The 573,611-nt window shown below is 50.5% G+C and overlaps 2 protein-coding genes, 3 long non-coding RNA genes and 1 pseudogene across 6 annotated transcripts; 3 read left to right on the top strand and 3 right to left on the bottom strand.

The window, feature by feature from the left end:
- Positions 1-152,498: 152,498 nt before the first annotated feature.
- Positions 152,499-398,275, bottom strand: LOC139998590 (kinesin-like protein KIF27; annotated as a pseudogene).
- A 26,655-nt stretch (positions 398,276-424,930) lies between these two features.
- On the top strand, positions 424,931-443,034 carry LOC113840437 (ubiquitin carboxyl-terminal hydrolase 42). The gene is made up of 13 exons (XM_072032337.1): positions 424,931-426,458; positions 428,043-428,280; positions 429,026-429,226; positions 429,829-429,939; positions 430,099-430,201; positions 430,406-430,466; positions 438,651-438,733; positions 439,651-439,762; positions 440,140-440,280; positions 440,475-440,575; positions 441,039-441,180; positions 441,861-442,142; positions 442,942-443,034. The coding sequence occupies exons 1-13, from the start codon at positions 426,291-426,293 to the stop codon at positions 443,032-443,034; spliced, it is 1,836 nt and encodes a 611-aa protein (XP_071888438.1). The 5' UTR covers positions 424,931-426,290.
- Positions 443,035-460,791: 17,757 nt separating this feature from the next.
- On the top strand, positions 460,792-462,708 carry LOC140001139 (uncharacterized). Its single transcript, XR_011806280.1, has 3 exons — positions 460,792-461,184; positions 461,978-462,079; positions 462,635-462,708. It is a non-coding gene; the product is annotated as an uncharacterized lncRNA (long non-coding RNA).
- Positions 462,709-464,726: 2,018 nt separating this feature from the next.
- LOC140001157 (cysteine protease ATG4A-like) lies at positions 464,727-481,084 on the top strand. Its single transcript, XM_072032346.1, has 5 exons — positions 464,727-464,842; positions 464,952-465,030; positions 465,914-466,059; positions 467,108-467,164; positions 480,717-481,084. Exons 2-5 carry the CDS (start codon positions 464,964-464,966, stop codon positions 480,789-480,791), a joined length of 345 nt encoding a protein of 114 aa, XP_071888447.1. The 5' UTR covers positions 464,727-464,842; positions 464,952-464,963; the 3' UTR covers positions 480,792-481,084.
- LOC140001158 (uncharacterized) lies at positions 476,574-479,482 on the bottom strand. Its single transcript, XR_011806286.1, has 2 exons — positions 479,306-479,482; positions 476,574-477,792 (listed from the first exon to the last, which is right to left on the bottom strand). It is a non-coding gene; the product is annotated as an uncharacterized lncRNA (long non-coding RNA).
- A 9,019-nt stretch (positions 481,085-490,103) lies between the features above and the next one.
- On the bottom strand, positions 490,104-500,098 carry LOC140001163 (uncharacterized). Of its 2 annotated transcripts, XR_011806292.1 has the most exons (4): positions 500,084-500,098; positions 492,214-493,873; positions 491,577-491,688; positions 490,378-490,622 (listed from the first exon to the last, which is right to left on the bottom strand). It is a non-coding gene; the product is annotated as an uncharacterized lncRNA (long non-coding RNA). The 2 variants fall into 2 exon arrangements; XR_011806291.1 differs by lacking the exon at positions 500,084-500,098 and having other exon boundaries at positions 490,104-490,622; positions 492,214-493,803.
- Positions 500,099-573,611: the final 73,513 nt, after the last annotated feature.

The following is a 573,611-nucleotide window of genomic DNA, read 5'->3' as shown; positions in this document are numbered from 1 at the left end:
CTGGAGGGTCCAGTTGCATGTGGGGCTGCGTAAAGGCTCCCCTGGGAACTTCAGATGTACCCAAAGCCTTCCTTTGGGGGCACTTTTGGATGGGCGAAAAGGGCTCGTAACGCATTTCCTGGGGCCTGATTTTTCAGTCGTCTACGATTTCGGCTATGGAAAGGTTTAGGTTTGCTCAGGAACAGCGATCCCGGAGGGTCCAGTTGCATGTGGGGCTGTGTAAAGTCTCCCCTGGGGAGTTCACTTTGGGGGCACTTTTGGATGGTCCAAACGGGCTCGCAACGCATTTCCTGGGGCCTAATTTGTCACTCGTCTTAGATGACGGCTAGGGCTACGTTTAGGTTTGCTCAGGAACAGCGAACCCGAGGGTCCAGTTGCATGTGGGGCTGCGTAAAGTCTCCCCTGGGGAGTTCACTTGTACCCAAAGCCTTCATTTGGGGGCACTTTTGGATGGGCAAAAAGGGCTTGGAACGCATTACCTGGGGCCTGATTTTTCAGTCGTCTTCGATGCCGGCTAGGGCTATGATTAGTGTTGCTCGGAAAAATCGAACCCAAAGGGTCCAGTTGCACGTGGGGCTGCGTAAAGGCTCCCCTGGGGAGTTCTCTTGTACCCAAACCCTTCCTTTGGGGGCACTTTTGGATGGTCAAAAGTGTCTCGCAAGGCATTTCCTGGGGTCTGATTTTTCAGTCGTCTCCAATGACGGCTATGGAAACGTTTAGGTTTGCTCAGGAACAGCGATCCCGGAGGGTCCAGTTGCATGTGGGGCTGCGTAAAGGCTCCCCTGGGGAGTTCATTTGTACCCAAAGCCTTCCTTTGGGGGCACTTTTGGATGGTCCAAAGGGGCTCGCAACGCATTTCCTGGGGCCTAATTTTTCACTCGTCTCCGATGACGGCTAGGGCTATGTTTAGGTTTGCTCAGGAACAGCGATTTCGGAGTTTCCAGTTGCATGTGGGGCTGCGTAAAGGCTCCCCTGGGGAGTTCACTTGTACCCAAAGCCTTCCTTTGGGGGCACTTTTGGATGGTCCAAAGGGGCTCGCAATGCATTTCCTGGGGCCTGATTTTTCACTCGTCTCCGATGACGGCTAGGGCTATGTTTAGTTTTTCTCGGAAACAGCGAACCCGGAGGGTCCAGTTGCATGTGGGGCTGCGTAAAGGCTCCCCTGGGGAGTTCACTTGTACCCAAAGCCTTCCTTTGGGGGCACTTTTGGATGGGCGAAAAGGGCTCGTAACGCATTTCCTGGGGCCTGATTATTCAGTCGTCTTCGAAGCCGGCTAGGGCTATTTTTAGGGATACTCGGAATCAGCAAACCCGGAGGGTCCAGTTCCATGTGGGGCTGCGTAAAGGCTCCCCTGGGGAGTTCTCGTGAACCCAAAGACTTCCTTTGGTGACACTTTTGGATGGGCGAAAGGGGCTTGCAACGCGTTTTCTGGGGCCCGGTGTTTCAGTCGTCTCACATGCCTGCTAGGGATATATTTAGGGTTGCTCGGAAAAATCGAACCCAAATGGTCCAGTTGCACGTGGGGCTGCGTAAAGGCTCCCCTGGGGAGTTCTCTTGTACCCAAAGCCTTCCTTTGGGGGCACTTTTGGATGGTCCAAAGGGGCTTGGAACGCATTTCCTGGGCCCTGATTTTTCAGTCATCTTCGATGCCGGCTAGGGTTATGTTTAGGGATGCTCGGAAACAGCGACCCCGGAGGGTCCAGTTGCATGTGGGGCTGTGTAAAGGCTCCCCTGGGGAGTTCACGTGAACCCAAAGACTTCCTTTGGTGACACTTTTGGATGGGCGAAAGGGGCTTGCAACGCGTTTTCTGGGGCCCGGTTTTTCAGTCTTCTCCCATGCCGGCTAAGGATATATTTAGGGTTGCTCGGAAAAATCGAACCTGGAGGGTCCAGTTGCATGTGGGGATACGTAAAGGCTCCCCTGGGAACTTCAGATGTACCCAAAGCCTTCCTTTGGGGGCACTTTTGGATGGGCGAAAAGGGCTCGTAACGCATTTCCTGGGGCCTGATTTTTCAGTCGTCTACAATGACGTCTATGGAAACGTTTAGGTTTGCTCAGGAACAGCGAACCCGGAGGGTCCAGTTGCATGTGGGGCTGCGTAAAGGCTCCCCTGGGGAGTTCACTTTGGGGGCACTTTTGGATGGTCCAAAGGGGCTCGCAACGCATTTCCTGGGGCCTGATTTGTCACTCGTCTCCGATGACGGCTAGGGCTACGTTTAGGTTTGCTCAGGAACAGCGAACCCGGAGGGTCCAGTTGCATGTGGGGCTGCGTAAAGGCTCCCCTGGGGAGTTCACTTGTACCCAAAGCCTTCATTTGGGGGCTCTTTTGGATGGGCAAAAAGGGCTTGGAACGCATTACCTGGGGCCTGATTTTTCAGTCGTCTTCGATGCCGGCTAGGGCTATGATTAGGGATACTCGGAAACAGCAAACCCGGAGGGTCCAGTTGCATGTGGGGCTGCGTAAAGGCTCCCCTGGGGAGTTCACTTGTACCCAAAGCCTTCCTTTTGTGACACATTTGGATGGGCGAAAGGGGATTGCAACGCGTTTTCTGGGGCCCGGTTTTTCAGTCTTCTCACATGACGGCTAGGGATATATTTAGGGTTGCTCGGAAAAATCGAACCCAAAGGGTCCAGTTGCACGTGGGGCTGCGTAAAGGCTCCCCTGGGGAGTTCTCTTGTACCCAAACCCTTCCTTTGGGGGCACTTTTGGATGGTCAAAAGTGTCTCGCCAGGCATTTCCTGGGGTCTGATTTTTCAGTCGTCTCCGATGACGGCTATGGAAACGTTTAGGTTTGCTCAGGAACAGCGATCCCGGAGGGTCCAGTTGCATGTGGGGCTGCGTAAAGTCTCCCCTGGGGAGTTCATTTGTACCCAAAGCCTTCCTTTGGGGGCACTTTTGGATGGTCCAAAGGGGCTCGCAACGCATTTCCTGGGGCCTAATTTTTCACTCGTCTCCGATGACGGCTAGGGCTACGTTTAGGTTTGCTCAGGAACAGCGATTTCGGAGTTTCCAGTTGCATGTGGGGCTGCGTAAAGGCTCCCCTGGGGAGTTCACTTGTAATCAAAGCCTTCCTTTGGGGGCACTTTTGGATGGGCAAAAGTGTCTCGCAATGCATTTCCTGGGGCCTGATTTTTCACTCGTCTCCGATGACGGCTATGGAAACGTTTAGGTTTTCTGAGGAACAGCGATCCCGGAGGGTCCAGTTGCATGTGGGGCTGCGTAAAGGCTCCCCTGGGGAGTTCAGATGTACCCAAAGCCTTCCTTTGGGGGCACTTTTGGATGGTCCAAAGGGGCTCGCAACGCATTTCCTGGGGCCTGATTTTTCACTCGTCTCCGATGACGGCTAGGGTTACGTTTATGTTTGCTCAGGAACAGCGAACCCGGAGGGTCCAATTGCATGTGGGGCTGCGTAAAGGCTCCCCTGGGGAGTTCTCTTGTACCCAAAGCCTTCCTTTGGGGCACTTTTGGATGGTCCAAAGGGGCTCGCAACGCATTTCCTGGGGCCTGATTTTTCAGTCGTCTTCGATGCCGGCTAGGGCTATGTTTAGGGATACTCGGAAACAGCGAACCCGGAGGGTCCAGTTGCATGTGGGACTGCGTAAAGGCTCCCCTGGGGAGTTCACTTGTACCGAAAGCCCTCATTTGGGGGCATTTTTGGATGGGCGAAAAGGGCTCGCAACGCATTTCCTGGGGCCTGATTTTTCAGTCATATTCGATGCCGGCTAGGGTTATGTTTAGGAATGCTCGGAAAATCGAACCCGGAGGGTCCAGTTGCATGTGGGGCTGCGTAAAGGCTCCCCTGGGGAGTTCACTTGTACCCAAAGCCTTCCTTTTGTGACACATTTGGATGGGCGAAAGGGGATTGCAACGCTTTTTCTGGGGCCCGGTTTTTCAGTCTTCTCACATGCCGGCTAGGGATATATTTAGGGTTGCTTGGAAAATCGAACCCGGAGGGTCCAGTTGCATGTGGGGCTGCGTAAAGGCTCCCCTGGGAACTTCAGATGTACCCAAAGCCTTCCTTTGGGGGTACTTTTGGATGGGCGAAAAGGGCTTGGAACGCATTTCCTGGGGCCTGATTTTTCACTCGTCTCCGATGACGGCTAGGGCTACGTATAGGTTTGCTCAGGAACAGCGAACCCGGAGGGTCCAGTTGCATGTGGGGCTGCGTAAAGGCTCCCCTGGGGAGTTCACGTGAACCCAAAGACTTCCTTTGGGGGCACTTTTGGATGGGCAAAAAGGGCTTGGAACGCATTTCCTGGGGCCTGATTTTTCAGTCGTCTTCGATGCCGGCTAGGGCTATGTTTAGGGATACTCGGAAACAGCGAACCCGGAGGGTCCAATCGCATGTGGGGCTGCGTAAAGGCTCCCCTGGGGAGTTCACTTGTACCCAAAGCCTTCCTTTGGGGGCACTTTTGGATGGTCCAAATGGTCTCGCAAGGCATTTCCTGGGGCCTGAGTTTTCAGTCGTCTCCGATGACGGCTATGGAAATGTTTAGGTTTGCTCAGGAACAGCGAAAAAGGAGGGTCCAGTTGCATGTGGGGCTGCGTAAATGCTCCCCTGGGGAGTTCTCTTGTACCCAAAGCCTTCCTTTGGGGGCACTTTTGGATGGTCCAAAGGGGCTCGCAACGCATTTCCTGGGGCCTGATTTTTCAGTCGTCTTCGATGCCGGCTAGGGCTATGTTTAGGGATACTCGGAAACAGCGAACCCGGAGGGTCCAGTTGCATGTGGGGCTGCGTAAAGGCTCCCCTGGGGAGTTCACTTGTACCGAAAGCCCTCATTTGGGGGCATTTTTGGATGGGCGAAAAGGGCTCGCAACGCATTTCCTGGGGCCTGATTTTTCAGTCATATTCGATGCCGGCTAGGGTTATGTTTAGGAATGCTCGGAAAATCGAACCCGGAGGGTCCAGTTGCATGTGGGGCTGCGTAAAGGCTCCCCTGGGGAGTTCACTTGTACCCAAAGCCTTCCTTTTGTGACACATTTGGATGGGCGAAAGGGGATTGCAACGCTTTTTCTTGGGCCCGGTTTTTCAGTCTTCTCACATGCCGGCTAGGGATATATTTAGGGTTGCTTGGAAAATCGAACCCGGAGGGTCCAGTTGCATGTGGGGCTGCGTAAAGGCTCCCCTGGGAACTTCAGATGTACCCAAAGCCTTCCTTTGGGGGTACTTTTGGATGGGCGAAAAGGGCTTAGAACGCATTTCCTGGGGCCTGATTTTTCACTCGTCTCCGATGACGGCTAGGACTACGTATAGGTTTGCTCAGGAACAGCGAAAACGGAGGGTCCAGTTGCATGTGGGGCTGCGTAAAGGCACCCCTGGGGAGTTCACGTGAACCCAAAGACTTCCTTTGGGGGCACTTTTGGATGGGCAAAAAGGGCTTGGAACGCATTTCCTGGGGCCTGATTTTTCAGTCGTCTTCGATGCCGGCTAGGGCTATGTTTAGGGATACTCGGAAACAGCGAACCCGGAGGGTCCAATCGCATGTGGGGCTGCGTAAAGGCTCCCCTGGGGAGTTCACTTGTACCCAAAGCCTTCCTTTGGGGGCACTTTTGGATGGTCCAAATGGTCTCGCAAGGCATTTCCTGGGGCCTGAGTTTTCAGTCGTCTCCGATGACGGCTATGGAAATGTTTAGGTTTGCTCAGGAACAGCGAAAACGGAGGGTCCAGTTGCATGTGGGGCTGCGTAAAGGCTCCCCTGGGGAGTTCTCTTGTACCCAAAGCCTTCCTTTGGGGGCACTTTTGGATGGTCCAAAGGGGCTTGGAACGCATTTCCTGGGCCCTGATTTTTCAGTCATCTTCGATGCCGGCTAGGGTTATGTTTAGGGATGCTCGGAAACAGCGACCCCGGAGGGTCCAGTTGCATGTGGGGCTGTGTAAAGGCTCCCCTGGGGAGTTCACGTGAACCCAAAGACTTCCTTTGGTGACACTTTTGGATGGGCGAAAGGGGCTTGCAACGCGTTTTCTGGGGCCCGGTTTTTCAGTCTTCTCCCATGCCGGCTAAGGATATATTTAGGGTTGCTCGGAAAAATCGAACCTGGAGGGTCCAGTTGCATGTGGGGATACGTAAAGGCTCCCCTGGGAACTTCAGATGTACCCAAAGCCTTCCTTTGGGGACACTTTTGGATGGGCGAAAAGGGCTCGTAACGCATTTCCTGGGGCCTGATTTTTCAGTCGTCTACAATGACGTCTATGGAAACGTTTAGGTTTGCTCAGGAACAGCGAACCCGGAGGGTCCAGTTGCATGTGGGGCTGCGTAAAGGCTCCCCTGGGGAGTTCACTTTGGGGGCACTTTTGGATGGTCCAAAGGGGCTCGCAACGCATTTCCTGGGGCCTGATTTGTCACTCGTCTCCGATGACGGCTAGGGCTACGTTTAGGTTTGCTCAGGAACAGCGAACCCGGAGGGTCCAGTTGCATGTGGGGCTGCGTAAAGGCTCCCCTGGGGAGTTCACTTGTACCCAAAGCCTTCATTTGGGGGCACTTTTGGATGGGCAAAAAGGGCTTGGAACGCATTACCTGGGGCCTGATTTTTCAGTCGTCTTCGATGCCGGCTAGGGCTATGATTAGGGATAATCGGAAACAGCAAACCCGGAGGGTCCAGTTGCATGTGGGGCTGCGTAAAGGCTCCCCTGGGGAGTTCACTTGTACCCAAAGCCTTCCTTTTGTGACACATTTGGATGGGCGAAAGGGGATTGCAACGCGTTTTCTGGGGCCCGGTTTTTCAGTCTTCTCACATGCCGGCTAGGGATATATTTAGGGTTGCTCGGAAAAATCGAACCCAAAGGGTCCAGTTGCACGTGGGGCTGCGTAAAGGCTCCCCTGGGGAGTTCTCTTGTACCCAAACCCTTCCTTTGGGGGCACTTTTGGATGGTCAAAAGTGTCTCGCCAGGCATTTCCTGGGGTCTGATTTTTCAGTCGTCTCCGATGACGGCTATGGAAACGTTTAGGATTGCTCAGGAACAGCGATCCCGGAGGGTCCAGTTGCATGTGGGGCTGCGTAAAGGCTCCCCTGGGGAGTTCATTTGTACCCAAAGCCTTCCTTTGGGGGCACTTTTGGATGGTCCAAAGGGGGTCGCAACACATTTCCTGGGGCCTAATTTTTCACTCGTCTCCGATGACGGCTAGGGCTATGTTTAGGTTTGCTCAGGAACAGCGATTTCGGAGTTTCCAGTTGCATGTGGGGCTGCGTAAAGGCTCCCCTGGGGAGTTCACTTGTAATCAAAGCCTTCCTTTGGGGGCACTTTTGGATGGGCAAAAGTGTCTCGCAATGCATTTCCTGGGGCCTGATTTTTCACTCGTCTCCGATGACGGCTATGGAAACGTTTAGGTTTGCTGAGGAACAGCGATCCCGGAGGGTCCAGTTGCATGTGGGGCTGCGTAAAGTCTCCCCTGGGGAGTTCAGATGTACCCAAAGCCTTCCTTTGGGGGCACTTTTGGATGGTCCAAAGGGGCTCGCAACGCATTTCCTGGGGCCTGATTTTTCACTCGTCTCCGATGACGGCTAGGGCTACGTTTATGTTTGCTCAGGAACAGCGAACCCGGAGGGTCCAATTGCATGTGGGGCTGCGTAAAGGCTCCCCTGGGGAGTTCTCTTGTACCCAAAGCCTTCCTTTGGGGGCACTTTTGGATGGTCCAAAGGGGCTCGCAACGCATTTCCTGGGGCCTGATTTTTCAGTCGTCTTCGATGCCGGCTAGGGCTATGTTTAGGGATACTCGGAAACAGCGAACCCGGAGGGTCCAGTTGCATGTGGGACTGCGTAAAGGCTCCCCTGGGGAGTTCACTTGTACCGAAAGCCCTCATTTGGGGGCATTTTTGGATGGGCGAAAAGGGCTCGCAACGCATTTCCTGGGGCCTGATTTTTCAGTCATATTCGTTGCCGGCTAGTGTTATGTTTAGGAATGCTCGGAAAATCGAACCCGGAGGGTCCAGTTGCATGTGGGGCTGCGTAAAGGCTCCCCTGGGGAGTTCACTTGTACCCAAAGCCTTCCTTTTGTGACACATTTGGATGGGCGAAAGGGGATTGCAACGCTTTTTCTGGGGCCCGGTTTTTCAGTCTTCTCACATGCCGGCTAGGGATATATTTAGGGTTGCTTGGAAAATCGAACCCGGAGGGTCCAGTTGCATGTGGGGCTGCGTAAAGGCTCCCCTGGGAACTTCAGATGTACCCAAAGCCTTCCTTTGGGGGTACTTTTGGATGGGCGAAAAGGGCTTGGAACGCATTTCCTGGGGCCTGATTTTTCACTCGTCTCCGATGACGGCTAGGGCTACGTATAGGTTTGCTCAGGAACAGCGAAAACGGAGGGTCCAGTTGCATGTGGGGCTGCGTAAAGGCTCCCCTGGGGAGTTCACGTGAACCCAAAGACTTCCTTTGGGGGCACTTTTGGATGGGCAAAAAGGGCTTGGAACGCATTTCCTGGGGCCTGATTTTTCAGTCGTCTTCGATGCCGGCTAGGGCTATGTTTAGGGATACTCGGAAACAGCGAACCCGGAGGGTCCAATCGCATGTGGGGCTGCGTAAAGGCTCCCCTGGGGAGTTCACTTGTACCCAAAGCCTTCCTTTGGGGGCACTTTTGGATGGTCCAAATGGTCTCGCAAGGCATTTCCTGGGGCCTGAGTTTTCAGTCGTCTCCGATGACGGCTATGGAAATGTTTAGGTTTGCTCAGGAACAGCGATCCCGGAGGGTCCAGTTGCATGTGGGGCTGCGTAAAGGCTCCCCTGGGGAGTTCTCTTGTACCCAAAGCCTTCCTTTGGGGGCACTTTTGGATGGTCCAAAGGGGCTTGGAACGCATTTCCTGGGCCCTGATTTTTCAGTCATCTTCGATGCCGGCTAGGGTTATGTTTAGGGATACTCGGAAACAGCGACCCCGGAGGGTCCAGTTGCATGTGGGGCTGTGTAAAGGCTCCCCTGGGGAGTTCACGTGAACCCAAAGACTTCCTTTGGTGACACTTTTGGATGGGCGAAAGGGGCTTGCAACGCGTTTTCTGGGGCCCGGTTTTTCAGTCTTCTCCCATGCCGGCTAAGGATATATTTAGGGTTGCTCGGAAAAATCGAACCTGGAGGGTCCAGTTGCATGTGGGGATACGTAAAGGCTCCCCTGGGAACTTCAGATGTACCCAAAGCCTTCCTTTGGGGGCACTTTTGGATGGGCGAAAAGGGCTCGTAACGCATTTCCTGGGGCCTGATTTTTCAGTCGTCTACAATGACGTCTATGGAAACGTTTAGCTTTGCTCAGGAACAGCGAACCCGGAGGGTCCAGTTGCATGTGGGGCTGCGTAAAGTCTCCCCTGGGGAGTTCACTTTGGGGGCACTTTTGGATGGTCCAAAGGGGCTCGCAACGCATTTCCTGGGGCCTGATTTGTCACTCGTCTCCGATGACGGCTAGGGCTACGTTTAGGTTTGCTCAGGAACAGCGAACCCGGAGGGTCCAGTTGCATGTGGGGCTGCGTAAAGGCTCCCCTGGGGAGTTCACTTGTACCCAAAGCCTTCATTTGGGGGCACTTTTGGATGGGCAAAAAGGGCTTGGAACGCATTACCTGGGGCCTGATTTTTCAGTCGTCTTTGATGCCGGCTAGGGCTATGATTAGGGATACTCGGAAACAGCAAACCCGGAGGGTCCAGTTGCATGTGGGGCTGCGTAAAGGCTCCCCTTGGGAATTCACTTGTACCCAAAGCCTTCCTTTTGTGACACATTTGGATGGGCGAAAGGGGATTGCAACGCGTTTTCTGGGGCCCGGTTTTTCAGTCTTCTCCCATGCCGTCTAGGGATATATTTAGGGTTGCTCGGAAAAATCGAACCCAAAGGGTCCAGTTGCACGTGGGGCTGCGTAAAGGCTCCCCTGGGGAGTTCTCTTGTACCCAAACCCTTCCTTTGGGGGCACTTTTGGATGGTCAAAAGTGTCTCGCCAGGCATTTCCTGGGGTCTGATTTTTCAGTCGTCTCCGATGACGGCTATGGAAACGTTTAGGTTTGCTCAGGAACAGCGATCCCGGAGGGTCCAGTTGCATGTGGGGCTGCGTAAAGGCTCCCCTGGGGAGTTCATTTGTACCCAAAGCCTTCCTTTGGGGGCACTTTTGGATGGTCCAAAGGGGGTCGCAACGCATTTCCTGGGGCCTAATTTTTCAGTCGTCTCCGATGACGGCTAGGGCTATGTTTAGGTTTGCTCAGGAACAGCGATTTCGGAGTTTCCAGTTGCATGTGGGGCTGCGTAAAGGCTCCCCTGGGGAGTTCACTTGTAATCAAAGCCTTCCTTTGGGGGCACTTTTGGATGGGCAAAAGTGTCTCGCAATGCATTTCCTGGGGCCTGATTTTTCACTCGTCTCCGATGACGGCTATGGAAACGTTTAGGTTTGCTGAGGAACAGCGATCCCGGAGGGTCCAGTTGCATGTGGGGCTGCGTAAAGTCTCCCCTGGGGAGTTCAGATGTACCCAAAGCCTTCCTTTGGGGGCACTTTTGGATGGTCCAAAGGGGCTCGCAACGCATTTCCTGGGGCCTGATTTTTCACTCGTCTCCGATGACGGCTAGGGCTACGTTTATGTTTGCTCAGGAACAGCGAACCCGGAGGGTCCAATTGCATGTGGGGCTGCGTAAAGGCTCCCCTGGGGAGTTCACTTGTACCCAAAGCCTTCCTTTGGGGGCACTTTTGGATGGTCCAAATGGTCTCGCAAGGCATTTCCTGGGGCCTGAGTTTTCAGTCGTCTCCGATGACGGCTATGGAAATGTTTAGGTTTGCTCAGGAACAGCGAAAACGGAGGGTCCAGTTGCATGTGGGGCTGCGTAAAGGCTCCCCTGGGGAGTTCACTTGTACCCAAAGCCTTCCTTTGGGGGCACTTTTGGATGGTCCAAAGGGGCTTGGAACGCATTTCCTGGGCCCTGATTTTTCAGTCATCTTCGATGCCGGCTAGGGCTATGTTTAGGGATACTCGGAAACAGCGAACCCGGAGGGTCCAGTTGCATGTGGGACTGCGTAAAGGCTCCCCTGGGGAGTTCACTTGTACCGAAAGCCCTCATTTGGGGGCATTTTTGGATGGGCGAAAAGGGCTCGCAACGCATTTCCTGGGGCCTGATTTTTCAGTCATATTCGATGCCGGCTAGGGTTATGTTTAGGAATGCTCGGAAAATCGAACCCGGAGGGTCCAGTTGCATGTGGGGCTGCGTAAAGGCTCCCCTGGGGAGTTCACTTGTACCCAAAGCCTTCCTTTTGTGACACATTTGGATGGGCGAAAGGGGATTGCAACGCTTTTTCTGGGGCCCGGTTTTTCAGTCTTCTCACATGCCGGCTAGGGATATATTTAGGGTTGCTTGGAAAATCGAACCCGGAGGGTCCAGTTGCATGTGGGGCTGCGTAAAGGCTCCCCTGGGAACTTCAGATGTACCCAAAGCCTTCCTTTGGGGGTACTTTTGGATGGGCGAAAAGGGCTTAGAACGCATTTCCTGGGGCCTGATTTTTCACTCGTCTCCGATGACGGCTAGGGCTACGTATAGGTTTGCTCAGGAACAGCGAAAACGGAGGGTCCAGTTGCATGTGGGGCTGCGTAAAGGCTCCCCTGGGGAGTTCACGTGAACCCAAAGACTTCCTTTGGGGGCACTTTTGGATGGGCAAAAAGGTCTTGGAACGCATTTCCTGGGGCCTGATTTTTCAGTCGTCTTCGATGCCGGCTAGGGCTATGTTTAGGGATACTCGGAAACAGCGAACCCGGAGGGTCCAATCGCATGTGGGGCTGCGTAAAGGCTCCCCTGGGGAGTTCACTTGTACCCAAAGCCTTCCTTTGGGGGCACTTTTGGATGGTCCAAATGGTCTCGCAAGGCATTTCCTGCGTCCTGAGTTCTCAGTCGTCTCCGATGACGGCTATGGAAATGTTTAGGTTTGCTCAGGAACAGCGAAAACGGAGGGTCCAGTTGCATGTGGGGCTGCGTAAAGGCTCCCCTGGGGAGTTCTCTTGTACCCAAAGCCTTCCTTTGGGGGCACTTTTGGATGGTCCAAAGGGGCTTGGAACGCATTTCCTGGGCCCTGATTTTTCAGTCATCTTCGATGCCGGCTAGGGTTATGTTTAGGGATGCTCGGAAACAGCGACCCCGGAGGGTCCAGTTGCATGTGGGGCTGTGTAAAGGCTCCCCTGGGGAGTTCACGTGAACCCAAAGACTTCCTTTGGTGACACTTTTGGATGGGCGAAAGGGGCTTGCAACGCGTTTTCTGGGGCCCGGTTTTTCAGTCTTCTCCCATGCCGGCTAAGGATATATTTAGGGTTGCTCGGAAAAATCGAACCTGGAGGGTCCAGTTGCATGTGGGGATACGTAAAGGCTCCCCTGGGAACTTCAGATGTACCCAAAGCCTTCCTTTGGGGGCACTTTTGGATGGGCGAAAAGGGCTCGTAACGCATTTCCTGGGGCCTGATTTTTCAGTCGTCTACAATGACGTCTATGGAAACGTTTAGGTTTGCTCAGGAACAGCGAACCCGGAGGGTCCAGTTGCATGTGGGGCTGCGTAAAGTCTCCCCTGGGGAGTTCACTTTGGGGGCACTTTTGGATGGTCCAAAGGGGCTCGCAACGCATTTCCTGGGGCCTGATTTGTCACTCGTCTCCGATGACGGCTAGGGCTACGTTTAGGTTTGCTCAGGAACAGCGAACCCGGAGGGTCCAGTTGCATGTGGGGCTGCGTAAAGGCTCCCCTGGGGAGTTCACTTGTACCCAAAGCCTTCATTTGGGGGCACTTTTGGATGGGCAAAAAGGGCTTGGAACGCATTACCTGGGGCCTGATTTTTCAGTCGTCTTCGATGCCGGCTAGGGCTATGATTAGGGATACTCGGAAACAGCAAACCCGGAGGGTCCAGTTGCATGTGGGGCTGCGTAAAGGCTCCCCTGGGGAGTTCACTTGTACCCAAAGCCTTCCTTTTGTGACACATTTGGATGGGCGAAAGGGGATTGCAACGCGTTTTCTGGGGCCCGGTTTTTCAGTCTTCTCACATGCCGGCTAGGGATATATTTAGGGTTGCTCGGAAAAATCGAACCCAAAGGGTCCAGTTGCACGTGGGGCTGCGTAAAGGCTCCCCTGGGGAGTTCTCTTGTACCCAAACCCTTCCTTTGGGGGCACTTTTGGATGGTCAAAAGTGTCTCGCCAGGCATTTCCTGGGGTCTGATTTTTCAGTCGTCTCCGATGACGGCTATGGAAACGTTTAGGTTTGCTCAGGAACAGCGATCCCGGAGGGTCCAGTTGCATGTGGGGCTGCGTAAAGGCTCCCCTGGGGAGTTCATTTGTACCCAAAGCCTTCCTTTGGGGGCACTTTTGGATGGTCCAAAGGGGGTCGCAACGCATTTCCTGGGGCCTAATTTTTCACTCGTCTCCGATGACGGCTAGGGCTATGTTTAGGTTTGCTCAGGAACAGCGATTTCGGAGTTTCCAGTTGCATGTGGGGCTGCGTAAAGGCTCCCCTGGGGAGTTCACTTGTAATCAAAGCCTTCCTTTGGGGGCACTTTTGGATGGGCAAAAGTGTCTCGCAATGCATTTCCTGGGGCCTGATTTTTCACTCGTCTCCGATGACGGCTATGGAAACGTTTAGGTTTGCTGAGGAACAGCGATCCCGGAGGGTCCAGTTGCATGTGGGGCTGCGTAAAGTCTCCCCTGGGGAGTTCAGATGTACCCAAAGCCTTCCTTTGGGGGCACTTTTGGATGGTCCAAAGGGGCTCGCAACGCATTTCCTGGGGCCTGATTTTTCACTCGTCTCCGATGACGGCTAGGGCTACGTTTATGTTTGCTCAGGAACAGCGAACCCGGAGGGTCCAATTGCATGTGGGGCTGCGTAAAGGCTCCCCTGGGGAGTTCTCTTGTACCCAAAGCCTTCCTTTGGGGGCACTTTTGGATGGTCCAAAGGGGCTCGCAACGCATTTCCTGGGGCCTGATTTTTCAGTCGTCTTCGATGCCGGCTAGGGGTATATTTAGGAATGCTCGGAAAATCGAACCCGGAGGGTCCAGTTGCATGTGGGACTGCGTAAAGGCTCCCCTGGGGAGTTCACTTGTACCGAAAGCCCTCATTTGGGGGCATTTTTGGATGGGCGAAAAGGGCTCGCAACGCATTTCCTGGGGCCTGATTTTTCAGTCATATTCGATGCCGGCTAGGGTTATGTTTAGGAATGCTCGGAAAATCGAACCCGGAGGGTCCAGTTGCATGTGGGGCTGCGTAAAGGCTCCCCTGGGGAGTTCACTTGTACCCAAAGCCTTCCTTTTGTGACACATTTGGATGGGCGAAAGGGGATTGCAACGCTTTTTCTGGGGCCCGGTTTTTCAGTCTTCTCACATGCCGGCTAGGGATATATTTAGGGTTGCTTGGAAAATCGAACCCGGAGGGTCCAGTTGCATGTGGGGCTGCGTAAAGGCTCCCCTGGGAACTTCAGATGTACCCAAAGCCTTCCTTTGGGGGTACTTTTGGATGGGCGAAAAGGGCTTGGAACGCATTTCCTGGGGCCTGATTTTTCACTCGTCTCCGATGACGGCTAGGGCTACGTATAGGTTTGCTCAGGAACAGCGAAAACGGAGGGTCCAGTTGCATGTGGGGCTGCGTAAAGGCTCCCCTGGGGAGTTCACGTGAACCCAAAGACTTCCTTTGGGGGCACTTTTGGATGGGCAAAAAGGGCTTGGAACGCATTTCCTGGGGCCTGATTTTTCAGTCGTCTTCGATGCCGGCTAGGGCTATGTTTAGGGATACTCGGAAACAGCGAACCCGGAGGGTCCAATCGCATGTGGGGCTGCGTAAAGGCTCCCCTGGGGAGTTCACTTGTACCCAAAGCCTTCCTTTGGGGGCACTTTTGGATGGTCCAAATGGTCTCGCAAGGCATTTCCTGGGGCCTGAGTTTTCAGTCGTCTCCGATGACGGCTATGGAAATGTTTAGGTTTGCTCAGGAACAGCGAAAACGGAGGGTCCAGTTGCATGTGGGGCTGCGTAAAGGCTCCCCTGGGGAGTTCACTTGTACCCAAAGCCTTCCTTTGGGGGCACTTTTGGATGGTCCAAAGGGGCTTGGAACGCATTTCCTGGGCCCTGATTTTTCAGTCATCTTCGATGCCGGCTAGGGTTATGTTTAGGGATGCTCGGAAACAGCGAACCCGGAGGGTCCAGTTGCATGTGGGACTGCGTAAAGGCTCCCCTGGGGAGTTCACGTGAAACCAAAGACTTCCTTTGGTGACACTTTTGGATGGGCGAAAGGGGCTTGCAACGCGTTTTCTGGGGCCCGGTTTTTCAGTCTTCTCCCATGCCGGCTAAGGATATATTTAGGGTTGCTCGGAAAAATCGAACCCGGAGGGTCCAGTTGCATGTGGGGCTGCGTAAAGGCTCCCCTGGGGAGTTCTCTTGTACCCAATGCCTTCCTTTGGGGGCACTTTTGGATGGGCGAAAAGGGCTCGTAACGCATTTCCTGGGGCCTGATTTTTCAGTCGTCTACGATGACGGCTATGGAAAAGTTTAGGTTTGCTCAGGAACAGCGATCCCGGAGGGTCCAGTTGCATGTGGGGCTGCGTAAAGGCTCCCCTGGGGAGTTCATTTGTACCCAAAGCCTTCCTTTGGGGGCACTTTTGGATGGTCCAAAGGGGCTCGCAACGCATTTCCTGGGGCCTAATTTTTCACTCGTCTCCGATGACGGCTAGGGCTACGTTTATGTTTGCTCAGGAACAGCGAACCCGGAGGGTCCAATTGCATGTGGGGCTGCATAAAGGCTCCCCTGGGGAGTTCTCTTGTACCCAAAGCCTTCCTTTGGGGGCACTTTTGGATGGTCCAAAGGGGCTCGCAACGCATTTCCTGGGGCCTGATTTTACAGTCGTCTTCGATGCCGGCTAGGGCTATGTTTAGGGATACTCGGAAACAGCGAACCCGGAGGGTCCAGTTGCATGTGGGACTGCGTAAAGGCTCCCCTGGGGAGTTCACTTGTACCGAAAGCCCTCATTTGGGGGCATTTTTGGATGGGCGAAAAGGGCTCGCAACGCATTTCCTGGGGCCTGATTTTTCAGTCATATTCGATGCCGGCTAGGGTTATGTTTAGGAATGCTCGGAAAATCGAACCCGGAGGGTCCAGTTGCATGTGGGGCTGCGTAAAGGCTCCCCTGGGGAGTTCACTTGTACCCAAAGCCTTCCTTTTGTGACACATTTGGATGGGCGAAAGGGGATTGCAACGCTTTTTCTGGGGCCCGGTTTTTCAGTCTTCTCACATGCCGGCTAGGGATATATTTAGGGTTGCTTGGAAAATCGAACCCGGAGGGTCCAGTTGCATGTGGGGCTGCGTAAAGGCTCCCCTGGGAACTTCAGATGTACCCAAAGCCTTCCTTTGGGGGTACTTTTGGATGGGCGAAAAGGGCTTGGAACGCATTTCCTGGGGCCTGATTTTTCACTCGTCTTCGATGCCGGCTAGGGCTATGTTTAGGGATACTCGGAAACAGCGAACCCGGAGGGTCCAATCGCATGTGGGGCTGCGTAAAGGCTCCCCTGGGGAGTTCACTTGTACCCAAAGCCTTCCTTTGGGGGCACTTTTGGATGGTCCAAATGGTCTCGCAAGGCATTTCCTGGGGCCTGAGTTTTCAGTCGTCTCCGATGACGGCTATGGAAATGTTTAGGTTTGCTCAGGAACAGCGAAAACGGAGGGTCCAGTTGCATGTGGGGCTGCGTAAAGGCTCCCCTGGGGAGTTCACTTGTACCCAAAGCCTTCCTTTGGGGGCACTTTTGGATGGTCCAAAGGGGCTTGGAACGCATTTCCTGGGCCCTGATTTTTCAGTCATCTTCGATGCCGGCTAGGGTTATGTTTAGGGATGCTCGGAAACAGCGAACCCGGAGGGTCCAGTTGCATGTGGGACTGCGTAAAGGCTCCCCTGGGGAGTTCACGTGAAACCAAAGACTTCCTTTGGTGACACTTTTGGATGGGCGAAAGGGGCTTGCAACGCGTTTTCTGGGGCCCGGTTTTTCAGTCTTCTCCCATGCCGGCTAAGGATATATTTAGGGTTGCTCGGAAAAATAGAACCCGGAGGGTCCAGTTGCATGTGGGGCTGCGTAAAGGCTCCCCTGGGGAGTTCTCTTGTACCCAATGCCTTCCTTTGGGGGCACTTTTGGATGGGCGAAAAGGGCTCGTAACGCATTTCCTGGGGCCTGATTTTTCAGTCGTCTACGATGACGGCTATGGAAAAGTTTAGGTTTGCTCAGGAACAGCGATCCCGGAGGGTCCAGTTGCATGTGGGGCTGCGTAAAGTCTCCCCTGGGGAGTTCACTTTGGGGGCACTTTTGGATGGTCCAAACGGGCTCGCAACGCATTTCCTGGGGCCTGATTTGTCACTCGTCTCCGATGACGGCTAGGGCTACGTTTAGGTTTGCTCAGGAACAGCGAACCTGGAGTGTCCAGTTGCATGTGGGGCTGCGTAAAGGCTCCCCTGGGGAGGTCACTTGTACCCAAAGCCTTCCTTTGGGGGCACTTTTGGATGGGTGAAAAGGGCTCGCAACGCATTTCCTGGGGCCTGATTTTTCAGTCGTCTTCGATGCCGGCTAGGGCTATGATTAGGGATACTCGGAAACAGCAAACCCGGAGGGTCCAGTTGCATGTGGGGCTGCGTAAAGGCTCCCCTGGGGAGTTCACTTGTAATCAAAGCCTTCCTTTGGGGGCACTTTTGGATGGGCAAAAGTGTCTCGCAATGCATTTCCTGGGGCCTGATTTTTCACTCGTCTCCGATGACGGCTATGGAAACGTTTAGGTTTGCTCAGGAACAGCGATCCCGGAGGGTCCAGTTGCATGTGGGGCTGCGTAAAGGCTCCCCTGGGGAGTTCAGATGTACCCAAAGCCTTCCTTTGGGGGCACTTTTGGATGGTCCAAAGGGGCTCGCAACGCATTTCCTGGGGCCTGATTTTTCACTCGTCTCCGATGACGGCTAGGGCTACGTTTATGTTTGCTCAGGAACAGCGAACCCGGAGGGTCCAATTGCATGTGGGGCTGCGTAAAGGCTCCCCTGGGGAGTTCTCTTGTACCCAAAGCCTTCCTTTGGGGGCACTTTTGGATGGTCCAAAGGGGCTCGCAACGCATTTCCTGGGGCCTGATTTTTCAGTCGTCTTCGATGCCGGCTAGGGCTATGTTTAGGGATACTCGGAAACAGCGAACCCGGAGGGTCCAGTTGCATGTGGGACTGCGTAAAGGCTCCCCTGGGGAGTTCACTTGTACCGAAAGCCCTCATTTGGGGGCATTTTTGGATGGGCGAAAAGGGCTCGCAACGCATTTCCTGGGGCCTGATTTTTCAGTCATATTCGATGCCGGCTAGGGTTATGTTTAGGAATGCTCGGAAAATCGAACCCGGAGGGTCCAGTTGCATGTGGGGCTGCGTAAAGGCTCCCCTGGGGAGTTCACTTGTACCCAAAGCCTTCCTTTTGTGACACATTTGGATGGGCGAAAGGGGATTGCAACGCTTTTTCTGGGGCCCGGTTTTTCAGTCTTCTCACTTGCCGGCTAGGGATATATTTAGGGTTGCTTGGAAAATCGAACCCGGAGGGTCCAGTTGCATGTGGGGCTGCGTAAAGGCTCCCCTGGGAACTTCAGATGTACCCAAAGCCTTCCTTTGGGGGTACTTTTGGATGGGCGAAAAGGGCTTGGAACGCATTTCCTGGGGCCTGATTTTTCACTCGTCTTCGATGCCGGCTAGGGCTATGTTTAGGGATACTCGGAAACAGCGAACCCGGAGGGTCCAATCGCATGTGGGGCTGCGTAAAGGCTCCCCTGGGGAGTTCACTTGTACCCAAAGCCTTCCTTTGGGGGCACTTTTGGATGGTCCAAAGGGGCTTGGAACGCATTTCCTGGGCCCTGATTTTTCAGTCATCTTCGATGCCGGCTAGGGTTATGTTTAGGGATGCTCGGAAACAGCGAACCCGGAGGGTCCAGTTGCATGTGGGACTGCGTAAAGGCTCCCCTGGGGAGTTCACGTGAAACCAAAGACTTCCTTTGGTGACACTTTTGGATGGGCGAAAGGGGCTTGCAACGCGTTTTCTGGGGCCCGGTTTTTCAGTCTTCTCCCATGCCGGCTAAGGATATATTTAGGGTTGCTCGGAAAAATAGAACCCGGAGGGTCCAGTTGCATGTGGGGCTGCGTAAAGGCTCCCCTGGGGAGTTCTCTTGTACCCAATGCCTTCCTTTGGGGGCACTTTTGGATGGGCGAAAAGGGCTCGTAACGCATTTCCTGGGGCCTGATTTTTCAGTCGTCTACGATGACGGCTATGGAAAAGTTTAGGTTTGCTCAGGAACAGCGATCCCGGAGGGTCCAGTTGCATGTGGGGCTGCGTAAAGTCTCCCCTGGGGAGTTCACTTTGGGGGCACTTTTGGATGGTCCAAACGGGCTCGCAACGCATTTCCTGGGGCCTGATTTGTCACTCGTCTCCGATGACGGCTAGGGCTACGTTTAGGTTTGCTCAGGAACAGCGAACCCGGAGGGTCCAGTTGCATGTGGGGCTGCGTAAAGGCTCCCCTGGGGAGGTCACTTGTACCCAAAGCCTTCCTTTGGGGGCACTTTTGGATGGGTGAAAAGGGCTCGCAACGCATTTCCTGGGGCCTGATTTTTCAGTCGTCTTCGATGCCGGCTAGGGCTATGATTAGGGATACTCGGAAACAGCAAACCCGGAGGGTCCAGTTGCATGTGGGCCTGCGTAAAGGCTCCCCTGGGGAGTTCACTTGTACCGAAAGCCCTCATTTGGGGGCATTTTTGGATGGGCGAAAAGGGCTCGCAACGCATTTCCTGGGGCCTGATTTTTCAGTCATATTCGATGCCGGCTAGGGTTATGTTTAGGAATGCTCGGAAAATCGAACCCGGAGGGTCCAGTTGCATGTGGGGCTGCGTAAAGGCTCCCCTGGGGAGTTCACTTGTACCCAAAGCCTTCCTTTTGTGACACATTTGGATGGGCGAAAGGGGATTGCAACGCTTTTTCTGGGGCCCGGTTTTTCAGTCTTCTCACATGCCGGCTAGGGATATATTTAGGGTTGCTTGGAAAATCGAACCCGGAGGGTCCAGTTGCATGTGGGGCTGCGTAAAGGCTCCCCTGGGAACTTCAGATGTACCCAAAGCCTTCCTTTGGGGGTACTTTTGGATGGGCGAAAAGGGCTTGGAACGCATTTCCTGGGGCCTGATTTTTCACTCGTCTCCGATGACGGCTAGGGCTACGTATAGGTTTGCTCAGGAACAGCGAAAACGGAGGGTCCAGTTGCATGTGGGGCTGCGTAAAGGCTCCCCTGGGGAGGTCACGTGAACCCAAAGACTTCCTTTGGGGGCACTTTTGGATGGGCATAAAGGGCTTGGAACGCATTTCCTGGGCCCTGATTTTTCAGTCATCTTCGATGCCGGCTAGGGTTATGTTTAGGGATGCTCGGAAACAGCGAACCCGGAGGGTCCAGTTGCATGTGGGACTGCATAAAGGCTCCCCTGGGGAGTTCACGTGAAACCAAAGACTTCCTTTGGTGACACTTTTGGATGGGCGAAAGGGGCTTGCAACGCGTTTTCTGGGGCCCGGTTTTTCAGTCTTCTCCCATGCCGGCTAAGGATATATTTAGGGTTGCTCGGAAAAATAGAACCCGGAGGGTCCAGTTGCATGTGGGGCTGCGTAAAGGCTCCCCTGGGAACTTCAGATGTACCCAAAGCCTTCCTTTGGGGGCACTTTTGGATGGGCGAAAAGGGCTCGTAACGCATTTCCTGGGGCCTGATTTTTCAGTCGTCTACAATGACGTCTATGGAAAAGTTTAGGTTTGCTCAGGAACAGCGATCCCGGAGGGTCCAGTTGCATGTGGGGCTGCGTAAAGTCTCCCCTGGGGAGTTCACTTTGGGGGCACTTTTGGATGGTCCAAACGGGCTCGCAACGCATTTCCTGGGGCCTGATTTGTCACTCGTCTCCGATGACGGCTAGGGCTACGTTTAGGTTTGCTCAGGAACAGCGAACCTGGAGTGTCCAGTTGCATGTGGGGCTGCGTAAAGGCTCCCCTGGGGAGGTCACTTGTACCCAAAGCCTTCCTTTGGGGGCACTTTTGGATGGGTGAAAAGGGCTCGCAACGCATTTCCTGGGGCCTGATTTTTCAGTCGTCTTCGATGCCGGCTAGGGCTATGATTAGGGATACTCGGAAACAGCAAACCCGGAGGGTCCAGTTGCATGTGGGGCTGCGTAAAGGCTCCCCTGGGGAGTTCACGTGAACCCAAAGACTTCCTTTGGGGGCACTTTTGGATGGGCAAAAAGGGCTTGGAACGCATTTCCTGGGGCCTGATTTTTCAGTCGTCTTCGATGCCGGCTAGGGCTATGTTTAGGGATACTCGGAAACAGCGAACCCGGAGGGTCCAATCGCATGTGGGGCTGCGTAAAGGCTCCCCTGGGGAGTTCACTTGTACCCAAAGCCTTCCTTTGGGGGCACTTTTGGATGGTCCAAATGGTCTCGCAAGGCATTTCCTGGGGCCTGAGTTTTCAGTCGTCTCCGATGACGGCTATGGAAATGTTTAGGTTTGCTCAGGAACAGCGATCCCGGAGGGTCCAGTTGCATGTGGGGCTGCGTAAAGGCTCCCCTGGGGAGTTCTCTTGTACCCAAAGCCTTCCTTTGGGGGCACTTTTGGATGGTCCAAAGGGGCTCGCAACGCATTTCCTGGGGCCTAATTTTTCACTCGTCTCCGATGATGGCTAGGGCTATGTTTAGGTTTGCTCAGGAACAGCGAACCCGGAGGGTCCAGTTGCATGTGGGGCTGCGTAAAGGCTCCCCTGGGGAGTTCACTTGTAATCAAAGCTTTCCTTTGGGGGCACTTTTGGATGGTCCAAATGGGCTCTCAGCGTATTTCCTGGGGCCTGATTTTTCACTCGTCTCCGATGCCGGCTAGGGCTACGTATAGGTTTGCTCAGGAACAGCGATCCCGGAGGGTCCAGTTGCATGTGGGGCTGCGTAAAGGCTCCCCTGGGGAGTTCTCTTGTACCCAAAGCCTTCCTTTGGGGGCACTTTTGGATGGTCCAAAGGGGCTCGCAACGCATTTCCTGGGGCCTGATTTGTCACTCGTCTTCGATGACGGCTAGGGCTATGTTTAGGGATACTCGGAAACAGCGAACCCAGAGGGTCCAGTTGCATGTGGGGCTGCGTAAAGGCTCCCCTGGGGAGGTCATTTGTACCCAAAGCCTTCCTTTGGGGGCACTTTTGGATGGTCCAAAGGGGCTCGCAAGGCATTTCCTGGGGCCTGATTATTCACTCGTCTCCGATGACTGCTATGGAAATGTATAGGTTTGCTCAGGAACAGCGAAAACGGAGGGTCCAGTTGCATGTGGGGCTGCGTAAAGGCTCCCCTGGGGAGGTCACTTGTACCCAAAGCCTTCCTTTGGGGGCACTTTTGGATGGTCCAAAAGGGCTCGCAACGCATTTCGTGGGGCCTGATTTTTCAGTCGTCTTCGATGCCGGCTAGGGTTATGTTTAGGAATGCTTGGAAAATCGAACCCGGAGGGTCCAGTTGCATGTGGGGCTGCGTAAAGGCTCCCCTGGGGAGTTCACTTGTTCCCAAAGCCTTCCTTTTGTGACACATTTGGATGGGCGAAAGGGGATTGCAACGCTTTTTCTGGGGCCCGGTTTTTCAGTCTTCTCCCATGCCGGCTAGGGATATATTTAGGGTTGCTTGGAAAAATCGAACCCGGAGGGTCCAGTTGCATGTGGGGCTGCGTAAAGGCTCCCCTGGGAACTTCAGATGTACCCAAAGCCTTCCTTTGGGGGTACTTTTGGATGGGCGAAAAGGGCTTGGAACGCATTTCCTGGGGCCTGATTTTTCACTCGTCTCCGATGACGGCTAGGGCTATGTTTAGGGATACTCGGAAACAGCTAACACGGAGGGTCCAGTTGCATGTGGGGCTGCGTAAAGGCTCCCCTGGGGAGTTCACTTGTACCCAAAGCCCTCCTTTGGGGGCATTTTTGGATGGGCGAAAAGGGCTCGCAACGCATTTCCTGGGGCCTGATTTTTCAGTCGTATTCGATGCCGGCTAGGGTTATGTTTAGGAATGCTCGGAAAATCGAACCTGGAGGTTCCAGTTGCATGTGGGGATGCGTAAAGGCTCCCCTGGGAACTTCAGATGTACCCAAAGCCTTCCTTTGGGGGTACTTTTGGATGGGCGAAAAGGGCTTGGAACGCATTTCCTGGGGCCTGATTTTTCACTCGTCTCCGATGACGGCTAGGGCTACGTATAGGTTTGCTCAGGAACAGCGCACCCGGAGGGTCCAGTTGCATGTGGGGCTGCGTAAAGGCTCCTGTGGGGAGTTCACGTGAACCCAAAGACTTCCTTTGGGGGCACTTTTGGATGGGCAAAAAGGGCTTGGAACGCATTTCCTGGGGCCTGAGTTTTCAGTCGTCTTCGATGACGGCTAGTGCTAGGTTTAGGGATACTCGGAAACAGCGAACCCGGAGGGTCCAATCGCATGTGGGGCTGCGTAAAGGCTCCCCTGGGGAGTTCACTTGTACCCAAAGCCTTCCTTTGGGGGCACTTTTGGATGGTCCAAATGGTCTCGCAAGGCATTTCCTGGGGCCTGTTTTGTCACTCGTCTCCGATGACGGCTAGGGCTACGTTTAGGTTTGCTCAGGAACAGCGAACCCGGAGGGTCCAATTGCATGTGGGGCTGCGTAAAGGCTCCCCTGGGGAGTTCACTTGTACCCAAAGCCTTCCTTTGGGGGCACTTTTGAATGGTCCAAAGGGGCTCGCAACGCATTTCCTGGGGCCTGATTTTTCAGTCGTCTTCGATGCCGGCTAGGGCTATGTTTAGGGATACTCGGAAACAGCGAACCCGGAGGGTCCAGTTGCATGTGGGACTGCGTAAAGGCTCCCCTGGGGAGTTCACTTGTACTGAAAGCCCTCATTTGGGGGCATTTTTGGATGGGCGAAAAGGGCTCGCAACGCATTTCCTGGGGCCTGATTTTTCAGTCATATTCGATGCCGGCTAGGGTTATGTTTAGGAATGCTTGGAAAATCGAACCCGGAGGGTCCAGTTGCATGTGGGGCTGCGTAAAGGCTCCCCTGGGGAGTTCACTTGTTCCCAAAGCCTTCCTTTTGTGACACATTTGGATGGGCGAAAGGGGATTGCAACGCTTTTTCTGGGGCCCGGTTTTTCAGTCTTCTCCCATGCCGGCTAGGGATATATTTAGGGTTGCTTGGAAAAATCGAACCCGGAGGGACCAGTTGCATGTGGGGCTGCGTAAAGGCTCCCCTGGGAACTTCAGATGTACCCAAAGCCCTCCTTTGGGGGTACTTTTGGATGGGCAAAAAGGGCTTGGAACGCATTTCCTGGGGCCTGATTTTTCAGTCGTCTTCGATGCCGGCTAGGGCTATGTTTAGGGATACTCGGAAACAGCGAACCCGGAGGGTCCAATCGCATGTGGGGCTGCGTAAAGGCTCCCCTGGGGAGTTCACTTGTACCCAAAGCCTTCCTTTGGGGGCACTTTTGGATGGTCCAAATGGTCTCGCAAGGCATTTCCTGCGTCCTGAGTTCTCAGTCGTCTCCGATGACGGCTATGGAAATGTTTAGGTTTGCTCAGGAACAGCGATTCCGGAGGGTCCAGTTGCATGTGGGGCTGCGTAAAGGCTCCCCTGGGGAGTTCACTTGTACCCAAAGCCTTCCTTTGGGGGCTCTTTTGGATGGGCAAAAAGGGGCTTGGAACGCATTTCCTGGGCCCTGATTTTTCAGTCATCTTCGATGCCGGCTAGGGTTATGTTTAGGGATGCTCGGAAACAGCGAACCCGGAGGGTCCAGTTGCATGTGGGGCTGCGTAAAGGCTCCCCTGGGGAGTTCACGTGAACCCAAAGACTTCCTTTGGTGACACTTTTGGATGGGCGAAAGGGGCTTGCAACGCGTTTTCTGGGGCCCGGTTTTTCAGTCTTCTCCCATGCCGGCTAAGGATATATTTAGGGTTGCTCGGAGAAATCGAACCCGGAGGGTCCAGTTGCATGTGGGGCTGCGTAAAGGCTCCCCTGGGAACTTCAGATGTACCCAAAGCCTTCCTTTGGGGGCACTTTTGGATGGGCAAAAAGGGCTCGTAACGAATTTCCTGGGGCCTGATTTTTCAGTCGTCTACGATGACGGCTATGGAAACGTTAAGGTTTGCTCAGGAACAGCGATCCCGGAGGGTCCAGTTGCATGTGGGGCTGCGTAAAGGCTCCCCTGGGGAGTTCATTTGTACCCAAAGCCTTCCTTTGGGGGCACTTTTGGATGGTCCAAAGGGGCTCGCAACGCATTTCCTGGGGCCTAATTTTTCACTCGTCTCCGATGACGGCTAGGGCTATGTTTAGGTTTGCTCAGGAACAGCGAACCCGGAGGGTCCAGTTGCATGTGGGGCTGCGTAAAGGCTCCCCTGGGGAGTTCACTTGTACCCAAAGCTTTCCTTTGGGGGCACTTTTGGATGGTCCAAATGGGCTCGCAGCGCATTTCCTGGGGCCTGATTTTTCACTCGTCTCCGATGACGGCTAGGGATACGTTTAGGTTTGCTCAGGAACAGCGAACCCGGAGGGTCCAGTTGCATGTGGGGCTGCGTAAAGGCTCCCCTGGGGAGTTCTCTTGTACCCAAAGCCTTCCTTTGGGGGCACTTTTGGATGGTCCAAAGGGGCTCGCAACGCATTTCCTGGGGCCTGATTTGTCACTCGTCTTCAATGACGGCTAGGGCTATGTTTAAGGATACTCGGAAACAGCGAACCCGGAGGGTCCAGTTGCATGTGGGGCTGCGTAAAGGCTCCCCTGGGGAGTTCACTTGTACCCAAAGCCTTCCTTTGGGGGCACTTTTGGATGGTCCAAAGGGGCTCGCAAAGCATTTCCTGGGGCCTGATTTTTCACTCGTCTCCGATGACTGCTATGGAAATGTATAGGTTTGCTCAGGAACAGCGAACCCGGAGGGTCCAGTTGCATGTGGGGCTGCGTAAAGGCTCCCCTGGGGAGTTCACTTGTACCCAAAGCCTTCCTTTGGGGGCACTTTTGGATGGTCCAAAAGGGCTTGGAACGCATTTCCTGCGGCATGATTTTTCAGTCGTCTTCGATGCCGGCTAGGGCTATGTTTAGGGATACTTGGAAACAGCTAACCCGGAGGGTCCAGTTGCATGTGGGGCTGCGTAAAGGCTCCCCTGGGGAGTTCACTTGTACCGAAAGCCCTCCTTTGGGGGCATTTTTGGATGGGCGAAAAGGGCTCGCAACGCATTTCCTGGGGCCAAATTTTTCAGTCGTCTTCGATGCCGGCTAGGGTTATGTTTAGGAATGCTCGGAAAATCGAACCTGGAGGGTCCATTTGCATGTGGGGCTGCGTAAAGGCTCCCCTGGGGAGTTCAGTTGTACCCAAAGCCTTCCTTTTGTGACACATTTGGATGGGCGAAAGGGGATTGCAACGCGTTTTCTGGGGCCCGGTTTTTCAGTCTTCTCCCATGCCGGCTAGGGATATATTTAGGGTTGCTCGGAAAAATCGAACCCGGAGGGTCCAGTTGCATGTGGGGCTGCGTACAGGCTCCCCTGGGAACTTCAGATGTACCCAAAGCCTTCCTTTGGGGGTACTTTTGGATGGGCGAAAAGGGCTTGGAACGCATTTCCTGGGGCCTGATTTTTCACTCGTCTCCGATGACGGCTAGGGCTACGTATAGGTTTGCTCAGGAACAGCGAACCCGGAGGGTCCAGTTGCATGTGGGGCTGCGTAAAGGCTCCCCTGGGGAGTTCACGTGAACCCAAAGACTTCCTTTGGGGGCACTTTTGGATGGGCAAAAAGGGCTTGGAACGCATTTCCTGGGGCCTGATTTTTCAGTCGTCTTCGATGCCGGCTAGGGCTATGTTTAGGGATACTCGGAAACAGCGAACCCGGAGGGTCCAATCGCATGTGGGGCTGCGTAAAGGCTCCCCTGGGGAGTTCACTTGTACCCAAAGCCTTCCTTTGGGGGCACTTTTGGATGGTCCAAATGGTCTCGCAAGGCATTTCCTGCGTCCTGAGTTCTCAGTCGTCTCCGATGACGGCTATGGAAATGTTGAGGTTTGCTCAGGAACAGCGAAAACGGAGGGTCCAGTTGCATGTGGGGCTGCGTAAAGGCTCCCCTGGGGAGTTCACTTGTACCCAAAGCCTTCCTTTGGGGGCTCTTTTGGATGGGCAAAAAGGGGCTTGGAACGCATTTCCTGTGCCCTGATTTTTCAGTCATCTTCGATGCCGGTTAGGGTTATGTTTAGGGATGCTCGGAAACAGCGATCCCGGAGGGTCCAGTTGCATGTGGGGCTGCGTAAAGGCTCCCCTGGGGAGTTCACGTGAACCCAAAGACTTCCTTTGGTGACACTTTTGGATGGGCGAAAGGGGCTTGCAACGCGTTTTCTGGGGCCCGGTTTTTCAGTCTTCTCCCATGCCGGCTAAGGATATATTTAGGGTTGCTCGGAGAAATCGAACCCGGAGGGTCCAGTTGCATGTGGGGCTGCGTAAAGGCTCCCCTGGGAACTTCAGATGTACCCAAAGCCTTCCTTTGGGGGCACTTTTGGATGGGCAAAAAGGGCTCGTAACGCATTTCCTGGGGCCTGATTTTTCAGTCGTCTACGATGACGGCTATGGAAACGTTAAGGTTTGCTCAGGAACAGCGATCCCGGAGGGTCCAGTTGCATGTGGGGCTGCGTAAAGGCTCCCCTGGGGAGTTCATTTGTACCCAAAGCCTTCCTTTGGGGGCACTTTTGGATGGTCCAAAGGGGCTCGCAACGCATTTCCTGGGGCCTAATTTTTCACTCGTCTCCGATGACGGCTAGGGCTATGTTTAGGTTTGCTCAGGAACAGCGAACCCGGAGGGTCCAGTTGCATGTGGGGCTGCGTAAAGGCTCCCCTGGGGAGTTCACTTGTACCCAAAGCATTCCTTTGGGGGCACTTTTGGATGGTCCAAATGGGCTCGCAGCGCATTTCATGGGGCCTGATTTTTCACTCGTCTCCGATGACGGCTAGGGATACGTTTAGGTTTGCTCAGGAACAGCGAACCCGGAGGGTCCAGTTGCATGTGGGGCTGCGTAAAGGCTCCCCTGGGGAGTTCTCTTGTACCCAAAGCCTTCCTTTGGGGGCACTTTTGGATGGTCCAAAGGGGCTCGCAACGCATTTCCTGGGGCCTGATTTGTCACTCGTCTTCGATGACGGCTAGGGCTATGTTTAGGGATACTCGGAAACAGCGAACCCGGAGGGTCCAGTTGCATGTGGGGCTGCGTAAAGGCTCCCCTGGGGAGTTCACTTGTACCCAAAGCCTTCCTTTGGGGGCACTTTTGGATGGTCCAAAGGGGCTCGCAAAGCATTTCCTGGGGCCTGATTTTTCACTCGTCTCCGATGACTGCTATGGAAATGTATAGGTTTGCTCAGGAACAGCGAACCCGGAGGGTCCAGTTGCATGTGGGGCTGCGTAAAGGCTCCCCTGGGGAGTTCACTTGTACCCAAAGCCTTCCTTTGGGGGCACTTTTGGATGGTCCAAAAGGGCTTGGAACGCATTTCCTGCGGCATGATTTTTCAGTCGTCTTCGATGCCGGCTAGGGCTATGTTTAGGGATACTCGGAAACAGCTAACCCGGAGGGTCCAGTTGCATGTGGGGCTGCGTAAAGGCTCCCCTGGGGAGTTCACTTGTACCGAAAGCCCTCCTTTGGGGGCATTTTTGGATGGGCGAAAAGGGCTCGCAACGCATTTCCTGGGGCCAAATTTTTCAGTCGTCTTCGATGCCGGCTAGGGTTATGTTTAGGAATGCTCGGAAAATCGAACCTGGAGGGTCCATTTGCATGTGGGGCTGCGTAAAGGCTCCCCTGGGGAGTTCAGTTGTAATCAAAGCCTTCCTTTTGTGACACATTTGGATGGGCGAAAGGGGATTGCAACGCGTTTTCTGGGGCCCGGTTTTTCAGTCTTCTCCCATGCCGGCTAGGGATATATTTAGGGTTGCTCGGAAAAATCGAACCCGGAGGGTCCAGTTGCATGTGGGGCTGCGTAAAGGCTCCCCTGGGAACTTCAGATGTACCCAAAGCCTTCCTTTGGGGGTACTTTTGGATGGGCGAAAAGGGCTTGGAACGCATTTCCTGGGGCCTGATTTTTCACTCGTCTCCGATGACGGCTAGGGCTACGTATAGGTTTGCTCAGGAACAGTGCACCCGGAGGGTCCAGTTGCATGTGGGGCTGTGTAAAGGCTCCCCTGGGGAGTTCACGTGAACCCAAAGACTTCCTTTGGTGACACTTTTGGATGGGCGAAAGGGGCTTGCAACGCGTTTTCTGGGGCCCGGTTTTTCAGTCTTCTCCCATGCCGGCTAAGGATATATTTAGGGTTGCTCGGAAAAATCGAACCCGGAGGGTCCAGTTGCATGTGGGGCTGCGTAAAGGCTCCCCTGGGGAGTTCACTTTGGGAGCACTTTTGGATGGTCCAAACGGGCTCGCAACGCATTTCCTGGGGCCTGATTTGTCACTCGTCTCCGATGACGGCTAGGGCTACGTTTAGGTTTGCTCAGGAACAGCGAACCCGGAGGGTCCAGTTGCATGTGGGGCTGCGTAAAGGCTCCCCTGGGGAGTTCACTTCTACCCAAGCCTTCCTTTTGTGACACATTTGGATGGGCGAAAGGGGATTGCAACGCGTTTTCTGGGGCCCGGTTTTTCAGTCTTCTCACATGCCGGCTAGGGATATATTTAGGGTTGCTCGGAAAAATCGAACCCGGAGGGTCCAGTTGCATGTGGGGCTGCGTAAAGGCTCCCCTGGGGAGTTCTCTTGTACCCAAAGCCTTCCTTTGGGGGCACTTTTGGATGGTCAAAAGTGTCTCGCAAGGCATTTCCTGGGGTCTGATTTTTCAGTCGTCTCCGATGACGGCTATGGAAACGTTTAGGTTTGCTCAGGAACAGCGATCCCGGAGGGTCCAGTTGCATGTGGGGCTGCGTAAAGGCTCCCCTGGGGAGTTCACTTGTACCCAAAGCTTTCCTTTGGGGGCACTTTTGGATGGTCCAAAGGGGCTCGCAACGCATTTCCTGGGGCCTGATTTTTCACTCGTCTCCGATGACGGCTAGGGATACGTTTAGGTTTGCTCAGGAACAGCGAACCCGGAGGGTCCAGTTGCATGTGGGGCTGCGTAAAGGCTCCCCTGGGGAGTTCTCTTGTACCCAAAGCCTTCCTTTGGGGGCACTTTTGGATGGTCCAAAGGGGCTCGCAAGGCATTTCTTGGGATCCAGATTTTTCACTCGTCTCTGATGACGGCTCGTGCTGTGTTTACGTTTGCTCAGGAACAGCGAACCCGGAGGGTCCAGTTGCATGTGGGGCTGCGTAAAGGCTCCCCTGGGGAGTTCACTTGTACCCAAAGCCTTCCTTTGGGGGCACTTTTAGATGGTCCAAAGGGGCTCGCAATGCATTTCCTGGGGCCTGATTTTTCACTCGTCTCCGATGACGGCTAGGGCTACGTTTAGGTTTGCTCAGGAACAGCGAACCCGGAGGGTCCAGTTGCATGTGGGGCTGCGTAAAGGCTCCCCTGGGGAGTTCACGTGAAACCAAAGACTTCCTTTGGTGACACTTTTGGATGGGCGAAAGGGGCTTGAAACGCGTTTTCTGGGGCCCGGTTTTTCAATCTTCTCCCATGCCGGCTAAGGATATATTTAGGGTTCCTCGGAAAAATCGAACCCGGAGGGTCCAGTTGCATGTGGGGCTGCGTAAAGGCTCCCCTGGGAACTTCAGATGTACGCAAAGCCTTCCTTTGGGGGCACTTTTGGATGGGCGAAAAGGGCTCGCAACGCATTTCCTGGGGCCTGATTTTTCACTCGTCTCCGATGACGGCTAGGGCTACGTTTAGGTTTGCTCAGGAACAGCGATCCCGGAGGGTCCAGTTGCATGTGGGGCTGCGTAAAGGCTCCCCTGGGCAGTTCACTTGTACCCAAAGCCTTCCTCTGGGCGCACTTTTGGATGGTCCAAAGGGGCTCGCAACGCATGTCCTGGGGCCTGATTTTTCACTCGTCTCCGATGACGGCTATGGAAAAGTATAAATTTGCTCAGGAACAGCAAAAACAGAGGGTCCAGTTGCATGTGGGGCTGCGTAAAGGCTCCCCTGGGGAGTTCACTTGTACCCAAAGCCTTCCTCTGGGGGCACTTGGATGGTCCAAAGGGGCTCGCAACGCATTTACTGGGGCCTGATTTTTCACTAATCTCCGATGACGGCTAGGGTTACATTTCGGTTTGCTCAGGAACAGCGAACCCGGAGGGTCCAGTTGCATGTGGGGCTGCGTAAAGGCTCCCCTGGGGAGTTCACTTGTACCCAAAGCCTTCCTTTGGGGGCACTTTTGGATGGGTGAAAAGGGCTCGCAACGCATTTCCTGGGGCCCGGTTTTTCAGTCTTCTCCCATGCCGGCTAGGGATATATTTAGGCTTGCTCGGAAAAATCGAAACCGGAGGGTCCAGTTGCATGTGGGGCTGCGTAAAGGCTCCCCTGGGGAGTTCACTTGTACCCAAAGCCTTCCTTTGGGGGCACTTTTGGATGGTCCAAAGGGGCTCGCAATGCATTTCCTGGGGCCTGATTTTTCACTCGTCTCCGATGACGGCTAGGGCTACGTTTAGGTTTGCTCAGGAACAGCGAACCCGGAGGGTCCAGTTGCATGTGGGGCTGCGTAAAGGCTCCCCTGGGGAGTTCACGTGAAACCAAAGACTTCCTTTGGTGACACTTTTGGATGGGCGAAAGGGGCTTGAAACGCGTTTTCTGGGGCCCGGTTTTTCAATCTTCTCCCATGCCGGCTAAGGATATATTTAGGGTTCCTCGGAAAAATCGAACCCGGAGGGTCCAGTTGCATGTGGGGCTGCGTAAAGGCTCCCCTGGGAACTTTAGATGTACGCAAAGCCTTCCTTTGGGGGCACTTTTGGATGGGCGAAAAGGGCTCGCAACGCATTTCCTGGGGCCTGATTTTTCACTCGTCTCCGATGACGGCTAGGGCTACGTTTAGGTTTGCTCAGGAAGAGCGAACCCGGAGGGTCCAGTTGCATGTGGGGCTGCGTAAAGGCTCCCCTGGGGAGTTCACTTGTACCCAAAGCCTTCCTCTGGGGTCACTTTTGGATGGTCCAAAGGGGCTCGCAACGCATGTCCTGGGGCCTGATTTTTCACTCGTCTCCGATGTCGGCTATGGAAAAGTATAAATTTGCTCAGGAACAGCAAAAACAGAGGGTCCAGTTGCATGTGGGGCTGCGTAAAGGCTACCCTGGGGAGTTCACTTGTACCCAAAGCCTTCCTTTGGGGGCACTTTTGGATGGGTGAAAAGGGCTCGCAACGCATTTCCTGGGGCCCGGTGTTTCAGTCTTCTCCCATGCCGGCTAGGGATATATATAGGCTTGCTCGGAAAAATCGAAACCGGAGGGTCCAGTTGCACGTGGGGCTGCGTAAAGGCTCCCCTGGGGAGTTCACTTGTACCCAAAGCCTTCCTTTGGGGGCACTTTTGGATGGTCCAAAGGGGCTCGCAATGCATTTCCTGGGGCCTGATTTTTCACTCGTCTCCGATGACGGCTAGGGCTACGTTTAGGTTTGCTCAGAAACAGCGAACCCGGAGGGTCCAGTTGCATGTGGGGCTGCGTAAAGGCTCCCCTGGGGAGTTCACTTGTACCCAAAGCCTTCCTCTGGGGGCACTTGGATGGTCCAAAGGGGCTCGCAACGCATTTACTGGGGCCTGATTTTTCACTAATCTCCGATGACGGCTAGAGGTACATTTCGGTTTGCTAAGGAACAGCGATCCCGGAGGGTCCAGTTGCATGTGGGGCTGCGTAAAGGCTCCCCTGGGGAGTTCACTTGTACCCAAAGCCTTCCTCTGGGGGCACTTTTGGATGGTCCAAAGGGGCTCGCAACGCATGTCCTGGGGCCTGATTTTTCACTCGTCTCCGATGACGGCTATGGAAACGTATAAATTTGCTCAGGAACAGCAAAAACAGAGGGTCCAGTTGCATGTGGGGCTGCGTAAAGGCTCCCCTGGGGAGTTCACTTGTACCCAAAGCCTTCCTTTGGGGGCACTTTTGGATGGGTGAAAAGGGCTCGCAACGCATTTCCTGGGGCCCGGTTTTTCAGTCTTCTCCCATGCCGGCTAGGGATATATTTAGGCTTGCTCGGAAAAATCGAAACCGGAGGGTCCAGTTGCATGTGGGGCTGCGTAAAGGCTCCCCTGGGGAGTTCACTTGTACCCAAAGCCTTCCTTTGGGGGCACTTTTGGATGGTCCAAAGGGGCTCGCAATGCATTTCCTGGGGCCTGATTTTTCACTCGTCTCCGATGACGGCTAGGGCTACGTTTAGGTTTGCTCAGGAACAGCGAACCCGGAGGGTCCAGTTGCATGTGGGGCTGCGTAAAGGCTCCCCTGGGGAGTTCACGTGAACCCAAAGACTTCCTTTGGTGACACTTTTGGATGGGCGAAAGGGGCTTGAAACGCGTTTTCTGGGGCCCGGTTTTTCAATCTTCTCCCATGCCGGCTAAGGATATATTTAGGGTTCCTCGGAAAAATCGAACCCGGAGGGTCCAGTTGCATGTGGGGCTGCGTAAAGGCTCCCCTGGGAGTTCACTTGTACCCAAAGCCTTCCTTTGGGGGCACTTTTGGATGGGCGAAAAGGGCTCGCAATGCATTTCCTGGGGCCTGATTTTTCACTCGTCTCCGATGACGGCTAGGGCTACGTTTAGGTTTGCTCAGGAACAGCGATCCCGGAGGGTCCAGTTGCATGTGGGGCTGCGTAAAGGCTCCCCTGGGGAGTTCACTTGTACCCAAAGCCTTCCTCTGGGGGCACTTTTGGATGGTCCAAAGGGGCTCGCAACGCATGTCCTGGGGCCTGATTTTTCACTCGTCTCCGATGACGGCTATGGAAACGTATAAATTTGCTCAGGAACAGCAAAAACAGAGGGTCCAGTTGCATGTGGGGCTGCGTAAAGGCTACCCTGGGGAGTTCACTTGTACCCAAAGCCTTCCTTTGGGGGCACTTTTGGATGGGTGAAAAGGGCTCGCAACGCATTTCCTGGGGCCCGGTTTTTCAGTCTTCTCCCATGCCGGCTAGGGATATATTTAGGCTTGCTCGGAAAAATCGAAACCGGAGGGTCCAATTGCACGTGGGGCTGCGTAAAGGCTCCCCTGGGGAGTTCACTTGTACCCAAAGCCTTCCTTTGGGGGCACTTTTGGATGGTCCAAAGGGGCTCGCAATGCATTTCCTGGGGCCTGATTTTTCACTCGTCTCCGATGACGGCTAGGGCTACGTTTAGGTTTGCTCAGGAACAGCGAACCCGGAGGGTCCAGTTGCATGTGGGGCTGCGTAAAGGCTCCCCTGGGGAGTTCACTTGTACCCAAAGCCTTCCTCTGGGGGCACTTGGATGGTCCAAAGGGGCTCGCAACGCATTTACTGGGGCCTGATTTTTCACTAATCTCCGATGACGGCTAGGGTTACATTTCGGTTTGCTAAGGAACAGCGATCCCGGAGGGTCCAGTTGCATGTGGGGCTGCGTAAAGGCTCCCCTGGGGAGTTCACTTGTACCCAAAGCCTTCCTTTGGGGGCACTTTTGGATGGGTGAAAAGGGCTCGCAACGCATTTCCTGGGGCCCGGTTTTTCAGTCTTCTCCCATGCCGGCTAGGGATATATTTAGGCTTGCTCGGAAAAATCGAAACCGCAGGGTCCAGTTGCATGTGGGGCTGCGTAAAGGCTCCCCTGGGGAGTTCACTTGTACCCAAAGCCTTCCTTTGGGGGCACTTTTGGATGGTCCAAAGGGGCTGGCAATGCATTTCCTGGGGCCTGATTTTTCACTTGTCTCCGATGACGGCTAGGGCTACGTTTAGGTTTGCTCAGGAACAGCGAACCCGGAGGGTCCAGTTGCATGTGGGGCTGCGTAAAGGCTCCCCTGGGGAGTTCACTTGTACCCAAAGACTTCCTTTGGTGACACTTTTGGATGGGCGAAAGGGGCTTGAAACGCGTTTTCTGGGGCCCGGTTTTTCAATCTTCTCCCATGCCGGCTAAGGATATATTTAGGGTTCCTCGGAAAAATCGAACCCGGAGGGTCCAGTTGCATGTGGGGCTGCGTAAAGGCTCCCCTGGGAGTTCACTTGTACCCAAAGCCTTCCTTTGGGGGCACTTTTGGATGGGCGAAAAGGGCTTGGAACGCATTTCCTGGGGCCTGATTTTTCACTCGTTTCCGATGACGGCTAGGGCTACGTTTAGGTTTGCTCAGGAACAGCGATCCCGGAGGGTCCAGTTGCATGTGGGGCTGCGTAAAGGCTCCCCTGGGGAGTTCACTTGTACCCAAAGCCTTCCTCTGGGGGCACTTTTGGATGGTCCAAAGGGGCTCGCAACGCATGTCCTGGGGCCTGATTTTTCACTCGTCTCCGATGACGGCTATGGAAACGTATAAATTTGCTCAGGAACAGCAAAAACAGAGGGTCCAGTTGCATGTGGGGCTACGTAAAGGCTACCCTGGGGAGTTCACTTGTACCCAAAGCCTTCCTTTGGGGGCACTTTTGGATGGGTGAAAAGGGCTCGCAACGCATTTCCTGGGGCCCGGTTTTTCAGTCTTCTCCCATGCCGGCTAGGGATATATTTAGGCTTGCTCGGAAAAATCGAAACCGGAGGGTCCAGTTGCACGTGGGGCTGCGTAAAGGCTCCCCTGGGGAGTTCACTTGTACCCAAAGCCTTCCTTTGGGGGTACTTTTGGATGGTCCAAAGGGGCTCGCAATGCATTTCCTGGGGCCTGATTTTTCACTCGTCTCCGATGACGGCTAGGGCTACGTTTAGGTTTGCTCAGGAACAGTGAACCCGGAGGGTCCAGTTGCATGTGGGGCTGCGTAAAGGCTCCCCTGGGGAGTTCACTTGTACCCAAAGCCTTCCTCTGGGGGCACTTGGATGGTCCAAAGGGGCTCGCAACACATTTACTGGGGCCTGATTTTTCACTAATCTCCGATGACGGCTAGGGTTACATTTCGGTTTGCGCAGGAACAGCGAACCCGGAGGGTCCAGTTGCATGTGGGGCTGCGTAAAGGCTCCCCTGGGGAGTTCACTTGTACCGAAAGCCCTCCTTTGGGGGCATTTTTAGATGGGCAAAAAGGGCTCGAAACGCATTTCCTGGGGCCTGATTTTTCATTCGTATTCGATGCCGGCTAGGGCTATGTTTAGGAATGCTCGGAAAATCGAACACGGAGGGTCCAGTTGCATGTGGGGCTGTGTAAAGGCTCCCCTGGGGAGTTCACTTGTACCCAAAGCCTTCCTTTGGGGGCACATTTGGATGGGCGAAAAGGGCTTGGAACGCATTTCCTGGGGCCTGATTTTTCACTCGTATTCGATGCCGGCTAGGGATATGTTTAGGAATGCTCGGAAAATCGAACCCGGAGGGTCCAGTTGCATGTGGGGCTGCGTAAAGTCTCCCCTGGGGAGTTCACTTGTACCCAAAGCCTTCCTTTGGGGGCACTTTTGGATGGTCCAAAGGGGCTTGGAACGCATTACCTGGGCCCTGATTTTTCAGTCATCTTCAATGCCGCCTAGGGTTATGTTTAGGGATGCTCGGAAACAGCGAACCCGGAGGGTCCAGTTGCATGTGGGGCTGCGTAAAGGCTCCCCTGGGGAGTTCACTTGTACCCAAAGCCTTCCTCTGGGGGCACTTTTGGATTGTCCAAAGGGGCTCGCAACGCATTTCCTGGGTCCTGATTTTTCACTAATCTCCGATGACGGCTAGGGCTACATTTCGGTTTGCTCAGGAACAGCGAACCCGGAGGGTCCAGTTGCATGTGGGGCTGCGTAAAGGCTCCCCTGAAGAGTTCACTTATACCGAAAGCCCTCCTTTGGGGGCATTTTTAGATGGTCCAAAGAGGCTCGCAACGCATTTCCTGGGGCCTGATTTTTCATTTGTATTCGATGCCGGCTAGGGCTATGTTTAGGAATGCTCGGAAAATCGAACACGGAGGGTCCAGTTGCATGTGGGGCTGCGTAAAGTCTCCCCTGGGGAGTTCACTTGTACCCAAAGCCTTCCTTTGGGGGCACTTTTGGATGGGCGAAAAGGGTTTGGAACGCATTTCCTGAGGCCTGATTTTTCACTCGTCTCCGATGACGGCTAGGGCTACTTTTAGGTTTGCTCAGGAACAGCGAACCCGGAGGGTCCAGTTGCACGTGGGGCTGCGTAAAGTGTCCCCCGGGGAGTTCACTTGTACCCAAAGCCTTCCTTTCGTGACACTTTTGGATGGGCGAAACGGGCTTGGAACGCATTTCCTGGGGCCTGATTTTTCAGTCGTCTTCGATGCCGGTTAGGGCTATGTTTAGGGATGCTCGGAAAAATCGAACCCGGAGGGTCCAGTTGCATGTGGGGCTGCGTAAAGGCTCCCCCGGGGAGTTCAGTTGTACCCAAAGCCTTCCTTTGGTGACACTTTTGTATGGGCGAAAGGGGCTTGCAACGCGTTTTCTGGGGCCCGGTTTTTCAGTCTTCTCCCATGTCGGCTAGGGATATATTTAGGGTTGCTCGGAAAAATCGAACACGGAGGGTCCAGTTGCATGTTGGGCTGCGTAAAGGGTCCCCCGGGGAGTTCACTTGTACCCAAAGCCTTCCTTTGGGGGCACTTTTGGATGGGCAAAACGGGCTTGCAACGCATTTCCTGGGGCCTGATTTTTCACTCGTCTCCGATGACAGCTAGGGCTATGTTTAGGTTTGCTCAGGAACACCGATCCCGGAGGATACAGTTGCATGTGGGGCTGCGTAAAGGCTCCCCTGGGGAGTTCTCTTGTACCGAAAGCCTTCCTTTGGGGGCACTTTTGGATGGGCAAAAAGGGTTAGGAACGCATTTCCTGGGGCCTGATTTTTCAGTCGTCTTCGATGCCGGCTAGGGATATGTTTAGGGATACTCGGAATCAGCGAACCCGGAGGGTCCAGTTGCATGTGGGGCTGCGTAAAGGCTCCCCTGGGGAGTTCACTTGTACCCAAAGCCTTCCTTTGGGGGCACTTTTGGAGGGGGAAAAGGGCTCGCAACGCATTTCCTGCGGCCTGATTTTTCAGTCGTCTTCGATGCTGGCTAGGGCTATGTTTAGGGATGCTCGGAAAAATCGAACCCGGAGGGTCCAGTTGCATGTGGGGCTGCGTAAAGGATCCCCCGGGGAGTTCACTTGTACCCAAATCCTTCCTTTGAGTGCACTTTAGGATGGTCCAAAGGTACTCGCAAGGCATTTCCTGGGGACTGATTTTTCACTCGTCTCCAATGACTTCTAGGGCTACGTTTAGATTTGCTCAGGAACAGCGAACCCAGATGGTCCAGTTGCATGTGGGGCTGCGTAAAGGCTCCCCTGGGGAGTTCACTTGTACCCAAAGCCTTCCTTTGGGGCACTTTTGGAGGGGGAAAATGGCTTGGAACGCATTTCCTGGGGCCTGATTTTTCACTCCTCTCCGATGACGGCTAGGGCTATGTTTAGGGATACTCGGAAACAGCGAACCCGGAGGGTCCAGTTGCATGTGGGGCTGCATAAAGGCTCCCCTGGGAACTTCAGATGTACCCAAAGCCTTCCTTTGGGGGCACTTTTGGATGGGCGAAAAGGGTCTCGCAAGGCATTTCCTGGGGCCTGAGTTTTCTGTTGTATTCGATGCCGGCTAGGTCTATGTTTAGGGATACTCGGAAACAGCGAACCCGGAGGGTCCAGTTGCATGTGGGGCTGCGTAAAGGCTCCCCTGGGGAGTTCTCTTGTACCCAAAGCCTTCCTTTGGGGGAACTTTTGCATGGTCCAAAGAGGCTCGCAACTCATTTCCAGGGGCTAGATTTTTCAGTCGTCTCCGATGACGGCTAGGGCTACGTTTAGGTTTGCTCAGGAACAGCGATCCCGGAGGGTCCAGTTGCATGTGGGGCTGCGTAAAGGCTCCCCTGAAGAGTTCACTTGTACCCAAAGCCTTCCTTTGGGGGCACTTTTGGATGGTCCAAAGGGGCTCGCAAGGCATTTCCTGGGGCCTGATTTTTCACTCGTCTCCGATGACGGCTAGGGCTACGTTTAGGTTTGCTCAGGAACAGCGATCTCGGAGGGTCCAGTTGCATGTGGGGCTGCGTAAAGGCTCCCCTGGGGAGTTCACTTGTACCCAAAGCCTTCCTTTGGGGGCACTTTTGGATGGGTGAAAAGGTCTTGGAACGCATTTCCTGGGGCCTGATTTTTCAGTCGTCTTCGATGCCGGCTAGGGATATGTTTAGGGATACTCAGGAACAGCGATTCCGGAGGGTCCAGTTGCATGTGGGGCTGCGTAAAGGCTCCCCTGGGGAGTTCACGTGAACCCAAAGATTTCCTTTGGTGACACTATAGGATGGGCAAAAGGGGCTTGCAACGCTTTTTCTGGGGTCCGGTTTTTCAGTCTTCTCCCATGCCGGCTAAAGATATATTTAGTGTTGCTCGGAAAAATCGAACCCGGAGGGTCCAGTTGCATGTGGGGCTGCGTAAAGGCTCCCCTGGGGAGTTCACTTGTACCCAAAGCCTTCCTTTGGGGGCACTTTTGGATGGGCGAAAAGGGCTTGGAACGCATTTCCTGGGGCCTGATTTTTCACTCGTCTCCGAAGACGGCTAGGGCTATTTTTAGGGATACTCAGGAACAGCGAACCCGGAGGGTCCAGTTGCATGTGGGGCTGCGTAAAGGCTCCCCTGGGGAGTTCTCTTGTACCCAAAGCCTTACTTTAGGGGCACTTTTGGATGGGCTAAAAGGGCTTGGAACGCATTTCCTGGGGCCTGATTTTTCAGTCGTCTTCGATGCCAGCTAGGGTTGTGTTTAGGGATACTCAGGAACAGCGAACCCGGAGGGTCCATTTGCATGTGGGGCTGCGTAAAGGCTCCCCTGGGGAGTTCAGTTGTACCCAAAGCCTTCCGTTGGTGACACTATTGGATGGGCGAAAGCGGCTTGGAACGCGTTTTCTGGGGCCCGGTTTTTCAGTCTTCTCCCATGCTGGCTAAAGATATATTTAGGGTTGCTCGGAAAAATCGAACCCGGAGGGTCCAGTTGCATGTGGGGCTGCGTAAAGGCTCCCCTGGGGAGTTCACTTGTACCCAAAGCCTTCCTTTGGGGGCACTTTTGGATTGGTGAATAGGGCTCGCAACGCATTTCCTGCGGCCTGATTTTTCAGTCGTCTTCGATGCTGGCTAGGGCTATGTTTAGGGATGCTCGGAAAAATCGAACCCGGAGGGTCCAGTTGCATGTGGGGCTGCGTAAAGGATCCCCCGGGGAGTTCACTTGTACCCAAATCCTTCCTTTGAGTGCACTTTAGGATGGTCCAAAGGTACTCGCAAGGCATTTCCTGGGGACTGATTTTTCACTCGTCTCCAATGACTTCTAGGGCTACGTTTAGATTTGCTCAGGAACAGCGAACCCAGATGGTCCAGTTGCATGTGGGGCTGCGTAAAGGCTCCCCTGGGGAGTTCACTTGTACCCAAAGCCTTCCTTTGGGGCACTTTTGGAGGGGGAAAATGGCTTGGAACGCATTTCCTGGGGCCTGATTTTTCACTCCTCTCCGATGACGGCTAGGGCTATGTTTAGGGATACTCGGAAACAGCGAACCCGGAGGGTCCAGTTGCATGTGGGGCTGCATAAAGGCTCCCCTGGGAACTTCAGATGTACCCAAAGCCTTCCTTTGGGGGCACTTTTGGATGGGCGAAAAGGGTCTCGCAAGGCATTTCCTGGGGCCTGAGTTTTCTGTTGTATTCGATGCCGGCTAGGTCTATGTTTAGGGATACTCGGAAACAGCGAACCCGGAGGGTCCAGTTGCATGTGGGGCTGCGTAAAGGCTCCCCTGGGGAGTTCTCTTGTACCCAAAGCCTTCCTTTGGGGGCACTTTTGGATGGTCCAAAGGGGCTCGCAACTCATTTCCTGGGGCTAGATTTTTCAGTCATCTCCGATGACGGCTAGGGCTACGTTTAGGTTTGCTCAGGAACAGCGATCCCGGAGGGTCCAGTTGCATGTGGGGCTGCGTAAAGGCTCCCCTGAAGAGTTCACTTGTACCCAAAGCCTTCCTTTGGGGGCACTTTTGGATGGTCCAAAGGGGCTCGCAAGGCATTTCCTGGGGCCTGATTTTTCACTCGTCTCCGATGACGGCTAGGGCTACGTTTAGGTTTGCTCAGGAACAGCGATCCCGGAGGGTCCAGTTGCATGTGGGGCTGCGTAAAGGCTCCCCTGGGGAGTTCACTTGTACCCAAAGCCTTCCTTTGGGGGCACTTTTGGATGGGTGAAAAGGTCTTGGAACGCATTTCCTGGGGCCTGATTTTTCAGTCGTCTTCGATGCCGGCTAGGGATATGTTTAGGGATACTCAGGAACAGCGATTCCGGAGGGTCCAGTTGCATGTGGGGCTGCGTAAAGGCTCCCCTGGGGAGTTCTCTTGTACCCAAAGCCTTCCTTTGGGGGCACTTTTGGATGGTCCAAAGGGGCTCGCAACGCATTTCCTGGGGCCTGATTTGTCACTCGTCTTCGATGACGGCTAGGGCTATGTTTAGGGATACTCGGAAACAGCGAACCCGGAGGGTCCAGTTGCATGTGGGGCTGCGTAAAGGCTCCCCTGGGGAGTTCTCTTGTACTCAAAGCCTTCCTTTGGTGGCACTTTTGGATGGTCCAAAGGTGCTCGCAAGGCATTTCTTGGGATACAGGTTTTTCACTCGTCTCTGATGACGGCTCGTGCTGTGTTTACGTTTGCTCAGGAACAGCGAACCCGGAGGGTCCAGTCGCATGTGGGGCTGCGTAAAGGCTCCCCTGGGGAGTTCACTTGTACCCAAAGCCTTCCTTTGGTGCCACTTTTGGATGGTCCAAAGGGGCTCGCAACGCATGTCCTGGGGCCTGATTTTTCACTCGTCTCCGATGACGGCTATGGAAACGTATAGGTTTGCTCAGGAACAGCGAAAACGGAGGGTCCAGTTGCATGTGGGGCTGCGTAAAGGCTCCCCTGGGGAGTTCACGTGAACCCAAAGACTTCCTTTGGTGACACTTTTGGATGGGCGAAAGGGGCTTGAAACGCGTTTTCTGTGGCCCGGTTTTTCAATCTTCTCCCATGCCGGCTAAGGATATATTTAGGGTTCCTCGGAAAAATCGAACCCGGAGGGTCCAGTTGCATGTGGTGCTGCGTAAAGGCTCCCCTGGGGAGTTCACTTGTACCCAAAGCCTTCCTCTGGGGGCACTTTTGGATGGTCCAAAGGGGCTCGCAACGCATGTCCTGGGGCCTGATTTTTCACTCGTCTCCGATGACGGCTATGGAAACGTAAAAATTTGCTCAGGAACAGCAAAAACAGAGGGTCCAGTTGCATGTGGGGCTGCGTAAAGGCTCCCCTGGGGAGTTCACTTGTACCCAAAGCCTTCCTTTGGGGGCACTTTTGGATGGGTGAAAAGGGCTCACAACGCATTTCCTGGGGCCCGGTTTTTCAGTCTTCTCCCATGCCGGCTAGGGATATATTTAGGTTTGCTCGGAAAAATCGAAACCGGAGGGTCCAGTTGCATGTTGGGATGCGTAAAGCCTCCCCTGGGGAGTTGTCTTGTACCCAAAGCCTTCCTATGGGGGCACTTTTGGATGGTCCAAAGGGGCTCGCAACGCATTTCCTGGGGCCTGATTTTTCACTCGTCTCCGATGACAGCTAGGGTTACATTTCGGTTTGCTCAGGAACAGCGAACCCGGAGGGTCCAGTTGCATGTGGGGCTGCGTAAAGGCTCCCCTGGGGAGTTCACTTGTACCGAAAGCCCTCCTTTGGGGGCATTTTTAGATGGGCGAAAAGGGCTCGCAACGCATTTCCTGGGGCCTGATTTTTCATTCGTATTCGATGCCGGCTAGGGCTATGTTTAGGAATGCTCGGAAAATCGAACACGGAGGGTCCAGTTGCATGTGGGGCTGCGTAAAGTCTCCCCTGGGCAGTTCACTTCTACCCAAAGCCTTCCTTTGGGGGCACTTTTGGATGGGCGAAAAGGGCTTGGAACGCATTTCCTGGGGCCTGATTTTTCACTCGTATTCGATGCCGGCTAGGGATATGTTTAGGAATGCTCGGAAAATCGAACCCGGAGGGTCCAGTTGCATGTGGGGCTGCGTAAAGGCTCCCCTGGGGAGTTCACTTGTACCCAAAGCCTTCCTTTGGGGGCACTTTTGGATGGTCCAAAGGGGCTTGGAACGCATTTCCTGGGCCCTGATTTTTCAGTCATCTTCAATGCCGCCTAGGGTTATGTTTAGGGATGCTCGGAAACAGCGAACCCGGAGGGTCCAGTTGCATGTGGGGCTGCGTAAAGGCTCCCCTGGGGAGTTCACTTGTACCGAAAGCCCTCCTTTGGGGGCATTTTTAGATGGGCGAAAAGGGCTCGCAACGCATTTCCTGGGGCCTGATTTTTCATTTGTATTCGATGCCGGCTAGGGCTATGTTTAGGAATGCTCGGAAAATCGAACACGGAGGGTCCAGTTGCATGTGGGGCTGCGTAAAGTCTCCCCTGGGCAGTTCACTTGTACCCAAAGCCTTCCTTTGGGGGCACTTTTGGATGGGCGAAAAGGGCTTAGAACGCATTTCCTGAGGCCTGATTTTTCCCTCGTCTCCGATGACGGCTAGGGCTACGTTTAGGTTTGCTCAGGAACAGCGAACCCGGAGGGTCCAGTTGCACGTGGGGCTGCGTAAAGGGTCCCCCGGGGAGTTCACTTTTACCCAAAGCCTTCCTTTCGTGACACATTTGGATGGGCGAAACGGGCTTGGAACGCATTTCCTGGGGCCTGATTTTTCAGTCGTCTTCGATGCCGGCTAGGGCTATGTTTAGGGATGCTCGGAAAAATCGAACCCGGAGGGTCCAGTTGCATGTGGGGCTGCGTAAAGGCTCCCCCGGGGAGTTCAGTTGTACCCAAAGCCTTCCTTTGGTGACACTTTTGTATGGGTGAAAGGGGCTTGCAACGCGTTTTCTGGGGCCCGGTTTTTCACTCGTCTTCGATGCCGGCTAGGGATATGTTTAGGGTTGCTCTAAAAATCGAACCCGGAGGGTCCAGTTGCATGTTGGGATGCGTAAAGCCTCCCCTGGGGAGTTTTCTTGTACCCAAAGCCTTCCTTTGGGGGCACTTTTGGATGGTCCAAAGGGGCTCGCAACGCATTTCCTGGGGCCTGATTTTTCACTCGTCTCCGATGACAGCTAGGGTTATGTTTAGGTTTGCTCAGGAACACCAATCCCGGAGGATACAGTTGCATGTGGGGCTGCGTAAAGGCTCCCCTGGGGAGTTCTCTTGTATGCAAAGCCTTCCTTTGGGTGCACTTTTGGATGGGCAAAAAGGGTTAGGAACGCATTTCCTGGGGCCTGATTTTTCAGTCGTCTTCGATGCCGGCTAGGGATATATTTAGGGATACTCGGAATCAGCGAACCCGGAGGGTCCAGTTGCATGTGGGGCTGCGTAAAGGCTCCCCTGGGGAGTTCACTTGTACCCAAAGCCTTCCTTTGGGGGCACTTTTGGATTGGTGAAAAGGGCTCGCAACGCATTTCCTGGGGCCTGATTTTTCAGTCGTCTTCGATGCTGGCTAGGGCTATGTTTAGGGATGCTCGGAAAAATCGAACCCGGAGGGTCCAGTTGCATGTGGGGCTGCGTAAAGGATCCCCCGGGGAGTTCACTTGTACCCAAATCCTTCCTTTGAGTGCACTTTAGGATGGTCCAAAGGTACTCGCAAGGCATTTCCTGGGGACTGATTTTTCACTCGTCTCCAATGACTTCTAGGGCTACGTTTAGATTTGCTCAGGAACAGCGAACCCAGATGGTCCAGTTGCATGTGGGGCTGCGTAAAGGCTCCCCTGGGGAGTTCACTTGTACCCAAAGCCTTCCTTTGGGGCACTTTTGGAGGGGGAAAATGGCTTGGAACGCATTTCCTGGGGCCTGATTTTTCACTCCTCTCCGATGACGGTTTAGGGATACTCGGAAACAGCGAACCCGGAGGGTCCAGTTGCATGTGGGGCTGCATAAAGGCTCCCCTGGGAACTTCAGATGTACCCAAAGCCTTCCTTTGGGGGCACTTTTGGATGGGCGTAAAGGGTCTCGCAAGGCATTTCCTGGGGCCTGAGTTTTCTGTTGTATTCGATGCCGGCTAGGTCTATGTTTAGGGATACTCGGAAACAGCGAACCCGGAGGGTCCAGTTGCATGTGGGGCTGCGTAAAGGCTCCCCTGGGGAGTTCTCTTGTACCCAAAGCCTTCCTTTGGGGGAACTTTTGCATGGTCCAAAGAGGCTCGCAACTCATTTCCTGGGGCTAGATTTTTCAGTCGTCTCCGATGACGGCTAGGGCTACTTTTAGGTTTGCTCAGGAACAGCGATCCCGGAGGGTCCAGTTGCATGTGGGGCTGCGTAAAGGCTCCCCTGAAGAGTTCACTTGTACCCAAAGCCTTCCTTTGGGGGCACTTTTGGATGGTCCAAAGGGGCTCGCAAGGCATTTCCTGGGGCCTGATTTTTCACTCATCTCTGATGACGGCTAGGGCTACGTTTAGGTTTGCTCAGGAACATCGATCTCGGAGGGTCCAGTTGCATGTGGGGCTGCGTAAAGGCTCCCCTGGGGAGTTCACTTGTACCCAAAGACTTCCTTTGCGGGGCACTTTTGGATGGGTGAAAAGGTCTTGGAACGCATTTCCTGGGGCCTGATTTTTCAGTCGTCTTCGGTGCCGGCTAGGGATATGTTTAGGGATACTCAGGAACAGCGATTCCGGAGGGTCCAGTTGCATGTGGGGCTGCGTAAAGGCTCCCCTGGGGAGTTCACGTGAACCCAAAGATTTCCTTTGGTGACACTATTGGATGGGCAAAAGGGGCTTGCAACGCTTTTTCTGGGGTCCGGTTTTTCAGTCTTCTCCCATGCCGGCTAAAGATATATTTAGTGTTGCTCGGAAAAATCGAACCCGGAGGGTCCAGTTGCATGTGGGGCTGCGTAAAGGCTCCCCTGGGGAGTTCACTTGTACCCAAAGCCTTCCTTTGGGGGCACTTTTGGATGGGCGAAAAGGGCTTGGAACGCATTTCCTGGGGCCTGATTTTTCAGTCGTCTCCGAAGACGGCTAGGGCTATTTTTAGGGATACTCAGGAACAGCGAACCCGGAGGGTCCAGTTGCATGTGGGGCTGCGTAAAGGCTCCCCTGGGGAGTTCTCTTGTACCCAAAGCCTTCCTTTGGGGGCATTTTTGGATGGGCAAAAAGGTCTTGGAACGCATTTCGTGGGGCCTGATTTTTCAGTCGTCTTCGATGCCAGCTAGGGTTGTGTTTAGGGATACTCAGGAACAGCGAACCCGGAGGGTCCATTTGCATGTGGGACTGCGTAAAGGCTCCCCTGGGGAGTTCAGTTGTACCCAAAGCCTTCCGTTGGTGACACTATTGGATGGGCGAAAGCGGCTTGCAACGCGTTTTCTGGGGCCCGGTTTTTCAGTCTTCTCCAATGCTGGCTAAAGATATATTTAGGGTTGCTCGGAAAAATCGAACCCGGAGGGTCCAGTTGCATGTGGGGCTGCGTAAAGGCTCCCCTGGGGAGTTCTCTTGTACCCAAAGCCTTCCTTTGGGGGCACTTTTGGATGGTCAAAAGTGTCTCGCAAGGCATTTCCTGGGGTCTGATTTTTCAGTCGTCTCCGATGACGGCTATGGAAACGTTTAGGTTTGCTCAGGAACAGCGATCCCGGAGGGTCCAGTTGCATGTGGGGCTGCGTAAAGGCTCCCCTGGGGAGTTCACTTGTACCCAAAGCTTTCCTTTGGGGGCACTTTTGGATGGTCCAAAGGGGCTCGCAACGCATTTCCTGGGGCCTGATTTTTCACTCGTCTCCGATGACGGCTAGGGATACGTTTAGGTTTGCTCAGGAACAGCGAACCCGGAGGGTCCAGTTGCATGTGGGGCTGCGTAAAGGCTCCCCTGGGGAGTTCTCTTGTACCCAAAGCCTTCCTTTGGGGGCACTTTTGGATGGTCCAAAGGGGCTCGCAAGGCATTTCTTGGGATCCAGATTTTTCACTCGTCTCTGATGACGGCTCGTGCTGTGTTTACGTTTGCTCAGGAACAGCGAACCCGGAGGGTCCAGTTGCATGTGGGGCTGCGTAAAGGCTCCCCTGGGGAGTTCACTTGTACCCAAAGCCTTCCTTTGGGGGCACTTTTAGATGGTCCAAAGGGGCTCGCAATGCATTTCCTGGGGCCTGATTTTTCACTCATCTCCGATGACGGCTAGGGCTACGTTTAGGTTTGCTCAGGAACAGCGAACCCGGAGGGTCCAGTTGCATGTGGGGCTGCGTAAAGGCTCCCCTGGGGAGTTCACGTGAAACCAAAGACTTCCTTTGGTGACACTTTTGGATGGGCGAAAGGGGCTTGAAACGCGTTTTCTGGGGCCCGGTTTTTCAATCTTCTCCCATGCCGGCTAAGGATATATTTAGGGTTCCTCGGAAAAATCGAACCCGGAGGGTCCAGTTGCATGTGGGGCTGCGTAAAGGCTCCCCTGGGAACTTCAGATGTACGCAAAGCCTTCCTTTGGGGGCACTTTTGGATGGGCGAAAAGGGCTCGCAACGCATTTCCTGGGGCCTGATTTTTCACTCGTCTCCGATGACGGCTAGGGCTACGTTTAGGTTTGCTCAGGAACAGCGATCCCGGAGGGTCCAGTTGCATGTGGGGCTGCGTAAAGGCTCCCCTGGGCAGTTCACTTGTACCCAAAGCCTTCCTCTGGGCGCACTTTTGGATGGTCCAAAGGGGCTCGCAACGCATGTCCTGGGGCCTGATTTTTCACTCGTCTCCGATGACGGCTATGGAAAAGTATAAATTTGCTCAGGAACAGCAAAAACAGAGGGTCCAGTTGCATGTGGGGCTGCGTAAAGGCTCCCCTGGGGAGTTCACTTGTACCCAAAGCCTTCCTCTGGGGGCACTTGGATGGTCCAAAGGGGCTCGCAACGCATTTACTGGGGCCTGATTTTTCACTAATCTCCGATGACGGCTAGGGTTACATTTCGGTTTGCTCAGGAACAGCGAACCCGGAGGGTCCAGTTGCATGTGGGGCTGCGTAAAGGCTCCCCTGGGGAGTTCACTTGTACCCAAAGCCTTCCTTTGGGGGCACTTTTGGATGGGTGAAAAGGGCTCGCAACGCATTTCCTGGGGCCCGGTTTTTCAGTCTTCTCCCATGCCGGCTAGGGATATATTTAGGCTTGCTCGGAAAAATCGAAACCGGAGGGTCCAGTTGCATGTGGGGCTGCGTAAAGGCTCCCCTGGGGAGTTCACTTGTACCCAAAGCCTTCCTTTGGGGGCACTTTTGGATGGTCCAAAGGGGCTCGCAATGCATTTCCTGGGGCCTGATTTTTCACTCGTCTCCGATGACGGCTAGGGCTACGTTTAGGTTTGCTCAGGAACAGCGAACCCGGAGGGTCCAGTTGCATGTGGGGCTGCGTAAAGGCTCCCCTGGGGAGTTCACGTGAAACCAAAGACTTCCTTTGGTGACACTTTTGGATGGGCGAAAGGGGCTTGAAACGCGTTTTCTGGGGCCCGGTTTTTCAATCTTCTCCCATGCCGGCTAAGGATATATTTAGGGTTCCTCGGAAAAATCGAACCCGGAGGGTCCAGTTGCATGTGGGGCTGCGTAAAGGCTCCCCTGGGAACTTCAGATGTACGCAAAGCCTTCCTTTGGGGGCACTTTTGGATGGGCGAAAAGGGCTCGCAACGCATTTCCTGGGGCCTGATTTTTCACTCGTCTCCGATGACGGCTAGGGCTACGTTTAGGTTTGCTCAGGAAGAGCGAACCCGGAGGGTCCAGTTGCATGTGGGGCTGCGTAAAGGCTCCCCTGGGGAGTTCACTTGTACCCAAAGCCTTCCTCTGGGGTCACTTTTGGATGGTCCAAAGGGGCTCGCAACGCATGTCCTGGGGCCTGATTTTTCACTCGTCTCCGATGTCGGCTATGGAAAAGTATATATTTGCTCAGGAACAGCAAAAACAGAGGGTCCAGTTGCATGTGGGGCTGCGTAAAGGCTACCCTGGGGAGTTCACTTGTACCCAAAGCCTTCCTTTGGGGGCACTTTTGGATGGGTGAAAAGGGCTCGCAACGCATTTCCTGGGGCCCGGTGTTTCAGTCTTCTCCCATGCCGGCTAGGGATATATATAGGCTTGCTCGGAAAAATCGAAACCGGAGGGTCCAGTTGCACGTGGGGCTGCGTAAAGGCTCCCCTGGGGAGTTCACTTGTACCCAAAGCCTTCCTTTGGGGGCACTTTTGGATGGTCCAAAGGGGCTCGCAATGCATTTCCTGGGGCCTGATTTTTCACTCGTCTCCGATGACGGCTAGGGCTACGTTTAGGTTTGCTCAGAAACAGCGAACCCGGAGGGTCCAGTTGCATGTGGGGCTGCGTAAAGGCTCCCCTGGGGAGTTCACTTGTACCCAAAGCCTTCCTCTGGGGGCACTTGGATGGTCCAAAGGGGCTCGCAACGCATTTACTGGGGCCTGATTTTTCACTAATCTCCGATGACGGCTAGAGGTACATTTCGGTTTGCTAAGGAACAGCGATCCCGGAGGGTCCAGTTGCATGTGGGGCTGCGTAAAGGCTCCCCTGGGGAGTTCACTTGTACCCAAAGCCTTCCTCTGGGGGCACTTTTGGATGGTCCAAAGGGGCTCGCAACGCATGTCCTGGGGCCTGATTTTTCACTCGTCTCCGATGACGGCTATGGAAACGTATAAATTTGCTCAGGAACAGCAAAAACAGAGGGTCCAGTTGCATGTGGGGCTGCGTAAAGGCTACCCTGGGGAGTTCACTTGTACCCAAAGCCTTCCTTTGGGGGCACTTTTGGATGGGTGAAAAGGGCTCGCAGCGCATTTCCTGGGGCCCGGTTTTTCAGTCTTCTCCCATGCCGGCTAGGGATATATTTAGGCTTGCTCGGAAAAATCGAAACCGGAGGGTCCAGTTGCATGTGGGGCTGCGTAAAGGCTCCCCTGGGGAGTTCACTTGTACCCAAAGCCTTCCTTTGGGGGCACTTTTGGATGGTCCAAAGGGGCTCGCAATGCATTTCCTGGGGCCTGATTTTTCACTCGTCTCCGATGACGGCTAGGGCTACGTTTAGGTTTGCTCAGGAACAGCGAACCCGGAGGGTCCAGTTGCATGTGGGGCTGCGTAAAGGCTCCCCTGGGGAGTTCACGTGAACCCAAAGACTTCCTTTGGTGACACTTTTGGATGGGCGAAAGGGGCTTGAAACGCGTTTTCTGGGGCCCGGTTTTTCAATGTTCTCCCATGCCGGCTAAGGATATATTTAGGGTTCCTCGGAAAAATCGAACCCGGAGGGTCCAGTTGCATGTGGGGCTGCGTAAAGGCTCCCCTGGGAGTTCACTTGTACCCAAAGCCTTCCTTTGGGGGCACTTTTGGATGGGCGAAAAGGGCTCGCAATGCATTTCCTGGGGCCTGATTTTTCACTCGTCTCCGATGACGGCTAGGGCTACGTTTAGGTTTGCTCAGGAACAGCGATCCCGGAGGGTCCAGTTGCATGTGGGGCTGCGTAAAGGCTCCCCTGGGGAGTTCACTTGTACCCAAAGCCTTCCTCTGGGGGCACTTTTGGATGGTCCAAAGGGGCTCGCAACGCATGTCCTGGGGCCTGATTTTTCACTCGTCTCCGATGACGGCTATGGAAACGTATAAATTTGCTCAGGAACAGCAAAAACAGAGGGTCCAGTTGCATGTGGGGCTGCGTAAAGGCTACCCTGGGGAGTTCACTTGTACCCAAAGCCTTCCTTTGGGGGCACTTTTGGATGGGTGAAAAGGGCTCGCAACGCATTTCCTGGGGCCCGGTTTTTCAGTCTTCTCCCATGCCGGCTAGGGATATATTTAGGCTTGCTCGGAAAAATCGAAACCGGAGGGTCCAATTGCATGTGGGGCTGCGTAAAGGCTCCCCTGGGGAGTTCACTTGTACCCAAAGCCTTCCTTTGGGGGCACTTTTGGATGGTCCAAAGGGGCTCGCAATGCATTTCCTGGGGCCTGATTTTTCACTCGTCTCCGATGACGGCTAGGGCTACGTTTAGGTTTGCTCAGGAACAGCGAACCCGGAGGGTCCAGTTGCATGTGGGGCTGCGTAAAGGCTCCCCTGGGGAGTTCACTTGTACCCAAAGCCTTCCTCTGGGGGCACTTGGATGGTCCAAAGGGGCTCGCAACGCATTTACTGGGGCCTGATTTTTCACTAATCTCCGATGACGGCTAGGGTTACATTTCGGTTTGCTAAGGAACAGCGATCCCGGAGGGTCCAGTTGCATGTGGGGCTGCGTAAAGGCTCCCCTGGGGAGTTCACTTGTACCCAAAGCCTTCCTTTGGGGGCACTTTTGGATGGGTGAAAAGGGCTCGCAACGCATTTCCTGGGGCCCGGTTTTTCAGTCTTCTCCCATGCCGGCTAGGGATATATTTAGGCTTGCTCGGAAAAATCGAAACCGCAGGGTCCAGTTGCATGTGGGGCTGCGTAAAGGCTCCCCTGGGGAGTTCACTTGTACCCAAAGCCTTCCTTTGGGGGCACTTTTGGATGGTCCAAAGGGGCTCGCAATGCATTTCCTGGGGCCTGATTTTTCACTCGTCTCCGATGACGGCTAGGGCTACGTTTAGGTTTGCTCAGGAACAGCGAACCCGGAGGGTCCAGTTGCATGTGGGGCTGCGTAAAGGCTCCCCTGGGGAGTTCACTTGTACCCAAAGACTTCCTTTGGTGACACTTTTGGATGGGCGAAAGGGGCTTGAAACGCGTTTTCTGGGGCCCGGTTTTTCAATCTTCTCCCATGCCGGCTAAGGATATATTTAGGGTTCCTCGGAAAAATCGAACCCGGAGGGTCCAGTTGCATGTGGGGCTGCGTAAAGGCTCCCCTGGGAGTTCACTTGTACCCAAAGCCTTCCTTTGGGGGCACTTTTGGATGGGCGAAAAGGGCTTGGAACGCATTTCCTGGGGCCTGATTTTTCACTCGTTTCCGATGACGGCTAGGGCTACGTTTAGGTTTGCTCAGGAACAGCGATCCCGGAGGGTCCAGTTGCATGTGGGGCTGCGTAAAGGCTCCCCTGGGGAGTTCACTTGTACCCAAAGCCTTCCTCTGGGGGCACTTTTGGATGGTCCAAAGGGGCTCGCAACGCATGTCCTGGGGCCTGATTTTTCACTCGTCTCCGATGACGGCTATGGAAACGTATAAATTTGCTCAGGAACAGCAAAAACAGAGGGTCCAGTTGCATGTGGGGCTGCGTAAAGGCTACCCTGGGGAGTTCACTTGTACCCAAAGCCTTCCTTTGGGGGCACTTTTGGATGGGTGAAAAGGGCTCGCAACGCATTTCCTGGGGCCCGGTTTTTCAGTCTTCTCCCATGCCGGCTAGGGATATATTTAGGCTTGCTCGGAAAAATCGAAACCGGAGGGTCCAGTTGCACGTGGGGCTGCGTAAAGGCTCCCCTGGGGAGTTCACTTGTACCCAAAGCCTTCCTTTGGGGGTACTTTTGGATGGTCCAAAGGGGCTCGCAATGCATTTCCTGGGGCCTGATTTTTCACTCGTCTCCGATGACGGCTAGGGCTACGTTTAGGTTTGCTCAGGAACAGTGAACCCGGAGGGTCCAGTTGCATGTGGGGCTGCGTAAAGGCTCCCCTGGGGAGTTCACTTGTACCGAAAGCCCTCCTTTGGGGGCATTTTTAGATGGGCAAAAAGGGCTCGAAACGCATTTCCTGGGGCCTGATTTTTCATTCGTATTCGATGCCGGCTAGGGCTATGTTTAGGAATGCTCGGAAAATCGAACACGGAGGGTCCAGTTGCATGTGGGGCTGCGTAAAGGCTCCCCTGGGGAGTTCACTTGTACCCAAAGCCTTCCTTTGGGGGCACATTTGGATGGGCGAAAAGGGCTTGGAACGCATTTCCTGGGGCCTGATTTTTCACTCGTATTCGATGCCGGCTAGGGATATGTTTAGGAATGCTCGGAAAATCGAACCCGGAGGGTCCAGTTGCATGTGGGGCTGCGTAAAGTCTCCCCTGGGGAGTTCACTTGTACCCAAAGCCTTCCTTTGGGGGCACTTTTGGATGGTCCAAAGGGGCTTGGAACGCATTACCTGGGCCCTGATTTTTCAGTCATCTTCAATGCCGCCTAGGGTTATGTTTAGGGATGCTCGGAAACAGCGAACCCGGAGGGTCCAGTTGCATGTGGGGCTGCGTAAAGGCTCCCCTGGGGAGTTCACTTGTACCCAAAGCCTTCCTCTGGGGGCACTTTTGGATTGTCCAAAGGGGCTCGCAACGCATTTCCTGGGTCCTGATTTTTCACTAATCTCCGATGACGGCTAGGGCTACATTTCGGTTTGCTCAGGAACAGCGAACCCGGAGGGTCCAGTTGCATGTGGGGCTGCGTAAAGGCTCCCCTGAAGAGTTCACTTATACCGAAAGCCCTCCTTTGGGGGCATTTTTAGATGGTCCAAAGAGGCTCGCAACGCATTTCCTGGGGCCTGATTTTTCATTTGTATTCGATGCCGGCTAGGGCTATGTTTAGGAATGCTCGGAAAATCGAACACGGAGGGTCCAGTTGCATGTGGGGCTGCGTAAAGTCTCCCCTGGGGAGTTCACTTGTACCCAAAGCCTTCCTTTGGGGGCACTTTTGGATGGGCGAAAAGGGTTTGGAACGCATTTCCTGAGGCCTGATTTTTCACTCGTCTCCGATGACGGCTAGGGCTACTTTTAGGTTTGCTCAGGAACAGCGAACCCGGAGGGTCCAGTTGCACGTGGGGCTGCGTAAAGTGTCCCCCGGGGAGTTCACTTGTACCAAAAGCCTTCCTTTCGTGACACTTTTGGATGGGCGAAACGGGCTTGGAACGCATTTCCTGGGGCCTGATTTTTCAGTCGTCTTCGATGCCGGTTAGGGCTATGTTTAGGGATGCTCGGAAAAATCGAACCCGGAGGGTCCAGTTGCATGTGGGGCTGCGTAAAGGCTCCCCCGGGGAGTTCAGTTGTACCCAAAGCCTTCCTTTGGTGACACTTTTGTATGGGCGAAAGGGGCTTGCAACGCGTTTTCTGGGGCCCGGTTTTTCAGTCTTCTCCCATGTCGGCTAGGGATATATTTAGGGTTGCTCGGAAAAATCGAACACGGAGGGTCCAGTTGCATGTTGGGCTGCGTAAAGGGTCCCCCGGGGAGTTCACTTGTACCCAAAGCCTTCCTTTGGGGGCACTTTTGGATGGGCAAAACGGGCTTGCAACGCATTTCCTGGGGCCTGATTTTTCACTCGTCTCCGATGACAGCTAGGGCTATGTTTAGGTTTGCTCAGGAACACCGATCCCGGAGGATACAGTTGCATGTGGGGCTGCGTAAAGGCTCCCCTGGGGAGTTCTCTTGTACCGAAAGCCTTCCTTTGGGGGCACTTTTGGATGGGCAAAAAGGGTTAGGAACGCATTTCCTGGGGCCTGATTTTTCAGTCGTCTTCGATGCCGGCTAGGGATATGTTTAGGGATACTCGGAATCAGCGAACCCGGAGGGTCCAGTTGCATGTGGGGCTGCGTAAAGGCTCCCCTGGGGAGTTCACTTGTACCCAAAGCCTTCCTTTGGGGGCACTTTTGGATTGGTGAAAAGGGCTCGCAACGCATTTCCTGCGGCCTGATTTTTCAGTCGTCTTCGATGCTGGCTAGGGCTATGTTTAGGGATGCTCGGAAAAATCGAACCCGGAGGGTCCAGTTGCATGTGGGGCTGCGTAAAGGATCCCCCGGGGAGTTCACTTGTACCCAAATCCTTCCTTTGAGTGCACTTTAGGATGGTCCAAAGGTACTCGCAAGGCATTTCCTGGGGACTGATTTTTCACTCGTCTCCAATGACTTCTAGGGCTACGTTTAGATTTGCTCAGGAACAGCGAACCCAGATGGTCCAGTTGCATGTGGGGCTGCGTAAAGGCTCCCCTGGGGAGTTCACTTGTACCCAAAGCCTTCCTTTGGGGCACTTTTGGAGGGGGAAAATGGCTTGGAACGCATTTCCTGGGGCCTGATTTTTCACTCCTCTCCGATGACGGCTAGGGCTATGTTTAGGGATACTCGGAAACAGCGAACCCGGAGGGTCCAGTTGCATGTGGGGCTGCATAAAGGCTCCCCTGGGAACTTCAGATGTACCCAAAGCCTTCCTTTGGGGGCACTTTTGGATGGGCGAAAAGGGTCTCGCAAGGCATTTCCTGGGGCCTGAGTTTTCTGTTGTATTCGATGCCGGCTAGGTCTATGTTTAGGGATACTCGGAAACAGCGAACCCGGAGGGTCCAGTTGCATGTGGGGCTGCGTAAAGGCTCCCCTGGGGAGTTCTCTTGTACCCAAAGCCTTCCTTTGGGGGAACTTTTGCATGGTCCAAAGAGGCTCGCAACTCATTTCCAGGGGCTAGATTTTTCAGTCGTCTCCGATGACGGCTAGGGCTACGTTTAGGTTTGCTCAGGAACAGCGATCCCGGAGGGTCCAGTTGCATGTGGGGCTGCGTAAAGGCTCCCCTGAAGAGTTCACTTGTACCCAAAGCCTTCCTTTGGGGGCACTTTTGGATGGTCCAAAGGGGCTCGCAAGGCATTTCCTGGGGCCTGATTTTTCACTCATCTCCGATGACGGCTAGGGCTACGTTTAGGTTTGCTCAGGAACAGCGATCTCGGAGGGTCCAGTTGCATGTGGGGCTGCGTAAAGGCTCCCCTGGGGAGTTCACTTGTACCCAAAGCCTTCCTTTGGGGGCACTTTTGGATGGGTGAAAAGGTCTTGGAACGCATTTCCTGGGGCCTGATTTTTCAGTCGTCTTCGATGCCGGCTAGGGATATGTTTAGGGATACTCAGGAACAGCGATTCCGGAGGGTCCAGTTGCATGTGGGGCTGCGTAAAGGCTCCCCTGGGGAGTTCACGTGAACCCAAAGATTTCCTTTGGTGACACTATAGGATGGGCAAAAGGGGCTTGCAACGCTTTTTCTGGGGTCCGGTTTTTCAGTCTTCTCCCATGCCGGCTAAAGATATATTTAGTGTTGCTCGGAAAAATCGAACCCGGAGGGTCCAGTTGCATGTGGGGCTGCGTAAAGGCTCCCCTGGGGAGTTCACTTGTACCCAAAGCCTTCCTTTGGGGGCACTTTTGGATGGGCGAAAAGGGCTTGGAACGCATTTCCTGGGGCCTGATTTTTCACTCGTCTCCGAAGACGGCTAGGGCTATTTTTAGGGATACTCAGGAACAGCGAACCCGGAGGGTCCAGTTGCATGTGGGGCTGCGTAAAGGCTCCCCTGGGGAGTTCTCTTGTACCCAAAGCCTTACTTTAGGGGCACTTTTGGATGGGCTAAAAGGGCTTGGAACGCATTTCCTGGGGCCTGATTTTTCAGTCGTCTTCGATGCCAGCTAGGGTTGTGTTTAGGGATACTCAGGAACAGCGAACCCGGAGGGTCCATTTGCATGTGGGGCTGCGTAAAGGCTCCCCTGGGGAGTTCAGTTGTACCCAAAGCCTTCCGTTGGTGACACTATTGGATGGGCGAAAGCGGCTTGGAACGCGTTTTCTGGGGCCCGGTTTTTCAGTCTTCTCCCATGCTGGCTAAAGATATATTTAGGGTTGCTCGGAAAAATCGAACCCGGAGGGTCCAGTTGCATGTGGGGCTGCGTAAAGGCTCCCCTGGGGAGTTCACTTGTACCCAAAGCCTTCCTTTGGGGGCACTTTTGGATTGGTGAATAGGGCTCGCAACGCATTTCCTGCGGCCTGATTTTTCAGTCGTCTTCGATGCTGGCTAGGGCTATGTTTAGGGATGCTCGGAAAAATCGAACCCGGAGGGTCCAGTTGCATGTGGGGCTGCGTAAAGGATCCCCCGGGGAGTTCACTTGTACCCAAATCCTTCCTTTGAGTGCACTTTAGGATGGTCCAAAGGTACTCGCAAGGCATTTCCTGGGGACTGATTTTTCACTCGTCTCCAATGACTTCTAGGGCTACGTTTAGATTTGCTCAGGAACAGCGAACCCAGATGGTCCAGTTGCATGTGGGGCTGCGTAAAGGCTCCCCTGGGGAGTTCACTTGTACCCAAAGCCTTCCTTTGGGGCACTTTTGGAGGGGGAAAATGGCTTGGAACGCATTTCCTGGGGCCTGATTTTTCACTCCTCTCCGATGACGGCTAGGGCTATGTTTAGGGATACTCGGAAACAGCGAACCCGGAGGGTCCAGTTGCATGTGGGGCTGCATAAAGGCTCCCCTGGGAACTTCAGATGTACCCAAAGCCTTCCTTTGGGGGCACTTTTGGATGGGCGAAAAGGGTCTCGCAAGGCATTTCCTGGGGCCTGAGTTTTCTGTTGTATTCGATGCCGGCTAGGTCTATGTTTAGGGATACTCGGAAACAGCGAACCCGGAGGGTCCAGTTGCATGTGGGGCTGCGTAAAGGCTCCCCTGGGGAGTTCTCTTGTACCCAAAGCCTTCCTTTGGGGGCACTTTTGGATGGTCCAAAGGGGCTCGCAACTCATTTCCTGGGGCTAGATTTTTCAGTCATCTCCGATGACGGCTAGGGCTACGTTTAGGTTTGCTCAGGAACAGCGATCCCGGAGGGTCCAGTTGCATGTGGGGCTGCGTAAAGGCTCCCCTGAAGAGTTCACTTGTACCCAAAGCCTTCCTTTGGGGGCACTATTGGATGGTCCAAAGGGGCTCGCAAGGCATTTCCTGGGGCCTGATTTTTCACTCGTCTCCGATGACGGCTAGGGCTACGTTTAGGTTTGCTCAGGAACAGCGATCCCGGAGGGTCCAGTTGCATGTGGGGCTGCGTAAAGGCTCCCCTGGGGAGTTCACTTGTACCCAAAGCCTTCCTTTGGGGGCACTTTTGGATGGGTGAAAAGGTCTTGGAACGCATTTCCTGGGGCCTGATTTTTCAGTCGTCTTCGATGCCGGCTAGGGATATGTTTAGGGATACTCAGGAACAGCGATTCCGGAGGGTCCAGTTGCATGTGGGGCTGCGTAAAGGCTCCCCTGGGGAGTTCTCTTGTACCCAAAGCCTTCCTTTGGGGGCACCTTTGGATGGTCCAAAGGGGCTCGCAACGCATTTCCTGGGGCCTGATTTGTCTCTCGTCTTCGATGACGGCTAGGGCTATGTTTAGGGATACTCGGAAACAGCGAACCCGGAGGGTCCAGTTGCATGTGGGGCTGCGTAAAGGCTCCCCTGGGGAGTTCTCTTGTACTCAAAGCCTTCCTTTGGTGGCACTTTTGGATGGTCCAAAGGTGCTCGCAAGGCATTTCTTGGGATACAGGTTTTTCACTCGTCTCTGATGACGGCTCGTGCTGTGTTTACGTTTGCTCAGGAACAGCGAACCCGGAGGGTCCAGTCGCATGTGGGGCTGCGTAAAGGCTCCCCTGGGGAGTTCACTTGTACCCAAAGCCTTCCTTTGGTGCCACTTTTGGATGGTCCAAAGGGGCTCGCAACGCATGTCCTGGGGCCTGATTTTTCACTCGTCTCCGATGACGGCTATGGAAACTTATAGGTTTGCTCAGGAACAGCGAAAACGGAGGGTCCAGTTGCATGTGGGGCTGCGTAAAGGCTCCCCTGGGGAGTTCACGTGAACCCAAAGACTTCCTTTGGTGACACTTTTGGATGGGCGAAAGGGGCTTGAAACGCGTTTTCTGTGGCCCGGTTTTTCAATCTTCTCCCATGCCGGCTAAGGATATATTTAGGGTTCCTCGGAAAAATCGAACCCGGAGGGTCCAGTTGCATGTGGTGCTGCGTAAAGGCTCCCCTGGGGAGTTCACTTGTACCGAAAGCCCTCCTTTGGGGGCATTTTTAGATGGGCGAAAAGGGCTCGCAACGCATTTCCTGGGGCCTGATTTTTCATTTGTATTCGATGCCGGCTAGGGCTATGTTTAGGAATGCTCGGAAAATCGAACCCGGAGGGTCCAGTTGCATGTGGGGCTGCGTAAAGGCTCCCCTGGGGAGTTCACTTGTACCCAAAGCCTTCCTTTGGGGGCACTTTTGGATGGTCCAAAGGGGCTTGGAACGCATTTCCTGGGCCCTGATTTTTCAGTCATCTTCAATGCCGCCTAGGGTTATGTTTAGGGATGCTCGGAAACAGCGAACCCGGAGGGTCCAGTTGCATGTGGGGCTGCGTAAAGGCTCCCCTGGGGAGTTCACTTGTACCGAAAGCCCTCCTTTGGGGGCATTTTTAGATGGGCGAAAAGGGCTCGCAACGCATTTCCTGGGGCCTGATTTTTCATTTGTATTCGATGCCGGCTAGGGCTATGTTTAGGAATGCTCGGAAAATCGAACACGGAGGGTCCAGTTGCATGTGGGGCTGCGTAAGGTCTCCCCTGGGCAGTTCACTTGTACCCAAAGCCTTCCTTTGGGGGCACTTTTGGATGGGCGAAAAGGGCTTAGAACGCATTTCCTGAGGCCTGATTTTTCCCTCGTCTCCGATGACGGCTAGGGCTACGTTTAGGTTTGCTCAGGAACAGCGAACCCGGAGGGTCCAGTTGCACGTGGGGCTGCGTAAAGGGTCCCCCGGGGAGTTCACTTTTACCCAAAGCCTTCCTTTGGTGACACATTTGGATGGGCGAAACGGGCTTGGAACGCATTTCCTGGGGCCTGATTTTTCAGTCGTCTTCGATGCCGGCTAGGGCTATGTTTAGGGATGCTCGGAAAAATCGAACCCGGAGGGTCCAGTTGCATGTGGGGCTGCGTAAAGGCTCCCCCGGGGAGTTCAGTTGTACCCAAAGCCTTCCTTTGGTGACACTTTTGTATGGGTGAAAGGGGCTTGCAACGCGTTTTCTGGGGCCCGGTTTTTCACTCGTCTTCGATGCCGGCTAGGGCTATGTTTAGGGTTGCTCTAAAAATCGAACCCGGAGGGTCCAGTTGCATGTTGGGATGCGTAAAGCCTCCCCTGGGGAGTTTTCTTGTACCCAAAGCCTTCCTTTGGGGGCACTTTTGGATGGTCCAAAGGGGCTCGCAACGCATTTCCTGGGGCCTGATTTTTCACTCGTCTCCGATGACAGCTAGGGTTATGTTTAGGTTTGCTCAGGAACACCAATCCCGGAGGATACAGTTGCATGTGGGGCTGCGTAAAGGCTCCCCTGGGGAGTTCTCTTGTATGCAAAGCCTTCCTTTGGGTGCACTTTTGGATGGGCAAAAAGGGTTAGGAACGCATTTCCTGGGGCCTGATTTTTCAGTCGTCTTCGATGCCGGCTAGGGATATATTTAGGGATACTCGGAATCAGCGAACCCGGAGGGTCCAGTTGCATGTGGGGCTGCGTAAAGGCTCCCCTGGGGAGTTCACTTGTACCCAAAGCCTTCCTTTGGGGGCACTTTTGGATTGGTGAAAAGGGCTCGCAACGCATTTCCTGTGGCCTGATTTTTCAGTCGTCTTCGATGCTGGCTAGGGCTATGTTTAGGGATGCTCGGAAAAATCGAACCCGGAGGGTCCAGTTGCATGTGGGGCTGCGTAAAGGATCCCCCGGGGAGTTCACTTGTACCCAAATCCTTCCTTTGAGTGCACTTTAGGATGGTCCAAAGGTACTCGCAAGGCATTTCCTGGGGACTGATTTTTCACTCGTCTCCAATGACTTCTAGGGCTACGTTTAGATTTGCTCAGGAACAGCGAACCCAGATGGTCCAGTTGCATGTGGGGCTGCGTAAAGGCTCCCCTGGGGAGTTCACTTGTACCCAAAGCCTTCCTTTGGGGCACTTTTGGAGGGGGAAAATGGCTTGGAACGCATTTCCTGGGGCCTGATTTTTCACTCCTCTCCGATGACGGTTTAGGGATACTCGGAAACAGCGAACCCGGAGGGTCCAGTTGCATGTGGGGCTGCATAAAGGCTCCCCTGGGAACTTCAGATGTACCCAAAGCCTTCCTTTGGGGGCACTTTTGGATGGGCGTAAAGGGTCTCGCAAGGCATTTCCTGGGGCCTGAGTTTTCTGTTGTATTCGATGCCGGCTAGGTCTATGTTTAGGGATACTCGGAAACAGCGAACCCGGAGGGTCCAGTTGCATGTGGGGCTGCGTAAAGGCTCCCCTGGGGAGTTCTCTTGTACCCAAAGCCTTCCTTTGGGGGAACTTTTGCATGGTCCAAAGAGGCTCGCAACTCATTTCCTGGGGCTAGATTTTTCAGTCGTCTCCGATGACGGCTAGGGCTACGTTTAGGTTTGCTCAGGAACAGCGATCCCGGAGGGTCCAGTTGCATGTGGGGCTGCGTAAAGGCTCCCCTGAAGAGTTCACTTGTACCCAAAGCCTTCCTTTGGGGGCACTTTTGGATGGTCCAAAGGGGCTCGCAAGGCATTTCCTGGGGCCTGATTTTTCACTCATCTCTGATGACGGCTAGGGCTACGTTTAGGTTTGCTCAGGAACATCGATCTCGGAGGGTCCAGTTGCATGTGGGGCTGCGTAAAGGCTCCCCTGGGGAGTTCACTTGTACCCAAAGACTTCCTTTGCGGGGCACTTTTGGATGGGTGAAAAGGTCTTGGAACGCATTTCCTGGGGCCTGATTTTTCAGTCGTCTTCGGTGCCGGCTAGGGATATGTTTAGGGATACTCAGGAACAGCGATTCCGGAGGGTCCAGTTGCATGTGGGGCTGCGTAAAGGCTCCCCTGGGGAGTTCACGTGAACCCAAAGATTTCCTTTGGTGACACTATTGGATGGGCAAAAGGGGCTTGCAACGCTTTTTCTGGGGTCCGGTTTTTCAGTCTTCTCCCATGCCGGCTAAAGATATATTTAGTGTTGCTCGGAAAAATCGAACCCGGAGGGTCCAGTTGCATGTGGGGCTGCGTAAAGGCTCCCCTGGGGAGTTCACTTGTACCCAAAGCCTTCCTTTGGGGGCACTTTTGGATGGGCGAAAAGGGCTTGGAACGCATTTCCTGGGGCCTGATTTTTCAGTCGTCTCCGAAGACGGCTAGGGCTATTTTTAGGGATACTCAGGAACAGCGAACCCGGAGGGTCCAGTTGCATGTGGGGCTGCGTAAAGGCTCCCCTGGGGAGTTCTCTTGTACCCAAAGCCTTCCTTTGGGGGCATTTTTGGATGGGCAAAAAGGTCTTGGAACGCATTTCCTGGGGCCTGATTTTTCACTAATCTCCGATGACGGCTAGGGCTACATTTAGGTTTGCTCAGTAACAGCGAACCCGGAGGGTCCAGTTGCATGTGGGACTGCGTAAAGGCTCCCCTGGGGAGTTCAGTTGTACCCAAAGCCTTCCGTTGGTGACACTATTGGATGGGCGAAAGCGGCTTGCAACGCGTTTTCTGGGGCCCGGTTTTTCAGTCTTCTCCCATGCTGGCTAAAGATATATTTAGGGTTGCTCGGAAAAATCGAACCCGGAGGGTCCAGTTGCATGTGGGGCTGCGTAAAGGCTCCCCTGGGGAGTTCACTTGTACCCAAAGCCTTCCTTTGGGGGCACTTTTGGATTGGTGAAAAGGGCTCGCAACGCATTTCCTGCGGCCTGATTTTTCAGTCGTCTTCGATGCTGGCTAGGGCTATGTTTAGGGATGCTCGGAAAAATCGAACCCGGAGGGTCCAGTTGCATGTGGGGCTGCGTAAAGGATCCCCCGGGGAGTTCACTTGTACCCAAATCCTTCCTTTGAGTGCACTTTAGGATGGTCCAAAGGTACTCGCAAGGCATTTCCTGGGGACTGATTTTTCACTCGTCTCCAATGACTTCTAGGGCTACGTTTAGATTTGCTCAGGAACAGCGAACCCAGATGGTCCAGTTGCATGTGGGGCTGCGTAAAGGCTCCCCTGGGGAGTTCACTTGTACCCAAAGCCTTCCTTTGGGGCACTTTTGGAGGGGGAAAATGGCTTGGAACGCATTTCCTGGGGCCTGATTTTTCACTCCTCTCCGATGACGGCTAGGGCTATGTTTAGGGATACTCGGAAACAGCGAACCCGGAGGGTCCAGTTGCATGTGGGGCTGCATAAAGGCTCCCCTGGGAACTTCAGATGTACCCAAAGCCTTCCTTTGGGGGCACTTTTGGATGGGCGAAAAGGGTCTCGCAAGGCATTTCCTGGGGCCTGAGTTTTCTGTTGTATTCGATGCCGGCTAGGTCTATGTTTAGGGATACTCGGAAACAGCGAACCCGGAGGGTCCAGTTGCATGTGGGGCTGCGTAAAGGCTCCCCTGGGGAGTTCTCTTGTACCCAAAGCCTTCCTTTGGGGGCACTTTTGGATGGTCCAAAGGGGCTCGCAACTCATTTCCTGGGGCTAGATTTTTCAGTCGTCTCCGATGACGGCTAGAGCTACGTTTAGGTTTGCTCAGGAACAGCGATCCCGGAGGGTCCAGTTGCATGTGGGGCTGCGTAAAGGCTCCCCTGAAGAGTTCACTTGTACCCAAAGCCTTCCTTTGGGGGCACTTTTGGATGGTCCAAAGGGGCTCGCAAGGCATTTCCTGGGGCCTGATTTTTCACTCGTCTCCGATGACGGCTAGGGCTACGTTTAGGTTTGCTCAGGAACAGCGATTCCGGAGGGTCCAGTTGCATGTGGGGCTGCGTAAAGGCTCCCCTGGGGAGTTCACGTGAACCCAAAGACTTCCTTTGGTGACACTATTGGATGGGCAAAAGGGGCTTGCAACGCTTTTTCTGGGGTCCGGTTTTTCAGTCTTCTCCCATGCCGGCTAAAGATATATTTAGTGTTGCTCGGAAAAATCGAACCCGGAGGGTCCAGTTGCATGTGGGGCTGCGTAAAGGCTCCCCTGGGGAGTTCACTTGTACCCAAAGCCTTCATTTGGGGGCACTTTTGGATGGGCGAAAAGGGCTTGGAACGCATTTCCTGGGGCCTGATTTTTCACTCGTCTCCGAAGACGGCTAGGGCTATTTTTAGGGATACTCAGGAACAGCGAACCCGGAGGGTCCATTTGCATGTGGGGCTGCGTAAAGGCTCCCCTGGGGAGTTCACTTGTACCCAAAGCCTTCCTTTGGGGGCACTTTTGGATGGTCCTAAGGGGCACGCAAAGCATTTCCTGGGGCCTGATTTTTCATTCGTCTGCGATGACAGCTAGGGCTACGTTTAGGTTTGCTCAGGAACAGCGATCTTGGAGGGTCCAGTTGCATGTGGGGCTGCGTAAAGGCTCCCCTGGGGAGTTCAGTTGTACCCAAAGCCTTCCGTTGGTGCCACTATTGGATGGGCGAAAGGGGCTTGCAACGCGTTTTCTGGGGCCTGATTTTTCAGTCTTCTCCCATGCCGGCTAGGTATATATTTAGGGTGGCTATGAAAAATCGAACCCGGAGGGTCCAGTTGCATGTGGGGCTGCGTAAAGGCTCCCCTGGGAACATCAGATGTACCCAAAGCCTTCCTTTGGGGGCACTTTTGGATGGTCCAAAGGGGCTCGCAAGGCATTTCCTGGGGCCTGATTTTTCACTCATCTCCGATGACGGCTAGGGCTACGTTTAGATTTGCTCAGGAACAGCGAACCCGGAGGGTCCAGTTGCATGTGGGGCTGAGTAAAGGCTGCCCTGGGGAGTTCACTTGTACCCAAAGCCTTCCTTTGGGGGCACTTTTGTATGGTCCAAAGGGGCTCGCAATGCATTTCCTGGGGCCTGATTTTTCACTCGTCTCCGATGACGGCTAGGGCTACGTATAGGTTTGCTCAGGAAGAGCGATCTCAGAGGGTCCAGTTGCATGTGGGGCTGCATAAAGGCTCCTCTGGGGAGTTCTCTTGTACCCAAAGCCTTCCTTTGGGGGCACTTTTGGATGGTCCAAAGGGGCTCGCAACGCATTTCCTTGGGCCTGATTTGTCAGTCGTCTTCGATATCAGCTAGGGCTATGTTTAGGGATACTCAGAAACAGCGAACCCGGAGGGTCCAGTTGCTTGTGGGGCTGCGTAAAGGCTCCCCTGGGGAGTTCACTTGTACCCAAAGCCTTCCTTTTGGGGGCACTTTTGGATGGTCCAAAGGGGCTCTCAACGCATTTCCTGGGGCCTGATTTTTCACTCGTCTCCGATGACAGCTAGGGCTACGTTTAGGTTTGCTCAGGAACAGCGATCTCGGAGGGTCCAGTTGCATGTGGGGCTGCGTAAAGGCTCCCCTGGGGAGTTCATTTGTACCCAAAGCCTTCCTTTGGGGGCACTTTTGGATGGGCAAAAAGGGCTTGGAACGCATTACCTGGGGCCTGATTTTTCAGTCGTCTTCGATGCCGGCTAGGGCTATGATTAGGGATACTCGGAAACAGCGATCTCAGAGGGTCCAGTTGCATGTGGGGCTGCGTAAAGGCTTCCCTGGGGAGTTCTCTTGTACCCAACGCCTTCCTTTGGTGGCACTTTTGGATGGTCCAAAGGGGCCCGCAATGCATTTCCTTGGGCTAGGGATACGTTTAGGTTTGCTCAGGAACAGCGAACCCGGAGGGTCCAGTTGCATGTGGGGCTGCTTAAAGGCTCCCCTGGGGAGTTCACTTGTACCCAAAGCCTTCCTTTGGGGGCATTTTTAATGGGTGAAAAGGGCTCGCAACGCATTTCCTGGTACCTGATTTTTCAGTCGTCTTCGATGCCGGCTAGGGCTATGTTTAGGGATGCTCGGAAAATCGAACCCGGAGGGTCCAGTTGCATGTGGGGCTGCGTAAAGGCTCCCCTGGGGAGTTCACTTGTACCCAAAGCCTTCCTTTGGGGGCACTTTTGGATGGGCAAAAGTGTCTCGCAATGCATTTCCTGGGGCCTGATTTTTCACTCATCTCCGACGACGGCTAGGGTTACGTTTAGGTTTGCTCAGGAACAGCGAACCCGGAGGGTCCAGTCGCATGTGGGGCTGCGTAAAGGCTCCCCTGGGGAGTTCACTTGTATCCAAAGCCTTCCTTTGGGGGCACTTTTGGATGGGCGAAAGCGGCTTGCAACGCGTTTTCTGGGGCCCGGTTTTTCAGTCTTTTCCCATGCTGGCTAGGGATATTTTAAGGGTTGCTCGGAAAAATCGAACCCGGAGGGTCCAGTTGCACGTGGGTCTGCGTAAAGGCTCCCCTGGGGAGTTCACTTGTACCCAAAACCTTCCTTTGGGGGCACTTTTGGATGGTCCAAAGGGGCTCGCAACGGATTTCCTGGGGCCTGATTTTTCACTCGTCTCCGAAGACGGCTAGGGCTATTTTTAGGGATACTCAGGAACAGCGAACCCGGAGGGTCCAGTTGCATGTGGGGCTGCGTAAAGGCTCCCCTGTGGAGTTCTCTTGTACCCAAAGCCTTCCTTTGGGGGCATTTTTGGATGGGCAAAAAGGGCTTGGAACGCATTTCCTGGGGCCTGATTTTTCAGTCGTCTTCGATGCCAGCTAGGGTTGTGTTTAGGGATACTCAGGAACAGCGAACCCGGAGGGTCCATTTGCATGTGGGACTGCGTAAAGGCTCCCCTGGGGAGTTCAGTTGTACCCAAAGCCTTCCGTTGGTGACACTATTGGATGGGCGAAAGCGGCTTGCAACGCGTTTTCTGGGGCCCGGTTTTTCAGTCTTCTCTCATGCTGGCTAAAGATATATTTAGGGTTGCTCGGAAAAATCGAACCCGGAGGGTCCAGTTGCATGTGGGGCTGCGTAAAGGCTCCCCTGGGGAGTTCACTTGTACCCAAAGCCTTCCTTTGGGGGCACTTTTGGATTGGTGAAAAGGGCTCGCAACGCATTTCCTGCGGCCTGATTTTTCAGTCGTCTTCGATGCTGGCTAGGGCTATGTTTAGGGATGCTCGGAAAAATCGAACCCGGAGGGTCCAGTTGCATGTGGGGCTGCGTATAGGATCCCCCGGGGAGTTCACTTGTACCCAAATCCTTCCTTTGAGTGCACTTTAGGATGGTCCAAAGGTACTCGCAAGGCATTTCCTGGGGACTGATTTTTCACTCGTCTCCAATGACTTCTAGGGCTACGTTTAGATTTGCTCAGGAACAGCGAACCCAGATGGTCCAGTTGCATGTGGGGCTGCGTAAAGGCTCCCCTGGGGAGTTCACTTGTACCCAAAGCCTTCCTTTGGGGCACTTTTGGAGGGGGAAAATGGCTTGGAACGCATTTCCTGGGGCCTAATTTTCTGTTGTATTCGATGCCGGCTAGGTCTATGTTTAGGGATACTCGGAAACAGCGAACCCGGAGGGTCCAGTTGCATGTGGGGCTGCGTAAAGGCTCCCCTGGGGAGTTCTCTTGTACCCAAAGCCTTCCTTTGGGGGCACTTTTGGATGGTCCAAAGGGGCTCGCAACTCATTTCCTGGGGCTAGATTTTTCAGTCGTCTCCGATGACGGCTAGAGCTACGTTTAGGTTTGCTCAGGAACAGCGATCCCGGAGGGTCCAGTTGCATGTGGGGCTGCGTAAAGGCTCCCCTGGGGAGTTCACGTGAACCCAAAGACTTCCTTTGGTGACACTATTGGATGGGCAAAAGGGGCTTGCAACGCTTTTTCTGGGGTCCGGTTTTTCAGTCTTCTCCCATGCCGGCTAAAGATATATTTAGTGTTGCTCGGAAAAATCGAACCCGGAGGGTCCAGTTGCATGTGGGGCTGCGTAAAGGCTCCCCTGGGGAGTTCACTTGTACCCAAAGCCTTCCTTTGGGGGCACTTTTGGATGGGCGAAAAGGGCTTGGAACGCATTTCCTGGGGCCTGATTTTTCAGTCGTCTCCGAAGACGGCTAGGGCTATTTTTAGGGATACTCAGGAACAGCGAACCCGGAGGGTCCATTTGCATGTGGGGCTGCGTAAAGGCTCCCCTGGGGAGTTCTCTTGTACCCAAAGCCTTCCTTTAGGGGCACTTTTGGATGGGCCAAAAGGTCTTGGAACGCATTTCCTGGGGCCTGATTTTTCAGTCGTCTTCGATGCCAGCTAGGGTTGTGTTTAGGGATACTCAGGAACAGCGAACCCGGAGGGTCCATTTGCATGTGGGGCTGCGTAAAGGCTCCCCTGGGGAGTTCAGTTGTACCCAAAGCCTTCCGTTGGTGACACTATTGGATGGGCGAAAGCGGCTTGGAACGCGTTTTCTGGGGCCCGGTTTTTCAGTCTTCTCCCATGCTGGCTAAAGATATATTTAGGGTTGCTCGGAAAAATCGAACCCGGAGGGTCCAGTTGCATGTGGGGCTGCGTAAAGGCTCCCCTGGGGAGTTCACTTGTACCCAAAGCCTTCCTTTGGGGGCACTTTTGGATGGTCCTAAGGGGCACGCAAAGCATTTCCTGGGGCCTGATTTTTCATTCGTCTGCGATGACAGCTAGGGCTACGTTTAGGTTTGCTCAGGAACAGCGATCTTGGAGGGTCCAGTTGCATGTGGGGCTGCGTAAAGGCTCCCCTGGGGAGTTCAGTTGTACCCAAAGCCTTCCGTTGGTGCCACTATTGGATGGGCGAAAGGGGCTTGCAACGCGTTTTCTGGGGCCTGATTTTTCAGTCTTCTCCCATGCCGGCTAGGTAAATATTTAGGGTGGCTATGAAAAATCGAACCCGGAGGGTCCAGTTGCATGTGGGGCTGCGTAAAGGCTCCCCTGGGAACATCAGATGTACCCAAAGCCTTCCTTTGGGGGCACTTTTGGATGGTCCAAAGGGGCTCGCAAGGCATTTCCTGGGGCCTGATTTTTCACTCGTCTCCGATGACGGCTAGGGCTACGTTTAGATTTGCTCAGGAACAGCGAACCCGGAGGGTCCAGTTGCATGTGGGGCTGAGTAAAGGCTGCCCTGGGGAGTTCACTTGTACCCAAAGCCTTCCTTTGGGGGCACTTTTGTATGGTCCAAAGGGGCTCGCAATGCATTTCCTGGGGCCTGATTTTTCACTCGTCTCCGATGACGGCTAGGGCTACGTTTAGGTTTGCTCAGGAAGAGCGATCTCAGAGGGTCCAGTTGCATGTGGGGCTGCATAAAGGCTCCTCTGGGGAGTTCTCTTGTACCCAAAGCCTTCCTTTGGGGGCACTTTTGGATGGTCCAAAGGGGCTCGCAACGCATTTCCTTGGGCCTGATTTGTCAGTCGTCTTCGATATCAGCTAGGGCTATGTTTAGGGATACTCGGAAACAGCGATCTCAGAGGGTCCAGTTGCATGTGGGGCTGCGTAAAGGCTCCCCTAGGGAGTTCCCTTGTACCCAAAGCCTTCCTTTGTGACACTTTTGGATGTGCGAAAGGGGCTTGCAACGTGTTTTCTGGGGCCCGGTTTTTCAGTCTTCTCCCATGCCGTCTAGGGATATATTTAGGGTTGCTCGGAAAAATCGAACCCGAAGGGTCCAGTTGCATGTGGGGCTGCGTAAAGGCTTCCCTGGGGAGTTCTCTTGTACCCAACGCCTTCCTTTGGTGGCACTTTTGGATGGTCCAAAGGGGCCCGCAATGCATTTCCTCGGGCTAGGGATACGTTTAGATTTGCTCAGGAACAGCGAACCCGGAGGGTCCAGTTGCATGTGGGGCTGCTTAAAGGCTCCCCTGGGGAGTTCACTTGTACCCAAAGCCTTCCTTTGGGGGCATTTTTAATGGGTGAAAAGGGCTCGCAACGCATTTCCTGGTACCTGATTTTTCAGTCGTCTTCGATGCCGGCTAGGGCTATGTTTAGGGATGCTCGGAAAATCGAACCCGGAGGGTCCAGTTGCATGTGGGGCTGCGTAAAGGCTCCCCTGGGGAGTTCACTTGTACCCAAAGCCTTCCTTTGGGGGCACTTTTGGATGGGCAAAATTGTCTCGCAATGCATTTCCTGGGGCCTGATTTTTCACTCATCTCCGACGACGGCTAGGGTTACGTTTAGGTTTGCTCAGGAACAGCGAACCCGGAGGGTCCAGTCGCATGTGGGGCTGCGTAAAGGCTCCCCTGGGGAGTTCACTTGTATCCAAAGCCTTCCTCTGGGGGCACTTTTGGATGGGCGAAAGCGGCTTGCAACGCGTTTTCTGGGGCCCGGTTTTTCAGTCTTTTCCCATGCTGGCTAGGGATATTTTAAGGGTTGCTCGGAAAAATCGAACCCGGAGGGTCCAGTTGCACGTGGGTCTGCGTAAAGGCTCCCCTGGGGAGTTCACTTGTACCCAAAGCCTTCCTTTGGGGGCACTTTTGGATGGTCCAAAGGGGCTCGCAACGGATTTCCTGGGGCCTGATTTTTCACTCGTCTCCGATGACAGCTAGGGCTACGTTTAGGTTTGCTCAGGAACAGCGAACCCGGAGGGTCCAGTTGCATGTGGGGCTGCGTAAAGACTCCCCTGGGAACTTCAGATATACCCAAAGCCTTCCTTTGGGGGTACTTTTGGGTGGTCCAAAGGGGCTCGCAACGCATTTCCTGGGGCCTGATTTTTCACTAATCTCCGATGACGGCTAGGGCTACATTTAGGTTTTCTCAGGAACTGCGAACCCGGAGGGTCCAGTTGCATGTGGGGCTGCGTAAAGGCTCCCCTGGGGAGTTCACTTGTACCCAAAGCCTTCCTTTGGGGGCACTTTTGGATGGGCGAAAGGGCTTGGAATGCATTTCCTGGGGCCTGATTTTTCAGTCGTCTTCGATGACGGCTAGGGCTATGTTTAGGGATTCTCGGAAAAGGCGAACCCGGAGGGTCCAGTTGCATGTGGGGCTGCGTAAAGGCTCCCCTGGGGAGCTCACTTGTACCCAAAGCCTTCCTTTGGGGGCACTTTTGGATGGTCCAAAGGGGCTTGCAAGGCATTTCCTGGGGCTTCATTTTTCAGTCGTCTACGATGACGGCTATGGAAACGTTTAGGTTTGCTCAGGAACAGCGATCCCGGAGGGTCCAGTTGCATGTGGGGCTGCGTAAAGTCTCCCCTGGGGAGTTCACTTTGGGGGCACTTTTGTATGGTCCAAACGGGCTCGCAACGCATTTCCTGGTGCCTGATTTGTCACTCGTCTCCTATGACGGCTAGGGCTACGTTTAGGTTTGCTCAGGAACAGCGAACCCGGAGGGTCCAGTTGCATGTGGGGCTGCGTAAAGGCTCCCCTGGGGAGTTCACTTGTACCCAAAGCCTTCCTCTGGGGGCACTTGGATGGTCCAAAGGGGCTCGCAACGCATTTCCTGGGGCCTGATTTTTCACTAATCTCCGATGACGGCTAGGGATACATTTCGGTTTGCTCAGGAACAGCGAACCCGGAGGGTCCAGTTGCATGTGGGGCTGCGTAAAGGCTCCCCTGGGGAGTTCACTTGTACCGAAAGCCCTCCTTTGGGGGCATTTTTAGATGGGCGAAAAGGGCTCGCAACGCATTTCCTGGGGCCTGATTTTTCAGTCGTCTTCGATGCCGGCTAGGGTTATGTTTAGGAATGCTCGGAAAATCGAACACGGAGGGTCCAGTTGCATGTGGGGCTGCGTAAAGTCTCCCCTGGGGAGTTCACTTGTACCCAAAGCCTTCCTTTGGGGGCACTTTTGGATGGTCCAAAGGGGCTTGGAACGCATTTCCTGGGGCCTGATTTTTCATTTGTATTCGATGCCGGCTAGGGCTATGTTTAGGAATGCTCGGAAAATCGAACACGGAGGGTCCAGTTGCATGTGGGGCTGCGTAAAGTCTCCCCTGGGGAGTTCACTTGTACCCAAAGCCTTCCTTTGGGGGCACTTTTGGATGGTCCAAATGGGCTCGCAACACATGTCCTGGGGCCTGATTTTTCACTCGTCTCCGATGACGGCTATGGAAACGTATAGGTTTGCTCAGGAACAGCGAAAACAGAGGGTCCATTTGCATGTGGGGCTGCGTAAAGGCTACCCTGGGGAGTTCACTTGTACCCAAAGCCTTCCTTTGGGGGCACTTTTGGATGGGTGAAAAGGGCTCGCAACGCATTTCCTGGGGCCCGGTTTTTCAGTCTTCTCCCATGCCGGCTAGGGATATATTTAGGCTTGCTCGGAAAAATCGAAACAGGAGGGTCCAGTTGCACGTGGGGCTGCGTAAAGGCTCCCCTGGGGAGTTCACTTGTACCCAAAGCCTTCCTTTGGGGGCACTTTTGGATGGTCCAAAGGGGCTCGCAATGCATTTCCTGGGGCCTGAATTTTCACTCGTCTCCGATGAAGGCTAGGGCTACGTTTAGGTTTGCTCAGGAACAGCGAACCCGGAGGGTCCAGTTGCATGTGGGGCTGCGTAAAGGCTCCCCTGGGGAGTTCACTTGTACCCAAAGCCTTCCTCTGGGGGCACTTGGATGGTCCAAAAGGGCTCGCAACGCATTTCCTGGGGCCTGATTTTTCACTAATCTCCGATGACGGCTAGGGTTACATTTCGGTTTGCTCAGGAAGAGCGAACCCGGAGGGTCCAGTTGCATGTGGGGCTGCGTAAAGGCTCCCCTGGGGAGTTCACTTGTACCGAAAGCCCTCCTTTGGGGGCATTATTAGATGGGCGAAAAGGGCTCGCAACCCATTTCCTGGGGCCTGATTTTTCATTCGTATTCGATGCCGGCTAGGGCTATGTTTAGGAATGCTCGGAAAATCGAACACGGAGGGTCCAGTTGCATGTGGGGCTGCGTAAAGTCTCCCCTGGGGAGTTCACTTGTACCCAAAGCCTTCCTTTGGGGGCACTTTTGGATGGGCGAAAAGGGCTTGGAACGCATTTCCTGGGGCCTGATTTTTCACTCGTATTCGATGCCGGCTAGGGATATGTTTAGGAATGCTCGGAAAATCGAACCCGGAGGGTCCAGTTGCATGTGGGGCTGCGTAAAGGCTCCCCTGGAGAGTTCACTTGTACCCAAAGCCTTCCTTTGGGGGCACTTTTGGATGGTCCAAAGGGGCTTGGAACGCATTTCCTGGGCCCTGATTTTTCAGTCATCTTCAATGCCGCCTAGGGTTATGTTTAGGGATGCTCGGAAACAGCGAACCCGGAGGGTCCAGTTGCATGTGGGGCTGCGTAAAGTCTCCCCTGGGCAGTTCACTTGTACCCAAAGCCTTCCTTTGGGGGCACTTTTGGATGGGCGAAAAGGGCTTGGAACGCATTTCCTGAGGCCTGATTTTTCACTCGTCTCCGATGACGGCTAGGGCTACGTTTAGGTTTGCTCAGGAACAGCGAACCCGGAGGGTCCAGTTGCACGTGGGGCTGCGTAAAGGGTCCCGCGGGGAGTTCACTTGTACCCAAAGCCTTCCTTTCGTGACACTTTTGGATGGGCGAAACGGGCTTGGAACGCATTTCCTGGGGCCTGATTTTTCAGTCGTCTTCGATGCCGGCTAGGGTTATGTTTAGGGATGCTCGGAAAAATCGAACCCGGAGGGTCCAGTTGCATGTGGGGCTGCATAAAGGCTCCCCCGGGGAGTTCAGTTGTACCCAAAGCCTTCCTTTGGTGACACTTTTGTATGGGCGAAAGGGGCTTGCAACGCGTTTTCTGGGGCCCGGTTTTTCAGTCTTCTCCCATGCCGGCTAGGGATATATTTAGGGTTGCTAGGAAAAATCGAACCCGGAGGGTCCAGTTGCATGTTGGGCTGCGTAAAGGGTCCCCCGGGGAGTTCACTTGTACCCAAAGCCTTCCTTTGGGGGCACTTTTGGATGGGCGAAACGGGCTCGCAACGCATTTCCTGCGTCCTGATTTTTCAGTCGTCTTCGATGCTGGCTAGGGCTATGTTTAGGGATGCTCGGAAAAATCGAACCCTGAGGGTCCAGTTGCATGTGGGGCTGCGTAAAGGATCCCCCGGGGAGTTCACTTGTACCCAAATCCTTCCTTTGAGTGCACTTTAGGATGGTCCAAAGGTACTCGCAAGGCATTTCCTGGGGACTGATTTTTCACTCGTCTCCCATGACTTCTAGTGCTACGTTTAGATTTGCTCAGGAACAGCGAACCCAGATGGTCCAGTTGCATGTGGGGCTGCGTAAAGGCTCCCCTGGGGAGTTCACTTGTACCCAAAGCCTTCCTTTGGGGGCACTTTTGGATGGGCGAAAAGGGCTTGGAACGCATTTCCTGGGGCCTGATTTTTCACTCCTCTCTGATGACGGCCAGGGCTATGTTTAGGGATACTCGGAAACAGCGAAACCGGAGGGTCCAGTTGCATGTGGGGCTGCATAAAGGCTCCCCTGGGAACTTCAGATGTACCCAAAGCCTTCCTTTGGGGGCACTTTTGGATGGGTGAAAAGGGTCTCGCAAGGCATTTCCTGGGGCCTGATTTTTCACTAATCTCCGATGACGGCTAGGGCTACATTTAGGTTTTCTCAGGAACTGCGAACCCGGAGGGTCCAGTTGCATGTGGGGCTGCGTAAAGGCTCCCCTGGGGAGTTCACTTGTACCCAAAGCCTTCCTTTGGGGGCACTTTTGGATGGGCGAAAGGGCTTGGAATGCATTTCCTGGGGCCTGATTTTTCAGTCGTCTTCGATGACGGCTAGGGCTATGTTTAGGGATTCTCGGAAAAGGCGAACCCGGAGGGTCCAGTTGCATGTGGGGCTGCGTAAAGGCTCCCCTGGGGAGCTCACTTGTACCCAAAGCCTTCCTTTGGGGGCACTTTTGGATGGTCCAAAGGGGCTCGCAAGGCATTTCCTGGGGCTTCATTTTTCAGTCGTCTACGATGACGGCTATGGAAACGTTTAGGTTTGCTCAGGAACAGCGATCCCGGAGGGTCCAGTTGCATGTGGGGCTGCGTAAAGTCTCCCCTGGGGAGTTCACTTTGGGGGCACTTTTGTATGGTCCAAACGGGCTCGCAACGCATTTCCTGGTGCCTGATTTGTCACTCGTCTCCTATGACGGCTAGGGCTACGTTTAGGTTTGCTCAGGAACAGCGAACCCGGAGGGTCCAGTTGCATGTGGGGCTGCGTAAAGGCTCCCCTGGGGAGTTCACTTGTACCCAAAGCCTTCCTTTTGTGACACATTTGGATGGGCGAAAGGGGATTGCAACGCGTTTTCTGGGGCCCGGTTTTTCAGTCTTCTCACATGCCGGCTAGGGATATATTTAGGGTTGCCCGGAAAAATCGAACCCGGAGGGTCCAGTTGCATGTGGGGCTGCGTAAAGGCTCCCCTGGGGAGTTCACTTGTACCCAAAGCCTTCCTTTGGGGGCACTTTTGGATAGTCCAAAGGGGCTCGCAATGCATTTCCTGGGGCCTGATTTTTCACTCGTCTCCGATGACGGCTAGGGCTACGTTTAGGTTTGCTCAGGAACAGCGAACCCGGAGGGTCCAGTTGCATGTGGGGCTGAGTAAAGGCTCCCCTGGGGAGTTCACTTGTACCCAAAGCCTTCCTCTGGGGGCACTTGGATGGTCCAAAGGGGCTCGCAACGCATTTCCTGGGGCCTGATTTTTCACTAATCTCCGATGACGGCTAGGGATACATTTCGGTTTGCTCAGGAACAGCGAACCCGGAGGGTCCAGTTGCATGTGGGGCTGCGTAAAGGCTCCCCTGGGGAGTTCACTTGTACCGAAAGCCCTCCTTTGGGGGCATTTTTAGATGGGCGAAAAGGGCTTGGAATGCATTTCCTGGGGCCTGATTTTTCAGTCGTCTTCGATGCCGGCTAGGGTTATGTTTAGGAATGCTCGGAAAATCGAACACGGAGGGTCCAGTTGCATGTGGGGCTGCGTAAAGTCTCCCCTGGGGAGTTCACTTGTACCCAAAGCCTTCCTTTGGGGGCACTTTTGGATGGTCCAAAGGGGCTTGGAACGCATTTCCTGGGGCCTGATTTTTCATTTGTATTCGATGCCGGCTAGGGCTATGTTTAGGAATGCTCGGAAAATCGAACACGGAGGGTCCAGTTGCATGTGGGGCTGCGTAAAGTCTCCCCTGGGGAGTTCACTTGTACCCAAAGCCTTCCTTTGGGGGCACTTTTGGATGGTCCAAATGGGCTCGCAACACATGTCCTGGGGCCTGATTTTTCACTCGTCTCCGATGACGGCTATGGAAACGTATAGGTTTGCTCAGGAACAGCGAAAACAGAGGGTCCATTTGCATGTGGGGCTGCGTAAAGGCTACCCTGGGGAGTTCACTTGTACCCAAAGCCTTCCTTTGGGGGCACTTTTGGATGGGTGAAAAGGGCTCGCAACGCATTTCCTGGGGCCCGGTTTTTCAGTCTTCTCCCATGCCGGCTAGGGATATATTTAGGCTTGCTCGGAAAAATCGAAACAGGAGGGTCCAGTTGCACGTGGGGCTGCGTAAAGGCTCCCCTGGGGAGTTCACTTGTACCCAAAGCCTTCCTTTGGGGGCACTTTTGGATGGTCCAAAGGGGCTCGCAATGCATTTCCTGGGGCCTGAATTTTCACTCGTCTCCGATGAAGGCTAGGGCTACGTTTAGGTTTGCTCAGGAACAGCGAACCCGGAGGGTCCAGTTGCATGTGGGGCTGCGTAAAGGCTCCCCTGGGGAGTTCACTTGTACCCAAAGCCTTCCTCTGGGGGCACTTGGATGGTCCAAAAGGGCTCGCAACGCATTTCCTGGGGCCTGATTTTTCACTAATCTCCGATGACGGCTAGGGTTACATTTCGGTTTGCTCAGGAAGAGCGAACCCGGAGGGTCCAGTTGCATGTGGGGCTGCGTAAAGGCTCCCCTTGGGAGTTCACTTGTACCGAAAGCCCTCCTTTGGGGGCATTATTAGATGGGCGAAAAGGGCTCGCAACCCATTTCCTGGGGCCTGATTTTTCATTCGTATTCGATGCCGGCTAGGGCTATGTTTAGGAATGCTCGGAAAATCGAACACGGAGGGTCCAGTTGCATGTGGGGCTGCGTAAAGTCTCCCCTGGGGAGTTCACTTGTACCCAAAGCCTTCCTTTGGGGGCACTTTTGGATGGGCGAAAAGGGCTTGGAACGCATTTCCTGGGGCCTGATTTTTCACTCGTATTCGATGCCGGCTAGGGATATGTTTAGGAATGCTCGGAAAATCGAACCCGGAGGGTCCAGTTGCATGTGGGGCTGCGTAAAGGCTCCCCTGGAGAGTTCACTTGTACCCAAAGCCTTCCTTTGGGGGCACTTTTGGATGGTCCAAAGGGGCTTGGAACGCATTTCCTGGGCCCTGATTTTTCAGTCATCTTCAATGCCGCCTAGGGTTATGTTTAGGGATGCTCGGAAACAGCGAACCCGGAGGGTCCAGTTGCATGTGGGGCTGCGTAAAGGCTCCCCTGGGGAGTTCACGTGAACCCAAAGACTTCCTTTGGTGACACTTTTGGATGGGCGAAAGGGGCTTGAATCGCGTTTTCTGGGGCCCGGTTTTTCAGTCTTCTCCCATGCCGGCTAAGGATATATTTAGGGTTCCTCGGAAAAATCGAACCCGGAGGGTCCAGTTGCATGTGGGGCTGTGTAAAGGCTCCCCTGGGAACTTCAGATGTACCCAAAGCCTTCCTTTGGGGGCACTTTTGGATGGGCGAAAAGGGCTCGCAACGCATTTCCTGGGGCCTGATTTTTCACTCGTCTCCGATGACGGCTAGGGCTACGTTTAGGTTTGCTCAGGAACAGCGATCCCGGAGGGTCCAGTTGCATGTGGGGCTGCGTAAAGGCTCCCCTGGGGAGTTCACTTGTACCCAAAGCCTTCCTTTGGGGGCACTTTTGGATGGTCCAAAGGGGCTCGCAACGCATTTCCTGGGGCCTGATTTTTCACTAATCTCCGATGACGGCTAGGGCTACATTACGGTTTGCTCAGGAACAGCGAACCCGGAGGGTCCAGTTGCATGTGGGGCTGCGTAAAGGCTCCCCTGGGGAGTTCACTTGTACCGAAAGCCCTCCTTTGGGGGCATTTTTAGATGGGCGAAAAGGGCTCGCAACGCATTTCCTGGGGCCTGATTTTTCATTTGTATTCGATGCCGGCTAGGGCTATGTTTAGGAATGCTCGGAAAATCGAACACGGAGGGTCCAGTTGCATGTGGGGCTGCGTAAAGTCTCCCCTGGGCAGTTCACTTGTACCCAAAGCCTTCCTTTGGGGGCACTTTTGGATGGGCGAAAAGGGCTTGGAACGCATTTCCTGAGGCCTGATTTTTCACTCGTCTCCGATGACGGCTAGGGCTACGTTTAGGTTTGCTCAGGAACAGCGAACCCGGAGGGTCCAGTTGCACGTGGGGCTGCGTAAAGGGTCCCCCGGGGAGTTCACTTGTACCCAAAGCCTTCCTTTCGTGACACTTTTGGATGGGCGAAACGGGCTTGGAACGCATTTCCTGGGGCCTGATTTTTCAGTCGTCTTCGATGCCGGCTAGGGTTATGTTTAGGGATGCTCGGAAAAATCGAACCCGGAGGGTCCAGTTGCATGTGGGGCTGCATAAAGGCTCCCCCGGGGAGTTCAGTTGTACCCAAAGCCTTCCTTTGGTGACACTTTTGTATGGGCGAAAGGGGCTTGCAACGCGTTTTCTGGGGCCCGGTTTTTCAGTCTTCTCCCATGCCGGCTAGGGATATATTTAGGGTTGCTAGGAAAAATCGAACCCGGAGGGTCCAGTTGCATGTTGGGCTGCGTAAAGGCTCCCCCGGGGAGTTCACTTGTACCCAAAGCCTTCCTTTGGGGGCACTTTTGGATGGGCGAAACGGGCTTGCAACGCATTTCCTGGGGCCTGATTTTTCAGTCGTCTTCGATGCCGGCTAGGGCTATGTTTAGGTTTGCTCTAAAAATCGAACCCGGAGGGTCCAGTTGCATGTTGGGATGCGTAAAGCCTCCCCTGGGGAGTTCTCTTGTACCCAAAGCCTTCCTTTGGGGGCACTTTTGGATGGTCCAAAGGGGCTCGCAACGCATTTCCTGGGGCCTGATTTTTCACTCGTCTCCGATGACAGCTAGGGATACGTTTAGGTTTGCTCAGGAACACCGATCCCAGAGGATACAGTTGCATGTGGGGCTGCGTAAAGGCTCCCCTGGGGAGTTCACTTGTACCCAAAGCCTTCCTTTGGGGGCACTTTTGGATGGGCAAAAAGGGTTAGGAACGCATTTCCTGGGGCCTGATTTTTCAGTCGTCTTCGATGCCGGCTAGGGATATGTTTAGGGATACTCGGAATCAGCGAACCCGGAGGGTCCAGTTGCATGTGGGGCTGCGTAAAGGCTCCCCTGGGGAGTTCACTTGTACCCAAAGCCTTCCTTTGGGGGCACTTTTGGATTGGTGAAAAGGGCTCGCAACGCATTTCCTGCGTCCTGATTTTTCAGTCGTCTTCGATGCTGGCTAGGGCTATGTTTAGGGATGCTCGGAAAAATCGAACCCTGAGGGTCCAGTTGCATGTGGGGCTGCGTAAAGGATCCCCCGGGGAGTTCACTTGTACCCAAATCCTTCCTTTGAGTGCACTTTAGGATGGTCCAAAGGTACTCGCAAGGCATTTCCTGGGGACTGATTTTTCACTCGTCTCCCATGACTTCTAGTGCTACGTTTAGATTTGCTCAGGAACAGCGAACCCAGATGGTCCAGTTGCATGTGGGGCTGCGTAAAGGCTCCCCTGGGGAGTTCACTTGTACCCAAAGCCTTCCTTTGGGGGCACTTTTGGATGGGCGAAAAGGGCTTGGAACGCATTTCCTGGGGCCTGATTTTTCACTCCTCTCTGATGACGGCCAGGGCTATGTTTAGGGATACTCGGAAACAGCGAAACCGGAGGGTCCAGTTGCATGTGGGGCTGCATAAAGGCTCCCCTGGGAACTTCAGATGTACCCAAAGCCTTCCTTTGGGGGCACTTTTGGATGGGTGAAAAGGGTCTCGCAAGGCATTTCCTGGGGCCTGAGTTTTCTGTTGTATTCGATGCCGGCTAGGTCTATGTTTAGGGATACTCGGAAACAGCAAACCCGGAGGGTCCAGTTGCATGTGGGGCTGCGTAAAGGCTCCCCTGGGGAGTTCTCTTGTACCCAAAGCCTTCCTTTGGGGGAACTTTTGCATGGTCCAAAGGGGCTCGCAAGGCATTTCCTGGGGCCTGATTTTTCACTCGTCTCCGATCACGGCTAGGGCTACGTTTAGGTTTGCTCAGGAACAGCGATCTCGGAGGGTCCAGTTGCATGTGGGGCTGCGTAAAGGCTCCCCTGGGGAGTTCTCTTGTACCCAAAGCCTTCCTTTAGGGGCACTTTTGGATGGGCAAAAAGGGCTTGGAACGCATTTCGTGGGGCCTGATTTTTCAGTCGTCTTCGATGCCAGCTAGGGTTGTGTTTAGGGATACTCAGGAACAGCGAACCCGGAGGGTCCATTTGCATGTGGGGCTGCGTAAAGGCTCCCCTGGGGAGTTCAGTTGTACCCAAAGCCTTCCGTTGGTGACACTATTGGATGGGCGAAAGCGGCTTGCAACGCGTTTTCTGGGGCCCGGTTTTTCAGTCTTCTCCCATGCTGGCTAAAGATATATTTAGGGTTGCTCGGAAAAATCGAACCCGGAGGGTCCAGTTGCATGTGGGTCTGCGTAAAGGCTCCCCTGGGGAGTTCACTTGTACCCAAAGCCTTCCTTTGGGGGCACTTTTCGATGGGTGAAAAGGGCTCGCAACGCATTTCCTGCGGCCTGATTTTTCATTCGTCTTCGATGCTGGCTAGGGATATGTTTAGGGATGCTCGGAAAAATCGAACCCGGAGGGTCCAGTTGCATGTGGGGCTGCGTAAAGGATCCCCCGGGGAGTTCACTTGTACCCAAATCCTTCCTTTGCGGACACTTTAGGATGGTCCAAAGGTACTCGCAAGGCATTTCCTGGGGACTGATTTTTCACTCGTCTCCAATGACTTCTAGGGCTACGTTTAGATTTGCTCAGGAACAGCGAACCCAGATGGTCCAGTTGCATGTGGGGCTGCGTAAAGGCTCCCCTGGGGAGTTCACTTGTACCCAAAGCCTTCCTTTGGGGCACTTTTGGAGGGGGAAAATGGCTTGGAACGCATTTCCTGGGGCCTGATTTTTCACTCCTCTCCGATGACGGCTAGGGCTATGTTTAGGGATACTCGGAAACAGCGAACCCGGAGGGTCCAGTTGCATGTGGGGCTGCATAAAGGCTCCCCTGGGAACTTCAGATGTACCCAAAGCCTTCCTTTGGGGGCACTTTTGGATGGGTGAAAAGGGTCTCGCAAGGCATTTCCTGGGGCCTGAGTTTTCTGTTGTATTCGATGCCGGCTAGGTCTATGTTTAGGGATACTCGGAAACAGCGAACCCGGAGGGTCCAGTTGCATGTGGGGCTGCGTAAAGGCTCCCCTGGGGAGTTCTCTTGTACCCAAAGCCTTCCTTTGGGGGAACTTTTGCATGGTCCAAAGAGGCTCGCAACTCATTTCCTGGGGCTAGATTTTTCAGTCGTCTCCGATGACGGCTAGGGCTACGTTTAGGTTTGCTCAGGAACAGCGATCCCGGAGGGTCCAGTTGCATGTGGGGCTGCGTAAAGGCTCCCCTGAAGAGTTCACTTGTACCCAAAGCCTTCCTTTGGGGGCACTTTTGGATGGTCCAAAGGGGCTCGCAACGCATTTCCTGGGGCCTGATTTTTCACTCGTCTCCGATGACGGCTAGGGCTACGTTTAGGTTTGCTCAGGAACAGCGATCTCGGAGTGTCCAGTTGCATGTGGGGCTGCGTAAAGGCTCCCCTGGGGAGTTCACTTGTACCCAAAGCTTTCCTTTGGGGGCACTTTTGGATGGTCCAAAGGGGCTCGCAATGCATTTCCTGGGGCCTGAATTTTCACTCGTCTCCGATGAAGGCTAGGGCTACGTTTAGGTTTGCTCAGGAACAGCGAACCCGGAGGGTCCAGTTGCATGTGGGGCTGCGTAAAGGCTCCCCTGGGGAGTTCACTTGTACCCAAAGCCTTCCTCTGGGGGCACTTGGATGGTCCAAAGGGGCTCGCAACGCATTTCCTGGGGCCTGATTTTTCACTAATCTCCGATGACGGCTAGGGTTACATTTCGGTTTGCTCAGGAACAGCGAACCCGGAGGGTCCAGTTGCATGTGGGGCTGCGTAAAGGCACCCCTGGGGAGTTCACTTGTACCGAAAGCCCTCCTTTGGGGGCATTTTTAGATGGGCGAAAAGGGCTCGCAACGCATTTCCTGGGGCCTGATTTTTCATTCGTATTCGATGCCGGCTAGGGCTATGTTTAGGAATGCTCGGAAAATCGAACACGGAGGGTCCAGTTGCATGTGGGGCTGCGTAAAGTCTCCCCTGGGGAGTTCACTTGTACCCAAAGCCTTCCTTTGGGGGCACTTTTGGATGGGCGAAAAGGGCTTGGAACGCATTTCCTGGGGCCTGATTTTTCACTCGTATTCGATGCCGGCTAGGGATATGTTTAGGAATGCTCGGAAAATCGAACCCGGAGGGTCCAGTTGCATGTGGGGCTGCGTAAAGGCTCCCCTGGAGAGTTCACTTGTACCCAAAGCCTTCCTTTGGGGGCACTTTTGGATGGTCCAAAGGGGCTTGGAACGCATTTCCTGGGCCCTGATTTTTCAGTCATCTTCAATGCCGCCTAGGGTTATGTTTAGGGATGCTCGGAAACAGCGAACCCGGAGGGTCCAGTTGCATGTGGGGCTGCGTAAAGGCTCCCCTGGGGAGTTCACGTGAACCCAAAGACTTCCTTTGGTGACACTTTTGGATGGGCGAAAGGGGCTTGAATCGCGTTTTCTGGGGCCCGGTTTTTCAGTCTTCTCCCATGCCGGCTAAGGATATATTTAGGGTTCCTCGGAAAAATCGAACCCGGAGGGTCCAGTTGCATGTGGGGCTGTGTAAAGGCTCCCCTGGGAACTTCAGATGTACCCAAAGCCTTCCTTTGGGGGCACTTTTGGATGGGCGAAAAGGGCTCGCAACGCATTTCCTGGGGCCTGATTTTTCACTCGTCTCCGATGACGGCTAGGGCTACGTTTAGGTTTGCTCAGGAACAGCGATCCCGGAGGGTCCAGTTGCATGTGGGGCTGCGTAAAGGCTCCCCTGGGGAGTTCACTTGTACCCAAAGCCTTCCTCTGGGGGCACTTTTGGATGGTCCAAAGGGGCTCGCAACGCATTTCCTGGGGCCTGATTTTTCACTAATCTCCGATGACGGCTAGGGCTACATTACGGTTTGCTCAGGAACAGCGAACCCGGAGGGTCCAGTTGCATGTGGGGCTGCGTAAAGGCTCCCCTGGGGAGTTCACTTGTACCGAAAGCCCTCCTTTGGGGGCATTTTTAGATGGGCGAAAAGGGCTCGCAACGCATTTCCTGGGGCCTGATTTTTCATTTGTATTCGATGCCGGCTAGGGCTATGTTTAGGAATGCTCGGAAAATCGAACACGGAGGGTCCAGTTGCATGTGGGGCTGTGTAAAGGCTCCCCTGGGCAGTTCACTTGTACCCAAAGCCTTCCTTTGGGGGCACTTTTGGATGGGCGAAAAGGGCTTGGAACGCATTTCCTGAGGCCTGATTTTTCACTCGTCTCCGATGACGGCTAGGGCTACGTTTAGGTTTGCTCAGGAACAGCGAACCCGGAGGGTCCAGTTGCACGTGGGGCTGCGTAAAGGGTCCCCCGGGGAGTTCACTTGTACCCAAAGCCTTCCTTTCGTGACAGTTTTGGATGGGCGAAACGGGCTTGGAACGCATTTCCTGGGGCCTGATTTTTCAGTCGTCTTCGATGCCGGCTAGGGCTATGTTTAGGGATGCTCGGAAAAATCGAACCCGGAGGGTCCAGTTGCATGTGGGGCTGCATAAAGGCTCCCCCGGGGAGTTCAGTTGTACCCAAAGCCTTCCTTTGGGGGCACTTTTGGATGGGCGAAACGGGCTTGCAACGCATTTCCTGGGGCCTGATTTTTCAGTCGTCTTCGATGCCGGCTAGGGCTATGTTTAGGTTTGCTCTAAAAATCGAACCCGGAGGGTCCAGTTGCATGTTGGGATGCGTAAAGCCTCCCCTGGGGAGTTCTCTTGTACCCAAAGCCTTCCTTTGGGGGCACTTTTGGATGGTCCAAAGGGGCTCGCAACGCATTTCCTGGGGCCTGATTTTTCACTCGTCTCCGATGACAGCTAGGGATACGTTTAGGTTTGCTCAGGAACACCGATCCCAGAGGATACAGTTGCATGTGGGGCTGCGTAAAGGCTCCCCTGGGGAGTTCACTTGTACCCAAAGCCTTCCTTTGGGGCACTTTTGGAGGGGGAAAATGGCTTGGAACGCATTTCCTGGGGCCTGATTTTTCACTCCTCTCCGATGACGGCTAGGGCTATGTTTAGGGATACTCGGAAACAGCGAACCCGGAGGGTCCAGTTGCATGTGGGGCTGCATAAAGGCTCCCCTGGGAACTTCAGATGTACCCAAAGCCTTCCTTTGGGGGCACTTTTGGATGGGTGAAAAGGGTCTCGCAAGGCATTTCCTGGGGCCTGAGTTTTCTGTTGTATTCGATGCCGGCTAGGTCTATGTTTAGGGATACTCGGAAACAGCGAACCCGGAGGGTCCAGTTGCATGTGGGGCTGCGTAAAGGCTCCCCTGGGGAGTTCTCTTGTACCCAAAGCCTTCCTTTGGGGGAACTTTTGCATGGTCCAAAGAGGCTCGCAACTCATTTCCTGGGGCTAGATTTTTCAGTCGTCTCCGATGACGGCTAGGGCTACGTTTAGGTTTGCTCAGGAACAGCGATCCCGGAGGGTCCAGTTGCATGTGGGGCTGCGTAAATGCTCCCCTGAAGAGTTCACTTGTACCCAAAGCCTTCCTTTGGGGGCACTTTTGGATGGTCCAAAGGGGCTCGCAACGCATTTCCTGGGGCCTGATTTTTCACTCGTCTCCGATGACGGCTAGGGCTACGTTTAGGTTTGCTCAGGAACAGCGATCTCGGAGTGTCCAGTTGCATGTGGGGCTGCGTAAAGGCTCCCCTGGGGAGTTCACTTGTACCCAAAGCTTTCCTTTGGGGGCACTTTTGGATGGTCCAAAGGGGCTCGCAATGCATTTCCTGGGGCCTGAATTTTCACTCGTCTCCGATGAAGGCTAGGGCTACGTTTAGGTTTGCTCAGGAACAGCGAACCCGGAGGGTCCAGTTGCATGTGGGGCTGCGTAAAGGCTCCCCTGGGGAGTTCACTTGTACCCAAAGCCTTCCTCTGGGGGCACTTGGATGGTCCAAAGGGGCTCGCAACGCATTTCCTGGGGCCTGATTTTTCACTAATCTCCGATGACGGCTAGGGTTACATTTCGGTTTGCTCAGGAACAGCGAACCCGGAGGGTCCAGTTGCATGTGGGGCTGCGTAAAGGCACCCCTGGGGAGTTCACTTGTACCGAAAGCCCTCCTTTGGGGGCATTTTTAGATGGGCGAAAAGGGCTCGCAACGCATTTCCTGGGGCCTGATTTTTCATTCGTATTCGATGCCGGCTAGGGCTATGTTTAGGAATGCTCGGAAAATCGAACACGGAGGGTCCAGTTGCATGTGGGGCTGCGTAAAGTCTCCCCTGGGGAGTTCACTTGTACCCAAAGCCTTCCTTTGGGGGCACTTTTGGATGGGCGAAAAGGGCTTGGAACGCATTTCCTGGGGCCTGATTTTTCACTCGTATTCGATGCCGGCTAGGGATATGTTTAGGAATGCTCGGAAAATCGAACCCGGAGGGTCCAGTTGCATGTGGGGCTGCGTAAAGGCTCCCCTGGAGAGTTCACTTGTACCCAAAGCCTTCCTTTGGGGGCACTTTTGGATGGTCCAAAGGGGCTTGGAACGCATTTCCTGGGCCCTGATTTTTCAGTCATCTTCAATGCCGCCTAGGGTTATGTTTAGGGATGCTCGGAAACAGCGACCCCGGAGGGTCCAGTTGCATGTGGGGCTGCGTAAAGGCTCCCCTGGGGAGTTCACGTGAACCCAAAGACTTCCTTTGGTGACACTTTTGGATGGGCGAAAGGGGCTTGAATCGCGTTTTCTGGGGCCCGGTTTTTCAGTCTTCTCCCATGCCGGCTAAGGATATATTTAGGGTTCCTCGGAAAAATCGAACCCGGAGGGTCCAGTTGCATGTGGGGCTGTGTAAAGGCTCCCCTGGGAACTTCAGATGTACCCAAAGCCTTCCTTTGGGGGCACTTTTGGATGGGCGAAAAGGGCTCGCAACGCATTTCCTGGGGCCTGATTTTTCACTCGTCTCCGATGACGGCTAGGGCTACGTTTAGGTTTGCTCAGGAACAGCGATCCCGGAGGGTCCAGTTGCATGTGGGGCTGCGTAAAGGCTCCCCTGGGGAGTTCACTTGTACCCAAAGCCTTCCTCTGGGGGCACTTTTGGATGGTCCAAAGGGGCTCGCAACGCATTTCCTGGGGCCTGATTTTTCACTAATCTCCGATGACGGCTAGGGCTACATTACGGTTTGCTCAGGAACAGCGAACCCGGAGGGTCCAGTTGCATGTGGGGCTGCGTAAAGGCTCCCCTGGGGAGTTCACTTGTACCGAAAGCCCTCCTTTGGGGGCATTTTTAGATGGGCGAAAAGGGCTCGCAACGCATTTCCTGGGGCCTGATTTTTCATTTGTATTCGATGCCGGCTAGGGCTATGTTTAGGAATGCTCGGAAAATCGAACACGGAGGGTCCAGTTGCATGTGGGGCTGTGTAAAGGCTCCCCTGGGCAGTTCACTTGTACCCAAAGCCTTCCTTTGGGGGCACTTTTGGATGGGCGAAAAGGGCTTGGAACGCATTTCCTGAGGCCTGATTTTTCACTCGTCTCCGATGACGGCTAGGGCTACGTTTAGGTTTGCTCAGGAACAGCGAACCCGGAGGGTCCAGTTGCACGTGGGGCTGCGTAAAGGGTCCCCCGGGGAGTTCACTTGTACCCAAAGCCTTCCTTTCGTGACAGTTTTGGATGGGCGAAACGGGCTTGGAACGCATTTCCTGGGGCCTGATTTTTCAGTCGTCTTCGATGCCGGCTAGGGCTATGTTTAGGGATGCTCGGAAAAATCGAACCCGGAGGGTCCAGTTGCATGTGGGGCTGCATAAAGGCTCCCCCGGGGAGTTCAGTTGTACCCAAAGCCTTCCTTTGGTGACACTTTTGTATGGGCGAAAGGGGCTTGCAACGCGTTTTCTGGGGCCCGGTTTTTCAGTCTTCTCCCATGCCGGCTAGGGATATATTTAGGGTTGCTAGGAAAAATCGAACCCGGAGGGTCCAGTTGCATGTTGGGCTGCGTAAAGGGTCCCCCGGGGAGTTCACTTGTACCCAAAGCCTTCCTTTGGGGGCACTTTTGGATGGGCGAAACGGGCTTGCAACGCATTTCCTGGGGCCTGATTTTTCAGTCGTCTTCGATGCCGGCTAGGGCTATGTTTAGGTTTGCTCTAAAAATCGAACCCGGAGGGTCCAGTTGCATGTTGGGATGCGTAAAGCCTCCCCTGGGGAGTTCTCTTGTACCCAAAGCCTTCCTTTGGGGGCACTTTTGGATGGTCCAAAGGGGCTCGCAACGCATTTCCTGGGCCCTGATTTTTCACTCGTCTCCGATGACAGCTAGGGATACGTTTAGGTTTGCTCAGGAACACCGATCCCAGAGGATACAGTTGCATGTGGGGCTGCGTAAAGGCTCCCCTGGGGAGTTCACTTGTACCCAAAGCCTTCCTTTGGGGGCACTTTTGGATGGGCAAAAAGGGTTAGGAACGCATTTCCTGGGGCCTGATTTTTCAGTCGTCTTCGATGCCGGCTAGGGATATGTTTAGGGATACTCGGAATCAGCGAACCCGGAGGGTCCAGTTGCATGTGGGGCTGCGTAAAGGCTCCCCTGGGGAGTTCACTTGTACCCAAAGCCTTCCTTTGGGGGCACTTTTGGATTGGTGAAAAGGGCTCGCAACGCATTTCCTGCGTCCTGATTTTTCAGTCGTCTTCGATGCTGGCTAGGGCTATGTTTAGGGATGCTCGGAAAAATCGAACCCTGAGGGTCCAGTTGCATGTGGGGCTGCGTAAAGGATCCCCCGGGGAGTTCACTTGTACCCAAATCCTTCCTTTGAGTGCACTTTAGGATGGTCCAAAGGTACTCGCAAGGCATTTCCTGGGGACTGATTTTTCACTCGTCTCCCATGACTTCTAGTGCTACGTTTAGATTTGCTCAGGAACAGCGAACCCAGATGGTCCAGTTGCATGTGGGGCTGCGTAAAGGCTCCCCTGGGGAGTTCACTTGTACCCAAAGCCTTCCTTTGGGGGCACTTTTGGATGGGCGAAAATGGCTTGGAACGCATTTCCTGGGGCCTGATTTTTCACTCCTCTCTGATGACGGCTAGGGCTATGTTTAGGGATACTCGGAAACAGCGAAACCGGAGGGTCCAGTTGCATGTGGGGCTGCATAAAGGCTCCCCTGGGAACTTCAGATGAACCCAAAGCCTTCCTTTGGGGGCACTTTTGGATGGGTGAAAAGGGTCTCGCAAGGCATTTCCTGGGGCCTGAGTTTTCTGTTGTATTCGATGCCGGCTAGGTCTATGTTTAGGGATACTCGGAAACAGCAAACCCGGAGGGTCCAGTTGCATGTGGGGCTGCGTAAACGCTCCCCTGGGGAGTTCTCTTGTACCCAAAGCCTTCCTTTGGGGGAACTTTTGCATGGTCCAAAGGGGCTCGCAAGGCATTTCCTGGGGCCTGATTTTTCACTCGTCTCCGATCACGGCTAGGGCTACGTTTAGGTTTGCTCAGGAACAGCGATCTCGGAGGGTCCAGTTGCATGTGGGGCTGCGTAAAGGCTCCCCTGGGGAGTTCACTTGTACCCAAAGCCTTCCTTTGGGGGCACTTTTGGATGGGTGAAAAGGTCTTGGAACGCATTTCGTGGGGCCTGATTTTTCAGTCGTCTTCGATGCCGGCTAGGGATATGTTTAGGGATACTCAGGAACAGCGATTCCGGAGGGTCCAGTTGCATGTGGGGCTGCGTAAAGGCTCCCCTGGGGAGTTCACTTGTACCCAAAGCCTTCTTTGGGGGCACTTTTGGATGGGCGAAAAGGGCTTGGAACGCATTTCCTGGGGCCTGATTTTTCACTGGTCTCCGAAGACGGCTAGGGCTATTTTTAGGGATACTCAGGAACAGCGAACCCGGAGGGTCCAGTTGCATGTGGGGCTGCGTAAAGGCTCCCCTGGGGAGTTCTCTTGTACCCAAAGCCTTCCTTTAGGGGCACTTTTTGATGGGCAAAAAGGGCTTGGAACGCATTTCGTGGGGCCTGATTTTTCAGTCGTCTTCGATGCCAGCTAGGGTTGTGTTTAGGGATACTCAGGAACAGCGAACCCGGAGGGTCCATTTGCATGTGGGGCTGCGTAAAGGCTCCCCTGGGGAGTTCAGTTGTACCCAAAGCCTTCCGTTGGTGACACTATTGGATGGGCGAAAGCGGCTTGCAACGCGTTTTCTGGGGCCCGGTTTTTCAGTCTTCTCCCATGCTGGCTAAAGATATATTTAGGGTTGCTCGGAAAAATCGAACCCGGAGGGTCCAGTTGCATGTGGGGCTGCGTAAAGGCTCCCCTGGGGAGTTCACTTGTACCCAAAGCCTTCCTTTGGGGGCACTTTTCGATGGGTGAAAAGGGCTCGCAACGCATTTCCTGCGGCCTGATTTTTCATTCGTCTTCGATGCTGGCTAGGGATATGTTTAGGGATGCTCGGAAAAATCGAACCCGGAGGGTCCAGTTGCATGTGGGGCTGCGTAAAGGATCCCCCGGGGAGTTCACTTGTACCCAAATCCTTCCTTTGAGTGCACTTTAGGATGGTCCAAAGGTACTCGCAAGGCGTTTCCTGGGGACTGATTTTTCACTCGTCTCCAATGACTTCTAGGGCTACGTTTAGATTTGCTCAGGAACAGCGAACCCAGATGGTCCAGTTGCATGTGGGGCTGCGTAAAGGGTCCCCCGGGGAGTTCACTTGTACCCAAAGCCTTCCTTTGGGGCACTTTTGGAGGGGGAAAATGGCTTGGAACGCATTTCCTGGGGCCTGATTTTTCACTCCTCTCCGATGACGGCTAGGGCTATGTTTAGGGATACTCGGAAACAGCGAACCCGGAGGGTCCAGTTGCATGTGGGGCTGCATAAAGGCTCCCCTGGGAACTTCAGATGTACCCAAAGCCTTCCTTTGGGGGCACTTTTGGATGGGTGAAAAGGGTCTCGCAAGGCATTTCCTGGGGACTGAGTTTTCTGTTGTATTCGATGCCGGCTAGGTCTATGTTTAGGGATACTCGGAAACAGCGAACCCGGAGGGTCCAGTTGCATGTGGGGCTGCGTAAAGGCTCCCCTGGGGAGTTCTCTTGTACCCAAAGCCTTCCTTTGGGGGAACTTTTGCATGGTCCAAAGAGGCTCGCAACTCATTTCCTGGGGCTAGATTTTTCAGTCGTCTCCGATGACGGCTAGGGCTACGTTTAGGTTTGCTCAGGAACAGCGATCCCGGAGGGTCCAGTTGCATGTGGGGCTGCGTAAAGGCTCCCCTGAAGAGTTCACTTGTACCCAAAGCCTTCCTTTGGGGGCACTTTTGGATGGTCCAAAGGGGCTCGCAAGGCATTTCCTGGGGCCTGATTTTTCACTCGTCTCCGATGACGGCTAGGGCTACGTTTAGGTTTGCTCAGGAACAGCGATCTCGGAGTGTCCAGTTGCATGTGGGGCTGCGTAAAGGCTCCCCTGGGGAGTTCACTTGTACCCAAAGCCTTCCTTTGGGGGCACTTTTGGATGGGTGAAAAGGTCTTGGAACGCATTTCGTGGGGCCTGATTTTTCAGTCGTCTTCGATGCCGGCTAGGGATATGTTTAGGGATACTCAGGAACAGCGATTCCGGAGGGTCCAGTTGCATGTGGGGCTGCGTAAAGGCTCCCCTGGGGAGTTCACGTGAACCCAAAGACTTCCTTTGGTTACACTATTGGATGGGCGAAAGGGGCTTGCAACGCTTTTTCTGGGGTCCGGTTTTTCAGTCTTCTCCCATGCCGGCTAAAGATATATTTAGTGTTGCTCGGAAAAATCGAACCCGGAGGGTCCAGTTGCATGTGGGGCTGCGTAAAGGCTCCCCTGGGGAGTTCTCTTGTACCCAAAGCCTTCCTTTGGGGGCACTTTTGGATGGGCGAAAAGGGCTTGGAACGCATTTCCTGGGGCCTGATTTTTCACTCGTCTCCGAAGACGGCTAGGGCTATTTTTAGGGATACTCAGGAACAGCGAACCCGGAGGGTCCAGTTGCATGTGGGGCTGCGTAAAGGCTCCCCTGGGGAGTTCTCTTGTACCCAAAGCCTTCCTTTAGGGGCACTTTTGGATGGGCAAAAAGGGCTTGGAACGCATTTCCTGGGGCCTGATTTTTCAGTCGTCTTCGATGCCAGCTAGGGTTGTGTTTAGGGATACTCAGGAACAGCGAACCCGGAGGGTCCATTTGCATGTGGGGCTGCGTAAAGGCTCCCCTGGGGAGTTCAGTTGTACCCAAAGCCTTCCGTTGGTGACACTATTGGATGGGCGAAAGCGGTTTGCAACGCATTTTCTGGGGCCCGGTTTTTCAGTCTTCTCCCATGCTGGCTAGGGATATATTTAGGGTTGCTCGGAAAAATCGAACCCGGAGGGTCCAGTTGCATGTGGGGCTGCGTAAAGGCTCCCCTGGGGAGTTCACTTGTACCCTAAGCCTTCCTTTTGGGGGCACTTTTGGATGGTCCAAAGAGGCTCGCAAAGCATTTCCTTGGGCCTGATTTGTCAGTCGTCTTCGATATCAGCTAGGGCTATGTTTAGGGATACTCAGAAACAGCGAACCGGGAGGGTCCAGTTGCTTGTGGGGCTGCGTAAAGGCTCCCCTGGGGAGTTCACTTGTACCCAAAGCCTTCCTCTGGGGGCACTTTTGGATTGTCCAAAGGGGCTCGCAACGCATTTCCTGGGTCCTGATTTTTCACTAATCTCCGATGACGGCTAGGGCTACATTTAGGTTTGCTCAGGAACAGCGATCTCGGAGGGTCCAGTTGCATGTGGGGCTGCGTAAAGGCTCGCCTGGGGAGTTCACTTGTACCCAAAGCCTTCCTTTGGGGGCACTTTTGGATGGGCAAAAAGGGCTTGGAACGCATTACCTGGGGCCTGATTTTTCAGTCGTCTTCGATGCCGGCTAGGGCTATGATTAGGGATACTCGGAAAGAGCGAACCCGGAGGGTCCAGTTGCATGTGGGGCTGCGTAAAGGCTCCCCTAGGGAGTTCCCTTGTACCCAAAGACTTCCTTTGGTGACACTATTGGATGGGCGAAAGGGGCTTGCAACGTGTTTTCTGGGGCCCGGTTTTTCAGTCTTCTCCCATGCCGGCTAGGGATATATTTAGGGTTGCTCGGAAAAATCGAACCCGAAGGGTCCAGTTGCATGTGGGGCTGCGTAAAGGCTTCCCTGGGGAGTTCTCTTGTACCCAACGCCTTCCTTTGGTGGCACTTTTGGATGGTCCAAAGGGGCCCGCAAGGCATTTCCTCGGGCTAGGGATACGTTTAGATTTGCTCAGGAACAGCGAACCCGGAGGGTCCAGTTGCATGTGGGGCTGCTTAAAGGCTCCCCTGGGGAGTTCACTTGTACCCAAAGCCTTCCTTTGGGGGCATTTTTGGATGGGTGAAAAGGGCTCGCAACGCATTTCCTGGTACCTGATTTTTCAGTCGTCTTCGATGCCCGCTAGGGCTAAGTTTAGGGATGCTCGGAAAATCGAACCCGGAGGGTCCAGTTGCATGTGGGGCTGCGTAAAGGCTCCCCTGGGAACTTCAGATGTACCCAAAGCTTTCCTTTGGGGGCACTGTAGGATGGTCCAAAGGGGCTGGCAACGCATTTCCTGGGGCCTGATTTTTCACTCATCTCCGACGACGGCTAGGGTTACGTTTAGGTTTGCTCAGGAACAGCGAACCCGGAGGGTCCAGTCGCATGTGGGGCTGCGTAAAGGCTCCCCTGGGGAGTTCACTTGTATCCAAAGCCTTCCTTTGGGGGCACTTTTGGATGGGCGAAAGCGGCTTGCAACGCGTTTTCTGGGGCCCGGTTTTTCAGTCTTTTCCCATGCTGGCTAGGGATATTTTAAGGGTTGCTCGGAAAAATCGAACCCGGAGGGTCCATTTGCATGTGGGGCTGCGTAAAGGCTCCCCTGGGGAGTTCACTTGTACCCAAAGCCTTCCTTTGGGGGCACTATTGGATTGGCGAAAAGGGCTCGCAACGCATTTCCTGCGGCCTGATTTTTCAGTCTTCTCCCATGCCGGCTAGGGATATATTAAGGGTTGCTCGGAAAAATCGAACCCAGAGTGTCCAGTTGCATGTGGGGCTGCGTAAAGGCTCCCCTGGGGAGTTCTCTTGTACCCAAAGCCTTCCTCTGGGGTCACTTTTGGATGGGCAAAAAGGGCTTGAAACGCATTTCCTGGGGCCAGATTTTTCAGTCGTCGTCGATGTCGGCTAGGGATATGTTTAGGGATACTCGGGATCAGCGAACCCAGAGGGTCCAGTTGCATGTGGGGCTGCGTAAAGGCTCCCCTGGGGAGTTCACTTGTACCCAAAGCCTTCCTTTGGGGGCACTTTTGGATGGGCAAAAAGGGCTCGCAAGGCATTTCCTGGGGCCTGATTTTTCACTCGTCTCCGATGACAGCTAGGGCTAAGTTTAGGTTTGCTCAGGAACAGCGAACCCGGAGGGTCCAGTTGCATGTGGGGCTGCGTAAAGGCTCCCCTGGGGAGTTCAGTTGTACCCAAAGCCTTCCGTTGGTGACACTATTGGATGGGCGAAAGCGGTTTGCAACGCATTTTCTGGGGCCCGGTTTTTCAGTCTTCTCCCATGCTGGCTAAAGATATATTTAGGGTTGCTCGGAAAAATCGAACCCGGAGGGTCCAGTTGCATGTGGGGCTGCGTAAAGGCTCCCCTGGGGAGTTCACTTGTACCCAAAGCCTTCCTTTGGGGGCACATTTGGATGGTCCAAAGGGGCTCGCAACGCATTTCCTTGGGCCTGATTTGTCAGTCGTCTTCGATATCAGCTAGGGCTATGTTTAGGGATACTCAGAAACAGCGAACCCGGAGGGTCCAGTTGCTTGTGGGGCTGCGTAAAGGCTCCCCTGGGGAGTTCACTTGTACCCAAAGCCTTCCTTTTGGGGGCACTTTTGGATGGTCCAAAGGGGCTCTCAACGCATTTCCTGGGGCCTGATTTTTCACTCGTCTCCGATGACAGCTAGGGCTACGTTTAGGTTTGCTCAGGAACAGCGATCTCGGAGGGTGCAGTTGCATGTGGGGCTGCGTAAAGGCTCCCCTGGGGAGTTCACTTGTACCCAAAGCCTTCCTTTGGGGGCACTTTTGGATGGGCAAAAAGGGCTTGGAACGCATTACCTGGGGCCTGATTTTTCAGTCGTCTTCGATGCCGGCTAGGGCTATGATTAGGGATACTCGGAAAGAGCGAACCCGGAGGGTCCAGTTGCATGTGGGGCTGCGTAAAGGCTCCCCTAGGGAGTTCCCTTGTACCCAAAGCCTTCCTTTTGTGACACTTTTGGATGTGCGAAAGGGGCTTGCAACATGTTTTCTGGGGCCCGGTTTTTCAGTCTTCTCCCATGCCGGCTAGGGATATATATAGGGTTGCTCGGAAAAATCGAACCCGAAGGGTCCAGTTGCATGTGGGGCTGCGTAAAGGCTTCCCTGGGGAGTTCTCTTGTACCCAACGCCTTCCTTTGGTGGCACTTTTGGATGGTCCAAAGGGGCCCGCAAGGCATTTCCTCGGGCTAGGGATACGTTTAGATTTGCTCAGGAACAGCAAACCCGGAGGGTCCAGTTGCATGTGGGGCTGCGTAAAGGCTCCCCTGGGGAGTTCACTTGTACCCAAAGCCTTCCTTTGGGGGCATTTTTGGATGGGTGAAAAGGGCTCGCAACGCATTTCCTGGTACCTGATTTTTCAGTCGTCTTCGATGCCGGCTAGGGCTAAGTTTAGGGATGCTCGGAAAATCGAACCCGGAGGGTCCAGTTGCATGTGGGGCTGCGTAAAGGCTCCCCTGGGAACTTCAGATGTACCCAAAGCTTTCCTTTGGGGGCACTGTAGGATGGTCCAAAGGGGCTGGCAACGCATTTCCTGGGGCCTGATTTTTCACTCATCTCCGACGACGGCTAGGGTTACGTTTAGTTTTGCTCAGGAACAGCGAACCCGGAGGGTCCAGTCGCATGTGGGGCTGCGTAAAGGCTCCCCTGGGGAGTTCACTTGTATCCAAAGCCTTCCTTTGGGGGCACTTTTGGATGGGCGAAAGCGGCTTGCAACGCGTTTTCTGGGGCCCGGTTTTTCAGTCTTTTCCCATGCTGGCTAGGGATATTTTAAGGGTTGCTCGGAAAAATCGAACCCGGAGGGTCCATTTGCATGTGGGGCTGCGTAAAGGCTCCCCTGGGGAGTTCACTTGTACCCAAAGCCTTCCTTTGGGGGCACTTTTGGATTGGCGAAAAGGGCTCGCAACGCATTTCCTGCGGCCTGATTTTTCAGTCGTCTTCGATGCTGGCTAGGGCTATGTTTAGGGATGCTCGGAAAAATCGAACCCGGAGGGTCCAGTTGCATGTGGGGCTGCGTAAAGGATCCCCTGGGGTGTTCACTTGTACCCAAAGCCTTCCTTTGGTGACACTTTTGGATGTGCGAAAGGGGCTTGCAACGCGTTTTCTGGGGCCAGGTTTTTCAGTCTTCTCCCATGCCGGCTAGGGATATATTAAGGGTTGCTCAGAAAAATCGAACCCAGAGTGTCCAGTTGCATGTGGGGCTGTGTAAAGGCTCCCCTGGGGAGTTCACTTGTACCCAAAGCCTTCCTTTGGGGGCACTTTTGGATGGGCAAAAAGGGCTTGAAACGCATTTCCTGGGGCCAGATTTTTCAGTCGTCTTCGATGCCAGCTAGGGATATGTTTAGGGATACTCGGGATCAGCGAACCCGGAGGGTCCAGTTGCATGTGGGGCTGCGTAAAGGCTCCCCTGGGGAGTTCACTTGTACCCAAAACCTTCCTGTGGGGGCACTTTCGGATGGTCCAAAGGGGCTCGCAAGGCATTTCCTGGGGCCTGATTTTTCACTCGTCTCCGATGACAGCTAGGGCTACGTTTAGGTTTGCTCAGGAACAGCGATCTCGGAGGGTCCAGTTGCATGTGGGGCTGCGTAAAGGCTCCCCTGGGGAGTTCACTTGTACCCAAAGCCTTCCTTTGGGGGCACTTTTGGATGGGCAAAAAGGGCTTGGAACGCATTACCTGGGGCCTGATTTTTCAGTCGTCTTCGATGCCGGCTAGGGCTATGATTAGGGATACTCGGAAACAGCGATCTCAGAGGGTCCAGTTGCATGTGGGGCTGCGTAAAGGCTCCCCTAGGGAGTTCCCTTGTACTCACAGCCTTCCTTTGTGACACTTTTGGATGTGCGAAAGGGGCTTGCAACGTGTTTTCTGGGGCCCGGTTTTTCAGTCTTCTCCCATGCCGTCTAGGGATATATTTAGGGTTGCTCGGAAAAATCGAACCCGAAGGGTCCAGTTGCATGTGGGGCTGCGTAAAGGCTTCCCTGGGGAGTTCTCTTGTACCCAACGCCTTCCTTTGGTGGCACTTTTGGATGGTCCAAAGGGGCCCGCAATGCATTTCCTCGGGCTAGGGATACGTTTAGGTTTGCTCAGGAACAGCGAACCCGGAGGGTCCAGTTGCATGTGGGGCTGCTTAAAGGCTCCCCTGGGGAGTTCACTTGTACCCAAAGCCTTCCTTTGGGGGCATTTTTAATGGGTGAAAAGGGCTCGCAACGCATTTCCTGGTACCTGATTTTTCAGTCGTCTTCGATGCCGGCTAGGGCTATGTTTAGGGATGCTCGGAAAATCGAACCCGGAGGGTCCAGTTGCATGTGGGGCTGCGTAAAGGCTCCCCTGGGGAGTTCACTTGTACCCAAAGCCTTCCTTTGGGGGCACTTTTGGATGGGCAAAAGTGTCTCGCAATGCATTTCCTGGGGCCTGATTTTTCACTCATCTCCGACGACGGCTAGGGTTACGTTTAGGTTTGCTCAGGAATAGCGAACCCGGAGGGTCCAGTCGCATGTGGGGCTGCGTAAAGGCTCCCCTGTGGAGTTCACTTGTATCCAAAGCCTTCCTTTGGGGGCACTTTTGGATGGGCGAAAGCGGCTTGCAACGCGTTTTCTGGGGCCCGGTTTTTCAGTCTTTTCCCATGCTGGCTAGGGATATTTTAAGGGTTGCTCGGAAAAATCGAACCCGGAGGGTCCAGTTGCACGTGGGTCTGCGTAAAGGCTCCCCTGGGGAGTTCACTTGTACCCAAAACCTTCCTTTGGGGGCACTTTTGGATGGTCCAAAGGGGCTCGCAACGGATTTCCTGGGGCCTGATTTTTCACTCGTCTCCGAAGACGGCTAGGGCTATTTTTAGGGATACTCAGGAACAGCGAACCCGGAGGGTCCAGTTGCATGTGGGGCTGCGTAAAGGCTCCCCTGGGGAGTTCTCTTGTACCCAAAGCCTTCCTTTGGGGGCATTTTTGGATGGGCAAAAAGGGCTTGGAACGCATTTCCTGGGGCCTGATTTTTCAGTCGTCTTCGATGCCAGCTAGGGTTGTGTTTAGGGATACTCAGGAACAGCGAACCCGGAGGGTCCATTTGCATGTGGGACTGCGTAAAGGCTCCCCTGGGGAGTTCAGTTGTACCCAAAGCCTTCCGTTGGTGACACTATTGGATGGGCGAAAGCGGCTTGCAACGCGTTTTCTGGGGCCCGGTTTTTCAGTATTCTCCCATGCTGGCTAAAGATATATTTAGGGTTGCTCGGAAAAATCGAACCCGGAGGGTCCAGTTGCATGTGGGGCTGCGTAAAGGCTCCCCTGGGGAGTTCACTTGTACCCAAAGCCTTCCTTTGGGGGCACTTTTGGATTGGTGAAAAGGGCTCGCAACGCATTTCCTGCGGCCTGATTTTTCAGTCGTCTTCGATGCTGGCTAGGGCTATGTTTAGGGATGCTCGGAAAAATCGAACCCGGAGGGTCCAGTTGCATGTGGGGCTGCGTATAGGATCCCCCGGGGAGTTCACTTGTACCCAAATCCTTCCTTTGAGTGCACTTTAGGATGGTCCAAAGGTACTCGCAAGGCATTTCCTGGGGACTGATTTTTCACTCGTCTCCAATGACTTCTAGGGCTACGTTTAGATTTGCTCAGGAACAGCGAACCCAGATGGTCCAGTTGCATGTGGGGCTGCGTAAAGGCTCCCCTGGGGAGTTCACTTGTACCCAAAGCCTTCCTTTGGGGCACTTTTGGAGGGGGAAAATGGCTTGGAACGCATTTCCTGGGGCCTGATTTTTCACTCCTCTCCGATGACGGCTAGGGCTATGTTTAGGGATACTCGGAAACAGCGAACCCGGAGGGTCCAGTTGCATGTGGGGCTGCGTAAAGGCTCCCCTGGGAACTTCAGATGTACCCAAAGCCTTCCTTTGGGGGCACTTTTGGATGGGCGAAAAGGGTCTCGCAAGGCATTTCCTGGGGCCTGAGTTTTCTGTTGTATTCGATGCCGGCTAGGTCTATGTTTAGGGATATTCGGAAACAGCGAACCCGGAGGGTCCAGTTGCATGTGGGGCTGCGTAAAGGCTCCCCTGGGGAGTTCTCTTGTACCCAAAGCCTTCCTTTGGGGGCACTTTTGGATGGTCCAAAGGGGCTCGCAACTCATTTCCTGGGGCTAGATTTTTCAGTCGTCTCCGATGACGGCTAGAGCTACGTTTAGGTTTGCTCAGGAACAGCGATCCCGGAGGGTCCAGTTGCATGTGGGGCTGCGTAAAGGCTCCCCTGAAGAGTTCACTTGTACCCAAAGCCTTCCTTTGGGGGCACTTTTGGATGGTCCAAAGGGGCTCGCAAGGCATTTCCTGGGGCCTGATTTTTCACTCGTCTCCGATGACGGCTAGGGCTACGTTTAGGTTTGCTCAGGAACAGCGATTCCGGAGGGTCCAGTTGCATGTGGGGCTGCGTAAAGGCTCCCCTGGGGAGTTCACGTGAACCCAAAGACTTCCTTTGGTTACACTATTGGATGGGCGAAAGGGGCTTGCAACGCTTTTTCTGGGGTCCGGTTTTTCAGTCTTCTCCCATGCCGGCTAAAGATATATTTAGTGTTGCTCGGAAAAATCGAACCCGGAGGGTCCAGTTGCATGTGGGGCTGCGTAAAGGCTCCCCTGGGGAGTTCACTTGTACCCAAAGCCTTCCTTTGGGGGCACTTTTGGATGGGCGAAAAGGGCTTGGAACGCATTTCCTGGGGCCTGATTTTTCACTCGTCTCCGAAGACGGCTAGGGCTATTTTTAGGGATACTCAGGAACAGCGAACCCGGAGGGTCCAGTTGCATGTGGGGCTGCGTAAAGGCTCCCCTGGGGAGTTCTCTTGTACCCAAAGCCTTCCTTTAGGGGCACTTTTGGATGGGCAAAAAGGTCTTGGAACGCATTTCCTGGGGCCTGATTTTTCAGTCGTCTTCGATGCCAGCTAGGGTTGTGTTTAGGGATACTCAGGAACAGCGAACCCGGAGGGTCCATTTGCATGTGGGGCTGCGTAAAGGCTCCCCTGGGGAGTTCAGTTGTACCCAAAGCCTTCCTTTGGTGACACTATTGGATGGGCGAAAGCGGCTTGCAACGCGTTTTCTGGGGCCCGGTTTTTCAGTCTTCTCCCATGCTGGCTAAAGATATATTTAGGGTTGCTCGGAAAAATCGAACCCGGAGGGTCCAGTTGCATGTGGGGCTGCGTAAAGGCTCCCCTGGGGAGTTCACTTGTACCCAAAGCCTTCCTTTGGGGGCACTTTTGGATGGTCCTAAGGGGCACGCAAAGCATTTCCTGGGGCCTGATTTTTCATTCGTCTGCGATGACAGCTAGGGCTACGTTTAGGTTTGCTCAGGAACAGCGATCTTGGAGGGTCCAGTTGCATGTGGGGCTGCGTAAAGGCTCCCCTGGGGAGTTCAGTTGTACCCAAAGCCTTCCGTTGGTGCCACTATTAGATGGGCGAAAGGGGCTTGCAACGCGTTTTCTGGGGCCTGATTTTTCAGTCTTCTCCCATGCCGGCTAGGTAAATATTTAGGGTGGCTATGAAAAATCGAACCCGGAGGGTCCAGTTGCATGTGGGGCTGCGTAAAGGCTCCCCTGGGAACATCAGATGTACCCAAAGCCTTCCTTTGGGGGCACTTTTGGATGGTCCAAAGGGGCTCGCAAGGCATTTCCTGGGGCCTGATTTTTCACTCGTCTCCGATGACGGCTAGGGCTACGTTTATATTTGCTCAGGAACAGCGAACCCGGAGGGTCCAGTTGCATGTGGGGCTGAGTAAAGGCTCCCCTGGGGAGTTCACTTGTACCCAAAGCCTTCCTTTGGGGGCACTTTTGTATGGTCCAAAGGGGCTCGCAATGCATTTCCTGGGGCCTGATTTTTCACTCGTCTCCGATGACGGCTAGGGCTACGTTTAGGTTTGCTCAGGAAGAGCGATCTCAGAGGGTCCAGTTGCATGTGGGGCTGCATAAAGGCTCCTCTGGGGAGTTCTCTTGTACCCAAAGCCTTCCTTTGGGGGCACTTTTGGATGGTCCAAAGGGGCTCGCAACGCATTTCCTTGGGCCTGATTTGTCAGTCGTCTTCGATATCAGCTAGGGCTATGTTTAGGGATACTCAGAAACAGCGAACCTGGAGGGTCCAGTTGCTTGTGGGGCTGCGTAAAGGCTCCCCTGGGGAGTTCACTTGTACCCAAAGCCTTCCTTTTGGGGGCACTTTTGGATGGTCCAAAGGGGCTCTCAACGCATTTCCTGGGGCCTGATTTTTCACTCGTCTCCGATGACAGCTAGGGCTACGTTTAGGTTTGCTCAGGAACAGCGAACCCGGAGGGTCCAGTTGCATGTGGGGCTGCGTAAAGGCTCCCCCGGGGAGTTCACTTGTACCCAAAGCCTTCCTTTGGGGGCACTTTTGGATGGGCAAAAGTGTCTCGCAATGCATTTCCTGGGGCCTGATTTTTCACTCATCTCCGACGACGGCTAGGGTTACGTTTAGGTTTGCTCAGGAACAGCGAACCCGGAGGGTCCAGTCGCATGTGGGGCTGCGTAAAGGCTCCCCTGGGGAGTTCACTTGTATCCAAAGCCTTCCTTTGGGGGCACTTTTGGATGGGCGAAAGCGGCTTGCAACGCGTTTTCTGGGGCCCGGTTTTTCAGTCTTTTCCCATGCTGGCTAGGGATATTTTAAGGGTTGCTCGGAAAAATCGAACCCGGAGGGTCCAGTTGCACGTGGGTCTGCGTAAAGGCTCCCCTGGGGAGTTCACTTGTACCCAAAACCTTCCTTTGGGGGCACTTTTGGATGGTCCAAAGGGGCTCGCAACGGATTTCCTGGGGCCTGATTTTTCACTCGTCTCCGATGACAGCTAGGGCTATGTTTAGGGATACTCAGGAACAGCGAACCCGGAGGGTCCAGTTGCATGTGGGGCTGCGTAAAGACTCCCCTGGGAACTTCAGATATACCCAAAGCCTTCCTTTGGGGGTACTTTTGGGTGGTCCAAAGGGGCTCGCAACGCATTTCCTGGGGCCTGATTTTTCACTCGTCTCCGATGACGGCTAGGGCTACATTTAGGTTTGCTCAGGAACTGCGAACCCGGAGGGTCCAGTTGCATGTGGGGCTGCGTAAAGGCTCCCCTGGGGAGTTCACTTGTACCCAAAGCCTTCCTTTGGGGGCACTTTTGGATGGGCGAAAGGGCTTGGAATGCATTTCCTGAGGCCTGATTTTTCAGTCGTCTTCGATGACGGCTAGGGCTATGTTTAGGGATTCTCGGAAAAGGCGAACCTGGAGGGTCCAGTTGCATGTGGGGCTGCGTAAAGGTTCCCCTGGGGAGCTCACTTGTACCCAAAGCCTTCCTTTGGGGGCACTTTTGGATGGTCCAAAGGGGCTCGCAAGGCATTTCCTGGGGCTTCATTTTTCAGTCGTCTACGATGACGGCTATGGAAACGTTTAGGTTTGCTCAGGAACAGCGATCCCGGAGGGTCCAGTTGCATGTGGGGCTGCGTAAAGTCTCCCCTGGGGAGTTCACTTTGGGGGCACTTTTGTATGGTCCAAACGGGCTCGCAACGCATTTCCTGGTGCCTGATTTGTCACTCGTCTCCTATGACGGCTAGGGCTACGTTTAGGTTTGCTCAGGAACAGCGAACCCGGAGGGTCCAGTTGCATGTGGGGCTGCGTAAAGGCTCCCCTGGGGAGTTCACTTGTACCCAAAGCCTTCCTTTGGTGACACATTTGGATGGGCGAAAGGGGATTGCAACGCGTTTTCTGGGGCCCGGTTTTTCAGTCTTCTCACATGCCGGCTAGGGATATATTTAGGGTTGCCCGGAAAAATCGAACCCGGAGGGTCCAGTTGCATGTGGGGCTGCGTAAAGGCTCCCCTGGGGAGTTCACTTGTACCCAAAGCCTTCCTTTGGGGGCACTTTTGGATAGTCCAAAGGGGCTCGCAATGCATTTCCTGGGGCCTGATTTTTCACTCGTCTCCGATGACGGCTAGGGCTACGTTTAGGTTTGCTCAGGAACAGCGAACCCGGAGGGTCCAGTTGCATGTGGGGCTGAGTAAAGGCTCCCCTGGGGAGTTCACTTGTACCCAAAGCCTTCCTCTGGGGGCACTTGGATGGTCCAAAGGGGCTCGCAACGCATTTCCTGGGGCCTGATTTTTCACTAATCTCCGATGACGGCTAGGGATACATTTCGGTTTGCTCAGGAACAGCGAACCCGGAGGGTCCAGTTGCATGTGGGGCTGCGTAAAGGTTCCCCTGGGGAGTTCACTTGTACCGAAAGCCCTCCTTTGGGGGCATTTTTAGATGGGCGAAAAGGGCTCGCAACGCATTTCCTGGGGCCTGATTTTTCAGTCGTCTTCGATGCCGGCTAGGGTTATGTTTAGGAATGCTCGGAAAATCGAACACGGAGGGTCCAGTTGCATGTGGGGCTGCGTAAAGTCTCCCCTGGGGAGTTCACTTGTACCCAAAGCCTTCCTTTGGGGGCACTTTTGGATGGTCCAAAGGGGCTTGGAACGCATTTCCTGGGCCCTGATTTTTCAGTCATCTTCAATGCCGCCTAGGGTTATGTTTAGGGATGCTCGGAAACAGCGAACCCGGAGGGTCCAGTTGCATGTGGGGCTGCGTAAAGTCTCCCCTGGGGAGTTCACTTGTACCCAAAGCCTTCCTTTGGGGGCACTTTTGGATGGTCCAAATGGGCTCGCAACACATGTCCTGGGGCCTGATTTTTCACTCGTCTCCGATGACGGCTATGGAAACGTATAGGTTTGCTCAGGAACAGCGAAAACAGAGGGTCCATTTGCATGTGGGGCTGCGTAAAGGCTACCCTGGGGAGTTCACTTGTACCCAAAGCCTTCCTTTGGGGGCACTTTTGGATGGGTGAAAAGGGCTCGCAACGCATTTCCTGGGGCCCGGTTTTTCAGTCTTCTCCCATGCCGGCTAGGGATATATTTAGGCTTGCTCGGAAAAATCGAAACCGGAGGGTCCAGTTGCACGTGGGGCTGCGTAAAGGCTCCCCTGGGGAGTTCACTTGTACCCAAAGCCTTCCTTTGGGGGCACTTTTGGATGGTCCAAAGGGGCTCGCAATGCATTTCCTGGGGCCTGAATTTTCACTCGTCTCCGATGAAGGCTAGGGCTACGTTTAGGTTTGCTCAGGAACAGCGATCTTGGAGGGTCCAGTTGCATGTGGGGCTGCGTAAAGGCTCCCCTGGGGAGTTCACTTGTACCCAAAGCCTTCCTCTGGGGGCACTTGGATGGTCCAAAGGGGCTCGCAACGCATTTCCTGGGGCCTGATTTTTCACTAATCTCCGATGACGGCTAGGGTTACATTTCGGTTTGCTCAGGAACAGCGAACTCGGAGGGTCCAGTTGCATGTGGGGCTGCGTAAAGGCTCCCCTGGGGAGTTCACTTGTACCGAAAGCCCTCCTTTGGGGGCATTTTTAGATGGGCGAAAAGGGCTCGCAACGCATTTCCTGGGGCCTGATTTTTCATTCGTATTCGATGCCGGCTAGGGCTATGTTTAGGAATGCTCGGAAAATCGAACACGGAGGGTCCAGTTGCATGTGGGGCTGCGTAAAGTCTCCCCTGGGGAGTTCACTTGTACCCAAAGCCTTCCTTTGGGGGCACTTTTGGATGGGCGAAAAGGGCTTGGAACGCATTTCCTGGGGCCTGATTTTTCACTCGTATTCGATGCCGGCTAGGGATATGTTTAGGAATGCTCGGAAAATCGAACCCGGAGGGTCCAGTTGCATGTGGGGCTGCGTAAAGGCTCCCCTGGAGAGTTCACTTGTACCCAAAGCCTTCCTTTGGGGGCACTTTTGGATGGTCCAAAGGGGCTTGGAACGCATTACCTGGGGCCTGATTTTTCAGTCATCTTCAATGCCGCCTAGGGTTATGTATAGGGATGCTCGGAAACAGCGAACCCGGAGGGTCCAGTTGCATGTGGGGCTGCGTAAAGGCTCCCCTGGGGAGTTCACGTGAACCCAAAGACTTCCTTTGGTGACACTTTTGGATGGGCGAAAGGGGCTTGAATCGCGTTTTCTGGGGCCCGGTTTTTCAGTCTTCTCCCATGCCGGCTAAGGATATATTTAGGGTTCCTCGGAAAAATCGAACCCGGAGGGTCCAGTTGCATGTGGGGCTGCGTAAAGGCTCCCCTGGGAACTTCAGATGTACCCAAAGCCTTCCTTTGGGGGCACTTTTGGATGGGCGAAAAGGGCTCGCAACGCATTTGCTGGGGCCTGATTTTTCACTCGTCTCCGATGACGGCTAGGGCTACGTTTAGGTTTGCTCAGGAACAGCGATCCCGGAGGGTCCAGTTGCATGTGGGGCTGCGTAAAGGCTCCCCTGGGGAGTTCACTTGTACCCAAAGCCTTCCTCTGGGGGCACTTTTGGATGGTCCAAAGGGGCTCGCAACGCATTTCCTGGGGCCTGATTTTTCACTAATCTCCGATGACGGCTAGGGCTACATTTCGGTTTGCTCAGGAACAGCGAACCCGGAGGGTCCAGTTGCATGTGGGGCTGCGTAAAGGCTCCCCTGGGGAGTTCACTTGTACCGAAAGCCCTCCTTTGGGGGCATTTTTAGATGGGCGAAAAGGGCTCGCAACGCATTTCCTGGGGCCTGATTTTTCAGTCGTCTTCGATGCCGGCTAGGGCTATGTTTAGGAATGCTCGGAAAATCGAACACGGAGGGTCCAGTTGCATGTGGGGCTGCGTAAAGTCTCCCCTGGGGAGTTCACTTGTACCCAAAGCCTTCCTTTGGGGGCACTTTTGGATGGGCGAAAAGGGCTTGGAACGCATTTCCTGGGGCCTGATTTTTCACTCGTATTCGATGCCGGCTAGGGATATGTTTAGGAATGCTCGGAAAATCGAACCCGGAGGGTCCAGTTGCATGTGGGGCTGCGTAAAGGCTCCCCTGGAGAGTTCACTTGTACCCAAAGCCTTCCTTTGGGGGCACTTTTGGATGGTCCAAAGGGGCTTGGAACGCATTACCTGGGGCCTGATTTTTCAGTCATCTTCAATGCCGCCTAGGGTTATGTTTAGGGATGCTCGGAAACAGCGAACCCGGAGGGTCCAGTTGCATGTGGGGCTGCGTAAAGGCTCCCCTGGGGAGTTCACGTGAACCCAAAGACTTCCTTTGGTGACACTTTTGGATGGGCGAAAGGGGCTTGAATCGCGTTTTCTGGGGCCCGGTTTTTCAGTCTTCTCCCATGCCGGCTAAGGATATATTTAGGGTTCCTCGGAAAAATCGAACCCGGAGGGTCCAGTTGCATGTGGGGCTGCGTAAAGGCTCCCTTGGGAACTTCAGATGTACCCAAAGCCTTCCTTTGGGGGCACTTTTGGATGGGCGAAAAGGGCTCGCAACGCATTTGCTGGGGCCTGATTTTTCACTCGTCTCCGATGACGGCTAGGGCTACGTTTAGGTTTGCTCAGGAACAGCGATCCCGGAGGGTCCAGTTGCATGTGGGGCTGCGTAAAGGCTCCCCTGGGGAGTTCACTTGTACCCAAAGCCTTCCTCTGGGGGCACTTTTGGATGGTCCAAAGGGGCTCGCAACGCATTTCCTGGGGCCTGATTTTTCACTAATCTCCGATGACGGCTAGGGCTACATTTCGGTTTGCTCAGGAACAGCGAACCCGGAGGGTCCAGTTGCATGTGGGGCTGCGTAAAGGCTCCCCTGGGGAGTTCACTTGTACCGAAAGCCCTCCTTTGGGGGCATTTTTAGATGGGCGAAAAGGGCTCGCAACGCATTTCCTGGGGCCTGATTTTTCATTTGTATTCGATGCCGGCTAGGGCTATGTTTAGGAATGCTCGGAAAATCGAACACGGAGGGTCCAGTTGCATGTGGGGCTGCGTAAAGTCTCCCCTGGGCAGTTCACTTGTACCCAAAGCCTTCCTTTGGGGGCACTTTTGGATGGGCGAAAAGGGCTTGGAACGCATTTCCTGAGGCCTGATTTTTCACTCGTCTCCGATGACGGCTAGGGCTACGTTTAGGTTTGCTCAGGAACAGCGAACCCGGAGGGTCCAGTTGCACGTGGGGCTGCGTAAAGGGTCCCCCGGGGAGTTCACTTGTACCCAAAGCCTTCCTTTCGTGACACTTTTGGATGGGCGAAACGGGCTTGGAACGCATTTCCTGGGGCCTGATTTTTCAGTCGTCTTCGATGCCGGCTAGGGCTATGTTTAGGGATGCTCGGAAAAATCGAACCCGGAGGGTCCAGTTGCATATGGGGCTGCATAAAGGCTCCCCCGGGGAGTTCAGTTGTACCCAAAGCCTTCCTTTGGTAACACTTTTGGATGTGCGAAAGGGGCTTGCAACGCGTTTTCTGGGGCCCGGTTTTTCAGTCTTCTCCCATGCCGGCTAGGGATATATTTAGGGTTGCTAGGAAAAATCGAACCCGGAGGGTCCAGTTGCATGTTGGGCTGCGTAAAGGGTCCCCCGGGGAGTTCACTTGTACCCAAAGCCTTCCTTTGGGGGCACTTTTGGATGGGCGAAACGGGCTTGCAACGCATTTCCTGGGGCCTGATTTTTCAGTCGTCTTCGATGCCGGCTAGGGCTATGTTTAGGTTTGCTCTAAAAATTGAACCCGGAGGGTCCAGTTGCATGTTGGGATGCGTAAAGCCTCCCCTGGAGAGTTCTCTTGTACCCAAAGCCTTCCTTTGGGGGCACTTTTGGATGGTCCAAAGGGGCTCGCAACGCATTTCCTGGGGCCTGATTTTTCACTCGTCTCCGATGACAGCTAGGGCTACGTTTAGGTTTGCTCAGGAACACCGATCCCAGAGGATACAGTTGCATGTGGGGCTGCGTAAAGGCTCCCCTGGGGAGTTCACTTGTACCCAAAGCCTTCCTTTGGGGGCACTTTTGGATGGGCAAAAAGGGTTAGGAACGCATTTCCTGGGGCCTGATTTTTCAGTCGTCTTCGATGCCGGCTAGGGATATGTTTAGGGATACTCGGAATCAGCGAACCCGGAGGGTCCAGTTGCATGTGGGGCTGCGTAAAGGCTCCCCTGGGGAGTTCACTTGTACCCAAAGCCTTCCTTTGGGGGCACTTTTGGATTGGTGAAAAGGGCTCGCAACGCATTTCCTGCGTCCTGATTTTTCAGTCGTCTTCGATGCTGGCTAGGGCTATGTTTAGGGATGCTCGGAAAAATCGAACCCTGAGGGTCCAGTTGCATGTGGGGCTGCGTAAAGGATCCCCCGGGGAGTTCACTTGTACCCAAATCCTTCCTTTGAGTGCACTTTAGGATGGTCCAAAGGTACTCGCAAGGCATTTCCTGGGGACTGATTTTTCACTCGTCTCCCATGACTTCTAGTGCTACGTTTAGATTTGCTCAGGAACAGCGAACCCAGATGGTCCAGTTGCATGTGGGGCTGCGTAAAGGCTCCCCTGGGGAGTTCACTTGTACCCAAAGCCTTCCTTTGGGGGCACTTTTGGATGGGCGAAAAGGGCTTGGAACGCATTTCCTGGGGCCTGATTTTTCACTCCTCTCTGATGACGGCTAGGGCTATGTTTAGGGATACTCGGAAACAGCGAACCCGGAGGGTCCAGTTGCATGTGGGGCTGCATAAAGGCTCCCCTGGGAACTTCAGATGTACCCAAAGCCTTCCTTTGGGGGCACTTTTGGATGGGTGAAAAGGGTCTCGCAAGGCATTTCCTGGGGCCTGAGTTTTCTGTTGTATTCGATGCCGGCTAGGTCTATGTTTAGGGATACTCGGAAACAGCAAACCCGGAGGGTCCAGTTGCATGTGGGGCTGCGTAAAGGCTCCCCTGGGGAGTTCTCTTGTACCCAAAGCCTTCCTTTGGGGGAACTTTTGCATGGTCCAAAGGGGCTCGCAAGGCATTTCCTGGGGCCTGATTTTTCACTCGTCTCCTATGACGGCTAGGGCTACGTTTAGGTTTGAACAGGAACAGCGATCAAAGAGGGTCCAGTTGCATGTGGGGCTGCGTAAAGGCTCCCCTGGGGAGTTCACTTGTACCCAAAGCCTTCCTTTGGGGGCACTTTTGGATGGGTGAAAAGGTCTTGGAACGCATTTCGTGGGGCCTGATTTTTCAGTCGTCTTCGATGCCGGCTAGGGATATGTTTAGGGATACTCAGGAACAGCGATTCCGGAGGGTCCAGTTGCATGTGGGGCTGCGTAAAGGCTCCCCTGGGGAGTTCACGTGAACCCAAAGACTTCCTTTGGTGACACTATTGGATGGGCAAAAGGGGCTTGCAACGCTTTTTCTGGGGTACGGTTTTTCAGTCTTCTCCCATGCCGGCTAAAGATATATTTAGTGTTGCTCGAAAAATCGAACCCGGAGGGTCCAGTTGCATGTGGGGCTGCGTAAAGGCTCCCCTGGGGAGTTCACTTGTACCCAAAGCCTTCTTTGGGGGCACTTTTGGATGGGCGAAAAGGGCTTGGAACGCATTTCCTGGGGCCTGATTTTTCACTGGTCTCCGAAGACGGCTAGGGCTATTTTTAGGGATACTCAGGAACAGCGAACCCGGAGGGTCCAGTTGCATGTGGGGCTGCGTAAAGGCTCCCCTGGGGAGTTCTCTTTTACCCAAAGCCTTCCTTTAGGGGCACTTTTGGATGGGCAAAAAGGGCTTGGAACGCATTTCCTGGGGCCTGATTTTTCAGTCGTCTTCGATGCCAGCTAGGGTTGTGTTTAGGGATACTCAGGAACAGCGAACCCGGAGGGTCCATTTGCATGTGGGGCTGCGTAAAGGCTCCCCTGGGGAGTTCAGTTGTACCCAAAGCCTTCCGTTGGTGACACTATTGGATGGGCGAAAGCGGCTTGCAACGCGTTTTCTGGGGCCCGGTTTTTCAGTCTTCTCCCATGCTGGCTAAAGATATATTTAGGGTTGCTCGGAAAAATCGAACCCGGAGGGTCCAGTTGCATGTGGGGCTGCGTAAAGGCTCCCCTGGGGAGTTCACTTGTACCCAAAGCCTTCCTTTGGGGGCACTTTTCGATGGGTGAAAAGGGCTCGCAACGCATTTCCTGCGGCCTGATTTTTCATTCGTCTTCGATGCTGGCTAGGGATATGTTTAGGGATGCTCGGAAAAATCGAACCCGGAGGGTCCAGTTGCATGTGGGGCTGCGTAAAGGATCCCCCGGGGAGTTCACTTGTACCCAAATCCTTCCTTTGAGTGCACTTTAGGATGGTCCAAAGGTACTCGCAAGGCATTTCCTGGGGACTGATTTTTCACTCGTCTCCAATGACTTCTAGGGCTACGTTTAGATTTGCTCAGGAACAGCGAACCCAGATGGTCCAGTTGCATGTGGGGCTGCGTAAAGGCTCCCCTGGGGAGTTCACTTGTACCCAAAGCCTTCCTTTGGGGCACTTTTGGAGGGGGAAAATGGCTTGGAACGCATTTCCTGGGGCCTGATTTTTCACTCCTCTCCGATGACGGCTAGGGCTATGTTTAGGGATACTCGGAAACAGCGAACCCGGAGGGTCCAGTTGCATGTGGGGCTGCGTAAAGGCTCCCCTGGGGAGTTCTCTTGTACCCAAAGCCTTCCTTTGGGGGAACTTTTGCATGGTCCAAAGAGGCTCGCAACTCATTTCCTGGGGCTAGATTTTTCAGTCGTCTCCGATGACGGCTAGGGCTACGTTTAGGTTTGCTCAGGAACAGCGATCCCGGAGGGTCCAGTTGCATGTGGGGCTGCGTAAAGGCTCCCCTGAAGAGTTCACTTGTACCCAAAGCCTTCCTTTGGGGGCACCTTTGGATGGTCCAAAGGGGCTCGCAAGGCATTTCCTGGGGGCTGATTTTTCACTCGTCTCCGATGACGGCTAGGGCTACGTTTAGGTTTGCTCAGGAACAGCGATCTCGGAGTGTCCAGTTGCATGTGGGGCTGCGTAAAGGCTCCCCTGGGGAGTTCACTTGTACCCAAAGCCTTCCTTTTGGGGCACTTTTGGATGGGTGAAAAGGTCTTGGAACGCATTTCGTGGGGCCTGATTTTTCAGTCGTCTTCGATGCCGGCTAGGGATATGTTTAGGGATACTCAGGAACAGCGATTCCGGAGGGTCCAGTTGCATGTGGGGCTGCGTAAAGGCTCCCCTGGGGAGTTCACGTGAACCCAAAGACTTCCTTTGGTTACACTATTGGATGGGCGAAAGGGGCTTGCAACGCTTTTTCTGGGGTCCGGTTTTTCAGTCTTCTCCCATGCCGGCTAAAGATATATTTAGTGTTGCTCGGAAAAATCGAACCCGGAGGGTCCAGTTGCATGTGGGGCTGCGTAAAGGCTCCCCTGGGGAGTTCACTTGTACCCAAAGCCTTCCTTTGGGGGCACTTTTGGATGGGCGAAAAGGGCTTGGAACGCGTTTCCTGCGGCCTGATTTTTCACTCGTCTCCGAAGACGGCTAGGGCTATTTTTAGGGATACTCAGGAACAGCGAACCCGGAGGGTCCAGTTGCATGTGGGGCTGCGTAAAGGCTCCCCTGGGGAGTTCTCTTGTACCCAAAGCCTTCCTTTAGGGGCACTTTTGGATGGGCAAAAAGGGCTTGGAACGCATTTCCTGGGGCCTGATTTTTCAGTCGTCTTCGATGCCAGCTAGGGTTGTGTTTAGGGATACTCAGGAACAGCGAACCCGGAGGGTCCATTTGCATGTGGGGCTGCGTAAAGGCTCCCCTGGGGAGTTCAGTTGTACCCAAAGCCTTCCGTTGGTGACACTATTGGATGGGCGAAAGCGGTTTGCAACGCATTTTCTGGGGCCCGGTTTTTCAGTCTTCTCCCATGCTGGCTAGGGATATATTTAGGGTTGCTCGGAGAAATCGAACCCGGAGGGTCCAGTTGCATGTGGGGCTGCGTAAAGGCTCCCCTGGGGAGTTCACTTGTACCCAAAGCCTTCCTTTGGGGGCACATTTGGATGGTCCTAAGGGGCACGAAAAGCATTTCCTGGGGCCTGATTTTTCATTCGTCTGCGATGACAGCTGGGGCTACGTTTAGTTTTGCTCAGGAACAGCGATCTCGGAGGGTCCAGTTGCATGTGGGGCTGCGTAAAGGCTCCCCTGGGGAGTTCACTTGTACCCAAAGCCTTCCTTTTGGGGGCACTTTTGGATGGTCCAAAGGGGCTCGCAAAGCATTTCCTTGGGCCTGATTTGTCAGTCGTCTTCGATATCAGCTAGGGCTATGTTTAGGGATACTCAGAAACAGCGAACCGGGAGGGTCCAGTTGCTTGTGGGGCTGCGTAAAGGCTCCCCTGGGGAGTTCACTTGTACCCAAAGCCTTCCTTTTGGGGGCACTTTTGGATGGTCCAAAGGGGCTCTCAACGCATTTCCTGGGGCCTGATTTGTCACTCGTCTCCGATGACAGCTAGGGCTACGTTTAGGTTTGCTCAGGAACAGCGATCTCGGAGGGTCCAGTTGCATGTGGGGCTGCGTAAAGGCTCCCCTGGGGAGTTCACTTGTACCCAAAGCCTTCCTTTGGGGGCACTTTTGGATGGGCAAAAAGGGCTTGGAACGCATTACCTGGGGCCTGATTTTTCAGTCGTCTTCGATGCCGGCTAGGGCTATGATTAGGGATACTCGGAAACAGCGAACCCGGAGGGTCCAGTTGCATGTGGGGCTGCGTAAAGGCTCCCCTAGGGAGTTCCCTTGTACCCAAAGCCTTCCTTTGGTGACACTATTGGATGGGCGAAAGGGGCTTGCAACGTGTTTTCTGGGGCCCGGTTTTTCAGTCTTCTCCCATGCCGGCTAGGGATATATTTAGGGTTGCTCGGAAAAATCGAACCCGAAGGGTCCAGTTGCATGTGGGGCTGCGTAAAGGCTTCCCTGGGGAGTTCTCTTGTACCCAACGCCTTCCTTTGGTGGCACTTTTGGATGGTCCAAAGGGGCCCGCAAGGCATTTCCTCGGGCTAGGGATACGTTTAGATTTGCTCAGGAACAGCGAACCCGGAGGGTCCAGTTGCATGTGGGGCTGCTTAAAGGCTCCCCTGGGGAGTTCACTTGTACCCAAAGCCTTCCTTTGGGGGCATTTTTGGATGGGTGAAAAGGGCTCGCAACGCATTTCCTGGTACCTGATTTTTCAGTCGTCTTCGATGCCCGCTAGGGCTAAGTTTAGGGATGCTCGGAAAATCGAACCCGGAGGGTCCAGTTGCATGTGGGGCTGCGTAAAGGCTCCCCTGGGAACTTCAGATGTACCCAAAGCTTTCCTTTGGGGGCACTGTAGGATGGTCCAAAGGGGCTGGCAACGCATTTCCTGGGGCCTGATTTTTCACTCATCTCCGACGACGGCTAGGGTTACGTTTAGGTTTGCTCAGGAACAGCGAACCCGGAGGGTCCAGTCGCATGTGGTGCTGCGTAAAGGCTCCCCTGGGGAGTTCACTTGTATCCAAAGCCTTCCTTTGGGGGCACTTTTGGATGGGCGAAAGCGGCTTGCAACGCGTTTTCTGGGGCCCGGTTTTTCAGTCTTTTCCCATGCTGGCTAGGGATATTTGAAGGGTTGCTCGGAAAAATCGAACCCGGAGGGTCCATTTGCATGTGGGGCTGCGTAAAGGCTCCCCTGGGGAGTTCACTTGTACCCAAAGCCTTCCTTTGGGGGCACTTTTGGATTGGCGAAAAGGGCTCGCAACGCATTTCCTGCGGCCTGATTTTTCAGTCGTCTTCGATGCTGGCTAGGGCTATGTTTAGGGATGCTCGGAAAAATCGAACCCGGAGGGTCCAGTTGCATGTGGGGCTGCGTAAAGGATCCCCTGGGGAGTTCACTTGTACCCAAAGCCTTCCTTTGGTGACACTTTTGGATGTGCGAAAGGGGCTTGCAACGCGTTTTCTGGGGCCAGGTTTTTCAGTCTTCTCCCATGCCGGCTAGGGATATATTAAGGGTTGCTCGGAAAAATCGAACCCAGAGTGTCCAGTTGCATGTGGGGCTGCGTAAAGGCTCCCCCGGGGAGTTCTCTTGTACCCAAAGCCTTCCTCTGGGGTCACTTTTGGATGGGCAAAAAGGGCTTGAAACGCATTTCATGGGGCCAGATTTTTCAGTCGTCGTCGATGTCGGCTAGGGATATGTTTAGGGATACTCGGGATCAGCGAACCCGGAGGGTCCAGTTGCATGTGGGGCTGCGTAAAGGCTCCCCTGGGGAGTTCACTTGTACCCAAAGCCTTCCTTTGGGGGCACTTTTGGATGGGCAAAAAGGGCTCGCAAGGCATTTCCTGGGGCCTGATTTTTCACTCGTCTCCGATGACAGCTAGGGCTAAGTTTAGGTTTGCTGAGGAACAGCGAACCCGGAGGGTCCAGTTGCATGTGGGGCTGCGTAAAGGCTCCCCTGGGGAGTTCAGTTGTACCCAAAGCCTTCCGTTGGTGACACTATTGGATGGGCGAAAGCGGTTTGCAACGCATTTTCTGGGGCCCGGTTTTTCAGTCTTCTCCCATGCTGGCTAAAGATATATTTAGGGTTGCTCGGAAAAATCGAACCCGGAGGGTCCAGTTGCATGTGGGGCTGCGTAAAGGCTCCCCTGGGGAGTTCACTTGTACCCAAAGCCTTCCTTTGGGGGCACATTTGGATGGTCCTAAGGGGCACGAAAAGCATTTCCTGGGGACTGATTTTTCATTCGTCTGCGATGACAGCTAGGGCTACGTTTGGTTTGCTCAGGAACAGCGATCTCGGAGGGTCCAGTTGCATGTGGGGCTGCGTAAAGGCTCCCCTGGGGAGTTCACTTGTACCCAAAGCCTTCCTTTTGGGGGCACTTTTGGATGGTCCAAAGGGGCTCGCAACGCATTTCCTTGGGCCTGATTTGTCAGTCGTCTTCGATATCAGCTAGGGCTATGTTTAGGGATACTCAGAAACAGCGAACCCGGAGGGTCCAGTTGCTTGTGGGGCTGCGTAAAGGCTCCCCTGGGGAGTTCACTTGTACCCAAAGCCTTCCTTTTGGGGGCACTTTTGGATGGTCCAAAGGGGCTCTCAACGCATTTCCTGGGGCCTGATTTTTCACTCGTCTCCGATGACAGCTAGGGCTACGTTTAGGTTTGCTCAGGAATAGCGATCTCGGAGGGTGCAGTTGCATGTGGGGCTGCGTAAAGGCTCCCCTGGGGAGTTCACTTGTACCCAAAGCCTTCCTTTGGGGGCACTTTTGGATGGGCAAAAAGGGCTTGGAACGCATTACCTGGGGCCTGATTTTTCAGTCGTCTTCGATGCCGGCTAGGGCTATGATTAGGGATACTCGGAAAGAGCGAACCCGGAGGGTCCAGTTGCATGTGGGGCTGCGTAAAGGCTCCCCTAGGGAGTTCCCTTGTACCCAAAGCCTTCCTTTTGTGACACTTTTGGATGTGCGAAAGGGGCTTGCAACGTGTTTTCTGGGGCCCGGTTTTTCAGTCTTCTCCCATGCCGGCTAGGGATATATATAGGGTTGCTCGGAAAAATCGAACCCGAAGGGTCCAGTTGCATGTGGGGCTGCGTAAAGGCTTCCCTGGGGAGTTCTCTTGTACCCAACGCCTTCCTTTGGTGGCACTTTTGGATGGTCCAAAGGGGCCCACAACGCATTTCCTCGGGCTAGGGATACGTTTAGATTTGCTCAGGAACAGCAAACCCGGAGGGTCCAGTTGCATGTGGGGCTGCTTAAAGGCTCCCCTGGGGAGTTCACTTGTACCCAAAGCCTTCCTTTGGGGGCATTTTTGGATGGGTGAAAAGGGCTCGCAACGCATTTCCTGGTACCTGATTTTTCAGTTGTCTTCGAAGCCGGCTAGGGCTAAGTTTAGGGATGCTCGGAAAATCGAACCCGGAGGGTCCAGTTGCATGTGGGGCTGCGTAAAGGCTCCCCTGGGAACTTCAGATGTACCCAAAGCTTTCCTTTGGGGGCACTGTAGGATGGTCCAAAGGGGCTGGCAACGCATTTCCTGGGGCCTGATTTTTCACTCATCTCCGACGACGGCTAGGGTTACGTTTAGGTTTGCTCAGGAACAGCGAACCCGGAGGGTCCAGTCGCATGTGGGGCTGCGTAAAGGCTCCCCTGGGGAGTTCACTTGTATCCAAAGCCTTCCTTTGGGGGCACTTTTGGATGGGCGAAAGCGGCTTGCAACGCGTTTTCTGGGGCCCGGTTTTTCAGTCTTTTCCCATGCTGGCTAAAGATATATTTAGGGTTGCTCGGAAAAATCGAACCCGGAGGGTCCAGTTGCATGTGGGGCTGCGTAAAGGCTCCCCTGGGGAGTTCACTTGTACCCAAAGCCTTCCTTTGGGGGCACTTTTGGATTGGCGAAAAGGGCTCGCAACGCATTTCCTGCGGCCTGATTTTTCAGTCGTCTTCGATGCTGGCTAGGGCTATGTTAAGGGATGCTCGGAAAAATCGAACCCGGAGGGTCCAGTTGCATGTGGGGCTGCGTAAAGGATCCCCTGGGGAGTTCACTTGTACCCAAAGCCTTCCTTTGGTGACACTTTTGGATGTGCGAAAGGGGCTTGCAACGCGTTTTCTGGGGCCAGGTTTTTCAGTCTTCTCCCATGCCGGCTAGGGATATATTAAGGGTTGCTCAGAAAAATCGAACCCAGAGTGTCCAGTTGCATGTGGGGCTGCGTAAAGGCTCCCCTGGGGAGTTCACTTGTACCCAAAGCCTTCCTTTGGGGGCACTTTTGGATGGGCAAAAAGGGCTTGAAACGCATTTCCTGGGGCCAGATTTTTCAGTCGTCTTCGATGCCGGCTAGGGATATGTTTAGGGATACTCGGGATCAGCGAACCCGGAGGGTCCAGTTGCATGTGGGGCTGCGTAAAGGCTCCCCTGGGGAGTTCACTTGTACCCAAAACCTTCCTGTGGGGGCACTTTCGGATGGTCCAAAGGGGCTCGCAAGGCATTTCCTGGGGCCTGATTTTTCACTCGTCTCCGATGACAGCTAGGGCTACGTTTAGGTTTGCTCAGGAACAGCGAACCCGGAGGGTCCAGTTGCATGTGGGGCTGCGTAAAGACTCCCCTGGGAACTTCAGATAAACCCAAAGCCTTCCTTTGGGGGTACTTTTGGATGGTCCAAAGGGGCTCGCAAGGCATTTCCTGGGGCCTGATTTTTCAGACATCTTCGATGACGGCTAGGGCTATGATTAGGGATACTCGGAAACAGCGAACCCGGAGGGTCCAGTTGCATGTGGGGCTGCGTAAAGTCTCCCCTGGGGAGTTCACTTGTACCCAAAGCCTTCCTTTGGGGGCACTTTTGGATGGTCCAAAGGGGCCCGCAACGCATTTCCTGGGGCCTGATTTTTCACTAATCTCCGATGACGGCCACGGATACATTTAGGTTTGCTCAGGAACTGCGAACCCGGAGGGTCCAGTTGCATGTGGGGCTGCGTAATGGCTCCCCTGGGGAGTTCACTTGTACCCAAAGCCTTCCGTTGGGGGCACTTTTGGATGGGCGAAAGGGCTTGGAAAGCACTTCCTGGGGCCTGATTTTTCAGTCGTCTTCGATGCCGGCTAGGGCTATGTTTAGGGATTCTCGGAAAAGGCGAACCCGGAGGGTCCAGTTGCATGTGGGGCGGTGTAAAGGCTCCCCTGGGGAGTTCACTTGTACCCAAAGCCTTCCTTTGGGGGCACTTTTGGATGGTCCAAAGGGGCACGCAACGCATTTCCTGGGGCCTGATTTTTCACTCGTCTCCGATGACGGCTAGGGCTACGTTTAGGTTTGCTCAGGAACAGCGAACCTGGAGGGTCCATTTGCATGTGGGGCTGCGTAAAGGCTCCCCTGGGGAGTTCACTTGTACCCAAACCTTCCTTTGGGGACACTTTTGGATGGTCCAAAGGGGCTCGCAAGACATTTCCTGGGGCCTGATTTTTCACTCGTCTCCGATGACGGCTAGGGCTACGTTTAGGTTTGCTCAGGAACAGCGAATCCGGAGTGTCCAGTTGCATGTGGGGCTGCGTAAAGGCTCCCCTGGGAACTTCAGATATACGTAAAGCCTTCCTTTGGGGGCACTTTTGGATGGTCCAAAGGGGCACGCAACGCATTTCCTGAGGCCTGATTTTTCACTCATCTCCGATGACGGCTAGGGTTACATTGAGGTTTGCTCAGGAACAGCGAACCCGGATGGTCCAGTTGCATGTGGGGCTGTGTAAAGGCTCCCCTGGGGAGTTCACTTGTACCCAAAGCCTTCCTTTGGGGGCACTTTTGGATGGGCGAAAATGGCTTGGAACACATTTCTTGGGGCCTGATTTTTCAGTCGTCTTCGAAGACAGCTAGGGCTACGTTTAGGTTTGCTCAGGAACAGCGATCCAGGATGGTCCAGTTGCATGAGGGGCTGCGTAAAGGCTCCCCTGGGGAGTTCACTTGTACCCAAAGCCTTCCTTTGGGGGCACTTTTGGATGGGCGAAACGGGCTTGCAACGCATTTCCTGGGGCCTGATTTTTCAGTCGTCTCCGATGACGGCTAGGGATACGTTTAGGGATACTCGGAAACAGCGAACCCGGAGGGTCCAGTTGCATGTGGGGCTGCGTAAAGGCTCCCCTGGGGAGTTCACTTGTACCCAAAGCCTTCCTTTGGGGGCACTTTAGGATGGGCGAAAAGGGCTTGGAACGCATTTCCTGGGGCCTGAGTTTTCACTCGTCTCCGATGACAGCTAGGGCTTCGTTTAGGTTTGCTCAGGAACAGTGAACCCGGAGGGTCCAGTTGCATGTGGGGCTGCGTAAAGGCTCCCCTGGGGAGTTCGCTTGTACCCAAAGCCTTCCTTTGGGTGCACTTTTGGATGGTCCAAAGGGGCTCGCAACGAATTTCCTGGGGCCTGATTTTTCACTCGTCTCCTATGACGGCTAGGGCTATGTTTAGGGATACTCGGAAACAGCGAACCCGGAGGGTCCAGTTGCATGTGGGGCTGCGTAAAGGCTCCCCTGGGGAGTTCACTTGTACCCAAAGCCTTCCTTTGGGGGCACTTTTGGATGGGTGAAAAGGTCTTGGAACGCATTTCCTGGGGCCTGATTTTTCAGTCGTCTTCGATGCCGGCTAGGGATATGTTTAGGGATACTCAGGAACAGCGATTCCTGAGGGTCCAGTTGCATGTGGGGCTGCGTAAAGGCTCCCCTGGGGAGTTCACGTGAACCCAAAGTCTTCCTTTGGTGACACTATTGGATGGGCGAAAGGGGCTTGCAACGCTTTTTCTGGGGTCCGGTTTTTCAGTCTTCTCCTATGCCGGCTAAAGATATATTTAGTGTTGCTCGGAAAAATCGAACCCTGAGGGTCCAGTTGCATGTGGGGCTGCGTAAAGGCTCCCCTGGGGAGTTCACTTGTACCCAAAGCCTTCCTTTGGGGGCACTTTTGGATGGGCGAAAAGGGCTTGGAACGCATTTCCTGGGGCCTGATTTTTCACTCGTCTCCGAAGACGGCTAGGGCTATTTTTAGGGATACTCAGGAACAGCGAACCCGGAGGGTCCAGTTGCATGTGGGGCTGCGTAAAGGCTCCCCTGGGGAGTTCTCTTGTACCCAAAGCCTTCCTTTAGGGGCACTTTTGGATGGGCAAAAAGGGCTTGGAACGCATTTCCTGGGGCCTGATTTTTCAGTCGTCTTCGATGCCAGCTAGGGTTGTGTTTAGGGATACTCAGGAACAGCGAACCCGGAGGGTCCATTTGCATGTGGGGCTGCGTAAAGGCTCCCCTGGGGAGTTCAGTTGTACCCAAAGCCTTCCGTTGGTGACACTATTGGATGGGCGAAAGCGGCTTGCAACGCGTTTTCTGGGGCCCGGTTTTTCAGTCTTCTCCCATGCTGGCTAAAGATATATTTAGGGTTGCTCGGAAAAATCGAACCCGGAGGGTCCAGTTGCATGTGGGGCTGCGTAAAGGCTCCCCTGGGGAGTTCACTTGTACCCAAAGCCTTCCTTTGGGGGCACTTTTCGATGGGTGAAAAGGGCTCGCAACGCATTTCCTGCGGCCTGATTTTTCAGTCGTCTTCGATGCTGGCTAGGGCTATGTTTAGGGATGCTCGGAAAAATCGAACCCGGAGGGTCCAGTTGCATGTGGGTCTGCGTAAAGGATCCCCCGGGGAGTTCACTTGTACCCAAATCCTTCCTTTGAGTGCACTTTAGGATGGTCCAAAGGTACTCGCAAGGCATTTCCTTGGGACTGATTTTTCACTCGTCTCCAATGACTTCTAGGGCTATGTTTAGATTTGCTCAGGAACAGCGAACCCAGATGGTCCAGTTGCATGTGGGGCTGCGTAAAGGCTCCCCTGGGAAGTTCACTTGTACCCAAAGCCTTCCTTTGGGGCACTTTTGGAGGGGGAAAATGGCTTGGAACGCATTTCCTGGGGCCTGATTTTTCACTCCTCTCCGATGACGGCTAGGGCTATGTTTAGGGATACTCGGAAACAGCGAACCCGGAGGGTCCAGTTGCATGTGGGGCTGCATAAAGGCTCCCCTGGGAACTTCAGATGTACCCAAAGCCTTCCTTTGGGGGCACTTTTGGATGGGTGAAAAGGGTCTCGCAAGGCATTTCCTGGGGCCTGAGTTTTCTGTTGTATTCGATGCCGGCTAGGTCTTGCATTTGCCGAGGCGATCGGCTCCGGGGCAGACGCGTTCTGCGGCGGAGCGGGGGATTGGGCCAGGCAGGGCTAACTTCCCGGCATCGAGCCGACTTCAGGGAGCCGCCAGGAGCCGGCAGCCCTCGTAAGGGACGCTGACGAGGCGAAGGCGGAGCCAGCAGCGACAGCGGCGGGCTATTTAAACCGGGCGCCACCGCCATTTCACTGCCATTTGCCGAGGCGATCGGCTCCGGGGCAGACGCGTTCTGCGGCGGAGCGGGGGATCGGGCCAGGCAGGGCTAACTTTCCGGCATCGAGCCGACTTCAGGGAGCCGCCAGGAGCCGGCAGCCCTCGTGAGGGACGCTGACGAGGCGAAGGCGGAGCCAGCAGCGTCCCCTCCCCGGCTGTTCAAAAGCAGCCCCTAGGGAGCGCGAGCGACCAGGAGCGCGGCGAACAGGACGGGCAAACAGGGAGTGGCGCGGCAGTTAGCGCGGCAGTTCGCGCAGGCAGGGCGAGCAGGAAGGGCGGAGAGCAACACCCTCCCACACGAGCACCTGTTAACGACAGTCGTTAGCAAGGTGATAATGGTCTCCACCAGGCACGGAGCGCTCTGCAGGAGGTCGGTACACACCCAGACCGACTGCCTGTTAAGGAATGCAGCGGTTCAGGTCAACGGATGCAGGGAGTGTCAGAGCCTGCTGCTGCCATCAACGGGAGGCAGGGACGCTGCGTGTGTGAGGTGTGAGCAGGTGGATGACCTGGTCCGCATGGTGGCGGAGCTCAAGGAGGAGGTGGAGAGGCTGAGGGCCATTAGGGAGTGTGAGCGGGAGATTGACTTCTGGAGCAACTCCCTGCAGGGCATCAAGGAGAGGTACCGGGGTGAGACACCCCAAACGGGGGTGGACCCCTTGCCCTGTCGCCGTCGGGCTGAGGGAGGGGATCTGGGAGCTGAGGAGGAGTGGAGACAGGTCCCTGTGCGACGTGGCAGGCGATGCCCTCCCCCTCCGGCCCCACCTTCCCAGGTGCCCTTACAAAACAGGTTTGAGGCCCTGGAGATTGAGAGACCGGTAGCTGAGGAAGAGATAGAAAGTGTTCCCAGGAGGATGCCTAGGGCGAGGAGGTCGACTCCACGCATCAGAACTGCCTCCACCAAGAAAGAAAGAAGGGTGATTGTCGTGGGAGACTCTGTCCTTAGGGGGACAGAGGGCCCTATTTGTCGGCCTGACCCTACCCGTAGGGAAGTCTGCTGCCTCCCTGGGGCCAGGGTCAGGGACGTGGCCAGGAAGCTCCCCAACCTGGTGCGCCCCTCTGATTATTATCCGCTCCTGATAATCCAGGCGGGCACTGATGACATTGACAACAGAAGCCTGAAGGCTATCAAAAGAGACTTTAGGGGACTGGGACAGTTAGTGGACGGAGCAGGAGTGCAAGTAGTTTTTTCGTCCGTCCCTACGTTGACAGGAAGGGGTACGGAGAGGACAACGAAAGCCCACCTGTTAAACACGTGGCTCCGGGGCTGGTGCCTACGCAGAAATCTTGGGTTTTTCGACCATGGGGCAGTTTACTCAGCACCTGGTCTGGTGGCCGTAGACGGGTCCCTATCCTTTAGGGGAAAAAGGATCCTGGGCCAGGAGCTGGCGGGGCTCATTGATAGGGCTTTAAACTAGGTAAGAAGGGGGATGGGGCTGGAGCGAGGACTGTTGGGGCTGTACCAGGGGGAGCAGTGGCAAGGCCGGAGGATAAGGTAAAGGCCCAGCTGAAGTGCATCTACACCAATGCACGCAGCATGGGTAACAAACAGGAGGAGCTGGAAGCCATCGTGCAGCGGGCAGGCTACGACTTGGTTGCCATCACGGAAACGTGGTGGGACCAGTCTCATGACTGGAGTGCTGCGATGCCTGGCTATAGGCTCTTCAGAAGGGACAGGCAGCATGGAAGGGGTGGCGGTGTGGCTCTCTATATTAGAGAGTCTTTCGATGTTGTAGAACTCGAGGCTAGGAATGACAAGATCGAGTCCCTTTGGGTTAGGATCGGCAGGGACAACAAGGCTAGTGTCCTGGTCGGGGTCTGCTATAGACCGCCGAACCAGGATGAGGAGACGGATGAGGAGTTCTACAGGCAGCTGACAGAAGTTGCGAAATCGTCAGCGCTTGTACTCGTGGGGGACTTCAACTTCCCTGACATATCCTGGAAGCACAACACAGCCCAGAGGAAGCAGTCTAGGAGGTTTCTGGAGAAAGTGGAAGATAGCTTCCTGACGCAGCTGATTAGTGAACCTACCAGGGGTGGTGCCCTGCTAGACCTTCTCTTCACAAACAGAGAAGGACTGGTGGAGGATGTGATTGTCGGGAACAGTCTTGGGCAGAGTGACCACGAAATGGTGGAGTTCTCTATTCTTGGCGGGGCCAGGAAGGGAACCAGTAAAACCACTGTATTGGACTTTCGGAGGGCTGACTTTGGGCTGCTCAGGACACTGGTTGGTGGAGTCCCATGGGAGGCGGTTCTGAAGGGCAGAGGGGTTCAGGAAGGCTGGGTGCTATTCAAGAGGCAAATCCTAATGGCACAGGAGCGGTCTATCCCCATGTGCCCAAAGATGAGCCACCGGGGAAGACGACCAGCCTGGCTCAACAGAGAATTGTGGCTTGAGCTTAGGAGGAAAAAGAGGGTTTATAATCTTTGGAAAATTGGGCAGGCCACTAGGGAGGACTATAAGGATGTAGCGAGGCTGTGCAGGGACAAAATTAGGAAGGCCAAAGCTCATCTGGAGCTCAAGCTGGCTACTGCCGTTAAAGATAACAAAAAACGCTTTTATAAATACATCAACACAAAAAGGAGGACTAAGGAGAATCTCCATCCTTTACTGGATGCGGGGGGAAACTTAGTTACAAGAGATGAGGAAAAGGCGGAGGTGCTCAATGCCTTCTTTGCCTCAGTCTTTAGTGGTAAAACCGGTTGCTCTCTGGATACCCAGTACCCAGAACTGGTGGAAGGGGACGGGGAGCAGGATGTGGCCCTCACCATCCACGAAGAACTGGTTGGTGACCTGCTACGGCACTTGGATGTGCACAAGTCGATGGGGCCGGATGGGATCCACCCAAGAGTACTGAGAGAACTGGCAGAGGAGCTGGCCAAGCCCCTATCCATCATTTATCAGCAGTCCTGGCTATCGGGGGAGGTCCCAGCTGACTGGCGGCTAGCAAATGTGACGCCCATCTACAAGAAGGGCCGGAGGGCAGACCCGGGGAACTACAGGCCGGTCAGTTTGACCTCAGTACCAGGGAAGCTCATGGAGCAGATCCTCTTGGGAGTCATCATGCGGCACTTGAAGGGCAAGCAGGCGATCAGGCCCAGTCAGCATGGGTTTATGGAAGGCAGATCCTGCTTGACGAACCTGATCTCCTTCTACGACAAAGTGACGCGCTGGGTGGACGAGGGAAAGGCTGTGGATGTGGTCTACCTTGACTTCAGCAAGGCTTTTGACACCGTTTCCCACAGCATTCTCCTCAAGAAACTGGCTGCTCTTGGCTTGGACTGGCGCACGCTTCGTTGGGTTAGAAACTGGCTGGATAGCCGGGCCCAGAGAGTTGTGGTAAATGGAGCCAAGTCCAGTTGGAGGCCAGTCACTAGTGGCGTCCCCCAGGGCTCGGTGCTGGGGCCGGTCCTCTTTAACATCTTCATCAATGATCTGGATGAGGGCATTGAGTGCACCCTCAGTAAGTTTGCAGATGACACCAAGCTAGGTGCGTGTGTCGATCTGCTTGAGGGTAGGAAGGCTCTGCAGGAGGATCTGGATAGGCTGCACCGATGGGCTGAGGTCAACTGTATGAAGTTTAACAAGGCCAAGTGCCGGGTCCTGCACCTGGGGCGCAATAACCCCAAGAAGAGCTACAGGCTGGGAGAGGAATGGTTGGAGAGCTGCCAGGCAGAGAAGGACCTGGGAGTGATGGTGGACAGTCGGCTGAATATGAGCCAGCAGTGTGCTCAGGTGGCCAAGAAGGCCAACGGCATCCTGGCTTGTATCAGAAACACTGTGACCAGCAGGGCTAGGGAGGTGATCGTCCCCCTGTACTCGGCTCTGGTGAGGCCGCACCTCGAGTACTGTGTTCAGTTCTGGGCCCCTCGCTACAAGAAGGACATCGAGGTGCTTGAGCGGGTCCAGAGAAGGGCGACGAAGCTGGTGAGGGGCCTGGAGAGCAAGTCCTATGAGGAGCGGCTGAAGGAGCTGGGCTTGTTCAGCCTAGAGAAAAGGAGGCTCAGGGGTGACCTTATCACTCTGTATAAGTATATTAAAGGAGGCTCTAGCGAGATGGGGGTTGGCCTGTTCTCCCATGTGCCTGGTGACAGGACGAGGGGGAATGGGCTAAAGTTGCGCCAGGGGAGTTTTAGGTTAGATGTTAGGAAGAATTTCTTTACTGAAAGGGTTGTTAGACATTGGAACAGGCTGCCCAGGGAAGTGGTGGAGTCACCATCCCTGGAAGTCTTCAAAAGACGTTTAGATGTAGAACTTAGGGATATGGTTTAGTGGGGACTGTTAGTGTTAGGTCAGAGGTTGGACTCGATGATCTTGAGGTCTCTTCCAACCTAGAGATTCTGTGATTCTGTAATGTTTAGGGATACTCGGAAACAGCAAACCCGGAGGGTCCAGTTGCATGTGGGGCTGCGTAAAGGCTCCCCTGGGGAGTTCTCTTGTACCCAAAGCCTTCCTTTGGGGGAACTTTTGCATGGTCCAAAGAGGCTCGCAACGCATTTCCTGGGGCTAGATTTTTCAGTCGTCTCCGATGACGGCTAGGGCTACGTTTAGGTTTGCTCAGGAACAGCGATCCCGGAGGGTCCAGTTGCATGTGGGGCTGCGTAAAGGCTCCCCTGGGGAGTTCTCTTGTACCCAAAGCCTTCCTTTGGGGGAACTTTTGCATGGTCCAAAGGGGCTCGCAAGGCATTTCCTGGGGCCTGATTTTTCACTCGTCTCCGATGACGGCTAGGGCTACGTTAAGGTTTGCTCAGGAACAGCGATCTCGGAGGGTCCAGTTGCATGTGGGGCTGCGTAAAGGCTCCCCTGGGGAGTTCACTTGTACCCAAAGCCTTCCTTTGGGGGCACTTTTGGATGGGTGAAAAGGTCTTGGAACGCATTTCCTGGCGCTTGATTTTTCAGTCGTCTTCGATGCCGGCTAGGGATATGTTTAGGGATACTCAGGAACAGCGATTCCGGAGGGTCCAGTTGCATGTGGGGCTGCGTAAAGGCTCCCCTGGGGAGTTCCCTTGTACCCAAAGACTTCCTTTGGTGACACTATTGGATGGGCGAAAGGGGCTTGCAACGCTTTTTCTGGGGTCCGGTTTTTCAGTCTTCTCCCATGCCGGCTAAAGATATATTTAGTGTTGCTCGGAAAAATCGAACCCGGAGGGTCCAGTTGCATGTGGGGCTGCGTAAAGGCTCCCCTGGGGAGTTCACTTGTACCCAAAGCCTTCCTTTGGGGGCACTTTTCGATGGGCGAAAAGGGCTTGGAACACATTTCCTGGGGCCTGATTTTTCACTCGTCTCAGAAGACGGCTAGGGCTATTTTTAGGGATACTCAGGAACAGCGAACCCGGAGGGTCCAGTTGCATGTGGGGCTGCGTAAAGGCTCCCCTGGGGAGTTCACTTGTACCCAAAGCCTTCCTTTAGGGGCACTTTTGGATGGGCAAAAAGGGCTTGGAACGCATTTCCTGGGGCCTGATTTTTCAGTCGTCTTCGATGCCAGCTAGGGTTGTGTTTAGGGATACTCAGGAACAGCGAACCCGGAGGGTCCATTTGCATGTGGGGCTGCGTAAAGGCTCCCCTGGGGAGTTCAGTTGTACCCAAAGCCTTCCGTTGGTGACACTATTGGATGGGCGAAAGCGGTTTGCAACGCATTTTCTGGGGCCCGGTTTTTCAGTCTTCTCCCATGCTGGCGAGGGATATATTTAGGGTTGCTCGGAAAAATCGAACCCGGAGGGTCCAGTTGCTTGTGGGGCTGCGTAAAGGCTCCCCTGGGGAGTTCACTTGTACCCAAAGCCTTCCTTTGGGGGCACATTTGGATGGTCCTAAGCGGCACGAAAAGCATTTCCTGGGGCCTGATTTTTCATTCGTCTGCGATGACAGCTAGGGCTACGTTTAGGTTTGCTCAGGAACAGCGATCTCGGAGGGTCCAGTTGCATGTGGGGCTGCGTAAAGGCTCCCCTGGGGAGTTCACTTGTACCCAAAGCCTTCCTTTTGGGGGCACTTTTGGATGCTCCAAAGGGGCTCGCAACGCATTTCCTTGGGCCTGATTTGTCAGTCGTCTTCGATATCAGCTAGGGCTATGTTTAGGGATACTCAGAAACAGCGAACCCGGAGGGTCCAGTTGCTTGTGGGGCTGCGTAAAGGCTCCCCTGGGGAGTTCACTTGTACCCAAAGCCTTCCTTTTGGGGGCACTTTTGGATGGTCCAAAGGGGCTCTCAACGCATTTCCTGGGGCCTGATTTGTCACTCGTCTCCGATGACAGCTAGGGCTACGTTTAGGTTTGCTCAGGAACAGCGATCTCGGAGGGTCCAGTTGCATGTGGGGCTGCGTAAAGGCTCCCCTGGGGAGTTCACTTGTACCCAAAGCCTTCCTTTGGGGGCACTTTTGGATGGGCAAAAAGGGCTTGGAACGCATTACCTGGGGCCTGATTTTTCAGTCGTCTTCGATGCCTGCTAGGGCTATGATTAGGGATACTCGGAAACATCGAACCCGGAGGGTCCAGTTGCATGTGGGGCTGCGTAAAGGCTCCCCTAGGGAGTTCCCTTGTACCCAAAGCCTTCCTTTTGTGACACTTTTGGATGTGCGAAAGGGGCTTGCAACGTGTTTTCTGGGGCCCGGTTTTTCAGTCTTCTCCCATGCCGGCTAGGCATATATTTAGGGTTGCTCGGAAAAATCGAACCCGAAGGGTCCAGTTGCATGTGGGGCTGCGTAAAGGCTTCCCTGGGGAGTTCTCTTTTACCCAACGCCTTCCTTTGGTGGCACTTTTGGATGGTCCAAAGGGGCCCGCAAGGCATTTCCTCGGGCTAGGTATACGTTTAGATTTGCTCAGGAACAGCGAACCCGGAGGGTCCAGTTGCATGTGGGGCTGCGTAAAGGCTCCCCTGGGGAGTTCACTTGTACCCAAAGCCTTCCTTTGGGGGCATTTTTGGATGGGTGAAAAGGGCTCGCAACGCATTTCCTGGGGCCTGATTTTTCAGTCGTCTTCGATGCCGGCTAGGGCTAAGTTTAGGGATGCTCGGAAAATCGAACCCGGAGGGTCCAGTTGCATGTGGGGCTGCGTAAAGGCTCCCCTGGGAACTTCAGATGTACCCAAAGCTTTCCTTTGGGGGCACTGTAGGATGGTCCAAAGGGGCTGGCAACGCATTTCCTGGGGCCTGATTTTTCACTCATCTCCGACGACGGCTAGGGTTACGTTTAGGTTTGCTCAGGAACAGCGAACCCGGAGGGTCCAGTCGCATGTGGGGCTGCGTAAAGGCTCCCCTGGGGAGTTCACTTGTATCCAAAGCCTTCCTTTGGGGGCACTTTTGGATGGGCGAAAGCGGCTTGCAACGCGTTTTCTGGGGCCCGGTTTTTCAGTCTTTTCCCATGCTGGCTAGGGATATTTTAAGGGTTGCTCGGAAAAATCGAACCAGGAGGGTCCAGTTGCATGTGGGGCTGCGTAAAGGATCCGCTGGGGAGTTCACTTGTACCCAAAGCCTTCCTTTGGTGACACTTTTGGATGTGCGAAAGGGGCTTGCAACGCGTTTTCTGGGGCCAGGTTTTTCAGTCTTCTCCCATGCCGGCTAGGGTTATATTAAGGGTTGCTCGAAAAAATCGAACCCAGAGTGTCCAGTTGCATGTGGGGCTGAGTAAAGGCTGCCCTGGGGAGTTCTCTTGTACCCAAAGCCTTCCTTTGGGGGCACTTTTGGATGGGCAAAAAGGGCTTGAAACGCATTTCCTGGGGCCAGATTTTTCAGTCGTCTTCGATGCCGGCTAGGGATATGTTTAGGGATACTCGGGATAAGCGAACCCGGAGGGTCCAGTTGCATGTGGGGCTGCGTAAAGGCTCCCCTGGGGAGTTCACTTGTACCCAAAACCTTCCTTTGGGGGCACTTTCGGATGGTCCATAGGGGCTCGCAACGCATTTCGTGGGGCCTGATTTTTCACTCGTCTCCGATGACGGCTAGGGCTACATTTAGGTTTGCTCAGGAACTGCGAACCCGGAGGGTCCAGTTGCATGTGGGGCTGCGTAAAGGCTCCCCTGGGGAGTTCACTTGTACCCAAAGCCTTCCTTTGGGGGCACTTTTGGATGGGCGAAAGGGCTTGGAAAGCATTTCCTGGGGCCTGATTTTTCAGTCGTCTTCGATGCCGGCTAGGGCTATGTTTAGGGATTCTCGGAAAAGACGAACCCGGAGGATCCAGTTGCATGTGGGGCTGTTTAAAGGCTCCCCTGGGGAGTTCACTTGTTCCCAAAGCCTTCCTTTGGGGGCACTTTTGGATGGTCCAAAGGGGCACGCAACGCATTTCCTGGGGCCTGATTTTTCACTCGTCTCCGATGACGGCTAGGTCTATGTTTAATTTTGCTCAGGAACAGCGAACCTGGAGGGTCCAGTTGCATGTGGGGCTGCGTAAAGGCTCCCCTGGGGAGTTCACTTGTACCCAAACCTTCCTTTGGGGACACTTTTGGATGGTCCAAAGGGGCTCGCAAGACATATCCTGGGGCCTGATTTTTCACTCGTCTCCGATGACGGCTAGGGCTACGTTTAGGTTTACTCAGGAACAGCGAATCAGGAGTGTCCAGTTGCATGTGGGGCTGCGTAAAGGCTCCCCTGGGAACTTCAGATATACGTAAAGCCTTCCTTTGGGGGCACTTTTGGATGGTCCAAAGGGGCACGCAACGCATTTCCTGGGGCCTGATTTTTCACTCGTCTCCGATGACGGCTAGGGTTACATTGAGGTTTGCACAGGAACTGCGCACCCGGATGGTCCAGTTGCATGTGGGGCTGTGTAAAGGCTCCCCTGGGGAGTTCACTTGTACCCAAAGCCTTCCTTTGGGGGCACTTTTGGATGGGCGAAAATGGCTTGGAACACATTTCTTGGGGCCTGATTTTTCAGTCGTCTTCGAAGACAGCTAGGGCTACGTTTAGGTTTGCTCAGGAACAGCGATCCCGGAGGGTCCAGTTGCATGAGGGGCTGCGTAAAGGCTCCCCTGGGGAGTTTTCTTGTAGCCAAAGCCTTCCTTTGGGGGCACTTTTGGATGGGCGAAACGGGCTTGCAACGCATTTCCTGGGGCCTGATTTTTCACTCGTCTCCGATGACGGCTAGGGATACGTTTAGGGATACTCGGAAACAGCGAACCCGGAGGGTCCAGTTGCATGTGGGGCTGCGTAAAGGCTCCCCTGGGGAGTTCACTTGTACCCAAAGCTTTCCTTTGGGGGCACTTTTGGATGTTCCAAAGGGGCTCGCAACGCATTTCCTGGGGCCTGATTTTTCAGTCGTCTCCGATGACGGCTAGGGATACGTTTAGGTTTGCTCAGGAACAGCGAACCCGGAGGGTCCAGTTGCATGTGGGGCTGCATAAAGGCTCCCCTGGGAACTTCAGATGTACCCAAAGCCTTCCTTTGGGGGCACTTTTGGATGGGCGAAAAGGGCTTGGAACGCATTTCCTGGGGCCTGAGTTTTCACTCGTCTCTGATGACAGCTAGGGCTTCGTTTAGGTTTGCTCAGGAACAGTGAACCCGGAGGGTCCAGTTGCATGTGGGGCTGCGTAAAGGCTCCCCTGGGGAGTTCACTTGTACCCAAAGCCTTCCTTTGGGGGCACTTTTCGATGGGTGAAAAGGGCTCGCAACGCATTTCCTGCGGCCTGATTTTTCAGTCGTCTTCGATGCTGGCTAGGTCTATGTTTAGGGATGCTTGGAAAAATCGAACCCGGAGGGTCCAGTTGCATGTGGGGCTGCGTAAAGGATCCCCCGGGGAGTTCACTTGTACCCAAATCCTTCCTTTGAGTGCACTTTAGGATGGTCCAAAGGTACTCGTAAGGCATTTCCTGGGGACTGATTTTTCACTCGTCTCCAATGACTTCTAGGGCTACGTTTAGATTTGCTCAGGAACAGCGAACCCAGATGGTCCAGTTGCATGTGGGGCTGCGTAAAGGCTCCCCTGGGGAGTTCACTTGTACCCAAAGCCTTCCTTTGGGGCACTTTTGGAGGGGGAAAATGGCTTGGAACGCATTTCCTGGGGCCTGATTTTTCACTCCTCTCCGATTACTGCTAGGGCTATGTTTAGGGATACTCGGAAACAGCGAACCCGGAGGGTCCAGTTGCATGTGGGGCTGCGTAAAGGCTCCCCTGGGGAGTTCTCTTGTACCCAAAGCCTTCCTTTGGGGGAACTTTTGCATGGTCCAAAGAGGCTCGCAACTCATTTCCTGGGGCTAGATTTTTCAGTCGTCTCCGATGACGGCTAGGGCTACGTTTAGGTTTGCTCAGGAACAGCGATCCCGGAGGGTCCAGTTGCATGTGGGGCTGCGTAAAGGCTCCCCTGAAGAGTTCACTTGTACCCAAAGCCTTCCTTTGGGGGCACTTTTGGATGGTCCAAAGGGGCTCGCAAGGCATTTCCTGGGGCCTGATTTTTCACTCGTCTCCGATGACGGCTAGGGCTACGTTAAGGTTTGCTCAGGAACAGCGATCTCGGAGGGTCCAGTTGCATGTGGGGCTGCGTAAAGGCTCCCCTGGGGAGTTCACTTGTACCCAAAGCCTTCCTTTGGGGGCACCTTTGGATGGGTGAAAAGGTCTTGGAACTTATTTCCTGGGGCCTGATTTTTCAGTCGTCTTCGATGCCGGCTAGGCATATGTTTAGGGATACTCAGGAACAGCGATTCCGGAGGGTCCAGTTGCATGTGGGGCTGCGTAAAGGCTCCCCTGGGGAGTTCACGTGAACCCAAAGACTTCCTTTGGTGACACTATTGGATGGGCGAAAGGGGCTTGCAACGCTTTTTCTGGGGTCCGGTTTTTCAGTCTTCTCCCATGCCGGCTAAAGATATATTTAGTGTTGCTCGGAAAAATCGAACCCGGAGGGTCCAGTTGCATGTGGGGCTGCGTAAAGGCTCCCCTGGGGAGTTCACTTGTACCCAAAGCATTCCTTTGGGTGCACTTTTGGATGGGCGAAAAGGGCTTGGAACGCATTTCCTGGGGCCTGATTTTTCACTCGTCTCCGAAGACGGCTAGGGCTATTTTTAGGGATACTCAGGAACAGCGAACCCGGAGGGTCCAGTTGCATGTGGGGCTGCGTAAAGGCTCCCCTGGGGAGTTCTCTTGTACCCAAAGCCTTCCTTTAGGGGCACTTTTGGATGGGCAAAAAGGGCTTGGAACGCATTTCCTGGGGCCTGATTTTTCAGTCGTCTTCGATGCCAGCTAGGGTTGTGTTTAGGGATACTCAGGAACAGCGAACCCGGAGGGTCCATTTGCATGTGGGGCTGCGTAAAGGCTCCCCTGGGGAGTTCAGTTGTACCCAAAGCCTTCCGTTGGTGACACTATTGGATGGGCGAAAGCGGTTTGCAACGCATTTTCTGGCGCCCGGTTTTTCAGTCTTCTCCCATGCTGGCTAGGGATATATTTAGGGTTGCTCGGAAAAATCGAACCCGGAGGGTCCAGTTGCATGTGGGGCTGCGTAAAGGCTCCCCTGGGGAGTTCACTTGTACCCAAAGCCTTCCTTTGGGGGCACATTTGGATGGTCCTAAGGGGCACGAAATGCATTTCCTGGGGCCTGATTTTTCTTTCGTCTGCGATGACAGCTAGGGCTACGTTTAGGTTTGCTCAGGAACAGCGATCTCGGAGGGTCCAGTTGCATGTGGGGCTGCGTAAAGGCTCCCCTGGGGAGTTCACTTGTACCCAAAGCCTTCCTTTTGGGGGCACTTTTGGATGCTCCAAAGGGGCTCGCAACGCATTTCCTGGGGCCTGATTTGTCAGTCGTCTTCGATATCAGCTAGGGCTATGTTTAGGGATACTCAGAAACAGCGAACCCGGAGGGTCCAGTTGCTTGTGGGGCTGCGTAAAGGCTCCCCTGGGGAGTTCACTTGTACCCAAAGCCTTCCTTTTGGGGGCACTTTTGGATGGTCCAAAGGGGCTCTCAACGCATTTCCTGGGGCCTGATTTTTCACTCGTCTCCGATGACAGCTAGGGCTACTTTTAGGTTTGCTCAGGAACAGCGATCTCGGAGGGTCCAGTTGCATGTGGGGCTGCGTAAAGGCTTCCCTGGGGAGTTCACTTGTACCCAAAGCCTTCCTTTGGGGGCACTTTTGGATGGGCAAAAAGGGCTTGGAACGCATTACCTGGGGCCTGATTTTTCAGTCGTCTTCGATGCCGGCTAGGGCTATGATTAGGGATACTCGGAAGCAGCGAACCCGGAGGGTCCAGTTGCATGTGGGGCTGCGTAAAGGCTCCCCTAGGGAGTTCCCTTGTACCCAAAGCCTTCCATTTGTGACACTTTTGGATGTGCGAAAGGGGCTTGCAACGTGTTTTCTGGGGCCCGGTTTTTCAGTCTTCTCCCATGCCGGCTAGGGATATATTTAGGGTTGCTCGGAAAAATCGAACCCGAAGGGTCCAGTTGCATGTGGGGCTGCGTAAAGGCTTCCCTGGGGAGTTCTCTTGTACCCAACGCCTTCCTTTGGTGGCACTTTTGGATGGTCCAAAGGGGCCCGCAAGGCATTTCCTCGGGCTAGGGATACGTTTAGATTTGCTCAGGAACAGCGAACCCGGAGGGTCCAGTTGCATGTGGGGCTGCTTAAAGGCTCCCCTGGGGAGTTCACTTGTACCCAAAGCCTTCCTTTGGGGGCACTGTAGGATGGTCCAAAGGGGCTGGCAACGCATTTCCTGGGGCCTGATTTTTCACTCATCTCCGACGACGGCTAGGGTTACGTTTAGGTTTGCTCAGGAACAGCGAACCCAGAGGGTCCAGTCGCATGTGGGGCTGCGTAAAGGCTCCCCTGGGGAGTTCACTTGTATCCAAAGCCTTCCTTTGGGGGCACTTTTGGTTGGGCGAATGCGGCTTGCAACGCGTTTTCTGGGGCCCGGTTTTTCAGTCTTTTCCCATGCTGGCTAGGGATATTTTAAGGGTTGCTCGGAAAAATCGAACCCGGAGGGTCCAGTTGCATGTGGGGCTGCGTAAAGGCTCCCCTGGGGAGTTCACTTGTACCCAAAGCCTTCCTTTGGGGGCACTTTTGGATTGGCGAAAAGGGCTCGCAACGCATTTCCTGCGGCCTGATTTTTCAGTCAAATTCGATGCTGGCTAGGGCTATGTTTAGGGATGCTCGGAAAAATCGAACCCGGAGGGTCCAGTTGCATGTGGGGCTGCGTAAAGGATCCCCTGGGGAGTTCACTTGTACCCAAAGCCTTCCTTTGGTGACACTTTTGGATGTGCGAAAGGGGCTTGCAACGCGTTTTCTGGGGCCAGGTTTTTCAGTCTTCTCCCATGCCGGCTAGGGATATATTAAGGTTTGCTCAGAAAAATCGAACACAGAGTGTCCAGTTGCATGTGGGGCTGCGTAAAGGCTCCCCTGGGGAGTTCTCTTGTACCCAAAGCCTTCCTTTGGGGGCACTTTTGGATGGGCAAAAAGGGCTTGAAACGCATTTCCTGGGGCCAGATTTTTCAGTCGTCTTCGATGCCGGCTAGGGATATGTTTAGGGATACTCGGGATCAGCGAACCCGGAGGGTCCAGTTGCATGTGGGGCTGCGTAAAGGCTCCCCTGGGGAGTTCACTTGTACCCAAAACCTTCCTTTGGGGGCACTTTCGGATGGTCCAAAGGGGCTCGCAAGGCATTTCCTGGGGCCTGATTTTTCACTCGTCTCCGATGACAGCTAGGGCTACGTTTAGGTTTGCTCAGGAACAGCGAACCCGGAGGGTCCAGTTGCATGTGGGGCTGCGTAAAGACTCCCCTGGGAACTTCAGATATACCCAAAGCCTTCCTTTGGGGGTACTTTTGGATGGTCCAAAGGGGCTCACAAGGCATTTCCTGGGGCCTGATTTTTCAGACGTCTTCGATGACGGCTAGGGCTATGATTAGGGATACTCGGAAACAGCGAACCCGGTGGGTCCAGTTGCATGTGGGGCTGCGTAAAGGCTCCCCTGGGGAGTTCACTTGTACCCAAAGCCTTCCTTTGGGGGCACTTTTGGATGGTCCAAAGGGGCACGCAACGCATTTCCTGGGGCCTGATTTTTCACTCGTCTCCGATGACGGCTAGGGCTACGTTTAGGTTTGCTCAGGAACAGCGAACCTGGAGGGTCCAGTTGCATGTGGGGCTGCGTAAAGGCTCCCCTGGGGAGTTCACTTGTACCCAAACCTTCCTTTGGGGACACTTTTGGATGGTCCAAAGGGGCTCGCAAGACATTTCCTGGGGCCTGATTTTTCACTCGTCTCCGATGACGGCTAGGGCTACGTTTAGGTTTGCTCAGGAACAGCGAATCCGGAGTGTCCAGTTGCATGTGGGGCTGCGTAAAGGCTCCCCTGGGAACTTCAGATATACGTAAAGCCTTCCTTTGGGGGCACTTTTGGATGGTCCAAAGGGGCACGCAACGCATTTCCTGGGGCCTGATTTTTCACTCGTCTCCGATGACGGCGAGGTTTACATTGAGGTTTGCTCAGGAACAGCGAACCCGGATGGTCCAGTTGCATGTGGGGCTGTGTAAAGGCTCCCCTGGGGAGTTCACTTGTACCCAAAGCCTTCCTTTGGGGGCACTTTTGGATGGGCGAAAATGGCTTGGAACACATTTCTTGGGGCCTGATTTTTCAGTCGTCTTCGAAGACAGCTAGGGCTACGTTTAGGTTTGCTCAGGAACAGCGATCCCGGATGGTCCAGTTGCATGAGGGGCTGCGTAAAGGCTCCCCTGGGGAGTTTTCTTGTAGCCAAAGCCTTCCTTTGGGGGCACTTTTGGATGGGCGAAACAGGCTTGCAACGCATTTCCTGGGGCCTGATTTTTCACTCGTCTCCGATGACGGCTAGGGATACGTTTACGGATACTCGGAAACAGCGAACCCGGAGGGTCCAGTTGCATGTGGGGCTGCGTAAAGGCTCCCCTGGGGAGTTCACTTGTACCCAAAGCCTTCCTTTGGGGCACTTTTGGAGGGGGAAAATGGCTTGGAACGCATTTCCTAGGGCCTGATTTTTCACTCCTCTCCGATGACGTCTAGGGATATGTTTAGGGATACTCGGAAACAGCGAACCCGGAGGGTCCAGTTGCATGTGGGGCTGCATAAAGGCTCCCCTCGGAACTTCAGATATACCCAAAGCCTTCCTTTGGGGGCACTTTTGGATGTTCCAAAGGGGCTCGCAACGCATTTCCTGGGGCCTGATTTTTCAGTCGTCTCCAATGACGGCTAGGGATACGTTTAGGTTTGCTCAGGAACAGCGATCCCGGAGGGTCCAGTTGCATGTGGGGCTGCGTAAAGGCTCCCCTGGGGAGTTCACTTGTACCCAAAGCCTTCCTTTGGGGGCACTTTTGGATGGTCCAAAGGGGCTCGCAAGGCATTTCCTGGGGCCTGATTTTTCACTCGTCTCCGATGACGGCTAGGGCTATGATTAGGGATACTCGGAAACAGCGAACCCGGAGGGTCCAGTTGCATGTGGGGCTGCATAAAGGCTCCCCTGGGGAGTTCACTTGTACCCAAAGCCTTCCTTTGGGGGCACTTTTGGATGGTCCAAAGGGGCTCGCAACGCATTTCCTGGGGCCTGATTTTTCACTCGTCTCCGATGACGGCTAGGGCTACGTTTAGGTTTGCTCAGGAACAGCGAACCTGGAGGGTCCAGTTGCATGTGGGGCTGCGTAAAGGCTCCCCTGGGGAGTTCACTTGTACCCAAACCTTCCTTTGGGGACACTTTTGGATGGTCCAAAGGGGCTCGCAAGACATTTCCTGGGGCCTGATTTTTCACTCGTCTCCGATGACGGCTAGGGCTACGTTTAGGTTTGCTCAGGAACAGCGAATCCGGAGTGTCCAGTTGCATGTGGGGCTGCGTAAAGGCTCCCCTGGGAACTTCAGATATACGTAAAGCCTTCCTTTGGGGGCACTTTTGGATGGTCCAAAGGGGCACGCAACGCATTTCCTGGGGCCTGATTTTTCACTCGTCTCCGATGACGGCGAGGTTTACATTGAGGTTTGCTCAGGAACAGCGAACCCGGATGGTCCAGTTGCATGTGGGGCTGTGTAAAGGCTCCCCTGGGGAGTTCACTTGTACCCAAAGCCTTCCTTTGGGGGCACTTTTGGATGGGCGAAAATGGCTTGGAACACATTTCTTGGGGCCTGATTTTTCAGTCGTCTTCGAAGACAGCTAGGGCTACGTTTAGGTTTGCTCAGGAACAGCGATCCCGGATGGTCCAGTTGCATGAGGGGCTGCGTAAAGGCTCCCCTGGGGAGTTTTCTTGTAGCCAAAGCCTTCCTTTGGGGGCACTTTTGGATGGGCGAAACAGGCTTGCAACGCATTTCCTGGGGCCTGATTTTTCACTCGTCTCCGATGACGGCTAGGGATACGTTTACGGATACTCGGAAACAGCGAACCCGGAGGGTCCAGTTGCATGTGGGGCTGCGTAAAGGCTCCCCTGGGGAGTTCACTTGTACCCAAAGCCTTCCTTTGGGGCACTTTTGGAGGGGGAAAATGGCTTGGAACGCATTTCCTAGGGCCTGATTTTTCACTCCTCTCCGATGACGTCTAGGGATATGTTTAGGGATACTCGGAAACAGCGAACCCGGAGGGTCCAGTTGCATGTGGGGCTGCATAAAGGCTCCCCTCGGAACTTCAGATATACCCAAAGCCTTCCTTTGGGGGCACTTTTGGATGTTCCAAAGGGGCTCGCAACGCATTTCCTGGGGCCTGATTTTTCAGTCGTCTCCAATGACGGCTAGGGATACGTTTAGGTTTGCTCAGGAACAGCGATCCCGGAGGGTCCAGTTGCATGTGGGGCTGCGTAAAGGCTCCCCTGGGGAGTTCACTTGTACCCAAAGCCTTCCTTTGGGGGCACTTTTGGATGGTCCAAAGGGGCTCGCAAGGCATTTCCTGGGGCCTGATTTTTCACTCGTCTCCGATGACGGCTAGGGCTACGTTTAGGGTTGCTCAGGAACAGCGATCTCGGGGGGTCCAGTTGCATGTGGGGCTGCGTAAAGGCTCCCCTGAAGAGTTCACTTGTACCCAAAGCCTTCCTTTGGGGGCACTTTTGGATGGTCCAAAGGGGCTCGCAAGGCATTTCCTGGGGCCTGATTTTTCACTCGTCTCCGATGACGGCTAGTGCTACGTTTAGGTTTGCTCAGGAACAGAGATCTCGGAGGGTCCAGTTGCATGTGGGGCTGCGTAAAGGCTCCCCTGGGGAGTTCACTTGTACCCAAAGCCTTCCTTTGGGGGCACTTTTGGATGGGTGAAAAGGTCTTGGAACGCATTTCCTGGGGCCTGATTTTTCATTCGTCTGCGATGACAGCTAGGGCTACGTTTAGGTTTGCTCAGGAACAGCGATCTCGGAGGGTCCAGTTGCATGTGGGGCTGCGTAAAGGCTCCCCTCGGAACTTCAGATATACCCAAAGCCTTCCTTTGGGGGCACTTTTGGATGTTCCAAAGGGGCTTGCAACGCGTTTTCTGGGGCCTGATTTTTCAGTCTTCTCCTATGCCGGCTAGGTATATATTTAGGGTGGCTATGAAAAATCGAACCCGGAGGGTCCAGTTGCATGTGGGGCTGCGTAAAGGCTCCCCTGGGAACATCAGATGTACCCAAATCCTTCCTTTGAGTGCACTTTAGGATGGTCCAAAGGTACTCGTAAGGCATTTCCTGGGGACTGATTTTTCACTCGTCTCCAATGACTTCTAGGGCTACGTTTAGATTTGCTCAGGAACAGCGAACCCAGATGGTCCAGTTGCATGTGGGGCTGCGTAAAGGCTCCCCTGGGGAGTTCACTTGTACCCAAAGCCTTCCTTTGGGGCACTTTTGGAGGGGGAAAATGGCTTGGAACGCATTTCCTGGGGCCTGATTTTTCACTCGTCTCCGATTACTGCTAGGGCTATGTTTAGGGATACTCGGAAACAGCGAACCCGGAGGGTCCAGTTGCATGTGGGGCTGCGTAAAGGCTCCCCTGGGGAGTTCTCTTGTACCCAAAGCCTTCCTTTGGGGGAACTTTTGCATGGTCCAAAGAGGCTCGCAACTCATTTCCTGGGGCTAGATTTTTCAGTCGTCTCCGATGACGGCTAGGGCTACGTTTAGGTTTGCTCAGGAACAGCGATCCCGGAGGGTCCAGTTGCATGTGGGGCTGCGTAAAGGCTCCCCTGAAGAGTTCACTTGTACCCAAAGCCTTCCTTTGGGGGCACTTTTGGATGGTCCAAAGGGGCTCGCAAGGCATTTCCTGGGGCCTGATTTTTCACTCGTCTCCGATGACGGCTAGGGCTACGTTAAGGTTTGCTCAGGAACAGCGATCTCGGAGGGTCCAGTTGCATGTGGGGCTGCGTAAAGGCTCCCCTGGGGAGTTCACTTGTACCCAAAGCCTTCCTTTGGGGGCACCTTTGGATGGGTGAAAAGGTCTTGGAACGCATTTCCTGGGGCCTGATTTTTCAGTCGTCTTCGATGCCGGCTAGGGATATGTTTAGGGATACTCAGGAACAGCGATTCCGGAGGGTCCAGTTGCATGTGGGGCTGCGTAAAGGCTCCCCTGGGGAGTTCACGTGAACCCAAAGACTTCCTTTGGTGACACTATTGGATGGGCGAAAGGGGCTTGCAACGCTTTTTCTGGGGTCCGGTTTTTCAGTCTTCTCCCATGCCGGCTAAAGATATATTTAGTGTTGCTCGGAAAAATCGAACCCGGAGGGTCCAGTTGCATGTGGGGCTGCGTAAAGGCTCCCCTGGGGAGTTCACTTGTACCCAAAGCATTCCTTTGGGTGCACTTTTGGATGGGCGAAAAGGGCTTGGAACGCATTTCCTGGGGCCTGATTTTTCACTCGTCTCCGAAGACGGCTAGGGCTATTTTTAGGGATACTCAGGAACAGCGAACCCGGAGGGTCCAGTTGCATGTGGGGCTGCGTAAAGGCTCCCCTGGGGAGTTCTCTTGTACCCAAAGCCTTCCTTTAGGGGCACTTTTGGATGGGCAAAAAGGGCTTGGAACGCATTTCCTGGGGCCTGATTTTTCAGTCGTCTTCGATGCCAGCTAGGGTTGTGTTTAGGGATACTCAGGAACAGCGAACCCGGAGGGTCCATTTGCATGTGGGGCTGCGTAAAGGCTCCCCTGGGGAGTTCAGTTGTACCCAAAGCCTTCCGTTGGTGACACTATTGGATGGGCGAAAGCGGTTTGCAACGCATTTTCTGGCGCCCGGTTTTTCAGTCTTCTCCCATGCTAGCTAGGGATATATTTAGGGTTGCTCGGAAAAATCGAACCCGGAGGGTCCAGTTGCATGTGGGGCTGCGTAAAGGCTCCCCTGGGGAGTTCACTTGTACCCAAAGCCTTCCTTTGGGGGCACATTTGGATGGTCCTAAGGGGCACGAAATGCATTTCCTGGGGCCTGATTTTTCATTCGTCTGCGATGACAGCTAGGGCTACGTTTAGGTTTGCTCAGGAACAGCGATCTCGGAGGGTCCAGTTGCATGTGGGGCTGCGTAAAGGCTCCCCTGGGGAGTTCACTTGTACCCAAAGCCTTCCTTTTGGGGGCACTTTTGGATGCTCCAAAGGGGCTCGCAACGCATTTCCTGGGGCCTGATTTGTCAGTCGTCTTCGATATCAGCTAGGGCTATGTTTAGGGATACTCAGAAACAGCGAACCCGGAGGGTCCAGTTGCATGTGGGGCTGCGTAAAGGCTCCCCTGGGGAGTTCACTTGTACCCAAAGCCTTCCTTTTGGGGGCACTTTTGGATGGTCCAAAGGGGCTCTCAACGCATTTCCTGGGGCCTGATTTTTCACTCGTCTCCAATGACAGCTAGGGCTACTTTTAGGTTTGCTCAGGAACAGCGATCTCGGAGGGTCCAGTTGCATGTGGGGCTGCGTAAAGGCTCCCCTGGGGAGTTCACTTGTACCCAAAGCCTTCCTTTGGGGGCACTTTTGGATGGGCAAAAAGGGCTTGGAACGCATTACCTGGGGCCTGATTTTTCAGTCGTCTTCGATGCCGGCTAGGGCTATGATTAGGGATACTCGGAAGCAGCGTACCCGGAGGGTCCAGTTGCATGTGGGGCTGCGTAAAGGCTCCCCTAGGGAGTTCCCTTGTACCCAAAGCCTTCCATTTGTGACACTTTTGGATGTGCGAAAGGGGCTTGCAACGTGTTTTCTGGGGCCCGGTTTTTCAGTCTTCTCCCATGCCGGCTAGGGATATATTTAGGGTTGCTCGGAAAAATCGAACCCGAAGGGTCCAGTTGCATGTGGGGCTGCGTAAAGGCTTCCCTGGGGAGTTCTCTTGTACCCAACGCCTTCCTTTGGTGGCACTTTTGGATGGTCCAAAGGGGCCCGCAAGGCATTTCCTCGGGCTAGGGATACGTTTAGATTTGCTCAGGAACAGCGAACCCGGAGGGTCCAGTTGCATGTGGGGCTGCTTAAAGGCTCCCCTGGGGAGTTCACTTGTACCCAAAGCCTTCCTTTGGGGGCACTGTAGGATGGTCCAAAGGGGCTGGCAACGCATTTCCTGGGGCCTGATTTTTCACTCATCTCCGACGACGGCTAGGGTTACGTTTAGGTTTGCTCAGGAACAGCGAACCCAGAGGGTCCAGTCGCATGTGGGGCTGCGTAAAGGCTCCCCTGGGGAGTTCACTTGTATCCAAAGCCTTCCTTTGGGGGCACTTTTGGTTGGGCGAATGCGGCTTGCAACGCGTTTTCTGGGGCCCGGTTTTTCAGTCTTTTCCCATGCTGGCTAGGGATATTTTAAGGGTTGCTCGGAAAAATCGAACCCGGAGGGTCCAGTTGCATGTGGGGCTGCGTAAAGGCTCCCCTGGGGAGTTCACTTGTACCCAAAGCCTTCCTTTGGGGGCACTTTTGGATGGGTGAAAAGGTCTTGGAACGCATTTCCTGGGGCCTGATTTTTCATTCGTCTGCGATGACAGCTAGGGCTACGTTTAGGTTTGCTCAGGAACAGCGATCTCGGAGGGTCCAGTTGCATGTGGGGCTGCGTAAAGGCTCCCCTCGGAACTTCAGATATACCCAAAGCCTTCCTTTGGGGGCACTTTTGGATGTTCCAAAGGGGCTTGCAACGCGTTTTCTGGGGCCTGATTTTTCAGTCTTCTCCTATGCCGGCTAGGTATATATTTAGGGTGGCTATGAAAAATCGAACCCGGAGGGTCCAGTTGCATGTGGGGCTGCGTAAAGGCTCCCCTGGGAACATCAGATGTACCCAAATCCTTCCTTTGAGTGCACTTTAGGATGGTCCAAAGGTACTCGTAAGGCATTTCCTGGGGACTGATTTTTCACTCGTCTCCAATGACTTCTAGGGCTACGTTTAGATTTGCTCAGGAACAGCGAACCCAGATGGTCCAGTTGCATGTGGGGCTGCGTAAAGGCTCCCCTGGGGAGTTCACTTGTACCCAAAGCCTTCCTTTGGGGCACTTTTGGAGGGGGAAAATGGCTTGGAACGCATTTCCTGGGGCCTGATTTTTCACTCGTCTCCGATTACTGCTAGGGCTATGTTTAGGGATACTCGGAAACAGCGAACCCGGAGGGTCCAGTTGCATGTGGGGCTGCGTAAAGGCTCCCCTGGGGAGTTCTCTTGTACCCAAAGCCTTCCTTTGGGGGAACTTTTGCATGGTCCAAAGAGGCTCGCAACTCATTTCCTGGGGCTAGATTTTTCAGTCGTCTCCGATGACGGCTAGGGCTACGTTTAGGTTTGCTCAGGAACAGCGATCCCGGAGGGTCCAGTTGCATGTGGGGCTGCGTAAAGGCTCCCCTGAAGAGTTCACTTGTACCCAAAGCCTTCCTTTGGGGGCACTTTTGGATGGTCCAAAGGGGCTCGCAAGGCATTTCCTGGGGCCTGATTTTTCACTCGTCTCCGATGACGGCTAGGGCTACGTTAAGGTTTGCTCAGGAACAGCGATCTCGGAGGGTCCAGTTGCATGTGGGGCTGCGTAAAGGCTCCCCTGGGGAGTTCACTTGTACCCAAAGCCTTCCTTTGGGGGCACCTTTGGATGGGTGAAAAGGTCTTGGAACGCATTTCCTGGGGCCTGATTTTTCAGTCGTCTTCGATGCCGGCTAGGGATATGTTTAGGGATACTCAGGAACAGCGATTCCGGAGGGTCCAGTTGCATGTGGGGCTGCGTAAAGGCTCCCCTGGGGAGTTCACGTGAACCCAAAGACTTCCTTTGGTGACACTATTGGATGGGCGAAAGGGGCTTGCAACGCTTTTTCTGGGGTCCGGTTTTTCAGTCTTCTCCCATGCCGGCTAAAGATATATTTAGTGTTGCTCGGAAAAATCGAACCCGGAGGGTCCAGTTGCATGTGGGGCTGCGTAAAGGCTCCCCTGGGGAGTTCACTTGTACCCAAAGCATTCCTTTGGGTGCACTTTTGGATGGGCGAAAAGGGCTTGGAACGCATTTCCTGGGGCCTGATTTTTCACTCGTCTCCGAAGACGGCTAGGGCTATTTTTAGGGATACTCAGGAACAGCGAACCCGGAGGGTCCAGTTGCATGTGGGGCTGCGTAAAGGCTCCCCTGGGGAGTTCTCTTGTACCCAAAGCCTTCCTTTAGGGGCACTTTTGGATGGGCAAAAAGGGCTTGGAACGCATTTCCTGGGGCCTGATTTTTCAGTCGTCTTCGATGCCAGCTAGGGTTGTGTTTAGGGATACTCAGGAACAGCGAACCCGGAGGGTCCATTTGCATGTGGGGCTGCGTAAAGGCTCCCCTGGGGAGTTCAGTTGTACCCAAAGCCTTCCGTTGGTGACACTATTGGATGGGCGAAAGCGGTTTGCAACGCATTTTCTGGCGCCCGGTTTTTCAGTCTTCTCCCATGCTGGCTAGGGATATATTTAGGGTTGCTCGGAAAAATCGAACCCGGAGGGTCCAGTTGCATGTGGGGCTGCGTAAAGGCTCCCCTGGGGAGTTCACTTGTACCCAAAGCCTTCCTTTGGGGGCACATTTGGATGGTCCTAAGGGGCACGAAATGCATTTCCTGGGGCCTGATTTTTCATTCGTCTGCGATGACAGCTAGGGCTACGTTTAGGTTTGCTCAGGAACAGCGATCTCGGAGGGTCCAGTTGCATGTGGGGCTGCGTAAAGGCTCCCCTGGGGAGTTCACTTGTACCCAAAGCCTTCCTTTTGGGGGCACTTTTGGATGCTCCAAAGGGGCTCGCAACGCATTTCCTGGGGCCTGATTTGTCAGTCGTCTTCGATATCAGCTAGGGCTATGTTTAGGGATACTCAGAAACAGCGAACCCGGAGGGTCCAGTTGCATGTGGGGCTGCGTAAAGGCTCCCCTGGGGAGTTCACTTGTACCCAAAGCCTTCCTTTTGGGGGCACTTTTGGATGGTCCAAAGGGGCTCTCAACGCATTTCCTGGGGCCTGATTTTTCACTCGTCTCCGATGACAGCTAGGGCTACTTTTAGGTTTGCTCAGGAACAGCGATCTCGGAGGGTCCAGTTGCATGTGGGGCTGCGTAAAGGCTCCCCTGGGGAGTTCACTTGTACCCAAAGCCTTCCTTTGGGGGCACTTTTGGATGGGCAAAAAGGGCTTGGAACGCATTACCTGGGGCCTGATTTTTCAGTCGTCTTCGATGCCGGCTAGGGCTATGATTAGGGATACTCGGAAGCAGCGTACCCGGAGGGTCCAGTTGCATGTGGGGCTGCGTAAAGGCTCCCCTAGGGAGTTCCCTTGTACCCAAAGCCTTCCATTTGTGACACTTTTGGATGTGCGAAAGGGGCTTGCAACGTGTTTTCTGGGGCCCGGTTTTTCAGTCTTCTCCCATGCCGGCTAGGGATATATTTAGGGTTGCTCGGAAAAATCGAACCCGAAGGGTCCAGTTGCATGTGGGGCTGCGTAAAGGCTTCCCTGGGGAGTTCTCTTGTACCCAACGCCTTCCTTTGGTGGCACTTTTGGATGGTCCAAAGGGGCCCGCAAGGCATTTCCTCGGGCTAGGGATACGTTTAGATTTGCTCAGGAACAGCGAACCCGGAGGGTCCAGTTGCATGTGGGGCTGCTTAAAGGCTCCCCTGGGGAGTTCACTTGTACCCAAAGCCTTCCTTTGGGGGCACTGTAGGATGGTCCAAAGGGGCTGGCAACGCATTTCCTGGGGCCTGATTTTTCACTCATCTCCGACGATGGCTAGGGTTTCGTTTAGGTTTGCTCAGGAACAGCGAACCCAGAGGGTCCAGTCGCATGTGGGGCTGCGTAAAGGCTCCCCTGGGGAGTTCACTTGTATCCAAAGCCTTCCTTTGGGGGCACTTTTGGTTGGGCGAATGCGGCTTGCAACGCGTTTTCTGGGGCCCGGTTTTTCAGTCTTTTCCCATGCTGGCTAGGGATATTTTAAGGGTTGCTCGGAAAAATCGAACCCGGAGGGTCCAGTTGCATGTGGGGCTGCGTAAAGGCTCCCCTGGGGAGTTCACTTGTACCCAAAGCCTTCCTTTGGGGGCACTTTTGGATTGGCGAAAAGGGCTCGCAACGCATTTCCTGCGGCCTGATTTTTCAGTCAAATTCGATGCTGGCTAGGGCTATGTTTAGGGATGCTCGGAAAAATCGAACCCGGAGGGTCCAGTTGCATGTGGGGCTGCGTAAAGGATCCCCTGGGGAGTTCACTTGTACCCAAAGCCTTCCTTTGGTGACACTTTTGGATGTGCGAAAGGGGCTTGCAACGCGTTTTCTGGGGCCAGGTTTTTCAGTCTTCTCCCATGCCGGCTAGGGATATATTAAGGGTTGCTCAGAAAAATCGAACACAGAGTGTCCAGTTGCATGTGGGGCTGCGTAAAGGCTCCCCTGGGGAGTTCTCTTGTACCCAAAGCCTTCCTTTGGGGGCACTTTTGGATGGGCAAAAAGGGCTTGAAACGCATTTCCTGGGGCCAGATTTTTCACTCGTCTCCGATGCCGGCTAGGGATATGTTTAGGGATACTCGGGATCAGCGAACCCGGAGGGTCCAGTTGCATGTGGGGCTGCGTAAAGGCTCCCCTGGGGAGTTCACTTGTACCCAAAACCTTCCTTTGGGGGCACTTTCGGATGGTCCAAAGGGGCTCGCAAGGCATTTCCTGGGGCCTGATTTTTCACTCGTCTCCGATGACAGCTAGGGCTACGTTTAGGTTTGCTCAGGAACAGCGAACCCGGAGGGTCCAGTTGCATGTGGGGCTGCGTAAAGACTCCCCTGGGAACTTCAGATATACCCAAAGCCTTCCTTTGGGGGTACTTTTGGATGGTCCAAAGGGGCTCACAAGGCATTTCCTGGGGCCTGATTTTTCAGACGTCTTCGATGACGGCTAGGGCTATGATTAGGGATACTCGGAAACAGCGAACCCGGAGGGTCCAGTTGCATGTGGGGCTGCGTAAAGGCTCCCCTGGGGAGTTCACTTGTACCCGAAGCCTTCCTTTGGGGGCACTTTTGGATGGTCCAAAGGGGCACGCAACGCATTTCCTGGGGCCTGATTTTTCACTCGTCTCCGATGACGGCTAGGGCTACGTTTAGGTTTGCTCAGGAACAGCGAACCTGGAGGGTCCAGTTGCATGTGGGGCTGCGTAAAGGCTCCCCTGGGGAGTTCACTTGTACCCAAACCTTCCTTTGGGGACACTTTTGGATGGTCCAAAGGGGCTCGCAAGACATTTCCTGGGGCCTGATTTTTCACTCGTCTCCGATGACGGCTAGGGCTACGTTTAGGTTTGCTCAGGAACAGCGAATCCGGAGTGTCCAGTTGCATGTGGGGCTGCGTAAAGGCTCCCCTGGGAACTTCAGATATACGTAAAGCCTTCCTTTGGGGGCACTTTTGGATGGTCCAAAGGGGCACGCAACGCATTTCCTGGGGCCTGATTTTTCACTCGTCTCCGATGACGGCGAGGTTTACATTGAGGTTTGCTCAGGAACAGCGAACCCGGATGGTCCAGTTGCATGTGGGGCTGTGTAAAGGCTCCCCTGGGGAGTTCACTTGTACCCAAAGCCTTCCTTTGGGGGCACTTTTGGATGGGCGAAAATGGCTTGGAACACATTTCTTGGGGCCTGATTTTTCAGTCGTCTTCGAAGACAGCTAGGGCTACGTTTAGGTTTGCTCAGGAACAGCGATCCCGGATGGTCCAGTTGCATGAGGGGCTGCGTAAAGGCTCCCCTGGGGAGTTTTCTTGTAGCCAAAGCCTTCCTTTGGGGGCACTTTTGGATGGGCGAAACAGGCTTGCAACGCATTTCCTGGGGCCTGATTTTTCACTCGTCTCCGATGACGGCTAGGGATACGTTTACGGATACTCGGAAACAGCGAACCCGGAGGGTCCAGTTGCATGTGGGGCTGCGTAAAGGCTCCCCTGGGGAGTTCACTTGTACCCAAAGCCTTCCTTTGGGGCACTTTTGGAGGGGGAAAATGGCTTGGAACGCATTTCCTAGGGCCTGATTTTTCACTCCTCTCCGATGACGTCTAGGGATATGTTTAGGGATACTCGGAAACAGCGAACCCGGAGGGTCCAGTTGCATGTGGGGCTGCATAAAGGCTCCCCTCGGAACTTCAGATATACCCAAAGCCTTCCTTTGGGGGCACTTTTGGATGTTCCAAAGGGGCTCGCAACGCATTTCCTGGGGCCTGATTTTTCAGTCGTCTCCAATGACGGCTAGGGATACGTTTAGGTTTGCTCAGGAACAGCGATCCCGGAGGGTCCAGTTGCATGTGGGGCTGCGTAAAGGCTCCCCTGGGGAGTTCACTTGTACCCAAAGCCTTCCTTTGGGGGCACTTTTGGATGGTCCAAAGGGGCTCGCAAGGCATTTCCTGGGGCCTGATTTTTCACTCGTCTCCGATGACGGCTAGGGCTACGTTTAGGGTTGCTCAGGAACAGCGATCTCGGGGGGTCCAGTTGCATGTGGGGCTGCGTAAAGGCTCCCCTGAAGAGTTCACTTGTACCCAAAGCCTTCCTTTGGGGGCACTTTTGGATGGTCCAAAGGGGCTCGCAAGGCATTTCCTGGGGCCTGATTTTTCACTCGTCTCCGATGACGGCTAGTGCTACGTTTAGGTTTGCTCAGGAACAGAGATCTCGGAGGGTCCAGTTGCATGTGGGGCTGCGTAAAGGCTCCCCTGGGGAGTTCACTTGTACCCAAAGCCTTCCTTTGGGGGCACTTTTGGATGGGTGAAAAGGTCTTGGAACGCATTTCCTGGGGCCTGATTTTTCATTCGTCTGCGATGACAGCTAGGGCTACGTTTAGGTTTGCTCAGGAACAGCGATCTCGGAGGGTCCAGTTGCATGTGGGGCTGCGTAAAGGCTCCCCTCGGAACTTCAGATATACCCAAAGCCTTCCTTTGGGGGCACTTTTGGATGTTCCAAAGGGGCTTGCAACGCGTTTTCTGGGGCCTGATTTTTCAGTCTTCTCCTATGCCGGCTAGGTATATATTTAGGGTGGCTATGAAAAATCGAACCCGGAGGGTCCAGTTGCATGTGGGGCTGCGTAAAGGCTCCCCTGGGAACATCAGATGTACCCAAAGCCTTCCTTTGGGGACACTTTTGGATGGTCCAAAGGGGCTCACAACGCATTTCCTGGGGCCTGATTTTTCACTCGTCTCCGATGACGGCTAGGGCTACGTTTAGGTTTGCTCAGGAACAGCGAACCCGGAGGGTCCAGTTGCATGTGGGGCTGCATAAAGGCTCCCCTGGGGAGTTCTCTTGTACCCAAAGCCTTCCTTTGGGGGCACTTTTGGATGGTCCAAAGGGGCTCGCAACGCATTTCCTTGGGCCTGATTTGTCAGTCGTCTTCGATGTCAGCTAGGGCTATGTTTAGGGATACTCAGAAACAGCGAACCCGGAGGGTCCAGTTGCTTGTGGGGCTGCGTAAAGGCTCCCCTGGGGAGTTCACTTGTACCCAAAGCCTTCCTTTTGTGACACTTTTGGATGTGCGAAAGGGGCTTGCAACGTGTTTTCTGGGGCCCGGTTTTTCAGTCTTCTCCCATGCCGGCAAGGGATATATTTAGGGTTGCTCGGAAAAATCGAACCCGAAGGGTCCAGTTGCATGTGGGGCTGCGTAAAGGCTTCCCTGGGGAGGTCTCATGTACCCAACGCCTTCCTTTGGTGGCACTTTTGGATGGTCCAAAGGGGCCCGCAAGGCATCTCCTCGGGCTAGGGATACGTTTAGGTTTGCTCAGGAACAGCGAACCCGGAGGGTCCAGTTGCATGTGGGGCTGCTTAAAGGCTCCCCTGGGGAGTTCACTTGTACCCAAAGCCTTCCTTTGGGGGCATTTTTGGATGGGTGAAAAGGGCTCGCAATGCATTTCCTGGGGCCTGATTTTTCAGTCGTCTTCGATGCCGGCTAGGGCTATGTTTAGGGATGCTCGGAAAATCGAACCCGGAGGGTCCAGTTGCATGTGGGGCTGCGTAAAGGCTCCCCTGGGAACTTCAGATGTACCCAAAGCTTTCCTTTGGGGGCACTTTAGGATGGTCCAAAGGGGCTGGCAACGCATTTCCTGGGGCCTGATTTTTCACTCATCTCCGAAGACGGCTAGGGTTACGTTTAGGTTTGCTCAGGAACAGGGAACCCGGAGGGTCCAGTCGCATGTGGGGCTGCGTAAAGGCTCCCCTGGGGAGTTCACTTGTATCCAAAGCCTTCCTTTGGGGGCACTTTTGGATGGGCAAAAAGGGCTTGGAACGCATTTCCTGGGGCCTGATTTTTCACACGTCTCCGATGACGGCTTGGGTTATGTTTAGGTTTGCTCAGGAACAGCGAACCCGGAGGGTCCAGTTGCATGTGGGGCTGCATAAAGGCTCCCCTGGGGAGTTCAGTTGTACCCAAAGCCTTCCGTTGGTGACACTATTGGATGGGCGAAAGGGGCTTGCAACGCGTTTTCTGGGGCCTGATTTTTCCGTCTTCTCCCATGCCAGCTAGGTATATATTTAGGGTGGCTATGAAAAATCGAACCCGGAGGGTCCAGTTGCATGTGGGGCTGCGTAAAGGCTCCCCTGGGGAGTTCACTTGTACCCAAAGCCTTCCTTTGGGGGCACTTTTGGATGGTCCAAAGGGGCTCGCAATGCATTTCCTGGGGCCTGATTTTTCACTCGTCTCCGATGACAGCTAGGGCTACGTTTAGGTTTGCTCAGGAAGAGCGATCTCGGAGGGTCCAGTTGTATGTGGGGCTGCATAAAGGCTCCCCAGGGGAGTTCTCTTGTACCCAAAGCCTTCCTTTGGGGGCACTTTTGGATGGTCCTAAGGGGCTCGCAACGCATTTCCTTGGGCCTGATTTTTCAATCGTCTTCGATGTTAGCTAGGGCTATGTTTAGGGATACTCAGAAACAGCGAACCCGGAGGGTCCAGTTGCTTGTGGGGCTGCGTAAAGGCTCCCCTGGGGAGTTCACTTGTACCCAAAGCCTTCCTTTGGGGGCACTTTTGGATGGTCCAAAGGGTCGCGCAAGTGTCGTGGTTTAACCCGGCCGGCAGCTAAACACCACGCAGCCGTTCGCTCACCCTCCCCCCTCCCTCTCTGGGACGGGGGAGAGAAATGGAAAGTGAAGCCCGTGAGTTGAGATAAAGACAGTTTAATAAGACAGGGAAAATAATAATAACAAAAATAATAATAACAATAATAATAATAATGATACAATAATGATAATATGAAAGTAATAATAGTATGTACAAACAAGTGATGCACAATGCAATTGCTCACCACCCGCTGACCGATGCCCAGCCTAACCCCGAGCAGTCCGGCCCCCTCCGCCCGGCTAGCCACCCCTATATATTGTTTAGCATGACGTCAGATGGTATGGAATACCCCTTTGGCTAGTTTGGGTCACCTGTCCTGGGTCTGTCCCCTCCCAGCTCTTACTGCACCCCCAGCCTGCCCGTTGGCAGGACAGAGCAAAAGGCTGAGATGTCCTTGGCTTAGTATAAGCACTGCTCTGCAACAATTAAAGCATTGGGGTGTTATCAGCACTCTTCTCATCCTAAGCCAAAACACAGCATTCCACCAGCTACTAGGAAGAAAATTAATTCTGTTCTAACTGAAACCAGGACATCTATCCACCCCTTATTCCATACCATTTATGTCATGCTCAGGTTACACTCTTTTCCATACATTCTAATTAGTCACCTATAGTAATCATGGTAGTGATAACATACAGTATAATATACTAATTAACACGGTACAATTCAGTTCATGGGCTATTCTCACCCAGTATTAAATCTCCTTGAGGTACACACCGGACCTCTCCGTTCTTTTGCATCACCCACCAAGTGTATCCAGGTCCCTGAGCGAAAACAATTCCACGAATAGGTTTGCCTTTTCCTGAGGCAGGAGTAGCCCAGACTGTTTTACCCAGCATATTTTTTACATGCACTACAGGAACTTTATCCCCATCTACAGTACGTAACAGGTTTGATTGGGCAGGTCCAGCTCGGTTGGTAGATCCCCTAGTATTGACTAACCAGGTGGCCTTTGCCAAATGCGTATCCCAGTTTTTGAACGTCCCAGCGCCCATTGCTTTCAAGGTAGTCTTTAACAGGCCATTGTATCGTTCAACTTTCCCGGAGGCTGGTGCATGATAGGGGATGTGATACACCCATTCAATACCATGTTCTTTGGCCCAAGTGTCTATAAGGTTGTTTCGGAAGTGAGTCCCATTGTCTGACTCTATTCTTTCTGGGGTGCCATGTCGCCATAGGACTTGCTTTTCAAGGCCCAGGATGGTATTCCGGGCGGTGGCATGAGGCACCGGGTATGTTTCCAGCCATCCGGTGGTTGCTTCCACCATTGTAAGTACGTGGCGCTTGCCATTACGAGTTTGAGGGAGTGTGATGTAATCAATCTGCCAGGCCTCTCCATATTTATATTTCAGCCACCGTCCTCCATACCAAAGAGGCTTTGACCGTTTGGCTTGCTTGATTGCAGCACATGTTTCACAGTCATGAATAACCTGTGCTATAGCGTCCATGGTCAAGTCCACCCCTCGATCACGAGCCCATCTGTATGTTGCATCTCTACCTTGATGGCCTGAGGTGTCATGGGCCCATCGGGCTATAAATAATTCACCTTTATGCTGCCAATCCAGGTCCACCTGAGCTACTTCAATCTTAGCAGCCTGATCTACCTGCTGGTTGTTTTGATGTTCTTCAGTAGCCCGATTCTTGGGCACATGAGCATCTACGTGGCGTACTTTCACAGCCAGGTTCTCTACCCGAGCAGCAATATCTTGCCACAATGCAGCAGCCCAGATGGGTTTGCCCCTACGCTGCCAGTTGTTTTGCTTCCATTGCTGTAACCATCCCCACAGGGCATTTGCTACCATCCATGAATCGGTGTAGAGATAGAGAACTGGCCATTTTTCTCGTTCAGCAATGTCTAAAGCCAGCTGAATGGCTTTCACTTCTGCAAACTGACTTGATTCACCTTCTCCCTCAGCAGCTTCTGCAACTCGTCGCGTAGGACTCCATACAGCAGCCTTCCATCTTCGATGCTTCCCCACAATACGACAGGACCCATCAGTGAACAGGGCATATTTCTTTTCATTCTCTGGTAACTGGTTGTACAGCGGGGCTTCTTCAGCACGACCCACCTCCTCCTCTGATGATATCCCAAAGTATTTGCCTTCTGGCCAGTCCATGATCACTTCCAATATTCCTGGGCGACTGGGGTTTCCTATTCGAGCCCGCTGAGTAATCAGTGCAACCCACTTGCTCCATGTAGCATCAGTTGCATGATGCGTAGAGGGGACCCTTCCCTTGAACATCCAGCCTAGTACTGGCAATCGGGGTGCTAGGAGGAGCTGCGCTTCAGTACCGACCACCTCCAAAGCAGATCGAACTCCTTCATATGCTGCCAATATCTCCTTTTCAGTTGGAGTATAGCGGGCCTCAGATCCTCTGTATCCCCGACTCCAAAACCCCAGAGGCCGACCTCGAGTTTCCCCAGGTTCTTTCTGCCAGAGGCTCCAGGTGGGGCCATTCTCCCCGGCTGCAGTGTAGAGCACATTCTTTACATCTGGTCCTGTTCGAACTGGCCCAAGGGCTACTGCATGGACTATTTCCTGCTTGATTTGTTCAAAGGCTTGTCGTTGTTCAGGGCCCCATTCAAACTCATTCTTCTTACGGGTTACTTGGTAGAGCGGGTTTACAATTAGACTGTAATTTGGGATGTGCATTCTCCAAAACCCCACAACACCTAGGAAAGTCTGTGTTTCTTTTTTGTTAGTTGGTGGAGACATAGCTGTTATTTTGTTGATCACATCCATTGGGATTTGACGACGTCCATCTTGCCATTTTATTCCTAAAAACTGGATCTCTCGTGCAGGTCCTTTGACTTTATTTTGTTTTATGGCAAAACCGGCTTTCAGAAGGATTTGGACTATTTTCTTCCCTTTCTCGAAAACTTCCTCTGCTGTGTCACCCCACACAATAATGTCATCGATGTACTGCAGGTGTTCAGGAGCTTCCCCCTGCTCTAGCGCAGATTGGATCAGTCCATGGCAAATGGTAGGGCTGTGTTTCCACCCCTGGGGCAGCCGATTCCAAGTATATTGGACTCCCCTCCAAGTGAAGGCAAATTGTGGCCTGCACTCTGCTGCTAGAGGGATGGAGAAAAATGCATTAGCGATATCAATTGTGGCGTACCACTTGGCTGCCTTTGACTCAAGTTCATACTGAAGTTCCAGCATGTCCGGCACTGCAGCACTCAGTGGTGGCGTGACTTCGTTCAGGCCACGATAGTCCACTGTTAGTCTCCACTCGCCATTAGACTTTCGCACTGGCCATATGGGACTATTGAAAGGTGAATGGGTCTTGCTGATCACTCCTTGGCTCTCCAATTGACGAATTAGCTTATGGATGGGAATCAGGGAGTCTCGGTTAGTGCGATATTGCCGCCGGTGCACAGTTGTGGTAGCGATTGGCACTTGCTGTTCTTCGACCCTCAGCAACCCCACAACAGAGGGGTCCTCTGAGAGACCAGGCAAGGTAGATAATTGTTTAATGCCCTCTGTCTCTAAGGCAGCTATACCAAAAGCCCACCGGAACCCTTTTGGGTCCTTGCAATATCCTCTTCTAAGATAGTCTATGCCAAGGATACATGGAGCATCCGGACCAGTCACAATGCGGTGCTTTTCCCACTCATTCCCAGTCAGACTCACTTCAGCCTCCAATACAGTCAACTGCTGAGATCCCCCTGTCACTCCACAAATATAGATGGGCTCTGGTCCTTTATAGCTCGATGGCATTATAGTACATTGTGCACCAGTGTCTACTAAAGCCTTATACTTCTGTGCGTGTGACGTGCCAGGCCATCGAATCCACACAGTCCAATAAACTCGATTGTCCCTTTCCTCCCCCTGGCTGGAGGCAGGGCCCCCCTAATCCTGGTCAGAATCTTCTTCGTTTCTGTGTTTGAAGGACTGTCTGCTGGAAGTTGGAGCAGCAAACTTTTCAGAGAATCCCTTTTTCCTGATTGTTTTCTTTTGCAACTCACGTACCCGTGCCTCTAGGGTCGCAGTAGATTTTCCATCCCATTTTCTCATGTCCTCTCCATGGTCTCGTAAGTAAAACCACAGGGTGGCACGGGGTGAGTACCCACCATATTGTCTTCCTTGTGTGGGTGAACGCCTACCCCTGACAGCTGAGACACTGCTTTGTACAGGTACAGAGGAGAATAATCTCTCTTCAAGTTGGTGAACCTTTTCAGAAAGTTTCTCCCAAGTGTTCTCTTTTGGTCGTTGGACACTGGTTGGTTCAGGTTGGGGGGAAGATAGATTCTCTTTAAGTTGGTGGACCTCTTCAGAAAGTTTCTCCACAGCTGAGACGCAGGCCTGTAAGGAAGAGGAAAGACTTTCTTCGTACTGCCGGAGTTGTTTAGCCGCTTCATCCACTGTGGGTTCCTCATCCTCTTTCCAGGCCATTATTGCCAATGAGCTGGCATATGATGATGGTGCACTCCGTACAAACTTCCGCCACATGGGCCGTGTACACTTGACTTCATCTGGATCTTTAGATGTTTGTCTGAGGTCTGGATCCTCATAAATCACTTCCCGTACGGCTAATTCCCTCAGGTACTGGATTCCCTTCTCCATAGTGGTCCACTTGCCTGGTAGACATAAAAGTTCTTCCTTGAAGGGATACCTTTCCCTCACAGCTGAGAGGAGACGCCTCCAGAGGCTGGTGGATTGTGCTCCATCTGCAATTGCTTTGTCAATGCCGGCGTCTCGAGCAAGGGATCCCAGCCGCTTGGCTTCCCTGCCGTCTAATTCCACACAATTGGCTCCAGAGTCCCAGCACCGGAGCAGCCAGGTGACAAGCTGCTCACCTATACAGCGACCAAAATCTTTTCGCACATCTCGTAGCTCACGTTCGTTTAGGCTTCGGGTAGTTACTGTTGCTTTTTCGGCATCCTCATCTTCCTCCTCCTGAATCCTTGATGGCCCAGCGTCGTCGTCATCTTCGTCATCTCTATACCTAGTTTTGGCAGAAGCCTTACCTGGATTGGCAGAAGACTCTCTGCGTTCTAAACGACCTGAATCTCTATACCATTTTTTCACCTTCTCTACAGGGGCAGCTTGCACTGCTACTGCTCGTTTCTCTGACTTTGTTACAGGGTCTGCCACAGGGGTTGGAATACCCTCTGCAGGGGCAGCTTGCACTGCCACAGCTCGTTTCTCTGACTTTGTTACAGGGTCTGCCACAGGGGTTGGAATACCCTCTGCAGGATCAACTTGCACTGCTACAGCTCGTTTCTCTGACCGTGTTACAGGGTCTGCCACAGGGGTTGGAATACCCTCCGCAGGGTCAACTTGCACTGCTACAGCTCGTTTCTCTGACACAGCCACAGGAGTTGGAGCGGCTGCAGGAGCTGGAGCAGTTGCAGGAACCGGAGCTGGAGCGGCTGCAGGAGCTGGAGCTGGAGCAGTTGCAGGAACTGGGACTGGAGCGGCTGCAGGAGCTGGGACTGGAGCGGCTGCAGGAGCTGGAGCTGGAACGGCTGCAGGAGCTGGGACTGGAGCGGCTGCAGGAACTGGGACTGGAGCGGCTGCAGGAGCTGGGACTGGAACGGCTGCAGGAACTGGGACTGGAGCGGCTGCAGGAGCTGGAACTGGAGCGGCTGCAGGAGCTGGATCTGGAGCGGCTGCAGGAACCGGATCTGGAGCGGCTGCCGAGTCCACCGTAGGGGTCACAGTGGCCGTTGGATCTGTCACAGGGCTTGGAGTGGCCGCAGGGTCTGTCACTAAGTTGATAGCAGTATCAATGGCAGCTCGATAGGCATGAGCCAGGCCCCAGCACGTTATAATGATTTGTGTTACTTTGGAACTGCCAGAATCATGACACCTTTTTTTCAAGCATTCTGCCAGTTTTTGAGGATTTTGCCATTGTTCAGGGGTGAATTTCCAACACACTGGGGGTGCCAACTGCTCTAGATGCCTGCCCATATCCACCCATACTCCCTGCCACCCACAACTATCCTGCCTCCGGGCAGATATCCGGATAAGCTTCCCAAGTAGTTGTTTAACTTTAAGCAGAACCTGAAGTGCATTCATGAGGCAGAACAACAAGACTATGGTACTCTGAGTATTCCAAAAATATTCAATATCTTGGAGAGCTATTGTGACAAGCTCAGGGGGTAAGAGGGTGGTGAAGGAGGAAGGCAGAGTGATCCAGGAGGATACAGGGGTGGTGAAGGAGAAAGGGAGAGTAATCAAGTAAGAAAAATTATCTTCCCCTTTCCCCTCCACAGATTGACTCTCTAGTGGAGAAAAACAATAGGTATAATTGCTAATAGTTCCCAAGATACTGTTTCCAAAGTACAGAGTCCACGATGTTACTGAGTATAAATACCAAGTTAGAGTCATGACCAGATATCTTATCGTCTCATAAGCCATTGCTATAACACTCAGTACCATAATGATCTGAAACCAGGGCCCGGAGAGGATAAACAACACGACAGAGAGCAAATACGGAAAATAATGTACTATAATACTCAATTTGGAAAACAGGCGCAGCAGAGTTGAGATTAAAGCAATCAGCATCATGACAGGTGACTATTAAGCAGGTCTAATTCTTACACCAATTTTAGTTTAACACACTCTGATCAGATCTGCCGTTATCTCAACCTTTCGTGCCCCACGTTGGGCGCCAAAAAGACTGTCGTGGTTTAACCCGGCCGGCAGCTAAACACCACGCAGCCGTTCGCTCACCCTCCCCCCTCCCTCTCTGGGACGGGGGAGAGAAATGGAAAGTGAAGCCCGTGAGTTGAGATAAAGACAGTTTAATAAGACAGGGAAAATAATAATAACAAAAATAATAATAACAATAATAATAATAATGATACAATAGTGATAATATGAAAGTAATAATAGTATGTACAAACAAGTGATGCACAATGCAATTGCTCACCACCCGCTGACCGATGCCCAGCCTAACCCCGAGCAGTCCGGCCCCCTCCCCCCGGCTAGCCACCCCTATATATTGTTTAGCATGACATCAGATGGTATGGAATACCCCTTTGGCTAGTTTGGGTCACCTGTCCTGGGCCTGTCCCCTCCCAGCTCTTACTGCACCCCCAGCATGCTCGTTGGCAGGACAGAGCAAAAGGCTGAGATGTCCTTGGCTTAGTATAAGCACTGCTCTGCAACAATTAAAGCATTGGGGTGTTATCAGCACTCTTCTCATCCTAAGCCAAAACACAGCATTCCACCAGCTACTAGGAAGAAAATTAATTCTGTTCTAACTGAAACCAGGAGAGCAAGGCATTTCCTGGGGCCCGATTTTTCAGTCGTCTTCGATGCCGGCTAGGGCTATGTTTAGGGATGCTCGGAAACAGCGAACCCGGAGGGTCCAGTTGCATGTGGGGCTGCTTAAAGGCTCCCCTGGGGAGTTCACTTGTACCCAAAGCCTTCCTTTGGGGGCACTTTTGGATGGTCCTAAGGGGCACGCAAAGCATTTCCTGGGGCCTGATTTTTCATTCGTCTGCGATGACAGCTAGGGCTACGTTTAGGTTTGCTCAGGAACAGCGATCTCGGAGGGTCCAGTTGCATGTGGGGCTGCGTAAAGGCTCCCCTGGGGAGTTCTCTTGTACCCAAAGCCTTCCTTTGGGGGCACTTTTGGATGGTCCAAAGGGGCTCGCAACGCATTTCCTGGGGCCTGATTTTTCACTCGTCTCCGATGACGGCTAGGGATACGTTAAGGTTTGCTCAGGAGCAGCGAACCCGGAGGGTCCAGTTGCATGTGGGGCTGCTTAAAGGCTCCCCTGGGGAGTTCACTTGTACCCAAAGCCTTCCTTTGGGGGCATTTTTGGATCGGTGAAAAGGGCTCGCAACGCATTTCCTGGTACCTGATTTTTCAGTCGTCTTCGATGCCGGCTAGGGCTATGTTTAGGGATGCTCGGAAAATCGAACCCGGAGGGTCCAGTTGCATGTGGGGCTGCGTAAAGGCTCCCCTGGGAACTTCAGATGTACCCAAAGCTTTCCTTTGGGGGCACTTTAGGATGGTCCAAAGGGGCACGCAACGCATTTCCTGGGGCCTGATTTTTCACTCATCTCCGAAGACGGCTAGGGTTACGTTTAGGTTTGCTCAGGAACAGCGAACCCGGAGGATCCAGTCGCATGTGGGGCTCCATAAAGGCTCCCCTGGGGAGTTCACTTGTATCCAAAGCCTTCCTTTGGGGGCACTTTTGGATGGGCAAAAAGGGCTTGGAATGCATTTCCTGGGGCCTGATTTTTCACACGTCTCCGATGACGGCTAGGGTTACGTTTAGGTTTGCTCAGGAACAGCGAACCCGGAGGGTCCAGTTGCATGTGGGGCTGCGTAAAGGCTCCCCTGGGGAGTTCACTTGTACCCAAAGCCTTCCGTTGGTGACACTATTGGATGGGCGAAAGGGGCTTGCAACGCGTTTTCTGGAGCCTGATTTTTCAGTCTTCTCCCATGCCGGCTAGTTATATATTTAGGGTGGCTATGAAAAATTGAACCCGGAGGGTCCAGTTGCATGTGCGCCTGCGTAAAGGATCCCCTGGGGAGTTCACTTGTACCCAAAGCCTTCCTTTGGGGGCACTTTTGGATGGTCCAAAGGGGCTCGCAATGCATTTCCTGGGGCCTGATTTTTCACTCGTCTCCGATGACAGCTAGGGCTACGTTAAGGTTTGCTCAGGAAGAGCGATCTCGGAGGGTCCAGTTGCATGTGGGGCTGCATAAAGGCTCCCCAGGGGAGTTCTCTTGTACCCAAAGCCTTCCTTTGGGGGCACTTTTGGATGGTCCTAAGGGGCTCGCAACGCATTTCCTTGGGCCTGATTTTTCAATCGTCTTCGATGTCAGCTAGGGCTATGTTTAGGGATACTCAGAAAGAGTGAACCCGGAGGGTCCAGTTGCATGTGGGGCTGCATAAAGGCTCCCCTGGGGAGTTCACTTGTACCCAAAGCCTTCCTTTGGGGGCACTTTTGAATGGTCCAAATGGGCTATCAACGCATTTCATGGGGCCTGATTTTTCACTCGTCTTCAATGACAGCTAGGGCTATGTTTAGGGATACTAGGAAACAGCGAACCCGGAGGGTCCAGTTGCATGTGGGGCTGCGTAAAGGCTCCCCTGGGGAGTTCTCTTGTACCCAAAGCCTTCCTTTGGGGGCACTTTTGGATGGTCCAAAGGGTCGCGCAAGGCATTTCCTGGGGCCCGATTTTTCAGTCGTCTTCGATGCCGGCTAGGGATATGTTTAGGGATGCTCGGAAAAATCGAACCCGGAGGGTCCAGTTGCATGTGGGGCTGCGTAAAGGCTCCCCCGGGGAGTTCACTTGTACCCAAAGCCTTCCTTTATTGACACTTTTGGATGGGCGAAAGGGGCTTGCAACGCGTTTTCTGGGGCCCGGTATCTCAGTCTTCTCCCATGCTGGCTAGGGATATATTAAGGGTTGCTAGGAAAAATCGAACCCAGAGGGTCCAGTTGCATGTGGGGCTGCGTAAAGGCTCCCCTGGGGAGTTCACTTGTACCCAAAGCCTTCCTTTGGGGGCACTTTTGGATGGGCAAAAAGGGCTTGGAACGCATTTCCTGGGGCCTGATTTTTCACTCGTCTCCGATGACGGCTAGGGCTACGTTTAGGTTTGCTCAGGAACAGCGAACCAGGAGGGTCCAGTTGCATGTGGGGCTGCGTAAAGGCTCCCCTGGGGAGTTCTCTTGTACCCAAAGCCTTCCTTTGGGGGCACTTTTGAATGGGCAAAAAGTGCTTGGAACGCATTTCCTGGGGCCTGATTTTTCAGTCGTCTCCGATGACAGCTAGTGCTACGTTTAGGTTTGCTCAGGAACAGCGATCTCGGAGGGTCTAGTTGCATGTGGGGCTGCGTAAAGGCTCCCCTGGGGAGTTCACTTGTACCCAAAGGCTTCCTTTCATGACACTTTTGGATGGTCCAACGGGTCGCGCAAGGCATTTCCTGGTACCTGATTTTTCACTCGTCTTCGATGCCAGCTAGGGCTATGTTTAGGGATGCTTGGAAAAATCGAACCCGGAGGGTCCAGTTGCATGTGGGGCTGCGTAAAGGCTCCCCCGGGGAGTTCACTTGTACCCAAAGCCTTCCTTTGGGGGCACTTTTGAATGGTCCTAAGGTGCTCGCAAGGCATTTCCTGGGGCCTGATTTTTCAGTCGTCTTCGATGACAGCTAGGTCTATGTTTAGGGATACTCGGAAACAGCGAACCCGGAGGGTCCAGTTGCATGTGGGGCTGCGTAAAGGCTCCCCTGGGGAGTTCACTTGTACCCAAAGCCTTCCTTTGGTGACACTTTTAGATGGCCGTAGGGGCTTGCAACTCGTTTTCTGGGGCCTGATTTTTCAGTCTTCTCCCATGCCGGCTAGGAATATGTTTAGGTTGTCTATGAAAAATCGAACCCGGAGGGTCCAGTTGCATGTGGGGCTGCGTAAAGACTCCCCTGGGGAGTTCACTTGTACCCAACGCCTTCCTTTGGTGACACTTTTGGATGGTCCAAAGGGGCTCGCAACGCATTTCCTGGGGCCTGATTTTTCACTAGTCTCCGATGACGGCTACGGCTACTTTTAGGTTTGCTCAGGAACAGCGAACCCGGAGGGTCCAGTTTCATGTGGGGCTGCTTAAAGGCTCCCCTGGGGAGTTCACTTGTACCCAAAGCCTTCCTTTGGGGGCATTTTTGGATCGGTGAAAAGGGCTCGCAACGCATTTCCTGGTACCTGATTTTTCACTCGTCTTCGATGCCGGCTAGGGCTATGTTTAGGGATGCTCGGAAAATCGAACCCGGAGGGTCCAGTTGCATGTGGGGCTGCGTAAAGGCTCCCCTGGGAACTTCAGATGTACCCAAAGCCTTCCTTTGGGGGCACTTTTGGATGGGCAAAAAGGGCTTGGAACGCATTTCCTGGGGCCTGATTTTTCACTCATCTCCGAAGACGGCTAGGGTTACGTTTAGGTTTGCTCAGGAACAGCGAACCCGGAGGGTCCAGTCGCATGTGGGGCTGCATAAAGGCTCCCCTGGGGAGTTCACTTGTATCCAAAGCCTTCCTTTGGGGGCACTTTTGGATGGGCAAAAAGGGCTTGGAACGCATTTCCTGGGGCCTGATTTTTCACACGTCTCCGATGACGGCTAGGGTTACGTTTAGGTTTGCTCAGGAACAGCGATCCCGGAGGGTCCAGTTGCATGTGGGGCTGCGTAAAGGCTCCCCTGGGGAGTTCACTTGTACCCAAAGCCTTCCGTTGGTGACACTATTGGATGTGCGAAAGGGGCTTGCAACGCGTTTTCTGGGGCCTGATTTTTCAGTCTTCTCCCATGCCGGCTAGTTATATATTTAGGATGGCTATGAAAAATCGAACCCGGAGGGTCCAGTTGCATGTGGGGCTGCGTAAAGGCTCCCCTGGGGAGTTCTCTTGTACCCAAAGCCTTCCTTTGGGGGCACTTTTGGATGGTCCAAAGGGGCCCGCAAGGCATTTCCTGGGGCCCGATTTTTCAGTCGTCTTCGATTCCGGCTAGGGATATGTTTAGGGATGCTCGGAAAAATCGAACCCGGAGGGTCCAGTTGCATGTGGGGCTGCGTAAAGGCTCCCCCGGGGAGTTCACTTGTACCCAAAGCCTTCCTTTGGTGACACTTTTGGATGGGCGAAAGGGGCTTGCAACGCGTTTTCTGGGGCCCGGTATCTCAGTCTTCTCCCATGCTGGCTAGGGATATATTAAGGGTTGCTAGGAAAAATCGAACCCAGAGGGTCCAGTTGCATGTGGGGCTGCGTAAAGGCTCCCCTGGGGAGTTCACTTGTACCCAAAGCCTTCCTTTGGGGGCACTTTTGGATGGGCAAAAAGGGCTTGGAACGCATTTCCTGGGGCCTGATTTTTCACTCGTCTCTGATGACGGCTAGGGCTACGTTTAGGTTTGCTCAGGAACAGCGAACCCGGAGGGTCCAGTTGCATGTGGGGCTGCGTAAAGGCTCCCCTGGGGAGTTGTCTTGTACCCAAAGCCTTCCTTTGGGGGCACTTTTGAATGGGCAAAAAGTGCTTGGAACGCATTTCCTGGGGCCTGATTTTTCAGTCGTCTCCGATGACAGCTAGGGCTACGTTTAGGTTTGCTCAGGAACAGCGATCTCGGAGGGTCTAGTTGCATGTGGGGCTGCGTAAAGGCTCCCCTGGGGAGTTCACTTGTACCCAAAGGCTTCCTTTCGTGACACTTTTGGATGGTCCAACGGGTCGCGCAAGGCATTTCCTGGGGCCCGATTTTTCAGTCGTCTTCGATGCCGGCTAGGGCTATGTTTAGGGATGCTTGGAAAAATCGAACCCGGAGGGTCCAGTTGCATGTGGGGCTGCGTAAAGGCTCCCCCGGGGAGTTCACTTGTACCCAAAGCCTTCCTTTGGTGACACTTTTGGATGGGCGAAAGGGGCTTGCAACGCGTTTTCTGGGGCCCGGTATTTCAGTCTTCACCCATGCTGGCTAGGGATATATTAAGGGTTGCTAGGAAAAATCGAACCCAGAGGGTCCATGTGGGGCTGCGTAAAGGCTCCCCTGGGGAGTTCACTTGTACCCAAAGCCTTCCTTTGGGGGCACTTTTGAATGGTCCTAAGGTGCTCGCAAGGCATTTCCTGGGGCCTGATTTTTCAGTCGTCTTCGATGACAGCTAGGTCTATGTTTAGGGATACTCGGAAACAGCGAACCCGGAGGGTCCAGTTGCATGTGGGGCTGCGTAAAGGCTCCCCTGGGGAGTTCACTTGTACCCAAAGCCTTCCTTTGGTGACACTTTTAGATGGCCGTAGGGGCTTGCAACTCGTTTTCTGGGGCCTGATTTTTCAGTCTTCTCCCATGCCGGCTAGGAATATGTTTAGGTTGTCTATGAAAAATCGAACCCGGAGGGTCCAGTTGCATGTGGGGCTGCGTAAAGGCTCCCCTGGGGAGTTCACTTGTACCCAACGCCTTCCTTTGGTGACACTTTTGGATGGTCCAAAGGGGCTCGCAACGCATTTCCTGGGGCCTGATTTTTCACTCGTCTCCGATGACGGCTAGGGCTACTTTTAGGTTTGCTCAGGAACAGCGAACCCGGAGGGTCCAGTTGCATGTGGGGCTGCGTAAAGGCTCCCCTGGGGAGTTCACTTGTACCCAAAGCCTTCCTTTGGGGGCACTTTTGGATGGTTCAAAGGGGCTCGCAAGGCATTTCCTGGGGCCTGATTTTTCACTCGTCTCCGATGACAGGTAGGGTTACGTTTAGTTTTGCTCAGGAACAGCGAACCCGGAGGGTCCAGTCGCATGTGGGGCTGCATAAAGGCTCCCCTGGGGAGTTCACTTGTATCCAAAGCCTTCCTTTGGGGGCACTTTTGGATGGGCAAAAAGGGCTTGGAACGCATTTCCTGGGGCCTGATTTTTCACACGTCTCCGATGACGGCTAGGGTTACGTTTAGGTTTGCTCAGGAACAGCGATCCCGGAGGGTCCAGTTGCATGTGGGGCTGCGTAAAGGCTCCCCTGGGGAGTTCACTTGTACCCAAAGCCTTCCGTTGGTGACACTATTGGATGGGCGAAAGGGGCTTGCAACGCGTTTTCTGGGGCCTGATTTTTCAGTCTTCTCCCATGCCGGCTAGTTATATATTTAGGATGGCTATGAGAAATCGAACCCGGAGGGTCCAGTTGCATGTGGGGCTGCGTAAAGGCTCCCCTGGGGAGTTCTCTTGTACCCAAAGCCTTCCTTTGGGGGCACTTTTGGATGGTCCAAAGGGGCCCGCAAGGCATTTCCTGGGGCCTGATTTTTCACTCGTCTCCGATGACGGCTAGGGCTATGTTTAGATTTGCTCAGGAACAGCGAACCCGGAGGGTCCAGTTGCATGTGGGGCTGCGTAAAGGCTCCCCTGGGGAGTTCTCTTGTACCCAAAGCCTTCCTTTGGGGGCACTTTTGAATGGGCAAAAAGTGCTTGGAACGCATTTCCTGGGGCCTGATTTTTCAGTCGTCTCCGATGACAGCTAGGGCTACGTTTAGGTTTGCTCAGGAACAGCGATCTCGGAGGGTCTAGTTGCATGTGGGGCTGCGTAAAGGCTCCCCTGGGGAGTTCACTTGTACCCAAAGGCTTCCTTTCGTGACACTTTTGGATGGTCCAACGGGTCGCGCAAGGCATTTCCTGGGGCCCGATTTTTCAGTCGTCTTCGATGCCGGCTAGGGCTATGTTTAGGGATGCTTGGAAAAATCGAACCCGGAGGGTCCAGTTGCATGTGGGGCTGCGTAAAGGCTCCCCCGGGGAGTTCACTTGTACCCAAAGCCTTCCTTTGGTGACACTTTTGGATGGGCGAAAGGGGCTTGCAACGCGTTTTCTGGGGCCCGGTATTTCAGTCTTCACCCATGCTGGCTAGGGATATATTAAGGGTTGCTAGGAAAAATCGAACCCAGAGGGTCCATGTGGGGCTGCGTAAAGGCTCCCCTGGGGAGTTCACTTGTACCCAAAGCCTTCCTTTGGGGGCACTTTTGGATGGTCCTAAGGTGCTCGCAAGGCATTTCCTGGGGCCTGATTTTTCAGTCGTCTTCGATGACAGCTAGGTCCATGTTTAGGGATACTCGGAAACAGCGAACCCGGAGGGTCCAGTTGCATGTGGGGCTGCGTAAAGGCTCCCCTGGGGAGTTCACTTGTACCCAAAGCCTTCCTTTGGTGACACTTTTAGATGGCCGTAGGGGCTTGCAACTCGTTTTCTGGGGCCTGATTTTTCAGTCTTCTCCCATGCCGTCTAGGAATATGTTTAGGTTGTCTATGAAAAATCGAACCCGGAGGGTCCAGTTGCATGTGGGGCTGCGTAAAGGCTCCCCTGGGGAGTTCACTTGTACCCAACGCCTTCCTTTGGTGACACTTTTGGATGGTCCAAAGGGGCTCGCAACGCATTTCCTGGGGCCTGATTTTTCACTCGTCTCCGATGACGGCTAGGGCTACTTTTAGGTTTGCTCAGGAACAGCGAACCCGGAGGGTCCAGTTGCATGTGGGGCTGCGTAAAGGCTCCCCTGGGTAGTTCTCTTGTACCCAAAGCCTTCCTTTGGGGGCACTTTTGGATGGTCCAAAGGGTCGCGCAAGGCATTTCCTGGGGCCCGATTTTTCAGTCGTCTTCGATGCCGGCTAGGGCTATGTTTAGGGATGCTCGGAAAAATCGAACCCGGAGGGTCCAGTTGCATGTGGGGCTGCGTAAAGGCTCCCCTGGGGAGTTCTCTTGTACCCAAAGCCTTCCTTTGGTGACACCATTGGATGGGCGAAAAGGGCTCGTAACGCATTTCCTGTGGCCTCATTTTTCACTCGTCTCCGATGACGGCTAGGGCTACGTTTAGGTTTGCTCAGGAACAGCGAACACGGAGGGTCCAGTTGCATGTGGGGCTGCGTAAAGGCTCCCCTGGGGAGTTCACTTGTACCCAAAGCCTTCCTTTGGGGGCACTTTTGGATGGTCCAAAGGGGCTCGCAACGCATTTCGTGGGGCCTGATTTTACAGTCGTCTTCGATGCCGGCTAGGGCTATGTTTAGGGATACTCGGAAACAGCGAACCCGGAGGGTCCAGTTGCATGTGGGGCTGCGTAAAGGCTCCCCTGGGGAGTTCTCTTTTACCCAAAGCCTTCCTTTGCGGGCACTTTTGGATGGTCCAAAGGGGCTTGGAACGCATTTTCTGGGGCCTGATTTTTCAGTCGTCTTCGATGCCGGCTAGGGCTATGTTTAGGGATGCTCGGAAAATTGAACCCGGAGGGTCCAGTTGCATGTGGGCCTGCGTAAAGGCTCCCCTGGGGAGTTCTCTTGTACCCAAAGCCTTCCTTTGGGGGCACTTTTGGATGGTCCAAAGGGGCTCGCAAGGCATTTCCTGGGGCCTGATTTTTAACTCGTCTCCGATGACGGCTAGGGCTACGTTTAGGTTTGCTCAGGAACAGCGAACCCGGAGGGTCCAGTTGCATGTGGGGCTGCGTAAAGGCTCCCCTGGGGAGTTCTCTTGTACCCAGAGCCTTCCTTTGGGGGCACTTTTGGATGGTCCAAAGGGTCGCGCAAGGCATTTCCTGGGGCCCGATTTTTCAGTCGTCTTCGATGCCGGCTAGGGCTATGTTTAGGGATGCTCGGAAAAATCGAACCCGGAGGGTCCAGTTGCATGTGGGGCTGCGTAAAGGCTCCCCTGGGGAGTTCTCTTGTACCCAAAGCCTTCCTTTGGGGGCACTTTTGGATGGTCCAAAGGGGCTTGGAACGCATTTCCTGGGGCCTGATTTTTCATTCGTCTTCGATGCCGGCTAGGGATATGTTTAGGGATACTCGGAAACAGCGAACCCGGAGGGTCCAGTTGCATGTGGGGCTGCGTAAAGTCTCCCCTGGGGAGTTCACTTGTACCCAAAGCATTCCTTTGGTGACACCATTGGATGGGCGAAAGGGGCTCGTAACGCATTTCCTGGGGCTTGATTTTTCACTCGTCTCCGATGACGGCTAGGGCTACTTTTAGGTTTGCTCAGGAACAGCGAACCAGGAGGGTCCAGTTGCATGTGGGGCTGCGTAAAGGCTCCCCTGGGGAGTTCACTTGTACCCAAAGCCTTCCTTTGGGGGCACTTTTGGATGGTCCAAAGGGGCTCGCAACGCATTTCCTGGGGCCTGATTTTTCACTCGTCTCCGATGACGGCTAGGGCTACTTTTAGGTTTGCTCAGGAACAGCGAACCAGGAGGGTCCAGTTGCATGTGGGGCTGCGTAAAGGCTCCCCTGGGGAGTTCACTTGTACCCAAAGCCTTCCTTTGGTGACACTTTTAGATGGCCGTAGGGGCTTGCAACTCGTTTTCTGGGGCCTGATTTTTCAGTCTTCTCCCATGCCGGCTAGGAATATGTTTAGGTTGTCTATGAAAAATCGAACCCGGAGGGTCCAGTTGCATGTGGGGCTGCGTAAAGGCTCCCCTGGGGAGTTCACTTGTACCCAACGCCTTCCTTTGGTGACACTTTTGGATGGTCCAAAGGGGCTCGCAACGCATTTCCTGCGTCCTGATTTTTCACTCGTCTCCGATGACGGCTAGGGCTACTTTTAGGTTTGCTCAGGAACAGCGAACCCGGAGGGTCCAGTTGCATGTGGGGCTGCGTAAAGGCTCCCCTGGGGAGTTCACTTGTACCCAAAGCCTTCCTTTGGGGGCACTTTTGGATGGTTCAAAGGGGCTCGCAAGGCATTTCCTGGGGCCTGATTTTTCACTCGTCTCCGATGACGGCTAGGGCTACGTTTAGGTTTGCTCAGGAACAGCGAACCCGGAGGGTCCAGTTGCATGTGGGGCTGCGTAAAGGCTCCCCTGGGGAGTTCACTTGTACCCAAAGCCTTCCTTTGGGGGCACTTTTGGATGGTCCTAAGGGGCTCGCAACGCATTTCGTGGGGCCTGATTTTTCAGTCGTCTTCGATGCCGGCTAGGGCTATGTTTAGGGATACTCGGAAACAGCGAACCCGGAGGGTCCAGTTGCATGTGGGGCTGCGTAAAGGCTCCCCTGGGGAGTTCTCTTGTACCCAAAGCCTTCCTTTGGGGGCACTTTTGGATGGTCCAAAGGGTCGCGCAAGGCATTTCCTGGGGCCCGATTTTTCAGTCGTCTTCGATGCCGGCTAGGGCTAAGTTTAGGGATGCTCGGAAAAATCGAACCCGGAGGGTCCAGTTGCATGTGGGGCTGCGTAAAGGCTCCCCTGGGGAGTTCTCTTGTACCCAAAGCCTTCCTTTGGGGGCACTTTTGGATGGTCCAAAGGGGCTTGGAACGCATTTCCTGGGGCCTGATTTTTCATTCGTCTTCGATGCTGGCTAGGGATATGTTTAGGGATACTCGGAAACAGCGAACCAGGAGGGTCCAGTTGCATGTGGGGCTGCGTAAAGTCTCCCCTGGGGAGTTCACTTGTACCCAAAGCATTCCTTTGGTGACACCATTGGATGGGCGAAAGGGGCTCGTAACGCGTTTCCTGGGGCTTGATTTTTCACTCGTCTCCGATGACGGCTAGGGCTACGTTTAGGTTTTGCTCAGGAACAGCGAACCCGGAGGGTCCAGTTGCATGTGGGGCTGCGTAAAGGCTCCCCTGGGGAGTTCACTTGTACCCAAACCCTTCCTTTGGGGGCACTTTTGGATGGTCCAAAGGGGCTCGCAACGCATTTCCTGGGGTCTGATTTTTCACTCGTCTCCGATGACGGCTAGGGCTACTTTTAGTTTTGCTCAGGAACAGCGAACCCGGAGGGTCCAGTTGCATGTGGGGCTGCGTAAAGGCTCCCCTGGGGAGTTCACTTGTACCCAAAGCCTTCCTTTGGGGGCACTTTTGGATGGTTCAAAGGGGCTCGCAACGCATTTCCTGGGGCCTGATTTTTCACTCGTCTCCGATGACAGGTAGGGTTACGTTTAGGTTTGCTCAGGAACAGCGAACCCGGAGGGTCCAGTTGCATGTGGGGCTGCGTAAAGGCTCCCCTGGGGAGTTCACTTGTACCCAAAGCCTTCCTTTGGGGGCATTTTTGGATCGGTGAAAAGGGCTCGCAACGCATTTCCTGGTACCTGATTTTTCACTCGTCTTCGATGCCGGCTAGGGCTATGTTTAGGGATGCTCGGAAAATCGAACCCGGAGGGTCCAGTTGCATGTGGGGCTGCGTAAAGGCTCCCCTGGGAACTTCAGATGTACCCAAAGCCTTCCTTTGGGGGCACTTTTGGATGGGCAAAAAGGGCTTGGAACGCATTTCCTGGGGCCTGATTTTTCACTCATCTCCGAAGACGGCTAGGGTTACGTTTAGGTTTGCTCAGGAACAGCGAACCCGGAGGGTCCAGTCGCATGTGGGGCTGCGTAAAGGCTCCCCTGGGGAGTTCACTTGTACCCAAAGCCTTCCTTTGGTGACACTTTTAGATGGCCGTAGGGGCTTGCAACTCGTTTTCTGGGGCCTGATTTTTCAGTCTTCTCCCATGCCGGCTAGGAATATGTTTAGGTTGTCTATGAAAAATCGAACCCGGAGGGTCCAGTTGCATGTGGGGCTGCGTAAAGGCTCCCCTGGGGAGTTCACTTGTACCCAACGCCTTCCTTTGGTGACACTTTTGGATGGTCCAAAGGGGCTCGCAACGCATTTCCTGGGGCCTGATTTTTCACTCGTCTCCGATGACGGCTAGGGCTACTTTTAGGTTTGCTCAGGAACAGCGAACCCGGAGGGTCCAGTTGCATGTGGGGCTGCGTAAAGGCTCCCCTGGGGAGTTCACTTGTACCCAAAGCCTTCCTTTGGGGGCACTTTTGGATGGTTCAAAGGGGCTCGCAAGGCATTTCCTGGGGCCTGATTTTTCACACGTCTCCGATGACGGCTAGGGTTACGTTTAGGTTTGCTCAGGAACAGCGATCCCGGAGGGTCCAGTTGCATGTGGGGCTGCGTAAAGGCTCCCCTGGGGAGTTCACTTGTATCCAAAGCCTTCCTTTGGGGGCACTTTTGGATGGGCAAAAAGGGCTTGGAACGCATTTCCTGGGGCCTGATTTTTCACACGTCTCCGATGACGGCTAGGGTTACGTTTAGGTTTGCTCAGGAACAGCGATCCCGGAGGGTCCAGTTGCATGTGGGGCTGCGTAAAGGCTCCCCTGGGGAGTTCACTTGTACCCAAAGCCTTCCGTTGGTGACACTATTGGATGGGCGAAAGGGGCTTGCAACGCGTTTTCTGGGGCCTGATTTTTCAGTCTTCTCCCATGCCGGCTAGTTATATATTTAGGATGGCTATGAGAAATCGAACCCGGAGGGTCCAGTTGCATGTGGGGCTGCGTAAAGGCTCCCCTGGGGAGTTCTCTTGTACCCAAAGCCTTCCTTTGGGGGCACTTTTGGATGGTCCAAAGGGGCCCGCAAGGCATTTCCTGGGGCCTGATTTTTCACTCGTCTCCGATGACGGCTAGGGCTATGTTTAGATTTGCTCAGGAACAGCGAACCCGGAGGGTCCAGTTGCATGTGGGGCTGCGTAAAGGCTCCCCTGGGTAGTTCTCTTGTACCCAAAGCCTTCCTTTGGGGGCACTTTTGGATGGTCCAAAGGGTCGCGCAAGGCATTTCCTGGGGCCCGATTTTTCAGTCGTCTTCGATGTTGGCTAGGGATATGTTTAGGGATGCTCGGAAAAATCGAACCCGGAGGGTCCAGTTGCATGTGGGGCTGCGTAAAGTCTCCCCCGGGGAGTTCACTTTTACCCAAAGCTTTCCTTTGGTGACACTTTTGGATGGGCGAAAGGGGCTTGCAACGCGTTTTCTGGGGCCCGGTATCTCAGTCTTCTCCCATGCTGGCTAGGGATATATTAAGGGTTGCTAGGAAAAATCGAACCCAGAGGGTCCAGTTGCATGTGGGGCTGCGTAAAGGCTCCCCTGGGGAGTTCACTTGTACCCAAAGCCTTCCTTTGGGGGCACTTTTGGATGGGCAAAAAGGGCTTGGAACGCATTTCCTGGGGCCTGATTTTTCACTCGTCTCTGATGACGGCTAGGGCTACGTTTAGGTTTGCTCAGGAACAGCGAACCCGGAGGGTCCAGTTGCATGTGGGGCTGCGTAAAGGCTCCCCTGGGGAGTTCTCTTGTACCCAAAGCCTTCCTTTGGGGGCACTTTTGAATGGGCAAAAAGTGCTTGGAACGCATTTCCTGGGGCCTGATTTTTCAGTCGTCTCCGATGACAGCTAGGGCTACGTTTAGGTTTGCTCAGGAACAGCGATCTCGGAGGGTCTAGTTGCATGTGGGGCTGCGTAAAGGCTCCCCTGGGGAGTTCACTTGTACCCAAAGGCTTCCTTTCGTGACACTTTTGGATGGTCCAACGGGTCGCGCAAGGCATTTCCTGGGGCCCGATTTTTCAGTCGTCTTCGATGCCGGCTAGGGCTATGTTTAGGGATGCTTGGAAAAATCGAACCCGGAGGGTCCAGTTGCATGTGGGGCTGCGTAAAGGCTCCCCCGGGGAGTTCACTTGTACCCAAAGCCTTCCTTTGGTGACACTTTTGGATGGGCGAAAGGGGCTTGCAACGCGTTTTCTGGGGCCCGGTATTTCAGTCTTCACCCATGCTGGCTAGGGATATATTAAGGGTTGCTAGGAAAAATCGAACCCAGAGGGTCCATGTGGGGCTGCGTAAAGGCTCCCCTGGGGAGTTCACTTGTACCCAAAGCCTTCCTTTGGGGGCACTTTTGGATGGTCCTAAGGTGCTCGCAAGGCATTTCCTGGGGCCTGATTTTTCAGTCGTCTTCGATGACAGCTAGGTCCATGTTTAGGGATACTCGGAAACAGCGAACCCGGAGGGTCCAGTTGCATGTGGGGCTGCGTAAAGGCTCCCCTGGGGAGTTCACTTGTACCCAAAGCCTTCCTTTGGTGACACTTTTAGATGGCCGTAGGGGCTTGCAACTCGTTTTCTGGGGCCTGATTTTTCAGTCTTCTCCCATGCCGGCTAGGAATATGTTTAGGTTGTCTATGAAAAATCGAACCCGGAGGGTCCAGTTGCATGTGGGGCTGCGTAAAGGCTCCCCTGGGGAGTTCACTTGTACCCAACGCCTTCCTTTGGTGACACTTTTGGATGGTCCAAAGGGGCTCGCAACGCATTTCCTGGGGCCTGATTTTTCACTCGTCTCCGATGACGGCTAGGGCTACTTTTAGGTTTGCTCAGGAACAGCGAACCCGGAGGGTCCAGTTGCATGTGGGGCTGCGTAAAGGCTCCCCTGGGTAGTTCTCTTGTACCCAAAGCCTTCCTTTGGGGGCACTTTTGGATGGTCCAAAGGGTCGCGCAAGGCATTTCCTGGGGCCCGATTTTTCAGTCGTCTTCGATGCCGGCTAGGGCTATGTTTAGGGATGCTCGGAAAAATCGAACCCGGAGGGTCCAGTTGCATGTGGGGCTGCGTAAAGGCTCCCCTGGGGAGTTCTCTTGTACCCAAAGCCTTCCTTTGGTGACACCATTGGATGGGCGAAAAGGGCTCGTAACGCATTTCCTGTGGCCTCATTTTTCACTCGTCTCCGATGACGGCTAGGGCTACGTTTAGGTTTGCTCAGGAACAGCGAACACGGAGGGTCCAGTTGCATGTGGGGCTGCGTAAAGGCTCCCCTGGGGAGTTCACTTGTACCCAAAGCCTTCCTTTGGGGGCACTTTTGGATGGTCCAAAGGGGCTCGCAACGCATTTCGTGGGGCCTGATTTTACAGTCGTCTTCGATGCCGGCTAGGGCTATGTTTAGGGATACTCGGAAACAGCGAACCCGGAGGGTCCAGTTGCATGTGGGGCTGCGTAAAGGCTCCCCTGGGGAGTTCTCTTTTACCCAAAGCCTTCCTTTGCGGGCACTTTTGGATGGTCCAAAGGGGCTTGGAACGCATTTCCTGGGGCCTGATTTTTCAGTCGTCTCCGATGACGGCTAGGGCTATGTTTAGGGATGCTCGGAAAATTGAACCCGGAGGGTCCAGTTGCATGTGGGCCTGCGTAAAGGCTCCCCTGGGGAGTTCTCTTGTACCCAAAGCCTTCCTTTGGGGGCACTTTTGGATGGTCCAAAGGGGCTTGGAACGCATTTCCTGGGGCCTGATTTTTCATTCGTCTTCGATGCCGGCTAGGGATATGTTTAGGGATACTCGGAAACAGCGAACCCGGAGGGTCCAGTTGCATGTGGGGCTGCGTAAAGTCTCCCCTGGGGAGTTCACTTGTACCCAAAGCATTCCTTTGGTGACACCATTGGATGGGCGAAAGGGGCTCGTAACGCATTTCCTGGGGCTTGATTTTTCACTCCTCTCCGATGACGGCTAGGTCTACTTTTAGGTTTGCTCAGGAACAGCGAACCAGGAGGGTCCAGTTGCATGTGGGGCTGCGTAAAGGCTCCCCTGGGGAGTTCACTTGTACCCAAAGCCTTCCTTTGGGGGCACTTTTGGATGGTCCAAAGGGGCTCGCAACGCATTTCCTGGGGCCTGATTTTTCACTCGTCTCCGATGACGGCTAGGGCTACTTTTAGGTTTGCTCAGGAACAGCGAACCAGGAGGGTCCAGTTGCATGTGGGGCTGCGTAAAGGCTCCCCTGGGGAGTTCACTTGTACCCAAAGCCTTCCTTTGGTGACACTTTTAGATGGCCGTAGGGGCTTGCAACTCGTTTTCTGGGGCCTGATTTTTCAGTCTTCTCCCATGCCGGCTAGGAATATGTTTAGGTTGTCTATGAAAAATCGAACCCGGAGGGTCCAGTTGCATGTGGGGCTGCGTAAAGGCTCCCCTGGGGAGTTCACTTGTACCCAACGCCTTCCTTTGGTGACACTTTTGGATGGTCCAAAGGGGCTCGCAACACATTTCGTGGGGCCTGATTTTTCAGTCGTCTTCGATGCCGGCTAGGGCTATGTTTAGGGATACTCGGAAACAGCGAACCCGGAGGGTCCAGTTGCATGTGGGGCTGCGTAAAGGCTCCCCTGGGGAGTTCTCTTGTACCCAAAGCCTTCCTTTGGGGGCACTTTTGGATGGTCCAAAGGGTCGCGCAAGGCATTTCCTGGGGCCCGATTTTTCAGTCGTCTTCGATGCCGGCTAGGGCTATGTTTAGGGATGCTCGGAAAAATCGAACCCGGAGGGTCCAGTTGCATGTGGGGCTGCGTAAAGGCTCCCCTGGGGAGTTCTCTTGTACCCAAAGCCTTCCTTTGGGGGCACTTTTGGATGGTCCAAAGGGGCTTGGAACGCATTTCCTGGGGCCTGATTTTTCATTCGTCTTCGATGCTGGCTAGGGATATGTTTAGGGATACTCGGAAACAGCGAACCAGGAGGGTCCAGTTGCATGTGGGGCTGCGTAAAGTCTCCCCTGGGGAGTTCACTTGTACCCAAAGCATTCCTTTGGTGACACCATTGGATGGGCGAAAGGGGCTCGTAACGCGTTTCCTGGGGCTTGATTTTTCACTCGTCTCCGATGACGGCTAGGGCTACGTTTAGGTTTGCTCAGGAACAGCGAACCCGGAGGGTCCAGTTGCATGTGGGGCTGCGTAAAGGCTCCCCTGGGGAGTTCACTTGTACCCAAACCCTTCCTTTGGGGGCACTTTTGGATGGTCCAAAGGGGCTCGCAACGCATTTCCTGGGGTCTGATTTTTCACTCGTCTCCGATGACGGCTAGGGCTACTTTTAGGTTTGCTCAGGAACAGCGAACCCGGAGGGTCCAGTTGCATGTGGGGCTGCGTAAAGGCTCCCCTGGGGAGTTCACTTGTACCCAAAGCCTTCCTTTGGGGGCACTTTTGGATGGTTCAAAGGGGCTCGCAACGCATTTCCTGGGGCCTGATTTTTCACTCGTCTCCGATGACAGGTAGGGTTACGTTTAGGTTTGCTCAGGAACAGCGATCTCGGAGGGTCCAGTTGCATGTGGGGCTGCGTAAAGGCTCCCCTGGGGAGTTCTCTTGTACCCAAAGCCTTCCTTTGCGGGCACTTTTGGATGGTCCAAGGGGTCGCGCAAGGCATTTCCTGGGGCCCGATTTTTCAGTCGTCTTCGAATCCGGCTAGGGCTATGTTTAGGGATGCTCGGAAAAATCGAACCCGGAGGGTCCAGTTGCATGTGGGGCTGCGTAAAGGCTCCCCTGGGGAGTTCTCTTGTACCCAAAGCCTTCCTTTGGGGGCACTTTTTTGATGGTCCAAAGGGGCTTGGAACGCATTTCCTGGGGCCTGATTTTTCACTCGTCTTCGATGCCGGATAGGGATATGTTTAGGGATACTCGGAAACAGCGAACCCGGAGGGTCCAGTTGCATGTGGGGCTGCGTAAAGTCTCCCCTGGGGAGTTCACTTGTACCCAAAGCATTCCTTTGGTGACACCATTGGATGGGCGATAGGGGCTCGTAACGCATTTCCTGGGGCCTGATTTTTCAGTCGTCTCCGATGACGGCTAGGGCTACGTTTAGGTTTGCTCAGGAACAGCGAACCCGGAGGGTCCAGTTGCATGTGGGGCTGCGTAAAGTCTCCCCTGGGGAGTTCACTTGTACCCAAAGCATTCCTTTGGTGACACCATTGGATGGGCGAAAGGGGCTCGTAACGCATTTCCTGGGGCTTGATTTTTCACTCCTCTCCGATGACGGCTAGGTCTACTTTTAGGTTTGCTCAGGAACAGCGAACCAGGAGGGTCCAGTTGCATGTGGGGCTGCGTAAAGGCTCCCCTGGGGAGTTCACTTGTACCCAAAGCCTTCCTTTGGGGGCACTTTTGGATGGTCCAAAGGGGCTCGCAACGCATTTCCTGGGGCCTGATTTTTCACTCGTCTCCGATGACGGCTAGGGCTACTTTTAGGTTTGCTCAGGAACAGCGAACCAGGAGGGTCCAGTTGCATGTGGGGCTGCGTAAAGGCTCCCCTGGGGAGTTCACTTGTACCCAAAGCCTTCCTTTGGTGACACTTTTAGATGGCCGTAGGGGCTTGCAACTCGTTTTCTGGGGCCTGATTTTTCAGTCTTCTCCCATGCCGGCTAGGAATATGTTTAGGTTGTCTATGAAAAATCGAACCCGGAGGGTCCAGTTGCATGTGGGGCTGCGTAAAGGCTCCCCTGGGGAGTTCACTTGTACCCAACGCCTTCCTTTGGTGACACTTTTGGATGGTCCAAAGGGGCTCGCAACGCATTTCGTGGGGCCTGATTTTTCAGTCGTCTTCGATGCCGGCTAGGGCTATGTTTAGGGATACTCGGAAACAGCGAACCCGGAGGGTCCAGTTGCATGTGGGGCTGCGTAAAGGCTCCCCTGGGGAGTTCTCTTGTACCCAAAGCCTTCCTTTGGGGGCACTTTTGGATGGTCCAAAGGGTCGCGCAAGGCATTTCCTGGGGCCCGATTTTTCAGTCGTCTTCGATGCCGGCTAGGGCTATGTTTAGGGATGCTCGGAAAAATCGAACCCGGAGGGTCCAGTTGCATGTGGGGCTGCGTAAAGGCTCCCCTGGGGAGTTCTCTTGTACCCAAAGCCTTCCTTTGGGGGCACTTTTGGATGGTCCAAAGGGGCTTGGAACGCATTTCCTGGGGCCTGATTTTTCATTCGTCTTCGATGCTGGCTAGGGATATGTTTAGGGATACTCGGAAACAGCGAACCAGGAGGGTCCAGTTGCATGTGGGGCTGCGTAAAGTCTCCCCTGGGGAGTTCACTTGTACCCAAAGCATTCCTTTGGTGACACCATTGGATGGATGAAAGGGGCTCGTAACGCGTTTCCTGGGGCTTGATTTTTCACTCGTCTCCGATGACGGCTAGGGCTACGTTTAGGTTTGCTCAGGAACAGCGAACCCGGAGGGTCCAGTTGCATGTGGGGCTGCGTAAAGGCTCCCCTGGGGAGTTCACTTGTACCCAAACCCTTCCTTTGGGGGCACTTTTGGATGGTCCAAAGGGGCTCGCAACGCATTTCCTGGGGTCTGATTTTTCACTCGTCTCCGATGACGGCTAGGGCTACTTTTAGGTTTGCTCAGGAACAGCGAACCCGGAGGGTCCAGTTGCATGTGGGGCTGCGTAAAGGCTCCCCTGGGGAGTTCACTTGTACCCAAAGCCTTCCTTTGGGGGCACTTTTGGATGGTTCAAAGGGGCTCGCAACGCATTTCCTGGGGCCTGATTTTTCACTCGTCTCCGATGACAGGTAGGGTTACGTTTAGGTTTGCTCAGGAACAGCGATCTCGGAGGGTCCAGTTGCATGTGGGGCTGCGTAAAGGCTCCCCTGGGGAGTTCTCTTGTACCCAAAGCCTTCCTTTGCGGGCACTTTTGGATGGTCCAAGGGGTCGCGCAAGGCATTTCCTGGGGCCCGATTTTTCAGTCGTCTTCGAATCCGGCTAGGGCTATGTTTAGGGATGCTCGGAAAAATCGAACCCGGAGGGTCCAGTTGCATGTGGGGCTGCGTAAAGGCTCCCCTGGGGAGTTCTCTTGTACCCAAAGCCTTCCTTTGGGGGCACTTTTTTGATGGTCCAAAGGGGCTTGGAACGCATTTCCTGGGGCCTGATTTTTCACTCGTCTTCGATGCCGGATAGGGATATGTTTAGGGATACTCGGAAACAGCGAACCCGGAGGGTCCAGTTGCATGTGGGGCTGCGTAAAGTCTCCCCTGGGGAGTTCACTTGTACCCAAAGCATTCCTTTGGTGACACCATTGGATGGGCGATAGGGGCTCGTAACGCATTTCCTGGGGCCTGATTTTTCAGTCGTCTCCGATGACGGCTAGGGCTACGTTTAGGTTTGCTCAGGAACAGCGAACCCGGAGGGTCCAGTTGCATGTGGGGCTGCGTAAAGGCTCCCCTGGGGAGTTCACTTGTACCCAAAGCCTTCCTTTGGGGGCACTTTTGGATGGTCCAAATGGGCTCGCAACGCATTTCCTGGGGCCTGATTTTTCACTCGTCTCCGATGACGGCTAGGGCTACTTTTAGGTTTGCTCAGGAACAGCGAACCCGGAGGGTCCAGTTGCATGTGGGGCTGCGTAAAGGCTCCCCTGGGGAGTTCTCTTGTACCCAAAGCCTTCCTTTGGGGGCACTTTTGGATGGTCCAAAGGGGCTTGGAACGCATTTCCTGGGGCCTGATTTTTCATTCGTCTTCGATGCCGGCTAGGGCTATGTTTAGGGATGCTCGGAAACAGCGAACCCGGAGGGTCCAGTTGCATGTGGGGCTGCGTAAAGGCTCCCCTGGGGAGTTCACTTGTACCCAAAGCCTTCCTTTGGGGGCACTTTTCGATGGTGCAAAGGGGCTCGCAACGCATTTCCTGGGGCCTGAGTTTTCACTCGTCTCCGATGACAGCTTGGGCTATGTTTAGGTTTGCTCAGGAAGAGCGATCTCGGAGAGTCCAGTCGCATGTGGGGCTGCGTAAAGGCTCCCCTGGGGAGTTCTCTTGTACCCAAAGCCTTCCTTTGGGGGCACTTTTGGATGGTCCAAAGGGTCGCGCAAGGCATTTCCTGGGGCCTGATTTTTCAGTCGTCTTCGATGCCGGCTAGGGCTATGTTTAGGGATGCTCGGAAAATTGAACCCGGAGGCTCCAGTTGCATGTGGGCCTGCGTAAAGGCTCCCCCGGGGAGTTCACTTGTACCCAATGCCTTCCTTTGGTGACTCTTTTGGATGGTCCAAAGGGTCTCGCAAGGTATTTCCTGCGGCCTGATTTTTCACTCGTCTCCGATGACGGCTAGGGCTACGTTTAGGTTTGCTCAGGAACAGCGAACCCGGAGGGTCCAGTTGCATGTGGGGCTGCGTAAAGGCTCCCCTGGGGAGTTCTCTTGTACCCAAAGCCTTCCTTTGGGGGCACTTTTGGATGGTCCAAAGGGGCTCGCAACGCATTTCCTGGGGCCTGATTTTTCAGTCATCTTCGATGCCGGCTAGGGATATTTTTAGGGATGCTCAGAAACAGTGAACCCGGAGGGTCCAGTTGCATATGGGGCTGCGTAAAGGCTCCCCTGGGGAGTTCTCTTGTACCCAAAGCCTTCCTTTTGGGCACTTTTGGATGGTCCAAAGGGGCTCGCAACGCATTTCCTGGGGCCTGAATTTTCACTCGTCCCCGATGACGGCTAGGGCTATGTTTAGTTTTGCTCAGGAACAGCGAACCCGGAGGGTCCAGTTGCATGTGGGGCTGCGTAAAGGCTCCCCTGGGGAGTTCTCTTGTACCCAAAGCCTTCCTTTGGGGGCACTTTTGGATGGTCCAAAGGGGCTCGCAATGCATTTCCTGGGGCCTGTTTTTCACTCGTCTCCGATGACGGCTAGGGCTACGTTTAGGTTTGCTCAGGAACAGCGAACCCGGAGGGTCCAGTTGCATGTGGGGCTGCGTAAAGGCTCCCCTGGGGAGTTCACTTGTACCCAAAGCCTTCCTTTGGGGGCACTTTTGGATGGGCGAAAAGGGCTTGGAACGCATTTCCTGGGGCCTGATTATTCAATCGTCTTCGATGCTGGCTAGGGCTATGTTTAGGGATACTCGGAAACAGCAAACCCGGAGGGTCCATTTGCATGTGGGGCTGCGTAAAGTCTCCCCTGGGGAGTTCACTTGTACCCAAAGCCTTCCTTTGGGGGCACTTTTGGATGGTCCAAAGGGGCTCGCAACGAATTTCCTGGGGCCTGATTTTTCACTCGTCTCTGATGACGGCTAGGGCTACGTATAGGTTTGCTCAGGAACAGCGATCCCGGAGGTTCCAGTTGCATGTGAGGCTGCGTAAAGGCTCCCCTGGGGAGTTCACTTGTACCCAAAGCCTTCCTTTGGGGGCACTTTTGGATGGTCCAAAGGGGCTCGCAAGGCATTTCCTGGGGCCTGAGTTTTCACTCGTCTCCGATGACGGCTAGGGCTATGTTTAGGGATACTCGGAAACAGCGAACCCGGAGGGTCCCGTTGCATGTGGGGCTGCGTAAAGGCTCCCCTGGGGAGTTCACTTGTACCCAAAGCCTTCCTTTGGTGACACTTTTGTATGGGCGATAGGGGCTTGCAACGCGTTTTCTGCGGCCCGGTTTTTCATTCTTCTCCCATGCCGGCTAGGTATATATTTAGGGTTGCTCAGAAAAATCGAAACCGGAGGGTCCAGTTTCATGTGGCGCTGCGTAAAGGCTCCCCTGGGAACTTCAAATGTACCCTAAGCCATCCTTTTGGGGCACTTTTGTATGGGCGAAAGGGTCTCGCAAGGCATTTCCTGGGGCCTGATTTTTCACTCGTCTCCGATGACGGCTAGGGCTACGTTTAGGTTTGCTCAGGAACAGCGAACCCGGAGGGTCCAGTTGCATGTGGGGCTACGTAAAGGCTCCCCTGGGGAGTTCACTTGTACCCAAAGCCTTCCTTTGGGGGCACTTTTGGATGGTCCAAAGGGGCTCGCAACGCATTTCCTGGGGCCTGAGTTTTCACTCGTCTCCAATGACGGCTAGGGCTATGTTTAGTTTTGATCAGGAACAGCGATCCCAGAGGGTCCAGTTGCATGTGGGGCTGCGTAAAGGCTCCCCTGGGGAGTTCTCTTGTACCCAAAGCCTTCCTTTGGGGGCACTTTTGGATTGTCCAAAGGGGCTCGCAACGCATTTCCTGGGGCCTGATTTTTCAGTCGTCTTCGATGCCGGCTAGGGCTATGTTTAGGTTTGCTCAGGAACAGCGAACACGAAAGGTCCAGTTGCATGTGGGGCTGCGTAAAGGCTCCCCTGGGGAGTTCTCTTGTACCCAAAGCCTTCCTTTGGGGGCACTTTTGGATGGTCCAAAGGGGCTCGCAACGCATTTCCTGGGGCCTGAGTTTTCACTCGTATCCGATGACGGCTAGGGCTACGTTTAGGTTTGCTCAGGAACAGCGAACCCGGAGGGTCCAGTTGCATGTGGGGCTGCGTAAAGGCTCCCCTGGGGAGTTCACTTGTACCCAAAGCCTTCCTTTGGGGGCACTTTTGGATGGGTGAAAGGGGCTTGGAACGCATTTCCTGGGGCCTGATTATTCAGTCATCTTCGAAGACGGCTAGGTCTATGTTTAGGGATACTCGGAATCAGCAAACCCGGAGGGTCCAGTTGCATGTGGGGCTGCGTAAAGGCTCCCCTGGGGAGTTCACTTGTACCCAAAGCCTTCATTTGGTGACACTATTGGATGCGCGATAGGGGCTTGCAACGCGTTTTCTGGGACCAGGTTTTTCAGTCTTCTCCCATGCCGGCTAGGTATATAGCTAAGGTTGCTCAGAAAAATCGAACCCGGAGGGTCCAGTTTCATGTGGGGCTGCGTAAAGGCTCCCCTGGGAACTTCAGATGTACCCAAAGCCTTCCTTTGGGGGCACTTTTGGATGGTCCAAAGGGGCTCGCAAGGCATTTCCTGGGGCCTGATTTTTCACTCGTATCCGATGACGGCTAGGCCTACGTTTAGGTTTGCTCAGGAACAGCGAACCCGGAGGGTCCAGTCGCATGTGGGGCTGCATAAAGGCTCCCCTGGGGAGTTCACTTGTACCCAAAGACTTCCTTAGGGGGCACTTTTGGATGGGCGAAAAGGGCTTGGAACGCATTTCCTGGGGCCCGATTTTTCAGTCGTCTCCAATGACGGCTAGGGTTATGTTTAGGGATACTTGGAAACAGCGAACCCGGAGGGTCCAGTTGCATGTGGGGCTGCGTTAAGGCTCCCCTGGGAACTTCAAATGTACCCAAAGCCTTCCTTTGGGGGCACTTTTGGATGGTCCAAATGGGCTCGCAACGCATTTCCTGGGGCCTGATTTTTCACTCCTCTCCGATGACAGCTAGGGTTATGTTTAGGTTTGCTCAGGAACAGCGATCCCGGAGGGTCCAGTTGCATGTGGGGCTGCGTAAAGGCTCCCCTGGGGAGTTCTCTTGTACCCAAAGCCTTCCTTTGGGGGCACTTTTGGATGGGCGAAAGGGGCTCGCAACGCATTTCCTGGGGCCTGAGTTTTCACTCGTATCCGATGACGGCTAGGGCTACGTTTAGTTTTGCTCATGAACAGCGATCCCGGAGGGTCCAGTTGCATGTGGGGCTGTGTAAAGGCTCCCCTGGGGAGTTCACTTGTATCCAAAGCCTTCCTTTGGGGGCACTTTTGGATGGTCCAAAGGGTCTCGCAACGCATTTCCTGGGGCCTGAGTTTTCACTCGTATCCGATGACGGCTAGGGCTACGTTTAGTTTTGCTCATGAACAGTGATCCCGGAGGGTCCAGTTGTATGTGGGGCTGCGTAAAGGCTCCCCTGGGGAGTTCTCTTGTACCCAAAGCGTTCCTTTGGGGGCACTTTTGGATGGGCGAAAAGGTCTTGGAACGCATTTCCTGGGGCCTGAGTTTTCAGTCGTCTTCGATGCCGGCTAGGGCTATGTTTAGGAATACTCGGAAACAGCGAACCCGGAGGGTCCTGTTGCATGTGGGGCTGCGTAAAGGCTCCCCTGGGGAGTTCACTTGTACCCAAAGCCTTCCTTTGGTGACACTTTTGGTTGGGCAAAAGGGGCTTGCAACGCGTTTTCTGGGGCCCGGATTTTCAGTCTTCTCCCATGCCGGCTAGGGATATGTTTAGGGATGCTCGGAAAAATCGAACCCAGAGTGTCCAGTTGGATGTGGGGCTGCGTAAATGCTCCCCTGGGGAGTTCACTTGTACCCAAAGCCTTCCTTTGGTGACACTTTTGAATGGGTGAAAGGGGCTTGCAACGCGTTTTCTGGGGCCCGGTTTTTCAGTCTTCTCCCATGCCGGCTAGGGATATATTTAGGGTTACTCGGAAAAATCGAACCCAGAGGGTCCAGTTGCATGTGGGACTGCGTAAAGGCTCCCCTGGGGAGTTCACTTGTACCCAAAGCCTTCCTTTGGGGGCACTTTTGGATGGGCGATAGGGGCTGGCAACGCGTTCTCTGGGGCCCGGTTTTTCAGTCTTCTCCCATGCCGGCTAGGGATATATTTAGGGTTACTCGGAAAAATCGAACACAGAGGGTCCAGTTGCATGTGGGGCTGCGTAAAGGCTCCCCTGGGGAGTTCACTTGTACCCAAAGCCTTCCTTTGGGGGCACTTTTGGATGGGCAAAAAGGGCTTGGAATGCATTTCCTGGGGCCTGATTTTTCACACGTCTCCGATGACGGCTAGGGTTACGTTTAGGTTTGCTCAGGAACAGCGAACCCGGAGGGTCCAGTTGCATGTGGGGCTGCGTAAAGGATCCCCTGGGGAGTTCACTTGTACCCAACGCCTTCCTTTGGTGACACTTTTGGATGGTCCAAAGGGGCTCGCAACGCATTTCCTGGGGCCTGATTTTTCACTCGTCTCCGATGACGGCTAGGGCTACTTTTAGGTTTGCTCAGGAACAGCGAACCCGGAGGGTCCAGTTGCATGTGGGGCTGCTTAAAGGCTCCCCTGGGGAGTTCACTTGTACCCAAAGCCTTCCTTTGGGGGCATTTTTGGATCGGTGAAAAGGGCTCGCAACGCATTTCCTGGTACCTGATTTTTCACTCGTCTTCGATGCCGGCTAGGGCTATGTTTAGGGATGCTCGGAAAATCGAACCCGGAGGGTCCAGTTGCATGTGGGGCTGCGTAAAGGCTCCCCTGGGAACTTCAGATGTACCCAAAGCCTTCCTTTGGGGGCACTTTTGGATGGGCAAAAAGGGCTTGGAACGCATTTCCTGGGGCCTGATTTTTCACTCATCTCCGAAGACGGCTAGGGCTACGTTTAGGTTTGCTCAGGAACAGCGAACCCGGAGGGTCCAGTCGCATGTGGGGCTGCATAAAGGCTCCCCTGGGGAGTTCACTTGTATCCAAAGCCTTCCTTTGGGGGCACTTTTGGATGGGTAAAAAGGGCTTGGAACGCATTTCCTGGGGCCCGATTTTTCACACGTCTCCGATGACGGCTAGGGTTACGTTTAGGTTTGCTCAGGAACAGCGATCTCGGAGGGTCCAGTTGCATGTGGGGCTGCGTAAAGGCTCCCCTGGGGAGTTCACTTGTACCCAAAGCCTTCCGTTGGTGACACTATTGGATGGGCAAAGGGGATTGCAACGCGTTTTCTGGGGCCTGATTTTTCAGTCTTCTCCCATGCCGGCTAGTTATATATTTAGGATGGCTATGAAAAATCGAACCCGGAGGGTCCAGTTGCATGTGGGGCTGCGTAAAGGCTCCCCTGGGGAGTTCTCTTGTACCCAAAGCCTTCCTTTGGGGGCACTTTTGGATGGTCCAAAGGGGCCCGCAAGGCATTTCCTGGGGCCTGATTTTTCACTCGTCTCCGATGACGGCTAGGGCTATGTTTAGATTTGCTCAGGAACAGCGAACCCGGAGGGTCCAGTTGCATGTGGGGCTGCGTAAAGGCTCCCCTGGGTAGTTCTCTTGTACCCAAAGCCTTCCTTTGGGGGCACTTTTGGATGGTCCAAAGGGTCGCGCAAGGCATTTCCTGGGGCCCGATTTTTCAGTCGTCTTCGATGCCGGCTAGGGATATGTTTAGGGATGCTCGGAAAAATCGAACCCGGAGGGTCCAGTTGCATGTGCGGCTGCGTAAAGGCTCCCCCGGGGAGTTCACTTGTACCCAAAGCCTTCCTTTGGTGACACTTTTGGATGGGCGAAAGGGGCTTGCAACGCGTTTTCTGGGGCCCGGTATCTCAGTCTTCTCCCATGCTGGCTAGGGATATATTAAGGGTTGCTAGGAAATATCGAACCCAGAGGGTCCAGTTGCATGTGGGGCTGCGTAAAGGCTCCCCTGGGGAGTTCACTTGTACCCAAAGCCTTCCTTTGGGGGCACTTTTGGATGGGCAAAAAGGGCTTGGAACGCATTTCCTGGGGCCTGATTTTTAACTCGTCTCTGATGACGGCTAGGGCTACGTTTAGGTTTGCTCAGGAACAGCGAACCCGGAGGGTCCAGTTGCATGTGGGGCTGCGTAAAGGCTCCCCTGGGGAGTTCTCTTGTACCCAAAGCCTTCCTTTGGGGGCACTTTTGAATGGGCAAAAAGTGCTTGGAACGCATTTCCTGGGGCCTGATTTTTCAGTCGTCTTTGATGACAGCTAGGGCTACGTTTAGGTTTGCTCAGGAACAGCGATCTCGGAGGGTCTAGTTGCATGTGGGGCTGCGTAAAGGCTCCCCTGGGGAGTTCACTTGTACCCAAAGGCTTCCTTTCGTGACACTTTTGGATGGTCCAACGGGTCGCGCAAGGCATTTCCTGGGGCCCGATTTTTCAGTCGTCTTCGATGCCGGCTAGGGCTATGTTTAGGGATGCTTGGAAAAATCGAACCCGGAGGGTCCAGTTGCATGTGGGGCTGCGTAAAGGCTCCCCCGGGGAGTTCACTTGTACCCAAAGCCTTCCTTTGGTGACACTTTTGGATGGGCGAAAGGGGCTTGCAACGCGTTTTCTGGGGACGGTATTTCAGTCTTCACCCATGCTGGCTAGGGATATATTAAGGGTTGCTAGGAAAAATCGAACCCGGAGGGTCCAGTTGCATGTGGGGCTGCGTAAAGGCTCCCCCGGGGAGTTCACTTGTACCCAAAGCCTTCCTTTGGTGACACTTTTGGATGGGCGAAAGGGGCTTGCAACGCGTTTTCTGGGGCCCGGTATCTCAGTCTTCTCCCATGCTGGCTAGGGATATATTAAGGGTTGCTAGGAAAAATCGAACCCAGAGGGTCCAGTTGCATGTGGGGCTGCGTAAAGGCTCCCCTGGGGAGTTCACTTGTACCCAAAGCCTTCCTTTGGGGGCACTTTTGGATGGGCAAAAAGGGCTTGGAACGCATTTCCTGGGGCCTGATTTTTCACTCGTCTCTGATGACGGCTAGGGCTACGTTTAGGTTTGCTCAGGAACAGCGAACCCGGAGGGTCCAGTTGCATGTGGGGCTGCGTAAAGGCTCCCCTGGGGAGTTCTCTTGTACCCAAAGCCTTCCTTTGGGGGCACTTTTGAATGGGCAAAAAGTGCTTGGAACGCATTTCCTGGGGCCTGATTTTTCAGTCGTCTCCGATGACAGCTAGGGCTACGTTTAGGTTTGCTCAGGAACAGCGATCTCGGAGGGTCTAGTTGCATGTGGGGCTGCGTAAAGGCTCCCCTGGGGAGTTCTCTTGTACCCAAAGGCTTCCTTTCGTGACACTTTTGGATGGTCCAACGGGTCGCGCAAGGCATTTCCTTGGGCCCGATTTTTCAGTCGTCTTCGATGCCGGCTAGGGCTATGTTTAGGGATGCTTGGAAAAATCGAACCCGGAGGGTCCAGTTGCATGTGGGGCTGCGTAAAGGCTCCCCCGGGGAGTTCACTTGTACCCAAAGCCTTCCTTTGGTGACACTTTTGGATGGGCGAAAGGGGCTTGCAACGCGTTTTCTGGGGCCCGGTATTTCAGTCTTCACCCATGCTGGCTAGGGATATATTAAGGGTTGCTAGGAAAAATCGAACCCAGAGGGTCCATGTGGGGCTGCGTAAAGGCTCCCCTGGGGAGTTCACTTGTACCCAAAGCCTTCCTTTGGGGGCACTTTTGGATGGTCCTAAGGTGCTCGCAAGGCATTTCCTGGGGCCTGATTTTTCAGTCGTCTTCGATGACAGCTAGGTCTATGTTTAGGGATACTCGGAAACAGCGAACCCGGAGGGTCCAGTTGCATGTGGGGCTGCGTAAAGGCTCCCCTGGGGAGTTCACTTGTACCCAAAGCCTTCCTTTGGTGACACTTTTAGATGGCCGTAGGGGCTTGCAACTCGTTTTCTGGGGCCTGATTTTTCAGTCTTCTCCCATGCCGGCTAGGAATATGTTTAGGTTGTCTATGAAAAATCGAACCCGGAGGGTCCAGTTGCATGTGGGGCTGCGTAAAGGCTCCCCTGGGGAGTTCACTTGTACCCAACGCCTTCCTTTGGTGACACTTTTGGATGGTCCAAAGGGGCTCGCAACGCATTTCCTGGGGCCTGATTTTTCACTCGTCTCCGATGACGGCTAGGGCTACTTTTAGGTTTGCTCAGGAACAGCGAACCCGGAGGGTCCAGTTGCATGTGGGGCTGCGTAAAGGCTCCCCTGGGGAGTTCACTTGTACCCAAAGCCTTCCTTTGGGGGCACTTTTGGATGGTTCAAAGGGGCTCGCAAGGCATTTCCTGGGGCCTGATTTTTCACTCGTCTCCGATGACAGGTAGGGTTACGTTTAGGTTTGCTCAGGAACAGCGATCTCGGAGGGTCCAGTTGCATGTGGGGCTGCGTAAAGGCTCCCCTGGGGAGTTCTCTTGTACCCAAAGCCTTCCTTTGGTGACACCATTGGATGGGCGAAAATGGCTCGTAACGCATTTCCTGTGGCCTCATTTTTCACTCGTCTCCGATGACGGCTAGGGCTACGTTTAGGTTTGCTCAGGAACAGCGAACCCGGAGGGTCCAGTTGCATGTGGGGCTGCGTAAAGGCTCCCCTGGGGAGTTCTCTTGTACCCAAAGCCTTCCTTTGGGGGCACTTTTGGATGGTCCAAAGGGGCTCGCAACGCATTTCGTGGGGCCTGATTTTACAGTCGTCTTCGATGCCGGCTAGGGCTATGTTTAGGGATACTCGGAAACAGCGAACCGGGAGGGTCCAGTTGCATGTGGGGCTGCGTAAAGGCTCCCCTGGGGAGTTCTCTTTTACCCAAAGCCTTCCTTTGCGGGCACTTTTGGATGGTCCAAAGGGGCTTGGAACGCATTTCCTGGGGCCTGATTTTTCAGTCGTCTTCGATGCCGGCTAGGGCTATGATTAGGGATGCTCGGAAAATTGAACCCGGAGGGTCCAGTTGCATGTGGGCCTGCGTAAAGGATCCCCTGGGGAGTTCACTTGTACCCAAAGCCTTCCTTTGGGGGCACTTTTGGATGGTCCAAAGGGGCTCGCAAGGCATTTCCTGGGGCCTGATTTTTAACTCGTCTCCTATGACGGCTAGGGCTACGTTTAGGTTTGCTCAGGAACAGCGAACCCGGAGGGTCCAGTTGCATGTGGGGCTGCGTAAAGGCTCCCATGGGGAGTTCTCTTGTACCCAAAGCCTTCCTTTGGGGGCACTTTTGGATGGTCCAAAGGGTCGCGCAAGGCATTTCCTGGGGCCCGATTTTTCAGTCGTCTTCGATGCCGGCTAGGGATATGTTTAGGGATACTCGGAAACAGCGAACCCGGAGGGTCCAGTTGCATGTGGGGCTGCGTAAAGTCTCCCCTGGGGAGTTCACTTGTACCCAAAGCATTCCTTTGGTGACACCATTGGATGGGCGAAAGGGGCTCGTAACGCATTTCCTGGGGCTTGATTTTTCACTCGTCTCCGATGACGGCTAGGGCTACGTTTAGGTTTGCTCAGGAACAGCGAACCCGGAGGGTCCAGTTGCATGTGGGGCTGCGTAAAGGCTCCCCTGGGGAGTTCACTTGTACCCAAAGCCTTCCTTTGGGGGCACTTTTGGATGGTCCAAAGGGGCTCGCAACGCATTTCCTGGGGCCTGATTTTTCACTCGTCTCCGATGACGGCTAGGGCTACTTTTAGGTTTGCTCAGGAACAGCGTACCAGGAGGGTCCAGTTGCATGTGGGGCTGCGTAAAGGCTCCCCTGGGGAGTTCACTTGTACCCAAAGCCTTCCTTTGGTGACACTTTTAGATGGCCGTAGGGGCTCGTAACGCATTTCCTGGGGCCTGATTTTTCATTCGTCTTCGATGCTGGCTAGGGATATGTTTAGGGATACTCGGAAACAGCGAACCCGGAGGGTCCAGTTGCATGTGGGGCTGCGTAAAGTCTCCCCTGGGGAGTTCACTTGTACCCAAAGCCTTCCTTTGGGGGCACTTTTGGATGGTTCAAAAGGGCTCACAACGCATTTCCTGGGGCCTGATTTTTCACTCGTCTCCGATGACAGGTAGGGTTACGTTTAGGTTTGCTCAGGAACAGCGATCTCGGAGGGTCCAGTTGCATGTGGGGCTGCGTAAAGGCTCCCCTGGGGAGTTCTCTTGTACCCAAAGCCTTCCTTTGGGGGCACTTTTGGATGGTCCAAAGGGTCGCGCAAGGCATTTCCTGGGGCCTGATTTTTCAGTCGTCTTCGATGCCGGCGAGGGCTATGTTTAGGGATGCTCGGAAAAATCGAACCCGGAGGGTCCAGTTGCATGTGGGGCTGCGTAAAGGCTCCCCTGGGGAGTTCTCTTGTACCCAAAGCCTTCCGTTGGGGGCACTTTTGGATGGGCGAAAAGGGCTTGGAACGCATTTCCTGGGGCCTGATTATTCAATCGTCTTCGATGCTGGCTAGGGCTATGTTTAGGGATACTCGGAAACAGCAAACCCGGAGGGTCCATTTGCATGTGGGGCTGCGTAAAGTCTCCCCTGGGGAGTTCACTTGTACCCAAAGCCTTCCTTTGGGGGCACTTTTGGATGGTCCAAAGGGGCTCGCAACGAATTTCCTGGGGCCTGATTTTTCACTCGTCTCTGATGACGGCTAGGGCTACGTTTAGGTTTGCTCAGGAACAGCGATCCCGGAGGTTCCAGTTGCATGTGAGGCTGCGTAAAGGCTCCCCTGGGGAGTTCACTTGTACCCAAAGCCTTCCTTTGGGGGCACTTTTGGATGGTCCAAAGGGGCTCACAAGGCATTTCCTGGGGCCTGAGTTTTCACTCGTCTCCGATGACGGCTAGGGCTATGTTTAGGGATACTCGGAAACAGCGAACCCGGAGGGTCCCGTTGCATGTGGGGCTGCGTAAAGGCTCCCCTGGGGAGTTCACTTGTACCCAAAGCCTTCCTTTGGTGACACTTTTGTATGGGCGATAGGGGCTTGCAACGCGTTTTCTGGGGCCCGGTTTTTCATTCTTCTCCCATGCCGGCTAGGTATATATTTAGGGTTGCTCAGAAAAATCGAAACCGGAGGGTCCAGTTTCATGTGGCGCTGCGTAAAGGCTCCCCTGGGAACTTCAAATGTACCCTAAGCCATCCTTTTGGGGCACTTTTGTATGGGCGAAAGGGTCTCGCAAGGCATTTCCTGGGGCCTGATTTTTCACTCGTCTCCGATGACGGCTAGGGCTACGTTTAGGTTTGCTCAGGAACAGCGAACCCGGAGGGTCCAGTTGCATGTGGGGCTACGTAAAGGCTCCCCTGGGGAGTTCACTTGTACCCAAAGCCTTCCTTTGGGGGCACTTTTGGATGGTCCAAAGGGGCTCGGAAGGCATTTCCTGGGGCCTGATTTTTCACTCGTCTCCGATGACGGCTAGGGCTATGTTTAGGTTTGCTCAGGAACAGCGATCCCAGAGGGTCCAGTTGCATGTGGGGCTGCGTAAAGGCTCCCCTGGGGAGTTCTCTTGTACCCAAAGCCTTCCTTTGGGGGCACTTTTGGATTGTCCAAAGGGGCTCGCAACGCATTTCCTGGGGCCTGATTTTTCAGTCGTCTTCGATGCCGGCTAGGGCTATGTTTAGGTTTGCTCAGGAACAGCGAACACGAAAGGTCCAGTTGCATGTGGGGCTGCGTAAAGGCTCCCCTGGGGAGTTCTCTTGTACCCAAAGCCTTCCTTTGGGGGCACTTTTGGATGGTCCAAAGGGGCTCGCAACGCATTTCCTGGGGCCTGATTTTTCACTCGTATCCGATGACGGCTAGGGCTACGTTTAGGTTTGCTCAGGAACAGCGAACACGGAGGGTCCAGTTGCATGTGGGGCTGCGTAAAGGCTCCCCTGGGGAGTTCACTTGTACCCAAAGCCTTCCTTTGGGGGCACTTTTGGATGGGTGAAAGGGGCTTGGAACGCATTTCCTGGGGCCTGATTATTCAGTCATCTTCGAAGACGGCTAGGGCTATGTTTAGGGATACTCGGAATCAGCAAACCCGGAGGGTCCAGTTGCATGTGGGGCTGCGTAAAGGCTCCCCTGGGGAGTTCACTTGTACCCAAAGCCTTCATTTGGTGACACTATTGGATGCGCGATAGGGGCTTGCAACGCGTTTTCTGGGACCAGGTTTTTCAGTCTTCTCCCATGCCGGCTAGGTATATAGTTAAGGTTGCTCAGAAAAATCGAACCCAGAGGGTCCAGTTGCATGTGGGGCTGCGTAAAGGCTCCCCTGGGAACTTCAGATGTACCCAAAGCCTTTCTTTGGGGGCACTTTTGGATGGTCCAAAGGGGCTCGCAAGGCATTTCCTGGGGCCTGATTTTTCACTCGTATCCGATGACGGCTAGGCCTACGTTTAGGTTTGCTCAGGAACAGCGAACCCGGAGGGTCCAGTCGCATGTGGGGCTGCATAAAGGCTCCCCTGGGGAGTTCACTTGTACCCAAAGACTTCCTTAGGGGGCACTTTTGGATGGGCGAAAAGGGCTTGGAACGCATTTCCTGGGGCCCGATTTTTCAGTCGTCTCCAATGACGGCTAGGGTTATGTTTAGGGATACTTGGAAACAGCGAACCCGGAGGGTCCAGTTGCATGTGGGGCTGCGTTAAGGCTCCCCTGGGAACTTCAAATGTACCCAAAGCCTTCCTTTGGGGGCACTTTTGGATGGTCCAAAGGGGCTCGCAACGCATTTCCTGGGGCCTGATTTTTCACTCGTCTCCGATGACAGCTAGGGTTATGTTTAGGTTTGCTCAGGAACAGCGATCCCGGAGGGTCCAGTTGCATGTGGGGCTGCGTAAAGGCTCCCCTGGGGAGTTCTCTTGTACCCAAAGCCTTCCTTTGGGGGCACTTTTGGATGGGCGAAAGGGGCTCGCAACGCATTTCCTGGGGCCTGAGTTTTCACTCGTATCCGATGACGGCTAGGGCTACGTTTAGTTTTGCTCATGAACAGCGATCCCGGAGGGTCCAGTTGTATGTGGGGCTGCGTAAAGGCTCCCCTGGGGAGTTCTCTTGTACCCAAAGCGTTCCTTTGGGGGCACTTTTGGATGGGCGAAAAGGTCTTGGAACGCATTTCCTGGGGCCTGAGTTTTCAGTCGTCTTCGATGCCGGCTAGGGCTATGTTTAGGAATACTCGGAAACAGCGAACCTGGAGGGTCCAGTTGCATGTGGGGCTGCGTAAAGGCTCCCCTGGGGAGTTCACTTGTACCCAAAGCCTTCCTTTGGTGACACTTTTGTTTGGGCAAATGGGGCTTGCAACGCGTTTTCTGGGGCCCGGTTTTTCAGTCTTCTCCCATGCCGGCTAGGGATATGTTTAGGGATGCTCGGAAAAATCGAACCCAGAGTGTCCAGTTGGATGTGGGGCTGCGTAAAGGCTCCCCTGGGGAGTTCACTTGTACCCAAAGCCTTCCTTTGGTGACACTTTTGAATGGGTAAAAGGGGCTTGCAACGCGTTTTCTGGGGCCCGGTTTTTCAGTCTTCTCCCATGCCGGCTAGGGATATATTTAGGGTTACTCGGAAAAATCGAACCCGGAGGGTCCAGTTGCATGTGGGGCTGCGTAAAGGCTCCCCTGGGGAGTTCACTTGTACCCAAAGCCTTCCTTTGGGGGCACTTTTGGATGGGCGATAGGGGCTGGCAACGCGTTCTCTGGGGCCCGGTTTTTCAGTCTTCTCCCATGCCGGCTAGGGATATATTTAGGGTTACTCGGAAAAATCGAACCCAGAGGGTCCAGTTGCATGTGGGGCTGCGTAAAGGCTCCCCTGGGGAGTTCACTTGTACCCAAAGCCTTCCTTTGGGGGCACTTTTGGATGGGCGAAAAGGGCTCGCAACGCATTTCCTGGGGCCTGATTTTTCAGTCGTCTCCGATGACGGCTAGGGCTACGTTTAGGTTTGCTCAGGAGCAGCGAACCCGGAGGGTCCAGTTGCATGTGGGGCTGCTTAAAGGCTCCCCTGGGGAGTTCACTTGTACCCAAAGCCTTCCTTTGGGGGCATTTTTGGATCTGTGAAAAGGGCTCGCAACGCATTTCCTGGTACCTGATTTTTCACTCGTCTTCGATGCCGGCTAGGGCTATGTTTAGGGATGCTCGGAAAATCGAACCCGGAGGGTCCAGTTGCATGTGGGGCTGCGTAAATGCTCCCCTGGGAACTTCAGATGTACCCAAAGCTTTCCTTTGGGGGCACTTTAGGATGGTCCAAAGGGGCACGCAACGCATTTCCTGGGGCCTGATTTTTCACTCATCTCCGAAGACGGCTAGGGTTACGTTTAGGTTTGCTCAGGAACAGCGAACCCGGAGGATCCAGTCGCATGTGGGGCTGCGTAAAGGCTCCCCTGGGGAGTTCACTTGTATCCAAAGCCTTCCTTTGGGGGCACTTTTGGATGGGTAAAAAGGGCTTGGAATGCATTTCCTGGGGCCTGATTTTTCACACGTCTCCGATGACGGCTAGGGTTACGTTTAGGTTTGCTCAGGAACAGCGAACCCGGAGGGTCCAGTTGCATGTGGGGCTGCGTAAAGGCTCCCCTGGGGAGTTCACTTGTACCCAAAGCCTTCCGTTGGTGACACTATTGGATGGGCGAAAGGGGCTTGCAACGCGTTTTCTGGAGCCTGATTTTTCAGTTTTCTCCCATGCCGGCTAGTTATATATTTAGGGTGGCTATGAAAAATTGAACCCGGAGGGTCCAGTTGCATGTGGGCCTGCGTAAAGGATCCCCTGGGGAGTTCACTTGTACCCAACGCCTTCCTTTGGTGACACTTTTGGATGGTCCAAAGGGGCTCGCAACGCATTTCCTGGGGCCTGATTTTTCACTCGTCTCCGATGACGGCTAGGGCTACTTTTATGTTTGCTCAGGAACAGCGAACCCGGAGGGTCCAGTTGCATGTGGGGCTGCTTAAAGGCTCCCCTGGGGAGTTCACTTGTACCCAAAGCCTTCCTTTGGGGGCATTTTTGGATCGGTGAAAAGGGCTCGCAACGCATTTCCTGGTACCTGATTTTTCACTCGTCTTCGATGCCGGCTAGGGGTATGTTTACGGATGCTCGTAAACAGCGAACCCGGAGGGTCCAGTCGCATGTGGGGCTGCATAAAGGCTCCCCTGGGGAGTTCACTTGTATCCAAAGCCTTCCTTTGGGGGCACTTTTGGATGGGCAAAAAGGGCTTGGAACGCATTTCCTGGGGCCTGATTTTTCAGTCGTCTCCGATGACAGCTAGGGCTACGTTTAGGTTTGCTCAGGAATAGCGATCTCGGAGGGTCTAGTTGCATGTGGGGCTGCGTAAAGGCTCCCCTGGGGAGTTCACTTGTACCCAAAGGCTTCCTTTCGTGACACTTTTGGATGGTCCAACGGGTCGCGCAAGGCATTTCCTGGGGCCCGATTTTTCAGTCGTCTTCGATGCCGGCTAGGGCTATGTTTAGGGATGCTTGGAAAAATCGAACCCGGAGGGTCCAGTTGCATGTGGGGCTGCGTAAAGGCTCCCCCGGGGAGTTCACTTGTACCCAAAGCCTTCCTTTGGTGACACTTTTGGATGGGCGAAAGGGGCTTGCAACGCGTTTTCTGGGGCCCGGTATTTCAGTCTTCACCCATGCTGGCTAGGGATATATTAAGGGTTGCTAGGAAAAATCGAACCCAGAGGGTCCATGTGGGGCTGCGTAAAGGCTCCCCTGGGGAGTTCACTTGTACCCAAAGCCTTCCTTTGGGGGCACTTTTGGATGGTCCTAAGGTGCTCGCAAGGCATTTCCTGGGGCCTGATTTTTCAGTCGTCTTCGATGACAGCTAGGTCTATGTTTAGGGATACTCGGAAACAGCGAACCCGGAGGGTCCAGTTGCATGTGGGGCTGCGTAAAGGCTCCCCTGGGGAGTTCAATTGTACCCAAAGCCTTCCTTTGGTGACACTTTTAGATGGCCGTAGGGGCTTGCAACTCGTTTTCTGGGGCCTGATTTTTCAGTCTTCTCCCAAGCCGGCTAGGAATATGTTTAGGTTGTCTATGAAAAATCGAACCCGGAGGGTCCAGTTGCATGTGGGGCTGCGTAAAGGCTCCCCCGGGGAGTTCACTTGTACCCAAAGCCTTCCTTTGGTGACACTTTTGGATGGTCCAAAGGGGCTCGCAACGCATTTCCTGGGGCCTGATTTTTCACTCGTCTCCGATGACGGCTAGGGCTACTTTTAGGTTTGCTCAGGAACAGCGAACCCGGAGGGTCCAGTTGCATGTGGGGCTGCGTAAAGGCTCCCCTGGGGAGTTCACTTGTACCCAAAGCCTTCCTTTGGGGGCACTTTTGGATGGTTCAAAGGGGCTCGCAACGCATTTCCTGGGGCCTGATTTTTCACTCGTCTCCGATGACAGGTAGGGTTACGTTTAGGTTTGCTCAGGAACAGCGATCTCGGAGGGTCCAGTTGCATGTGGGGCTGCGTAAAGGCTCCCCTGGGGAGTTCTCTTGTACCCAAAGCCTTCCTTTGGGGGCACTTTTGGATGGGCAAAAAGGGCTTGGAACGCATTTCCTGGGGCCTGATTTTTCAGTCGTCTCCGATGACAGCTAGGGCTACGTTTAGGTTTGCTCAGGAATAGCGATCTCGGAGGGTCTAGTTGCATGTGGGGCTGCGTAAAGGCTCCCCTGGGGAGTTCACTTGTACCCAAAGGCTTCCTTTCGTGACACTTTTGGATGGTCCAACGGGTCGCGCAAGGCATTTCCTGGGGCCCGATTTTTCAGTCGTCTTCGATGCCGGCTAGGGCTATGTTTAGGGATGCTTGGAAAAATCGAACCCGGAGGGTCCAGTTGCATGTGGGGCTGCGTAAAGGCTCCCCCGGGGAGTTCACTTGTACCCAAAGCCTTCCTTTGGTGACACTTTTGGATGGGCGAAAGGGGCTTGCAACGCGTTTTCTGGGGCCCGGTATTTCAGTCTTCACCCATGCTGGCTAGGGATATATTAAGGGTTGCTAGGAAAAATCGAACCCAGAGGGTCCATGTGGGGCTGCGTAAAGGCTCCCCTGGGGAGTTCACTTGTACCCAAAGCCTTCCTTTGGGGGCACTTTTGGATGGTCCTAAGGTGCTCGCAAGGCATTTCCTGGGGCCTGATTTTTCAGTCGTCTTCGATGACAGCTAGGTCTATGTTTAGGGATACTCGGAAACAGCGAACCCGGAGGGTCCAGTTGCATGTGGGGCTGCGTAAAGGCTCCCCTGGGGAGTTCAATTGTACCCAAAGCCTTCCTTTGGTGACACTTTTAGATGGCCGTAGGGGCTTGCAACTCGTTTTCTGGGGCCTGATTTTTCAGTCTTCTCCCAAGCCGGCTAGGAATATGTTTAGGTTGTCTATGAAAAATCGAACCCGGAGGGTCCAGTTGCATGTGGGGCTGCGTAAAGGCTCCCCCGGGGAGTTCACTTGTACCCAAAGCCTTCCTTTGGTGACACTTTTGGATGGTCCAAAGGGGCTCGCAACGCATTTCCTGGGGCCTGATTTTTCACTCGTCTCCGATGACGGCTAGGGCTACTTTTAGGTTTGCTCAGGAACAGCGAACCCGGAGGGTCCAGTTGCATGTGGGGCTGCGTAAAGGCTCCCCTGGGGAGTTCACTTGTACCCAAAGCCTTCCTTTGGGGGCACTTTTGGATGGTTCAAAGGGGCTCGCAACGCATTTCCTGGGGCCTGATTTTTCACTCGTCTCCGATGACAGGTAGGGTTACGTTTAGGTTTGCTCAGGAACAGCGATCTCGGAGGGTCCAGTTGCATGTGGGGCTGCGTAAAGGCTCCCCTGGGGAGTTCTCTTGTACCCAAAGCCTTCCTTTGGGGGCACTTTTGGATGGTCCAAAGGGTCGCGCAAGGCATTTCCTGGGGCCCGATTTTTCAGTCGTCTTCGATGCCGGCTAGGGCTATGTTTAGGGATGCTCGGAAAAATCGAACCCGGAGGGTCCAGTTGCATGTGGGGCTGCGTAAAGGCTCCCCTGGGGAGTTCTCTTGTACCCAAAGCCTTCCTTTGGTGACACCATTGGATGGGCGAAAAGGGCTCGTAACACATTTCCTGTGGCCTCATTTTTCACTCGTCTCCGATGACGGCTAGGGCTACGTTTAGGTTTGCTCAGGAACAGCGAACCCGGAGGGTCCAGTTGCATGTGGGGCTGCGTAAAGGCTCCCCTGGGGAGTTCACTTGTACCCAAAGCCTTCCTTTGGGGGCACTTTTGGATGGTCCAAAGGGGCTCGCAACGCATTTCGTGGGGCCTGATTTTACAGTCGTCTTCGATGCCGGCTAGGGCTATGTTTAGGGATACTCGGAAACAGCGAACCCGGAGGGTCCAGTTGCATGTGGGGCTGCGTAAAGGCTCCCCTGGGGAGTTCTCTTTTACCCAAAGCCTTCCGTTGGGGGCACTTTTGGATGGTCCAAAGGGGCTTGGAACGCATTTCCTGGGGCCTGATTTTTCATTCGTCTTCGATGCCGGCTAGGGATATGTTTAGGGATACTCGGAAACAGCGAACCCGGAGGGTCCAGTTGCATGTGGGGCTGCGTAAAGTCTCCCCTGGGGAGTTCACTTGTACCCAAAGCATTCCTTTGGTGACACCATTGGATGGGCGAAAGGGGCTCGTAACGCATTTCCTGGGGCTTGATTTTTCACTCGTCTCCGATGACGGCTAGGGCTAATTTTAGTTTTGCTCAGGAACAGCGAACCCGGAGGGTCCAGTTGCATGTGGGGCTGCGTAAAGGCTCCCCTGGGGAGTTCACTTGTACCCAAAGCCTTCCTTTGGTGACACTTTTAGATGGCCGTAGGGGCTTGCAACTCGTTTTCTGGGGCCTGATTTTTCAGTCTTCTCCCATGCCGGCTAGGAATATGTTTAGGTTGTCTATGAAAAATCGAACCCGGAGGGTCCAGTTGCATGTGGGGCTGCGTAAAGGCTCCCCTGGGGAGTTCACTTGTACCCAAAGCCTTCCTTTGGTGACACTTTTAGATGGCCGTAGGGGCTTGCAACTCGTTTTCTGGGGCCTGATTTTTCAGTCTTCTCCCATGCCGGCTAGGAATATGTTTAGGTTGTCTATGAAAAATCGAACCCGGAGGGTCCAGTTGCATGTGGGGCTGCGTAAAGGCTCCCCTGGGGAGTTCACTTGTACCCAACGCCTTCCTTTGGTGACACTTTTGGATGGTCCAAAGGGGCTCGCAACGCATTTCCTGGGGCCTGATTTTTCACTCGTCTCCGATGACGGCTAGGGCTACTTTTAGGTTTGCTCAGGAACAGCGAACCCGGAGGGTCCAGTTGCATGTGGGGCTGCGTAAAGGCTCCCCTGGGGAGTTCACTTGTACCCAAAGCCTTCCTTTGGGGGCACTTTTGGATGGTCCTAAGGGGCTCGCAACGCATTTCGTGGGGCCTGATTTTTCAGTCGTCTTCGATGCCGGCTAGGGCTATGTTTAGGGATACTCGGAAACAGCGAACCCGGAGGGTCCAGTTGCATGTGGGGCTGCGTAAAGGCTCCCCTGGGGAGTTCTCTTGTACCCAAAGCCTTCCTTTGGGGGCACTTTTGGATGGTCCAAAGGGTCGCGCAAGGCATTTCCTGGGGCCCGATTTTTCAGTCGTCTTCGATGCCGGCTAGGGCTATGTTTAGGGATGCTCGGAAAAATCGAACCCGGAGGGTCCAGTTGCATGTGGGGCTGCGTAAAGGCTCCCCTGGGGAGTTCTCTTGTACCCAAGCCTTCCTTTGGGGGCACTTTTGGATGGTCCAAAGGGGCTTGGAACGCATTTCCTGGGGCCTGATTTTTCATTCGTCTTCGATGCTGGCTAGGGATATGTTTAGGGATACTCGGAAACAGCGAACCCGGAGGGTCCAGTTGCATGTGGGGCTGCGTAAAGTCTCCCCTGGGGAGTTCACTTGTACCCAAAGCATTCCTTTGGTGACACCATTGGATGGGCGAAAGGGGCTCGTAACGCGTTTCCTGGGGCTTGATTTTTCACTCGTCTCCGATGACGGCTAGGGCTACGTTTAGGTTTGCTCAGGAACAGCGAACCAGGAGGGTCCAGTTGCATGTGGGGCTGCGTAAAGGCTCCCCTGGGGAGTTCACTTGTACCCAAAGCCTTCCTTTGGTGACACTTTTAGATGGCCGTAGGGGCTTGCAACTCGTTTTCTGGGGCCTGATTTTTCAGTCTTCTCCCATGCCGGCTAGGAATATGTTTAGGTTGTCTATGAAAAATCGAACCCGGAGGGTCCAGTTGCATGTGGGGCTGCGTAAAGGCTCCCCTGGGGAGTTCACTTGTACCCAACGCCTTCCTTTGGTGACACTTTTGGATGGTCCAAAGGGGCTCGCAACGCATTTCCTGGGGCCTGATTTTTCACTCGTCTCCGATGACGGCTAGGGCTACTTTTAGGTTTGCTCAGGAACAGCGAACCCGGAGGGTCCAGTTGCATGTGGGGCTGCGTAAAGGCTCCCCTGGGGAGTTCACTTGTACCCAAAGCCTTCCTTTGGGGGCACTTTTGGATGGTTCAAAGGGGCTCGCAAGGCATTTCCTGGGGCCTGATTTTTCACTCGTCTCCGATGACAGGTAGGGTTACGTTTAGGTTTGCTCAGGAACAGCGATCTCGGAGGGTCTAGTTGCATGTGGGGCTGCGTAAAGGCTCCCCTGGGGAGTTCTCTTGTACCCAAAGCCTTCCTTTGGGGGCACTTTTGGATGGTCCAAAGGGTCGCGCAAGGCATTTCCTGGGGCCCGATTTTTCAGTCGTCTTCGATGCCGGCTAGGGCTATGTTTAGGGATGCTCGGAAAAATCGAACCCGGAGGGTCCAGTTGCATGTGGGGCTGCGTAAAGGCTCCCCTGGGGAGTTCTCTTGTACCCAAAGCCTTCCTTTGGTGACACCATTGGATGGGCGAAAAGGGCTCGTAACGCATTTCCTGGGGCCTCATTTTTCACTCGTCTCCGATGACGGCTAGGGCTACGTTTAGGTTTGCTCAGGAACAGCGAACCCGGAGGGTCCAGTTGCATGTGGGGCTGCGTAAAGGCTCCCCTGGGGAGTTCACTTGTACCCAAAGCCTTCCTTTGGGGGCACTTTTGGATGGTCCTAAGGGGCTCGCAACGCATTTCGTGGGGCCTGATTTTTCAGTCGTCTTCGATGCCGGCTAGGGCTATGTTTAGGGATACTCGGAAACAGCGAACCCGGAGGGTCCAGTTGCATGTGGGGCTGCGTAAAGGCTCCCCTGGGGAGTTCTCTTGTACCCAAAGCCTTCCTTTGGGGGCACTTTTGGATGGTCCAAAGGGTCGCGCAAGGCATTTCCTGGGACCCGATTTTTCAGTCGTCTTCGATGCCGGCTAGGGCTATGTTTAGGGATGCTCGGAAAAATCGAACCCGGAGGGTCCAGTTGCATGTGGGGCTGCGTAAAGGCTCCCCTGGGGAGTTCTCTTGTACCCAAGCCTTCCTTTGGGGGCACTTTTGGATGGTCCAAAGGGGCTTGGAACGCATTTCCTGGGGCCTGATTTTTCATTCGTCTTCGATGCTGGCTAGGGATATGTTTAGGGATACTCGGAAACAGCGAACCCGGAGGGTCCAGTTGCATGTGGGGCTGCGTAAAGTCTCCCCTGGGGAGTTCACTTGTACCCAAAGCATTCCTTTGGTGACACCATTGGATGGGCGAAAGGGGCTCGTAACGCGTTTCCTGGGGCTTGATTTTTCACTCGTCTCCGATGACGGCTAGGGCTACGTTTAGGTTTGCTCAGGAACAGCGAACCCGGAGGGTCCAGTTGCATGTGGGGCTGCGTAAAGGCTCCCCTGGGGAGTTCACTTGTACCCAAACCCTTCCTTTGGGGGCACTTTTGGATGGTCCAAAGGGGCTCGCAACGCATTTCCTGGGGCCTGATTTTTCACTCGTCTCCGATGACGGCTAGGGCTACTTTTAGGTTTGCTCAGGAACAGCGAACCCGGAGGGTCCAGTTGCATGTGGGGCTGCGTAAAGGCTCCCCTGGGGAGTTCACTTGTACCCAAAGCCTTCCTTTGGGGGCACTTTTGGATGGTTCAAAGGGGCTCGCAACGCATTTCCTGGGGCCTGATTTTTCACTCGTCTCCGATGACAGGTAGGGTTACGTTTAGGTTTGCTCAGGAACAGCGATCTCGGAGGGTCCAGTTGCATGTGGGGCTGCGTAAAGGCTCCCCTGGGGAGTTCTCTTGTACCCAAAGCCTTCCTTTGGGGGCACTTTTGGATGGTCCAAAGGGTCGCGCAAGGCATTTCCTGGGGCCCGATTTTTCAGTCGTCTTCGATGCCGGCTAGGGCTATGTTTAGGGATGCTCGGAAAAATCGAACCCGGAGGGTCCAGTTGCATGTGGGGCTGCGTAAAGGCTCCCCTGGGGAGTTCTCTTGTACCCAAAGCCTTCCGTTGGGGGCACTTTTGGATGGGCGAAAAGGGCTTGGAACGCATTTTCTGGGGCCTGATTTTTCATTCGTCTTCGATGCCGGCTAGGGCTATGTTTAGGGATACTCGGAAACAGCGAACCCGGAGGGTCCAGTTGCATGTGGGGCTGCGTAAAGGCTCCCCTGGGGAGTTCACTTGTACCCAAAGCATTCCTTTGGTGACACCATTGGATGGGCGAAAGGGGCTCGTAACGCATTTCCTGGGGCCTGATTTTTCAGTCGTCTCCGATGACGGCTAGGGCTACGTTTAGGTTTGCTCAGGAACAGCGAACCCGGAGGGTCCAGTTGCATGTGGGGCTGCGTAAAGGCTCCCCTGGGGAGTTCACTTGTACCCAAAGCCTTCCTTTGGGGGCACTTTTGGATGGTCCAAAGGGGCTCGCAACGCATTTCCTGGGGCCTGATTTTTCACTCGTCTCCGATGACGGCTAGGGCTACTTTTAGGTTTGCTCAGGAACAGCGAACCCGGAGGGTCCAGTTGCATGTGGGGCTGCGTAAAGGCTCCCCTGGGGAGTTCTCTTGTACCCAAAGCCTTCCTTTGGGGGCACTTTTGGATGGTCCAAAGGGGCTTGGAACGCATTTCCTGGGGCCTGATTTTTCATTCGTCTTCGATGCCGGCTAGGGCTATGTTTAGGGATACTCGGAAACAGCGAACCCGGAGGGTCCAGTTGCATGTGGGGCTGCGTAAAGGCTCCCCTGGGGAGTTCACTTGTACCCAAAGCATTCCTTTGGTGACACCATTGGATGGGCGAAAGGGGCTCGTAACGCATTTCCTGGGGCCTGATTTTTCACTCGTCCCCGATGACGGCTAGGGCTACGTTTAGGTTTGCTCAGGAACAGCGAACCCGGAGGGTCCAGTTGCATGTGGGGCTGCGTAAAGGCTCCCCTGGGGAGTTCACTTGTACCCAAAGCCTTCCTTTGGGGGCACTTTTGGATGGTCCAAAGGGGCTCTGTTGCGAAGCACGGACGAAAGCACGACAGACACCAGCAGAGTCAGATCATGCTTCACCAATTTATTGCCCGAATAGCCCAACTTTTATAGTGAATTTTATAGGGGTGGACAGTGTTTCACACAAGATTATTGGTCAAAAGCACCAGACAAACTGTTAAGAAAATAACACCACCTTTTGATTAGAAGTTAGGAAAACAACTCCCTTTGTTCTTAACGGTCGCGTAGACCTAGTCCTTGAGGCCAGCTGCTGATAACAATATTTTCTGAGTTCCTTAATTGGGTGATGTGGGAGTCATTGCTGTGGGAGCTTCTCACAGTTACTCTGGCAGCTTGGTTTGCTCAGCTACAGCAGGCCCTGAGATTTCTAAGGCCTACCCCTGGTTGCTTAAAGCAAGCTTAGATCGAACAATTATGCCAATTCCCAACAATTCCCCCGTTTTCTTTTAGTACAAGCAGTACTTGGTTTTACATCAGATGTCAAATACATAACATAACACAACTATACAACTTAACCCTAATAACACCACAATTACTGTAAACACTTAATGGTAACACAATTTAATAGTAAGCAACACAACTTAATAGTAACACACTTAAACCTAATCACTTGATGGTGATCAAAGGCTGTTCTTGACAGTCCTTGAGGTGTCACAGCCCACGTCATTGTCAGATTATCAGGAACCTCTTCTTGGTCGTCTTCAGCGTGTGCAGATTCTAAAACTGCTTCAGTCCACTTTACAGTGATCCACTGGATACCTGTTCCCGGCACCACTTCAAAATCCCTATAACATTTTGCAAATAACCCTTTAACCACATTTATCACAATACTACGTGTAATGATGATTGACACCACAATGAACAGAATCCTTAATGCCCCTTTGACTAATCCCAGTAACCATCTATGCATTGTTTCAAACAAATCAGTGAACCATTGATTGAAAGGATTGATATCATATTGAATCTTTCTAATGAATCCATTTTTCTATGATTTTTGCCGGCACCAATTTCCCATGCTTTTAGCCTGCACTGTTGTTATATCTCGGGATCCTACACTATGGCAACAATAACCTGGACTATGGTTATATTCCAGAATCCTGCACTAGGGCAACAATAACCTGTACTATGGTTAAAATGTGCTCTCTCTCACACAGTACGCAGTACAATCACACATACAGAGCACAATCGTACACCCAGAGGCCTCTGGCACATCTCACTCTCAATCATACAACATCCTCAATCATACCACAAGAATATAATTTAGAATGATAAACAAACAAACAAGTATTGTCTCTCATTGTGTTCCTCGTGAAGTGACTTGCAACACTTTGTTTTAAAACCTTACCCTTACTCAAATACTTTCAACAAAAAATACCTGGACATTTAAGAATAACACATACAATTATTAATACTCCAGTTAGTATCCCTCCAGCAGCTGAAAACCTATTGTTTGTCTGCAGCTAAAGGAGATCTTTGTCTGCTCCTGCGGTGAGCAGCTGAGAGTGGAGTCCCCTCTGAACAAAACGCTCAGGGTGCACCTAGGGGCGTCCACACCGCAGCCGATCCCTGCAGCCAAGCAGTTGTTATGTGCGGCCACAGATGCCACTCCAAGCACTAAAATTGCCAATGCCGCTCTAGCTGCAACCCCACACAATTCAACATTATCATTGCAATCCGGTGCAAGCAATGCCCATTTATGTCTGGTGATTTCATGCAACTGCAACAAGCTAGAAACAAATACAATGAGTTTATCTAAGTAACATGGACTTCTGATAGCATTTGCAGCGATACCTTGCCAGGCCCCATCCCCACAAATCAGAAGCACATCAGGAGGCAAGGCCAAAGCTGTACAATTGTTCCAAACACTGTAGTTGTTACCCCTTGACTCCGTGCCATAAACCCCTAAACCCTGCTTAGCAGTGTCTTTGTAATCACAGGTGTTATTTGTATTTTTGTACTGGTATGGCCTTTTCCAGGTTCCTGTAGCAGGAATCATCTGATATCCACGGCTACGTTCACATTTGTAGCCACCTTTCAGGTTGATACATATTTGACTACAGATACCAGGGTTTTGACATTCATCAAAATCTCCACAGTTTCTCTTGTCTACAAACTCAAACCCAGATGGACAGTCACATTCATTTATGTTGCATTCCTTCAGGGGCTCATCACTCCAGTCTTTGCAGTCTCTCTGCTGGTTACACACTTTATTGATATCTATGCATTCTCCACTTATGCACTTGAATTTGCCAGGTCCAGAGCACTGAATAACATTGTTACATTCATCAGTGCCATCCAGACAGTCTCTCACACCACTGCACTGCCTACTTCCATGGACACAGTTCCCATCTTCACATCTGAACTGGTCTGGCCTGCAAGTCTGAGAAGGGCAGTTAATTTCATCACTTCCATCCTTGCAATCAGGATCTCTGTCACAGTCTTTTTCATCTGAGCCGCACTGCACCTCACTCACATAACACTTCACCAGAGGTGCAGGCTGGCTGCCACACTGCTCCAAAGATTCATCCGAGTGGTCGGAGCAGTCATCTTGACCATTGCAGACAAAGCTTTTGGAAATACATTGCCCACTACTGCATGTAAATTCTGCTGCACTACAAGTCACAATGCCACAATTCTCTTCATCTTCTGCACTGTCACAGTCCTTTTCACCATCACATTTCCAGGACACTGGTGCCCGCTGCCCCGCACCTGTGTCACTTATAGTACTGCTATTACCCGTGCCGTCAGTGTCAGTGGCATCCTCCTGGTACTGTTTCTGTCTTTGCCGCCCCTTACTCTCCCCCTTTTCTTTTTGCCACTGACCATTCACCACAAATGGATGAGACACATGATTACTAGTTAGGCAAGAGCGTGTAACATCTGCTATACGGCTGCAGGCTATCTGCTGGTTTTGGTAATACTCTAGCTGCCTCTCTGCCAGGTCCATGCGCTGCAGCAGGTTCTCAATGAAGTGCTGGAGCCTGGCTTTTCCCCTCAATTCTTTTTCTGCCTCCTCCTCGAACTCGCTGAGGCGCTGCTTCAAGGCTGCGATCATCTCCACCGCCACGTCCACCTGCCTGCTGAGCACCCGCTCCCTCCGCTGCACCTCCTGCTGCTTCTGCGAGAGCTGCACGAAGGCCACCCGCATCTCCTGCAGCTCCGCCGTCTTCTGGGCCAGCTCCCCGGTCAGCCTGTCGAGCTGCTTCTCCATCGTCTTGTCCACGGCCTCCACCATCCTGCTGAACTTCGCCCTGACACGCGCGCCGCGGCCGAACCGACCGCGCTCCCCACAGCGCGGGCAGCAGAACGGCAGCACCGGGCCGCCCACGGGCAGCGGCTCCGGCCACGGGAAGCCGCCCTGCTCCGCGTCGTCCTGCTGCATCCTCCGCCTCGGCGGGGCGGGCTTGGGAAACTTCGGGCACAGGGACCGGGACCGGCCCTGTGGCCGCCCGCGGCCGCGCTGCCCCGGCCGGTGCCGGCGCCGGGGCCGGGGCCGGGAGCGGAGCGGCCGCGGGAGGCGTTTGCGACTCTTGCCGCTGTTCCGGCCGTTTCCTGGCACGTTGTGTCGACATGCCGCTTCCTTGTGATTGTTCGACTGACAATTTGAGCACCATACTGCCCCAGCTTTGCAGTATCGTCTCACGTGTCCAAAAGCACCACAACGATAACATTGGCAGCGGTGTGGTAACTGGTTACTAGGGGGTGGTACTGGACCACCGGCGGTTTGCAAAGGAGCAAGAGCTGCAAGGACCTGACTCTGTGTAAACTGAACATGCTCTTTCACAGCCTGTGCCTGTTCTTTCATGCTGTCACTTAATTGCTTTACTGCTTCTACTAACATAGCCTGTGGGCCTGCTGGTACCTGAGCCATTCTTTCCAACCCTTCCTCAATTGTCCATGTCCCGGGCAAGGAAGCCAATATATTGAGAGTAGAAGGGTTGCTATTCTGAATCGCGCACTGTTTTAATATCATGCCCTTGAGGTAATCGGGCACCCCTGCCGCCTGTATTGCATTTGCAACGCGATCAATAAAAAGCCCAAATGGTTCCTCTCTACCCTGTTTGATTCCCATGTAGGAAGGTATTCCCCCTGGCCCCTTTATCTGATCCAATGCTCTTCTGGCCGTTCTCATTGATTCCTTGGCTTTATCAGGTCCCAGCAATGCCTGTGCTTCTGTCCTAAAATACGGTCCTATCCCCATCAACTCTTCCAGCGTGACCCCATGTAAAGGGTCCCCCGGTGCTCTTATCACTGCAACTGCTTCTTGACAAGCAACGTGCCAATGGGCATTAAATAAAAGCTGCTGGTGTTGGGTCAAAATTAACTTCATTATGTTGCGTATGTCTCCTGGAAGCAAAATATTCGTTCCCCAAATGTAGTCCAGCATGTGTCTCGTAGGTTCACCTTTCAGACCTGAGTCATTTACTGTGGACCGCAGCTGAGTTAACAATTTCCAGTCCAAATTCACTAGATTAACCGTAACATTACCCTGGGCGTCCGGTGGTGAGTATATTACCGGGAAGGCCTCTGGAATCAATTGTGCAGCTATCTCGTGTTCACCCTCACGTAGGGCCTCATTTGCTATTTGGTTCCACATCCTCTGCCTCTGTTGAACACCGTCTGTAAACGGGCTTGTGTTTTTTCTGTCTGGTTTTTGCTCTCTTATTTCCTCATCCATCTGAGGGTTAACACTACCAGCTCTTCCTGGCAATCCCAGTCGCTCTGTAGTGGCAGCAGCGACTCTCTGCTCGGCCTGATGTATAGCTAAGGCGTTAGTGACTGCTTTCCAAGGCTTCGATAATTTTTTAGCAGTCTTATTGTCATTAATAACTTCATCAAACAATTTGTCCCCAAATTTGCGCCACTCTGCTTGTTCAAAAACTGTATCCGGATTGATAAAACAACCCTTTGTTACTCCATATGCTAATAATCCTGGTAAATCTTTTTTGCAGTCTATACCCTGCGTGCTGCGGTTTTCTAAAAAGCATTTGAGCAAATCATATGCCTCCATGCCTTTATTTATGCTGTTGCAGCCTTTGTGAGACACATGACTGACAGGGACCCTCTATAGGTGCTCTCGGGTGCGGGGATTCCGCGTTTACGTCCCGTTACGTCCCAGTCACCTGTCAGACTGCGGGTGTGGGGATTATCGTCCCTTTCACCTCCACCGCGATTACTTCAATGTCCCGCGATTACTTCAATTTCCTGCGCGGTTCCGTACCCCGCGTCTCTCACCGTGAGTCCCCGCGTCCCCGCGTCCCACCGTGTCCCGCGTCTCTCACCGGGAGTACCGCGTTTTCCGCGTCTCTCACCGGGAGTAGTGCGTCTCACCGTGAGTCCTGTGTACAGCGTTTGCGGCTCGGTGTCTGGTCAGCTGCAGCGCCGGTCCGATGTCCGCTCCGAAGTTCCGGCGGCGCTCCGATGTCCCGCGCCGCTCCGATGTCTCAGTCTCGGCGCTGTGACCCCGGCGCTGGTCCCCGGCCGCACTGGTCCCGGCGCCGCGCCGATGTCCCAGCGCCGCTGGTCCCGACGCCACTGGTCTCCTGGTCTACCTGCGTTCGGATGTGCCGGCGCCGCTGGTGTCCCGCTGCACTGGTGTCCCGCTGCGCTGCGGTGTTTGCCCCGGCGCCGCTGCGATGTCCGTGCTCGGCTGCGATGTCCTGCTCCGGTGCGATGTCTGTCCCGCTGCGATGTCCTGTTCAGGCCTTGTTCAGGTCTCAGCCCGTTCGGGCGCCATTTGTTGCGAAGCACGGACGAAAGCACGACAGACACCAGCAGAGTCAGATCATGCTTCACCAATTTATTGCCCGAATAGCCCAACTTTTATAGTGAATTTTACAGGGGTGGACAGTGTTTCACACAAGATTATTGGTCAAAAGCACCAGACAAACCGTTAAGAAAATAACAACACCTTTTGATTAGAAGTTAGGAAAACAACTCCCTTTGTGCTTAACAGTCGCGTAGACCTAGTCCTTGAGGCCAGCTGCTGATAACAATATTTTCTGAGTTCCTTAATTGGGTGATGTGGGAGTCATTGCTGTGGGAGCTTCTCACAGTTACTCTGGCAGCTTGGTTTGCTCAGCTACAGCAGGCCCTGAGATTTCTAAGGCCTACCCCTGGTTGCTTAAAGCAAGCTTAGATCGAACAATTATGCCAATTCCCAACAGGGCTCGCAACGCATTTCCTGGGGCCTGATTTTTCACTCGTCTCCGATGACAGCGAGGGCTAAGTTTAGGTTTGCTCAGGAACAGCGATCTCGGAGGGTCCAGTTGCATGTGGGGTTGCGTAAAGGCTCCCCTGGGGAGTTCACTTGTACCCAAAGCCTTCCTTTGGGGGCACTTTTGGATGGTCCAAAGGGGCTCGCAACGCAATTCGTGGGGCCTGATTTTTCAGTCGTCTTCGATGTCGGCTAGGGCTATGTTAAGGGATACTCCGAAACAGCGAACCCGGAGGGTCCAGTTACTTGTGGTGCTGCGTAAAGGTTCCCCTGGGGAGTTCACTTGTACCCAAAGCCTTCCTTTGGTGACAATTTTAGATGGCCGTAGGGGCTTGCAACTCGTTTTCTGGGGCCTGATTTTTCAGTCTTCTCCCATGCCGGCTAGGTATATATTTAGGGTGGCTATGAAAAATCGAACCCGTAGGGTCCAGTTGCATGTGGGGCTGCGTAAAGTCTCCCCTGGGGTGTTCACTTGTACCCAAAGCCTTCCTTTGGGGGCACTTTTGGATGGTCCAAAGGGGCTCGCAACGCATTTCCTGGGGCCTGATTTTTCACTCGACTCCGATGACGGCTAGGGCTACGTTTAGATTTGCTCAGGAACAGCGAACCCGGAGGGTCCAGTTGCAAGTGGGGCTGCGTAAAGGCTCCCCTGGGGAGTTCACTTGTACCCAAAGCCTTCCTTTGGGGGCACATTTGGATGGGCAAAAAGGGCTTGGAACGTATTTCCTGGGGCCTGAATTTTCAGTCGTCTTCGTTTCTGGCTAGGGCTATGTTTAGGGATGCTCGGAAACAGCGAACCCGGAGGGTCCAGTTGCATGTGGGGCTGCGTAAAGGCTCCCCTGGGGAGTTCACTTGTACCCAAAGCCTTCCTTTGGGGGCACTTTTCGATGGTGCAAAGGGGCTCGCAACGCATTTCCTGGGGCCTGAGTTTTCACTCGTCTCCGATGACAGCTTGGGCTATGTTTAGGTTTGCTCAGGAAGAGCGATCTCGGAGAGTCCAGTCGCATGTGGGGCTGCGTAAAGGCTCCCCTGGGGAGTTCTCTTGTACCCAAAGCCTTCCTTTGGGGGCACTTTTGGATGGTCCAAAGGGTCGCGCAAGGCATTTCCTTGGGCCTGATTTTTCAGTCGTCTTCGATGCCGGCTAGGGCTATGTTTAGGGATGCTCGGAAAATTGAACCCGGAGGGTCCAGTTGCATGTGGGCCTGCGTAAAGGATCCCCCGGGGAGTTCACTTGTACCCAATGCCTTCCTTTGGTGACTCTTTTGGATGGTCCAAAGGGTCTCGCAAGGTATTTCCTGCGGCCTGATTTTTCACTCGTCTCCGATGACGGCTAGGGCTACGTTTAGGTTTGCTCAGGAACAGCGAACCCGGAGGGTCCAGTTGCATGTGAGGCTGCGTAAAGGCTCCCCTGGGGAGTTCTCTTGTACCCAAAGCCTTCCTTTGGGGGCACTTTTGGATGGTCCAAAGGGGCTCGCAACGCATTTCCTGGGGCCTGATTTTTCAGTCATCTTCGATGCCGGCTAGGGATATTTTTAGGGATGCTCGGAAACAGTGAACCCGGAGGGTCCAGTTGCATATGGGGCTGCGTAAAGGCTCCCCTGGGGAGTTCTCTTGTACCCAAAGCCTTCCTTTGGGGGCACTTTTGGATGGTCCAAAGGGGCTCGCAACGCATTTCCTGGGGCCTGAATTTTCACTCGTCCCCGATGACGGCTAGGGCTATGTTTAGTTTTGCTCAGGAACAGCGAACCCGGAGGGTCCAGTTGCAAGTGGGGCTGCGTAAAGGCTCCCCTGGGGAGTTCTGTTGTACCCAAAGCCTTCCTTTGGGGGCACTTTTGGATGGTCCAAAGGGGCTCGCAATGCATTTCCTGGGGCCTGTTTTTCACTCGTCTTCGATGACGGCTAGGGCTACGTTTAGGTTTGCTCAGGAACAGCGAACCCGGAGGGTCCAGTTGCACGTGGGGCTGCGTAAAGGCTCCCCTGGGGAGTTCTCTTGTACCCAAAGCCTTCCTTTGGGGGCACTTTTGGATGGGCGAAAAGGGCTTGGAACGCATTTCCTGGGGCCTGATTATTCAATCGTCTTCGATGCTGGCTAGGGCTATGTTTAGGGATACTCGGAAACAGCAAACCCGGAGGGTCCATTTGCATGTGGGGCTGCGTAAAGTCTCCCCTGGGGAGTTCACTTGTACCCAAAGCCTTCCTTTGGGGGCACTTTTGGATGGTCCAAAGGGGCTCGCAACGAATTTCCTGGGGCCTGATTTTTCACTCGTCTCTGATGACGGCTAGGGCTACGTTTAGGTTTGCTCAGGAACAGCGATCCCGGAGGTTCCAGTTGCATGTGAGGCTGCGTAAAGGCTCCCCTGGGGAGTTCACTTGTACCCAAAGCCCTCCTTTGGGGGCACTTTTGGATGGTCCAAAGGGGCTCGCAAGGCATTTCCTGGGGCCTGAGTTTTCACTCGTCTCCGATGACGGCTAGGGCTATGTTTAGGGATACTCGGAAACAGCGAACCCGGAGGGTCCCGTTGCATGTGGGGCTGCGTAAAGGCTCCCCTGGGGAGTTCACTTGTACCCAAAGCCTTCCTTTGGTGACACTTTTGTATGGGCGATAGGGGCTTGCAACGCGTTTTCTGGGGCCCGGTTTTTCAGTCTTGTCCCATGCCGGCTAGATATATATTTAGGGTTGCTCAGAAAAATCGAAACCGGAGGGTCCAGTTTCATGTGGCGCTGCGTAAAGGCTCCCCTGGGAACTTCAAATGTACCCTAAGCCATCCTTTTGGGGCACTTTTGTATGGGCGAAAGGGTCTCGCAAGGCATTTCCTGGGGCCTGATTTTTCACTCGTCTCCGATGACGGCTAGGGCTACGTTTAGGTTTGCTCAGGAACAGCGAACCCGGAGGGTCCAGTTGCATGTGGGGCTACGTAAAGGCTCCCCTGGGGAGTTCACTTGTACCCAAAGCCTTCCTTTGGGGGCACTTTTGGATGGTCCAAAGGGGCTCGCAACGCATTTCCTGGGGCCTGAGTTTTCACTCGTCTCCGATGACGGCTAGGGCTATGTATAGGTTTGCTCAGGAACAGCGATCCCAGAGGGTCCAGTTGCATGTGGGGCTGCGTAAAGGCTCCCCTGGGGAGTTCTCTTGTACCCAAAGCCTTCCTTTGGGGGCACTTTTGGATTGTCCAAAGGGGCTCGCAACGCATTTCCTGGGGCCTGATTTTTCAGTCGTCTTCGATGCCGGCTAGGGCTATGTTTAGGTTTGCTCAGGAACAGCGAACACGAAAGGTCCAGTTGCATGTGGGGCTGCGTAAAGGCTCCCCTGGGGAGTTCTCTTGTACCCAAAGCCTTCCTTTGGGGGCACTTTTGGATGGTCCAAAGGGGCTCGCAACGCATTTCCTGGGGCCTGATTTTTCACTCGTATCCGATGACGGCTAGGGCTACGTTTAGGTTTGCTCAGGAACAGCGAACACGGAGGGTCCAGTTGCATGTGGGGCTGCGTAAAGGCTCCCCTGGGGAGTTCACTTGTACCCAAAGCCTTCCTTTGGGGGCACTTTTGGATGGTCCAAAGGGGCTTGGAACGCATTTCCTGGGGCCTGATTATTCAGTCATCTTCGAAGACGGCTAGGGCTATGTTTAGGGATACTCGGAATCAGCAAACCCGGAGGGTCCAGTTGCATGTGGGGCTGCATAAAGGCTCCCCTGGGGAGTTCACTTGTACCCAAAGCCTTCATTTGGTGACACTATTGGATGCGCGATAGGGGCTTGCAACGCGTTTTCTGGGACCAGGTTTTTCAGTCTTCTCCCATGCCGGCTAGGTATATAGTTAAGGTTGCTCAGAAAAATCGAACCCGGAGGGTCCAGTTTCATGTGGGGCTGCGTAAAGGCTCCCCTGGGAACTTCAGATGTACCCAAAGCCTTCCTTTGGGGGCACTTTTGGATGGTCCAAAGGGGCTCGCAAGGCATTTCCTGGGGCCTGATTTTTCACTCGTATCCGATGACGGCTAGGCCTACGTTTAGGTTTGCTCAGGAACAGCGAACCCGGAGGGTCCAGTCGCATGTGGGGCTGCATAAAGGCTCCCCTGGGGAGTTCACTTGTACCCAAAGACTTCCTTAGGGGGCACTTTTGGATGGGCGAAAAGGGCTTGGAACGCATTTCCTGGGGCCCGATTTTTCAGTCGTCTCCAATGACGGCTAGGGTTATGTTTAGGGATACTTGGAAACAGCGAACCCGGAGGGTCCAGTTGCATGTGGGGCTGCGTTAAGGCTCGCCTGGGAACTTCAAATGTACCCAAAGCCTTCCTTTGGGGGCACTTTTGGATGGTCCAAAGGGGCTCGCAACGCATTTCCTGGGGCCTGATTTTTCACTCGTCTCCGATGACAGCTAGGGTTATGTTTAGGTTTGCTTAGGAACAGCGATCCCGGAGGGTCCAGTTGCATGTGGGGCTGCGTAAAGGCTCCCCTGGGGAGTTCTCTTGTACCCAAAGCCTTCCTTTGGGGGCACTTTTGGATGGGCGAAAGGGGCTCGCAACGCATTTCCTGGGGCCTGAGTTTTCACTCGTATCCGATGACGGCTAGGGCTACGTTTAGTTTTGCTCATGAACAGCGATCCCGGAGGGTCCAGTTGTATGTGGGGCTGCGTAAAGGCTCCCCTGGGGAGTTCTCTTGTACCCAAAGCGTTCCTTTGGGGGCACTTTTGGATGGGCGAAAAGGTCTTGGAACGCATTTCCTGGGGCCTGAGTTTTCAGTCGTCTTCGATGCCGGCTAGGGTTATGTTTAGGAATACTCGGAAACAGCGAACCTGGAGGGTCCAGTTGTATGTGGGGCTGCGTAAAGGCTCCCCTGGGGAGTTCTCTTGTACCCAAAGCGTTCCTTTGGGGGCACTTTTGGATGGGCGAAAAGGTCTTGGAACGCATTTCCTGGGGCCTGAGTTTTCAGTCGTCTTCGATGCCGGCTAGGGTTATGTTTAGGAATACTCGGAAACAGCGAACCTGGAGGGTCCAGTTGCATGTGGGGCTGCGTAAAGGCTCCCCTGGGGAGTTCACTTGTACCCAAAGCCTTCATTTGGTGACACTATTGGATGCGCGATAGGGGCTTGCAACGCGTTTTCTGGGGCCCGGTTTTTCAGTCTTTTCCCATGCCGGCTAGGGATATGTTTAGGGATGCTCGGAAAAATCGAACCCAGAGTGTCCAGTTGGATGTGGGGCTGCGTAAAGGCTCCCCTAGGGAGTTCACTTGTACCCAAAGCCTTCCTTTGGTGACACTTTTGAATGGGTGAAAGGGGCTTGCAACGCGTTTTCTGGGGCCCGGTTTTTCAGTCTTCTCCCATGCCGGCTAGGGATATATTTAGGGTTACTCGGAAAAATCGAACCCAGAGGGTCCAGTTGCATGTGGGGCTGCGTAAAGGCTCCCCTGGGGAGTTCACTTGTACCCAAAGCCTTCCTTTGGGGGCACTTTTGGATGGGCGATAGGGGCTGGCAACGCGTTCTCTGGGGCCCGGTTTTTCAGTCTTCTCCCATGCCGGCTAGGGATATATTTAGGGTTACTCGGAAAAATCGAACCCAGAGGGTCCAGTTGCATGTGGGGCTGCGTAAAGGCTCCCCTGGGGAGTTCACTTGTACCCAAAGCCTTCCTTTGGGGGCACTTTTGGATGGGCGAAAAGGGCTCGCAACGCATTTCCTGGGGCCTGATTTTTCAGTCGTCTCCGATGACGGCTAGGGCTACGTTTAGGTTTGCTCAGGAACAGCGAACCCGGAGGGTCCAGTTGCATGTGGGGCTGCGTAAAGGCTCCCCTGGGGAGTTCACTTGTACCCAAAGCCTTCCTTTGGGGGCACTTTTGGATGGTCCAAAGGGGCTCGCAACGCATTTCCTGGGGCCTGAGTTTTCACTCGTCTCCGATGACGGCTAGGGCTACGTTTAGGTTTGCTCAGGAACAGCGATCCCGGAGGGTCCAGTTGCATGTGGGGCTGCGTAAAGGCTCCCCTGGGGAGTTCACTTGTACCCAAAGCCTTCCTTTGGGGGCACTTTTGGATGGGTGAAAGGGGCTTGCAACGCGTTTTCTGGGGCCCGGTTTTTCAGTATTATGCCATGCCGGCTAGGGATATATTTAGGGTTACTCGGAAAAATCGAACCCAGAGGGTCGAGTTGCATGTGGGGCTGCGTAAAGGCTCCCCTGGGGAGTTCTCTTGTACCCAAAGCCTTCCTTTGGGGGCACTTTTGGATGGTCCAAAGGGGCTCGCAACGCATTTCCTGGGGCCTGATTTTTCACTCGTCTCCGATGACGGCTAGGGCTACGTTTAGGTTTGCTCAGGAACAGTGATCCCGGAGGGTCCAGTTGCATGTGGGGCTGCGTAAAGGCTCCCCTGGGGAGTTCACTTGTACCCAAAGCCTTCCTTTGGGGGCACTTTTGGATGGGCGAAAAAAGCTTGGAACGCATTTCCTGGGGCCTGATTTTTCAGTCGTGTTCGATGCCGGCTAGGGCTACGTTTAGGTTTGCTCAGGAACAGCGATCCCGGAGGGTCCAGTTGCATGTGGGGCTGCGTAAAGGCTCCCCTGGGGAGTTTTCTTTTACCCAAAGCCTTCCTTTGAAGGCAATTTTGGATGTGCGAAAGGGGCTCAAAATGCGTTTTCTGGGGCCGGAGTTTTCAGTCGTCTCCAATGCCGGCTAGGGTTATATATAGTGTTGCTCGGAAAGAGTGAACCCGGAAGGTCCATTTGCATGTGGGGCTGCAGAAAGGCTCCCCTGGGGAGTTCACTTGTACCCAAAGCCTTCCTTTGGGGGCTCTTTTGGATGGTCCAAGGGGAATCGCAATGCGTTTTCTGAGGCCCGCCTTTTCAGTCTTCTCCCATTGCGCCGAGGGATATATTTAGGCTTGCGGTGAAAGAGTGAACCCCGAGGGTCCAGTTGCATGTGGGGCTGCATAAAGGCTCCCCTGGGGAGTTCACTTGTACCCAAAGCCTTCCTTTGGGGGCACTTCTGGATGGGCGAATAGGGCTTGAAACGCTTTTTCTGGGGCCTGAGTTTTCAGTCTTCTGCCATGCTGGCTAGGGATATATTTAGGGTTGCTCGTAAACAGCGAACACGGAGGGTCCAGTTGCATGTGGGGCTGCGTAAAGGCTCCCCTGGGGAGTTCACTTGTACGCAAGGCCTTCCTTTGGGGGCACTTCTGGATGGGCGAATAGGGCTTGTTACACATTTTCTGGGGCCCGAGTTTTCAGTCTTCTCCCATTGCGCCGAGGGATATATTTAGGCTTGCGGTGAAAGAGTGAACCCCGAGGGTCCAGTTGCATATGGGGCTGCATAAAGGCTCCCCTGGGGAGTTCACTTATACTGAATGCCTTCCTCTGCGGGCACGTTTGGATGGGCGAAAGGGTCTCGGATTGCGTTTTCTGGGGCCAGAGTTTTCAGTCGTCTCCAATGCCGGCTAGGGTTATGTATAGTGTTGCTCGGAAAGAGCGAACCGGGAAGGTCCAGTTGCATGTGGGGCTGCATAAAGGCTCCCCTGGGGAGTTCACTTGTACCCAAAGCCTTCCTTTAGGGGTACTTCTGGATAGGCGAATGGAGCTTGTAACGCGTTTTCTGGGGTCCGATTTTTCAGTCATCTGCCTTGCGGGCCAGGGTTATATTTAGGGTTGCTGTGAAAGAGCGAATAAGGAGGGTCCAGTTGCATGTGGGGCTGCGTAAAGGCTCCCCTGGGGAGTTCACTTGTACCCAAAGCCTTCCTTTGGGGGCACTTTTGGATGGTCCAAGGGGAATCGCTATGCGTTTTCTGAGGCCCGCTTTTTCAGTCTTCTCCCATTGCACCGAGGGCTATATTTAGGCTAGCGGTGAAAGAGTGAACCCGGAGTGTCCAGTTGCATGTGGTGCTGCATAAAGGCTCCCCTGGGGAGTTCACTTGTACCCAAAGCCTTCCTTTGGGGGCACTTTTGGATGGGCGAATGGGACTTGTAACGCGTTTTCTGAGGCCCGATTTTTCAGTCTTCTCCCATTGCGCCGAGGGCTATATTTAGGCTTGCGGAGAAAGAGTGAACCCGGAGGGTCCAGTTGCATGTGGGGCTGCATAAAGGCACCCCTGGGGAGTTCAGTTGTACCCAAAGCCTTCCTTTGGTGGCACTTTTGGATGGGCGAATGGGTTCGGAATTCGTTTTTTGGGGCCCGCTTTTTCAGTCTTCTCCCATTGCGACAAGGGCTATATTTAGGCTTGCGGTGAAAGAGTGAACCCCGAGGGTCCAGTTGCCTTTCGGGCTGTATAAATGTTCCTCTGGGGAGTTCTGTTGTACCCAAAGCCTTCCTCTGGGGGCACTTTTTGATGGGCGAATAGGGCTTGTAACCCTTTTTCTGAGGCCCGAGTTTTCAGTCTTCTGCCATGCAGGCTAGGAATATATTAGGGTTGCTCGTAAACAGCGAACACGGAGGGTCCAGTTGCATGTGGGGCTGCGTAAAGGCTCCCCTGGGGAGTTCACTTGTACCCAAAGCCTTCCGTTGGGGGCACTTTTGGATGGTCCAAGGGAAATCACTTTTGGTTTTCTGAGGCCCGCTTTTTCAGTCTTCTCCCATTGCGCCGAGTGTTATATTTAGGCATGCGGGGAAAGAGTGAACCCGGAGGGTCCAGTTGCATGTGGGGCTGCCTAAAGGCTCCCCTGGGGAGTTCACTTGTACCCAAAGCCTTCCTTTGGGGGCACTTTTGGATGGGCAAATGGGGCTTGTAACGCGTTTTCTGGGACCCGAATTTTCAGTCGTCTTCAATGCCGGCTAGGGTTATATTTAGTGTTGCTCGGAAAGAGCGAACCCGGAAGGTCCAGTTGCATGTGGGGCTGCCTAAAGGCTCCCCTGGGGAGTTCACTTGTACCCAAAGCCTTCCTTTGGGGGCACTTTTAGATTGTCCAGGGGGAATCGCAATGCGTTTTCTGAGGCCCGCTTTTTCAGTCATCACCCATTGCGTCGATGCTCTATTTAGGCTTGCGGTGAAAGTGTGAACGCGGAAGGTCCAGTTGCATGTGGTGCTGCATAAAGGCTCCCCTGGGGAGTTCACTTGTACCCAAAGCCTTCCTTTGGGGGCACTTTTGGATGGGCGAATGGGGCTTGTAATGCATTTTCTGGGGCCCGAGTTTTCAGTCTTCTCCCATTGCGCCGAGGGTAATATTTAGTCTTGCGGTGAAAAAGCGAATAAGGAGGGTCCAGTTGCATGTGGGGCTGCGTAAAAGCTCCCCTGGGGAGTTCACTTGTACCCAAAGCCTTCCTCTGGGGGCACTTTTTGATGGGCGAATAGGGCTTGAAACGCTTTTTCTGTGGCCCGAGTTTTCAGTCTTCTGCCATGCGGGCCAGGGTTATATTTAGGGTTGCTCGTAAACAGCGAACACGGAGGGTCCAGTTGCATGTGGGGCTGCGTAAAGGCTCCCCTGGGGAGTTCACTTGTACCCAAAGCCTTCCTCTGGGGGCACTTTTGGATGCGCGAAAGGGGCTCGGAAAGCGTATTCTGGGACCCGAGTTTTGAGTCGTCTCCCATGCCGGCTAGGGTTATATTTATTGTTGCTCGGAAAGAGCGAACCCGGAGGGTCCAGTTGCATGTGGGGCTGCATAAAGGCTCCCCTGGGGAGTTCACTTGTACCCAAAGCCTTCCTTTGGGGGCACATTTGGATGGGCGAAATGGGCTCGGAATGCCTTTTCTGGGGCCCGAGTTTTCAGTCGTCTCCAATGCCGGCTAGGGTAATATTTAGTGTTGCTAGGAAAGAGCGAGCCCGGAAGGTCCAGTTGCATGTGGGGCTGCAGAAAGGCTCCCCTGGGGAGTTCACTTGTACCCAAAGCCTTCCTTTGGGGACACTTTTGGATGGGCGAATGGGGCTTGTAACGCGTTTTCTGGGACCCGAATTTTCAGTCGTCTTCAATGCCGGCTAGGGTTATATTTAGTGTTGCTCGGAAAGAGCGAACCCGGAAGGTCCAGTTGCATGTGGGGCTGCATAAAGGCTCCCCTGGGGAGTTCACTTGTACCCAAAGCCTTCCTCTGGGGGCACTTTTGGATGCGCGAAAGGGGCTTGGAATGCGTATTCTTGGACCCGAGTTTTGAGTCTTCTCCCAAGCTGGATAGGGATATATTTATTGTTGCTCGGAAAGAGCGAAACCGGAGGGTCCAGTTGCATGTGGGGCTGCATAAAGGCTCCCCTGGGGAGTTCACTTGTACCCAAAGCCTTCCTTTGGGGGCAATTTGGGATGGTCCAAGGGGAATCGCAATGCTTTTTCTGAGGCCCGCTTTTTCAGTCTTCTCCCATTGCGACAAGGGCTATATTTAGGCTTGCGGTGAAAGAGTGAACCCCGAGGGTCCAGTTGCCTTTCGGGCTGTATAAATGTTCCTCTGGGGAGTTCTGTTGTACCCAAAGCCTTCCTCTGGGGGCACTTTTTGATGGGCGAATAGGGCTTGTAACGCTTTTTCTGAGGCCCGAGTTTTCAGTCTTCTGCCATGCACGCTAGGAATATATTTAGGGTTGCTCGTAAACAGCGAACACGGAGGGTCCAGTTGCATGTGGGGCTGCGTAAAGGCTCCCCTGGGGAGTTCACTTGTACCCAAAGCCTTCCTTTGGGGGCACTTTTGGATGGGCAAAAAGGGTTTGGAACGCATTTCCTGGGGCCTGATTATTCAGTCATCTTCGAAGACGGCTAAGGCTATGTTTAGGGATACTCGGAATCAGCAAACCCGGAGGGTCCAGTTGCATGTGGGGCTGCGTAAAGGCTCCCCTGGGGAGTTCACTTGTACCCAAAGCCTTCATTTGGTGACACTATTGGATGGGCGATAGGGGCTTGCAACGCGTTTTCTGGGACCCGGTTTTTCAGTCTTCTCCCATGCCGGCTAGGTATATAGTTAGGGTTGCTCAGAAAATTCATAGAATCATAGAATCATAGAATATCCTGAGTTGGAAGGGACCCTTAAGGATCATCAAGTCCAACTCTTGACACCGCACAGGTCTACCCAAGTTCAGACCATGTGACTAAGTGCACAGTCCAATCTCTTCTTAAATTCAGTCAGGCTCGGTGCAGTGACCACTTCCCTGGGGAGCCTGTTCCAGTGTGCAACCACTCTCTCTGTGAAGAACCCTTTCCTGATGTCCAGCCTAAACTTCCCCTGCCTCAGCTTAACTCCATTCCCGCGGGTCCTGTCGCTGGTGTTAATGGAGAAAAGGTCTCCTGCCTCTCGACACCCCCTTACGAGGAAGTTGTAGACTGCGATGAGGTCTCCCCTCAGCCTCCTCTTCTCCAGGCTGAACAGGCCCAGTGCCCTCAGCCGTTCCTCGTACGTCTTCCCCTCCAGGCCTTTCACCATCTTCGTAGCCCTCCTCTGGACACTCTCCAACAGTTTCATGTCCTTTTTATACTGTGGTGCCCAGAACTGCACACAGTACTCGAGGTGAGGCCGCACCAGCGCAGAGTAGAGCGGGACAATCACCTCCCTCGACCTACTAGCGATGCCGTGCTTGATGCACCCCAGGACACGGTTGGCCCTCCTGGCTGCCAGGGCACACTGCCGGCTCATATTCAACTTGTTGTCTACCACGACCCCCAGATCCCTCTCTTCTAGGCTGCTCTCCAGCGTCTCATCGCCCAGTCTGTACGTGCAGCCAGGGTTTCCCCGTCCCAGGTGCAGGACCCGGCACTTGCTCTTATTGAACTTCATGCGGTTGGCGATCGCCCAGCTCTCCAACCTATCCAGATCCCTCTGCAAGGCCTTTCCACCCTCATTCGAGTCCACAACTCCTCCAAGTTTGGTGTCATCAGCAAACTTGCTCAAAATGCCTTCTATTCCTACATCCAGATCGTTTATAAAAATATTGAAAAGTACCGGCCCTAAAATGGAGCCTTGAGGGACCCCACTGGTGACCGCCCGCCAGCCTGACGCAGCCCCATTCACCATAACCCTTTGGGCCCTGCCCGTTAGCCAATTGCTCACCCATCGTATGATGTTTTTATTTAGCTGTATGCTGGACATTTTGTCCAGTAGGATCCTATGGGAAACCGTGTCAAAAGCCTTGCTGAAGTCCAAAAAAATCACATCAGCTGGTTTCCCTTGGTCCACCATACGGGTGATCTTATCATAAAAGGAAATCAGGTTAGTTAGGCAGGACCTACCCTTCACAAACCCATGCTGGCTGGGACCAATGACTGCTTTGTCCCCCAGGTGCGCCTCAATACGTTCGAGAACCATCTTCTCCATGATTTTACCAGGCACTGACGTGAGACTGACAGGCCTGTAATTGCTAGGGTCTTCTTTCTGACCCTTCTTGAAAATCGGCACAACATTTGCCAGCTTCCAGTCTACCGGGACCTCTCCAGACTCCCAGGATCGTTGAAAAATAATTGAGAGAGGTTCCGCGATGACGTCCGCCAGCTCCTTCAGCACCCGGGGATGAATCCCATCCGGACCCATGGACTTGTAGGGATCCAGGTGGAGTAGCAGATCCCGCACACGTTCAGGGTCGGTCGGGAGTTTGTCATCCCCACCGTCCCGGTCCTCCAGCTCGGGGCACCCTGGGTCCCGAAGCCCATCATCGGCATTGAAGACAGAGGCAAAGAAGGCGTTAAGCGTCTCTGCTTTGCCTATGTCATCGTCTGTGAGAAGACCTTCCCTGTCAAGGAGCGGCCCTATGTATTCTTTAGTTCTCCTTTTTCCATTCACATATCTAAAAAAACCCTTTTTATTTTCTCTCACAGACACAGCCAGCTTCAACTCAAGGTGTGCTTTAGCCACACGAATTTTCTTCCTACAGACACGAGCAGCATCCCTGTATTCTTTCCATGTCACCTGGCCCTCCTTCCAGTAGCGAAACACTCTCTGTTTCCGCCTAATCTCCATAAGAATGTTCCTGGTCAGCCACGACGGCCTCCTGCCCCGCCTGCCTGACTTGCGATATTTAGGAATCGCCTGATCTTGTGCTTCTAGGAGGCATCGCTTAAAGAGTGACCAGCACTGGTGGACATCAAGGCCTTCAAGAGCAGCTTCCCAGGGGACCTTGCTGACTAGTTCCCCGAGCAGCTTGAAGTCCGCCTTCCCCATATCTAGGGATGAGGTTTTGGTGGCACTTTTCCTTCTGTCACCGTAAATTTTGAACTCAACCACTTCATGGTCGCTATGACCGAGGCGGCCACCAATCACCACATCTCCCACCAGACCCTCTCTGTTTTCTAGCAACAGGTCTAGGAGGGCACCTTTCCTAGTTGGCTCCGTTAGCACCTGCACCAAAAAGTTATCATCTAGGTGCTTCATGAACCTCCTGGACTTGCTCGTGTCAGCCGTGTGGCACTCCCAGTTAACGTCTGGCAAGTTGAAGTCCCCCATAAGGACAAGGGGAGTTAATCTCGAGGCCTCTCTTAGTTCTGTAAAGAATAAGTTATCGATTCGAACCCGGAGGGTCCAGTTTCATGTGGGGCTGCGTAAAGGCTCCCCTGGGAACTTCAGATGTACCCAAAGCCTTCCTTTGGGGGCACTTTTGGATGGGCGAAAAGGGCTCGCAACGCATTTCCTGGGGCCTGATTTTTCACTCGTCTCCGATGACGGCTAGGCCTACGTTTAGGTTTGCTCAGGAACAGCGAACCCGGAGGGTCCAGTCGCATGTGGGGCTGCATAAAGGCTCCCCTGGGGAGTTCACTTGTACCCAAAGACTTCCTTAGGGGGCACTTTTGGATGGGCGAAAAGGGCTGGAACGCATTTCCTGGGGCCCGATTTTTCAGTCGTCTCCGATGACGGCTAGGGTTATGTTTAGGGATACTTGGAAACAGCGAACCCGGAGGGTCCAGTTGCATGTGGGGCTGCGTTAAGGCTCCCCTGGGAACTTCAGATGTAACCAAAGCCTTCCTTTGGTGACACTTTTGGATGGGCGAAAGGGGCTTGCAAGCGTTTTCTGGGGCCCGGTTTTTCAGTATTATCCCATGCCGGCTAGGGATATATATAGGGTTACTCGGAAAAATCGAACCCAGAGGGTCCAGTTGCATGTGGGGCTGCGTAAAGGCTCCCCTGGGGAGTTCTCTTGTACCCAAAGCCTTCCTTTGCGGACACTTTTGGATGGTCCAAAGGGAATCGCAACGCATTTCCTGGGGCCTGATTTTTCACTCGTCTCCGATGACGGCTAGGGCTACGTTTAGGTTTGCTCAGGAACAGCGAACCCGGAGGGTCCAGTTGCATGTGAGGCTGCATAAAGGCTTCCCTGGGGAGTTCACTTGTACCCAAAGCCTTCCTTTGGGGGCACTTTTGGATGGTCCAAAGGGGCTCACAACGCATTTCCTGGGGCCTGATTTTTCACTCGTCTCCGATGACGGCTAGGGCTACGTTTAGGTTTGCTCAGGAACAGTGATCCCGGAGGGTCCAGTTGCATGTGGGGCTGCGTAAAGGCTCCCCTGGGAACTTCAAATGTACCCAAAGCCTTCCTTTGGGGGCACTTTTGGATGGTCCAAAGGGGCTCGCAACGCATTTCCTGGGGCCTGATTTTTCACTCGTCTCCGATGACAGCTAGGGTTATGTTTAGGTTTGCTCAGGAACAGCGATCCCGGATGGTCCAGTTGCATGTGGGGCTGCGTAAAGGCTCCCCTGGGGAGTTCTCTTGTACCCAAAGCCTTCCTTTGGGGGCACTTTTGGATGGGCGAAAGGGGCTCGCAATGCATTTCCTGGGGCCTGAGTTTTCACTCGTATCCGATGACGGCTAGGGATACGTTTAGGTTTGCTCAGGAACAGCGATCCCGGAGGGTCCAGTTGCATGTGGGGCTGCGTAAAGGCTCCCCTGGGGAGTTCACTTGTACCCAAAGCCTTCCTTTGGGGGCACTTTTGGATGGTCCAAAGGGGCTCGCAAAGCATTTCCTGGGGCCTGATTTTTCAGTCGTCTCCGATGACGGCTAGGGCTACGTTTAGGTTTGCTCAGGAACAGCGATCTTGGAGGGTCCAGTTGCATGTGGGGCTGCGTAAAGGCTCCCCTGGGGAGTTCACTTGTACCCAAAGCCTTCCTTTGGGGGCACTTTTGGATGGGCGAAAGGGGCTTGGAACGCGTTTTCTGGGGCCCGGTTTTTCAGTCTTCTCCCATGCCGGCTAGGGATATATTTAGGGTTACTCGGAAAAATCGAACCCAGAGGGTCCAGTTGCATGTGGGGCTGCGTAAAGGCTCCCCTGGGGAGTTCACTTGTACCCAAAGCGTTCCTTTGGGGGCACTTTTGGATGGTCCAAAGGGGCTCGCAACGCATTTCCTGGGGCCTGATTTTTCACTCGTCTCCGATGACGGCTAGTGCTACGTTTAGGTTTGCTCAGGAACAGCGAACCCGGAGGGTCCAGTTGTATGTGGGGCTGCGTAAAGGCTCCCCTGGGGGTTCACTTGTACCCAAAGCCTTCCTTTGGGGGCACTTTTGGATGGGCAAAAAGGGTTTGGAACGCATTTCCTGGGGCCTGATTATTCAGTCATCTTCGAAGACGGCTAAGGCTATGTTTAGGGATACTCGGAATCAGCAAACCCGGAGGGTCCAGTTGCATGTGGGGCTGCGTAAAGGCTCCCCTGGGGAGTTCACTTGTACCCAAAGCCTTCATTTGGTGACACTATTGGATGGGCGATAGGGGCTTGCAACGCGTTTTCTGGGACCCGGTTTTTCAGTCTTCTCCCATGCCGGCTAGGTATATAGTTAGGGTTGCTCAGAAAATTCGAACCCGGAGGGTCCAGTTTCATGTGGGGCTGCGTAAAGGCTCCCCTGGGAACTTCAGATGTACCCAAAGCCTTCCTTTGGGGGCACTTTTGGATGGTTCAAAGGGAATCGCAACGCATTTCCTGGGGCCTGATTTTTCACTCGTCTCCGATGACGGCTAGGGCTACGTTTAGGTTTGCTCAGGAACAGCGAACCCGGAGGGTCCAGTTGCATGTGAGGCTGCATAAAGGCTTCCCTGGGGAGTTCACTTGTACCCAAAGCCTTCCTTTGGGGGCACTTTTGGATGGTCCAAAGGGGCTCACAACGCATTTCCTGGGGCCTGATTTTTCACTCGTCTCCGATGACGGCTAGGGCTACGTTTAGGTTTGCTCAGGAACAGTGATCCCGGAGGGTCCAGTTGCATGTGGGGCTGCGTAAAGGCTCCCCTGGGAACTTCAAATGTACCCAAAGCCTTCCTTTGGGTGCACTTTTGGATGGTCCAAAGGGGCTCGCAACGCATTTCCTGGGGCCTGATTTTTCACTCGTCTCCGATGACAGCTAGGGTTATGTTTAGGTTTGCTCAGGAACAGCGATCCCGGATGGTCCAGTTGCATGTGGGGCTGCGTAAAGGCTCCCCTGGGGAGTTCTCTTGTACCCAAAGCCTTCCTTTGGGGGCACTTTTGGATGGGCGAAAGGGGCTCGCAATGCATTTCCTGGGGCCTGAGTTTTCACTCGTATCCGATGACGGCTAGGGATACGTTTAGGTTTGCTCAGGAACAGCGATCCCGGAGGGTCCAGTTGCATGTGGGGCTGCGTAAAGGCTCCCCTGGGGAGTTCACTTGTACCCAAAGCCTTCCTTTGGGGGCACTTTTGGATGGTCCAAAGGGGCTCGCAAAGCATTTCCTGGGGCCTGATTTTTCAGTCGTCTCCGATGACGGCTAGGGCTACGTTTAGGTTTGCTCAGGAACAGCGCACCCGGAGGGTCCAGTTGCATGTGGGGCTGCGTAAAGGCTCCCCTGGGGAGTTCACTTGTACCCAAAGCCTTCCTTTGGGGGCACTTTTGGATGGGCGAAAGGGGCTTGGAACGCGTTTTCTGGGGCCCGGTTTTTCAGTCTTCTCCCATGCCGGCTAGGGATATATTTAGGGTTACTCGGAAAAATCGAACCCAGAGGGTCCAGTTGCATGTGGGGCTGCGTAAAGGCTCCCCTGGGGAGTTCACTTGTACCCAAAGCGTTCCTTTGGGGGCACTTTTGTATGGTCCAAAGGGGCTCGCAACGCATTTCCTGGGGCCTGATTTTTCACTCGTCTCCGATGACGGCTAGTGCTACGTTTAGGTTTGCTCAGGAACAGCGAACCCGGAGGGTCCAGTTGTATGTGGGGCTGCGTAAAGGCTCCCCTGGGGGTTCACTTGTACCCAAAGCCTTCCTTTGGGGGCACTTTTGGATGGGCAAAAAGGGTTTGGAACGCATTTCCTGGGGCCTGATTATTCAGTCATCTTCGAAGACGGCTAAGGCTATGTTTAGGGATACTCGGAATCAGCAAACCCGGAGGGTCCAGTTGCATGTGGGGCTGCGTAAAGGCTCCCCTGGGGAGTTCACTTGTACCCAAAGCCTTCATTTGGTGACACTATTGGATGGGCGATAGGGGCTTGCAACGCGTTTTCTGGGACCCGGTTTTTCAGTCTTCTCCCATGCCGGCTAGGTATATAGTTAGGGTTGCTCAGAAAATTCGAACCCGGAGGGTCCAGTTTCATGTGGGGCTGCGTAAAGGCTCCCCTGGGGAGTTCACTTGTACCCAAAGCCTTCCTTTGGGGGCACTTTTGGATGGTCCAAAGGGGCTCGCAAGGCATTTCCTGGGGCCTGATTTTTCACTCGTCTCCGATGACGGCTAGGCCTACGTTTAGGTTTGCTCAGGAACAGCGAACCCGGAGGGTCCAGTCGCATGTGGGGCTGCATAAAGGCTCCCCTGGGGAGTTCACTTGTACCCAAAGACTTCCTTAGGGGGCACTTTTGGATGGGCGAAAAGGGCTGGAACGCATTTCCTGGGGCCCGATTTTTCAGTCGTCTCCGATGACGGCTAGGGTTATGTTTAGGGATACTTGGAAACAGCGAACCCGGAGGGTCCAGTTGCATGTGGGGCTGCGTTAAGGCTCCCCTGGGAACTTCAGATGTAACCAAAGCCTTCCTTTGGTGACACTTTTGGATGGGCGAAAGGGGCTTGCAAGCGTTTTCTGGGGCCCGGTTTTTCAGTATTATCCCATGCCGGCTAGGGATATATATAGGGTTACTCGGAAAAATCGAACCCAGAGGGTCCAGTTGCATGTGGGGCTGCGTAAAGGCTCCCCTGGGGAGTTCTCTTGTACCCAAAGCCTTCCTTTGCGGACACTTTTGGATGGTCCAAAGGGAATCGCAACGCATTTCCTGGGGCCTGATTTTTCACTTGTCTCCGATGACGGCTAGGGCTACGTTTAGGTTTGCTCAGGAACAGCGAACCCGGAGGGTCCAGTTGCATGTGAGGCTGCATAAAGGCTTCCCTGGGGAGTTCACTTGTACCCAAAGCCTTCCTTTGGGGGCACTTTTGGATGGTCCAAAGGGGCTCACAACGCATTTCCTGGGGCCTGATTTTTCACTCGTCTCCGATGACGGCTAGGGCTACGTTTAGGTTTGCTCAGGAACAGCGATCCCGGAGGGTCCAGTTGCATGTGGGGCTGCGTAAAGGCTCCCCTGGGGAGTTCACTTGTACCCAAAGCCTTCCTTTGGGGGCACTTTTGGATGGTCCAAAGGGGCTCGCAAAGCATTTCCTGGGGCCTGATTTTTCAGTCGTCTCCGATGACGGCTAGGGCTACGTTTAGGTTTGCTCAGGAACAGCGCACCCGGAGGGTCCAGTTGCATGTGGGGCTGCGTAAAGGCTCCCCTGGGGAGTTCACTTGTACCCAAAGCCTTCCTTTGGGGGCACTTTTGGATGGGCGAAAGGGGCTTGGAACGCGTTTTCTGGGGCCCGGTTTTTCAGTCTTCTCCCATGCCGGCTAGGGATATATTTAGGGTTACTCGGAAAAATCGAACCCAGAGGGTCCAGTTGCATGTGGGGCTGCGTAAAGGCTCCCCTGGGGAGTTCACTTGTACCCAAAGCGTTCCTTTGGGGGCACTTTTGTATGGTCCAAAGGGGCTCGCAACGCATTTCCTGGGGCCTGATTTTTCACTCGTCTCCGATGACGGCTAGTGCTACGTTTAGGTTTGCTCAGGAACAGCGAACCCGGAGGGTCCAGTTGTATGTGGGGCTGCGTAAAGGCTCCCCTGGGGGTTCACTTGTACCCAAAGCCTTCCTTTGGGGGCACTTTTGGATGGGCAAAAAGGGTTTGGAACGCATTTCCTGGGGCCTGATTATTCAGTCATCTTCGAAGACGGCTAAGGCTATGTTTAGGGATACTCGGAATCAGCAAACCCGGAGGGTCCAGTTGCATGTGGGGCTGCGTAAAGGCTCCCCTGGGGAGTTCACTTGTACCCAAAGCCTTCATTTGGTGACACTATTGGATGGGCGATAGGGGCTTGCAACGCGTTTTCTGGGACCCGGTTTTTCAGTCTTCTCCCATGCCGGCTAGGTATATAGTTAGGGTTGCTCAGAAAATTCGAACCCGGAGGGTCCAGTTTCATGTGGGGCTGCGTAAAGGCTCCCCTGGGGAGTTCACTTGTACCCAAAGCCTTCCTTTGGGGGCACTTTTGGATGGTCCAAAGGGGCTCGCAAGGCATTTCCTGGGGCCTGATTTTTCACTCGTCTCCGATGACGGCTAGGCCTACGTTTAGGTTTGCTCAGGAACAGCGAACCCGGAGGGTCCAGTCGCATGTGGGGCTGCATAAAGGCTCCCCTGGGGAGTTCACTTGTACCCAAAGACTTCCTTAGGGGGCACTTTTGGATGGGCGAAAAGGGCTGGAACGCATTTCCTGGGGCCCGATTTTTCAGTCGTCTCCGATGACGGCTAGGGTTATGTTTAGGGATACTTGGAAACAGCGAACCCGGAGGGTCCAGTTGCATGTGGGGCTGCGTTAAGGCTCCCCTGGGAACTTCAGATGTAACCAAAGCCTTCCTTTGGTGACACTTTTGGATGGGCGAAAGGGGCTTGCAAGCGTTTTCTGGGGCCCGGTTTTTCAGTATTATCCCATGCCGGCTAGGGATATATATAGGGTTACTCGGAAAAATCGAACCCAGAGGGTCCAGTTGCATGTGGGGCTGCGTAAAGGCTCCCCTGGGGAGTTCTCTTGTACCCAAAGCCTTCCTTTGCGGACACTTTTGGATGGTCCAAAGGGAATCGCAACGCATTTCCTGGGGCCTGATTTTTCACTTGTCTCCGATGACGGCTAGGGCTACGTTTAGGTTTGCTCAGGAACAGCGAACCCGGAGGGTCCAGTTGCATGTGAGGCTGCATAAAGGCTTCCCTGGGGAGTTCACTTGTACCCAAAGCCTTCCTTTGGGGGCACTTTTGGATGGTCCAAAGGGGCTCACAACGCATTTCCTGGGGCCTGATTTTTCACTCGTCTCCGATGACGGCTAGGGCTACGTTTAGGTTTGCTCAGGAACAGTGATCCCGGAGGGTCCAGTTGCATGTGGGGCTGCGTAAAGGCTCCCCTGGGAACTTCAAATGTACCCAAAGCCTTCCTTTGGGGGCACTTTTGGATGGTCCAAAGGGGCTCGCAACGCATTTCCTGGGGCCTGATTTTTCACTCGTCTCCAATGACAGCTAGGGTTATGTTTAGGTTTGCTCAGGAACAGCGATCCCGGATGGTCCAGTTGCATGTGGGGCTGCGTAAAGGCTCCCCTGGGGAGTTCTCTTGTACCCAAAGCCTTCCTTTGGGGGCACTTTTGGATGGGCGAAAGGGGCTCGCAATGCATTTCCTGGGGCCTGAGTTTTCACTCGTATCCGATGACGGCTAGGGATACGTTTAGGTTTGCTCAGGAACAGCGATCCCGGAGGGTCCAGTTGCATGTGGGGCTGCGTAAAGGCTCCCCTGGGGAGTTCACTTGTACCCAAAGCCTTCCTTTGGGGGCACTTTTGGATGGTCCAAAGGGGCTCGCAAAGCATTTCCTGGGGCCTGATTTTTCAGTCGTCTCCGATGACGGCTAGGGCTACGTTTAGGTTTGCTCAGGAACAGCGCACCCGGAGGGTCCAGTTGCATGTGGGGCTGCGTAAAGGCTCCCCTGGGGAGTTCACTTGTACCCAAAGCCTTCCTTTGGGGGCACTTTTGGATGGGCGAAAGGGGCTTGGAACGCGTTTTCTGGGGCCCGGTTTTTCAGTCTTCTCCCATGCCGGCTAGGGATATATTTAGGGTTACTCGGAAAAATCGAACCCAGAGGGTCCAGTTGCATGTGGGGCTGCGTAAAGGCTCCCCTGGGGAGTTCACTTGTACCCAAAGCGTTCCTTTGGGGGCACTTTTGGATGGTCCAAAGGGGCTCGCAACACATTTCCTGGGGCCTGATTTTTCACTCGTCTCCGATGACGGCTAATGCTACGTTTAGGTTTGCTCAGGAACAGCGAACCCGGAGGGTCCAGTTGTATGTGGGGCTGCGTAAAGGCTCCCCTGGGGGTTCACTTGTACCCAAAGCCTTCCTTTGGGGGCACTTTTGGATGGGCAAAAAGGGTTTGGAACGCATTTCCTGGGGCCTGATTATTCAGTCATCTTCGAAGACGGCTAAGGCTATGTTTAGGGATACTCGGAATCAGCAAACCCGGAGGGTCCAGTTGCATGTGGGGCTGCGTTAAGGCTCCCCTGGGAACTTCAGATGTAACCAAAGCCTTCCTTTGGTGACACTTTTGGATGGGCGAAAGGGGCTTGCAAAGCGTTTTCTGGGGCCCGGTTTTTCAGTATTATCCCATGCCGGCTAGGGATATATATAGGGTTACTCGGAAAAATCGAACCCAGAGGGTCCAGTTGCATGTGGGGCTGCGTAAAGGCTCCCCTGGGGAGTTCTCTTGTACCCAAAGCCTTCCTTTGCGGAAACTTTTGGATGGTCCAAAGGGAATCGCAACGCATTTCCTGGGGCCTGATTTTTCACTCGTCTCCGATGACGGCTAGGGCTACGTTTAGGTTTGCTCAGGAACAGCGAACCCGGAGGGTCCAGTTGCATGTGGGGCTGCGTAAAGGCTCCCCTGGGAACTTCAAATGTACCCAAAGCCTTCCTTTGGGGGCACTTTTGGATGGTCCAAAGGGGCTCGCAACGCATTTCCTGGGGCCTGATTTTTCACTCGTCTCCGATGACAGCTAGGGTTATGTTTAGGTTTGCTCAGGAACAGCGATCCCGGAGGGTCCAGTTGCATGTGGGGCTGCGTAAAGGCTCCCCTGGGGAGTTCTCTTGTACCCAAAGCCTTCCTTTGGGGGCACTTTTGGATGGGCGAAAGGGGCTCGCAATGCATTTCCTGGGGCCTGAGTTTTCACTCGTATCCGATGACGGCTAGGGATACGTTTAGGTTTCCTCAGGAACAGCGATCCCGGAGGGTCCAGTTGCATGTGGGGCTGCGTAAAGGCTCCCCTGGGGAGTTCACTTGTACCCAAAGCCTTCCTTTGGGGGCACTTTTGGATGGTCAAAAGGGTCTCTCAAGGCATTTCCTGGGGCCTGATTTATCAGTCGTCTCCGATGACGGCTAGGTCTACGTTTAGGTTTGCTCAGGAACAGCGCACCCGGAGGGTCCAGTTGCATGTGGGGCTGCGTAAAGGCTCCCCTGGGGAGTTCACTTGTACCCAAAGCCTTCCTTTGGGGGCACTTTTGGATGGGCGAAAGGGGCTTGAACGCGTTTTCTAGGGCCCGGTTTTTCAGTCTTCTCCCATGCCGGCTAGGGATATATTTAGGGTTACTCGGAAAAATCGAACCCAGAGGGTCCAGTTGCATGTGGGGCTGCGTAAAGGCTCCCCTGGGGAGTTCACTTGTACCCAAAGCCTTCCTTTGGGGGCACTTTTGGATGGTCCAAAGGGGCTCGCAACGCATTTCCTGGGGCCTGATTTTTCAGTCGTCTCCGATGACGGCTAGGGCTACGTTTAGGTTTGCTCAGGAACAGCGATCCCGGAGGGTCCAGTTGCATGTGGGGCTGCGTAAAGGCTCCCCTGGGGAGTTCTCTTGTACCCAAAGCGTTCCTTTGGGGGCACTTTTGGATGGTCCAAAGGGTCTCGCAACGCATTTCCTGGGGCCTGATTTTTCACTCGTCTCCGATGACAGCTAGGGCTACGTTTAAGTTTGCTCAGGAACAGCGATCCCGGAGGGTCCAGTTACATGTGGGGCTGCGTAAAGGCTCCCCTGGGGAGTTCTCTTGTACCCAAAGCCTTCCTTTGAGGGCACCTCTGGATGGGAGAATAGGGCTCAAAATGCGTTTTCTGGGGCCGGAGTTTTCAGTCGTCTCCAATGCCGGCTAGGGTTATATATAGTGTTGCTAGGAAAGAGCGAACCCGGAAGGTCCAGTTTCATGTGGGGCTGCAGAAAGGCTCCCCTGGGGAGTTCACTTGTACCCAAAGCCTTCCTTTGGGGGCTCTTTTGGATGGTCCAAGGGGAATTGCAATGCGTTTTCTGAGGCCCGCCTTTTCAGTCTTCTCCCATTGCGCCGAGGGCTATATTTAGGCTTGCGGTGAAAGAGTGAACCCGGAGGGTCCAGTTGCATGTGGGGCTGCAGAAAGGCTCCCCTGGGGAGTTCAGATGTACCCAAAGTCTTCCTTTGGGGGCACTTTTGGATGGGCGAATAGGGCTTGTAACGCGTTTTTTGAGGCCCGCTTTTTCAGTCTTCTCCCTTTGCGGCTAGGGTTATATTTAGGGTTACTGTGAAAGAGTGAACCCCGAGGGTCCAGTTGCATGTGGGGCTGCATAAAGGCTTCCCTGGGGAGTTCACTTGTACCCAAAGCCTTCCTTTGGGGGCACTTCTGGATGGGCGAATAGGGCTTGAAACGCTTTTTCTGGGGCCCGAGTTTTCAGTCTTCTGCCATGCTGACTAGGGATATATTTAGGGTTGCTCGTAAACAGCGAACACGGAGGGTCCAGTTGCATGTGGGGCTGCGTAAAGGCTCCCCTGGGGAGTTCACTTGTACCCAAAGCCTTCCTTTGGGGGCACTTCTGGATGGGCGAATGGGGCTTGTTACACATTTTCTGGGGCCCGAGTTTTCAGTCTTCTCCCATTGCGCCGAGGGATATATTTAGGCTTGCGGTGAAAGAGTGAACCCCGAGGGTCCAGTTGCATATGGGGCTGCATAAAGGCTCCCCTGGGGAGTTCACTTATACTGAATGCCTTCCTCTGCGGGCACTTTTGGATGGGCGAAAGGGTCTCGGATTGCGTTTTCTGGGGCCAGAGTTTTCATTCGTCTCCAATGCCGGCTAGGGTTATATTTAGGGTTGCTGTGAAAGAGCGAATAAGGAGGGTCCAGTTGCATGTGGGGCTGCGTAAAGGCTCCCCTGGGGAGTTCACTTGTACCCAAAGCCTTCCTTTGGGGGCACTTTTGGATGGTCCAAGGGGAATCGCTATGCGTTTTCTGAGGCCCGCTTTTTCAGTCTTCTCCCATTGCACCGAGGGCTATATTTAGGCTAGCGGTGAAAGAGTGAACCCGGAGTGTCCAGTTGCATGTGGTGCTGCATAAAGGCTCCCCTGGGGAGTTCACTTGTACCCAAAGCCTTCCTTTGGGGGCACTTTTGGATGGGCGAATGGGACTTGTAACGCGTTTTCTGAGGCCCGATTTCTCAGTCTTCTCCCATTGCGCCGAGGGCTATATTTAGGCTTGCGGTGAAAGAGTGAACCCCGAGGGTCCAATTGCCTTTCGGGCTGTATAAATGTTCCTCTGGGGAGTTCTGTTGTACCCAAAGCCTTCCTCTGGGGGCACTTTTTGATGGGCGAAAAGGGCTTGTAACCCTTTTTCTGAGGCCCGAGTTTTCAGTCTTCTGCCATGCAGGCTAGGAATATATTTAGGGTTGCTCGTAAACAGCGAACACGGAGGGTCCAGTTGCATGTGGGGCTGCGTAAAGGCTCCCCTGGGGAGTTCACTTGTACCCAAAGCCTTCCGTTGGGGGCACTTTTGGATGGTCCAAGGGAAATCACTTCTGGTTTTCTGAGGCCCGCTTTTTCAGTCTTCTCCCATTGCGCCGAGTGCTATATTTAGGCATGCGGTGAAAGAGTGAACCCGGAGGGTCCAGTTGCATGTGGGGCTGCCTAAAGGCGCCCCTGGGGAGTTCAGTTGTACCCAAAGCCTTCCTTTGGGGGCACTTTTGGATGGGCAAATGGGGCTTGTAACGCGTTTTCTGGGACCCGAATTTTCAGTCGTCTTCAATGCCGGCTAGGGTTATATTTAGTGTTGCTCGGAAAGAGCGAACCCGGAGGGTCCAGTTGCATGTGGGGCTGCCTAAAGGCTCCCCTGGGGAGTTCACTTGTACCCAAAGCACTCCTTTGGGGGCACTTTTGGATGGGCGAATGGGGCTTGTAATGCATTTTCTGGGGCCCGAGTTTTCAGTCTTCTCCCATTGCGCCGAGGGTAATATTTAGTCTTGCGGTGAAAAAGCGAATAAGGAGGGTCCAGTTGCATGTGGGGCTGCCTAAAGGCTCCCCTGGGGAGTTCACTTGTACCCAAAGCCTTCCTCTGGGGGCACTTTTTGATGGGCGAATAGGGCTTGAAACGCTTTTTCTGTGGCCCGAGTTTTCAGTCTTCTGCCATGCGGGCCAGGGTTATATTTAGGGTTGCTCGTAAACAGCGAACACGGAGGGTCCAGTTGCATGTGGGGCTGCGTAAAGGCTCCCCTGGGGAGTTCACTTGTACCCAAAGCCTTCCTCTGGGGGCACATTTGGATGGGCGAAATGGGCTCGGAATGCCTTTTCTGGGGCCCGAGTTTTCAGTCGTCTCTAATGCCGGCTAGGGTAATATTTAGTGTTGCTAGGAAAGAGCGAGCCCGGAAGGTCCAGTTGCATGTGGGGCTGCAGAAAGGCTCCCCTGGGGAGTTCACTTGTACCCAAAGCCTTCCTTTGGGGGCACTTTTGAATGGGCGAATTGGGCTTGTAACGCCTTTTCTGAGGCCCGATTTTTCAGCATTCTCCCTTTGCGGCTAGGGCTGTATTTAGTCTTGCGGTGAAAGAGTGAACGCGGAGGGTTCAGTTGCATGTGGGGCTGCGTAAAAGCTCCCCTGGGGAGTTCATTTGTACCCAAAGCCTTCCTTTGGGGGCACTTTTGGATGGGCGAATAGGCCTTGGAATGCGTTTTCTGGGGCCCGAATTTTCAGTCTTCTGCCATGCTGGCCAGGGATATATTTAGGGTTGCTCGGAAACACCGAATACGGAGGGTCCAGTTGCATGCGGGGCTGCGTAAAGTCTCCCCTGGGGAATTCACTTGTACCCAAAGCCTTCCTCTGGGGGCACTTTTTGATGGGCGAATAGGGCTTGAAACGATTTTTCTGAGGCCCGAGTTTTCAGTCTTCTTCCATGCAGGCCAGGGTTATATTTAGGGTTGCTCGTAAACAGCGAACACGGAGGGTCCAGTTGCATGTGGGGCTGCGTAAAGGCGCCCCTGGGGAGTTCACTTGTACCCAAAGCCTTCCTTTGGGGGCACTTTTAGATGGTCCAGGGGGAATCGCAATGCGTTTTCTGGGGCCCGCTTTTTCAGACTTCTCCCATTGCGCCGAGGGCTCTATTTAGTCTTGCGGTGAAAGAGTGAACCCGGAGGGTCCAGTTGCATGTGGGGCTGCCTAAAGGCGCCCCTGGGGAGTTCAGTTGTACCCAAAGCCTTCCTTTGGGGACACTTTTGGATGGGCGAATGGGGCTTGTAACGCCTTTTCTGGGACCCGAATTTTTAGTCGTCTTCAATGCCGGCTAGGGTTATATTTAGTGTTGCTCGGAAAGAGCGAACCCGGAAGGTCCAGTTGCATGTGGGGCTGCATAAAGGCTCCCCTGGGGAGTTCACTTGTACCCAAAGCCTTCCTTTGGGGGCACTTTTGGATGGTCCAAGGGGAATCGCAATGCTTTTTCTGAGGCCCGCATTTTCAGTCTTCTCCCATTGCGCCGAGGGCTATATTTAGGGTAGCTGTGAAAGAGTGAACCAGGAGGGTCCAGTTGCATGTGGGGCTGCGTAAAGGCTCCCCTGGGAAGCTCAGTTGTACCCAAAGCCGTCCTTTAGGGGTACTTCTGGATGGGCGAATGGAGCTTGTATTGCGTTTTCTGGGGCCCTATATTTCAGTCGTCTGCCATGCGGGCCCGGGATATATTTAGGGTTCCTGTGAAAGAGCGAATAAGGAGGGTCCAGTTGCATGTGGGGCTGCGTAAACTCTCCCCTGGGGAGTTCACTTGTACCCAAAGCCTTCCTTTGGGGGCACTTTTGGATGGTCCAAGGGGAATCGCAATGCGTTTTCTGAGGCCCGCGTTTTCAGTCTTCACCCATTGCGCCGAGGGATATATTTAGGCTTGTGGTGAAAGAGTGAACTCGGAGGGTCCAGTTGCATGTGGGGCTGTATAAAGGCTACCCTGGGGAGTTCACTTTTACCCAAAGCCTTCCTCTGGGGGCAATTTTGGATGGGAGAAAGGGGCTTGTAATGCCTTTTCTGGGGCCCGACTTTTCAGTCGTCTCCAATGCCGGCTACGGTTATATTTATGGTTGCTCGGAAAGAGCGAACCCGGAAGGTCCAGTTGCATGTGGGGCTGCATAAAGGCTCCCCTGGAGAGTTCAGTTGTACCCAAAGCCTTCCTTTGGGGGCACTTTTGGATGGGCGAATGGGGCTTGTAACGCATTATCTGGGGCCCGATTTTTCAGTTGTCAGCCATGCGGGCCAGTGTTATATTTAGGGTTGCTGTGAAACAGCGAATACGGAGGGTCCAGTTGCATGTGGGGCTTTATAAAGGCTCCCCTCGGGAGTTGACTTGTACTCAAAGCCTTCCTTTGGGGGCACTTTTGGATATGCGAAAGGGGCTCGGAATGCGTATTCTCGGGCCCGAGTTTTCAGTCTTCTGCTATGCTGGCTAGGGTTATACTCAGGGTTGCTCGGAAAGAGTGAACCCGGAGTGTCCAGTTGCATGTGGGGCTGCATAAAGGCTCCCCTGGGGAGTTCACTTGTATCCAAAGCCTTCCTTTGGGGGCACTTTTGGATGGGCGAATGGGGCTTGTAACGTGTTTTCTGAGGCCCGATTTTTCAGTCTTCTCCCATTGCGCCGAGGGATATATTTAGGTTTGCGGTGAAAGAGTGAACCCGGAGTGTACAGTTGCATGTGGTGCTGCGTAAAGGCTCCCCTGGGGAGTTCACTTGTACTCAAAGCCTTCCTTTGGGGGCACTTCTGAATGGGCGAATAGGGCTTGAAACGCTTTTTCTGTGACCCGAGTTTTCAATCTTCTGCCATGCTGGGTAGGGTTATATCTAGGGTTGGTCGTAAACTGCGAACACGGAGGGTCCAGTTGCATGTGGGGCTGCATAAAGGCTCCCCTGGGGAGTTCACTTGTACCCAAAGCCTTCCTTTGGGGGCACTTCTGGATGGGAGAATGGGGCTTGTAACGCGTTTTCGGGGGCCGGATTTTTCAGTCGTCTTCCATGCGGGCCAGGGTTATATTTAGGGTTGCGGTGAAAGAGCGAATACGGAGGGTCCAGTTGCATGTGGGGCTGCATAAAGGCTCCCCTGGGGAGTTCAGTTGTACCCAAAGCCTTCCTTTAGGGGCACTTCTGGATGGGCGAATTGAGCTTGAAACTCTTTTTCTATGGCCCGAGTTTTCAGTCTTCTGCCATGCTGGAAAGGGTTATATTTAGGGTTGCTCGTAAACAGCGAACACGGAGGGTCCAGCTTCATGTGGGGCTGCGTAAAAGCTCCCCTGGGGAGTTCACTTGTACCCAAAGCCTTCCTCTGGGGGCACTTTTGGATGGGCGAAAGGGGTTCGGAAAGCGCTTTCTGGGACCCGAGTTTTGAGTCGTCTCCCATGCAGGCTAGGGCTATGTTTAGTGTTGCTCGAAAAGAGCGAATAAGGAGGGTCCAGTTGCCTGTCGGGCTGCCTAAAGGCTCCGCTGGGGAGTTCAGTTGTACCCAAAGCCTTCCTTTGGGGGCACTTTTGGATGGGCGAATGGGGCTTGTAACGCATTATCTGGGGCCCGATTTTTCATTCGTCTTCCATGCGGGCCAGGGTTATATTTAGGGTTGCTGTGAAAGAGCGAATACGGAGGGTCCAGTTGCATGTGGGGCTTTATAAAGGCTCCCCTCGGGAGTTGACTTGTACTAAAAGCCTTCCTTTGGGGGCACTTTTGGATGCGCGAATGGGGCTCGGAACGCATTTTCGGGGGCCCGAGTTTTCAGTCGTCTCCAATGCCGGCTAGGGTTATATTTAGTGTTGCTCGGAAAGAGCAAACCCGGAAGGTCCCTTTGCACGTGGGACTGCCTAACGGCTCCCCTAGGGAGTTCAGTTGTACCAAAGGCCTTCCTTTGGGGGCACTTCTGGATGGGCGAATGGGGCTGGTAACGCGTTTTCGGGGGCCCGATTTTTCCGTCGTCTTCCATGCGGGCCAGGGTTCTATTTAGGGTTGCTCGGAAAGAGCGAACCCCGAAGGTCCAGTTGCATGTGGGGCTGCGTAAAGGCTCCCCTGGGGAGTTCAGTTGTACCCAAAGCCTTCCTTTGGTGGCATTTTGGATGGGCGAATTGGGCTTGTAATGCGTTTTCTGAGGCCCGAGTTTTCAGTCGTCTCCAATGCCGGATAAGGTTTATTTTTAGTGTTGCTCGGAAAGAGCGAACCCGGAACGTCCCGTTGCACGTGGGGCTGCATAAAGGCTACCCTGGGGAGTTCACTTGTACCCAAAGCCTTCCTTTGGGGGCACTTCTGGATGGGCGAATGGGGCTTGTAACGCGTTTTCTGGGGCCCGATTTTTCAGTCGTCTTCCAAGCGGGCCTGTGTTATATTTAGGGTTGCTGTGAAAGAGCGAATAAGGAGGGTCCAGTTGCATGTGGGGCTGCATAATGGCTCCCCTGGGGAGTTCACTTTTACCTAAAGCCTTCCTTTGGAGGCACTTCTGGATGGGTGAATCGGGCTTGAAACTCTTTTCTGTGGCCCGAGTTTTCAGTCTTCTTCCATGCTGGCTAGGGTTATATTTAGGGTTGCTCGTAAACAGCGAACACGGAGGGTCCAGTTGCATGTGGGGCTGCGTAACGGTTCCCCTGGGGAGTTCACTTGTACCCAAAGCCTTCCTTTGGGGGCACTTCTGGATGGGCGAATGTGGCTTGTAACGCGTTTTCGGGGGCCCGATTTTTCAGTCATCTCCCATTGCGCCGAGGGATGTATTTCGTCTTGCGGTGAAAGAGTGAATGCGGAGGATCCAGTTGCATGTGGGGCTGCCTAAAGGCTCCCCTGGGGAGATCAGTTATACCCAAAGCCTTCCTTTGGGGGCACTTTTGTATGGTCCAAGCGGAATCGCCATGCGTTTTCTGAGGCCCGCTTTTTCACTCTTCTCCCATTGCGCCGAGGCCTATATTTAGTCTTGCGGTGAAAGAGTGAACGCGGAGGGTCCAGTTGCATGTGGGGCTGCGTAAAGGCTCCCCTGGGGAGTTCAGTTGTACCCAAAGCCTTCTTTGAGGGCACTTATGGATGTGCGAAAGGGGCATGGAATACGTTTTTTCGGGCCCGAATTTTCAGTCGTCTCCCATGCCGGCTAGGAATATATTTAGTGTTGCTCTGAAAGAGCGAACCCGGAGGGTCCAGTTCCATGTGGGGCTGCATAAAGGCTCCCCTGGGGAGTTCACTTGTACCCAAAGCCTTCCTTTGGGGTCACTTTTGGATGGGAGAATGGGGCTTGTAACGTGTTTTCTGAGGCCCGATTTTTCAGTCTTCTCCCATGGCGCCATGGGGTATATTTAGGCTTGCGGTGAAAGAGTGAACCCGGTGAGTCCAGTTGCATGTGGTGCTGCGTAAAGGCTCGCCTGGGGAGTTCACTTGTACCCAAAGCCTTCCTTTGGGGGCACTTCTGAATGGGCAAATAGGGCTTGAAACGCTTTTTCTGTGACCCGAGTTTTCAGTCTTCTGCCATGCTGGCTAGGGTTATATCTAGGGTTGGTCGTAAACTGCGAACACGGAGGGTCCAGTTGCATGTGGGGCTGCATAAAGGCTCCCCTGGGCAGTTCAGTTGTACCCAAAGCCTTCCTTTAGGGGCACTTCTGGATGGGAGAATGGGGCTTGTAAAGCGTTTTCGGGGACCCGATTTTTCATTCGTCTCCGATACCGGCTAGGGCTATATTTAGGCTTCCTGTGAAAGAGCGAATAAGGAGGGTCAAGTTGCATGTGGGGCTGCATAAAGGCTCCCCTGGGGAGTTCACTTGTACCCAAAGCCTTCCTTTGGGGGCACTTTTGGATTGGCGAATGGGGCTTGTAACGCGTTTTCTGGGGCCCGAGTTTTCAGTCGTCTCCCATTGCGCCAAGGGATATATTTAGGCTTGCTGAGAAAGAGTGAACGTGGAGGGTCCAGTTGCATGTGGGGCTGCATAAAGGCTCCCCTGGGGAGTTCAGTTATACTCAAAGCCTTCCTTTGGGGGCACTTTTGGATGGGCGAATGGGGCTCGGGATGCGTTTTCTGGGGCCCGTGTTTTCAGTCGTCTCCAATGCCGGCTAGGGTTATATTTAGTGCTGCTCGGAAAGAGCGAACCCGAAGGGTCCAGTTGCATGTGGGGCTGCATAAAGGCTCCCCTCGGGAGTTCAGAGGTACCCAAAGCCTTCCTTTAGGGGCACTTTTGGATGCTCCAAGGGGAATCGCAATGCGTTTTCTGAGGCCAGCTTTTTCAGTCTTATCCCAGTGCGCCGAGGGCTATATTTAGGCTTGCGGTGAAAGAGTGAACCCGGAGGGTCCAGTTGCATGTGGGGCTGCATAAAGGCTCCTCTGGGGAGTTCATTTGTATCCAAAGCCTTCCTCTGGGGGCACTTTTGGATGGGCGAATGGGCCTTGTAACGCGTTTTCGGGGGACCGATTTTTCAGTCATGTCCTATGCCGGCTAGGGTTATATTTAGGCTTGCTGTGAAAGAGCGAATAAGGAGGGTCCAGATGCAGGTGGGGCTGCATAAAGGCTCGCATGGGTAGTTCAATTGTACTCAAAGCCTTCCTTTGGGGGCACTTTTGGATGGGAGAATAGGGCTCGGAATGCGTTTTCTGGGGCCCGAGTTTTCAGTCTTCTGCCATGCAGGCCAGGGTTATATTTAGGGTTGCTCGGAAACACCGAATACGTAGGGTCCAGTTGCGTGTGGGGCTGCGTAAAGGCTCCCCTGGGGAGTTCACTTGTACCCAAAGCCTTCCTTTCGGGGCACTTTTGGATGGGCGAAAGTGGCTCGGAAAGTGTTTTCTTGGGCCCGAGTTTTGAGTCGTCTCCCATGCCAGCTAGGGCTATGTTTAGTGTTGCTAGGAAAGAGCGAACCCGGAGGGTCCAGTTGCATGTGGGGCTGCATAAAGGCTCCCCTGGGGAGTTCACTTGTACCCAAAGCCTTCCTTTGGGGGCACTTTTGGATGGGCGAATGGGTTTTGTAACGCGTTTTCTGAGTTCCGAGTTTTCAGTATTCTCCCTTTACGGATAGGGCTATATTTAGTCTTGCGGTGAAATAGCAAATAAGGAGGGTCCAGTTGCATGTGGGGCTGCCTAAAGGCTCCGCTGGGGAGTTCAGTTGTACTCAAAGCCTTCCTCTGGGGACACTTTTTGATGGGTGAAAGGGGCTCGGAATGCGCTTTTTGGGGCCCGAGTTTTCAGTCTTCTGCCATGTGGGCCAGGGTTATATTTAGGGTTGCTCGTAAACAGCGAACACGGAGAGTCCAGTTGCATGTGGGGCTGCCTAAAGGCTCCCCTGGGGAGTTCATTGTACCCAAAGCCTTCCTTTGGGGGCACTTTTGGATGGTCCAAGGGGAATCGCAATGCGTTTTCTGAGGCCCGAGTTTTCAGTCTTATCCCATTGCGCCGAGGGTTATATTTAGGCTTGCGGTGAAAGAGCGAATGCGGAGGGTTCAGTTGCATTGTGGGGCTGCATAAAGGCTCCCCTGGGGAGTTCACTTGTACCCAAAGCCTTCCTCTGGGGGCACTTTTGGATGGGCGAATGGGGCTTGTAACGCGTTTTCGGGGGACCGATTTTTCAGTCATGTCCTATGCCGGCTAGGGTTATATTTAGGCTTGCTGTGAAAGAGCGAATAAGGAGGGTCCAGATGCAGGTGGGGCTGCATAAAGGCTCGCCTGGGTAGTTCACTTGTACTCAAAGCCTTCCTTTGGGGGCACTTTTGGATGGGCGAATAGGGCTCGGAATGCGTTTTCTGGGGCCCAAGTTTTCAGTCTTCTGCCATGCAGGCCAGGGTTATATTTAGGGTTGCTCGGAAACACCGAATACGTAGGGTCCAGTTGCGTGTGGGGCTGCGTAAAGGCTCCCCTGGGGAGTTCACTTGTACCCAAAGCCTTCCTTTAGGGGCACTTTTGGATGGGCGAAAGTGGCTCGGAAAGTGTTTTCTTGGGCCCGAGTTTTGAGTCGTCTCCCATGCCAGCTAGGGCTATGTTTAGTGTTGCTAGGAAAGAGCGAACCCGGAGGGTCCAGTTGCATGTGGGGCTGCATAAAGGCTCCCCTGGGGAGTTCACTTGAACCCAAAGCCTTCCTTTGGGGGCACTTTTGGATGGGCAAATGGGTTTTGTAACGCGTTTTCTGAGGCCCGAGTTTTCAGTATTCTCCCTTTACGGATAGGGCTATATTTAGTCTAGCGGTGAAATAGCAAATAAGGAGGGTCCAGTTGCATGTGGGGCTGCCTAAAGGCTCCGCTGGGGAGTTCAGTTGTACTCAAAGCCTTCCTCTGGGGACACTTTTTGATGGGTGAAAGGGGCTCGGAATGCGCTTTTTGGGGCCCGAGTTTTCAGTCTTCTGCCATGTGGGCCAGGGTTATATTTAGGGTTGCTCGTAAACAGCGAACACGGAGAGTCCAGTTGCATGTGGGGCACAATAAAGGCTCCCCTGGGGAGTTCATTGTACCCAAAGCCTTCCTTTGGGGGCACTTTTGGATGGTCCAAGGGGAATCGCAATGCGTTTTCTGAGGCCCGCTTTTTCAGTCTTCTCCCATGGCGCCGAGGGTTATATTTAGGCTTGCGATGAAAGAGCGAACGCGGAGGGTTCAGTTGCATTGTGGGGCTGCATAAAGGCTCCCCTGGGGAGTTCATTTGTACCCAAAGCCTTCCTCTGGGGACACTTTTGGATGGGCGAATGGGGCTTGTAACGCGTTTTCGGGGGACCGATTTTTCAGTCATGTCCGATGCCGGCTAAGGCTATATTTAGGCTCGCTGTGAAAGAGCGAATAAGGAGGGTCAAGTTGCATGTGGGGCTGCATAAAGGCTCCCCTGGGGAGTTCACTTGTACTCAAAGCCTTCCTCTGGGGGCACTTTTGGATGTGCGAAAGGGGCTCGGAATGCTTTTTCTGGGGCCCGAGTTTTCAGTCGTCTCCAATGCCGGCTAGGGTTTTATTTAGTGTTGCTCGGAAAGAGCGAACCCGGAGGGTCCAGTTGCATGTGGGGCTGCATAAAGGCTCCCCTGGGGAGTTCAGTTGTACCCAAAGCCTTCCTTTAGGGGCACTTCTGGATGGGCGAATTGAGCTTGAAACGCTTTTTCTATGGCCCGAGTTTTCAGTCTTCTGCCATGCTGGAAAGGGTTATATTTAGGGTTGCTCGTAAACAGCGAACACGGAGGGTCCAGTTTCATGTGGGGCTGCGTAAAAGCTCCCCTGGGGAGTTCACTTGTACCCAAAGCCTTCCTCTGGGGGCACTTTTGGATGGGCGAAAGGGGCTCGGAAAGCGTTTTCTGGGACCCGAGTTTTGAGTCGTCTCCCATGCATTCTAGGGCTATGTTTAGGCTTGCGGTGAAAGAGTGAACCCGGTGAGTCCAGTTGCATGTGGTGCTGCCTAAAGGCTCCCCTGGGGAGTTCACTTGTACCCAAAGCCTTCCTTTGGGGGCACTTCTGAATGGGCAAATAGGGCTTGAAACGCTTTTTCTGTGACCCGAGTTTTCAGTCTTCTGCCATGCTGGCTAGGGTTATATCTAGGGTTGGTCGTAAACTGCGAACACGGAGGGTCCAGTTGCATGTGGGGCTGCATAAATGCTCCCCTGGGCAGTTCAGTTGTACCCAAAGCCTTCCTTTAGGGGCACTTCTGGATGGGAGAATGGGGCTTGTAAAGCGTTTTCGGGGACCCGATTTTTCATTCGTCTCCGATACCGGCTAGGGCTATATTTAGGCTTCCTGTGAAAGAGCGAATAAGGAGGGTCAAGTTGCATGTGGGGCTGCATAAAGGCTCCCCTGGGGAGTTCACTTGTACCCAAAGCCTTCCTTTGGGGGCACTTTTGGATGGGCGAAAGTGGCTTGTAACGCGTTTTCTGGGGCCCGAGTTTTCAGTCGTCTCCCATTGCGCCAAGGGATATATTTAGGCTTGCTGAGAAAGAGTGAACGTGGAGGGTCCAGTTGCATGTGGGGCTGCATAAAGGCTCCCCTGGGGAGTTCAGTTATACTCAAAGCCTTCCTTTGGGGGCACTTTTGGATGGGCGAAAAGGGCTCGGGATGCGTTTTCTGGGGCCCGTGTTTTCAGTCGTCTCCAATGCCGGCTAGGGTTATATTTAGTGCTGCTCGGAAAGAGCGAACCCGAAGGGTCCAGTTGCATGTGGGGCTGCATAAAGGCTCCCCTCGGGAGTTCAGAGGTACCCAAAGCCTTCCTTTAGGGGCACTTTTGGATGCTCCAAGGGGAATCGCAATGCGTTTTCTGAGGCCAGCTTTTTCAGTCTTATCCCAGTGCGCCGAGGGCTATATTTAGGCTTGCGGTGAAAGAGTGAACCCGGAGGGTCCAGTTGCATGTGGGGCTGCATAAAGGCTCCTCTGGGGAGTTCATTTGTATCCAAAGCCTTCCTCTGGGGGCACTTTTGGATGGGCGAATGGGCCTTGTAACGCGTTTTCGAGGGCCCGAGTTTTCAGTCATGTCCGATGCCGGCTAAGGCTATATTTAGGCTTGCTGTGAAAGAGCGAATAAGGAGGGTCCAGATGCAGGTGGGGCTGCATAAAGGCTCGCATGGGTAGTTCAATTGTACTCAAAGCCTTCCTTTGGGGGCACTTTTGGATGGGAGAATAGGGCTCGGAATGCGTTTTCTGGGGCCCGAGTTTTCAGTCTTCTGCCATGCAGGCCAGGGTTATATTTAGGGTTGCTCGGAAACACCGAATACGTAGGGTCCAGTTGCGTGTGGGGCTGCGTAAAGGCTCCCCTGGGGAGTTCACTTGTACCCAAAGCCTTCCTTTAGTGGCACTTTTGGATGGGCGAAAGTGGCTCGGAAAGTGTTTTCTTGGGCCCGAGTTTTGAGTCGTCTCCCATGCCAGCTAGGGCTATGTTTAGTGTTGCTAGGAAAGAGCGAACCCGGAGGGTCCAGTTGCATGTGGGGCTGCATAAAGGCTCCCCTGGGGAGTTCACTTGTACCCAAAGCCTTCCTTTGGGGGCACTTTTGGATGGGCGAATGGGTTTTGTAACGCGTTTTCTGAGGCCCGAGTTTTCAGTATTCTCCCTTTACGGATAGGGCTATATTTAGTCTTGCGGTGAAATAGCAAATAAGGAGGGTCCAGTTGCATGTGGGGCTGCCTAAAGGCTCCGCTGGGGAGTTCAGTTGTACTCAAAGCCTTCCTCTGGGGACACTTTTTGATGGGTGAAAGGGGCTCGGAATGCGCTTTTTGGGGCCCGAGTTTTCAGTCTTCTGCCATGTGGGCCAGGGTTATATTTAGGGTTGCTCGTAAACAGCGAACACGGAGGGTCCAGGTGCATGTGGGGCACAATAAAGGCTCCCCTGGGGAGTTCACTTGTACCCAAAGCCTTTCTTTGGGGGCACTTTTTAATGTGCGAATGGGGCTCGGAATGAGTTTTCTGGGGCCCGAGTTTTCAATCGTCTCCAATGCCGGCTAGGGTTATATCTAGGGTTGCTCGTAAACAGCGAACACGGAGAGTCCAGTTGCATGTGGGGCTGCCTAAAGGCTCCCCTGGGGAGTTCATTGTACCCAAAGCCTTCCTTTGGGGGCACTTTTGGATGGTCCAAGGGGAATCGCAATGCGTTTTCTGAGGCCCGCTTTTTCAGTCTTCTCCCATGGCGCCGAGGGTTATATTTAGGCTTGCGATGAAAGAGCGAACGCGGAGGGTTCAGTTGCATTTTGGGGCTGCATAAAGGCTCCCCTGGGGAGTTCACTTGTACCCAAAGCCTTCCTCTGGGGGCACTTTTGGATGGGCGAATGGGGCTTGTAACGCGTTTTCGGGGGACCGATTTTTCAGTCATGTCCGATGCCGGCTAAGGCTATATTTAGGCTCGCTGTGAAAGAGCGAATAAGGAGGGTCAAGTTGCATGTGGGGCTGCATAAAGGCTCCCCTGGGGAGTTCACTTGTACTCAAAGCCTTCCTCTGGGGGCACTTTTGGATGTGCGAAAGGGGCTCGGAATGCTTTTTCTGGGGCCCGAGTTTTCAGTCGTCTCCAATGCCGGCTAGGGTTTTATTTAGTGTTGCTCGGAAAGAGCGAACCCGGAGGGTCCAGTTGCATGTGGGGCTGCATAAAGGCTCCCCTGGGGAGTTCAGTTGTACCCAAAGCCTTCCTTTAGGGGCACTTCTGGATGGGCGAATTGAGCTTGAAACGCTTTTTCTATGGCCCGAGTTTTCAGTCTTCTGCCATGCTGGAAAGGGTTATATTTAGGGTTGCTCGTAAACAGCGAACACGGAGGGTCCAGTTTCATGTGGGGCTGCGTAAAAGCTCCCCTGGGGAGTTCACTTGTACCTAAAGCCTTCCTCTGGGGGCACTTTTGGATGGGCGAAAGGGGCTCGGAAAGCGTTTTCTGGGACCCGAGTTTTGAGTCGTCTCCCATGCATTCTAGGGCTATGTTTAGGCTTGCGGTGAAAAGAGCGAATAAGGAGTGTCCAGTTGCCTGTCGGGCTGCCTAAAGGCTCCCCTGGGGAGTTCAGTTGTACCCAAAGCCTTCCTTTGGGGGCACTTTTGGTTGGGTGAATGGGGCTTGTAACGCATTATCTGGGGCCCGATTTTTCATTCGTCTGCCATGCGGGCCAGGGTTATATTTAGGGTTGCTGTGAAAGAGCGAATACGGAGGGTCCAGTTGCATGTGGGTCTTTATAAAGGCTCCCCTCGGGAGTTGACTTGTACTAAAAGCCTTCCTTTGGGGGCACTTTTGGATGCGCGAATGGGGCTCGGAACGCATTTTCGGGGGCCCGAGTTTTCAGTCGTCTCCAATGCCGGCTAGGGTTATATTTAGTGTTGCTCGGAAAGAGCAAACCCGGAAGGTCCCTTTGCACGTGGGGCTGCATAAAGGCTCCCCTGGGGAGTTCACTTGTACCCAAAGCCTTCCTTTGGGGGCACTTCTGGATGGGAGAATGGGGCTTGTAATGCGTTTTCGGGGGCCCGATTTTTCAGTCGTCTTCCATGTGGGCCAGGGTTATATTTAGGGTTGCTGTGAAAGAGCGAATAAGGAGGGTCCAGTTGCATGTGGGGCTGCCTAACGGCTCCCCTAGGGAGTTCAGTTGTACCAAAGGCCTTCCTTTGGGGGCACTTCTGGATGGGCGAATAGGGCTTGTAACGCGTTTTCGGGGGCCCGATTTTTCAGTCGTCTTCCATGCGGGCCAGGGTTCTATTTAGGGTTGCTCGGAAAGAGCGAACCCCGAAGGTCCAGTTGCATGTGGGGCTGCGTAAAGGCTCCCCTGGGGAGTTCAGTTGTACCCAAAGCCTTCCTTTGGTGGCATTTTGGATGGGCGAATTGGGCTTGTAATGCGTTTTCTGAGGCCCGAGTTTTCAGTCGTCTCCAATGCCGGATAAGGGTTATTTTTAGTGTTGCTCGGAAAGAGCGAACCCGGAACGTCCCGTTGCACGTGGGGCTGCATAAAGGCTACCCTGGCTAGTTCACTTGTACCCAAAGCCTTCCTTTGGGGGCACTTCTGGATGGGTGAATCGGGCTTGAAACTCTTTTCTGTGGCCCGAGTTTTCAGTCTTCTTCCATGCTGGCTAGGGTTATATTTAGGGTTGCTCGTAAACAGCGAACACGGAGGGTCCAGTTGCATGTGGGGCTGCGTAACGGTTCCCCTGGGGAGTTCACTTGTACCCAAAGCCTTCCTTTGGGGGCACTTCTGGATGGGCGAATGTGGCTTGTAACGCGTTTTCGGGGGCCCGATTTTTCAGTCATCTCCCATTGCGCCGAGGGATGTATTTCGTCTTGCGGTGAAAGAGTGAATGCGGAGGATCCAGTTGCATGTGGGGCTGCCTAAAGGCTCCCCTGGGGAGATCAGTTATACCCAAAGCCTTCCTTTGGGGGCACTTTTGTATGGTCCAAGCGGAATCGCCATGCGTTTTCTGAGGCCCGCTTTTTCACTCTTCTCCCATTGCGCCGAGGCCTATATTTAGTCTTGCGGTGAAAGAGTGAACGCGGAGGGTCCAGTTGCATGTGGGGCTGCGTAAAGGCTCCCCTGGGGAGTTCAGTTGTACCCAAAGCCTTCTTTGAGGGCACTTATGGATGTGCGAAAGGGGCACGGAATACGTTTTTTCGGGCCCGAATTTTCAGTCGTCTCCCATGCCGGCTAGGAATATATTTAGTGTTGCTCTGAAAGAGCGAACCCGGAGGGTCCAGTTCCATGTGGGGCTGCATAAAGGCTCCCCTGGGGAGTTCACTTGTACCCAAAGCCTTCCTTTGGGGTCACTTTTGGATGGGCGAATGGGGCTTGTAACGTGTTTTCTTAGGCCCGATTTTTCAGTCTTCTCCCATGGCGCCATGGGCAATATTTAGGCTTGCGGTGAAAGAGTGAACCCGGTGAGTCCAGTTGCATGTGGTGCTGCGTAAAGGCTCGCCTGGGGAGTTCACTTGTACCCAAAGCCTTCCTTTGGGGGCACTTCTGAATGGGCAAATAGGGCTTGAAACGCTTTTTCTGTGACCCGAGTTTTCAGTCTTCTGCCATGCTGGCTAGGGTTATATTTAGGGTTGCTCGTAAACAGCGAACACGGAGAGTCCAGTTGCATGTGGGGCACAATAAAGGCTCCCCTGGGGAGTTCATTGTACCCAAAGCCTTCCTTTGGGGGCACTTTTGGATGGTCCAAGGGGAATCGCAATGCGTTTTCTGAGGCCCGCTTTTTCAGTCTTCTCCCATGGCGCCGAGGGTTATATTTAGGCTTGCGATGAAAGAGCGAACGCGGAGGGTTCAGTTGCATTGTGGGGCTGCATAAAGGCTCCCCTGGGGAGTTCATTTGTACCCAAAGCCTTCCTCTGGGGACACTTTTGGATGGGCGAATGGGGCTTGTAACGCGTTTTCGGGGGACCGATTTTTCAGTCATGTCCGATGCCGGCTAAGGCTATATTTAGGCTCGCTGTGAAAGAGCGAATAAGGAGGGTCAAGTTGCATGTGGGGCTGCATAAAGGCTCCCCTGGGGAGTTCACTTGTACTCAAAGCCTTCCTCTGGGGGCACTTTTGGATGTGCGAAAGGGGCTCGGAATGCTTTTTCTGGGGCCCGAGTTTTCAGTCGTCTCCAATGCCGGCTAGGGTTTTATTTAGTGTTGCTCGGAAAGAGCGAACCCGGAGGGTCCAGTTGCATGTGGGGCTGCATAAAGGCTCCCCTGGGGAGTTCAGTTGTACCCAAAGCCTTCCTTTAGGGGCACTTCTGGATGGGCGAATTGAGCTTGAAACGCTTTTTCTATGGCCCGAGTTTTCAGTCTTCTGCCATGCTGGAAAGGGTTATATTTAGGGTTGCTCGTAAACAGCGAACACGGAGGGTCCAGTTTCATGTGGGGCTGCGTAAAAGCTCCCCTGGGGAGTTCACTTGTACCCAAAGCCTTCCTCTGGGGGCACTTTTGGATGGGCGAAAGGGGCTCGGAAAGCGTTTTCTGGGACCCGAGTTTTGAGTCGTCTCCCATGCATTCTAGGGCTATGTTTAGGCTTGCGGTGAAAGAGTGAACCCGGTGAGTCCAGTTGCATGTGGTGCTGCCTAAAGGCTCCCCTGGGGAGTTCACTTGTACCCAAAGCCTTCCTTTGGGGGCACTTCTGAATGGGCAAATAGGGCTTGAAACGCTTTTTCTGTGACCCGAGTTTTCAGTCTTCTGCCATGCTGGCTAGGGTTATATCTAGGGTTGGTCGTAAACTGCGAACACGGAGGGTCCAGTTGCATGTGGGGCTGCATAAAGGCTCCCCTGGGCAGTTCAGTTGTACCCAAAGCCTTCCTTTAGGGGCACTTCTGGATGGGAGAATGGGGCTTGTAAAGCGTTTTCGGGGACCCGATTTTTCATTCGTCTCCGATACCGGCTAGGGCTATATTTAGGCTTCCTGTGAAAGAGCGAATAAGGAGGGTCAAGTTGCATGTGGGGCTGCATAAAGGCTCCCCTGGGGAGTTCACTTGTACCCAAAGCCTTCCTTTGGGGGCACTTTTGGATGGGCGAAAGTGGCTTGTAACGCGTTTTCTGGGGCCCGAGTTTTCAGTCGTCTCCCATTGCGCCAAGGGATATATTTAGGCTTGCTGAGAAAGAGTGAACGTGGAGGGTCCAGTTGCATGTGGGGCTGCATAAAGGCTCCCCTGGGGAGTTCAGTTATACTCAAAGCCTTCCTTTGGGGGCACTTTTGGATGGGCGAAAAGGGCTCGGGATGCGTTTTCTGGGGCCCGTGTTTTCAGTCGTCTCCAATGCCGGCTAGGGTTATATTTAGTGCTGCTCGGAAAGAGCGAACCCGAAGGGTCCAGTTGCATGTGGGGCTGCATAAAGGCTCCCCTCGGGAGTTCAGAGGTACCCAAAGCCTTCCTTTAGGGGCACTTTTGGATGCTCCAAGGGGAATCGCAATGCGTTTTCTGAGGCCAGCTTTTTCAGTCTTATCCCAGTGCGCCGAGGGCTATATTTAGGCTTGCGGTGAAAGAGTGAACCCGGAGGGTCCAGTTGCATGTGGGGCTGCATAAAGGCTCCTCTGGGGAGTTCATTTGTATCCAAAGCCTTCCTCTGGGGGCACTTTTGGATGGGCGAATGGGCCTTGTAACGCGTTTTCGAGGGCCCGAGTTTTCAGTCATGTCCGATGCCGGCTAAGGCTATATTTAGGCTTGCTGTGAAAGAGCGAATAAGGAGGGTCCAGATGCAGGTGGGGCTGCATAAAGGCTCGCATGGGTAGTTCAATTGTACTCAAAGCCTTCCTTTGGGGGCACTTTTGGATGGGAGAATAGGGCTCGGAATGCGTTTTCTGGGGCCCGAGTTTTCAGTCTTCTGCCATGCAGGCCAGGGTTATATTTAGGGTTGCTCGGAAACACCGAATACGTAGGGTCCAGTTGCGTGTGGGGCTGCGTAAAGGCTCCCCTGGGGAGTTCACTTGTACCCAAAGCCTTCCTTTAGTGGCACTTTTGGATGGGCGAAAGTGGCTCGGAAAGTGTTTTCTTGGGCCCGAGTTTTGAGTCGTCTCCCATGCCAGCTAGGGCTATGTTTAGTGTTGCTAGGAAAGAGCGAACCCGGAGGGTCCAGTTGCATGTGGGGCTGCATAAAGGCTCCCCTGGGGAGTTCACTTGTACCCAAAGCCTTCCTTTGGGGGCACTTTTGGATGGGCGAATGGGTTTTGTAACGCGTTTTCTGAGGCCCGAGTTTTCAGTATTCTCCCTTTACGGATAGGGCTATATTTAGTCTTGCGGTGAAATAGCAAATAAGGAGGGTCCAGTTGCATGTGGGGCTGCCTAAAGGCTCCGCTGGGGAGTTCAGTTGTACTCAAAGCCTTCCTCTGGGGACACTTTTTGATGGGTGAAAGGGGCTCGGAATGCGCTTTTTGGGGCCCGAGTTTTCAGTCTTCTGCCATGTGGGCCAGGGTTATATTTAGGGTTGCTCGTAAACAGCGAACACGGAGGGTCCAGGTGCATGTGGGGCACAATAAAGGCTCCCCTGGGGAGTTCACTTGTACCCAAAGCCTTTCTTTGGGGGCACTTTTTAATGTGCGAATGGGGCTCGGAATGAGTTTTCTGGGGCCCGAGTTTTCAATCGTCTCCAATGCCGGCTAGGGTTATATCTAGGGTTGCTCGTAAACAGCGAACACGGAGAGTCCAGTTGCATGTGGGGCTGCCTAAAGGCTCCCCTGGGGAGTTCATTGTACCCAAAGCCTTCCTTTGGGGGCACTTTTGGATGGTCCAAGGGGAATCGCAATGCGTTTTCTGAGGCCCGCTTTTTCAGTCTTCTCCCATGGCGCCGAGGGTTATATTTAGGCTTGCGATGAAAGAGCGAACGCGGAGGGTTCAGTTGCATTTTGGGGCTGCATAAAGGCTCCCCTGGGGAGTTCACTTGTACCCAAAGCCTTCCTCTGGGGGCACTTTTGGATGGGCGAATGGGGCTTGTAACGCGTTTTCGGGGGACCGATTTTTCAGTCATGTCCGATGCCGGCTAAGGCTATATTTAGGCTCGCTGTGAAAGAGCGAATAAGGAGGGTCAAGTTGCATGTGGGGCTGCATAAAGGCTCCCCTGGGGAGTTCACTTGTACTCAAAGCCTTCCTCTGGGGGCACTTTTGGATGTGCGAAAGGGGCTCGGAATGCTTTTTCTGGGGCCCGAGTTTTCAGTCGTCTCCAATGCCGGCTAGGGTTTTATTTAGTGTTGCTCGGAAAGAGCGAACCCGGAGGGTCCAGTTGCATGTGGGGCTGCATAAAGGCTCCCCTGGGGAGTTCAGTTGTACCCAAAGCCTTCCTTTAGGGGCACTTCTGGATGGGCGAATTGAGCTTGAAACGCTTTTTCTATGGCCCGAGTTTTCAGTCTTCTGCCATGCTGGAAAGGGTTATATTTAGGGTTGCTCGTAAACAGCGAACACGGAGGGTCCAGTTTCATGTGGGGCTGCGTAAAAGCTCCCCTGGGGAGTTCACTTGTACCTAAAGCCTTCCTCTGGGGGCACTTTTGGATGGGCGAAAGGGGCTCGGAAAGCGTTTTCTGGGACCCGAGTTTTGAGTCGTCTCCCATGCATTCTAGGGCTATGTTTAGGCTTGCGGTGAAAAGAGCGAATAAGGAGTGTCCAGTTGCCTGTCGGGCTGCCTAAAGGCTCCCCTGGGGAGTTCACTTGTACCCAAAGCCTTCCTTTGGGGGCACTTTTGGTTGGGTGAATGGGGCTTGTAACGCATTATCTGGGGCCCGATTTTTCATTCGTCTGCCATGCGGGCCAGGGTTATATTTAGGGTTGCTGTGAAAGAGCGAATACGGAGGGTCCAGTTGCATGTGGGTCTTTATAAAGGCTCCCCTCGGGAGTTGACTTGTACTAAAAGCCTTCCTTTGGGGGCACTTTTGGATGCGCGAATGGGGCTCGGAACGCATTTTCGGGGGCCCGAGTTTTCAGTCGTCTCCAATGCCGGCTAGGGTTATATTTAGTGTTGCTCGGAAAGAGCAAACCCGGAAGGTCCCTTTGCACGTGGGGCTGCATAAAGGCTCCCCTGGGGAGTTCACTTGTACCCAAAGCCTTCCTTTGGGGGCACTTCTGGATGGGAGAATGGGGCTTGTAATGCGTTTTCGGGGGCCCGATTTTTCAGTCGTCTTCCATGTGGGCCAGGGTTATATTTAGGGTTGCTGTGAAAGAGCGAATAAGGAGGGTCCAGTTGCATGTGGGGCTGCCTAACGGCTCCCCTAGGGAGTTCAGTTGTACCAAAGGCCTTCCTTTGGGGGCACTTCTGGATGGGCGAATAGGGCTTGTAACGCGTTTTCGGGGGCCCGATTTTTCAGTCGTCTTCCATGCGGGCCAGGGTTCTATTTAGGGTTGCTCGGAAAGAGCGAACCCCGAAGGTCCAGTTGCATGTGGGGCTGCGTAAAGGCTCCCCTGGGGAGTTCAGTTGTACCCAAAGCCTTCCTTTGGTGGCATTTTGGATGGGCGAATTGGGCTTGTAATGCGTTTTCTGAGGCCCGAGTTTTCAGTCGTCTCCAATGCCGGATAAGGGTTATTTTTAGTGTTGCTCGGAAAGAGCGAACCCGGAACGTCCCGTTGCACGTGGGGCTGCATAAAGGCTACCCTGGCTAGTTCACTTGTACCCAAAGCCTTCCTTTGGGGGCACTTCTGGATGGGTGAATCGGGCTTGAAACTCTTTTCTGTGGCCCGAGTTTTCAGTCTTCTTCCATGCTGGCTAGGGTTATATTTAGGGTTGCTCGTAAACAGCGAACACGGAGGGTCCAGTTGCATGTGGGGCTGCGTAACGGTTCCCCTGGGGAGTTCACTTGTACCCAAAGCCTTCCTTTGGGGGCACTTCTGGATGGGCGAATGTGGCTTGTAACGCGTTTTCGGGGGCCCGATTTTTCAGTCATCTCCCATTGCGCCGAGGGATGTATTTCGTCTTGCGGTGAAAGAGTGAATGCGGAGGATCCAGTTGCATGTGGGGCTGCCTAAAGGCTCCCCTGGGGAGATCAGTTATACCCAAAGCCTTCCTTTGGGGGCACTTTTGTATGGTCCAAGCGGAATCGCCATGCGTTTTCTGAGGCCCGCTTTTTCACTCTTCTCCCATTGCGCCGAGGCCTATATTTAGTCTTGCGGTGAAAGAGTGAACGCGGAGGGTCCAGTTGCATGTGGGGCTGCGTAAAGGCTCCCCTGGGGAGTTCAGTTGTACCCAAAGCCTTCTTTGAGGGCACTTATGGATGTGCGAAAGGGGCACGGAATACGTTTTTTCGGGCCCGAATTTTCAGTCGTCTCCCATGCCGGCTAGGAATATATTTAGTGTTGCTCTGAAAGAGCGAACCCGGAGGGTCCAGTTCCATGTGGGGCTGCATAAAGGCTCCCCTGGGGAGTTCACTTGTACCCAAAGCCTTCCTTTGGGGTCACTTTTGGATGGGCGAATGGGGCTTGTAACGTGTTTTCTTAGGCCCGATTTTTCAGTCTTCTCCCATGGCGCCATGGGCAATATTTAGGCTTGCGGTGAAAGAGTGAACCCGGTGAGTCCAGTTGCATGTGGTGCTGCGTAAAGGCTCGCCTGGGGAGTTCACTTGTACCCAAAGCCTTCCTTTGGGGGCACTTCTGAATGGGCAAATAGGGCTTGAAACGCTTTTTCTGTGACCCGAGTTTTCAGTCTTCTGCCATGCTGGCTAGGGTTATATCTAGGGTTGGTCGTAAACTGCGAACACGGAGGGTCCAGTTGCATGTGGGGCTGCATAAAGGCTCCCCTGGGGAGTTCACTTGTACCCAAAGCCTTCCTTTAGGGGCACTTCTGGATGGGAGAATGGGGCTTGTAAAGCGTTTTCGGGGACCCGATTTTTCATTCGTCTCCGATACCGGCTAGGGCTATATTTAGGCTTCCTGTGAAAGAGCGAATAAGGAGGGTCAAGTTGCATGTGGGGCTGCATAAAGGCTCCCCTGGGGAGTTCACTTGTACCCAAAGCCTTCCTTTGGGGGCACTTTTGAATTGGCGAATGGGGCTTGTAACGCGTTTTCTGGGGCCCGAGTTTTCAGTCGTCTCCCATTGCGCCAAGGGATATATTTAGGCTTGCTGAGAAAGAGTGAACGTGGAGGGTCCAGTTGCATGTGGGGCTGCATAAAGGCTCCCCTGGGGAGTTCAGTTATACTCAAAGCCTTCCTTTGGGGGCACTTTTGGATGGGCGAATGGGGCTCGGGATGCGTTTTCTGGGGCCCGTGTTTTCAGTCGTCTCCAATGCCGGCTAGGGTTATATTTAGTGCTGCTCGGAAAGAGCGAACCCGAAGGGTCCAGTTGCATGTGGGGCTGCATAAAGGCTCCCCTCGGGAGTTCAGAGGTACCCAAAGCCTTCCTTTAGGGGCACTTTTGGATGCTCCAAGGGGTATCGCAATGCGTTTTCTGAGGCCAGCTTTTTCAGTCTTATCCCAGTGCGCCGAGGGCTATATTTAGGCTTGCGGTGAAAGAGTGAACCCGGAGGGTCCAGTTGCATGTGGGGCTGCATAAAGGCTCCTCTGGGGAGTTCATTTGTATCCAAAGCCTTCCTCTGGGGGCACTTTTGGATGGGCGAATGGGCCTTGTAACGCGTTTTCGAGGGCCCGAGTTTTCAGTCATGTCCGATGCCGGCTAAGGCTATATTTAGGCTTGCTGTGAAAGAGCGAATAAGGAGGGTCCAGATGCAGGTGGGGCTGCATAAAGGCTCGCATGGGTAGTTCAATTGTACTCAAAGCCTTCCTTTGGGGGCACTTTTGGATGGGAGAATAGGGCTCGGAATGCGTTTTCTGGGGCCCGAGTTTTCAGTCTTCTGCCATGCAGGCCAGGGTTATATTTAGGGTTGCTCGGAAACACCGAATACGTAGGGTCCAGTTGCGTGTGGGGCTGCGTAAAGGCTCCCCTGGGGAGTTCACTTGTACCCAAAGCCTTCCTTTAGGGGCACTTTTGGATGGGCGAAAGTGGCTCGGAAAGTGTTTTCTTGGGCCCGAGTTTTGAGTCGTCTCCCATGCCAGCTAGGGCTATGTTTAGTGTTGCTAGGAAAGAGCGAACCCGGAGGGTCCAGTTGCATGTGGGGCTGCATAAAGGCTCCCCTGGGGAGTTCACTTGTACCCAAAGCCTTCCTTTGGGGGCACTTTTGGATGGGCGAATGGGTTTTGTAACGCGTTTTCTGAGTTCCGAGTTTTCAGTATTCTCCTTTTACGGATAGGGATATATTTAGTCTTGCGGTGAAATAGCAAATAAGGAGGGTCCAGTTGCATGTGGGGCTGCCTAAAGGCTCCGCTGGGGATTTCATTGTACCCAAAGCCTTCCTTTGGGGGCACTTTTGGATGGTCCAAGGGGAATCGCAATGCGTTTTCTGAGGCCCGCTTTTTCAATCTTCTCCCATTGCGCCGAGGGTTATATTTAGGCTTGCGGTGAAAGAGTGAACGTGGAGGGTCCAGATGCATTGTGGGGCTGCATAAAGGCTCCCCTGGGGAGTTCACTTGTACCCAAAGCCTTCCTTTGGGGGCACTTTTGGATGGGCGAATGGGGCTTGTAACGCGTTTTCGGGGGACCGATTTTTCAGTCATGTCCTATGCCGGCTAGGGTTATATTTAGGCTTGCTGTGAAAGAGCGAATAAGGAGGGTCCAGTTGCGTGTGGGGCTGCGTAAAGGCTCCCCTGGGGAGTTCACTTGTACCCAAAGCCTTCCTTTAGGGGCACTTTTGGATGGGCGAAAGTGGCTCGGAAAGTGTTTTCTTGGGCCCGAGTTTTGAGTCGTCTCCCATGCCAGCTAGGGCTATGTTTAGTGTTGCTAGGAAAGAGCGAACCCGGAGGGTCCAGTTTCATGTGGGGCTGCATAAAGGCTCCCCTGGGGAGTTCACTTGTACCCAAAGCCTTCCTTTGGGGGCACTTTTGGATGGGCAAATGGGTTTTGTAACGCGTTTTCTGAGGCCCGAGTTTTCAGTATTCTCCCTTTACGGATAGGGCTATATTTAGTCTAGCGGTGAAATAGCTAATAAGGAGGGTCCAGTTGCATGTGGGGCTGCCTAAAGGCTCCGCTGGGGAGTTCAGTTGTACTCAAAGCCTTCCTCTGGGGACACTTTTTGATGGGTGAAAGGGGCTCGGAATGCGCTTTTTGGGGCCCGAGTTTTCAGTCTTCTGCCATGTGGGCCAGGGTTATATTTAGGGTTGCTCGTAAACAGCGAACACGGAGGGTCCAGGTGCATGTGGGGCACAATAAAGGCTCCCCTGGGGAGTTCACTTGTACCCAAAGCCTTTCTTTGGGGGAACTTTTTAATGTGCGAATGGGGCTCGGAATGAGTTTTCTGGGGCCCGAGTTTTCAATCGTCTCCAATGCCGGCTAGGGTTATATCTAGGGTTGCTCGTAAACAGCGAACACGGAGAGTCCAGTTGCATGTGGGGCTGCCTAAAGGCTCCCCTGGGGAGTTCATTGTACCCAAAGCCTTCCTTTGGGGGCACTTTTGGATGCTCCAAGGGGAATCGCAATGCGTTTTCTGAGGCCCGCTTTTTCAGTCTTCTCCCATTGCGCCGAGAGTTATATTTAGGCTTGCGATGAAAGAGCGAACGCGGAGGGTTCAGTTGCATTGTGGGGCTGCATAAAGGCTCCCCTGGGGAGTTCACTTGTACCCAAAGCCTTCCTTTGGGGGCACTTTTGGATGGGCGAATGGGTTTTGTAACGCGTTTTCTGAGGCCCGAGTTTTCAGTATTCTCCCTTTACGGATAGGGCTATATTTAGTCTTGCGGTGAAATAGCAAATAAGGAGGGTCCAGTTGCATGTGGGACTGCATAAAGGCTCCCCTGGGGAGTTCACTTGTACCCAAAGCCTTCTTTACGGGTCACTTCTGGATGGGCGAATGGGGCTTGTAACGCGTTTTCTGAGGCCCGATTTTTCAGTCGTCTGCCATGCGGGCCAGGGTTATATTTAGGGTTGCTGTGAAAGCGCGAATACGGAGGGTCCAGTTGCATGTGGCGCTGCATAAAGGCTCCCCTGGGGAGTTCACTTGTACTCAAAGCCTTCCTCTGGGGGCACTTTTGGATGGGCGAATGGGGCTCGGGATGCGTTTTCTGGGGCCCGTGTTTTCAGTCGTCTCCAATGCCGGCTAGGGTTATATTTAGTGCTGCTCGGAAAGAGCGAACCCGAAAGGTCCAGTTGCATGTGGGGCTGCCTAAAGGCTCCCCTCGGGAGTTCAGAGGTACCCAAAGCCTTCCTTTAGGGGCACTTTTGGATGGTCCAAGGGGAATCGCAATGCGTTTTCTGAGGCCCGCTTTTTCAGTCTTCTCCAATAGCGCCGAGGGCTATATTTAGGCTTGCTGTGAAAGAGTGAACCCGGAGGGTCCAGTTGCATGTGGGGCTGCGTAAAGGCTCCCCTGGGGAGTTCAATTGTACCCAAACCCTTCCTCTGGGGGCACTTCTGGATGGGCGAATAGGGCTTGAAACGCTTTTTCTGTGGCCCGAGTTTTCAGTCTTCTGCCATGCTGGCTAGGGTTATATTTAGGGTTGCTCGTAAACAGAGAACACGGAGGGTCCAGTTGCATGTGGGGCTGCGTAAAAGCTCCCCTGGGGAGTTCACTTGTACTCAAAGCCTTCCTCTGGGGGCACTTTTGGATGGGCGAAAGGGGCTCGGAAAGCGTTTTCTGGGACCCGAGTCTTGAGTTGTCTCCAATGCCGGCAAGGGTTAGGTTTAGTGTTGCTCTGAAAGAGCGAACCCGGAGGGTCCAGTTGCATGTGGGGCTGCATAAAGGCTCCCCTGGGGAGTTCAGATGTACCCAAAGCCTTCCTTTGGGGGCACTTTTGGATGGTCCAAGGGGAATCGCAATTCATTTTCTGAGGCCCGTTTTTTCATTTTTCTCCCATGGCGCCGAGGGCTATATTTAGGCTTGCTGTGAAAGAGTGAACCCGGAGAGTCCAGTTGCATGTGTGGCTGCGTTAAGGCTCCCCTGGGGAGTTCAGTTGTACCCAAAGCCTTCCTTTGGGGGCACTTTTGGATGTGCGAAATGGGCTCAGAATGCGTTTTCGGGGGCCCGAGTTTTCAGTTGTCTCCAATGCTGGATAGGGGTGTATTTAGTGTTGCTCGGAAAGAGCGAACCCAGAAGGTCCAGTTGCACGTGGGGATGCATAAAGGCTCCACTGGGGATTTCAGATGTACCCAAAGCCTTCCTTTGGGGGCACTTTTGGATGGTCCAAGGGGAATCGCAATGCGTTTTCTGAGGCCCGCTTTTTCAGTCTTCTCTCATTGCGCTGAGCGCTATATTTAGGCTTGCGGTGAAAGAGTGAACCCGGAGGGTCCAGTTGCATGTGGGTCTGCATAAAGGCTCCCCTGGGGAGTTCATTTGCACCCAAAGCCTTCCTTTGGGGGCACTTCTGGATGGGTGAATGGGGCTTGTAACGCGTTTTCTGAGGCCGATTTTTCAGTCGTCTGCCATGCGGGCCAGGGTTATATTTAGGCTTGCGGTGAAAGAGTGAACCCGGAGGGTCCAGTTGCATGTGGGGCTGCGTAAAGGCTCCCCTGGGGAGTTCACTTGTACGCAAGGCCTTCCTATGAGGACACATTTGGATGGGCAAAAGGGGCTTGGAATGTGGTTTCTGGGACCCGAGTTTGAGTAGTCTCCCATGCTGGCTAGGGCTATGTTTAGTGTTGCTCGGAAAGAGCGAACCCGGAGGGTCCAGTTGCATGTGAGGCTGCATAAAGGCTCCCCTGGGGAGTTCACTTGTACCCAAACCCTTTTTTTTAGGGCACTTTTGGATGTGCGAATGGGGCTCGGAATGCGTTTTCTCGGGTCTGAGTTTTCAGTCGTGTCCAATGCCGGCTACGGTTATATTTAGTGTTGCTCGGAAAGAGCTAAACCGGAAGGTCCAGTTGCATGTTGCGCTGCATAAAGGCTCCCCTGGGGAGTTCACTTGTACCCAAAGCCTTCCTTTGGGGGCACTTCTGGATGGGCGAATGGAGCTTGAAACGCGTTTTCTGAGGCCCGATTTTTCAGTCGTCTTCCATGCGGGCCACGGTTCTATTTAGGGTTGCTGTGAAAGAGCGAATAAGGAGGGTCCAGTTGCATGTGGGGCTGCGTAAAGGCTCCCCTGGGGAGTTCACATGTACCCAAAGCCTTCCTTTGGGGGCACCTCTGGATGGGCGAATAGGGCTTGAAACGCTTTTTCTGTGGCCCGGGTATTCAGTCTTCTGCCATGCTGGCCAGGGATATATTTAGGGTTGCTCGTAAACAGCGAACACAGAGGGTCCAGTTTCATGTGGGGCTGCGTAAAGGCTCCCCTGGGGAGTTCACTTGTACCCAAAGCCTTCCTTTGGGGGCACTTTTGGATGGTCCAAGGGGAATCGCAATGCGTTTTTTGAGGCCCGCTTTTTCAGTCTTCTCCCATTGCGCCGAGGGATATATTTAGTCTTGAAGTGAAAGAGTGAACCCGGAGGGTCCAGTTGCATGTGGCGCTGCATAAAGGTTCCCCTAGGGAGTTCAGTTGTACCCAAAGCCTTCCTTTGGGAGCACTTTTGGATGGGCGAATGGGGCTTGTAACGCGTTTTCGAAGCCCTATTTTTCAGTCATCTCCGATGCCGGTTAGGGCTATATTTAGGCTTGCGGTGAAAGAGTGAACCCGGATGGTCCAGTTGCATGTGGGGCTGCCTAAAGGCTCCCCTTGGGAGTTCACTTGTACCCAAAGCCTTCCTTTGAGGGCATTTTTGGATGGGCGAATGGGGCTTGTAACGCGTTTTCTGGGGCCCGAGTTTTCAGTCGTCTCCCTTTGCGCCGAGGGCTATATTTAGGTTTGCGGTGAAAGAGTGAACCTGGAGGGTTCAGTTGCATGTGGGGCTGCATAAAGACTCCAGTGGGGAGTTCACTTGTACCCAAAGCCTTCCTTTGGGGGCACTTTTGGATGGTCCAAGGGGTATCGCAACCCGTTTTCTGAGGCCCGCTTTTTAAGTCTTCTCCCATTGCGCCGAGGGCTATATTTAGTCTTGCGGTGAAAGAGTGAACGCGGAGGGTCCAGTTGCATGTGGGGCTGCGTAAGGGCTCCCCTGGGGATTTCACTTGTACTCAAAGCCTTCCTATGGGGGCACTTTTGGATGGGCGAAAGGGGCTCGGAAAGCGTTTTCTGGGACCCGACTTTGCAGTCGTCTCCCATGCCGGCTACGGTTATATTTAGTGTTGCTCGGAAACAGCGAAGGCGGAGAGTCCAGTTGCCTGTGGGGCTGTATAAAGGCTCCCCTGGGGAGTTCACTTGTACCCAAAGCCTTCCTTTGGGAGCATTTTTGGATGGGCGAATGGGGCTTGTAACGCGTTTTCGAAGCCCTATTTTTCAGTCATCTCCAATGCCCGTTAGGGCTATATTTAGTCTTGCGGTGAAATAGTGAACGCTGAGGGTCCAGTTGCATGTGGGGCTGCATAAAGGCTCTGCTGGGGAGTTCAGTTGTACCCAAAGCCTTCCTTTGGGGGCACTTCTGGATGGGCGAATAGGGCTTGAAATGCTTTTTCTGGGACCCGAGTTTTGAGTCGTCTCCCATGCTGGCTAGGGCTATGTTTAGTGTTGCTCGGAAAGAACTAACCCGGAGGGTCCAGTTGCATGTGGGGCTGCATAAAGGCTCCCCTGGGGAGTTCACTTGTACTCAAAGCCTTCCTTTGGGGGCACTTTTGGATGGTCCAAGGGGAATTGCAATGCGTTTTCTGAGGCCCGCCTTTTCAGTCTTCTCCCAGTGCGCCGAGGGATATATTTAGGCTTGCGGTGAAAGAGGGAACCCGGAGGGTCCAGTTGCATGTGGGGCTGCGTAAAGGCTCGCTTGGGGAGGTCACTTGTACCCAAAGCCTTCCTTTGGGGGCACTTTTGGATGTGCGAAAGGAGCTCGGAATGTGTTTTCTCGGGCCCGAGTTTTTAGTCGTCTCCAATGCTGGCTACGGTTATATTTAGTGTTGCTCGGAAAGAGCGAACCCGGAAGGTCGAGTTGCATGTGGCGCTGCATAAAGGCTCCCCTGGGGAGTTCACTTGTACCCAAAGCCTTCCTTTGGGGGCACTTCTGGATGGTCAAATGGGGCTTGTAACGCGTTTTCTGAGGCCCAATTTTTCAGTCTGCTCCCTTTGAGGCTAGGGCTATATTTAGTCTTGCGGTGAAAGATTGAACCCGGAGGGTCCACTTGCATGTGGGGCTGCCTAAAGGCTCCCCTGGGGAGTTCAGTGGTACCCAAAGCCTTCCATAGAGGGCACTTTTTGATGTGCGAATGGGGCTTGGAATGCGTTTTCTCGGGCCGGAATTTTTAGTCGTTTCCCATGCCGGCTAGGGTTATATTTATTGTTGCTCGGAAAGAGCAAACCCGTAAGGTCCAGTTGCATGTGGGGCTGCATAAAGGCTCCCCTGGGGAGTTCAGTTGTACCCAAAGCCTTCCTTTGGGGGCACTTCTGGATGGGCGAATGCGGCTTGTAACGCGTTTTCGGCGGCCCGATTTTTCAGTCGTCTTCCATGCGGGCCAGGGTTCTATTTAGGGTTGCTGTGAAAGACCAAATAAGGAGGGTCCAGATGCATGTGGGGCTGCGTAAAGGCTCCCCTGGGGATTTCACATGTACCCAAATCCTTCCTTTGGGGGCACCTCTGGCTGGGCGAATAGGGCTTGAAACTATTTTTCTTTGGCCCGAGTATTCAGTCTTCTGCCATGCTGGCTAGGGTTATATTTAGGGTTGCTCGTAAACAGCGAACACAGAGGGTCCAGTTGCATGTGGCGCTGCATAAAGGCTCCCCTGGGGAGTTCACTTGTACCAAAAGCCTTCCTTTGGGGGCACTTCTGGATGGGCGAATGGGGCTTGTAACGCGTTTTCTGAGGCACGATTTTTCAGTCTTCTCCCTTTGCGGCTAGGGATATTTAGTCTTGCAGTGAAATAATGAACCCGGAGGGTCCAGTTGCATGTGGGGCTGCATAAAGGCTCCCCTGGGGATTTCATTGTACCCAAAGCCTTCCTTTGGGGGCACTTTTGGATGGTCCAAGGGGAATGGCAATGCGTTTTCTGAGGCCCGCATTTTCAGTCTTCTCCCATTGCGCCGAGGGATATATTTAGGATTGAGTTGAAAGAGCTAACCCAGAGGGTCCAGTTGCATGTGGGGCTGAATAAAGGCTCTCCTGGGAAGTTCAGTTGTACCCAAATCCTTCCTTTGGGGGCACTTCTGGATGGGCGAAATAATCTTGTAAGGCGTTTTCTTTGGCCCGATTTTTCAGTCATCTCCGATTCCGGGTAGGGCTATATTTAGGCTTGCTGTGAAAGAGCGAACCCGGAGGGCCCAGTTGCATGTAAGGCTGCATAAAGGCTTCCCTGGGGAGTTCACTTGTACTCAAAGCCTTCCTCTGGGGGCTCTTTTGGATGGGCGAAAGGGTCTTGTAAGGCGTTTTCTGGGGCCCGAGTTTTCAGTCGTCTGCCATGCTTGACAGGGTAATCCTTATGGTTGCTGTGAAAGAGTGAACCCGGAGGGTCCAGTTGCATGTGGGGCTGCAGAAAGGCTCCCCTGGGGAGTTCACTTGTACCCAAAGCCTTCCTTTGGGGGCACTTCTGGATGGGCGAATGGGGTTTGTAACGCGTTTTCTGGGGCCCGATTTTTCAGTCGTCTCCCATACTGGCTAGGGATATATTTAGGGTTGCTGTGAAAGAGCGAATTCGGAGGGTCCAGTTGCATGTGGGGCAACATAAAGGCTCCCCTGGGGAGTTCAGCTGTACCCAAAGCCTTCCTTTGGGGGCACTTCTGAATGGGCGAAAGGGTCTTGTAAGGCGTTTTCTGGGGCCCGATTTTTCAGTCATCTGCCATGCGAGCCAGGGATTTATTTAGGTTTGCTGTGAAAAAGCGAACCCGAAGGGTCCAGTTGCATGTTGGGCTGCGTAAAGGCTGCCCTGGGGAGTTCACTTGTACCCAAAACCTTCCTTTGGGGGCACTTTTGGATGGGCGAAAGGGTCTTGTAAGGCGTTTTCTTTGGCCCGATTTTTTAGTCGTCTGCCATGCGGGACAGGGTAATACTTAGGGTTGCCGTGAACGAGTGAACCCGGAGGGTCATGTTGCATGTGGGGCTGCGTAAAGGCTCCCCTGGGGAGTTCACTTGTACCCAAAGCCTATCTCTGGGGGCACTTTTGGATGGGCGAAAGGGGCTTGGAATGACTTTTCTGGGTCACGAGTTTTCAGTCATCTCCCATGCCCGCTAGGGCTATGTGTAGTGTTGCTTGGAAACAGCGAACCCGGAGGGTCCAGTTGCATGTGGAGCTGCGTAAAGGCTCTCCTGGGAAGTTCACTTGTACCCAAAGCCTTCCTTTGGGGGCACATCTGGATGGTCCAAGGGGAATCGCAATGCGTTTTCTGAGGCCCGCTTTTTCAGTCTTCTCCCATTGCGCCGAGGGATATATTTAGGCTTGCGGTGAAATAGTGAACCCAGAGGTTCCAGTTGCATGTGGGGCTTCGTAAAGGCTCCCCTGGGGAGTTCAGTTGTACCCAAAGCCTTCCTTTGGGGGCACATTTGAATGGGCTAAAGGGGCTCAGAATGCGTTTTCTGGGGCCCGAGTTTTCAGTCGTCTCCCATGATGGCTAGGGTTATATTTAGGGTTCCTGTGAAAGAGCGAATACAGAGGGTCCAGTTGCATGTGGGGCAGCATAAAGGCTCCCCTGGGGAGTTCACTTGTACCCAAAGCCTTCCTTTGGGGGCACTTCTGGAAGGGCGAATGGAGCTTGAAACTCTTTTTCTGTGGCCCGAGTTTTCAGTCTTCTGCCATGATGGCTAGGGTTATATTTAGGGTTGCTTCTAAACAGCGAACATGGAGGGTCCAGTTGCATGTGGGACTGCGTAAAGGCTCCCCTGGGGAGTTCACTTGTACCCAAAGCCTTCCTTTGGGAGCACTTCTGGATGGGCGAATGGGGCTTGTAACGCATTTTCTGGGGCCCGAGTTTTCAGTCGACTGCCATGCGGGCCAGGGCTATATTTAGGGTTGCTGTGAAAGAGCGAATACAGAGGGTCCATTTGCATGTGGGGCTGCGTAAAGGCTCCCCTGGGGAGTTCACTTGTACCTAAAGCCTTCCTTTGGGGGCACTTTTGGGTGGGCGAAAGTGTCTTGAAAGGCGTTTTCTGGGGCCCGAGTTTTCAGTCATCTCCGATGCCGGCTAGGGCTATGTTTAGTGTTGCTCGGAAAGAGCGAACCCGGAGGGTCGAGTTGCATGTGGGGCTGCATAAAGGCTCCCCTGGGGAGATCACTTGTACTCAGAGCCTTCCTCTGGGGGCACTTTTGGATGGGCGAAAGGGGCACAGAATGTGTTTTCTGGGTCCAGATTTTTCAGTCGTCTCCAATGCCGGCTTGGGCTATATTTAGTGTTGCTCGGAAAGAGCGAACCCGGAGGGTCCAGTTGCATGTGGGGCTGCATAAAGGCTCCCCTGGGGAGTTCACTTGTACCCAAAGCCTTCCTCTGGGGGCACTTTTGGATGGGTGAAAGGGGCTCGGAATGCATTTTCTGGGGCCCGAGTTTTCAGTCGACTGTCATGCGGGCCAGGGTTATATTTAGGGTTCCTGTGAAAGAGCGAATACGGAGGGTCCAGTTGCAAGTGCGGCTGCATAAAGGCTCCCCTGGGGAGTTCAGTTGTACCTAAAGCCTTCCTTTGGGGGCACTTTTGGATGGGCGAATGGGGCTTGTAACGCGTTTTCTCGGGCCCGAGTTTTCAGTCATCTCCGATGCCGTCTAAGGCCATATTTAGGCTTGCTGTGAAAGAGCGAATACGGAGGGTCCAGTTGCATGTGGGACTGCATAAAGGTTGCCCTGGGGAGTTCACATGTAATCAAAGCCTTCCTCTGGGGGCACTTTTGGATGGGCGAATGGGGCTTGTAGCGCGTATTCTGGGGCCCGAGTTTTCAGTCATCTCCGATGCCGGCTAGGGTTATACTTAGGGTTGCTGTGAAAGAGCGAAACCGGAGGGTCCAGTTGCATGTGGAGCTGCATAAAGGCTCCCCTGGAGAGTTCACTTGTACTCAAAGCATTCCTCTGAGGGCACTTTTGGTTGGCGAATGGGGCTTGTAACGGGTTTTCTAGGGCCCGAGTTTTCAGTCGTCTGCCATGTGGGAGAGGGCTATATTTAGGGTTGCTGTTAAAAAGCGAATACGTAGGGTCCAGTTGCATGTGGGGCTGCATAAAGGTTCCCCTGGGGAGTTCACTTGTACCCAAAGCCTTCCTTTGGGGGCACTTTTGGATGGTCCAAGGGGAATGGCAATGCGTTTTCTGAGGCCCGCATTTTCAGTCTTCTCCCATTGCGCCGAGGGTTATATTTAGGCTTGCGTTGAAAGAGCTAACCCAGAGGGTCCAGTTGCATGTGGGGCTGAATAAAGGCTCTCCTGGGAAGTTCAGTTGTACCCAAATTCTTCCTTTGGGGGCACTTCTGGATGGGCGAAATAATCTTGTAATGCGTTTTCTTTGGCCCGATTTTTCAGTCATCTCCGATTCCGGGTAGGGTTATATTTAGGCTTGCTGTGAAAGAGCGAACCCGGAGGGTCCAGTTGCATATGGGGCTGCATAAAGGCTCCCCTGGGGAGTTCACTTGTACTCAAAGCCTTCCTCTGGGGGCACTTTCGCTGGGCGAAAGAGACTCGCAATGCGTTTTTTGAGGCCCGCTTTTTCAGTCTTCTCCCATTGCGCCGAGAGATATATTTAGGCTTGCGGTGAAAGAGTGAACCCGGAGGGTCCAGTTGCATGTGGGGCTGCGTAAAGGCTCCCCTGAGGAGTTCACTTGTACCCAAAGCCTTCCTTTGGGGGCACTTCTGGATGGGCGAATGGGGCTTGAAACGCTTTTTCTGGGGCCCGAGTTTTCAGTCGACTGTCATGCGGGCCAGGGTTATATATAGGGTTCCTGTGAAAGAGCGAATACGGAGGGTCCAGTTGCAAGTGCGGCTGCATAAAGGCTCCCCTGGGGAGTTCAGTTGTACCTAAAGCCTTCCTTTGGGGGCACTTTTGGATGGGCGAAACGGGCTCGGAATGCATTTTCTGGGGCCCGAGTTTTCAGTCATCTCCAATGCCGGCTAGGGCTATATATAGTTTTGCTCGGAAACAGCGAACGCGGAGGGTCCAGTTGCATGTGGGGCTGCATAAAGGCTCCCCTGGGGAGTTCAGTTGTACTCAAAGCCTTCCTCTGGGGGCACTTCTGGATGGGCGAATGGGGCTTCTAACTCGTTTTCTCGTGCCCGAATTTTCAGTCGTGTGCCATGCGGGACAGGGTTATATTTAGGGTTGCTCGGAAAGAGCGAACCCGGAGGGTGCATTTGCATGTGGGGCTGCCTAAAGGCTTCCCTGGGGAGTTCACTTGTACCCAAAGCCTTCCTCTGGGGGCACTTTTGGATGGTCCAAGGGGAATGGCAATGCGTTTTCTGAGTCCCGCATTTTCAGTCTTCTCCCATTGCGCCTAGGGTTATATTTAGGCTTGCGTTGAAAGAGCTAACCCAGAGGGTCCAGTTGCATGTGGGGCTGAATAAAGGCTCTCCTGGGAAGTTCAGTTGTACCCAAATCCTTCCTGTGGGGGCACTTCTGGATGGGCGAAATAATCTTTTAAGGCGTTTTCTTTGGCCCGATTTTTCAGTCATCTCCGATTCCGGGTAGGGTTATATTTAGGCTTGCTGTGAAAGAGCGAACCCGGAGGGTCCAGTGGCATATGGGGCTGCATAAAGGGTCCCCTGGGGAGTTCACTTGTACTCAAAGCCTTCCTCTGGGGGCACTTTCGCTGGGCGAAAGAGACTCGCAATGCGTTTTTTGAGGCCCGCTTTTTCAGTCTTCTCCCATTGCGCCGAGTGCTATATTTAGGCTTGCGTAGAAAGAGTGAACCCGGAGGGTCCAGTTGCATGTGGGGCTGCGTAAAGGCTCCCCTGGGGAGTTCACTTGTACCCAAAGCCTTCCTTTGGGGGCACTACTGCTTGGGCGAATGGGGCTTGTAACGCATTTTCTGGGGCCCTTACTTTCAGTCGACTGCCAGGCGGGCCAGGGATATATTTAGGGTTGCTGTGAAAGAGCGAATACGAAGGGTCCAGTTGCATGTGGGGCTGCCTAAAGGCTACCCTGGGGAGTTCACTTGTACTCAAAGCATTCCTCTGGGAGCACTTTTGGATGGGTGAAAGGGGCTCGGAATGCGTTTCCTGGGGCCCGAGTTTTCAGTCATCTCCGATGCCGGCTAGGGCTATATTTAGTGTTGCTCAGAAACAGCGAACCCGGAAGGTCCAGTTGCATGTTGGGCTGCATAAAGGCTCTCCTGGGGAGCTCAGATGTACCCAAAGCCTTCCTTTGGGGGCACTTTTGGATGGTCCAAGGGGAATCGCATTGCGTTTTCTGAGGCCCACTTTTTCATTCTTCTCCCATTGCGCCAAGGGCTATATTTAGGCTTGCGGTGAAAGAGTGAACCCGGAGGGTCCAGTTGCTTGTGGGGCTGCATAAAGGCTCCCCTGGGGAGTTCACTTGTACCCAAAGCCTTCCTTTGAGGGCACTTTTGGATGGGCGAAAGGGTCTTGTAAGGCGTTTTCTTTGGCCCGATTTTTCAGTCATCTCCGATGCCGGCTAGGCCTATATTTAGGCTTGCTGTGAAAGAGCGAACCCAGAGGGTCCAGTTGCATGTGGGGCTGCGTAAAGGGTCCCCTGGGAAGTTCAGTTGTACTCAAAGTTTTCCTTTGGGAGCACTTCTGGATGGGCGAATGGGTCTTGTAACGCTTTTTCTGGGGCCCGAGTTTTCAGTCAACTTCCATGCGGGCCAGAGTTATATTTTGGGTTGCTGTGAAAGAGTAAATACGGAGGGTCCAGTTGCATGTGGGGCTGCGTAAAGGCTCCCCTGGGGAGTTCACTTGTACCCAAAGCCTTCCTTTGGGGGCACTTTTGGATGGTCCAAGGGGAATCGTAATGCGTTTTCTGATGCCCGCTTTTTCAGTCTTCTCCCATTGCGCCGAGTGCTATATTTAGGCTTGCGGTGAAAGAGCGAATAAGGAGGGTCCAGTTGCATGTGGGGCTGCATAAAAGCTCCCCTGTGGAATTCACTTGTACTCAAAGTCTTCCTTTGAGGTGTTTTCGGCTTTTCCGAAATCTGTGGACTCTGTCGGTCGGCATGCCGGCAGACTGTCCCGTGTCCCGAGTGTCCGGCCTCGATCGGCACATTGGCAGGCTGTGCCGTGAAGCGGGAGGCTGGTGTCTGCTTCTATTGGGTCTCGCCGTACCCATTCTATCCCGTGCGGATCGGCGAACGACCCTCCCACGCTCCGGTTATATCCGTTCGGAGGCGCGGGAGCCGACCGTCCCAAGACCCTTGACGTAGGTCGTGGGCAACGTGTGTGCTAGCCACCCCACGATCTGGGCCCGTCTCGGGCGGATCGGAAAATGTGATCCCACGACACGGTTGTGCGGCCACGAGCTGCATGCGTAGCAGCCGTGTCGTGAAACAGGAGGCTGTCATCCGCTGGCTCGGGGGTTCGGAGTTACGCAGTGCCGGGGACCGGGGATTCAGACAGTCCAGAGCGGCAGGCGTCCGGATGTGGACCCTGGGCTCCGGTCCTGGGCGACGTGTGTGCTAGCTGCACGGGGGTCCGAGTTCCGTCCCGGGTGGATCGGGAAAGTAGATCCCACGACACAGTGGTCCAGCCACGAACTGCATGCGTAGCAGCTGTGTCGTGAAACAGGAGGCTGTCATCCGCCGGCTCGGGGGCTGGTCTTCCTTGAGACCAAGGATTCTGTCCTGTACGGTGAAGCAGGCATCCGTATGGGGACTCTGTGGTCCGGTCCTGGGCGATGTGTGTGTTAGCCGCACTAGGTCCCGGTCGGACCTCTGTTGGCTCCGCTATTTCGATCGCAGGAAACGTGTGTCCCTCTACGGGCTGCGTGGGTCCGGCTTCCCGAGCCCCTACACTCTGGTCCTGGGCGATGTGTGTGCTAGCCGCACCGGGGTCCGGGTCCCGCCTTGGGCGGCTCGACGAAAGTTATCGCAAGATACGGGTGACCGGCCACAAGCGGTGTGGGTGCCAGCCTTGCCGCGAAGCAGCAGGCTGTGTTCCGTTCGCTCGGCAACTGTCCGTCCCGGAGCGGCGGTCGTGCTTCCCAAACGCCAAGACTCCGATCCTGGGAGACGTGTATGCCAGCCGCGCAAGGGTACGAATGCTGTTTCGGGCGGATTCGGGACAACGATCCCATGACACAGTTGTCCGGCCACGAGCGGCGTGGGAGCCAGACTTGCCGCGAAGCGTGAGGCTGTCATCCGCCCGCTCGTGGGCTGGCAGTCGCGGGGACATGGGGTTCTCTCCTCTCCGGAGAGGCAGCCGTCCGTCCCAAACACCCACGCTCCTATCCTGGGCGACGTGTGTGCTAGCCGCACTGGGGTCCGGGAGGGACCTCGGTCGGCTCCGCTATTTTGATCGCAGAACACGAGTGTCCCTCCACGGGCAGCATGGGTCCAGCTTCCCGAGCCCTTTGGCTCCATCCTGGGTGTCGTGTTTGCTCGCCGCACCGGGGTCCGGATCCCATTTTGGGCGCCTCGGGGAAGGAGATCCTACGACACGGTTGTCTGGCCACAAGCGCTGTGGCTGTCAGCCATGTCGACAAGTGGAGGCTGTCGTTCAGCGGCTCGGAGTTACGCAGTGCCGGGGACCGGGGATTCAGACAGTCCAGAGCGGCAGGCGTCTGGATGTGGACCCTGGGCTCCGGTCCTGGGCGACGTGTGTGCTAGCTGCACGGGGGTCCGGGTTCTGTCTTGGGCGGCTCGGGGAAGGCGATCCCACGACACAGTGGTCCGGCCACGAGCTGCATGCGTAGCAGCCGTGTCGTGAAACAGAAGGCTGTTCATCCGCTGCTCGGGGGCTGGTTGTCCCCGAGACGAAAGCTTCTGTCCTGTCCGGAGCGGCGGCCGTCCTTCCCGAACACCCACGCACCGGTCCTGGGCGATGTGTGTGCTAGCCGCACTAGGACCCGGTCGAACCTCTGTTGGCTCCGCTATTTCGATCGCAGGAAACGTGTGTCCCTCTACGGGCTGCGTGGGTCCGGCTTCCCGAGCCCCTAGGCACCGGTCCTGCGCGACGTGTGTGCTAACCGCACCGGGGTCCGGGTCCCGCCTTGGGCGGCTCGACGAAAGTGATCGCAAGACACGGGTGACCGGCCACAAGCGGTGTGGGTGCCAGCCTTGCCGCGAAGCAGGAGGCTGTGTTCCATTCGCTCGGCAACTGTCCGTCCCGGAGCGGCCGCCGTCCATCCCGAACGCCAAGACTCCGATCCTGGGAGACGTGTATGCTAGCCGCGCAAGGGTACGCATCCCGTTTACGGGCGGATTCGGGACAACGATCCCATGACACGGTTGTCCGGCCACGAGCGGCATGGGAGCCAGACTTGCCGCGAAGCGTGCAGCTGTCATCCGCCGGCTCGTGGGCTGGCAGTCGCGGGGACATGGGGTTCTCTCCTCTCCGGAGAGGCAGCCGTCCGTCCCAAACACCCACGCTCCTATCCTGGGCGACGTGTGTGTTAGCCGCGCCGGGGTCCGGGTCCTGCCTTGGGCAGCTCGACGAAAGTGAACGCAATACACGGTTGTCCGGCCACAAGCGCTGTGGCTGCCAGCTGTGTCGACAAGTGGAGGCTGTCGTTCAGCGGCTCGGAGTTACGCCGTCCCGGGGACCGGGGATTCAGACATTCCAGAGCGGCAGTCGTCCGGATGTGGTCCCTGGGCTCCGGTCCTGGGTGACGTGCGTGCTAGCCACACCGGGGTCCGAATGGGTATTGTAACACGTTCTCTTTGGACTGACTTTTCAGTCGTCTCCGAAGCCGGCTACGGATATATTTAGGGTTGCTTGGAAACAGCGAACACGGAGGGTCCAGTTGTTTGTGGGGCTGCATAAAGGCTCCCCTGGGGAGTTCAGTTGTACTCAAAGCCTTCCTTTGGGGGCACTTTTGGATGGGCGAATGGGGCTTGTAACGCGTTTTCTGGGGCCCGAGTTTTTAGCCGTCTGCAATGCGGGCCAGGGCTATATTTAGGCTTTCTGTAAAAGAGCAAATAAGGAGGGTCCAGTTGCATGTGGGGCTGCATAAAGGCTCGCTGGGGAGTTCACTTGTACCCAAGAAAACGCATTACAAGACACTTTCGCCCATCCAGAAGTGCCCCCAAGGGAAGCCTTTGGGTACAATAGAACTCCCCAGGGGAGCCTTTACGCAGCCCCACATGCAACTGGACCCTCCGTGTTCGCTGTTTACAAGCAACCTTAAATACTCCCCTAGCCAACATGGCAGAAGACTGAAAACTCGGGCCACAGAAAAAGCGTTTCAATCCCTATTCGCCCATCCAGATGTGCCCCCAAAGGAAGGCTTTGGGTACAAGTGAACTCCCCAGGGGAGCCTTTACGCAGCCCCACATGCAACTGGACCCTCCTTGTTCACTGTTTACGAGCAACCCTAAATATACCCCTAGCCAGCATGGCAGAAGACTGAAAACTCGGGCCACAGAAAAAGCGTTACAAGCCCTATTAGCCCATGCAGAAGTGCCCCCAAAGGAAGGCTTTGGGTACAAGTGAACTCCCCAGGGGAGCCTTTAGGCAGCCCTACATGCAACTGGACCCTCCTTATTCGCTCTTTCACAGCAACCCTAAATAGAACCCTGGCCCGCATGGCAGACGACTGAAAAATCGAGCCCCCGAAAACGCGTTACAAGCTCCATTCGCCCATCCAGAAGAACCCTCAAAGGAAGGCTTTGGGTACAACTGAACTCCCCAGGGGAGCCTTTAGGCAGCCCCACATGCAACTGGACCCTCCGTGTTCGCTCTTTCCGAGCAACAATAAATATAACCCTAGACGGCATTGGAGACGATTGAAACCTCGGGTCCCAGAAAACGCATTCCGAGCCCCTTTCGCACATCCAGAAGTGCCCCCAAAGGAAGGCTTTGGGTACAAGTGAACTCCCCAGGGGAGCCTTTACGCAGACCCACATGCAACTGGACCCTCCTTATTCGCTCTTTCACAGCAACCCTAAATATAGCCCTAGCCGCAAAGGGAGACGACTGAGAACTCGGGCCTCATAAAACGCGTTACAAGCCCCATTCGCCCATCCAAAAGTGCCCTCAAAGGAAAGCTTTGGGTACAAGTGAACTCCCCAGGGGAGCCTATAGGCAGCCCTACATGCAACTGGGCCCTCCGGGTTCACTCTTTCACCGCAAGACTAAATAATGCCCTAGCCGCAATGGGAGAAGACTGAAAAAGCGGGCCTCAGAAAATGCATTGTTATTACCCTTGGACCATCCAAAAGTGCCCCCAAAGGAAGGCTTTGGGTACAAGTGAACTCCCCAGGGGAGCCTTTATGCAGCCCCACATGCAACTGGACCCTCCGTATTCGCTCTTTCCGAGCAACACTAAACATAGCCCTAGCCGGCATGGGAGACGACTCAAAACTCGAATCCCAGAAAACGCTTTCCGAGCCCATTTCTCCCAATGAAAAGTGCCCCAGAGTAAGGCTTTGGGTACAAGTGAACTCCCCAGGGGAGCCTTTACGCAGCCCCACATTCAACTGGACCCTCCGTGTTCGCTTTTTCCGAGCAACACTAAACATAGCCCTAGCCGACATGGGAGAGGACTGAAAACTCGGGTCCCAGAAAACGCTTTCCGAGCTGCTTTCGCCCATCCAAAAGTGCCCCCAGAGGAAGGCTTTGGGTACAAGTGAACTCCCCAGGGGAGCCTTTACGCAGCCCCACATTCAACTGGACTCTCCGTGTTCGCTGTTTACGAGCAACCCTAAATATAACCCTGGCCCGCATTGCAGAAGACTGAAAATTCGGGCCACAGAAAAAGCGTTTCAAGCCGCATTCGCCCATCCAGAAGTGCCCCCAAAGGAAGGCTTTGGGTACAACTGAGCTCCCCAGGGGAGCCTTTATGCAGCCCCACATGCAACTGGACCCTCCGGGTTCACTCTTTCACCGCAAGCCTAAATATAGCACTCGGCGCAATGGGAGAAGACTGAAAAATTGGGCCTCAGAAAACGCGTTACAAGCCCAATTCGCCCATCCAGAAGTGCCCCCAAAGGAAGGCTTTGGGTACAAGTGAACTCCCCAGGGGAGCCTTTAAGCAGCGCCACATGCAACTCGACCTTCCGGGTTCGCTCTTTCCGAGCAAAACTAAATATAACCGTAGCCGTCATTGGAGGCGACTAAAAACTCGGGCCCGAGAAAACGCATTCCGAGCCCCATTCGCACATCCAAAAGTGCCCCCAAAGGAAGGCTTTGGGTACAAGTGAACTCCCCAGGCGAGCCTTTACGCAGCCCCACATGCAACTGGACCCTCCAGGTTCACAGTTTCATCGCAAGCCTAAATATATCCCTCGGCGCAATGGGAGAAGACTGAAAAGGCGGGCCTCAGAAAACGCATTGCGATTCCCCTTGGACCATCCAAAAGTGCTCCCAACGGAAGGCTTTGAGTACAAGTGAACTCCCAAGGGGAGATTTACGCAGCCCCACATGAAAGAGGACCCTCCGTGTTCGCTGTTTACGAGCAACCCTAAATATAACCCTAGCCAGCATGGCAGAAGACTGAATACTCGGGCCACAGAAAAAGTGTGTCAAGCCCTATTCGCCCATCCAGAGGTGCCCCCAAAGGAAGGCTTTGGGTACATGTGAAATCCCCAGGGGAGCCTTTACGCAGCCCCACATGCAACTGGACCTTCCGGGTTTGCTCTTTCACAGCAACCCTAAATAGAACCCTGGCCCGCATGGAAGACGACTGAAAAATCGGGCCGCGGAAAACGCGTTACAAGCCGCATTCGCCCATCCAGAAGTGCCCCCAAAGGAAGGCTTTGGATACAACTGAACTCCCAAGGGGAGCCATAACGCAGCCTCACATGCAACTGGACCCTCCGCGTTCACTCTTTCAGCGCAAGCCTAAATATAGCCCTCGGCGCAAAGGGAGAAGACTGAAAAATCGGGCCTCAGAAAACGCGTTACAAGCCCCATTCGCCCTTCCAGAAGTGCCCCCAAAGGAAGGCTTTGGGTATAAGTGAATTCCGCAGGGGAGCCTTTATGCAGCGCCACATACAACTCGACCTTCCGGGTTCGCTCTTTCCGAGCAACACCTAATATAACCGTAGCCGGCATTGGAGACGACTAAAAACTCGGGCCCGAGAAAACGCATTCCGAGCCCCTTTCGCACATCCAAAAGTGCCCCCAAAGGAAGGCTTTGGGTACAAGTGAACTCCCCAGGGGAGCCTTTATGCAGCACCACATGCAACTGGACCCTCCGGGTTCACTATTTCACAACAACGGTAAGGATTTCCTGGTCCCGCATGGCAGACGACTGAAAACTCGGGCCCCAGAAAACGTCTTACAAGACCCTTTCGCCCTTCCAAAAGTGCCCCAAAGGAAGGCTTTGGGTACAAGTGAACTCCCCAGGGGAGCCTTTAAGCAGCCCCACATGCAACTGGACCCTATGTATTCGCTTTTTCACAGGAACCCTAAATATAACCCTGGCCCGCATGACAGTCGACTGAAAACTCGGGCCCCAGAAAAAGAGTTTCAAGCCCCATTCGCCCATCCAGAAGTGCCCCCAAAGGAAGGCTTTGGTACAACTGAACTCCCCAGGGGAGCCTTTATGCAGCCCCACATGCAACTGGACCCTCCGGGTTCACTCTTTCACCGCAAGCCTAAATATAGCCCTCGGCGCAATGGGAGAAGACTGAAAATGCGGGCCTCTGAGAACGCATTGCGATTCCCCTTGGACCATCCAAAAGTTCCCCCAAAGGTAGGCTTTGGGTACAAGTGAACTCCCCAGGGGAGCCTTTACGCAGCCCCACATGCAACTGGACCCTCCATGTTCGCTGTTTAGATGCAACCCTAAATATAACTCTAGCCAGCATGGCAGAAGACTGAAAACTCGGGTCACAGAAAAAGCGTTTCAAGCCTCATTCGCCAATCCAGATGTGCCCCCAAAGGAAGGCTTTGGGTACAACTGAACTCCCCAGGGGAGCCTTTATGCAGCACCACATGCAACTGGACCCTCCGGGTTCACTATTTCACAACAACGGTAAGGATTTCCTGGTCCCGCATGGCAGACGACTGAAAACTCGGGCCCCAGAAAACGTCTTACAAGACCCTTTCGCCCTTCCAAAAGTGCCCCAAAGGAAGGCTTTGGGTACAAGTGAACTCCCCAGGGGAGCCTTTAAGCAGCCCCACATGCAACTGGACCCTACGTATTCGCTTTTTCACAGCAACCCTAAATATAGCCCTGGCCCGCCTGGCAGTCGACTGAAAGTAAGGGCCCCAGAAAATGCGTTACAAGCCCCATTCACGCACACAGAAGTGCCCCCAAAGGAAGGCTTTGGGTACAATTGAACTCCCCAGGGGAGCCTTTACACAGCCCCACATGCAACTGGACCCTCCGGGTTCACTCTTTCTACGCAAGCCTAAATATATCTCTCGGCGCAATGGGAGAAGACTGAAAAAGCGGGCATCAAAAAACGCATTGCGAGTCTCTTTCGCCTAGCGAAAGTGCCCCCAGAGGAAGGCTTTGGGTACAATTGAACTCCCCAGGGGAGCCTTTATGCAGCCCCACATGCAAATGCACCCTCCGGGTTCGCTCTTTCTGAGCAACCCTAAATATAACCCTGTCCCGCATGGCACACGACTGAAAATTCGGGCACGAGAAAACGCGTTAGAAGCCCCATTCGCTCATTTAGATGTGCCCCCAGAGGAAGGCTTTGAGTACAACTGAACTCCCCAGGGGAGCCTTTATGCAGCCCCACATGCAACTGGACCCTCCGTGTTCGCTCTTTCCGAGCAACAATAAATATAACCCTAGACGGCATTGGAGACGATTGAAACCTCGGGTCCCAGAAAACGCATTCCGAGCCCCTTTCGCACATCCAGAAGTGCCCCCAAAGGAAGGCTTTGGGTACAAGTGAACTCCCCAGGGGAGCCTTTACGCAGACCCACATGCAACTGGACCCTCCTTATTCGCTCTTTCACAGCAACCCTAAATATAGCCCTAGCCGCAAAGGGAGACGACTGAGAACTCGGGCCTCATAAAACGCGTTACAAGCCCCATTCGCCCATCCAAAAGTGCCCTCAAAGGAAAGCTTTGGGTACAAGTGAACTCCCCAGGGGAGCCTATAGGCAGCCCTACATGCAACTGGGCCCTCCGGGTTCACTCTTTCACCGCAAGACTAAATAATGCCCTAGCCGCAATGGGAGAAGACTGAAAAAGCGGGCCTCAGAAAATGCATTGTTATTACCCTTGGACCATCCAAAAGTGCCCCCAAAGGAAGGCTTTGGGTACAAGTGAACTCCCCAGGGGAGCCTTTATGCAGCCCCACATGCAACTGGACCCTCCGTATTCGCTCTTTCCGAGCAACACTAAACATAGCCCTAGCCGGCATGGGAGACGACTCAAAACTCGAATCCCAGAAAACGCTTTCCGAGCCCATTTCTCCCAATGAAAAGTGCCCCAGAGTAAGGCTTTGGGTACAAGTGAACTCCCCAGGGGAGCCTTTACGCAGCCCCACATTCAACTGGACCCTCCGTGTTCGCTTTTTCCGAGCAACACTAAACATAGCCCTAGCCGACATGGGAGAGGACTGAAAACTCGGGTCCCAGAAAACGCTTTCCGAGCTGCTTTCGCCCATCCAAAAGTGCCCCCAGAGGAAGGCTTTGGGTACAAGTGAACTCCCCAGGGGAGCCTTTACGCAGCCCCACATTCAACTGGACTCTCCGTGTTCGCTGTTTACGAGCAACCCTAAATATAACCCTGGCCCGCATTGCAGAAGACTGAAAATTCGGGCCACAGAAAAAGCGTTTCAAGCCGCATTCGCCCATCCAGAAGTGCCCCCAAAGGAAGGCTTTGGGTACAACTGAGCTCCCCAGGGGAGCCTTTATGCAGCCCCACATGCAACTGGACCCTCCGGGTTCACTCTTTCACAGCAAGCCTAAATATAGCACTCGGCGCAATGGGAGAAGACTGAAAAAGCGGGCCTCAGAAAACGCATTGCGATTCCCCATGGACCATCCAAAAGTGCCCCCAAAGGAAGGCTTTGGGTACAACTGAACTCCCCAGGGGAGCCTTTATGCAGCCCCACATGCAACTGGACCCTCCGGGTTCACTCTTTCAGCGCAAGACTAAATATAGCCCTAGCCTCAAAGGGAGCAGACTGAAAAATTGGGCCTCAGAAAACGCGTTACAAGCCCAATTCGCCCATCCAGAAGTGCCCCCAAAGGAAGGCTTTGGGTACAAGTGAACTCCCCAGGGGAGCCTTTAAGCAGCGCCACATGCAACTCGACCTTCCGGGTTCGCTCTTTCCGAGCAAAACTAAATATAACCGTAGCCGTCATTGGAGGCGACTAAAAACTCGGGCCCGAGAAAACGCATTCCGAGCCCCATTCGCACATCCAAAAGTGCCCCCAAAGGAAGGCTTTGGGTACAAGTGAACTCCCCAGGCGAGCCTTTACGCAGCCCCACATGCAACTGGACCCTCCAGGTTCACAGTTTCATCGCAAGCCTAAATATATCCCTCGGCGCAATGGGAGAAGACTGAAAAGGCGGGCCTCAGAAAACGCATTGCGATTCCCCTTGGACCATCCAAAAGTGCTCCCAACGGAAGGCTTTGAGTACAAGTGAACTCCCAAGGGGAGCCTTTACGCAGCCCCACATGAAAGAGGACCCTCCGTGTTCGCTGTTTACGAGCAACCCTAAATATAACCCTAGCCAGCATGGCAGAAGACTGAATACTCGGGCCACAGAAAAAGTGTGTCAAGCCCTATTCGCCCATCCAGAGGTGCCCCCAAAGGAAGGCTTTGGGTACATGTGAAATCCCCAGGGGAGCCTTTACGCAGCCCCACATGCAACTGGACCTTCCGGGTTTGCTCTTTCACAGCAACCCTAAATAGAACCCTGGCCCGCATGGAAGACGACTGAAAAATCGGGCCGCGGAAAACGCGTTACAAGCCGCATTCGCCCATCCAGAAGTGCCCCCAAAGGAAGGCTTTGGATACAACTGAACTCCCAAGGGGAGCCATAACGCAGCCTCACATGCAACTGGACCCTCCGCGTTCACTCTTTCAGCGCAAGCCTAAATATAGCCCTCGGCGCAAAGGGAGAAGACTGAAAAATCGGGCCTCAGAAAACGCGTTACAAGCCCCATTCGCCCTTCCAGAAGTGCCCCCAAAGGAAGGCTTTGGGTATAAGTGAATTCCGCAGGGGAGCCTTTATGCAGCGCCACATACAACTCGACCTTCCGGGTTCGCTCTTTCCGAGCAACACCTAATATAACCGTAGCCGGCATTGGAGACGACTAAAAACTCGGGCCCGAGAAAACGCATTCCGAGCCCCTTTCGCACATCCAAAAGTGCCCCCAAAGGAAGGCTTTGGGTACAAGTGAACTCCCCAGGGGAGCCTTTATGCAGCACCACATGCAACTGGACCCTCCGGGTTCACTATTTCACAACAACGGTAAGGATTTCCGGGTCCCGCATGGCAGACGACTGAAAACTCGGGCCCCAGAAAAAGAGTTTCAAGCCCCATTCGCCCATCCAGAAGTGCCCCCAAAGGAAGGCTTTGGTACAACTGAACTCCCCAGGGGAGCCTTTATGCAGCCCCACATGCAACTGGACCCTCCGGGTTCACTCTTTCACCGCAAGCCTAAATATAGCCCTCGGCGCAATGGGAGAAGACTGAAAATGCGGGCCTCTGAGAACGCATTGCGATTCCCCTTGGACCATCCAAAAGTTCCCCCAAAGGTAGGCTTTGGGTACAAGTGAACTCCCCAGGGGAGCCTTTACGCAGCCCCACATGCAACTGGACCCTCCATGTTCGCTGTTTAGATGCAACCCTAAATATAACTCTAGCCAGCATGGCAGAAGACTGAAAACTCGGGTCACAGAAAAAGCGTTTCAAGCCTCATTCGCCAATCCAGATGTGCCCCCAAAGGAAGGCTTTGGGTACAACTGAACTCCCCAGGGGAGCCTTTATGCAGCACCACATGCAACTGGACCCTCCGGGTTCACTATTTCACAACAACGGTAAGGATTTCCTGGTCCCGCATGGCAGACGACTGAAAACTCGGGCCCCAGAAAACGTCTTACAAGACCCTTTCGCCCTTCCAAAAGTGCCCCAAAGGAAGGCTTTGGGTACAAGTGAACTCCCCAGGGGAGCCTTTAAGCAGCCCCACATGCAACTGGACCCTACGTATTCGCTTTTTCACAGCAACCCTAAATATAGCCCTGGCCCGCCTGGCAGTCGACTGAAAGTAAGGGCCCCAGAAAATGCGTTACAAGCCCCATTCACGCACACAGAAGTGCCCCCAAAGGAAGGCTTTGGGTACAATTGAACTCCCCAGGGGAGCCTTTACACAGCCCCACATGCAACTGGACCCTCCGGGTTCACTCTTTCTACGCAAGCCTAAATATATCTCTCGGCGCAATGGGAGAAGACTGAAAAAGCGGGCATCAAAAAACGCATTGCGAGTCTCTTTCGCCTAGCGAAAGTGCCCCCAGAGGAAGGCTTTGGGTACAATTGAACTCCCCAGGGGAGCCTTTATGCAGCCCCACATGCAAATGCACCCTCCGGGTTCGCTCTTTCTGAGCAACCCTAAATATAACCCTGTCCCGCATGGCACACGACTGAAAATTCGGGCACGAGAAAACGCGTTAGAAGCCCCATTCGCTCATTTAGATGTGCCCCCAGAGGAAGGCTTTGAGTACAACTGAACTCCCCAGGGGAGCCTTTATGCAGCCCCACATGCAACTGGACCCTCCGGGTTCACTCTTTCACCGCAAGCCTAAATATATCCCTCGGCACAATGGGAGAAGACTGAAAAAGCGGGCCTCAGAAAACTCATTGCGATTCCCCTTGGACCATCCAAAAGTGCCCCCAAAGGAAGGCTTTGGGAACATCTGAACTCCCCAGGAGAGCCTTTATGCAGCCCCACATGCAACTGGACCCTCCGCGTTCGCTGTTTCCGAGCAAAACTATATATAGCCGTAGCCGGCATTGGAGATGACTGAAAACTCGGGCCCCAGAAAATGCATTCCGAGCCCCTTTCGCCCATCCAAAAGTGCCCCCAGAGGAAGGCTTTGGGTACAAGTGAACTCCCCAGGGGAGCCTTTATGCAGCCCCACATGCAACTGGACCCTCCGGGTTCGCTCTTTCCGAGCAACACTAAATATAGCCCAAGCCGGCATTGGAGACGACTGAAAAATCTGGACCCAGAAAACACATTCTGTGCCCCTTTCGCCCATCCAAAAGTGCCCCCAGAGGAAGGCTCTGAGTACAAGTGATCTCCCCAGGGGAGCCTTTATGCAGCCCCATATGCAACTCGACCCTCCGGGTTCGCTCTTTCCGAGCAACACTAAACATAGCCCTAGCCGGCATAGGAGATGACTGAAAACTCGGGCCCCAGAAAACGCCTTTCAAGACACTTTCGCCCATCCAAAAGTGCCCCCAAAAGAAGGCTTTGGGTACAAGTGAACTCCCCAGGGGAGCCTTTACGCAGCCCCACATGCAACTGGACCCTCCGGTTTCGCTCTTTCACAGCAACCCTAAATAAAGCCCTGGCTCGCATGGCAGATGACTGAAAACTCAGGCCCTAGAAAACGCCTTTCAAGACACTTTCGCCCATCCAAAAGTGCCCCCAAAGTAAGGCTTTGGGTACAAGTGAACTCCCCAGGGGAGCCTTTACGCAGCCCCACATGCAACTGGACCCTCCGTATTCGCTTTTTCACAGCAAACCTAAATAAAGCCCTGGCTCGCATGGCAGATGACTGAAAAATCGGGCCCTAGAAAACGCCTTACAAGACCCTTTCGCCCATTCAGAAGTGCCCCCAAAGGAAGGCTTTGGGTACAGCTGAACTCCCCAGGGGAGCCTTTATGCTGCCCCACATGCAACTGGACCCTCCGAATTCGCTCTTTCACAGCAACCCTAAATATAACCCTAGCCAGTATGGGAGACGACTGAAAAATCGGGCCCCAGAAAACGCGTTACAAACCCCATTCGCCCATCCAGAAGTGCCCCCAAAGGAAGGCTTTGGGTACAAGTGAACTCCCCAGGGGAGCCTTTATGCAGCCCCACATGCAACTGGACCCTCCGGGTTCACTCTTTCACAGCAACCGTAAGGATTACCCTGTCAAGCATGGCAGACGACTGAAAACTCGGGCCCCAGAAAACGCCTTACAAGACCCTTTCGCCCATCCAAAAGAGCCCCCAGAGGAAGGCTTTGAGTACAAGTGAACTCCCCAGGGAAGCCTTTATGCAGCCCCACATGCAACTGGACCCTCCGGGTTCGCTCTTTCACAGCAAGCCTAAATATAGCCCTAGCCGGCATCGGAGATGACTGAAAAATCGAGCCCCACAAAACGCCTTACGAGCCCCATTCGCCCATCCAAAATTGTCCTCAGAAGAATGCTTTGGGTACAAGTGAACTCTCCAGGGGAGCCTTTATGCAGCCCCACATGCAACTGGACCCTCCGGGTTCACTCTTTCACAGCAATCGTAAGGATTACCCTGTCCCGCATGGCAGACGACTGAAAAATCTTGCCCCAGAAATCGCCTTACAAGACCCTTTCGCCCATTCAGAAGTGCCCCCAAAGGAAGGATTTGAGTAAAAGTGAACTCCCCAGGGGAGCGTTTATTCTGCCCCACATGCAACTGGACCCTCTGTGTTCACTCTTTCACCGCAAGCCTAAAAATATCCCTAGGCGCAATGGGAGAAGACTTGAAAAGCGAGCCTCAGAAAACGCATTGCGATTCCCCTTGGACCATCCAAAAGTGCATCCAGAGGAAGGCTTTGGGAACATCTGAACGCCCCAGGGGAGCCTTTATGCAGCCCCACATGCAACTGGACCCTCCGCGTTCGCTGTTTCCGAGCAACACTAAATATAACCCTAGCCGGCATGGGAGACGACTGAAAACTCGGGCCCCAGAAAACGCATTCTGAGCCCCTTTCGCCCATCCAAAAGTGCCCCTAGAGGAAGGCTTTGGGTACAAGTGAACTCCCCAGGGGAGCCTTTATGCAGCACCACATGCAACTGGACCCTCCGGGTTCACTCTTTCACAGCAACAGTAAGGATTGCCCTGTCCCGCATGGCAGACGACTGAAAAATCCGGCCCCAAAAAATGCCTTACAATACGCTTTCGCCCACCCAAATGTGCCCCCAGAGGAAGGCTTTGGGTACAACTGAACTCTCCAGGGGAGCCTTTACAAAGCCCCACATGCAACTGGACCCTCTGGGTTCACTCTTTAACCGCAAGCCTTTAATATAGCCCTCGGCGCAATGGTAGAAGACTGAAAAAGCGGGCCTCAGAAAACGCATTGCGATTCCCCTTGACCATCCAGAAGTGCCCCGAGAGAAAGGCTTTGGGTACAAGTGAACTCCCCAGGGGAGCCTTTATGCAACCCCACATGCAACTGGACCCTCCGTGTTCGCTGTTTCCGAGCAACACTAAACATAGCCATAGCGGGCATGGGAAATGACTGAAAACTCGTGACCCAGAAAAGTCATTCCAAGCCGCATTCGCCCATCCAAAAGTGCCCCCAGAGATAGGCTTTGGGTACAAGTGAACTCCCCAGGGGAGCCTTTACGCAGCCCCACATGCAACATGACCCTCCGGGTTCACTCTTTCACGGCAACCCTAAGTATTACCCTGTCCCGCATGGCAGACGACTGAAAAATCGGGCCCCAGAAAACGCATTACAAGACCCTTTCGCCCATCCAAATGTGCCCACAAAGGAATGCTTTGGGTACAAATGAACTCCCCAGGGGAGCCTTTAGGCAGCCCCACATGCAACTGGACCCTCCGTTTTCGCTTTTTCACAGCAAACCTTAATAAAGCCCTGGCTCCCATGACAGATAACTGAAAATTCGGGCCCCAGAAAACGCCTTACAAGACAATTTCGCCCATCCAAAAGTGCCCCTAAAAGAAGGTTTGGGTACAAGTGAACACCCCAGGGGAGCCTTTACGCAGCCCCACATGCAACTGGACCCTCCGGGTTTGCTCTTTCACAGCAAGCCTAAATATAGCCCTAACCGGCATCGGAGATGACTGAAAAATCGAGCCCCAGAAAACGCATTACAAGCCCCATTCGCCCATCCAAACTTGCCCTCAGAGGATTGCTTTGGGTACAAGTGAACTCCCCAGGGGAGCCTTTATGCAGCCCCACATGCAACTGGACCCTCCGGGTTCACTCTTTCACAGCAATCGTAAGGATTACCCTGTCCCGCATACAGACGACTGAAAAATCGGGCCCCAGAAAACGCCTTACAAGCCACTTTCGCCCATCCAAAAGTGCCCCCAAAGGAAGGCTTTGGGTACAAGTGAACTCTCCAGGGGAGCCTTTATGCAGCTCCACATGCAACTGGACCCTCCGGTTTCGCTCTTTCACAGCAACCCTAAGTATAACCCTAGCCGGCATCGGAGATGACTGAAAACTCGGGCCCCAGAATACGCGCTACAAGCCCCATTCGCCCATCCAAAAGTGCCCCCAGAGATAGGCTTTGGGTACAACTAAACTCCCCAGGGCAGCCTTTACGCAGCCCCAAATGCAACTGGACCCTCTTGGTTCACAATTTCACCGCAGGCCTAAATATAGCCCTCGGCGCAATGGGAGAAGACTGAAAAAGCGGGCCTCAGAAAACGCATTGCGATTCCCCTTGGACCATCCAAAAGTGCCCCCAAAGGAAGGCTTTGGGTACAAGTGAACTCCCCAGGGGAGCCTTTAGGCAGCCCCACATGCAACTGGACCCTCCGGGTTCACTCTTTCACGGCAACCCTAAGTATTACCCTGTCCCGCATGGCAGACGACTGAAACTCGGGCCCCAGAAAACGCCTTACAAGACCCTTTCGCCCATCCAAAAGTGCCCCCAAAGGAAGGCTTTGGGTACAACTGAACTCTCCAGGGGAGCCTTTATGCAGCCCAACATGCAACTGGACCCTCCGGGTACACTCTTTCACAGCAAGCCTTAATATAGACCTAGCGGGCATGGGAGAAGACTGAAACTCAGGGCCCCAGGAAACGCATTCCGAGCCCCATTCGCCCATCCAGAAATGCCCCCAAAGGAAGGCTTTGGGTACAAGTGAACTCGCCAGGGGAGCCTTTACGCAGCCCCACATGCAACTGGACCCTCTGGGTTCACTCTTTCTACACAAGCCTAAATATACCTCTCGGCGCAATGGGAGAAGACTGAAAAAACCGGGCCTCAAAAAACGCATTGCGAATCTCCTTCGCCCAGCCAAAAGTGCCCCAAAAGGAAGGCTTTCAGTACAAGTGAAATCCCCAGGGGAGCCTTTACGCAGCCCCACATGCAACTGGACCCTCCGTATTCGCTTTTTCACAGCAAGCCTAAATATAACCGTGGCCCGCATGGCAGTCGACTGAAAACTCGGGCCCTAGAAAACGCGATACAAACCCCATTCTCCCATCCAAAAGTGCCCTCAGAGGAATGCTTTGAGTACAAGTGAACTCCCCAGGGGAGCCTTTATGCAGCCCCACATGCAACTGGACCCTCCGGGTTCGCTCTTTCACAGCAACCCTAAATATAGCCCTTGCCGGCTTCGGAGATGACTGAAAACTCGGGCCCCAGAAAATGCCTTACAAGACACTTTCACCCATCCAAAAGTGCCCCCAAAGGAAGGCTTTGGGTACAGCTGAACTCCCCAGGGGAGCCTTTATGCTGCCCCACATGCAACTGGACCCTCCGCGTTCACTCTTTCACAGCAACCCTAAATATAACCCTTGCCGGCCTCGGAGATGACTGAAAACTCGGGCCCCAGAAAATGCCTTACAAGACACTTTCGCCCATCCAAAATTGCCTCAAAAGAAGGCTTTGAGTACAAGTGAATTCCTCAGGGGATGCTTTATGCAGCCCCACCTGCAACTGGACCCTCCTTATTCGCATTTTAATCGCAAGCATAAATGTTTCACTCGGCGCAATGGGAGAAGATTGAAAAAGCGGGCCTCAGAATACGCATTGCGATTCCCCTTGTAACATCCAAACGTGCCCCCAAAGGAAGGTTTAGTTACAAGTGAACTCCCCAGGGGAGCCTTTATGCAGCCCCACATGCAAGTGGACCCTCCGGGTTCGCTGTTTCCGAGCAACACTAAATATAGCCCTAACCGGCATTGGAGAGAAATGAAAACTCACGCCCCAGAAAACGCATTCCGAGCCACTTTTGCCCATCCAAAAGTGCACCCAGAGGAAGGCTTTGAGTACAAGTGAAACCCCAGGGGAGCCTTTATGCAGCCCCACATGCAACTGGACCCTCCGGGTTCGCTCTTTCACCGCAAGTCTAAATATAACCCTCGGCGCAATGGGAGAAGACTTGAAAAGCGGGCCTCTGAAGACGCAGAGCTATTCCCCTGTGACCATCCAAAAGTGCCCCCAAAAGGAAGGCTTTGGGTACATCTGAACTCCCCAGAGGAGCCTTTACGCAGCCCCACATGCAACTGGAACCTCCATATTCGCTCTTTCACTGCAACCCTAAATATAGCCCTGGCCCGCATGGCAGTCGACTGAAAATTCGGGCCCCAGAAAACTCATTCCATGCCCCATTCACCCATCCAGAAGTGCCCCCAAAGGAAGGCTTTCGGTACAACTGAACTTCCCAGGAGAGCCTTTATGCAGCCCCACATGCAACTGGACCCTCCGGGTTCGCTCTTTCCAAGCAAAACTATACATAGCCCTAGCCGGTATGGGATACGACTGAAAACTCGGGCCCCAGAAAACAATTTCCGAGCCCCTTTCGGCCATCCAAAAGTGCCCCCAGAGGAAGGCTTTGAGTAAAAGTGAACTCCCCAGGGGAGCCTTTATGCATCCCCACATGCAACTAGACCCTCCGGGTTCGCTCTTTCACAGTAAGCCTAAATGTAGCCCTAGCCGGCATCGGAGATGACTGAAAAATCGGGCCAAAGAGAACGCCTTACAAGACCCTTTCGCCCAACCAAAAGTGCCCCCAAAGGAAGGCTTTGGGTTCAAGTGAACTTCCCAGGAGAGCCTTTACGCAGCCTCACCTGAAACTGGACCCTCCTGGTTCACTCTTTCACAGCAACCGTAAGGATTCCCCTGTCCCGCATGGCAGACGACTGAAAAATCGGGCCCAAGAAAACGCTTTACAAGACCTTTTCGCCCATCCAAATGTGCCCCCATAGGAAGGCTTTGGGTACAACTGAACTCCCCAGGGGAGCCTTTACGCAGCCCCACATGCAACTGGACCCTCCATGTTTTCTGTTTAGAAGCAACCCTAAATATAACCGTAGCCAGCATGGCAGAAGACTGAAAACTCGGGCCACAGAAAAAGCGTTTCAAGCTCCATTCGCCCATCCAGAAGTGCCCCAAAAGGAAGGCATTGGGTACAACTGAACTTCCCAGGGGAGCCTTTATGCAGCCCCACATGCAACTGGACCCTTCGTGTTCGCTGTTTACAAGCAACCCTAAATATACCCCTAGCCAGCATGGCAGAAGACTGAAAAATCCGGCCCCAGAAAACGCTTTCCGAGCCCCATTCGCCCATCCAGAAGTGCCCCTAAAGGAAGGCTTTGGGTACAACAGACCTCTACAGGGGAGCCTTTATGCAGTCCCACATGCAACTGGAACCCCGTTATTCGCTCTTCCACAGCAACCATAAATATAACCGTGGCCCGCATGGCACACGACTGAAAAATCGGGCCAAAGGAAACGCATTACAAGACCCTTTCGCCCATCCAAAAGTGACCCCAAAGGAAGGCTTTGGGTACAACTGAACTCTCCAGGGGAGCCTTTATGCAGCCCCACATGCAACTGGACCCTCCGGGTTCGCTCGTTCCGAGCAACACTAAACATAGACCTAGCCGGAATTGGAGACGACTGAAAACTCGGACCCCAGAAATTGCATTCCGAGCCCCTTTCGCCCATCCACAAGTGCCCCCAAAGGAAGGCTTTGGGTACAAGTGAACTCCCCAGGGGAGCCTTTATGCAGCCCCACATGCAACTGGACCCTCCGGGTTCGCTCTTTCACAGCAACCCTAAATATAACCCTAGCCGGCATCGGAGATGACTGAAAAAGCGAGCCTCAGAAAACGCATTGCGATTCCCCTTGGACCATCCAAAAGTGCCCCTAAAGGAAGGCATTGGGTACATCTGAACTCCCCAGGGGAGCCTTTATGCAGCGCCACATGTAACATGACCCTCCGTATTCGCTCTTTCACAGCAACCCTATATATAACTCTGGTGCGCCTGGCAGTCGACTGAAAACTCGGGCCCCAGAAAACGCATTACAAGCCCCATTCGCCCATCCAAAAGTGTCCCCAAAGGAAGGCTTTGGGTACAATTGAACTCCCCAGGGGAGCCTTAACGCAGCCCCACGTGCAACTCGACCCTCCGCGTTCACTCTTTGTACGCAAGACTAAATATATCCCTAGCTGCAAAGGGAGAAGACTGAAAAAGCGGGCCTCAGAAAACGCATTGCGAGTCTCTTTCGACCATCCAAAAGTGCCCCTACAGGAAGGCTTTGGGTACAAGTGAACTCCCCAGGGGAGACTTTATGCAGCCCCACATGCAACTGGACCCTCTGGGTTCGCTCTTCCCGAGCAACATTAAACATAGCCCTAGCCGGCATGGGAGACGACTGAAAACTCGGGCCACAGAAAAAGCGTTTCAAGCCCCATTCGCCCATCCAAAAGTGCCCCCAAAGGAAGACTTTGGGTACAACGGAACTCCCTAGTGGAGCCTTTATGCAGCCCCACATGCAACTGGACCCCCGGTATTCGCTCTTTCACAGCAACACTAAATATAACTCTGGCCCGCATAGCATACAACTGAAATTTCGGGACAAAGAAAACGCCTTACAAGACCCTTTCGCCCATCCAAAAGTGACCCCAAAGGAAGGCTTTGGGTACAAGTGAACTCCCCAGGGGAGCCTTTATGCAGCCCCACATGCAACTGGACCCTCCGGGTTCGCTCTTTCACAGCAACCTTAAACATATCCCTAGCCGGCATTGGAGACGACTGAAAACTCGGGTTGCAGAAAATGCGTTACGAGCCACATTTGGCCATCCAAAAGTGCCCCCAAAGGAAGGCTTTGGGTACAACTGAACTCCCCAGGGGAGACTTTATGCAGCCCCACATACAACTGGACGCCCCGTGTTCACCTTTTCTACACAAGCCTAAATATAACCCTAGCCGCAAACGTAGAAGACTGAAAAAGCGGGTCTCAGAAAACGCATTGCGAGTCTCTTTCGACCATCCAAAAGTGCCCCCAAAGGAAGGCTTTGGGCAAAACAGAACTTCTCAGGGGAGCCTTTATGCAGCCCCACATGAAACTGGACCCTCTGGGTTCGCTCTTTCACCGCAAGCCTAAATATATCCCTCGACGGAATGGGAGAAGACTGAAAAAGCGGGCCTTAGAAAACACATTGCGATTCCCCTTGGACCATCCAAAAGTGCCCCCAAAGGAAGTCTTTGGGTACAAGTGAACTTCCCAGGGGAGCCTTTACGCAGCCCCACATGCAACTGGACTCTCCGGGTTCGCTATTTCCGAGCAACACTAAACATATCCCCAGCCGGCATGGGAGACGACTGAAAAAGTGGGCCCAAGAAAACGTATTCTGAGCCCCATTCGCCCATCCAAAAGTGCCCCCAGAGGAACGCTTTGGGTACAAGTGAACTCCCCAGGCGAGCCTTTATGCAGCCCCACATGCAACTGGACCCTCCAGGTTCACTCTTTCACCGCAATCCTAAATATATCCCTCGGCGCAATGGGAGAAAACTGAAAAAGTGGGAATCAGAATACGCATTGCGATTCCACTTGGACCATCCAAAAGTAACCCCAAAGGAAGGTTTAGTTACAAGTGAACTCCCCAGGGGAGCCTTTATGCAGCCCCACATGCAACTGGACCCTCCTTATTCGCTCTTTCACAGCAACCTTAAACATATCCCTAGCCGGCATTGGAGACGACTGAAAACTCGGGCCCCAGAAAACGCGTTACAAGCCCCATTCGCCCATCCAGAAGTGCTCCCAAAGGAAGGCTTTGGGTACAAGTGAACTCCCCAGGGGAGCCTTTCTACAGCCCCACATGCAACTGGTCCCTCCGGGTTCACTCTTTCACAGCAAGACTAAATATATCCCTCGGCGCAATGCGAGAAGACTGAAAAATCGGGCCTCAGAAAACGCATTGTGATTCCCCTTGGACCATCCAAACGTGCCCCTAAAAGAAGGGTTTGGGTACAAGTGAACTCCCCAGGGGAGCCTTTATGCAGCCCCACATGCAACTGGACCCTCCGGGTTCGCTGTTTCCGAGCAACACTAAACATAGCCCTAGTCGGCATCGGAGAGGACTGGAAAAGCGGGCCAAAGAAAACGCCTTACAAGACCCTTTCGCCCATCCAGAAGTGCCCCCAAAGGAAGGCTTTGCGTACAAGTGAACTCCCCAGGGGAGCCTTTATGCAGCCCCACATGCAACTGGACCCTCCATATACGCACTTTCACAGCAACACTAAATATAAATCTGGCCCGCATGGAAGAAGACTGAAAACTGGGACCCCAGAAAATGCCTTACAAGATCCTTTCGCCCATCCAAAAGTGCCCCCAAAGGAAGGCTTTGGGTACAACTGAACTCCGCTGGGGAGCCTTTATGCAGCCCACATGCAACTTGACTCTCCTTATTCGCTCTTTCACAGCAACCCTAAATATAAACCTGGCCCACATAGCATACGACTGAAAAATCGGGCCCCAGAAAAAGCGCTACAGGACCCATTCGCCCATCCAGAGGTGCCCCCAAAGGAAGGCTTTGGGTACATCTGAACTCCCCAGGGGAGCCTTTATGCAGCCCCACATGCAACTGGACCCTCCGTATTTGCTATTTCCGAGCAACCATAAATATATCCCAAGCCAGCATGGCAGAAACCTGAAAACTCGGACCCCATAAAATTTCTTCCAAGACCCTTTTGTCCATCCAAAAGTGCTCCAAAGGAAGGCTTTGTGGACAAGTCAACTCCCCAGGGGAAACTTTATGCAGCCCCACATGCAACTGGACCCTCCGGGTTCGCTCTTTCCGAGCAACCATAAATATAACCCTAGCCAGCATGGCAGAAGACTGAAAACTCGGACCCCAGAAAATGCCTTCCATGTCCCTTTCGCCCATCCAGAAGTGCCCCTAAAGGAAGGCGTTGGGTACAAGTGAACTCCCCAGGGGAGCCTTAACGCAGCCCCACATGCAACTGGACCCTACGTATTCGCTGTTTTCGAGCAACCATAAATATAACCCTTGCCAGCATGGCAGAAGACTGAAAACTCGGACCCCAGAAAATGCCTTACAAGACCCTTTCGCCCATAAAAAGGGCCCCTAAAGGAAGGCTTTGGGTAAAACCGAACTCCCCAGGGGAGCCTTTCTGCAGACCCACATGCAACTGGACGCTCCGGGTTCGCTGTTTCCGAGCAACACTAAACATAGCCCTAGTCGGCATCGGAGAGGACTGGAAAAATCGGGCCAAAGAAAACGCCTTACAAGACCCTTTCGCCCATCCAAAAGTGCCCCCAAAGGAAGGCTTTGAGTACAAATGAACTCCCCAGGGGAGCCTTTATGCAGCCCCACATGCAACTGGTCCCTCCGGGTTCACTCTTTCACAGCAAGACTAAATATATCCCTCGGCGCAATGCGAGAAGACTGAAAAATCGGGCCTCAGAAAACGCATTGTGATTCCCCTTGGACCATCCAAACGTGCCCCTAAAAGAAGGGTTTGGGTACAAGTGAACTCCCCAGGGGAGCCTTTATGCAGCCCCACATGCAACTGGACCCTCCGGGTTCGCTGTTTCCGAGCAACACTAAACATAGCCCTAGTCGGCATCGGAGAGGACTGGAAAAGCGGGCCAAAGAAAACGCCTTACAAGACCCTTTCGCCCATCCAGAAGTGCCCCCAAAGGAAGGCTTTGCGTACAAGTGAACTCCCCAGGGGAGCCTTTATGCAGCCCCACATGCAACTGGACCCTCCATATACGCACTTTCACAGCAACACTAAATATAAATCTGGCCCGCATGGAAGAAGACTGAAAACTGGGACCCCAGAAAATGCCTTACAAGATCCTTTCGCCCATCCAAAAGTGCCCCCAAAGGAAGGCTTTGGGTACAACTGAACTCCGCTGGGGAGCCTTTATGCAGCCCACATGCAACTTGACTCTCCTTATTCGCTCTTTCACAGCAACCCTAAATATAAACCTGGCCCACATAGCATACGACTGAAAAATCGGGCCCCAGAAAAAGCGCTACAGGACCCATTCGCCCATCCAGAGGTGCCCCCAAAGGAAGGCTTTGGGTACATCTGAACTCCCCAGGGGAGCCTTTATGCAGCCCCACATGCAACTGGACCCTCCGTATTTGCTATTTCCGAGCAACCATAAATATATCCCAAGCCAGCATGGCAGAAACCTGAAAACTCGGACCCCATAAAATTTCTTCCAAGACCCTTTTGTCCATCCAAAAGTGCTCCAAAGGAAGGCTTTGTGGACAAGTCAACTCCCCAGGGGAAACTTTATGCAGCCCCACATGCAACTGGACCCTCCGGGTTCGCTCTTTCCGAGCAACCATAAATATAACCCTAGCCAGCATGGCAGAAGACTGAAAACTCGGACCCCAGAAAATGCCTTCCATGTCCCTTTCGCCCATCCAGAAGTGCCCCTAAAGGAAGGCGTTGGGTACAAGTGAACTCCCCAGGGGAGCCTTAACGCAGCCCCACATGCAACTGGACCCTACGTATTCGCTGTTTTCGAGCAACCATAAATATAACCCTTGCCAGCATGGCAGAAGACTGAAAACTCGGACCCCAGAAAATGCCTTACAAGACCCTTTCGCCCATCAAAAAGTGCCCCTAAAGGAAGGCTTTGGGTAAAACCGAACTCCCCAGGGGAGCCTTTCTGCAGACCCACATGCAACTGGACGCTCCGGGTTCGCTGTTTCCGAGCAACACTAAACATAGCCCTAGTCGGCATCGGAGAGGACTGGAAAAATCGGGCCAAAGAAAACGCCTTACAAGACCCTTTCGCCCATCCAAAAGTGCCCCCAAAGGAAGGCTTTGAGTACAAATGAACTCCCCAGGGGAGCCTTTATGCAGCCCCACATGCAACTGGACCCTCCGGGTTCGCTGTTTCCGAGCAACACTAATTATAACCCTAGCCGGCATTGGAGACTTCTGAAAATTCCGGCACCAGAAAACGCATTCCGAGCCCCATTCGCCCATCCAAAAGTGCCCCCAAAGGAAGGCTTGGAGTACAAGTGAACTCCCCAGGAGAGCCTTTATGCAGCCCCACATGCAACTGGACCCTCCGTATTCGCTCTTTCACAGCAACCCTAAATATAGCCCTGGCCCGCATGGCAGACGACTGAAAACTCGGGCCCCAGAAATCTCATTCCAAGCCCCATTCGCCCATCCAAAAGTGCTCCCATTGGAAGGCTTTGGGTACAAGTGAACTCCCCAGGGGAGACTTTATGCAGCCCCACATGGCACTGGACCCTCCGGGCTCACTGTTTCTACGCAAGCCTAAATATAGTCCTCGGCACAATGGGAGAATACTGAAAAAGCGGGCCTCAGAAAACGCATTCTAATTCCCATTGGACCATCCAAAAGTGCCCCCAAAGGAAGGCTTTGGGTAAAACTGAACTCCCCAGGGGAGCCTTTATGCAGCCCCACATACACTTGGACCCTCCGGGTTCGCTCTTTCCGAGCAAACAAAAATATAACCCTAGGCAGTATGGCAGATGGCTGAAAAATCGGACCCCAGAAAATGCCTTACAAGACCCTTTTGCCCATCCAAAAGTGCCCCCAAAGGAAGGCTTTGAGTACAAGTGAACTCCCCAGGGGAGCCTTTACGCAGCCCCATATGCAACTGGACCCTCTGGGTTGTCTCTTTCACCGCAATCCTAAATATATCCCTCGGCGCAATGGGACAAGACTGAAAAAGTGGGAACCAGAATACGATTTGCGATTCCCCTTGGACCATCCAAAAGTGACCCCAAAGGCAGGTTTAGTTACAAGTGAACTCCGCAGGGGAGCCTTTACGCAACCCCCCATGCAACTGGACCCTCCGTATTCGCTCTTTCACAGCAACCCTAAATAGAACCCTGGCCCGCATGGCAGACGACTGAAAAATCGGGCCCCAGAAAACGCTCTACAAGCCACATTCGCCCATCCAGAAGTGCCCCCAAAGAAGGCTTTGGGTACAAGTGAACTCCCCAGGGGAGCCTTTATGCAGCCCCACATGCAACTGGACCCTCCGCGTTCACTCTTTCACCGCAAGACTAAATATATCCCTTGGCGCAATGGGAGAATACTGAAAAAGCGGGCCTCAGAAAACGCATTGCGATTCCCCTTGGACCATCCGAAAGTGCCCCCAAAGGAAAGCTTTGGGTACATGTGAACTCCCCAGGGGAGCCTTTACACAGTCCCACATGCAACTGGACCCTCAGTATTCGCTCTTTCACAGCAACCCTAAATATAACCCTGGCCCGCCTTGCAGTCGACTGAAGACTCGGGCCCAAGAAAATGCGTTACAACCCCATTCGCCCATCCAAAGGTGCCCCAAAAGGAAGGCTTTGGGTACAACAGAACTCCCCAGGGGAGCCTTTATGCAGCCCCACATGCAACTCTACCCTCCGTGTTTGCTTTTTACGAGCAACCCGAATTATATAACTAGCCAGCATGGCAGAAGTCTGAAAACTCTGGCCACAGAAAAAGCGTTTAATCCCCATTCACCCATCCAGAAGTGCCCCAAAGGAAGGCTTTGGGTACAAGTGAACTCCACAGGGGAGCCTTTATGCAGCCCCACATGCAACTGGAACCTCCGTATTCGCACTTTCACAGCAACCCTGAATATATCCCTGGCCTGTATGGCAGACGACTGAAAAATCGGGCCCCAGAAAATGCGCTAGAAGCGCCATTCGCTCATCCAGAAGTGCCCGCAAAGGAAGGCTTTGGGTTCAACTGAAATCCCCAGGGGAGCCTTTATGAAGCCCCACATGCAACTGGGCCCTCCGTATTCGCTCTTTCACAGCAATCCGATATATAGCCCTGGCCCGCCTAGCAGTCGACTGAAAATTCAGGCCCCAGAAAAAGAGTAACAAGCACCATTCGCCCACCCAGAAGTGCCCCCAAAGGAAGGCTTTGGGTACAACTGAACTCCCCAGGGGAGCCTTTAGGCAGCCCCACATGCAACTGGACCCTCCGTATTCGCTCTTTCACAGCAACCCTAAATATAGCCCTGGCCCGCCTGGCAGTCGACTGAAAATTCAGGCCCCATAAAAAGCGTTTCAAGCCCCATTCGACCATACAGAAGTGCCCCCAAAGGAAGACTTTGGGTACAAATGAATTCCCCAGGGGAGCCTTTATGCAGCCCCACATGCAACTGGACCCTCCTTATTCGCTCTTTCACAGCAAGCCTAAATATATTCCTAGCCGGCATTGGAGACGACTGAAAATGCGGCCTCAGAGAACGAATTCCGAGCCCCATTCGCCCATCCAAAAGTGCCCCCAGAGGAAAGCTTTGAGTACAAGTGAACTCCCCAGGGGAGCCTTTATGCAGCCCCACATGCAACTGGACCCTCCTTATTCTTTCTTTCACAGCAAGCCTAAATATATCCCTAGCCGGCATCGGAGATCACTGAAAAATCGGGCTAAAGAAAACGCCTTACAAGACCCTTTCGCCCATGAAAAAGTGACCGCAGAGGAAGGCCTTGGGTACAACTGAACTCCCCAAGAGGAGCATTTATGCAGCCCCACATGCAACTGGACCCTCCTTATTCGCTCTTTCACCGCAGGCCTAAATATATCCCTCGGCGCAATGGGAGAAGACTAAAAAAGCGGGCCTCAGAAAACGCATTCCAATTTCACTTGGACCATCCAAAAGTGCCCCCAAAGGAAGGCTTTGAGTAAAAATGAACTCCCTAGGGGAGCCTTTATGCAGCCCCACATGCAACTGGACACTCCGGTTTCGCTCTTTCACAGCAACCAAAAATATAACCCTAGCCAGCATGGCAGAAGACTGAAAACTCGGACCCCAGAAAATGCCTAACAAGACCCTTTCGCCCATCAAGACGTGCCCGCGAAGGAAGGCTTTGAGTACAAGTGAACTCCCCAGGGGAGCCTTTATGAAGCCCCACATGCAACTGGACCCTCCGTATTCGCTCTTTCACAGCAACACTAAATATAGCCCTGGCCCGCATGGCAGACGACTGAAAACTCGGGCCCCAGAAAACTCATTCCAAGCCCCCTTCGCCCATCCAAAATGCCCCCAGAGGAAGGCTTTGGGTACAAGTGAACTCCCCAGGGGAGCCTTTAGGCAGCCCCACTTGCAACTGGACCCTCCGTATTCGCTCTTTCACAGCAACCCTAAATATAGCCCTGGCCCGCATGGCAGACGACTTAAAATTTACGCCCCAGAAAATGTGTTACAAGCCCCATTCACCCATCCAGAAGTGCCCCCAAAGGAAGGCTTTGGGTACATCTGAACTCCCCAGGGGAGCCTTTATTCAGCCCCACATGCAACTGGACCCTCCGGTTTCACTCTTTCACCGCAAGACTAAATATAGCGCTCGGTGCAATGGGAGAAGACTGAAAAAGCGGGCCTCAGAAAACGCATTGCGATTCCCCTTGGACCATCCAAAAGTGCTCCCAAAGGAAGGCTTTGGGTACAAGTGAACTCCCCAGGGGAGCCTTTACGCAGCCCCACATGCAATTGTACCCTTCGGGTTCGCTGTTTACGACCAACCCTAAATATAACAGTAGCCAGCATTGCAGAACACTGAAAAGTCTGGCCACAGCAAAAGCGTTTCAAGCCCCATTCGCCCATCCAGAAGTGCCCCCAAAGGAAGCCTTTGGGTACAAGTGAACTCCCCAGGGGAGCCTTTTTGCAGCCCCACATGCAACTGGACCCTCCGTATTCGCTCTTTCACAGCAAACCTAAATATAGCCCTGGCCCGCCTGGCAGTCGACTAAAAAATCGGGCCCCAGTAAATGCCTTACAATCCCCATTCGCCCATCCAAAAGTGCCCCCAAAGGAAGGCTTTGTGTACATCTGAACTCCCCAGGGGAGCCTTTATGCAGCCCCACATGCAACTGGACCCTCCGGGTTCACTCTTTCACCGCAAGCCTAAATATAGCGCTCGGCGCAATGGGAGAAGACTGAAAATGCGGGCCTCAGAAAACGCATTGCGATTCCCCTTGGACCATCCAAATGTGCCCCCAGAGGAAGGCTTTGGGTACAAGTGAACTCCCCAGGGGAGCCTTTAGGCAGCCCCACATGCAACTGGACCCTCCGTATTCGCTCTTTCACAGCAACCCTAAATATAACATTGGCCACCATGGCAGACGACTGAAAAATCGGGACCCAGAAAACGCGTTACAATCCCCATTCGCCCATCCAAAAGTGCCCCCAAAGGAAGGCTTTGGGTACAAGTGAACTCCCCAGGGGAGCCTTTTTGCAGCCCCACATGCAACTGGACCCTCCGGGTTCACTGTTTCACCGCAAGCCTTAATATAGCCCTAGCTGCAAAGGGAGAAGACTGAAAAAGCAGGCCTCAGAAAACGCATGGCGAGTCTCTTTCGACCATCCAAAAGTGCTCCCAAAGGAAGGCTTTGGGTAAAACTGAACTCCCCAGGGGAGCCTTTACACAGCCCCACATGCAACTGGACCCTCCGTGTTCGCTGTTTACGAGCAACCCTAAATATAACAGTAGCCAGCATTGCAGAAGACTGAAAACTCTGGCCACAGAAAAAGCGTTTCAATCCCCATTGGCCCATCCAGGACTGCCCCCAAAGGAAGGCTTTGGGTACATCTGAACTCCCCAGGGGAGCCTTTACTCAGCCCCACATGCAACTGGAACCTCTGGGTTCAGTCTTTCACAACAAGCCAAAATATATCCTTTACCGGCATGGGAGAAGTCTGAAAATCCGGGCCACAGGAAACACATTCCGAGCCCCTTTTAACCATCCAAAAGTGCCCCCAAAGGAAGGCTTTGGGTACAAATGAACTCCGCAGGCGAGGCTTTACGCAGCCCCACATGCAACTGGACCCTCCGGGTTCACTCTTTCCGAGCAAACCTAAATATATCCCTAGCTGGCGTGGGAGAAGACTTAAAAACCTGGCACCAGAAAACGCGTTGATAGCCCCATTCGCCCATCCAAATGTGCCCCCACAGAAAGGCTTTGGGTACAAGTGAACTCCCCAGGGGAACCTTTACGCAGCCCCACATGCAACTGGACCCTTTGGGTGCGTTATTTCCAAGCAAGCCTTAATATAGCCCTATCCGGCATAGAAGACGTCTGAAAAATTGGGCCCCAGGAAATGCGTTGCGAGCCCCTCACGCCCATGAAAAGTGCCCCCAAAGGAAGGCTTTGGGTACAAGTGAACTCCCCAGGGGCGCCTTTACGCAGCCCCACATGCAACTGGACCCTCCGGGTTCATTGTTTCCGAGCAAGACTTAATATAACCCTAGCCGGCATAGAAGACGACTGAAAAATTGGGCCCAAGGAAACGCGTTCCGAGCCACTTTCGCCCATTCAAAAGTGCCCCCAAAGGAAGACTTTGGATACATCTGCACTCCCCAGGGGAGCCTTTACGCAGCCCCACATGCAAATGGACCCTCCGGGTTCGCTATTTCCAAGCAAACCTAAATATATCCCTAGCCGGCGTGGGAGAAGACTTAAAAACCTGGCCCCAGAAAACGCGTTACGAGCCACATTTGCCCATCCAAAAGTGCCCGCAAAGGAAGGCTTTGGGTACAAGTGAACTCCCCATGGGAGCCTTTACGCAGCCCCAAATGCAACTGGACCCTCCGGGATGACTATTTCACATCAAGCCTGAATATATCCATAGCCGGCATAGGAGACGACTGATAAATCCGGCCCTATGAAACGCATTCCGCTCCCCTTTCGCCCATCCAAAAGTGCCCCCAAAGGAAGGCTTTGGGTACAAGTGATCTCCCCAGGGGAGCCTTTATGCAGCCCCACATGCAACTGGACCCTCCGGGTTCACTCTTTCACAACAACCTGAATATATCCATAGCCGGCATAGAAGACGACTGAAAAATCCGGCCCTAGGAAACGCATTCCGAGCCCCTTTCACCCATCCAAAAGTGCCCGCAAAGGAAGGATTTGGGTACAAGTGAACTCCCCAGGGGAGCCTTTACGCAGCCCCACATGCAACTGGACCCTCTGAGTTCACTCATTCCAAGCAACCCTAAATATATCCCTAACCGGCATAGAACAGGACTGGAAAATTGGGCCCCAGAAATCGCGTTGCGAACACTTTCGCCCATCGAAAAGTGCCCGCAAAGGAAGGCTTTGGATACAAGTGAACTCCCCAGGGGAGCCTTTACGCAGCCCCACATGCTACTGGACCCTCTGAGTTCACTCATTCCAAGCAACCCTAAATATATCCCTAACCGGCATAGAACATGACTGGAAAATTGGGACCCATAAAACGAGTTGCGAGCCCCTTTCGCCCATCCAAAAGTGCCCGCAAAGGAAGGCTTTGGGTATACCTGCACTCCCGAGGGGAGCCTTTACGCAGCAACACATGCAACTGGACACTCCGGGATCACTCTTTCACAACAAGCCTGAATATATCCATAGCCGGCATAGAAGACGACTGAAAAATCCGGCCCTAGGAAACGCATTCCGAGCCCCTTTCGCCCATCCAAAAGTGCCCCCACAGAAAGGCTTTGGGTACAAGTGAACTCCCCAGGGGAGCCTTTACGCAGCCCCACATGCAAATGGACCCTTCGGGTTCGCTCTTTCCGAGCAAACCTAAATATATCCCTAGCCGGCATAGAAGACGTCTGAAAAATTGGGTTCCAGGAAATGCGTTGCGAGCCCCTTTCGCGCATCCAAAAGTGCCCGCAAAGGAAGGCTTTGGGTACAAGTGAACTCCCCAGGGGAGCCTTTACGCAGCCCCACATGCAACTGGACCCTCCGGGTTCGTTGTTTCCGAGCAAGCATTAAAATAACCCTAGCCGGCATAGAAGACGTCTGAAAAATTGGGCCCAAGGAAAGGCGTTCCGAGCCACTTTCGCCCATCCAAAAGTGCCCCCAAAGGAAGGCTTTGGGTACAAGTGAACTCCCCAGGGGAGCCTTTACGCAGCAACATATGCAATTGGACCCTTTGAGTTCATTGTTTCCTAGCAACACTAAATATATCCCTAGCTGGCATCGAAGACGGCTGAAAAATTGGGCCCCAGAAAACGCGTTGCGATCCCCTTTTGCCCATTCAAAAGTGCCCCCAAAGGAAGACTTTGGGTACAAGTGCACTCCCCAGGGGAGCCTTTATGCAGCCCCACATGCAAATGGACCCTCCGGGTTCGCTCTTTCCGAGCAAACCTAAATATATCCCTAGCCGGCGTGGGTGAAGACTTAAAAACCTGGCCCCAGAAAACGTGTTGCGAGCCACATTTGCCCATCCAAAAGTGCCCGCAAAGGAAGGGTTTGGGTACAAGTGAACTCCCCAGGGGAGCCTTTACGCAGCCCCACATGCAACTGGACCCTCCGGGTTCACTCTTTCACAGCAAGCCTGAATATATCCATAGCCGGCATAGAAGACGACTGAAAAATCCGGCCCTATGAAACGCATTCCGCTCCCCTTTCGCACATCCAAAAGTGCCCCCAAAGGAAGGCTTTGGGTACAAGTGAACTCCCCAGGGGAGCCTTTACGCAGCCCCACATGCAACTGGACCCTCCTTGTTCGCTCTTTCACCGCAATACTAAATATATCCCTCAGCGCAAGGGGAGAAGAATGAAAAAGTGGGAATCAGAATACGCATTGCGATTCCCTTTGGACCATCCAAAAGTGTCCCCAAAGGCAGGCTTAGTTACAAGTGAACTCCCCAGGGGAGCCTTTACGCAGCCCCACATGCAACTGGACGCTCCGCATTCACTCTTTCACTGCAAGACTAAATATAGCCCTCGGCGCAATGGGAGAAGACTGAAAAAGCGGGCCTCAGAAAACGCATTGCGATTCCCCTTGGACCATCCAGAAGTGCCCCCAAAGGAAAGCTTTGGGTACATCTGAACTCCCCAGGGGAGCCTTTACGCAGTCCCACATGCAACTGGACCCTCCGTATTCGCTCTTTCACAGCAACCCTAAATATAACCCTGGCCCGCATGCCAGACGACTGAAAACTCGGGCCCCAGAAAACGCGCTTGAAGGCCCATTCACCCATCCAGAAGTGCCCCCAAAGGAAGGCTTTGGGTACAACTGAACTCCCCAGGGGAGCCTTTACGCAGCCCCACATGCAACTGGACCCTACGTATTTACTATTTCCAAGCAACCGTAAATATAACCCAAGGCAGCATGGCAGAAGACTGAAAACTCTGGCCACAGAAAATGCCTTCCAAGTCCCTTTCGCTCATCTAAAGTGCCCCCAAAGGAAGGCTTTGTGTACAAGTGAACTCCCCAGGGGAGCCTTTATGCAGCCCCACATGCAACTGGACCCTCCTTATTCGCTCATTCACAGAAACCCTAAATATATCCCTCGGCGCAATGGGAGAAGACTGAAAAAGCGGGCCTCAGAAATCCAATTGCGATTCCCCTTGGACCATCCAAAAGTGCCCCCAAAGGAAGGCTTTGGGTACAAGTGAACTCCCCAGGGGAGCCTTTACGCAGCCCCACATGCAACTGGACCCTCTGAGTTCACTCATTCCAAGCAACCCTAAATATATCCCTAACGGGCATAGAAAAGGACTGGAAAATTGGGACCCAGAAAACGCGTTGCGAGCCCCTTTCGCGCATCCAAAAGTGCCCGTAAAGGAAGGCTTTGGGTACAAGTGAACTCCCCAGGGGAGCCTTTACGCAGCCCCACATGCAACTGGACCCTCCGGGTTCGCTTTTTCCGAGCAACACTATACATAGACCTAGCCGGAATGGGAGACAACTGAAAACAAGGGCCCCAGAAAACGCATTCCGAGCCCCGTTCGCCCATCCAAAAGTGCCCCCAGAGGAAGGCTTTGGGTACAAGTGAACTCCCCAGGGGAGCCTTTATGCAGCCCAACATGCAACTGGACCCTCCGTATTCGCTCTTTCAAAGCAACCCTAAATATAGCCCTGGCCCGCATGGCAGATGACTGAAAAATTGGGCCCCAAGATACGCGTTCCGAGCCCCTTTAACTCATTTAAAAGTGCCCCCAAAAGAAGGCTTTGGGTACAAGTGAACTCCCCAGGGGAGCCTTTACGCAGCCCCACATGCAACTGGACCCTCTGAGTTCACTCATTCCAAGCAACCCTAAATATATCCCTAACCGGCATAGAACATGACTGGAAAATTGGGACCCATAAAACGAGTTGCGAGCCCCTTTCGCCCATCCAAAAGTGCCCGCAAAGGAAGGCTTTGGGTATACCTGCACTCCCGAGGGGAGCCTTTACGCAGCAACACATGCAACTGGACACTCCGGGATCACTCTTTCACAACAAGCCTGAATATATCCATAGCCGGCATAGAAGACGACTGAAAAATCCGGCCTTAGGAAACGCATTCCGAGCCCCTTTCGCCCATCCAAAAGTGCCCCCACAGAAAGGCTTTGGGTACAAGTGAACTCCCCAGGGGAGCCTTTACGCAACCCCACATGCAAATGGACCCTTCGGGTTCGCTCTTTCCGAGCAAACCTAAATGTATCCCTAGCCGGCATCGAAGACGTCTGAAAAATTGGGCTCCAGGAAATGCGTTGCGAGCCCCTTTCGCGCATCCAAAAGTGCCCGCAAAGGAAGGCTTTGGGTACAAGTGAACTCCCCAGGGGAGCCTTTACGCAGCCCCACATGCAACTGGACCCTCCGGGTTCGTTGTTTCCGAGCAAGCATTAAAATAACCCTAGCCGGCATAGAAGACGTCTGAAAAATTGGATCCAAGGAAAGGCGTTCCGAGCCACTTTCGCCCATCCAAAAGTGCCCCCAAAGGAAGGCTTTGGGTACAAGTGAACTCCCCAGGGGAGCCTTTACGCAGCAACATATGCAATTGGACCCTTTGAGTTCATTGTTTCCTAGCAACACTAAATATATCCCTAGCTGGCATCGAAGACGGCTGAAAAATTGGGCCCCAGAAAACGCGTTGCGATCCCCTTTTGCCCATTCAAAAGTGCCCCCAAAGGAAGACTTTGGGTACAAGTGCACTCCCCAGGGGAGCCTTTACGCAGCCCCACATGCAAATGGACCCTCCGGGTTCGCTCTTTCCGAGCAAACCTAAATATATCCCTAGCCGGCGTGGGTGAAGACTTAAAAACCTGGCCCCAGAAAACGCGTTGCGAGCCACATTTGCCCATCCAAAAGTGCCCGCAAAGGAAGGGTTTGGGTACAAGTGAACTCCCCAGGGGAGCCTTTACGCAGCCCCACATGCAACTGGACCCTCCGGGTTCACTCTTTCACAGCAAGCCTGAATATATCCATAGCCGGCATAGAAGACGACTGAAAAATCCGGCCCTATGAAACGCATTCCGCTCCCCTTTCGCACATCCAAAAGTGCCCCCAAAGGAAGGCTTTGGGTACAAGTGAACTCCCCAGGGGAGCCTTTACGCAGCCCCACATGCAACTGGACCCTCCTTGTTCGCTCTTTCACCGCAATACTAAATATATCCCTCAGCGCAAGGGGAGAAGACTGAAAAAGTGGGAATCAGAATACGCATTGCGATTCCCTTTGGACCATCCAAAAGTGTCCCCAAAGGCAGGCTTAGTTACAAGTGAACTCCCCAGGGGAGCCTTTATGCAGCCCCACATGCAACTGGACCCTCCTTATTCGCTCATTCACAGAAACCCTAAATATATCCCTCGGCGCAATGGGAGAAGACTGAAAAAGCGGGCCTCAGAAATCCAATTGCGATTCCCCTTGGACCATCCAAAAGTGCCCCCAAAGGAAGGCTTTGGGTACAAGTGAACTCCCAAGGGTAGCCTTTACGCAGCCCCACATGCAACTGGACCCTCTGAGTTCACTCATTCCAAGCAACCCTAAATATATCCCTAACGGGCATAGAAAAGGACTGGAAAATTGGGACCCAGAAAACGCGTTGCGAGCCCCTTTCGCGCATCCAAAAGTGCCCGTAAAGGAAGTTTTTGGGTACAAGTGAACTCCCCAGGGGAGCCTTTACGCAGCCCCACATGCAACTGGACCCTCCGGGTTCGCTTTTTCCGAGCAACACTATACATAGACCTAGCCGGCATGGGAGACAACTGAAAACAAGGGCCCCAGAAAACGCATTCCGAGCCCCGTTCGCCCATCCAAAAGTGCCCCCAGAGGAAGGCTTTGGGTACAAGTGAACTCCCCAGGGGAGCCTTTATGCAGCCCAACATGCAACTGGACCCTCCGTATTCGCTCTTTCAAAGCAACCCTAAATATAGCCCTGGCCCGCATGGCAGATGACTGAAAAATTGGGCCCCAAGATACGCGTTCCGAGCCCCTTTAACTCATTTAAAAGTGCCCCCAAAAGAAGGCTTTGGGTACAAGTGAACTCCCCAGGGGAGCCTTTACGCAGCCCCACATGCAACTGGACCCTCCGTATTCGATCTTTCAAAGCAACCCTAAATATAGCCCTGGCCCGCATGGCAGACTTCTGAAAAATTGGGCCCCAAGATACGCGTTCCGAGCCCCTTTAACTCATTTAAAAGTGCCCCCAAAGGAAGGCTTTGTGTACAAGTGAACTCCCCAGGGGAGCCTTTATGCAGCCCCACATGCAACTGGACCCTCCTTATTCGCTCATTCACAGAAACCCTAAATATATCCCTCGGCGCAATGGGAGAAGACTGAAAAAGCGGGCCTCAGAAATCCAATTGCGATTCCCCTTGGACCATCCAAAAGTGCCCCCAAAGGAAGGCTTTGGGTACAAGTGAACTCCCCAGGGGAGCCTTTACGCAGCCCCACATGCAACTGGACCCTCTGAGTTCACTCATTCCAAGCAACCCTAAATATATCCCTAACGGGCATAGAAAAGGACTGGAAAATTGGGACCCAGAAAACGCGTTGCGAGCCCCTTTCGCGCATCCAAAAGTGCCCGTAAAGGAAGGCTTTGGGTACAAGTGAACTCCCCAGGGGAGCCTTTACGCAGCCCCACATGCAACTGGACCCTCCGGGTTCGCTTTTTCCGAGCAACACTATACATAGACCTAGCCGGAATGGGAGACAACTGAAAACAAGGGCCCCAGAAAACGCATTCCGAGCCCCGTTCGCCCATCCAAAAGTGCCCCCAGAGGAAGGCTTTGGGTACAAGTGAACTCCCCAGGGGAGCCTTTATGCAGCCCAACATGCAACTGGACCCTCCGTATTCGCTCTTTCAAAGCAACCCTAAATATAGCCCTGGCCCGCATGGCAGATGACTGAAAAATTGGGCCCCAAGATACGCGTTCCGAGCCCCTTTAACTCATTTAAAAGTGCCCCCAAAAGAAGGCTTTGGGTACAAGTGAACTCCCCAGGGGAGCCTTTACGCAGCCCCACATGCAACTGGACCCTCTGAGTTCACTCATTCCAAGCAACCCTAAATATATCCCTAACCGGCATAGAACATGACTGGAAAATTGGGACCCATAAAACGAGTTGCGAGCCCCTTTCGCCCATCCAAAAGTGCCCGCAAAGGAAGGCTTTGGGTATACCTGCACTCCCGAGGGGAGCCTTTACGCAGCAACACATGCAACTGGACACTCCGGGATCACTCTTTCACAACAAGCCTGAATATATCCATAGCCGGCATAGAAGACGACTGAAAAATCCGGCCTTAGGAAACGCATTCCGAGCCCCTTTCGCCCATCCAAAAGTGCCCCCACAGAAAGGCTTTGGGTACAAGTGAACTCCCCAGGGGAGCCTTTACGCAACCCCACATGCAAATGGACCCTTCGGGTTCGCTCTTTCCGAGCAAACCTAAATGTATCCCTAGCCGGCATCGAAGACGTCTGAAAAATTGGGCTCCAGGAAATGCGTTGCGAGCCCCTTTCGCGCATCCAAAAGTGCCCGCAAAGGAAGGCTTTGGGTACAAGTGAACTCCCCAGGGGAGCCTTTACGCAGCCCCACATGCAACTGGACCCTCCGGGTTCGTTGTTTCCGAGCAAGCATTAAAATAACCCTAGCCGGCATAGAAGACGTCTGAAAAATTGGATCCAAGGAAAGGCGTTCCGAGCCACTTTCGCCCATCCAAAAGTGCCCCCAAAGGAAGGCTTTGGGTACAAGTGAACTCCCCAGGGGAGCCTTTACGCAGCAACATATGCAATTGGACCCTTTGAGTTCATTGTTTCCTAGCAACACTAAATATATCCCTAGCTGGCATCGAAGACGGCTGAAAAATTGGGCCCCAGAAAACGCGTTGCGATCCCCTTTTGCCCATTCAAAAGTGCCCCCAAAGGAAGACTTTGGGTACAAGTGCACTCCCCAGGGGAGCCTTTACGCAGCCCCACATGCAAATGGACCCTCCGGGTTCGCTCTTTCCGAGCAAACCTAAATATATCCCTAGCCGGCGTGGGTGAAGACTTAAAAACCTGGCCCCAGAAAACGCGTTGCGAGCCACATTTGCCCATCCAAAAGTGCCCGCAAAGGAAGGGTTTGGGTACAAGTGAACTCCCCAGGGGAGCCTTTACGCAGCCCCACATGCAACTGGACCCTCCGGGTTCACTCTTTCACAGCAAGCCTGAATATATCCATAGCCGGCATAGAAGACGACTGAAAAATCCGGCCCTATGAAACGCATTCCGCTCCCCTTTCGCACATCCAAAAGTGCCCCCAAAGGAAGGCTTTGGGTACAAGTGAACTCCCCAGGGGAGCCTTTACGCAGCCCCACATGCAACTGGACCCTCCTTGTTCGCTCTTTCACCGCAATACTAAATATATCCCTCAGCGCAAGGGGAGAAGACTGAAAAAGTGGGAATCAGAATACGCATTGCGATTCCCTTTGGACCATCCAAAAGTGTCCCCAAAGGCAGGCTTAGTTACAAGTGAACTCCCCAGGGGAGCCTTTACGCAGCCCCACATGCAACTGGACGCTCCGCATTCACTCTTTCACTGCAAGACTAAATATAGCCCTCGGCGCAATGGGAGAAGACTGAAAAAGCGGGCCTCAGAAAACGCATTGCGATTCCCCTTGGACCATCCAGAAGTGCCCCCAAAGGAAAGCTTTGGGTACATCTGAACTCCCCAGGGGAGCCTTTACGCAGTCCCACATGCAACTGGACCCTCCGTATTCGCTCTTTCACAGCAACCCTAAATATAACCCTGGCCCGCATGCCAGACGACTGAAAACTCGGGCCCCAGAAAACGCGCTTGAAGGCCCATTCACCCATCCAGAAGTGCCCCCAAAGGAAGCCTTTGGGTACAACTGAACTCCCCAGGGGAGCCTTTACGCAGCCCCACATGCAACTGGACCCTACGTATTTACTATTTCCAAGCAACCGTAAATATAACCCAAGGCAGCATGGCAGAAGACTGAAAACTCTGGCCACAGAAAATGCCTTCCAAGTCCCTTTCGCTCATCTAAAGTGCCCCCAAAGGAAGGCTTTGTGTACAAGTGAACTCCCCAGGGGAGCCTTTATGCAGCCCCACATGCAACTGGACCCTCCTTATTCGCTCATTCACAGAAACCCTAAATATATCCCTCGGCGCAATGGGAGAAGACTGAAAAAGCGGGCCTCAGAAATCCAATTGCGATTCCCCTTGGACCATCCAAAAGTGCCCCCAAAGGAAGGCTTTGGGTACAAGTGAACTCCCCAGGGTAGCCTTTACGCAGCCCCACATGCAACTGGACCCTCTGAGTTCACTCATTCCAAGCAACCCTAAATATATCCCTAACGGGCATAGAAAAGGACTGGAAAATTGGGACCCAGAAAACGCGTTGCGAGCCCCTTTCGCGCATCCAAAAGTGCCCGTAAAGGAAGTTTTTGGGTACAAGTGAACTCCCCAGGGGAGCCTTTACGCAGCCCCACATGCAACTGGACCCTCCGGGTTCGCTTTTTCCGAGCAACACTATACATAGCCCTAGCCGGCATGGGAGACAACTGAAAACAAGGGCCCCAGAAAACGCATTCCGAGCCCCGTTCGCCCATCCAAAAGTGCCCCCAGAGGAAGGCTTTGGGTACAAGTGAACTCCCCAGGGGAGCCTTTATGCAGCCCAACATGCAACTGGACCCTCCGTATTCGCTCTTTCAAAGCAACCCTAAATATAGCCCTGGCCCGCATGGCAGATGACTGAAAAATTGGGCCCCAAGATACGCGTTCCGAGCCCCTTTAACTCATTTAAAAGTGCCCCCAAAAGAAGGCTTTGGGTACAAGTGAACTCCCCAGGGGAGCCTTTACGCAGCCCCACATGCAACTGGACCCTCCGTATTCGATCTTTCAAAGCAACCCTAAATATAGCCCTGGCCCGCATGGCAGACTTCTGAAAAATTGGGCCCCAAGATACGCGTTCCGAGCCCCTTTAACTCATTTAAAAGTGCCCCCAAAGGAAGGCTTTGGGTACAAGTGAACTCCCCAGGGGAGCCTTTACACAGCCCCACATGCAAATGGACCCTCCGGGCTCGCTCATTCCAAGCAACCCTAAATATATCCCTAGACGGCATAGAAGACGTCTGAAAAATCGGGAACCAGGAAATGCGTTTCGAGCCCATTTCGCCCATCCAAAAGTGCCCGTAAAGGAAGGCTTTGGGTACAAGTGAACTCCCCAGGGGAGCCTTTACGCAGCCCCACATGCAAATGGACCCTCCGGGTTCGCTGTTTCCGAGCAACACTATACACAGCCCTAGCCGGCATTGGAGACGACTGAAAACAAGGGCCCCAGAAAACGCATTCCGAGCCCCGTACGCCCATCCAAAAGTGCCCCCAGAGGAAGGCTTTGGGTACAAGTGAACTCCCCAGGGGAGCCTTTACGCAGTCACACATGCAAATGGACCCTCCGGATTCGATCTTTCCGAGCAAACCTAAATATGTCCGTAGCCGGCGTGGGAGAAGACTGAAAAACCTGGCCCCAGAAAACGCATTGCGAGGCCCTTTCACCCATCCAAAAGTGCCCGCAAAGGAAGGCTTTGGGTAAAAGTGAACTCCCCAGGGGAGCCTTCAAGCAGCCCCACATGCAACTGGACCCTCCGGGTTCACTCTTTCACAACAAGCCTAAACATAGCCCTTACCAGCATCGGAGAAGGCTGAAAATCCGGGCCCCAGGAAACGCATTCCGAGCCCCGTTCACCCATCCAAAAGTGCCCCCCAAAACAGGCTTTGGGTACAAGTGAACTCCGCAGGCGAGGCTTTACGCAGCCCCACATGCAACTGGACCCTCCGGGTTCACTCTTTCCGAGCAAACCTAAATATATTCCTAGCCGGCGTGGGAGAAGACTTAAAAACCTGGCACCAGAAAACGCGTTGCGAGCCACTTTCGCCCATCCAAATGTGCCCCCACAGAAAGGGTTTGGGTAAAAGTGAACTCCCCAGGGGAGCCTTTACGCAGCCCCACATGCAACTGGACCCTTTGGGTTCGTTATTTCCAAGCAAGCCTTAATATAGCCCTATCCGGCATAGAAGACGTCTGAAAAATTCGGCCCCAGGAAACGTGTTGCGAGCCCCTTTCGCCCATCCAAAAGTGCCCCCAAAGGAAGGCTTTGGATACATCTGCACTCCCCGCGGGAGCCTTTACGCAGCAACACATGCAACTGGACCCTTTGGGTTCACTGTTTCCGAGCAACCCTAAATATATCCCTAGCTGGCATCGAAGACGACTGAAAAACTGGGCCCCAGAAAACGCGTTGCGATCCCCATTCGCCCATTCAAAAGTGCCCGCAAAGGAAGGCTTTGGGTACAAGTGCACTCCCCAGGGGAGCCTTTATGCAGCCCCACATGCAAATGGACCCTCCGGGTTCGCTCTTTCCGAGCAAACTAAATATATCCCTAGCCGGCGTGGGTGAAGACTTAAAAACCTGGCCCCAGAAAACGCGTTGCGAGCCACATTTGCCCATCCAAAAGTGCCCCCAAAGGAAGGGTTTGGGTACAAGTGAACTCCCCAGGGGAGCCTTTACGCAGCCCCACATGCAACTGGACCCTCCGGGTTCACTCTTTCACAACAAGCCTGAATATATCCATAGCGGGCATCGAAGACGACTGAAAAATCGGGCCCTAGGAAACGCATTCCGAGCCCCTTTAGCCCATCCAAAAGTGCCCGTAAAGGAAGGCTTTGGGTACAAGTGAACTCCCCAGGGGAGCCTTTACGCAGCCCCACATGCAACTGGACCTCCGGGTTCACTCTTTCAAAGCAAACCTAAATATCCCTAGCCGGCGTGGGAGAAGACTGAAAAACCAGCCCGAGAAAACGCGTTGAGAGCCCATTTCGCCCATCCAAAAGTGCCCGCAAAGGAAGGCTTTGGGTACAAGTGAACTCCCCAGGGGAGCCTTTACGCAGCCCCACATGCAACTGGACCCTCCGGGTTCGCTGTTTCCAAGCAACACTATACATTACCCTAGCCGGCATCGGAGACCACTGAAAATAAGGGCCACAGAAAACACATTCCGAGCCCCTTTCACCCATCCAAAAGTGCCCCCAGAGGAAGGCTTTGGGTACAAGTGAACTCCCCAGGGGAGCCTTTACGCAGCCCCACATGCAACTGGATCCTCTGGGTTCAGTCTTTCACAACAAGCCAAAAGATATCCCTTACAGGCATGGGAGAAGACTGAAAATCCGGGCCACAGGAAACACATTCCGAGCCCCTTTTAACCATCCAAAATAGCCCCCAAAGGAAGGCTTTGGGTACAAGTGAACTCCCCAGGGGAGCCTTTACGCAGCCCCACATGAAAGGGGACCCTCCGGGTTCACTCTTTCATTGCAAGCCTAAATATATCCCTTACGTGCAAGTAAGACTGAAAATCCGGGCCCGAGGAAACGCATTCCGAGCCCCTTTCACCCATCCAAAAGTGCCCGCAAAGGAAGGCTTTGAGTACAAGTGAACTCCCCAGGGGAGCCTTTACGCAGCCCCACATGCAACTGGACCCTCCGGGATCACTCTTTCACAAGAAGCCTAAATATATGCCTAACTGGCATGCGAGAAGACTGAAAATCTAGGCCCCTGAAAATGCATTGCGAGCTCCTTTCGCCCATCCAAAAAGGTCCCACAAAGGAAGGCTTTGGGTACATGTGAACTCCCAAGGGGAGCCTTTCGCAGCTCGACATGCAACTGGACCCTCCGGGTTCACTCTTTCACAGCAAGCCTAAATATATCCCTAGCCGGCATGGGAGAAGACTGAAAAACCTGGCCCCAGAAAAAGCGTTGCGAGCCCCTTTCGCCCATCCAAAAGTGCAGGGAAAGGAAGGCTTTGGGTACAAGTGAACTCCCCAGGGGAGCCTTTACGCAGCCCCACATGCAACTGGACCCTGTGAGTTCACTCATCCCGAGCAACCCGAAACATATCCCTGGCCGGCATCAGAGACGACTTAAAAATCGGGCCCCAGAAAACGTGTTACGAGGACATAACACCCATCCAAAAGTGCCCGCAAAGAAGGCTTGGGTACAAGTGAACTCCCCAGGGTAGCCTTTACGCAGCCTCACATGCAACTGGACCCTCCGGGTTCGCTGTTTCCGAGCAAGACTTAATATATCCCTAGCCGGCATAGAAGACGACTGAAACATCGGGCCCCAGGAAACGCATTCCGAGCCCCTTTCGCCCATCCAAAAGTGTCCCCAAATGAAGGCTTTGGGTACAAGTGAACTCCCCAGGGGAGCCTTTATGCAGCCCCACATGCAACTGGACCCTCCGGGTTCAGTCATTCCGAGAAACCCTAAATATAGCCCTAGGTGTCGTGGGACAACACTGAAAAATTGTGCCCCAGAAAACGCATTCCGAGACCATTTCACCCATCCAAAAGTGCCCCTAAAGGTAGGCTTTGGGTACAAGTGAATTCCCCAGGGGAGCCTTTACGCAGCCCCAAATGCAACTGGACCCTACAGGATGGCACTTTCACAACAAGCCTAAATATATGCCTAACCGGCATGTGAGAAGACTGAAAATCCGTGAACCTGAAAATGCTTTGCGATCTCCTTTCGCCCATCCAAAAAATGCCGGAAAAGGAAGGCTTTGGGTACAAGTGAACTTCCCAGGGGAGCCTTTACGCAGCCCCACATGCAACTGGACCCTCCGGGTTCGCTCTTTCCAAGCAACCCTAAATATATCCCTAGCCGGCATAGAAGACGTCTGAAAAATTGGGCCCCAGGATATGCGTTGCTAGCCACTTTCGCCCATCCAAAAGTGGCCGCAAAGAAGGCTTTGGGTACAAGTGATCTCCCCAGGGGAGCCTTTACACAGCCCCACATGCAACTGGACCCTCCTTATTCGTTCTTTCACAGCAAGCCTATATATACCCCTAGCCGACATGGGAGAAGACTGAAAAATCAGGCCCCAGAAAACGCGTTGCGAGCCCTTTTTACCCATCCAAAACTGCCCCAAAAGGAAGGCTTTGGGTACAAGTGAGCTCCCCAGGGGAGCCTTTATGCAGCCCCACATGAAACGGGACCCTCCGGGTCCGCTCTTTCCGAGTAAACCTATATATATCCCTAGCCAGCATGGGTCAAGACTGAAAAACCGGCCCCAGAAAACGCGTTGCGAGCCCCTTTCGCCCATCCAAAAGTGCCCGCAAAGGAAGGCTTTGGGTACAAGTGAACTCCCCAGGGGAGCCTTTACGCAGCCCCACATGCAACTGGACCCTCCGGGTTTGCTCTTTCCAAGCAAACCTAAATATATCCCTAGCCGGCGTGGGAGAAGACTTAAAAACCTGGTCCCAGAAAATGCGTTGCGAGCCCATTTCGCCCATCCAAAAGTGCCCCTAAAGGTAGGCTTTGGGTACAAGTGAATTCCCCAGGGGAGACTTTACGCAGCCCCAAATGCAACTGGACTCTCCGGGTTCACTCTTTCACAACAAGCCTAAATATATGCTTAACCGTCATGGGAGAAGACTGAAAATCCGGGAACCTGAAAATACTTTGCGAGCTCCTTTCGCCCAATCAAAAAGTGCCCGCAATGGAAGGCTTTGGGTACAAGTGAACTCCCCAGGGGAGCCTTTACGCAGCCCCACATGCAACTGGACTCTCCGGGTTCACTCTTTCACAACAAGCCTAAATATATTCCTTAACGGCATGGGAGAAAACTGAAAATCCCGGCCCCAGAAAACACATTCCGAGGCCCTTTTACCCATCCAAAAGTGCCCGCAAAGGAAGGCTTTGGGTACAAGTGAACTCCCCAGGGGAGCCTTCACGCAGCCCCACATGCAACGGGACCCTTTCGGTTCGTTATTTCCAAGCAAGCCTTAATATAACACTAGCCGGCATAGAAGACTACTGAAAAATTGGGCCCAGGAAACGTGTTCCGAGCCCCTTTCGCCCATCCAAAAGTGCCCCCAAAGGACGGCTTTGGGTACAACGGAACTCCCCAGGGGAGCCTTTACGCAGCCCCACATTCAACTGGACCCTCCGGGTTCCCTCTTCCAAAGCAAACCTTAATATAGCCCTAGCCGGCGTGGGAGAAGACTGAAAAACCAGCCCGAGAAAACGCGTTCCGAGCCCCTTTCACCCATACAAAAGTGCCCGCAAAGGAAGGCTTTGGGTACAAGTGAACTCCCCAGGGGAGCCTTTACGCTGCCCCACATACAACTGGACCGTCCAGGTTCGTTGTTTCCGAGCAAGCCTTAAAATAACCCTAGCCGGCATAGAAGACGTCTGAAAAATTGGGCGCAAGCAAACGCGTTCCGAGACACTTTCGCCCATCCAAAAGTGCCCCCAAAGGAAGGCATTGGATACATCTGCACTCCCCAGGGGAGCCTTTACGCAGCCCCACATGCAACTGGACCCTTCGGGATCACTCTTTCACAACAAGCCTGAATATATCCATAGCCGGCATAGAAGACGACTGAAAAATCCGGCCCTAGGAAACACGTTGCGAGCCCCTTTCGCCCATTCAAAAGTGCCCCCAAAGGAAGGCTTTGTGTACAAGTGAACTCCCCAGGGGAGCCTTTACGCAGCCCCACATGCAAATGGCCCCTCCGGGTTCGCTCTTTCCGAGCAAACCTATATATATACCGAGCCGACGGGGGAGAAGACTTAAAAACCTGGCCCGAGAAAACGCGTTGCGAGCCACATTTGCCCATCCAAAAGTGCCCGCAAAGGAAGGCTTTGGGTACAAGTGAACTCCCCAGGGGAGCCTTTAGGCAGCCCCACATGCAACTGGACCCTCTGAGTTCACTCATTCCAAGCAACCCTAAATATATCGCTAACCGGCATAGAACAGGACTGGAAAATTGGGACCCAGGAAATGCGTTGCGAGCCCCTTTCGCCCATCCAAAAGTGCCTGTAAAGAAAGGCTTTGGGTACATCTGAACTCCCCAGGGGAGCCTTTATGCAGCCCCACATGCAACTGGACCCTCCGTATTCGCTCTTTCAAAGCAACGATAAATATAGCCCTGGCCCACATGGCAGACGACTGAAAAATTGGACCCCAGGATACGCGTTCCGAGCCCCTTTAATTCATTTAAAAGTGCCCCCAAAGGAAGGCTTTGGGTACAAGTGAACTCCCCAGGGGAGCCTTTACGCAGCCCCACATGCAACTGGACCCTCCGGGTTCGCTGTTTCCGAGCAACACTATACATAGCCCTAGCCGGCATGGGAGACGACTGAAAACAAGGGCCCCAGAAAACGCATTCCGAGCCCCTTTCGCCCATCCAAAAGTGCCCCCAGAGGAAGCCTTTGAATACAAGTGAACTCCCCAGGGGAGCCTTTACGCAGCCCCACATGCACCTGGACCCTCCGGGTTCACTCTATCCGAACAAACCTAAATATTTCCCTAGCTGGCATAGAAGACGTCTGAAAAATTGGGCCCCAGGAAATGCATTCCGAGCCCCTTTCGCCCATTCAAAATGCCTCCAAAGGAAGGCTTTGGGTACAAGTGAACTCTCCAGGGGAACCTTTACGCAGCCGCAAATGAAACGGGACCCTCCAGGTTCACTCTTTCATAGCAAGCCTATATATATCCCTTACCTGCACGTAAGACTGAAAATCCGGGCCCGAGGAAATGCATTCCGAGCCCCTTTCACCCATCCAAAATTGCCCCCAAAGGAAGGCTTTGGGTACAAGTGAATTCTCCAGGGGAGCCTTTACACAGCCCCAAATGGAAATGGACCCTTATGGACCACTCTTTCACATCAAGCATAAATATATGCCTAACAGGCATGGGAGAAGACTGAAAATCCGGGAACCTGAAAATGTTTTGCGAGCTCCTTTCGCCCATCCAAAAGTGCCCCCAAAAAAAGGCTTTGGGTACAAGTGAACTCCCCAAGGGAGCCTTCACGCAGCCCCACATGCAACTGGACCCTCTGCTTACACTGTTTCACAACAAGCCTATATATATCCCTTACCGGCATGGGAGAAGACTGAAAACCCGGGCCCCAGGAAACGCATTCCTAGCCCCTTTCGCCCATCCAAAAGTGCCCCCAAAGGAAGGCTTTGGGTACAAGTGAATTCCCCAGGGGAGCCTTTACACAGCCCCAAATGGAAATGGACCCTTATGGACCACTCTTTCACATCAAGCATAAATATATGCCTAACAGGCATGGGAGAAGACTGAAAATCCGGGAACCTGAAAATGTTTTGCGAGCTCCTTTCGCCCATCCAAAAGTGCCCCCAAAAAAAGGCTTTGGGTACAAGTGAACTCCCCAAGGGAGCCTTCACGCAGCCCCACATGCAACTGGACCCTCTGCTTACACTGTTTCACAACAAGCCTATATATATCCCTTACCGGCATGGGAGAAGACTGAAAACCCGGGCCCCAGGAAACGCATTCCTAGCCCCTTTCACCCATCCAAAAGTGCCCCCAAAGGAAGGCTTTGGGTACAAGTGAATTCCCCAGGGGAGCCTTTACACAGTCCCAAATGGAACTGGACCCTTAAGGACCACTCTTTCACAACAAGCATAAATATATGCCTAACAGGCATGGGAGAAGACTGAAAATCCGGGAAGCTGAAAATGCTTTTCGACCTCCTTCCGCCCATCCAAAAAGTGCCCGCAAAGGAAGGCTTTGGGTACAAGTGAACTCCCCAGGGGAGCCTTTACGCAGCCCCACATGCAACTGGACCCTCCGGGGTCACTCATTCCGAATAACCCAAAAACATATCCCTGGCCGTCATAAAAGACGACAGAAAAATCGGGCCCCAGAAAACGCGTTGCTAGGCCCTTACACCCATCCAAAAGTGCCCGCAAAGGAAGGCTTTGGGTACAAGTGATCTCCCCAGGGGAGACTTTACGCAACCCCACATGCAACGGGACCCTCCGGGTTCACTCTTTCATAGCAAGCCTATATATATCCCTTGCCGGCGTGGGATACGACTGAAAAACCGGGCCCCAGAAAAAGCGCTGCGAGCCCCTTTCGCCCATCAAAAAGTGCCCCCAAATTAAGGCTTTGGGTACAAGTGAACTCCCCTGGGGAGCCTTTACGCAGCCCCACATGCAACTGGACCCTGTGAGTTCACTCATCCCGAGCAACCCGAAACGTATCCCTGGCCATCAGAAGAGACGACAGAAAAATCGGGCCCCAAAAAACGCGTTGCGAGGCCCTTACACCCATCCAAAAGTGCCCGCAAAGGAAGGCTTTGGGTACAAGTGAATTCCTCAGGGGAGCCTTTACTCAGCCCCACATGCAACTGGACCCTCCGGGTTCACTCACTCCGAGAAACCCTAAATATATCCCTAGCTAACATCGAAGACGACTTAAAATTCGGCCACAGAAAACACGTTGAGAGCCCCTTTCGCCCATACAAAAGTGCCCGCAAAGGAAGGCTTTGGGTACAAGTGAATTCCCCAGGGGAGCCTTTACTCAGCCCCACATGCAACTGGACCCTCAGGATTAATTCACTCACTCCGAGCAACCCTAAATATATCCCTAGCTAGCATCGAAGACGACTTAAAATTCGTCCACAGAAAACACGTTGAGAGCCCCTTTCGCCCATCCAAAAGTGCCCGCAAAGGAAGGCTTTGGGTACAAGTGAACTCCCCAGGGGAGCCTTTACGCAGCCCCACATGCAACTGGACCCTTTGGGTTCACTGTTTCCGAACAAGCCTAAATATAGCCCTAGCCGGCATAGAAGACGTCTGATAAATTGGGCCCCAGGAAACGCGTTGTGAGCCACTTTCGCCCATTCAAAAGTGCCCCCAAAAGAAGTCTTTGGGTACAAGTGATCTCCCCAGGGGAGCCTTTACGCAGCCCCACATGCAACTGGACCCTCCGGATTCACTCTTTCATAGCAAGCCTATACATATCCCTTGCCGGTGTGGGATAAGACTGAAAAACCGGGCCCCAGAAAAAGTGTTGCGAGCCCTTTTCGCCCATCCAAAAGTGCCCCCAAAGGAAGGCTTTCGGTACAAGTGAACTCCCCAGGGGAGGCTTTACGCAGCCCCACATGCAACTGGACCCTCTGAGTTCACTCATTCCAAGCAACCCTAAATATATCTCTAGCCGTCATCAGAGACGACTGAAAAATCGGGCAACAGAAAAATCGTTGCGAGCCCCTTTTGCCCATCCAAAAGTGCCCGCAAAGGAAGGCTTTGTGTACAAGTGATCTCCCCAGGGGAGCATTTACGCAGCCCCACATGCAACTGTACCCTCTGCGTTCATTCTTTCACAACAAGACTATATATATCCCTTACTGGCATGGGAGAAGACTGAAAAGCCTGGCCCCAGGAAACGCATTCCTAGCCCCTTTCACCCATACAAAAGTGCCCCCAAAGGAAGGCTTTGGGTACAAGTGAACTCCCCAGGGGAGCCTATACGCAGCCCCACATGCAACTGGACCCTCCGGGTTCGTTGTTTCCGAGCAAGCCTTAATATATCCCTAGCCGGCATAGAAGACGTCTGAAAAATTGGGCCCCAGAAAACGCGTTGCGAGGCCCTTTCGCCCATCCAAAAGTGCCCCCAAAGGAAGGCTTTGGGTACAAGTGAACTCCCCAGGGGAGCCTTTACGCAGCCCCACATGCAACTGGACCCTCCGGGGTCACTCATTCCGAATAACCCAAAAACATATCCCTGGCCGTCATAAAAGACGACAGAAAAATCGGGCCCCAGAAAACGCGTTGCGAGGCCCTTAAACCCATCCAAAAGTGCCCGCAAAGGAAGGCTTTGGGTACAAGTGATCTCCCCAGGGGAGACTTTACGCAACCCCACATGCAACGGGACCCTCCGGGTTCACTCTTTCATAGCAAGCCTATATATATCCCTTGCCGGCGTGGGATACGACTGAAAAACCGGGCCCACGAAAAAGCGTTGCGAGCCCCTTTCGCCCATCAAAAAGTGTCCCCAAGGTAAGGCTTTGGGTACAAGTGAACTCCCCTGGGGAGCCTTTACGCAGCCCCACATGCAACTGGACCCTGTGAGTTCACTCATCCCGAGCAACCCGAAACGTATCCCTGGCCATCAGAAGAGACGACAGAAAAATCGGGCCCCAGAAAACGCGTTGCGAGGCCCTTACACCCATCCAAAAGTGCCCGCAAAGGAAGGCTATGGGTACATCTGAACTCCCCAGGGAAGCCTTTACGCAGCCCCACATGCAACTGGACCCTCCGGGTTCACTGTTTCCGAGCAAGCCTAAATATATCCCTAGCCGGCATAGAAGACGACTGAAAAATCGGGCCCCAGGAGACGCGTTGCGAGCCACTTTCACCCATCCAAAAGTGCCCGCAAAGGAAGGCTTTGGGTACAATGAACTCCCCAGGGGATCCTATACGCAGCCCCACATGCAACTGAACCCTCCGGTTTCACTCTTTCACAACAAGCCTAAATATAGCCCTTACCGGCATGGGAGAAGACTGAAAATCCGGGCCACAGGAAACGCATTCCGAGCCCCTTTCGCCCATCCAAAAATGCCCCCAAAGGAAGGCTTTGGGTACAAGTGAACTCCCCAGGGGAGGCTTTACGCAGCCCCACATGCAATTGGAACCTCTGAGTTCACTCATTCCAAGCAAACCTAAATATATCTCTAGCCGTCATCAGAGACGACTGAAAAATTAGGCCACAGAAAAATCGTTGCGAGCCCCTTTAGCCCATCCAAAAATGCCCCCAAAGGAAGGCTTTGTGTACACGTGAACTCCCCAGGGGAGGCTTTACGCAGCCCCACATGCAACTGGAACCTCTGAGTTCACTCATTCCAAGCAAACCTAAATATATCTCTAGTCGTCATCAGAGACGACTGAAAAATCAGGCCACAGAAAAATCGTTGCGAGCCCCTTTCGCCCATCCAAAAGTGCCCGCAAAGGAAGGCTTTGGGTAAAAGTGATCTCCCCAGGAGAGCCTATACGCAACCCCATATGCAACGGGACCCTCCGAGTTCACTTTTTCATAGCAAGCCTAAATATATCCCTTACCAGCACTTAAGACTGAAAATCCGGACCCGAGAAAACGCATTCCGAGCCACTTTCAGCCATCCAAAATTGCCCCCAGAGGAAGGCTTTGGGTACAAGTGATCTCCCCAGGGGAGCCTTTACGCAGCCCCACATGCAACTGGACCCTCCTGGTTCAGTCTTTCACAAAAAGCCTTAATATATGCCTTACCGGGATGGGAGAAGACTGAAAATCCGGGCCCCAGAAAAAGCGTTGCGAGCCCCGTTTGCCCATCCAACAGTGCCCGAAAGGAAGGCTTTGGGTACAAGTGATCTCCCCAGGGGAGCCTTTACGCAGCCCCACATGCAACTGGACCCTCCTGGTTCAGTCTTTCACAACAAGCCTTAATATATGCCTTACCAGGATGGGAGAAGACTGAAAATCCTGTCCCCAGAAAACGCGTTGCGAGCCCATTTCGCCCATCCAAAGTGCCCCCAAAGGAAGGCTTTGGGTACAAGTGAACTCCCCAGGGGAGCCTTTACGCAGCCCCACATGCAACTGGACCCTCCGGGTTCACTCTTTCACAGCAAGCCTAAATATATCCATAGTAGGCATAGAAGAAGTCTGAAAAACCGGGCCCTAGGAAAAGCATTCCGAGTCCTTTTCACCCATCCAAAAGTACCCGCAAAGGAAGGCTTTGTGTACAAGTGAACTCCCCAGGGGAGCCTTTACGCAGCCCCACATGCAACTGGACCCTCCGGGTTCACTCACGCCGAGCAACCCTAAATATATCCCTAGCTAGCATCGAAGACGACTTAAAATTCGGCCCCAGAAAACGCGTTGCGAGCCCCTTTCGCCCATCCAAAAGTGCCCGCAAAGGAAGGCTTTGGGTACAAGTGAACTCCCCAGGGGAGCCTTTACACAGCCCCACATGCAACTGGACCCTCTGAGTTCACTCATTCCAAGCAACCCTAAATGTATCTCTAGCCGTCATCAGAGACGACTGAAAAATCAGGCCACAGAAAAATCGTTGCGAGCCACTTTCGCCCATACAAAAGTCGCGCAAAGGAAGGCTATGGGTACAAGTGAAGTCCCCAGGGGAGCCATAACGCAGCCCCACATGCAACTGGACCCTCTGCGTTCACTCTTTCACAACAAACCTACATATATCCCTTACCGGCAAGTGAGAAGACTGAAAATCCGGGCCCCAGGAAAGCAGTTCCTAGCCCCTTTCACCCATCCAAAAGTACCCCCAAAGGAAGGCTTTGGGTACAAGTGAACTCCCCAGGGTAGCCGTCACGCAGCCACACATGCAACTGGACCCTCTGAGTTCACTCATTCCAAGCAACACTAAATATATCCCTAACCGGCATAGAACAGGTCTGAAAAATCGGGCACCAGGAAATGCGTTGCGAGCCCCTTTCGCCCATCCAAAAGTGCCCATAAAGGAAGGGTTTGCGTACAAGTGAACTCCCCAGGGGAGCCTTTACGCAGACCCACATGCAACTGGACCCTCCGGGTTCGCTGTTTCCGAGCAACACTATATATAGCCCTAGCCGGCATTGGAGACGACTGAAAACAAGGGCCCCAGAAAACGCATTCCGAGCCCCTTTCGCCCATCCAAAAGTGCCCCCAAAGGAAGGCTTTGGGTACAAGTGAACTCCCCAGGGGAGCCTTTATACTGCCCCACATGCAACTGGACCCTCCTTATTCGCTCTTTCACTGCAATCCTAAATATATCCCTCGGCACAATGGGAGAAGACTGAGAAAGTGGCCCTCAGAATACGCATTGCGATTCCCCTTGGACCATCCGAAAGTGCCCCCAAAGGAAGGCTTTGGGTACAACTGAACTCCCCACGGGAGCCTTTATGCAGCCCCACATGCAACTGGACCTTCCGTATTCGCTCTTTCACAGCAACCCTAAATATAACCCTGGACCGCATGGAAGAAGACTGAAAACTCAGACCCCAGAAAATGCCTTACAAGACCCTTTCGCCCATCCAAAAGTGCCCCGAAAGGAAGGCTTTGAGTACAAGTGAACTCCCCAGGGGAGTCTTTATGCAGCCCCACATGCAACTGGACCCTCCGTATTCGCTCTTTCACCGCAATCCTAAATATATCCCTTGGCGCAATGGGAGAAGTCTGAAAATGTGGGCCTCAGACTACGCATTGCGATTCCCCTTGGACCATCCAAAAGTGCCTCCAAAGGAAGGTTTAGCTACAAGTGAACTCCCCAGGGGAGCCTTTAGGCAGCCCCACATGCAACTGGACCCTCCGGGTTCACTCTTTCACAGCAAGACTAAATATAGCCCCCGGCGCAATGGGAGAAGACTGAAAAAGCCGGCCTCAGAAAACGCATTGCGATTCCCCTTGGACCATTCGAAAGTGTCCCCAAAGGAAGGCTTTGGGTACAAGTGAACTCCCCAGGGGAGCCTTTCTGCAGCCCCACAGCAACTGAACCCTCCTTATTCGTTCTTTCACAGCAAGCCTAAATATAGCCCTAGCCGGAATCGGAGATGACTGAAAAATCGGGCCAAAGAAAACGCCTTACAAGACCCTTTCGACCATCCAAAAGTGCCCCCAGAGGAAGGCTTTGAGTACAAGTGAACTCCCCAGGGGAGCCTTTATGCAGCCCCACATGCAACTGGACCTTCCGTATTCGCTCTTTCACAGCAACCCTAAATATAACGCTAGCCCGCATGGCAGACGACTGAAACCTCAGGCCCTAGAAAACACCTTACAAGCCCCATTCGCACATAAAATAGTGCCCCCAAAGGAAGGCTTTGGGTACAACTGAACTCCCCAGTGGAGCTTTTATGCAGCCCCACATGCAACTTGTCCCTCCGGGTTCACTCTTTCACCGCAAGCCTCAATATAGCCCTCGGCGCAATGCGAGAAGACTGAAAATGCAGGCCTCAGAAAACGCATTGAGATTCCCCTTGAACCATCCAAAAGTGCCCCCAAAGGAAGGCTTTGGGTACTACTGAACTCCCCAGGGGAGCCTTTATGCAGCCCCACATGCAACTGGACCCTCCGTATTCACTGTTTCCGAGCAACCATAAATATAACCCTGGCCCACATGGCAGAAGACTGAAAACTCGGACCCCAGAAAATGCCTTACAAGCCCCTTTCGCCCATCCAAAAGTGCCCCCAAAGGAAGGCTTTGAGTACAAGTGAACTCGCCAGGGGAGTCTTTATGCAGCCCCACATGCTGCTGGACCCTCCGGGTTCGCTCTTTTACAGCTACCCTAAATATAGCCCTAGCCGGCATTGGAGATGACTGACAAATCGGGCCAAAGAAAACGCCTTACAAGACCATTTCGCACATCCAAAAGTGCACCCAAAAGAAGGCTTTGGGTACAACTGTACTCCCCAGGGGAGCCTTTATGCAGCCCCACATGCAACTGGACCCTCCGTATTCGCTCTTTCACAGCAACCCTAAATATAGCCCTGGCCCGCCTCGCAGTCGTCTGAAAATTGGGGCCCCAGAATTGCGTTACAAGCCCCATTCGCCCATCCAGAAGTGACCCCAAAGGAAGACTTTGGGTTCAAGTGAACTCCCCAGGGGAGCCTTTATGCAGCCCCACATGCAACTGGACCCTCCGTGTTCACTCTTTCACCGCAAGACTATATATAGCCCTCGGCGTATTGGGAGAAGACTGAAAAAGCGGGCCTCAGAACACGCATTACGATTCCCCTTGGACCATCCAAAAGTGCCCCCAAAGGAAGGCTTTGGGTACAAGTGAACTCCCCAGGGGAGCCTTTATGCAACCCCACATGCAACTGGACCCTTCGTGTTCGCTGTTTTCGAGCAACACTAAATATAGCCCTAGTCGGCATCGGAGATGACTGACAAATCGGGCCAAAGAAAACGCCTTACAAGACCATTTCGCACATCCAAAAGTGCCCCCAAAGGAAGGCTTTGGGTACAACTGTAGTCCCCAGGAGAGTCTTTACCCAGCCCCACATGCAACTGGACCCTCCGTATTCGCTCTTTCACAGCAACCCTAAATATAGCCCTGGCCCGCCTGGCAGTCGACTGAAAATTGGGGCCCCAGAAAATGCGTTACAAGCCCCATTCGCCCATCCGAAAGTGCCCCCAAAGGAAGGCTTTGGGTACAAGTGATCTCCCCAGGGGAGCCTTTACGCAGCCCCACATGCAACTGGACCCTCCGGGTTCAGTCACTCCGAGCAAGCCTTAATATAGCCGTAGCTGGCATAGAAGAGGTCTGAAAAATTGGGCCAAAGGAAATGCGTTGCAAGCCCCTTTCGCGCATCCAAAAATGCCCGCAAAGGAAGGCTTTGGGTACAACTGAACTCCCCAGGGGAGCCTTCACGCAGCCCCACATGCAACTGGATCCTCTGGGTTCAGTCTTTCACAACAAGCCTGAATATAGCCCTTGCCGGCATGGGAGAAGACTGAAAATCCGGGCACCAGGAAACGCGTTGCAAGCCCCTTTTACCTATCCAAAAGTGCCCCCAAAGGAAGGCTTTGGGTACAAGTGAACTCCCCAGGGGAGCCTTCACGCAGCCCCACATGCAACGGGACCCTCCGTCTTCACTATTTCATAGCAAGCCTAAATATATCCCTTACCTCCACGTAAGACTGAATATCCGGGCCCCAGGAAACGCATTCCGAGCCCCTTTTACCCATCCAAAAGTGACCCAAATGGAAGGCTTTGGGTACAAGTGAACTCCCCAGGGGAGCCTTTACGCAGCCCCACATGCAACTGGACCCTCCGGGTTCACTCACTCCGAGCAAGCCTTAATATAACCGTAGCTGGCATAGAAGACGTCTGAAATATTGGGCCCCAGGAAATGCGTTCCGAGCCCCTTTCGCCCATCCAAAAGTGCCCGCAAAGGAAGGCTTTGGGTACAAGTGAACTCCCCAGGGGAGCCTTTACGCAGCCCCACATGCAACTGGACCCTCCGGGTTCGCTCTTTACGGGCAAACCTAAATAAATCCCTAGCCGGAATGGGAGAAAACTGAAAAACCGGGCCCCAGAAAACGCGTTGCGAGCCCCATTCACACATCCAAACGTGACGGCATTGGAAGGCGTTTGGTACAAGTGAACTCCCCAGGGGAGCCTTTACGCAGCCCCACATGCAACTGGACCCTCGGGCTTCGCTCTTTCCGATCAACCCTAAATATATCCCTAGCTGGCGTGGGAGAAGTCTGAAAAACTGGGCCCCAGAAAACGCGTTGCGAGCCCATTTCGCCCATCCAAAAGTGCCCGCAAAGGAATGCTTTGAGTACAGGTGAACTCCCCAGGGGAGCCTTTACGCAGCACCACATGCAACGGGACACTCCGGCTTCGCTCTTTCCGAGCAACCCTAAATATAGCCCTAGCCGTCGTGTGAAAAGAGTCAAAAACCTGGCCCCAGAAAATGCGTTCGGAGCCACTTTTGCCCATCCAAAAGTGCCCGCAAAGGAAGGCTTTGGGTACAAATGAACTCCCCAGGCGAGCCTTCACGCAGCCACACATGCAACTGGACCCTCCAGCTTCACTCTTTCCGAGCAACCCTAAATATAGCCCTAGCCGGCGTGGTAGAAGACTTAAAATCCTGGCCCCAGAAAACGCGTTGGGAGCCACATTTGCCCATCCAAAAGTGTCCCCAAAGGAAGGCTTTGGGTACAAGTGAACTCCCCAGGGGAGCCTTCACACAGCCCCACATGCAACGGGACCCTCCGCGTTCACTCTTTCATAGCAAGACTAAATATATCCCTTACCTGCACGTAAGACTGAATATCCGGGCATGAGGAAACGCATTCCGACCCCTTTCACCCATCCAAAAGTGCCCGCAAAGGAAGGCTTTGGGTACAAGTGAACTCCCCAGGGGAGCCTGTAAGCAGCCCCACATGCAACTGGACCGTACGTATTCGCTCTTTCACAACAAGCCTAAATATATCCCTTACCGGTACGGGAGAGGACTGAAAATCCGGGCCCCAGGAAACGCATTCCGAGCCCCTTTCACCCATCCAAAAGTGCCCCCAAAGGAAGGCTTTGGGTACAAGTGAACTCCCCAGGGGAGCCTTTACGCAGCCCCACATGCAACTGGACCCTCTGGGTTCGCTCTTTCCGAGCAAACCTAAATACATCCCTAGCCGGAATGGGAGAAAACTGAAAAACCGGGCACCAGAAAACGCGTTGCGAGCCCCATTCACACATCTAAAAGAGACCGCATAGGAAGGCTTTGGGTACAAGTGAACTCCCCAGGGGAGCCTTTACGCAGCCCTACATGCAACTGGACCCTCTGAGTTCACTCATTCCAAGCAACCCTAAATATAACCCGTAACCGGCATAGAACACGACTGGAAAATTGGGACCCAGAAAACGCATTGCGACCCCCTTTGCCCATCCAAAAGTGCCCCCAAAAGAAGGCTTTGGGTACAAGTGAACTCCCCAGGGGAGCCTTCACGCAGCCCCACATGCAACTGGACCCTCCGGCTTCACTCTTTCCGAGCAACCCTAAATATAGCCCTAGCCGGCGTGGGAGAAGACTTAAAATCCTGGCCCCAGAAAACACTTTGGGAGCCACATTTGTCCATCCAAAAGTGTCCCCAAAAGAAGGCTTTGGGTACAAGTGAACTCCCCAGGGGAGCCTTTACGCAGCCCCACATGCAACTGGACCCTCCGGGTTCACTCACTCCGAGCAAGCCTTAAAATAACCGTAGCTGGCATAGAAGACGTCTGAAAAATTGGGCCCCAGGTAATGCGTTGCGAGCCCCTTTCGCCCATCCAAAAGAGCCCGCAAAGGAAGGCTTTGGGTAGTAGTGAACTCCCCAGGGGAGCCTTCATGCAGCCCCACATGCAACGGGACCCTCCGGCTTCACTCTTTCATAGCAAGCCTGAATATATCCATAGCCGGCATAGAAGACGACTGAAAAATCGGGCCCTAGGAAACGCAATCTGAGCCAATTTCGCCCATCCAAAAGTGCCACCAAAGGAAGGCTTTGGGTACAAGTGAACTCCCCAGGGGAGCCTTTACGCAGCCCCACATGCAACTGGACCCTCCGGGTTCTCTCTTTCCGAGCAAGCCTAAATATAACCCTAACCCACATCTAAAACCACTTAAAAATCGGGCCCCAGAAAACGCGTTGCAAGCCCCTTTCGCCCATCCAAGAGTGCCCCCAAAAAAAGGCTTTGGGTACAAGTGAACTCCCCAGGGGAGCCTTTACGCAGCCCCACATGAAACTGGACCCTCAGGCTTCGCTCTTTCCGAGCAACCCTAAATATATCCCTAGCCGGCGTGGGAGAAGACTTAAAAACCTGGCCCCAGAAAACGCGTTGGGAGCCACATTTGCCCATCCAAAAGTGCCTGCAAAGGAAGGCTTTGGGTACAAGTGAACTCCCCAGGGAAGCCTTTACGCAGCCCCACATGCAACTGGACCCTCCGCGTTCACTCTTTCATAGCAAGACTAAATATATCCCTTACCTGCACGTAAGACTGAAAATGCGGGCCCGAGGAAACGCATTCCGAGCCCCTTTCACCCATCCAAAAGTGCCCCAAAAGGAAGGCTTTGGGTACAAGTGAACTCTTTAGGGGAGCCTTTACACAGCCCCACATGCAATTGGACCCTCCAGGTTCGCTTTTTCCGAGCAAACCTAAATACATCCCTAGCCGGAATGGGAGAAAACTGAATAATCGAGCCCCAGAAAACGCCTTGCAAGGCCCTTACACCCATCCAAAAGTGCCCCCAAAGGAAGGCTTTGGGTACAAGTGAACTCCCCAGGGGAGGCTTTACGCAGCCCCACATGCAACTGGACACTCTGGGTTCGCTCTTTCCGAGCAACCCTTAATATATCCCTAGCCGGCATCAAAGACATCTGAAAAGTGGGAAACCAGTAAACGCGTTCCGAGCCCCTTTCGCCCATCCAAAAGTGCCCGCAAAGGAAGGCTTTGGGTACAAGTGAACTCCCCAGGGGAGCCTTTACGCAGCCCCACATGCAACTGGACCCTTCGGGTTCACTCTTTCACAACAAGCCTATTTATAGCACTTACCGGAATGGGATAAGACTGAAACTCAGGGCCTCAAGAAACGCATTCCGAGCCCCTTTCACCCACCCAAAAATGACCGCAAAGGAAGGCTTTGGGTACAAGTGAACTCCCCAGGGGAGCCTTCACGCAGCCCCACATGCAACTGGACCCTCCGGCTTCACTCTTTCATAGCAAGCCTAAATATATCCCTTACCTGCACGTAAGACTGAATATCCGGGCCTGAGCAAACGCGTTGCGAGCCTCTTTCGCCCATCCAAAAGTGCCCCCAAAGGAAGGCATTGGATACATCTGCACTCCCCAGGGGAGACTTTACGCAGCCCCACATGCAACTGGACCCTTCGGGATCACTCTTTCACAACAAGCCTGAATATAGCCCTTACCGGCATGGGAGAAGACTGAAAATCCGGGCACCAGGAAACGCGTTGCGAGCCCCTTTTACCCATCCAAAAGTGCCCCCAAAGGAAGGCTTTGGTTACAAGTGAACTCCCCAGGGGAGCCTTTACGCAGCCCCACATGCAACTGGACCCTCCGGGTTCACTCACTCCGAGCAAGCCTTAAAATAACCGTAGCTGGCATAGAAGACGTCTGAAAAATTGGGCCCCAGGTAATGCGTTGCGAGCCCCTTTCGCCCATCCAAAAGAGCCCGCAAAGGAAGGCTTTGGGTAGTAGTGAACTCCCCAGGGGAGCCTTCATGCAGCCCCACATGCAACGGGACCCTCCGGCTTCACTCTTTCATAGCAAGCCTGAATATATCCATAGCCGGCATAGAAGACGACTGAAAAATCGGGCCCTAGGAAACGCAATCTGAGCCAATTTCGCCCATCCAAAAGTGCCACCAAAGGAAGGCTTTGGGTACAAGTGAACTCCCCAGGGGAGCCTTTACGCAGCCCCACATGCAACTGGACCCTCCGGGTTCACTCACTCCGAGCAAGCCTTAATATAACCGTAGCTGGCATAGAAGACGTCTGAAAAATTGGGCCACAGGTAATGCGTTGCGAGCCCCTTTCGCCCATCCAAAAGAGCCCGCAAAGGAAGGCTTTGGGTAGTAGTGAACTCCCCAGGGGAGCCTTCATGCAGCCCCACATGCAACGGGACCCTCCGGCTTCACTCTTTCATAGCAAGCCTGAATATATCCATAGCCGGCATAGAAGACGACTGAAAAATCGGGCCCTAGGAAACGCAATCTGAGCCAATTTCGCCCATCCAAAAGTGCCACCAAAGGAAGGCTTTGGGTACAAGTGAACTCCCCAGGGGAGCCTTTACGCAGCCCCACATGCAACTGGACCCTCCGGGTTCTCTCTTTCCGAGCAAGCCTAAATATAACCCTAACCCACATCTAAAACCACTGAAAAATCGGGCCCCAGAAAACGCGTTGCAAGCCCCTTTCGCCCATCCAAGAGTGCCCCCAAAAAAAGGCTTTGGGTACAAGTGAACTCCCCAGGGGAGCCTTTACGCAGCCCCACATGAAACTGGACCCTCAGGCTTCGCTCTTTCCGAGCCACCATAAATATATCCCTAGCCGGCGTGGGAGAAGACTTAAAAACCTGGCCCCAGAAAACGCGTTGGGAGCCACATTTGCCCATCCAAAAGTGCCTGCAAAGGAAGGCTTTGGGTACAAGTGAACTCCCCAGGGAAGCCTTTACGCAGCCCCACATGCAACTGGACCCTCCGCGTTCACTCTTTCATAGCAAGACTAAATATATCCCTTACCTGCACGTAAGACTGAAAATGCGGGCCCGAGGAAACGCATTCCGAGCCCCTTTCACCCATCCAAAAGTGCCCCAAAAGGAAGGCTTTGGGTACAAGTGAACTCTTTAGGGGAGCCTTTACGCAGCCCCACATGCAATTGGACCCTCCAGGTTCGCTTTTTCCGAGCAAACCTAAATACATCCCTAGCCGGAATGGGAGAAAACTGAATAATCGAGCCCCAGAAAACGTGTTGCAAGGCCCTTACACCCATCCAAAAGTGCCCCCAAAGGAAGGCTTTGGGTACAAGTGAACTCCCCAGGGGAGGCTTTACGCAGCCCCACATGCAACTGGACACTCTGGGTTCGCTCTTTCCGAGCAACCCTTAATATATCCCTAGCCAGCATCAAAGACATCTGAAAAGTGGGAAACCAGTAAACGCGTTCCGAGCCCCTTTCGCCCATCCAAAAGTGCCCGCAAAGGAAGGCTTTGGGTACAAGTGAACTCCCCAGGGGAGCCTTTACGCAGCCCCACATGCAACTGTACCCTTCGGGTTCACTCTTTCACAACAAGCCTATTTATAGCACTTACCGGCATGGGAGAAGACTGAAACTCAGGGCCTCAGGAAACGCATTCCGAGCCCCTTTCACCCACCCAAAAATGCCCGCAAAGGAAGGCTTTGGGTACAAGTGAACTCCCCAGGGGAGCCTTCACGCAGCCCCACATGCAACTGGACCCTCCGGCTTCACTCTTTCATAGCAAGCCTAAATATATCCCTTACCTGCACGTAAGACTGAATATCCGGGCCTGAGCAAACGCGTTGCGAGCCTCTTTCGCCCATCCAAAAGTGCCCCCAAAGGAAGGCATTGGATACATCTGCACTCCCCAGGGGAGCCTTTACGCAGCCCCACATGCAACTGGACCCTTCGGGATCACTCTTTCACAACAAGCCTGAATATAGCCCTTACCGGCATGGGAGAAGACTGAAAATCCGGGCACCAGGAAACGCGTTGCGAGCCCCTTTTACCCATCCAAAAGTGCCCCCAAAGGAAGGCTTTGGTTACAAGTGAACTCCCCAGGGGAGCCTTCACGCATCCCCACATGCAACGGGACCCTCCGTCTTCACTATTTCATAGCAAGCCTAAATATATCCCTTATCTCCACGTAAGACTGAATATCCGGGCCCCAGGAAACGCATTCCGAGCCCCTTTTACCCATCCAAAAGTGCCCCAAATGGAAGGCTTTGGGTACAAGTGAACTCCCCAGGGGAGCCTTTACGCAGCCCCACATGCAACTGGACCCTCCGGGTTCACTCACTCCGAGCAAGCCTTAATATAACCGTAGCTGGCATAGAAGACGTCTGAAAAATTGGGCCCCAGGTAATGCGTTGCGAGCCCCTTTCGCCCATCCAAAAGAGCCCGCAAAGGAAGGCTTTGGGTAGTAGTGAACTCCCCAGGGGAGCCTTCACGCAGCCCCACATGCAACGGGACCCTCCGGCTTCAATCTTTCATAACAAGCCTGAATATATCCATAGCCGGCATAGAAGACGACTGAAAAATCGGGCCCTAGGAAACGCATTCCGAGCCACTTTCGCCCATCCAAAAGTGCCACCAAAAGAAGGCTTTGGGTACAAGTGAACTCCCCAGGGGAGCCTTTACGCAGCCCCACATGCAACTGGACCCTCCGGGTTCTCTCTTTCCGAGCAAGCCTAAATATATCCCTAACCTGCATCGAAAACCACTGAAAAATCGGGCCCCAGAAAAGGCGTTGCAAGCCCCTTTCGCCCATCCAAGAGTGCCCCCAAAAAAAGGCTTTGGGTACAAGTGAACTCCCCAGGGCAGCCTTTACGCAGCCCCACATGAAACTGGACCCTCCGGGTTCTCTCTTTCACAGCAACCCTAAATATATCCCTAGCCGGCGTGGGAGAAGACTTAAAAACCTGGCCCCAGAAAATGCATTCGGAGCCACTTTTGCCCATCGAAAAGTGCCTGCAAAGGAAGGCTTTGGGTACAAGTGAACTCCCCAGAGAAGCCTTCACCCAGCCCCACATGCAATGGGACCCTCCGGCTTCACTCTTTCATAGCAAGCCTAAATATATCCCTTACCTGTACGTATGTATGAATATCCGGGCCTGAAGAAACGCATTCCGAGCCCCTTTCACCCATCCAAAAGTGCCCGCAAAGGAAGGCTTTGGGTACAAGTGAACTCCCCAGGGGAGCTTTCACGCAGCCCCACAAGCAACTGGACCCTAAGGTGTCACTCATTCCGAGCAACCCGAAACATATCCATGGCCAGCATCACAGACAACTGAAAAGTCGGAACCCAGAAAAAGCGTTGCGAGCCACTTTCGCCCATCCAAAAGTGCCCGCAAAGAAAGGCTTTGGGTACAAGTGAACTCCCCAGGGGAGCCTTTACGCAGCCCCACATGCAATTGGACCCTCCAGGTTCGCTCTTTCCGAGCAAACCTAAATACATCCCTAGGCGGAATGGGAGAAAACTGAAAAGTCGAAACCCAAAAAAAGCGCTGCGAGCCACATTTGCCCATCCAAAAGTGCCTTCAAAGGAAGGCTTTGGGTACAAGTGAACTCCCCAGGGAAGCCTTTACGCAGCCCCACATGCAACTGGACACTCCGCGTTCACTCTTTCATAGCAAGCCTAAATATATCCCTTACATGCACGTAAGACTGAATATCCGGGCCTGAGGAAACGCGTTCCGAGCCCCTTTCGCCCATCCAAAAGTGCCCCCAAAGGAAGGCTTTGGGTACAAGTGAACTCCCCAGTAGAGACTTTACGCAGCCCCACATGAACCTGGACACTCCGGGGTCACTCATTCCGAGCGACCCGAAAAATATCCCTGGCCGGCTTCAGAGACAACTGAAAAGTCGGAACCCAGAAAACGCGTTTCGAACCCCTTTCACCCATCCAAAAGTGCCCCCAAAGGAAGGCGTTGGGTACAAGTGAACTCCCCAGGGGAGACTTTACACAGCCCCACATGCAACTGGACCCTCCGGGTTCACTTACTCCGAGAAACCCGAAACATAACCCTGGCCGACATCAGAGACGACTGAATAATCAGGCCCCAGAAAACGCGTTGCGAGCCACTTTCGCCCATCCAAAAGTTCCCGTAAAGGAAGGATTTGGGTATAAGTGAACTCCCCAGGGGAGCCTTCACGCAGCCCCACATGCAACGGGACCCTCCGGCTTCACTATTTCATAGCAAGCCTAAATATATCCCTTACCTGCACGTAAGACTGAATATCCGTGCCTGAGGAAACGCATTCCGAGCCCCTTTCACCCATCCAAAAGTGCCCCCAAAGGAAGGCTTTGGGTACAAGTGAACTCCCCAGGGGAGCCTTTACGCAGCTCCACATGCAACTGGACCCTCCGGGTTCGCTCTTTCCGAGCAAACCTATATACAGCCCTACCCGGAATAGGAGAAAACTGAAAAATCATGCCCCAGAAAACGCCTTGCAAGGACCTTACACCCATCCAAAAGTGCCCGCATAGGAAGGCTTTGGGTACAAGTGAACTCCCCAGGGGAGCCTTCACGCAGCCCCACATGCAACTGGACCCTCCGGGGTCACTCATTCCGAGCAACCCTACATATATCCCTGGCCTGCATCAGAGACAACTGAAAAGTCGGAACCCAAAAAAAGCGCTGCGAGCCAATTTCGCCCATCTAAAAGTGCCCGCATAGGAAGGCTTTGGGTACAAGTGAACTCCCAGGGGAGCCTTTACACAGCCCCACATGCAACTGGACCCTCCGGGTTCGCTCTTTCCGAGCAAACCTATATATATCCCTAGCCGGCGTGGGTCAAGACTGAAAAACCGGCCCCAGAAAACGCGTTGCGAGCCTCTTTCGCCCATCCAAAAGTGCCCCCAAAGGAAGGCTTTGGGTACAAGTGAACTCCCCAGGGGAGCCTTTACGCAGCCCCACATGCAACTGGACCGTCCAGGTTCGTTGATTCCGAGCAAGCCTATATATATTCCTAGCCGGCATAGAAATCGTCTGAAAAATTGGGCCCCAGAAAACGCGTTACAAGGCCCTTTCGCCCATCCAAAATTGCCCCCAAAGGAAGGCTTTGGGTACAAGTGAACTCTCCAGGGGAGCCTTCACGCAGCCCCACATGCAACGGGACCCTCCGGCTTCACTCTTTCATAGCAAGCCTAAATATATCCCTTACCTGCACGTAAGACTGAATATCCGCGCCTGAGGAAACGCATTCCGAGCCCCTTTCACCCATCCAAAAATGCCCCCAAAGGAAGGCTTTGGGTACAAGTGAACTCCCCAGGGGAGCCTTTACGCAGCCCCACATGCAACTGGACCCTCCGGGTTAACTCTTTCAGAGCAAGCCTATCCCTAGCCAGCATAGAAGACTACTGAAAAATCGGGCCCCAGGAAACGCATTCCGAGCCCCTTTCACCCATCCAACAGTGTCCGCAAAGAAAGGCTTTGGGTACAAGTGAACTCCCCAGGGGAGCCTTTACGCAGCCCCACATGCAACTGGACCCTCCGGGTTCGCTCTTTCCGAGCAAACCTAAATATATCCCTAGCCGGATGGGAGAAAACTGAAAAACCGGGCCCCAGAAAACGCGTTTCGAGCCACATTCGCCCATCCAAAAGTGCCCCCAAAGGAAGGCTTTGGGTAAAAGTGAACTCCCGAGGGGAACCTTTACGTAGCCCCACATGAACCTGGACAGTCCGGGGTCACTCATTCCGAGCAACCCGAAACATATACCTGTCCGGCATCAGAGACAACTGAAAAGTCGGAACCCAGATAACGTGTTGCGAGCCCCTTTCGCCCATCCAAAAGTGCCCGCAAAGGAAGGCTTTGGGTACAAGTGAACTCCCCAGGGGAGCCTTTACGCAGCCCCACATGTAACTGGACCCTCCGGGTTCACTCACTCCGAGCAATCCGAAACATAACCCTGGCCGACAACAGAGACGACTGAATAATCAGGCCCCAGAAAACGCGTTGCGAGCCCCTTTCGCCCATCCAAAAGTGCCCGCAAAGGAAGGCTTTGGGTACAAGTGAACTCCCCAGGGGAGCCTTTACGCAGCCCCACATGCAACTGGACCCTCCGGGTTCTCTCTTTCCGAGCAAGCCTAAATATAACCCTAACCCACATCTAAAACCACTGAAAAATCGGGCCCCAGAAAACGCGTTGCAAGCCCCTTTCGCCCATCCAAGAGTGCCCCCAAAAAAAGGCTTTGGGTACAAGTGAACTCCCCAGGGGAGCCTTTACGCAGCCCCACATGAAACTGGACCCTCAGGCTTCGCTCTTTCCGAGCCACCATAAATATATCCCTAGCCGGCGTGGGAGAAGACTTAAAAACCTGGCCCCAGAAAACGCGTTGGGAGCCACATTTGCCCATCCAAAAGTGCCTGCAAAGGAAGGCTTTGGGTACAAGTGAACTCCCCAGGGAAGCCTTTACGCAGCCCCACATGCAACTGGACCCTCCGCGTTCACTCTTTCATAGCAAGACTAAATATATCCCTTACCTGCACGTAAGACTGAAAATGCGGGCCCGAGGAAACGCATTCCGAGCCCCTTTCACCCATCCAAAAGTGCCCCAAAAGGAAGGCTTTGGGTACAAGTGAACTATTTAGGGGAGCCTTTACGCAGCCCCACATGCAATTGGACCCTCCAGGTTCGCTTTTTCCGAGCAAACCTAAATACATCCCTAGCCGGAATGGGAGAAAACTGAATAATCGAGCCCCAGAAAACGTGTTGCAAGGCCCTTACACCCATCCAAAAGTGCCCCCAAAGGAAGGCTTTGGGTACAAGTGAACTCCCCAGGGGAGCCTTTACGCAGCCCCACATGCAACTGGACCGTCCAGGTTCGTTGATTCCGAGCAAGCCTATATATATCCCTAGCCGGCATAGAAATCGTCTGAAAAATTGGGCCCCAGAAAACGCGTTACAAGGCCCTTTCGCCCATCCAAAATTGCCCCCAAAGGAAGGCTTTGGGTACAAGTGAACTCTCCAGGGGAGCCTTCACGCAGCCCCACATGCAACGGGACCCTCCGGCTTCACTCTTTCATAGCAAGCCTAAATATATCCCTTACCTGCACGTAAGACTGAATATCCGCGCCTGAGGAAACGCATTCCGAGCCCCTTTCACCCATCCAAAAATGCCCCCAAAGGAAGGCTTTGGGTACAAGTGAACTCCCCAGGGGAGCCTTTACGCAGCCCCACATGCAACTGGACCCTCCGGGTTAACTCTTTCAGAGCAAGCCTATCCCTAGCCAGCATAGAAGACTACTGAAAAATCGGGCCCCAGGAAACGCATTCCGAGCCCCTTTCACCCATCCAACAGTGTCCGCAAAGAAAGGCTTTGGGTACAAGTGAACTCCCCAGGGGAGCCTTTACGCAGCCCCACATGCAACTGGACCCTCCGGGTTCGCTCTTTCCGAGCAAACCTAAATATATCCCTAGCCGGATGGGAGAAAACTGAAAAACCGGGCCCCAGAAAACGCGTTTCGAGCCACATTCGCCCATCCAAAAGTGCCCCCAAAGGAAGGCTTTGGGTAAAAGTGAACTCCCGAGGGGAACCTTTACGTAGCCCCACATGAACCTGGACAGTCCGGGGTCACTCATTCCGAGCAACCCGAAACATATACCTGTCCGGCATCAGAGACAACTGAAAAGTCGGAACCCAGATAACGTGTTGCGAGCCCCTTTCGCCCATCCAAAAGTGCCCGCAAAGGAAGGCTTTGGGTACAAGTGAACTCCCCAGGGGAGCCTTTACGCAGCCCCACATGTAACTGGACCCTCCGGGTTCACTCACTCCGAGCAATCCGAAACATAACCCTGGCCGACAACAGAGACGACTGAATAATCAGGCCCCAGAAAACGCGTTGCGAGCCCCTTTCGCCCATCCAAAAGTGCCCGCAAAGGAAGGCTTTGGGTACAAGTGAACTCCCCAGGGGAGCCTTTACGCAGCCCCACATGCAACTGGACACTCCGGGTTCACTCTTTCACAGGAAGCCTAATGATAGTCCTAGCCGGCGTGGGAGAAGACTGAAAAACCGGGCCCCAGAAAACTTGTTGCGAGCCCCTTTCGCCCATCCAAAAGTGCCCCCAAAGGAAGGCTTTGGGTACAAGTGAACTCCCCAGGGGAGCCTTTACGCAGCCCCACATGCAACTGGACCGTCCAGGTTCGTTGATTCCGAGCAAGCCTATATATATCCCTAGCCGGCATAGAAATCGTCTGAAAAATTGGGCCCCAGAAAACGCGTTACAAGGCCCTTTCGCCCATCCAAAATTGCCCCCAAAGGAAGGCTTTGGGTACAAGTGAACTCTCCAGGGGAGCCTTCATGCAGCCCCACATGCAACGGGACCCTCCGGCTTCACTCTTTCATAGCAAGCCTAAATATATCCCTTACCTGCACGTAAGACTGAATATCCGCGCCTGAGGAAACGCATTCCGAGCCCCTTTCACCCATCCAAAAATGCCCCCAAAGGAAGGCTTTGGGTACAAGTGAGCTCCCCAGGGGAGCCTTTACACAGCCCCACATGCAACTGGACCTTCTGAGTTCACTCATTCCAAGCAACCCTAAATATAACCCTAACCGGCATAGAACACGACTAGAAAATTGGGACCCAGAAAATGCGTTCCGAGCCCCTTTTGCCTATCCAAAAATGTCCGCAAAGGAAGGCTTGGGGTACAAGTGAACTCCCAAGGGGATCCTTTACGCAGCCCCACATGCAAGTGGACCCTCCTGGTTCGCTCTTTCCGAGCTACCTTAAATATAGCCCTAGCTGGTGTGGGAGAAAACTGAAAAACTGGGCCCCAGAAAACGTGTTGTGAGCCCCTTTCGCCCATCCAAAATTGCCCCCAAAGGAAGGCTTTGGGTACAAGTGAACTCCCCAGGGGAGCCTTTACGCAGCACCACATGAACCTGGACACTCCGGGGTCACTCATTCCGAGCAACCCGAAACATATCCCTGGCCGGCATCAGAGACAACTGAAAAGTCGGAACCCAGAAAACGCGTTGCGAGCCCCTTTTGCCCATCCAAAAGTGCCGCAAAGGAAGGCTTTGGGTACAAGTGAACTCCCCAGGGGAGCCTTCACGCAGCCCCACATGCAACTGGACCGTCCGGGTTCGTTATTTCCGAGCAAGCTTTAATATATCCCTAGCCAGCATAAAAGACGTCTGAAAAATTGGGCCGCAGGAAACCCATTGCGAGCCCCTTTCGCCCATCCAAAAGTTCCCGCAAAGGAAGGCTTTGGGTACAAGTGAACTCCCCAGGGGAGCCTTCACGCAGCCCCACATGCAACTGGACCCTCCGGGTTCACTGTTTCCGAGCAACCCTATATATAGCCCTAGCTGGCATCGGAGACTACTTAAAATTGGGCCGCAGGAAACGCATTCCGAGCCCCTTTCGCCCATCCAAAAGTTCCCGCAAAGGAAGGCTTTGGGTACAAGTGAACTCCCCAGGGGAGCCTTTATGCAGCCCCACATGCAACTGGACCCTCCGGGTTCACTCTTTCACAAGAAGCCTAAATATATCCCATACCGGCATGGGAGAAGACTGAAAATCCGGGCCCCAGGAAACGCATTCCGTGCCCCTTTTACCCATCCAAAAGTGCCCGCAAAGGAATGCTTTGGGTACAAGTGAACTTCCCAGGGGAGCCTTCACGCATCCCCACATGCAACGGGACCCTCCGGCTTCACTCTTTCATAGCAAGCCTAAATATATCCCTTAGCTGCACGTAAGACTGAATATCCGGGCCTGAGGAAACGCATTCCGAGCCCCTTTCACCCATCCAAAAGTGCCCGCAAAGGAAGGCTTTGGGTACAAGTGAACTCCCCAGGGGAGCCTTTACGCAGCTCCACATGCAACTGGACCCTCCAGGTTCGCTCTTTCCGAGCAAACCTATATACAGCCCTACCCGGAATGGGAGAAAACTGAAAAATCAGGCCCCAGAAAACGCATTGCAAGGACCTAACACCCATTCAAAAGTGCCCGCATAGGAAGGCTTTGGGTACAAGTGAACTCCCCAGGGGAGCCTTCACGCAGCCCCACATTCAACTGGACCCTCCGGGGTCACTCATTCCGAGCAACCCTACATATATCCCTGGCCTGCATCAGAGACAACTGAAAAGTCGGAACCCAAAAAAAGCGCTGCGAGCCAATTTCGCCCATCTAAAAGTGCCCGCATAGGAAGGCTTTGGGTACAAGTGAACTCCCAGGGGAGCCTTTACACAGCCCCACATGCAACTGGACCCTCCGGGTTCTCTCTTTCCGAGCAAACCTATATATATCCCTAGCCGGCGTGGGTCAAGACTGAAAAACCGGCCCCAGAAAACGCGTTGCGAGCCTCTTTCGCCCATCCAAAAGTGCCCCCAAAGGAAGGCTTTGGGTACAAGTGAACTCCCCAGGGGAGCCTTCACGCAGCCCCAAATGCAACGGGACCCTCCGGGTTCGCTCTTTCCGAGCAACCCTAAATATAGCCCTACCCGGCATCGAACACCTCTGAAAAATCGGGCCCCAGGAAACGCGTTGCAAGGCCCTTTCGCCCATCCAAAAGTGCACCCAAAGGAAGGCTTTGGGTACAAGTGAACTCCCCAGGGGAGCCTTTACACAGCCCCACATGCAACTGGACCCTCCGGGTTCACTCACTCCGAGCTACCTTAAATATAGCCCTAGCTGGTGTGGGAGAAAACTGAAAAACTGGTCCCCAGAAAACGTGTTGTGAGCCCCTTTCGCCCATCCAAAATTGCCCCCAAAGGAAGGCTTTGGGTACAAGTGAACTCCCCAGGGGAGCCTTTACGCAGCACCACATGAACCTGGACACTCCGGGGTCACTCATTCCGAGCAACCCGAAACATATCCCTGGCTGGCATCAGAGACAACTGAAAAGTCGGAACCCAGAAAACGCGTTGCGAGCCCCTTTTGCCCATCCAAAAGTGCCGCAAAGGAAGGCTTTGGGTACAAGTGAACTCCCCAGGGGAGCCTTCACGCAGCCCCACATGCAACTGGACCGTCCGGGTTCGTTATTTCCGAGCAAGCTTTAATATATCCCTAGCCAGCATAAAAGACGTCTGAAAAATTGGGCCGCAGGAAACCCATTGCGAGCCCCTTTCGCCCATCCAAAAGTTCCCGCAAAGGAAGGCTTTGGGTACAAGTGAACTCCCCAGGGGAGCCTTCACGCAGCCCCACATGCAACTGGACCCTCCGGGTTCACTGTTTCCGAGCAACCGTATATATAGCCCTAGCTGGCATCGGAGACTACTTAAAATTGGGCCGCAGGAAACGCATTCCGAGCCCCTTTCGCCCATCCAAAAGTTCCCGCAAAGGAAGGCTTTGGGTACAAGTGAACTCCCCAGGGGAGCCTTCACGCAGCCCCACATGCAACTGGACCCTCCGGGTTCACTGTTTCCGAGCAACCGTATATATAGCCCTAGCTGGCATCGGAGACTACTTAAAATTGGGCCGCAGGAAACGCATTCCGAGCCCCTTTCGCCCATCCAAAAGTTCCCGCAAAGGAAGGCTTTGGGTACAAGTGAACTCTCCAGGGGAGCCTTCACGCATCCTCACATGCAACGGGACCCTCCGGCTTCACTCTTTCATAGCAAGCCTAAATATATCCCTTACCTGCACGTAAGACTGAATATCCGGGCCTGAGGAAACGCATTCCGAGCCCCTTTCACCCATCCAAAAGTGCCCCCAAAGGAAGGCTTTGGGTACAAGTGAACTCCCCAGGGGAGCCTTTATGCAGCCCCACATGCAACTGGACACTCTGGGTTCGCTCTTTCATAGCAAGCCTAAATATATCCCTTACCTGCACGTAAGACTGAATATCCGGGCCTGAGGAAACGCATTCCGAGCCCCTTTCACCCATCCAAAAGTGCCCGCAAAGGAAGGCTTTGGGTACAAGTGAACTCCCCAGGGGAGCCTTTACGCAGCTCCACATGCAACTGGACCCTCCGGGTTCGCTCTTTCCGAGCAAACCTATATACAGCCCTACCCGGAATGGGAGAAAACTGAAAAATCAGGCCCCAGAAAACGCCTTGCAAGGACCTTACACCCATCCAAAAGTGCCCGCATAGGAAGGCTTTGGGTACAAGTGAACTCCCCAGGGGAGCCTTCACGCAGCCCCACATGCAACGGGACCGTCCGGGTTCGCTCTTTCCGAGCAACCCTAAATACAGCCCTACCCGGCATCGAACACCTCTGAAAAATCGGGCCCCAGAAAACGCGTTCCGAGGCCCTTTCGCCCATCCAAAATTGCCCCCAAAGGAAGGCTTTGGGTACAAGTGAACTCCCCAGGGGAGCCTTTACGCAGCCCCACATGCAACTGGACCCTCCGGGTTAACTCTTTCACAGCAAGCCTATCCCTAGCCAGCATAGAAGACTACTGAAAAATCGGGCCCAGGAAACGCATTCCGAGCCCCTTTCACCCATCCAAAATTGTCCGCAAAGAAAGGCTTTGGGTACAAGTGAACTCCCCAGGGGAGCCTTTACGCAGCCCCACATGCAACTGGACCCTCCGGGTTCTCTCTTTCACAGCAAGCCTATATATATCCCTAGCCAGATGGGAGAAAACTGAAAAACCGGGCCCCAGAAAACGCGTTTCGAGCCCCTTTCGCCCATCCAAAAGTGCCCGCAAAGGAAGGCTTTGGGTACAAGTGAAATCCCCAGGGGAGCCTTTACGCAGCCCCACATGTAACTGGACCCTCCGGGTTCACTCACTCCGAGCAATCCGAAAAATAACCCTGGCTGACAACAGAGACGACTGAATAATCAGGCCCCAGAAAACGCGTTGCGAGCCCCTTTCGCCCATCCAAAAGTTCCCGCAAAGGAATGCTTTGGGTACAAGTGAACTCCCCAGGGGAGCCTTTACGCAGCCCCACATGCAAGTGGACACTCCGGGTTCACTCTTTCACAGGAAGCCTAATGATAGTCCTAGCCGGTGTGGGAGAAGACTGAAAAACCGGGCCCCAGAAAACTTGTTGCGAGCCCCTTTCGCCCATCCAAAAGTGCCCCCAAAGGAAGGCTTTGGGTACAATGAACTCCCCAGGGGAGCCTTTACGCAGCTCCACATGCAACTGGACCCTCCGGGTTTGCTCTTTCCGAGCAAACCTAAATACAGCCCTACCCGGAATTGGAGAAAACTGAAAAATCAGGCCCCAGAAAACGCCTTGCAAGGACCTTACACACATCCAAAAGTGCCCGCATAGGAAGGCTTTGGGTACAAGTGAACTCCCCAGGGGAGCCTTCACGCAGCCCCACATGCAACTGGACACTCTGGGTTCGCTCTTTCCGAGCAACCCTACATATATCCCTAGCCGGCATCGAAGACGTCTGAAAAATCGGGCCCCAGAAAACGCGTTGCGAGCCCCTTTCGCCCATCCAAAAGTGCCCGCAAAGGAAGGCTTTGGGTACAAGTGAACTCCCCAGGGGAGCCTTTACGCAGCCCCACATGCAACTGGACCCTCCGGGTTCACTCTTTCTGAGCAACCCTAAATATAGCCCTAGCTGGCGTGGGAGAAGACTGAAAAACTGGGCCCCAGAAAACCCGTTGCGAGCCCCTTTCGCCCATCCAAATGTGCCCGCAAAGGAAGGCTTTGGGTACAAGTGAACTCCCAGGGGAGCCTTTACGCAGCCCCACATGCAACTGGACCCTCCGGGTTCGCTCTTTCCGAGCAAAGCTATATATATCCCTAGCCGGCGTGGGTCAAGACTGAAAAACCGGCCCCAGAAAACGCGTTGCGAGCCTCTTTCGCCCATCCAAAAGTGCCCCCAAAGGAAGGCTTTGGGTACAAGTGAACTCCCCAGGGGAGCCTTCACGCAGCCCCACATGCAACGGGACCGTCCGGGTTCGCTCTTTCTGAGCAACCCTAAATATTGCCCTACCCGGCATCGAACACCTCTGAAAAATCGGGCCTGAGGAAACGCGTTCCGAGGCCCTTTCGCCCATCCAAAAGTGCCCCCAAAGGAAGGCTTTGGGTACAAGTGAACTCCCCAGGGGAGCCTTTACGCAGCCCCACATGCAACTGGACCCTCCGGGTTAACTCTTTCAGAGCAAGCCTATCCCTAGCCAGCATAGAAGACTACTGAAAAATCGGGCCCCAGGAAACGCATTCCGAGCCCCTTTCACCCATCCAACAGTGTCCGCAAAGAAAGGCTTTGGGTACAAGTGAACTCCCCAGGGGAGCCTTTACGCAGCCCCACATGCAACTGGACCCTCCGGGTTCGCTCTTTCCGAGCAAACCTAAATATATCCCTAGCCGGATGGGAGAAAACTGAAAAACCGGGCCCCAGAAAACGCGTTTCGAGCCACATTCGCCCATCCAAAAGTGCCCCCAAAGGAAGGCTTTGGGTAAAAGTGAACTCCCGAGGGGAACCTTTACGTAGCCCCACATGAACCTGGACAGTCCGGGGTCACTCATTCCGAGCAACCCGAAACATATACCTGTCCGGCATCAGAGACAACTGAAAAGTCGGAACCCAGATAACGTGTTGCGAGCCCCTTTCGCCCATCCAAAAGTGCCCGCAAAGGAAGGCTTTGGGTACAAGTGAACTCCCCAGGGGAGCCTTTACGCAGCCCCACATGTAACTGGACCCTCCGGGTTCACTCACTCCGAGCAATCCGAAACATAACCCTGGCCGACAACAGAGACGACTGAATAATCAGGCCCCAGAAAACGCGTTGCGAGCCCCTTTCGCCCATCCAAAAGTGCCCGCAAAGGAAGGCTTTGGGTACAAGTGAACTCCCCAGGGGAGCCTTTACGCAGCCCCACATGCAAGTGGACACTCCGGGTTCACTCTTTCACAGGAAGCCTAATGATAGTCCTAGCCGGCGTGGGAGAAGACTGAAAAACCGGGCCCCAGAAAACTTGTTGCGAGCCCCTTTCGCCCATCCAAAAGTGCCCCCAAAGGAAGGCTTTGGGTACAAGTGAACTCCCCAGGGGAGCCTTTACGCAGCCCCACATGCAACTGGACCGTCCAGGTTCGTTGATTCCGAGCAAGCCTATATATATCCCTAGCCGGCATAGAAATCGTCTGAAAAATTGGGCCCCAGAAAACGCGTTACAAGGCCCTTTCGCCCATCCAAAATTGCCCCCAAAGGAAGGCTTTGGGTACAAGTGAACTCTCCAGGGGAGCCTTCACGCAGCCCCACATGCAACGGGACCCTCCGGCTTCACTCTTTCATAGCAAGCCTAAATATATCCCTTACCTGCACGTAAGACTGAATATCCGCGCCTGAGGAAACGCATTCCGAGCCCCTTTCACCCATCCAAAAATGCCCCCAAAGGAAGGCTTTGGGTACAAGTGAGCTCCCCAGGGGAGCCTTTACACAGCCCCACATGCAACTGGACCTTCTGAGTTCACTCATTCCAAGCAACCCTAAATATAACCCTAACCGGCATAGAACACGACTGGAAAATTGGGACCCAGAAAATGCGTTCCGAGCCCCTTTTGCCTATCCAAAAATGTCCGCAAAGGAAGGCTTGGGGTACAAGTGAACTCCCCAGGGGATCCTTTACGCAGCCCCACATGCAAGTGGACCCTCCTGGTTCGCTCTTTCCGAGCTACCTTAAATATAGCCCTAGCTGGTGTGGGAGAAAACTGAAAAACTGGGCCCCAGAAAACGTGTTGTGAGCCCCTTTCGCCCATCCAAAATTGCCCCCAAAGGAAGGCTTTGGGTACAAGTGAACTCCCCAGGGGAGCCTTTACGCAGCACCACATGAACCTGGACACTCCGGGGTCACTCATTCCGAGCAACCCGAAACATATCCCTGGCCGGCATCAGAGACAACTGAAAAGTCGGAACCCAGAAAACGCGTTGCGAGCCCCTTTTGCCCATCCAAAAGTGCCGCAAAGGAAGGCTTTGGGTACAAGTGAACTCCCCAGGGGAGCCTTCACGCAGCCCCACATGCAACTGGACCGTCCGGGTTCGTTATTTCCGAGCAAGCTTTAATATATCCCTAGTCAGCATAAAAGACGTCTGAAAAATTGGGCCGCAGGAAACCCATTGCGAGCCCCTTTCGCCCATCCAAAAGTGCCCCCAAAGGAAGGCTTTGGGTACAAGTGAACTCCCCAGGGGAGCCTTTACGCAGCTCCACATGCAACTGGACCCTCCAGGTTCGCTCTTTCCGAGCAAACCTATATACAGCCCTACCCGGAATGGGAGAAAACTGAAAAATCAGGCCCCAGAAAACGCCTTGCAAGGACCTAACACCCATCCAAAAGTGCCCGCATAGGAAGGCTTTGGGTACAAGTGAACTCCCCAGGGGAGCCTTCACGCAGCCCCACATTCAACTGGACCCTCCGGGGTCACTCATTCCGAGCAACCCTACATATATCCCTGGCCTGACTCAGAGACAACTGAAAAGTCGGAACCCAAAAAAAGCGCTTCGAGCCAATTTAGCCCATCTAAAAGTGCCCGCATAGGAAGGCTTTGGGTACAAGTGAACTCCCAGGGGAGCCTTTACACAGCCCCACATGCAACTGGACCCTCCGGGTTCTCTCTTTCCGAGCAAACCTATATATATCCCTAGCCGGCGTGGGTCAAGACTGAAAAACCGGCCCCAGAAAACGCGTTGCGAGCCTCTTTCGCCCATCCAAAAGTGCCCGCAAAGGAAGGCTTTGGGTACACGTGAACTCCCCAGGGGAGCCTTCACGCAGCCCCAAATGCAACGGGACCCTCCGGGTTCGCTCTTTCCGAGCAACCCTAAATATAGCCCTACCCGGCATCGAACACCTCTGAAAAATCGGGCCCCAGGAAACGCGTTGCAAGGCCCTTTCGCCCATCCAAAAGTTCCCGCAAAGGAAGGCTTTGGGTACAAGTGAACTCCCCAGGGGAGCCTTCACGCAGCCCCACATGCAACTGGACCTTCCGGGTTCACTCTTTCACAAGAAGCCTAAATATATCCCTGACCGGCATGGGAGAAGACTGGAAATCCCGGCCCCAGGAAACGCATTCCGAGCCCCTTTTACCCATCCAAAAGTGCCCGCAAAGGAAGGCTTTGGGTACAAGTGAACTCCCCAGGGGAGCCTTTACGCAGCCCCACATGCAACGGAACCCTCCGGCTTCACTCTTTCATAGCAAGCCTAAATATATCCCTTACCTGCACGTAAGACTGAATATCCGGGCCTGAGGAAACGCATTCCGAGCCCCTTTCACCCATCCAAAAGTGCCCGCAAAGGAAGGCTTTGGGTACAAGTGAACTCCCCAGGGGAGCCTTTACGCAGCTCCACATGCAACTGGACCCTCCGGGTTCGCTCTTTCCGAGCAAACCTAAATACAGCCCTACCCGGAATGGGAAAAAACTGAAAAATCAGGACCCAGAAAACGCCTTGCAAGGACCTTACACCCATCCAAAAGTGCCCGCATAGGAAGTCTTTGGGTACAAGTGAACTCCCCAGGGGAGCCTTCACGCAGCCCCACATGCAACTGGACACTCTGGGTTCGCTCTTTCCGAGCAACCCTACATATATCCCTAGCCGGCATCGAAGTGGTCTGAAAAATCGGGCCCCAGAAAACGCGTTCCGAGCCCCTTTCGCCCATCCAAAAGTGCCCGCAAAGGAAGGCTTTGGGTACAAGTGAACTCCCCAGGGGAGCCTTTACGCAGCCCCACATTCAACTGGACCCTCCGGGTTCACTCTTTCCGAGCAACCCTAAATATAGCCCTAGCTGGCGTGGGAGAAGACTGAAAAACTGGGCCCCAGAAAACCCGTTGCGAGCCCCTTTCGCCCATCCAAAAGTGCCCGCAAAGGAAGGCTTTGGGTACAAGTGAACTCCCAGGGGAGCCTTTAGACGGCCCCACATGCAACTGGACCCTCCGGATTCGCTCTTTCCGAGCAAACCTATATATATCCCTAGCCGGCGTGGGTCAAGACTGAAAAACCTGCCCCAGAAAACGCATTGCGAGCCTCTTTCACCCATCCAAAAGTGCCCCCAAAGGAAGGCTTTTGGTACAAGTGAACTCCCCAGGGGAGCCTTCACGCAGCCCCACATGCAACTGGACCCTCCGGGTTCGCTCTTTCCGAGCAACCCTAAATATAGCCCTACCCGGCATCGAACACCTCTGAAAAATCGGGCCCCAGGAAACGCGTTCCGAGGCCCTTTCGCCCATCCAAAAGTGCCCCCAAAGGAAGGCTTTGGGTACAAGTGAACTCCCCAGGGGAGCCTTTACACAGCCCCACATGCAACTGGACCCTCCGGGTTCACTCACTCCGAGCAACACGAAACATAACCCTGGCCGACATCAGAGACGACTGAATAATCAGGCCCCAGAAAACGCGTTGCGAGCCCGTTTCGCCCATCCAAAAGTTCCCGCAAAGGAAGGCTTTGGGTACAAGTGAACTCCCCAGGGGAGCCTTCACGCAGCCCCACATGCAACTGGACCTTCCGGGTTCACTCTTTCACAAGAAGCCTAAATATATCCCTGACCGGCATGGGAGAAGACTGGAAATCCCGGCCCCAGGAAACGCAATCCGAGCCCCTTTTACCCATCCAAAAGTGCCCGCAAAGGAAGGCTTTGGGTACAAGTGAACTCCCCAGGGGAGCCTTTACGCAGCCCCACATGCAACGGAACCCTCCGGCTTCACTCTTTCATAGCAAGCCTAAATATATCCCTTACCTGCACGTAAGACTGAATATCCGGGCCTGAGGAAACGCATTCCGAGCCCCTTTCACCCATCCAAAAGTGCCCGCAAAGGAAGGCTTTGGGTACAAGTGAACTCCCCAGGGGAGCCTTTACGCAGCTCCACATGCAACTGGACCCTCCGGGTTCGCTCTTTTCGAGCAAACCTAAATACAGCCCTACCCGGAATGGGAAAAAACTGAAAAATCAGGACCCAGAAAACGCCTTGCAAGGACCTTACACACATCCAAAAGTGCCCGCATAGGAAGGCTTTGGGTACAAGTGAACTCCCCAGGGGAGCCTTCACGCAGCCCCACATGCAACTGGACACTCTGGGTTCGCTCTTTCCGAGCAAACCTACATATATCCCTAGCCGGCATCGAAGTGGTCTGAAAAATCGGGCCCCAGAAAACGCGTTCCGAGCCCCTTTCGCCCATCCAAAAGTGCCCGCAAAGGAAGGCTTTGGGTACAAGTGAACTCCCCAGGGGAGCCTTTACGCAGCCCCACATTCAACTGGACCCTCCGGGTTCACTCTTTCCGAGCAACCCTAAATATAGCCCTAGCTGGCGTGGGAGAAGACTGAAAAACTGGGCCCCAGAAAACCCGTTGCGAGCCCCTTTCGCCCATCCAAAAGTGCCCGCAAAGGAAGGCTTTGGGTACAAGTGAACTCCCAGGGGAGCCTTTAGACGGCCCCACATGCAACTGGACCCTCCGGATTCGCTCTTTCCGAGCAAACCTATATATATCCCTAGCCGGCGTGGGTCAAGACTGAAAAACCTGCCCCAGAAAACGCATTGCGAGCCTCTTTCACCCATCCAAAAGTGCCCCCAAAGGAAGGCTTTTGGTACAAGTGAACTCCCCAGGGGAGCCTTCACGCAGCCCCACATGCAACTGGACCCTCCGGGTTCGCTCTTTCCGAGCAACCCTAAATATAGCCCTACCCGGCATCGAACACCTCTGAAAAATCGGGCCCCAGGAAACGCGTTCCGAGGCCCTTTCGCCCATCCAAAAGTGCCCCCAAAGGAAGGCTTTGGGTACAAGTGAACTCCCCAGGGGAGCCTTTACACAGCCCCACATGCAACTGGACCCTCCGGGTTCACTCACTCCGAGCAACCCGAAACATAACACTGGCCGACATCAGAGACGACTGAATAATCAGGCCCCAGAAAACGCGTTGCGAGCCCGTTTCGCCTATCCAAAAGTTCCCGCAAAGGAAGGCTTTGGGTACAAGTGAACTCCCCAGGGGAGCCTTCACGCAGCCCCACATGCAACTGGACCTTCCGGGTTCACTCTTTCTCATGAAGCCTATATATATCCCTGACCGGCATGGGAGAAGACTGGAAATCCCGGCCCCAGGAAACGCATTCCGAGCCCCTTTTACCCATCCAAAAGTGCCCGCAAAGGAAGGCTTTGGGTACAAGTGAACTCCCCAGGGGAGCCTTTACGCAGCCCCACATGCAACGGAACCCTCCGGCTTCACTCTTTCATAGCAAGCCTAAATATATCCCTTACCTGCACATAAGACTGAATATCCGGGCCTGAGGAAACGCATTCCGAGCCCCTTTCACCCATCCAAAATTGCCCCCAAAGGAAGGCTTTGGGTACAAGTGAACTCCCCAGGGGAGCCTTCACGCAGCCCCACATGCAACGGGACCCTCCGGGTTCGCTCTTTCCGAGCAACCCTAAATATAGCCCTACCCGGCATCGAACACCTCTGAAAAATCGGGCCCCAGGAAACGCGTTCCGAGGCCCTTTCGCCCATCCAAAAGTGCCCCCAAAGGAAGGCTTTGGGTACAAGTGAACTCCCCAGGGGAGCCTTTACGCAGCCCCACATGCAAGTGGACACTCCGGGTTCACTCTTTCACAGGAAGCCTAATGATAGTCCTAGCCGGCGTGGGAGAAGACTGAAAAACCGGGCCCCAGAAAACTTGTTGCGAGCCCCTTTCGCCCATCCAAAAGTGCCCCCAAAGGAAGGCTTTGGGTACAAGTGAACTCCCCAGGGGAGCCTTTACGCAGCTCCACATGCAACTGGACCCTCTGGGTTCGCTCTTTCCGAGCAAAGCTATATATATCCCTAGCCGGCGTGGGTCAAGACTGAAAAACCGGCCCCAGAAAACGCGTTGCGAGCCTCTTTCGCCCATCCAAAAGTGCCCCCAAAGGAAGGCTTTGGGTACAAGTGAACTCCCCAGGGGAGCCTTTACGCAGCCCCACATGCAACTGGACCCTCCGGGTTAACTCTTTCACAGCAAGCCTATCCCTAGCCAGCATAGAAGACTACTGAAAAATCGGGCCCCAGGAAACGCATTCCGAGCCCCTTTCACCCATCCAAAAGTGTCCGCAAAGAAAGGCTTTGGGTACAAGTGAACTCCCCAGGGGAGCCTTTACGCAGCCCCACATGCAACTGGACCCTCCGGGTTCGCTCTTTCCGAGCAAACCTAAATATATCCCTAGCCGGATGGGAGAAAACTGAAAAACCGGGCCCCAGAAAACGCGTTGCGAGCCACTTTCGCCCATCCAAAAGTGCCCCCAAAGGAAGGCTTTGGGTACAAGTGAACTCCCCAGGGGAGCCTTTACGCAACACCACATGAACCTGGACACTCCGGGGTCACTCATTCCGAGCAACCCGAAACATATCCCTGGCCGGCATCAGAGACAACTGAAAAGTCGGAACCCAGAAAACGCGTTGCGAGCCCCTTTTGCCCATCCAAAAGTGCCGCAAAGGAAGGCTTTGGGTACAAGTGAACTCCCCAGGGGAGCCTTCACGCAGCCCCACATGCAACTGGACCGTCCGGGTTCGTTATTTCCGAGCAAGCTTTAATATATCCCTAGTCAGCATAAAAGACGTCTGAAAAATTGGGCCGCAGGAAACCCATTGCGAGCCCCTTTCGCCCATCCAAAAGTGCCCCCAAAGGAAGGCTTTGGGTACAAGTGAACTCCCCAGGGGAGGCTTTACGCAGCCCCACATGCAACAGGACCCTCCGGGTTCACTCTTTCACAGCAAGCCTAAATATAGCCCTAGCTGGCATCGAAGATGACTTAAAATTGGGCCGCAGGAAACGCGTTGCGAGCCCCTTTCGCCCATCCAAAAGTTCCCGCAAAGGAAGGCTTTGGGTACAAGTGAACTCCCCAGGGGAGCCTTTATGCAACCCCACATGCAACTGGACCCTCCGGGTTCACTCTTTCACAAGAAGCCTAAATATATCCCATACCGGCATGGGAGAAGACTGAAAATCCGGGCCCCAGGAAACGCATTCCGAGCCCCTTTTACCCATCCAAAAGTGCCCGCAAAGGAAGGCTTTGGGTACAAGTGAACTCCCCAGGGGAGCCTTTATGCAGCCCCACATGCAACTGGACACTCTGGGTTCGCTCTTTCATAGCAAGCCTAAATATATCCCTTACCTGCACGTAAGACTGAATATCCGGGCCTGAGGAAACGCATTCCGAGCCCCTTTCACCCATCCAAAAGTGCCCCCAAAGGAAGGCTTTGGGTACAAGTGAACTCCCCAGGGGAGCCTTTACGCAGCTCCACATGCAACTGGACCCTCCGGGTTCGCTCTTTCCGAGCAAACCTATATACAGCCCTACCCTTAATGGGAGAAAACTGAAAAATCAGGCCCCAGAAAACGCCTTGCAAGGACTTTACACCCATCCAAAAGTGCCCGCATAGGAAGGCTTTGGGTACAAGTGAACTCCCCAGGGGAGCCTTCACGCAGCCCCACATGCAACTGGACCCTCCGGGGTCACTCATTCCGAGCAACCCGAAATATATCCCTGGCCTGACTCAGAGACAACTGAAAAGTCGGAACCCAAAAAAAGCGCTGCGAGCCCATTTCGCCCATCTAAAAGTGCCCGCATAGGAAGGCTTTGGGTACAAGTGAACTCCCAGGGGAGCCTTTACACAGCCCCACATGCAACTGGACCCTCCGGGTTCTCTCTTTCCGAGCAAACCTATATATATCCCTAGCCGGCGTGGGTCAAGACTGAAAAACCGGCCCCAGAAAACGCGTTGCGAGCCTCTTTCGCCCATCCAAAAGTGCCCCCAAAGGAAGGCTTTGGGTACAAGTGAACTCCCCAGGGGAGCCTTCACGCAGCCCCACATGCAACGGGACCGTCCGGGTTCGCTCTTTCCGAGCAACCCTAAATACAGCCCTACCCGGCATCGAACACCTCTGAAAAATCGGGCCCCAGAAAACGCGTTCCGAGGCCCTTTCGCCCATCCAAAATTGCCCCCAAAGGAAGGCTTTGGGTACAAGTGAACTCCCCAGGGGAGCCTTTACGCAGCCCCACATGTAACTGGACCCTCCGGGTTCACTCACTCCGAGCAATCTGAAACATAACCCTGGCTGACAACAGAGACGACTGAATAATCAGGCCCCAGAAAACGCGTTGCGAGCCCCTTTCGCCCATCCAAAAGTTCCCGCAAACGAAGGCTTTGGGTACAAGTGAACTCCCCAGGGGAGCCTTTACGCAGCCCCACATGCAAGTGGACACTCCGGGTTCACTCTTTCACAGGAAGCCTAATGATAGTCCTAGCCGGCGTGGGAGAAGACTGAAAAACCGGGCCCCAGAAAACTTGTTGCGAGCCCCTTTCGCCCATCCAAAAGTGCCCCCAAAGGAAGGCTTTGGGTACAAGTGAACTCCCCAGGGGAGCCTTTACGCAGCTCCACATGCAACTGGACCCTCCGGGTTCGCTCTTTCCGAGCAAACCTAAATACAGCCCTACCCGGAATGGGAGAAAACTGAAAAATCAGGCCCCAGAAAACGCCTTGCAAGGACCTTACACACATCCAAAAGTGCCCGCATAGGAAGGCTTTGGGTACAAGTGAACTCCCCAGGGGAGCCTTCACGCAGCCCCACATGCAACTGGACACTCTGGGTTCGCTCTTTCCGAGCAACCCTACATATATCCCTAGCCGGCATCGAAGACGTCTGAAAAATCGGGCCTGAGGAAACGCGTTGCGAGCCCCTTTCGCCCATCCAAAAGTGCCCGCAAAGGAAGGCTTTGGGTACAAGTGAACTCCCAGGGGAGCCTTTACACAGCCCCACATGCAACTGGACCCTCTGGGTTCGCTCTTTCCGAGCAAACCTATATATATCCCTAGCCGGCGTGGGTCAAGACTGAAAAACCGGCCCCAGAAAACGCGTTGCGAGCCTCTTTCGCCCATCCAAATGTGCCCCCAAAGGAAGGCTTTGGGTACAAGTGAACTCCCCAGGGGAGCCTTCACGCAGCCCCACATGCAACGGGACCGTCCGGGTTCGCTCTTTCCGAGCAACCCTAAATATTGCCCTACCCGGCATCGAACACCTCTGAAAAATCGGGCCTGAGGAAACGCGTTCCGAGGCCCTTTCGCCCATCCAAAAGTGCCCCCAAAGGAAGGCTTTGGGTACAAGTGAACTCCCCAGGGGAGCCTTTACGCAGCCCCACATGCAACTGGACCCTCCGGGTTAACTCTTTCACAGCAAGCCTATCCCTAGCCAGCATAGAAGACTACTGAAAAATCGGGCCCCAAAAAAAGCATTCCGAGCCCCTTTCACCCATCCAAAAGTGTCCACAAAGAAAGGCTTTGGGTACAAGTGAACTCCCCAGGGGAGCCTTTACGCAGCCCCACATGCAACTGGACCCTCCGGGTTCGCTCTTTCCGAGCAAACCTAAATATATCCCTAGCCAGATGGGAGAAAACTGAAAAACCGGGCCCCAGAAAACGCGTTGCGAGCCACTTTCGCCCATCCAAAAGTGCCCCCAAAGTAAGGCTTTGGGTAAAAGTGAACTCCCGAGGGGAACCTTTACGTAGCCCCACATGAACCTGGACAGTCCGGGGTCACTCATTCCGAGCAACCCGAAACATATACCTGTCCGGCATCAGAGACAACTGAAAAGTCGGAACCCAGATAACGTGTTGCGAGCCCCTTTCGCCCATCCAAAAGTTCCCACAAAGGAAGGCTTTGGGTACAAGTGAACTCCCCAGGGGAGCCTTTACGCAGCCCCACATGCAACTGGACACTCCGGGTTCACTCTTTCACAGGAAGCCTAATGATAGTCCTAGCCGGCGTGGGAGAAGACTGAAAAACCGGGCCCCAGAAAACTTGTTGCGAGCCCTTTTCGCCCATCCAAAAGTGCCCCCAAAGGAAGGCTTTGGGTACAAGTGAACTCCCCAGGGGAGCCTTTACGCAGCCCCACATGCAATTGGACCGTCCAGGTTCGTTGATTCCGAGCAAGCCTATATATATCCCTAGCCGGCATAGAAGACGTCTGAAAAATCGGACCCCAGAAAATGCTTTACAAGGCCCTTACACCCATCCAAAAGTGCCCCCAAAGGAAGGCTTTGGGTACAAGTGAACTCTCCAGGGGAGCCTTCACGCAGCCCCACATGCAACGGGACCCTCCGGCTTCACTCTTTCATAGCAATCCTAAATATATCCCTTACCTGCACGTAGGACTGAATATCCGCGCCTGAGGAAACGCATTCCGAGCCCCTTTCACCCATCCAAAAATGCCCCCAGAGGAAGGCTTTAGGTACAAGAAAGCTCCCCAGGGGAGCCTTTACACAGCCCCACATGCAACTGGACCTTCTGAGTTCACTCATTCCAAGCAACCCTAAATATAACCCTAACCGGCATAGAACACGACTGGAAAATTGGGACCCAGAAAATGCGTTCCGAGCCCCTTTTGCCTATCCAAAAATGCCCGCAAAGGAAGGCTTGGGGTACAAGTGAACTCCCCAGGGGATCCTTTACACAGCCCCACATGCAACTGGACCCTCCGGCTTCGCTCTTTCCGAGCAACCCTAAATATAGCCCTAGCCGGCGTGGGAGAAGACTTAAAAACCGGGCCCCATAAAACGCGTTCCGAGCCCCTTTTGCCCATCCAAAAGTGCCCGCAAAGGAAGGCTTTGGGTACAAGTTAACTCCCCAGGGAAGCCTTTACGCAGCCCCACATGCAAGTGGACCCTCCTGGTTCGCTCTTTCCGAGCTACCTTAAATATAGCCCTAGCTGGTGTGGGAGAAAACTGAAAAACTGGGCCCCAGAAAACGCGTTGTGAGCCCCTTTCGCCCATCCAAAATTGCCCCCAAAGGAAGGCTTTGGGTACAAGTGAACTCCCCAGGGGAGCCTTTACGCAGCACCACATGAACCTGGACACTCCGGGGTCACTCATTCCGAGCAACCCGAAACATATCCCTGGCCGGCATCAGAGACAACTGAAAAGTCGGAACCCAGAAAACGCGTTGCGAGCCCCTTTTGCCCATCCAAAAGTGCCGCAAAGGAAGGCTTTGGGTACAAGTGAACTCCCCAGGGGAGCCTTTATGCAGCCCCACATGCAACGGGACCCTCCGGGTTCGCTCTTTCCGAGCAACCCTAAATATAGCCCTACCCGGCATCGAACACCTCTGAAAAATCGGGCCCCAGGAAACGCGTTCCGAGGCCCTTTCGCCCATCCAAAAGTGCCCCCAAAGGAAGGCTTTGGGTACAAGTGAACTCCCCAGGGGAGCCTTTACGCAGCCCCACATGCAAGTGGACACTCCGGGTTCACTCTTTCACAGGAAGCCTAATGATAGTCCTAGCCGGCGTGGGAGAAGACTGAAAAACCGGGCCCCAGAAAACTTGTTGCGAGCCCCTTTCGCCCATCCAAAAGTGCCCCCAAAGGAAGGCTTTGGGTACAAGTGAACTCCCCAGGGGAGCCTTTACGCAGCTCCACATGCAACTGGACCCTCTGGGTTCGCTCTTTCCGAGCAAAGCTATATATATCCCTAGCCGGCGTGGGTCAAGACTGAAAAACCGGCCCCAGAAAACGCGTTGCGAGCCTCTTTCGCCCATCCAAAAGTGCCCCCAAAGGAAGGCTTTGGGTACAAGTGAACTCCCCAGGGGAGCCTTTACGCAGCCCCACATGCAACTGGACCCTCCGGGTTAACTCTTTCACAGCAAGCCTATCCCTAGCCAGCATAGAAGACTACTGAAAAATCGGGCCCCAGGAAACGCATTCCGAGCCCCTTTCACCCATCCAAAAGTGTCCGCAAAGAAAGGCTTTGGGTACAAGTGAACTCCCCAGGGGAGCCTTTACGCAGCCCCACATGCAACTGGACCCTCCGGGTTCGCTCTTTCCGAGCAAACCTAAATATATCCCTAGCCGGATGGGAGAAAACTGAAAAACCGGGCCCCAGAAAACGCGTTGCGAGCCACTTTCGCCCATCCAAAAGTGCCCCCAAAGGAAGGCTTTGGGTACAAGTGAACTCCCCAGGGGAGCCTTTACGCAACACCACATGAACCTGGACACTCCGGGGTCACTCATTCCGAGCAACCCGAAACATATCCCTGGCCGGCATCAGAGACAACTGAAAAGTCGGAACCCAGAAAACGCGTTGCGAGCCCCTTTTGCCCATCCAAAAGTGCCGCAAAGGAAGGCTTTGGGTACAAGTGAACTCCCCAGGGGAGCCTTCACGCAGCCCCACATTCAACTGGACCGTCCGGGTTCGTTATTTCCGAGCAAGCTTTAATATATCCCTAGTCAGCATAAAAGACGTCTGAAAAATTGGGCCGCAGGAAACCCATTGCGAGCCCCTTTCGCCCATCCAAAAGTGCCCCCAAAGGAAGGCTTTGGGTACAAGTGAACTCCCCAGGGGAGGCTTTACGCAGCCCCACATGCAACAGGACCCTCCGGGTTCACTCTTTCACAGCAAGCCTAAATATAGCCCTAGCTGGCATCGAAGATGACTTAAAATTGGGCCGCAGGAAACGCGTTGCGAGCCCCTTTCGCCCATCCAAAAGTTCCCGCAAAGGAAGGCTTTGGGTACAAGTGAACTCCCCAGGGGAGCCTTTATGCAACCCCACATGCAACTGGACCCTCCGGGTTCACTCTTTCACAAGAAGCCTAAATATATCCCATACCGGCATGGGAGAAGACTGAAAATCCGGGCCCCAGGAAACGCATTCCGAGCCCCTTTTACCCATCCAAAAGTGCCCGCAAAGGAAGGCTTTGGGTACAAGTGAACTCCCCAGGGGAGCCTTTATGCAGCCCCACATGCAACTGGACACTCTGGGTTCGCTCTTTCATAGCAAGCCTAAATATATCCCTTACCTGCACGTAAGACTGAATATCCGGGCCTGAGGAAACGCATTCCGAGCCCCTTTCACCCATCCAAAAGTGCCCCCAAAGGAAGGCTTTGGGTACAAGTGAACTCCCCAGGGGAGCCTTTACGCAGCTCCACATGCAACTGGACCCTCCGGGTTCGCTCTTTCCGAGCAAACCTATATACAGCCCTACCCTTAATGGGAGAAAACTGAAAAATCAGGCCCCAGAAAACGCCTTGCAAGGACTTTACACCCATCCAAAAGTGCCCGCATAGGAAGGCTTTGGGTACAAGTGAACTCCCCAGGGGAGCCTTCACGCAGCCCCACATGCAACTGGACCCTCCGGGGTCACTCATTCCGAGCAACCCGAAATATATCCCTGGCCTGCATCAGAGACAACTGAAAAGTCGGAACCCAAAAAAAGCGCTGCGAGCCCATTTCGCCCATCTAAAAGTGCCCGCATAGGAAGGCTTTGGGTACAAGTGAACTCCCAGGGGAGCCTTTACACAGCCCCACATGCAACTGGACCCTCCGGGTTCTCTCTTTCCGAGCAAACCTATATATATCCCTAGCCGGCGTGGGTCAAGACTGAAAAACCGGCCCCAGAAAACGCGTTGCGAGCCTCTTTCGCCCATCCAAAAGTGCCCCCAAAGGAAGGCTTTGGGTACAAGTGAACTCCCCAGGGGAGCCTTCACGCAGCCCCACATGCAACGGGACCGTCCGGGTTCGCTCTTTCCGAGCAACCCTAAATACAGCCCTACCCGGCATCGAACACCTCTGAAAAATCGGGCCCCAGAAAACGCGTTCCGAGGCCCTTTCGCCCATCCAAAATTGCCCCCAAAGGAAGGCTTTGGGTACAAGTGAACTCCCCAGGGGAGCCTTTACGCAGCCCCACATGTAACTGGACCCTCCGGGTTCACTCACTCCGAGCAATCTGAAACATAACCCTGGCTGACAACAGAGACGACTGAATAATCAGGCCCCAGAAAACGCGTTGCGAGCCCCTTTCGCCCATCCAAAAGTTCCCGCAAACGAAGGCTTTGGGTACAAGTGAACTCCCCAGGGGAGCCTTTACGCAGCCCCACATGCAAGTGGACACTCCGGGTTCACTCTTTCACAGGAAGCCTAATGATAGTCCTAGCCGGCGTGGGAGAAGACTGAAAAACCGGGCCCCAGAAAACTTGTTGCGAGCCCCTTTCGCCCGTCCAAAAGTGCCCCCAAAGGAAGGCTTTGGGTACAAGTGAACTCCCCAGGGGAGCCTTTACGCAGCTCCACATGCAACTGGACCCTCCGGGTTCGCTCTTTCCGAGCAAACCTATATACAGCCCTACCCTTAATGGGAGAAAACTGAAAAATCAGGCCCCAGAAAACGCCTTGCAAGGACTTTACACACATCCAAAATTGCCCCCAAAGGAAGGCTTTGGGTACAAGTGAACTCCCCAGGGGAGCCTTCACGCAGCCCCACATGCAACTGGACACTCTGGGTTCGCTCTTTCCGAGCAACCCTACATATATCCCTAGCCGGCATCGAAGACGTCTGAAAAATCGGGCCTGAGGAAACGCGTTGCGAGCCCCTTTCGCCCATCCAAAAGTGCCCGCAAAGGAAGGCTTTGGGTACAAGTGAACTCCCAGGGGAGCCTTTACACAGCCCCACATGCAACTGGACCCTCTGGGTTCGCTCTTTCCGAGCAAACCTATATATATCCCTAGCCGGCGTGGGTCAAGACTGAAAAACCGGCCCCAGAAAACGCGTTGCGAGCCTCTTTCGCCCATCCAAAAGTGCCCCCAAAGGAAGGCTTTGGGTACAAGTGAACTCCCCAGGGGAGCCTTCACGCAGCCCCACATGCAACGGGACCGTCCGGGTTCGCTCTTTCCGAGCAACCCTAAATATTGCCCTACCCGGCATCGAACACCTCTGAAAAATCGGGCCTGAGGAAACGCGTTCCGAGGCCCTTTCGCCCATCCAAAAGTGCCCCCAAAGGAAGGCTTTGGGTACAAGTGAACTCCCCAGGGGAGCCTTTACGCAGCCCCACATGCAACTGGACCCTCCGGGTTAACTCTTTCACAGCAAGCCTATCCCTAGCCAGCATAGAAGACTACTGAAAAATCGGGCCCCAAAAAAAGCATTCCGAGCCCCTTTCACCCATCCAAAAGTGTCCACAAAGAAAGGCTTTGGGTACAAGTGAACTCCCCAGGGGAGCCTTTACGCAGCCCCACATGCAACTGGACCCTCCGGGTTCGCTCTTTCCGAGCAAACCTAAATATATCCCTAGCCAGATGGGAGAAAACTGAAAAACCGGGCCCCAGAAAACGCGTTGCGAGCCACTTTCGCCCATCCAAAAGTGCCCCCAAAGTAAGGCTTTGGGTAAAAGTGAACTCCCGAGGGGAACCTTTACGTAGCCCCACATGAACCTGGACAGTCCGGGGTCACTCATTCCGAGCAACCCGAAACATATACCTGTCCGGCATCAGAGACAACTGAAAAGTCGGAACCCAGATAACGTGTTGCGAGCCCCTTTCGCCCATCCAAAAGTTCCCACAAAGGAAGGCTTTGGGTACAAGTGAACTCCCCAGGGGAGCCTTTACGCAGCCCCACATGCAACTGGACACTCCGGGTTCACTCTTTCACAGGAAGCCTAATGATAGTCCTAGCCGGCGTGGGAGAAGACTGAAAAACCGGGCCCCAGAAAACTTGTTGCGAGCCCTTTTCGCCCATCCAAAAGTGCCCCCAAAGGAAGGCTTTGGGTACAAGTGAACTCCCCAGGGGAGCCTTTACGCAGCCCCACATGCAATTGGACCGTCCAGGTTCGTTGATTCCGAGCAAGCCTATATATATCCCTAGCCGGCATAGAAGACGTCTGAAAAATCGGACCCCAGAAAATGCTTTACAAGGCCCTTACACCCATCCAAAAGTGCCCCCAAAGGAAGGCTTTGGGTACAAGTGAACTCTCCAGGGGAGCCTTCACGCAGCCCCACATGCAACGGGACCCTCCGGCTTCACTCTTTCATAGCAATCCTAAATATATCCCTTACCTGCACGTAGGACTGAATATCCGCGCCTGAGGAAACGCATTCCGAGCCCCTTTCACCCATCCAAAAATGCCCCCAGAGGAAGGCTTTAGGTACAAGAAAGCTCCCCAGGGGAGCCTTTACACAGCCCCACATGCAACTGGACCTTCTGAGTTCACTCATTCCAAGCAACCCTAAATATAACCCTAACCGGCATAGAACACGACTGGAAAATTGGGACCCAGAAAATGCGTTCCGAGCCCCTTTTGCCTATCCAAAAATGCCCGCAAAGGAAGGCTTGGGGTACAAGTGAACTCCCCAGGGGATCCTTTACACAGCCCCACATGCAACTGGACCCTCCGGCTTCGCTCTTTCCGAGCAACCCTAAATATAGCCCTAGCCGGCGTGGGAGAAGACTTAAAAACCGGGCCCCATAAAACGCGTTCCGAGCCCCTTTTGCCCATCCAAAAGTGCCCGCAAAGGAAGGCTTTGGGTACAAGTTAACTCCCCAGGGAAGCCTTTACGCAGCCCCACATGCAAGTGGACCCTCCTGGTTCGCTCTTTCCGAGCTACCTTAAATATAGCCCTAGCTCGTGTGGGAGAAAACTGAAAAACTGGGCCCCAGAAAACGCGTTGTGAGCCCCTTTCGCCCATCCAAAATTGCCCCCAAAGGAAGGCTTTGGGTACAAGTGAACTCCCCAGGGGAGCCTTTACGCAGCACCACATGAACCTGGACACTCCGGGGTCACTCATTCCGAGCAACCCGAAACATATCCCTGGCCGGCATCAGAGACAACTGAAAAGTCGGAACCCAGAAAACGCGTTGCGAGCCCCTTTTGCCCATCCAAAAGTGCCGCAAAGGAAGGCTTTGGGTACAAGTGAACTCCCCAGGGGAGCCTTTATGCAGCCCCACATGCAACTGGACCCTCCGGGTTCACTCTTTCACAAGAAGCCTAAATATATCCCATACCGGCATGGGAGAAGACTGAAAATCCGGGCCCCAGGAAACGCATTCCGAGCCCCTTTTACCCATCCAAAAGTGCCCGCAAAGGAAGGCTTTGGGTACAAGTGAACTTCTCAGGGGAGCCTTCACGCATCCCCACATGCAACGGGACCCTCCAGGTTCACTCTTTCATAGCAAGCCTAAATATATCCCTTACCTGCACGTAAGACTGAATATCCGGGCCTGAGGAAACGCATTCCGAGCCCCTTTCACCCATCCAAAAGTGCCCCCAAAGGAAGGCTTTGGGTACAAGTGAACTCCCCAGGGGAGCCTTTACGCAGCCCCACATGCAACTGGACACTCTGGGTTCGCTCTTTCCGAGGAACCCTACATATATCCCTAGCCAGCATCGAAGACGTCTGTCCTGGTTTCAGTTAGAACAGAATTAATTTTCTTCCTAGTAGCTGGTGGAATGCTGTGTTTTGGCTTAGGATGAGAAGAGTGCTGATAACACCCCGATGCTTTAATTGTTGCAGAGCAGTGCTTATACTAAGCCAAGGACATCTCAGCCTTTTGCTCTGTCCTGCCAACGGGCAGGCTGGGGGTGCAGTAAGAGCTGGGAGGGGACAGACCCCGGACAGGTGACCCAAACTAGCCAAAGGGGTATTCCATACCATCTGACGTCATGCTAAACAATATATAGGGGTGGCTAGCCGGGGGGAGGGGGCCGGACTACTCGGGGTTAGGCTGGGCATCGGTCAGCGAGTGGGGAGCAATTGCATTGTGCATCACTTGTTTCTACTTATTATTATTATTTCCCTATTATCACCATATTATTAATATTGTTATTATTGTTATTATTATTTTGTTATTATTATTTTCCTGTCTTATTAAACTGTCTTTATCTCAACTCACGGGCTTCACTTTCCATTTCTCTCCCCCGTCCCAGAGAGGGAGGGGGGAGGGTGAGCGAACGGCTGCGTGGTGTTTAGCTGCCGGCCGGGTTAAACCACGACAGTCATTTTGGCGCCCAACGTGGGGCCCGAAAGGTTGAGATAACGGCAGATCTGACCAGAGTGTGTTAAACTAAAACTGGTGTAAGGATTAGACCTGCTTAATAGTCACCTGTCATGATGCTGATTGCTTTAATCTCAACTCTGCTGCGCCTGTTTTCCAAATTGAGTATTATAGTACATTATTTTCCGTATTTGCTCTCTGTCATGTTGTTTATCCTCTCCGGGCCCTGGTTTCAGATCATTATGGTACTGTGTGTTGTAGCAATGGCTTATGAGACGATGAAATATGTGGTCATGACTCTAACTTGTTACTTGTATTCAGTAACATCGTCGACTCTGTACTTTGGAAACTGTATCTTGGAAACTATTAGCAATTATACCTATTGTTTTTTTCCATTAGGGAGTCAATCTGTGGAGGGGAAAGGGGAGGATATTTTTCCTTACTTGCTTACTCTCCCTTTCTCCTTCACCACCCCTGTATCCTCCTGGATCACTCTGCCTTCCTCCTTCACCACCCTCTTATCCCCTGAGCTTGTCACAATAGCTCTCCAAGATATTGAATATTTTTGGAATACTCAGAATACCATAGTCTTGTTGTTCTGCCTCATGAATGCACTTCAGGTTCTGCTTAAAGTTAAACAACTACTTGGGAAGCTCATCTGGAGATCTGCCCGAAGGCAGTATAGTTGTGGGTGGCAGGGAGTATGGGTGGATATGGGCAGGCATCTAGAGCAGTTGGCACCTCCAGTGTGTTGGAAATTCACCCCTGAACAATGGCAAAATCCTCAAAAACTGGCAGAATGCTTGAAAAAAAGGTGTCATGATTCTGGCAGTTCCAAAGTAACACAAATCATTGTAACGTGCTGGGGCCTGGCTCATGCCTATCGAGCTGCCATTGATACTGCTATCAACTTAGTGACAGACCCTGCGGCCACTCCAAGCCCTGTGACAGATCCAATGGCCACTGTGACCCCTACGGTGGATTCTGCAGCCGCTCCAGCCCCAGCTCCTGCAGCCACTCCAGATCCGGTTCCTGCAGCCGCTCCAGATTCGGTTCCTGCAGCCACTCCAGATCTGGTTCCTGCAGTCGCTCCAGCTCCAGCTCCTGCAGCCGCTCCAGTCCCAGCTCCTGCAGCCGCTCCAGTCCCAGCTCCTGCAGCCGCTCCAGTCCCAGATCCTGCAGCCGCTCCAGTCCCAGTTCCTGCAGCCGCTCCAGTCCCAGCTCCTGCAGCCGCTCCAGTTCCAGATCCTGCAGCCGCTCCAGTTCCAGCGCCGGCCGCTACTCCAGTCCCAGTTCCTGCAACTGCTCCAGTCCCAGCTCCTGAAGCCGCTCCTGCTCCAGCTCCTACTGCTGCTCCAGTCCCAGCAACTGCAACTGCTCCAGCTCCAGCTCCAGCTCCAGCTCCTGTAGCCGCTACAGCTCCAGTTCCTGCAACTGCTCCAACTCCTGCAGCCGCTCCAGCTCCTGTGGCCGTGTCAGAGAAACGAGCTGTAACAGTGCAAGTTGACCCTGCAGAGGGTATTCCAATCCCTGTAACGGGGTCAGAGAAACGAGCTGTAGCAGTGCAAGTTGACCCTGCAGAGGTAATTCCAACCTCTGTGGCAGACCCTGTAACAAAGTTAGAGAAACGAGCAGTAGCAGTGCAAGCTGCCCCTGCAGAGGGTATTCCAACCCCTGTAGCAGACCCTGTAACAAAGTCAGAGAAACGAGCAGTAGCAGTGCAAGCTGCCCCTGTAGAGAAGGTGAAAAAATGGTATAGAGAGTCAGGTCGTTTAGAACGCAGAGAGTCTTCTGCCAATCCAGGTAAGGCTTCTGCCAAAACTAGGTATAGAGATGACGAAGATGACGACGACGCTGGGCCATCAAGGATTCAGGAGGAGGAAGATGAGGATGCCGAAAAAGCAACAGTAACTACCCGAAGCCTAAACGAGCGCGAGCTACGAGATGTGCGAAAAGATTTTGGTCGCTGTATAGGTGAGCAGCTTGTCACCTGGCTGCTCCGGTGCTGGGACTCTGGAGCCAATTGTGTGGAATTAGACGGCAGGGAAGCCAAGCGGCTGGGATCCCTTGCTCGAGACGCCGGCATTGACAAAGCAATTGCAGATGGAGCACAATCCACCAGCCTCTGGAGGCGTCTCCTCTCAGCTGTGAGGGAAAGGTATCCCTTCAAGGAAGAACTTTTATGTCTACCAGGCAAGTGGACCACTATGGAGAAGGGAATCCAGTACCTGAGGGAATTAGCCGTACGGGAAGTGATTTATGAGGATCCAGACCTCAGACAAACATCCAAAGATCCAGATGAAGTCAAGTGTACACGACCCATGTGGCGGAAGTTTGTACGGAGTGCACCATCATCATATGCCAGCTCATTGGCAATAATGGCCTGGAAAGAGGATGAGGAACCCACAGTGGATGAAGCGGCTAAACAACTCCGGCAGTACGAAGAAAGTCTCTCCTCTTCCTTACAGGCCTGTGTCTCAGCTGTGGAGAAACTTTCTGAAAAGGTTCACCAACTTGAAGAGAATCTATTGTCCTCCCCACCTGAACCAACCAGTGTCCAACGACCAAAAGAGAACACCTGGGAGAAACTTTCTGAAAAGGTTCACCAACTTGAAGAGAGATTATTCTCCTCCGCACCTGTACAAAGCAGTGTCTCAGCTGTCAGGGGTAGGCGTTCACCCACACAAGGAAGACGATATGGTGGGTACTCACCCCGTGCCACCCTGTGGTTTTACTTACGAGACCATGGAGAGGACATGAGAAAATGGGATGGAAAATCTACCGCGACCCTAGAGGCACGGGTACGTGAGTTGCAAAAGAAAACAATCAGGAAAAAGGGATTCTCCGAAAAGTTTGCTGCTCCAACTTCCAGCAGACAGTCCTTCAAACACAGAAACGAAGAAGATTCTGACCAGGATTAGGGGGGCCCTGCCTCCAGCCAGGGGGAGGAAAGGGACAATCGAGTTTATTGGACTGTGTGGATTCAATGGCCTGGCACATCACACGCACAGAAGTATAAGGCTTTAGTAGACACCGGTGCACAATGTACTATAATGCCATCGAGCTATAAAGGACCAGAGCCCATCTATATTTGTGGAGTGACAGGAGGATCTCAGCAATTGACTGTATTGGAGGCTGAAGTGAGTCTGACTGGGAATGAGTGGGAAAAGCACCGCATTGTGACTGGCCCGGATGCTCCATGTATCCTTGGCATAGACTATCTTAGAAGAGGATATTGCAAGGACCCAAAAGGGTTCCGGTGGGCTTTTGGTATAGCTGCCTTAGAGACAGAGGGCATTAAACAATTATCTACCTTGCCTGGTCTCTCAGAGGACCCCTCTGTTGTGGGGTTGCTGAGGGTCGAAGAACAGCAAGTGCCAATCGCTACCACAACTGTGCACCGGCGGCAATATCGCACTAACGGAGACTCCCTGATCCCCATCCATAAGCTAATTCGTCAATTGGAGAGCCAAGGAGTGATCAGCAAGACCCATTCACCTTTCAATAGTCCCATATGGCCAGTGAGAAAGTCTAATGGCGAGTGGAGACTAACAGTGGACTATCGCGGCTTGAACGAAGTCACGCCACCACTGAGTGCTGCAGTGCCGGACATGCTGGAACTTCAGTATGAACTTGAATCGAAGGCAGCCAAGTGGTACGCCACAATTGATATCGCTAATGCATTTTTCTCCATCCCTCTAGCAGCAGAGTGCAGGCCACAATTTGCCTTCACTTGGAGGGGAGTCCAATATACTTGGAATAGGCTGCCCCAGGGGTGGAAACACAGCCCTACCATTTGCCATGGGCTGATCCAGTCTGCGCTAGAGCAGGGGGAAGCTCCTGAACACCTGCAGTACATCGATGACATTATTGTGTGGGGTGACACAGCAGAGGAAGTTTTCGAGAAAGGGAAGAAAATAGTCCAAATCCTTCTGAAAGCCGGTTTTGCCATAAAACAAAATAAAGTCAAAGGACCTGCATGAGAGATCCAGTTTTTAGGAATAAAATGGCAAGATGGACATCGTCAAATCCCAATGGATGTGATCAACAAAATAACAGCTATGTCTCCACCAACTAACAAAAAAGAAACACAGACTTTCCTAGGTGTTGTGGGGTTTTGGAGAATGCACATCCCAAATTACAGTCTGACTGTAAACCCGCTCTACCAAGTAACCCGTAAGAAGAATGAGTTTGAATGGGGCCCTGAACAACGACAAGCCTTTGAACAAATCAAGCAGGAAATAGTCCATGCAGTAGCTCTTGGGCCAGTTCGAACAGGACCAGATGTAAAGAATGTGCTCTACACTGCAGCCGGGGAGAACGGCCCCACCTGGAGCCTCTGGCAGAAAGAACCTGGGGAAACTCGAGGTCGGCCCCTGGGGTTTTGGAGTCGGGGATACAGAGGATCCGAGGCCCGCTATACTCCAACTGAAAAGGAGATATTGGCAGCATATGAAGGAGTTCGATCTGCTTCGGAGGTGGTCGGTACTGAAGCGCAGCTCCTCCTAGCACCCCGATTGCCGGTACTAGGCTGGATGTTCAAGGGAAGGGTCCCCTCTACGCATCATGCAACTGATGCTACATGGAGCAAGTGGGTTGCACTGATTACTCAGCGGGCTCGAATAGGAAACCCCAGTCGCCCAGGAATATTGGAAGTGATCATGGACTGGCCAGAAGGCAAATACTTTGGGATATCATCAGAGGAGGAGGTGGGTCGTGCTGAAGAAGCCCCACTGTACAACCAGTTGCCAGAGAATGAAAAGAAATATGCCCTGTTCACTGATGGGTCCTGTCGTATTGTGGGGAAGCATCGGAGATGGAAGGCTGCTGTATGGAGTCCTACGCGACGAGTTGCAGAAGCTGCTGAGGGAGAAGGTGAATCGAGTCAGTTTGCAGAAGTGAAAGCCATTCAGCTGGCTTTAGACATTGCTGAACGAGAAAAATGGCCAGTTCTCTATCTCTACACCGATTCATGGATGGTAGCAAATGCCCTGTGGGGATGGCTACAGCAATGGAAGCAAAACACCAGGCAGCGCAGGGGCAAACCCATCTGGGCTGCTGCATTGTGGCAAGATATTGCTGCTCGGGTAGAGAACCTGGCTGTGAAAGTACGCCACGTAGATGCTCATGTGCCCAAGAATCGGGCTACTGAAGAACATCAAAACAACCAACAGGTGGATCAGGCTGCTAAGATTGAAGTAGCTCAGGTGGACCTGGATTGGCAGCATAAAGGTGAATTATTTATAGCCCGATGGGCCCATGACACCTCAGGCCATCAAGGTAGAGATGCAACATACAGATGGGCTCGTGATCGAGGGGTGGACCTGACCATGGACGCTATAGCACAGGTTATTCATGACTGTGAAACATGTGCTGCAATCAAGCAAGCCAAACGGTCAAAGCCTCTTTGGTATGGAGGACGATGGCTGAAATATAAATATGGAGAGGCCTGGCAGATTGATTACATCACACTCCCTCAAACTCGCAATGGCAAGCGCCACGTACTTACAATGGTGGAAGCAACCACCGGATGGCTGGAAACATATCCTGTGCCTCATGCCACCGCCCGGAACACCATCCTGGGCCTTGAAAAGCAAGTCCTATGGCGACATTGCACCCCAGAAAGAATAGAATCAGACAATGGGACTCACTTCCGAAACAACCTTATAGACACTTGGGCCAAAGAACATGGTATTGAATGGGTGTATCACATCCCCTATCATGCACCAGCCTCCGGGAAAGTTGAACGATACAATGGCCTGTTAAAGACTACATTGAAAGCAATGGGCGCTGGGACGTTCAAAAACTGGGATACGCATTTGGCAAAGGCCACCTGGTTAGTCAATACTAGGGGATCTACCAACCAAGCAGGACCTGCCCAATCAAACCTGTTACGTACTGTAGATGGGGATAAAGTTCCTGTAGTGCATGTAAAAAATATGCTGGGTAAAACAGTCTGGTCTACTCCTGCCTCAGGAAAAGGCAAACCTATTCGTGGGATTGTTTTCGCTCAGGGACCTGGATACACTTGGTGGGTGATGCAAAAGAACGGAGAGGTCCGGTGTGTACCTCAAGGAGATTTAATACTGGGTGAGAATAGCCCATGAACTGAATTGTACCATGTTAATTAGTATATTATATTGTATGTTATCACTACCATGACTGCTATAGGTGACTAATTAGAATGTATGGAAAAGAGTGTAACCTGAGCATGACATAAATGGTATGGAATAAGGGGTGGATAGATGTCCTGGTTTCAGTTAGAACAGAATTAATTTTCTTCCTAGTAGCTGGTGGAATGCTGTGTTTTGGCTTAGGATGAGAAGAGTGCTGATAACACCCCGATGCTTTAATTGTTGCAGAGCAGTGCTTATACTAAGCCAAGGACATCTCAGCCTTTTGCTCTGTCCTGCCAACGGGCAGGCTGGGGGTGCAGTAAGAGCTGGGAGGGGACAGACCCGGGACAGGTGACCCAAACTAGCCAAAGGGGTATTCCATACCATCTGACGTCATGCTAAACAATATATAGGGGTGGCTAGCCGGGGGGAGGGGGCCGGACTACTCGGGGTTAGGCTGGGCATCGGTCAGCGAGTGGTGAGCAATTGCATTGTGCATCACTTGTTTCTACATATTATTATTATTTCCCTATTATCACCATATTATTATTATTGTTATTATTGTTATTATTATTTTGTTATTATTATTTTTTTGTCTTATTAAAATGTCTTTATCTCAACTCACGGGCTTCACTTTCCATTTCTCTCCCCCGTCCCAGAGAGGGAGGGGGGAGGGTGAGCGAACGGCTGCGTGGTGTTTAGCTGCCGGCCGGGTTAAACCACGACAACGTCTGAAAAATCGGGCCCCGGAAAACGCGTTCCTAGCCCCTTTCGCCCATCCAAAAGTGCCCGGAAAGGAAGGCTTTGGGTACAAGTGAACTCCCCAGGGGAGCCTTTACGCAGCCCCACATGCAACTGGACCCTCCGGCTTCGCTCTTTCCGAGCAAACCTAAATATAGCCCTAGCTGGCGTGGGAGAAGACTGAAAAACTGGGCCCCAGAAAACCCGTTGCGAGCCACTTTGGCCCATCCAAAAGTGCCCCCAAAGGAAGGCTTTGGGTACAAGTGAACTCCCCAGGGGAGCCTTTACACAGCCCCACATGCAACTGGACCCTCCGGGTTCACTCTTTCACAGCAACCCTAAATATATACCTAGCCGGCATTGGAGAAGACTGAAAAATCGCGCCCCAGAAAAAGCGTTGCGAGCCCCTTTACCCATCCAAAAGTGAAACCCATGAAACTGGACAGTCCGGGGTCACTCATTCCGAGCAACCCGAAACATATACCTGTCCGGCAACAGAGACAACTGAAAAGTCGGAACCCAGATAACGCGTTGCGAGCCCCTTTCGCCCATCCAAAAGTGCCCGCAAAGGAAGGCTTTGGGTACAAGTGAACTCCCCAGGGGAGCCTTCACGCAGCCCCACATGCAACTGGACCCTCCGGGTTCACTCACTCTTAGCAATCCGAAACATAACCCTGGCCGACATCAGAGACGACTGAATAATCAGGACCCAGAAAACGCATTGCGAGCCCCTTTCGCCCATCCAAAAGTGCCCCCAAAGGAAGGCTTTGGGTACAAGTGAACTCCCCAGGGGAGCCTTTACTCAGCCCCACATGCAACTGGACCGTTCGGGTTCACTCTTTCACAACAAGCCTAAATATAACCCTTACCGGCATGGGAGAAGACTGAAACTCAGGGCCCCAGGAAACGCATTCCGAGCCCCTTTCGCCCATCCAAAAGTGCCCCCAAAGGAAGGCTTTGGGTACAAGTGAACTCCCCCGGGGGCCTTTACGCAGCCCCACATGCAACTGGACCTTCCAGGTTCGTTGATTCCGAGCAAGCCTGAATATATCCCTAGCCGGCATAGAAGACGTCTGAAAAGTTGGGCTCCAGAAAACGCGTTACAAGGCCCTTACACCCATCCAAAAGTGCCCCCAAAGGAAGGCTTTGGGTACAAGTGAACTCCCCAGGGGAGCCTTCACGCAGCCCCACATGCAACTGGACCCTCCGGGTTCTCTCTTTCCGAGCAAACCTAAATGTATCCCTAGCCGTCATAGAAGACGTCTGAAAAATTGGACCCCAGGAAATGCGTTGCGAGACCCTTTTGCCCATCCAAAAGTGCCCCCAAAGGAAGGCTTTGGGTACAAGTGAACTCCCCAGGGGAGCCTTTACGCAGCCCCACATGAACCTGGACAGTCCGGGGTCATTCATTCCTAGCAACCCGAAACATATCCCTGGCCTGCATCAGAGACAACTAAAAAGTCGGAACCCAAAAAAAGCGTTGCGAGACCTTTTCGCCCATCCAAAAGTGCCCGCAAAGGAAGGCTTTGGGTACTAGTGAACTCCCCAGGGGAGCCTTTACGCAGCCCCACATGCAACTGGACCCTTCGGGTTCACTCTTTCACAAGAAGCCTAAATATAACCCTTACCGGCATGGGAGAAGACTGAAACTCAGGGCCTCAGGAAACGCATTCCGAGCCCCTTTCTCCCATCCAAAAATGCCCCCAAAGGAAGGCTTTGGGAACAAGTGAACTCCCCAGGGGAGCCTTTACGCAGCCCCACATGCAACTGGACCCTCTGGGTTTGCTCTTTCCGAGCTACCCTAAATATAGCCCTAGCTGGCGTGGGAGAAGTCTGAAAAACTGTGCCCCAAAAAACGCGTTGTGAGCCCCTTTCGCCCATCCAAAAGTGCCCCCAAAGGAATGCTTTGGGTACAAGTGAACTCCCGAGGGGAGCCTTTATGCAGCCCCACATGCAACGGGACCCTCTGGGTTCGCTCTTTCCGAGCAAACCTAAATATAGCCCTAGCCAGCATAGAAGACTACTAAAAAATCGGGCCCACGGAAACGCATTCCGAGCCCCTTTCGCCTATCCAGAAATGCCCCCAAAGGAAGGCTTTGGGTACAAGTGAACTCCCCAGGGGAGCCTTTACTCAGCCCCACATGCAACTGGACCGTTCGGGTTCACTCTTTCACAACAAGCCTAAATATAACCCTTACCGGCATGGGAGAAGACTGAAACTCAGGGCCCCAGGAAACGCATTCCGAGCCCCTTTCGCCCATCCAAAAGTGCCCCCAAAGGAAGGCTTTGGGTACAAGTGAACTCCCCCGGGGGCCTTTACGCAGCCCCACATGCAACTGGACCTTCCAGGTTCTTTGATTCCGAGCAAGCCTGAATATATCCCTAGCCGGCATAGAAGACGTCTGAAAAGTTGGGCTCCAGAAAACGCGTTACAAGGCCCTTACACCCATCCAAAAGTGCCCCCAAAGGAAGGCTTTGGGTACAAGTGAACTCCCCAGGGGAGCCTTCACGCAGCCCCACATGCAACTGGACCCTCCGGGTTCGCTCTTTCCGAGCAACCCTAAATATAGCCCTAGCCGGCGTGGGAGAAGACTTAAAAACCTGGCCCCAGAAAACGCGTTGCGAGCCACATTTGCCCATCCAAAAGTGCCCGCAAAGGAAGGCTTTGGGTACAAGTGAACTCCCCAGGGGAGCCTTTACGCAGCCCCACATGCAAGTGGACCCTCCGGTTTCGCTCTTTCCGAGCAAACCTAAATACATCCCTAGCCGGAATGGGAGAAAACTGAAAAACCGGGCCCCAGAAAACGCGTTGCGAGTCTCTTTCGCCCATCCAAAAGTGCCCGCATAGGAAGGCTTTGGGTACAAGTGAACTCCCCAGGGGAGCCTTTACGCAGCCCCACATGCAACTGGACCCTCCGGGTTCTCTCTTTCCGAGCAAACCTAAATGTATCCCTAGCCGGCATAGAAGACGTCTGAAAAATTGGACCCCAGGAAATGCGTTGCGAGACCCTTTTGCCCATCCAAAAGTGCCCCCAAAGGAAGGCTTTGGGTACAAGTGAACTCCCCAGGGGAGCCTTTACGCAGCCCCACATGAACCTGGACAGTCCGGGGTCATTCATTCCTAGCAACCCGAAACATATCCCTGGCCTGCATCAGAGACAACTGAAAAGTCGGAACCCAAAAAAAGCGTTGCGAGACCTTTTCGCCCATCCAAAAGTGCCCGCAAAGGAAGGCTTTGGGTACTAGTGAACTCCCCAGGGGAGCCTTTACGCAGCCCCACATGCAACTGGACCGTTCGGGTTCACTCTTTCACAAGAAGCCTAAATATAACCCTTACCGGCATGGGAGAAGACTGAAACTCAGGGCCTCAGGAAACGCATTCCGAGCCCCTTTCACCCATCCAAAAATGCCCCCAAAGGAAGGCTTTGGGTACAAGTGAGCTCCCCAGGGGAGCCTTTACGCAGCCCCACATGCAACTGGACCCTCCGGGTTTGCTCTTTCCGAGCTACCCTAAATATAGCCCTAGCTGGCGTGGGAGAAGTCTGAAAAACTGTGCCCCAAAAAACGCGTTGTGAGCCCCTTTCGCCCATCCAAAAGTGCCCCCAAAGGAAGGCTTTGGGTACAAGTGAACTCCCGAGGGGAGCCTTTATGCAGCCCCACATGCAACGGGACCCTCTGGGTTCGCTCTTTCCGAGCAAACCTATATATATCCCTAGCCGGCGTGGGTCAAGACTGAAAAACCGGCCCCAGAAAACGCATTGCGAGCCTCTTTCGCCCATCCAAAAGTGCCCCCAAAGGAAGGCTTTGGGTACAAGTGAACTCCCCAGGGGAGCCTTGACGCAGCCCCACATGCAACGGGACCCTCCGGGTTCACTCTTTCCGAGCAACCCTAAATATATCCCTACCCGGCATCGAACACCTCTGAAAAATCGGGCCTGAGGAAACGCGTTCCGAGGCCCTTTCGCCCATCCAAAAGTGCCCCCAAAGGAAGGCTTTGGGTACAAGTGAACTCCCCAGGGGAGCCTTTACGCAGCCCCACATGCAACTGGACCCTCCGGGTTTGCTCTTTCCGAGCAAACTTAAATATGTCCCTATCCGGATGGGAGAAAACTGAAAAACCGGGCCCCAGAAAACCCATTGCGAGCCCCTTTCGCCCATCCAAAAGTGCCCCCAAAGGAAGGCTTTGGGTACAAGTGAACTCCCGAGGGGAACCTTTACGTAGCCCCACATGAACCTGGACAGTCCGGGGTCACTCATTCCGAGCAACCCGAAACATATACCTGGCCGGCATCAGAGACAACTGAAAAGTCATAACCCAGAAAACGCGTTGCGAGCCCCTTTCACCCATCCAAAAGTGCCCGCAAAGGAAGGCTTTGGGTACAAGTGAACTCCCCAGGGGAGCCTTTACGCAGCCCCACATGCAACTGGACCCTCCGGGTTCACTCACTCCAGGCAACCCGAAACATAACCCTGGCCGACATCAGAGACGACTGAAAAATCGGGTCCCAGAAAAAGTGTTGCGAGCCCCTTTCGCCCATCCAAAAGTGCCCGCAAAGGAAGGCTTTGGGTACAAGTGAACTCCCCAGGGGAGCCTTTACGCAGCACCACATGCAACTGGACCCTCCGGGTTCACTCACTCTTAGCAATCCGAAACATAACCCTGGCCGACATCAGAGACGACTGAATAATCAGGCCCCAGAAAACGCGTTGCGAGCCCCTTTCGCCCATCCAAAAGTGCCCCCAAAGGAAGGCTTTGGGTATAAGTGAACTCCCCAGGGGAGCCTTTACGCAGCCCCACATGCAACTGGACCCTCCGCGTTCAGTCTTTCACAGGAAGCCTAAAGATAGTCCTAGCCGGCGTGGGAGAAGACTGAACAACCGGGCCCCAGAAAACGTGTTGCGAGCCCCTTTCGCCCATCCAAAAGTGCCCGGAAAGGAAGGCTTTGGGTACAAGTGAACTCCCCAGGGGAGCCTTTACGCAGCCCCACATGCAACTGGACCCTCCGGGTTCACTCTTTCACAGCAAGCCTAAATATAGCCCTAGCTGTCATCGAAGACGACTTAAAATTGGGCCGCAGATAACGTGTTGCGAGCCCCTTTCGCCCATCCAAAAGTGCCCGCAAAGGAAGGCTTTGGGTACTAGTGAACTCCCCACGGGAGCCTTTACACAGCCCCACATGCAACTGGACCCTCCGGGTTCACTGTTTCCGAGCAACCTTATATATATCCCTAGCTGGCATCGGAGACGACTTAAAATTGGGCCGCAGGAAACGCATTCCGAGCCCCTTTAGCTCATCCAAATGTGTCCACAAAGGAAGGCTTTGGGTACAAGTGAACTCCCCAGGGGAGCCTTTACGCAGCCCCACATGCAACTGGACCCTCCGGGTTCGCTCACTCCGGGCAACCCGAAACATAACCCTGGCCGACATCAGAGACGACTGCAAAATCGGGTCCCAGAAAAAGTGTTGCGAGCCCCTTTCGCCCATCCAAAAGTGCCCCCAAAGGAAGGCTTTGGGTACTAGTGAACTCCCCAGGGGAGCCTTTACGCAGCCCCACATGCAACTGGACCCTCCGGGTTTGCTCTTTCGTAGCAAACCGAAAGTAGCCCTAGCCGGTGTAGGAGAAGACTGAAAAACCGGGCCTGTATTTATGACATCTGCTGTAATAATAATAACAGAAAAGAAATATGTTTAATATGCAACAAATTCAATGTAGATGATCAAGCTGGGGATTGGTCTGCATGTAAATGATACAGAGTCTGTTGTGGTATTTTAAAAAAAGTGTTAAAGATGTCTCTGTTGTTGTGATATCATTGATGCTGTCTGAAGAAAGTTCTTGACCAGGAACTTTCTGAAGTTTTCCACAGGTGTCTGAATTCAAGGATTGCATTGCTTTGCCAGAGAAATGAACTTTAGAAGAAAAGAAAATCCGAGGGAATTTAGAGCAGAAAGGCTTATACCATGTCAAAAAAACTGGGTATCCTGGGATAAATGCTTAGCTCTACAGACAAATGAGGTTTCCATGCAGGGAAATTGTTTGCCTGAATTTTCTGGAAGAGTTTCCCAATGACTAAGCAAATGAATGGGAAAAGCTCTTGAGAACGCCCTTTGTTCTTCCAGGTCCTATTTCAATACATACTCTGATACGTCCAGAGGGAAATCCGTTTCATCCTCATGTGGTTTACTTTGCTGTGAGTCTGATCAACGGAGACACAGGGCAGCCATGCACAGTAGTCCTCTCCGGTAAGAAAGCGTTCTCCTTCCAACAGGGATGTCAGGGTAAGCTCTGTAGTGAGACAGGGAACAAGATGAAGGCTGGTGATTCCTAGGTCTGAGCGAGCACCATTGTAGGTTACCGACCCGAAGATAAGGGAGTACAAGACTCTTTGCAGAGATCACGGAAACAGCAAGAACTGGCTGACTGCGGAAGTCTGTCAAAGACACGAAGGCTGAGAGGTGGAGAAAGAAAGCTCTTATTAAAATTCAGTCTGTTCCTTGGTAAGTTATGAAGGAAATTAAAAATATATAATAAGTAGGTCAGAATCCTTTTTTATTTTATTTTATTTTATTTTATTTTATTTTATTTTATTTTATTTTATTTTATTTTATTTTATTTTATTTTAATTTCTATACACAGCTCTGTTTTTTATGTATTTTTACCCTATAGTCAGCTTTCAATTTATCTTATTTTTGGACTGAAAATGTGTAACTATCACAAATTATAAAAAAGAAGTTGAAAAGTAAACTGCAGTTCCTGGCACCAAGATGAGTTACAAGTGATTAAAAATGTAGAGTAAGAGCTAACCCAACAGACTGGTTTTTGCTACAGCCTTTCTCTGATTAGCCCACCTCTCTGGTAATTTCTCACTCATCTTCAGCCGTGTCTTAACCTTACTTCTTCTGTCCATAAGCAAACCTGATTGTTGAAGTGAATCTTGTCTTTATGTCCTTGGTCTTGCTTTCAAGCCATAGCCACTGGAAAAGAGTGGAGTCTGGGAAGAAGACCCGAAGAGAAACTTTCATAGGAAGAAAATGAACTGGTTTTACTGTCCATCAGTGTCACCATTTTACTGTGCTGGAGAGAGTGAAGCAATGCAACAACAAATCTGTAAAAATATGATCTTGTCCTTGTTCTTTCCTCCTTTGAAAGAAAGTTTGTCTTGCAGTCTCCTGTTGGATGTCCTCTTTCATCCCAGGGTTTTAGTTGTCATGCCAGAATTTGCATTCCCATTTCCATCCAGTAGAACAGCCGGACTTGTCGAAGAATGCAGCCAAAGCTGGTTGCAATACCACCACCTCCAATCCCAGCAGTTTCTGTACTTCCTCGCAGGTGTTTGTCTTCCATGGGGGTGACAGCTGAATTGTGTGCAGAAGGATTGACTGAGGCTGGCACACATACAAAGGCAAGTCTCCTCTTGGCTTCCTGTCTTCCTCTGGCCAGATGTTGCCACTGTGGAGCAGAGGCTGCTGGAAACAAATTCTTGTTCAAGCAGTCATTTGCTCAGTTCGGACAACAGGCTTCCAGCACTAAGTCTTGAGCAATCTTCACTGGGAAAGCTATGTGTTTCTGCAGCAAGGCTCTTTTTTCTTTCAGGGGCTTCTGCTCTGAGACGATTTGGAGTAGAGAGAAGCATTTTCTGAAAGACTCTTCTGGGCAGAGGATCTTCATTGTTAGTCTTGTAGTAGCACATGCTCTGAGATTTCCATCAAATTAGGTTTTGGACATAGATGTAGATAAGATTGTCATTGGGTTTCTAGGTCTGTATTTCTTGATGTCAACTAGGTACGGAACAAATCAAAGAGGCACACTGTATTCTTGTGCCTCTTTCCTCCTAATGAATTAATCCTTCCCTTTTTCTACAAGAATGGGTGAAATAAATGTCATGCTCGTGTAAGGTGATCTACAGCTTATCTTCTGGCACAACTGCAATGTTGTCATCTGAAATCCAAGGTTACTCTGCACTGTAACCTAGTCATCAGCTGTCACCCAACTTGCGAGCATTTCTAACCAGTCCTACCTTACCAGTCAGGCGTTTTTGTTAAATGCTCCAGGGAATTCTATACATATTGTACAAGTGTGACTTTTGCTTCAATATGCACATTACAGACCCTTCACTTCAGAATGAGAACTACCAAGAATTCACAAGCTTCTTCCTCTAAGCCCAGAATGCACGTTGATGTGTTTGCGTTCTGCTCTGCAAAATGGCATGGCAACTTTACAACAGCTACAGACTTCTGCGTAGTAGCTTTTTACTTATTGTCAATCCCAGCTAAGATGCTTGCTTTTCCCATGAGTCTTGTTTTCCCCATTATTTTTCCACTTCAAGAAAGACATTTGGTTATCTCTTTTCCTTTATCCGCACGTGACACTGCTACCTGTGTTTTTCTCAGATCTATTTCATGGCTGATCTTTGTCTCCACTTCCTCTGTTATAAATCCCTACATCTGTTAGATTTGGACTCCTGTTTTTAAACACCTTGGTAACTTTTTGCTTTTTGAGATGCTTCTACTTTCTTAAAGAAGAAAGACCTGGATGTACAAGTCAAGTATCTCCAAAGAAAGGAAGCATGCAGAATTCATGAGAAAAGCCACAAAGCAAATTGCCAGCTGATTCACAGCATACCTGATCATTTTGTTTTCCAAGATATTAAAAACACCACGGCTGTGCTGGCCAAGAGGAAAAGTGGCAATTCCCTTCGGGCTTGGAGTACTTATGACACTCAAGATACTAATGCTTATCTGGTATCTTTTCAATATTGAGTACCTTGTGTTCTTTTGCCCAAGGTGAAGACAGGCAGTTTTGGAACCAACAGACTACACCTGGGTAGCCAGATAGCATACCATATAGGCATCCTTCTTCACTTCTATGAAATTCTGAAGTGGTTCACCTGGGAAATACAACAGCAGCATAGTTGTTAGACAGCCAGTCATGTGAAAGGCTTTGTTCAATTGACTGCTGCTTGTAAGCAATAATTACATCATGACAGAAAGTGACAGAGTGACATAATTTTTTAGTGCATAACTCCGGTCTGTATGTGAATAGCTGGATTAGTATGAATGGGAAAGAACCACATAAGTAAATCTACACAGGAAATAAAGATAGATAGAATCATTTTTGTCTGTTCTTCTAAAGCTGTCTATTAATTATGAAGCCACAGCACTGCTTCAAATGCTGGAATTGACACTGTTCCTGTAAATTGACACTGTTCCTTTCATTTCATTAGACCAACTATACAGAGTTGTATAGAGAAGACTATTCTTGTGAAGAAGAGTTGTATAGCATAGCCTAAGTACCCTAAATCTAAGCAGGTAAAATCATACCTAGTAAAGAACATGTCTTTCTTTCATGAGGTAAGTGTAAGAGCATTACCAAAATTCCGTCCTGACTTGGGGAACAAAAAACCAAAACTGTGCAAAAGAAATCATGAGCCACTGGGATGAGTGCTCTGGCAAGCAGACCCAGATTCTTCAGATTCTTTGCAGCAAATCTACCCAGGCTATCATTTGCACTTCCTATCTACTTCAGTGCAACCAACTTTTGATTTATCCTCGGAGTATTTCTCAAGTTTTTCAGTCCTTCCCCAGACCTCTCCCCTTCACACGGTCCATGAAGCCCACCTTCAGCCAGAGAGGATGCATGGCCACCCTGAAGAAAGAAAATGAATGGGGACAGTCCCTGCCACCTCATCCTAGTACTACGTACTGGGACCAGGTTGCCATAGGCATCTGTCCCTGGAGTGGAGCAGGGTGGAGCATTAATCAGAAAGGAATTTGTCTCTATTGCCGAGAGCAAGCCACATTCCTCATGGATATCACAAGTCTTCTTTTCATTCCCTGTGGAGCTCTTGAAGCCTTCTGCTCAGGGAACCTCACTGCTGGAGACCCCTGTATGTTCTACAGGGACTCCTGGTACCTCAAGTGACCTGAGGCGTGGATTTCACAGCTCAACTGGAAGCTTGAGCGATGCATAAGCCTTAGGTATTGCAACCTGTTCCTTCCTTAGATCTCTCCTTACCTACGTATGGACAAGATTGTCAGGTGTTGTTTTTGAACCTTCCAGTACCCACTAATCACTGAATTGAAAAAGCCAATCTGCAAGCAAGGACTGGATTTCCAACAAAAAACGGAGAGAAGCACTGGAAAAGCTGTTGTGAACAATAGCCCCCTCTTGTGTGTTAAAGGAGCAGCAGGTCTGTGTCTGCATAGGCCTGAGCTTTGGAGCTTTACGCAAACTTGGTAAACTTGTGAGGAAAGCAACCAGTGCAAGTGGCTTCCCCAAGGGGCGACTGGACAGAAGCGAACGCCTGACAGTGGCTGCCCAAGCTGACGGCTTAGCTCTGGTCTGGATATATCATAAGCTTTGTTGTGCAGGGTAGAAGTGAATTTCCGTCATGAAAAACAGCCCGGTGCTGTATGATATCATGTTTATTTCATAAAGAAGCAAGGAGGGAGGAAAACTTGACTGTTTTCTAAGACTCTTGCACATCCTCAGCACATTGAGCACGTAGGTCCTAGCACTGCACTAGTAAGGGAAGACCTCAATCAGGAGCAGATTATTCTTGATTAATTTAAACTGGGGGAGCGGGAATCACGCCAGACAAAGACGTCCTTTTCACGCCAGACAAAGACGTCCTTTTCACCAACATAGTTTATTTTGCCTGTCACGGCTCTACACGAAGACAGTAAAAAGGTAACAAATAAGGCAATATTCCCTCCTTCCCCTTCCCTCTCATCCCCTCCACTTCCTTCCCCGACTCTCTCCTCCCCTATACTCCCGTACATTCCCCCCACACACACTCCCCTACACTCTCCTCACCTACACTCCCCTACACACACCTCCCCTACACACTGCTCCCCTACACTCCTCTACACTCTGCTCCCCTACCCTCTTCTTCACCCAGTTCCCCTACACTCTCCTACACTCTGCTCCCCTACCCTCCCCTACATTCTGCTCCCCTACCCTCTTCTTCACTCAGTTCCCCTACACTCCCCTACACACACCTCCCCTACCTTCCCCTTCACTCAGTTCCCCTACACTCCCCTTCCCTACACTCCATTCCACTCCTCTCCTACACTCCCCTATACTCTCCTCCCCTACGCTCCCCTACACTCTCCTCACCAAACAATCCCCTCCCCTACACTACCCTACACTACCATACACTACCCTACACTCCACTACACTCTGCTCCCCTGCCCTCCCCTGCCCTCCCGTGCCCTCCCCTGCCCTCCCCTGCCCTCCCCAGAACTCCCCTGCCCTCCCCTGCCCTTCCCTCCCCTCCCATTCTCGTTTTTACCCTTCCCTCCCCTCCCTCCTGTTCTCTTCATTCCCTCCCCTTCCCTCCCGTCTTCTCCTTTCTTCTTCTCCTCTCTTCTCCTTTCTTTCACAAATTGCAATGGAGAACAGGGAGAAGCATCACTTCCAGTCACTTCCGTCGTTCTCGTAGCTTGTGTCACTGCCTGATTCGTGGCAATCCATCAGCAGTATCCAGAAGCGTTCCAGCTGCTGTGCTACTAGGTGAGCAGCAGTCTCCAAGGGGCAATCACGGACTTCTTGCTGTGGCTCGGACACGGCACTTTCAAGTCCACCCTGGCTTGGCCATGTCCTCTTGCTACGTCCCCACCTACATTACAGTTCTGCTTAGAAGCCGAAGCACGGTGCTGAAGTAGTTCCACTCACAGAATCACAGAATCACAGAATTTCTAGGTTGGAAGAGACCTCAAGATCATCGAGTCCAACCTCTAACCTAACACTAACAGTCCCCACTAAACCATATCCCTAAGCTCTACATCTAAACGTCTTTTGAAGCACTCCTTCCATTTGCAATGATTGAGTTTGTCTAGCCAAGTGGTTTCTGTCCATAGAACACAAGAAAGAGGTTTTGCTTAGAAACAACGCAAGGAGGACTTCTTTTCCACATGGGCAAGGAATAGTCACGCTTTTCTAATGGAGACTCCAGTGGAAGAGAGAATGACAGATCATTCCGAGAGCTTTGAAATATCCCTTGGGGATGCTTAGTGCAGAGGACCAGAGGGAAGCTGTCCAAAGGACACCAGAGAATCACTCTGAATTACTTCCTCACAGACACATGTCCTTACTATGTCTGATATGGCTTCATGTCTGATATGGCTTCAGCTGGTTTCAGGGTTCTTGTTCACCTAAAACCTAAATTCGGAGTTGTAAATGAAGATGGAAAGATTGACAAATGTATAAATCACTGATGGGGAAAAAAAAAAAAGAAAAAAAAGTGCTTTGAGAACTTTGGCCATTAGCCCTGGAAAGCATCAAAGTCCTCTGTCCTCTGAAGCAAATGCCTTCTTCTCTTGATACCTAAAGAGGTAAATCAATCCAATGTTGTAACATTAGAAAAGCAAACACTAAACACAAGCAAAGGAGAAGAACACAAGTAAGCAATTGCAATGCCTATGGGGCTATTGCAGGGTTAGGCAAAGAACTATTGTACCATGAAATCTTGGGATAGAAGAAATATTATGTGCATTTTTTACTGTTTCATTTGTTGAGCTAATTTAGAAGTGGATATAAAATTGTTTTCTTTTTTTTTTTTTCCTCTTGAGTTCACTCCTTTTTATAGGATTTCATAATAGAATAGATATATACTAAAAAAAAAAAAAAAAAAAAAAAAAAGATTCCAAGCAGGTAATCATATTCACAATTATTTTTTCAATCCAGAAACAATAGCAAGGATGAGCTGAAAAGTATTTCTATGCCATTAGAGTGTCAAGGTGTGTCCCATACGTTAGTAACAGTCAGAGGATTCATTGTGGAGAACAAAAGATATCTTGAAAGAAGTAAAGACAGAAGTAAATATGCATGCATGTACATCTCTCTCTCTCTACAGAAACCTAAGAAACTCGTATGCAGGTTAGCTTCTTGCGCTCTCTTCTCAAAGTTCTAGTGAATACAGCATCAGTGTGTGTTCCAAACATTACCCTCAGTCCAGCACGGATACACACGAGAGGTCAGTCTGCAGGTTGCGCAGGCCAAGAAACTGCTCTGGCTTGATGGGAAGAGCCAAGGCAGAAGTTGCTGTCAGAGAAAAGATGCTGTCAAAGCGTGTCACGTCCATGCTAGAGCCTCTCTCCCACCATCTAGCTCTACTGCATCTAGATGCATCTATACTAGAGCGTCGCTACTTAGCCAGTCTGGGGGATCTTAGGAGCCTTCTGAAGACCCAGAGGAGGGGCTCTTTGTCCTTTCTGTTTTAACAGCCAGTGAAAACTCTTACCGTTTGACACAGAGTGGCTGAAAAACACAAAGTGGACTTGCAATCTTCACAGCTTCGAAGCAAGTGGAGATTGTGGAGGTTGTGGAGTAACCAAGGAAACTGTTGATCTAGAAGCAGCCTACAGATTGTGTTTAGCCAGGGCCTTGTATTGCCCTTCTGGCTGATCTGCCAGCAATTCAAGAAAGTCTCCCTGGCAAGCCAGCCCTGGAGTCACCCAAAACTTGGTGAAACCCATGAGATTAGAAAGGAGACAGTTGCACTCCATAAACTGCAGGTTTCTGTGCTTTTTGATTGATTGCTTGCTTGCTTGTTTTCCAGGCTGAATTGGATTAGCTGGACAAGTTGGCAGCTGCCTACAGACAAATACCTTATCAGGAGTCTAAACTACGGGATTGCTCTAACTGAGAACAATGAATTGGACTTGACGTCCTTAGGAAGTCTTTCCAGCTACGCTTTCTACCACTACAGAAATGCACCTGATTCTTTCACAAAGCTTACGGGTGCTGACTGCAAATAGTCCTCATCATTCTCCATTGCCTTCCTCATCTCCATTCTCTTTTGGCCCGTGAAGCTTTTCCGAGCAGAGATGAAGATCAGCTCTAATACGCAGTCTGGGATTCTGCAAAGGAAAAGAAGAATCCTCCTGAAAACTCCTTGCAACCTCACCCACCATCCCCAAAGCAAAGAAGAGCAAAAGAACACCACTTGATCACAGCAAGCATCAACTCGAGCATAGGTCTCCTGCAAGTGTAGCGGGGTTCAACAGCTGCCAAACAAGCTTAAGGAGCACACCCAGAATCAAGTCCATCAAACCGTGTCTTCAAACAGGTGCTTGAAAGAGTTAGGTTTTCTTAGGCATGAGGAATGAAAAAGAAAGCAAGAACTGACAACTTACCAGCACACAGTTTCCCTCGAGCTTGCTTGGCTTCATTCCGCACCTGAGGCTGGGCTCCCAAGCAGGATTGAGCAGCATTGTGCAGAAATGCCAAAGCCTCCCCAGCCGTGCTGGATCTTCAGCCCCAAGGGCTTTGGCTCTGTTGCCTCCTCAGCAACATGGGCAATTGCCCAGGCAAGCCGGTGTCCAGCAGCTCGACTCAGGAAGCGCAGCCCCCCCTTGCCACCGCTTGCCACTCACACCAGGAGCCCCCGCGGTGGTGGCAGCCGTTGCGCGGCGCTTGGTGCAGTGCGGTGCGGTGCGGGCAGAGGGCTGCGGGCTCCTTCTCCTCGGGGGCGGCTCTGCCATGGGGCGTCCGCCGCGGGGCTGCTGAGGCGGCGGGGGGCTCCATGGGGGAGCGGAGGGCGATGTGCGCTGGGGCTGGGACGGGCCTGGGGCTGGGGCACCGCGCCGCCGCCGCCATGCCAAGCGGCACTCCTGGCATCTGTGCTGCAGAGCCAGCCAGTGTGACGCCTTGGCGTTTGTGACTTCACAGAATCACAGAATGTCTACGTTGGAAGAGACCTCAAGACCATCGAGTGCCAAACAAAGGCAACTCTGCATTTCCTTCTTAAACACCCGGTTTCTTCAGAAAAACAAAACAAAACAAAAGAAAAACAAAACAAAAAACACAGAACTTCATCCCTCACACGGGATTCCCGAAGTGAGCCTGCAGGGGCTGCCAAAGGCAGCAGCTCCTCAAGCACTGCTCCCACATGGCTCCCTACCACGGGCTCCATCCATCCCCCAGGAGCAAACTTGGTCAAACTAAGCCCCTTTGGAGATATTGTATGGCAGGCCTTACCAAATGCTGGACAAAGGAGAAGATCTAACCCATTTAGGAAACCAATATTTGCAACAACATCTTACAGTTCTGTGCAAGCAACTAGAACAAATCAATGTTTTAGGCACTAGACCTTTTATTTGCCTCCCAAGGGGAAGGATGCACTTTAATCAATATTAGTTGCTGTATGTGTGTAAATGAGGCAGGAGGAATTGAGACTGAGCACGAAAACATTTGGGGAAAGACTACAGTAATAAGGTGATTAGTCTAAGGTGATTACGTAAGGTAATTCAAGATGACACCTCCTGGGGTTTTCGAGAATTATGCAACAAAATAACCTTTTGGTTACCCAACTTTTCTTGGCTTAAGCAATCGTTTAGAGGAATCCTGATCTTCTTTTTAAGAGTAGTAGTCTTGACTTGTGTAGTGGTACAATGTGCATTTTGGTGTTGTATGAAGGACTAGATTATGATACCTGGAAGTGTAACTGAAACAAGCACCAAGTCAAAACTGGTAAGAATTTAATGAAAACTTTTAATCAAGAAGGATTGTAATAAGCCAAAGAATTTGCTTAGGCTCAAGAAAAGGGGGGACTTGAGACAGGGAACAAGATAAAGACTGGTGATTCCTAGGTCTGAGCTAGCACCATTGTATGTTAAGCACCCGAAAGACGAGGAAGTAAAAGACTGTGTCTTTTACTTTCCGCTGGCTCTTTGCTTGTAATACAAGCTTCACCATTCTAACTTGCAATTTAGGCAATCTTAAAACAACTGAACCATGACAGTAAAATATGAAATTCTTCGTATTTTCAAAAGTAGTCTGCAATTTCATTAGCAGAACACACAAAACATAGTCTTTGAATGTGACTTTAATGTACACAGGGATTTTTGTTATTTTTAAAGCTCATCACTTTTTTATTACATTGTATTATGCCCCAAAATATATTCAGAGGAAAGATAACTAAAGGTAATTATACAAAAATACTGAGCGCTTCTTACAAACGTTACAAACATATGGATTTGAAAAAGTTAGAAATTCACAGGGACATTCACCCTTCTACATTTCGCTACAGTTTGGCTGCGATGGATGTTTCCTCACAGCAAAACATGTCCTGGACTACATGCTTCTTTGTGTATTAGACACAGAATAATCTTCCCCATGCTCATTTACAGTCCAACCTGTGCAATATTCATGTTCACACCGCCACAGCATACTTTCGAGTAATGAACCTCTAGGCTTATTATCCTGCCTGGAGAGCTAAACCTCAATTCACTCTGGTAGCAACAGATGCATATGTGACCAGCATCTACGTGTTACAAAGACATGGCACTACCTCAAGTGTGACGAAATAGAACCATCAGTTAAGAGGAAGAATGAGTCACGCTGAGCCTTAAGACGAAACACGGGGCCAAGAAGGCTGCACTGTGCGTGTGAAGTGGTGGTGGTGGCAGTGTGAGGTGTAAGACAACCAAGATAATGACAATGATTAAACCATTTTTGCTTCTACACTAGAACTACTTCATTTTAAGTTTGAGTTGTGGTTAGTAGGACCTGGAACAATCAAAAAAACTTTTCATAGTTGTTTGTTGGTCCTTTTTTTTTTTTTTTTTTTTTTTTTTGGTCAAAGCATAGATCACATTAGGAAGCTTATCTTCTTACTACAAATATCTAGGTCTTTTAACCTTAATAAAGAATGATTTTAGTTAACTGGAAGTATGGACCTCCTCACTGACAATCTTCCAAGAAATAACTTCTATGAAATCAAGTGCTGGCAGCAAAATCAAGTTGATTGTTTAAAATACTGGCATCTAAAAGCATAGCATATTACACATTTGTTAATTATAATGCCATTCAGAGTCTTTCAGATCATAAAATACCGTTTTCTCAACCACAACAGTGTGAGACTGTAGCTTCTGAAATTATACTCGAATCCACAGAAAACCAAACACAAATTTAGAACAGTGTTATACCACTGCCTCTATTACAAACTGATGTTGTCTCTCCTTTGCAAGTGTGGGGAGATGTAGTACCTTCCTGGATAAGAGTTAGTTCAGTAAAAATATGAGTTTTATGTCTATCTGATATACTTCTGTCTGTTTGCTACCCCTCAAATGATCTACTGACAAACACAAAAGCATTTTAAGATCATGTACTTACATTTAGTAGGTGCCATTAGTTGATGGGGTGACTCTCCAAAAAAGCCCTTCAATTTCTTCTTCAGCTCTCTGCTGGTTTTCTCTAGAATAAAAGAAGTCTTTTTCCAGTTGCTGGACTTTTACTTCATACTCTTTCAAGGTTTCTGCAATACCTTCACCATCTTGTTCTAGGGCAAGTAAAACTAGTATGAGAATCAAATCTTCACTTCACTTCTCTGTGCCAAAATCAAGATGCCCAGCTAGAGAATGTCCTGTATTTTGCTGACACTCTGCTTTCAGGGTGTACATTTAAACTAGTATGACAGAGGATCAAAAAGCCCATGCCAACCCCAATTCTCCATTTTAATAGGAGCATTTAGAGGATAAAGATCAAGGGGATTGCTATCTTTCACCTTTCCAATGTCAACAAATTGAATATAAAAATGTGACAATTCTGACCGTTTTTTAAAAATGGTCAGCTTTTTTCTTTTATACAAGCACCTTGTGTCTGTTCATCAGCATCCTACACGACATCAGAATTAGTAACAGCCAAAATGTTATCTTTCTACCTCATATCTTCTTTTTTCTTTCATATGAAACACAGTATTTCTCAACAGTGACTAAAGATAATATCTGCTGTACAATTCCCCTTGGAAAACAAACAAGCACCCTTGAAATGATGCAGTATCAACTGTAGTTTTTTCTCATGTTCTCTGTGTTGTAGCGTCAGCTGCCTGTCACACTGCAACTTGATGTGCTCAAGTGCAGATTCCAATTCACGTATTATATTTTCCTGGTCTATGACCTTCATCTCCTGTTCTTCAGTCTGCAGTTGTAATTTACGTTCAGACTCTCGCAGGCCAACAATCTAAGACAATCTAATACACTTCTATCAAACCATTTCAACAAATGCTTTTACAGTTCTGCTTAATAGATGAATGGATACAAAAGCAATTGTCTGTATAAGCTGTAAGCTTATACTGGAAACAGATTTGCCTGCTGACACGAGTTCACACGTCAGAATTGAGCTCTGTAGATTTTGATCACATGGACTAGTGGATTTTTTAATGCCCTGTGCAGAACTTAAACTGATACAAGAGTTTTTTTCCTGTTTCTGGAAAACTGCCAATTTGTGTACCACAGACAACTTGTTCACAAAATCATCCAAGGTTCACCCATGGGCAAAGAGAGACACCAAGTCCTAATGCATTTCTTTTTTATGTTTCCAGGTGTCATTACGATTCTTCAGTATATGGTGGTAAGCGCTTGTTTGCAGAAAGATTTTATAATGGATTTGGAAAAAAGAAATACTATCCTGAGGTTAATAAAGACTGCAGGTGGGAAGAATTTCAATACGACACCACTGTTTAAATATGTTGCTACTTGAGAAGTTAGCAGCATAAAGCAGTGGAAAGGAGCAAGGAAATTTCCAGAGTTGCAACACCTTTTAAGCTAATGACACCAAAACAAGATACAAACAAGTAATAGAAAAGCATCCTTTTTTATGTTGATGTCAAGATGCAAAATATCCAAATTAACAACAGATGTGAGTAACCTAAGCAGGCTTTCAAGGAAAGTGGATTAAATTGACTTTACTTCTTGACACTATTTCATTTAACTATTTAGCGCAATAACAGGTAATAGGCTAAAATATTGATCATTAGCCAAAGCAAACCTTGTTAAAGTATTTGAAGAGGATAGCTCTGAGCTCATCAGCAGACAAGGAAACTAGTTTTCCTATTGCATTATCCTCACTCTGTGAAAGGATCTGTGAAGAGGATCTAAGCAAGTACTGGCGACTCTGAATACTTTCATTCTTGTAATTAATAGCAGCCTCCAGGGCTTCAATTCCTTCTTCCAGCTGCAAAAGGACATGTTCTTCCTACACAGAAACACAGGAGTGAGACTGTAAAAAAAGTACAAAACAAACCTTTGTGTGCATAAGACATTAACTTCATTCTCAAAGGTGAATCTAAATTGAAGAGCAAGACTAACTAGTAGTAGTACAGAGAATGGAATGGGAAAAATAAGAGGAAGAGTACAAATCTAGAACCTGCTTGGAGCAAGCAGGAAATGTCTTGATATCCCTTCCACAGACCAGAGTTCAAACAAATGGTTCATCACCACAAAAGCCTACATTCTATTCTTCCTCCATTTTCCCCTCCCCACAATTTGATGACTTCTATTACTTTTTCAGTTGAACTAGTTTTCTAATTAGCGATTAATGAACCAATCAGATCTGTAAGCAGTTTGGTGACCATTATCTGTGCAGGAAGGTGGCAGAAATTCATGCCCTGAAGTATTGCAGAAGATTCTGTGGAGTGAAGCAAATAGGATTCTTTCTGGCATGCTATCAGCTCAGTAATAGGCCCCAACTGCTGCTTCTCAAGACCTAAAACAAAACTGTGTATTTGACATCAATTTATTCAATCTTCAACTTAATTATACTGATCAATTCAAGTGTGTAACATCATAATATGGCTTATTTTCATTGTAACTATATGGAGGCCTTCAGGTGAGGTTTGGTCTTTCACAAAAGCCTATGAAAAAAAAAATCAAGGGACATCACTATTAGAGTACTTCACCTTGTTCTATGTCCTGATAGGAAAATAGCTGCCTAAGATAAATTGATGGACATCCTGTTTCATTATTTCTAATTATAGAATTGTTAGGCCAGCAACATTTGTCCGGACTCTAGCTAAAGTAAGTAAGTTCCTCTGAAAGTATATGTTGTTACCTGTTATGGAAGTAGTGCCATTATAGCAGTACTTTCATGTCGGCTGTTAACAAAAACACCCAACCTCAGTTCCTTGATTCTCTACTGTCTAATACTGGGAGACATTTTAGGTCATGATTGGAATACTTTATTATACAACATTGCCTAAAACTTTGATGTATCTCAGAGATAGTTACTTACTTCAGCTGACAACACTTTTCAGTTACCCTCTTTCAGTTTCTCATCCACACTATTTCTTCTCCTGAGTAGCTGATCCCTTTCCTTCTGAAGAACCTGAATTTTTTCCAGAATGTCTGTCTTATCTTCAGTAGTGCTGTCCTGAAGCTGCATACCTTTATCACACAATTCCTGGTCCAGCATACTTAAGCGAGTAGACAATTTCATACTATCTTTGTTTAAAGCCTTTAAAAAAAAAAAAAAAAAAAGAGAGAGAGAGAGAGAGAAAGAAATAAGAGGAAGAATGAAAGAAACCGTAAGTATAAAACTCCTTCCCCATAAACATGTACATGAGACTGTCGCATCCTAAAGTGGAAGACCTGTCTACTTCTTGTAAAGGGACGCCATTTAGGCTAAGTAGACAGCTACCATAAAATTTACTATTTAATCAAAAGATGAAAGAAAACAAAGAAAAGCAATGTGCAGTTTTCTACATATCTTACATGAGTTAGTCATTACGGTGACAATGACATTTCAATTTCTGTTTCTCAGTAGCCAAAGTAAATAATACAGAATGTTTCTCTGCCATGTTCTCTACTTTGCAGGCATTGAGCAATTTTTTAGATATCGTTATTTAATATGCTGCAATAACAGAACTTTGGAAGTCAGATTTTGTTTTGTTGTTAGAATTTCGGGGATATCATGTAAATAAAGGTTATTACATTCTATTATTCATGTTTAAAATGTTCATTTGATCAAGCCACACAATAATGTAATGGCAGCGCTAGAGATACAAGTCGCATGGCTTAAACCTCTTCTGTTATCCGGCTGCCCTCCTCCCATAGTCTTTTCAGGCAGCTCTACAATTGTGTTAAATTTCTTTCTTTCTTTCTTTCTTTTTTTTTTCTTAAATCACCTGGCTAGATCTCAGTTTCTTGATTTCTAGGAGGCTCTTCTCTTGCAATAATGCTTCTTTTTTAGCTACAATGGCTTCTCTTTTCTTTAAATCTTCTTCTAGTTCCGCTAACTGTTGGTGCTGTTGCAGAATTCTTTCAATTTCTTCATCCAGCCATTTCTTTTGCTCTTCTAACTTCTACAATTTAAACAGAGATCCAGAGAGCATTAACGAGGACTATTTGGGTCAGAATTTTATGACTATGTTTTTCCTCTTTTAGAGTAACTGATAAAACGTGAGAAATCAACATTTCAATTCTTAACATTAAGTGTTCAACAGAATCCTGATTCAGGATAATACAGAAATAGGACTGACTTAAGGAGAGGCTCAGCAATGTTATATTACTACATCTTATGCAAACAATTTTATCAGATGCTTTTAAGGAAATGTATTATTTTCCTAAAAACAGTTATAGAAATAGATGTCATATATAGAATGACAACAACTAAGTTTGAAAGGTACCACAAGAAATCAGCTAGCCCATCCTCATTGCATGATTCTTGCCCAAGACCAAGATTTGTGGAAAAACACATCGTGATGAGAAACTCTGATGCTGAAAGAAAGAAAAAATGGGAGTTCTGATCCTGCTAGCAGAGTCTATTATAAGTCTCTTCTGAAGCAATGGTTTATCAGTGGGCATATTGCTGGTATGGCTAAGAAGTTGCTTTTATTTCATTTTTTAAATTGATTTTCACCTCTAAAGACTTCGGTTAACTCATGAAACTCTCATGTTCCAATGTCTAGTTCTGAAATCATACAGGTAACACTGTTGCACAGGAAACCTACTATTCTAACACTGTCATGAACAACCAAAACCATAGCCATTTGTCATATTTGTCAGATGGGAAAAGAAATAAACAAACAAACCATGCAACATTTATAACAGAGCTCATCAGAATCACCTTCAAACCTACCAGACAACCAAACTCGTTGAATTTCCAGCTATCTGCATTACTACCTTTGACAAGTCATAGAAAAAACAAAGACATTACAGCCCTCTCCTTTCGTTCATTCAAAACCAGTTAAAGAGCTTCTTGACTTGTCTCAGTTTTTGCTACAACAAAAAAAATAACAATTTAAAAAAAAAACAGGGGAGGGAGGACGGAATACTCTTCTTCCAAACGCTTTACAAAGGTGACACGGGGTGAATAAAGACACCTTTCTTTTCAGTGTCCACACAGATTTGGAATAGATTAGCTACCTCTGATTTCTGTAAAGTCCACACTGAGTTATTTTTCTTCTTTTTAAATACAGCAATCTCTCTGTCTTTAAGAATCTTCTGTTGCTGTTCCATCTTAAGCTGAAGTTCCTCTAAACAAAAACAAACAAACAAAACTTTCTTTCTGCCTCAGTCAGTGTGTTTTTCAAACACATTTAATGACAGAATCTACACAATCATGAAATCAGAAATATTGAACTAATTTACATGCAAAATTGCAACTCAGGGCTAGACATCACATAATAACATTCAAAAAAATAGCTGAAGAGAAAGGAAGAATGAAGATTTCTGTGAAAATACTTATACACAATTTCTTCAGTGTCAAGTAAGCAATTACTTAAAAGGACAAAATCTGGTAGTATAGTACATTGCCTTTGGGAAAACAAAGGTCAAACTGGTTGATCTTATTCTTTGTCATAAGGAAACAGAAAGAATCCTACTTTAATTTGTAGCTGGTCCCGCTGAAGCTCTGCTTCTAGTTGCTTCTTTTTTTTCACTCTCCTCACGCAGTCTTTTCTCTAGCAGGGTCTGCTGATGCTTCATCTGAGCCACGTTCTGCTCAAGTTCTATTGCTCGTTTTTCACTTTGGTTAGATAGAGAAGCCAGATTCTTAGTGTCTTGCTTCTTCTTCTGTAAGGCCTGAATGTTCATGGAAAATTTCAGCTTAACAACAGGAAAACTTAAAACTAAAACCCGACTCAGGTTAATTCTCTATTTCACTGAGTTAGGACAGTGAGCAAGACTTGCTACATTTTGCCACAACAATCACACATTATCTCTAAGGTCTCTGAGCCTTCGTAAAATCATCAAAGACAGAACTATCTAACTACTTAGTTATTAAATAGTAGTGGGTATAACTGTGTGAAGGTTCTCTTTGGCTACTTCAATCCAACTAGCTTCAATTGTGTGAAGCTGGTGAGAGTTTCACAAGCAGAGTGTACGGATTTCAAAGGTGATGCTGAGACAGGAATTTGCAAATCCTAATGGTCATATTGGAAATACCTGCACTTTCAGCTTAGCTGCATTCATCTTCTTTCGGAACTCTCTTTGCAGCTTGGCTTTCTCAGCTCCTTATTCTCCAGCTCCTGAAGCTGCTTTTGAGTTTCGGCCAGTTCCATTTTGGCCTGCTCGGATTCTTGCTCCAGTTTAGTTATCTTCAAAGAATATTGCCTGCTTACACACTCTGCATCCTTACCTTAAAGACATCATATCCAAATAGTTTTAAAACAGCAAGCTAATAATTTGCAATGTATCACTTAAACCTGTAATTGAATCATTACTTACTTCATCCTGATTAAACCAAAAATTTCTGAGACATTTTCCAAACCTAAACAAACAGCTCCCTTATAACACTGAAATATAGATGAACAAAGGAATCTTAAATCTGAACTCTTCATAAATCATCTGATGTCACCAAAGAAAGTAACACCTGAGTGCCACATCAAGTGAAAATTTTCTGCCTACTGCAGTCCTTGACAAAATAGCTTGCCTGTATTATTATGTTTTTTGTTGTTTGTTTGTATGTTTGTTTGTTTGTTCCCCAGAAGAATATGCTACATATTTCTCAGCTTTCAACTTGGTAATCAGCAAAAAACTCTCGATTGTGTTTCTACTGATTTGCCCTGTTCGGGCAATCTGATTTGCTCTGTTTGGGATTCCGTAAGTAATTACTGGGGGCACACAATGTTTCTCAATGCCAAAAGACTGCCTCAGGAGAATATGTACACACTAGAAGAGTGTGATTGAAACAGCTAAGCACAGATCTTTAGGGTCATCACAATGATAACTTTCTGGCAAGCATATATATATCAGGACAGGTGTGTAATGATGTAGGCTAACAGGGACACTGACCTTTTCCCTCATCCACTTCTGACTCCTGCTTCTCTACTGCTATGATGGCAATGCAAGCATTCCCAGCACAGTGTCGTATCTTCTCTCCTATCCCAGACACTGGGTGACAAACACATGTCCATGAGGAGATCAGTTGCACTAAGCATACATGAAAAATAACACTATAGGTGGACAAACACAATAAGCTACAAAACACAAAAAAATATTTAACAAACAAATCTGCAGATCACAGATGAGTAGGACACAATAAAAATTTGCAGCCTTCAATGCACTCATAGCAAGTAATTCATAGAAGTTAGGAAACTGTAAGTTACCAGAAGTATTCCCGCAGAAGAAAATTACCCAAAAACTAAGATATGCAGGTCTTCAGAAGTTTTGTGTCTTTTTTCTTGCTTATTTCTGAATGTCTTCATTTCAATTTTTCAGTCACTTACCTGTTCTTACTAATTCCTTAATAAGTTCTTCTTTCATTTTGATGTTAAGTGCAAGTTCTCCCATTTTTTGCTTGGCCTCAGTGAGTCTCAACTCTGAATTCTTTAACTTCTGCATGTTAAAAACATGACTTTTCTGGAGGCAGTCGATTTCTTCACCTTGAAAGAAAACAAAGCAATGTGGAGACCAAAAAAAAAAGGAATAAAAAAGGAATAAAAGGAATACACTCTTTAGCCAAAAGACAGTGATCTGAAATATAGTATGTATAGAATTCTTACAAATGAAGCGAAAGAGCCAAAAGGAGAGAGTATTGCAAAGAGTCTTTTCCCTGCCGTCTAAATACGGAAATGACAGCATGCATTAGCATTTCAAGAATGCTAATGAATGCTAATCTGAGAGAGAAAAAACATATTTAATTTAAGCATTTTCAGTGCATCTCTGATGAAATAATAGCATGTTTCCTTTTCTTGAACTAGTACTAGATTTGTAGGTCAAGTGCTTTCTCGCTAGTAAGTAGTACTCAAACATTAAGGTCACTGATGTCAATTTCAGAAAAGGGAAAAGGAAAATAATTAAAAAATAAATTTATGTTGAGCTATAATGAAAAAAGTATTTGTAGCAAATAAAGACATTTTGATGAGAAAAATAATTACATGTGATAAAGACATTATTGCATATTCTAGTATTATATCTAACACAATTTACTCTCATGACTTCCATTTTACCTGTGGCTGTATCAGTCTGTGGCACAGATTTGTCACATAAGCTGGACTTGTCAACTTGACATTTCATGTCACTTTGCTCAAAGGGAAAGCACAGAGAAGCCTGTTTTCGTGTCCATTTTTGGTTTATTGAATGCCTAAGAAAGAATGGAAAACATGATACATTCTAAACACAAAGGGATTTTTTTTTCTTTTAACTTTATATAAAGTACATGATATTAAAGGGAAGAGTGCCAAACTGAGAAAGCTTACATAAGCATTTGCACCTTCTTCTTCCCATGCTTGATCTTGTTGGATGATGTCCCCAAAACAAAGATCATGCAATCTTTATCGCATCAAAAAAATGTGGTTTTTAAACTAGTTTCATAATATGCCTAGTTGGTCCTGCAAATTTATTTTAAGTAGTATCACAAATGGCCTCACATTACAGTAGGATTAGGCAGTAATATTGTATTTGCTATATATTTATCTGTAACAAAAGTTAAAGAAAAAATTACCTAAATGAGAAAAAAAAAAAAAAAATACTTTTGACTGTCTGTATTTTCTTTCTCTTCATCACTCTGATAGAGAGGTGGCAGTGAAGGACTTCATCTTGATCTTCTATGTAGCTCAGTATCATCTGGCTACGAGCACGGAATCCTGCCATCATCCGAGCCAGGGAAAAAGCAGGGGGACTGGTATACACCTGCCAAAAAGCACCAAAAAAACACTTGGAATAGTTCAGTAATTCTTTATTGATATTCCAATAGTATTTCAGTTTAAAAGTCTTTCACTACCTGACCTTGTATGCAGAATTGCAGGTGTTTAAATAATATTTCTGAGTACCTGTGTACCAGAAGGTTTTGCAAGAGAAGGTTCTGCTTAGAACACTTGTCCCAAGTGCAAAAGAAGGTACTGTTACCAACTTATTACCCAAAATGTTCAGTTTATCAGTACAGAATAATCATTCATTTTGGTAATGCTTCCTATCTGAACTGTTAAACATTGCACAAAAAGATCACTAAAGACTACAGCTTTATGACTGTGATAAATTCTGTGTTTTAAGTCAATTTGTATGGGGCTTTGAGCAACCTGATCTAGTGAAAGGTGTCTCTGTCCATGGCAGAGTTGGACTAGATGATTTTTAAAGGTCCCTTCAAACTCCAGCCATTCTGGGATTCAAAATGTAAGCCCATAGATTTTGGACAACTGGGACATAGCGTGTGTTGCAAGACATTCAAAAGTACTTTTTCAGTCTTCAATGCTAAAATGCTTCAAAGCTAAACAGCAGCTGACAAGAGGTCACCATAATTTGTCACGCCCAATAGAATTGTTGAACAATAACTGTTAAAAAAAATGTAATGCTTAGGTAGACCTTACCTTTCGTGTCTCTGTCCCTGAAGATGGGTAAAGCGAGTGTAGCAGACTCTTTGTGAGTGGGACACTGTATGGCCTTCTTGCAGATGCCGTAACAGCAGGCCCATCTCCACAAGCACTTGAGAAGTCCCAAGTTTTCACAACCATAAACTTCTCTAATTTTTCTTTTAGCTGATCAATAAGGATTTGCTGTTCCACCATTTTTTCATTCTCATATGAAAAAAACAAAAACAAAAACGGTTGCTGATCATCAGGTTTGCATCATACCTTTCTAAATTCATTATAAAGGTCAGTCTTCTTGTATATCATTCACTAACTCTAAATTCTTCTGCAGTGCACAGGCAAATTCTGCAACAAACTGAAAATTCTCTGGCATGACAGGTAGAATCTTACCTCTCCCCAAACTCCAATCATTTTTTTGAGACATTTTTGTCTCTAAAGGACCTGTCCTATATAAATTATGTCAGCTAGATTTAGACATCTAGTGAGAAGTAGATGACATATTTATCAGCCCTTGCTTGCCTTATTTGTGTGTTCATGGATAAATAAAACGGTAATTCAAGAAAAATGTTCAAATGAAGCACATGGTCTGAGTTTAAAGAATGAAATGTACATACATGTAGGCTTCCTCTTCCTCTTGGAGTGGTCCAACTTGAAAGATTATTTTTATTAATTAACATTCATAAAATTGTACGTGACCCCAGGATCCCCTGTATCAACCGTTACTTTCTTTTCTACCCAGCCTCAAATTTGTCGGTAATGCTAGTTTGAAGAACTTACTTGCCTTTCCTACAGCAATCTCTGTGCATTGTTCAAAATTACATATCTTCACTGAACTGATTTATCCATAAGGCCAAGACCATACAATTTTCAGTCTTCTCTGTTCCTTTCAGAATACATCGAAAATCTTGCCTACCAACAGGAAATTTGAATAACAGCTAGAGATAGTTAACTAAAGTATGCATTCTCCTACTTTGATTCATATATTTTTTATTTATTCTTTTTTTCTCATCTTCTTAGACTGCAAGTCCTTTCCCCATACATAGACAATGTCCCACAAATTGACATTTTGTTGGAATACAATACATAATATTTCTGTGTCATAGCAAAAAGAATATATATGTCAATACCATACATTTTATGATTGTGGAAGTAGTAATGGGCAACTCCACCTTACAACTTTTTTTTTTTTTAATCCCTATAAGACTCTGTCCCTTATGCCCTTGTACATACAACCCCATAGTGCATAACCTGTTACATAAATACATGGGTACAAACATTTACATGCTACTTTTACAGTTCTTATTCTGTCATGTATCATTGAAATGACACTTTCCTGTGCATACAACTTTAAGCCATTTGACACAAGCATTTGATTTAATTATTATACTGATTTTTCTGTTTTTAAGTAAAAGTGAGAGCTGCGATCTTTTGCCTACAGTACAACTGTTTCTGTTCATAACATCTGCCTCGTATCCTCCATAGGATACAATTATAAGCATAATCGTATATAAGCATCTATGTGTATTAGAAGCATGGATTGTTTCAGTCTAATAAGCTGACAATATGCAGTATGGGTTAAAAAAGGAAAACACACAAAAAAAGCCTATCCAGAAATGACAGAACAGAAAAAAAGTTACAGAGGGAAGGAAAAGATGGTGACCAGTGTACTTACCTTTCATTCATTGACTCTCCCCAAGCCATCAGCAAAGAAGAGGAAAAAGGAGGAAAAGGAGGAAAAGGAGAATAAGGAGGAAAAGGAGAATAAGGAGAATAAGGAAAAAAAGGAGAAAAAGGAGAAGAGTACTAACTAGCCATGTTTATGCTGTTCCCTTTAAAAAAGGTCAGATCTATCATCCTATAAAGTCAGATCTATCAACTATCCTATATATGGTCTCCTGGATCTTGAAATGCTATTCACTTACTACCCATTACAATTTCATTAGCATATACAAGATCTAGAGAGGGAAGGAGGCAAGCAGTGTTTCCACTGTGTCACTCAGCTTCTTGTAATAGTAAACTCTCAAGAATACTAGGATGAAATTCTGTCTTAAAAAGTCAAAAGGCAACAATACTTTACTCTCACACTGAATAAAGATATAACAAAGCATGTTTCTACACAGCCTTTCAATTAAAGCATTCTGTAGGAACTTGATGGTCTTTTTGAGATTCTAAACAATCTTTTAAAGCCTTTCAAGTCCTAAATCATGAATCGTCCTGAAACAACTTAGCAACAACACAGATCTGGAGGAAGGCAGGAAGCAAAGAGAGGGTGAATGAATCACTTAATATCATACAGGAAGGCTGTGGCACAGTTAGGCTGATACACAAACTTCAGGAATTACAGTACTGTGATTCACCCACTAGATGATCTCAGCTCATTAGGGAATACAGCTCTAATTCAAACAAGGTGCTTGTAAGACTGGTAGGTGTTTACATCCAAAAAAATTCTGAAGGATCTGTCTTGAAATCATGAGTACATTCCTATAGTGGACGGATGGTTTGATATAGATATATGTAATATATGCCAGAGGAAAAATACCTGTAATCTATGTCTTTCTTCAGCCTTCTTTAAAGATTCCAGTTGCTCTTCATTTTCCTGTATTAATGTCTTTATCTGATTCTGCAATATCTTCAATTCATGATCCTTCTGGCTGAATACTTCTTCATCCATAGCTAGAGCCTGCTAGATAATAAAAGGAAAATTCAGCCAGTGGAAAAGCAGGCATTGTTATTCTTGAAGTTGGAAAATTAAATACATACATATATTTATTTGTTGTTCAAAGATGTGAGTGGAACTGCAAAGTTGTGACGTATATATGGCAAATTCTCCCACCATGGAATCACAGAACAGCTGAGGCTGGAAAGGACCTCTGGAGGTCACCTGGTTTAACCCCTGGCTCAAGCAAGGCCACCTTGAGCAGGTTGCCCAGGACCATGTCCAGGTGGCTTTTGCAGGTCTCAGAGGATGACTCCACTTCTTTGGGCAACTTGTTCCAGTGCGCAGCCACGGCCACCACACAGTACACAAGTGCTTCCAGATGTTTGCCTAGAAGCTCTTGTGCCCACTGCCTTTTGTCCTGGCTGCACGTTCACTGCACCTTCCCTTCAGGTATTTGTAAGACATTGCTAAAATCCCCCACTGAGCCTCCTCTTCTCCAAACTGAACAGTCCCATCTCTCTCAGCCTTTCCTCATTGGAGAGGTGCTCCAGTCCCTTAAGCATCTTTGTGGCCCTCTGCTGCACTTTTTCCATTATGTCCCTGAATCTCTTGCATGGGGGAGCCCGGAACTGAACAGAATCAAGCAGAATGCAGTAGAGAAGTTGGAAAGGACCTACAAAGATCATCAAGTCCAACTGGCTGACCACTTCAGGACTAACCTAAAGTTACAGCATGTTATTGCGGGCAGTGCCCAAACGCCTCCTGAATACTGACAGGCATGGGGCACCAAACAGCTCGCTAGGAAGCCGGTGCCAGTGTCTGACCATCCTCATGGTACAGAAATTTTCCCTGATGTCCAGCGTGAACTGGACATCCCCCACAGCTTTGTGCCATTCCCATGCATTCTTCCCTCAGTTACCAGCAGCACAGACCAGCACCTTCCCTCCTCAGCAGGTTGCTGAGAGCCATGAGGTCGCCTCTTGGCCTCCTATTCTTCAGACTGGACAACACAAGTGTTCTCAGTCTCTCCTCATAGGACCTGCCTTCCAGCCCTTCTACCAGCTTTGTTGCCTTCCTCTTCACACTTTCAATTATCTTCACATCCTTTTTCAACTGGGGTGCCCCTGAGCACACGATACTCAAGGTGAGGCCACATCAATGCTAAATATGGTGGGAGAATCACCTCTTTTGACTGGCTGCCTATGCTGTGTATAACGCACCACAAAATACAGTTTGCAACTGCAACTGGACACACTGCTCCAGCTGTGGCCTCACTGAGCGGAAGGATCACATCTGTTGACCTGTTAGTGACACTTTGCCTAGTGCAGCCAACAAAACCACTAGCCTTCTTAGGAGGAAGGGCACATGGCTGACTCATGTTCAACTTGGTGGCCACCAGGACGCCCAGCTCCTTTTCTGCAGGGCTGCTTTCCAGCAGGGTGGCCCCCGGCATGCACTAGTGCCTGCAGTTGTTCCTCTTCAGGTGCAGGACTCTGAACTTGCCCTTGCTGAACTTCATGAGGTTCTTGTCAGCCCACCTTTCTAGGCTGTCAAGGTCCCTGTGGCTATGGCAGCATGGCCCTCTGGGGAATCAGCTGCTCCCTTCAAAAGTGGTTTCCACCAGTCATTTCTTTACTTCTGTTTCTCATCTATTGATTTTGTTTTGACAAGTTTCTTTCTCCCAAAGGAAATAATGGACCCATAACCAACACTACCTTACAAAGTGGGTATTTAAATCCAATTACTTTCTTCGGTGTGCTGTGAGATTTGGCTGTAAAATCTCAGCATCAATCATAATATTAATACACTTCTCAAACAAAAAAATAAGGATGGCCCTCCTCATTTTTCATCTCAAAGAAGAGCCTAAAGATTAAAGAAATTATAATGTTATTTTTTTTCAGATGTTTTTCTGGGTAAGTGATCCAATAGTGATTGAAGGTTACTTCCAAATGTAGTTGGCCTTCCAGAAAACCTTTAGGAGCCAAATGCAAAGTATAGACACACTATGTCTTACCATTCTAAAGACAGATACTTCTGTACAACTCTATCTTTTCTGTACAACCTATATCTTTCAAGTAAATACAACTCTTAAGAGCTGCTCAAGAGCCTTTATTGCCCTGTTTATTTTAGCATCTCCCTAACCATCTCCTCCGAGCTGTGGATGGCATGCTTACCTGGGTATCTTTCAGTTTAAACCCAGCTCTTACACTGTTTTGAACCTGGGAAGCAGAGCTTTACAATAAGCCAGAGAAAAAAAAATGAAGAATAAATAACAGAGCTGTAATTTAGGATGATGAGAACCAAGAAATTCCAGAATTTGTGTATGCGATTGCGAGGTAACAATCTACAGGCTTACCAGAATTCAGTGTGAAAAATGAAAATAGGTTGATTTTATAAAATTCTAACTTGTTGGAACTCTATCTCCTCCTCCTACAAGACAGACACATTAGCTTTCCTGATTTGTTCATAGGTACCTAAACAATTAACTTAGAATGAAATACCTGGCAGTTCTTTAGTTCTCTCCTCAGCTGAAGAATTGTGATATGATGGGGCTCTTGCATGGTGCCAGTTCCAGTGTCAATTTGCTGCACGGTGAGAGCTTCCTGCTTTTTAAGCTAACATCATCATTCAAATCAACAAGGAATGGGAAGGCTTCGTCCAAACAGTTTCTGTAGCTGAAGCACTGAGCTTGAAGCCGGGTGAGCTGTTCTTCTAGCAAACTGATTTGGGTTCTTTCTTGATTTAAGTCATGTCAACACTGATTACCAACTTGTTGGTTCTGCAAAGCTTCTCGGAGCAATCTGATTTCAAGTTCCATTTCATCAATCCGGTCTTGATCGGGGTTGTAGTTGACAACTGGTTTATTTCTAATGTTTTTGGCTCTGTTTGCATATTTGAGCGAATTTAAAGATTCATCAAAGTCTGATGAGGATGGACTTATACATATTATCATGACAGTCTTGGCGTTCCCTCCTAGGGAGTCTTTCAGAATGAGAGTGATTTTAGCATCCCTGTATGGAATATGTACGCTTTTCCTTTTTGGGTCTCCAAGCGCACTGATGACATTTCCCAAGGCCAACAAACCACTATTGATTTGAATTGATTCTTTGAATCCTTCACCGGTATTTCCAGTCTTTGTCACCCTCTCTGATCCTGCCAAATCCACAAAATGGAACTTTGAAGCAATCATCTGGACTGATTTCCAAGATGAATCCTGTGGATCACTATTTTTTTTGAGACTCTGCAGATTGTTTCTGACAAATACTGATAGTAAAAATGGCATGTGATCGACTAGAGTGTTCGTTCATTTGTGTTGTGCCTGCGTGATGAGATGCATTGCCACTTTCCAACAGGCTCATCACTTCATCTGCACATTCTACTTGGAATTCCTTAGCACCAACAATCACTTCAAACACCAAAAGAAAATCAGAATAATTACATTAATTTTAAACTTTTCAGTAAAAGTTTACTGCAATTATGAAGAGTCAATCTATAAACACAAATCACACAAGCATACAAGCCTGCATTATTATAAGGTCGTAGCACATAGCTAAATAAAATAAAACAGTATGTGGAAAGCACGAAGTACAGCACATCTGAAACCTGCAGAAATAGAATATATGGGTGTATTTTGTCACAGCATTTGAAACAATATCGTAAACAGAATACACAGACTTAGGTGTTTACACATCGTCTTATGCAATTTGCAACCTAGCGCTATCTAGAAAAAAAGTATGAGCAAACCTAGCTCAAAGCTTACTTTGTCAGTTAAAAAAAAAAAAGACAGAAATTTTGAAAGTTTGTAGTAAAAGTGACTCCCAGCCTATGTTAAGAACATAGTTCTTAGTGGAATGGAAGCAGATATTTACAGCATAAGTAGCTTAACAAATATAACTTTGAAGTGAGAAGCAAAGGCTTAATCTTAAAGCATTCATTCAACTGAATAATCATGCACAACTGTGTTTCTATGCTGAATTTGCAGAAACAGTAACAGTACTACCTTACCACCTGATGCTGCTTCTGGAGGAACATTGATATTGTTCATAGGAATCTCAAATGAAGGCTGCTTCAGATCAGCTAAACTTAATTGATATTTTGAAAACGTGACTTCGTCTAGTATTAGTCATCGGTAAGCTCTCTTTTCAAGAGATGGAAACAATAATTTGTGCACACAACAGAAATCAAATGCACGAAGTTCTAGAGCTGAAATCCTACCTGTATTTCCCTTTTCATCTTCTCAGATATGTAAATCTTTCACAGAGGTCTCCAACTCCAATAAATCTCAAAGTTCTTCCTCGTAAACCTCTATATAAGATACCTTCACTCGGAAATTGATGTTATGGTTTTCAGAAATATGCTGAAATAACTCCTGAATAGCCCGTGGGATTATGCCTTTTTCATCCTCTGAAAATGATGCTAAAATATAAACACAGATGTCACAGATACTTGCAGTCATTCTGTCACACAAATTACAAAGACTAAAACTAAAGAGAAGTCTGCGAGGTTTATCACTCAATATAATAAGGAATAGGAAGAGCTCAGTTTTCCCAAGTTTTCATGTAAAGATTTGCTTTTCTGTTGATCAGAAATGCATGGAAATGATACAGAACTTTACTACTTTCTGCGGGTACGAGACTACAAGAAAATTAAATTAGTAAAAAACCACGCTAGAAGAAAAAAATATTTTGAACTTGCTAATGAATTAATGATAAAACTTCAAATCCTTTATGCAAAAAGAACGAATACATAATTTTCAGGGTTTCAAATTCAGAATCAAGGACCAAGAAAAATCCAGATAGTCTTCTAATTCCTGCTTCTCCACTTCTTCTCTCTTATTCAGCAGAACAGACAAACAAATTGTGACTTCTCGATACGGAAGGGAAGATAACCAGAGCTGGTGATACAGGATTTCAGGGAAAGTCAGAAAGCAAAATTGTATACATGCAGAAGCTGAAGAATTCTTCTGCGAACTAATACAGAAAAATAGTAGTTTCCAGTCTCAGGTGTTTGAGAAACACTGACTTGGAAATACCAAGTAACTCGAATAGTAGAGTTTCAGATATCTGCCTTTAAAAAAGCAAAATTTGAATTCCACATAAAGTTCAACAAGGCCAATATGCAAGGTTCTGCACTTGTGCTGGAACAGTTCCAAGCACAACTACAGTCTGGACAGAAAACAGATTGAGAGCAGCCTTGAGGAGAAGGACCTGGCGGTGTTGGATGATGAGAATCTCCACCTGAGCCAGCAATGTGTGCTTCCAGCCCAGAAAGCCAACCATATCCTGGGCTGCATCAAAAGCAGCATGGCCAGCAGGGGGAGGGAAGTGATTGTCCCCCTCTGCTCTGCTCTCGTGAGACCCCACCTGGAGCTCTGGGTCCCCCAGCACGAGGACGTGGAAGTATTTGAGAGAGTCCAGGAGGGCCACAGGGATACTTAGAGAGATGGAGCACCTCTCTTACGAAGACAGGCTGAGGGAGTTGGAGTTGTGCAGCCTGGAGAAGAGGCTTTAGGCACAGCAGCCTGCCAGTGCCTAAAGGGGGCCTACAGGAAAGCTGGGGAGGGACTCTGGAGGGACTCTTTGGCAGGTGGTGTAATGATAGGACAAGGAGGAATGGCTTTCCAACTAAAAGAGGGTTGATTTGGATTAGATATTCAGAAGAAATTCTTTACTCAGAGGGTGGCAAGGCACTGGCACAGGTTGCCCAAAGAAGCAGTGGATGCCCCATCCCCGGGGGTGTTCAAGGCCAGGCTGGATGGGGCCCTGGGCAACCTGGTCTAGTGGGTGACATCTTTGCCCGTGGCGGGGGGTTGCAACTGGGTGATCTTTAAGGTCCCTTCCAACCCAAACCATTCTAGGATTCTATTCCATGAAATTTATCTATGAAATCTCTTTGTCAGACTCTGAAAAAAGTCCAAGAGTGAGTTTGCTTCATACAATTACCTAAAGCAGATACTTTCTAAGTAGGATAAATGTAGCCAAAATTTCTAAAGCACTGTGTTTCAGAAAGTAGTGTAAGTTGCCTGTTAGAATAGAGAATGGGAAAGAGCACTTTATTTTTTTATTATTTTTTTTTTTCTCTCATACTTTTGGTATAGCCTAACGGACACAGAATTTGTGTTTAAAACACAACCATCACATAAACTTTGGAATATATATGTCTTTTTTTGCTATACATTTTTTCATTATCTCTTAAAAATTCTCAAGCATCATCTGTTATGTATTAAATACTTAATTTGCAGAACTACATTGTTCACACACACACAAAAAAAGACTTTTTACAACGTACCAATGTGACCGCCTCCAATGGTGTAAGTCTTCCCAGAACCTGTCTGTCCGTATGCAAATACTGTAGCATTATATCCCTCAGCCAAAGACACTAGAAGAGGTTTAATGCAAACTGGATAAACTTCTTCTTGGGTTGAGTTTTTGCCAAATACAACATCAAAAGTGAAGACACGGTCTTTCCCAATGATTATTTGTTGTGTATTTGGGACTAATCTCACGCATACTTGGTGGTTATGAAGTACTTCCTTGGAAAGCAGAGGTCTGACCCTTACTGCAACTTTAACCAGGATCTGCTCCATGCCGGCCTCCATCTCTGTGCTCCCCACTCAGTATTCAGGAAGTCATTACGAGATCTGTTACAATTCCTCTGTTCACCTCATTTGCAATTTTCTGCACCTAAGAAAAAATGTTCTCCGAGTTAAATAATAAAGAATTAACTCCCTGCTGAAACAGAATGTTGAAGAGTTTCCCAAAGAATACATAAGCATCATTACACCCTGGAAAGGAACTGTGATAAAAAAGCAGATATGTTAACAACTGTTAAACTAGTGCAGAAACTAATTTTGCTTCTATTACCTTCTAAGCTAGCAGACTTAACCTTTGGTCTGAAAGTGGTCAGACTTTCTGTTTGGATGTTATACTGCCGGATGAAGCAACAATATTGTAAGATCTTGTTAATGAACTCTTGATAAAGCATAGACTTACAATGAACCTTATTTTCTCACTGCTACAGTACCGATGCATAGGCAACAGAAATTATTCAAACAAAACCTTTTTATCCTGAATTTATACCTATAGACACACACGTGCTTGAAAGCCATCTTCTGCTTACAAGGGCCAAGTATTTAGAATTTCAGAAGCACAGAAAGCTGTCGTGTTGCTTACATGGGGGGTATGATTTTAAATAGTTGTGATTACTACACACCAAGCATTCCTCTGATTTTAATCCGTCTCTTTATGCCCATATGGAACTATTTTTCATTAGTTATATATTTCAGCAACCATGGTTCCTTATACTGCCCCCCATCTATTAATTCTGAAGCACAAGAAGAAGCATCGAATAGGATTTCTTTACAAATGTCTACCAGAAACACTCCAAAGCCTCGATGGGTATCAAATGCTGCCGGATCCCAAACACATCTTCTGCTCTTGCTGATTCTCAGTCAAGGAGGCTTTGCCATGCAAAGGAAAGTTTGCTGAACTTCCTTCTTGCTCAACTCCCACGCAGCCTTTTTGCTCTGTTACCCAACTGGCAGAACTCACCAGCTAAGCACATCAAATTCAGCCTGCATGAAAATGCAACCAGATTGAAACACAAGTCTTCTGTGGTTGCAAAGAGAAGAGTTTTGGCATTTCACTCACACCCATTTGCATTGAGGGCTTGTCCATTCAGAGCTGAGAAACTTTGGAAGCTGACAAAAAGCCTTGTTGTACAGAACAGAGCAAAGGGAAGCCAAGAAAGAGAAGCAAGAGCCTGAAATCCTGCTCATTTCAGAAAGGGCACGGCAATCACGAGCACATACTGAAAACTTACTGACTCCCCCCCCCCCAGCCCCCCCCTCCCAAAATGACACCCAAACCAGTCGCGGGAGGGGAGGGGTGGAGGAGGGGAGAGATCCCATTTCCTACTTCCTCAAACAAACACCAAGCAAAATGCCGGCTCAGCGGCGCTGTGGGGCGGCTCCCCCCAGCCCCGACCCCGGCCCCGTCGCTCCCCGCTCCAAACCTGCTCCGGGCGGCGGGAGGCAGCCTCCGGGCGGGCTGAGGGGCCGCCGGGCCGCGCCTGGGCCGCCCGCGCTGCTGGTGACAGCGCCTCGCTAGGCAACGGCCGCAACCTTCGGCGGCGCCGCCCCGCCGCGCACAGCGGCCCCCCGCGGCAGGAGGGCGCGGGCGGAGCGGGGGTTGAGGGGTGGGTGTGAGGGGACACCGGGGGGCAGCCCCCGGCCCCCAGGGACGCGCACAGCTCGCCCTCGAGTCCTGGGGAGGGTGGAGGGGGCCGTCTGCTTGTGGTCAAAGCAGGCGTGCAAAATGCGGCTTCCATCGCCGCGCTTGTCATGGAGGAGAGCGTCTCCTCACGGCTCCGGTGGAGCTCAGCGGTAAAGGCTGAGTTTTCCCTCAAACACAAGCGGTCTCCAAGTAGGCGAGCCACGCTCACAACTGCTCGCAGCTGCTGGCCCAGCAGCCGCCGGGAGTGCCCAGGCACACGTCCACACACAGACACATCTGTAGACACAATGCCGACAGAGCTCAAGGAGCAAAACGCGAACGGATTCTGTCAGATTTGTATATGAAAAACAACAGATAAGACCAAGTCGGTCCCATTCATGACATGGAACACTGCTTTAGCAATTTGTAAGTGCACAGAGCTTACTCCACCCTAAAGACTTGATAAACAAAGAGACATTTAGAAAGCTAAGCTGTGAAATGACTGAAACAAAAAGGTGTATTTCCAGCTTCAGTTCCCTAAAGCGTGTAAGTACTTCTCAGAAACATAAGACAGGACAATGTAAAGATGTAATCTGCGATTAAGTAGTTCTTCTTTCACAGGGAAAACCAAAACCAATGACTTTTCAGGGACAGCAAAAACTCTTGATGAGACAACAACCTTACTCACTGTTGAAAATACAATCCCTTTACATCATTGGCCTCACTCTGCTGCTGTTCTCTCCTTTTTCTTCTTTTCTCTCTTTTCTTCACATTTATAGATCTACACCCTGAAGCTAGAGATTTACCAGCACGTCGGCCACTTCTGCCTTTTCCAGGCTCTGAATCAGTATCACTTTCCAGTTGTAGTAAGGCAAAACGAGATGCAGTGGTAGGGACTGAACTGATTAGAGCAGATTCCATTGCCATGTCTGAAATTCTAGGGAGCTGGCTTCTTTTAATTATCAGTTTCCTGGGAAAGTAGCACAGAAGGTAGAATGAAAACATTGTTTGATCAAACAAGCAATAATTCATATCATTAAACCACAGAAGTGTTTTTTTTTTTGGCTCAGAAAGCATAAGACAGGGCTGGAATTGGGGGAATGAGGGAGAAATCAAAAAGATACAGTATAATTTATTTATATTTTAACCGACTACACTGTATTACCTTAGGTAACTAAAGAAGAATTACATTAAAAAAAAAAAAAAAAAAACAAAAAAACAAAAAAAACTGTCTACCAAACACATTTTAGGCTAATACATTCGCTCTTGAGAGATTTCGTGGAAAAAATGTGGCTCTACAAGAAGCTGGTCTTCATGTTCTGGGTGGAAATAGATGAATAGAATAGAATAGAATAGAATAGAATAGAATAGAATAGAATAGAATAGAATAGAATAGAATAGAATAGAATAGAATAGAATAGAATAATTTAGTGCTTAAAAACTATTTCAGATGCCATCCCCAGAGCCTGACAAATACAATTTAAAAATGAAGTAGATAATACACATACACAAGCTCCAGTTTGGGGTAAGCAGCCTTATCTCTTCTTTTACAAGAAGTTTAATTTTGTTTGCAATGCACTGGAGATTCAGCAAGCAGTTTTCTCCACAGGGAGGTGAACCCAGCATTTCAGCTGGTACCGTCCACAAACATCAAGTTCACCTGTTCTTACAGCAAGACACAGAGGATACGCTGGGGGGAGACGGAACTAAGCAACACTTATGCCTTCTGTTGTTGCCTGTAGCTAAAAGCAACATGTACATCCCTGGGACACCATTCTAAAGATCAAATCATTTACCTAGCATTAAAGCTAGATCCTGGGTATATCTATGTTTGTCCAACTGCAGTTTTTCCATGCAGAGTTTGGTCAATTAGCAGAGTATTGAAAGTGATGATATCCATCTCTGATTACAAATTTCATAGAAAACAGACATCTAGATATGCTAACATATTATGACAGAGGTGTAGTGAGATAATACATACTTCTTGAAATTACTGTTCGAAAGGAATCTTTAGAGTTTGAAACAAGTTCTTGAGTTATCTGCTTAGATAACCTACAAATCTGTTCCTTATTAAGTACTATTACAAAAGAACATGAGACTCTGCAGAAGTTTCCACAGGCTCTCTTTACCACTTAACCCCAGAATTTCTCCAGTCCAAAATTGTATAGGTGCTCCATATATACTCAGGTATGTCAACATGCAACAATAGCATGGCAGAGACCATTCCCCAAAATAATGATTTAAAAGGAATATGTCATTTCACTTTTCAGAGATGAAAGAACCATGCTCTACTCTTAAGTTTACAGGAGACAAAAAGGTTACAGAAAAGAGCATTCTCATCACACAAAGTTACTCAACTCCATTTCTCTCAAAAGAAGAGAAAATGAAGCTGGTCATCTTAGGAGAAAACGGCCATTGAGCTGTGAATCTACTTGATGCTGATATTCAGATTAGCTGATCAGACCACAACTATGTATCTAGAAAATACAGGTCAATCATATCTACATCATAAGTAATTCATATTTGTCACTCTTTAAACGACAGAACAGGATACATTTGGATTTTTGTGCAGACAAGACTGTGCACATATGCACACGTGTGCATACATTGACAAATATTTTAATGCTAAATAACTATATAGTTAACCAGCTGAGGAAATTAGTTAAAGTTGAGAGACTTCATGCTCTTACTAGCTGGACACGAAATATGTTGAAACTTGAAGCTCAGAGAAAAGATTACAGGTGCATCTTTACAGCAAGAAAAAGCACCAGATAAAAGTGCTCAGTCATGTTCCACAAGAACTTATGATGCTGGATGTTGCTCTAAAGCAGACTACACTCAAAGTTTTGTCTGCAGACTCCCTGCTGTGCTTGGCTTAAGAAAAAAAAAAAAAAAAAAAAAAGAACTATAGTATGATTCTTCAGTAAAAGCTTGGAATTTCTAGTCTCTCTCTACTGTGGTGTATTTATAGTTAATGTAAACAGTACAACGGCACAACAGTCTTTATTTGTACAGTGGCAGCAGTGGCTAATGCTGCCAAATCCTTCTTTTTGCACATACAATCTAAAAACAATTACACATAGCTGAACCTCTACACAGGTACATAAAGTGGCTGCAAACTCCCTTCTTTCGTCTATAAATACACCAATATAAATACACCAGTAAGTGTACCTTTGCTGTCTTATCGTAGTTGGCATGCAATTAAGAGCCCAGCTGACAAGTACATTTAACAAGTACTACCCATGGAATTCTGCTGTTCCAATTCACTGAAATACTACAGTGACAACATGATATCAATTTACAAAACCTTATTCCTGAATTCGGTGTTTCTACATCATCATCATCGTAATGGATGGCAATGAGTTTATAAAGTGAATTGCAAATACATGAGATTGCAGGTTATTTTCTAGTTGAGTCGCAGATAGTTGTTAACATTGCTAATTCAGTTGGTAGGACATTTCAATACTATTCATATTACAGCAGGATCAAATTATCCCACTTCTGCAACACCTAAAGATGGATCCAGTGATTCACCAAGGCCTACCACCATGCCAGGCTTCATATTTTAGCACCACACCTACAATTCTGGCAGACCCATTTTATTAAGCACCTAGCACTTCAGTTTCAAAGTATGGCTCCCATTCCCCCCTCCCTGAAAAAACAATGGGCTGATACCTCAAAAGCTTTCAGCTAATTAGAGGTGCTTGCTAGCACCCTTTCAGAGGCTGGTATAGTTCCCCCCACCTCAGGAATTATGAGCAGTGTCATTCAGTATTGCTATAGAAATAACCAGCCGTATAAAATTAAAAACACACTGGTGTAATTGAGCTTGAGGCTGTGTTTAAGGAAGCTTTTTGATCACAGAAAGAAAGTGTTCAAATATGATTCAAAGATCAAAGCCGAAATTCCTTGAAGTGGTATATTCTTTATTGCAGCACTGTATGATGCACAGGGGATCTCTCCACCTATCGTGCATACCCAAGGCGGAAAGCAGTCTTGAATTTATACAATCAATCTATCAATATTCTACAAGCGCCTATACATATGCATTACCTATCCCTGCCTTCCCTTGCTTCTCATGCTAATTAGCCTTTTGACACCTTGCGCCTGCGTAGAGCCTCCCAAGAATTGTGGGCAGGGGTCTTTGGGACATGGGCAGGGGTCTTTGGGAGGAAGACCCCGAGTCTTCCTCACAGTGTACTTTTCACCTTTGGTCAGGAATCTGCTGAGTTGGCATGTTTCTTAATTGCAAGCGCTGGTTGTTGCTAATTCTTCCATTTGTTGTATCTTTATAATGAATTCCAATGTCCAGTTTTGAGATTTATAGTCCTTCCATTTGTTTCTCTGTCCGTCTGCCGCTTCCTTATCATGAGTTGCAGCGTCTTGTTTCGAGATATACAGTCCTTGTCTGGGGATTGTCCTTGCCTCCCCAATGCCTCCCCAATGCCTCCTTAATCAAATACCACAAGGAGTTTCATAATTCCACAGATCAAACTATGACCTGAAGCATCATTTCAACTTCTACAATAGTTTTCAAGGAAGAGTTTTGAAGTGCGGTAAAATATTGGAAGTAAATAACAGCCTGTTGCCCAAACCCTATTTATCTGAACACAATATTCCCTAGTACATAGGCTACAGGAAAAATCCGCATGAAGGTAAAAGGAAGCAAAGCCTGCTGGCAAGTATTTGAAATTGTTTCCATTTGTGTTATATATTAGCAAGAGCCATAGTCTTGAGAGAAGACTTTCACTAATGTGTCAAGGAAGTAAGTAACCCCGTTACAAAAAGAGCCCTCAATAATCCAAGTTGCAACACCATCATGGCATGGATTGACAGCTCCCATAAATGACCCAGTTTCCCAACTTTCTGATCTGCATATCACTAGCAGGCTGTTAGTGCAACTCTCTGTGCAGTCTGCTCCAAGCAGTAAGAGTTGTGAACACAGCTCCTGCAGCCAAAAGTACCTGTTACTCAGATTCATACATCACCAACAGAAGATGAGCATTGTGAGGAATGTGTTAACAATTCGTGTCCATAAAGAACAATTCTGTTTGAATCCTGTCTGCCTCTGGGTCCTGCACTGGCAATTTAATTCTTGAACCACAGATGCAGTGTGTCCCAGTCTCCCCCTCATTCTAGTCAATTTATCACGTCTTCAGAAAACACTCCTTAAATTTATGAACCTGTTTGCTTTTGTTATTCTGGACTTCTATTTCTAACAGTTACAGCCTTTTTTTCCTGTCTTCTTCGAGATTAACTTAACACTGCTATAGATGTGTCTGTGAATGGCTGGGGAAGAATGTTTTAATTACTCGTGAAGCGTCAAATAAGAAAGCTGTCTGTGTTTGATGTCTGGGAGTTTCAGAACAACTGATAACAACTAGTGACTGTTATGGGATACTATGCGGATCTTTGGTATCTGGCTAGGAGGCCAAGAGATTAAGAGGAAGGAAAAAGAAGCTGAAGGACGGCTGGGAGACAAGACTTGCAGAAAATGTTCTATAATCTTGGTGTGGTGCCGAGTGAGTACAAAGGGTGAGAGGAAGACTACGAGCCTTCAGCATGAAAGACCCCTAGAAACCCCCAGAGGAGACTGATGCACATGCTCCAGTAGGAGGGACTGGACCCCGGAAGCTAATTATAATAATCTATTTTTTTAGAAGTAGTAATGAATATGTATTAGTCTAGGAGCATAAAAATCAGCTGCTTGATGTAACTGGTGTGCGTCCTGGTGGAGCGGAGACTCCCGGTGCACCCAGCACTGTTTGCTTACCTCTATTCCTTTATATTGTTTTAATAAATCCTATTTTTTTATTTAATCCTAATTTGAATCCTGAGCCATTTATAACAAATCTGTCCAGATCTCTCTGCAAGGCCTTTCCACCCTCAACAGTCAACAACTTCAAGTTTAGTGTCATCAGCAAATTTGCTCAAAACACCTTCTAGTCCTACATCCAAATTGTTTATAAAAGCATTGAAAAGAACTGGCCCTAAAACGGAGCCCTGGGGGACCCCACTGGTGACCAGCCACCAGCCTGATGTAGCCCCATTTACCATAACCCTCTGAGTCCTACCCGTCAGACATTGTTCACCCATCGTATGATGTTTTTTATCTGTGCTTGACATTTTTAATGGGATTGTGTATATGGTTTGCTTTTCTTGTTCTCTAAAATGACTTTCTGAGAAATCCTTTATATAATGAACATGAAGTTGAGGAATCACAGACAAGACAGGTGAAAAGAACTTCTGAGGTGCTCAAAAGAGTACACACCATAAAAATATCCATTTCTGCTTCCTAGCTTTTATCCTAATCTGTTATAAGTGCATTGTCATCTTTCTCCCGTGACTGCATTCTACAGGGCTGAGTTTTTGGGATGCTAGCTAGCACTCCTGAGCACATTACTTCAGGTTTCTAGGCCAGTCTAATAAGCGTCTTCCACCACTGAGGCACCAGTATGAATATGAACCAGTCCTTTTTGTTAGAATTGTAGGGGTTGGAAGGGACCTCCAGAGATCATCGGGTCCAACTCCCCTGCCAAAGCAGGTTCCTTAGAGCAGGTTGCCCAGGTAGGCATCCAGATGGGCCTTGAATATCTCCAGAGAAGGAGACTCCACAACCTCCCTGGGCTGCCTGTCCCAGTGCTCTGTCACCCTCACCGTGAAGAAGTTCTTTCACATGTTGGTGCGGAGCTTCCTGGGCTCCATTTTGTGGCCATTGCCCCTTGTCCTGTCCCCACAAACCACTGAAAAGAGGTTGGCCAAATCCCTCTGTCCACCACATCTCAGATATTTATACACATTGAGGAGATCCCCTCTCAGTCTTTTCTCCAGGCTGAACAGCGCCGGGTCTCTCAGCCTTTCCTCACAGGGGAGATGCTCCAGGCCCCATTATCGTCTTTGTTGCCCTCCGCTGGACTCTTTCCAGGAGACCCCTGTCTTTTTTGTACTGGGGAGCCCAGAACTGCTGGACACAGTGCTCCAAGTCTAACTTTTCTCAATTGTTTCAGGATCTATCTATGCTATATAAACCATGGAGCTTTCTAGGCAAACACTGGCAAATCGTGAGCCAGGTGCAACTCAATGCCGACGTTTCCGTCAGTGTGTTAGGTGTGATAAATCAGTAGTGGTTTGTTCATTGTCCTTGAGAATTTAAAGAATCTACTGAGGAGATAAGGTTTCACAACTCATGGCATTGTAACATGGGGACAAATGGGGAAGGAGGGTTGGGTAAACATCCTTGTTAAAACAAGGATTTTGTAAGATACCACCCACCCACCGCAAGACATCCTATTTTGCCCCCACCTGAACACAAGCACAACCCAAGATCACCAGAGGAAGAATAACGACCCCCAACAACAGACTGCGCAGCCTCAGAACAAGTCTCGACAAGTCGACAAGTCGACAGGTCAAGTCTCGACAAGCCAGAACTTGAATGCTCTAAAACAGTGACACTGGAAAGGGGAAGTTGCGTGCTGTGGTGGAGCGGAGACTCCCCAGCCACCCAGCGCTGTTTTGCTTGTGTCTGCTTACTTGATTAATAAAATAATTTCAATAGACCAGAAAATTGTGTGGTCTAACTTATAACAATTTGGTGCCATGACTCGGATAAAGGCATCAGACTGAGGCGCATTTCAGGGGACGCGCCCCGCCAAGTTCGGCGGCCTCTGAGAATGCAGGCCTCACTTGGGACCTTTTACCGACGAACCCTAAATTGGATACAAGCAAATAAAACCGGTAAACCTCAGGCAACCTTTGTGCACGAAGACCGAACGAAGACTCAGAGGAGGAGTGAGTAAAAAAACGATAGGCCGGTGTTCCGTTCGGTTGGGGTTGGGTTTCCCAGAGTGTGACAACTGAGACGTCCAATTGCGGACGAAGCGAGAGCGGACCCCCCGGTAGTGCGGACCCCCCGGTAGTGCGGTTCCCACATCCCGTGAGGGACTGGGCCACGAAAAGGGGGAGTGTGTGTGTGTGTGTGGGGGGGGGGGCACTCTGGAAGATGAGCCAGAAAAAGAGTAAGCTTTCTGGTTCCATGGGTGGGGGAAATAGTGGTAAGGATATGTCCTCCATTCCCCCCCGATAGTCCTCTAGGAATAATGATTAAAAATTGGAATGATTCCCCTTTTAGGCGGGGAAGGAATAAAGTAAAAATGATACATTATTGTGTTGAAGTTTGGGATGGTAAACAGATTCGAGGAGACCACCTTTACTGGCCTGTATTTGGGTCTTTTGAAGATTGGGTTTGTCAGGCCTAAATATTTATGTAAACTCAAAGGAACCTTTTAGTCTGGAAGAAAGTGAGTATGCGCACCTCTGGATAAATTCAGATATGAGGACGCATCTACATCTCTAAAAGAAAAAGGAGGGCAGGATAAAAAGAGAAAGGACTTAGAAGTCCTAACACCGCCCCCACTCTATATTCCACCGCCCGCACTAACAGCTCCCGTCCTTAATGGACTCCCCGAATTAGCTAATCCAGGAGAATCGGAATCGGATCATGAAACACAGGGGCCGGTAACCAGAAGCAGGGCAAGAAATCAGAAATCTGCTTTAAGGGAGGGATTATATCCCCTATGAGAAATAGTGACGGGGGGACCCCAGCCAGGAATGGAATATGTGGCCATCCCCATTAACTCTGGGGATGTCTGAGATTTTAAGAAAAGGACAGGAGGAGGGTAAGCGAGCTTTAATGGCAACTGGCATGTTTGCAGCTGCTGAGGAATAATTCTAACTGGAATAATAACTGTACATTGTGTATTGTATATATATAAAAGCCCGGGCATTTTTGTTAAAGTACACATATGTTAATGTGTAATTAATGTGTGTTAAAGTAGTTATTGTGTGTTAAAGTATACATATGTTAATATGTAAATATGTAAATATAAGGACTGCCATTGAGGTGTATGTCTAAGGGAACAAAATTTGCCCAGGCATATTATCGGCTCATCAGGTTTAAATGTCCTCAGTGTAATTGTCAAGAGGCAGTTAATTTACAGTGGTCTGATTTTACTTGTGTATCTATATATTGTGGATTTTGGAGGGATTGGGATTGACTACTAAAGAGCTTCTAGGAAAACCGTGGAATATTGACCACTGTAGATTACAACAGGAAAAGTTCAAAGCAAAGAAATCCCGAGGAAAAGCCCTCTAGGATGTATACTAACACATTGGAGGGATATAGTGGGGTGAGAGGGTACAGAAAGTAAAAGAACTCTTATCATATATTATAATCAATGGTGGCCACTTTATAAACTAGAGGATGGAGCAGAATGGCCCCTAAATGGAACTATTAATTATAACACCATATTACAGTCAATGTTGTTTTTGTGGAAAGAAGAAAAATGGGATGAAATATGGTATATTGATTGATATGTTGTTTCAGTATCTTGGAGGGAAAAGGTATGGAATTAAGTTGGACTCTGACTGAGCCTTTGGTGCTGGTATTAGAAAAGTACAGGCTGGAGAAAGATAAAGGAAGTGTTAAAAGGGTTGCTGAAGGTGTTAAAGGTGTGGCATGCAGTATTTAACAGAGCTGTTTGAAATTGAATGAGCAGGGAAAGGTGATGTAGGCATTCTAGAAGTTTTGGCATATTTGCTGTGGTGTTTGTTCAGTTTCCCAAGCATCGGGGAGGGGGGAACAGCCTGCTCCACCAGGGGCCTCTCCAGTGGCTGCAGGGGGGCTTCGGCTCCAGCGCCTGGAGCGCCTCCTCCCCCTCCTTCTGCACTGACTTAAGTGTCTGCGGGAGGGTTTCTCGCTCTCCCAACTGCTGTTGAGCAGCAGGTTTTTGTTTGTTTCTTTTTTGTTTTCGTGGATGTGCTCTCACAGAGGCACGGACTGTGTGGCTTATGGCTTGGCTCTGGGCAGCAGTGGGCCCCTTTGGGGCCAGATGAAATTGTCCCTTATCTATCACGGGGAGGTTTCTGGGTTTTTCTCACGGGGGCTGCCACTGCAGTTTCCCACCCCCACACCCATCACCCCCCCCCCCCCAGAACCTTGCCATCAAACCCAATACACTGGAGCAGCTAAGTGATTACTGACTTGTAAAGTATCAGGGATTAAATTAACTAATGAAACCCTAAATGTGATGGGGGTAGAAGGGACTGGGATAACAGTGCCACTTTTGGGGAATACTAAGCTGAGACCAGGGGATAAAATGATCACTGGACAATTATTGTATGTATCCAAGGCAGGGACTAACTTGATGGGAAGGGATTTGATGATTAAATTGGGCATTCAAATAGTAAATTGTTAGACTGGAATAACAGTGTTATTAATGGAGTGCTCTCTGGCCCTGAGAGCAAACATACATGTATATTCACCTCTGACTGGAAAGACCCTGAAATGGGGGCGGAAGCAACAATATAGGTGGACAATTTTACCTCAGGGGTTTACAGGGCCACCTATCTATTTGGGTAAATTCTAAAAAAAGATTTTGGAGCAATTACAACCTCCCAAGGAGGTATTAATGTTACAAATATGTGGATCATTTTAAGGAAAATCGATACTCCCTGATGGGAGAGAAATGCTGAATAAAGTGATAATGAGGCAAATATTAACTGTTTTACATCAGAAGAGTCATTGGGAAGTGCAAGCAATGTGTGATGTTGTTCTAAGAAAGCATGTCTGTGTAGGAATATATACTTTAGGGAAACACACATGCAGAGGATGTACTATATGTCAAAAGGCAAATAAAAAGGTCTTCTGTAACCCATCTAGAGGGGGACGGGAGCCAGGGCTTTGACCTTTCCTAAGTATACAGGTAGACTTTACTGAGTTACTTGTTTGTCCTAATTGACCACGTGACTGAATGGGTGTAAAGCTTTACTGCAAGGATTAAAGCAGGCCTTAGAGATTGAGTGGGATTTTCACAGCCCCTGGCACCCCTCCTCTTCCGGAAAGGTAGAGCGAATGAATGGTGAAATTAAGAAACAACTAACAAAACTTATGCTGGAAACTAAGTCTTCTTGGGTAAAATGTTTACCCCTTGCACTGTTAAACATATGGACACAGCCCAGAACTGATGTAGGAATTTCTCCTTTTGAAATGCTATATGGTATTGATTTAAAGATCAAAGCCAAAATTTCTTTAAGTGGTATATTCTTTATTGCAGCACTGGATGCACGGGGGATCCTTCCGCCTATCGTGCATGTTCGAAGTGACAAAATATCTCATATTTATACAGCGAAACAATGAATATTCAATTAGCACGCATACATATTCATTACCTAACCCCGCCTACCCTCGCTTCATATGCTAATTAGCTTATCAGTCCTTGCGCTTGCACAAAGCCTTCCAAGAATTGTGGGCCGGGGTCTCCAGGATGTGGGCAGTGGTCTTTGGGAGGAAGGCTGTAGGTCTTCCTCGTAATGCACTTTTCACCTTTGCTTAATCAGTTGTTTTCCAAGCTGTAAAAATGCTGAGTTGGCTTTCAGTTTAACTGAGGGTCGGCAGATAACAGGAAGTCTCAGTTAACAAGACAAGACAATTGACTCAAGTTATCTCAAGTCTCAGCCTGACTAACGGTTAACAGATACTGGGATGTTTTCAAATAACAAGATGCTTAAACATAACAAAAGGTCTACAGATAACAAGATGTCGTTTACTTTGTCCTTGCTAACTTTTAACCACAAGTTTTATTCTATCCTAAAGTGAGTTTATACTATATCAGTATGCCCTATGACTTGGAATTGCCACTTGATCACCCTCAATTCTAATTAAGACTTGGAAAGAGACTTTTTTTAACACCACGATGGGGAAGGCCCCTATGTTGTTTTGCTTACTACAGAAACAGTCGTCCGGACTGCGGAGAAAGGATGGACACATGCCATCCGTGTTAAAGGACCCATCTGTGACAAGAAGTGGGAGATCGCTCCAGGAAACAAAGACCTGAAGCTCACATTGCGACGAACTCGATAGGTACCGTGGGTTAAGGTAGAGGCTCTCCCCTGAAGAACACTACTGCTGCCGAGAAGAACTAAAACCTCGTAGTTGGCTGCAACCCAACTGACGAGTGAGGCAGAGGAGTGAATAAGTGGGGAAAGAAATGGGCCTCAGCCATTCCTATCGGTATTTGGGGGTTCTCGCAGTGATTTCATCCTGCATAGTGACTCAACACCACCCCCACCAACCTTTTAAATGGACTTTAAGTCGATTCGAAGATCAACAGGTTATTGCAACCCAGATAACATTGGGGGGGGGCCAAGCTTTACTTCTACACTATGTCAGCTGATCTCGAGGCCCTGATGCTGGGAATATATGGGATTTTATTTCTGCCCAAGTTCTAACCTGGGAAAGGGGTACTGTAAATGCCTGAATGTGTATTATTGTGCATACTGGGGGTGTGAAACCATTGCTACAGACTGGACACTCGGGGCTGGTCAGGATAAATTCTTACAAGTGGGATATGGGCTGCAAGGTTGTAACCGACAATTGGATCCTTGTTACAGGTGGCGAGGGCATGGTATAGGGTATTGTGTTGGGTCTGTCTGAGCTGGAGTCACCTTTTCCCTGCAGCAGCCCGCACAGTGCTGTGCTCTGCACTCGTAGCTGGAACAGCACTGATATCACTCCAGTGTTGTGTCTATTGCTGCGTAGTGCTGGCACAGCATCAGGACTCCTAAGCCCCCAAGAGCCAGCAGGCTGGGGGTGGGCAAGTGATGGGGAGGGGACATTGCCGGGGCAGCTGACCTAAACCAACCAAAGGGATATTCCATAACACCTGATGTCACACTCAGCAATAAAAGGGGGGGCTCTCGTGGGGGAGGGGGCTGTTCCTCCTGAACAACCACTACGCGTTTGAGGCCCTGCTTCCCAGGACGTGGCCGAACACCGCTCGTTGATGGGAAGTAGAGAATAATTTTTTTCTCTCTCTCTGTGCTTCCGTGCGGACTGATTGTTTCTTTTGTATCTGTTTCTCCTTCCCATTCCCTTTCCCTTTAATTAAACCTTTCTCATCTCAAACCTCGAGTTCTCTGTGTTGTATTTTCTCCCCCTCCTTCTGAGGAGAGGGGGAGTGAGAGAGCGGTTGTGGTGGAGCTTGGCTGCCCACCTGAGTAAAACCACCACAGGTATACAGGAACCTTCCACGGAAATAAAGAAATTTGCAAGGTTCTGTATATAAATATAACAAACTCAGACGATACTAGCTGGGTACTAGGGAAAAATGTCAGATTTTACTAACATGGAACAGATAGGGGAGGACTCATACCAATAAAGAAGGAAAAACCCGAGACTTCCAAGGTAGTCGGGCCTAATAAAGAGTTATTAGGGGAAGGTTTGGTTGTCCAGACTGTAAAGATACCTGGGACTGCCCAACCTACTACAGTGTTTTCTAATAAGTCAACAGAGTTATCCTTACCCACACTGCTTCCAAGCATTGTGAAAAAAAAAAAAAAAAAAAAGAAAGGGGTTGTACCCGAGAGTAGTATGTGGAAAGTTATAAATGCTAGTTTCCAGGTACTAAATCGAACTAATCCTGAGATAACTGAAGGGTGCTGGCTATGTGTAAGTGTTAAGCCCCCATATTATGAAGCTATAGGAGATATGGGGAGGTCTGAATATTCAAACGAGTCAAATCCTTCCAAGTGCAGTTGGGGTCAGGAAATTGGGATAACTTTGACTCAAGTTATGGGAAAAGGTAGATGTATCGGCACAGTTCCAAGAGATAAAAATGATCTGTGCCATGCCACTGAAAAAAAAAAAAAAAAAAAAAAAAAATGGTACCAAACACACAAATGGTTTATTCCTGCAAATAACACTAGGTGGGTATGTTCATTGTTGAGAGTCACTCCTTGCCTATCTTTAAAATTGTTTAACACATCTCACAATTTTTGTGTACAGGTGGTCATTATACCAAGGATTCTATACCACACTGAAGAGTATATGTATACCCATCACACAGTGGCTGAATACCATCTGGTAAAGATCATACTGGGGTGGTAAGAGATACAATGACTAAATCGCGGGAAGGATTAGAAAAACACAAAAGGGAAAATGAGGCTCGTCAGAATTGGTATGAATCCTGGTTTAATTACTCACCTTAGCTTACTACACTGCTAACAACCATAGCGGGGCCCTTGTTGTTACTTATATTAACACTGACTTTTGGACCATGTATATTCAATCGAGTAATCGCAACTGTGAAAAGACAATTGGAAGCTGCTCATCTTATGCTTGTGTATGCTAAGTATGAATCTCTTGAGCAGGAGGCGGACGACGCAGAAACTTTGATGCTCAGCAAGAAAATATTGCAAAAATTCAATGAACAAAATATGTTAGAAAAAGAAAAAGGAGGGATTGTGATAAATTAGTAGGGGCTTGTTCACTGTCCTTGAGAATTTAAAGAATCTACTGAGGAGATAAGGTTTCACAACTCACGGCATTGTAACATGGGGACAAATGGGGAAGGAGGGTTGGGTAAACATCTTGTTAAATCCTTGTTAAAACAAGGATTTTGTAAGATACCACCCACCCACCGCAAGACATCCTATTTTGCCCCCACCTGAACACAAGCACAACCCATGATCACCAGAGGAAGAATAACGACCCCCAACAACAGACTGCGCAGCCTCAGAACAAGTCTCGACAAGTCGACAAGTCGACAGGTCAAGTCTTGACAAGCCAGAACTTGAATGCTCTAAAACAGCGACACTGGAAAGGGGAAGTTGCGTGCTGTGGTGGAGCGGAGACTCCCCAGCCACCCAGCGCTGTTTTGCTTGTGTCTGCTTACTTGATTAATAAAATAATTTCAGTAGACCAGAAAATTGTGTGGTCTAACTTATAACATTAGGGGTGGCAGCTTTTTCCAAGACTGACCTACGCCTGGCACCTAATCTGCGTTTCAGTAGACGTACAGAAGGGAACAAAGAGCTGTGTTGTTAGCACTGTATTTAAAAAGCTACCGTGAAGAAGATGCCTGTGTTGAGCGGACAACAGGAAGCTTTCATTGCATCTCCAGGCAAAGGAGAGGAAAAAAACATATCACTGAGGCAAAAATGTGTTTCTTCTTATCCACTTCAAGACGATGTTGAAAACCTGGTATCCTAAATGCATCTTTACCTATGGAACCACAGTCAGCTCATTGCATTGCAACTGGAAAATTTCATACTTAAAAGGGAATGACAGGCAACGAGGAAGCAGGAGCGTTCCTGGCATCAAAACTTTTGCTCTTCGAAGTTTTGGGCAAACTTCTCCCCGTTATTAGTCGGGAGAGAAGAAGACCTTCACAGTTAAATATATATAAAGGCGTAAATCTCGGTTGTACATGAACAGCTGTCACAGCTAAGGGTTCCCAGAAGCCCCATTCTGTTTTTTCTGACTTGGGGAAAAGATCAACTTTTAGCGTCTGAGGTAAAAACATTGCTAAAAGCAGCGGTATGTGGAAACACAGCGTATTGAAGAGAAGTACATAGTGGGAGTTAAAGCAAAACGTAGACTAAGATATCTGGACACGTACTGAAGGAAGAGCTCCTCTTTATTCAACTTGGAGGTGGAAAAAAAGGGGGTTGGGGGTGGGTTTTTTGTTTGTTCGCTGTTTGTTTTTTCTCCAAAGGTTTTGGGGGTGTCCCAGCCAGCCCCGGAGGGCATTCTTCCCTCAGCACCGGGCACCTGAGGGGAACTCGGGGCTGGAGAAGAAGCCGAGGTCGGGGAGCCGGGCGCCCTCAGCGCCTTTATGCCCTGAGCCGAGGCGAGCCGAGCCGGGCCGGGCCGGCCGCCGCCTGCCGGGCGGAGCGGCTCCGCCCCGCTCCCTGCCGGGGGAGGCTGAGGCACCGCAGCCTGCCGCTGCCCGGCCCTGCCCGGCTCTCAAACCCTCCCGGGGACGGGGGGGGAGGCTGCGAGGCGCCGGGAGGATGCGAGTGGGCGCCGCGGGCTGCGAGGCGAGGGCCCGGGCGGCCGGCGGAGCTGGGACTCGGCGACGGCTCAGCGCCCGCCCCGCCGGCAGCGGACGACTCCCGGAGACGCAAAACGGCGGCGGCGGAGGAGGAGGCAGGCGGCGGGGCTGAGAGGAGAGGGGGGCGAGGCGGCTGCGGGAGGCGACCCCAAGCGGCCACGGGAGACCCCCGGGGAGAAGGCGAGGCGCTCCCCCGGCCGGCCCTGAGGAGAGGGCCGGCTGCGAGCACCCCTTCCCCGGCTCTGTGAGGGGGGAACGGGGCGCGGTTGGGCTGTGACAGACATTATGTAGAAAACCCATTTGTTACCGTCTTGAAACATTGCCAGCAAGGCAGCCTCTTCCAGTTACGCTGTTAATTGGGTTCCCCGGAGCTCGTTAGAAGGAGGTGCCATTTTTTCTAAACGAGGTGACTGCTAACTTCAGGCTGGCAGTCCTACTAGCTTTCCTCAGCCAAAAAGCCCTCTGCATTTCCGTAAAGCACCTGTGCACTGTGCTTGTTTAACAAAGACAAGTTTGAGACATAACACTTGGAGGTAGGACACGCATTCTCTTTGTGAGGCTTTCCTACTCCTTGAATGCTTCTTGTGTCTCTCCTGGGCTCTCTCTTCTCTTGCCAAGCCCTCGATGACCTGTGCCTGCTTCAGCTGCATCCAGCGCTCCGTTTGCTAGCCGTAATTGTCGTCATTTATCTCTGCTGGTTATTACTGGGAAAACCGATGTTTATCGCTGCGTGTCCATGCGTCCCTGGAGCCTGTTAGAGCTGGCTTTTGAACGGTTCTGCCTTTTGTAAATTTCTCTACGCTGAAGAATTTCTGTCAAGTGATGGACTTTGTGCTGTTGTTAGGATTCCTTTTGTTCCTAATGTACCAAAAAGGCTGTTTCCTTGGGTCTTTTGCTTCCCTTAGCAGTTTGTGGTGTTTCACTTAGGCTTATTACTATCCTTGCGCTGTTTTTTCCCCAGTCACTTACAAAGCCTGAGGGACAGGATTAATTTTTTTTTAATCTAGTTACCATTAATATAAATGATCTTTTTGTTTGGATGTGACTTCTGAATTCATAACAGTCTTACTTCAAAGATCTACGACTGGTTTTGAAGTCTGATGCTTTCTTCAAGTTTGAGTTGAGAATTTCTTCCGTCTTTATGGAACTAACTTCTAAAGCAGCAAGTCAGTGTAAACTGTTTTTCTAGTTCTGCTTGCACGTAATAAATATAACGGAGGCATACTCGCTTGTGGCTGAGCTCTGGCCAATCTCTATTTCTATGGTCAGTTTCGCTTTGTGTCTCAAGGCTGAAGTCTAGCTGAGAATTCCCCTGTGCCAGATGCAGTATTTTTGTATATTATGAAATTAGCCTCTCTAATTCTGAGAAATCCTGAGCCTGTTGCAAAATTGACAGAACGAGCTCTTTGGGGTCTGTTTAATAGAAGTCCTACGTGATAAGTTTTGGGGTGATGAGGGGAGGGGACATTCTGACCACATTTGGCGCAGTGCAGGAGGGCCTGGACGCGCTGTTCCCTTCTGTGAACTCACGGTCGGTATTCCCTCTCCGTCCTGTGCCAGAGACGTGAGGTCACTGATCCATAAATGCCCGAGATGGTTTGCCTCGGAATTGCCGGTGACTTGTAAACAAGTGATGCAATTTTCAGGATAGCACGGTTTCCCCTCCTCCCTTTGTTTCCTCGCTATTTCCCAGTCAGGTACCAGTATCAATGTTCAAGTCCGGCTGTCGGTTGTATCACCTTTGCCGAGTGTGTGCTCACAGGAATCCAGTTTTGTGGTGTTATTAATTAACTTTCTGACACTGTCACATCAGGCACTAAAGGTGCTTCCTCCTGCAGTCTACACAAGGGATGTGATGACTCAAGTTTTCAACATCTTTATTGTCATTGGTAGTATTAATTCTGATGTTCATCTTTTATTGCAGTCCATCATGTTAGTTTGGTTTGGTTTCGGGTTGGTTTGTGGTTTCGTTGTTGGTTTTTGGGGTAGCTCAGGGCCTCCTGAAATACTCCAACCACTCTGCTGCATAAATAGTTGTTTCTTTTTCTGTGGAGATGGGAGCCACCAAAAATGCCTCCTTTCCTTATCCTGTAGCAGCCAGATGGCATTTCGTAACGCTGCGCCGTGCCTCCCTTTGGCTGATGGTTCATTTCCAGTTCTCTTGCCTTTCTGAGAGCTGGAAGGAACCACACCAGGACCACTCACCTCTTTTCGTGTACCCTTCAGAGTGCAGTGAGCTGCAAGGTGTTGCATAAAGCAGCATCTCTGCTTCCAGGGGATCCTTTCTACCCAGCTCTGGAAGTCAGCCCAAAGGGAGCACACGGCTGCTGACGTGGGAGAACGTGAACGGAAAAACAGGCAAGAACTCTGACCACATTGCTACTAGCTCTTAGAAGACCTTGGAGATGGATCATGGAGAGCTTAACGATGTAAACATGCTTTGAAAGTTTGACTTCTGCTTGCACCTAACAGGTCCAGAAGAGCTCACTTCCAAAAAAACCAACAGGCTTCCAGTTGTGTTTGGAGCCGTTCCAGAAAGCCACTTGGTGTTGCAGGTTCTCGTTGGGTGTCTTGGCCTTCTTGACCCACAGCTTGAAGCCGCTGCTGGAGCCAGCCGGGAGCTCCTGAACTTTGTCATGGTTATGGCAAAGGCTGCAGGTGTTCAGCGCCCTGAATCTGGAGAGCATCTCTCAAGCCACATATAGTTTGTGAGACCAGAAAGAGCTGCCGGCTTATAATGAGTGCTGTGACTTAGGCGCACGGTTTGTAGAGGTTTTAAGGCGTAGTGCATGAGTGCCAGGCTCCTGTTTGGTCACTGGGACAAAACGAGATCTGGGAATGTTGGATGTCCTAAAAAGAGTACAGGGGAGACAACCGGGGAGGAGATGTGGCTCTTGTTGGCCTTGTTTAGCCCCCAGCCCCTCTACACCCCACAAACCTTAGTTACAGCCGTGGGCTTCTGCAGAACGTCACAATGCCTAGTAAATCTTCGGGATATACTTTAAAAGCAGGAAAATACTGTGTTGGTTTCTTTTTTTTTTGTATACATAGGGCAGCTGCCAGCAGCAGCACCTGCTGGAGTCGAGGGTGCTGAGCAAGGCAGGGTCGTGTCCCGAGCAGCAGTCACAAGGGGAGCTGAGCGGAGCCCGCCTGAAAACTCGGGGGGTTTCTGCTTCTTAGCAAGCCGAAACACAGCTCCCCATCCCCAGTACTCCTCGCTGTGAGGATGAGGACTGAGGAAGGCTCACCCTGCCTGCAGCTTCTTCAGTTCTTCGTGCGGGGAACTCTTGGAGGAGCTGGTGCCTCTGGAAAGAAAGCACCTGTTGGTACTGTGGGCATCCGAGCATGATGCTAACCCACGCAACGCTGCCCCTTGCATCTGACAAATGTTTTACAACTTCAGCTTCTTTGCAGGTTCTACTTAAATTTGGTGGAGGAGGCTGTGGCTGAGCAGAGAACTAATTTGTTATTTCACTAACTGGAATAATTTACAATGGAAAGAAGCTTTTTTTAGTTAAAAGTTGTGTTTCTGATTACAGCTTCCGGTATTTTACCTCGCAGTCCACAAACACTCTTTTTAAACTTGATTCCTGACAAGTCGCTTTTCTCAATTCTCGCGTTCTTGGACTCCACCAGGGGAAAAGGAAGGCCCTGCTAATATTGCTTGGCTGTTTCCTTCTGGAGGAAGGAGGGGAGAGTTGAGAAAAAGAGGAACGAAGTAAAATGAATTTACTCTTTGCACACGTGCTGAAAGAATAGGCAGGTGTTCTTGGGAATATCTCATTTAAATCTCTGTGTATGTGTTTCGAGAGGATGCATCCTCACTTAGAGGAGCCAACATCCCATTGCTGGACCTAATCCTGATGGGGCTGGCATCTGAGGGTTACGCGGGCTGCTCCCGGCAGGGCTCTTCCCACGCGGGGAGGCCGAGGGAGTCGGTCGAGCACTGCTCCGCTGCCTGGAAAGATTCAGTCATTTCCACCCAAAGCGAGGAAATAAAAAGCTCGGTCAGCCATTTCATCTGGAGATACCCCGCCCTCCTCCAACAAATACGGAAAAGGGAAAATGTAGGCTTGGGCCCTCACATATCCCAGCAGTTTGCACCCATTCGGGCGATGCGATTGGGGTCGGGGCAGGCAAAATAGAAGTTACCTTTATTTTTTTTTTTAATTTCGGCAGAGGAAATTATAAGGTTGATGTTGCCCCTTTGATATTTGATTTAACCCACTGACTGCCCGGGAAGGAAGGAGTCTGTTTAGTTTACCTTTGTCCTAGATTCAGTTTTAATATCTCATGTTTAAATGGGGGGGGATCTTTATTCTTAATGATTCATGCCGCCTCAAAGCACAGTGGTTTCTACTTGTGTGCTGCCTTTCCCACTGGGAGATGCAAACACAAGAACAATCATTTCAGACTCCTCCTTCAGTTTCCAAGAGAACCTTAGCTGCTCAGGGATAGCTCTGAATTTTAAAAGCATTTTTTTCTTCCAAATTATGTATTGATTGCACATAAAATAGAAGCACCGTAATACGCAATTTCAAACAAATGCACGGGGGTGCTTGGTTGCTTTTAATGCTCCTCCTTTATTTTTATTTTATTTTTTTTCCTCCAGCAGAAAACAAAAAGTGGATTCTGTTCCCATAAGCCGCTCTTGCAAAATCCGCACAAACATTTATTAGTCTAGACACAGAATATTCTCAGCCGGCCTCAGCCTGACGATGGCAAAAAGAAATAAAAATAATAATAATAAAAAAAAAAAAGAAAAGGCAAGCTAATATTGTACTTGGCTGTGAAAAGGGAAGGGGGGAATCATGCCCCAGGCTAGTGAAGCTGTAACATTTTGCTGGGGCTGCCTGCAACAACAGATGCATCTCGTTCCCCTGGGCTTCCAGTCCTGCCTATTCTCTTCTGCTGAACTTGGCCGCTCGCAAACATTCCCTGTGAGTACCACACCCCGGGCTTCTCCTGGACGCTTTTGATTTGATTGAATGATGGCCCCAGGCATGCTCCTCTTCACCAGGCCTGCTCTTGTGCCCCAGAAATCATGTAGCGAATTCATTGATTGGAAAACGTGCAAAATAGGTGGGATCTGGGGTGACTGGTAGAAATCAAAAGGGTTTGAAATAGGCGATGTGACCGCAGCTTAAACCTGCAGGAAGGGAGCATCGACCCGAATGGTTTATCTGAATCTTCAGCTGCAACTTCTGTAAATACCAGCTCCTTCTCCTCATTTGCTACCATGGCAGTTTGCAGACTTTTGCTGAGTTAAAAGGACAAATCATAGTTGTGCGCGTTTGTTTGATCAGGCCTTTACCTCAGTGCTCACGTTCTCAGACTGCTGGGGTTTTATATTTTTGTCATTTTCTTAGAAAACGGCGAATGATGCATATCCCGGCTTCCAGATGATTAGTTCCTGTTGCTCCCAATTTGTGTCAGGCTGCGTTTGGTTGGAAATGAAAATGTAATTGCAAATTCCCCTAAACAGCACAACATGTCTGTGGTATTAATTAAAGCACTGTAAATACGTAGAATATCTGAGAATGCATTCCTTCAAGCGTGGCCGTGTTTTTTTAAACCCACAGAGGAGGCAAAATACGGTATTTAGGCTTAGTAGATGAAATGTATTGCTTCTGTGGTGGCAGATCCGTGTCTTGAGACTTTAAACCTGGTGGCAGATCCGTGTCTTGAGACTTTAAACCTGGTGGATCTCGTGCTCGAGCCTTCAAAGGAGATGTTACATAGACAATAAAACGTCCTGCTTTTTGGGGAGGGCTCTCCTTAGGTCACTCAGAAAACGCCTTCAGTCTTCACTCACTGCAGCATCCACAAAGTGAATGCCTTCCTGTAAGGTTAGTCACCGATGGCCACTCATTCCATGCTTTCACTAAGAAAAACCTTCGCAGCTTTGAATCTGAATTTCCTGCCCCGCGTTTAGGTGAGCCCGGAGCGGCGTCAGGCATTGCTGGGCTCCTCGTCCGGCGGCGCTGGTGAAGTGAAGGATGCCAAAAGTGAAGTTTGACAGTGAGCTCGGGGGCTTGTGCTGGCCCGGTGGCTCTCTAAGCCCCCGTGTCTGAGCAGCGGGAGCATCCGAGCAGCACAGGACGGAGCTCAGCAAGAGGCTGGGGTCAGGGCACTGCTGCAAATAGAAATGCTTTGCTGGCTGCAGAGGTTAACCAGGTACGCAGCGCTGTTTTACTACATGGTGGAGACCTACGGAGAGTGTTTCTGCCCTCCTTTTTAGCTGAAACATCCCCAGATTCTAAGGGGAAAAGGAATAGAAGGGACTTGCGGAGTAATGTTCTAGTGAAACCCAGCCTTCCTAAAGAAGCCTGCCTGAATAATTCCTGTGAATAACAGACTGTGTTCAGCTATTTCCTAACATAGAAACGGTGCTGACTGCTTCTTCAGAGTAACATAAGTTAGTGATGCTACTGAAATAGTTGTGGTTCAGACGTAGATCTGATATCTCCTAAGCACGCTGAATTCACAGCTGTTGATCCTCCAGAGGAGGCTTTGCAATTGAACACCTGGAGAATAGGTAAATTTCCCGCTGCTGTTCTCCTCTCCTCTTGTTTTGTTTTGTTTTCTTTTCTTTTCTTTTCTTTTGTTTTTCTTAGTAGCATAGGCTTAAGACTCTGAAGAAAGAGGCTGCTTTTTTTCATTTCCAACACTGGCTGTTCCTCCTGAGCCCCGCCTTCTATTTTTGCAGTCATAGGATATGTGAATGTAAATTTGTGGGAGAGAGGTAGAAAACTCTGTTTCAACTGGTGTTTTTTTCGGCTATGTGGGGAGACCAAATCGAGTGGTTTTGAACCTTCTGGCTCTTATTCAGAGCAGCAGCATATGGAGGGAGACAGATGCGTGTGCTTTTTTAGTGCAATGGCTTCAGAAGCATGAGGGGAAAAACCACTTTCTCTGGGAGCTGGAGAAGGTGTCCTAATCGCAGGAGAGGTTTCTAAATGGCATATCTTTCTTTGCGAGTGTTCCTGTAGTCCGGAGGTTTTTGTTTGTTTGTTTGCCTTTGGAAGGTTTTACTGTTAATCTTCACGTCCTTCAGCAGAAGTGAGAAATGTGATTTTATTTTGTGCAGTGTCACGGACCCTCTGAAATCTACTGGGAAGGATGAATACCTCGCACAGTACCAATGTGATGACGGTGGAGACAAGGAGAAACCAAGAAGATCAAAAGAACGTGACCTCATTTCAAAAGAAAACGTTTTGTACGCCAAAGAGCGTGGTGAGAAATTGCGGCAAACTTCCTCTCTCAAGTGTGACACTGAATGTAGCTCTAAAAAGCTTTCCTCCTCAGCTATTGCAGAGAGATGCCAAGGTAGAACGGACAAGACTAAAAACACTGAGAAAGAGCATTACCAAAGCAAGAGGGAACATGCTCCTAGTGAAGAGAAGGAGAGTCAAAAAGCAGGTCCTTCCAGCGGCCAGGTTCAAAAGGCGTCACGCTGGAGCTCCGAGTTCGGCGGCGTTCCGAGGCCGTTGTGGCGGTTGTGGAGACGGCCCTGGCTGAGGTGGCTGCTGCTGTCACTGCTGTCCCCTCTGTCCCCGCTGTTGCCGCTGTTCCCGGACCTTAGAGACCCCCGGCGGCTCCCTGTGACAGGCCCTGTGGCCCCGGGGAGCTGCCCGCCGCCTCGTCGGCCAGCCCGGCAGCAATCCTGCCAGCACAGAATAGCTCACTGCGTTTCAGGGTAAAGTGACGATTAATTTCTATTTCCTTGCCTGGGTGCTGCTTCCTTCTTTAAGGAACCTTCAAGGTTAAAGGTTAAGCTCAGTTATGTCAGGGCCCAAGTCCGTTTCATGAAGGGGCTCTTGTACGAAAGCTTAAGCTGGGATTGACTCTCCGCTAAGCGGAGGCCAAACGTGTACCTACTGAGAAGCAGGTCCTAAGTGATAACGTTTTCTAAAGAGACTGCTAAACACATCTGAACAGTGCTGCTGCAGAACTCTGAATGGGGGGATAGCAACTGTCTTAACTGATCTGGAATCTTGAGTTTACTTTTCAGTGGACAAGAGGTGTGTCTCTCAAGGCAAACAAAGAGAGGAGTAACACCCGATACTCATGTCAACATAAATTTATGCTCAGAGTGTAGGTGTAGGAACAGCATCGGTATGTATATGGAACATCGGGAGAGGAAGCTCTGTCGGTATTTACAGTTTTTCTACTACCTTGTCAGAGAGACGTTATCTCCACGTTAGAAATGGATGTATTTTGAAAAAGTGGTGGTGGATCGGATTTCTTCTTTCTAGTGTTAATATTTGCTCTTGAATCGTACTTAATACCTGGTAACGCCTCAATCAGTTGTCAAAAATAAACTTAAAAATGTGTAAGGCTTATCTCATTGGTCAGTATAAAGATCAAGGCCTTTCCTTTTTTCCTTTTCCTTTTTCCTTTTTCCTTTTTCCTTTTTCCTTTTTCCTTTTTCCTTTTTCCTTTTCCTTTCTTCTTCCCCAGTATTGTTTTTCTGTTCTCCTTCTCACTGCAGTCTTGATTTTGTTTCTTGTCCCTTAAATGTGTTTTCAATGTGTTGCTGAAACATTTTCTCTTTCAATCCGAAAAAAGGAGCTGTCACTGGTGAAGATCGGAGCTTATCTGAAAATCCCTGAGCCCAGGAGCTGTCACCTTAGTCTTCCAATCGGACAAGGACGACTTCATTTCTCGTGTAAATGCATTTTTCAGGTTTGCGTATTGTTTTTTCAGGAACGGAAAGTGTGTATAGAATGGATTTAAAATCAATCTTAAATGTAGAATGTCAAGGGAAAAAAGTTCTAGTTACAACCTCTGCACACAATTTGCCAGCTGTGGGACTAGGAGTTTTCTTATTTACTGTGTTTTGTTTAACGTGTCTGAAGTTTAATGGATAGCAATCAAGGCGTGCTAGAAATCTGAAAGCACTTTATGCTTTGTTCTCTCAGTCATTTTGGTATAACAAACTAGCTTATGTTTTAAACCCTCCATTAGGTTAGTGGTTTCCCTATAGGTAACAAGTCCCTGTGTGCTACAGTAAGACAGTAACAAAACATGAAGTATAGAAGTTCATCCTGTCATTATTCAGCTTCTGCCTACGGACACACAATTATGCTTATTTAAAGCGGTATCACCTTGAAACCTAATCAGCATTTTAAAAAGGACTTTGTAGCAGTTATTGGCTTTTGTCCTGGAGGGCTGAGGTTTGTTTTGTTTTGTTTTACATTCAGCATTTCCGTTTCTAGCTTACATTCCCCTGTTGTTTTGCATGAGGAAAACGTGCAACTTTACAAAGCAGAACGGAAAGAGCTGCTTTTTAGTCTAACGTTTCAGTTTTTTGTAGGAGTTTTAAATGTGGTAGGAGTAAAACACCAGAAGTACTGCTGCCAAAGTTCTATTCAAACTTGTATTTCTTGGAGAAGCAGAAGAAGCCCAGGGAGAAATAAATTTGCAAACGTGCTCTTCATGCTCTCCTTTCCCAAGATTTCTCTGAGATATAGCCCATCCTCTGTGGGTTTTGAGGTATATGGTTCCCAGGAGTGAGAAGGAGGGCCAAACATCTCTCTTCTTGGATCTCAACATGCCAGGGCTTTAGTGTACTGCCACTTACGGCTCCGCTTTTTCACCTGGAAAAAGCGACCACATGATGTAGACTGAGGAGCTCTCACAAATTAACTTGCTATCACAAAGTGACGCCCAGAAAAGGTGTATTTAAAAGCTAGGCTCATTATAGAATAACAACAACCCCCTCATGATTGGTGCAGTAGACAGTGAGGTAGAGGGCGATCCCTGGAAAGACAGAAGAAAAGGAGCAGTGAGTTCTGGGTACCTTTGTGCACATGAAACAGAAAAACGCAGGCAGTGAAGTAATAGTGTTCCGTTACTAACGCCAGCAATAGATAATTGCAACAATTATCTATTAGATCATAGGTAATAATTAACAGATAATTGTGCAACTCTGGAAATCAATAAATAACTGATTCCCCTCAGAGAATGTCTTCTACATTTTTATATTAAAAAGACTCCAGAGTTGTAATGGATTAAAATCCTACGGAAGTGAAAGAAATGGCATCAGCCACTAGTTCTGCAGAAGCTAGAAGTAATACCGATAGAGTTTAGATGGAAATTTTCACTTTGTGTGTTTAGTTTGGGGATTCTTTTTAAATCATTCATACCAGCGATTTAGTTCTTAAGGCTGTTTCTTTGAGATTAAGTGACAGGACTTCTGCTACTCTTTTCTTCTTGGAATGCTTCTTGATATTCTTACGTCAACCAGAACTTCTGTCTCTGTCGCAGATGTCAACAATGACCGTAGTTAAGAAGCCCAAATCTTCAAAGTCTAAAAAGCCCTCTTCAAGGCGGTCTGGCAAATCCAAGAAACCAAGTACTAAAATACTGATGTCACGCACCACAAACTGGGGCCAGATACTGCCTGCAGAAGATTCAAGCCAAGTCTCTGTGGCCCAAGGACGTGGAGGTGCTTTTTACTGTAGATCATCTGAAAAATCTAAGGCTTTTGCCCCAAGAGATCTAAGTAAGTGTGAGCTTTATCCTGACTCCATTTTCTTCAAAGCAAAAGTAGAAAATGCAGTTCTTACTTGTTGCACTGATAGAGAAGGGGACTAGTGTGAACAAAGACTTCAAAAGCAAATCCCCTAAGGCAGCTGAAGTGACTGATGTTACAGAAATTAATTTTGATATATTTACAGTCAACAGAGAAATCTGGGGAGCTTTTTGTAATGCACAGATTCATCCATGTCTTTTCCGTTTTGCAAAGAAAAGTGTTTGATTGTTGCTATTCACAGCTTCCATTTTTCACACGTTTTTTGAATGATAACATTGCTCAGGAAAAGATCTGGTATCTGTAGGGGTACCGTCATTCCTAGTTACTACTTTTTACCTTTTTTCCATATAATTTCAAGTCTAAGCTTGTGGTTTAAGTTATAATAAGGAAAAAAACAGTAGTTGAGTTAATCAGGTTAAAGATTATAGATGGAGAGGAACTTGGCATTAGGTACTACAAACAGAATGGCAGTTAGCCTTGCCTTAGAAAAATTAAAATGGTTGACGAAAGTTGTTTTTTTTTTTTTTTTTTTTCCCCAAAACATTGTGTTGACCAGCCAATTTGAATTCGGCGGTATTAAAGCTGTCTGCAATAAGTTTTTCTGGCTGCGATTGTAGCTAGCTCCTCTAGGTGCTCCTGCAGAATAGTATTTTTTTAAATACCTTTCTTAGAAACAAACAAACAAAATCTCTTTTTAAATTTAACTTTCTTGCAGTCGTTAATGATGGAATTGCTCCACCACAGAGCATTCTTTTTCCACCTGAGAAGATTTGTATGGATTGGCGAGAAACACAAAGTGTTGGAGTTGGCCTGTACAATCTTGGCAACACATGTTTTCTTAATGCTACTCTACAGTGTTTGACCTACACACCCCCACTTGCCAATTACATGCTTTCTCTCGAGCACAGCCAGTCATGTGAGTACTTTCTAACAGTATTTCGAATCTGTTGGACAGCTCTGAAGGTGAAAGAACAGCAGTGATTCTGAGACAAACTTATTTGCCTGATTTTACCTGTAGAAGCTGGCTTTGAGCACTGTATTAGCAGTGGGCTCCGAATAGCATATGGAGTGCAATTAATGCGCTATGTTTGTTTAATGAATTTATTTATTTATTTATTTATTTATTTATTTATGTATTTATTAAAGGATCATTTATTGCTTCGTGGGAATAATGAAGTGCATTGGACAGTAATGCATTTAGTAGTAATTTTAGAGAGTAATACATTTTTCAGCCTGTGGAGTTCACATTCCTGTCAGCCTTTACAAATGTGACTTTGCAGTAGTCTTTTAGATTTCTCATCACAAAATGCATTTGAATACAGGCTTAGTGGATATTTTTATTCTGTAAAGTTGTGTGAAATGAAATGTTACAAGACTGTTGGGACATTGGCATCTTGGGAGAATAGAATGTAGCAAGGAGAGTGGATATCGTATCTATAGTTTAAATTTTACTTAGATGTTTGTTTGTAGTTATGGATATTTTGCTGGACTGGGATGCTTTCTTCTTTCACTCTTCAGGTCGTGAACAAGATTTTTGCATGATGTGCACAATGGAGACTCACATTAACCAGGCCCTGCGTTGCACTGTTGATGCCATCGAGCCTACGCATGTTATCAGTAATCTTAGTCGTAAGTGGCTTCAGATGTGTTTCTTTTCGATAGCTTGTAATCTTCAAATACTTATTTGATGTGTATAAGTGGTTTTAACACTAGAAAGAAGAGAGATTTTAGAAATAGAAGAATGATTTCATTTTTAAATGAGGTGAATACTATCATCTTCTTCTTTAGGAATAGGACAACATTTCCGTTTTGGCAGTCAAGAAGACGCACACGAGTTCTTGCGCTATACTGTTGATGCTATGCAGGAAGCGTGCTTGAATGGAAGCACCGAGTAAGCATAAACAAGTTCACTTTCATACATTCTCCAGCACCTTCTAGTCCTTTATTTACTATCAAAAATGATCTCTAGCACCTTTTAGTGCCTTATTTACAATCAGCAACGAAAGTCTACATCATCCTTAGTTTTCATAAAACTCTTTGAAGAGTTAACTCTGCGCCTTAAATCTTCTGAGGTCTGATTATAATTTATTTCCAGATTGGACAGATCTTCTCAAGCTACCACCATCATTCATCAAATATTTGGAGGATTTCTAAGATCGAGAGGTACTTTAAAAAATATTCCTGTCCTTAGAACTGATCTGTGTCTTTTGTCGGTAGTAAAGCAGTCTGTAGTTTGTCTAAAGTAGTATCTGTCAACAACTTGAATTTGGACAGTTAGTCTCCTTCACATAAGGTTAAGCATTTATATTTTGCTTCCAGTGAAGTGCTTGAATTGCTGTCGTGGTTTAACCCGGCCGGCAGCTAAACACCACGCAGCCGTTCGCTCACCCTCCCCCCTCCCTCTCTGGGACGGGGGAGAGAAATGGAGAGTGAAGCCCGTGAGTTGAGATAAAGACAGTTTAATAAGACAAGAAAATAATAATAACAAAATAATAATAACAATAATAATAATAATGATACAATGGTGATAATACGAAAGTAATAGTATGTACAAACAAGTGATGCACAATGCAATTGCTCACCACTCGCTGACCGATGCCCAGCCTAACCCCGAGCAGTCCGGCCCCCTCCCCCCGGCTAGCCACCCCTATATATTGTTTAGCATGACGTCAGATGGTATGGAATACCCCTTTGGCTAGTTTGGGTCACCTGTCCTGGGTCTGTCCCCTCCCAGCTCTTACTGCACCCCCAGCCTGCCCGTTGGCAGGACAGAGCAAAAGGCTGAGATGTCCTTGGCTTAGTATAAGCACTGCTCTGCAACAATTAAAGCATCGGGGTGTTATCAGCACTCTTCTCATCCTAAGCCAAAACACAGCATTCCACCAGCTACTAGGAAGAAAATTAATTCTGTTCTAACTGAAACCAGGACATCTATCCACCCCTTATTCCATACCATTTATGTCATGCTCAGGTTACACTCTTTTCCATACATTCTAATTAGTCACCTATAGTAATCATGGTAGTGATAACATACAGTATAATATACTAATTAACATGGTACAATTCAGTTCATGGGCTATTCTCACCCAGTATTAAATCTCCTTGAGGTACACACCGGACCTCTCCGTTCTTTTGCATCACCCACCAAGTGTATCCAGGTCCCTGTGCGAAAACAATTCCACGAATAGGTTTGCCTTTTCCTGAGGCAGGAGTAGACCAGACTGTTTTACCCAGCATATTTTTTACATGCACTACAGGAACTTTATCCCCATCTACAGTACGTAACAGGTTTGATTGGGCAGGTCCAGCTCGGTTGGTAGATCCCCTAGTATTGACTAACCAGGTGGCCTTTGCCAAATGCGTATCCCAGTTTTTGAACGTCCCAGCGCCCATTGCTTTCAATGTAGTCTTTAACAGGCCATTGTATCGTTCAACTTTCCCGGAGGCTGGTGCATGATAGGGGATGTGATACACCCATTCAATACCATGTTCTTTGGCCCAAGTGTCTATAAGGTTGTTTCGGAAGTGAGTCCCATTGTCTGACTCTATTCTTTCTGGGGTGCCATGTCGCCATAGGACTTGCTTTTCAAGGCCCAGGATGGTATTCCGGGCGGTGGCATGAGGCACCGGGTATGTTTCCAGCCATCCGGTGGTTGCTTCCACCATTGTAAGTACGTGGCGCTTGCCATTACGAGTTTGAGGGAGTGTGATGTAATCAATCTGCCAGACCTCTCCATATTTATATTTCAGCCACCGTCCTCCATACCAAAGAGGCTTTGACCGTTTGGCTTGCTTGATTGCAGCACATGTTTCACAGTCATGAATAACCTGTGCTATAGCGTCCATGGTCAGGTCCACCCCTCGATCACGAGCCCATCTGTATGTTGCATCTCTACCTTGATGGCCTGAGGTGTCATGGGCCCATCGGGCTATAAATAATTCACCTTTATGCTGCCAATCCAGGTCCACCTGAGCTACTTCAATCTTAGCAGCCTGATCTACCTGCTGGTTGTTTTGATGTTCTTCAGTAGCCCGATTCTTGGGCACATGAGCATCTACGTGGCGTACTTTCACAGCCAGGTTCTCTACCCGAGCAGCAATATCTTGCCACAATGCAGCAGCCCAGATGGGTTTGCCCCTACGCTGCCAGTTGTTTTGCTTCCATTGCTGTAACCATCCCCACAGGGCATTTGCTACCATCCATGAATCGGTGTAGAGATAGAGAACTGGCCATTTTTCTCGTTCAGCAATGTCTAAAGCCAGCTGAATGGCTTTCACTTCTGCAAACTGACTTGATTCACCTTCTCCCTCAGCAGCTTCTGCAACTCGTCGCGTAGGACTCCATACAGCAGCCTTCCATCTTCGATGCTTCCCCACAATACGACAGGACCCACCAGTGAACAGGGCATATTTCTTTTCATTCTCTGGTAACTGGTTGTACAGCGGGGCTTCTTCAGCACGACCCACCTCCTCCTCTGATGATATCCCAAAGTATTTGCCTTCTGGCCAGTCCATGATCACTTCCAATATTCCTGGGCGACTGGGGTTTCCTATTCGAGCCCGCTGAGTAATCAGTGCAACCCACTTGCTCCATGTAGCATCAGTTGCATGATGCGTAGAGGGGACCCTTCCCTTGAACATCCAGCCTAGTACTGGCAATCGGGGTGCTAGGAGGAGCTGCGCTTCAGTACCGACCACCTCCGAAGCAGATCGAACTCCTTCATATGCTGCCAATATCTCCTTTTCAGTTGGAGTATAGCGGGCCTCAGATCCTCTGTATCCCCGACTCCAAAACCCCAGAGGCCGACCTCGAGTTTCCCCAGGTTCTTTCTGCCAGAGGCTCCAGGTGGGGCCATTCTCCCCGGCTGCAGTGTAGAGCACATTCTTTACATCTGGTCCTGTTCGAACTGGCCCAAGGGCTACTGCATGGACTATTTCCTGCTTGATTTGTTCAAAGGCTTGTCGTTGTTCAGGGCCCCATTCAAACTCATTCTTCTTACGGGTTACTTGGTAGAGCGGGTTTACAATCAGACTGTAATTTGGGATGTGCATTCTCCAAAACCCCACAACACCTAGGAAAGTCTGTGTTTCTTTTTTGTTAGTTGGTGGAGACATAGCTGTTATTTTGTTGATCACATCCATTGGGATTTGACGACGTCCATCTTGCCATTTTATTCCTAAAAACTGGATCTCTCGTGCAGGTCCTTTGACTTTATTCTGTTTTATGGCAAAACCGGCTTTCAGAAGGATTTGGACTATTTTCTTCCCTTTCTCGAAAACTTCCTCTGCTGTGTCACCCCACACAATAATGTCATCGATGTACTGCAGGTGTTCAGGAGCTTCCCCCTGCTCTAGAGCAGACTGGATCAGCCCATGGCAAATGGTAGGGCTGTGTTTCCACCCCTGGGGCAGCCTATTCCAAGTATATTGGACTCCCCTCCAAGTGAAGGCAAATTGTGGCCTGCACTCTGCTGCTAGAGGGATGGAGAAAAATGCATTAGCGATATCAATTGTGGCGTACCACTTGGCTGCCCTCGATTCAAGTTCATACTGAAGTTCCAGCATGTCTGGCACTGCAGCACTCAGTGGTGGCGTGACTTCGTTCAGGCCACGATAGTCCACTGTTAGTCTCCACTCGCCATTAGACTTTCGCACTGGCCATATGGGGCTATTGAAAGGTGAATGGGTCTTGCTGATCACTCCTTGGCTCTCCAATTGACGAATTAGCTTATGGATGGGAATCAGGGAGTCTCGGTTAGTGCGATATTGCCGCCGGTGCACAGTTGTGGTAGCGATTGGCACTTGCTGTTCTTCGACCCTCAGCAACCCCACAACAGAGGGGTCCTCTGAGAGACCAGGCAAGGTAGATAATTGTTTAATGCCCTCTGTCTCTAAGGCAGCTATACCAAAAGCCCACCGGAACCCTTTTGGGTCCTTGCAATATCCTCTTCTAAGATAGTCTATGCCAAGGATACATGGAGCATCCGGGCCAGTCACAATACGGTGCTTTTCCCACTCATTCCCAGTCAGACTCACTTCAGCCTCCAATACAGTCAACTGCTGAGATCCTCCTGTCACTCCACAAATATAGATGGGCTCTGGTCCTTTATAGCTCGATGGCATTATAGTACATTGTGCACCGGTGTCTACTAAAGCCTTATACTTCTGTGCGCGTGATGTGCCAGGCCATCGAATCCACACAGTCCAATAAACTCGATTGTCCCTTTCCTCCCCCTGGCTGGAGGCAGGGCCCCCCTAATCCTGGTCAGAATCTTCTTCGTTTCTGTGTTTGAAGGATTGTCTGCTGGAAGTTGGAGCAGCAAACTTTTCGGAGAATCCCTTTTTCCTGATTGTTTTCTTTTGCAACTCACGTACCCGTGCCTCTAGGGTCGCGGTAGATTTTCCATCCCATTTTCTCATGTCCTCTCCATGGTCTCGTAAGTAAAACCACAGGGTGGCACGGGGTGAGTACCCACCATATCGTCTTCCTTGTGTGGGTGAACGCCTACCCCTGACAGCTGAGACACTGCTTTGTACAGGTGCGGAGGAGAATAATCTCTCTTCAAGTTGGTGAACCTTTTCAGAAAGTTTCTCCCAAGTGTTCTCTTTTGGTCGGTGGGCACTGGTTGGTTCAGGTGGGGAGGACAATAGATTCTCTTCAAGTTGGTGAACCTTTTCAGAAAGTTTCTCCACAGCTGAGACGCAGGCCTGTAAGGAAGAGGAGAGACTTTCTTCGTACTGCCGGAGTTGTTTAGCCGCTTCATCCACTGTGGGTTCCTCATCCTCTTTCCAGGCCATTATTGCCAATGAGCTGGCATATGATGATGGTGCACTCCGTACAAACTTCCGCCACATGGGTCGTGTACACTTGACTTCATCTGGATCTTTGGATGTTTGTCTGAGGTCTGGATCCTCATAAATCACTTCCCGTACGGCTAATTCCCTCAGGTACTGGATTCCCTTCTCCATAGTGGTCCACTTGCCTGGTAGACATAAAAGTTCTTCCTTGAAGGGATACCTTTCCCTCACAGCTGAGAGGAGACGCCTCCAGAGGCTGGTGGATTGTGCTCCATCTGCAATTGCTTTGTCAATGCCGGCGTCTCGAGCAAGGGATCCCAACCGTCTGGCTTCCCTGCCGTCTAATTCCACACAATTGGCTCCAGAGTCCCAGCACCGGAGCAGCCAGGTGACAAGCTGCTCACCTATACAGCGACCAAAATCTTTTCGCACATCTCGTAGCTCGCGCTCGTTTAGGCTTCGGGTAGTTACTGTTGCTTTTTCGGCATCCTCATCTTCCTCCTCCTGAATCCTTGATGGCCCAGCGTCGTCATCATCTTCGTCATCTCTATACTTAGTTTTGGCAGAAGCCTTACCTGGATTGGCAGAAGACTCTCTGCGTTCTAAACGACTTGAATTTCTATACCATATTTTCACCTTCTCTACAGGGGCAGCTTGCACTGCTACTGCTCGTTTCTCTGACTTTGTTACAGGGTCTGCCACAGGGGTTGGAATGCCCTCTGCAGGGTCAACTTGCACTGCTACAGCTCGTTTCTCTGACCCCGTTACAGGGGTTGGAATACCCTCTGCAGGGTCAACCTGCACTGCTACAGCTCGTTTCTCTGACCCCATTACAGGGATTGGAATACCCTCTGCAGGGTCAACCTGCACTGCTACAGCTCGTTTCCCTGACACGGCCACAGGAGCTGGAGCAGTTGCAGGAACCGGAGCTGTAGCGGCTACAGGAGCTGGAGCTGGAGCGGCTTCAGGAGCTGGAGCTGGAGCAGCTTCAGGAGCTGGGACTGGAGCAGTTGCAGGAACTGGGACTGGAGTAGCGGCAGGAGCTGGAGCTGGAGCGGTTGCAGGAGCTGGAGCTGGAGCGGCTGCAGGAGCTGGGATTGGAGTAGCGGCCGGCGCTGGAGCTGGAGCGGCTTCAGGAGCTGTAATTGGGGCGGCTGCAGGAACTGGAGCTGGAGTGACTGCAGGAGCTGGAACTGGAGTGGCTGCAGGAACCGGAGCTGGAGCGGCTGCAGGAACCGGAGCTGGAGCGGCTGCAGGAACCGGATCTGGAGTGGCTGCAGGAGCTGGGACTAGAGCGGCTGCAGGAACCGGATCTGGAGCGGCTGCAGGAACCGGATCTGGAGCGGCTGCCGAGTCCACCGTAGGGGTCACAGTGGCCATTGGATCTGTCACAGGGCTTGGAGTGGCCGCAGGGTCTGTCACTAAGTTGATAGCAGTATCAATGGCAGCTCGATAGGCATGAGCCAGGCCCCAGCACGTTACAATGATTTGTGTTACTTTGGAACTGCCAGCATCATGACACCTTTTTTTCAAGCATTCTGCCAGTTTTTGAGGATTTTGCCATTGCTCAGGGGTGAATTTCCAACACACTGGGGGTGCCAACTGCTCTAGATGCCTGCCCATATCCACCCATACTCCCTGCCACCCACAACTATCCTGCCTCCGGGCAGATCTCCAGATGAGCTCCCCAAGTAGTTGTTTAACTTTAAGCAGAATCTGAAGTGCATTCATGAGGCAGAACAACAAGACTATGGTATTCCGAGTATCCCAATAATATTCAATATCTTGGAGAGCTATTGTGACAAGCTCAGGGGATAAGAGGGTGGTGAAGGAGGAAGGCAGATATTTTGAGGGAGAAGGCAGAGTGATCCAGGAGGATACAGGGGTGGTGAAGGAGAAAGGGAGAGTAATCAAGTAAGAAAAATTATCTTCCCCTTTTCCCTCCACAGACTGACTCTCTAATGGAGAAAAACAATAGGTATAATTGCTAATAGTTCCCAAGATACTGTTTCCAAAGTACAGAGTCCACGATGTTACTGAGTATGAATACCAAGTTAGAGTCATGACCAGATATCTTATCGTCTCATAAGCCATTGCTATAATACTCAGTACCATAATGATCTGAAACCAGGGCCCAGAGAGGATAAACAACACTACAGAGAGAAAATATGGAAAATAATGTACTATAATACTCAATTTGGAAAACAGGCGCAGCAGAGTTGAGATTAAAGCAATCAGCATCATGACAAGTGACTATTAAGCAGGTCTAATCCTTACACCAATTTTAGTTTAACACACTCTGATCAGATCTGCCGTTATCTCAACCTTTCGGGCCCCACGTTGGGCGCCAAAAAGGCTGTCATGGTTTAACCCGGCCGGCAGCTAAACACCACGCAGCCGTTCGCTCACCCTCCCCCCTCCCTCTCTGGGACGGGGGAGAGAAATGGAGAGTGAAGCCCGTGAGTTGAGATAAAGACAGTTTAATAAGACAAGAAAATAATAATAACAAAATAATAATAACAATAATAATAATAATGATACAATGGTGATAATACGAAAGTAATAGTATGTACAAACAAGTGATGCACAATGCAATTGCTCACCACTCGCTGACCGATGCCCAGCCTAACCCCGAGCAGTCCGGCCCCCTCCCCCCGGCTAGCCACCCCTATATATTGTTTAGCATGACGTCAGATGGTATGGAATACCCCTTTGGCTAGTTTGGGTCACCTGTCCTGGGTCTGTCCCCTCCCAGCTCTTACTGCACCCCCAGCCTGCCCGTTGGCAGGACAGAGCAAAAGGCTGAGATGTCCTTGGCTTAGTATAAGCACTGCTCTGCAACAATTAAAGCATTGGGGTGTTATCAGCACTCTTCTCATCCTAAGCCAAAACACAGCATTCCACCAGCTACTAGGAAGAAAATTAATTCTGTTCTAACTGAAACCAGGACAATTGCAAAGCAGTTTCGGATATGTATGAGGCATTTCTTGATATCACTTTGGATATAAAGGTAAGATGTTTTCTAAATATAATTCATGATGTTTAAGTACATGCATAACTTTCTAAATTATACTTGTTTACCTTAAAAAACCAAACCACATATAATGTTAAAACGTAAGAGCTTGGTGGTGCTAAGGAAGTGGATTGGACTTTGTCCTTCTGTGGAACCCATGTAAATAGTCTCCACATTTGCATTGGGTGTAAGGGGAAAGAATTCTCTTTCTGCAAAAATTATAATGCTGTCATACTTCTTTGTTGTTCTACCCCAATGTACATCTAATTGTTAGACTGATGAATTTGTCCCCAGTATTGATGACAAAGCACACTATAGATGCTGTCTAGGCTACTGGAAAAGTATTTGTTCCGAAGTCAAATGACTTCCAGGTGAGGTCAATGCTGAGCATGCTCTTTCTGCCTCCTTCTTCACAGTGCTCATAGTAGATCGCTGGAGTATGTTAGTAAGATTCTCTTATAAACTACTAGTGCGTCTCTGGAATTTTGAATTTACGGTGACTTTACGCTCTTCTTTCTCGCTCCTCTAGGCGGTTTCATCTGTTACCAGAGCTCTGGAACTCTTTGTGAAACCTGAAGAGCTGGGTGGAGAGAATTGCTATAAATGTAGCGAGTAAGATTTTGACGAATTAGGTCTTAATCCTAGATGTCAGTTTTATATGTTGCATGACTCTGTTGGACTACCTCTAAACTTTGGATCTACTTACGAGTTTTGTGGAAGTTTATAAAACACTTGGATTTTTGTTTCTTTGGAGGGGGGAAGTCTTGTTCAGAGGCATTCCCTATGGGTTTGCAATTCTCTGGCTCGTATTTTGCCATCAGAATTCAAAAAGAGATACTTTTGTTCTTTCTATTTATTAGCTCTCGACAGTACTTCTCTTGATGTAAACTGCCCAGTTTCCGTTGTTCTCTGGGCTAGCGGCTAATTTTCACTGCTTACGCTGTAGGTCCTACCTTGGAGCGGGCAATGTATCAAACTGAACTATTGTGTTTCAAAGGATGGCAGACAGTTTCAGTGTCTTTCCAGACAAGCTCAGTACATGAAGACTTCCTACTGTTAAATGTCTCCCTCCTGTAGAATGACCATGTGCTTCTGTTGTATTTTTGATGTTGATAGACGACCCATGTTGGAGATTATTTGCAATTTCTAGTCCTGGGGACCGAGGCTTTCTTGTTCCACTTTCATTATTTGTATTTCCCTTGAAAGCTGAAAGAATGTATTCAGGATTGGAGTTCAAATAGCCACTTTTGTAGACCAAGAAATGGTACCTTGCCATCCAACCTGGTAATACCCTTTCGTGAGAGATTCCTGTTCCCGCTATGCCTGGAGTTTTGGGAGAATTTCCCTTCTTCACTGTATTAACAAACCTGACACGCAGTGCATGGGTTTATGAAAAGAAAAAAGACCAACCTATTATGCAAGTAAATGTCATTCAAATAGCATAGGCATGCGTGAGACATTAAAACGAGTTTGTTTTGGGGGCGAAAAAAGAAGATGCCTTCAAACACTTATCTCTGCTTGTTTTTAAGGTGTAAAAAGATGGTTCCTGCATCCAAGAGATTTACCATACACCGTTCTTCCAAGGTTCTCACAATATCACTGAAAAGATTTGCAGATTTCACAGGTGGAAAGATCAACAAGGTATATTTACCACTGTAATGCAACTATATCATCGTGTAATGGGACATCCCCCAAAGCTGAAAGTTGTTAATATTTTCAGACAATAATTGTAGACTAACGACTATGGCTTATTCTTTCTCTTACTATCAATAAAGTTCCCGCTTGACAAGAAGCATATGCTTTCCTCTGAGAAGGCTGATTCATCAGGAAACAGTTCTCTGCAACTTCTAGTCTTAAACATTGTTTATGGGAAGACTTATTTGTAGTGAATCAAGAAATATCTTCTAGAAATATATTCTAGAAATAAATTCTAGTCTGTGTTTTTTGGAAGTGTTTTTCTCTGGCTAGTCCACGAAGTACTCTGGGATAATTTTTCTATCTTCTTGGTCTCTCTTTAGGAGGTGAAATACCCGGAGTATTTGGACCTGAGAGCCTACATGTCACAGTCAATGGGAGAACCAGTGCTCTATGCCTTATACGCGGTGCTGGTACATCACGGTGTCAGCTGTCACTCAGGACACTATATATGCTATGTAAAGGTAGAAGTCAACAGCATTTCTAACAGGGTAAAGGTTGTGCTGGCAAACCAATGAAAGCGTGACTAGCAGCTACTGTTTCTAGGGAAAAAGATTTCATTATATTTTTATTTGACACGTGTGTATTTTTTTCCTATCCGTGATTTCATTTGGAACACGTGCAATTCACCTAAAGAAATGGTTGTCTTTATTTGCAGGCTGGTAATGGACTTTGGTATCAGATGAATGATGCTAAAGTAGTCCGTACTGACATTAATAGAGTTCTTGGTCAGCAAGCTTACATACTTTTTTATATCAGGTAATAACAAATCTTAACATGCGTTCAGAAGAGATTTACTTTCTTGTTATTGATATTTTTCTGTTTTGCAAGTGTTTTTCTTGCTATCCCAGGGAAAGATTATTATTTGTCTAATTCAGTTCTGTCTAACCTGAAATTCTCTGTGTCATTTATTATCTTTTGTTGCTTGGCCTGAAACTGCAGCACTTGTGTAAATTGCTATCTATGTGTTACCTGTAGCTGGCTAATTTAGAGAAGGAGAGAAATGAAGGTCATCTGTGGTGTAAGAATGAATTATTGCTCTGAAAGTGATAGTCTTAGTAGGAAGACTGTTCTCTCCTTTTCAGTTTGTAGTCTTGGCGAAGCCTTCTGTAGAGAAGGCTTCCATATCGTATGAACTGTTCCTCTAAAATTATAGGATGGGATTTAATCCAAGAGTAGGCTGAAAGAAAAACTAAACTACGATCACTGCTCTTTTCTGAAGGCGCTATGATTTGACACTTGGAGAACGTGCGTTTTACTTGCCAGCACCATCTTATCCCTGTTCATTCCCTCCTGGTCAGCAGGGGGCTAATAGTAAGCAGGCTGGATTTATGGGACCACGACTTCTTCCTCATATGATTAAGGTAATTCAGGGAAGTGGGAGGGCAGGTAACGGCACCAAACTGCTAGTGGGTTTGGGGTTTGGTGTGGGGTTTTTAGTTTGGTTTTCGGCATCTTAGTTTTGTTTTCCTTCCCATGCTGCAGCTTTCTCCACAGCCCTCATGCTACAGCCAGAGTCATTCAAACAGTGGTTACTGCTAAATTGTGCAGCCATGCAACTCCATTACTTAATACCTCCAAGACAGCTTTCTAAAGCACAGAGAGCTACGCTCTTTGACAATTTAAGCAGAGTGTACTAATCCTCGAATCATTTAAAAGAGGACTTGTTTTTCCTATCGTCGTCACTTTAGCTAAGACAGGGAAAACTAATTGTCTTATTCCTGAGCACCAGAACAATTACTTCAGGCTTTTCAGGGTATGTTTAAAGGGGAAAATAAATATATTTGGGAATAGCAGCAGGTAATGTTAAGTTGTTTGGCTGGTTTTCAAAGATGATGTTAATTTGATTCCAATCGGCTGTAAACCAAAAGCAGGAATTGAATACGCTTATTGGACTTGCATTTATCTTTAAAGGGCAGTGTGTTTTTCTTTGTAGGTGTTAAGACCATTTGTAGAAATACTCAGTAGGAGAGTTTTGTGTTTCAAAATGTTAAATGCAGTGTTTGTGTTAATCCATCTTGCCATTTCTTCTTTTTAAATACAGAATTCAAGCCGTTTAAATGGAAATGGATCCATAAAAGAGGACGCAAAGACCACTGGTGTCACCCTAAAAAGGCCATCTTCAGCACCACCAATGGCCTGTGTTCAAAACCAGACAATTACCAGGCCTTCAATTACTGATCCGTCAAGAAAACAGAAGATCACCACCAGTATTCACAATAAATTGCCTGCTCGTCGGACTGTGTCACAGCCTGACTGTCTTAGCAGTGCTGCGGAGGATGAAGATCTCTACCAGGCTGTTCCTTCATCCACAATTACAAATTCAGTAATGCAAATGAAGCAAATGCAAACAAGCAAAAAAGTTTCTGATGAGATTTTTGTGGAGCCAACAGTGAATGAAAATCCTAAACTCAGCTCTGATAACACAGTCCCTTACGGTGCAGAATCTTCAGGAAAATCTGAGGAGGAGTCAAAGGGCTTATTTAAAAGGAATTGCAATGCAATGTCCTCTAATGGAATTTTGGTTGGAAAGGTAGTCCGTACATTGCAGCATTCCAGTTCTTCCTGTCAGAATGCTGACGAAGGAAGATCCCAGCATGAGCTGCCAAAAACCGATTCACTAAATGGTACTATTAGGTTAGTTAATGAATCTAAAGAAAACGCACTGAAACTTGATGATTCCACTTGCCAAGTTGAACCTGTTAAACCTTCTGAGATGTTCTTTTCTAAAACAAATGGATTGCTTGAAACATAGATTCGCTCCATCGAGAATTTCTCACCTATGATGTATTCGGGAGTGTTTAGTGTGTTCCTAATTCAGGTGAAATACTGAGAAAACACAGCACAAATGTGATTGTAAGACTTTGTGGTGTTGTCCCATTAGAATTTGCAGACCTGAGCTTACATTAGAACTTGTCGACTTAAGCTCAGCTGAGATAAAAATTCCTAAGTTTCATAAAGTAGATTTTGGGAGGTGAGTTGGGGTTATCTTTGAAGTGTAGATAATGCATACAACTCAAAACGGTCTTGCTTACCATTTAATGGAGAAATTCTGACAAGACTAGTCCTCAGTACTACTACAAATAGTATTTTTTTGTCTGCTGACTTGTGCGTTTTGATTGCAGATGCCTGGAGCTATGCCTTCAGTCAATCGAGAAGTCATCACGGAGTCCCTCACAGCCAGCCAGCTGAACAGCTTGTCAGAGGAAACGAGGTAAAATGAGCACAGTCTGATTAAGACAAGACCTTTTGGAAGTTCGTTACGGTTTTATCTGTCTACTAATAGTATTTAATGGAAGGGAGTGGCGCGGCAGTTAGCACGGCAGTTCGCTCAGGCAGGGCGAGCAGGAAGGGAGGAGAGCAACCCCCGCCCACACGAACGCCTCTTAACGACGGTCTTTAGCTAGGTGATAATGGTCTCCACAAGGCACGGAGCGCTCTGCAGGAGGTCGGTACACACCCAGACCGACTGCCCGTTAAAGAATGCAGCGGTTCAGGTCACCGGATGCAGGGAGTGTCAGAGCCTGCTGCTGCCGTCGGCGGGAGGCAGAGACACTGCGTGCGTGAGATGTGAGCAAGTGGATGACCTGATCCGCATGGTGGCGGAACTCAAGGAGGAGGTGGAGAGGCTGAGGGCCATCAGGGAATGTGAGCGGGAGATAGACTTCTGGAGCAACTCCCTGCAGGGCCTCAAGGAGAGGTACCGGGGTGAGACACCCCAAACGGGGGTGGACCCCCTGCCCTGTCGTCGTCGGACAGAGGGAGGGGATCTGGGAGTTGAGGAGGAGTGGAGACAGGTCCCTGCGCGACATGGCAGGCGATGCCCTCCCCTTCCGGCCCCACCTTCCCAGGTGCCCTTACAAAACAGGTTTGAGGCCCTGGAGATTGAGAGACCAGCAACTGAGGAAGAGATAGAAAGTGTTCCCAGGAGGATGCCTAGGGCGAGGAGGTCAACTCCACGCATCAGGACTGCCTCCACCAAGAAAGAAAGAAGGGTGATTGTCGTGGGAGACTCTATCCTTAGGGGGACAGAGGGCCCTATTTGTCGGCCTGACCCTACCCGTAGCGAAGTCTGCTGCCTCCCTGGGGCCAGGGTCAGGGATGTTGCCAGGAAGCTCCCCAACGTGGTACGCCCCTCTGATTATTATCCTCTCCTGATAGTCCAGGCGGGCAGTGATGACATTGATGACAGAAGCCTGAAGGCTATCAAAAGAGACTTTAGGGGGCTGGGACGGTTAGTGGACGGAGCAGGAGTGCAAGTAGTTTTTTCGTCCGTCCCTACGTTGACAGGAAGGGGTACGGAGAGGACAACGAAAGCCCACCTGTTAAACACGTGGCTCCGGGGCTGGTGCCTACGCAGAAATCTTGGGTTTTTCGACCATGGGGCAGTTTACTCAGCACCTGGTCTGGTGGCCGTAGACGGGTCCCTATCCTTTAGGGGAAAAAGGATCCTGGGCCAGGAGCTGGCGGGGCTCATTGATAGGGCTTTAAACTAGGTAAGAAGGGGGATGGGGCTGAAGCAAGGACTGTTGGGGCTGTGCCAGGGGGAGCAATGGCAAGGCCGGAGGATAAGGTAAAGGCCCAGCTGAAGTGCATCTACACCAATGCACGCAGCATGGGTAACAAACAGGAGGAGCTGGAAGCCATCGTGCAGCGGGCAGGCTACGACTTGGTTGCCATCACGGAAACGTGGTGGGACCAGTCTCATGACTGGAGTGCTGCGATGCCTGGCTATAGGCTCTTCAGAAGGGACAGGCAGCACAGAAGGGGTGGCGGTGTGGCTCTCTATATTAGAGAGTCTTTCGATGTTGTAGAACTCGAGGCTAGGAATGACAAGATCGAGTCCCTTTGGGTTAGGATTGGCAGGGACAACAAGGCTAGTGTCCTGGTCGGGGTCTGCTATAGACCGCCGAACCAGGATGAGGAGACGGATGAGGAGTTCTACAGGCAGCTGACAGAAGTTGCGAAATCGTCGGCGCTTGTACTCGTGGGGGACTTCAACTTCCCTGACATATCCTGGAAGCACAACGCAGCCCAGAGGAAGCAGTCTAGGAGGTTTCTGGAGAAAGTGGAAGATAGCTTCCTGACGCAGCTGATTAGTGAACCTACCAGGGGTGGTGCCCTGCTAGACCTTCTCTTCACAAACAGAGAAGGACTGGTGGAGGATGTGATTGTCGGGAACAGTCTTGGGCAGAGTGACCACGAAATGGTGGAGTTCACTATTCTTGGCGGGGCCAGGAAGGGAACCAGTAAAACCACTGTATTGGACTTTCGGAGGGCTGACTTTGGGCTGCTCAGGACACTAGTTGGTGGAGTCCCATGGGAGGCGGTTCTGAAGGGCAGAGGAGTCCAGGAAGGCTGGGCGCTCTTTAAGAGGCAAATCCTAATGGCGCAGGAGCGGTCTATTCCCATGCGCCCAAAGATGAGCCAGCGGGGAAGAAGACCAGCCTGGCTCAACAGAGAATTGTGGCTTGAGCTTAGGAGAAAAAAGAGGGTTTATAATCTTTGGAAAATTGGGCAGGCCACTAAGGAGGACTATAAGGATGTAGCGAGGCTGTGCAGGGACAGGATTAGGAAGGCCAAAGCTCATCTGGAGCTCAATCTGGCTACTGCTGTTAAAGATAACAAAAAACGCTTTTATAAATACATCAACACAAAAAGGAGGACTAGGGAGAATCTCCATCCTTTACTGGATGCGGGGGGAAACTTAGTTACAAGAGATGAGGAAAAGGCGGAGGTGCTTAATGCCTTCTTTGCCTCAGTCTTTAGCGGCAAAACCGGTTGCTCTCTGGATACCCAGTACCCAGAACTGGTGGAAGGGGACGGGGAGCAGGATGTGGCCCTCACCATCCACGAAGAACTGGTTGGTGACCTGCTACGGCACTTGGATGTCCACAAATCGATGGGGACGGATGGGATCCACCCAAGGGTACTGAGAGAACTGGCAGAGGAGCTGGCCAAGCCCCTATCCATCATTTATCAGCAGTCCTGGCTATCGGGGGAGGTCCCAGCTGACTGGCGATTAGCAAATATGACGCCCATCTACAAGAAGGGCCGGAGGGCAGACCCGGGGAACTACAGGCCGGTCAGTTTGACCTCAGTACCAGGGAAGCTCATGGAGCAGATCCTCTTGGGAGTCATCATGCGGCACTTGAAGGGCAAGCAGGCGATCAGGCCCAGCCAGCATGGGTTTATGGAAGGCAGGTCCTGCTTGACGAACCTGATCTCCTTCTATGACAAAGTGACGCGCTGGGTGGATGAGGGAAAGGCTGTGGATGTGGTCTACCTTGACTTCAGCAAGGCTTTTGACACCGTCTCCCACAGCGTTCTCCTCAAGAAACTGGCTGCTCTTGGCTTGGACTGGCGCACGCTTCGTTGGGTTAGAAACTGGCTGGATAGCCGGGCCCAAAGAGTTGTGGTAAATGGAGCCAAGTCCAGTTGGAGGCCAGTCACTAGTGGCGTCCCCCAGGGCTCGGTGCTGGGGCCGGTCCTCTTTAACATCTTCATCAATGATCTGGATGACGGCACTGAGTGCACCCTCAGTAAGTTTGCAGATGACACCAAGCTAGGTGCGTGTGTCGATCTGCTCGCGGGTAGGAAGGCTCTGCAGGAGGATCTGGATAGGCTGCACCGATGGGCTGAGGTCAACTGTATGAAATTCAACAAGGCCAAGTGCCGGGTCCTGCACCTGGGGCGCAATAACCCCAAGCAGAACTACAGGCTGGGAGAGGAATGGTTGGAGAGCTGCCAGGCAGAGAAGGACCTGGGAGTGATGGTGGACAGTCGGCTGAATATGAGCCAGCAGTGTGCTCAGGTGGCCAAGAAGGCCAACGGCATCCTGGCTTGTATCAGAAACAGTGTGACCAGCAGCGCTAGGGAGGTGATCGTCCCCCTGTACTCGGCTCTGGTGAGGCCGCACCTCGAGTACTGTGTTCAGTTTTGGGCCCCTCGCTACAAGAAGGACATCGAGATGCTTGAGCAGGTCCAAAGAAGGGCGACGAAGCTGGTGAGGGGCCTGGAGAGCAAGTCCTACGAGGAGCGGCTGAAGGAGCTGGGCTTGTTCAGCCTAGAGAAGAGGAGGCTCAGGGGTGACCTTATTGCTATGTATAAGTACATTAAAGGAGGCTGTAGCGAGGTGGGGGTTGGCCTGTTGTCCCATGTGCCTGGTGACAGGACGAGGGGGAATGGGCTAAAGTTACGCCAGGGGAGTTTTAGGTTAGATGTTAGGAAGAATTTCTTTACTGAAAGGGTTGTTAGGCACTGGAACGGGCTGCCCAGGGAGGTGGTGGAGTCACCATCCCTGGAAGTCTTCAAAAGACGTTTAGATGTAGAGCTTAGGGATATGGTTTAGTGGGGACTGTTAGTGTTAGGTTAGAGGTTGGACTCGATGATCTTGAGGTCTCTTCCAACCTAGAAATTCTGTGATTCTGTGATTCTGTGATTGAAATTAGTACAATTCCATACTGTATGTCCAGCGTTACGAACAGAACTAATCATCAGCACTGAGCATATCACTCTGATGCAGGTTGGTGCCTCAAGGAGAACTCGTGTTCCTTCATAGAATGCTTTTCCATTTTTCTCCACTGTCTGGAGAAACATTGGCTGTTCCCCGCTCGCCCCTATGCCTTTTTTCTCAGAGCAGCAGGTATAAGGAGACGGATGTGTTTGCTTTTTTAGTGCAATGGCTTCAGAAGCAAGAGGGGAAAAAGCACTTTCTCTGGGAGCTGGAGAAGGTGTCCTAATCGCAGGAGAGGTTTCTAAATGGCATATCTTTGCGAGGGCTTAAGACTCTGAAGAAAGAGGCTGCTTTTTTTCATTTCCAACACTGGCTGTTCTTCCTGAGCCCCGCCTTCTATTTTTGCAGTCACAGGATATGTGAATGTAAATTCTTGGGAGAGAGGTAGAAAACTCTGTTTCAACTGGTGTTTTTTTCGGCTATGTGGGGAGACCAAATAGGGTGGTTTTGAACCTTCTGGCTCTTATTCAGAGCAGCAGCATATGGAGGGAGACAGATGTATTTGCTTTTTTAGTGCAGTGGCTTCAGAAGCACGAGGGGAAAAACCACTTTCTCTGGGAGCTGGAGAAGGTGTCCTAATCGCAGGAGAGGTTTCTAAATGGCATATCTTTGCGAGTGTTCCTGTAGTCCGGAGGTTTTTGTTTGTTTGTTTGCCTTTGGAAGGTTTTACTGTTAATCTTCACGTCCTTCAGCAGAAGTGAGAAATGTGATTTTATTTTGTGCAGTGTCGTGGACCCTCCGAAATCTGCTGGGAAGGATGAATACCTCGCAGAGTACCAATTTGATGACGGTGGAGACAAGGCGAAACCAAGAAGATCAAAAGAACGTGACCTCATTTCAAAAGAAAACGTTTTGTACGCCAAAGAGCGTGGTGAGAAATTGCGGCAAACTTCCTCTCTCAAGTGTGACACTGAATGTAGCTCTAAAAAGCTTTCCTCCTCAGCTATTGCAGAGAGATGCCAAGGTAGAAAGGCCAAGACTAAAAACACTGAGAAAGAGCATTACCAAAGCAAGAGGGAACATGCTCCTAGTGAAGAGAAGGAGAGTCAAAAAGCAGGTCCTTCCAGCAAGAGGAGGTGTTCTCAGAGCGTGGAAGTTGTTGAGCAAAAGCGTCACAAGCAGGAGCACTGGGAGGGAAGCAGGTGCAGATCTTTCCCTGGTGAAAGAAGCAGCCCTGAGAATGGCAGAAGAGCAGTCAAATATTCAAAGTCCACATCTGGCAGCGGAGGAAGATCAGAACAAGGTAGCAATAGATATTACCGATCCAAAGGGGAAAGAAGTTGGAGCAGAGAAAGATACTATCGAGATGAAGCACGGAGATGGGAAAGATGTAGCTATTCCAATGATTACTATTCACCTCATGCGACAGGAGACAGTAGAGAGAGAAAGTTCTCTCACGGCGATGCAGCCTTTGACAAATGGACTGCAACTTACTACGGCAGGTCACATAAGCATTATCATTACAAAAGTGGATGGCCTCACGGTTCCCTCTTGAGAGATGAAGATGTACGTCGCTTTAGCACACCCCGAGCAGACTTGCATCGTTGCTCGGTATCTCAGCAACATTCTGGAAGACATTCTCGTGAAAGACATGCGCTTCCACCTGTGTCAGCTCATTTGGAGAACTGTCGCCAGAAAAATGAAACAGAAGGAAACAGAAAAAGAAAATCTACCCGTGCAGAAGGTAGTGAAAGTGAAATAGAAAGGAAAGACAGAAAGATAGAAAAGGAGCTTTTAGGTGGTGAAAAAAATGCAAAAATATCACAAGTTCTAGAAGAAAAAGAAGTCTAAGGATAAACATGGAGAGAAGGATTCCAAGTAAGCAAGGATTCCAGCATACTCCGCATTTTTTATCCTAATTCTTTTCTGGGTGCTTCTCATGTATTCCTTTTTTTTTTTTTTTCTCCTTTTTTTTTCTTCTCTATTTTCTTCTTTTTTTTTTTTTTTTTTTTTTTTGTTCTGGTAGTTTCTAAGTTACTTAGATAGCATCAGCTGGCTGGGGATCATGTTGTTAGGTTGATCGGTGAAGATAGGAAAGCTATTGCTGAATTGTGTCAGAGCACTAGCTTTGGACCACATAGTTGGAAACACATCCGTACACCATTCTGGATTAGGTTAAAAGTTTTTTTCTGCTTGCACGTATTCCAGAGCTAGCCATTGTTAATGATCTGTGTACAAACCAGGACCTATGGTCCTTCAATCTGAGGGCTTAAGTTTGCTACATCTAAAGTAAGTTGCGTGTGCACAAAGCACCACAAAATAGCTGACATGCTGCAAATCATCACCTGTGGTAAAATAAATAAAGTTTCATATAGGCAACAAGTGCCACATCTTTTTTTCTCTTTTAAACTTGCATGTTTCTTTCAGACTTCATGATTTGTGTTTCTGTGCGCTCCACTTTGACAATGCCAATCGCAAGCGTAAAAAAAGAAGAAAAAGGAGAAGAAAAAGAAGAAAAAAGAGAAACACCAGGAAAGTGAAAGGCTCCTTGGAACACTTAGATCCTCGTTTCCAGAAGATAACGCGGGAGAAGAAGGAAGAATCCCATCCTCCAGATGGCTCTTCATGTGAGCAATGCACAAGTGAGAGCAGTAAACAACCTTACAAGGAAGGGAAGCCTTCCAGTGCAGGCGAAAGCAAGAAATACAGCTCCGTCTCATCCAACGAGTGTATTAAAGGTAAGCGGCCGCAGTGTGTCTGAGGAATTCCTTTTCTATTAATGTAGAGATTATTTCAAACAGTCTTGAAGTGCTTGATGACTTAAGAGTCTGCTGAATATTAAAAAAAAAAAGTTGATGGACTTTTTCTTTCCGTTTTTAAATGACCACTAGGAAAGAAGGCCTGAAATAAAGAGGTGAAAGGCAAATAGTTTTCATTTGGTGTGATGATTAAGTGGCAAACAAGAGGAAGAGTTGCAGGATCCCTTCTTAAATTCAGTCCAGCCAAGTAGGAAAAGTAAACGTGGACAGCTGTATCTTGGCAAAGAAGATAGTAGGGAGCAAGGAGGTTTAGCAGTCAAGATGGAAGGTGATGCCATGAGGCTTACAGGCTAGTAATGTTCTAGTGAAACCCAGCCTTCCTAAAGAAGCCTGCCTGAATAATTCCTGTGAATAACAGACTGTGTTCAGCTATTTCCTAACATAGAAACGGTGCTGACTGCTTCTTCAGAGTAACATAAGTTAGTGATGCTACTGAAATGGTTGTGGTTCAGACGTAGATCTGATTTCTCCTAAGCACGCTGAGTTCACAGCTGTTGATCCTCCAGAGGAGGCTTTGCAATTAAACACCTGGAGAATAGGTAAATTTCCCGCTGTTGTTCTCTCCTCTTGTTTTGTTTTGTTTTCTTTTGTTTTTCTTAGTAGCATAGGCTTAAGACTCTGAAGAAAGAGGCTGCTTTTTTTCATTTCCAACACTGGCTGTTCCTCCTGAGCCCCGCCTTCTATTTTTGCAGTCATAGGATATGTGAATGTAAATTTGTGGGAGAGAGGTAGAAAACTCTGTTTCAACTGGTGTTTTTTTCGGCTTTGTGGGGAGAACAAATAGGGTGGTTTTGAATCTTATGGCTCTTATTCAGAGCATGTGGAGGGATACAGATGCGTTTGCATTTTTAGTGCAATGGCTTCAGAAGCACGAGGGGAAAAAGCACTTTCTCTGGGAGCTGGAGAAGGTGTTCTAATCGCAGGAGAGGTTTCTATATAGCATTTCTTTGCAAGTGTTTGTTTGGGGAAGGCCATGTCTTGCGCTGGGCAGCCTGCTTGGGTCCAAAGCCTGCAGTCCTCCCCACGATGTCGGCGAGGGGCTGGTCAGCCGTTGGGACGGAACCCCCATTGCTCGGGTTCCCCAAGCAACCGCCCCACTCTCCAGTCACCATGGCAGGTCCAGCAGCTGGCTCCCGCTCCTCCCAGGGCTGCGGCCCTGCTGTTTTGGCCCCCCTTTGCTCTTCTTTCCTTCCTTCTGGATTACATTCCTCTCCTTAGGTGGTCACTCAGCAAGGCCTCTGCCTGCAGCACTTCTTGCACTGGGATGCCGAGGGGATAAGAACTGGGAGGTTTTTGGGATAGCAGGTGATCAGTGGGATGGGAAGTGATGATGGGGATAGGAATTCATTGGAATGGGAAAAATGGTTTTTATTTTTATTAAATTTAAATTTGTTAATTTTCCTTTAATTTGTTGGTTTTATTATTTATTTCATTAAATCCACTTTATTGACTGTTGTACAGTATGGCATTGTTTTATTATTATAAAATTATAAGTCTTAGTATTTATTAGTATTAAATAGTTTTATATATTAATATATTATAAATTATAAATATCATTATTTATTATTTTGTTTGTTTCTCTTCCTTTTCTACCCTATTAAACTCTCTTTATCACAACGCATTGGTTTGGACTTTATTTTTCCTTCGGAGTCGTTCTGGATTCACTCTGGATGGGGTACATTAGCAAACGCCTGTGTGCTTCAGATCCAAGGTCACCTTTGCCCTCAACTCAAGATACATATTTGCATCTGTTGTTGTGAAACAAAATTAACAACAGGAACAATAAAGTTACCTACTTGCTAGCAGCATCCCTACGTTTGCTGGGGTCTGCTCTGTGCATTTTGAAGACCATTCCATGCTCTTCAGCCCCTTCAGGAGGAAATGTCTGGTTATAGGAAAATGCGTCTTGACCTGATGCTAAGCTGTGACACACCCTGCAGCCCCCGCAACCCCTGGCATTTTACCTGCAGCCCCTCCAACAACTCTGATGTTCCCTGCATCGACTTCAACCACTGCGCTGGGACCTGAGGCCCCTCAAAGCCTTGTCACTCGCCCTGCAGCCCCTCCGGCCCCTGGCATGTTCCCTGCAGCCCCTCCAAGCCTGGCACAGGCCCTAAGAGCTGGCTCCGGGGACTACCCCGGTGCTGTCTCAGGCGCCAATACACACAAGGGGAAGGAATGCATGCAGAAGTCATCTCGTTTCGGAAGGGCAGAAAGTCCTCCCAAGAAAGGGAAGGAGCAAGAGGAAGGCAAGGCAGCCTACCCCAAGGTAGGGCCATCCCAGGGAACAGGAGGCTGTTGGAAAGGAGAGCAGAGAGAAAAGCAGCAGCAAGCAGGTGATCCCCATCCCTGGGCGAGCTGCGAGCCATGGGACAAGATTGCAGCTGTCCTCCAGGTGAGCACATTGTCAGCTGGCTGCTGCGCTGCTGGGATAGCAGCTGCGGGAGCCTGGCAGCAGAGGGCAGGGAAGCCAAGCAGCTGGGATCCTTCTCTGGGGAAGGGGGCACTGAGAAAGCGCTTGCAAACGGGGCACAAGCCCTCAGCCTCTGGAGGCGGCGCCTGGCAGGCGTGAAGGAAAGGGATCCCTTCAAGGAAGATGCTGTGTGCTTGCTGAGGCTCGAAGAACAGATGCTGCTGGCTGCTACCAGCGTGCTGCAGCAGCGGCAAGAGAGAGCAAACCGTGGTGGTTTTCCTCAGCTGGGCAGCTGAGCTCCAGCACAAGCGCTCTCTCCCTGCCCCTCCTCCAACGCCAAGGGGAGAAAAGAGGCTGGAAAGGGCTCAAGGGCTGCCAGAAGGATAGGGAGATCACTCCACAAGGAGCGTCACGGGCAAAGCAGGCTCAGCACAGCCTGTTCCAGTCCAGCCCGGGGCCTGCTCCTGCGGGGGCTCTCCACAGGCCGCGGCCTCCTCCAGGCCACAGCCACCTGCTCCACCGGGGGCTCCTCCAGCCACAGGGGGGCTGCAGCGTGGAGATCTGCTCCATGTGGGACCCATGGGTGCAGGGGGACAGCCTGCTCCACCAGGGGCCTCTCCCTGCACAGCCCGCAGGGGAACTGCTGCTGTGAGCCTGGAGCACCTCCTGCCTCCTGCTGCACTCACCTTGGGGGCTGCAGGGCTGCTTCTCACTCCTTGCTCTTCCAGCTTCTGTTGTGCAGCAGCATTTCTCCCTTCTTACATCTGCTCTCCCAGAGGTGCAAACAACATCGCTTATTGGCTCAGCTCTGGCAAGCGCCGGGGCCCTTTTGGAGCTATCTGGAGCTGGCTGTTGTCTGGACTGTTCTCACAGACGCCATCCCTGCAGGCCCCTGCTACCAAACCCTTGCCACGTAAATCCGATCGAAGTGTATGCAGCAATTACAAAGCCGCTGTGCTTTGGGCTGTCATGATCCTCCTGCAAGTGCAGGGGAGGTGCAGGGTTGCTTTGCATTTCCAAAAGGAGGAAGAAAGCCTCCAACCCCACTGGACCTCAGCCACTTGCAGGATCCAAGCAACGCTCCCCTCTTTCAGTTATCTCCCTCCCATGCACACAGTGGGAGCAAGGTTGAACAAGCACATTTTTGAAAATGTTTATCTTAATGAAGAATAAAAGAAGTCTACAACACCCAATCCCTCTGTGCACCCAAGGCAAAAATCGTGGACTATTCTGCCTCAACACTATTTTCAGACCCAATTTGTCAAGTCATCTAGCAGAGGATTTCTCTCTTGTTCACTCACTAGCTTAGTAGAGCACCAGTTTACATAGGTGCTGGAGCAGATTCCTCAACCATCTGAAGGGACTTGATCCCAGAAAAGTTCAAAACTGCAGATGACTCATGATTTTGTGGTGAAGCATCTATTAAATGAGAGCTGTTCCGCTTAGGGCACAGTGAGACAATGTGAGAAGAACCCTGTATCTCACTGATTGAGGCTTTATAACTCTACAGAATTGTCAGTCAACAATAAATGGAAAGTGCAGGAGATATGTTCTTTCTTCCTCCTTTCCCTGCCATACATTAGCAGAGAGATTGTGGTGGGATATAGGTTCAGAGCCTCACAGAAGAAGGATTTGAACCCAGGCTCTCCACAGTCTGCACCACTGCCTTCCTGACGGCTTTTGACTATTTTAATTAATTTTATTATTTTATTTTATTTTATTTTATTTTATTTTATTTTATTTTATTTTATTTTATTTTATTTTATTTTATTTTATTTTATTTTATTTTATTTTATTTTATTTTATTTTATTTACTTTATTAGTATTATTCTTCTTATTTTTCTGGATGGTGTCTAAGTCTTGGGGGGGAAGAACCAACTGTGGGAGGAGGGAATGCTACTACTGTCTGTGACAGTGGTGATTTCTGGACAGTGTTAGCAACAGAGCTTCTGCAGAGAAGAGAAAATGCCAGGCAGTCTCTCTTGGTATTCCATGTACTGAGTACTGAGTGCAGTTTTGGGCTCCACAGTATAAGAAAAAGTATAAGAACAAACCAGTGCACCGTGATAAAGAGAGTTTAATAGGGTACAAAAGGAATAAAAACAAACAAAATAAGAAATGAGAATATTGATAATTTATAATGTAGCATAGAATCATAGAATCATAGAATATCCTGAGTTGGAAGGGACCCTTAAGGATCATCAAGTCCAACTCTTGACACCGCACAGGTCTACCCAAAAGTTCAGACCATGTGACTAAGTGCACAGTCCAATCTCTTCTTAAATTCAGACAGGCTCGGTGCAGTGACCACTTCCCTGGGGAGCCTGTTCCAGTGTGCAACCACCCTCTCTGTGAAGAACCCCCTCCTGATGTCAAGCCTAAATTTCCCCTGCCTCAGCTTAACCCCGTTCCCGTGGGTCCTGTCGCTGGTGTTAATGGAGAAAAGGTCTCCTGCCTCTCGACACCCCCTTACGAGTATAAAATATATAAATATTGTTTAATTAATAATATTAAATACTTATCATTTTATAATAATGAAACAATGCCATACTGTACAACACAATCAATAAAGTGGATTTAATTAAATAAATAATAAAACCCAGGAAATTAAATAACATTTAAAAATGTAAATTTAATACAAAGAAAACCCATTTTTCCCATCCCAATGAGTTCCTATCCCCATCATCACTTCCCATCCCACTGATCATTTCCTATCCCAATAACCTCCCAGTTCTGATCCCAAGGCTGAATTCCCAACTCCCACCCAGCCATCCATCCAGCCATGCACCCATTTTCTGCCGTCCGTGCTGGCCATGCCCACATCCATGCCCGGCCTGAGCATGGGCAGCGGGAGCGGGCTGCATGAAATAACTGAACATGAAATTATGAAATACCATGAAATAATAAATAAGGTAACTTAATTGTTGCTGTTGTTAACATTGGTTCATGACAACAGATGCAAACATGGATCTTGAGTTGAGGGCAAAGGTGACCTTGGATCTGAAGCACACAGGCGTTCGCTAATGTCCCCCCATCCGGAGTGAATCCACAACGACTCGGAAGGAAAACTAAAGTCCAAAGCAGTGCACTGGGATAAAGAGAGTTTAATAGGGTAGAAAAGGAATAAAAACAAACAAAATTAGAAATGAGAATATTGATAATTTATAATGTATAAAATATGTAAATATTGTTTAATTAATAATAGTAAATACTTATCATTTTCTAATAATGAAACAATGCCATACTGTACAACACAGTCAATAAAGTGGATTTAATGAAATAAATAATACAACCAGTATATTAAATAAAATTTAAAAATGTAAATTTAATAAAAATAAATCTCAGTAAATTAAATAAAATTTAAAAATGTAAATTTAATAAAAATAAAACTCAGAAATTTAAATAAAATTTAAAAATTTAAATTTAATACAAATAAAACCCATTTTTCCCGTGCCAATGAGTTCCTATCCCCATCATCACTTCCCATCCCACTGATCATTTCCTATCCCAACAACGTCCCAGTTCTGATCCCCTCGGTGTCCCAGTGCAAGAAGAGCTGCAGGCAGAGGCCTTGCTGAGTGAGCACCTAAGGAGAGGAATGTAATCCAGAAAGCAGCAAAGAAGAGCAATGCCCCGAAAGAAGAGCTAAGTCTTGTCTCTCAGCCCTTTGGTGTCCCAAGTAGCAGTTGCCATGGGCAAGCTTTCCCAGCCCAGCTGCTGCCAGCATCCCCCCAGCTTGCCATTGCCACCTTCCTGGGTGAGGCGCGCGCACATTTGCCATTGGCATTTGCCGTTGCCCATCCCTGAGAGTGGCAAGCAGTGCGTAGGTGTCCTGGTTTCAGTTAGCACAGAATTAATTTTCTTCCTAGTAGCTGGTGGAATGCTGTGTTTTGGCTTAGGATGAGAAGAGTGCTGATAACACTCCGATGCTTTAATTGTTGCAGAGCAGTGCTTATACTAAGCCAAGGACATCTCAGCCTTTTGCTCTGTCCTGCCAACGGGCAGGCTGGGGGTGCAGTAAGAGCTGGGAAGGGACAGACTCAGGACAGGTGACCCAAACTAGCCAAAGGGGTATTCCATACCATCTGACGTCATGCTAAACAATATATAGGGGTGGCTAGCCGGGGGGAGGGGGCTGGACTGCTCGGGGTGAGGCTGGGCATTGGTCAGCGGGTGGTGAGCAATTGCATTGTGCATCACTTGTTTGTACATACTATTACTTTCGTATTATCACCATTGTATCATTATTATTATTATTGTTATTATTATTTTTGTTATTATTATTTTCCTGTCTTATTAAACTGTCTTTATCTCAACTCACGGGCTTCACTCTCAATTTCTCTCCCCCGTCCCAGAGAGGGAGGGGGGAGGGTGAGCGAACGGCTGCGTGGTGTTTAGCTGCCGGCCGGATTAAACCACGACAGTAGGTCCAGCACGAGAGAGGGGAGAGGGCAAGCGAGAGGGGCAAGGGCTGAGGAGCGTGACTGAAGCTGTAGCAGGTGCCTGCAGAGGTCTCTGTGCCTGCCTGCGTGCTGAGCGGGCCTGGGTGCTGCGGGGGCCGTCGAGGAGAAGCCCGAGGTCGGTCACGGGTAGCCGTAAGAGTAGGCTCTGGTGTGGTCCTTCTGCCGCTGCTCGAAGAATTGCCCGGGGCCGATCTTCATGTGGTGGGCCGCCTGCTGCCGCTCCTCCTGGGCCAGCTTCTTGAGGCGCTCCCGCTCGGGACACTGCTGCGGCGTGATGGGCACCGACGACTCCTGCTGCTCCAGCGGTTTGGGCGCTGCGTCGCCGCCCGCCCAGGGCCCCACGCAGGGCACGTAGTCCCCGCGGGGCTGTGCCGGATGCTGCAGCGTGCGCGGCTGCGTGGGCAGAGCCGTGGGCAGTCCCCTCCAGAGCCGGGGGCTCTGGAGGGGACTGCGAGGGGGACTGGGCAGGGCTCTCCTGAGGGCTGGGAGAAGTTGAGGCCTCTTGAGGGGAGCCAAGGGAGGCTGGGGCAGGGTTCTCTTGTGGGCAGGGATGAACTCCTGCTGGGGGGGCCTTTTGGGGAGAGGCTTGGGCATGGGTCTCCTGCAGGCAGGGTCGGGGGGGCTCTGGAGGGGACTCAGGCGAGGCTTGGGCAGGGCTCTCCTGAGGGCAGTGAGGAAGTCAGGGTCGGGGGGGCTCTGGACGGGAGCCTGGGGAGGCTGGGGCAGGGGTCTCTTGCGGGCAGGGATGAATTCCTGCAGGGAGGGCCTTTTGGGCAGGGCTCTCCTGAGCTGGGGCCGGGCTGCAGGCTTGAGGGGGGAGCTGAGTGGAGGCACAGCAGCTGCAGGGGGCTGCAGCGCCCGCCCAGCCTGCACCTTGTCGGGGTGCAGCCCAGGGCTTGAGGGGACCTCACCCAGCGCTCTGGTGGCTGCCAGTCCCTGTGTGCTGGGCTCCTCGATGTCCTCGCAGAGGTCGGGCAGCTGCGAGAGGAAGCGCTTGAGGACAGGACTGCTGGGGACAGCGGCGAAGGCGTCCTGGGGCTCCACGGCATCCAGGCAGCTGAGCAGCTCCTCCAAGCCGGAGCTGTCCAGGTCGGCCGGGAGCTGGTCCTGCAGGTGCTGCAGCTGCTGGCTGTCCCCTGCCAGCTGGGGAAAGGCCTCGGCGAAGGCATCGGGGCCCAGCTCCAGCAGCTCCAGGGGCTCCTCAGGCACCTCTGCAAGTGTCGCCGCTGAGGAAAAAGCAAGCCAATGCAATCCCCCAAGCATCCCCCGCTGCCAGCTTTGCCATGGCTCCTGGGTGTGGGGCGCCCAGCGGCCGGCTGGGCCAGCCCCAAACTCACCGTCGGGCGTCGCCGTCTGGGTGCTGGCGGTCGCTGGAGCCTGGGCAGGCTCGGGGGGAGTGGGGCCGGGCAGCGGGGGCCCCTGGTCCTCGCTGAGCCCCACGGCATGCAAGCAGGGCTCCGGCAGCTGCCCCCGGCTGCTGCTGAGGGTGTGGGGCGCGGGGAGCGCCTGCCCCCGCAGCGGAAGCCCCGGCACGAGGAGTGGTGGGGGGCCGGGGTAGGCAGGGGCCTGCAGCAGGCAGGTGCCTGCGGGGTGCAGGAGCTCCCCATGGAGCACGGCCCTGGGCCCCAAGCAGAGGGGAGCACCATCCTGGGGCACCAGCGTCCCCGTCCACATCAGCAGGGGCTGGGAGACACTGGGGGCACCCACAGGAGCGCTGTGGGGGAGCTGCCCCACAGCAGGGAGCTGCCCCACGGCGGCGGCGGGGAGCTGCCCAAGCTGCAGGTGGTGCCCCTGGGCTGGGAGGTGCCCCCCAGGTGGCAGCTGCACCCTGGCGGGGAGCTGCAGCACCTGCCCCTGGACCCCCGGCCCCACGTGCCAGACGGTGGCCTGGGGCAGTGCGGAGGGGAGGGTGGGTACCTGGGGGGTCTGCAAGGGCAGCGCCATCGCTCCGGGGAGGGAGGGAAGCAGCCAGGCAGCCACCGTTGGCGGCACGGCTGGGACGACGAAGGGGGAGTTTTGCGTCTGCGGAAGCCGCGGAAGCCATCTGGGGAAACCCTCTGTGGGAAAAAGGGCGCTGGGCTGAGCTCTGGGGCGCTGGGCTCGCCAGCAGGGCCGCAGCCCCGGGAGGAGCGGGAGCCGGCTGCTGGACCTGCCATGGTGGCTGGAGAGTGGGGCGGTTGCTTGGGGAACGCGGGCAACGGGGGTTCCGTCCCAACGGCTGACCAGCCCCTCGCCGACATCTTGGGGAGGACTGCAGGCTTTGGAGCCAAGCAGGCTGCCCAGCACAAGACTTGGCCATCCCCAGCAGGCTTTCCCTCCCACGCAGCACTTGCCATGCCCAGGACGCTTCCACACCACCACTTTCCCGGCCCAAGGCTTGCCCAGCCCACGACCAGCTTCTCGGCCTCAGCGGCAGTGCCCATCCTTGCCATTTCACCGCATGGCACATTCCCAGCAACCCAGACGAAATCTGCCCCATCAACACGAAGCGTTTCTTCAGCCAAAGAGACCTCGTCCCAAAGAATTCCCCTCTCTTGGAGGACTTCTCCAAGCACTTCCTTCCCCAGGGAATGGTACCCATCCCATTCAAGACTTCCCATCCCAAGGCTTTTGCTTCCCAGGGATTTCCTGCCTAGGGAACATTGCCCATTTCCTAGCCCAATGGCTTCCCACCCCAAAGTCTTCCCATGCTGTAGCCCCGAAATGCCCCCAGAGGGCACCTGGCAGCTACTGGGAAGGAAATGAGCTCTGTCATGGTGAGCTAGCCGCTCAAGGCCCTGCTCTTTGGCCCAGGTGTCTGTGAGGCGGTGTTGGCAAGGGGTCCTGTTGTGAACATAAGAACATAACATAACAGAAGAACATAAAATCACATCAGAGAGAAAAAAATATAGAATAACAGAACGCGACATAAGAACATCAAACAAAGACAACTCTCATGATGTGGTCTGATAGGATGGAGGAGAAAGCAGAAATCCAGCAATGCTGTCTTTTCTACTCCTCAAAACCAATTCCGTTGACAACTGGGAATGCTTCCAGCTGGAAAAAAATGCCAGAATGAAGTGGAGGACTCCTTGCCATCACTGTGTTTCTGGAGCACACCTCTACCTTTCTGTCCAACAGGGGGTTCTTCTTGGGAGATAATTGCCCAACATGAAAAAACACAACCAAAGCCAGAGGACCCATCTCCGCAACAAGACGATAAATAGAAAAGACATCTCTAGATGCAGACCCCAGAGCTCCAATTCACTACGTCCCACTAGTGGAAGTTATTTTTTAGGCTTTGTTTTTAAGGCCACTGGCTGCCTCCTCCCTTATGCTGCCCATTCTCCCTGTTGTCCTGTCTTCTTTCCCCTGCATTGCTTCCTTTCCTTGGTGGACCTTGCTGAGCTCTTTGATGTTTTGTTGTATATATATGTATGAAGACATAAAACTGTTAGAGAGTGTCGAAAGAAGGGCAACAAACAAGAGGGTCTCTTTTAAGAGGGGGATTGAGGTTTGTGGCAAGGTTTTGGTAGCAATTTAGGGGCTGCACTGTGCTGGACACAGCAACAGACGCACCATAAGCCAAAGTCAGACAATAAGCCAAGGTGTGTTCACGTGTGGTTTACTGTGGTTTACGTGTGGTTTACGTATAGAAGAAAATTTTCGCCTATTGGTGAGTATACTGCAGATTTGCTGCATTGTTCTAAATTAAATAGCAAGATAAGTGATGGCATCGTAGGCTGGGAAAATATTTCTAGAGTATTAGCGCATTTTGAGCATCATTTTAACTGTTTATGCAAACATGAAGATTATTAAAATCAGTGTTTATTTAGGTCTGTATGTAAACAGGTGATCATGTTGTATAGCATGCAGTAAATCGTTTGTGAATGCTGCTTGAAGAATGAAAAGAGTAAGTCAGCTCCACAAGGAATAAATGAATTTTGTTTATTTGTGCAATGCAGAGATTAGAATTAGACCAACAGCATGGAACCAAAGTCTTGCTCTGTGCCTTTTATCTGTAGGACAGTTCATGGAGGCTTCAGCAGCCCTATCTGTTTTCTAGCACTCTGAAATGTCCTCTGTGGTGCTGCACCCAGTTGAAAGCCTGCACTGATTGTGATGAACTTTCCTAACAGGAGGCACGGGTCCTTCATCGGACGCTGGCTGGGGATGTATGCTGCAATGCAGGCAGATGATGCTGGCCCAAGCACTGATCTGCAGACACTTAGGGAGAGGTGAGTGCTGGTCCTGAGGGAACTTCGGTATTGTCTGCAGACGCTTCTTCATAAGTACTCCATTAAAAGCACAAACCCTGAATTTATTAGTGAGACTTCCTTTGATGCCCTGGTAACAGTTCCTAATGAATCAATTCATATTCAGCTGGGTGAAATCATCCCAGCCTGAAGCAGAGAAATAGGCATAGAAGGAGAACAAATGGGGAATCCTGTCGCCATTATTTTATAAACCTTTTAGTGTAACACCCAAGTTGAGGCCAAGGGAAAACCTGCCACCGTGGGACAGTGCTCTTACCCTTCTCTTCACTACTCACTTGTCAGCAGCACGAGGTCCAAACCCCCCTGGTGCAAGCTCGTAAGCATGCATGTCACATCCCAGGATGCTGCCAGTGGAGTGTTTGGACTTTCTGTATGGATCTTATGTTGTTATTTAATGGGTGCTTAGAAATCCAACAAGGTCTAAACACAGCCTGTAGTTTTAAATAATCTTGGAAGCTCAGAGATACTGGAATGGCTATCAACACGCAGCATGATCCGTCAGAATATGTTTGCAGTTGATGTTTTTGTTTTGTTTTATTTTCCCTGTTTTTACAATCTAGCCTATGATGATAAAGGGCAGCTTGATGATAAATAACAAGCTTGGAATTCTAGGAGCTCTACACAAAACGTAAATATTCGAGATGAATTGAAATGTCTTTTAACATCTCATTATAAAGCTTTCTGCTGTCTAGACATTTGATCAGTGTAATGAAAACGTCACCATTTTTTATTCTATATCAATTTTTCCTTTCAGATTGGCAATGGGAAAAACACAAAAAACAACCAGAAGAATATCACAGAATCCTACGATGCTTTCTCGACAGGAAGGCTTGCTGTTATTCAATCCACCAGATGGGTAAGAACAAACATAAACTTTCAGGTTTTTTCCACTGAAATTTCTACTGTGTTGAATCACTAATTTGCAGTATGTTAATTCATAATTTTAAAAAGTGGATGTGAAGACAATGTGTATGCTTATACAAAAATGAAAAGGTATGCAGATGGGCGCAAAGACTAGTAGTACAGAAACATTCCCTGAGACCTAAATAAAGCCATGTACTAGAATCTAGCTCTTGATAAACTCTGTAAGCCTTGGGTACCAGAGTCAGTAATGTTAGAATAGACAGTCTTGTAGCTTATTGCTGTAATTTGTAATAAGGGGCACTAACATTTGTTAACTTGTAATTCTCATTATAGTTTAGAAGCCTTTTGTTTATTAAAGAAACTGGCACTCCCTAAGTTTTGAAAAGAGCATAGATTGAGAAAATAATTGTTATTGCTAAATACAGATTGCAGTTACTCTAGAATGTTTGACAGTCACGGTGTTTACTGTATATTGTTCCCACATTCTTTATGGTCTCATTTTTCTTTGATTTTGTGTACGTGTGTCTTTTTTTCACTATGAAAACAGCACAGGTGGGTGTTGGAGAGGGGAAGTCAATTGGAGAATGGTTTGGACCAAATACAGTTGCTCAAGTACTAAAGTAAGTGAGATCATACCAGTCTCATTCAGAACGTACTCCCCTGGGGCAGCCAAGACAAGGCCCAGGCAGAGTTTTGAAGGCTGCATCTCCCCCTGTCCCACAGTCAGGAATGTACTTGCCATCTATTTACAAGTGCAGCATGGAATGTCATGCCACAGCTCGGTGTGCAGGTACTGAGTTGGGAATGGGTGACCTCTAAATTTTAATAAAGGAAGAGCCTGAGGAGAAGAAACTGCAGGAAAGTCTCCTGCTATGCCGTCTGCATGCCCTCACCAGTCACACCACAGATGTATATTCCTTTCTGCACAGTGGCACAGCTCTGGCAGGTCGAGAGTGCCACCGTGTAGGTCGGAGTGGTGGTGTGAAACATCAGAGAGAAGCCATCTCGGCTGAGGAGGGAACTGAGCTGCAATTCCTCCCTTTCTGAGCAGCAGTTCTGCCAGCAAGGCTACTGGATAAAGATGGGCAGCTCCTCATAGTCTGGGAGCCACACTGAAAGGAACTGAGGCTGCTCAGTTCTCCAGGGGTACGTGGAGGTGTCTTACCTCAGGCAGGGGCTAGGCTACAGGTCCTGCGAGCTCAGCAGCAAGTCTTTGACACCCTGGAACAGGCACATGATCTGAAGAGGGAGGGGAGCTGAAGCATGCCCTGGACTCCAGATCTTTCATGGCCAAGTTTTTCATGGTGAAACGCTCACCCCCATTTCTTTCTGGCTTATTTGAAACAGCTAATTCTGCCAGTGCAGCTTAAGAGTGTAGCTCCCTTCCCCAAAGGTTTGGATTTTGCAGAAGTGGACATAAAACTGTGTGCTGCTGTCTCCCACTGAAGTTTTGGTGCCCCAAACCCTTAGCTGATTTAGTTTTTAATGCCCCATTTCTGCTGTGCATGCAGGCTCAGGCAGAAGTAATTCCACTGAATTCAGTGGAATTTCTTAAGCAAAAAGTAATCTGCAAAACTGGCATAGGAATTTTTTTCTTTTCCAGATGAGAAAAGACACAATTGGGCAAGAACCCATTGCAGAGACTGTCGAGTGCAATAAAAAGTAATAAACTTGATGTAGTTGGACTGTTACTGTCACTGCACTTAGCAGTAAGACAAAACAGTTTGCACATGGTGCAGCGCATATGTTTTTCCTGGTACCACTCAGTACCTATTTTTCTAAAGATATTAAACATTTAATGTTTAAAGTTTTCTTTTTCTTACATGGAGACTTTAAAAAATGCAGAAAGGATGTTTTTTCTTAAGAAAAAAAAAAAAAATGGTTCTGAGTGTAAAGCTGCCCTTTTGATCCAACTAGTTTATATTAATTAGTACCTTAATGTTTTCTAGGAAGCTTGCTTTATTTGATGAATGGAATTCATTAGCAGTTTATGTATCTATGGGCAATACGGTGGTCATTGAAGACATCAGGAAGTGACACCTCATCAGTTTTCTGGTAACAGTTTCTGATTTGACTCCATTTGCCAGCATGTATCTAAACATGAACAAATACTTGGGGGGCCATGGCTTTGTCTTGCAAGGGTAAGAAGAGGGAAGAAGGACATACAAACTCAGTTGTGTTTTTTTGATCCCTGATGCCAACTTCGTGCTCACATCACTGGATGTGAAGAGCTCCTTGAAGAATTTCTACTGTCATCATTTCTGCCATTTCATTTCTCTGGCGTTTTATAGGCAAAGCTTGACAGTATTAATAACATTAGTAGGACATGTCACTGCAGTCTTAAATTGTCATCCCCCAATCATTGATCTAACGTCTCACTTGGACGTGCCAGCACATACTGTCTGCTAGAATTACTTCTACTAAATAGCTGTAATTGCCATGCCCGGCTCATTTTGTCTTGGGTGCCCTATAAAGATCCCTGGCAAACTAGCTTAATTCACTACTGAGAGGAAGATCTGCTTTGTGTTTCTCTGTGCGTTGACTGATTTCTAGTTTTATTCCCGCAGAAAAAATGTGCTGGTCCCCTCCTCAGAGCAGCAGCGCGTCCCACAGCAGTGCACATTTGCACAGAAGTGCTCTTGGCCGAAGCAAGAAGGCAGGAGGACTCTGCACAGGCTGGCAACCCCTCTTGCTTATTATACCTCTACGACTAGGGATAAATCACATAAATCCCGTATATATTGATGCATTTAAAGTAAGGTTTTCTTTCAATTCATTGCTCGTTACTGTCAAATAAGTTTGGGTATCTGTGATGTCAGTAAAGAAATGAATTACAATTTCCTTTATTCCTTTTGAACTCCTAGGAATGCTTTAAGATGCCACAGTCTTTGGGAGCATTAGGAGGGAAACCAAATAATGCCTATTATTTCATAGGATTTTTAGGTAAGGAAAAAAGAAACTTATTCCAAATGTGCAGATGATCAAAAGAGAACATTTTTTGAAGGGGAAATAGTAAGGGGTCTAAGCGTGAACCTCTAGAAGTAAAGAAAGATGAGAATAGAATAAAATAAATGAAGAAGCATATCTAAAAGAGTTTAGAAACAGTATGAGATGATCCTTAACAGGAGCAGAAAGTTAACAGCAAAGCTAGGTGTAAAAATAAGTGATGACATCAACAAGAGCAACATACTAAGAATAGCTGATAGCATTTGACAAGTGTATTGGTCAAATGTCACTTTTATTTTCTTGTATTTCAAAACTGTTTCTGATAGCAGTATCTTTTTCACCTTTTGCATACCTTCTGTTATTAAGTATTGCTCTAATTAATTTAAAATGCATTCCTTCAGATTTCACCCCACTTTGGGCCAAAATTTTGCAACCCTATTTTGTCCTTTTGTAAAACCTAACCTGTTTTAGTTAGGCTTTTTTGTTCCAATTTCTGAATGAATGCCTAATGGGATTACAGATTGCATCTGTGAACATCCTGTACCTTTTAATCTGTCAAATGTTAGTGTTTACAACACTTGAGATTTAAAAAAAAAAAAAAAAAAAAGTACTGGATCTCACATGGAACAATACAAGTATGTGACAAAGATAGAACATAACCAACCAAAAAATTACAGTAATAGGTGACAATAGGAAGTTATACTAAATACCCTGTGGGAAACGCTGTGTCTAAACCTTCCGATTCTCTTAAAGAATCCCTAGCTGGAAAGTCTAGATTATACTGACTGCAATGGCAATCTAATTTCTATTTTACAGTTCTGGACCAAGTGCTTATTAATGTCACTTGCTTATTTTTAACATACGGCTTTTACCCATCCAGGCAATGAGCTGATCTATCTGGACCCTCACACCACTCAAAGCTTTGTAGATTCAGAAGAAAATGGCACGGTTGACGATGAGAGTTTCCACTGCCAGGAAGCCCCACATAGAATGAAGATCATGAATTTGGACCCTTCAGTAGCTTTAGTAAGTGTCAGGAAATCTTGAATGCATGTACTTTATCTCAAAGTAATGTCTCTCTACATTGGTAAGGGCAGCAATGCATCTCCTTGAACAGAACCAAGATCACAAAGTTGTCTTCTGTGATCAACACATAGTAGTTTGTACATAACTACATCGAGAATCTTAGGGCAAGTGGGGAGCTGTCTGTACTGTAGGGAGCTCGCTTTGTTTTCTTTACTGAGCAGCTTTTACTTCTTTCAAGAGGCATTATAATGGTCAGAGCAAGGAACTGAAACAGGTTTACGTGTTTTATTCTATCACTACTTTATGTTTGGTCACCTCTAGACAAGTTACTTAAACTTACTTTATATCATAAGTTGAAAATGTTTAAGTGGAATTATTGTATTTCACCCCAAATTACAAATACAAATGTATTATTTGTAATTCACCCAAAATGTCATGGGGGTACTGTGGTATTTGAAAAAATTGGATCTGATCCCATGCCAGTATCCTGTGATTGGGTGATTGGCAGTTGTCACCAGTGGGATGTGTTTCTAAAGCTTTAAACAATCTGTAAAGATACCGGTATCTGTCATTCATTCACATACCTGTTTTTTAATACTGCTGCTTTTTAGAAAGTTTTTTTGTTTTGTTTTGTTTTAATACTTAACTACGTAACTGTGCAAAATGTGGCATGATGCAACGAGACAGACAAAATCATAATGAAGAGCAAATATTTTCAGTATAGATACCAGAATGGAAATGTTCCTTAGGTGGTCCATCATCTACAAGTTTTCAGCTTCTGCTGATACCTGGACTGTAGGAACTGGGTGGCGCTCCATGGAGGAGCACACAGGAGCTGCTGCTATTTTTTGCTTGACTATTTCGTTAGGGGTTTGCAGGGCCTTGTTCTCCCCGTGGGTTCTCTCCCTAGAGCTGCCACATATTTGGAGTCTTATATCTACTGATCGTACAGGGCATTACTGTATCAGAGGTCAAACCGCCTTACCTGCTGGTACCACATACCTACCATCTGCAAAGGTAAAACTGTGTGTTTGTTTTTTCCCCTAAGGGCTTCTTTTGCAAAGAAGAATGTGATTTTGATAACTGGTGTAGTCTTGTACAAAAGGTAAGAGTGGGAACTTAGCATCTCGATTTGTTCTTTATAAAGTCTGGTTTTTATTGTTTGTTTTTTGTAAAATTTTCCTTTGCATTTTCCCTTGTATATACATATACATATACATATATACAAATTGTATGAGCCATGGAGAAGAATGCATTAAAGCATCAGGGTAAGGCAATACTACTGAATTGCTAATTGGAAATTGTTCAGCACTTTACCAGCCACAAACCCTGCCAGTTGGAAAATGGGTGTAAACATCCACACTTGAAGGTGTTACTGGGTGACACTTGCTTTTAACTTCTAATTCTCACTAAATGACTAAGGTTTAACTGCCATATTGTAGTGATGTATCAATGATTTGCTTCCTGATCCTTTTTTATTGTTTGACATAATAGATTGCGTGTTCTAATTATGACTGTTAGTCCCTGCTATCTTAAAGATCTGATTCTGTAAGTGCTGCAGGCCTCTAGCTCCTGCTGATCTAGGGAGAACAGAAGGTGCTGGCTGCCACAGGAAACAGACTTGAGGATGTTTCTGCATGCAGCTGTTAAGCTAAGCACTAGATGTCTGAATGTAAAGTACCATCAACCTCTAAAGGCATTTATTTAAAAAAAAAAAATCAGTTTGTAAATAACTGAAATACAGGACAGAAGGTAACTTGTCTTTGAAGAGGAATAGCGTTTGGCTTCAGGAACACCTTTTTTCCTGACCAAAACCTGTCCTTCAAAATCTGATGCGTTTTTTTTTTTTTTTTTCCCCTTTGGAGGAGCTGATAGATCTGTCTTTTGTGCTATTGATCAACAGAAAACTTGAGGAGAGTTCTATGCAAGCAACTTTCTTTTAAAAAGCAGAAAATATTGTTATAAATGGCTCAGGATTCAAATTAGGATTAAATAAAAAAATAGGATTTATTAAAAGAATATAAAGGAATAGAGGTAAGCAAACAGCGCTGGCTGCACCGGGAGTCTCCGCTCCACCAGGACGCACACCAGTTACATCAAGCAGCTGATTTTTATGCGCCTAGACTAATACATATTCATTACTACTTCTAAAAAAAAATAGATTATTATAATTAGCTTCCGGGGTCCAGTTCCTCCTACTGGAGCATGCGCATCAGTCTCCTCTGGGGGTCTCTAGGGGTCTTTCATGCTGAAGGCTGGTAGTCTTCCTCTCACCCTTTGTACTTACTCGGCACTATTCCAAGTTTATGGAACACTCTCTGTACACTCTCCACAGGTCTTGCCTCCCAACCGTCCTTCAGCTTCTTTTTTCTTCCTCTTAATCTCTTGGCCCCCCTGGCCAGATACCAAGGATCTCATAACAGTCACTGGTTGTTATCAGTTGTTCTGAAACTCCCAGACATCAAACACAAACAGCTTCTTATTTGACGCTTCACGAGTAATTAAAACATTCTTCCCCAGCCATTCACAGACACATCTATAGCAGTGTTAAGTTAATCTCGAAGAAGACAGGAAAAAAGGCTGTAACTGTTAGAAATAGAAGTCCGGAATAACAAAAGCAAACAGGTTCACAAATTTAAGGAGTGTTTTCTGAAGACGTGATAAATTGACTAGAATGAGGGGGAGACTGGGACACACTGCATCTGTGATTCAAGAACTAAATTGCCAGTGCAGGGCCCAGAGGCAGACAGGATTCAAACAGAATTATTCTTTATGGACACGAATTTATGGACACGAATTGGAATTGTTAAAACATTCCTCACAATCCCTTATCTTCTTTTTACTATCCCCAATTCGTGTCTCTTCTGTTATTAATAATTGGATTTCATCAGTTTGTTCTTGGAGGGTCCAATCCTTAAGCATCATAATTGACATATTCCCTTCCTTTTTTAATGAAGTTATTACCAATGTACTATTTATCACCCTGCGTATTGATAATGTAAAACAAGGTATCATACAAGGTACAAATAATAACGTCATTACACCACATAACAATAAAAATAACACTCTTTTAACCCATGGTCCACCAGGCAGCCATGAAAATAAATCTCATTCCATATCCTTCCAGGTTTGTGTTTGCTCGCTCACCTCCCCCCCTCTCCTTCTCTGGGATGGGAGAGAGAAATGGGAAAGTGAAGCCTGTGAGTTAACAAGAAAATAATAATAATAATAATAATAATAACAATAATAATGATGATAATATTACTACTAGTAATAATGTATACGAAACAAGTGATGCACAATGCAACTGCTCACCACCTGCTGTCCGATGCCCAACCTAACCCCGAGCAGTCCGGCCCTCCTCCCAGCCTGCCTGCTGGCAGGACAGTGAGAAGCTGAATTTGGCTTGGTCCTTGGCTTGGTGTAAACACTGCTCTGTAACAATTAAAAACAATTAAAACATCAGCATATTATTAACATTCTTCTCATCCTAAACCAGAACATAACATTCTATCAGCTACTAGGAAGAAACACCCTTTTTATCAATCTTTAAACAGCAATTACTAAAGCTAAATTTTCCACAGACTTCTCCTTCTTGTGCTAGTAAATAATCCAAAGTTAGGCTATTTTGATACAAAGCAGTTCTCATCATTTATAACTATTTCTATTACAGCTAATAACCTAATTATTCTATTAAGTATATATACTGGGGTCCTATAGTCCCAGGATCTGTCTTCTGCCCACGTATCTGGATCATAATAGGCAAACACCTTCAGGGTTGATTCAGGCTTGTGTTACCGTTCGGCCTGTCAGGGTGATCCAGCTCCTGGAAAACGAATCACAATTTTATATAGGTTAAAAAAAAGGGTCTTATGTTATTTTCTCAGGACAACCTGACCTTAGTGTGGGAGAAGTCCAGTCGAGGCCCTCTCACTCGGCAGTCAATACCCATAGGGGTTGCTTCCCTCGGTAGACCATACACACCGCAGTGGAGGGTCCTGCCCTGGTCTTGCCTTCTCCCTTTCCTCCCTTCAGGCTTGTCCCCTTTATTTGGCATCCTTACTTCATGCAGAGCCTGCAGAGCCTCGTTGCCAGAATATTAGTTCTTCCTTAGCTTGAGTTTCAGTTTCCCAGGAGTGGACTCAACCCTCTGAGTTTCAGTAGTTACTGGTCCTTTTATTCTGGATGCATGGGTCCCTTTCTGCGGTTCTCACAGATGTTTCAGTAGTCAGTAAAACAAGGTACAGTCCCTCACACCGAGGGTTCAGTGATTCTTCCCTCCCGTGGCTGCTTGTTGAAACACTTTCTTTTTTATCTTCTGACAAGTTAAATAACAGTTATCTAATTTGCTTTGCTGTATGGCCCTTTCCAGGTTCCTGTAGCAGGATTCATCTGATAGCCTTTCAGGTTGATACAGATTTGACTACAGATACCAGGGTTTTGGCATTCATCACTATCTCCACAGTTTCCCAGCTGGACAGTCACATTCATTTTTGTTGCATTCCTTCAGGGGCTCATCACTCCAGTCCTTGCAGTCTCTCTGTTGGTTACACACTTTATTGATATCTATGCACACAAAGTCAGATTCAGTACACATCTTCTTCACACAAGCACTCTCATCACTGCCATCTGAGCAGTCTTCACATTTTACTCTAGCACCCTTGGCAGCAGTGCACAGTCAGGCGAAGGTGAGCAGCAGGCAGAGCACCCAGCACCCCGCACCGTCACCTGTGTCACTTATACTACTCCTATTACCCATGCTGTTAGTGTCAGTGGCATCCTCCTTTTCTTTTTGCCACTGACCATTCACCACAAATGGATGAGACACATGATTACTAGTTAGGAAAGAGAGTGGAACGTCTGCTATACGGCTGCAGGCAGTGCCAGCTGCAACCTTAGGTTTGTGAAAGAGCCTGCCGGTGGTCATTTGGCAGTGTGATCTGCGTCTCTGCACTCCTGCCCTGCAATAGAGCTAAGTCGTCATCAGTAATAGTTATAACACCGATCTGGGGACGAATAGTCTTTTTTGCATTGCAAGATAAACCTTTTATAAAAAGAATGCTAGAGTGAAGCAGCACAGCCGCTGCTGCCGCTGCCTCCATGGTTATGTCAGACAGGCTGCAGGGTCCTGATGTCCGCCCCTCTGCTCTGTGCCGACTCGCCACACGGTGAGGGTCAGCTACCGGTGTCCACTGACGCCTCTGGTCTCCCGTAGCAACTCGATCTCGGATGTTCCGCAATTACTTCAATTTCCCCGCGTTTTGCAGCTTCTGTCAGGTCTATTCTGTGTCTCTCAGAGCCATCCGTGGCTCCGCAGCGTCTCTCAGGGCTCTCTCCGTCCAGCGGTAGTCCCTCCGTAGTGTCTCGGGTCTCCCAGCACTGCTCTGGTCTCGGCCTGTTCAGGTCTCAGTGAGTCCAGGTCTCGGCCTGTGCGGGCCTCATATGTTGCAGGAAGCATGTCATATCATGCTCCTGCCTTTTTCTTGTCACAGTCAAAACATTTAAGAGCAAAAATAGGATACACAAGATACACAAGATACACCGGGCCCATATATTAGGCACCACCACTCAAAACTTGGATAAAACAGCACTTCTTCTCAGTCTGTCAAGCACTTCGTTCGTCTCTGCCCACTCCCCTTGCGGAGAGTACGGAACAACGGATCGGAACTCTGCACTCGCTTTGCAGCAACGCTGCGTCTCACTCACGCAGCACCATCGCACACGGAGGCCTCCAGCACATCTCATTCATACCACAGGAATATAATTTAGAATGATAACCAACCAAACAAGTATTGTCTCTGACTGTGTTCTTCGTGAAGTGACTTGTAACACTTTGTTTCAAACCCTTACATTTACACAAATACTTTCAACACAAAATACATACATAAAAACACATACAATTATTAACACTCCAGTTAGTATCCCTCCAGCAGCTGAAAACATACCATTTGTCTGCAGTTTCAGGAGATCTTTGCTCCTGCGGTGAGCAGCTGAGAGTGGAGTCCCCTCCGAGCAAAAACACTCAGGGTGCACCTAGGGGCGTCCACGCTGCAGCCGATCCCGCAGCCGAGCAGAGTGTCTCCTGCCTGGCTCACCAAAATGACTCACAGAAAGCTGACTCCACAATCAGTAGGATTGTAAAGTAGGTATGTTTACTCAGTTCCGTGCAGCACGGGGCGGGTAGTCCCCCCAAAGTCGTGCAGGCCTAACGTTGCTTTAGTAAAAAGTTACATATACATAAACATTCCTATACACACACATAACCTGTCCCTTTGTGAACACTCCTCCTTATCTTAGACCCCTTGGTTAAAGTCTGAACCATGAGGTTGTTTTTGATCTGGTTCTCAGGGCCCGAGAGGCTCCTGTTATCTGGTGGTATAAGCGCAGCACAGGCACAAATGGAGCACATATTCATTCTTAATCAATTGCTCTCTAATTTCTAATTCCAATGTTTCAGCTTGCTCTTTTCTGGATCCACGGGTATTCTACTATTAGTGTTCAAAGCCTGACAGACCCCGTCCTCCGTGGATCAAAATACAGGGGGTCTTAAGGGTTCTTTTGGTCATTCTGTCATAAAATACTGGATCATTTTCAATTTACTCTTTAATTTTCTGGGGCCCCTATTGTTCCAATTTCTAATCATTATTCATATTGGACTTTTTGGTCATATATCTGGTAATTTTCTCCCTTTCTGGTCCTTGGTCTTCGAATCTGACCCATCCGGGAATTTTACTACTGGCAATTCCCACAGTCCTTGGTTGCCCAGTGAGAGTGTCTTGCAGGGGGTTTAGGACCTATCACCCACCCACGTATCCCTCTTCTCACCAGTCCAGCCCCCCCGACAGGAGATTAGAACCAGTGAGAAAACAAAAAGACCTCCACGCTGACTTTAGAAGTCTCAGTTACACTCTCACACACAAAAACTGGCAACCGTACCCTTACCCAACCGGACGGTATCTTACGAATCAGTCGTCTTCGTCCAGACTCCAATCGGACGGTATCCACCAGCGTCTCTGCTGTCTTCGTCTGGGATCGAACCAGACGGTATCCAAACGACTGTCGTCTTCATCCGGTTCGATTCCGGGCACCGGAATCCAACCGAACGGTATCCAAACGACTCTGCCGTCTTCATCCGGATCTTCGCGCGCAGAATTACGGGCAAAAAACAGCCGGCAACAAGGGAGCTCAAAAAAAATCAAATTCTTTGCTTACCTTTATTCAGGTTCAGGATGGCATTAGTCCCGATCTGACTCAAACAGGAGCCACCAAATGGTGGGGCGCCTCTCCTAGATTAAATCAGAATTCAGGAACTATAACCATCCCGGACGAGCCCCCAAATTGTTATAAATGGCTCAGGATTCAAATTAGGATTAAATAAAAAAAATAGGATTTATTAAAAGAATATAAAGGAATAGAGGTAAGCAAACAGCGCTGGCTGCACCGGGAGTCTCCGCTCCACCAGGACGCACACCAGTTACATCAAGCAGCTGATTTTTATGCGCCTAGACTAATACATATTCATTACTACTTCTAAAAAAAATAGATTATTATAATTAGCTTCCGGGGTCCAGTTCCTCCTACTGGAGCATGCGCATCAGTCTCCTCTGGGGGTCTCTAGGGGTCTTTCATGCTGAAGGCTGGTAGTCTTCCTCTCACCCTTTGTACTTACTCGGCACTATTCCAAGTTTATGGAACACTCTCTGTACACTCTCCACAGGTCTTGTCTCCCAACCGTCCTTCAGCTTCTTTTTTCTTCCTCTTAATCTCTTGGCCCCCCTGGCCAGATACCAAGGATCTCATAACAGTCACCAGCAGTCACCAGTTATTATCAGTTGTTCTGAAACTCCCAAACAGGTTGACGACTCATGAGCAATTAAAACATTCTTTCCCAGCTATTTACAGTCATCTACATAACATCTATAGCAGTGTTAAATCAATCTCGAAGAAGACAGAAAAAAAACCTGTAACTGTTAGAACTAGAAGTCAGGAATAACAAAAGCAAACAGGTTCATAAATTTAAGGAGTGTTTTCTGAAGACGTGATAAATTGACTAGAATGAGGGGGAGACTGGGACACACTGCATCTGTGGTTCAAGAACTAAATTGCCAGTGCAGGGCCCAGAGGCAGACAGGATTCAAACAGAATTATTCTTTATGGACACGAATTTATGGACACGAATTGGAATTGTTAAAACATTCCTCACATCAAGAACTATGCTTTCTCTTGACTAAATGGTATTTACATGTAGTACAGTGGAAGATCAAGGAAAACCTGTAAAAAGATTTCCCCAGTGAGAAGCAAGATTTCAGAAACAGGATGTGTACAGAAAATCCACAATAACATCAAGGCAAATACAGTAATGAACTACTACAAAACCAAGGATAAAAAAATTAAAGAATATTTCAAGGTTCATTTCTTAAGATTTATGGCACCACCTGTGAGGTTGTCTTTTAATTAAACAAATTAAAAAATCTGGATTTCTGAGTACACCTTTAGTTTATTTCCGATGAAAAATATGATTTAAATTAGAGTATTTTACAGGAAGTTTTTTTTTTTTTTTTTTTTTTTTTTTTTTCCCCCAGAGTTCAATTTTGTTCCTAAGAAAAATCAAACAAAACCCTCAGTTTTGTAAATAACTAACTCTAATGTAAGCAACAGTTTAGTGTAAATACCTGCTTTTATAAATGAAACAATCCCATTAAATAATGCACATCAACGGAACTCAGCAGCATTCTACCACTGACATGCTGAAGCTCTTTGTTATAATAAATTAGTAACCAGTAAGCAACAGAAACCTATTCTGTAAAGGTTAACATTCCCCCAAAGTCTTAAATGGCTCAAGACTTTAAACCGTGTGTTGTTTTTTTGTTTGTTTTGTTTGTTTGTTTTGATAGAGATGAAAATTGACAAAACTGAAATTTAAGTCACATACAAAACAATTTTCAGAGGACATTTTTACCAAGTAACTCAGTAAAACTGAAGGTCAGGGGGAAGAAAAGAAGGGTTTTCTTCTAAGCATTCTCGTCATCTAAATAAATGAGGAATATATGTTCTTTAGGCTAGTTATTTTTTAGTTCATATTCTGAACTACACAGATATATAGGCAAATTGAGAGATTCATCTTACATATCTGTGACAAACATTTTAAACATAATTGCTAACAATGAAAGTCCAGCATTATTTGTATTGGAGCAAATGAACGTCAAAACAGAGATGAGCTTTTAAAAAAAGAGAAAGGTCCCCAAGTTCAGTGATCTAATGGCAATTAACAGAAAAACGGTAGTAAAGGATTACTTTATTTCGGAGAGTTTCTGTAATATAAAACAAATCCTTTCCAAAATCGAAATGTCTAGCTCGCGATTCTGAAGCAATGCAGCCAAAGTATGGAAAAAGCGTTCATTACTGCAGTCTTCCAGGAAAATCTTTAAGTAAACTGTAAAAGAAAATAGTTAAAAAGTTTAATCACAGCACTTGGCTCATGGAAAACTAAATCATTGATTTATAGCTTTTGAGGGTTTTATATGCGCCTCATGCTGTGCAACCATGAGAACAATGTACTAACTGGGTATATTCTAGGCATGTGACGCAAAAATCAGGTAAAACCGCGAACAAAACTCACCCAAGTTCCTAAGAATTCTGATATTACCAGCACTTGTGGTATTAAAACAAGGCCTATTCCCTTGAGAACAAAGGAAAACAGGACACTGAGCAATTTTAAACTCAGATAAAAAAATCTCATCTTCAACATGTTTATTCAATGCTCCTTTTCTTATGATGACATGAGGAGAACACTAAGCTATGCTAAAAAAACTGACAAGGAAATATTTTAAGCTGCTGCAAAATGACGTACGGAAATAGTACATGTAGACACTGATGACTAGACAGCTTTTCATTATCAAAACTGTCACCGTACCGTTTCAAGACAGGCAGAATCGTAATTGAGAGGTCAGAGTTGGATAAGAACACCTGAATATCAAAACAATTCCTGTAAAATGCTGGATAATTTTTAAACATGGCCATATAGTATAATCTTTTCTATTTATCCTGCTCCCCAAAACTTAGTCAATTCAGAATAAAGTAAAATCTGTTCCCTTGTGTTATTTCACTCTTGATTCTAATAATACAGACTGATTTAGAGCAACACCATAAAGAACATAAGTACCGATTTAATAGGTCACAGAACTGAACACATTTGTTAGGAATCCAACAAAACAAGTCACTATTCACTGCACTCTGCCCTTAGCGTATAAACACACTTGGTATGCCCCAGGATATAGTTACTTAGAATATGCCATTAAATTAATAGTTATTGTAATATTATTCCACTTTTACTGTAGAAGAAGGAGGTCCTACAATTTATTCCTATAAATATCCTTAAATATCTAAAAATGCCTTAAATTCCTTTTTGTAGGTGTAAACAAATACCATATTCTGCTTACTTGGGCATTTCTTTGCTGGCTTGTTCTTACTGGTCTCAATAATACTGTATTATTTTATTATTAAAAATACCGGTCTTAAGGTATCTTAAAAAAACTTTATTAATATATATACACACACATATACATACAGATACACTGTAAAATGTTTTAACTGTGAGGTTTATAAAACAATATAAAAAATACGCTGAGGGAATTTTACCATAAAGCAGAAGAGCCAAAGTGGAAATAATACCTCAAGTTTCACAAAGTTCAATCACATGAAAGCAAACTGATAAAGACATGCATTTAAAGAGATTTTTCCTACATTGTTTATCTATTCATTTTATATATTCATTTCAAATAAGCTTTTGCAGAATAGATTTTAAATCATCACAAATGTACAAAATAAGCATATAATTTAAATGCCTGTCTATCTGATGAACTAGAAGAATAAAAACTGTATTTTTACATATTTTTCTGCATCATCTCTGCACAGATTTTGTTTTTATTAACTACTGTGAAAAACTAACTTGGAATCTATCCGGTCAGGATTTGACACAATTTTAAATAATCTGCAAAAGCCTCCCATAGGAGCCATAAAAAATTGCAGCATTTGGTAGTTACATTAACTTAACTTCATTGGTAGACTGTAATGAACAATGAGCAATTTATCACTGTTGACAGAACTCATCTGAAATTTACCCTCAAAGTGATCAGTCACTCACAGCATCAAGTCTCACCAGCTATTGTCATTCAGAAATTTCTGTTTTATAGCTAAAGCTCTGTCACCTCAGAAAATGAAGACTGTCAGGAACACCAGCTTGAAGTTCATGTTTTAACAAATTAACCATTACGGTTTTGCCTCGTTTCTAATTGCATGTGGATCTGCCAGGAGACTGGACCAACCCAACAGAGTGATGGAGAGTTAGCTCGTGGAAAAGTTACATAAGGACCACAGAAAAAGAACCAGTAACTACACTGAACAGCTTGCTGATGAGCTGCTGTCTCTTACACAGTCACTGGCAAGATTGGAACCATTTGCTGAGTTTAACTGATTCTCGTCGTCAACAGCTGGGCCTGGTAAGAGCCAGTGGTTATAGCACAACGGAGGGCAGGTGAGGTAACAGTCAGTGCAAGGCCCCTCGAGTGTGGATGCCTTCGTGGGTGACCCCGAGTTAAGAGAGCCCAAGGACAGGTCCAGCCCATCACCCAGTACATGTTGACCTCAGGATGGTATCAATTGTTCTTCAGCTTCCTAGATGTGCAAGACCTTCACGCAGCTATGACACAGGATGTACGGGAGGCCACCATCATTCTTAAATGACCATCACAAACATACACACAAAAAAAAGCAATAAAAAAGGTTAAAAATAGAACAGGATTCCTTATGTCACAGAAGTAAGTTGGACTGAACAGAAGTTTACAAAGATCAGAAAAGACCAGAACAAAAACCTACACCTTGGAGGCCAGGAACTACCTTTATAACAAGACAGATTGACAGGATTCTGGATGTGAAACACCTGAACCAAACAGGGATGGGGTACATGAAAAGCTGCGTGCCAGTAAAGATGAACAGCAATAAGACTATTAATTCTAATTTGTCATTAAGATACTACATATAGATAGGAAACAGATGGTACCAATACCTGAACGGTTACATTTGACATGCAACAAGGTTACAAGCAACATGGCAAAATGTGAACTTGTCACAATTTATCTCCATTATTCTTCCAAATCTAGGCATCCAGCAGATGGAAATGACTACTACTAGATAACAGAACATGTACTGTTAGTGGAATTTTTCTTCAAAGTAATGTCAGATACCATCAACCCTGCTTAGGTTTTTCTTTCCCAGTTACTATACCGATCAAAATTATGATGATTAGAAATACTTTAGTGTAAAAAAAATAAATAAATAAACTAACCACACGGTCTGAAAGGATGAAAACAACATCAGGTAAATCTTTCTGCCACTTATCTCACTACAAAATGCCTTCTAACTCAACGTTGTTCCATCCCAAGTCAAACACGCTTTCTGTTTTTGCCCCTATAGTACATGGTAACAAAATACCCCAAGCCAACAATATACATTTCACAAATAGCAGCAGTCCCTTCTCCTTCCCTTTTCTGTTCCAAAAAACAATGAATAATTTTTATTTTAAGAAAATTAACAAGGATTGTTCCACATGACACTGGAATGGCTCACTACTTGTGTGTTCATCCAGATTGTTATCAACTGATTCTTTGCCTGTGTCACCTGGAAAACCACTGTGAAGGAGACTATTAACCCTTTTATAGGACCACACCACAGTACAACTCATTGAAACATAACCATCCCTTACAGATGTGCCATTTCCAATTACTTTAAAGTGAAAAATGGCTAGGGGTGAGCTGTTCACATTAGGGGGGTAAAAAAAGATAAAAGTTTATTTATTTATTTATTTATTTATTTTATCTCCACCTGCTAACAGGATTTCATGAAATGGCTGCCCTGGCACAGCCTTACTTCAAAAGAAGATTACTCATTGGCAAAACATCAGCAAGGTAAACCAGTGGAATAAACAGAAAAGCTAAACTAAACATCAAAAAAAATCACACCACTAAGAAAGCAACCAGGACAAGATGTAAAGCTTGGATGCTGACAGTGAGAAGAGACGGACAATTCAGAAACATACTTTATATCTCTAATGAATGTAAATGACACAAATGAATGCTAATGCTAGATCAGGTTATTTATAGAGAAGCAGCACGTTATTTTTGATTTGGTATTTATGCTTACCTCACCTACTTTCATCATAACTTTGTATGTATTTTTTTCAATTACTCACGTTTATCGTTGTTCATGGCCATCTCAACTAATGCATTAAGTGCAATAAAAAGGAGACATTTTTTGGATATAGTTAAGTGGCTTAGTATGATAGGCACACATCGGTATTGCAAAAATAAGATCTTTCCTTCATCTGTCTTCAAGTCCACGCAAAGGGAACGAAATGCCTGAGTCAGGTAATCCACTGAAAGATAACAGAAAACAGGGAATAAAAATTATGTAATCACAGTTCCATTAGATGATCACAAATACATGAATATTTATCCTAAGAGTTACTGTTGCAGATATATACTAATTAAAAAAAAAAAATTAAATGGCTGAAAATATTAATTTACTTATTTGTTTAAATGCATCTTCTGCCTATTTTTATTCCTTACAAAAATTGTTGTGAGTGGAAAAAAAGACAAGTTAAACTCACAAATTGAGCAAAATATATTTGCAAATATAACACCTTTCTAATCTCTTCCTTAAGAGAGAAAAGAAATCACAAGCTGCATAGTTTGGGACTATATTGGTTTCAACATCTGGGAAGCCTCTAATAAAGGAGTAAAAGGCTCATTCATCTGAATAACTGCAATTACTGTCATGACAGCAACTATTCACATTCCTTTCCATAAAAAGCTGTAGTTTAAGTTATATATGCATCCACGTTATATATGCATCCACGTTATATATGCATCCATTTTGGAGAACACTAAATTATTCAGAGAATTTAGATTAAGTGAATCAATTCAGTTTTCTTAATTTCATGATGTCAAATCTTCCTCAATATCTTGGAATAGCATTGATCATCTGGAGTACAGAAAATTAAGAGTAAGGGAAAAATTTATCACATAGCAAAAGTTTAATTACAGTGCCATCTGCTGGATATTAGCATCTTGAAGGGAACAGGATATATATGTTTAAACTGAATGTGCTGCTTTGTCATCGCTAGATCATTAGACATGTGGTCAGTGATGAAAATTCATACACGGTAAGTTTCAACATAAATTTAACAGGTAATTTTTTTCCGTGTTCTATAGGCTCGCAGTAAAAACCGACCATGAGAAGCTAAACTGATTCATTCTGATCAACAGCTTTCATCTGCTTATAGTTAATCTCTGCAATAAGTACTTTTTTTGTATTGTAATTCATTTGCATCATTTTCATCAAACATTTCTAGAAATGTGAGTTTCAATTTCAGGGTAATCATGCTTCACCAAAATATTCTGACTGAAACTATATGATACTGAAATTAAAAATACACTGATTCTTCCCTCCAACAGCTGAAATACTGTATTTGTTTATTAATGGTGACAGGGTGGTCTTCCAGAATGTTTAAATCCTACTTATTCTAAGTACTACCAGTATAAATACTGCACAGGTCAGTATTTTTGTCATCACTTCAAAGAAAACGTTTTTTGTCTTTTCAGGCCCTGTTTGTTTTTAAAGAAACTGCTGCTGAGAAGAGATACTACGGCATCCTGGAAATTGCACAAGTGGAGTAACTCTCATGAACTGAAGCAAAAGTCACTAAGAACTGCGATATCTCCAGACAAGTACGACCTCGTTTGCTTTTGCCTGTTAACAAAATACATTACTATACTGCATCAGCATATGGTAGCATTCTTCAATGCTGATAATGTTTATGGGTAGCCACTTGCAGTGACAGACTTGGTAGGAGAAAAGGGGAGACAGCAGAGAGGTAAGAGCTAGATAGAGTATGAGCTTTACATTAAACTTTGACAAAGCAATGAAATTCTAGAACTGTTCTGAATTTGCTACTGATTTCAGTTTACTGAGGAGCAATTAGCTGTACCATTATACGCAGTGCAGATCTTGACAAACAAATCACTGCTATGGTGATTGCTTGAGAGAATTACCAACATCTCTTTTCCCCTTTGTCACAAAATACGTTGATCTCACTGACATAAATAAAGCATATTAAAATGACCACACAAATTATGACATGAATAATAGCAAGGTTCATACTTGCTTCCCTATATTATGCTTCATCAGGTGGTAAAATTCAAATAAAACATCCTTTACTACTAAAGCATTACAGATGCTACAGTATCATTGAACTGCTGCATTTTGTACATTTGTTTTTTTGTCTGGGCACATACCTGAAAATAAGATTTAAAAAAAAAAAGAAAAAAGAAAAAGAAAAAGATAATTTAAAAAAGACATAATAAAAACCAGAACTTACTTCGTTTTGCTGTTCTAAGCACAACCAAAGTTGACAGAAACCTCAAAGGCATAGAGGAGCTTTTAAAGAAATGTGCAGGTTTTGGTTTACTCCGTGTAGACTTTTTAGTCCATTTTTGCATGCTTCCCTTTTGTACTGCGCCTTTGAGAATAACTTCTGCAAGTCTCTCCATTGTTGCTGTCATGCTTGCATCCTGTTTCAAACAACGTGCACATTTAGCGTAAACATTAAAATACATGAAAATCCTGTCTGCTAAGTACGTATGTTCCCCTAAGGATTAAATATTAAATAGCAGATCTCGTGACCGTGTATTGCAATATAGTCTGTACATGGGATACTACTTTGCGTTCCACAAGCAGTTGAACAACATTAGCACAGGGCCTAGTCAACACACACTTCACAAAGAAACAAGGTAGTCAGGGCCCCTGATATGCTGACATTATTTAATTTGCCTCTGGTTCCAGAATAAAGTCAGTTCAAACTCAGCTTTAATCAGTGCTGCCTACTACACTACCCTCTTTTGTGAAGATGCCTGAAGCTAGGTCCTACAAAAGCGTTTACAGAACTAAGGTCTAAACATGACCCTTAAGAATACTGTACAGGTAAGATGTATTGGACTTTTCAAAAACCGGTGCAGAAATATTACTTCAGAATCAAACTTAATAACATGCTCATTTAAAATACGTTCTCATTAGCACTGGAACCACCAGCTTAGTTCTATTCAGTTAGACACTGAGTAGAGAACAAAGAAATCAAAATACCTTTGCTACTTTGCCACACGTTGCCATCAATTTCAACAAATCTCATGCATAAAGCGAACAAAAATATATTTCTTTTCCTAGTTCACAAGTTTTGTAAGCACATATGGAAAATACCATTTCTGAGATGCTACACACTACTGCAACAAAGATCACATATGTGTGCAAAAATATGTTTACAGACACGGTGCAAAATATTACAACGAATGTGAGAAAGTTAATTTGGTGAGAATTAGTTTTTCATTTGCTATGTATCTGTGGTAGGCATTTATGCTTTGCAAAGACAGCAAAGTTTCTTTTATATATACTCCCTGAAAATATCTACTTTTCATACTCATTTATAATACAAAATATCTCTTGGGAATTTACCTGACTACCAGTGTCTATCTGCCTTAGAGACCAGTAGATAAATTGAATCACAGACATATGTAGTTTAGGATCCACAAATGGCATCCACTGGAGCTGTCCAGTGACCATAGGCAAAAGCTGTAAAAATACAGAATGGCAAAGTTACGTGCAGTATACGAACTTACAGTACAAGCTAACCACAAGTAAAAAGCAAACTAAGCAAAACTAAACCAAACTAAAATCAACGTATTCCCGGAGTTTAACAGACTACATGTACAAATACTCACTGGGCAGATCTGGTACAGGTAACAGAATTATATACTGAATTTACATTTTACACAGGTTTACACAAAAAGTGGAAAGACATTGTGTGAGCTCAAGCTCTGAAGTCTAATACCAAGGGCTACAAATTTTAGATAGAATAATAATTAAACAAACAAACAAACAAACAGAAAAAGCAGATTTCCTGAACGCTTCACTGATTTCCAAGCCTCGGTATCCCAAAAAAGCGTTACAAGTATAGCACGGTATCATCTTTTATAAGACATAACTTGAACTTTTAATACCTAGTATCAGCACTAAAATACTTTAAATTAGACGTGTGTATCTCCTTAGGAAAAAGGAATTACATACAGTATTACAGATAAAACACGAGGTAAATTATCAGCTGAGAAAAGTGACTTAAAATAGAAAGACAGGTGGAATCTCAAGGTCAGACTGCACACTACACATTTCCTTAAAAATGATCTGTATAAATATCTGTATGAAAAATTATCTATTACATCTCACTGTTGGAATTAATACTGATGGATTAACTGCTGTTTTCTTTTAATTCATGTATTCAAAGCGTGTGTAAAACAGGCAGACCTGTTACACTCAGAAATAATACAAAGAATCTTAACATTTCAACCTAAACAAATTCAAATGCCTTTACCTTCATACAATTTTCTAGAGTGTAGTTTTCTTTAGCACACTGAGGTTTCTCACTGCCCTCTCTCTCTTCTTGTATTTCTATTTTGCTAAGGTGTTGGTCTGAGATCCAGTCCATAAGAATAGTTAAGGGGTCGTAAACTTCTGAAATCCGTAGTAACTGTAACACATCCACAACATCAGTTATTTCAGTTTTCAAGTCTATGATTTTCTAAACCACAATACCAATAGACTAAAATATACGAGTACATTAGTAATACGCACATGCTTTATTTTGTGCTTAAACAAATGTTTATGAAAGCCTTGGGAAGAGATTTTCACATACAAAATCACTCTATTTTATAATTCTAACTAAATGGATCATAGGAGAAAGAAAATATTTAATGATCTGTGCATGATCCTCATTTTAATACATTTAATACACTCCTTTGCTTTATTTCATACAATCTACTTATGCTAAATTTTAACTGTGTAACTAGCATTGTTGGAAGAATAAAGATTTCGTGAAATTGTCATTCTGTCCCTCTGCTACAACTGTACAGAAAAGCTCTGTGAAAGGTATCCAGACGTTCCTGAAGACAAACTACACGAACATCTCTCTAAAACCTTCACAAGTTTTCTTGTATCTACCTTCAGACAACTGTTCTTCTCTTCACTCAGAATTCTAACTACTGATACTGCTCATATATCACTTGCGACTGTGAGAAAAGAATATGGGGCAAACTATAACCACCATTTAAATATAAGTAGCATACTCTATGGATACAACAAGCATCCTGATCATCATGTAAGTCCTCTATGAATACTTCAGTTTGCACAAAAGAGAAAGAGAAAGAAAGATTTTACTGAGACTAGGAAGCAGATGATTTTAATCATACTCAAGAGCATCAGAACTGCAATTCACTGAAGGAGCAACGGTCAAAAGAGTTTAGGCAGCAATTTGCTTGTCAGCATTTAGGTCAGATTTAAGTCAAGTGAGAAGAAAACTTTAACTTTGTATTCTTGTGAACCACTGTCTCAGCGTGCCTTTAAGAACAGAGAAAATACTCCTTTAATTAACACTTTCAAAAATAACTAACTCTAAAGTCTTTAATACTGCAAAAGCTCTGAGAGACTAAATTTCATGTACTAGAAAATGAAGCAGAACGTATTTACAACCATTCACACAATTCTTGTCTTAAAGAAACAAAATCAGCAATTTTGCAAACAACTTGTTCAAACATTTAAAATTGTTGACTGTAACTTGCAAAGCTACTTATAAACTTGACTGTACTGCTTGACTACTTGACTGTAACTCGTAAAGCTAGTAACAGGAAATAATTAATCTTGCCTGGGTTTTTAGGAATTCGATACTTTCTCTCAGAGAGTTAAGCGATGACCTCAGTTCGTTATTTTCATCAGTCATTTTTCTCAAGGTTTCTCTCAGTTGGCTCATTTTTGTCTCATGCTGCTAGAGAAATATCAAATTTTAAAACGTGATTAACAAGAGAGTCTTTTTAGAAATAATTCTCAACTAAGTTCCATTTCAGTGTTAAAAAATAGGACAAACTTTCAAAGATCAAATTTGTAATTCTTCATGGTCCAATCTGCACATACCACCAGTAGTGAAGAAAGCAACATCCACACCACATATTAAGAAGAAATATAAAGAAAATGGGAGCCATGGTGTACAGCCTATGGATCTTTTTTTTTTTTTCCAGAAAATACCTAGATCTTCTCATTGATCCTCTTGTACATTCCTCAGTTAAGTCAGGTGTGGGAAAGAATTGTGAATGAAAACAAATGTAAAAGCTTTTGTTTACACTTAGCTCTTTTTTTTTTTTAGCATCCATTTTAACCACAAATATGCCCAATTCTCCCTTTTTTGAATCTTTCAAATATTCTAACTATTCACTGCTGATAGTTAAGACGCTTTAGTTCACCTGTACTTAAACACCTGTCCTGCAATGTCCAGCAATGTATCCAATACGTGCTACATTTCATCGAATTGGAAAAAAATAATTGTGAAACTCAAGATAGTAATCTTTTAATATTTGTTATTATTATTAGTCCACAATATAATTTAATACCAGTACATACCATTAAAATATAAGCAAAAACGGACAAAAGAAACTGCAACAAAGGAAAATTGAAGTGACAATTACTTGTAACAGTCAAAAACCTGCGTGCCTTGAAAAAGAAACCAAGGAATGTGTCTTTTTTCCCCTTCACTGGAAATTTGAAATATAATTAAATATTTTCCAGCAGATTCTGAAAAAAAAACCAACACTGAGGCTTTGAAGCTGAGTATAAAACAAATGTTTTCAGAAAGTAACATTCCATTTCTCAGAAACCGTGAGAATCTTCTATGTGAAAATAGCTTTTTGTTCAGAAGTGTTGTCTTCTGCACTAGGAATTCAACCATCCACTACATTTTCTTAAGCCTCACTCTCAGACTGTTATCATGCTGCAAAAAGGACTTAAGCGGTAAATATAGAAATGATCTCATCAACAAAGAAAATGCTACAGATAGGCTCCAAACGGAGTGCTCAATTACTTCCATTGAAAAGGCCAAACCTTTAGAGTTAACCAAGCCTAGGAAAAGCTTGCCCAGCTTGGGATGGAACAGGAGCAAGGTGGCTTGAAATTGACCATAAACTTTCAAAACAGTCAGGGACAGCAGAATTATAAGTGAAAGGTTTTGAGAGGAAAAAAAAAAAGAATTAATATTCTCAATTTCTCCAAACCACATTACACAATGCTTTATAAGGCTTGCATATTAGGGGTTTTGACAATAATTTCACAGTTCTTCAGGGATTTGGCAATAATTTCACAGACCACAGGGCTGTTGTAGGTGGTGCCAGGATGTCTAAACCATCCAATTCCATTATCAAATCGGGTACCATCTGTATCATAATAAAGTGCATCACTTCATTCCTGCCAAATGTTTGTCTAGTCTGTTCCGAAGACCTGCAAATACTGGAAGCACCAGTCTTACTGACCTCTCTAACCCAGTGGTTAACTGCTTCATTTTAATCTAGTTTTCCCAAATTTCAACAGTAATCTGTACCTACACATCCCACAATTCATTGCACCATTCTGAACTGGAAACCACACCAAACTCACTAACAACAGTTTGGCACTTTTTATGCTAAATCTTTCATTTGGGGGTTTCAAACACTTTAAAGAAATAAGCATTATATCCAGGAAACATATGATGGCTTAAGAAAACTACAAGCAAGTTAAAATGTATGGGGAGCAATAAGAATCACTAAGTAAGTTGTTGTACCTTTTTCATAGTTCCAAGTACTGCCTAAACGTCTTCATCAGCATCTTTTATTGCAGCGAAAGCTGCTTCACATCTGTGAAGCAATTTTTCTCGCTCAACTAGAGCACGTTCTCATCTCTCAAGTTCCAGTGCATATTTCTCCTGTGCTGAACGCTCCCTCTATACCAAGGAAAAAAAATGTTGAAACGCCTTCGAAACACATGAAATTACCGATTTATAGTGAACTAGAATTCTTTCCTCTGCAGATATGCTTAGGTTTTGTTTTTAACTATAGTGTTACACAATAGCTGACTAATTAGAAGTATCCTAATGGCCATCTGCATTCAATTGGATTTGCGGCAGGACTGCTTGGCCTTCCAAAATGCAGAATTCAACTCTGCATGGCTGTTCAAGTAACAGCATAGACAATTAAAAGTAGGATTTTGTTTCCAGAAGTTTTGGATAATGCTATTATCTGTAAGACAAAAGAGTCCAGTGCCCTAAACACTAGATTGCTGTATTGTTTCTTCAGTTAGTGGAAAGCACCTCTAGGAAAGTGGTGAGAAAAAAGATACGCACAATTCTTTTGATCTTGGATGGTGCAAAAGACAGTCCCAGCAGGAAATCTAACAGAAGCACAGAAGCTGTTACAGAATAAAACCAATGCAGGTTTGGGAGCTCTTTAGTTAGTGGCCCAAGCCTGCTGGTGGATAAACTATTGGGAGTCACCAGCAGCAGAAAAGTAAAGGCAGAAGGGATGGTCTTCACAGAAGATCAAGTCAAGAGGGCAAGTGCTCTTGAATGCCCAGAGTGAAGAGCATAGTTTCAGGTGCTGTCAGGAAAAGCAGTGCTTGCAGGTGTTTCTCTCCATGCCAACACCGCATCACAAGACACTACTCTTGGAATAATAGCACTGTGTTCAAACTCCCTTCAGCAGAGCAAATATCTGATCTAACCACTACCCATGTCATTACCAAGTCAGTGAACTAATTTAGGGGAAGAGGTGGATGATGACAGTGATATAGTTAGTAATTTCTGAATTCTCTGTCAAAAGTGAGAATCTTTGTAACATTACTGATCATTACAAAATGGCTGAGGCCATTACAGTTCCTACCTGGAGATTCTGACGGGCGACTTGCAGTTCGCTATTACTCTGACTTTTACCCAAATGGGATGGTAAGGTGTTATCTGTGGAGAAAAAGAACACACTTTACATTAAAAATATAGTCTTAAATAAATAAAGACTGCTTATCCAAAACAGCGAAAGTGTATTTTAAGCGTTTACAGCGACCAGCATAAAGCAAGACATATTGAAATGAAAAAGTAATCTCCTAAAGAATTACGGAGAAATGCTCAAAGTTTTGTTCCATGACTTGTTTGAATCAATCTATGCACGGACTGAAACATGAGGTAGCCTAAGTTTCCTTTTTGTTATGGCTTCAGGAAAGTGATTAACTGCTGAATAGACCCGGACCTCTCCTATTTCCCGTTGAGTGAAACACTTCAGAACTGCAATTTAACAAATTGCTACTGAGTAAATTAAGAGGATTTTAGTTGTATACAATGAGAATTGATGTACAATAGTCACAGTTTCTCTGTTAAGAATTTAGTTTAGAATAAAGAGAAGCCAGTCCACCATTTAGGGAACCTGAGCACTTTCATTTTTGATAAAGGCTGCCTCACACTCGACTCTAAAAATACTAATAGATACGCCTCTTGCTCGAATATTTAGTCCTACCTAACCGACTACATTAGCAATGAGCGTGAGCACCCATATAGCCCCAATGCAAATTCCTTTTTGTCATTCCTGGTCCTCCCTTGTTCTGTCTTGAAGACCCAAGTGTACATCTTTGGCACAAATGACGATAACACAAACATTACTGCCCATTGTTCCAAACCAGTATTAGTCCGACACTGCCATTATTACAGAGCTGAATTCATTCTTAGGTGGTTAGAAACATATTCGGAGCCTATATTCATAGGTCACATAGGAAGACAGACCTGCCTTCCCATTGACGCTTACCGATGTCCAAACACAAAGAGCTAAACAGGCAGCAGCAAATGAAAATGGATCAGAACAGACTAGAGAACACAGAAAGGATAGAAGTAGGGAAGTATGTGACAGATTCTTAAGAACCAAGCATAACAATACTGCTTCTCAGCAACATGTTACAGCATAAATTGAAACTCCTTACATATTCACTCCTCTTTTGGAGTGATTAAGGCCATACTAGCTGTTCAGTGTTGCTATCTGTCTCTTACTGCAATATGAAGTATTTCTAGAAGAACCTCTGGTACAGACAGTCATGTTTATGCTGAGTTTCAGAGAGTAACACCTCTTACCAACATCATATTTATGAAGTTCCGCTAGCGATGGTGCTTTACAATCCAGCAACTGCTCCTATTGAACATGAAGGCAACACATTAATATTTCATCTTGCATGTGGGCCTTTTCTGTTGAGGGATTTCTTGAAACAGCAAAAATCCCATGGCTTGCTGTAGCTGAGCAAACCAAGCTACCAGGGCAACTATGAGAAGTTCCCATGACAGTGTTCCCACATCGCCCAATTGAGGAATTCAGAAAAATATTGTTACCAGTAGCTGGCTTCAAGGACAAGGTCTATGTGACTGCTAATCACAAGGGGGTTGTTTTCTTGCAGGTGGGGTTGTTTTCTTGCAGTTGCTTGTCTGAGTGCTCTTGACCAATAATCTTGTGTGAAACACTGTCCACCCCTGTTAAGTTCTCTATAAAAGTTAGGCTATTCGGGCAATAAAATGGAGCATGATCTGACTCTACTGTGTGTCTGTCGTGCTTTCGGCCGTGCTTCCTGCAACACTTTTCAACAACTACATTAACAGACAACTCTTGCCTCCACCACACAAACTACATTACTTAAACTATTAAAGCTGAAAAGCTTCCAGTTATTACGAAGCTTAATGAAACACTCAAACATTTAAAATAGGGAAAAAAAATCAGAATTTGTCTCTTATGGATGGCATGTTCAGCTTGTGAAACCATTTGGTTCAAAGGCAGCATACCCTGCCACAGAATAGCCTGTCTAAAACAAACATCTTAAGATTAAGTGTCATTGCTGCTGTGTTACACAAAACTAATACCTGTGCAAAAGTCAGACTGTGCGACTGAAGGCTTTTACGCAGCAATCGAGAGTTAGAGCATTCCTTACTTTCTGCTCTATTTAATCCAAATTTAGAAAACAAACAAGCAGCATAGAGGGCAAGGAAGTCTGAGTTCTCAGGCCTGATACCTTCCTGCCAGTCACACAATAAATAGAGAACTGCCTACCTAGTCTTAACTTCTTGGATGTGACCACTAACATGATTTTCCTGCATTTTTGAAGACTGTCAACCCTGAAACCTTGACAAGTGTACGAAAGCCTGCAGTTGCAGTTTTCTTGAAAGCTAGACCGAAGTGTCAAATGGCAGAGAAATTAACATTTCTTTAAATAGAAGAATAGGAAATCTAGAAAAATAGAATAAATTCTAGAAGAATTACATCTAAAGAATATTAATTCCATTAGATTTAATACTCAAGATTCTAAAATAATTTAGCCAGGAAGTTTTACAGAAGATGACACGGGAAAAGTGCTCCTCCAGTCAGACGCTAGAAGCTTCTGAACGTCACAGAACAGAGGTTGGAAATTGGCATTTACCTTCAACTTGTAAACAGCAGGGCTTCCAGGAAACAACTTAGCAGATTTTTCAACCCAGTATTTTGCTCTTTCATCAGTGACGGCATTATTGCACAGTAACTCCGCTATCTTCAGTACTAGATCTTTCTGCATTGGGTTCAACTCCACAGAACGCTAGTTTTCCCCATGCACGCACACTGGAAAAAAAGGTAGGAAAAAAAAGGTAACTTGATCTTGCAATCCACACAGAATGGGAAAGAAAATTATAACAGTCATTGAAAAGACACAGGTATTCAAATCAGACAGATCTATTAGTAAATACTTTTTGAATGAGTTAAGAAAGACCTCAGTTGCTAAATGCATCACTAGTCTACAGCACCCAGATACATCTGCTGCAACTCAAAAGAGCAAAAATTCAGAAAAGAAAGAATTTCAAAGGGAAAAAACGCAGAAGCCAGCTACTCTGCCCCCACCACCAGCTATACGCAGGCAGCTGGACTCTTACGTACCTTTAGTCTAACTCCATATAGACATTTTTGAAGAAATATATAATTAAGTCACACCCTACGACAAGCTGGGATGTATTGGCAGCAAAACTTTTGAGCACATCCTCTCCCTCCCCAAAACCTGAACAAAGGCATTCTGATGGTGAATTTTTCATTGGGCAATCATATAAATAAATGTCAATTATGTTCGCCCTGCCCCATCTCACACCCCCCCAAACAAAACCCCCCAAAAAAGCAACAAATACGAACAACTAGAAAACACCCTAGGTCTAGTCTTCCAGTAGCAACTAGATTACTGCTGTCACCTGAGCCCTTGCTAAGAATCTGTCACTGCTGTCAAATTCCCTAGTCCAAAGGGCAATGTAAGATATGGAAAGAATTTAGTAGCAGCTAGCACAAAGACCCAGTCTAGGTCACAAAAGAATCATCTTAAAAAAAAAATACTGATGAAGCAAAACACATCAAATGAAGAATCCCCTCTGCAGTACGTCATATACACCTTTGGCAACAGAAAGCATACATATTACACTTTTTCCACAAACATGTTTTCTTCTATGCAATTAAGAAAAGTCCAGAACAGAATGATTTTAAAAGTCCCTTTACAATGGATTAAAGCAGGACATCGGAGGTCGGTGGAGTACTTACCCTGTAACATCCAAAAGCTTTTTCTATGTTGTCCTCAGCTTCATAAATTTGTCCAAGAAATCTGTGTGCTCTCCGATCTCTCTTTTGCACACTGAGGTATGTAGATATATACCTATGGAGCAGGAAAAAAAGGATCAATATTCCTCAATAATACGAGTCCCTCTGTCCTCCCCCCCCCCCCCCCCCCAGTGTCCACGGAAGCGGGGCAGGAATTTAACATGTGATACAGGAAATGCAGTCATGGTTGGTTCCAGATACCTGGTCTGGACCTTAAAGTACAGAACAACATTATTTTTACATGTACAGACGCTACTTATTTGCCACCAAGTATTGGTATTTACTAAAAAAAAAAAAAAAAAAAAAAAAAAAAAAAAAAGAGAGAAAGAAACTGTAACTGTAATTACTTCATAATACAATGGAATAAAAGCCATTTCAAACAGCAAGTTTTTCAATATCACGTAACTAATTATCTAAGTTGCTGTTTTATAAAGATTTAAACAGCACTTGATACCCACATCTACTGCTACTGTAAAGCAGCATGATAGTGATCTTGATTTCTCCAGTCTACTTCATATTCACTTAGCTTTTCTAAAGTACTTTAGAGAACAGAATAGCAGAATACAGCAACGCGTATTACCTTTTAGCAAGTTCATACTCCTTTACTTCAAAATACAGCTTAGCGAACTGGAATCCTTTCAACGATTTCTGAACGGAAAACACACAACAAGCACATTTTAGATGTACAACACTTTCAAAGTAATTGCATAGGAAGACCCTTCTGATACTTTTTGAGAGACTGAATTTGATAACTAGTTATCAGCTCCAGTCCGCTCCTCATACCCAAAGTTTTGTTTCCGAAAGATGTGGGATTTGGAAAACAATGCTTTTCCAGTAACTGGCCAAGGCTACCAACGTGAAATCGAGGCGGCCGCTGCGCTGAGGGACCGGGGCGGGCGGAGGGGGTTAACGGGAACAATGGCAGGGCCTCGTCCCGTGCTGTGGAGCTGAAACGGCAACGAGCAGGGGAGAGGCTCGCTGTTGGGTTACAGCTCCGTGTAACGCAGGCACGGGTCGAATCTGTGCGCTAGGGGCGTGCAGGGTAATGCTTGTGTAAGCAGCGTTCCCTGGAGAGGCTGAGGGAAGGGTTGCTCTCGCTAGCCTCAGAAGTAAAGCATGATATGAAGATATAGCGCGTGACAGAAACATGTGATGTCTATAGTCATCTCTAACTGCATATATGAACAGCAAGTCGGCTGTTCTGAAAAAAATACTGATAGTCCTGGCGCCGAGCTGTAAGAGAGAAGTTAAAAAGAACTTACCCATGCACGTTCCCCCTCTGCACCACAGCTTCCCAGATAACACTCCAGGAGATGGTTGTCACGAAAAGTTACCAGCCACTTTAACATACCATGTACAAAAACAACGTGGGTCTGGAAGGTAATCTCCCGAGCAAGTATGAACTAAATCCTGTGGCAGACTGCACATAAGAACTGCTCTTTACCTTTCAAAGTACTCAAGTGCCCAAGAGCCTGCAGACAGCACAAAACAGCATCCACCTGACCAGCACCTGCCCAGCTGCCTCAGCTTCCTCACTGCTCATCAGAGGAAGAATGACATTTCAAAGGCCTTCAGTCTACTGACCATCAACATCAATTAGCATGTTCAAAATAAGTACACAACGCGATGCAAATTGCTCTTCAGCAAGCCAAAGTGAAGACAATAGTTATTTTGACAAGACTAAGATTTAATTTGTAAAATTTGACATTCCATACAAATATGTCATAACACAAATACACCCAAAATATGCCAGTGTCTGAACTTATTTAACATGCAAAAAAAATCAATTAGAACACATAAAAAACAACCATAAGCTGCAATTTTACATTTATACATCAGAAGTGTCCTTTTTAAGGAAGTGGAAATAATTAATCAATAACATCTAAATACTGATTTATACTGCTAGAACATCTGTATACTCAAAAGCCAGAATTCTCTATTTGCCCACAGTCTGTAATGACAACTCTTCCACTTACTAACCCGTTGGGAGAACCAAAGGATTCGAGCTTTTTCACAACATCCGTTCCATCTGTCACAAAACCAAACACCACGTGTTTAAAGTCCAAGGCTTCTACTGTTTTGAGTGTTGTGAAGAACTGAGAGTTATTCGTATCCCGACCCCTATTTGCCATCGACAGCAATCCAGGACCCATGTGCTTCACTTCAAAGCTCTCTTCTTCAAATGCATCTCCATAAATTGACCGTCCACCTGTTCCATCATGGTTAGTTACATCACCTCCCTTAAAAAAAAAAGCACAGCGTTTACTTTCAAGTCCCAAAGAACAAGATCATCACGAACATCATGATGTTCAAGAACATCGACCAATAGCACAGTTACATTCTTTCCAAAATAGAGTTTTTGTTCAAAAAACACAGGTAAAACCTCATTCTTAGTTATCACAAGTACTATAGTTACTTGGATATAAGGCTTTCCACCTTCAGCAGATTTGCTCGTGGTAACAAAGCATTACTGGAATGTTCCTTGTTTATCCTGAACACAGCATTTTATCTTTGTTCCACATGGCAACTACTCTAAGCGGGTCATTCCCACTTTCTGCTTCCTGCTTCACTCGGCCCTTACAACTGGCAACCACGATTATCTCTATTCTCACTTAGTCCCTGCAGGCACAAAACTGACCACCCAGAAAAAGTCATGGTACCACTGATCAGAACTTTCCTGCTTTTGTGCAGAAAGTTTAAAGAAAAGAACAAGGAGAGTCATACTTCAGATTCACTTAATACCCAGTCAAGACTGGAGAGTTTTTCACTCTGATGACAAGCCATTTGTATATTGCTATCCATTTCTGAATTTGGAAATGATTGTGCCCTGCCTTGAGGGATGTAGCATTATGCAAAAGCATTCTTGTAGCATGTAAGGAATTCAGTTTATTTTACCTGTTTTAAGTCATTATACCTCCTACTGAATATTTGGAAGACTTTTAGGAACGAAGGGAAGGTATACGTGAGCAGATACCGATCTCCTATGCCTTCAGAAATTATGGGGATACTTTTTGAGAGACTGAATTTGATAACTAGTTATCAGCTCCAGTCCGCTCCTCATACCCAAAGTTTTGTTTCCGAAAGATGTGGGATTTGGAAAACAATGTTTTTCCTGTAACTGGCCAAGGCTACAAACGTGAAATTGAGGTTACTGGTGAAGCAAGCAACAAGCCTTAATATTTGTGACATTTCACAACCACTTCTTACTGAAGAGTGTAGAAAAAGTAGAAGAAGAGAGTCTGCTACATTTAAAGTACAGCCTGTTTTTTTCCCCCAATGTAACAATGTTGCAAAAAGAACCCCTAAAATCTGACAGAGTAAACAAAAAAGATGGTACTTAGTCCTGGTCTAGTACATATCACTCACAACTGTTTCAATATAGGTAAAATGTTTTCTTCCCACCTAAGAAATCCCACCTACTCTCAGTTTATATACAAAATGCATCAATACAGTAATTTATTTCTGATGTCATCAGTCTGAGATAGCTTGAACACACTTGTTCTGGGGATGAAAGACGAAAGGTATTTAAGGAGGAATAAAACAAGGAAACGAAAGCGAGAAAAAGCAAAACAGAAAACTGAGCAAGCAAGAGGGCAAGATGGGAGAAGCACGGGCAGGAGGAAATGAGTCAAAGGAAAGAGCTAGAAAACTACAAAGTCACAAGCAAAAACTTCAAGGTAGAAGCTATTTTTAAATATGTATTTAAAATGACGATTATGTATTTAAAATGACGTCATTTTTAAATGACGAGGATTACAAAGTTTGTCAACACCTGCCAGGCTGAGGATTAAAAGTCTTAGCGCTGGTGCAGAGGAGAACCTGAGAGCTGGCTCGGGAGTCACTGGAGGAAATCTTTGCTTTTCGTGATGTGAAATTGCCTTCATGCAGACCAGGTCAAGCGCCTTGACGCTGGTCAGCATCTCTGTGGAATTGGCACCGTGTTGTCCCCAGTGGTTGCAGCACCAGGAGGGTAGCCCGCCCGGCAGGACAGCAGTTGACCATATTCATTGCTAACCTTACAACCAGACCACACTCAGCTTGGCTCACTACATGTTTTGATACCTTGGTGGGAACTGAGCTCAGGATTTGCCGCTGCTGGAGGCAGGAAGGCTTTAGGCTCAGCTCCTTCCCCCTACAGCTACATCCATTGGGCTTTCTGAAGCGCTCCCTACTGTTATTCTAAGCAGGAGCTTCAAAAGAAATCTCTCTTCCTCGTGCATGATTGATCCCATGCAGTAAGAAGGGGGCAAAGCTGAGGCATCCATTCCGAAATCCCAGGCCCAGAGCCTTCTTTGAGAGACCTAGTAGGGGTCACGGTTCAAACAACAATAATAAACTCAGCCTCTTTAAAGAAAGCATGTCCAGCTAGGTGAAATATTTATAATGCTGACAGGCCAGGAAGTCAGCTTCAACACTAGACCGGCAATTGTCCAGGTTAATTGTCTAATTGCTAGCTCCCTCCCTGTTTTGCGCTGCTTTTCACAATGCTCTTGATGACAAACTCCATGGGTATTATTTCAATGATAGTCCACTCTGAAGACAACTCCCGAGGGAGCAGTGTGAATTTGGGCAACCCACCACTGGAGAGAGGACTGCAATAATAAGAATACAGAAAAAAAAAACAAACCACCAACACCTGGAGGGTGATTGAACACTGTGACATATTGCCTACAGAGGCTTGTGAGATCTCCCTTGGAGATACTCAAAACTTGGCTGGGTATGACTTTTGCTGTTGGGGCAGCTTTGAAGGTAGACCTGCCTTGAGCAAATGTTTGGACTACCTGGCCTGTAGCAGCCCCATCCTTCTGAAATATTTCTGTGACGGAGCAGGCTTTGAACCCCGGAACCCTTGGATGCTCTTAGTGCTACGTAGTGGGGTCTGAAACACTTACACTCCTGTTAATGACACAGAGACCACCACCTTGGTGCTACTGCACAATAGCGCAGTCTTCATGATCAAGAACGTGGAAACACAGCAAAAACCATGGAGTTCGGGCCACAGGGTTACTGCGGAGCCTGGAGGAGGTGCAAACGAGGCTGCCACGTTCTGGGATATAACCACACAAGGCAGGCCATACCCCTTGGGGTCAGGGGCTGTTTCCACCCACAGTAGGGCTGCGCATACGGTCAGCGGAGCATGAAAAAACTAGAAGAACTGAATTAAAATTTAAAGGAAGTATTGCTGAGAGTGGTCTCCCGAACCCATGGCACAGTCCGAAATCCCAACGGTGTTATCAGGCTAGTTATATAAACTTTTTTTTTGGGGGGAAGAGGGCTTCTCGTCATGAACACAGTAAGGACTGCATTCAGCTACTGAACTGTTACTGCACTGAATAACTACATACAATAATAACAAATAATAACAATCAAAAAGACCTTACCTAGCACTAAACTATAGGCTTGAGGTGAAAGCCGCATTACATTGAAAACAAGAGAGAAAGATGTGGTAGGAAGGTACGCATTTTAAACTCAGACAAGGTATTTTCTTTAGGAAAACCTCCTGACTGTGCCGATTCAGAAAACAGCCAGAAGAACCAAGTTGTTCATTACGAAGCAAACTGCAGTTTCTGTCTTAAACCTAATAACTAAAGTGCATACATAGGTTAGGTGTGTGTCTCCTTTAAATCAGGATAAGGAAGTATTTACATAGGCACAGGTAGAAGCATAGGGAAGAAAGGCTGCCTTGCTGCTTTTCCATCCATCTCAAACACTCATTGAAGAGAGCTGATACAAGTCTTAATAACATAGCCTTTATTGATGACACTGGAAAGATGTTTTGAAGCAACCAGTTTTCCATAAACAGGAAAGGAAATTTTGCTTGCTATGATGTAATTACATAAAATCTGTGTAAGTCACTAGTATAAAAAGGAAAAAACAAACACGTGTAGTTGGTAACACAGTACCATCAGGAATTCCTGAGCAACTGCATTTTCAATAGAAAAGGGAAAAATAAAACAGGTGTGCATGAACAGAACTCAACGGTATAAAACAATCAGGTGTATGTTATAAGGAATTCTGATGACTTGTGAACTCAGTTCTTGAGGATGACTAAAGAAATAGATCCTAGCAGGATCAAACCACATATATTTACACTCACAGTGTAAAAGTAATATTGCCAGTTAATTGAAATATGCATTTCCATTACTGTTCTAGACGTTAAAGAAGCTAAATTTAAACCTCAGGTGTTCACATTTGTAACAAAATTCCTCTTGCATCCTGAATAATTAAGGCAAAGTATGTTATCTTTTGAAAATACCTTGTATATAGTTTCTGCATAAAAATATGAAATAAAAATAAAACTATATATATATATTTAATGGAACACTGTTATGTATGGTCCAGCAGAACAAGGCACAAAAAGTAAATACAATGCAAAAGCATATATAAACGTTAATGTGTTACTCTGAATGGAATATAGCAAAATTCAAGTAGTTCTGAGCATGCTCATTTCCTGCAGTAGGAATATAGACTTCATACAGATATTTCATGCTAAGTCCGATGTACAGATTCATCATGTAAGCACAAACGATCAGAAGCAGGTCATTTGTACAGTGACTGTATCTAGAAATAAGATACTTTTCAAACCATCTGAAACCAGGCTCCTTAATGAGACTATTTGACCTGAAATCTGGGTATGTTTGTTTTGTTTTGTTTTTCCATGAGGTGAGGTATGTTTGGTTTCTTGCCCTAGACACTTGAAGTTTTATATTCATGCTTAATCTGCACATCAATACTTTCATTAATATAAATGACACTCTGTGTCCGTAACATTGGACACATTTGCAAAGTGTGTCTTTGCCGGTATTCACAAGCATATTCTCCATCTAAAATTCCACAGAGATTACTGTGCACAGTGGCACACTTGTACCAATTCTACTGCATTATCAGGGTCTGAAACCTTTCAGGTGAGCTGATATTTAATTTAGTCTATAAGTGTGGTCTATTTATCAACAAATAAGTATACATGTACATGTACAGAGAATGGAAAATTTCAAAATATCTCAGTCTGATTGAAAGGCATGCATCATAATCTATTATCTCATTGCAGCCTCAAAGTCCCTCCCCACGAGTAAGATGTATAACATTTCCATAAAGAACAGGGAGAGCAGAAAAGTCTTCACTTCCTTCCCAAAGTTTCAGCTAGTTTCTTCAGTCTTTTCTTCAGCTCTAGAGGAAGCTTCTCATAGCAGGTTTTGCAGACAGGCTTCATATCAAATTCTCATATCAAACTAGAAGCTATTTTTAAATGTGTATTTAAAATCCGAGCTCCCAACATCGGATCAAAAAGCAGGTTTTGTCTGTGAACTCCAAACTACTGGAGGTAGTTAGGCCCAACGACGCAAAACATGAATCAACGGTCTGCATTCGAAATACACTCAAATTGCTACTCCCCACCCCTCCCCCACCCCCAAGTGATCTATGTAAAACTTTAAGTGAAAATAAATGAAAACAGGCCTCCGCGTTTTCGGTCCATCTTTTCAGGTATCACTGACACGCCAGAGAGGACTCACGCTTGACACCTTGCGGACAGGGATGAAAAGCAACCTCAAAAGAAACGCTTGCAGCCTTGGAAGACCCTTCCCTCCGAAATCAACACAACAAGGAAACCAGTAACTATTCCCTCGGTGGACTGTGCTACACAGTCAGCTGTAAGCATCGCTCGAAAGTCAAAACTAAACGCGTCCGGTGGCCTTGAGCACAAGAAGAGGAGAGGAAATATTTTGTGTCGAGGCCACCGGGGAGTATCAACACTGTGGGAACGTATCTGTGCACCTGGCGGCGATGCACTTGACGCTGTCTAGCCCAAACAGTGCCCAAGTCGAACCCACAAAGTCACAGGACAGCTTTGCTGCTGCTGCTGCTGCTGGGAAAGGCACCAACCAAAGGCACAGCCCCTGCACGCAGTCCCTACCGGATCACGCTTAGCTCGGGCACATTCACGCCGCTTCAAAGCAACTCCGAGCGGCAGGCCGGGATCTTTCAGGATTAGGGCCCGCTGAATCGCATCAGGCGGCTGAGCGTTTCCCAGCTAAAATGGGCACGGGTGGCGTTTGTCACCCCCGGGCCCGCTGGCTGACAGGGAGCGGAGCTGTGCGCCCCCAGTCCCCCTCGCTCGGCGCTGTCGCTTCAGCGAGCGGCCGGCCAGAAACCTCCACGGTGCCGCACGGAAAGGACACTGAAACTTGAAGGCGGCGCGGTGCTTCGTTTGTGAAGGAAAGTACCTCTCCCTCGCTCCGGCCCCGAGGAAAGCCCTGCTATAAAACCCCTCCTGTCCGTGAGGCGCCGCGGGGCAGGGGCAGGGGCAGGGGCAGGGGCAGCCCCAACCCTCCCCTCACGACGCCGGCCGCCCCCCTAGCCCCCCACCCCACCCGGGACCCCACCGGGACCCCACCGGGACCCCCTCCGCCTCCCCCCCCGCCGGCCAAGGGAAGCGGCGAGGCCTTGCTCACCTCTCTCAGAGAAGCCGCAGAGGCCTGCACGGAGGCGACATAGCGCTCCACCTCGGCCTTGCTGCGCCTCAACATGGCGACCGCAGCAGCGCCGAGCCCGGCCGGGCTCCGCTCCGCTCCGCTCCGCTCCCGTGCCGCGCCGCCGCAGCGGCACAAACAGCTCCAGGCGGGGCACCAGCCGCGCCCTAGGAACGCCGCGCACGCAGCGCGCTACGCACACTGCGCACACTGCGCACGCCCCCGCTGAATGCGCAGGAGCCGTTGCCACAGTGCGGGGAGGGGAGGGGCGAGGCTGTGACGCATGCGCGGGACGGCCGCTGGGGCTCCCTGACAGGGCTTTAGGAACTGAGTTTGCAAAGGGTCCCTCAGAAAGTAGCTGGGAGCAGCCCTGAAGACGCGCAGGCTGCAGAGTTTGAGACACGAGCTGTAACTTATTCTTTTGGATTGATTGATTTAATTTTGTAAGCCGTAAGGCGGTTGCCCCGCGGCTTGCTGGAGGTGTGCCCCTCTCGCTTTTCTGCAAGTTCCAGGCACTTTGGTCAAATGGAGGCCACTGGGCTGTCCCCAAATGGTGTGATATCTCTGTGGACAGGCTGCGTTAAAAATTCATCCCCTCCTCAGTCTCTAGCGTCCCACTGACATGCACAAGTTTCCTGCTGGACCTAAGCACTACCCACATCTCCACAACTCCTCCCGCCTTTATAAAAAAAAAAATAATAATAAAGTATTGATTCAAAGATCGAAGCCGAAATTCCTTTAAGTGGTATATTCTTTATTGCAGCGCTGGATGCACGGGGGATCTCTCCACCTATCGTGCATACCCAAAGCGGAAAGCAGTCTTGAATTTATACAATCAATCTATCAATATTCTACAAGCGCCTATACATATGCATTACCTATCCCTGCCTTCCCTTGCTTCTCATGCTAATTAGCCTTTTGGCACCTTGCGCCTGCGTAGAGACTCCCAAGAATTGTGGGCAGGGGTCTTTGGGACGTGGGCAGGGGTCTTTGGGAGGAAGACCCCGAGTCTTCCTCACAGTGTACTTTTCACCTTTGGTCAGGAATCTGCTGAATTGGCACGTTTCTTAATTGCGAGAGCTGGTTGTTGCCAATTCTTCCGTTTGTTGTATCTTTATAATGAATTCCAATGTCCAATTTTGAGATTTATAGTCCTTACGTTTGTTTCTCTGTCCGTCTGCCGCTTCCTTATCATGAGTTCCAGTGTCTTGTTTTGAGATATACAGTCCTTGTCTGGGGATTGTCCTTGCCTCCCCAATGCCTCCCCAATACCTCCTTAATCAATCCCCCCTTTTCTTTTCCCATGCAAATTCTTTTGCATCAGATACTTTCATTATTTACAGTAACAAAACAAAGCAGGCATCTAAACAACATGCACACAAATATTCCTAACACTACTAATGTTATAGAGCAATGAACACTTGTTTCAAACATTGGAAATTGGGCAACCAGGAGGTTAACTTATTCCATATTTCACTAAAACTCCATGAAAGATCATCTTTACTGATCTCACGTAGGACCCTTGTCTGCTTCCATATTTCTTCCAGGTCAGTAGAGATCCTTCCACTCTGATCTACATACACACAACAACTTGTATTTATTACTGTACAGACTCCCCCTTGAGCGGCCAGTAACAAGTCTAGGGCCATCCGATTTTGTAATACTACCTGTGATAAACTAGATATCTCTTCTTGTTGAGCCTTTATAGCATCCAGAGTTTTGTTTTCTAACTTCTCTATAATTGCAGAAATATTAACTATCGCCTTTTCCAATTCACTCACTCCTAACCATGGGATAAACCATGGAACAAAACTATGAAAAGCAGTGTGTCTCTCTATCAATGGATTGTTAATTTTTTGTCTAATTCTCCGGATATGATTTCTCAAATAACCTCGAGGCGCTACATCATGTATGGTCAAATTGGGGACTACTGCTCCAAGAGTGCAAGTTCCCTTCCAATTCTCGGGCAAGACCTTACAGGCTGTATCATTGCATAACCAATACCACCCTTTTCCTTCTGGAACCGTCCAGCTGGTTGAATTTGCCCAACTGCTAGTTGTACTAATATCAATTGTTTGATTACAAGATGTCTGATTTCCCACATAAGTAGTACCCGTATTTATACAATCCTGTTTTCCCATACCCTTAGGCAGGTTACACCTTTGTACACATACATAGTAAGATTCCAATGGCACGAAGCTACTAACTTCTAGTTCCAAAACTTCTTCATATTTTTGACCCCAAGATGTGTTTTCCCACAAATTAGTCCAAGGTAAGTTTGCAGGCAAGGGAATCCTGATTAACGATACACCCTTATTCCCATGCTGTGGCAGATGGGTGCATACCCAACAGTTCATCTTATTAATCACTTGAGATACAGTTTGTATTAAGGTCAGGTGTAAGTTCTCGTCCCAAACTGCCCACCCCGAATCTGAGAACCACACCCCTGCAATCATTAGGATCTGGAAAACCATAATTTTGTTGGTCCAATTGGAATTGGTGGTCCATATCCTCGCCAGGGCCTTCTTCACCCTTGAATCGTGGATCCAAGCTGCTTGCTCCTTAATCTTAATGGCGGTGTGTGTTGTCAGTAATACCTGGTATGGTCCCGTCCACTTTCCTTCCATTTTTCCTCTAGGGGTTGTCCTGAAAAAGTCTTTATATATATAATCCCTTAGCTTAAAAGGGTGGATTGGTTGATCCAACCGTCTAGCCCAGGTCCTGAGAACAAATTTATGTACTTTATTTAATTATTTCTGAAGTTCAGTTATATATGCATATAAATATTCTAATCCTAACTGCGTTCGATCCTCTCCACTAAATAGAAATGGATACGGCCTTCCATATAAGATTTCAAAGAGACTCAAATTCCCTTTTATTCTAGGTTTAACTCAAATTCTAAGTAATGCTAAAGGGAGGGATTGAGGTCATGACAAATTAGATTCTTGTCCGATTTTAGTGTTTAATTAAATGTTTCATTTTTTCTACCTGTCCACTTGCCTGCGGTCTATAAAGAGTATGCAGTTGTCTTTAGAATATCTTTAGAATCTTACTTATCTGTTGTACCACTTGCACACAAAAATGTGAAACTCTATCAGAAGACATTGCTACTAGAATCCCAAAGCATGGTATTATTTCATTTAACAAGACTTTAACCACTTCTTCTTGCTTTGTTTGTTTGACAGGGAAAGGCTTCAGGCCTTCCTGAAATCATGTCAGTCAGAACCAGTAAATAACAATACCCCCCTTTTCTAGGGAGTTCTGAAAAATCAATTTGCCACAGTTGCCCCGAATAATTTCCTTTACTGATTATTCCAAATTTTATTCTATTCTTGGTATTGGGGTTATTGTGTAAGCAAATGCTACATTGTTGAGTTACTTGTTTTATTGTTGTATATAAATTTTGTTCCACTAATGTCTGACTCAGGCTCTTATGCAATGTGTCAGCTCCCCGATGTGTTTTATTGTGTTCTGTAAGAACTATGGGCCATATCAAATTAGAGGGTATTACTACACAGTTATCTTTTAAATATACTCATCTATCTGGTTTCATTTTACCTTTCAAATCTTCAATTAATTTTAAGTCTTCTTTTGTATAATTTGGCTTTTTGGTTCATATATATAGTTTGGATTTTACCGTCTGGTATTAAAGACAATGCCTTCACCTCAGTTATTTCAGCTGCCTGTTTAGCCTCCTGATCTGCCAATCGATTTCCAATTTCAAAATCAGAGTTTCCCTTTTGGTGTCCTTGACAATGCATGATAGCTACCTTTTCTGATTGTTTTACAGCCTGTAACAATTTTAAAATTTCTTCAGCATGTTTTCTTTTTGTTTTCCCTGAGCAGTCAGCAATCCACGTTCTTTCCATATCGCTCCATGAGCATGTACCACGCCGAATGCATATTTAGAGTCTGTCCAAATACTTATTTTCCTTCCTGCTGCTAGTTCCAGTGCTCGTGTAAGAGCAATTATCTCTGCTTTCTGGGTGGACGTCCCAGGGGGTAATGGTTTGGACTTGATTACCTGTTGAGTGGTTGTAATGGCGTACCCTGCCTTACGTTGTCCTTGTTTCACAAAGCTGCTCCCATCAGTATACCAAGATTCGTCAGCATCTTCTAAAGGTTCTTCCTTAAGATCGGGTCGACTAGAATACACAGTCTCTATTGTTTCTATACAATCATGAGTTATAGGTTCATCCAGAGTTCCGCTAAGGAAAGAAGCTGGATTTACGACGTTAGTGACCACAATTTCCACATCATCTTGTTCTACTAATATTGCTTGATATTTTAAAAATCTTTGTGGTGAAAGCCAATGATTTCCTTTTTGTTCCAAAACTGTTGAGACCGTATGGGAGACTAACACTGTCATTTTCTGTCCCATTGTAAACTTCCGAGCTTCTTGTATATTGATAACAACAGCTGCAACAGCTCGAAGGCATCCGGGCCATCCTTTACTTACTTCATCTAATTGTTTAGAGAAGTAAGCTACTGCTCGTTTATAGGGACCCAGTCTTTGTGCTAGTACTCCCAAAGCTATCCCTTGTCTCTCATGAGAAAACAACCAAAAGGGTTTCGAGAGATCCGGTAATCCCAAAGCTGGAGCTTGCATCAATTCTTGTTTAAGTTTTTTTAAAGGCGTTTCGTGCTTCTCCAGTCCAGACTAACTTTGACTGATTACTCTTTATCAATTCATATAGAGGCTTTACCAATCGTCCATAATTATAAATCCAAAGGCGACACCAACTTGTCATTCCTAAAAAGGTTTGTAGCTCCTTTACCGTTTGAGGTTCTGGAGTCCGGCAAATGACTTCCTTATGTTCAGTTCCTACTTCTCGTTGTCCTCCCGAAATTTCAAATCCCAGATAGGTCACACTTTGTTGAGCCAGCTGGACTTTCTGTCAAGAGACTTGATATCCATTTTAAACCCAGAAAATTAAGAAAACTTATAGTCCATTGAATACAGCTCCCTTTAGTCTCGGTAGCTATTAAGAGATCATCTACATATTGTAACAAAGCACCTTCAGTGTCCGGAGGCATCCATGTTTCGAGTTCCCTTGCTAATTGGTTTCCAAAAATAGTGGGGCTATTCTTGAATCCTTGAGGTAGTAATGTCCACGTAAGCTGCGTCTTTCTGCCTGAATTGGGATTTTCCCATTCAAAGGCAAATAGGTTTTGGCTTTCTGTGGCTAAGCCTAGGCAGAAGAAGGCGTCTTTTAAATCCAGTACGGTAAACCAGAATTTGACTATTCTTTAATTTAGTCGGCAAAGTATAAGGGTTTGCCACTACTGGATGTATATCCTCAGTGATTTTACTTATGGCCCTCAAATCCTGAACTAACCTATAGCTTTTTTCATCTGCCTTTTTAATTGGCAATATGGGTGTATTGTAGTCTGATTCACATACAATCAATAATCCATACTGTAAAAATTTATCAATTATCTCTTTAATTCCTTTCCTATCTTCTATCCTCAAAGGATATTACTTAACCTTAACGGGTTTCTCTCCTGGCTTTAATTTAATAATTATTAAGGTCACATTTTTTTGCTCTTCCAGGGACTTCGGTAGCCCAAACTCCTGGACATATTGATCTGTGATCTCTAAAGGTATTTCACTTTTAGGGTCAGTTTGTATGAGTGCCAAGCTTAACACATTTATTAGTTGTTCTTCTCCTATTCTTAATTTCATTTTCCCTTTTTCAACGACAATTTCTGCTCCTAATTGCTCTAATAAATCTCTACCTAAGAGTGCCCAGGAAGAGTTAGGCGTATATAAAAATCTGTGTATGCCCCATTGTTTCCCTAACTTGTACTTCAAAGGTTCACAAAAATAAGCCTTTTCGGTTACACCTTGTCCTGGTTTCAGTTAGAATAGAGTTAATTTTTTTCTTAGGATGAGAAGAGTGCTGATAATACCCCGATGTTTTAATTGTTGCAGAGCAGTGCTTATACCAAGCCAAGGACATCTCAGCTTCTTGCTCTGTCCTGCCAACAGGCAGGCTGGGGGTGCAGTAAGAGCTGGGAAGGGACAGACCCAGGACAGGTGACCCAAACTAGCCAAAGGGGTATTCCATACCATCTGACGTCATGCTAAACAATATATAGGGGTGGCTAGCCGGGGGGAGGGGGCCGGACTGCTCGGGGTTAGGCTGGGCATTGGTCAGCGGGTGGTGAGCAATTGCATTGTGCATCACTTGTTTGTACATATTATTAGTAGTGGTACTATCATCATCATTGTATTATTACTATTATTAGTATTATTATTGTTTTCCTGTCTTATTAAACTGTCTTTATCTCAACTCACGGGCTTCACTTTCCATTTCTCTCCCCCGTCTCAGAGAGGGAGGGGGAGGGTGAGCGAACGGCTGCGTGGTGTTTAGCTGCCAGCCGGGTTAAACCACAACACACCTTTTACCCTAATATAATAATTCTGTGAAGGCATTAATGCTTGATTTAGAACTGAATACGTTGCCCCATATCAATAAGAAATTTCACTTCCATTCCTCCCCTAGCTTCATTATAATCAGTGGAGGATCTGCTAGGGTAGATTCCCCAGGTCCCCGTTATTCCTGTTGAAATCAGGGACCAATGATTACCCTAGAAAAAGGCTAGTCAATTTGTCCTCCGAAGCCAGGTCCAAACCGTTTTGTTTTATTTATTTATTTATTTATTTTCATTACATTTCAGAGTTGGTCCAAAAATTCCATAGGGGTTTCTTTTAGACCTTGTTGGAAGCATATTCGCAATTCCCAATTCATCCAGATTTTAGTATTTACTTAGCCGTTCATAATTTTAGGGATGATTAGGGTCTCAGTGGGGTCGGTCAGGGGAATGCAGTTGTCCACAGTTCCCTGAGCGGTCCCATCGGTAATCTGAGCTCGCACATGAACTCAGGTTGTTTTAAGAGTTAATTGTTTTTCTGTTTCCATAACAACTCTCTCTCGGACCCATCATGATCCATTTGCCCCAAAGGGCTAACACCCATGATTTTAAGATCTCTGCCTAGAGCAGAGGCAGAACTATTAACATTCCTACATCCTCTTTCCCTGCTCATTCAACTTCAAACACCTTTAACACTTTCAACAACCCTTTTAACACTTCCTTTATCTTTCTCCAGCCTCTACTTCTCTAATGCCAACATCAAAGGCTCAGTCAGGGGCCAACTTAATTCCGTACCTTTTCCCACCAAGATGCTGAAACAACATCAGTATACAACATTTCATCCTATTCTCCTTCTCAAAACCAACATTAACTGTAGCAAAACATTAGAGTTTAAAGTTCCATTTAGGGGCCACTTTTCTCCACATTCCAGCTTATAAAGCGGCCACCATTGATTACAATATTTTATCAATGTTTTCCTGTTCACACTTCCACCGGCAGATCCTCCAATATCCTTCCAGTGACTCAAAACACATCCTAACGCACTTTTCTTAGGAATTTCACTGCTTACTCGCCCCCCCATTTTCCAGTTTACACTTTCAGAATACACGTGTTACTTACAAAAGCGTATCACAAAAACGTATCACTCACAAAATTACAGGCACGCAATATCTTTCAGTAGCGATGTCACAAAGCTACTATTACCAGCAATATTGCTAAAATCACAATAACAATAGTCAGAGTCAAATTCCACATGCGATAAGTCAGAAAACCGAACTGTGTAACACCATAACGATATCTTTCTTATAACAATGCCACGAACCTACTATTACCACCAGAAAAATAGCCAAAATCACAGTAACAATAACCAGAGTTAAATACCATACTCCATGAGTCAGAAAAACGAAATAAACAACACAATTCCAGATGGACCTTAAAGCAAGCTCTTTCCTTAAGGTCCCCAAATATACTTATGGTGCTTACCACAAAGTATATACCAAACACTGCCTCGCAGAAGATCACCTTCCGACTTACAGACAGTTCCAGATACAGATGGACCTCAAGGTCCCCAGATATACTTGTGGTAATAACCACAAAGTATATACCAAATACTGTCCTGCAGAAGTCACCTTCCGACTTACTGGACAGTCCCAGATGACCGGTCTACCAGAAAACCAAACCAGAATAAAGAATATACTCACTTACAATGATGGGGTCCTTGTCTGCCTCCGCAGTGATCCGGTGAGTCGAGGAGTCCCTCCGGGAAATCCCGGGGCTACCCTAGGGAGTCCTGTCCCCAGCGGGTCCTGCGGTCCGGCAGAGAGGTAGTCCCATCTGGGGTGCCAGATTGATTCAAAGATCGAAGCCGAAATTCCTTTAAGTGGTATATTCTTTATTGCAGCGCTGGATGCACGGGGGATCTCTCCACCTATCGTGCATACCCAAAGCGGAAAGCAGTCTTGAATTTATACAATCAATCTATCAATATTCTACAAGCGCCTATACATATGCATTACCTATCCCCGCCATCCCTCGCTTCTCATGCTAATTAGCCTTTTGGCACCTTGCGCCTGCGTAGAGTCTCCCAAGAATTGTGGGCAGGGGTCTTTGGGACGTGGGCAGGGGTCTTTGGGAGGAAGACCCCGAGTCTTCCTCACAGTGTACTTTTCACCTTTGGTCAGGAATCTGCTGAATTGGCACGTTTCTTAATTGCGAGAGCTGGTTGTTGCCAATTCTTCCGTTTGTTGTATCTTTATAATGAATTCCAATGTCCAATTTTGAGATTTATAGTCCTTACGTTTGTTTCTCTGTCCGTCTGCCGCTTCCTTATCATGAGTTCCAGTGTCTTGTTTCGAGATATACAGTCCATGTCTGGGGATTGTCCTTGCCTCCCCAATGCCTCCCCAATACCTCCTTAATCAGTATCCACCTTGTTCATGTAAGCAGCAGCCACCTGACACCCTGCCGGAGTTAACCCTCTTTAACCCTCTGTTTTATTATTTGCCCTATTAATGGGGATTTCTTTACACATTGGCTTTAATTCCATAAGAAGAAACAGCATTTTTTTCCCCTCTTCTTTTTAAATGACGAGGATTACAAAGTTTGTCAACACCTGCCAGGCTGAGGATTAAAAGTCTTAGCGCTGGTGCAGAGGAGAACCTGAGAGCTGGCTCGGGAGTCACTGGAGGAAATCTTTGCTTTTCGTGATGTGAAATTGCCTTCATGCAGACCAGGTCAAGCGCCTTGACGCTGGTCAGCATCTCTGTGGAATTGGCACCGTGTTGTCCCCAGTGGTTGCAGCACCAGGAGGGTAGCCCGCCCGGCAGGACAGCAGTTGACCATATTCATTGCTAACCTTACAACCAGACCACACTCAGCTTGGCTCACTACATGTTTTGATACCTTGGTGGGAACTGAGCTCAGGATTTGCTGCTGCTGGAGGCAGGAAGGCTTTAGGCTCAGCTCCTTCCCCCTACAGCTACATCCATTGGGCTTTCTGAAGCGCTCCCTACTGTTATTCTAAGCAGGAGCTTCAAAAGAAATCTCTCTTCCTCGTGCATGATTGATCCCATGCAGTAATGTCGTGGTTTAACCCAGCCGGCAGTTAAACACCACGCAGCCGTTCGCTCACCCTCCCCCCTCCCTCTCTGGGACGGGGGAGAGAAATGGAAAGTGAAGCCCGTGAGTTGAGATAAAGACAGTTTAATAAGACAGGAAAATAATAATAACAAAATAATAATAACAATAATAACAATAATAATACAATGGTGATAATAGGGAAATAATAATAATATGTACAAACAAGTGATGCACAATGCAATTGCTCACCACTCGCTGACCGACGCCCAGCCTCACCCCGAGCAGTCCGGCCCCCTCCCCCCGGCTAGCCACCCCTATATATTGTTTAGCATGACGTCAGATGGTATGGAATACCCCTTTGGCTAGTTTGGGTCACCTGTCCTGCGTCTGTCCCCTCCCAGCTCTTACTGCACCCCCAGCCTGCCCGTTGGCAGGACAGAGCAAAAGGCTGGGATGTCCTTGGCTTAGTATAAGCACTGCTCTGCAACAATTAAAGCATCGGGGTATTATCAGCACTCTTCTCATCCTAAGCCAAAACACAGCATTCCACCAGCTACTAGGAAGAAAATTAATTCTGTTCTAACAGAAACAAGGACACCTCAGCAATAGGACCTCAGCAATAGGACCTCAGCAATAGGACCTCAGCAATAGGACCTCAGAATAGTGACCTCAGCATTGTGACCTCTGCATTGTGACCTCAGCAATAGGACCTCAGCAATAGCACCTCAGCATTGTGACCTCAGCATTGTGACCTCAGCATTGTGACCTCAGCATTGTGACCTCAGCAATAGGACCTCAGCAATAGGACCTCAGCAATAGGACCTCAGCATTGTGACCTCAGCAATAGGACCTCAGCAATAGGACCTCAGCAATAGGACCTCAACATTATGACCTCAGCACTGTGACCTCAGCAATAGGACCTCAGCAAGAGGACCTCAGCATTGTGACCTCAGCATTTTGACCTCAACAATAGGACATCAGTATTGTGACATCAGCAATAGGACCTCAGCAATAGGAACTCAGCATTGTGACCTCAGCATTGTGACCTGAGCAATAGGACCTCAGCAATAGGACCTTCGCATTGTGACCTCAGCAATAGGACCTCAGCAATAGGACCTCAGCAATAGCACCTCAGCAATAGGACCTCAGCATTCTGACCTCAGCAATAGGACCTGAGCATTGTGACCTCAGCATTGTGACCTCAGCAATAGGACCTCAGAAATAGGACCACAGCATTGTGACCTCAGCAATAGGACCTCAGCAATAGGACCTCAGCATTGTGACCTCAGCAACAGGACCTCAGCAATAGGATCTCAGCAATAGGACCTCCGCATTGTGACATCAGCATTGTGACCTTAGCAATACGACCTCAGCATTGTGACCTCAGCAATAGGACCTCAGCAATAGGACCTCAGAATTGTGACCTCAGCATTGTGACCTCAGCAGTAGGACCTCAGCAATAGGACCTCAGCATTGTGACCTCAACAATAGGACCTCATCATTGTGACCTCAGCAATAGGACCTCAGCAAAAGGACCTCAGCAATAGGACCTCAGCAATAGGACCTCAGCAATAGGACCTCAGCAATAGGACCTCAGCATTTTGACCTCAGCAGTAGGACCTCAGATATAGGACCTCAGCAAAAGGACCTCAGCATTGTGACCTCAGCATTGTGACCTCAGCATTGTGACCTCAGCATTGTGACCTCAGCAATAGGACCTCAGCATTGTGACCTCTGCATTGTGACCTCAGCAATAGGACCTCAGCAATAGGACCTCAGCATTGTGACCTCAGCATTGTGACCTCAGCAATAGGACCTCAGCAATAGGACCTCAGCATTGTGACCTCAGCAGTAGGACCTCAGATATAGGACCTCAGCATTGTGACCTCAGCAAAAGGACCTCAGCATTGTGACCTCAGCATTCTGACCTCAGCAATAGGACCTCAGCAATAGGACCTCAGCATTGTGACCTCAGCAATAGGACCTCCGCATTTTGACCTCAGGAATAGGACCTCAGCATTGTGACCACAGCAATAGGACCTCAGCATTGTGACCTCAGCAATAGGACATCAGAAATAGGACACCAGCATTGTGAACTCAGGAATAGGACCTCAGCAATAGGATCTCAGCAATAGGACCTCCGCATAGTGACATCAGCATTGTAACCTCAGGAATAGGACCTCAGCATTGTGACCTCAGCAATAGGACCTCAGCAATAGGACCTCAGCATTGTGACCTCAGCATTATGACCTCAGCATTGTGACCTCAGCAATAGGACCTCAGCAATAGGACCTCAGCAATAGGACCTAATCATTGTGACCTCAGCAATAGGACCTCAGCAATAGGACCTCAGCAATAGGACCTCAGCAATAGGACCTCAGCAATAGGACATCAGCATTGTGACCTCAGCAATAGGACCTCAGCAATAGGACCTCAGCATTGTGACCTCAGCACTGTGACCTCTGGAATAGGACATCAGCATTAGGACCTCAGCATTTTGACCTCAGCAATAGGACATCAGCAATAGGACCTCAGCAATAGGACCTCAGCAGTGTGACCTAAGCAGTAGGACCTCAGATATAGGACCTCAGCATTGTGACCTCAGCAAAAGGACCTCAGCATTGTGACCTCAGCATTCTGACCCCAGCAGTAGGACCTCAGCAATAGGACCTCAGCAAAAGGACCTCAGCACTGTGACCTCAGCAATAGGACCTCAGCAATAGGACCCTCAGCATTGTGACGTCAGCAATAGGACCTCAGCAATAGGACCTCCGCATTGTGACCTCAGGAATAGGACCTCAGCATTGTGACCTCAGCAATAGGACCTCAGCAAAAGGACCTCAGCAATAGGACCTCAGCAAAAGGACCTCAGCAATAGGACCTCAGCAATAGGACCTCAGCATTTTGACCTCAGCAGTAGGACCTCAGATATAGGACCTCAGCAATAGGACCTCAGCAAAAGGACCTCAGCATTGTGACCTCAGCATTGTGACCTCAGCAATAGGACCTCAGCAATAGGACCTCAGCAATAGGACCTCAGCAATAGGACCTCAGCATTGTGACCTCAGCATTGTGACCTCAGCAGTAGGACCTCAGATATAGGACCTCAGCATTCTGACCTCAGCAATAGGACCTCAGCAATAGGACCTCAGCATTGTGACCTCAGCAATAGGACCTCAGCAATAGGATCTCAGCAATAGGACCTCCGCATTGTGACCTCAGGAATAGGACCTCAGCATTGTGACCTCAGCAATACGACCTCAGCAATAGGACCTCAGCAATAGGACATCAGAAATAGGACATCAGAAATAGGACATCAGCATTGTGAACTCAGGAATAGAACCTCAGCAATAGGATCTCAGCAATAGGACCTCCGCATTGTGACATCAGCATTGTAACCTCAGCAAGAGGACCTCAGCATTGTGACCTCAGCAATAGGACCTCAGCAATAGGACCTCAGCATTGTGACCTCAGCACTGTGACGTCTACATTGTGACCTCAGCAATAGGACCTCAGCAATAGGACGTCAGCAATAGGACCTCAGCAATAAGACCTCAGTATTTTGACCTCAGCAGTAGGACCTCAGCAATACGACCTCAGCATTGTGACCTCAACAATAGGACCTCAGCAATAGGACCTCATCATTGTGACCTCAGCAATAGGACCTAATCATTGTGACCTCAGCAATAGGACCTCAGCATTGTGACCACAGCAATAGGACCTCAGCAATAGGACCTCAGCAATAGGACCTCAGCATGGTGACCCCAGCATTGTGACCTCAGCATTGTGACCTCAGCAATAGGACCTCAGCATTGTGACCTCAGCATTGTGACCTCAGCATTGTGACCTCAGCAATAGGACCTCAGCATTAGGACCTCAGCATTAGGACCTCAGCATTAGGACCTCAGCATTGTGAATTCAGCAATAGGACCTCATCATTATGTCCTCAGCAATAGGACCTGAGCAATAGGACCACAGAAATAGGACCTCAGCATTGTGACCTCAGCATTGTGACCTCAGCATTGTGACTTCAGCAATTGGACCTCAGCATTGTGACCTCAGCATTGTGACCTCAGCATTGTGACCTCAGCAATAAGACCTCAGCATTTTCACCTCAGCAATAGGACCTGAGATATAAGACCTCAGAAATAGCACCTCAGCAATAGGATCTCAGCAATAATACCTAAGCATTGTGACCTCAGCAATAGGACCTCAGCATTGTGACCTCAGCAATAGGACCTCAGCAATAGGAGCTCAGCAATAGGACCGCAGCATTGTGACCTCAGCAATAGGACCTCTGCAACAGGACCTCAACAATAGGACCTCAGCATTGTGACCTCAGCAGTAGGATCTCAGCAATAGGACCTCAGCATTGTGACCTCAGCAATAGGATCTCAGCATTGTGACCTCAGCAGTAGGACCTCAGCAAGAGGACCTTAGCATTTTGACCTCAGCAATAGGACCTCAGCAATAGGACCTCAGCATTGTGACCTCAGCAATAGGACCTCAGCAATAGGACCTCAGCAATAGGACCTTCGCATTGTGACCTCAGCAATAGGACCTCAGCAATAGCACCTTAGCATTTTGACCTCAGCAATAGGAACACAGCAATAGGACCTCAGCAATAGGACATTAGCATTTTGACCTCAGCAATAGGACCTCAGAATTGTGACCTCAGCAATAGGACCTCAGCAATAGGACCTCCGCATTGTGACCTCAGGAATAGGACCTCAGCATTGTGACCTCAGCAATAGGACCTCAGCAAAAGGACCTCAGCAATAGGACCTCAGCAAAAGGACCTCAGCAATAGGACCTCAGCAATAGGACCTCAGCAATAGGACCCTCAGCATTGTGACCTCAGCAATAGGACCTCAGCAATAGGACCTCCGCATTGTGACCTCAGGAATAGGACCTCAGCATTGTGACCTCAGCAATAGGACCTCAGCAAAAGGACCTCAGCAATAGGACTTAAGCAAAAGGACCTCAGCAATAGGACCTCAGCAAAAGGACCTCAGCATTTTGACCTCAGCAGTAGGACCTCAGATATAGGACCTCAGCAATAGGACCTCAGCAAAAGGACCTCAGCATTGTGACCTCAGCATTGTGACCTCAGCAATAGGACCTCAGCAATAGGACCTCAGCAATAGGACCTCAGCAATAGGACCTCAGCAATAGGACATCAGCAATAGGACATCAGCATTGTGACCTCAGCAATAGGACCTCAGCAATAGGACCTCAGCAATAGGATCTCATCAATAGGACCTCCGCATTGTGACCTCAGGAATAGGACCTCAGCATTGTGACCTCAGCAATACGACCTCAGCAATAGGACCTCAGCAATAGGACATCAGAAATAGGACATCAGAAATAGGACATCAGCATTGTGAACTCAGGAATAGAACCTCAGCAATAGGATCTCAGCAATAGGACCTCCGCATTGTGACATCAGCATTGTAACCTCAGCAAGAGGACCTCAGCATTGTGACCTCAGCAATAGGACCTCAGCAATAGGACCTCAGCATTGTGACCTCAGCACTGTGACGTCTACATTGTGACCTCAGCAATAGGACCTCAGCAATAAGACCTCAGCAATAGGACCTCAGCAATAAGACCTCAGTATTTTGACCTCAGCAGTAGGACCTCAGCAATACGACCTCAGCATTGTGACCTCAACAATAGGACCTCAGCAATAGGACCTCATCATTGTGACCTCAGCAATAGGACCTAATCATTGTGACCTCAGCAATAGGACCTCAGCATTGTGACCACAGCAATAGGACCTCAGCAATAGGACCTCAGCAATAGGACCTCAGCATGGTGACCCCAGCATTGTGACCTCAGCATTGTGACCTCAGCATTGTGACCTCTGCATTGTGACCTCAGCATTGTGACCTCAGCAATAGGACCTCAGCAATAGGACCTCAGCATTAGGACGTCAGCATTAGGACCTCAGCATTAGGACCTCAGCATTGTGAATTCAGCAATAGGACCTCATCATTATGTCCTCAGCAATAGGACCTGAGCAATAGGACCACAGAAATAGGACCTCAGCATTGTGACCTCAGCATTGTGACCTCAGCATTGTGACTTCAGCAATAGGACCTCAGCATTGTGACCTCAGCATTGTGACCTCAGCAATAAGACCTCAGCATTTTCACCTCAGCAATAGGACCTGAGATATAAGACCTCAGAAATAGCACCTCAGCAATAGGATCTCAGCAATAATACCTAAGCATTGTGACCTCAGCAATAGGACCTCAGCATTGTGACCTCAGCAATAGGACCTCAGCAATAGGAGCTCAGCAATAGGACCGCAGCATTGTGACCTCAGCAATAGGACCTCTGCAACAGGACCTCAACAATAGGACCTCAGCATTGTGACCTCAGCAGTAGGATCTCAGGAATAGGACCTCAGCATTGTGACCTCAGCAATAGGATCTCAGCATTGTGACCTCAGCAGTAGGACCTCAGCAAGAGGACCTTAGCATTTTGACCTCAGCAATAGGACCTCAGCAATAGGACCTCAGCATTGTGACCTCAGCAATAGGACCTCAGCAATAGGACCTCAGCAATAGGACCTTCGCATTGTGACCTCAGCAATAGGACCTCAGCAATAGCACCTTAGCATTTTGACCTCAGCAATAGGAACACAGCAATAGGACCTCAGCAATAGGACCTTAGCATTTTGACCTCAGCAATAGGACCTCAGCATTGTGACCTCAGCAATAGGACCTCAGCAATAGGACCTCCGCATTGTGACCTCAGGAATAGGACCTCAGCATTGTGACCTCAGCAATAGGACCTCAGCAAAAGGACCTCAGCAATAGGACCTCAGCAAAAGGACCTCAGCAATAGGACCTCAGCAATAGGACCTCAGCAATAGGACCCTCAGCATTGTGACCTCAGCAATAGGACCTCAGCAATAGGACCTCCGCATTGTGACCTCAGGAATAGGACCTCAGCATTGTGACCTCAGCAATAGGACCTCAGCAAAAGGACCTCAGCAATAGGACCTCAGCAAAAGGACCTCAGCAATAGGACCTCAGCAATAGGACCTCAGCATTTTGACCTCAGCAGTAGGACCTCAGATATAGGACCTCAGCAATAGGACCTCAGCAAAAGGACCTCAGCATTGTGACCTCAGCATTGTGACCTCAGCAATAGGACCTCAGCAATAGGACCTCAGCAATAGGACCTCAGCAATAGGACCTCAGCAATAGGATCTCAGCAATAGGACCTCCGCATTGTGACCTCAGGAATAGGACCTCAGCATTGTGACCTCAGCATTGTGACCTCAGCAGTAGGACCTCAGATATAGGACCTCAGCATTCTGACCTCAGCAATAGGACCTCAGCAATAGGACCTCAGCATTGTGACCTCAGCAATAGGACCTCAGCAATAGGATCTCAGCAATAGGACCTCCGCATTGTGACCTCAGGAATAGGACCTCAGCATTGTGACCTCAGCAATATGACCTCAGCAATAGGACCTCAGCAATAGGACATCAGAAATAGGACATCAGAAATAGGACATCAGCATTGTGAACTCAGGAATAGAACCTCAGCAATAGGACCTCCGCATTGTGACATCAGCATTGTAACCTCAGCAAGAGGACCTCCGCATTGTGACCTCAGCAATAGGACCTCAGCAATAGGACCTCAGCATTGTGACCTCAGCACTGTGACCTCAGCAATAGGACCGTAGCAATAGGACCTCAGCAATAGGACCTCAGCAATAAGACCTCAGTATTTTGACCTCAGCAGTAGGACCTCAGTAATACGACCTCAGCATTGTGACCTCAACAATAGGACCTCATCATTGTGACCTCAGCAATAGGACCTAATCATTGTGACCTCAGCAATAGGACCTCAGCATTGTGACCACAGCAATAGGACCTCAGCAATAGGACCTCAGCAATCGGACCTCAGCAATAGGACCTCAGCATGGTGACCCCAGCATTGTGACCTCAGCATTGTGACCTAAGCAATAGGACCTCAGCATTGTGACCTCAGCATTGTGACCTCAGCATTGTGACCTCAGCAATAGGACCTCAGCATTAGGACCTCAGCATTTGGACCTCAGCATTGTGACCTCAGCATTGTGAATTCAGCAATAGGACCTCATCATTATGTCCTCAGCAATAGGACCTGAGCAATAGGACCACAGAAATAGGACCTCAGCATTGTGACCTCAGCATTGTGACCTCAGCATTGTGACCTCAGCATTGTGACTTCAGCAATAGGACCTCAGCATTGTGACCTCAGCATTGTGACCTCAGCATTGTGACCTCAGTAATAAGACCTCAGCAATAAGACCTCAGCATTTTCACCTCAGCAATAGGACCTGAGATATAAGACCTCAGAAATAGCACCTCAGCAATAGGATCTCAGCAATAATACCTAAGCATTGTGACCTCAGCAATAGGACCTCAGCATTGTGACCTCAGCAATAGGACCTCAGCAATAGGAGCTCAGCAATAGGACCGCAGCATTGTGACCTCAGCAATAGGACCTCTGCAACAGGACCTCAACAATAGGACCTCAGCATTGTGACCTCAGCAGTAGGATCTCAGCAATAGGACCTCAGCATTGTGACCTCAGCAATAGGATCTCAGCATTGTGACCTCAGCAGTAGGACCTCAGCAAGAGGACCTTAGCATTTTGACCTCAGCAATAGGACCTCAGCAATAGGACCTCAGCATTGTGACCTCAGCAATAGGACCTCAGCAATAGGACCTCAGCAATAGGACCTTAGCATTTTGACCTCAGCAATAGGAACACAGCAATAGGACCTCAGCAATAGGACCTTAGCATTTTGACCTCAGCAATAGGACCTCAGCATTGTGACCTCAGCAATAGGACCTCAGCAATAGGACCTCAGAAATAGGACCTCAGAAATAGGACCTCAGCATTGTGACCTCAGCAATAGGACCTCAGCATTTTGACCTCAGCATTTTGACCTCATCAATAGCACATCAGTAATAGGACGTCAGCATTGTGACCTCAGCAATAGGACCGCAGCAATAGGATCTCAGCAATAGGACCTCCGCATTGTGACATCAGCATTGTAACCTCAGCAAGAGGACCTCAGCATTGTGACCTCAGCAATAGGACCTCAGCAATAGGACCTCAGCATTGTGACCTCAGCACTGTGACGTCTACATTGTGACCTCAGCAATAGGACCTCAGCAATAAGACCTCAGCAATAGGACCTCAGCAATAAGACCTCAGTATTTTGACCTCAGCAGTAGGACCTCAGCAATACGACCTCAGCATTGTGACCTCAACAATAGGACCTCAGCAATAGGACCTCATCATTGTGACCTCAGCAATAGGACGTAATCATTGTGACCTCAGCAATAGGACCTCAGCATTGTGACCACAGCAATAGGACCTCAGCAATAGGACCTCAGCAATAGGACCTCAGCATGGTGACCCCAGCATTGTGACCTCAGCATTGTGACCTCAGCATTGTGACCTCTGCATTGTGACCTCAGCATTGTGACCTCAGCAATAGGACCTCAGCAATAGGACCTCAGCATTAGGACGTCAGCATTAGGACCTCAGCATTAGGACCTCAGCATTGTGAATTCAGCAATAGGACCTCATCATTATGTCCTCAGCAATAGGACCTGAGCAATAGGACCACAGAAATAGGACCTCAGCATCGTGACCTCAGCATTGTGACCTCAGCATTGTGACTTCAGCAATAGGACCTCAGCATTGTGACCTCAGCATTGTGACCTCAGCAATAAGACCTCAGCATTTTCACCTCAGCAATAGGACCTGAGATATAAGACCTCAGAAATAGCACCTCAGCAATAGGATCTCAGCAATAATACCTAAGCATTGTGACCTCAGCAATAGGACCTCAGCATTGTGACCTCAGCAATAGGACCTCAGCAATAGGAGCTCAGCAATAGGACCGCAGCATTGTGACCTCAGCAATAGGACCTCTGCAACAGGACCTCAACAATAGGACCTCAGCATTGTGACCTCAGCAGTAGGATCTCAGCAATAGGACCTCAGCATTGTGACCTCAGCAATAGGATCTCAGCATTGTGACCTCAGCAGTAGGACCTCAGCAAGAGGACCTTAGCATTTTGACCTCAGCAATAGGACCTCAGCAATAGGACCTCAGCATTGTGACCTCAGCAATAGGACCTCAGCAATAGGACCTCAGCAATAGGACCTTAGCATTTTGACCTCAGCAATAGGAACACAGCAATAGGACCTCAGCAATAGGACCTTAGCATTTTGACCTCAGCAATAGGACCTCAGCATTGTGACCTCAGCAATAGGACCTCAGCAATAGGACCTCAGAAATAGGACCTCAGAAATAGGACCTCAGCATTGTGACCTCAGCAATAGGACCTCAGCATTTTGACCTCAGCATTTTGACCTCATCAATAGCACATCAGTAATAGGACGTCAGCATTGTGACCTCAGCAATAGGACCGCAGCAATAGGATCTCAGCAATAGGACCTCCGCATTGTGACATCAGCATTGTAACCTCAGCAAGAGGACCTCAGCATTGTGACCTCAGCAATAGGACCTCAGCAATAGGACCTCAGCATTGTGACCTCAGCACTGTGACGTCTACATTGTGACCTCAGCAATAGGACCTCAGCAATAAGACCTCAGCAATAGGACCTCAGCAATAAGACCTCAGTATTTTGACCTCAGCAGTAGGACCTCAGCAATACGACCTCAGCATTGTGACCTCAACAATAGGACCTCAGCAATAGGACCTCATCATTGTGACCTCAGCAATAGGACGTAATCATTGTGACCTCAGCAATAGGACCTCAGCATTGTGACCACAGCAATAGGACCTCAGCAATAGGACCTCAGCAATAGGACCTCAGCATGGTGACCCCAGCATTGTGACCTCAGCATTGTGACCTCTGCATTGTGACCTCAGCATTGCGACCTCAGCAATAGGACCTCAGCAATAGGACCTCAGCATTAGGACGTCAGCATTAGGACCTCAGCATTAGGACCTCAGCATTGTGAATTCAGCAATAGGACCTCATCATTATGTCCTCAGCAATAGGACCTGAGCAATAGGACCACAGAAATAGGACCTCAGCATTGTGACCTCAGCATTGTGACCTCAGCATTGTGACTTCAGCAATAGGACCTCAGCATTGTGACCTCAGCATTGTGACCTCAGCAATAAGACCTCAGCATTTTCACCTCAGCAATAGGACCTGAGATATAAGACCTCAGAAATAGCACCTCAGCAATAGGATCTCAGCAATAATACCTAAGCATTGTGACCTCAGCAATAGGACCTCAGCATTGTGACCTCAGCAATAGGACCTCAGCAATAGGAGCTCAGCAATAGGACCGCAGCATTGTGACCTCAGCAATAGGACCTCTGCAACAGGACCTCAACAATAGGACCTCAGCATTGTGACCTCAGCAGTAGGATCTCAGGAATAGGACCTCAGCATTGTGACCTCAGCAATAGGATCTCAGCATTGTGACCTCAGCAGTAGGACCTCAGCAAGAGGACCTTAGCATTTTGACCTCAGCAATAGGACCTCAGCAATAGGACCTCAGCATTGTGACCTCAGCAATAGGACCTCAGCAATAGGACCTCAGCAATAGGACCTTCGCATTGTGACCTCAGCAATAGGACCTCAGCAATAGCACCTTAGCATTTTGACCTCAGCAATAGGAACACAGCAATAGGACCTCAGCAATAGGACCTTAGCATTTTGACCTCAGCAATAGGACCTCAGCATTGTGACCTCAGCAATAGGACCTCAGCAATAGGACCTCCGCATTGTGACCTCAGGAATAGGACCTCAGCATTGTGACCTCAGCAATAGGACCTCAGCAAAAGGACCTCAGCAATAGGACCTCAGCAAAAGGACCTCAGCAATAGGACCTCAGCAATAGGACCTCAGCAATAGGACCCTCAGCATTGTGACCTCAGCAATAGGACCTCAGCAATAGGACCTCCGCATTGTGACCTCAGGAATAGGACCTCAGCATTGTGACCTCAGCAATAGGACCTCAGCAAAAGGACCTCAGCAATAGGACCTCAGCAAAAGGACCTCAGCAATAGGACCTCAGCAATAGGACCTCAGCATTTTGACCTCAGCAGTAGGACCTCAGATATAGGACCTCAGCAATAGGACCTCAGCAAAAGGACCTCAGCATTGTGACCTCAGCATTGTGACCTCAGCAATAGGACCTCAGCAATAGGACCTCAGCAATAGGACCTCAGCAATAGGACCTCAGCAATAGGATCTCAGCAATAGGACCTCCGCATTGTGACCTCAGGAATAGGACCTCAGCATTGTGACCTCAGCATTGTGACCTCAGCAGTAGGACCTCAGATATAGGACCTCAGCATTCTGACCTCAGCAATAGGACCTCAGCAATAGGACCTCAGCATTGTGACCTCAGCAATAGGACCTCAGCAATAGGATCTCAGCAATAGGACCTCCGCATTGTGACCTCAGGAATAGGACCTCAGCATTGTGACCTCAGCAATATGACCTCAGCAATAGGACCTCAGCAATAGGACATCAGAAATAGGACATCAGAAATAGGACATCAGCATTGTGAACTCAGGAATAGAACCTCAGCAATAGGATCTCAGCAATAGGACCTCCGCATTGTGACATCAGCATTGTAACCTCAGCAAGAGGACCTCAGCATTGTGACCTCAGCAATAGGACCTCAGCAATAGGACCTCAGCATTGTGACCTCAGCACTGTGACCTCAGCAATAGGACCTCAGCAATAGGACCTCAGCAATAGGACCTCAGCAATAAGACCTCAGTATTTTGACCTCAGCAGTAGGACCTCAGCAATACGACCTCAGCATTGTGACCTCAACAATAGGACCTCATCATTGTGACCTCAGCAATAGGACCTAATCATTGTGACCTCAGCAATAGGACCTCAGCATTGTGACCACAGCAATAGGACCTCAGCAATAGGACCTCAGCAATCGGACCTCAGCAATAGGACCTCAGCATGGTGACCCCAGCATTGTGACCTCAGCATTGTGACCTAAGCAATAGGACCTCAGCATTGTGACCTCAGCATTGTGACCTCAGCATTGTGACCTCAGCAATAGGACCTCAGCATTAGGACCTCAGCATTTGGACCTCAGCATTGTGACCTCAGCATTGTGAATTCAGCAATAGGACCTCATCATTATGTCCTCAGCAATAGGACCTGAGCAATAGGACCACAGAAATAGGACCTCAGCATTGTGACCTCAGCATTGTGACCTCAGCATTGTGACCTCAGCAATAGGACCTCAGCATTGTGACCTCAGCATTGTGACCTCAGCATTGTGACCTCAGTAATAAGACCTCAGCAATAAGACCTCAGCATTTTCACCTCAGCAATAGGACCTGAGATATAAGACCTCAGAAATAGCACCTCAGCAATAGGATCTCAGCAATAATACCTAAGCATTGTGACCTCAGCAATAGGACCTCAGCATTGTGACCTCAGCAATAGGACCTCAGCAATAGGAGCTCAGCAATAGGACCGCAGCATTGTGACCTCAGCAATAGGACCTCTGCAACAGGACCTCAACAATAGGACCTCAGCATTGTGACCTCAGCAGTAGGATCTCAGCAATAGGACCTCAGCATTGTGACCTCAGCAATAGGATCTCAGCATTGTGACCTCAGCAGTAGGACCTCAGCAAGAGGACCTTAGCATTTTGACCTCAGCAATAGGACCTCAGCAATAGGACCTCAGCATTGTGACCTCAGCAATAGGACCTCAGCAATAGGACCTCAGCAATAGGACCTTAGCATTTTGACCTCAGCAATAGGAACACAGCAATAGGACCTCAGCAATAGGACCTTAGCATTTTGACCTCAGCAATAGGACCTCAGCATTGTGACCTCAGCAATAGGACCTCAGCAATAGGACCTCAGAAATAGGACCTCAGAAATAGGACCTCAGCATTGTGACCTCAGCAATAGGACCTCAGCATTTTGACCTCAGCATTTTGACCTCATCAATAGCACATCAGTAATAGGACGTCAGCATTGTGACCTCAGCAATAGGACCGCAGCAATAGGATCTCAGCAATAGGACCTCTGCATTGTAACCTCAGCATTGTGACCTCAGCAATAGGACCTCAGCAATAGGACCTCAGCATTGTGACCTCAGCAATAGGACCTCAGCAATAGCACCTCAGCAATAAGACCTCAGCATTGTGACGTCAGCAGTAGGACCTCAACAATAGGACCTCAGTATTTTGACCTCAGCAATAGGACCTCAGCAATAGGACCTCAGCATGTTGACCTAATCACTGTGACCTCAGCATTGTGACCTCAGCAATTGGACCTCAGCAATAAGACCTCAGCACTATGACCTCAGCAGTAGGACCTCAGCAATAGGAACTCAGCATTGTGACCTCAACAATAGGACCTCAGCAATAGGACCTCATCATTGTGACCTCAGCAATAGGACCTCAGCATTTTGACCTCAGCAATAGGACCTCAGCAATAGGACCTCAGCATTGTGACCTCAGCAATAGGACGTCAGCAATAGGACCTCAGCATGGTGACCTCAGCATTGTGACCTCAGCAATAGGACCACAGCAAAAGGACCTCAGCAATAGGACCTCAGCATTGTGACCTCAGAATTGTGACCTCAGCATAAGCACCTCAGCAACAGGACCTCCACATTGTGACCTCAGTAATTAGACCTCAGCAATAGGACCTCAGCATTGTGACCTCAGCAATAGGACCTCAGCAAGAGGACCGCAGCATTGTAACCTCAGTAATAGGACCTCAGCAATAGGACCTCAGCATTGTGACCTCAGCAATAGGACCTCAGCATTGTGACGTCAGCAACAGGACCTCAGCATTGTGACGTCAGCAATAGGACCTCAGCATTGTGACCTCAGTAATAGGACCTCAGCAATAGGACCTCAGCATTGTGATCTCAGCAATAGGACCTCAGCAATAGGAGCTCAGCAACAGGAGCTCAGCAATACGAGCTCAGCATTGTGACGTCACCAACAGGACCTCAGCAATAGGACCTCAGCAATAGGACCTCAGCAATACGACCTCAGCATTGTGACCTCAGCAACAGGACCTCAGCAACAGGACCTCAGCAATAGGACCTCAGCATTTTGACCTCAGCAATAGGACCTCAGCAATAGGACCTCAGCATTTTGACCTCAGCAATAGGACCTCAGCATTGTGACCTCAGCAATAGGACCTCAGCAATAGGACCTCAGGAATAGGACCTCAGCATTGTGACCTCAGCAAAGGACCTCAGAAATAGGACCTCAGAAATAAGACCTCAGCAATAGGACCTCAGAATTGTGACCTCAGCAATAGGACCTCACCATTGTGAACTCAGCAATAGGACCTCAGCAATAGGACCTCTGCATTGCGACCTCAGCAATAGGTCCTCAGCAATAGGATATCAGCAATAGGACCTCTGCATTGTAACCTCAGCATTGTGACCTCAGCAATAGGACCTCAGCATTGTGACCTCAGCAATAGGACCTCAGCAATAGCACCTCAGCAATAAGACCTCAGCATTGTGACCTCAGCAGTAGGACTTCAGCAATAGTACCTCAGCAATAGGACCTCAGCAATAGGACCTCAGCAATAGGACCTAATCATTGTGACCTCAGCAATAGGACCTAATCATTGTGACCTCAGCAATAGGACAACAGGAATAGGACCTCAGCAATAGGACCTCAGCATTGTGACCTCAGCATTGTGACCTCAGCATTGTGACCTCAGCAATAGGACCTCAGCAATAGGACCTCAGCATTGTGACCTCAGCAATAGGACCTCAGCAAGAGGACCGCAGCATTGTGACCTCAGTAATAGGAGCTCAGCAATAGGACCTCAGCATTGTGACGTCAGCAATAGGACCTCAGCATTGTTACGTCAGCAATAGGACCTCAGCATTGTGACCTCAGTAATAGGACCTCAGCAATAGGACCTCAGCATTGTGATCTCAGCAATAGGACCTCAGCAATAGGAGCTCAGCAACAGGAGCTCAGCAATACGAGCTCAGCATTGTGACGTCACCAATAGGACCTCAGCAATAGGACCTCAGCAATAGGACCTCAGCAATTGGACCTCAGCAATACGACCTCAGCATTGTGACCTCAGCAACAGGACCTCAGCAACAGGACCTCAGCAATAGGACCTCAGCATTTTGACCTCAGCAATAGGACCTCAGCAATAGGACCTCAGCATTTTGACCTCAGCAATAGGACCTCAGCATTGTGACCTCAGCAATAGGATCTCAGCAATAGGACCTTAGGAATAGGACCTCAGCATTTTGATCTCAGCAATAGGACCTCAGCAACAGCACCTCAGCAATAGGACCTCAGCAACTGGACCTCAGCAATAGGACCTCAGCAATAGGACCTCAGCATTGTGACCTCAGCAATAGGACCTCAGCAATAGCACCTCAGCAATAAGACCTCAGCATTGTGACCTCAGCAGTAGGACTTCAGCAATAGTACCTCAGCAATAGGACCTCAGCAATAGGACCTCAGCAATAGGACCTAATCATTGTGACCTCAGCAATAGGACCTAATCATTGTGACCTCAGCAATAGGACAACAGGAATAGGACCTCAGCAATAGGACCTCAGCATTGTGACCTCAGCATTGTGACCTCAGCATTGTGACCTCAGCAATAGGACCTCAGCAATAGGACCTCAGCATTGTGACCTCAGCAATAGGACCTCAGCAAGAGGACCGCAGCATTGTGACCTCAGTAATAGGAGCTCAGCAATAGGACCTCAGCATTGTGACGTCAGCAATAGGACCTCAGCATTGTTACGTCAGCAATAGGACCTCAGCATTGTGACCTCAGTAATAGGACCTCAGCAATAGGACCTCAGCATTGTGATCTCAGCAATAGGACCTCAGCAATAGGAGCTCAGCAACAGGAGCTCAGCAATACGAGCTCAGCATTGTGACGTCACCAATAGGACCTCAGCAATAGGACCTCAGCAATAGGACCTCAGCAATTGGACCTCAGCAATACGACCTCAGCATTGTGACCTCAGCAACAGGACCTCAGCAACAGGATCTCAGCAATAGGACCTCAGCATTTTGACCTCAGCAATAGGACCTCAGCAATAGGACCTCAGCATTTTGACCTCAGCAATAGGACCTCAGCATTGTGACCTCAGCAATAGGATCTCAGCAATAGGACCTCAGGAATAGGACCTCAGCATTTTGATCTCAGCAATAGGACCTCAGCAACAGCACCTCAGCAATAGGACCTCAGCAACTGGACCTCAGCAGTAGGACCTCAGCAATAGGACCTCAGCATTGTGACCTCAGCAATAGGATCTCAGCAATAGGACCTCATCATTGTGACCTCAGCAATAGGACCTCAGCATTTTGACCTCAGCAATAGGACCTCAGCAATAGGACCTCAGCATTGTGACCTCAGCAATAGGACGTCAGCAATAGGACCTCAGCATGGTGACCTCAGCATTGTGACCTCAGCAATAGGACCACAGCAAAAGGACCTCAGCAATAGGACCTCAGCATTGTGACCTCAGAATTGTGACCTCAGCATAAGCACCTCAGCAACAGGACCTCCACATTGTGACCTCAGTAATTAGACCTCAGCAATAGGACCTCAGCATTGTGACCTCAGCAATAGGACCTCAGCAAGAGGACCGCAGCATTGTAACCTCAGTAATAGGACCTCAGCAATAGGACCTCAGCATTGTGACCTCAGCAATAGGACCTCAGCATTGTGACGTCAGCAACAGGACCTCAGCATTGTGACGTCAGCAATAGGACCTCAGCATTGTGACCTCAGTAATAGGACCTCAGCAATAGGACCTCAGCATTGTGATCTCAGCAATAGGACCTCAGCAATAGGAGCTCAGCAACAGGAGCTCAGCAATACGAGCTCAGCATTGTGACGTCACCAACAGGACCTCAGCAATAGGACCTCAGCAATAGGACCTCAGCAATACGACCTCAGCATTGTGACCTCAGCAACAGGACCTCAGCAACAGGACCTCAGCAATAGGACCTCAGCATTTTGACCTCAGCAATAGGACCTCAGCAATAGGACCTCAGCATTTTGACCTCAGCAATAGGACCTCAGCATTGTGACCTCAGCAATAGGACCTCAGCAATAGGACCTCAGGAATAGGACCTCAGCATTGTGACCTCAGCAAAGGACCTCAGAAATAGGACCTCAGAAATAAGACCTCAGCAATAGGACCTCAGAATTGTGACCTCAGCAATAGGACCTCACCATTGTGAACTCAGCAATAGGACCTCAGCAATAGGACCTCTGCATTGCGACCTCAGCAATAGGTCCTCAGCAATAGGATATCAGCAATAGGACCTCTGCATTGTAACCTCAGCATTGTGACCTCAGCAATAGGACCTCAGCATTGTGACCTCAGCAATAGGACCTCAGCAATAGCACCTCAGCAATAAGACCTCAGCATTGTGACCTCAGCAGTAGGACTTCAGCAATAGTACCTCAGCAATAGGACCTCAGCAATAGGACCTCAGCAATAGGACCTAATCATTGTGACCTCAGCAATAGGACCTAATCATTGTGACCTCAGCAATAGGACAACAGGAATAGGACCTCAGCAATAGGACCTCAGCATTGTGACCTCAGCATTGTGACCTCAGCATTGTGACCTCAGCAATAGGACCTCAGCAATAGGACCTCAGCATTGTGACCTCAGCAATAGGACCTCAGCAAGAGGACCGCAGCATTGTGACCTCAGTAATAGGAGCTCAGCAATAGGACCTCAGCATTGTGACGTCAGCAATAGGACCTCAGCATTGTTACGTCAGCAATAGGACCTCAGCATTGTGACCTCAGTAATAGGACCTCAGCAATAGGACCTCAGCATTGTGATCTCAGCAATAGGACCTCAGCAATAGGAGCTCAGCAACAGGAGCTCAGCAATACGAGCTCAGCATTGTGACGTCACCAATAGGACCTCAGCAATAGGACCTCAGCAATAGGACCTCAGCAATTGGACCTCAGCAATACGACCTCAGCATTGTGACCTCAGCAACAGGACCTCAGCAACAGGACCTCAGCAATAGGACCTCAGCATTTTGACCTCAGCAATAGGACCTCAGCAATAGGACCTCAGCATTTTGACCTCAGCAATAGGACCTCAGCATTGTGACCTCAGCAATAGGATCTCAGCAATAGGACCTTAGGAATAGGACCTCAGCATTTTGATCTCAGCAATAGGACCTCAGCAACAGCACCTCAGCAATAGGACCTCAGCAACTGGACCTCAGCAATAGGACCTCAGCAATAGGACCTCAGCATTGTGACCTCAGCAATAGGACCTCAGCAATAGCACCTCAGCAATAAGACCTCAGCATTGTGACCTCAGCAGTAGGACTTCAGCAATAGTACCTCAGCAATAGGACCTCAGCAATAGGACCTCAGCAATAGGACCTAATCATTGTGACCTCAGCAATAGGACCTAATCATTGTGACCTCAGCAATAGGACAACAGGAATAGGACCTCAGCAATAGGACCTCAGCATTGTGACCTCAGCATTGTGACCTCAGCATTGTGACCTCAGCAATAGGACCTCAGCAATAGGACCTCAGCATTGTGACCTCAGCAATAGGACCTCAGCAAGAGGACCGCAGCATTGTGACCTCAGTAATAGGAGCTCAGCAATAGGACCTCAGCATTGTGACGTCAGCAATAGGACCTCAGCATTGTTACGTCAGCAATAGGACCTCAGCATTGTGACCTCAGTAATAGGACCTCAGCAATAGGACCTCAGCATTGTGATCTCAGCAATAGGACCTCAGCAATAGGAGCTCAGCAACAGGAGCTCAGCAATACGAGCTCAGCATTGTGACGTCACCAATAGGACCTCAGCAATAGGACCTCAGCAATAGGACCTCAGCAATTGGACCTCAGCAATACGACCTCAGCATTGTGACCTCAGCAACAGGACCTCAGCAACAGGATCTCAGCAATAGGACCTCAGCATTTTGACCTCAGCAATAGGACCTCAGCAATAGGACCTCAGCATTTTGACCTCAGCAATAGGACCTCAGCATTGTGACCTCAGCAATAGGATCTCAGCAATAGGACCTCAGGAATAGGACCTCAGCATTTTGATCTCAGCAATAGGACCTCAGCAACAGCACCTCAGCAATAGGACCTCAGCAACTGGACCTCAGCAATAGGACCTCAGCAATAGGACCTCAGCATTGTGACCTCAGCAATAGGATCTCAGCAATAGGACCTCTGCATTGTAACCTCAGCACTGTGACCTCAGCAATAGGACCTCAGCATTGTGACCTCAGCAATAGGACCTCGGCAATAGGACCTCAGCATTGTGACCTCAGCATAGTGACCTCAGCAATAGGACCTCAGCATTGTGACCTAGGCAATAGGACCTCACCATTGTGACCTCAGCAATAGGACCTCAGCAATAAGACCTCATCATTGTGACCTCAGCAATAGGACCTCAGCATTGTGACCTCAGCAATAGGACCTCAGCAATAGGAGCTCAGCAATATGACCGCAGCATTGTGACCTCAGGAATAAGACCTCAGCAATAGGACCTCAGCATTGTGACCTCAGCAGTAGGACCTCAGCAATAGGACCTCAACAATAGGAGCTCAGCATTGTGACGTCAGCAATAGGACCTCAGCAATAGGACCTCAGCATTGTCACCACAGTATTGTGACCTCAGCAATAGGACCTCAGCAATAGGACCTTCGCATTGTGACCTCAGCAATAGGACCTCAGCAGTAGGACCTCAGCATTTTGACTTCAGCAAGAGGACCTCAGCAATAGCACCTCAGCAATAGGACCTCAGCATTGTGACCTCAGCAATAGGACCATAGAAATAGGACCTCAGCAATAGGACCTCAGCATTGTTACCTCAGCAGTAGGACCTCAGCAATAGGACCTCAGCATTGTGACCTCAGCAATAGGAACTCAGCAATAGGACCTCAGCATTGTGACCTCAGCAATAGGACCATAGAAATAGGACCTCAGCATTGTTACCTCAGCAGTAGGACCTCAGCATTTTGACCTCATCAATAAGACATCAGCAATAGGACCTCAGCATTGTGACCTCAGCAATAGGACCTCAGCAATAAAATCTAAGCAATAGGACCTCTGAATTGTAACCTCAGCATTGTGACCTCAACAATAGGACCTCAGCAATAGGACCTCAGCATTGTGACCTAAGATATAGGACCTCAGCAATAGCACCTCAGCAATAAGACCTAGGAATTTTGACCTCAGCAGTAGGACCTCAGCAATAGGACCTAAGCAATAGGACCTCAGCATTGTGACCTCAGCAGTAGGACCTCAGCAATAGGACCTCAGCATTGTGACCTCAACAATAGGACCTCAGCATTGTGACGTCAGCAATAGGACCTCAGCAATAGGATCTCAGCATGATGACCTCAGCACTGTGACCTTAGCAGTAGGACCTCAGCAATAGGAACTCAGCAATAAGACCTCAGCATTGTGACCTCAGCAGTAGGACCTCAGCAATAGGAACTCAGCATTGTGACCTCAACAATAGGTCTTCAGCAATAGGACCTCAGCAATAGGACCTGAGCATTGTGACCTCAGCAATAGGACCTCAGCAATAGGACCTCAGCAATAGGACCTCAGCATTGTGACCTCAGCATTGTGACCGCAGCAATAGGACCTAAGCAAAAGGACCTCAGCAATAGGAACTCAGCATTGTGACCTCAGCATTGTGACCTCAGCAATAGGACCTCAGCATTGTGACCTGAGCAGTAGGACCTCAGCATTTTGACCTCAGCATTATGACCTCAGCAATAGGACATCAGCAATAGGACCTCAGAATTGTGACCTCAGCATTGTGACGGCAGCATTGTGACGTCAGCAGTGTGACCTCAGCATTGTGACTTCAGCAATAGGACCTCAGCAATAGGACCTCCGCATTGTGACCTCCGTAATTAGACCACAGCAATAGGACCTCAGCAATAGGACCTCAGCATTGTGACTTCAGAAATAGGACCTCAGCAATAGGACCTCAGCAATAGGACCTCAGCAATAGGACCTCAGCAATAGGACCTCAGAAATAGGACCTCAGCAATAGGACCTCAGCAATAGGATCTCAGCAATAAGACCTCAGCATTGTGACCTCAGTAATAGGACCTCATCAATAGGACCTCAGCATTGTGACCTCAGCAATAGGACCTCACCATTTTGAACTCAGCAATAGGACCTCAGCAATTGGACCTCTGCATTGTGACCTCAGCAATAGGACCTCAGCAATAGGATATCAGCAATAGGACCTCTGCATTGTAACCTCAGCATTGTGACCTCAGCAATAGGACCTCAGCATTGTGACCTCAGCAATAGGACCTCAGCAATAGTACCTCAGCAATAGGACCTCAGCAATAGCACCTCAGCAATAAGACCTCAGCATTGTGACCTCATAATAGGACCTCAGCATTGTGACCTCAGCATTGTGACCTCAGCAATAGCACCTCAGCATTGTGACCTCAGCATTGTGGCCTCAGCAATAGGACCTCAGCAATAGGACCTCAGCATTGTGACGTCAGCAATAGGACCTCAGCAAGAGGACCTTAGCAAGAAGACCTCAGCATTGTGAACTCAGAATTGTGACCTCAGCATTGTGACCTCAGCATTGTGACCTCAGCATTGTGACATCAGCGTTGCGACCTCAGCAATAGGAACTCAGCATTGTGACTTCAGTAATATGACCTCAGCATTGTAACCTCAGCAATAGGACCTCAACATTGTGACCTCAGCAATAGGACCTCAGCATTGTTACGTCTGCATTGTGACCTCAGCAATAGGAACTCAGCAATAGGACCTCAGCAATAGGACCTCAGCACTGTGACCTCAACCTTGTGACCTCAGCAATAGGACCTCAGAAATAGGACCACAGCAATAGGACCTCAGCACTGTGACCTCAGCAATAGAACCTCAGCATTGTGACCTCAGCATTTTGACCTCAGCAATGTGACCTCAGCAATAGGACCTCAGCATTGTGACCTCAATAATAGGACCTCGACAATAGGACCTCAGCATTGTGACCTCAACCTTTGTGACCTTAGCAATAGGACCTCAGAAATAGGACCACAGCAATAGGTCCTCAGCACTGTGACCTCAGCAATAGAACCTCAGCATTGTGACCTCAACTATAGGACCTCAGCAATAGGATATCAGCAATAGGACCTCAGCAATAGGTCCTCAGCATTTTGACCTAAGCAATAGGACCTCAGCAATAGGACCTCAGCAATAGGACCACAGCAATACAACATCAGCACTGTGACCTCAGCAATAGGACCTCAGCATTTTGACCTCAGCAATAGGACCTCAGCACTGTGACCTCAGCATTGTGACCTCAGCAATAGGACTTCAGCAATAGGACCTCAGCAATAGGACCTTAGCAATAGGACCTCAGCATTGTCATCTCAGCATTGTGACCTCAGCGATAGGACCTCAGCATTGTGACATCAGCAATAGGACCTCAGCAATAGGACCTCAGCAATAGGACCTCAGCATTGTGACCTCAGCAACTGGACCTCAGCAACTGGACCTCAGCAACTGGACCTCAGCAATAGGACCTCAGCAATAGGATCTCAGCATTGTGACCTCAGCCTTGTGACCTCAGCAATGGGACCTAAGCATTGTGACCTCAGCAATAGGACGTCAGCAATAGGACCTCAGCATTTTGACCTCAGCCTTGTGACCTCAGCAATACGACCTCAGCATTGTGACGTCTGCATTCTGACCTCAGCAATAGCACCTCAGCATTGTGATCTCAGCATTGTGACCTCAGCAATAGGACCTAGGCAATAGGACATCAGCAATAGGACCTCAGCATTGTGACCTGACCAATAGGACCTCAGCATTGTGACCTGAGCAATAGGACCTCAGCATTGTGACATCAGCGTTGCGACCTCAGCAATAGGACCTCAGCATTGGGACCTCAGTAATAGGACCTCAGCATTGTGACCTCAGCATTGTGACCTCAGCATTGTGACCTCAGCATTGTGACGTCTGCATTGTGACCTCAGCAATAGGACCTCAGCAACAGGTCCTCAGCAATAGGACCTCAGCATTGTGACGTGAGAAATAGGACCTCGGCAAGAGGACCTCAGGAATAGGACCTCAGCAATAGGACCTCAGCATTGTGACCAAAGCAATAGGACCTCAGTATTGAGACCTCAGCAATAGGACCTCAGAAATAGGACGTCAGCAATTGGACCTCAGCATTGTGACCTCAGCATTGTGATCTCAGCAATAGGACCTCAGCAATAGGACCTCAGCAGTAGGACCTCAGCAGTAGGACCTCAGCAGTAGGACCTCAGCAGTAGGACCTCAGCAATAGGACCTAAGCATTGTAACCTCAGCAATAGGACCTAAGCATTGCGACCTCAGCAATAGGTCCTCAGCAATAGGACCTCAGCATTGTGAGGTCAGTAATAGGACCTAAGCATTGTGACATCAGCAATAGGACCTCAGCAATAGGACCTCAGCATTGTTACCTCAGCCTTCTGACCTCAGCAATAGGACCTCAGCATTGTGATCTCAGCAATAGGACCTCAGAATTTTGACCTCAGCAATAGGACCTCAGCAGTAAGACCTCAGCGTTGTGACCTCAGCAATAGGACCTCAGCAACAGGACCTCAGCAACAGGACCTCAGCATTGTGACCTCAGAAATAGGACCTCAGCATTGTCATCTCAGCATTGTGACCTCAGCAATAGGACCTCAGCATTGTGACATCAGCAATAGGACCTCAGCAATAGGACCTCAGCATTGTGACCTCAGCATTGTGACCTCAGCATTGTGACCTCAGCAACTGGACCTCAGCAACTGGACCTCAGCAACTGGACCTCAGCAACTGGACCTCAGCAACTGGACCTCAGCAATAGGACCTCAGCAATAGGATCTCAGCATTGTGACCTCAGCAATAGGACCTAAGCATTGTGACCTCAGCAATAGGACCTCAGCATTTTGACCTCAGCCTTGTGACCTCAGCAATACGACCTCAACATTGTGACGTCTGCATTGTGACCTCAGCAATAGGACCTCAGCATTGTGATCTCAGCCTTCTGACCTCAGCAATAGGACCTCAGCATTGTGACCTGACCAATAGGACCTCAGCATTGTGACCTGAGCAATAGGACCTCAGCATTGTGACATCAGCGTTGCGACCTCAACAATAGGACCTCAGCATTGGGACCTCAGCAGTAGGACCTCAGCAATAGGACCTCAGCATTGTGACCTCAACAATAGGACCTCAGCATTGTGACGTCAGCAATAGGACCTCAGCAATAGGATCTCAGCATGATGACATCAGCACTGTGACCTTAGCAATAGGACCTCAGCAATAGGAACTCAGCAATAAGACCTCAGCATTGTGACCTCAGCAGTAGGACCTCAGCAATAGGAACTCAGCATTGTGACCTCAACAATAGGTCTTCAGCAATAGGACCTCAGCAATAGGACCTGAGCATTGTGACCTCAGCAATAGGACCTCAGCAATAGGACCTCAGCATGGTGACCTCAGCATTGTGACCGCAGCAAAAGGACCTAAGCAAAAGGACCTCAGCAATAGGAACTCAGCATTGTGACCTCAGCAATAGGACCTCAGCATTGTGACCTGAGCAGTAGGACCTCAGCATTTTGACCTCAGCATTGTGACCTCAGCAATAGGACATCAGCAATAGGACCTCAGAATTGTGACCTCAGCATTGTGACGGCAGCATTGTGACGTCAGCAGTGTGACCTCAGCATTGTGACTTCAGCAATAGGATCTCAGCAATAGGACCTCCGCATTGTGACCTCAGTAATTAGACCTCAGCAATAGGACCTCAGCAATAGGACCTCAGCATTGTGACTTCAGCAATAGGACCTCAGCAATAGGACCTCAGCAATAGGACCTCAGCAATAGGACCTCAGCAATAGGATCTCAGCAATAAGACCTCAGCATTGTGACCTCAGCAATAGGACCTCAGCAATAGGACCTCAGCATTGTGACCTCAGCAATAGGACCTCACCATTGTGAACTCAGCAATAGGACCTCAGCAATTGGACCTCTGCATTGTGACCTCAGCAATAGGACCTCAGCAATAGGACCTCTGCATTGTAACCTCAGCATTGTGACCTCAGCAATAGGACCTCAGCAATAGTACCTCAGCAATAGGACCTCAGCAATAGCACCTCAGCAATAAGACCTCAGCATTGTGACCTCAGCAGTAGGACATCGGCAATAGTACCTCAGCAATAGGACCTCAGCAATAGGACCTCAGCAATAGAACCTCAGCAATAGGATATCAGCAATAGGACCTCTGCATTGTAACCTCAGCATTGTGACCTCAGCAATAGGACCTCAGCAATAGGACCTCAGCAATAGGACCTCAGCAATAGGACCTCAGCAATAGCACCTCAGCAATAAGACCTCAGCATTGTGACCTCAGCAGTAGGATATCAGCAATAGTACCTAAGCAATAGGACCTCAGCAATAGGACCTCAGCAATAGGACCTCAGCAATAGGACCTAATAATTGTGACCTCAGCAATAGGACAACAGGAATAGGACCTCAGCAATAGGACCTAATCATTGTGACCTCAGCAATAGGACAACAGGAATAGGACCTCAGCAATAGGACCTCAGCATTGTGACCTCAGCATTGTGACTTCAGCAATACGACCTCCGCATTGTGACCTCAGTAATTAGACCTCAGCAATAGGACCTCAGCAATAGGACCTCAGCAATAGGACCTCAGATATAGGACCTCAGCAATAGGATCTCAGCAATAAGACCTCTGCATTGTGTACTCAGCAATAGGACCTCAGCAATAGGACCGCAGCATTGTGACCTCAGCATTGTGACCTCAGCAATAGGACCTCAGCAATAGGACCTCAGCATTGTGACCTCAGCAATAGGACCTCAGCATTGTGACGTCAGCAATAGGACCTCAGCATTGTGACCTCAGCAATAGGACCTCAGCAATACTACCTCAGCAATAGGACCTCAGCAATAGGACCTCAGCAATAGCACCTCAGCAATAAGACCTCAGCATTGTGACCTCAGCAGTAGGACATCAGCAATAGTACCTCAGCAATAGGACCTCAGCAATAGGAACTCAGCAATAGGATATCAGCAATAGGACCTCTGCATTGTAACCTCATCATTGTGACCTCAGCAATAGGACCTCAGCATTGTGACCTCAGCAATAGGACCTCAGCAATAGGACCTCAGCAATAGGACCTCAGCAATAGGACCTCAGCAATAGCACCTCAGCAATAAGACCTCAGCATTGTGACCTCAGCAGTAGGACATCAGCAATAGTACCTCAGCAATAGGACCTCAGCAATAGGACCTCAGCAATAGGACCTCAGCAATAGGACCTCAGCAATAGGACCTCAGCAATAGGACAACAGGAATAGGACCTAATCATTGTGACCTCAGCAATAGGACAACAGGAATAGGACCTCAGCAATAGGACCTCAGCATTGTGACCTCAGCATTGTGACTTCAGCAATAGGACCTCCGCATTGTGACCTCAGTAATTAGACCTCAGCAATAGGACCTCAGCAATAGGACCTCAGCAATAGGACCTCAGCAATAGGACCTCAGATATAGGACCTCAGCAATAGGATCTCAGCAATAAGACCTCTGCATTGTGTCCTCAGCAATAGGACCTCAGCAATAGGACCACAGCATTGTGACCTCAGCATTGTGACCTCAGCAATAGGACCTCAGCAATAGGACCTCAGCATTGTGACCTCTGCATTGTGACCTCAGCAATAGGACCTCAGCATTGTGACGTCAGCAATAGGACCTCAACATTGTGACCTCAGCAATAGGACCTCAGCATTTTGACCTCAGTCATAGGACCTCAGCAATAGGACCTCAGCATTGTGACCTCAGCATTGTGACCTCAGCAATAGGACCTCAGCAATAGGACCTCAGCAATAGGACCTCAGCAATAGGACCTCAGCATTTTGACCTCAGCAATAGGACCGCAGCATTTTGATCTCAGCAATAGGACCTCAGCAACAGCACCTCAGCAATAGGACCTCAGCAATAGGACCTCAGCATTGTGACCTCAGCAATAGGACCGCAGCAATAGGATCTCAGCAATAGGACCTCTGCATTGTAACCTCAGCATTGTGACCTCAGCAATAGGACCTCAGCAATAGGACCTCAGCATTGTGACCTCAGCAATAGGACCTCAGCAATAGCACCTCAGCAATAAGACCTCAGCATTGTGACGTCAGCAATAGGACCTCAGCAATAGGACCTCAGTATTTTGACCTCAGCAATAGGACCTCAGCAATAGGACCTCAGCATGTTGACCTAATCACTGTGACCTCAGCATTGTGACCTCAGCAATTGGACCTCAGCAATAAGACCTCAGCACTATGACCTCAGCAGTAGGACCTCAGCAATAGGAACTCAGCATTGTGACCTCAACAATAGGACCTCAGCAATAGGACCTCATCATTGTGACCTCAGCAATAGGACCTCAGCATTTTGACCTCAGCAATAGGACCTCAGCAATAGGACCTCAGCATTGTGACCTCAGCAATAGGACGTCAGCAATAGGACCTCAGCATGGTGACCTCAGCATTGTGACCTCAGCAATAGGACCACAGCAAAAGGACCTCAGCAATAGGACCTCAGCATTGTGACCTCAGAATTGTGACCTCAGCATAAGCACCTCAGCAACAGGACCTCCACATTGTGACCTCAGTAATTAGACCTCAGCAATAGGACCTCAGCATTGTGACCTCAGCAATAGGACCTCAGCAAGAGGACCGCAGCATTGTGACCTCAGTAATAGGACCTCAGCAATAGGACCTCAGCATTGTGACGTCAGCAATAGGACCTCAGCATTGTGACGTCAGCAATAGGACCTCAGCATTGTGACCTCAGTAATAGGACCTCAGCAATAGGACCTCAGCATTGTGATCTCAGCAATAGGACCTCAGCAATAGGAGCTCAGCAACAGGAGCTCAGCAATACGAGCTCAGCATTGTGACGTCACCAATAGGACCTCAGCAATAGGACCTCAGCAATAGGACCTCAGCAATTGGACCTCAGCAATACGACCTCAGCATTGTGACCTCAGCAACAGGACCTCAGCATCAGGACCTCAGCAATAGGACCTCAGCATTTTGACCTCAGCAATAGGACCTCAGCAATAGGACCTCAGCAATAGGACCTCAGCATTTTGACCTCAGCAATAGGACCTCAGCATTGTGACCTCAGCAATAGGACCTCAGCAATAGGACCTCAGAAATAGGACCTCAGCATTTTGATCTCAGCAATAGGACCTCAGCAACAGCACCTCAGCAATAGGACCTCAGCAATAGGACCTCAGCAACTGGACCTCAGCAATAGGACCTCAGCAATAGGACCTCAGCATTGTGACCTCAGCAATAGGATCTCAGCAATAGGACCTCTGCATTGTAACCTCAGCACTGTGACCTCAGCAATAGGGCCTCAGCATTGTGACCTCAGCAATAGGACCTCAGCAATAGGACCTCAGCATTGTGACCTCAGCATAGTGACCTCAGCAATAGGACCTCAGCATTGTGACCTAGGCAATAGGACCTCACCATTGTGACCTCAGCAATAGGACCTCAGCAATAAGACCTCATCATTGTGACCTCAGCAATAGGACCTCAGCATTGTGACCTCAGCAATAGGACCTCAGCAATAGGAGCTCAGCAATATGACCGCAGCATTGTGACCTCAGGAATAAGACCTCAGCAATAGGACCTCAGCATTGTGACCTCAGCAGTAGGACCTCAGCAATAGGACCTCAACAATAGGAGCTCAGCATTGTGACGTCAGCAATAGGACCTCAGCAATAGGACCTCAGCAATAGGACCTCAGCATTGTCACCACAGTATTGTGACCTCAGCAATAGGACCTCAGCAATAGGACCTTCGCATTGTGACCTCAGCAATAGGACCATAGAAATAGGACCTCAGCAATAGGACCTCAGCATTGTTACCTCAGCAGTAGGACCTCAGCAATAGGACCTCAGCATTGTGACCTCAGCAATAGGACCTCAGCAATAGGACCTCAGCATTGTGACCTCAGCAATAGGACCATAGAAATAGGACCTCAGCATTGTTACCTCAGCAGTAGGACCTCAGCATTTTGACCTCATCAATAAGACATCAGCAATAGGACCTCAGCATTGTGACCTCAGCAATAGGACCTCAGCAATAAAATCTAAGCAATAGGACCTCTGAATTGTAACCTCAGCATTGTGACCTCAGCAATAGGACCTCAGCAATAGGACCTCAGCATTGTGACCTAAGATATAGGACCTCAGCAATAGCACCTCAGCAATAAGACCTAGGAATTTTGACCTCAGCAGTAGGACCTCAGCAATAGGACCTAAGCAATAGGACCTCAGCATTGTGACCTCAGCAGTAGGACCTCAGCAATAGGACCTCAGCATTGTGACCTCAACAATAGGACCTCAGCATTGTGACGTCAGCAATAGGACCTCAGCAATAGGATCTCAGCATGATGACCTCAGCACTGTGACCTTAGCAGTAGGACCTCAGCAATAGGAACTCAGCAATAAGACCTCAGCATTGTGACCTCAGCAGTAGGACCTCAGCAATAGGAACTCAGCATTGTGACCTCAACAATAGGTCTTCAGCAATAGGACCTCAGCAATAGGACCTGAGCATTGTGACCTCAGCAATAGGACCTCAGCAATAGGACCTCAGCAATAGGACCTCTGCATGGTGACCTCAGCATTGTGACCGCAGCAATAGGACCTAAGCAAAAGGACCTCAGCAATAGGAACTCAGCATTGTGACCTCAGCATTGTGACCTCAGCAATAGGACCTCAGCATTGTGACCTGAGCAGTAGGACCTCAGCATTTTGACCTCAGCATTATGACCTCAGCAATAGGACATCAGCAATAGGACCTCAGAATTGTGACCTCAGCATTGTGACGGCAGCATTGTGACGTCAGCAGTGTGACCTCAGCATTGTGACTTCAGCAATAGGACCTCAGCAATAGGACCTCCGCATTGTGACCTCCGTAATTAGACCACAGCAATAGGACCTCAGCAATAGGACCTCAGCATTGTGACTTCAGAAATAGGACCTCAGCAATAGGACCTCAGCAATAGGACCTCAGCAATAGGACCTCAGAAATTGGACCTCAGCAATAGGACCTCAGCAATAGGACCTCAGCAATAGGATCTCAGCAATAAGACCTCAGCATTGTGACCTCAGCAATAGGACCTCATCAATAGGACCTCAGCATTGTGACCTCAGCAATAGGACCTCACCATTTTGAACTCAGCAATAGGACCTCAGCAATTGGACCTCTGCATTGTGACCTCAGCAATAGGACCTCAGCAATAGGATATCAGCAATAGGACCTCTGCATTGTAACCTCAGCATTGTGACCTCAGCAATAGGACCTCAGCATTGTGACCTCAGCAATAGGACCTCAGCAATAGTACCTCAGCAATAGGACCTCAGCAATAGCACCTCAGCAATAAGACCTCAGCATTGTGACCTCATAATAGGACCTCAGCATTGTGACCTCAGCATTGTGACCTCAGAAATAGCACCTCAGCATTGTGAAGTCTTCATTGTGACCTCAGCAATAGGACCTCAGAAATAGGACCTCAGCATTGTGACCTCAGCATTGTGGCCTCAGCAATAGGACCTCAGCAATAGGACCTCAGCAATAGGACCTCAGCATTGTGACATCAGCAATAGGACCTCAGCAAGAGGACCTTAGCAAGAAGACCTCAGCATTGTGAACTCAGAATTGTGACCTCAGCATTGTGACCTCAGCATTGTGACCTCAGCATTGTGACATCAGCGTTGCGACCTCAGCAATAGGACCTCAGCATTGTGACTTCAGTAATATGACCTCAGCATTGTAACCTCAGTAATAGGACCTCAACATTGTGACCTCAGCAATAGGACCTCAGCATTGTTACGTCTGCATTGTGACCTCAGCAATAGGAACTCAGCAATAGGACATCAGCAATAGGACCTCAGCACTGTGACCTCAACCTTGTGACCTCAGCAATAGGACCTCAGAAATAGGACCACAGCAATAGGACCTCAGCACTGTGACCTCAGCAATAGAACCTCAGCATTGTGACCTCAGCATTTTGACCTCAGCAATGTGACCTCAGCAATAGGACCTCAGCATTGTGACCTCAATAATAGGACCTCGACAATAGGACCTCAGCATTGTGACCTCAACCTTTGTGACCTTAGCAATAGGACCTCAGAAATAGGACCACAGCAATAGGTCCTCAGCACTGTGACCTCAGCAATAGAACCTCAGCATTGTGACCTCAACTATAGGACCTCAGCAATAGGATATCAGCAATAGGACCTCAGCAATAGGTCCTCAGCATTTTGACCTAAGCAATAGGACCTCAGCAATAGGACCTCAGCAATAGGACCACAGCAATACAACATCAGCACTGTGACCTCAGCAATAGGACCTCAGCAATAGGACCTCAGCATTGTGACTTCAGCAATAGGACCTCAGCAATAGGACCTCAGCAATAGGACCTCAGCAATAGGACCTCAGCAATAGGACCTCAGCAATAGGATCTCAGCAATAAGACCTCAGCATTGTGACCTCAGCAATAGGACCTCAGCAATAGGACCTCAGCATTGTGACCTCAGCAATAGGACCTCACCATTGTGAACTCAGCAATAGGACCTCAGCAATTGGACCTCTGCATTGTGACCTCAGCAATAGGACCTCAGCAATAGGACCTCTGCATTGTAACCTCAGCATTGTGACCTCAGCAATAGGACCTCAGCAATAGGACCTCAGCAATAGTACCTCAGCAATAGGACCTCAGCAATAGCACCTCAGCAATAAGACCTCAGCATTGTGACCTCAGCAGTAGGACATCGGCAATAGTACCTCAGCAATAGGACCTCAGCAATAGGACCTCAGCAATAGAACCTCAGCAATAGGATATCAGCAATAGGACCTCTGCATTGTAACCTCAGCATTGTGACCTCAGCAATAGGACCTCAGCAATAGGACCTCAGCAATAGGACCTCAGCAATAGGACCTCAGCAATAGCACCTCAGCAATAAGACCTCAGCATTGTGACCTCAGCAGTAGGATATCAGCAATAGTACCTAAGCAATAGGACCTCAGCAATAGGACCTCAGCAATAGGACCTCAGCAATAGGACCTAATAATTGTGACCTCAGCAATAGGACAACAGGAATAGGACCTCAGCAATAGGACCTAATCATTGTGACCTCAGCAATAGGACAACAGGAATAGGACCTCAGCAATAGGACCTCAGCATTGTGACCTCAGCATTGTGACTTCAGCAATACGACCTCCGCATTGTGACCTCAGTAATTAGACCTCAGCAATAGGACCTCAGCAATAGGACCTCAGCAATAGGACCTCAGATATAGGACCTCAGCAATAGGATCTCAGCAATAAGACCTCTGCATTGTGTACTCAGCAATAGGACCTCAGCAATAGGACCGCAGCATTGTGACCTCAGCATTGTGACCTCAGCAATAGGACCTCAGCAATAGGACCTCAGCATTGTGACCTCAGCAATAGGACCTCAGCATTGTGACGTCAGCAATAGGACCTCAGCATTGTGACCTCAGCAATAGGACCTCAGCAATACTACCTCAGCAATAGGACCTCAGCAATAGGACCTCAGCAATAGCACCTCAGCAATAAGACCTCAGCATTGTGACCTCAGCAGTAGGACATCAGCAATAGTACCTCAGCAATAGGACCTCAGCAATAGGAACTCAGCAATAGGATATCAGCAATAGGACCTCTGCATTGTAACCTCATCATTGTGACCTCAGCAATAGGACCTCAGCATTGTGACCTCAGCAATAGGACCTCAGCAATAGGACCTCAGCAATAGGACCTCAGCAATAGGACCTCAGCAATAGCACCTCAGCAATAAGACCTCAGCATTGTGACCTCAGCAGTAGGACATCAGCAATAGTACCTCAGCAATAGGACCTCAGCAATAGGACCTCAGCAATAGGACCTCAGCAATAGGACCTCAGCAATAGGACAACAGGAATAGGACCTAATCATTGTGACCTCAGCAATAGGACAACAGGAATAGGACCTCAGCAATAGGACCTCAGCATTGTGACCTCAGCATTGTGACTTCAGCAATAGGACCTCCGCATTGTGACCTCAGTAATTAGACCTCAGCAATAGGACCTCAGCAATAGGACCTCAGCAATAGGACCTCAGCAATAGGACCTCAGATATAGGACCTCAGCAATAGGATCTCAGCAATAAGACCTCTGCATTGTGTCCTCAGCAATAGGACCTCAGCAATAGGACCACAGCATTGTGACCTCAGCATTGTGACCTCAGCAATAGGACCTCAGCAATAGGACCTCAGCATTGTGACCTCTGCATTGTGACCTCAGCAATAGGACCTCAGCATTGTGACGTCAGCAATAGGACCTCAACATTGTGACCTCAGCAATAGGACCTCAGCATTTTGACCTCAGTCATAGGACCTCAGCAATAGGACCTCAGCATTGTGACCTCAGCATTGTGACCTCAGCAATAGGACCTCAGCAATAGGACCTCAGCAATAGGACCTCAGCAATAGGACCTCAGCATTTTGACCTCAGCAATAGGACCGCAGCATTTTGATCTCAGCAATAGGACCTCAGCAACAGCACCTCAGCAATAGGACCTCAGCAATAGGACCTCAGCATTGTGACCTCAGCAATAGGACCGCAGCAATAGGATCTCAGCAATAGGACCTCTGCATTGTAACCTCAGCATTGTGACCTCAGCAATAGGACCTCAGCAATAGGACCTCAGCATTGTGACCTCAGCAATAGGACCTCAGCAATAGCACCTCAGCAATAAGACCTCAGCATTGTGACGTCAGCAATAGGACCTCAGCAATAGGACCTCAGTATTTTGACCTCAGCAATAGGACCTCAGCAATAGGACCTCAGCATGTTGACCTAATCACTGTGACCTCAGCATTGTGACCTCAGCAATTGGACCTCAGCAATAAGACCTCAGCACTATGACCTCAGCAGTAGGACCTCAGCAATAGGAACTCAGCATTGTGACCTCAACAATAGGACCTCAGCAATAGGACCTCATCATTGTGACCTCAGCAATAGGACCTCAGCATTTTGACCTCAGCAATAGGACCTCAGCAATAGGACCTCAGCATTGTGACCTCAGCAATAGGACGTCAGCAATAGGACCTCAGCATGGTGACCTCAGCATTGTGACCTCAGCAATAGGACCACAGCAAAAGGACCTCAGCAATAGGACCTCAGCATTGTGACCTCAGAATTGTGACCTCAGCATAAGCACCTCAGCAACAGGACCTCCACATTGTGACCTCAGTAATTAGACCTCAGCAATAGGACCTCAGCATTGTGACCTCAGCAATAGGACCTCAGCAAGAGGACCGCAGCATTGTGACCTCAGTAATAGGACCTCAGCAATAGGACCTCAGCATTGTGACGTCAGCAATAGGACCTCAGCATTGTGACGTCAGCAATAGGACCTCAGCATTGTGACCTCAGTAATAGGACCTCAGCAATAGGACCTCAGCATTGTGATCTCAGCAATAGGACCTCAGCAATAGGAGCTCAGCAACAGGAGCTCAGCAATACGAGCTCAGCATTGTGACGTCACCAATAGGACCTCAGCAATAGGACCTCAGCAATAGGACCTCAGCAATTGGACCTCAGCAATACGACCTCAGCATTGTGACCTCAGCAACAGGACCTCAGCATCAGGACCTCAGCAATAGGACCTCAGCATTTTGACCTCAGCAATAGGACCTCAGCAATAGGACCTCAGCAATAGGACCTCAGCATTTTGACCTCAGCAATAGGACCTCAGCATTGTGACCTCAGCAATAGGACCTCAGCAATAGGACCTCAGAAATAGGACCTCAGCATTTTGATCTCAGCAATAGGACCTCAGCAACAGCACCTCAGCAATAGGACCTCAGCAATAGGACCTCAGCAACTGGACCTCAGCAATAGGACCTCAGCAATAGGACCTCAGCATTGTGACCTCAGCAATAGGATCTCAGCAATAGGACCTCTGCATTGTAACCTCAGCACTGTGACCTCAGCAATAGGGCCTCAGCATTGTGACCTCAGCAATAGGACCTCAGCAATAGGACCTCAGCATTGTGACCTCAGCATAGTGACCTCAGCAATAGGACCTCAGCATTGTGACCTAGGCAATAGGACCTCACCATTGTGACCTCAGCAATAGGACCTCAGCAATAAGACCTCATCATTGTGACCTCAGCAATAGGACCTCAGCATTGTGACCTCAGCAATAGGACCTCAGCAATAGGAGCTCAGCAATATGACCGCAGCATTGTGACCTCAGGAATAAGACCTCAGCAATAGGACCTCAGCATTGTGACCTCAGCAGTAGGACCTCAGCAATAGGACCTCAACAATAGGAGCTCAGCATTGTGACGTCAGCAATAGGACCTCAGCAATAGGACCTCAGCAATAGGACCTCAGCATTGTCACCACAGTATTGTGACCTCAGCAATAGGACCTCAGCAATAGGACCTTCGCATTGTGACCTCAGCAATAGGACCATAGAAATAGGACCTCAGCAATAGGACCTCAGCATTGTTACCTCAGCAGTAGGACCTCAGCAATAGGACCTCAGCATTGTGACCTCAGCAATAGGACCTCAGCAATAGGACCTCAGCATTGTGACCTCAGCAATAGGACCATAGAAATAGGACCTCAGCATTGTTACCTCAGCAGTAGGACCTCAGCATTTTGACCTCATCAATAAGACATCAGCAATAGGACCTCAGCATTGTGACCTCAGCAATAGGACCTCAGCAATAAAATCTAAGCAATAGGACCTCTGAATTGTAACCTCAGCATTGTGACCTCAGCAATAGGACCTCAGCAATAGGACCTCAGCATTGTGACCTAAGATATAGGACCTCAGCAATAGCACCTCAGCAATAAGACCTAGGAATTTTGACCTCAGCAGTAGGACCTCAGCAATAGGACCTAAGCAATAGGACCTCAGCATTGTGACCTCAGCAGTAGGACCTCAGCAATAGGACCTCAGCATTGTGACCTCAACAATAGGACCTCAGCATTGTGACGTCAGCAATAGGACCTCAGCAATAGGATCTCAGCATGATGACCTCAGCACTGTGACCTTAGCAGTAGGACCTCAGCAATAGGAACTCAGCAATAAGACCTCAGCATTGTGACCTCAGCAGTAGGACCTCAGCAATAGGAACTCAGCATTGTGACCTCAACAATAGGTCTTCAGCAATAGGACCTCAGCAATAGGACCTGAGCATTGTGACCTCAGCAATAGGACCTCAGCAATAGGACCTCAGCAATAGGACCTCTGCATGGTGACCTCAGCATTGTGACCGCAGCAATAGGACCTAAGCAAAAGGACCTCAGCAATAGGAACTCAGCATTGTGACCTCAGCATTGTGACCTCAGCAATAGGACCTCAGCATTGTGACCTGAGCAGTAGGACCTCAGCATTTTGACCTCAGCATTATGACCTCAGCAATAGGACATCAGCAATAGGACCTCAGAATTGTGACCTCAGCATTGTGACGGCAGCATTGTGACGTCAGCAGTGTGACCTCAGCATTGTGACTTCAGCAATAGGACCTCAGCAATAGGACCTCCGCATTGTGACCTCCGTAATTAGACCACAGCAATAGGACCTCAGCAATAGGACCTCAGCATTGTGACTTCAGAAATAGGACCTCAGCAATAGGACCTCAGCAATAGGACCTCAGCAATAGGACCTCAGAAATTGGACCTCAGCAATAGGACCTCAGCAATAGGACCTCAGCAATAGGATCTCAGCAATAAGACCTCAGCATTGTGACCTCAGCAATAGGACCTCATCAATAGGACCTCAGCATTGTGACCTCAGCAATAGGACCTCACCATTTTGAACTCAGCAATAGGACCTCAGCAATTGGACCTCTGCATTGTGACCTCAGCAATAGGACCTCAGCAATAGGATATCAGCAATAGGACCTCTGCATTGTAACCTCAGCATTGTGACCTCAGCAATAGGACCTCAGCATTGTGACCTCAGCAATAGGACCTCAGCAATAGTACCTCAGCAATAGGACCTCAGCAATAGCACCTCAGCAATAAGACCTCAGCATTGTGACCTCATAATAGGACCTCAGCATTGTGACCTCAGCATTGTGACCTCAGAAATAGCACCTCAGCATTGTGAAGTCTTCATTGTGACCTCAGCAATAGGACCTCAGAAATAGGACCTCAGCATTGTGACCTCAGCATTGTGGCCTCAGCAATAGGACCTCAGCAATAGGACCTCAGCAATAGGACCTCAGCATTGTGACATCAGCAATAGGACCTCAGCAAGAGGACCTTAGCAAGAAGACCTCAGCATTGTGAACTCAGAATTGTGACCTCAGCATTGTGACCTCAGCATTGTGACCTCAGCATTGTGACATCAGCGTTGCGACCTCAGCAATAGGACCTCAGCATTGTGACTTCAGTAATATGACCTCAGCATTGTAACCTCAGTAATAGGACCTCAACATTGTGACCTCAGCAATAGGACCTCAGCATTGTTACGTCTGCATTGTGACCTCAGCAATAGGAACTCAGCAATAGGACATCAGCAATAGGACCTCAGCACTGTGACCTCAACCTTGTGACCTCAGCAATAGGACCTCAGAAATAGGACCACAGCAATAGGACCTCAGCACTGTGACCTCAGCAATAGAACCTCAGCATTGTGACCTCAGCATTTTGACCTCAGCAATGTGACCTCAGCAATAGGACCTCAGCATTGTGACCTCAATAATAGGACCTCGACAATAGGACCTCAGCATTGTGACCTCAACCTTTGTGACCTTAGCAATAGGACCTCAGAAATAGGACCACAGCAATAGGTCCTCAGCACTGTGACCTCAGCAATAGAACCTCAGCATTGTGACCTCAACTATAGGACCTCAGCAATAGGATATCAGCAATAGGACCTCAGCAATAGGTCCTCAGCATTTTGACCTAAGCAATAGGACCTCAGCAATAGGACCTCAGCAATAGGACCACAGCAATACAACATCAGCACTGTGACCTCAGCAATAGGACCTCAGCAATAGGACCTCAGCATTGTGACTTCAGCAATAGGACCTCAGCAATAGGACCTCAGCAATAGGACCTCAGCAATAGGACCTCAGCAATAGGACCTCAGCAATAGGATCTCAGCAATAAGACCTCAGCATTGTGACCTCAGCAATAGGACCTCAGCAATAGGACCTCAGCATTGTGACCTCAGCAATAGGACCTCACCATTGTGAACTCAGCAATAGGACCTCAGCAATTGGACCTCTGCATTGTGACCTCAGCAATAGGACCTCAGCAATAGGACCTCTGCATTGTAACCTCAGCATTGTGACCTCAGCAATAGGACCTCAGCAATAGGACCTCAGCAATAGTACCTCAGCAATAGGACCTCAGCAATAGCACCTCAGCAATAAGACCTCAGCATTGTGACCTCAGCAGTAGGACATCGGCAATAGTACCTCAGCAATAGGACCTCAGCAATAGGACCTCAGCAATAGAACCTCAGCAATAGGATATCAGCAATAGGACCTCTGCATTGTAACCTCAGCATTGTGACCTCAGCAATAGGACCTCAGCAATAGGACCTCAGCAATAGGACCTCAGCAATAGGACCTCAGCAATAGCACCTCAGCAATAAGACCTCAGCATTGTGACCTCAGCAGTAGGATATCAGCAATAGTACCTAAGCAATAGGACCTCAGCAATAGGACCTCAGCAATAGGACCTCAGCAATAGGACCTAATAATTGTGACCTCAGCAATAGGACAACAGGAATAGGACCTCAGCAATAGGACCTAATCATTGTGACCTCAGCAATAGGACAACAGGAATAGGACCTCAGCAATAGGACCTCAGCATTGTGACCTCAGCATTGTGACTTCAGCAATACGACCTCCGCATTGTGACCTCAGTAATTAGACCTCAGCAATAGGACCTCAGCAATAGGACCTCAGCAATAGGACCTCAGATATAGGACCTCAGCAATAGGATCTCAGCAATAAGACCTCTGCATTGTGTACTCAGCAATAGGACCTCAGCAATAGGACCGCAGCATTGTGACCTCAGCATTGTGACCTCAGCAATAGGACCTCAGCAATAGGACCTCAGCATTGTGACCTCAGCAATAGGACCTCAGCATTGTGACGTCAGCAATAGGACCTCAGCATTGTGACCTCAGCAATAGGACCTCAGCAATACTACCTCAGCAATAGGACCTCAGCAATAGGACCTCAGCAATAGCACCTCAGCAATAAGACCTCAGCATTGTGACCTCAGCAGTAGGACATCAGCAATAGTACCTCAGCAATAGGACCTCAGCAATAGGAACTCAGCAATAGGATATCAGCAATAGGACCTCTGCATTGTAACCTCATCATTGTGACCTCAGCAATAGGACCTCAGCATTGTGACCTCAGCAATAGGACCTCAGCAATAGGACCTCAGCAATAGGACCTCAGCAATAGGACCTCAGCAATAGCACCTCAGCAATAAGACCTCAGCATTGTGACCTCAGCAGTAGGACATCAGCAATAGTACCTCAGCAATAGGACCTCAGCAATAGGACCTCAGCAATAGGACCTCAGCAATAGGACCTCAGCAATAGGACAACAGGAATAGGACCTAATCATTGTGACCTCAGCAATAGGACAACAGGAATAGGACCTCAGCAATAGGACCTCAGCATTGTGACCTCAGCATTGTGACTTCAGCAATAGGACCTCCGCATTGTGACCTCAGTAATTAGACCTCAGCAATAGGACCTCAGCAATAGGACCTCAGCAATAGGACCTCAGATATAGGACCTCAGCAATAGGATCTCAGCAATAAGACCTCTGCATTGTGTCCTCAGCAATAGGACCTCAGCAATAGGACCACAGCATTGTGACCTCAGCATTGTGACCTCAGCAATAGGACCTCAGCAATAGGACCTCAGCATTGTGACCTCAACATTGTGACCTCAGCAATAGGACCTCAGCATTTTGACCTCAGTCATAGGACCTCAGCAATAGGACCTCAGCATTGTGACCTCAGCATTGTGACCTCAGCAATAGGACCTCAGCAATAGGACCTCAGCAATAGGACCTCAGCAATAGGACCTCAGCATTTTGACCTCAGCAATAGGACCGCAGCATTTTGATCTCAGCAATAGGACCTCAGCAACAGCACCTCAGCAATAGGACCTCAGCAATAGGACCTCAGCATTGTGACCTCAGCAATAGGACCGCAGCAATAGGATCTCAGCAATAGGACCTCTGCATTGTAACCTCAGCATTGTGACCTCAGCAATAGGACCTCAGCAATAGGACCTCAGCATTGTGACCTCAGCAATAGGACCTCAGCAATAGCACCTCAGCAATAAGACCTCAGCATTGTGACGTCAGCAATAGGACCTCAGCAATAGGACCTCAGTATTTTGACCTCAGCAATAGGACCTCAGCAATAGGACCTCAGCATGTTGACCTAATCACTGTGACCTCAGCATTGTGACCTCAGCAATTGGACCTCAGCAATAAGACCTCAGCACTATGACCTCAGCAGTAGGACCTCAGCAATAGGAACTCAGCATTGTGACCTCAACAATAGGACCTCAGCAATAGGACCTCATCATTGTGACCTCAGCAATAGGACCTCAGCATTTTGACCTCAGCAATAGGACCTCAGCAATAGGACCTCAGCATTGTGACCTCAGCAATAGGACGTCAGCAATAGGACCTCAGCATGGTGACCTCAGCATTGTGACCTCAGCAATAGGACCACAGCAAAAGGACCTCAGCAATAGGACCTCAGCATTGTGACCTCAGAATTGTGACCTCAGCATAAGCACCTCAGCAACAGGACCTCCACATTGTGACCTCAGTAATTAGACCTCAGCAATAGGACCTCAGCATTGTGACCTCAGCAATAGGACCTCAGCAAGAGGACCGCAGCATTGTGACCTCAGTAATAGGACCTCAGCAATAGGACCTCAGCATTGTGACGTCAGCAATAGGACCTCAGCATTGTGACGTCAGCAATAGGACCTCAGCATTGTGACCTCAGTAATAGGACCTCAGCAATAGGACCTCAGCATTGTGATCTCAGCAATAGGACCTCAGCAACAGGAGCTCAGCAATACGAGCTCAGCATTGTGACGTCACCAATAGGACCTCAGCAATAGGACCTCAGCAATAGGACCTCAGCAATTGGACCTCAGCAATACGACCTCAGCATTGTGACCTCAGCAACAGGACCTCAGCATCAGGACCTCAGCAATAGGACCTCAGCATTTTGACCTCAGCAATAGGACCTCAGCAATAGGACCTCAGCAATAGGACCTCAGCATTTTGACCTCAGCAATAGGACCTCAGCATTGTGACCTCAGCAATAGGACCTCAGCAATAGGACCTCAGAAATAGGACCTCAGCATTTTGATCTCAGCAATAGGACCTCAGCAACAGCACCTCAGCAATAGGACCTCAGCAATAGGACCTCAGCAACTGGACCTCAGCAATAGGACCTCAGCAATAGGACCTCAGCATTGTGACCTCAGCAATAGGATCTCAGCAATAGGACCTCTGCATTGTAACCTCAGCACTGTGACCTCAGCAATAGGGCCTCAGCATTGTGACCTCAGCAATAGGACCTCAGCAATAGGACCTCAGCATTGTGACCTCAGCATAGTGACCTCAGCAATAGGACCTCAGCATTGTGACCTAGGCAATAGGACCTCACCATTGTGACCTCAGCAATAGGACCTCAGCAATAAGACCTCATCATTGTGACCTCAGCAATAGGACCTCAGCATTGTGACCTCAGCAATAGGACCTCAGCAATAGGAGCTCAGCAATATGACCGCAGCATTGTGACCTCAGGAATAAGACCTCAGCAATAGGACCTCAGCATTGTGACCTCAGCAGTAGGACCTCAGCAATAGGACCTCAACAATAGGAGCTCAGCATTGTGACGTCAGCAATAGGACCTCAGCAATAGGACCTCAGCAATAGGACCTCAGCATTGTCACCACAGTATTGTGACCTCAGCAATAGGACCTCAGCAATAGGACCTTCGCATTGTGACCTCAGCAATAGGACCATAGAAATAGGACCTCAGCAATAGGACCTCAGCATTGTTACCTCAGCAGTAGGACCTCAGCAATAGGACCTCAGCATTGTGACCTCAGCAATAGGACCTCAGCAATAGGACCTCAGCATTGTGACCTCAGCAATAGGACCATAGAAATAGGACCTCAGCATTGTTACCTCAGCAGTAGGACCTCAGCATTTTGACCTCATCAATAAGACATCAGCAATAGGACCTCAGCATTGTGACCTCAGCAATAGGACCTCAGCAATAAAATCTAAGCAATAGGACCTCTGAATTGTAACCTCAGCATTGTGACCTCAGCAATAGGACCTCAGCAATAGGACCTCAGCATTGTGACCTAAGATATAGGACCTCAGCAATAGCACCTCAGCAATAAGACCTAGGAATTTTGACCTCAGCAGTAGGACCTCAGCAATAGGACCTAAGCAATAGGACCTCAGCATTGTGACCTCAGCAGTAGGACCTCAGCAATAGGACCTCAGCATTGTGACCTCAACAATAGGACCTCAGCATTGTGACGTCAGCAATAGGACCTCAGCAATAGGATCTCAGCATGATGACCTCAGCACTGTGACCTTAGCAGTAGGACCTCAGCAATAGGAACTCAGCAATAAGACCTCAGCATTGTGACCTCAGCAGTAGGACCTCAGCAATAGGAACTCAGCATTGTGACCTCAACAATAGGTCTTCAGCAATAGGACCTCAGCAATAGGACCTGAGCATTGTGACCTCAGCAATAGGACCTCAGCATTGTGACCTGAGCAGTAGGACCTCAGCATTTTGACCTCAGCATTATGACCTCAGCAATAGGACATCAGCAATAGGACCTCAGAATTGTGACCTCAGCATTGTGACGGCAGCATTGTGACGTCAGCAGTGTGACCTCAGCATTGTGACTTCAGCAATAGGACCTCAGCAATAGGACCTCCGCATTGTGACCTCCGTAATTAGACCACAGCAATAGGACCTCAGCAATAGGACCTCAGCATTGTGACTTCAGAAATAGGACCTCAGCAATAGGACCTCAGCAATAGGACCTCAGCAATAGGACCTCAGCAATAGGACCTCAGAAATTGGACCTCAGCAATAGGACCTCAGCAATAGGACCTCAGCAATAGGATCTCAGCAATAAGACCTCAGCATTGTGACCTCAGCAATAGGACCTCATCAATAGGACCTCAGCATTGTGACCTCAGCAATAGGACCTCACCATTTTGAACTCAGCAATAGGACCTCAGCAATTGGACCTCTGCATTGTGACCTCAGCAATAGGACCTCAGCAATAGGATATCAGCAATAGGACCTCTGCATTGTAACCTCAGCATTGTGACCTCAGCAATAGGACCTCAGCATTGTGACCTCAGCAATAGGACCTCAGCAATAGTACCTCAGCAATAGGACCTCAGCAATAGCACCTCAGCAATAAGACCTCAGCATTGTGACCTCATAATAGGACCTCAGCATTGTGACCTCAGCAATAGGACCTCACCATTTTGAACTCAGCAATAGGACCTCAGCAATTGGACCTCTGCATTGTGACCTCAGCAATAGGACCTCAGCAATAGGATATCAGCAATAGGACCTCAGCATTGTGACCTCAGCAGTAGGACCTCAGCAATAGGACCTCAGCATTGTGACCTCAACAATAGGACCTCAGCATTGTGACGTCAGCAATAGGACCTCAGCAATAGGATCTCAGCATGATGACCTCAGCACTGTGACCTTAGCAGTAGGACCTCAGCAATAGGAACTCAGCAATAAGACCTCAGCATTGTGACCTCAGCAGTAGGACCTCAGCAATAGGAACTCAGCATTGTGACCTCAACAATAGGTCTTCAGCAATAGGACCTCAGCAATAGGACCTGAGCATTGTGACCTCAGCAATAGGACCTCAGCAATAGGACCTCAGCAATAGGACCTCTGCATGGTGACCTCAGCATTGTGACCGCAGCAATAGGACCTAAGCAAAAGGACCTCAGCAATAGGAACTCAGCATTGTGACCTCAGCATTGTGACCTCAGCAATAGGACCTCAGCATTGTGACCTGAGCAGTAGGACCTCAGCATTTTGACCTCAGCATTATGACCTCAGCAATAGGACATCAGCAATAGGACCTCAGAATTGTGACCTCAGCATTGTGACGGCAGCATTGTGACGTCAGCAGTGTGACCTCAGCATTGTGACTTCAGCAATAGGACCTCAGCAATAGGACCTCCGCATTGTGACCTCCGTAATTAGACCACAGCAATAGGACCTCAGCAATAGGACCTCAGCATTGTGACTTCAGAAATAGGACCTCAGCAATAGGACCTCAGCAATAGGACCTCAGCAATAGGACCTCAGAAATTGGACCTCAGCAATAGGACCTCAGCAATAGGACCTCAGCAATAGGATCTCAGCAATAAGACCTCAGCATTGTGACCTCAGCAATAGGACCTCATCAATAGGACCTCAGCATTGTGACCTCAGCAATAGGACCTCACCATTTTGAACTCAGCAATAGGACCTCAGCAATTGGACCTCTGCATTGTGACCTCAGCAATAGGACCTCAGCAATAGGATATCAGCAATAGGACCTCTGCATTGTAACCTCAGCATTGTGACCTCAGCAATAGGACCTCAGCATTGTGACCTCAGCAATAGGACCTCAGCAATAGTACCTCAGCAATAGGACCTCAGCAATAGCACCTCAGCAATAAGACCTCAGCATTGTGACCTCATAATAGGACCTCAGCATTGTGACCTCAGCATTGTGACCTCAGAAATAGCACCTCAGCATTGTGAAGTCTTCATTGTGACCTCAGCAATAGGACCTCAGAAATAGGACCTCAGCATTGTGACCTCAGCATTGTGGCCTCAGCAATAGGACCTCAGCAATAGGACCTCAGCAATAGGACCTCAGCATTGTGACATCAGCAATAGGACCTCAGCAAGAGGACCTTAGCAAGAAGACCTCAGCATTGTGAACTCAGAATTGTGACCTCAGCATTGTGACCTCAGCATTGTGACCTCAGCATTGTGACATCAGCGTTGCGACCTCAGCAATAGGACCTCAGCATTGTGACTTCAGTAATATGACCTCAGCATTGTAACCTCAGTAATAGGACCTCAACATTGTGACCTCAGCAATAGGACCTCAGCATTGTTACGTCTGCATTGTGACCTCAGCAATAGGAACTCAGCAATAGGACATCAGCAATAGGACCTCAGCACTGTGACCTCAACCTTGTGACCTCAGCAATAGGACCTCAGAAATAGGACCACAGCAATAGGACCTCAGCACTGTGACCTCAGCAATAGAACCTCAGCATTGTGACCTCAGCATTTTGACCTCAGCAATGTGACCTCAGCAATAGGACCTCAGCATTGTGACCTCAATAATAGGACCTCGACAATAGGACCTCAGCATTGTGACCTCAACCTTTGTGACCTTAGCAATAGGACCTCAGAAATAGGACCACAGCAATAGGTCCTCAGCACTGTGACCTCAGCAATAGAACCTCAGCATTGTGACCTCAACTATAGGACCTCAGCAATAGGATATCAGCAATAGGACCTCAGCAATAGGTCCTCAGCATTTTGACCTAAGCAATAGGACCTCAGCAATAGGACCTCAGCAATAGGACCACAGCAATACAACATCAGCACTGTGACCTCAGCAATAGGACCTCAGCAATAGGACCTCAGCATTGTGACTTCAGCAATAGGACCTCAGCAATAGGACCTCAGCAATAGGACCTCAGCAATAGGACCTCAGCAATAGGACCTCAGCAATAGGATCTCAGCAATAAGACCTCAGCATTGTGACCTCAGCAATAGGACCTCAGCAATAGGACCTCAGCATTGTGACCTCAGCAATAGGACCTCACCATTGTGAACTCAGCAATAGGACCTCAGCAATTGGACCTCTGCATTGTGACCTCAGCAATAGGACCTCAGCAATAGGACCTCTGCATTGTAACCTCAGCATTGTGACCTCAGCAATAGGACCTCAGCAATAGGACCTCAGCAATAGTACCTCAGCAATAGGACCTCAGCAATAGCACCTCAGCAATAAGACCTCAGCATTGTGACCTCAGCAGTAGGACATCGGCAATAGTACCTCAGCAATAGGACCTCAGCAATAGGACCTCAGCAATAGAACCTCAGCAATAGGATATCAGCAATAGGACCTCTGCATTGTAACCTCAGCATTGTGACCTCAGCAATAGGACCTCAGCAATAGGACCTCAGCAATAGGACCTCAGCAATAGGACCTCAGCAATAGCACCTCAGCAATAAGACCTCAGCATTGTGACCTCAGCAGTAGGATATCAGCAATAGTACCTAAGCAATAGGACCTCAGCAATAGGACCTCAGCAATAGGACCTCAGCAATAGGACCTAATAATTGTGACCTCAGCAATAGGACAACAGGAATAGGACCTCAGCAATAGGACCTAATCATTGTGACCTCAGCAATAGGACAACAGGAATAGGACCTCAGCAATAGGACCTCAGCATTGTGACCTCAGCATTGTGACTTCAGCAATACGACCTCCGCATTGTGACCTCAGTAATTAGACCTCAGCAATAGGACCTCAGCAATAGGACCTCAGCAATAGGACCTCAGATATAGGACCTCAGCAATAGGATCTCAGCAATAAGACCTCTGCATTGTGTACTCAGCAATAGGACCTCAGCAATAGGACCGCAGCATTGTGACCTCAGCATTGTGACCTCAGCAATAGGACCTCAGCAATAGGACCTCAGCATTGTGACCTCAGCAATAGGACCTCAGCATTGTGACGTCAGCAATAGGACCTCAGCATTGTGACCTCAGCAATAGGACCTCAGCAATACTACCTCAGCAATAGGACCTCAGCAATAGGACCTCAGCAATAGCACCTCAGCAATAAGACCTCAGCATTGTGACCTCAGCAGTAGGACATCAGCAATAGTACCTCAGCAATAGGACCTCAGCAATAGGAACTCAGCAATAGGATATCAGCAATAGGACCTCTGCATTGTAACCTCATCATTGTGACCTCAGCAATAGGACCTCAGCATTGTGACCTCAGCAATAGGACCTCAGCAATAGGACCTCAGCAATAGGACCTCAGCAATAGGACCTCAGCAATAGCACCTCAGCAATAAGACCTCAGCATTGTGACCTCAGCAGTAGGACATCAGCAATAGTACCTCAGCAATAGGACCTCAGCAATAGGACCTCAGCAATAGGACCTCAGCAATAGGACCTCAGCAATAGGACAACAGGAATAGGACCTAATCATTGTGACCTCAGCAATAGGACAACAGGAATAGGACCTCAGCAATAGGACCTCAGCATTGTGACCTCAGCATTGTGACTTCAGCAATAGGACCTCCGCATTGTGACCTCAGTAATTAGACCTCAGCAATAGGACCTCAGCAATAGGACCTCAGCAATAGGACCTCAGATATAGGACCTCAGCAATAGGATCTCAGCAATAAGACCTCTGCATTGTGTCCTCAGCAATAGGACCTCAGCAATAGGACCACAGCATTGTGACCTCAGCATTGTGACCTCAGCAATAGGACCTCAGCAATAGGACCTCAGCATTGTGACCTCAACATTGTGACCTCAGCAATAGGACCTCAGCATTTTGACCTCAGTCATAGGACCTCAGCAATAGGACCTCAGCATTGTGACCTCAGCATTGTGACCTCAGCAATAGGACCTCAGCAATAGGACCTCAGCAATAGGACCTCAGCAATAGGACCTCAGCATTTTGACCTCAGCAATAGGACCGCAGCATTTTGATCTCAGCAATAGGACCTCAGCAACAGCACCTCAGCAATAGGACCTCAGCAATAGGACCTCAGCATTGTGACCTCAGCAATAGGACCGCAGCAATAGGATCTCAGCAATAGGACCTCTGCATTGTAACCTCAGCATTGTGACCTCAGCAATAGGACCTCAGCAATAGGACCTCAGCATTGTGACCTCAGCAATAGGACCTCAGCAATAGCACCTCAGCAATAAGACCTCAGCATTGTGACGTCAGCAATAGGACCTCAGCAATAGGACCTCAGTATTTTGACCTCAGCAATAGGACCTCAGCAATAGGACCTCAGCATGTTGACCTAATCACTGTGACCTCAGCATTGTGACCTCAGCAATTGGACCTCAGCAATAAGACCTCAGCACTATGACCTCAGCAGTAGGACCTCAGCAATAGGAACTCAGCATTGTGACCTCAACAATAGGACCTCAGCAATAGGACCTCATCATTGTGACCTCAGCAATAGGACCTCAGCATTTTGACCTCAGCAATAGGACCTCAGCAATAGGACCTCAGCATTGTGACCTCAGCAATAGGACGTCAGCAATAGGACCTCAGCATGGTGACCTCAGCATTGTGACCTCAGCAATAGGACCACAGCAAAAGGACCTCAGCAATAGGACCTCAGCATTGTGACCTCAGAATTGTGACCTCAGCATAAGCACCTCAGCAACAGGACCTCCACATTGTGACCTCAGTAATTAGACCTCAGCAATAGGACCTCAGCATTGTGACCTCAGCAATAGGACCTCAGCAAGAGGACCGCAGCATTGTGACCTCAGTAATAGGACCTCAGCAATAGGACCTCAGCATTGTGACGTCAGCAATAGGACCTCAGCATTGTGACGTCAGCAATAGGACCTCAGCATTGTGACCTCAGTAATAGGACCTCAGCAATAGGACCTCAGCATTGTGATCTCAGCAATAGGACCTCAGCAACAGGAGCTCAGCAATACGAGCTCAGCATTGTGACGTCACCAATAGGACCTCAGCAATAGGACCTCAGCAATAGGACCTCAGCAATTGGACCTCAGCAATACGACCTCAGCATTGTGACCTCAGCAACAGGACCTCAGCATCAGGACCTCAGCAATAGGACCTCAGCATTTTGACCTCAGCAATAGGACCTCAGCAATAGGACCTCAGCAATAGGACCTCAGCATTTTGACCTCAGCAATAGGACCTCAGCATTGTGACCTCAGCAATAGGACCTCAGCAATAGGACCTCAGAAATAGGACCTCAGCATTTTGATCTCAGCAATAGGACCTCAGCAACAGCACCTCAGCAATAGGACCTCAGCAATAGGACCTCAGCAACTGGACCTCAGCAATAGGACCTCAGCAATAGGACCTCAGCATTGTGACCTCAGCAATAGGATCTCAGCAATAGGACCTCTGCATTGTAACCTCAGCACTGTGACCTCAGCAATAGGGCCTCAGCATTGTGACCTCAGCAATAGGACCTCAGCAATAGGACCTCAGCATTGTGACCTCAGCATAGTGACCTCAGCAATAGGACCTCAGCATTGTGACCTAGGCAATAGGACCTCACCATTGTGACCTCAGCAATAGGACCTCAGCAATAAGACCTCATCATTGTGACCTCAGCAATAGGACCTCAGCATTGTGACCTCAGCAATAGGACCTCAGCAATAGGAGCTCAGCAATATGACCGCAGCATTGTGACCTCAGGAATAAGACCTCAGCAATAGGACCTCAGCATTGTGACCTCAGCAGTAGGACCTCAGCAATAGGACCTCAACAATAGGAGCTCAGCATTGTGACGTCAGCAATAGGACCTCAGCAATAGGACCTCAGCAATAGGACCTCAGCATTGTCACCACAGTATTGTGACCTCAGCAATAGGACCTCAGCAATAGGACCTTCGCATTGTGACCTCAGCAATAGGACCATAGAAATAGGACCTCAGCAATAGGACCTCAGCATTGTTACCTCAGCAGTAGGACCTCAGCAATAGGACCTCAGCATTGTGACCTCAGCAATAGGACCTCAGCAATAGGACCTCAGCATTGTGACCTCAGCAATAGGACCATAGAAATAGGACCTCAGCATTGTTACCTCAGCAGTAGGACCTCAGCATTTTGACCTCATCAATAAGACATCAGCAATAGGACCTCAGCATTGTGACCTCAGCAATAGGACCTCAGCAATAAAATCTAAGCAATAGGACCTCTGAATTGTAACCTCAGCATTGTGACCTCAGCAATAGGACCTCAGCAATAGGACCTCAGCATTGTGACCTAAGATATAGGACCTCAGCAATAGCACCTCAGCAATAAGACCTAGGAATTTTGACCTCAGCAGTAGGACCTCAGCAATAGGACCTAAGCAATAGGACCTCAGCATTGTGACCTCAGCAGTAGGACCTCAGCAATAGGACCTCAGCATTGTGACCTCAACAATAGGACCTCAGCATTGTGACGTCAGCAATAGGACCTCAGCAATAGGATCTCAGCATGATGACCTCAGCACTGTGACCTTAGCAGTAGGACCTCAGCAATAGGAACTCAGCAATAAGACCTCAGCATTGTGACCTCAGCAGTAGGACCTCAGCAATAGGAACTCAGCATTGTGACCTCAACAATAGGTCTTCAGCAATAGGACCTCAGCAATAGGACCTGAGCATTGTGACCTCAGCAATAGGACCTCAGCATTGTGACCTGAGCAGTAGGACCTCAGCATTTTGACCTCAGCATTATGACCTCAGCAATAGGACATCAGCAATAGGACCTCAGAATTGTGACCTCAGCATTGTGACGGCAGCATTGTGACGTCAGCAGTGTGACCTCAGCATTGTGACTTCAGCAATAGGACCTCAGCAATAGGACCTCCGCATTGTGACCTCCGTAATTAGACCACAGCAATAGGACCTCAGCAATAGGACCTCAGCATTGTGACTTCAGAAATAGGACCTCAGCAATAGGACCTCAGCAATAGGACCTCAGCAATAGGACCTCAGCAATAGGACCTCAGAAATTGGACCTCAGAAATTGGACCTCAGCAATAGGACCTCAGCAATAGGATCTCAGCAATAAGACCTCAGCATTGTGACCTCAGCAATAGGACCTCATCAATAGGACCTCAGCATTGTGACCTCAGCAATAGGACCTCACCATTTTGAACTCAGCAATAGGACCTCAGCAATTGGACCTCTGCATTGTGACCTCAGCAATAGGACCTCAGCAATAGGATATCAGCAATAGGACCTCTGCATTGTAACCTCAGCATTGTGACCTCAGCAATAGGACCTCAGCATTGTGACCTCAGCAATAGGACCTCAGCAATAGTACCTCAGCAATAGGACCTCAGCAATAGCACCTCAGCAATAAGACCTCAGCATTGTGACCTCATAATAGGACCTCAGCATTGTGACCTCAGCATTGTGACCTCAGAAATAGCACCTCAGCATTGTGAAGTCTTCATTGTGACCTCAGCAATAGGACCTCAGAAATAGGACCTCAGCATTGTGACCTCAGCATTGTGGCCTCAGCAATAGGACCTCAGCAATAGGACCTCAGCAATAGGACCTCAGCATTGTGACATCAGCAATAGGACCTCAGCAAGAGGACCTTAGCAAGAAGACCTCAGCATTGTGAACTCAGAATTGTGACCTCAGCATTGTGACCTCAGCATTGTGACCTCAGCATTGTGACATCAGCGTTGCGACCTCAGCAATAGGACCTCAGCATTGTGACTTCAGTAATATGACCTCAGCATTGTAACCTGAGTAATAGGACCTCAACATTGTGACCTCAGCAATAGGACCTCAGCATTGTTACGTCTGCATTGTGACCTCAGCAATAGGAACTCAGCAATAGGACATCAGCAATAGGACCTCAGCACTGTGACCTCAACCTTGTGACCTCAGCAATAGGACCTCAGAAATAGGACCACAGCAATAGGACCTCAGCACTGTGACCTCAGCAATAGAACCTCAGCATTGTGACCTCAGCATTTTGACCTCAGCAATGTGACCTCAGCAATAGGACCTCAGCATTGTGACCTCAATAATAGGACCTCGACAATAGGACCTCAGCATTGTGACCTCAACCTTTGTGACCTTAGCAATAGGACCTCAGAAATAGGACCACAGCAATAGGTCCTCAGCACTGTGACCTCAGCAATAGAACCTCAGCATTGTGACCTCAACTATAGGACCTCAGCAATAGGATATCAGCAATAGGACCTCAGCAATAGGTCCTCAGCATTTTGACCTAAGCAATAGGACCTCAGCAATAGGACCTCAGCAATAGGACCACAGCAATACAACATCAGCACTGTGACCTCAGCAATAGGACCTCAGCATTTTGACCTCAGCAATAGGACCTCAGCACTGTGACCTCAGCATTGTGACCTCAGCAATAGGACTTCAGCAATAGGACCTAGGCAATAGAACCTTAGCAATAGGACCTCAGCAATAGGACTTCAGCATTTTGACCTCAGCATGGTGACCTCAGCAATAGGACCTCAGCATTGTCATCTCAGCATTGTGACCTCAGCGATAGGACCTCAGCATTGTGACATCAGCAATAGGACCTCAGCAATAGGACCTCAGCATTGTGACCTCAGCAACTGGACCTCAGCAACTGGACCTCAGCAACTGGACCTCAGCAACTGGACCTCAGCAACTGGACCTCAGCAACTGGACCTCAGCAATAGGACCTCAGCAATAGGATCTCAGCATTGTGACCTCAGCCTTGTGACCTCAGCAATGGGACCTAAGCATTGTGACCTCAGCAATAGGACGTCAGCAATAGGACCTCAGCATTTTGACCTCAGCCTTGTGACCTCAGCAATACGACCTCAGCATTGTGACGTCTGCATTCTGACCTCAGCAATAGCACCTCAGCATTGTGATCTCAGCATTGTGACCTCAGCAATAGGACCTAGGCAATAGGACATCAGCAATAGGACCTCAGCATTGTGACCTGACCAATAGGACCTCAGCATTGTGACCTGAGCAATAGGACCTCAGCACTGTGACATCAGCGTTGCGACCTCAGCAATAGGACCTCAGCATTGGGACCTCAGTAATAGGACCTCAGCATTGTGACCTCAGCATTGTGACCTCAGCATTGTGACGTCTGCATTGTGACCTCAGCAATAGGACCTCAGCATTGTGACGTGAGCAATAGGACCTCAGCAAGAGGACCTCAGGAATAGGACCTCAGCAATAGGACCTCAGCATTGTGACCAAAGCAATAGGACCTCAGTATTGAGACCTCAGCAATAGGACCTCAGAAATAGGACGTCAGCAATTGGACCTCAGGATTGGGACCTCAGCATTGTGACCTCAGCAGTAGGACATCAGCAATAGTACCTCAGCAATAGGACCTCAGCAATAGGACCTCAGCAATAGGACCTCAGCAATAGGACCTCAGCAATAGGACCTCAGCAATAGGACAACAGGAATAGGACCTAATCATTGTGACCTCAGCAATAGGACAACAGGAATAGGACCTCAGCAATAGGACCTCAGCATTGTGACCTCAGCATTGTGACTTCAGCAATAGGACCTCCGCATTGTGACCTCAGTAATTAGACCTCAGCAATAGGACCTCAGCAATAGGACCTCAGCAATAGGAACTCAGATATAGGACCTCAGCAATAGGATCTCAGCAATAAGACCTCTGCATTGTGTCCTCAGCAATAGGACCTCAGCAATAGGACCACAGCATTGTGACCTCAGCATTGTGACCTCAGCAATAGGACCTCAGCAATAGGACCTCAGCATTGTGACCTCTGCATTGTGACCTCATCAATAGGACCTCAGCATTGTGACGTCAGCAATAGGACCTCAACATTGTGACCTCAGCAATAGGACCTCAGCATTTTGACCTCAGTCATAGGACCTCAGCAATAGGACCTCAGCATTGTGACCTCAGCATTGTGACCTCAGCAATAGGACCTCAGCAATAGGACCTCAGCAATAGGACCTCAGCAATAGGACCTCAGCAATAGGACCTCAGCAATAGGACCTCAGCATTTTGACCTCAGCAATAGGACCGCAGCATTTTGATCTCAGCAATAGGACCTCAGCAACAGCACCTCAGCAATAGGACCTCAGCAATAGGACCTCAGCATTGTGACCTCAGCAATAGGACCGCAGTAATAGGATCTCAGCAATAGGACCTCTGCATTGTAACCTCAGCATTGTGACCTCAGCAATAGGACCTCAGCAATAGGACCTCAGCATTGTGACCTCAGCAATAGGACCTCAGCAATAGCACCTCAGCAATAAGACCTCAGCATTGTGACGTCAGCAATAGGACCTCAGCAATAGGACCTCAGTATTTTGACCTCAGCAATAGGACCTCAGCAATAGGACCTCAGCATGTTGACCTAATCACTCTGACCTCAGCATTGTGACCTCAGCAAGTGGACCTCAGCAATAAGACCTCAGCACTATGACCTCAGCAGTAGGACCTCAGCAATAGGAACTCAGCATTGTGACCTCAACAATAGGACCTCAGCAATAGGACCTCATCATTGTGACCTCAGCAATAGGACCTCAGCATTTTGACCTCAGCAATAGGACCTCAGCAATAGGACCTCAGCATTGTGACCTCAGCAATAGGACGTCAGCAATAGGACCTCAGCATGGTGACCTCAGCATTGTGACCTCAGCAATAGGACCACAGCAAAAGGACTTCAGCAATAGGACCTCAGCATTGTGACCTCAGAATTGTGACCTCAGCATAAGCACCTCAGCAACAGGACCTCCACATTGTGACCTCAGTAATTAGACCTCAGCAATAGGACCTCAGCATTGTGACCTCAGCAATAGGACCTCAGCATTTTGACCTCAGCATTTTGACCTCATCAATAGGACATCAGTAATAGGACGTCAGCATTGTGACCTCAGCAATAGGACCGCAGCAATAGGATCTCAGCAATAGGACCTCTGCATTGTAACCTCAGCATTGTGACCTCAGCAATAGGACCTCAGCAATAGGACCTCAGCATTGTGACCTCAGCAATAGGACCTCAGCAATAGGACCTCAGCATTTTGACCTCATCAATAGGACATCAGTAATAGGACGTCAGCATTGTGACCTCAGCAATAGGACCGCAGCAATAGGATCTCAGCAATAGGACCTCTGCATTGTAACCTCAGCATTGTGACCTCAGCATCAGGACCTCAGCAATAGGACCTCAGCATTGTGACCTCAGCAATAGGACCTCAGCAATAGCACCTCAGCAATAAGACCTCAGCATTGTGACGTCAGCAATAGGACCTCAGCAATAGGACCTCAGTATTTTGACCTCAGCAATAGGACCTCAGCAATAGGACCTCAGCATGTTGACCTAATCACTGTGACCTCAGCATTGTGACCTCAGCAATTGGACCTCAGCAATAAGACCTCAGCACTATGACCTCAGCAGTAGGACCTCAGCAATAGGAACTCAGCATTGTGACCTCAACAATAGGACCTCAGCAATAGGACCTCATCATTGTGACCTCAGCAATAGGACCTCAGCATTTTGACCTCAGCAATAGGACCTCAGCAATAGGACCTCAGCATTGTGACCTCAGCAATAGGACGTCAGCAATAGGACCTCAGCATGGTGACCTCAGCATTGTGACCTCAGCAATAGGACCACAGCAAAAGGACCTCAGCATTGTGACCTCAGAATTGTGACCTCAGCATAAGCACCTCAGCAACAGGACCTCCACATTGTGACCTCAGTAATTAGACCTCAGCAATAGGACCTCAGCATTGTGACCTCAGCAATAGGACCTCAGCAAGAGGACCGCAGCATTGTGACCTCAGTAATAGGACCTCAGCAATAGGACCTCAGCATTGTGACGTCAGCAATAGGACCTCAGCATTGTGACGTCAGCAATAGGACCTCAGCATTGTGACCTCAGTAATAGGACCTCAGCAATAGGACCTCAGCATTGTGATCTCAGCAATAGGACCTCAGCAATAGGAGCTCAGCAACAGGAGCTCAGCAATACGAGCTCAGCATTGTGACGTCACCAATAGGACCTCAGCAATAGGACCTCAGCAATAGGACCTCAGCAATTGGACCTCAGCAATACGACCTCAGCATTGTGACCTCAGCAACAGGACCTCAGCATCAGGACCTCAGCAATAGGACCTCAGCATTTTGACCTCAGCAATAGGACCTCAGCAATAGGACCTCAGCAATAGGACCTCAGCATTTTGACCTCAGCAATAGGACCTCAGCATTGTGACCTCAGCAATAGGACCTCAGCAATAGGACCTCAGAAATAGGACCTCAGCATTTTGATCTCAGCAATAGGACCTCAGCAACAGCACCTCAGCAATAGGACCTCAGCAATAGGACCTCAGCAACTGGACCTCAGCAATAGGACCTCAGCAATAGGACCTCAGCATTGTGACCTCAGCAATAGGATCTCAGCAATAGGACCTCTGCATTGTAACCTCAGCACTGTGACCTCAGCAATAGGGCCTCAGCATTGTGACCTCAGCATTGTGACCTCAGCAATAGGACCTCAGCATTGTGACCTCAGCATAGTGACCTCAGCAATAGGACCTCAGCATTGTGACCTCAGCAATAGGACCTCAGCAATAGGAGCTCAGCAATATGACCGCAGCATTGTGACCTCAGGAATAAGACCTCAGCAATAGGACCTCAGCATTGTGACCTCAGCTGTAGGACCTCAGCAATAGGACCTCAACAATAGGAGCTCAGCATTGTGACGTCAGCAATAGGACCTCAGCAATAGGACCTCAGCAATAGGACCTCAGCATTGTCACCACAGTATTGTGACCTCAGCAATAGGACCTCAGCAATAGGACCTTCGCATTGTGACCTCAGCAATAGGACCATAGAAATAGGACCTCAGCAATAGGACCTCAGCATTGTTACCTCAGCAGTAGGACCTCAGCAATAGGACCTCAGCATTGTGACCTCAGCAATAGGACCTCAGCAATAGGACCTCAGCATTGTGACCTCAGCAATAGGACCATAGAAATAGGACCTCAGCATTGTTACCTCAGCAGTAGGACCTCAGCATTTTGACCTCATCAATAAGACATCAGCAATAGGACCTCAGCATTGTGACCTCAGCAATAGGACCTCAGCAATAAAATCTAAGCAATAGGACCTCTGAATTGTAACCTCAGCATTGTGACCTCAGCAATAGGACCTCAGCAATAGGACCTCAGCATTGTGACCTAAGATATAGGACCTCAGCAATAGCACCTCAGCAATAAGACCTAGGAATTTTGACCTCAGCAGTAGGACCTCAGCAATAGGACCTAAGCAATAGGACCTCAGCATTGTGACCTCAGCAGTAGGACCTCAGCAATAGGACCTCAGCATTGTGACCTCAACAATAGGACCTCAGCATTGTGACGTCAGCAATAGGACCTCAGCAATAGGATCTCAGCATGATGACCTCAGCACTGTGACCTTAGCAGTAGGACCTCAGCAATAGGAACTCAGCAATAAGACCTCAGCATTGTGAACTCAGCAGTAGGACCTCAGCAATAGGAACTCAGCATTGTGACCTCAACAATAGGTCTTCAGCAATAGGACCTCAGCAATAGGACCTGAGCATTGTGACCTCAGCAATAGGACCTCAGCAATAGGACCTCAGCAATAGGACCTCTGCATGGTGACCTCAGCATTGTGACCGAAGCAATAGGACCTAAGCAAAAGGACCTCAGCAATAGGAACTCAGCATTGTGACCTCAGCATTGTGACCTCAGCAATAGGACCTCAGCATTGTGACCTGAGCAGTAGGACCTCAGCATTTTGACCTCAGCATTATGACCTCAGCAATAGGACATCAGCAATAGGACCTCAGAATTGTGACCTCAGCATTGTGACGGCAGCATTGTGACGTCAGCAGTGTGACCTCAACATTGTGACTTCAGCAATAGGACCTCAGCAATAGGACCTCCGCATTGTGACCTCCGTAATTAGACCACAGCAATAGGACCTCAGCAATAGGACCTCAGCATTGTGACTTCAGAAATAGGACCTCAGCAATAGGACCTCAGCAATAGGACCTCAGCAATAGGACCTCAGAAATTGGACCTCAGCAATAGGACCTCAGCAATAGGACCTCAGCAATAGGATCTCAGCAATAAGACCTCAGCATTGTGACCTCAGCAATAGGACCTCATCAATAGGACCTCAGCATTGTGACCTCAGCAATAGGACCTCACCATTTTGAACTCAGCAATAGGACCTCAGCAATTGGACCTCTGCATTGTGACCTCAGCAATAGGACCTCAGCAATAGGATATCAGCAATAGGACCTCTGCATTGTAACCTCAGCATTGTGACCTCAGCAATAGGACCTCAGCATTGTGACCTCAGCAATAGGACCTCAGCAATAGTACCTCAGCAATAGGACCTCAGCAATAGCACCTCAGCAATAAGACCTCAGCATTGTGACCTCATAATAGGACCTCAGCATTGTGACCTCAGCATTGTGACCTCAGCAATAGCACCTCAGCATTGTGAAGTCTTCATTGTGACCTCAGCAATAGGACCTCAGAAATAGGACCTCAGCATTGTGACCTCAGCATTGTGGCCTCAGCAATAGGACCTCAGCAATAGGACCTCAGCAATAGGACCTCAGCATTGTGACGTCAGCAATAGGACCTCAGCAAGAGGACCTTAGCAAGAAGACCTCAGCATTGTGAACTCAGAATTGTGACCTCAGCATTGTGACCTCAGCATTGTGACCTCAGCATTGTGACATCAGCGTTGCGACCTCAGCAATAGGACCTCAGCATTGTGACTTCAGTAATATGACCTCAGCATTGTAACCTCAGCAATAGGACCTCAACATTGTGACCTCAGCAATAGGACCTCAGCATTGTTACGTCTGCATTGTGACCTCAGCAATAGGAACTCAGCAATAGGACCTCAGCAATAGGACCTCAGCACTGTGACCTCAACCTTGTGACCTCAGCAATAGGACCTCAGAAATAGGACCACAGCAATAGGACCTCAGCACTGTGACCTCAGCAATAGAACCTCAGCATTGTGACCTCAGCATTTTGACCTCAGCAATGTGACCTCAGCAATAGGACCTCAGCATTGTGACCTCAATAATAGGACCTCGACAATAGGACCTCAGCATTGTGACCTCAACCTTTGTGACCTTAGCAATAGGACCTCAGAAATAGGACCACAGCAATAGGTCCTCAGCACTGTGACCTCAGCAATAGAACCTCAGCATTGTGACCTCAACTATAGGACCTCAGCAATAGGATATCAGCAATAGGACCTCAGCAATAGGTCCTCAGCATTTTGACCTAAGCAATAGGACCTCAGCAATAGGACCTCAGCAATAGGACCACAGCAATACAACATCAGCACTGTGACCTCAGCAATAGGACCTCAGCATTTTGACCTCAGCAATAGGACCTCAGCACTGTGACCTCAGCATTGTGACCTAAGCAATAGGACTTCAGCAATAGGACCTCAGCAATAGGACCTTAGCAATAGGACCTCAGCAATAGGACTTCAGCATTGTGACCTCAGCATGGTGACCTCAGCAATAGGACCTCAGCATTGTCATCTCAGCATTGTGACCTCAGCGATAGGACCTCAGCATTGTGACATCAGCAATAGGACCTCAGCAATAGGACCTCAGCATTGTGACCTCAGCAACTGGACCTCAGCAACTGGACCTCAGCAACTGGACCTCAGCAACTGGACCTCAGCAACTGGACCTCAGCAACTGGACCTCAGCAATAGGACCTCAGCAATAGGACCTCAGCATTGTGACCTCAGCCTTGTGACCTCAGCAATGGGACCTAAGCATTGTGACCTCAGCAATAGGACGTCAGCAATAGGACCTCAGCATTTTGACCTCAGCCTTGTGACCTCAGCAATACGACCTCAGCATTGTGACGTCTGCATTCTGACCTCAGCAATAGCACCTCAGCATTGTGATCTCAGCATTGTGACCTCAGTAATAGGACCTAGGCAATAGGACATCAGCAATAGGACCTCAGCATTGTGACCTGACCAATAGGACCTCAGCATTGTGACCTGAGCAATAGGACCTCAGCATTGTGACCTCAGCATTGCGACCTCAGCAATAGGACCTCAGCATTGGGACCTCAGTAATAGGACCTCAGCATTGTGACCTCAGCATTGTGACCTCAGCATTGTGACGTCTGCATTGTGACCTCAGCAATAGGACCTCAGCATTGTGACGTGAGCAATAGGACCTCAGCAAGAGGACCTCAGGAATAGGACCTCAGCAATAGGACCTCAGCATTGTGACCAAAGCAATAGGACCTCAGTATTGAGACCTCAGCAATAGGACCTCAGAAATAGGACGTCAGCAATTGGACCTCAGCATTGTGACCTCAGCATTGTGATCTCAGCAATAGGACCTCAGCAGTAGGACCTCAGCAGTAGGACCTCAGCAGTAGGACCTCAGCAGTAGGACCTCAGCAGTAGGACCTCAGCAGTAGGAACTCAGCAATAGGACCTAAGCATTGTAACCTCAGCAATAGGACCTAAGCATTGCGACCTCAGCAATAGGTCCTCAGCAATAGGACCTCAGCATTGTGAGGTCAGTAATAGGACCTCAGCATTGTGACCTCATTAGTAGGACCTCAGCATTGTGACCTCAGCAATAGGACCTAAGCATTGTGACCTCAGCAATAGGACCTCAGCAATAGGACCTCAGCATTGTTACCTCAGCCTTCTGACCTCAGCAATAGGACCTCAGCATTGTGATCTCAGCAATAGGACCTCAGAATTTTGACCTCAGCAATAGGACCTCAGCAATAAGTCCTCAGCGTTGTGACCTCAGCAATAGGACCTCAGCAACAGGACCTCTGCAACAGGACCTCAGCATTGTGACCTCAGCAATAGGACCTCAGCATTGTCATCTCAGCATTGTGACCTCAGCAATAGGACCTCAGCATTGTGACATCAGCAATAGGACCTCAGCAATAGGACCTCAGCATTGTGACCTCAGCATTGTGACCTCAGCATTGTGACCTCAGCAGTAGGACCTCAGCAATAGGACCTCAACAATAGGAGCTCAGCATTGTGACGTCAGCAATAGGACCTCAGCAATAGGACCTCAGCAATAGGACCTCAGCATTGTCACCACAGTATTGTGACCTCAGCAATAGGACCTCAGCAATAGGACCTTCGCATTGTGACCTCAGCAATAGGACCATAGAAATAGGACCTCAGCAATAGGACCTCAGCATTGTTACCTCAGCAGTAGGACCTCAGCAATAGGACCTCAGCATTGTGACCTCAGCAATAGGACCTCAGCAATAGGACCTCAGCATTGTGACCTCAGCAATAGGACCATAGAAATAGGACCTCAGCATTGTTACCTCAGCAGTAGGACCTCAGCATTTTGACCTCATCAATAAGACATCAGCAATAGGACCTCAGCATTGTGACCTCAGCAATAGGACCTCAGCAATAAAATCTAAGCAATAGGACCTCTGAATTGTAACCTCAGCATTGTGACCTCAGCAACAGGACCTCAGCAATAGGACCTCAGCATTGTGACCTAAGATATAGGACCTCAGCAATAGCACCTCAGCAATAAGACCTAGGAATTTTGACCTCAGCAGTAGGACCTCAGCAATAGGACCTAAGCAATAGGACCTCAGCATTGTGACCTCAGCATTAGGACCTCAGCAATAGGACCTCAGCATTGTGACCTCAACAATAGGACCTCAGCATTGTGACGTCAGCAATAGGACCTCAGCAATAGGATCTCAGCATGATGACCTCAGCACTGTGACCTTAGCAGTAGGACCTCAGCAATAGGAACTCAGCAATAAGACCTCAGCATTGTGACCTCAGCAGTAGGACCTCAGCAATAGGAACTCAGCATTGTGACCTCAACAATAGGTCTTCAGCAATAGGACCTCAGCAATAGGACCTGAGCATTGTGACCTCAGCAATAGGACCTCAGCAATAGGACCTCAGCAATAGGACCTCTGCATGGTGACCTCAGCATTGTGACCGCAGCAATAGGACCTAAGCAAAAGGACCTCAGCAATAGGAACTCAGCATTGTGACCTCAGCATTGTGACCTCAGCAATAGGACCTCAGCATTGTGACCTGAGCAGTAGGACCTCAGCATTTTGACCTCAGCATTATGACCTCAGCAATAGGACATCAGCAATAGGACCTCAGAATTGTGACCTCAGCATTGTGACGGCAGCATTGTGACGTCAGCAGTGTGACCTCAGCATTGTGACTTCAGCAATAGGACCTCAGCAATAGGACCTCCGCATTGTGACCTCCGTAATTAGACCACAGCAATAGGACCTCAGCAATAGGACCTCAGCATTGTGACTTCAGAAATAGGACCTCAGCAATAGGACCTCAGCAATAGGACCTCAGCAATAGGACCTCAGAAATAGGACCTCAGCAATAGGACCTCAGCAATAGGACCTCAGCAATAGGATCTCAGCAATAGGATCTCAGCAATAAGACCTCAGCATTGTGACCTCAGCAATAGGACCTCATCAATAGGACCTCAGCATTGTGACCTCAGCAATAGGACCTCACCATTTTGAACTCAGCAATAGGACCTCAGCAATTGGACCTCTGCATTGTGACCTCAGCAATAGGACCTCAGCAATAGGATATCAGCAATAGGACCTCTGCATTGTAACCTCAGCATTGTGACCTCAGCAATAGGACCTCAGCATTGTGACCTCAGCAATAGGACCTCAGCAATAGTACCTCAGCAATAGGACCTCAGCAATAGCACCTCAGCAATAAGACCTCAGCATTGTGACCTCATAATAGGACCTCAGCATTGTGACCTCAGCATTGTGACCTCAGCAATAGCACCTCAGCATTGTGAAGTCTTCATTGTGACCTCAGCAATAGGACCTCAGAAATAGGACCTCAGCATTGTGACCTCAGCATTGTGGCCTCAGCAATAGGACCTCAGCAATAGGACCTCAGCAATAGGACCTCAGCATTGTGACGTCAGCAATAGGACCTCAGCAAGAGGACCTTAGCAAGAAGACCTCAGCAT

The sequence above is a fragment of the Anas platyrhynchos genome, chromosome 38, assembly GCF_047663525.1.
Source record: "Anas platyrhynchos isolate ZD024472 breed Pekin duck chromosome 38, IASCAAS_PekinDuck_T2T, whole genome shotgun sequence".
NCBI classification, from domain to species: domain Eukaryota; kingdom Metazoa; phylum Chordata; class Aves; order Anseriformes; family Anatidae; genus Anas; species Anas platyrhynchos.
The sequence above is the reverse complement of the archived record's forward strand: the minus strand, read 5'-3'. Positions and strand labels throughout refer to the sequence as shown.

Bases quoted from the DNA above. Each gene is read 5' to 3' on its own strand.
- LOC140001157 (XM_072032346.1), top strand. From the start codon at position 464,964: ATGCCACAGTCTTTGGGAGCATTAGGAGGGAAACCAAATAATGCCTAT. The intron at 465,031-465,913 runs GTAAGGAAAAAA...TTACCCATCCAG, and splicing joins TTATTTCATAGGATTTTTAG to GCAATGAGCTGATCTATCTG. The intron at 467,165-480,716 runs GTAAGAGTGGGA...TTGTCTTTTCAG, and splicing joins GGTGTAGTCTTGTACAAAAG to GCCCTGTTTGTTTTTAAAGA.
- LOC113840437 (XM_072032337.1), top strand. From the start codon at position 426,291: ATGTGTTTTCAATGTGTTGCTGAAACATTTTCTCTTTCAATCCGAAAA. The intron at 430,467-438,650 runs TCGAGAGGTACT...TCGCTCCTCTAG, and splicing joins TATTTGGAGGATTTCTAAGA to GCGGTTTCATCTGTTACCAG. The intron at 440,576-441,038 runs GTAATAACAAAT...TCTTTTCTGAAG, and splicing joins TACATACTTTTTTATATCAG to GCGCTATGATTTGACACTTG.